Source organism: Lonchura striata, chromosome 7 (assembly GCF_050655825.1).
Source record: "Lonchura striata isolate lonStrDom1 chromosome 7, ASM5065582v1, whole genome shotgun sequence".
Taxonomy (NCBI): domain Eukaryota; kingdom Metazoa; phylum Chordata; class Aves; order Passeriformes; family Estrildidae; genus Lonchura; species Lonchura striata.
Genome location: NC_140709.1, coordinates 16,810,001 through 17,266,051, shown reverse-complemented (window position 1 = coordinate 17,266,051; position 456,051 = coordinate 16,810,001). Strand labels below are relative to the sequence as shown.

The window sequence follows — 456,051 nt, the reverse complement described above, 5'->3', positions numbered from 1 at the left end:
TTATTTCTAAAAGTAAACATGTGAATGCCACATAAGCAATAAAGCTATGGGATTTTCTTCTCTCTGCAGAGAGTAGAAATACGGTCATGACTATGTCCTGAGAATGTGGAAATTGCCAAAAAAACACAGTAGATACTTTTCAAAAAAAAAAAAAAAAACAGTGCATGTCAAATATCTGGTGAGTCATAAAACCTCAAGTTAGTGCGAGCAGATGTTGGTTACAGCTCACATTGATGGGAAGTACATAATCACCACCCCGATAGCCTCCCACTGTCCGTTTCTGGTCCAAGAACTTCCCCAAAAGTGTGTTTTCAATTTTATGGAAAGCCTTTGAAATTTGGCAGAGTTTCCAAAAGTATGTAGGAAAAAAAAAGAAGTCTGCCAGAGGTTTGGCCTCCAACTGTGAAAACAGACACTGCCTTTTCAAACTCCTCTCCTAGATCTACTGACCAACACCCAGAAGAGAGAATTTGCATTCTTTTAGAATACAACAAGAAAATGAAGGTCTGTATGCTCCTGAAATCAACTTTTGGTAGCATTTACATAATTTGTTTTAAATTGTCAGCTGCTAGACAAGGCCGACTCTAATGTGAAAATGTTTGCTTTAAAGAAAAAGGAAAGGGAAGTCTTTTCTTATGTACTTCAGGGACTTTTTTTGCTTGTTGCTAGGACCAATTACAGCAGTTAGAGAGAAGGGGGATTTCATTATTTACTAGCCATGGAAGCAAACTTCAGGCAATATTAAAAATGTAATTATTGTTTGTTTCTGTTCTGCAGACCCGGCTAAAAATCGTTTTTGGTGTGGTTATATGCCTTTTACTTTCTTTATTACTTATGTGTATTATACTGCTTCCATCAAAAGGTAAGGTATTTCTAATCTAATGTAGTGTAAAATGCAGTATCTTTGGCTATTGTGGCTTCTAAAGTTCACAAAAGTTTATCAACTCATGTTTAGGATTGTCCTGTCAGAATTGTTACGGCTTTATCCTTTGCAGAAATGTACTGACAGCTGAAATATCCTGAAGGTAGAATTGAAATGCCAGCAGATGTTGAAACAAGGAACTCCTTGAAGTGAAAAACACCTGAATTAACTTCACTGTGCATGATATATAATGTTCTTAGTCACAGCTGCAAAAATAACTCTCAGACTGTCTCATGTTATTTTTCTGTTAGGGCTTAGGAGAGTTTCCCAGTTAATAAATTTCTTCAGCTTAACAAACTTGCATTTGGTTTTAAATGCTTGTGTAATAATTACAGAAGTTCTATATCCAATTACAAGTTAAACTTTTTTTTTTTTTGGTAGATAGGGTATGATGAATTATTTGTGAATATATTCAAGCTTGCATTTGAAAATTAAAGTCAGCATTGTATAAAATAGGGAGGGATAGTTTCCTCTAGTATTATAATGCCAGCTGTGGACTGCTGAGTGCTCTGGTGAAGCTTGAAATGGGTTTTGAAATTGGAACATGAGTGGCACCAACTTGATGGTTGCTGTTTTTTGTGACAAGTTAGGAACAGCAATAGAAGTATTTGCATGACCTTACCACTATAGCAGATTACTTGAATGCCTCTGAAATAATTAAAGTATTAATAAAAGGCATATATTCCAGTAAGACTATCTATTCAAAGGACATTTTTTCTGTTATTTTTCTTTTTTGTGTGTGTGGATGAGGGGACTGAGATGGAGAAACAGTTTTGTATTTACAACTAAATGTTATAAAATCAACCATCTGCTTAAGTCTTGTGAAAGTTAAGTCCTACAGTTAATATGCAGATTTTGTGAAAGGTGAAATCTCTTTTATATCTGATATTTCTGTGACTAATGTTTATCCTGGGTTGTTGAGAGAAGGGCTGAAGGTTTCTGAAGCAGTTAGGGATGATTCTGTTATGCAGCATTTTAATATGAGGATAGATATATATCAGTTATATATATATATCTATAGATAGATATAGATATGCATATATATTATGCAGTGCTGGAAGAGATAGCGCCTCAGAGTGACAGGTTTGACTTTACTGTCAATAGTGGGGTGCCAGATTTTTTGTCTGGCTAAGCATGGTCAAATCTGAGCTTTCACTACAGGGTAAATGCATGGTATCAAGTCAGACTTACTCCCATCAGTTCTGCATTTTATGACAGGGAAGGCAGAATATTTTTATGAGATTTAAATTTAAAAAATAGTAGTGAGGGAACAAAGAGGTTGGAGACCAAGGATCAGTTTGGCAGCCTGAAGAAGTTGATAAAGATGATGGAAGGTACTGTAGGAAAAAGTGAATGTGTGTTTTTTTTGTTGTCAAATACAGCTCATTGGCCTCTTCAGTACCTCAGCAATTATGGAGAACTCTTGTCATGTCTCTTGGAATAGTGACTCGATAACCAGTCATACCAAACATCATATTTAAATCCAGTAGGATGATAAAGAAATTATCTTACTTCACAGGATGCTTTTGGAGGAGCATTTTAAACAATTGAAGAACACACAGTTATATCCAATATACAATTATGTTGGATGTGTCCGATTATTGCTTCTTATTCTCAGGTGGAACTGCAAGTGCTGCAGTTACCTGTTCAAATGCCTTAACCTTTTTTAATTCTAAGTAGTCTACTGATCAGTTGTAAATAGAAGAAATATAAATTAATTTTGGAGTTACAAATTTTGCGAGCTGGAGACAGACAGGAAATGGCTACACAACTGGAATGTTGTTTGTACATTCCAGCTTTACCACTGCTCAACTGAAAGGATGTGGCAATCTAGAAAGACAATTAATTGCATATGAGAAATGTATAGACACAGAACAAATCAATTTCTACTTAAGAAATCTGCAGAGAAAAATGGAAGGAGCATTTAGTTCTGGTTTTGTCTGCTAAGTTTCTAGTCATTTAATGTTCTTCAGACTTCTCAAAATGTGGTAGGTGGTTTTGATTTACACATGCAAGAGTATAAAAATGTCAAAAATTCTCAAAAGCCAACAGTAAAATAATTTTGAGAGGATATTAAGAGGGATATATACTTGCAACTGCAAGTATTAGACAATTTCTGTAGGGCTCAGAAGAGGATGGTGGGCAATATCAGTGTAGAAAATGGCATCCATGCCTAAGAAATCACTGACCATTTTTTGACACATCTTTCAGTTAGGAAGGTGTGGTGGGATTTACCTGACAGTGATAACCCAACTATGATACTGCAACTCTAAATGGTTCAGAAAAGAGCTTTTCACTTGTACACTGGTGTACCTAGTCCTCTTCTGCAGCATAAACAAGAAAATACCTGTCTGCATTTGAGAAGCATTAGCGGAACCACAGGTAGAGTTACAATTAACTGTTTCTATTGCTTAGGCTTCAAATTTATCTCTACTGCTATTTTTAATGAATATCCAAAGTCATGCTTGTCAAAATTTCTGTTCCCTTTGTACTCTTCACCTAGGCCTGAGGCCCAATCCCTGTTTCTCTGATTTCACAGGTGAGGTGATAGAGCTTACTGCTTAACCACAAAGTGGTGAGCAGCCAGTTTCTTATGAAGAGGTAGTGTTCTCTGCCTCTCCTCAGCCAAATCCAAAAGTGGAGAAGCAGGTTCAGTTGACGTGAGTTGATGCTGAGTGTGATCAAAGTCTTGGAGCAGGGTCAGGAGTGCTGGAATTAATTTCTGGTGCTAAATTGAGTTTTGTGTTTCCTCATGTTGGAGGAGCCAGTGCTTCAGCTATTCAGCATCAGACCACAGAGATAAGAATGGAAATTCTAGTCCAGAAGCAGAAGACAGTAATACCATACTAATCAGTTTTCTTTTGTCACGTCCTCTACCAGATGTTTAGAAGTGGATGTTAAATAAAATACTTATAAAAATGCATATATATTAAATACAAATAAAATGCATATATATATACATATAAAAATAACTATATGCAGAAACAATACTTTCTGATTGTTATGAATGCTTACTATAATTTGGCAAAACTAGACACAATTTATAAGGATGCACATTAGAACATGTGGAATAAGCCATAAACCAGGAGACCTTTGAATACAAACGGTTGTGTTGAATTACCCATATCCAGTCTTTGAAACTGAATAATCCTGGTAATACAAACAGAATTTCACAGTGACAGAGTGATGTACATAAAGTTAATCTGAGTTTAATATAACTGCAAGTTTAATTAACTGCAAGTTTTGCTTTATTAAGTTCTCTTAGGACAGTGAACTGAAAGGTAAAGGAGAAGCTATCTGCATAAAACCAGTGATAATTTTTAAATGTTTACAGATTTTTATCACTACAATTATACATGTAAGTGCAATACACTCAAATGTGTGAGTGAGTAATTATGATCATTGAATATATAAAACAAGTTACACTTTGAAGCAAAATAACCAATTCAGTGAACAGAGAAATGCAGAACTGCACCCTGCAAATGAGAGGAAATGGACCACAAAGGATTAAAACTGAGGCAGTGGGGAGGTGAAAGAAAGTGAACAAAGCTGAAATTTGGTAAGCTTTCATTTTTGTGGTTGGCTGTGCTGTTTGCTTCCTTTTCATCCCTGGGCATTTGTTTTCATCCTTCCTATTTCATAGAGAAACAAACCACAATAAAAGAATTTGCCAAACCTACCAACAGCCATCCAAATTAATGCCTATAGAGTACTTCAGATACATAGAGTACTTTTTGTGTTAGTGTCTGGTTTGTGAGCAGAGATTTCAGATACTGTTATTGAACAAGTCTCTAGTTACAGAAGAAACAATCAGCAACAATTTTGGGAAACTATTGAAGATGCTGCTGCTATCTTCTGTTGCCTAAAAACAATCATTCCAAATTTTAAGTACTCAAGTGAGAAATAGTTGTTTTCAAATTTTTTGCAGTACAATGGTAGAGGTTCAGAACTTAGTGGGCACACTTTGAAAATCAGCAGTCATAATAAATCTTCATGGAATATTAAGTATGTAAGGGTGAAATAGATAACACAGGGAAGGTTTAAATTAGAGCTCTGAAAATTAGATCAGTGATGAGAAGTTTGTGATATTGCTTGTCTCTTAAGATGAGAGAAGGAACCAGGTACCAGATTAAGGTACCAGAAAGGACTGCAAATGTTAAGCTTTCTATACAAAAAACCTTGGAAATAGACCTTGATTTCTTTTGCTAATAAGCTTCTTCACTTAGAGAATTTTAACTGAGAGATAATGATAAGTAATCATCATTCAACATAACTGGAACTGGATTCTTTGGAATTATCTTCTGAGCATTTTCTTTTAAGTCTGCCATCTTCTATGTTTATCATTAGTGTATCAAAGATCAGTAATATGCAGTCATAGTATTAGCAAGAAGAATTAACTTATTATTGAACTTCTTGGGATATTTTCTGGATACACTGCTAGCTCAGAGTTTATAGGGACAGTTTTTTGCCTCTGGATTGGCATTCAGTTTTATTCCTTGTGACAGTTTTCTTCTGCATTAGTGCAAACTTGGCTTGTGTCAGCAGTCAACCTGACATGTGTATTCTACAGTAAATAATAGTCACTTAGCAGAAGAAAATATGTGTTATCATTACAAAGTACCATAGAAGGCAATATGAAGAAACATTTCCCAGGAAGTCAGTGTGATCTTAACAGAGAGGGCAACTAATGAGCAAGTGATGGAGCATGATATGAAACCTGAGAGCAACGAGTCATCTTGATTATCTGACTGTCATCTGAAAGCTCTGAAGGAACAAACAGGGGAGGTGGCAAAGATCTCCTAAGCTGCAGTGTGACATCTCTACTACCTCTGAAAACCCTGGCAGAAGTCCCTTTGATTTTTGAGGAAGCATAGCATCCAGAATGCCTAGACCTGAAAGCTGCCATTATTATGCTGTTGAACTTTAAAAATTGGCCTTTATAGAACAATTCATGTGTCTTTTGAGGATTAAATATTTTGCTTACTCTCACTCTTGTGAATTGCATAGATTCTACACAGGAACTGCACAGCATCTTCTCACTCTTCTTATCCAGCACTCTTCTTATCCAGTTGATTGACCTTGAAGTTTTTTTTTTTTTTTGAAATCTGCCCTAGCTTAAGCTGATTAGCTTTGGGAAAAAGTATAACCAGACAAGATCCAGAAAACCAGCCTCCACTTCTTGCATTATTTTATACGGTTATTTGACCTGCTTAGAAATCAAATATTTGAGTACCTGTCTTCTTTCAAGAATCACTGTAAATTTTCTTTTGCAGCATTAAATAAAAAGTTCAAGTTTGGGTTCACTCATTCATTACTTTTCAGCATTATTTTTGCCTGCTTTCCTTCATCAATGTTTTTCATGTGACTACTGATTTATATATGTAGATGGTGATGATTTTGCAAGCTATTGTCTATCAATGGTTAATGAGGCATGTACAAAATTTGGAAGTTAGGGTTTGCATCCTGTTTGACCATTTGTTGAACGTGTGAAGGTCCTGATTAAAATAGTTGCCTCTACAAGTTCGTGAAACCCATGCTTAAAATAACTTTAAACCATCAAGCAACCTTTAATTTGTTTTCTGTGTGGAAAAGGCTTATGTGGACTCACAGGGTCTTCAGGTAAATGTGTCTGCATGAGTAAATGGTTGAAATAAATGAGTTTGTCTAGTTAGTTTTTGCATTCCCAAAGATGAGTCTTTCAAAGGCTAAAGGAACTTACTAGAACAGTAACAGGGAACTTTCCTTTCTGCTGCGCCTACACTTTGCATATCTCCAGGACTATGGTATCCTCACTGTTGCATGGCACTGAATACAGAAAAACCAAAACACTAGACTAATAATATTTTTCCCTTTTGTCATTAACAGAAGATTTTTGTCTTATGCTTAGTTGTCAACACAGATGATGGCTCTAGAGCTCTTACCTTGGAGGATTACTTGAATGGAAACTTTCAATATAAAACATTTTTTCCATATTGGGTGTCAGGTAAGTAAAACTTTTTCTCAGACATAGATAAGCCTTTCTAATATGTATTTCCAGACTGGTTTACACAGACTGAGAAATGTATTTTCCTTCCAACTTTACTTTGAATGAATGCTAACTAGGAAATTAAACAATGTGTTAGTCAAAACGTATGGTTGAAATTTACTGTTCTGTCAGTCATTCTAGAAAATCCAGGTATTTGATGTTTCAACATGTCTGAGTCAAGTATAAACTATAATTTTACAGAGGCCTTCAGTGTTTTATTTCTTTTACTGTCATGTTCATTGCAGCAAGTGAAAGAAATTTGTCAGTGTGTCAGTCATTCCTTAAGCAATCTCCTTTTCATGCTTTTCACAGCACTTTTTCACTTACCACTTGTAATGATTGAGGTAGTCTGTCTTACAGGCCCTTTGTTCTTTGTTTTCAGTAGTACCTGGCTCTACAATGAGGCCAGCTGTTCTGATTTCATTTAAGGAAGTGCTGACACTGCTGAAATTCCTGAGTTCAGGATATTGCATAGAAAATAAAGCTGACTTTCTAAGTTCCTTAAGGTGGAGACATGAAGTTAATTGCTGCTGATACAAATGTGTCTTTGTGTGGCTGAAGTGCTGCTCTTGTTATCATTGAATTGCACAGACCAGGGAGACTGGAGCTAGCCTGATTACGTTCTAGCACACATACTGCTCCCATCTCTGTGCTGCCTCAAGCACTGTTCTCTGCCAGTAGCAAGAAGCATAGTGCCCCTTCACATAAAAGTCTCACCAAGCTAGTTTTAGCCCACAATTTTAGAAAGTAAGTAAAGCCTTATGATTGAGGCATTACTTACAGTGGTTCAATTTTACAACTGGCATTTTGACGTATTAGATATCACTTGTATGATTTCAAAATTAGGTCACTGTTTGTTAGAATTCTGTCTGAATGTCTGAAGAATGTAGGCAGCATATCACCTAAACCTAATATATTAGATATCACTTGTATGATTTAAAAATTAGGTCACTATTTGTTAGAATTCTGTCTGAATGTCTGAAGAATGTAGGCAGCATATCACCTAAACCTAATATTCTTCTTCTCTCTTTATAGCTTTCTCACTTAGACTTATCTTTCCTTTTAACAGTCACAAAACTCACACAAAAGTCATGCCTTAGATTCCATAGATAGTCATGCCTACAGCATTCCATATGTCTACTTCTCTTTTGAAACAAGGAGTTAAAATTGTATATCTCATCCTAAGGGTGATTTTAAACAAATACTGTTATACAAATCACACAAGAGTGCTCAGAAGATCCAAGGGTGATCTAATTTCCTAAAAATGAACATCCTCACAATATTTAAGGCTCCTGTTTAACTTTTAGTCTTGTTTTCTAGCGACACCAAATATGTAATTCATTCTCTCTGTTTATAGCAGTGAAAATAATAATCCGAAACTAAAATTCTCATCTTTATTCTCTACCAAACTATAGCTCAGATCCTGAGCAAAGGCAAGGTTAAATTCTATTTTCATTGAAGTCCACTCACCCTTATTTTGTAGGATTCTTGTGAGTAAGGGCAGAGTAATGCAGTATCAGTTGTATGGTGCTGCTTTTATCTGCAGAATATACAAATGAGAATGTTCTGGTAAAAGGATAAGCAGAGGTATTTTCTTTAAAACATTTACATTTTGATACTGACTTTCTAATGTGTCTGTCACTGGCATTCTTGATCAGACATGAGAATAAAATCTGGCATTTACTTGTAAAGTTAAATAGTTGATCCTCTGTACAGTGTATAATCTCGAGAACATATTCGAGAACCCTGAAGAAAGTTTCTTGATAACTCTCTATCTCAACATTGTTAGAAGAAAACCATTTTTTTATGTTGAACATTTTTTTTATGCTGAAACATATTTGCTTAAAACCTATTCTTTGAAAGAGGTGTGAATTTGTTGATCATATATGTAGTATTTTCTGTGAAGGTAACAAACATTTTATCTTGTTTATAAAGATAATGAGTATCTTCATCAGTCTGCAGAGGATGATATTATTCTTTACAATGTTGAAATTGATTATGCAACCACCATCATGACAAACAGCACAATGGTATGTACCTTTTCCATTAATAAAAAGGCAGAAAAGTGCAGTTGTATTTCAAGTTACAGTTTAAAAGTCAGTGAGACTAGAATCTAATCTACTTCTTAATTTTTCAGAAACAAGTTAATGCTTCAAATTATGTGATGTCATCAGACAAATATTTCATAGCTCTGGAAAGCAATTATTCAAAGGTAATTAATATACCTCTTAATATAATATTTAATTTTATGTAGTATTTTGTTGATTGCATTTACCATAGATAAATGTTTCTTGGTATTTTCTTGAGAAGGGAATAGGCTGTGAAGGGGCTATTTCTAATTAGATTATCTTTTTCAAGGCTAATAATATTCTCTTGCTTCATTTATGCAGCTGTGGAGATACTCTTACACAGCATCATATCACATTTATGATCTCATAAATGGGTAAGACCTGATATTTCTTACAGGGGGCTGTGGTGCATACACCGTAGTGATGGGCTTGCGAGCATTCATTCCAAAACTGTAATAATGTGACTACCAACTTGCTTTGCTTTTGCCTAAATCTGTCAGGTTACTTGTTTGCTTGAGAAAAAAATATTCTCTAGGAAAAATCATACATTCTTTTAATCTGGATTGATTCCTATTTCATTCCCTAAAATTTTCACTGCTCAATATTCTCTTTTGTCTCCATCCCCTTCCACTAATTCTTTTTTTTTTATCATTAGTCTAATCTTCAGCTTCCCTAAAACTCTTGTAACAGCCCACCCTGCATTCCTTAAAAGTCAATAGCTTGTCCCATGGCATTTGGTCTCCTCTTTCCACTCAAATCCAAAGGAAGCCATCTGCCTCTGCAGTCACCTTTTTATGCTGAAAGCAGCAATGTGACCAAATGTGCTTAGTTCTGAGCAACAGGGGCTGCACTGAGCTGCACCATTCTTGGGAAACTTGGCTCAGGGTGCCAGGAAGAAGTTGCTGCGAGCTGCTGTGAGTAGAGAGGTCCTGCATGCGAGCTGGGATCCTCAGCAAATGCTGGGCGTGCTGCTGTCGTGCCTGCCTCAGTGCATGCTGAGCTCACATTCCCAATAACCTGCTGAGACTGTAACACAGACTGCAGCTACAGCAAATGACTGGAGGTGCTTGTGCAGCATTTGGAAACAGATAAGGCTGGCTCCTTAGGCTGTTGAATAGGTTTTCAAAGGAGTAAGTTTAAGCCTTTGCCAGCACTGGTGCACACTCTTAACTGCATGTTTCTGCCTGCCTTAATTGTGCATTGCTCAAGAAACAATAAGCAGTTAGAAAATAACTTTGTGACTTTTTTATTAATGTACAGTATAATGATCCATTTGCACTGTGTACAAAAAGCCATCTCAACTTCTTTCCTTTTTTTAGTGTTTTTGTAACAGAAAATCAGCTTCCACATAAAATTCAGTATATATCCTGGTCACCCGTTGGACACAAATTGGTTAGTAAAGATAATTAAGTGCCAAAATGAATTTGCTTTGTATGGCTAAAAGACATCTGCTTTTGGTTTTTATTTTCTTAGGCCATATTTTTGACAGGCCTGTGTTTATTAATCTTGGTTATGAGAAATAATGACAAAGAAAAGTTTTAACATGTTCAGATTTTACTTTCTGTATCTCAAGAGAAGAATAATCCATGTTCTCAGGTACAATATGTGTTTCAGTTTGCTCACCAGTCTTTATCCAGAATTGACCAACATAATTTTATATAAAATTAAATGTAGTTTCAAGGTCTGAAAACCAATTGGTTTCCTTTTGATGCTCAGTAACACATTAATTTAAAATGGAGATTTACAGATGCAGGATTTAAAATCTGTTCTAAATTTTTTACTGAATTGAAATGATAGAATTTCAATTATAGAATTTCAATTATAGAATTGAAATTATATAATTTGACCTGCAATGTATAATTTATTTGCTGAGGTACCAACTCTTTCAGAATTTACAAGGGCTATTAGTGTACCATTTCCCATTTTATATTCATTAGGTCTTGCTAGTGTAATGTAGGAGTATTGACTGCAGTAGGAATATTGACTGTACTCTTAAAAAAAACTTTCCTGTCTTTAGGTATATGTATTTCAGAATAATATCTATTTGAAACAAAGTCCTAGAGAGTCACCAGTTAAAATAACTAGTGATGGAAAACAGAATGAAATATTTAATGGGATTCCTGACTGGGTCTATGAAGGTAAGTAAATCTGGAAGGACAACATGATAAATATGATAAATCAAATGATAAATCTTTGTTTAGATTAGTTCCAGGTTTCACAATCCATTTTAAAATGTCTGTGATGATCCTCTTTTTTTTTCAGCCCTAAGGATTACTTCTTTTCCATATGGCATTTACTGTACAATGTATTAATTTTGTATTCATAACACATAACCGAAATCCTGAGCCTTTGTTGCTGAAAATGTATCAAAACCATACAAAGTTGTCTTCCTTTTGATGCAAAAGCAGAGGCTGGGAATTAAGATTTAAAGTTTTAATTTCAGTGAAAATTTGGCACTTCAGTGCATCCAAAAAAACAAACTTTAAAAAATCCTGCACACAGGAAAATTCCAAGTGAATTAAGTAGGATCTGTGTGCATTTTTGAAATGTTTGATTTTATTTATTTAGTGTAACTGTCTTTTGTGTCTAGATTGCTGAGTAGAGTGTTAAAATACATTGGAAGGTAGATTGCAGTTATAAACATTTTTTTTTTTTCCTCAGAGGAGATGCTAGCAACAAAATATGCACTGTGGTGGTCTCCAAATGGAAGATATTTAGCATATGTACAATTTAATGATTCTGACATACCAGTTATTGAATATTCATATTTTGGTGAAGACCAGTATCCTAGAAAAATAATTATTCCATACCCAAAGGTATGTTTTATCATTTTTTTGACTTCCTTTCTGTTGAGAAATGAGTTACGACAATGAGAAAATTAACTGTGCTTAATTCCTTAAGTATTACCGTGGTTACATCTGTTGTGACTTAAGTAAAAGAAAACAAGCTTGGTCTAAGCTCTGAACAGCTGTAGATACATACAAAACTTTAAATATAATATTAAAATATATTTTCTATTTTATATATTTTAAATATAATATCAGTGAAATAAGTGGAATTACTCATTTAGATTAAAAGCATGTTTAAAAGTGCTTAATATTTTTAAATTAAGTCTATTTATTCTGGTGTGTAAGCTAGGCAGTTATTATTTTATCATTATAGTGAATAAATTATGAGGCTAAGTGGGTTTTTTTTAATATATTTTTTTAAATAAAAGCTTCACTTTATTTGCACACTTCATAGTGCTTTTTGATCTCAAGGGTCTTTGGATTTTAATTGCTTTCAAGTGCCAGATCTAAGACAACAAGGTTTTGGGTTGGCATTTCTTCAGCATGTATTAGAAAGCTCTCCTGACTCTTACCATGTTCATATGATTGCAAGGGATCATGTTAATGTATTTAAAGAATTTGCTCACCTGTCAGCTGTGTCACAGTTCTAAAGTAAAACTGGATGTTTTAGACCACACATGGAGAAGAATTAAAAAACTGATAACATATGCAGTGAAGAAGCAACCATGAAATCAGTTTAAGCAACCGTTTCCCAGTTGGGATGTCAAACAGCACTTGCAATCATGTGAATAAGCTGGAGTTTTATGCTGAAGTCAGTGTAATGTGTGCTGCAAAGACCCCCACTGCAAACAGAATGATCATTACCACCAAGCACATTTTCTATAGAGAAAGGCACTAAACTCAAATGTTTAAAAGGTTTTCTTCTTTATATATATAAATATAAATTATAGAAAACTAAGTATGTACTACTGCTGCAGTTTCACTTTTAGATCTTATAAGACTATTTGCTCTATTATACTCAACTGAATTCATATTTTGTAACCTGTCTACTTTCCTGCAAAAAGTGTTTTGATGTTCCTCAATCTAAATTATTCAGAGCATGGTTTTAATAACCTAAAACATTTTCTTTGAAGGCTGGAGCTAAAAATCCTACTGTTAAAGTGTTTATTGTAGACACTATTAACTCTGAAGCATTTGGTCCTAAGGAAGTGCCAGTTCCTGCAATCATAGCATCCAGGTAAGTGTGCCCTCAAATATGTCTTTTCTTGGTTAAAAAAAGGTTTTGTCTATTTGTTTTAAACCTTTGAGCCTCTGAGTTGTACTTTATCTAACAGTGTGCTGACATATTAAACTCCTAGAAGGATCAGAAGCTAACTAGAAAGATTGCATTTTTCTTTTGGCAGTACATGTGATACATTGTTAGAGGATAAAAAAGTACCCTCAAACAGTGAATGCTTTGCTGTTGTTTCTCAGAGAGAAATGTGGGGAATGCAATCTGTAGCAATGCTTCCTTACTCCTGTTGTTTAATAACTGCCATTTCTCCTTCTTTTTTTTATTGTTTTATATTTTAGTGATCACTATTTTACTTGGCTTACTTGGGTAACAGATACTCGAATCTGTGTGCAGTGGCTGAAGAGAATACAGAATTTTTCAGTTTTAGCTATTTGTGACTTCAAAGAGCATTCAAATAATTGGGACTGTCCAGAGGTAATGAAGTTGGAAATATAAATCTAAAATTGCTGAAATTAGCATTTTTTAATCCCTGCCATAATTATATTTTACAGTGTTTTATCACAATAATCTTTTACTAGTAGTGATATCTTTTTCAGTATTATAATTTCTGGAAGAGGGGTGAAAAATATTAATTGCTCCAGGAAATAAAATCAGTACATTTTTTATTTGTGAAACTTAAATAACAACCAAAACAAGAACAACAACCACCTAAAATGCTATTGAGAGGCTTTCAGTAATGTTGTTTATTTCTTTCTTGTGTTAGCATCTTCAAAAATGAAACCATATACGATCTTTATTTTTTTTTAAAGAAAACCTTATTATACCATGTTGAAATGGACTAAAGTCCATTAAGTTGGACTAAATCATGTCCTTTTAGATTAATGTTAGATTATTTGAAAGAACATACACATTAATAGTAAGGCAGCTTTTCTGGAAGAAGAAATTCTTCTGTTTTATCAAATCATACGGTTCTAGACAGTAGGCAAGTTTTCAGAAACACAATCAGATCTGAAAAGAAAACTTCAGGCTAATTGCAACAGTAACTACATTTGGTTTCAATATGTCATTCTCTGATTTAGTCAGTTGGGAAAGAAGACTGCTCTGCTGAACAGAACAGAGCTTTGTAAAGCCTGAAGAGTGTACACACAGATAAATTCACATAGATCCTGAATGAAAGACACCCCTGAATTTCAGTAACTCTAGTATAGTGATCTCATTTGTTGTCTTTTAATATTGGTGCTTTTGGCTTGTCTTGTTCTTAGAGTTCATGGCACAGAACACCTCTTAAAACTAGCATTAGATGAAACATTGAACTAGTTGTAAATAAAAGGCAAAAATATTTATAAAAGCGTTCTGTATAACTGATAAATTATAATTTCAGAGTTAACTGACACAGCCTTTTCAGGCTGAAAATAATTTTTATTCCTCTTTACATGAAAACTGTTGCAAATTTAAAGGGTATTTAAGGTCCTGTTATTTCAAAATCATTGTCATTGAAGTAATAATCCACAGAGAAATATTGTCATTTAGTAGGGGAAAAAACATGTTTAATGTATCATTTGCTACATTTTCTAATTATTCCAGTTTATAGGTACATTAACACTGAATCTCTACCTTGCCTGCAAGTAAGCTATATTTTAATAATTCCATATTTTAATGGAAAGAAAAAAACATATAAGGTTTCTAGGATTCTGCCACAATCCAGTGAAGTACTTTAACACAAGCTTAACTTTTAGCACATAACCAGTTTTATTTACTTCAGTAGATCTGTTTATGTGTTTAAAATTAAGCATGTGCTTAATTGCTTTGCTGGAACCAGACCAGACCAGACCAATTAACATCTTTTAGGACTTTGTTCATGATCCTTGTTTAATTGCATTTCTCCATGAAACCTTATTTATGGAGTCACTACTGACGTTTCTATAATTCTATATTTATACAGTGATACAATGCTTTTATCACATTAAAGTTTGCACAAATGGCCAATCGAAGGAGTGTGAACAGATGGGACTGCTGCATTAGCTCTATTTGCCATCAGAAAGTATATCTCTGAACATTTCCTTTGGCAAAAATAGTTCTCTTGTTGAATTCAGATTGCATTGAATCTCTAATGTATAATAAACAGGCTATGTTTTATGTATCTGAAAAAATAACAAAATACGATCTACAAGTTGTTCCCAAAGTGTAGATACATCAGAAATGTTCACATGTTCAACTCTTTCTCATGTGACTAGACCACAAAAAGCAATATGAGCAGTGGAACTATTCATATGAGTAATAGGTAGGCATGTCTTTCTGAAATTGGGAGTACTCAAATGAGAGAATTTAAGTATATCCTTAATGTGCTATGTCATCAAGATCTGAGTTTTAATTTAAAGAAAGGAAAATAATGTTAGGATGCAGATATAAAACAATACATTCCATTTTTATTATCTTAAAAATAAATAAAATTCATCATTTCAGTTAGTAGCTCAGTGGAGCCCTTGCAAAGTACTCATCTTCTAAGGGACAAGGACCTGCAACTTTTCTTCAAGTCACTTTGTGGGGATTAAATTAGAAGGGAGAACACATGATTTTAAATAGTAGTGAGATTATGTTGAGAGTAAGAAATACATATCATATTCCTTAAAAAGCAAATTTGTTAAATTCATTTCAGACTATGAAGAAATACTGTATTGAATGAACAGTATAAAGAAAAAATTGCAAGATCAAAAAGGAAATACATTATTGAATGCAGATTTCTAAAATATATCACTAGAAACTTTACAAGTAAAACATAAGTACAAATGTAAAAGCACCTTTAGCTGCATCATTGATGCTCAGATAAGTCTGTTTCCAAATCAGCTTTAGGAAAAAGGAGTTAAGATGTTCTAAATTTATATTCATAGTCTCAGAATGCTTAGTAGCCACATCACCCACTGCTCTAAATTAACATCTCAGCTCTGAAATCAAAGAAAATCTAAACCAAATTTTTAGTATTAATATTCCTGATATTATTTTGCTTGGATTTTTGCCAAAATATTAATGAGATTAGGTAGTTATTCATTCTTGTTTTCAGTGAAAAAGTTGTGTAATTGCTTTAAATTTTATTTAGCTCTATTGACAGCTGTTAAAAACAATAGTTTAATTAATGTAATGACCTTAATACAGCAATATTGTTTATTTAGACAACCTCCAACTCCCTTAACCTTCATAAAAAATATTCTAAAATTCTCTTTTACAGTCAGCTACTGATTTATTTGATGATTTTGAATCTCCATAAACTCAATATTCTTTAAAAGTGTACATTTGCTTTTGTTTTTCAGAGTCAACAGCACATAGAAGAGAGTCAAACAGGATGGGCAGGCGGAGTAGGTTTTCTTGTTGTACTCTCTTTTAATTCAGTTAAAAGCTACAGTTTTCTGCATCTTTCCATCAGTGTTTTGAAACATGAAGCCCCCTTCTGAGATATACAGCACCACTGCTTAGACTTGTTGCATTGCTGGACTGAGGCTTTTAATGCTGTGCTAGACACAGAACCTGGCTACCTGCTTTCTAAATTTACAAACCTATTTTGGTCCAAACCAACTGACTAGACAGAAAAGTTGGTCGAGAGAGAAATTAATGAAGGGAGGAAAGTAATGAAAAGAGGTAGATTTACAGTGCAGTGTAACCCTTAGAAGCATTCTGGAACCTAAGAATAGATGTAAAATTCCTCTGGTGACACTACAGCAAGGGATAAAATGGGCTATTTCAGTATTTTAAGAATAAAATCTGTCCATTCAGAACAGTTTTTGTGCCAGGTGCAGCACATCTTGAGCTAAGGGGAAACCTTCAAGGGAAGATACGCTCCTTAGAATGGCAGGAGATACTTCTGTGGAGTTACCTCTTAGCAAAAGATGTTTTCTCTGCCCAGTAACCCTAGACAGCCATTTACCTTCGGAAACTTGTAAAAACAAGCCTACAAGGAAATTGTAAGAGCATGAGATCAGTACTTAGTCATATAGACTGTATTCCAGCAATGAATATGTAGTGTTGCTTATATTTACTTTCAGGCAGTAGCAGATAACAGAATCAAGTGTGTGAACCTCACACTGCCTGAATATCCTGTAGTGGACTTAACAATGAGATTCAATTTTGAGTGCACAGTTCCTTAAGAGATGTTTTAATGAGAAGATCATATATTTACAAGAATCAGTTATTTTACAGGGTCCTCTTTTTTTGACACTTCACTTGAGGTTCTGATGACAGATTTTTATTAGAGCTAAAGAATTTGTACACATGTATAAATCCCAGCTTTTACCTTTACAGGCTTTCAAGTATTAGGAATCATAGATACAGTCTCCAGGAGAATTTAACTTGTAGTCACAAGTCCTAGCTGAGCTTGAGTTAATACTATTCAAAGGGTATACTCACTCAGGAATATTTGACTATGTTTGAAGGGCTTGAAGGTTATTCCTATATCTTCATATCTTCATGTCTTCATGCTTTGAAAACAAACAAAAAAAATTAGAGTTGCAGTAATTCAGCCTTGACTGACAATTTTAGTAAAGACATGATTCTTTGAAAGGAAGAAAAAGTTGAATTATTTTATCTGGAATAATCTGTTCTTTAAAATTAGTGGAATAGTATGGGAAACTTCAGGTATCCATTTCTTTGATGCTGTGCTTGCTCAGTGAAACAGACAAACTGAGGTCCACGGAATACTCAGTCTGGCACCATTCATCAACATTAGCTTTATTCAGACACTTATTTGTTAAAAACAATTTCTGCCTGTTTTTAAATAACTAAAGAAAGGTTATTCAGAATATACAAATTATTCTACTTACAAGTAGAGAGCTCATTTGTGATGTTCTTGAGGTATCTATATTATCAGTTTAAGAAACTCAAAATGAAAGAAATTGTAACATGATCACAGGGAGGTTGAATATCACAGGTACAAACCTGTGCAAAGTAGTTTGTCCCATTTGAACTGATTAAATAGTCTTGTTACTTTTACTATGTGTAGTATAATCTGCTAAACAGCTTGGACAGTCTTATGTCTCATCTACTGTTTTTCTTCCATTGTTTCAGTTCTTTGTTTCTGCACCATATTTTACATCAGACAGCAGTTCATACTACAAAATTTTTAGTGACAAAAATGGTTATAAGCATATTCATTACATCAATGGCTCTGTGGTAAGTCAAGCCAAGTGTTCTACATTGATCTACTGTCCTGAAATAATTCTACAATATTTAGTAACTTAAATGTCTTACTACACAGGAGAATGCAATCCAAGTTACAAGTGGAGAATGGGAGGCAATATACATTTTCAGAGTAACAAATGATGCAATGTAAGTGTCGTGAAGTAAAAAGGTTGTGAGTGTTGTCAGTAAAAGCCACACTTAATTATTTGAACACCATTTGTTAGCTCATCAGATTATAATTAGGTGTAATTTGTTTTTTATCTGAATGTATCCAAAACAAATTTGTATGCTAAGGCACTGCATAGGTTTGTAAACGTGATTTACTTACGAAAGATTCTTTGCAAATTGCCCTCAATTTTCTATTTATTTTCATCACCCATCTTAGAAAGCTTTATTTAAAAACACTTAATTTAATCATGTGGTTAACACTCACACAATTTGCAGTTACTTGTCTTTTTATGATCTCTATTTCAGCTTACTGTATAGATAGAAACAGTTTACATAATTGGAGAGATTAGCTCATGAGAATTAAGATAGAACTCCTATTTATATGGCTTATGTGTCACCTAATCATAGTCTGAGCAAAGATTTATTAAGATGAAAGGTATATAAGCTTAACTACTCTCCCATTGCATGCAGAAATCTCAAGAAGTCTAAATTAACTTCCAAGACAGCTTTTCATCTTGATGCTTGTTCATAGGTCATCACTTTATGGATTATTTATTAACATATAAATGAATTTGCAGTTTCTATTCAAGCAATGAATTTGAAGGCTATCCAGGAAGAAGAAATATTTACAAGTAAGTGTTATCAACATTATCTTAATGATAGTAGCTTAATAGAAGATTTCTCTGGATTTGTCAATAAAAAAATTTCATTTCAAGATGTTTAATGTATAATTTCACAAGCTATTTTAACTAAACCTCATATTCTGTCTGACAATTGAGAGAAATAACATCTAGCATTTAAATATAGTCTTGGGGAAAAAAATGATAAAAAGACCAAGCATTTATTTTTAAATTAACAGTTCTGAAAGTACAGGGCCTGCATCCAGGAATATGAAAGAGACATGTAAAGTTAATTTTAGCAAAATAGCAATTGCTTTGTTTGACTTTTCTCTTAGAATCAGCATTGGAAGTAAACCTATGAGAAAACAATGCATTACTTGCAATTTAAGAAAAGAGAGATGTCAGTATTATACAGCAAGATTCAGTGAACGTTCAAAGTATTATGCCTTGATCTGTTATGGTATGTATGGCATGGGACCAAACATGTAATCATTTGTTCTTTAATATTTTGTCAGTACTGTAGTTAATACTGATTATCCCAAATTATTTTTGTATGACTCACAGAAATTTCACAATAACCAGGAAGGAGACTTCCCATGTTCAAAACTTTTGTGATGTTTCAGTAAATACAGATATATTCAGGATTTTTTTAAACTTTTTCAACAAAAACCTTTGGATTTTGATAATTAAAAATGAATTTTTTAATGTCTTTAATATCACAAAACAGACTTTAATCCATGAGAGCCATGTTTTTCTTGCAGCAACCAGAACAGGATTTAGAAACATATAGTGTTTTGCAGTTTATGTGATCGAAGTTAGATGTGGGAAACTAGTTTACTGTGTTTCCCAATTGAAATTAAGACCTGTGTCATCCATAAATGTTGGATATTTAGCACCTGAGAACATTTTTAAGAAATGATCTAAGAAAAATTCAGTTCAAGATATGTGATCATTGAATCCACCTGCATGACACAAGCATTAAGGGAAGTAATAAATTAGGTGATTTCAGTGATCTGAGGTTTCCTCCCCTGCTGTACTCAAAAAACAGTGACATCACAATCTAAAAAAAAAAAAAAAAAAAGAGGAAAAGAATCCAAGGTTTTACTTTTGTGTACTCCATATAAAGTTTACTGTTCTTGTGATTCTGCACTGACTGATCAGCTGAAAAGTTCCTTAAACTTCTGTTGGAGAGAGAACCAAATGTAGCAAATAACAACACCTTTCAATCATTCTTGCACAAAATAGTCAGTAAGGTCATCACCATGTGAAAGGCACTCACCTTCACAAATACAATGTGACATGTTCTCAGAAGAATGTTTCACATTGTTAGTTCTGCATTCACGTTATGTAATCACATCTCAGGTATTAACTAGATGTCACTTCATCTCTTGGGAGAAAGCATTAGTGGATTTAAAGTTGCTTCTATTATGTTTGCTGAGCAATGCCTGTATATATAAAATATAGAAGTCTGTACACACAGTATCTTATGTATTGTAGCAGTACCTTATGTATTCTCTTCTTATATAGCAGAGAAGATTCAGATTTTTTGCATCATCTTTGAGCTCTTTAACTCCTGTCACTTATCAATGTTAATGTAATACACACTGCATCACCAAATTCCAGCTTCAAACTGTAAACTAACTTTTTATCATTCTTACAACAGGTCCTGGGATTCCCATTTCTACTCTTTTTGAAAACCATGGTGATAGAGGTAGTGCAAGTATCCTGCCTATTTCTGAGCAATTGGTATACTCCTTTACCGCTAATCCAGATCTAGGTCTTCTAATACAATACTTAGGATTGTGATTGAGAAGCCTTTCATCTTGTTTGATATTAAAATAACTAGTGTCTTTTTGGATTTGTTCATCAGTAAAATCCAAATATGAATGAACACACTGATGCATTTATCTCAGTTCCTGAGTCCAGCACTTTTATAGCATGCTGCTGTTTTTCCTGTTTACACAGTAGAGATAAAATGAACATGGGCAACTCTTTGTCTACCAAATTTTGAGTCAAACTTTGTAGAAAACATTATTATGATTTCCAGAATATTCCTTTTCACATTTGGATGAGCACAAGACTTTCTTTTTCATGAGGCAACACTACCTTAAACAAAAGACAATAGCATACTATTTAGAGTTTACAGTTTGACCTGTTGTGCTGTACTAGATAGAATTTGGATCAATGACTTCCTCAGCCATCAGTAGAGATGTCAGAGAAGAGCAGAAGCTCTTTCAGATGATCAGTTCATATAACTCTTCAGACGAGGTGTAATTATTGATACAAAGTGTGATCTTCAGCAAGAAACATTCAGAGCCCTTATTCTTTAAGTAGATTGTTAGTAAAGACTGCAACCAAGCCAAGCAGGAATTTTCTAGCTATGAAAATAGTTCTGCAGCGAATCTTCTCTCTCAGTCCCTCATTTGTTTTTTTTTTTCCCTAAAAGTTCTTCTCCAGCTTTAAGCCTTCAGTTCCTGGAATGCTATGAAAACTAGCATGGTTCTGTATAAACTTCAGAGACTAAGCATTCTCTTCCTTCCCCAATAATCAGTGGAAATGAGCTGGTAGTTGTAATGGTCCTTACAGTTTGGCCTGCATTGATAACCCACTGTTAACTGACCAAAAGACACACAAAAACATAAGGAAGACAAATGCTGCAATATTGTTAAACTAACTTAATCTCTGGTGATTCATATAGAAGTCAGTGAATTGCAACATCATATTATTTAGACTCCAGTAGTATCATAATTTATGACCATTTAAAAATTTTTGCAAATGGAGAAGATAGGTTAACATGTCTATTGCACTTATGGTATAGAAACACTATGTTCTGGTATTTCTTTTGCAGAAGATTTGAATAGATTTAAAGGTTTAAATACAATGCATGCATGGATTTTTTTTTTTAATATTTAATCCATTTTTATACCTCTCTGTTTTTTCTGATTCAGTTACCTTAACCTCTCTGCAGCAGAGAACAGTTTCCTGTAATGGATTTTCACCACTGGTTTCATCATGCTTCCCTCTTCTGTGCTGTTATTCTCAGGAATAAAAACAAATTCAGGCTTCTCTTTAAATTCTTCATTACCTTTTCAGAATTAATTTTCCTTCAGTTCCTTGCTTTCATAATCTCTTCTGTGGTGCAAAACTATTTTTAGTAAATCCATTTTCATTGCAGTTGGCAGCATTTTGAAACTGAATCACCCATGAATTTTAGTAGGAGACAGTTAAACTGACACAGATCAGTTTGGAAGTTCCTTCCACGATGCCTACAATTCAGTTGTGGTAATGGGGAAGTTTCAGGAGTTTGGAGGGGAGGCTGGAAAAGGGTTCAGCTGAGTTTGCATGAGCATCCAAAAGCAGGATGATCCTTCAGCCATAAAAAAACCCACTTGAATCTGCAAAACTTGTCAAGAGTACTTTGAAAGAACGAATTCCAGTAATATATTTCTGGCATGTCCTAAACACTACCTAGCTTAATATATGTTGAGAGAAGAATACTTCTTGTACTTTTTTGAACAGTTCCAGAAACAAGGAGAAGGGAAAGGTAAAGGAAAAAAGAAAAATCTCCTGCAGTTTTAAAAGGTTCATTCATTCTGAAAGTGAAGCTGAAAGTCACAGATTTCCATTATGTTGCCAATATTCTTCATCCTTCACTACACATGGGAAAACACATAAATAAACAAGAGCCAAAGGATTAATAATATACAGTTGTGCAATCTGTCCTGTAAGTTAATTACATTTGAAACAGTAATTTTTAAATTATGTAACTGAATTTATTCTAAAGCAAGTAAAACAATAAATGTTAGTACTGTTTACATTTTAAAAAGAAAAGAAAAAAGGTTTACTAAGTGAGAAGTAATAAGGACAGTGAGATGGTAAATCTGCTGACTTTGTGTAGGAACATATTGTACAGTGGTTAAATGAGGCTCTGCCATAACCCCTTGAGAAATTGAATTTCCTGCATTACCCAGAAACAAGATACTCCCTGAGTACTGTGTGCTTGACCACACTGCCCAAGGGTCTCAGAGGTTAAACTGATGTTAGTCTGATAAGCAAGAGAGGAGATACAGGAGATATAGGACTGTGTTTTGCACAGTGCCATGAATTTTGCATTTCTAGCTCCCCCATTTTACAAAACTGGGATGAGGGATCTGCAGGAGAAAGCTGTTTCCTCTTAACATGCGGGACTCTAACACTCAGAGGCAACATGTGAAATGATTTGCATTGCAAAATGTACATCCTATAAAAATCTAACGAGTATTTGTGCACTGCAATGCCAGTGCTTTTCTTTCATTTAGCTATGTGATCAAACCCAATTAGAAGTGTCTGAGTGGATTTCATTATTCTTCTTGTAAAATTCACAGATTTCCTTTCTATTCTAATAACACAAAGTATAGGAATCTTAATTACTGAAGAGAAATTAACAATAAATTAATTAATAATTCAGGCATTTCTTTTACTTAGAGCTCAGAGTATTGGAAGACAATTGGGAATTGAAGTCTGCTTTGCAAGATATCAGACTGCCAAAAGAAGAAATTAATAAGCTTGAAGTGGATGGTATAAGTAAGAACTACACATCTTTATTGTACTTTTTATTCTTACCATTTTAATATTTTGCCTTAATTTTGTTAGAGCAAATACTGTCTTTCTGTAGAACAAAGTTGTTGGCCTGTCAGACTGGGAAGAAGAGGCCTGGCTCTGCCCTGTTCAGTAACAGCTGATTTGTCTATGCCTCAGGGTATCTCTCAGTAAAATAGTAGTTAAAATACATTTGTTTCACAACGCACATTTTTAAGAAATCTTTAATACTATTGGTAAAGAGTTTAAATATTGTGTAAAAACAATAAATATGGTGGTAATAAAATGGGAAACTGCTGTTCATGTGTTATGTATTAAATTGACTTGCTTGCACTGTTCTTTTTATATTTACTTACCAACAGTATCCCATGGTAATAAATCAGTACAAAGTTTCCAAAACTAATATCTGATAATCTTAAAACAGTTATGCTTTTCTAGGCACCAGGAAAAACTGAGAACTTAGACTTTTGTGAAGTAATAATTTAGCATAGCTAAATTAAAGTAAATGTGTGTTTCTTCAAAGCTGTTCTTCCACAGCTCAATATAAACAGTTAATTGCATCAGTTCTGTAATTCACAGTTCATGCATTGTGTACTATGTGCTGATTCATGTTCATATATTGTTATACCAGACTCTGGATTATGCCCAAAGGAATAATTTCAACCATTAAGAATCTAATTATAATTTGTCTTTTCTAGCTTTGTGGTACAAAATGCTTCTACCTCCACAGTTTGATAGATCCATGAAGTACCCTCTTCTTATTCAGGTGTATGTAACTCTTTCTTTCTTTGAATCTTGTTGTTTTATTAGAAAACATATTTTTTATAATTTAACAAAACCTGGGATATTTGCAACATTTTATAAAGCAAAAGAAAAACTACTTGGTTCTGTTTTATTTATTGTGGTTTTTTCAGTGTATTTTTGGAATAGAAATTCATCACAATGGAGATTGATAAGGATTTTAATGTTAATCTTAGCATGGTAAGGCTTACTTTCTCAGAGAAAGAGAAAGGCTAAAATCATGTGGGTTACTCCATGTGGATCTTAGCTCTGTTGCTCCTTCTGTTTATCATGAGACAATCTGAAAGTATTGATTTCAGCTTTGCTAATATGAAAAAATGCAAGAGCCTGCTTCATTTCTTAAGATGAAAAGAAAATTGAGCCATGTGGACTTGCTTGTTAAGAGCACTTAACATAATTTATTGCAGGCAGAAAAACAATAAAAATTGCAGTGATGAAAAAAAAAATATGCAGAAAGGAGAGCTGAGTGGGTGTAATAAACAATTGCATAATTTTTTATTAATCAGTGATCATCCAAAGGTCCAAGAATGCTAAGTATGTTTGAAGGTTAGAGTAGAAGAGTCCTGTCCTTGAGGTCAAATGTGTAATTTGCATTAGGCCATTCTCATGAGGAGTGTCTCTGCTCAGCAATGCAGGGTATGTTCTGCCCACAGTTCCAACAGCACATGATATTTCCTACTGAAACAAGTAAGGTCTGGGGATAGCTGAAAAGTGTAAGGAGCTGTATTTCTTAATCTTGCTCTTTTTTTGGCATTACTGACTGCATGTGGAAATCAAATGCAAAAAAGCAAAAAAGCACAAAAAAGGGATGTTACTCCTAAGGAATTTGGAGAGAACAAAGAATTGAGTATTTGAGAGATGGCTTTTCCAAGGATTCCCCTTAGGACAAGCAGCTGATACTGCACCACTTAGTCTGAGCTGAAACTAATTATTTCTCTTAGAGATAAGACCTAAATTATTAAAATGGATTTTAGATAGCAAAATCTCATAACTAACTGAAAATAGAAGTAGAACTGTTTGTCTACTGAGCTCTCTGAACCACAGTCATTTAGCAAAATACATGTAGAGGAAATGTTATCAGTGTCAATAGCTATAGTCATGTCCAATAACCACTTATAAATTTGTAAGTACGAGTTGAAAATGTTTGAATTTTCTTTCTCAGGTATGGAGGACCTTGCAGTCAGAATGTAAAGGAAACCTTTAGCATTAGTTGGATAACGTATCTTGCAAGCAAAGAGGGAATTATTGTTGCTCTGGTGGATGGCAGAGGGACAGCTTATCAAGGTGACAAGATTTTGCATGCAGTATATCGGAGACTTGGAGTCTATGAAGTTGAGGACCAAATCTCAGCAGTTAAGTAAGTAGATTATCTCCCTGTATAGCTGTTGTATTTGCACACTAAGTAGTAAGGCGAAAGAGATATTGAATTCTCAGCCTTTCTTCTGAAGACCTGAGGTCTCCAGGATATAAGACAAAAACACTTGTAAAAATAAAATATTAGCTTTTGCTTATGTCAATGAGGTTTTGTCTGGTGTATTAAGTCCATATATCACTAAGTCCATATTGGACCTCACCACTTGTATTGCATAAGAGAATCATCAGAGGCTTCAATCGTAAGCCTAAAGAAATACAATTGTCAATGGTGAAAGTTAAGCCAGTTATCTATTTTTCTGAAATTATTTCCTATAGGGCAAGCCTACCTCAGTGACTGTAGAGATTAGCCAGAGATCCATAGGGATTTACTTCACTGATTAGCTGAAGGTCAAATGAGAAATTTGTAGCGAAACTGAAACCGACACAAATGTTCTACAGGTCAGTTAGTCAAACTTGCATTCTGTGCTGTTTTAGGATAGTTAAGAAGAGGAAGTCCCTGAGGTCTCCTGATAAGTGCTCCCCAACAGCTGCTCCTTTGTATGAAAACACTTCAAATTGTTCCAAGGGAAACTGATTCCCTATGCAGAGATTTTGGGAGAAAGTGAAAGATGAGGATTGCAAAGAAAGGTTGTCTTGTTAATTTTACAGATACAGTAGCACTGCTAAAGTGAGCATTTGAAGAAGTGTTTGAGCCACACAGAGATGACTGCAAGGCAAGAGTTTAGCCTAGCCTTTGGTGTGGAATTTGGCCCATCAGAGATAGATTGGATAGATTTCAGAGAGATCAGAGATGGATTGATGGATAGATTTCCAGGTGCAACAGTAAATACCCTATTTCCTCCAGACTCGAGGAAGATACTCAAGTATCTTAGCTGAAAATTGGATGTAGAAACTCAGGTTTTCACAGCTTTCTCTGCTTGTTGGAGAGCACTGCCTGTGTGTGAGAAGGATATCTGTTCCTTCCTCTTTCTGCTTTGTGATAATTCATATCCTACTCAATGTTATTAATATAAATGTGCCATTATCCTTTCAAGTGAAAAATGAAACAGAATAGCTGTATATAATGTCAAGTTTTTCTATTATTCTATTATTTTATTTTCTATCTTGAAACTTTTAGGAGGAGTGGCATACTTCAAAATATCAGAAGAATGCTTCTGTATTATTCTGAATCATCACTCAGACATAGAATATCAGAGAAAACCTAAACTGATTCTGCAGTTGCAAAATCTGCTGAGACAGGCCATGAAAAAATGACCTCAGACTTCACACTTCCCATTTTTCTGTCAGCACCTAGACTAATTTTTTATTCAGTTAAATGTAGTGCATTCCATCTTCCTGATCTAACGCATGGATTAAGATGCATGATTTTTAAAGAGCCTCTATACTCTAGTGGGAAGTTCTTGGAGGGGCTGTTACTGTAGGTGGAGCCCCAGAGATTAAGTAATATAACAAAACTGAATAATTTTTTGGCTTTTCTAACTCTGTCCCACCCAGATAGTATTCCACATTTTGGGTGTTGTCAATCACTTGGGTTTGTCCTAGTAAATAAGGCTACTATGTGTCCTGATGTGTAACTGAACCTATTGTGCTTACCTGTCACTCTCAGCCCCTTGTGGTCTTTTGCCTTATCCTCTTTTCTTTGCTGTCGCTATTACATCTTTAGAAATACAGTCTCCATACTCTGATGCAGGATATTTGTAGGAGACCTAATATTTATGGTTCTCTTTGACTCATGAGAGCATAAGAAGTTTTGTACCTTTTACACATTTCAAGCTTATTACCTACTTGGAGCATTACTAGATGATTCCTTTATTATTATTTTTTATTAAAATAGCCATAAGAACTTTTTACTTTTCAGGCACATAATAAAAAAGCTTATTTCTCCAGGGCATCCTTAATCTCTTCAGAAGTCAATACTGTTCCTGTTGAGAAATCAAAGTATTAACTCACTGTGACATCAGTATGTTGGGTATCTTGCATGATAAAGGCTGAATGTTAATGGTAATCCAGCACCTTTAGCACCAAAGCAATGAAAATGATCCTCATCCAGTGGAATAAAAATTGTTTTTATGGAAGTATTGATTTCAGTATTTTTTAATTCTTTCAGGAAAAGTTCTTCCTCTTCCCTTTCAACACCTATTGATTGAATAGTTGATGGTTTGTAGAAATCAGGCATGCTATGTTGATTGTCAGTTTGCTCAAATTGGTGGGATGTGTGGAAAAAAGTGCAAGAAAAACTATTTTTTGCTAATTTGTTATTGTACTGGCAATTTTTTTATAATAATACATATATTTCTGTGATTTTATTTTCTGCAGAAAATTTATAGAAATGGGCTTTATTGATGAGAAACGAATAGCAATATGGGGCTGGGTAAGTGCTTGGTGTTTTTATATCTATCTTTAAATAATCCTGCAATATAATTTTGTTTTATTATTCTTCCAGGTTCTGTCTTAAGCATATATAAAATTTCTTCTGCAAATGTATGATGGTATTGCAAAAGGGAATGGTTCCTGCTGGTACTTATAGACATGCAATTGCAACAGTTCAAGCCCCCAGAAATTAATCTGTAGCAGCTCAAGAGGGAATTTTGAAAAGCTCATGTCTAATACATTGTTTGGACTGGAAGTTAAGCCAAATTATGACATTTTAATTTGCTTTACTTTTAACTTAGGGACTTACTGTCAAAATTCAAGTATTGTCCTTTCTGATCTGAGTTTAAAATAGTGGAAAAAGTCCTATGACTATCTCTCATCAGAAAATGTGACCCCTGCATCATCCTGAATCACTGTGTACTTGGCTGGCTTTGCAATGGTCATCAGGCATGAATCTGGATCTGAGGGGTTTACAACAGACAGCTTCATCAAGATGTGGAAATATTGGGCAGTATGGAAGTCATTCCAAATTATTAACCAGTCTATTATTCATCTTTGCTTTTTTCATGTATTTCTCCTTTTAATGCTCCCAGAAACTTTAATAGCCAGATATATTGCCTCATCTGAGAGAGCACATGAGCAGAGTTGCTAAAATCTTTCTGTGAAGTTTCTACCAACCAATATTTAAGTTATTTTTGTACAGTTACTATTATAACACCAGAATAAAATGGATGTCATATGGTGAAATTAAATGACACAGACGTTTAGAAGTGAATAATTCTAATTAGACATTAGGTAATTCAAGGTCTCAAGAAAATATTTTCTTTTTAAATCACATCATATTTTATTTCGCCAGTGTTTCCAGAAACAGCTGATAGCTTGGACACATTGTATTCCAGTAATGGATACAATATTAAAATAAAAGCACTACTGCCAAACCTATCAGCCTTTTTTTTCCAATTTATTTCCGATTTATTTCCAATTTATTATACCACTTCTTGATCTGAAAGCTTTGAAATGGGTTGAAAGGTGTTTCCTTATTTATAGGCTCCAGATTGGTGAGTATGCATGAACTTGTGCTTTCATACTCAACAAACTTTTCAAGATGGCAAAAGCTCTTAAATAACTACTAAAGTAATTTGGATTGTGAACTCTCTCTCTTGGCCTGTTACAGTGAATATATTTGTCTGCCCAATCCTAATCCCTTATTTTTTAGCCTTGTGGACTGATTTTTTGAAAGATCAAATGAGCAAATCAGAGGAGTTGGAAAAGTCTACTAATTACTGTTTCTACTACTATATCCCTCACTATCATTTCAAGCTGGAAAGTTAAGAGGATGGACTAACTTAACTTCTGTACAAAAAACAAATATTTAATAATTCTGCTTATTTCCCTTAGTCTTTCCTATGCTACTGAAGTAATCTTCAGAATTTTTCATGACACACCACATTTTTATCCCTTCCTCCATTCCAAAGTAAACAGAAACCCATTATTTTGCAAAGACCTTATATGAGTTTTTCCAACCTCAGTTCCACATCCTGTAGAGAGCCAAACCAAAAGTTTTTTATTTACATTATTTTCCTGTCTCAGCAACTAGCCCATTGAGTTTCACAGATCTATTTTTATATCCAGGCTTACTTACTGCTTTGCCCTTCTTACGGCTGTGAACTTATTCTTCCTTTCTGGATCCCTATTTGAAGAATCAGGCCAGAAAATACTGAGAACGATGGCAGGCAATAGGAAGGAATTGCTCCATCCTGAACTAGATGAGTGCATTAGTACTGATGACTGAGTTCATTCAATATGCTAATGTTTAGCAAAACCTAGATAGTTTGTTAAGGGAGGGGGAAAAAACCTCTAACTCTTCTTGGAGGTGCATCTTGAAAGGATGAGAGGCAATGAAAACAAGCTGCTAGAAGGAAAGTTTTTGTTTGGTTTTAGGAAAAAATTATGAGAACATTGATCACTGTTGAAGCAGATGGAGTGGAGAGGATGTGTACTATGGATGAGATTGCAAGCAGTATAATTTCCATCTGAAGTTAGCCCTGTTTTGAGCTATAGGTTGCATTAGATTGCTGTGAAGGATGCTATGAAATTAAATTTCTTCTCTGACTGTAAGTGGTAATGAAAGCAGTGATAAACATTGAAAAAGCAGAAAAAAAAGAAACTGACAAATTTTTCTAATCTCTCTGACAAGAAATTCCATCAGATCCATTTGATATCAATAAATAAATTTCAGAAAACTCTCAACCTTTTGTTACATTGTCCTCCATGCGTGCAAAGCAAATTAGTTAATTTGGAGTTAGTTTGTATGAGTTTGATTCAGAAAACAGAATGATACTTCACCAGTAATTTTAAACTGTCTGTGATTTCCTCCTAGTCCTATGGTGGCTATGTAACTTCTTTGGCACTTGGATCTGGCAGTGGAGTATTTAAATGTGGAGTGGCTGTGGCTCCTGTTTCCAGCTGGGAATATTACGGTATGGAAACTTGTCATAAATACTGACTTGGAAAGCAAGATGTAGCATTTAATGACTTCTTAAATTAAATCATTGCAGGAGACTGGCAATTTGAAACATAAAGACATTCAAATTACCTAGATTTAAAACTTTTAAGACCTTAAATTTAATGTTTTTCTTGCTGAAAATAACTGAGTGCAACTGGCAGTTTGGAACTGATTTTGTCACAAAGAAGGTATGTCTGGATAATTCCATATGCACTTCTATAATAGCAAGCGTATAAAGCCCTCTCAATAAACAGCTCTTAAAGAGTGATCTGCCTTAAAGTCCTATTAAAGCATTATCACTGAATTCAGAAACAGCTGCACTAATTTATCTGCCAGCAACAGAATCATAGTAAATTTCAACTTCTGAAACCACAGATGACCTGTGTCAGGAATCAGTATTTCTGATGACTGAAAAGTTGCTTGCCAAAAGCAGTGGAAAAAGAGAAAGACTATTATGTTCAATATATTATTTTTTTAATTAAATACTTTTCCCTCTAAATGTTTCTCAGCCACACCTGTATTGTTGTGTTACAATACATATCCTTATTTAGGTTAATGGAATTAGGCTCCAAACTGTTGAGAGGAAGCAACACTGGGTGTATATTCCCAAGGCCTTCCTGTGTGAATAAAGCAGGCACATACTCATACTTGCCGACCTGTTAAGCTTTTGGCATGGTGTTAAGGAACCTCAGTGTAAAAAAAAATCATGGCATGAATATTTTCAATGAGTAAAATGTAGCACTTTGAACACATTTACTTAGCATATGGTCGTTTTCTAAGTCTTGGTTATGAGAAAAATTTTTGGTTAAATGGGAAAGATTCCTTCCCTGACTGCTAGCACAGACATTCCTTGTATTTATGGTGTTTTGCAAACAAAGGGGAAAATATTTGTATGACACAGGAAGCATAGTCTTCATGTTTTCACTGGCATGAAGATTTTTTAGACATTTTTACTCATGATCATAAAATTATTTCCAGAATGCAGGCGTAAAGCACTGCTTTCACAAAAGTCCCTTAATAAAATACGAGTTGTAAAAATTTGTCACAGCATCACAATTCAAATGAAGATTTTAAGTTCAAGCAGTTTAGACCTGCACCATTGCAATCTCTATGTCAGCTGAATTTCAGGTGGCAATTAAAGAATCTTGCTGCAAACACACTATAAAATCAAAACAGGCAAATGTACCTCCACTAAGGAAGGAAGGAAACAAAAGGAAGTCATGAGTCATAGGTTTTGGCAAACAGATCATGCTAACATTAGGGTGAACTGTGTTAGGGGCAAAACTACAGGATGTTACATCTTTGAGTTTCTGAGTAGTATCAGTATGTCACAGGATGTACTGGCCTCTAGAGCTTCTTAATTCTGTCCAACCCTCTTTTAAATGCACAGATGAGATTCTGGACCATAATCTTTTGTCAGAAACTATCCCACCCCCATCCATTTTGAGTCAGAGCTGAACAGTAATAAGATGGAAAGGAAGATTCCATTCAGGGACAATGTATAGTTGAAAGTATTATATCTATGACTGTTTAATTAAAATTTATTTAAATTCATCTGCTTTTCCTTCCTCAATAATTGACAAGCTGAATCTTCCACTTAGACATTATAATGCAATTCTGCTGACCTCTGTGGACTTGTTGTAGCTATAGTGGTAGAAGAGGGTGGAAAAATTGGCTCAGAATACTGTAGAAATGTCAGCCACTCAGAAAGTCTATTTTATTGAAAACTTAAGCCCAATATGGTTGTTTGACACTGTGTTGACAACAGATATTGCACATTTTCTGTTTTCATTGAATGATAAAGAATTTTGATAAAAGATAGGCTACTTTAATTTTTGTGGTACTTATATTACAAATTATTTTCAGAAGCCTTGCTTGGCTTATCTGGGAGACATAGTACACATCTTTAACTTTCAGAGGTAGCACATGTAAATGATACATAATAAACTATGGGAACAAGAGTATATTGATTCAATTTCTTTTCCTGGGATGATTCTCATTTCTATTTTTTAACAATATTTTTCTAATACAGTGTATCAAACTGGACAAGATAGACACTCCAGTTCCTTAATGATTACAATGGCCATCACCTGTCTTTTGAGAGGGAAAAATGACAGCTCTTCTTTGTCAGAAAGCTCTGACTTCCTTAAATAAATAAATCCTTGTAATACTGCAGCTTCACTGCTCAATATGTGTCAGTTCCTCTTTCAAGGCAAGGTCATAAAGAAAGTAATCTTCTGGTAGTGGCAGCTGCTGTGTCAGTTTTCCATAAATTTTCATAACAGCTCCTAGTTAAAGTACAAATACCAAGGCAGCTCAAAGAGAAATGTATCTACTGATTTCTTGGTGGATGGATACTGTTTAGTTATTCACATTTATTTTGTCAAATCTGTTACCAGTCTTTGTTCTAGTTAGAAAAAGGAATTTAATAGAGATATGCAAAACAAGGGGCCATTTTTTCAGTTCATATCTTTTCCTGCTCTCTCTAGTTGTGGCATATATACATTCAATAAGAAAATGACAACATGCATATCCATATTTACTGTTAATACAGACACAATCCTCAGCTCCTCTTTTTAAGGTAACAGAATTAGTCTGTGTCATCTTTCCACCATGAACCTTTATTGGCTCATTGCATTATTCAACTGGCTTCTGGAGCTCAACCCAATAGCATAAAGCCATATTAATTAAATACCTTTATCCAAAACCTAGATGAGTATAAAACCACTATTTCTGCAAAGATGGTTTGGAGAACAGTAAATAATTAGCCTTCACAGCTGATTTTAAAAATATGTGTAAATTTGGTGTGTTATGAGGAAACCAAGAACAGACATAGTTAAACATCATTTAATTTCCTATGTGTCCCTGAAGCCACAAAATAGCTGCACTTTCTTTATCTATAGCTTTTTTTCTCCTTTAATTTCAGCATCGATCTACACAGAACGATTTATGGGTCTTCCTACAAAGTCCGATAATCTTGAGCACTATAAGGTGAGAATTCTGTTTCTGTGCCAATCTGCCTTAAATTTGAATCACACTTCTATGGATGAGTGGAACTGTGCAGAAAGAAAGTGGCCCACCAGCTCTCATGGTACAGTTCTTTTGCAGCAAAGCTACTGCCATGAAATTCTTATCTCCGTAATTAATTGTGTTTTTGTATTTATAAATCCCAAAAATGCTAAATGGAAGTCCTTATTTTCGTACTTGGACAAGTCAGGCTGTTTTGCCAGTGCAAACCATTAGCCTAGAAAAGAACTGAAGTAAGAAAGATTAAAATGTTGATGTTAATAAGGTTTTGGTTGGTACTATTAGCTGAGATATGCAAACTGCTTCATCCAAATTTTGCTCTCTGATAATAAGATCATAAGGATACTAAATGATCAGAGCAGCTTCCCCTACCTAGAACAGGTTGCCATTCTTTTCTTCATGTTGGTAGGAAGTCTGTAGTTTCCTCTAGCAGCACACACACCAGCTCTGGATACAGAGAGGCCTGAATTAGCATCCAAAAAACTTAATGGAAACACTCCTGTTAAAGATTTGGATTGTGATCTCAGTATGTATTTCCATCCCAACTTGAAGAACAGAAATGCTCAATACCAAACAGCCCTGGTGGAGCTGTCTGGGTAGCCAGGAACTAGAGCATTCTGTGAATGACATGACTAGTGCTGTTCTTTGTATGAATTGGCCCTTAGAAAAGAAACTAAATATCAAATCTGTTCCTGACAGTGTAGAGACATTTGTCACAGCGCAGAAAGCTACCTGCTGCAAGCCAAGCTTACACAGGGACCTTTTATGGACAGATATCATCAATATGGTGCAGATTAATATTTTTCTGGTGCTTTTCAGAACACATACAAATTATGTAAGAAAAAAACAGTTTTTATTTATAGGTATTCCTGTCCTGAAGAAAAAGTCACAGATCACAGATGCACAGAATAATTTAGTTTGGAAAAGACTTCTGAGATCATCAGATCCAGCCATTAATCTTACACTGCCAAAAGCACCACTAAACGATGTCCCCAAGTGCCACATCTACATGTATTTTAAATACCTTCCCAGATGGTGACTCAATTACTGCCCTGAGCAGCATGTTCCAATATTTGACAACCCTTTCCATGAAGAAATTTTTCCTTATATCCAGTCTAAACCTCCTCCAGTATAATTTGAGGCTATCCTCTTGTCTGGTTGATTGCTGCCTGGGAAAGAAGCCAACCCCACCTGGCTAAAACATATCTTCAGGGAGTCATGGAGAATGTCATGGTCCCTCCTGAGCCTCCTCTTCTCCAGGCTGAACACCCTCAGCCATTCCTCAGAGTTCTCACTCTTCAGACCCTCAACAGCTCCGTTGCCCTTCTCAGGATATACTCCAGCACCTCAGTGTCTTTCTTGGGCCCAAAACTGAACACAGTATTCAAGGTGTGTAAGGGCGGTGATCACTTCTCTGGTCCTGCTAGCCACACTACTTTTGGCACAGGCCAGGATGGCTCTGGCCTTCTTGGCTACCTGTGGATGCCCTGGCTCATGTTCAGTTGTTTTCAACCAGTTCCCACAGGTCCCTTTCTACCAGAGAAATTTCCAGCCACCCTTCCACATGGCCCTAGTGCTGAATAGGGGTGGTTGGGACCCAAGAGCAGGACATGGCACTTTGCCTTGTTGAACCTCAGACAACTGGCTTTGGGTCTTTGATTTAAGTTGTTCAGATCCCTCTGATATATACATATCTATATATCTGCATATATATATAGATATATATAGATATATATAGATATATATAGATATATATAGATATACACACACACATACATATACAGCCATATACATGGTTTCTATTGTAATCTCAGATTGGTTGATATGAAGTCACTGCTGTCATGTCAGTTCACCTGTGTGATTGTTTTTCTACTAGTTAATGAAAGCCTTTTAGCACTATAAATAAGTGGTTTAAATTGAAGTTGCTGAACTGTTCTTTTTTCCTCTCAACAGAATTCAACTGTGATGGCAAGAGCAAAGAATTTCCAAAATGTAGAGTATCTTCTCATCCATGGAACAGCAGATGGTGAGGTTTGCAAATGGCAGAACAAACACAGAGCCAGAATCACTTTGTTTGAAAAACATTAAGCATCTATCTTTGATTGGGTCAGGTCTTAGATCTTTGGTAGATTTCCATATGACCTATCATAAGATGCTTACTCATTCTTAGTAATGTCAACTGTATCACTTGATAATTAGTGGACACAGCTAAATGCACTATAACTTTATGCTTTGTGGTAGTAACACATTTCAACAATCTCTCTTTTTTTCCTTTTTAGATAATGTACATTTTCAGAACTCAGCACAAATTGCAAAAGCTCTGGTTAATGCACAGGTGGATTTCCAGGCAATGGTAAATAATAGACTATTTTTCATTTTGAAAAGTGGTTCATAACTTTATCAATAAGCTTATCTGACATTTGGCAGTGTTTTTAACTACCCTGTTCAACTGAACATGCTTCAAAATTTGGCAATTGCTAGTGCATTTGTTATTCTTCATAAACAACTTCTCAATTTCTTCCCCAAATGATTTGTCTGCTCTTTTTTTTTCCTTGCCCTTTGCATGCTAGCAGGATTTTCCTCTTGTCAAGAATAACTTGGAGGCTTTTAAAATGAGCCAGGGAGAAAAATAAGATTTCAGCCTCCTTATAAGTGGTTTTGATACCAGCTAAAAGAGGGAGGTGAAAGAGCTGAGTTCTGGGACTGAATTGTCACTAGTTGTAATAGATTCTATCTGGAATTGGACTTGCCTGCCACAGGCAAGAAGTGAAACAAGCAAAAAGGGTGTAAGATATCCAAATATATATCTAGAATCAGCAAAAAATGTTCTCTGAAAAGCTTGCATGGGATAGCAGGCACAGGCAGAGAGAGAAACACGTAGTCAAGGGGTTGCAGGATACAAAGGAGAAATAAATAGGGGAAATGTAGATCTGATGTATATGCTAACCTCTGCTTCCAAATCATTTCTCTCAGGGCTAATAACCAAAGTGTGCTTGCTATCAAACGTACTGATCTTCTGCCCGAGTCCGGTTTCACAGAGCTATGAACTCCCCGAAAAGGGATAACAGGGGTTTATAGGCCTTTTTATGCATTACACCTTTTCTGCCTCCTTTGCTGATCCCTAGCAAATCTGGGTTGTATCTTAAGTATCTGGAATACTGTATGCAGTTGTAGTCATTCTGGTTCAGTTACAGATATTTCTGAGTTAGCGTAATTCATATCTGTGTTTCATTTCCAGATCATCACTCACAAGGTTCATGGCCCTGATGTAATGCAGGATGTTTTGAATAGAACTCAAACAACATTTAGCTGAAATGTTGTTGCTTAGAGCTCAGTACTTATTCCTAAGCAAGACTCTTACCCATATTACCCAGGCCATGCAGCAGGTCAAGGGGATTCCATCCCTAACGGCATCTTAAGGCTCTTTTGCCTGACTTGATACAACTGGCCTGTAAGTACTGAGGCAGTAATGCTAACTCTTCAATAACAGAAGGCTTAGAAACATTTTTTTTTTTTTCAGCAAGAATAAGAATATATTAGGAAGTGATGAAAAAAAATTATCAGTCTCCTCATTTTTATTGAGCCATCCACTTTCTAATGTGTAGCAACAAAATACATTTTTTATACTGTTTAACTCTTGCAGAAATTAAAACATAATATAAGGGGTTTATTTTTTTCTTTTTCTTTCAGTGGTATACTGATCAGAACCATGGAATTCCAGGCCTTTCCAGCAAACATCTCTACACACATATGACCCACTTCCTCAAACAATGCTTTTCTTTGTCAGAATAAGTAGGCAACTCAGAGTATGCTATGGCATCTGAGACATCTTTGGGAGAATGAAAAGACAGCAGTGCCCAAGTTGTATAGTGTTCAGGTGAATTGATCACAGGAACTTTGAAATTTTAAACTTGATGTTTACATCCACTTTTGATATTGTATATTAGCAAATGTTATTGTAACAAATGTTTTGACACATTTGATACCTGTTTGGCAGAAAAAATAAAATCAGACTGTAAAGTATCTTGTAAATCTATTGTTGACTTGCTTGAACTTGTTTAAACTACATTCTGCAGTCCAAGAAAGGTGGTTCATTGCAAATGCCCACTGTCAGATTAATATAATTGCATTTGTTAACTAGAACCTTAAAATGGGAAAGGACAAAGGAAGCAGTGCAAGTACCTAATTAGCATCCTAACAAGAACCAGTTTCTCAAAATTTATTTCCAACTTTTTGTAAAGAATCCAAGAGATAGGAACACACAATATTTAACACTGAAGTTTGGATACTTATTGAGAGGATTGAATGTGTTCAAATTTTATTCAACTCATATTTGAAACCTTGATTCTGCAAAACTTTCAGTGTTCAGGTTTAAGCATGAAAGCAGGACACTTATGATAACTATCATATATCAGTGGGTTTTTCACCTGTATTCAAAGAATGTGAGCCATATTGACCTGTTTTTAATTCCTAATCATCACCTCAGCATTCAAATTGATCTCAGTGTTATTCATCCCAGACTGGAGGGGAAGGATCAAAGGATTGTGCAATCTTTCTTTGCTTTGTTTCTAGTACAACTATTTTAGGGAGTCTTTAAAAAATAGTGGAAGCTAATAATGATTGTAATACTTGTATTATTTTAATTAGTAATTAAATCAGTCCTGTCATAATATAAGACTATTAACAAGAGAATTAGCAAGAGATCCATTGTAGGTTAAACAATTCCTTGGTCATGTGTTTAAAAAATTCTGAATTAGTCTTCTGCATAAGAACCATAGTCTTTCTGACACAACCTCTGCTATTAGCTGTTGAGAGTGCAAAATAACCTAAAATAGATTGTGTTGCCTTGTTACAAAGCAAGCTGCTTCATAACTCTCAGTGAGAGACCAGTTGCTGCTTCTTCGTGGAAAAGCAAGGGGTTTCATTTGACTTTCTTGACAAAAACATGGGGTTTGGCCAAAATAATTAAAATGTGGAAGTGATTTGCTATGTAACAGCTTCCTTCGTTTGTTAATGGCAATATCAAATCTGATTTTCCACACATGAGAACATTCCTTAGATACATCTTTATGCAAATGTAGTTGCCAAGCTGTTTGTAATGGTTAAATTATACTTTGATGGGAACTCTTCAGAAAATACTCAATTAGTTCAGGTTTTTTTGGAAACGCTGCCAATTACGTGATGTTAATGAGCTTTTTGTTGGTAATGTAATTAAAATTCAACTGCCATAATGGCTAAAGGAAAAAATTATAGCTGCAAGAAATTTAAAATTAAGCAAATATAACATGAAGTGGGCCTAATTAGATGTTGATTATATGGTCCTATGTGCATTTGCTGCACACAACAGTACTCTCAGAAATGTGGTTATCTTACAAATAAGGAATACAATTCAGTTGAAATAATGAGATTTAACTCTCAATTTCTTTTATTGATCCAACGCCGTGGAAATAATTGTAATGTTGCGGTGAAGGAGAAAAAAATTAAAGTGTTATCTGAGATGCTTATAGGTTTAAGATACCTGAATATGTCAATGAGAACCTAAATAATTTCCAAAAAAGCATGATATCAATCTCACATAAATATCAATACATTAAGGTCACTTTCCATTTCTGCACCTTTATTTTATTTATTCTATTGAAAATCCTCTAAATTCTGGAAATTTGGGCAGATAGATTGGCCCTTTGTCAGTACTGTAAGTAATAAAATGATGCAATGTGTTGTTCACACCCTGCCCACAGGTCTGTTGTCTGAAGGTTTTGGAAGTATTTGAAATAAGAGACATTTCAGGAAAATCAGTCAAATAAAATAACAGAAGGTACCTCTTTCTCAAGGGGTGCATTAGCTATTTCATTATTAATCTGCCCTGGGGTCTGTTTGTTTCCTAAAGCAATCATAGTACACATCTTCCAAACTGTTCACCATCTACTTTGGCTAGTAGGCAGCAGTTGTGGGGATAAAAAAAAATAAAAAGAAGTGCAGTTGCTGCCAACATTTTTCCTTCATTGTTTTTCATGTTGTTAATTTCTTTGCCTTACACAGTGTTCTTGCCAAAGAATGGGAATATGTCTCCAGCAGAGTGTGACATTTACACTGAATTGCTGAAATAATGTCTAACCTGGAAGCTTTATGATAGAGAAATCATGTGTTTTGATGACCTGGGAGAAAATGTCCTAGGATTATGTGAGTGTCAAAAAAACCCTCTTAAAAATACATGAACATCAGATGATTGCTGGCTGGCCTTTGCTTTTAACAGGTAATATCACACTCAGTCACTAGAAATGGTGCAGAGCACTGCAAACCTGCCCTCGTACTTTAACAGAATCACAGAATGGTTGGGGTTGGAGGGGAACTTTGGAGGCCTACTTATCCCACTTCCCTGTTCACACAGGGCTACCTACATCCTGTAGCCCAGGACTTTGTCCAGATGGCTTTTGAACATCTAAAAGCCATCTGGACGCTCTGCAGCCTCCACGGGCCACCACGGCCAGTGCTTGGTCACCCTCATAGTAAAAAATGCTTCCTTGTGCTCAGGCAGAACATTCCATGTTCCAGTTTGTGCCTGTTGCTTCTTGTTCTGTCATTGGGCACCACCGAAAAGAGTTTGGCTCACTCTTCTTTGGAAAATATCATCCCTTCAGATATTTATATACAGTGATGAGATTCTCCCAAGCCTTTTCTCCTCTAGAAAGAGAACATGTTCCATTCTGCCTTGTCTACAGACACAATACATGTTACAAGCATTACCCCAAACATTCACTGGACAGGTATTTGCCCCACTCCAATCAGAGAGAAGAGCCTTAAGATACTACAGGATAGACTCTGTTGTAACAGATCTTCAGTAGTTCAAGTTAAAAGGGCTTGTCCTGAGGTATCAGGGTGAAGCTAGCAAAGTTGTGAATAAAAAGTATATGTAACTATACTGCAAACACAGAATATGATGTGTAAGAGCCAACACTAGGACACAATTTGAATTAAGCTTAGCTCTTATGACAAGAGTGAACATCCTCTAAGGTTTTCTTCCCACTTTAAAATGTTTTAGAGGATCTGGTTTTCAAAAAATGCTGAGCACTTTCTGTTCTTTTCTCTTTTGGATAATACCCTCACACTTCAGATACTCAAACATACCACTTCAGACAATGAAGCACGAGTCTTCCAATACCTATCATATAAACAAGGTATCTAAGCCTCTGAAGATAGGATGTAGTTTTTCTGAATTAGGTAGACAAGCCCTTGATAAATAGCCACAAATACAGTTGTTTTCAAATCAGTTTCCACTATGAATTCTTTCCAGCTTTTGCAAATTAAAGCTAGAGCTGAAAAGGAAAGATCACTTTATTCTAGGGGCTGAAGTGTATGTAAATAATAGAAAGTCACTGATTCCACTCCAAACCTGTTCTTATCATCTACCTTATTTTTGCCGTGTGAGCTGTGCACATGAAAGAACCTGCAATCCTTATACTTCGAACACAGACCTACAGGATTTTTTTCACACAGAATTACTGCATCTGTAAGGAAGAAAAGGCCTGAAGAGAAATTTAGCAGAAAACCAGTCAGGTTTTAGAATATGGTTAGTGTTATACTCATTTTACTTAGGTATCAAGTCCAATTCAGACTGCATTCAATAGTTAGTTCCCAGTTTGCCAGTCAGTTCCAATTACAAGGCACAGCTGTTTAGAACATTTTATAGAGTCATTTGAAGGCTCTATATTTAATCTGAATAATTCATAGAATTTGCTAAGAGCATTTGGTATTACTTTCAATTATGAACATTGTCTTCTCAGAATGTAAAACAACTAGTACATATTGGGCCAGCTCTTCTGCTTGCGCAAATTGCTGCAGCTCCATTGACTTGCAGTGGAGCGATTCCAACTTATGTGAGCAGACAGTGTGGGCTGCAGCTCAGTTACAATGACTGTGGCTCCTGAGGTACAAACCTCCCATCATCCCTGGCAGAGAGCACGGAGCTGCATGCTGTGGAAAGGTCTAGAGACCCCAAACTCCAATTCAGAAATGCATTTATGCTCCCTGAAGGGTGGCTGTGGAGTTGTATACACACATAGGCACACACTGTGTGTGTTATCTACAAGCACATGTTTATGGATGTAACATGGTGGTTTTTTTATGTGTGTATGTGTTTACACGTATGTTCCTCCTATATTAGTTCCCATTCTCAGAAGGGGAATGCTCTTTGTGATTATCGTGCAACAAAGATAGCAAAATGAAAGGGGCTGCAGAGCCCAGCCCTCTGAACTCACAGCTGACAAGGTTAGGAGAGAATGCTTTCTGCATAATATCACAAAGTAAAGGGTGTGTGCCTGTGGTCATACCCCAAGATAGATACATCCTTCTCCCTTTAGACATGTAATGGATAATAATGCAGTAGTAATAAATATGTAATGAAGAAATACACAGAAGAATTTGAGGATGTCATTTTTTGAAAGAATTTGATAAGTATTTTTTTACTTTTTACTGTCAAAAGCCAGCAATTTCCTAACTCATTAAAATGTTCAAATTTTGACAATTTTAATCAGATGATGGTACAGGAAACCTTGATAAACTCCAGATAGAGTGAACACAACCACTCCAATTGAATCATGAGAAACATGAAAATTTCCCAAAGGCAGGCCACTTTCAGCCTCTCTCTTAGCCTGACTCAAAGTATTGTCTCATTTGAGGACAATGATATAGAGGACAGTGAGGTTGCCCTTGATTTTGCCAAGAGGTACCATCTAACCAGTATATTTTAAAATGTGAGAGCAACAAACCTGAGTATATGTGCATGTCTCATACACTTGACATAATTTTCCTTTTTTTCTGGAAACTCTTCTTTGCTGTGCTCCTGAAATATATACTATACACTCAGTTATGGCAACTGAGGGTTTCATAGTTCTTGATGGCAGTTCACTTCTTTCCTGTACATTTTATTTTCTGTGTATCACTTGAAAAACAGGTAACCAGTCATCTTCTAGATGCTAGATGACCTGCTAGATGATGCAGCTCTGTGACAACCTGCCCAACCAGGTGCAGAGATGCTCTGTCTATCTTTTTTTTTTTTAATTGGAATCATCCTACTGTAAACAAGGAACTTTATATGACACAAGAAAACTGAGATAAACAAAAAGACAAAAGTTGTCTGTTTCCTGGAGGAGAAGATGGTGTCTCGCATTCCGTATTGCCTCTTTCCAAAGTACCTTTAATTCAGCGTGTAGAGAGATGATTGTAGCGGTCCGTGGGAAGCGTGTGCGCCGGTGCTGGTGCAGGGGCGGCGGAAAGGGCCCTCTGATCCCCATCTGCGGCATTGCCCCGGTACTGCAGGACTGCTGACCCACCCCGAGGACTAGAAATGGAAAAAATAAACCACGAATCTCAGAGATTGATTCAAAAGCATGGAAAAATTACACCTCACAAAAATTAAACTTGATGATGTGGACTGTGTAATGAGACTTAATGTTTCCCTGAACCCCTACCGTGGTACCACAGCCAGGTATTTAGGACAGAGCTCTAGGAACGATCCAGTAAATTTTGTTTGCCATTCTAACATGGTTATTAAGTTTATACACTACCTCAATTGTATCTTATGGGCTATGCCAATCTGGCTGTGGTCAGTCAGCAGAAAATTGCCTCACTGAAGCGCATTCTTTGTCGGCTTCAAGGAGCAGTGTTAAGGGAAATAAGGTTTGTTGTGCCTTGTGCCACAAACCAGACCGTGAGGCACTCCAGGCTGGAGCACAGGCTGTCACTAATATTCAGTGAGATGTGTGCTGTGATTCCAGAACCTTCCTCACACCTGACTCTGTCCCCTACCTCAGTCTCTGTGTTGTCACTGCATGGATGACCATGATTTCTTTGGCAATGCTGCCCCATCAGAGCTATGAAATTGTCTCCACTGAAGAATAATTGCATCAAACAGGCACATCTCAACAGTACACACCTCAAATCTATTTTGTTTAATTTTTTTCCTTGTAGGGAATAGAAATGTGAGGAAATGGTTTATCTTGCATAATCTATAGGCCACAATGTGAAACTTAATTTTTAGTGAATGTTTGGCATATAGTTCTCAAGTCAGCATGAATTTTCTTACAGTAGCATTTACAAATTTGGAATTTTACATCTGAGGGTAATCAAAACTTTTTTAAATTTCACCTGTGCCAGGCATGGCGTAGTGGGTAGCCATCACTACAATATTTCACATCTCTTCATATTTGCTATATTGGCACAAGATTACCTGAAGAACCATTCAAAGGCTTTGTTAAAGTTGTGCTTATTTTTAACAATGGATTAATTTTATAAATTCTGATTTAAAATTGGTAAGTGAAAACAATGCTATTGATGTTGATAGAATCAAGATTCTAAATATTAAATGTTGCAAATCAGAAATTGGAGAAATTGCAGCCTCGATCCCAGGCACCTTTTGCCCACTGTTTGTCACGTTAATGCCCTTCTGTTTGATATTTACTACTTTGGACATTGCTACCTCACTCCTTCTGCAAATCCATGTTAGCATTGATGTCATAAAGTAAGCAGAATGAATGTGTGAAATTGCTTGTAAAATTATCAAATGAAATGAATAGCAAATATGATGACTTTTTTTGAAAGTTGAATAAGGAAACTGTCAGCAATGATGCACTCCTGTAATGCTTACTAGAGCTGAACAGTATATATATAAGTCTGTGCAAAAGAGGCAGCTAGGCAGAGCTCAGGATCCTCAAGGCTTGCCATAGTTGCAGGAGAGAGAGTAGCTCTTTCTGCAACTGCCACGTATCACTTCTAAGTATAATAAGGTAAGATTTATATGAACTACCAGTTATTTATTTGAGAAAGCCGAGTTTTGTTGCCCAAAGTTTGCAATAGAGGTGCAGATCTTTCAGCAAATTGGTGTTTTCTTCTGAGGTTATACTCACTGATATTTGGAGTTAATGACATCATAATTTAAATCTTTTGGTGTATTGATTACTTCAACAGAAAATGATCCGAAAAATGGAAATCAACAGTTTGTGTTGCAGAATTAATTGAAAGAAGGAAGATTAACCATGAGAACCTGACAGACAAGCATTGTAGTAAGAATTTAAATGAGATACACGATTACTGATTTTTATATTTTTATCTCCTTTAGTATCTTCTGTAGAAATATTTAATTGATGTGAGTTTAAAATTATTCACTCCTTATAGATACTGCCTAAATATTAATCAATTAGGATTAAGTTAGAAGCATGTAAACAAATTCAGTGGGTTTATGTAGCATTGATTTAAAACTGTCCAAGAGAGATTGTCACTCTGTCACCCTACAGACTGTCACTGCACTGCCCCACTTTTAGATTAGTTTGTCTCAAGCAACTATTATTTTCATATCACTGTAAGATCAGAAAAGGAAATTTTATAGCACAGAAATAAAACTAAAGCCTTTCAATAGTTATTGTTATTATTGCATATAATTAATTTAGTCTTCCATCCTACTATGGAATTCCTTAGACTAAAACTGTTGGGTTTTACAGAACTTTCCACAAGGCATTATAGCATGGTAGGTAAAATACACCTACCTGAAAAAGCAATTTGTTTATTTTTAGAAATTTCTACTGTTTGCAGACAGTTTCATTTCAATAGAAACCTATTTTGTTCATTCATGCATGTTCATATGAAAATATTTCCTTTTTTTAATGCTTTTTTAATGCAACTTCGTAATTTCTATTTTTTAACTGGAAATAGATACAAATGTGACTTTTAAAAGATTTTTTTGAAAACTCAATGAAATTAAGATAGTTTAAATTGTACATAGTACAAAAAATCTACATCTATAATAGAATATATTAGAAAACTAGAAAAATCAAGTTGGTCAAGGAAATAATATTCAAATAAATACCTGATCAATATTTGAGAGGTATATTTGTTGCCTATTTTTGGTGGTTCAAACTGAGATGTCTTAGTTTTTCATTTTCAATCGGAAAGAAATGAAAATATTTTCATCAGTCTAATAAGCATAGGAATAAAAAATCCTGTGTAAGATTATCTTCAGTTTTCCTGCACCTTGACAATAGGTTTCCATGGTTTTTAGCAGTATCTACTGGTGACCTAAATAACTTACAGCAAATAAAGCCTTTCTTCTGATTGAGAAATTAATTGCTTAGCCAGCATAAATTAAGAAAATACTATTTTTCTGATAATATATTTTTCTGTATAACACAGAATGTCTATATTAACAAGAATAAAATTAAAATTTCTTCTTTTAAAACTGTATCCTGTTTAACTTGTCAAGAACTGCTGTTGCTGGTTTAACTTACCAATAGCAAATACTAAATGCTGTAAAAACAGAACTGATGCTAATTTTTTTTAAGAACTTATTTGACAGAAGGTTAATAGTTTTTGGAAAATATTATTTTATTAATAAGGATTCTTAAAAAATTTATACATTTCAAAAACTGCATTTATACATATTTCTTTTTAATAATCTCACCATTTTGATTCTGAAAAATTTAGAACGAAGCTGAAAATGCATTTAACTTTAATCTTAATACTTAAGGAATAAAGTAGCCACTGGGACTGTTCACATCTGAAAGTTCTATAGGCCATTTAGAGCCAAGATAAACTGAAATCACTGAATATCTCTTTACTGACTGCAGTGACTTTGAATTATTTTTTAACATATTATTTTTTATATAAAAGAAAAGCTTTTGGTGTTGGATATTTCACTCCACCTCAGTGACCTGGGTTTATGGCTAATCTGGATAGCAGTTTAATAAAGCTACTGACAACTGTAAACTGGGACTAATAAACAGGGCAAATTTACTTATGTATGCTGTAATAGCCAGACTTTATCTGGTGTCCAAGTCCAGGTTAACTCATTTACAGCTGTATCAGCTACCAGAGGGGTCAATCAAACCATTTTGAAATGATCACAATAGAGTCATTTCCCAAAGAAAAGGCAGAGCTTTTGTTCCATTGCTAGAAGCCTATGAAATGTGAAATTATGCATTCCTTGAGATAAACATTGGAGGTCAGTGTTGCACCACCAAATTACAGCTCCAAACGAAACAGTGAAAACAGAGTTCAGTACTACAGCTAGGATTTTAATAAGACTGGCTATATGACTACTGTGTTATATGTTGGTATTATAGCAGGGTATGTTCAAGTGAAGGGGTCAATTCTTATATATCAGGACATTGCAGAAGGCAGAAATGAGTCTCGAGACACTGATGAAAAAATGAGTAATACTGGCAGTAGTTTCTGGTGGAGAGAGGGAAACTGACTCCATTTGCTTAAAGTAAAATCCATCAAAAATATTATAGCTACACATTTATTTTCCTGAGTTTGATCAATATTTGATTAAGATTTTGATTGCCTCAAGTATTTTGATACTGATAATGAGGTACTCTAGAAAAGTATTCTCAGTAAGATTCTCCTAAAACTCAGGCAGAGTAGAAGTCCTACAACAGTAAAATTTTTTATGCAAGAAATTACCTTTTCAGAGGTGTTCATGTAGCCCCCCCCATTTGCATTGCTCTGTGCAGAGCCAAGTCTCAATCTCAAAATGGATTAATATGCACCTTCACATCATTCCCTCATAATTTTCTAAAACTTCCTCCTGCCCATAGTATATTTAAGTTCAGCCTATTGTGACAAGGCATTACAATAGAGAAGTTATGTATTTTCACTCAGACTGCCTTATTTTATAAATAAGAAGTAAGTAAATCAGCTTCAATAAGTAATTCTTGCAGTGGAGCCACAGGAAAAGGGTACAAATTATATTTACTGGGGAGAGTGTTTTGTGACTGGGACTTACTTTGCTACCACTTTGCTTCAAGGGACTCATTGTTATATCTCCCTTTGTTTTTCAGACTGTATCACAAACCTCCATAGGAAAATGCCATGGATGGCAGAAGGGCTTTTTCAAATACACAAGTATTAGCCCAAGTACAAGATGAAATTATTTCCTGTGATATTTTGCTGATATGAACTCATTGCAACTTCTATGAGAAAGATGGATGGGGAGCTGCTAATGTGACAGTATTCTTGACAAAGATTTGCTTTGTTTTTTCTCTAGTGAATGACCTGGGAAAAGAAATCACAGCCAAATCTCTAGCCCCAGTTTTGCAATAGAACAGTACTACAAATCTAGTGCTAGCCATCAGCAGAACAGAAAGTAAAGGAGAGAACAGACCTTTATCCTCACATTGCAAAACAGTGAGGATGCAGTTGCTCTCAGCTCTCCTGGCATTCTAGAATACAGACTAGAGCTGAAAGACTGGAACAGAAACTACAACTTTTGAATGCCTACCCAAGGCCCTAAAATGTCCACTGGACATGAAACCCGTCCTAGAAGGCTCTTTATATTTATCTCCATGTTTAGATCAACACTAAGAATATCTCTTTTCGATGCAATTGATTTAGACATATGTAAACATTATAACACTTTTCTTTGTTGCTTTATTTCTGTTTTGACAGACAATGAAAATGAAAAGCATTTATTTTGTTGCTGGTCTCCTTTTAATGATAGTTCAAGGCAGCTGGCAAAATCCTCTTCAGGATACAGAGGAGAAATCAAGGTAAATTCTTCAGACCAAACTTTTACAAATACTTGGCCTGAACTTTGTTTTCTTACACTTTGAAGCCAGACATACTATGATTTAAAGACAGCTTTACGCAGTACTTGCACTACCATTGAAATCAACAGGGTTTTTAATGTTGCAAATCTTAGCACAGAAATTTGTGGTATTAAAATAATAGCTAAGTTATTTATCTAAGAAGACTGTGTAATTGGGCAGTGTCCAATCTGCTCTACAGATTCCTTTTACCAGACAGCTACTAATCAATATGCCACTTGCTTCCACTTTGTGGGAGTAAAAAATACTATTGTTAAAAGAAAAATCAATGTACTGCAACCATTGCAGATTAACAAGGTGTAAACCTTTCACAGATCATTCAAAGCTTCCCATTCTGAACCAATAGAGGAACCTAGACAGCTGAATGAAGTGAAACGTCACTCACAAGGCACATTCACCAGTGATTACACCAAGTACCTGGACACCAGACGAGCTCAGGACTTTGTGCAATGGTTAATGAGCACTAAAAGAAATGGGTAAGCATTTTGGTCACATTGATACAGATCTCCACAAAGAGAAACAGCCAAGAATCTAGACAATTCTGTTTCTTGGTATCAGCTTCCCATCCCAGACCATGGATAAACCTCAAATAAGTAAAGTGATTGAGGAAAATTTATATATACAATCATAGAATCATTTAGGTTGGAAAGCACCTCTAAGATCAAGTCCAGCCATTATCAGAATATTAATATATTACTAGAAATGAGAATCATGCTAAATGAATCAAAATAATTTGGCTAAATCAAAGTGCAGTATCTAAAAAGGCTGTCTCAGCCTCTTTGAGGCAGATTTTCTCAGTGAATCAATTAAGCTCAATACGAATAAGATATATAAATATCAAGTACAATTCTGGGCCATTGGGCCTTAACAAAACTTTCCTATCTTTGGGCACTCTAATCCCAATGTTCCATTTGTGAAAAGAGAGCTGAAGCCTAAGTTTTGTTGACCACTGGATAATTTACCACTATCATCACTATAAGCTGGCATGTTTTTTCCAAATACACTTTGATTAAACTCAAGCTAGCAAGGTGAGAGCAAGAATAATTTACAAGTGTGTCCGTCTTGTCTTCTAGAGAAAATCTGTCCAAAAAGAATCCAGACATCTATTATATTAATGCTTTAAATCTCTGTGGAAGTCTTTAAAGTATAAAGTAACAATTTCTACACATTTTACTAATTTAAATTCATATGTCTGAAATTAAATTCATATAATATTCGTTTATGAGTCATGGGGATTTACTATAATATTCAAATAATAACCAATAAAAACTTAAGCAGGCTCTGCAGTGTACTGTAATAATGATCTAATGATTGTGTGATTTCACTACAGCCAACAAGCACAGGAAGACAAAGAAAATAACAAAGTCCCTGACCAGCTCTCAAGGTATTCTATTTGTCACAACTTGTTATTTATTCTAAACCACTTTGAGTTCATTTTCAGTTAAACAAGAAAGAGAACAACTAGTGATCTTTGAAAGGTTACCACAACCAAGGAGATATCAATCAAATACATTATTTCACACCTGCTTTTTACAAGGAAATAGGATATGTCTCTATGTGATTTATTCCTGTACCTGTGTTCTATAGCTGTAGATGTAAGGAATGCAACAGGATGAAAATACATTTTTGGAAAGCACATTTTAAGTAATCAAGGGGAGTAGAGAATAACATCAAAGAAAAACTTGGTACAGAGAAAGGCTGAATTAAAAAAAAAAAAATCAACAAAACCAGCCACATTATGTTGAAGAATAAAAAAACAGTGAGAAGATTATTGAAAGGAAGATGGGCAGGAAAACTTGCAGAGAGCTGATTAATCATGATGCAATGTTTAGCCCTACACACTCAGTCCCATGTTTCATAAACCATTTATTAAAGAAAGGAGAAGACCTGCTGAAGGCCAGAATTCTGTTTCTGGACAGAATTGGACTGTGTCTTTGGGAAAGGGTTAGAGAGACTAGAAATTTTAAATAAATAACAGAGAGATTGAGTGTTTATTCAAAACAGTTTAAAATACCTATATTAATTATTTCTCTCATCAGAAAATCCGAAAAGGATAGCCCAGATCACAAAGACCCTTACATTCACACTGTCAATATTAATAACAAATTTTTAATAATGTTTCTGCTTCATTTAAACTGCATATCTCAAAAAAAATTAACATTTCATTAAAAATGTTCCAAACAACTCTAGTTAGCATGCTGATGAAAAGTGCAGATGGTACTAAATTAGGAGGAATGGTGACATCCCAAGAAGAAAAAATAATAGAAAAAGCTAGATTTGGGCAGAAATTAACAAATTTTGAAACAGAAATGCTAGGAAATGTATTTATGGAAAATATTCCATAACATGTCTACTTCTTAGTGCAGTTTGCCCTCCCAAGAGCCACTGTAACATAATATTGTGTTATATCAGAGAAAGAACCACAATGAGGTGTAGGGAGGGAGAGGATAATGTCTTTAATAAGATGGAGTTGATCAGGCTTGAAAGTTTTCCAAGATTATGACTTGGTCAGAGTGATGATTTAAAAGGTGTTCATAAAACAACTCAAAATGTAAACTTGAAAGGAATTAAGTCTGAACAGTTTGGCTCAGAAATAATGAAGGTGAAGGTAGGGTGAGCATTTAACAAAGGGCAACAGAAAGCATACAATAAAAACTGTATAATACAATACAGTTTCTAGCCCATACTTAATAAGTAAGACCATTCCAATACAGTTGATAATTGCTGTATTCTGAACAACCTGGAGTTGTTCAGAACTAGTTCAGCAATCTCTGTACAAAACTGTATTGCACAGTACAGGCAATACATTCAGAACTGAAACCTAACAATAAAAAAATACGTCAAAATCAATTTGAGGTGCAAAAAGAACCCCTCTCTCCTATAGAAATGCTGTTCTGGCAAGTAGTAAATCAAAATCAATAAAGATTGTTCAAAAGTTACACTCTTACACAGTCTGCTCCTGTGGTACTGCTCTCCTTTCAGCAATGCAATCTCCAAGCGCCACGCTGAATTTGAGAGACATGCTGAAGGCACCTACACCAGCGACATCACCTCTTACTTGGAAGGTCAAGCTGCCAAAGAGTTCATTGCTTGGTTAGTGAATGGACGAGGAAGAAGAGAGTAAGAATCCATCCATTCCTATTATCAAATTTTGCCTAGTATTTGGGCTTAGAAATCATGTCAGATGAAACTTTGATGTGTTTTTGATCATTCTTGCTATACTTCATGTCTTTCTTTTGTATTAGAAGATATTCTGTTGGTGACTGACTACCACTTTATATTATTAAGTTCAAATACAGATTAAAACCTGTTCAGTATGCTGTCATACTCTAAAAGGTCAAGTTTTATTTAAGGTCAACACATCTAAAACTAAACCAGACCTTCTTCCTTTAACTATGACCTTTCCCCTTCATGTAACATAGCTTACAGTCTCCTTAACTGTCATTGAGATTATTCAAGTCAGTGTCATCTTAAATTGCCTTCTCTTTGTTTCCTTTTACAGTCCATCTTTTCCTCTGCAATATTTCCAATGTTATCAGGTGTACTGCGTGCTGATGATCATTCCCAGCAGTAACTATTAACTTCTTTTCCTCTTGCAATGCTTCTCAGAGTGTCCCCAAGCTACTGCTGCCATAACAACTATCATTTGCTATAACTTATCTTCCTTTTAAAGATGTCTCTGATTCTTTTGCCATGGTTTGCAGCTCCCTGGACACAAAGCTCCAGTAATGGTTTTGCCTACCTATGATTTCTGTAATTTCTATTTTGTTCTCCACATCCTCATTGCAGATTTCTCTACCCTATCCACTTCATGTACTCCCTCATGACTTTACATCTTTTGTCATGATGGTCTTACACTTAGAATGGCATTGCCTTCAGTCTCCTGCAGGCATCTTTTGCTCATCTATTTCCAACTCTGCATGGTTAGGAGCTGCACCATGCAGCTGCCACTCCCCACCTTTTAACTGTTCTGTACTTATTTGTGCCTTTAGACTGTAAGCTCTTTGGGGCAGGGATTTCAGTTCATCCTCTGATTAAATATTCTAACAGCTGTAAAGTATTATGTAAGTCTCTCACTTTACATAAAAAAAATAATAATAATAAATAATAATAAAATACAATCTGTAAGACAAGATTGCGTGTTGTAGTTAAGGAAGACTAAATAGGAAAAAGTAAGTTTTGTAAATATTGACAATTTCCTGAAAAAAACTGAGTTAAATAAATTAGGTCAGCTATACAGAGAGGGGAAAACCTGGTTCCCCTTCCTAGTTATGTTCAGACTTCCACTTGTTTTTCAGTTATGTTTTATTTTCATGAGCAGAAATAGGGAATTTCTGTATCCATTTGAGTGAAATACAACCTCAATTGAACTTAGAAACCTAGATGGGCAATTAATTGTAGACAACCCTTCTGCTTTCCAATATTTAGTACTATTTGTGGTTGAACTTGTATATAGCCTTCCTCGAAATGAACCAGTTTGCCTGTCATTGAATCCAGGACCCAGGGTGCTTCCACATCAGCCCACCTTAATGAAATCCATCCAAATCTTCCTATATTTGCTGGGATGAAACAAGAGAGGAAAGTTTTCTAAATCAAACTCTGATTTTGACAAACTGGTTTTCCAGCAGCCAAAAAATGAATGGAAAAATAATCAGGATCTGATTCCAAGTATAAAATGCAACATTCTATGATTTTACATCAAACAAGCACATAGGTTTTATACAGGTGCTTTAAGTGAGCTATTTCAGCCACCCTTCCGCAAAAAAACAAAAAAAAAAAATATTGCTGCTCTTAATAGTTCTTATTAAAAATAAGATTTCTTAGGAAATACAATTTTAAGTAAATAAATAGGCCTTATGTCCAAATAAAACAGAAAAAAGTATGAAAATTTTACTATAATGTTTTAGTAGTGGTATTTCTTAAATAAAAATTCTTAGTAAATGTACTGGTGCCTAATATATATAGCATAGACATTGCAGACTGAGATATATTTTTGCATATATGGCTTTTTCAGAACTGCTACAGAGGTGTTTAGGCTCACTGGAAGGAACAGCTGTGTGTGTTTTGGTAATAATGCCTCAAAAGATGTTCTGACATGCATCCTGCTGTACTGAGCCATAACTCCTGAAAATGACAGGGAATGTGCAGTGCATTAGAACCTGTAATAAGGCCCTTTTGAATGGCTTGTTTGTTTTGATCTGCACAGTGTTGATAATTTCTTACCTTTGAAGTTTCCCAGAAAAAGCTCTTCTGGCTGAAGAAATGGGTCGAAGACATGCAGATGGCACTTTCACCAGTGATATCAACAAAGTTCTTGATGACATGGCTGCCAAAGAGTTCCTAAAATGGCTAATTAACACAAAAGTTACCCAAAGGTGCCTGAATTTTATACTATTCTTAATATACTGATGTTTAAAATGCATTTGTCACACCTGGGGAAAATACTACTATTTTTTCTCTTAGCTATTGATATATCTGTAGTATGTTGCAAACTTTGTCACAGACAGATGAAGAAAGATAAGACACTAAATGGAACTCATTGCAAATATTATTTGAATTTTTATCAGTGGTGAACCTCTCCAATAATTTTCTATTTAACTTGAAAATTACATTCATTGCCACTGAATGTTACCAGAAATAAGGTCATATTAAATTACTGAAAAATAAAACTTTGCTTTGCTTGGGCATTATAAAATCAAAAATATTTATTGGTAAAATTACACCAAACTGATTATTCTTTAAAGACTGTGATATAAAACACTGCCTTAATCTGTGGCTTGTCATTAGGGAGCAGTGCTGTAACCTGAGCTCCTGACAGGTGACTGTTTAGGAACCCTGCTTTAGTTTGCCTATATGTAGACAAAGCAGCATTTTCTAAATCAGCCCTGCAAACAGGTTAATATTTGGGAATTATTTGTTAAAAATAACAAAGCATTTTAAATAGTAATTAAATGCCAACTCAAGACACGTGTGAATTGCCAGTTTAACATGTTGGATATCCCCTTTGCATTATTAAAGCACCCAAAAAGTCTAATTGATATTGCAAATCTGAAACAAAATTAACAAAAAAATTAGAAAGTGTTGCTAAAATACAGTTTTTATTAAACTGTTACTATTTTAGGTTTGTAATTCAGCATTGCAACAAACAATTTAGGCAAATAATATATTAGAAATTACTAAACTGCTTTTCCTTTAGGAATAATTGTTTTCAATCTGTTATTAGAGAAAGGCATTGAGGGGTCTGTGAAACTAACATCTGCTCACTCTTAAACAGAAAAAATATGTTCAACACATATTTCATAAATCTTGGGAGACGTAGAATATTTCCTAATTGCTGCTGCTTTTTTTCTTTTCTTTTTTCCCCAGAGACCTTTTGGAAGAATACCAGTAAAAACGAAGAATAAAATGGGATAAATGAAGGTCTTCATTTCATCAGCTGCCAGTTATTAAGAGATTCTGAAATCTGTATTCTGTCATTTACATTTGTTGTAACAAAGCTATGTCACCTTGCATGCCAGGAAATAATTGTACTATAGTTTAGTGTTGCCAAAGGTTTATATATGGAAAACCTGTTCTCTAAGGGATGGTTTTCTTAAAGCTTTAAGACTGTGAAAGTTCAATAACTTCACGTTTTCCATTTATTAGGACTAAAGTAACTCCATTTATATTTAAGGATAAAATTATTTTTCTAAAAAATTTACTTCTACACACAAATTATTCAATTACCAATGATATATGCTATTCATAAGGGGCTGGCAGTTACAAATGCCTGAGAAGTGAATATCCCTCTTAAAACCTTTGTTATAAAAAGGCTAAGCTTTAAGGGTATTAAATTATAGCCTTAAATAAATTTTTTTCAAGCTTCTTTTCTGTTGACTTCTCATGTGTATATGCTATGTTCCTCTTTGCACACTATTTAATTTTATTATAATATTTTAGTGTCACTGAGATCTTAGAAGTGGTTTGTTTGGAATGATACACTCAGCATTGTTTGGTCACGTTTTCTGTGCAATGATTCCCAGAAAAGAGCTGTGTGAACTCTGAACTATCTTTAGGTGAAAATAAATCATGGAAGATGAAGCTAGAGGGGAAAACATGACTGAAGAGACAATTATTCTTCATTAGCATAAATTCTGGCTCAGAACAGGACAGCTTTGAAAAATGTTATATACTCAATAAGTGTGGAAACTGCCCCGGAACTACTTCAAATTTTGTAAGATTGCCAAGTCAAGCCAACACTCTCTAATGTGTTTTATAGTCCTTCCTTCCTTCTTCCTCTGAGAATCACTTTTATGGGCTGCTACCTCCTACTTCCAATGACTACTCAAAGCCCCTTTTCTCCCCTTGCTATTTTAGCAATATACCAGGGATCTATATTAAAATGTCCTAAAGGGCAAGTGGTTTACAAGAAATCAAGTGGTCATAACAAGTATCTAGTAAAAGTTGATATGAAATAGGACCATTGTTGAATCAGAATTAGTACCTATAATCTTTGCTAGGAATAAAATTTTTATGGGAATAAGTTTTTCAAAAGCATCTGAAACTTTCACTTATAATCTAAAATTTCTGGGAACATATTAGATCATTCTTCCAAAGTGCTATAGGAATGAATATTCTGTAATATCAGATCAGAACAGATCATACCAAACTTGGCATCTTGATCAGCTTCTTGGCAACAACAGAAAGCTGTTCAAACACCCCAACTTTAAACAATTTAATCTCAATAGAATCTTGCACTAAAAAAAAAAATATAAAATCTTAAAATCCAAAATACCACTGGAGATAAGAAAAGAAAAAGAAAAAAAAAAAAAAAAGGTGAAGTTTATGTATGCATATTATTTGTTTATTTAATCTCATTTGTACACAGTGGTTGGGGTCCAAGTGGAACTGGAAAAAGTTCAGTTATACACAGTTGGATACATATGGTTCAGGATAAATGGTACATTTATGGTTCAGGATAAAATGGTACAAGGTAACTCTTCTGTTCCCACAGGCTGAACAATTGCCTTTGAAATGTTTTATTTCACTTTGTCCAGGATTGTTTTAGTGTTCTGAAGGACAGGATTCCTTGGTTACAAATCCATTTTTCCATGGTGTCTGTCACCAGGGATTTTGAGCCCCTCCTGGTGATAGCTTTGTCAGCTATAAAAATAATGGGCTTTCCACACTTTTACAAATTATATTCTTTAGGAACAGAGGGATATAAATTATTTTCTCAAGTTTATTCAGCTTGTCTGGAACACAACAAAAACATTTAACCTCTAATTTTCTAAGTCCTGATAGAGCATGAATCAAAAGAAACCCTTTCTTCACAAGGGAAATGAAGCTGAGTTTATAACCAGAAATATCAAACACCCATTTCACCTCAACAGGACTAGGATTTACATATTCTGAAATAACAGAGCAAGTCCAAGTCCATATGGCATCAGTAGTAAGGTATGCCCTGGATATTTCTAACTTGCTACATGAAATTCAGTGAAGAGTATAAATATAGGGAGAAATAAATCACAATTTCTTTGTTTTTACTACAATAGCTGGAGTCTTCTGTGTATTGCACATGTGCTGCCTTGAACTTCCAGGTGGCCTTATATTTAAAAGTGTCCCCTCTGTATTTTATTTGCTGAGTGTGCAGCATCTTTCTTCTTCCATACTATTTATTAAGTATCTGGAAAAATAAGCATATTGCATTAAAATAAGACAACTACTTGGAATTAATAAAAAAAAAAATAAAAAAACCAAACACAAAAACAACTACAGAAACACCTGTGATACTCTAACCATTCAACTGTGTCAGAGGACATGTCAGAATCTGTAGTTGCCAGGAAAATAATTTTCTAAAGAAAAACACACAAACTTGAAAGAACTAAGCAACAGCTGCTACTAACCACATTGAAATTAATGTCCCAGTGACATAATCACATAAATCAGGGGTTTTTCTTTATTGATTTACAGTTAACACAATCCTCTCAAACAGAACCAATGCAAAGATGTGCTACAAAACTGTCATGCCATTTCAACTTCAAATGCAAAGAAAAAATGAAACTCCACTAATCACTGGAGCCACTGAATCCATACAAAACTTTATCCAGCCCATTTTTTTGTCTCCCACAGCAACACCTTGAGAAATCTGGAATAAATCATTGCACCTGTAGACTCTACACATTTTAGTCACAATTTTTTTTTATTCTGCAGAGAGTTTAAGTTTTCCCTTTTTGCAGTTTGACCCTTCCAAATATTTCTGGAGGAAAGGCTCAAATATAGAAACAGATGTCTAACAAAGTCTTGAGTTTTACTGAGGCTAGAAGTCTGCATCTGGCCGGTCCCCTAACTGCTTGGGAAGGTCAACCTCAGGCTGAAAGCTGTATTTTCATTCTTTTCTAGTAAGTAGCTCTTTGCAATCATGCAACTTCTTTATGAATACCACTGTGTTGAAAATACAATATGAAGCTACAGCTTCTCAAATTCCATCATGTAGCAGCCAGTGCTGTATAGTCATTTAATTTCTTGGCATGGTGCTAATACATACATATCTGATTACAAAAGAACACTGTTACAGTGCGCTCAAGCTCTGCCTTCTCCATTCCCAGTGACCCCTGGGACTGGGATCAGGTAAGTGTGGTCCCCTCCTTCCTGCTCTGATGGGGTTGGCGGAGAACCAGAAAACCCTCCCTGTCCAGAGCCTAGATAAGGCTTCTGTTTGCTCTCTTTCCCCTTCATCTCATAGATTAAACAAGCTTAGAGAACCACATCAAGGAATTGGAGCCTCTTTTGTATCTTCACCCACCTCCTGACATGCCTTCCCTCAAGGCCCCATATATCTGGGCTGGTCTGGTGATTCAGGGGGCTGAGAGGGGATAGGCAAGTCAGAACACCACAGTATTAAGTAACTTGAAATATTTTGCTGGAAGACCTTTTTTAAGCCTCATGCTGTCACAAAAGACAATCTGACTGAGAACCAGAAGCACAACCATAACAATATTATTTTTGGGATCATGGATGTTTTGATCAGTCAGGAGGAACTTGAGATTTTTTTTCAAGTTGTAGACAATCACTGTTAGGAACTAGTACAACTAAATGGAAAACATATTCTGCTTTACTGACTATTACTGAATCACTTGGGTGGTTCTGCCTACAGATTTAGGTTCCGTAAGTCCCTCTGGCATGACCAGAGTCAAAGGCACTGTAGATGACTAAAAACTCAATCTAGACATAGGAACCCAGATTTCCAAAAGCACTTCAAATGGTGTTCCCACAGAAACCAGCAGTAGCCAGTCATATGCATTGACAGTACTGCTCCTTTTTTCTCTCCTTAGAATTCACCACTGAAAAACTTTAAAACATGGCAGATAATGTCTCAAAATATTACTAAACTGCAACTTGGCTATGAAAAGCTACAAAACATTCAGGTACATTTTTCACATGACTGACATAATTTGATTGTGCTGTATTTTTAAACATTGTGATGATAACTACTTAAATGCTTAGGGGCAGGGGGAAAGCTCAGATTGGCTGAATTATATATATGTTGTGATTCCTACTCACTAGGAAAAGGAAAATTCACTCTGGGGTGAGGAGTGGTGGTGTTTTGTTCTCCTTTTTGATTGTTGATAAGACAAACAGATGCACAGTAGTACCAGACTGATATTTAAGAGGAGCTGTAAGACATTGTGAAACATTGGTCATGCATCTTACAGCATATAATGAGATACCACTTTGCAAAGTAATGTAAAACACTGTAATTTCACTTTATAATTTCACTGGGATTTTAGTTTATAGAAAAGGCCTTATCTACTCAGAGATTAGTGATTAGCAAACTGAAATTGCAGCAGGTTGGATGCTGCATGGCACATGGACACTGTGCTACCTGGAACCACTGTCAGAGCACATTAATGACCTTCCTAAGGTAACACAATACAGCCAGCACAGCATAAATTTCTAACTAATACCAACTACTACCTTCAGGGATGGTATACAGCGATGAGCAAGAACATGTTTGTATCTAGATGGAGTCTGTTAGTTCCTATACAGACACATCTTTAATGTTTGTAAACACTTTGGTAATACTGTAGACTTTTTTAATCACAAAAAGCTATTATCCCACTTCCAGACAAGGCTTTCTTAAGAAATAGCAGTAAAATATTAAATGCTGTGCTCCATCTGCAGAAGTAGAATGAAGGAGCAAGCAGCATAACCTTTCTGAAAGCTTTGACAAGTACTTTGAAGGCAAGACTAAGAACATTTGCTATTTCCCTTGACTTGAAATCTTGCTTCAGCAGATCACATACTTTTTTCTGTTAAATTTCTCAACTCGTAAAATACCTGCATCTGTCTCTAGTAGCTACTGGTGTTCTGCAATTAGGGGAAAATCCAAAATGGATAAAACCAAAAGCATGACTTATAATTATGTTTTGGAGGCTAGAGCTCTTAAAATAATTTAGAAATTTGGGACAGTTTAAATAACTGGTAAGACTCAGCTTTTTAAATAACCAAAAGTTTACAGTTTGATTTACTGGTTATTCTGTCTTTTCCAACAATTTGTCCTACTTTTTCAGCACATATTCAAAACTCTCCATGGAAAGGGAATTGTTTTACGTGATAAATAAAGGGTCATCTTCACCACTAAATTTTAAACTTTTGTCCTATACATCCATTTTCTGGTCTTAATTTAAAAACCCACTTAGCAGACTTACACATCTATCTCCAGCGCCAAAAAACTATAAATACAAGCCCTTCCTGCAATTTTTATCAGTTTTTTCATGACTTGACTGTCAGAAAAAGTTCAAAGAGCAGAAACTTGACAAGAAAAGCTGGTGTTATCAAAACATTGGGAGTTTTCCATCAGCCTTTCACTTCTGGGCCGTTATCTGATTTCCGACAGAAATCCCTCGGCCGTCCCAAGTCTCTCCTCTTCCGCGTACAGCTGTGGCACCGAGCGGCTCAGAGCGCAGAGCCGGCAGAGCGCCGGCACCTCGCACAACCGCAGCGCCCGCCCGGGCGCGCCGAGCCGGGCCGGGCCGAGCCGAGCCGGGCCGGGCCGAGCCGAGCCGAGCCGAGCCGAGCCGAGCCGAGCCGGGCCGAGCCGAGCCGAGCCGAGCCGAGCCGAGCCGAGCCGAGCCGAGCCGAGCCGGGCCGAGCCGAGCCGAGCCGCGCCGAGCCGGGCCGAGCCGAGCCGCGCCGCGCCGAGCCGAGCCCAGCCGAGCCGAGCCGAGCCGAGCCGAGCCGGGCCGAGCCGAGCCGAGCCGAGCCGAGCCGCGCCACGCTGACCCGAGCCGAGCCGCGCCCAGCCGAGCCGAGCCGAGCCGAGCCGAGCCGAGCCGGGCCGAGCCGAGCCGAGCCGAGCCGAGCCGAACCGAGCCACGCTGACCCGAGCCGAGCCGCGCCGAGCCGAGCCGAGCCGAGCCGAGCCCCGCCCGCCCGCGATGCCGGTGGGCGACGGGAGGGTGGGCGGCAGCGCGGGCAGGGCCTGCGCCGCCGCCGCTGACGGGACTTGTCTTGCAGAGCTTCCTGAAGTGGCTGCTGGGGCTCCTGGCGGTCGCCGTGGTTGTCGTGGCCATCACCGTGCCCGTGGTGCTGCTCACCCGCCGTAAGTGCGCGGGGAGGGTGGCGGGGCTCGCTGCGCAAAGTTGCGCGGAAAGTTTGAGGCTGGGGGAACGGGGTTCGCAGGGCTGCAGCTGCTGGGTCCTGGGAACGGGGAGGTACGGCCGTCTCACCAGAGAGGGTGGGGGGACAGTTAAAACCTCTTAATTTTCTTCTTTGCGTTGATGATAGTTAGGAGCATTGTCGTTTTCACCATCTTCTGTTCTTATTGTCGCCAAAGGCTCTTGAACCAGCAGTAAACTGCCAATTTCTCATTTTTCTAGAGTGTATTGAAGGGAAAAGATTATATTCCCGCTCGTTTGCTTTGTTTGTACAACTTTTGTTAACACCGTTGGGTGAAATTATATAAACAGCACAGTTACAGAGGTCAGAAAAGTACAGGAAGATTCGGAATGTGTTTTTGGACTCTGACCAGTTAGCGCTTTCCAGGTCGCCCTTGTAGCTCTGGATGTTAATGTGAAACAGCTTTAAATCCTGGTCAAGCAATGCTTTGCTTTCAGCTGGCTGGACAGAGCTGCTCTCGTTTTGTGTTCTTATGATTAACAGCTGAGCAGCCGTGGCACGTACAGCCAGCACAGCGCACTCTAACCCAGGGTTTTCCAGACTACGCCTAGGTCGGAGAAGTGCACCCCAAGAAAAAGTGAAAATGTGTAAGAGGATCTTGACAATATGTTCAGAAATTACTTTTGTGTGCCCGAAGTTCTGGGGGGGTTTTGTTGTGTCAGTTAAAGAGGCAGCACTTGTGTCACTGGTGCTCATGTGGCATAATTGACATTAAACTGTTCTGCAGTTCAGCTCTATTAATATTAATGTCAATATCACAGTCATTCAGAACTGGATTTTCAAAGTCCAGATATCTGAGTTACATGCCTTCTAGGCTGAAACTTCTATCAGTGGATGCTGAGTCTATTTTCTCTTATTTTTGGGCAGCTTTTTGCCACTTATCTCAAAAAAGCAGATTTTTGAGGTGACAAAAAATACTCTGAATTTCACAAGTGGGGAAAAGCAAGAGAAAGGGTCTTGATAACTTATCAGATGGATGTGTTCAGGAGTAACACCTAGTGAAAGAATTCGGTATGCAGGCCTGAACTCTGCTGAAGAGTTCGTACTTGTCTATCTTGATGCCAATGCTATGTCTTACTGTAAATAAAGTGGGTTTTCTTCTTTCATGAATTGTAGCATAAGAGCTCTTTTGCTCTAGAAGTGGCTGCAATTCAAGATCAGTCATTCAGTTACATAGTAAATTCATTTTACTTCAAAGAGGCATTTCTGTTCTACGACACACAGAATACCACTATGCTGTCAGCCTTGGCTTGTGTCCTTTGGTTGTAAAAGAGTAGAACAGTGTGTCAGACTTCCTACTCTTGGTTAAAATCAAGGCATAGAGAACACATCCAGGTAGTCCATTAAGTCCCTCTGGGTAAAATAAAGATTGAGATTGAGTGGTCCAGTGAAAAAACTTGAATTCCTGTCTCTTCACAAATCAGGCCAGCAGTAACATCTGAACCACTGTGACCATTGTAGTTTGGGAACTGCAGAGTTCTTTGGAATTTCTGACTGAAGGGAGCTAAACAGATGTTTTCTGTTAGCTGAGAGTGTACAGGTGGTGTACTCATTTATAGGTTAGGGCAATTAATCATGACTTTGATTATATGGCTTTTTTGAGCAATCACAGGACATGAGTCAGTGAGGGATGCCTCTTGGGCCACGCAGGTGACTGAATACAAAATGAAAAGTGGTAAAACTGCTTTGGGAAGGAGCTGCTCATGTGACTATGTGAAATCAAAGTCTGCTCTGATAAAAATCTTTGTAATTGCAGTCAAATAGTTTTCATTTCATCCCAATGGTTCAAGCATTGTACAGGGAGCTAATATGACAGTTATTTATATAAACAGAAAATTTTGAGTTTTAATTTCTTACCTTTGGTCTGCAGCTGTTCTCCCTGCCATGCTTCTCAATCTATTTTCTTTTCATAAGCTTAGTATTCATGCAGCACATAATTAGTTTGATAAATGGTCCTCAGTGCAGTGAAAGGTAGTGAAATTTTGCTCCTCCAGCAGAGTTATGTCTTGTTGGCCGGCCTGTAGGCCTTGCAAGGAGAACTTCTGCTTCTTTCCGTGCAGACACTCAGCATGGACAAATAGTGAAGACTTAAATTTGTGAAGTGGCTCCCTAATTTGACATTTACCTGGAGGGTCTGCTACCAGAACTCTGTACAAAATTCTATATTTCATTTAGACCCATTGCCTATTTTGACACTTCATTTTATATTTAATAACCACATGGGGCTATTTTCATCAAACAGTTTAATTTGAAAACAGCGTTGGGGCTTGTATTTGAAGTGTGTTGATCAAAGCATTTTTGTGCTTTGAGGAGCTATCCAACAGGTGACTACAGCAACAAGTTCTTACCCTTAACGCATGAGTATTTTATTAAAAAATATTTGGTCTGTTTGTTCATGATTCACCAAATTGCTTACATTTCTCACAGTTTAGATTTTTTTTCTTCTATAGCCTTCCATGCCAAAGGGAGATTGGAACATCCCATGTCTATATATACACCTTTACCACTTCTCTAACTGCAGGTCTTGTTATAGCTGGGCAGGAACACCAGGAGTGGGAGGATGAGCAGCCAATGCTGGGAGCAGGAAGGAGACAGTGCAGTATTTACTATTATTTTGCTGCCATGAGCAAGTCATAGACAGCCTTAGAGTGAGGCTCCCATACAGCTGTCCATCCACCAACTAGGTTTCTTCACTCACAGGTGTAATTCTCCAAGAGTGAGATATTTACTAAATGAGAAGGGTCATCACCATCATGATTATATGGTATTATGTGTGTGCTTTTGTGGGCTTTTGATAGAAATGTGCCTAGGAGAGGCTGGAAGAGCACAGCAGGTCTTGTGGAAGTTAATGACCTTAAAGTGCCTGAGTGTTCTGTGTGAGTCTGAAAAGACAGGGAATGGACATGTTTTCCTGCTACATGTCCTTGACTTCTGTAACTGTCATTTAACTCAGTTATCTACTCTCATTAAAATGTTGAGTAACATAATATAAAACCCCATTATCAACTGTAGCTTGCTATTATAGAACACTTCAATTATTTCCTTGCTTTGCATGAGATGGGGTAAATTTGAAAGAGATTCCAGAGCTATGATTTACCATGTTAATGATTAAATCCCTCCAGGGAAGTCTGTGCAGCCCCATGGAGTGGCTTTCAGATCAACTGCTCCAGGAGGTGTCACAGCACTCACATTTGTCCTGTATCAGCTCCTGGGTATTGGGTATTATTCTGAATTAAGTGAGCCTTTGGCCTGAGCAAGCAAAGTAGTTTTTACCTACCTTTTTTTTTTTTTTTTTTTTTTTTTTTTTTTTTTTTTTTTCTGGAAATCGGTGCTCTAACTGTCACATAGTAACTGGGGGCTGGAGTGTACAGGATGGGGGAAGAGTTAGAGTACTCTATTACATGTTGGAAGAGAAACGGGGAAACAGCAGATTAGGAAAAACTAGCCTGGAATGTCTCTTACTTTTCTGACCACTGAATCAGCCAGGATTCCCTTGCATCTCTCCACTGCTCCTAAATTACATGCTTTGATTGCAGATAATTCTTGCTCTTCTGCCTTCACTTTAAAATGGCAATAACCATTCACCTTTCCTGATTTTTATAATTTCTCTATCCCTTTCCTGTTATTACTGAACATCATGCTTGCACTTGTCTTTCCTTTTATGTGGTTTTTCCTGTCTCTCTAAGTAGTGGTGAACATGCAGTAAAGTTTCTAATATTAGTGCTTTTATAGTTTATCATGGTTTAAAGTTCATTAATTTCTTGCCCCTTTTCTTTTTAAAGCGCATGTGGAAATTAGGAAAATGTGCCTTGACACTGGGGAATAACCAATACATACACCAAAAGTGATTTTTCAACATGGTTCCATTTTGGTATGGTGATATGCCATACCATAAACCTTACACAATTGTTAACTTCTTGTTTGCTTTACACCTGTTCTGGCTGTGGCTGGGAATCAGGTAATTTTCTCCTGGTAGCTAGTCCAGTGCTCTGTTCTGGATTCATTATGAGAATAATGCTGATAATGCACTGATGTTTTTTGGTTGTTGCTAAGTAGTGTTTGCTCTGAAGTCATGGACACCAATTTCCATGAAAACAGGTGCACAAGGAGCTGGGAGGGAGCATGGCCAGGACAGCTGACCTGATCTGGCCAAAGGAGTATTTCATAATGCATAATGTCATGCTCACATAAACTGGGGGATTGGCTGTGAGGTGCTGATTGCTGCCTGGACAGGCTGGACATTGGTCAGTGGGTGGTGAGCAAATGTGTTTTACATCAGCTGTCTTTCCTGGGCTTTATTCCTCTTGCTTTCCTTTACATTACAAATATCTTTACTGTTATTAGGAGTATTATACTTAATTTTATTTCAATCATTAACTGTTCCTATCTCAACCTATGGGTTTATCTTTTCTTGGTTCTCCTCCCCATCTCCACTGAGGGTGAGGGAGAAAGGAAGCTAGTGGTACTTAGTTGCCAGCTGGGGCTAAACAATGCCAACACCTCACACCTACAGAAACCAGCTCCATTTTTCTCTTTGGAGAGGGCAGCATATTAATGGGAAATTCCAAAATTCAAACAGAATTGTTTATCAACTTTGTATGAATACTAATGTAAATAGTTAAGAGACTTCTTTGCAGAAGGACTTACGGTTTTACTGTTGTAACAGGGGTATTATGATGTAACTATTTCTAGTGTATCATTATGACAGTGGAAATACATATGTACTGTCAGGAGTCAGACCAGAGTAGAGATGAATCATAAAATCATTAAGATTGGGAAAAACCTCCAAGATCATCAAGTCCAACCTTTGACTGAACCACTTTATCAATTAAACCGTAGCACATCGTGTCATCTCTTAAACATTGGCAGGGATGGTGACTCCACTACTTTCCTGGGCATTCCTTTCTAATGCTTAACCACCCTTTCAGTGAAAAAACTCTTCCTCATGTCCAACCTGAACCTTCTCTGGCACAGCTTGAGGCTATTTCCTCTGGTCCAGGAGGAAAATCTGCCTGTAAGAAGAGCCTGTCCCCCACCTCCTCTCAGGTAGTTGTAGAAAGAAACACCATTTTCCCTGAGCTTCCTCTTTTCCAGGCTGAACACTCCCAGCTCCCTCAGCCACCCCTCACAGGACTTGTACTCAAGACCCATCATCAGCTCCATTGCCCTTCTCTGGACATATTCCAGCACCTCCAGGTCTGTCTTGAATTGAGGGGCCCAGAACTGGACAGAGCGCTGAAGGTGTGTCCTCACCTGTGCCAAGTACAAGGGGTCAATGACAGCCCTGTTGCTGCTGGCCACATTATTCCAGACACAAGCCAGGATGCTGCTGGCCTTGGCCGCCTGGGCACACTGCCTCATGTTGAGCCTGGTGTTCACCAACACCCCCAGGTCCTTTTCTGCTGAGCAGCTTTCCAGCCACTCTGCCCAGCCTGTGGCACTGGCTGGGGTTGTTGTAACCCCGGTGCAGGATCTGGCACGTGCTGAACCCCAGCAGCGGCCTCGGCCCATCAGCCCAGCCTGTCCATCCATCGCTCCGCAGAGCCCTCCTGCCCAGCTTGGTGTCATCTGCAAAATTAATGAGCATGAGCTCAACCTCCTCATCCAAAACATTGATAAAGATTATTAAAAAGAACTAGAAAAATAAATCTGTATGTGGAATTGTTGAAAAAGAAAAAGAACAAGAAAATGCAGTCTCTCTGATGAACCTAAGAGTGAAAGCAGTGTTGCTAACATAAAAACATCCATTGACCTGCATATCATCTCCAAAGCCAATAAAATGCTCTTGGATGTCAGGAATTACTTTATTCTGTCAAAATAACCCTGTTTGACCTTTCTTTTCAAACGGAATCTGAACAATAAGAACCAAAATTTGGAATTTAATGTATGTTGAGTATCTTTGGTCGGTGGCACAAAGTGGATAAATAAGAATCTACTGGTAATAACCTACCTTGTAGATTAAGAAAATGCTTCAACTAGAACTTCTATGACTGTACCCTTACAGCTTGGCGTGTGTTTTCATATTCAGATACTATGTGGAAGGTGTTGACAGAAAATGAAATTTTAATTTTATACATAGCCAACAAATCTTAATAGTGGCCTGATTTTTAGTAATGAGACCTTAGCAAAATATGTATGTCACCAGGGAGAAAAACATTCATCAGTTTGGAAAAATCCCTAAACCTGTTCATCAGCCACCTGTCTTAAATTGCTTCTCCTTTTCCAAGAGAGAGATTGTTGCTTTCTGAAGCCCCTCTGATTGAAAATGACACTTTCTCGATTAGGAAGAAGTCATATTCCCAACTAGACAACTGTGTATGAATATTAAATACCCACTTGTTCATAATCCATCAAATTAAATATTCAGTTAAATAAATAACCTGAGAAATTAATATTCTCACAGAAACTTCAAGAGCAATAAATCCAGCCTAGTAATTTTTTTAAGAGTCACATTTCAAATAGAACTGGGCAAGCATTTTTTAACCTTTTCTGAGCATTATAGACTAAAATCATTGTTTGTTACATCTCTTGCAGTGGTAGTTGTACAGTCTGTGCTGTACATATACAGTTATTTATTGCTTGGAAATAAGAGTAAAACTGTAATAGCTGATATAAATGTCTTCATGTGATGTTCCAGATGTCACAGGTATCCAGCCTGCAGAAAGAGAACCTGCAAAAACTGTTGTGAGGTGTTTTTCTGTGTATGTATGTTCCCAAGGACTTTGCTGTCTTTTTCTTCTTTGGCATAAGGAAAGAGAACACAATCTGTTCAAAAGTATCCAAAAGACTGGGCTGTCAGAATTGTTAGGGGCAGGTTAGCACCTTGGTTGATCAGTCACCACACCTGTACTTGAGTGTTTGTATGGGTTGCTTTTATTCTAGTCTTTTGATTTAGCTAGTTGAAATGAAAATTCCTTTCCTTTTGGACCCTGTAGGTAAAAGGGTATATGCAGGTAAATGAAGGTAGATTTTAGGTTTCCATTTTTAAAAAAGGCAGGAAGATGCAGGGAGAGAATTTCACACCTGAATTTAAAATCTGTAGTCTTTATTTTCAGAGGAAAAGAATCACAAAGACTCGCAGACTGAGTTGTTGTTGTTATTACTTATACTTTGGAAAAAGTAGCTTGTGCACTGCAGGCAGTAAGAAAGAAATACTCTACATAGAAGCCAGCTGCAGCTGAAACTAATGACCAAATTCATTTGCTTAATTAGATTCAAAGTTTCACTTGGGCTTTTCAGACTAACCCAGTTACTTGGCTTTAATTTTCAAAAAATTAAAGTCAAAATTGTAATGCTAAAATAAACTTAAAGATACCTTGGTGAAATCACATCAAAAGGGGCATAAATACTTAATCAATTATTTCATCATCATCTTATCAGGAAGTGTTTGTTAATGAAATATTTTTATTAGACTTTCCCTGAATATTTTACTGCTTCTCAGATTTTTAGGGTTTTTTTATTTGAAGCATTTCTGAAATCTGAGCTTAAAGATAAGCAAATGATTCACAATTGCAACTATTTGCAACTGGGGCTTTGCAGTGAACGTCCTAGAGTGAGCACGGGGAGAAAGGCACAAAGATCACTTCTTTTCAGCTTTTAAGGAGTACATGTTTGCAGAGGTAAGAGAGCCAGAGTCAAAAAGGTATTTCTTTCACTGTCAAAAAGGTATTTTCATTTCTATGAGTGACCTTGCTGACGCTTCTTTATTTTATGCTTGCTGAATTTACCTTGCAATAAAGTTTTATTGCCTTCCCACTGCTGCTACTTTAGAGATGGTTAGCTAAAACACTTTAATAACCAGCAACAAAAATCCACTTAGTAGCTGGGTTAAGAAGCTGGGGTGGAAAAATTTGCAGCAAAGATCAGAGTCTCTCTTCTGTCTGTTTCTTTCAGAAGAGACCTCTTCAGGAAAAACATACACTCTACAGAATTACTTGAACAATGACTATGAGTACAAAACATATAATTTGGAATGGATTTCAGGTAATTCATTTATACATACAACTTGAATGTCAAGAAAATGTACTACCTTCAGCTATGTACCACCTGCTGTCACCTCGTGCTGAGGTGACTACTGTATTCTGAAAAAAAGTCAAATTATTTAATAGTGCCATTACAGAGCGGTGCACAGTTCAGAGGGTTGATTCCTTGTTTCCCTGAGAAACATGCTCATGTTCATGGCAACTTATATTCTTCCTACTGCTAAAAGAGCATACTTACTTCTGTGCTTTAGGGTGGAAGCATGTTACCCTCTGAGGTGTGTCAGCTTGCCAGAGAACAGGAGATGCAGGCTGCTTTTCCTTCTGAGCATGCCTAGTGCCCCAAGGGAAGGAGATGCTATGCGGTGGATGCTCTGGGCTCCATGACTATGTTTTGTCAACATTCATGTCTCTAAGCCTCCTTTCATTATAGAATTGGGAAACACAGCATTAACCACATTTTTGGGATTTATTTCCTGCTTAAAAGCATAAAGGGAAAATAGAAGTAACTAATGAGGATTTTACTTACCTTTTGTTGTCATCTCTCTTGTGCTTTTAGGAAACAAGTATCTTCACAAAACAGATAATGGGGACATCCTGTGTATCAGTGCTGACAACGGAACATCCTCAGTAATCCTGGCAAACACAACATTAGTATGTTGACTTACATGTAATATATGCAGACTTTGGAAAGGTATTGGATTTCATATTTTGTTCTGCATAGTCTTTGGAATCAGTGTTTAATGTGTTTCTTTTTCCTTCCTTTGTTGACAGGATAAGTACCAGGCAAGCACTGTTATAGTGTCTCCTGACCAAAAGTTCGCTCTTCTGCAATACAGCTATACAAAGGTACAAGTGTACTTTACAACTGAGGATGAAACTGGAAAATAAAGGTTTGGGAACAACTGAGAGGCTGAGAGAATGTGAGGGAAATGTAGAAGGATGGATGAATGTGATGAATGTAAGGGAGCAATCAAGCTGAGAAGCCAGGAGAAGAGTCCTTTATTATCTGTGAGCTTGCCAGAGGAAAAAAAAGCATCTGGATAAAAAGTAGATGCAGAGTTATAGCAAGGAGAGGAAGGCTGGATGGTTTATCTGGGAAGACAATCTGGGAGAGTAGATAGGCATGGCTGTCCCAGGAGTTGTGTGGGTAAGGAGAAGTGATGAGTAGATATGCTGGTATACATCTGCTTGTATATGTATGCTATATATATATATGTGGTTGTTACATTGTGGTGGTAGGAGGTAAGGGTTTAAAACTGAGGTGAATGAAAATCTGCATGTGCTTCAAAGAAGGCTTGTGCTTGGAGTGGGCTTGTGTGTCCCTGTTGCCTCCTGTCAGTGAGCACATGGGAAGCCTGCAGCAGAATTCCTCATCCTGGCATGGTGCTGAGCCGTGCAACCAAGGTCAACCCACGCTTGTGCCAGGTGGCATGAAAACCTGGCTCTGTGTGCCAATTGAGAAGCCTAATGGTGGTGATCATTTGCTGTGCACTTTGTGCACTGAGAAACCACTAACTTTGTTGTTCTTTCCTTTTTTTTAGAGAGGTGGCTGTTCTGTTTGTAAAAAGTTCAGTGCTAACTTGTGCAGTGTACAAATGCTTGAGCACTGTGTCACTGAGCACTGTCTACATGTCCTGGCATTGCTGTCCCAGAGCAGTTCTTGCACTGTGTCAGGCACAGTCTGTGCACTCAGTCATCAATTTTTTTCAATTTTAGCTTCCATGCTGGGTCCTCCTAAGCCAGTTAGCTTTAGTTTTTTCTGAATTGTTCAGAATTATTTAACTCTTCACTACATCATTTGAGGCCACAAAATGTCTAGTATTTTACCAGCCGCCCTACACATCCCCTCTGCTTGTAATTTATTGCTCTGTAGTGGTTTTTTTTGTTGCATTCATAAGAGTTAATTTTGTTTTAATGCTGAAGCAAGATATTTTAACCTTTATATAACAGTGTGATTGAAAGTTCTGTTATTATTAATCTTTATTGCAAAGAAAGAGTAACAAAATGAATCATGAGGATGTAGACACTTGTTATGTAATTGCCATCTGGCTGTGTAGTACTAAGTTGTTGGTTTATTATCTTCATGCAAATATCCAAGAACCCTCTTAGAAGGGAGCATTGTTGCAACATGTCAGTGCTGTGGGCTAAATCAAACCTCTCCAGCCCCACAAAGTGAACACGTTTGAATGTCTGTGCATTATCATCATCACCTTTCTCTTTGTTAAGTGCCCACAGAGCGATACAGATTTCAAGAGGCAGATTTCTCAGAGAAGTGTTTTATTTCTGTGACAATATGAATGGGAATAGGTCACCCTGGTACTGGAGGAACTGCTGCAGATGTACTGCTGGGACTTGTGAGAGTTACTATAACATAAGATGCCAAGTTAAATAATGCAACATGAAAAATGCGACAGAAAACAGCGAATGAGCCAGTAAAGCACAAGGAGGAGGATTAACTGCTCACTGATGATAGTCTGCTATGTAGCTACAAGGATTTCTGAAAATCTGCAGCATCTCTGGCGTCTGTATCTCTGTCCTTAATCAGACAATGGCCTCAGTCATAGTATTTAAGTGATGACCCCAGAGTGGAAATTCTTTAGTCTTTCCTTAAACCTAGTAGAGATCTGTTACCCTTGTGTGTTCATTGTGTTTTCTCTAGCTTAATAAAAATCACAAGGAGAGCTTTAGGGGTAATTCAAGCTGCAAGAGATGTGAAACCTGGTGAAATTTATTTTCTTACTATTAAAATATTTTTTTTTTGCAGTTGTGGAGGCATTCCTTTACAGCTTCATATCACATCTATAATTTCAGTAGCAGGTCAGTAATTTTTGCACATAAAATGTTGTGTTAACATTCATTTTGCACTGAAATGTCATTTCACTTATTTCTCTTGGCTGCATTTTGTTTTTGTTTTTCCAGTTCTATCTTAGATGATGGACTACTACCTAACGATACACAGTATATATCCTGGTCACCTGTTGGTCACAAACTGGTTAGTAAAGAAAGATGAAATTTATATAAAGAGTCATTTTCATACACATGACATGGAAACTCATGTTGTCTGTACCCTTGAGGTTTTGGGACTTTCCTAGTGCTAGGTAAAGTAGCTGAATTAGTTTAAAAATTGACTACGGCAGCTGGAAAGACTCCAGAGTTCCTCTGAGTATTTTGTTGTTTTTTAAGGAAAATGCATTCCTGAAAGTAAGTAGTGGCCCCAGCAATCATGAAACACACAAACGCACAAGAACTTTTTGTTTTTACAATTGCAGACAGTAGCTCATCCCTTTCAAAAACAGCAGCATTACAACTGTCTGTTTAATCATCATTGTGTGATTTTTATCTCCTAATTACACAATAGTTGATGAAGTTTTACTTGATGGATGCATGTAGTGGGATTAGAGGACTAAAATCTGTTTTGTACTCTTTCCCACTGTTGTTTTCTTCCTCCCTTCCCCTCCAGTCCATGTCAGTGGTGCCAACCACCTAATTTGCAAGGCTTTTGCCTTCCTTGTGTTGAGCGTTAGTCTGCCACAGGAGAATGTGGTGTTCATTTATTGTTATTGCCTAGTGAATTTATATGTCAATTATAAAGACCAGCAGCAGAAGCAAAGCAAATAGAAAAGAGTTTCTGCATCTTGGAGCAAAGCTCTGGAATAAATCTCTGTTGTTCAGTCATTGGAGATGAAAACCAGGGGTGATTAGAGAGGCAGGCAGGTGCCAAAAATTAGAGTTCTGGGTGCTGCTGAGGAAATGTACCATCTTTAAAGGTCTGTTGGCAGCACTGAGGCCCCACTGAATGTTTGTTTTAGCAAAGCCCTGATAGTTTTTTTTGAAAGACAAGTTAGTGGAAAACAATTCCTGATGAAGGAAAATAAGTTTGTTTTAGGGTGAAAATGGAATTGCAAGATTTTCAAAACTCTATACAGTAGTCATGTCACTTTTAATATTTTACTTGGTTTTTTGCATCTAGGCCTGAAGTTATGTTGCTCACCCTGATCTGTACTGGTGTTTGTATTAGTAATACCAAGTTGTTAAGTATCGAGGTTGTTAGGTGAAATGCAGTTTTTAAAGATGGTTTTTATCATCTGTTGTAAATTGCCCAGTAGATGAAATAAAGAAAGGAAGTAGGATTTACTGTAATAACAATTGTTACCACAATGATGTTTTGCAGGCATATGTTTGGAATAATAATGTTTATGTAAAAGCTTCACCAACAGCAGAAGCTGTGCAAATCACTCAAAATGGAGAAGAAAACAAAATTTTCAATGGAATACCAGACTGGGTTTATGAAGGTAACTACATCAAGCAAGTTTTACTTTCCATTATTATGTGAAAACTTTGGTTTGTTGTAATTATTATCTCATTCCTTACCACTGAAAAATTCAAATTAATCAAACTGTATTTTAAAATAAACATGCATCCTTATCTGGGCTTAATACCTGGCTAGTGTGAGGATCTAAGAATATATATGAGTTTGCCTAGTTTGCATTGTGTCACTGGAAATTTTAGTGTGAATTAGCTTTGCATGATAGATTATAAACATTGATCTAATGTCCTATTTCAGAACCCAAACAAACAGTAAAAAAAAAATCCTATTAAAAACTAATGAGAATAGCACCTAGGATAGAAGACCCAACTTATCAATTATAACTTAAATACATTTGCATCTCTTTCAGAGGAAATGTTTGGCACCCATTCTGCTCTGTGGTGGTCTCCAAATGGCAATTTTTTGGCATATGCATCCTTTAATGATAAAGAAGTTCCTGTTATAGAGTACTCCTTTTATTCTGAAGACACCTTGCAGTATCCAAAGACCATTAAAATCCCATATCCCAAGGTCTGTGTTATTTATTAAACATGTTTGTTCTGCAGTTTCATTAAGAGAGTAGTCTCATTTAATCAGTTCCTGCTAATGAAAATATTGTCTGTCTCTCCTCAACAGCTTGCTGTGATTACTCTTTCTGAAGTCAACAGCATCTGGCAATGTTAAAGTATTTTATTATCTCCAGGGGAAAGAAAAAAGAGGGGGAAAAAAAGTATGATTTAAGGTTTTGTTGTTTCACTATAAAATTTAGAGGTAGTGAGTATGTGTTGAGATAAAAAGCTCTCAGGGAGCTAAGTTGGTACAAAGCATTAGGCAAATGTACATTAGGTTAGGGTTGTGCATGATATTGATAATGGAATCTTCAGCTAATACAGCATTTTCAATTTCCTGTATTGAGAGGAAGAGGAGGAATCTGCTAAGGGAGTTTCTTTGCCAACACCTTAAGCTCTTCCAATTTTAGCTGTAAGAATGAAAGTTTAACTGCAAGGTGCTCCTCCTTCCCCCTCCTCTCCATGTGACCTAATGCCCACTGCTGGCATAGCTGGCACTGGGCTGAATGGGGTGGGAGTCAGAGTGCTCTAGTGGGTTCCTCCATGTGCTCCATGTGGAGAGGGTTTCATGTTTAATACAAGACTTACCTGTTATTTGATGTTATACATATTTTAATTTATCTGAGCAATGCACTTAAGACATAAAGCAGGTACAAATTACACTTGGAGTACAACAATTGCAACACCCTGCTGAGTGTCAGTACAAACGTGTTCTCATAGCTCCATAATACACTCACCATCACAGTGCTGGGCATCCCCATTGCTGGGGAGGAATAGATGGGTTGAAATCATCTCAAATCCATCATTTTAGTTCTTTCTGTTCACCCCTGGCTTTTTTGTACTCTGTGTTGGATTAAGGCATCAACATGCCCCACCCCAATCCAGAATGGTCTGGCCATCCCAGGAAGATACTTTCAATCAATGGGGCAAGACAGATGATACAGGCAGTTTATTGCTCATCTGGAATGGCTGCCTGGTGGAAAAATTGTCCTCTTTGTGCCAAGCTCAGGTTTCTCTGCAGCAGCTGTGGTCACTCCCTACCCTTCCCAAAGGTCCTGGAGCACGTGGCCTTTGCCTGTGCCCTTGGAGCCTCCCCAGAGGCATCACTGACAGCTCTGTCCTGAGCATGGCCCCTGAGAAGAGACGTGGGTGTAGAATGAGTTGCCAATCTAAATTACAGATTTTATTACAAGCCCCTTTTGTTTGGAATATTGCTGACTTCTGGAGGTGGCTCAAGTGTAGCTGCCAAACTGTTACCATGAGGACTTGGCTGGTTACTACAAGGGAAACAGCCCCCCCTGACATAGCTCTTTGCTGTCAGCAGCATTGCATTAGAGACAGTGCAGTGCTGCAGTCACAGCTTTGATTGGGATGTAGGCAGCTGTGATATGATTAGTTCATGTAAGGTGCTGCTTCCACGGAGAAGCATTTTCCTGTGTGTTAGCAATGGATTTGATTCTCTCTAGGGACTGTGTGTGGTATGTAGGACGAGATCTGGTCAAATACAGCAAGCCCTGTGTGTGGCTCTAAATGTAGTAGTCATTCTTACCTAGAAACACATAACACTTCTGTGTGAAAAATACAAAGGATAATTTATGTATCAATCATAAAACTGCATTTAGGAATTTTTCTTTTCACGTGTTTGCAGTCGGTTGGTTTTACCTTTCTGTCTGTACTAACTTACTCATCTATAATTTCAAACACTTCACAAAGAATATTCTCTCTTCAAAAGTACAATGAAAAATTTTATTTTTAGGCAGGAGCTCCAAATCCAACTGTAAAATTCTTTATTGTGGATACCACATCACTTCCAGCTTCCAGCCCTGTTGAAATTGTTCCACCTGCAGAAATAGAATCAAGGTGAGAAATTTTGATTAAATATTTGATATTCGATTGTTTCTTTTGATGAGAAAGGAGGAGCTTTTATATGTGACCTCCCTGTATTCAGTGTATATGGCAGTTTTTCCCTGTAATGTGGTTCTGGTAGCAACAAGATTTACCAAAGAAAATCTGCACAGAGATTATCCTCCTAGTGATTATATATAGATGGCATATTCCATGTATGTTATATTCAGAATGTGACAAGTTCTTGGCTCATCACATTCAGTGGAGTCTAACTATGGTGAAGTCATTTCACAGTACAACTTTAATATGAGCAAGTTTTCGTATAATCAAATTATAATATATGTATTTCTATTCACTGGAGAAAAAAAACCCAACAAAACAAAACCTTAATGGTAAGTGAAGATTGGATTTCATTGGAAGCAGACTCCTTGCTAAGGCAAGGTATCATGGTTGTCTTCAGATTTATACTTAAAATGTTTGTTTTCTTTGGGAAGATGGTGAAAATCAGCACCTCTCAGAGTAAATGGAAAATTGTATTCCTCAAAATGCCACTGGAAATGCACAACATGATATAAATGTATTTTGTAAAGAGCAGCTACATCAATTTAAAGTGCATGCACACAATTTGGTATCCCAAATCTTGGGTTTTGTTTTTTTCTTTTTAACAGTATTGTGGAAATGTTTTAGAGGTTTGCACTTAACAAACATGATGGGTATGAAAGCACAGGTTATACTGATATACCAGAAAAAAACAAAGGTCTGTTAGCTTATGCATAAAACCAGCATTTTATATGTGGGGGCCAAAAAGCTATAACTGGAAAATCAGCACTCTTCCATTTCAGCCTCACCACAGTGTAACATCCATGTGTTAACAGAGATGCAAGTTCTTATGAATATGTTGTTCTTTATCCTTCCCTTACAGTCACACTGCAATAGCTGCATGTTAGATAGCTGTTGTGCCTTGTTTTCCTCCAGAATTCCAGTGCCTCAGAATTAAAAGCCCTTTACATTTTGCTCAGTACTGATTAAGATCTTTGCTGTCTCAGAGGGTTTTTTTACCTTTTGTTAATACCTTAAGGAAGTTGATGTGAGCAGAATAACCATCAGCTTGCTTCCAGGCTCACACCCATCTGGCTAACAGAGGTGTGCGTTACATGGAGTACATCCATTCTTAAATTTATTTGCCACCCAGTCAGGATTAATACTAATGGAAATCTTGAACGATGAGTTCAAGGATCAGAATTCACTCTTTCTCCCAATGGCTGATCCAAATTATGGTCAAGTCTCACCATATGTGTCCTGCAAAATTTGAGGCGTCCAAAACGAGTCTGGGGGAAGTTTGCAAGAGCCAAGGTACATGAGTAGGAAAAGGTGAGCAATGTGCAGTGTTGCTGTTGGGTAGGCTTTTTTTCTGGAAGTGCAAAGTATTGAACATTTACATTATATTTGTGTGTACACCACTGTATGACAAGAAAGGTTAGTTTTTGTGATGGAAAATTCTGTTTTTACTTCCACTGAGGTAAATTTTGAGCAAAACTGAGTTTGAGCTGGTGGCATACCTCACTCCACCTGCCTGGTTGGGGATGTTGAGAGGCAGTGCCTCAGCAAATGGTTGCTTCCTACAGCACTCTCCAGGGCTTGGAGGAGCACCAGTTTTACCCCTACATGTGAAGGGGGCACAGCTCACTTATGTTGCAGAGGAAGAGTTTTATCTGTCAAGAAAAACTGCCAGAATCTGGAATGGCAGTGCTTTGCCATATGATGGTATTTGAAACCTGACACTCTGCTTGAATGGCCAGCATGAAATCTATCCAGCATTTAAACACTGGTTTTGGCACCATGGATGCAGGGGGCTCCTGTTAGCCAGCAGGAGGATGAAGGGAATGGATCCTTCTTGTCTGAAATTATCTGTCCTTGAATAAGCTGACTTCTGAGTAGAGTAGTTGCAGGGTATCCCATTTCAGCAGCAAATGAGGAAGAGCAGTGCAAAACTACTGTACTTTATACTTGAGTTAATTGTAGCTTAGTTAACCTTTTGTGTGTTGCTGAGTGCTAAAGGTGCATTCCCATTCTCACAGGGGAGATAGTTATTGTAATAGCTTGATAAATAATATTTGTTTTGTTCGTTTTCCTTGTAATGTTTATTTTGTCTGATTAATGATTTATAGTCACCAGAATTGTTAACGACTCTCACTTTGAAGGAATGAAAAGTGTGGGACTACTTCCCCTTTATACAAAACAAGGGAAACCACTATTATAAATACATGAAGAATGGTTGTTTGTTTTTTTTTCCACAAACAAGCTCCTGCAGACTCAATGGCAGTAGCAATTAAATGACCTGCTGACATCCCAGTCAAATATAAATGCAGAAATAGACCTTTTCCAAACGTGAATTTGAAATTATAATCTAGAAATAAATCTGAATGTTTTTGATAGCAACCTGACATAGTTTTAATCTATCCACACTAATTGTAATGTTTCCTTCCCCAAACTGCAGTGATCAGGAAGATACTCTTATTACAAAATTTCCCACACATTTTTGTTAACTAACTTTGGGGGAAAAGGGAACATGAACTTGGAACTAAGTCAAATGTGCAAATTACGGTTAAAAATGTATACTTGCCTTGGAGGGGAAGTTTGTTTTATTTTAGTTCATAAGGCTTCAAGGAGATAGGAAAGATCTAAAATAAGAAAAGACAGTACATCTAACAGATCGTTATGGTAAACAAAGCCACTAAATTTTATGTGGTGCATTTTTAAAATTAATATACAGAAATATTCATGAAAATGGGGTGGTTTTTTCTGGTACTTCACCCCTCATGTCAGCTGGGTGGTATTCTGAAGATGAAAGTAAAATATTCAAATAGTCATATCTGGTTCTGGTATGATCTCTCCCTCCAGTATAACTAAAGAAATAACTACTAAATTGAACAAAATTATCTATCATTCAGAAAATAATTACAAGCAACCAACTTCAGGCAGCTAAGGATAAAATTGCTTAATCTAAGGCATATGCAACTTAGTATTCAGAAGAATTTCCTCTAGATGCACACAGTACAAGATTTATGAACAGCCTGGAGTAGCTATTATTTTATGCATTAGAGAATAGCTGTTAAAATTTAATTGCAGTCTTTCTGGAAGTGGGTTTGTATGAGCCATCTAATTCTTTATTGTATCTCTGAAAATAACCAAGGCATCTACTAGCAGCAAAAGCAATTGATGAAAAAATGGCTCAATTACATTTGCATCATTGTTTATTGTTGAAGAGTAGATTGAAATGAAAATAGCCAGATGAGTCTCATTCAGTGAATTGCTGAATGCAATTGTATGGTATGCTATTATAGAGAGGATTTTAAATATCTTATGTTGTTGCTGTTTTCAGTGATCATTATTTGAGTGTTGTAACATGGGTGACAGATGAAAGGATTTGTCTGCAGTGGCTCAGAAGAATTCAGAATTTTTCAGTCCTCACAGTCTGTGACTTTGAAAATGCTACTTGGTCATGTCCAAAGGTAAGACAAATTAGGATGGAGAGCTGCAATGGTAGATGAACCTAGAAAGGAGTGGAGTGTATCTGTATGTTTATCTTTGTAGAAATAAAGCCTGATGTAAAATAAACATAATTGTTGTGGGATTGTTTGTTTTTCTTATTCTTAGGAAAAACAATTTACTGAAGAAAGTGCAACTGGCTGGATTGGCAGAGTGAGTATTCAATTTCTAAAACTGCTAAATGCTAAATAATTCTGATAATTATGAAAGTTTCATATGACCCTGTTGCAATTTGCAGTGCCTCTTGTGTGTAGGTCCAGTCCTCTCACTTGCTGTGTTTTACATGTACAGGAAAAAATTATCTCAAATGTCACTCCATGCCTGGCGTTAAGCTCAATTTTTTCTGTGGGTAGTGGGTTCTGAACTCCCAGGCTGGGCTGACAGTGCAGTATGGCTGGAGCTCTAATCATGCTCTCTGTGACCTGTGCATCTTGTTGGCAGGACAAGAGGTTATGGCTTTAAATTGAAAGAGTAGCCTCAGATTAAGCGTTAGAAAGAAATTCTTCCCTGGGAGGGTGGTGAGGCACTGGAACAGGTTATCCAGAGAAGCTGTGAGTAGCCCATCTCTGGGAGTGTGTCAGACCACGCTGGATGGGGCTTTGAGCACCCTGGTCTAGTGGGAGGTGTCCCTTCCATGGCAGGGGGGTTGGAACAAGATGAACTTCAAGGTCCCTTCCAACCCACACCATTCTATGACTGATTTTATGTTCAGCTTACCAAAAGCACAGCACCCTTTCCAGCAGCTTCTGACCTGCTGCTTTGATAGCAGCAGCTAGGGGGGAAATTCAGGAGCCTGGATTCAGAATTCCCTTTGTTCTGAGGAGTTGCCAGCTATTCTAGTTTACCTGCTTTCTAGTCTTCCTACTATCTCTAGAAAGATCTAGGGAATAAAATGTATTCGGAAGTGTATTCTACAACCTTTGAATCATATTGTAAAGGCTAGAGGACAAATGTAATTTTTAGTGTGTCAGGTTGCAACAAACCATTCCAGGTTTTAATTGGGGCTGCTCGTTTATTTATTTTTTCCCCTGCATGAAATATCCTCTGAAGAGAAGTGGGGACAAGGTGAATGTAACTGGCCAGATTAAAATTTTCATGCACTTCTGCCAAGCCAGCCGCTACTGTCTGGATGATGCTTTCCAAGCTGCCTCGCAGTCCCTTTGTACATGGTAGGGAGTAGGCACCTAATGAACTACACAGAAGATCTGGGGGAAGTGAAGCAGAGATGCAAAAGTTCAGATTTGGAGGGAGAAATGAGTTTCAGAGTTTTTGATGAGAACACAGAGTACACTTTCCACTCCCGCATTTTCCACACACTGATTATGCTTTAGTCACTAATTCACTTTTGAAGTCAAAAATGAAAGTTTAAAGAAATGCAAAGAGGGAGGCAACAGCAGGGATGAAATCATCCGCAGTATGAAGATGAGAGATCAACCCACCTGCTGTCAAATTTGATATGGAAAGGAAGGCCTTAACGCTGACACATTTTGCTTCTCTGCAGCAAAGGCTTCACAATTAGACAATGTGATGATCAAGCTGCAGACTTTGTAAACAGTTGTGCAAAATGAGAGGGCAAAATGCAAGTCTGTGCCACTAAACTAGGTTGTTGGTTTTTTGTTTCTTTTAAAGAGACAACCCACTTCTTAGGAGCTGTTGGAAGAAATGATAATCTCACTGTATGATTCTTGGATTTGAGAAAGAACTAGAGAGTAGAGAGGACTAAAGAGGGGATAGGATAGGTATATTTATTTCTTTTTTTTTTCCACCTTCTTAGGGATGATAAAATGATATTTGACCAATGAGGAATATCTTTATACATTTACAAGATGTATATATGCACATACTTATGTATAGAAAAATTTAAGTAAATTTTCTATGTGTGTAGAATACAGACATACAGTCCTCTCTTTGTAACTATAATGTTTTTATGGATTTGGGGGGGAGGGCTTTTTATGTTTTTTGTTGGTGGATTTTGTTTGGGGGTTTTTTTGGGGGTTTTCTTTGTTTGGTTTGTTTTTTCTTAATAGGGATGAAATCATGTTTAAAAGAAGAATGCTCAGAAAAGACTGCATCGCTGTATAAGGCTTCCAGGTCATCAGGTGTTAGAGCTTGCCAGTTGAGTTAAAGGAAAGTCATACTTTGAAAAATAAGGGAAAAGCTAGCAAAATATTTGCCAGATTACTTTTTGCAAAAATACTGCTTGGGAACAAGGAGAGGTTATTTGGAGCACACAGTTAGAAAGACTTAATTTCTGTCATTGCTTTCTGAATGACCAGAGGCAAATCACTTCAGCTTTGTTTCACCATTTCAAGATGGGTATAACATCTCCAAGGCAGTTACATGGTGTCGGTTCCCTAATTACCATTTAGATCCTTCGGGCATTTGTCACAGAAATAAGTTTTATTTCATTCAGCTCAATTTCATTCCTCTCTTTTTTCCTACCATATGTAGCACATTCAAATGGCAGTCAATAGAAGAAATTTATTCATTTCTGTCACTCTCAATTGATAAATGGATAATTACTTCATGAAAATATTATTCCAGTTTGATTTCTCTGTTATTCTGTAATCACCTACTTGTTAGCAAAATTTCCTCTTGGAAAGCAGCTTGTGTTCTTTTGAATAGAGCAGGACATTTTTTCACTGTTAAGCTAAAAATGATACTGAGTTCAAAGAATTTGTTCACAAATATGTGTTTCAAAATAGAAAATTCAAGAAAAATGTGAATTTGCAAAATTTACTATATTACCGGTTACAGCTGCATTGGATGGAATAAAACAGTGCCTTTGAAAGAAGATGCATATATTGTTTCCTAAAATTGTAGAAAACCAAGACCACCAAAAGAACTTCACATTCTATGGTGGGGAGGGAGCTGGGGGGTGTGGATCACTGGTGGGACTTGTGCTCAGGAAATTCTGCTGCTTAAGGAGCAGGAAAATATTTAAAGTGTTTTTATTTTAAGAGTGATGGCTACAGGTTCTACCTACTAAGTCAGAAGGCAAAAATGTTTGCAGTACATTCATTGATGCCTTGTTATAAGCACTGAGAGTCCTAGTTAGAGATATTAAAACCTAAATTTATCACTTAGGATCTGGAGTTTTGTTTTTTGCTTTAATAGACATCTCTCTTATGTTCAAGTTTCAGCCATCTGTCCCTCACTTTGCACCCGACAATTCTTCCTACTACAAAGTCTTCAGCGACACAGCAGGTTACAAGCACATCCATTACATAAATGGCTCACAGGTGAGCAATATTGTCTAGGACAGTCACTGCTGGCTTCTGTTCCTCCTGGGGATCAAGGAGTTTCATGTTCTACTTCTTGCCTTGCCTTTTCCCCTGCTCCAGGTTCCAGTAGCTATTACTTCAGGAAATTGGGAAGTAATCAGCATAGAAGCTGTAACCAATAAATTTTTGTAAGTATCTATAAATAAGGTACCTCTTCCTATCATAAGGGCTGGTAATAAAGGTCTAAGCAAGCACAGAGAGAGAAGAGGTAGAAGGTTTTTAACTTATTAAAAATCTGATTTAAACATGTCAGATAAAATTTTTAAATATTGTACTGTAAATATTTTACTAAAACCACTATGTTTTGCTTTTATAGATACTACATCAGTAATGAAAATAATAAAATGCCAGGAGGAAGAAATCTTTATAAGTAAGAATTTTTTTTTTCTGCAGTATGAGTAAAAAATAACTTAAATATTTTTCTATAAATTTAGTTAATAAAGGGAAATTGTGAGAAGAAACAACCAATCCTCAAGCAAAAAAACCCTAAAAATAACTGTCATGTTTTTTTTCCTATTACTGTAATTTCAGTACTAATTGAATCAAAAGCTGAAACTGTTTTCTCTAGTTTTTGAATCAGTTTCTATCACTTCTGAATTTTAACATTTTTCATTTGGCCATCTTACTTAAAAGCATATACTGGTTTAGCATAGCTTAAAAAAAATATCTCTGAGATAAAGCTCATTTACTTTGCAGAGTGCTCTTGGAAAGCAGTCCAAAATTTACTAAATGTGTTAGCTGTAATCTGGATCAAGAAAGATGCCAGTATTATTCTGTGTCCTTCAGCAAAGACACACAGTATTATCAGCTAAATTGTCTCGGTGAGTATATCCCGAATTAATTGACATAAACATGACTCACTGATTAGTTGGGTGGTGAAGTTCACTTCGTCAGGATCTTGATACGTACTGTGTAACAATGATATGTGTTGATAACATTGGATAAATGTATTGGCAGTGGGAAAACATACTGCCTCCTAGGCTCAAAAGTACCTTGACAAAAATTACTGGGATAAAACTTGTTAGTTCTATCTGTCAGTGGACCTGAAAGAGCTGCAAAACACTCCTGTCCACTCTGCATCTCCTCGAGAGATGTATGGGGAGCTCTGCCTACAGAAGGAATTCGGAGGCTCTGAAAGTGTGACAAGCAACAGACTGAGTAAAGAGCAGTGCTCTATGTATGAGAATAAAATTAAAATAGTGCTGGTCAAGAAAAAAAACCCAAGTAATGTAATCATAAGGTAAGTGGTGGGGCTACGTAGTACAAGGGTTAAATTAATCAAAGGCCAGGAAAAATAAAATCGTCTCCAAATTACGTTAAATTGAAATGTATGCTGTTTTTTAACATGCCAAGATCTTCCTTAATCCATGGGCTAGAAGGACAGACAGCAGGCGGAATTTTCTGTCAGACTGTAAAAATGGTTGAAGGCAGCTGCTGTGGTCGCTGTGACAAGGCTTCCTGATGGCCAAACCATTGTCCACAGCCGAGGCATAGGCTTTGCTCAAGAGGGGAGATTCTGTTCTTCAGAACCTCCCAGTCGGGTGGTTCATCTCTGAGACAGTCTGAACATTTTGTGGGACCCTGTGGCTTGAGTTTGGGCCCTGATAACCTGAAATTCAGCTGGAGCAGACTGGAGGGAAACAAGTTCTGAGCTTTTATGATTCACTCATTTCCAATTACTTTACAAGGACTGTGTTTCAAGCCAGCATGCAAACATGAAGGTTTTGTGCCCTGTTAACAGGTCCTGGCCTGCCTATATCTACCCTGCACAGAAGCACTGATGATGAAGGTATGGAATTGTCTTTAATTTATATTATGCCAGAAAATTACACTGTAAATTTATTCTACTTTTCTTCTCATTGCATAGTATAATAATAAAAATGTCAGTTATGAAGGGTAAATTTAATTTCAAATAATTACCACAAGAATAAATTATAAAGCTTGTCATATATTTATTCAGAGTTTATTTAACATTATTTTACACAGGGCTAGAGTACAGTTGTATGACTTATTTACTGAATAATTGTTTAGTTCTTCTGAAACAGTATTTAGATGAAAAACGGAAAAAAGAACTGAAGGAAAACTATATTGTAAACATTGAATCTGAGAGGAAAAACAAAAACTGCAGTAAACTAAAATTGCAATATAGGTTGTCATCATCTCATGTTTAATATTTAAAGTGGTTCATAATTAAAGAGCACTGCATTTGAAAAAAAATCTTTTTAGTCTTTGAGTCTTACTTACTCTGTTATTTAGTCCTCAGATATTTGGAAAATAACACTGAACTGGAAAATTCATTGAAAGATATTCAGATGCCTTCAAAAAAATTTGGCTCCCTTAATATAGGTGGATACAGTAAGTTCAAAAATGTCTTTTACCTTTCCCCTCCCACCCCCACCCTTTTCACCAAGTGTTTCAAGGTCTTCTGCTGAGGAGCATGACAGGACAGATGGGTGTAATGGGAATTCTTGCAGTTATTCAGAACTTAGAGGCAAGATGGTTTTTTTTGGACATTTCCAGATATTCTTGGTTATTTTCTGAAATCCCAAAATGTTCTTATCTAAAATAAGATAAGTAAAAGATAAGCTTTTTATATAGTATGGTATCGTCATGTTTTCATGATTAAATGGCTTAACTCCTTTATCCTTTATAATACACTAGAAACCAGAAGTCTCTAACAGTGCATTAAATAAATAACAGAAATGAGGTTGGGGCACAAACACAAAGCTCTTTAATATATTGCTGAATTTAAATTATATTATAAATTCAAGTAGGGCTTTCTGATTTACAGGTGCAAGCCCCATTAGTTTGTGTTAGCAGGTTGGGAGAGTAGAGAAGTTGAGTTACTATGAAAAAATGGACACAGTCTAAATGAAAAATCTTGAAAAAAACATTTAAGCAACATTTCAACTCTGTCACCTTTGACTTGTATGGGGGGCTGAATAGATTGAATAGATTTAGATTGAATAGTCATTCTTGAAACCACATTCATGCTCTGAGACTGCATAAAGCCTAGGACAGACCAGAACAAAATGTTGGAAAGTGAACTGTTAATGCCTTGTGAGTGGTACCCCTCAGAATCTGGGTAGAGAAATGTTCTTGTGTGCTCTCAGGCTGAGCAGCATCAAAGAGCCCAGTGGGATGCCTGGTACCTGTCTGAACTGTACTTGCTCCAGCCTTTGCTACTAGCTTTTCTCTTCATGACAAACTTCCTCCTGTTAAAATGAGCAGATATTCTTAATGGAATTCCATTTTACAAACTGTATTGTGTTAGGTCAGTCTTTGCTAACTGTTCTTTTTGATGCCTCCCTTCTTTCACTGCTACCTTATTTTTATAATAACTCTCTTTATCTTTGTGTTTTCTGTCTTTTATTTCTGTCACATTTTTACTAGGGCTAAAGATGAAATCTTCCAGGCAAGATGGAGATTTAAAGATGTTCTTCATGCTATCAGTTGTATATTCATTTTTTTTTAATTCCTCTTTGTTCTTACTACTTCATGTCTTCAGGGTAAAAGCTTTTGGGTAAGGGGAATCTATTTTTAATATCAAAAATAGGAGAAGCAAATCCATTTATGTAGTCTATTAAAGCTTCAAGTCTGCTCACATATCCATGTAGGTTATTAGAGAAGAAATCCACCCCTGTGACTATAGAGTCTGCAAAATTTAAAATTAGTATTTTAATGTGTTCAATTTATATTCTTTATGTTCCGGTGTTCTGATGCCTTGCATATTTGTATCTGGGCAAATTTCTGTAAGATTTGCATTCTGACTATTACTGCAGTGCAGTCCATCAGCATTGCAGCATCAGTTCACTTAAAATTCATGAGGGAACAATTGAGTCATTCAGTTTGCAAAACTTAGAGGGTGTGCCTTTAAAATGTTCAGCTCACAGCCAACTTGGGTAGGACGAATAACATGAATGGAACTGGAATCAATATTGCTTCAAAAATAATAGATACTTGGATATGTTTCTGGCATGCTTTACAAACTGTCAAGCAAAGTCTATCTGGCAGGTTCAAAATAATATAGAATTTCTTTTCTCTGCTGGGAGTGAAATTTTATTTTTGAACCTGAGTTAGATTTACTACTGTAGAGATACAACAAATTTCACATATAAGCTTATAATGATGTCATGAAATGGCATGTTGAGTCCCCAGATTTTATTATTTCTGCTAGTTTAATTGTAAAATATTTTTTAAATTACTAGCTAGGAACTTCTACATGTATATATTAAGACAGTCCAGTTGAAACTGCTCTATAATTTTTAGGGGGTGGCTCAAATGTGCTCTTGTATGAATTGCAATGCATGTCAAGTAATTTCACTGGAGAGCTGACCTAAGTCAAACTCTTTTCACTTTTAGACCTGTGGTATCAAATGATTCTGCCTCCCAATTTTGATCAATCAAAGAAGCATCCTCTGCTCCTTGATGTGTAAGTTTTCAACCACATGGCAGTGTTGTGTTAATAATCACTTTCATCTACTTCAAATGTTCTTAATAAGGAAACACAAAACTGGAATGTTTTCTAATTAATTCTTGAAGTAGTTTTAAGATGGAATGAAAAATAGAGGTTTATCCCAATACATGGTGTATTCCTGTGCCCTAAGATGATGTAATGCTTAATGAGCACATGCTCTGGCACTGAGGCAGATACATTCTACAGCCAGGATATTCGTGTTAGCTTAGCTCCTTCTATGCTTGTGACATTCCTTAGGAGTAATCCTTGATGAAATCACAATCCAGAATGAACCCTTGAATAAACCTTGTATTCTAAAGATGAAGTTTGTGTGATGTTGCACGTTTTCTGTGATATTTGAGTGTCATCAGTGTTGACCAACATTATCCTGTGGTCAGGGTTGCATTTACTGTGTATTTTTTTCATAAATACAAGCCCATAAGCATGTGCTGATTGGTCTGGCCTTCCTCAGGCACTTCTGTTCATTCTGGTATGTTTTCTTCTAAATGAAAATTACTGAATTTTAGCTATGCATTAATAGATAAATGTTAAGTTACTCCTTTTTTTACAAAAAGGAGGAAAATGGCTGTTAGTTGTTAGGTATAGTTTTATATCATGCAATTTGGTAGCACTTTTTGATGTGCCATTGAACACTGAACATTTTTATGAACAGCCACTGCTCTTGGCTTCTTAAGCCAAGTTTAGTTATGATATGATTTTCATTGACTTACCTGGACCTTTGTCAGGATCACCTGTGGTTCACAGTGATCTTAGTATCAGAAATTGTTTTGGAAGTATATGGATCCATAGCTTGAATTAAATTCCCAGTATTTTTTTCTGTGCTTTTAAAATTGATAAAAGTGGGCTATAGGAGCCATTCTTCTATTTCTTGCTCTGTTGAACAGTGGCTAGAGAAGTGCACTGCACAGAATTTTACCATCAAGGCACTCAGCGTATATATCAAGTGATCAGGTGCTTCTGAAATATTTTAAAGTAAAAAGTTACAATTACAGTTTTGCTTCCTTTTTCTCAGCCTGCATAAGAAATAGTTCAGGCTGATGAGACATAGAAAATGGTATTTTTCATTTTTCCAGTTGAAGGCTATTCATTGAATTCAAACTTAAACCAAATAAATCATGGGTGAATGGAACAGAACTAGAGAACATCACTTTGAAACTCGGGTAACTAGATATGCCAAAACAAAAGAAAACTTGGTTTGGATTTCTGATAACCTGCCTTAAGTCAAAATAATGAAAGTTTCTTTTTAGAGCAGAAAGAAGTAAAACAAACAAAAAATTATCCAGTCTGCTTTCTTGATTAACAGCTGAAGTTTCAAAAAAGCATATTGCTTTTAGTGGCACCTTGGAGTCAGTCAGTGATGCTTTTCTTGTTTCCTCAGTTTAATTTGAGAGTTTATCCTGTTTTAAAGGCCAAAATTGTCAGCAGAAATTATATTTCAAATGCTTGATGTGAGAATATGTGGAGAGTAAGTGCCTGGATTCTGTGACATGATTCCCCCAGGTATGCAGGACCCTGCAGTCAGAAAGTTGACCAAGCCTTCCGGATCAGCTGGGCCACCTACCTGGCGAGCACGGAGCGCGTCATCGTGGCCAGCTTCGACGGCCGCGGCAGCGGCTACCAGGGGGACCGAATTATGCACGCAATAAACCGCAGGCTGGGAACATACGAAGTGGAAGATCAGATAGCAGCAGCCAGGTGAGCTACAGGGAAAGGTCAACACCTGCTCCTTCTTTTTTGTGCTTACTGGGGGGGGAAAAAGGTGATGTTTTCAAATCGTCATCTTGAAAATACTGGCAAAAAGTAACTACATTCTGCTTAATTTTGTACACTGAAGTGTGTCATTTGTAAGCCAACTATCATTTTATGTTTAAAAAGAGAGGAGAGTTAATGCCGTAATACCAATTAACCATATCTCTGATTTTATGGAGATGATTTTATAGAGATGATATGTGTCATATTAGTAGAAGAACACGCTACCAGGGAACTTGGAGATGGAGGTTTTACTTCAAGCTTTTTGCAAGTTTCTACTGTCACAGAATTATGAGAAACACTCAGCCTTTAAATCATAGTTCACATTTGTCACTTGGTTTATGCTTGTAGAACCTCACTAAAACAAACAATCCCAGTATAGGTCTCTCAGAATTGTAATGAAATATGATCTTATAGGGTTTTTTAAGTGTGATTTTAAAATGTTAAGGAGTTTAAATAAATAGAATTTCACCATCTTTTTGATTTTTTTTTTTTTTAATGGTGACTGTATTTACATGTGTTGGTCTGTTTCTTACTGCTGCAAGTTGATTTTTGTGCATCTTTACAAAAATACAAGGCAGATAGTGAATCTAACCTAACAAAATACAAATGTCAGCAAGTGTGGATTGAGGGGTTTCAGAGTGTCATATACACAGATGTTTTTCTAAATTTTCTAAAGACACATCCACCTGAATTATCCTGTGTTTTCATATGCAGTCACTATGATGAAGTGGTAAATGCTTGTTTGTACAATAGAAAGATGCCGACCTGGTAGGAAATAGGCATGTCTGTAGAATGGCAGATACTTGCAGTTTGTTAAGTATTTAATTATTCTGTTTCCTTTTAGAGAATTTTCTGAAATGAGCTTTGTTGATAAGGACAGAATAGCTATTTGGGGTTGGGTAAGTACTCAAATAATTTTTGGTGGGAATACTATTTAATTTAAGCAACTATTTGTTGTGCTGTCATGTGTGTGAGATCCTGGAGTGCTTCATGTGAGTCACCTCTGGGATCACAGCACAATCCAGTACATTAACTGATGAAGTTCATCTTAGAAGTGTGTTTATACATTGCTTTTTTGCAATCATTCAGGAGCCTTTGTAAGAGAAATTAGGACTACTGGAGGGATTAAAAACCAATTTAAATGGATGCAACCAATTTCCTGTGTACAGTATGAACCTATGCTAAAAAGAAAAAAAATCCAAGTATGTATTCAACAGTATTCCTTCAGTTGGATGACTGATTTTAAAAAAGATGTGAAATTACACTCGAGCCAGCTGTGTGGGATGGTTATCATGGTATTTGCAACCAGAGGCCAGATTTCTCTAACTTGATGCATCTTTAAAACCTGGCACAGTAGATGGGAATATTTAATAGTTTAATAGCATGCACATACCCCCTCAGCTACAAAGCTAAATGTGTACATAGTGTTAGTGATTCCAGTGCTGATTTAAGTTGTTAACTGAAATTAGGGCACTGCAGGTGACAGGCACCAATGAATAAATTGCTTGATGGCAATATGGTGTCTTTAATAGCTTTTCTTCTGGGGGTAAACATCTCTGTTATATGAAGTTACATGTAACATTAACTGTAGTGAAAGGAAAATTTTTGCTGCAGAAATTGATGATTTGATGCAATCCCCTCTTAAGTCCTTATGACCCTCAGGATGAATAGCACAAGAACATTCCTCTTTTGAACTATGTTGGGATTATGTATCATGGACACTGAACCTGTGGGAAAACAGATTTTCTCTATATCTTGAGTTTTTAGACTGTCAGCCTCTCATTGTCAGCCTGTCACTATGTACATGAATTTTGTTTGCCATAGATTTAGCAGTAATACCTTTACTGTGGCCAGGTTAGGCATTTGTTCAATGTTTAATTACTACCTGCATGTGTTACTTTGCAAATCTCATTGGAAGGACCTAGGAATTGAAGTTGGAGCAAACATTTAAGGACTTTTAAATAAGATGCAATTCCTTTTGCATGTAATCTGGTTTTAAGACAGGAATGAGATCCAAAAATAGCTCTTGTTTTTGAATGTGGGTGGGCACATTTTCCTAAATAATCCATTCAAACTCTTGTGAGGGCAGTCATTTGGGCGGCTGGTGACAGTGTTTAGGTATCTTGCTGCCTGGATGCTCAAGTGTGTCAGATATTTACTCATCTGTGTATCTGATTAGACTGTGAGTAAATTTTCTGTGTATAGCAAGGAGTGTGTTGTTGCACAGTTCCTCCCACAGACTCAGCAGATCCTTCACTCCTCAGTCACAGTCTTGCTCCTGACACTTTGGGGGAGAGTTAGGGAGCGAGTTACCATAGGCCTGCTCCAAGGGTGCTGGAAATTTTTGGATTCCCTGTTGCAACTACTCATCGGAGCACACTGTGGGCCAGAGCTCTGCTTCCACCCACTCCCCCAGCACGGGAAGGGACACAGCGGTTCAGCAGTGTCTTGTTTCCTGTCTTTGCTGCTGCCTACAGTGCTACCAAACACAGTCATCCTCAGCTGAGTCACAGTTCGGCAGCATTTGGGCCCTTTTCCCCCACCAAGTTCTCATTCATCAGTGCCACCGCAGCTGCCATGCGCTGTTTGATGCCTGTTTCCCCGACTGAGCAGGCTGGCTGAGATCTGACCCAAATTCAGAATGGAGTTCATTAATATGAAAAACGCTGAGCCTATAAATGCCTGATGAACTGTGTAGCAGATGGGCCCCATCCTTTCCCTTCCGACTAAAATAACAGCAATGTTTTCTTCTCAGTCTTATGGGGGATATGTGACCTCCATGGTGCTTGGCTCTGGAAGCGGCGTGTTCAAGTGTGGAATAGCGGTTGCCCCCGTGTCACGCTGGCAATATTATGGTATGTGAGGGCTTCCTCCTTACAAGGATTCCCATATGTCTTCCAGTGCACACGCTGCAAAGTGTGGATTCGTAGCGCAGAACTTTCGATTATCTACTAGATGCCACGTAAATGCCACTTGGTCTGTTTTTATGAGCTCGTGGCCACTGCATTTTGAAATTAAACCAATTCGCTAAATACTCGCTAAATACTATTTCCCATTTTAAAAAGTCAGACCATAACTTCAGGTAATCTCTTCAACCATTAGTGAAGGCTAAGTCATTGTAATATTGGTAGTACTGCTGTAATGTGTCTGCATTTGCTTTGAAACCAGTATTGTGTGTCAGAAATCCATTGCAGTTAAAGGTTTGTGTCTTCAAAATGAAACTTCACTTATAAGAATGAACTGTGAGGATCAACTTTGAACTTGCATTGTAATTTACTCTCTAAAAGTACCAGAATAGGATTTGAATTGCATTAGGTTGGTTGGTCAGGGGTTATTTTAGCATGTAAAATTTGGATTTTATAAATCTAATTCATCTTGAGAATAGTTTGATGTGAGAAAAACCTGATCAAGCGGACAAGTCTCTACATGCTTCAAGCCTTCAGAGCATAAGGTTTCAAGTGGTTGCATGAGGATAGAAATGTGCTAGTTATAGGGGCCCTCCTCCCAGACTAAAAAAATTATGTAGTTTTAAATAGGTGCTGGTACAATCTGAACAAACTTTAACATTTCCTCATGTTTATTTGTCCAAAAACATTCAAGGGAAAGCTTTCCCTGGCAAACCTCTGCTAAAGAAGGCATAATTTATCATTCTGCAACTAGCACAGAGGCTGTATAATAGCTAATTCAGCAGATCAGATCATACTGCCAGACAGCAGTAGTCTGCTGGGGACATAGCAATGTCTTCATAATATTTTGGATGTGAATATTACAGTATGACAGGAAATATTTTTTTAATTATCAAGATCTCTAAAATTCCACTTTTACCTAGTTAAATTAAGGGTTGTGGAGGCATACATATTCAGCAGAAAAAAACCTCCAGTGCAACAACTCTAATGTCAAATGGACATTAGAATATGGCAGCAGAGAATTCATTTGTACGGTTTAAAACAAAGCTGCAAATCTGCAAAAGGTAAAATGGCAAAAAATACGTGGAAAATATTTTTTTTTTTTCACCCAAGCTGAATCCTAAGATACTACTATATTTTCATAGTATAGATTTTTGGTAGTAAGCATTTAGATAAAATAAATAGGATTTTTTTTTTTTCAGATGCTAGTTATTTACTGCAACATCTTCAGTCATTTTTTTAGGATTACTGAAAGAATAACAATAAGGAAACACTGACACAAAGTACTATATTAATATTCAGCATTCAGGTGTCCATGGCAACAAGAAGATTAACTATTCTGAATAACGATGGTTACCTACACCCCTCATTGTAGAAAACCTCATTTCCAGTATGCATTGTTACTGCTTGTATTGATGGATAAAACTGATGATAGACAGGCTAAAAATTAAGTAGCAGATTCTAATTTTGGGATTTCTTTAATTTCAGATTCAATATACACAGAGCGATACATGGGCCTTCCTACAGAAAATGATAATCTGAAGAACTATAATGTAAGAAAGAAATCACTTTATTTAATTTTTTTGTCTGTTGTTTCATTTCTAAACTGTTATATTGTTCTTTAAACAGTTTAGTTCTTTCCCTGTGGGGAGAAATAAGTTTGTTTCTTCATTCCAGCTCGAACTGTTGCATTGTGCTGTTAGAGGCTGTCGTCTCATGTATTTGGATTTGCACAAGGCAGCTTCCTCTTGGTGAATGGTGTTGGGTTTCTGTTGTTTGTTTGATGTGTTGGTGTTTTGGGGTTTTTTTTTACATGCACTTCCATTTGACTGTTTTGCAGACTGTAAAACAAGCTGTAAAAACTTCTAATCACCAAGAAACAAATTTGTTTTAAAATTTATATGTTCATGAGCAAAGTATGCTCTATCTTAAACATTTTTCACAAAAACAAATGTACTCCCATTCTTCCTGAAATGTAATTTTTTTTTAAATGGGTATTGTGTGAACTTCTCTGCTTTAGGAATCTGCAGGTTTTTTCCAGGGAAAGCAAAATTTCCTCAATACTAGAATACTTTGACAGGTAGGCTAATCTGTCTGTACTGTGATCATATCAAATTGCAGACCAACTGAGAGCCAGCAGTGTCAGGACTGAAATGTTGGCACAATCTCCATAAACAGAGGGTGTCCAAAGTTTGTTCTAAAATGACCAGTGTTTGCACAGGAGTGAGGGAATTTGCATTTGTCATACTGAAAGCAGATTGCATGTAGCTTGTTCATCCTTGTTACAGCATGATTATTAATTGTTTGACTTGCTCTTCATGTGCCAGATGATTTTTTGCTGCCTCAAGGGCTTTTTGAAGTCACAGGTAGCTGGGCATAGGGCAAAGTAATGGAACGTTCTGTTAGGTTTTGTTAAACTTCAGGCCAAAATGAAAGTACAGAAGCTATGGGATAACTGTGAGGAATCTGAGGGGTACTTTGTGGCCTGGTTACTGGAATGTTTCACAGAAAACTCTTTTACAGACCAGCCATGGTGATACTGGAACCAAACACTGGTGTTAGAGGAGGAGATAGAGCATTCTCTGTGTTTGGGTTAGTAAGCAGGGTAGAAGACAGTGCTGTTGTGTTCATTAAAAAAGTGTCATGGGTAGAAAAAAGGGTGGGAGTTGCATTGATTTAGAAGTATGATAAAACATATAAATACACACATATATGTACTGAAACATGTGGTTTGACATTTATTTACAGTACTCTAGTGTTGTCAGCTGCTGTATGAGACATTCTGGTCAAGACTGGGGACAATGGTAGTGACTGCTGGACAGCTTGGTCCCGTGTCTGTGTCTCACTCTGTAACCACTGAGCTACTGGGCCCAGCAGGAACTGACCAGCAGCCTGCAGCGCCTGCCTGCCTTTTCCCAAATGTGTTTCTTTAAGGCTTGGGAACAGTAGGAGGTCTGCGAGGTAGCAGTGTAAATACAAGTCACTGTCGCTGTGCAGAACGAACGTTAACGCTCTGGGTGCACAAAGTCACTCACCAGCTTCACGGCACAGATGGCAACAGAGGACTGTTTAATCCTTTCAAGCCAGGAGTCGGATTTTCTTGGCATGGTATCCATTGCTGGCAATGGCCACGTTGAAACTGCCAGTACCAAAGAGCTAAAGGTTTCAAATGTGTTACTCAGAGGACTAATTGGGGAGAATGGTGGCTAGATGGAGGAGGAGTAATTGCCTAGATCAGATTGTCACACTTCGCTGCTGCTCCTAGAGAAAGGAAAATGCAACTTAAATCCTTGTTTGTTGTAAAAAGCTCCAAATAACACAGTACTCGGACTTTACTTTTAACCTGGAGGGTGGGGTAGCTTGAGAAGTGAGTTTCTTGTTTTTCATAGAGCCTCAGTGACAGTCTTGTGCGATTTTGTTATTGCTGAAGACCCTCACTGACTTCAGCCCACAATGCTCCTGGCTTACAGCCCCTTTGATTCCTGTCCCTGTCCCAATAGCCAGCCTCCTAGCCCCTTAACACTGACAAGAGCTGTTTGCTGAAATGAATGTTTTTTGAGGTGAATGCAGAATCTGTACTGAAAGTTAGTACATACAGCTGAAGCTGTTAAAGCTTGCACTGCTAACTCTGTGCTGTCAGGTTTGTGTGCTGCATCATATATTCTCTATCCTGCTGCATTGCTGTAAAGCTGGCATGAAAAGTGAAAAGTTTCATAAACTGTAGTATGCACCCTGATTTAGAAGACATGAGATATGGTGTACACACCTCTTTAGAGAAGATGAGCACTGTTAGGCACATTCCTGACATGCAAAGTATTATTAATGACTGAATATATAGACTAAAGAAATTAGTTGTGGTAAGAGGGGTACATCCTGCCTTTTTATTACTGTGACATTAGGTTTTACTTTATTGAAGGCAGAGAATCTGAGATGTTAAATACGGTTTGTCAGGAATCAAGTCTGAGGGAGGACTCACATTCCTAAGTGGGCTAATTAGGTATGTTCAGTGTCTTTTAAGGTAGTTGTAAACTATTAAAAATTAGAGCTTTGTAAAAGAGAGGAGCAAACATGGGTGGTGCTTCTAATACAATCCTAGGCTGAATGGCAGAAATCTGGTGGCCTGGAATAAACATCCTGATGCAAAAGAGACTGAATCAGGGCAGAGCTTCGGAGGTCAGACGCAGTAGCCATGTAAAGCATACCGAAGAGACTGTTCAACTTGTGAGAACATTATTTTGCAGTTCACTCTGAATTTGATATGCTTTTGGCAAGTGTTTGAAACAGTCATAGATTTGGCAATCTTTTTCTAGCAGATTTGAAATGTTCAGTCCTTAAGAACTGCTGCATCATTAGGTTATGCAAAACAGGGTACAATTTTGTAAATATGCCATCTTGTACTGATTTGACATTTGTTCTATTATCTGAGAATATGCTAAAGGGAGAGAGACCTTCAATTTCAGCCAAACCTTAACTTGTTTGTGGAGTGCTGATAAAATGTTGACTGCTGTGTGATCTTTAGAAAAGCCAGTTACACTCAGCAGGGCCTAATTCTAAGTATTGTGCATGTTACCTTTTCAGAGCCTTTGTCCCAGCAGTGTAACTATAAAACAGAAGTGGGAAATAAAGTTGTGGTTTTTTGCTGTCCAGTTAAGGTTTGTTCAGCTGCTGTTGCTTTGTTGTCTGACTGTGCCTACTTAAGAGTGCTCCCCATCCTGCAACCTTCTTTAAGAACACAAAGGTACTGTGTCCTTAAAGCATGTTTTAGGGAAAGAACTCTTCATGTTGACTGTAAGTACAGCAAGTGAAGTATAAAAAAGCAGAGAAAGTATCTCATATGCTTCTTCTTTCTGAAGTATTTTTACAAATAACTTTATTTAATTCCTGAATAGGAAAAATAGTGACATCCTCTTTCTAAAATGGCTTTTGCCAAGTCAAGTTCTCAGAAGTGTAGCTTAAATAAGGCTTCCACTCACAGAAGGTTTACTTAAAACAGCATTGCTTTTCTGGAAGAAAGCGTAGCAAGGTGATCTATCAATTCTCCCTCTGCACATGTGGAAAATTATTTACTCAAAGGATACTGGTTGGTTTAGGGGTTTTTTTGTTTTGTTTTTGTTGGGGTTTTTTTTGTCTTTATCTCACTGGGCCATTTCTTTCTCATTTGTTCTTTTGGTCAGCTGGTTTGCCAGTGCTCCTCAGTGCATCAAAGTGCTCTCTCCATGTTTTAGCTAAATGTTCTTACTCCATGACACCAAATAATCAAAATGGAAAGTGTCATGCTTCCACTGTTGGTGGATTTCCATATACTGGATTTCTGGTGCTCTCTAGCTTTTGACTATCAAAAGGGGGCAACTGCAATGTTACAGAGTGGAGGGTGGGGGTTTTTTGCCCTCTCTGCTGAACTTGGTTTTTAGATTTCGTTGAATACATACACAGAACTCGTTTCATGTATGAAAGGATTCTGAAACACTATTCTGCCATGAAAAAAGGAATTTCAATATTTGTACTTGCTTTAAAGATTTGTGAGTGTACAAGAGACATAAGGACATCAGAACACTTCTGTGTTTTTGCAGTGTAATGTATTTGACTTTTTGGGGTACTAAATGCAAATCCTTGTGCAAGGATACACAGTTGGGAGGAAAAAAAGCAAATCCCTAAATTCTTCTGTTCATAATTTTTAGTATTTTTTTCTTGCCAGATTAACTGGTTGTCTTATTAAGCCTAAAATGTCTTGTCCCTTTTGTTCTCTTCGTCCTCTGCTCATGGCAGAGCACCATCTTACTCCCTTTCCTTGCCCAAATTAAAAATCTTACCTGCAATCCTTACTGTCTTCATTCTTTAATCACAGCAGCAAGTCAGAATGTTCTACGGAATATGCTGTTACTATGTTTTAAATTTCTTGATTAATCATAGTCACTGATTATTTAATCTTTTCCTTACTGTATCGTGTTTCCATTCCCAAAATGTAGCTTGACTTCTATTTAGAGGTTTGGTCTAGTGATTTTTGTTCAGGCATTTCTCCTTCATATTTGGAGAGCACATTGGTCTAAACTTCTTGTTGCCCAATTTTACTGGAGACTGAGGCAGCATTGGCTCTGGTGCCTTACCTGCAGGTGAACCTCGCGGGGAAGATAACGTGCATAGCCTCTGCAAGATCTCCTCCTTGCTCTCACAGGGTGCACTGTTGCCATGGAAACATTTTTTTAAAGTTGTGTGCAGTCGAACAGGAACCCTGTGGCACACGGTGCTGCAGGCTACCACCGTGCTGGCCATGGACTGAACGTGCACCTCAGTGCAGAGCTGCCCGCTGCAGCCGCCGCTCCCTGGTGACACTGTCGGAGGTGTGGGGTGGTTTGGGCGGGGGCACCCAGCCCCTGGATGTGTGACCGTGTCCCATGGCAGCTCGGAGGGGGGTAAGCAGGGCTGTGCTTGGTTTGAGCTGAAGGACCCCAGACAGTGTCAACATGAATCAAATTCAGCTGGTAGCAAGTCATACCCTAATAAATAGCACCTTTTTTCTTTTTTTTTTCCTTTAATTTCAGAGTTCAACAGTAATGGCCAGAGCTGAAAAATTCAAGGAAGTTGAATATCTCCTTATTCATGGAACAGCAGATGGTGAGTTGCAGTTAATTAGACATTTTAGTATTACAGACAGGTTCGCAATTCTACTACTGACAAAACAAAAGCATGAAGGGGCAAGGCTGTTACATTTTCGTCAATAAAATAATACCGATTTTTGCAACTAATCTGTGTTTCAGTGAGCAGTGCTGGGGAGTTTAGTGTGTACATTGCTTTGATTTTCCCCCAGAGTATTACAGAAGCAGTTTTTGTTTACCTTTTTCCTCTTCCACTTTTCAGATAATGTTCACTTTCAGCAAGCAGCACAGATTTCCAAAGCTCTTGTTGATGCTGAAGTGGATTTTCAGGCAATGGTATGGTTCTGTTTTGTTTATCATTATACAAATGAGAATAATAACATAAGCTCCCTGTGGTAAGATATAAATTCATTGCCTTCTTAAATGAAAGTTCATATAGTTGCATTTCATGTTCAGTAACTGAAACGTGAACATAAAGCATGTATTTTATTTCTGCACTAGAAAAACTGTAAAGCCATACCATCTCATACTCGATCCTTTTTACCTAATCTTTCATTTTCTTAAATTTTTTGTGTTCTCGGACAAGCAGCCAGTCCCAAGCTTTGAATATACCCAAGTGCAATGAATAGTGTCTTACAGGATAAGGGTCTTACTAGGATAAAAGGAAAGGCTGGCTTTGACAAAATCCCAGATAACCTGTCCATCATGTCTGGTATTTACTGTACTTGTAAGACAAGCAGTTATTTGCTACTTCTTATGTTGTGCATGGAAGTTCTCAGACTTAAGGTGCAAGCTCTTCCTTTCCTACATTCTCTCAGACCCTGGGGAGCAGTGCTAGAAAGGATGATGTATAGAAGGAGGCCAAGCACATGGTTTTCCTTCAGCCAAACTCAAAGGACATACAGAGAGAGAGGTCAGGCACCCCTCATAACTGAACAGCTGAATCTGCCCCCCATGTGGACAAGCCACATGTTGTTTTTACACCTTCAGCATAAAAACAGAGCATGTCCCACGTGCAAAGAAGGTGCTTGTGTCATAGCAGCTTCCTACTCATCATGTCTTTGCCTTCATGTTGAAAGCCTCATGCTAGGATCATTTTAAATTGCTGCACAGGTTTTTATGTCTGTCATGTTTGATTTATATCATTTAGATGTAGCTGCAACTAACACTCTCTGTATTTCTCTTTCACACAGTGGTACACTGACAAAGACCATTCCATCTCCGGTCAAGCACATAAGCATATTTATACCCATATGAGTCACTTCATAAAGCAGTGTTTCTCACTGCACTAGCACCAGCATTTTGCCTGTTAGTGATGGTACTTCTCCAGAAAGCTCTCATGATAATGTACTCTGAGCCAGTATAAATCAAGATGAGATAAGAGTCAGCTCTTGGGATACCAGTGTACACAATGAAATACTAATCTTTATAATGATTCTTGTTGCCAAGCAACTATTGCATTTTTATTGATTGTATTTAATCGGGTCTTAACATCACCAGAATGATGTTGGAGACTTCTAGGATGCATGGTACTTGCTTGAGTAATTACCTTTTGATATTTCAGTCTAAAAGAGAAGCAATTCAGTTTGTGTATCAGAGAAATGAATGATAAAATGTCACATGGCAATTGGTTGCAGAATAAAAATATAATAATGTTTCCATCAAAAATGAAATGAACCCTGGGGAAATTTCTGTGAAAATAATGAAGAAATGTTTTTGCAGAAATTTGTAAAGCTTGATAATTATTATTTTAAAATAGGTATCAGGAATACTGCAATGTTAATATGTGCAGATTGAAATACTTTATACTGCAGTTCCTGAAGTGAGTGTGTTTTCTTTGCAATCCTTTGTATTACAGTTGTAGAACTCTTGCAGGGCAAGCACATAACAAACTTTCACCAAAGATTTTGAATGATACCTAATCAAACCAATGGCACTGAATTTCTTTGTGTGCTATCATATGGTACTGTGATATTTTGCTTATTTTATAGCAAAAATGGCTGCTACATTGGGAATCTGCACTGCAAAATCTCCTCTGGGAACAAGAGTCCCCATTTTTTTAATGTAGAAGTTGCTCATGTTCTGGTGAATAGAAACTGGTTCTTACACTGAAACATAGAACATTACAATATGAACTAGCAGTCACTTACAGCAAGGGCTGGACTGTCACTCTCCTGTGAACAGGCTCTTTGGCAAAACTGCTTTCCCTTACAGCCTACCAATAAATACCTGCTTTCTTTACAGCACGCCAGGTAGGCTTCTCCATCTAATCTGAGGATTAGTTTTCTTTATTTCACATGGAAAAAATGCAATCCACTTGTACTAAAAATTGTGCTGCTTTATAATAATAAAGACATTAATTTATGAAAGTAGGTGTAGTCCATATCATTGAAAATATTACTTCAGAAAAAGAACACAAGAATTTTTTTAAATCCCCATTAATTTTGAGGATGACTTACAGTGAAGCTTCTGATTTTATGTAATGGTATCATGTAATAGAGTGTGACATGATTATCTAACACTTAGCTTCTTGGTATTACATGCCAGCATCTGATTATGTCTGTATTGTGGGTTATTAGTGACATTAGGTGTGAATGTAAAAGTACTCATGCAGACAGATAAAGCATGGGGAGGAATGTTAAGACACTTTGTTCAGCTTGTCCTTAAATGAGAAAGTCTCAACTAGAAAATCAGATTTTGTTTTAGCAAACTAACAATTCTTTGACTCACAAAATAAGATGTTTTGTTTGTTGGCATTTTTTTTAAACACACTGGAGCTGAGTTTTACAAATACCATCTTGGGTTCAAGGGAGTAGTGGCTCTAATGTAGACTGGCACCACTGTTAAAGTTCTACAGGGTTACAGGCTGTCAGTTATCTCCAAGAGGTTTTATCATCACATCTCCCATTCTTTTGACTCAAGGCAAAGAAACCTGTATCAGTATATGGTAGATCCCAGCAATACAGACAGGTTATAAAAAAAGATTATGATATGGCTTGTGTATGCAAGGATTTCTTTTAATATTAGGATTTCTTTTAATGTTATCACTCATACTAACATTAAAAAAGTGTTTCTGTAAGCCATAAAACTACTTTCACTAGGCTCTCATTAGATAAGTGCAAGAATTATTATAATCAAATAAATATTTTAAAAATTAACTAGAAATTATACAGTCTAAGTCTTTCATTAAGATGCAATTCTTTGCATCTGACCTATGTTATGATTCTAGCATCTCACTGGGAAACTCTTCTGTACTCTCAATACATCATCCCATTTTAACTGTCTTATCTGCAAGGCATTACATAATGCAATGCTAATTATCTTTGGAAAGCAACTTCTAAGATATGCTTCTAATGATACAACTATTAAAACAAAAGAAAATTTCATTGCTATAGTAAGTGTCCTAATTAACATCAATTCAGTGTCTAATTTTTCACTCTGGTAGAACTCCCTCAGCTCCAAAAATAATGCAGGCAATAGGTTGATAGAACTGCCCCAGGGACCTGACAACTTTCTTGAACTGCATGAGCACAGGTAAATAACTTAAACTGAGGCCACAGAAAATATCTAGCTCATTTCATTAATGTGCAAGGCTAGAAGTCAGTTGTGCCTGAATTACTGAAACATGCTAATTGGTTGCACACCTACCAATTACGGGTTTTCTCTGTATTTTTTTCCTATGTGAAATGGATGTTTAAGTTTATTGTACAATACACTTTGTGTAAAATCCTAACAGAAGCAGCAGAAGCCTGAGGTGTCACTGTTAGCCTTAGGCTAGGAGACTTCTAGGCTTTGGTTTAGTAATTGGTGAAAAAGCTCAAAAGGGATTTAGTAAGATGGAGTCAATATTGTATATGTAGTACTGTGATTCATCGCCTTAAAGTTTTTCAGTAGCAAAGATTTAGGGTTCTGAGAAGAGCAGAAGCATTTTAAAATGTATGACCGTACCTATTGATCTCTAAAAAGATCTGACTACTCCTGCTTTGTCCGCATCATCTCTCTCAGGAGGAAGGGGGACCAACTCAGGAGTAGTAAATTGGAGCTTCATTCCCATTCTCTCCCAGTGAGCTCTGAGCTACCCCCAGTGTCACACTTACTGTTCAGGTCAGACCAAGTGCATCACCACCAACTCCACCCAGGGAGCAGCACTCACAGCCTTGCATGTTTCAGTGAGATTCCACTTGAAAAGGGAGCCATGCTGGGCTCTACCACTCATTAATTTGTGAAGCCCATTCAGGTCAGGTAGCCATTTCAAATATCACATGGTATTGCAAACCTCTTCTGGGTTTTGCAGTACAAAAATAAAATTGAAAATTAGTTAGGATAAATATTTATTTTCACATAACATATCTTAATTGTGAAAAACACAATAGTCTATTCACATGTACACATAAACTTTTGTAATAAATTACATCCAAGAAGTTGAGTAATTTTGACCAGGAATATGAAATTAGAAGTAAATATAGCACTACATCTGCTTTACATTGTGTGTGATTTCAGAACGTTAAGATTAGCATTGGAAAAGCACTTAAATTCACACAAAACCAGAGTGTTTTAAAATAAAACCACTCTGAAATACTGAACAGAAATACAGAATGCCATTGAATACACTGATTTCTTAATATTCTAAGAGTTGGTCAAGTGAAGCTAATACATTTTGATTGTATACATTATCTGTAACAAAGTCAGCAACATGTTAAAACACCATCAGGCTGCTTTCAGGACAAACCAGTATTGAGCTTCTATACTAGCCTTAAAACAATTGGAATCTTACAATTTATCATCAAGTACACAAAACGAAGCATTTAACCTTAATGCATCAGAATTTTTTTCCTAAATTTACATATACAAAACATTGAATTAGATGTGAATCCTTTTTCGCGTCCATTAGATTTTTTTTTCTCCATAAAAATGGCTTTTAATGGGCTTTGATAATGCTAAGGTAAATTTAGAACAGTGACCCTATTAAGTTTGCAGCAAAATGCAATTATTTATGGCTAAAGTATTGAAACATACACACTCACATACACAAAAATATTGGAATACTTTAAATGTGCTGAATGGGAAAACTTGTTAATGAGTGTATAGAAAATTAGCATATTTGGGAAAGCTGGGGAGTGTTAGAGCCCTATGGATGAGTTCTTACAAAGATTTCAAGACTACAATTCTTATTTTTAGGATTCAAAGTTACAACATAATACTGATAGTTTGCTTTCATTTTAATAATTTAAAAATTTATCTTAAAAAATTTAAAAATCAGTGAACTCCAAATAACACAATAAAACTTCAGCTCCACATCCCTATTCATTCAATACCTAATATTGTAGTCTTTTACACAAAAGAATAGCTTGAAGGATCAGGCAATAACAACATCCATTACAAAAAATGTAATAGCCTTATAGCCACATTTTACTTTGCAATGTTGTTTTTATCTTTTAATCAATATGTACTTGATGGAATAATAAAGAGCTGTAACAAAACAACAGCAGGATACCCATTTAAGTATTACACACAATCTCTGAAATGAAGAGCTTTACAACTGTTAGTGGAGAGAAGACAATATAAATACCTCCCTTATGTGGCTGAACTTTAGGCAATAAAAAGGAAGATCATTGGGCAGACGATAAAACTGCATGTGGGGTATAGTTTGTATCTACAAAATTTTCCCTATTATAAAATAATTGATTGATTCATGACAAAATGCATTTGTTTGGCCTACCATGGCAACATTCATACAATACAAGATAAGATACCAGAATCACATTGCATTTTAAGAAATACTGTACCCATGTTTCACATCAAAGGATGTGGTGGTGTTCTTTAGCTAAGGTGAGAAAATGTTTTAATATATAATTTTATATATATATATATTTATATATATATAGGACTATGTTCCAGTTACATACAAATTTTAATATTAAATACACTGTATTAAATCAAGGAAAACTTCACAAATACAGAATCTGACCCTGCAATTCACATTGCAAAACTGAATCCATGACTTCAGACGGACAGATGAAGGAGGAAAGTATTATCCTTGTTAGTTTATTCACAGGGTCAGATCAGTTGTTATTTTATAAACTTCTTAATGTTTGCTCATCAGTTTGGGTGTCCTGAAATCATTTACTAGTTAGGTGATTTAAAAGAAAAAAATTGGAACAGGGGTTTTCAAGTTCATCTTGAATCAAGATTATTAAGTATTTTCACACAGAAAAAGTAGCAAAATACAGTACAAACCTATTAACAGGAAAGTTGAATTTGAAAGAAAATTTGCTTCTTACATTTCTGATACGAATACTGATAAATGGCCAAGATCAGCAACAAACACAAAGATTTTTTGCATTGGCTACTGCAGACATTTACATTGATACTAGACAAGGTAGACAAGGTGGAATGAGACAAATATTGCACTACATTACCTGTGCTAGTTTGAGATGAAAGACAAAAGTTACAAGGTAAATATTTTATATTTAGTGGTTGTGGCACTCTTAATTCATTTGTAAAAAAATTACTTGAAGAGCAAGTCAGAGACAAGTCTCCCGGTCAACACCTTTCCCTGAGTCAGCTTTCTTCTCTTTTCTGATTTCAGCACTGGGAAACGAAAGGGGAAACAAAAAAAAATAGAGTTATGGTAGCACTATCACACACACAACTATATATATGTAATCTACCTGAAAACCAACATTGCACAGATACTTTATTTTTCATGCTTCATGGCACAAACTGGGAAAGCAAGTGAAAATTTCTGTGCTGAATGGTGTAGAAGACATCAGGCAGCATTTTAGTGACAAGGTAGGTAAAGAACTTAAGATGTACAGACAGACAGCATGCATGCAAAGATAGCCACTTATTTTTTTCTTTTTTGGAAAATACAACTTAATTTACTAAAAAATGGTAATGGTACAGTTCTCAGACAATACCAGCACATTTTTTAACTGAACAAACAAAAGGTCACAGTAAGTATTTCTTGTCTTTAAAATGTATTCTCTTGTTCAGCTGTACATTTAGAAGGAATGTTTCTGAACTAGAGTAGTACAAGCCAATATCCAACAAATATTTGGCTTTCAGTCTTGATTGGGGAGAGCAGAAGTCTGGGGAGGATGGGGAGAGACAATATTCCCCATGTAGAGCGTAAAACAAACTTCTTCATGTATACATTATAAGGAAATTAAAAAAAAAAAAAAGCCTGAAAGATCAGACACAAGCCATATCATTCAGAACACTAAACCAGAGCTCAAATTTGGGTTCAGCTTTTTTTTTTCCCCCAGTTAAAACAATGTTGATTTGCCTACAGAAAGCAATATACGTGCAAAGCAGATGATTTTTTGTGAGTGTCCTAATTTACAACAGCGTAAATAAATAAAAAGTCATGTTCTTCCAATGAGTCTCAATCACAGTATGAAAATGTAAAGAGGCTTCCACAACACAGGCAAATCAAGCCTTCAACAAAGAGTGGCAGGGTATCTAAAAAAAACCAGATGGTTCTGAGAACAAACCTGCAGCAAGCACATAACCTACCAGGTTTCATGGGAATAATTCCTTAACTAGAATGAATGAGAAATAGGCTGAGTTACACAAGGCTTAAAGAAAGCAAGATCAATTCTCAAATTCTTAAGGTGATTCATGCACAATTCTACAATCATTTGACATTTTTCTTCACATAAAAATTGCTTTAAGGATACAATTCAGTTCAGCCAAAGCTTACTTCTATGCCTATGGCAGCTTCCAGAGGTGTTAATGGAAATAGCTAAAGAATACCAACTTCTGCCACTTCAAGTGCCAAACCTGTCACCTTCTGTAGAACAGTGATAGAATTGGGTACGTTACACTTTCTGCACACAAAGGGTATGCAAACAAATTCTGGGGGTGGGGGGTGAATTAAAAGTGCAGCAGTACAGCAGGCAGGGAGTTACCTGTGCTTAGTAAAAGCAAACACTGAGGTGTTGTATGCCTTACAGTCTATAATATTTCCACGTTTTAGGTGCCTCTGTGATACCAGGAAAGTCTTCCTTCTATTTAGGATTCACATCTCTGGGCAGCTCCTGTAGATGTGGGGTTTAATGCCTTGAGAAATTTGAAAGAAAAAGGACAAGTCCAGTCTTTTTCCAGTAAAACACGTCACTGGTGGATCTGTAAAGGAGTTGGAGCTCTCTTCCTCCCTACCAAGGGAGTAGCCTAACACGCCTGAGCAGGAAGGTCTGGGATGTGAGATTTTCAGATCTTCAGGTCAAAAAGGGAACTCACTCATATCATCTGCTAAGTGACAGATGCCTCTTTTTCCAATATTTAAAAGACCAGCTAAGTCTATCTCCTGTCCATGGTCAGATCTGTATATGCTTTGAAATTGCTCTCTGAAGGGCTTAATACTACGAGCAAAGACAGAGGAATGTCTATTTACATGTACCAAAGAGGGCTGTGCTTCAGATAGGTGCACTGGTGTTCTGTTCTACCAAGAAAGGCTCAAAGGCAAACATTTAGGTCCCTGAGAATTTTAATAATAAAAAAATGAAAGTTGGAAAATTGTGAAGTTCAGGTGCCTGTATGGCTAGGCAGCTTGACTGAATCCTTGTAAGTCCTCTCTTTAGACAGGTAAAAACATTCAGGAGCCTGGCATGTAAGAGCTCTCTCACATGATGCTACTTCACAGAATCAGGGCCAGGGCACATCTTGTGATAGAAACTATCATGCATCACACTGGGAAGTCATTTGTATAAACCCTTCCTGTCTAAAATCTCTTTTTGTAGATGATCTTAGTTTATAGCTGGCCAAGTCAACTCAGTGTTTAATTACTATGAGTAACTTCCTGTTAATTGGTTGATGCCTTGCATAAAAGGCATTACATAAAATCATAGTATACTATCATAATTTAATTATCACAATTTAATAATATTTTGAGATATAAGGAAGCAGAACTGACAGCAGAAAGGAAGTACTAAATGTTATGTAGTTGAACTTCACAAGGGATTAGTAAAATTTATTTCAAAATGAGATTTTTTTTTCCCCCCTCTATGATAAGGTACCCTTCACTGTGGAAATTGTTAATCTAATACTGATCCTCATAATTTGCAAAAATTATCTTTACAACTGCTACCATTCCAAGCTTTTTTTTTTCCTCACTAACTACCTAGGATTGAATTATAGCCTCATTTAATGATACATGCATTATGTTCTATAATATTTTTGTAGTTCTATCCCTAATATGACTTAAGATTAAAGTTGCTTATGGCTTTGTTTATCAGAAAGGAAATTTTTCAGGGTTAAAGCTCTTTGAGTTTGCTCCTCTCTCAGAATCTGAGACAAACTAGAGCACCTGAAAATGCAGGGTTTCAGAGTCTTTAAGGCTGTTTGTTTACAGCAGGACACTCACATCTAAAACCAAAAAAATCTTTTCTCCTGAGTCTTTGTTTTCAAGAGCAAAGATAGAAAAACAGATTAAAAATAAAACCTTTAAGAAACCAGTTTTTATTTCACTGTAGTTTAAAGGGCAAATCTCTTATCTGAGCCACAATCTGTGTGGATGCTCTTTGTTCAGAGGGTCAAGTTTACATCATCTATCATATCACCAAAGAAAGCAACATCCACCAGGAAAATTACAGTTCCTGTGTACCCAGGGGCTGTGAATGTACCACGTCAGGTTCTTCTCTTTCTCCAGGCTTTCACAGCCTGGACAGCAGAGGCACTTGACGTAAGAAAACTCTCCAGTACATCCTCCTCCCGTGCACACGTGGATTTCAGTGACCTTTCAGGATCCTTTTCACTCCATGTATAGGGTGGAAGGCAAACAATCAACTATGCTATTCTGACTGTCAGTGAAATACCATCAAAATGACCACATTAGTGGGCTGCTCCATGGGTGTCTGATGTAAAGGTTCCCTGGTCATCAACTGCTCAGTCTTGTTCGTGCAGTTCAGGGAAAGGAACAACTCTGAAAGGCAGCATGCCATTTTGAGGTGACAAAATTAAGAAACGCTATGACTACAAGTGTTCTCTCACTGCTTCTGTTCACCTTGAAACAATGACTGGCTGTTTCAAACATGGGCTTTTGAAAAATATATTTAGAAACGGGCAGAGTATAATTCTGTATTTTAAAAAAGATTACTAGGAATAAATTCAGTTTGACATTTGAATACACTACATTATTTAAATACACTATTTTAAATAAAGAGTAAATTTCAAATTCTAATATTTGAGACTTTAGTGAAGACACTTTACATTCTTATTCGAAATTTCTTCTCATTCTGTCTCCCTGAAAAACTACACGAAGTCAACTCATTTGGGTTCCAAGGTGACACCATTTTGAATTGGAAGACACAATCAAGGAAAAGGTTGGGGTCAGGGTCTTACCTTTGGGAAATCAGCTTCTAGAGTGATTAGGAAGGGGATCTTATGACACAAGTGTGATAAGAAACAATTAAATAGAAAATAATTACATTTTAAATTTATGGAAGCAGAGGGAAAAATTCTCTTGGAAAATCACATTGCGCTTGGATTTAATATTTTCTTATTCCTGTTGTAACTCTGTAGCACAGATAAAATAATGTTTTCATTTTACTGGACTAAAATCTAAAATTATTTAATTGTTTTGAGTACAAGTGAAGTAGGCAGAAAAATGTAAAGAAATGATGCAACCATACAACTATTTTCATTCCAAATATTATTAGATTGCATTCAGAGTACTGGGTTCTTCATACAGCTATTTCCAGGGCAGTGAAGATCACTTCTTTTTCAAGAGGAAAGAACAAAAGCAAGCAGAACAAATACAATATCCAGGTGGAGACTGGTGGTTCATTACACAAGCATCAGGCATGCTCAGCTTCATTTTCCACTGGAGCACAACTAAGTACCATGCAAATATTTGTGATTTTTGTTTTTAAATATGTAGTGAATTTGTGTTTTGAGCTCAGAATATTACGACTGGACGTAAGAAATAAAACTGCAAAATGCTAAAAATCTTTCTGATCCCTAGCAAAATATTCTAATATTGGTTTGACGCCAATATATAAAGTATAATGAAGTTAAAAAAATTAAGACCTTTTAGAAGGAAAGCTTGACTCCTTATCTTTTGCATTCTCTGAGGATATCAACAATGTCTTCCACACAGCAGTTTTTGCCATTTCATCAGAAATGTTTATCACAGATGGGTCATCTCTAGAGAAGAATGAAAGTAAATACACAATAAAACAATCAGCAATCAGCCTTGTTACTTATTAACTCAATAAAAGTCCTTGAAAACTGATAGTGATGACAATAATTAAGTGCAGTATAAGTTAAGAGATTATGTTGAACTTCAGAAGTCCTGAACAGTTAACTTAAATACTCTCTCAGAACATCTTAGTACTTTTAAAGTATTTTTTTCCTCCAACAGCAATTAATCACAGTAACATCAATAAAATTTATTGTGTTGCTCCCAACTAATAAACAAGAGAAAAATAATGAGGTGTGATATTAAATATTGCCCAAGACCTCACAGCATGATAGTGGCATCACTGGATTAAACATGATCCCAAAAGGTCCTGCTTATGCTCTGAAACTCTACCTACTTTTAAAACTATTTTAGAAGCAATCAAAAGCCTTAACAAAATGAAATATTTAAGAGAGCTTAAATATTTTTAAATATTTAATTTAACAGCTAATAAAAATGTCACAATAAAACAAACTAATCAGTAGGCTTAAGTAGCACTTTGTAGCCATTATGCTCTTTGATTTACCTGGACTGCTCCAAACATGTATTTATACACTTAATAAAGTCTTAAATGTTTTAAGGGGTTGCCTGTACATTATTCCTGACTTCATGGTTACATATATTTGGCATTCAGTAAGCCCTCAGTAAACTTGCTGTTGTGTGTTTTGGGAACCACTTTAATCTCCATTATTTTGACTTGTTTTTAACTGCAACTCTTACAGCACAGAGAGTCAGGTATTATCCAGGCAACTCTACCGAGGTCAACACACAAAGGAGATCGATAGAGATCACACTGCAAGATAAATTAAGCTACATATTGCTATTATAAATCACAACAAGAAGGTATGGACAAAACAAGAAAAGAACCAGACTATTAGTTGTGTGATGAATCAAAAGAAGTAGGCTGGGATTTTTCAGAGACAAAGTTACAAATCTCCTGATTTGCATTAGGAGACATTACAGTAACTTTGTGTTAAAATGTTAGGGAGAAGGCCACTCTAAGATGATGTTCCTGTGAACTCACATTCATGCAGAAGTTACTGTCACCAGATATTTCAAATCATTTATTAATAATTTCTTTCTGAAAACTTCAAATTATATTCATTCTTCATGGGCTGGCAACATTAATTATTACTATCTATAACATAAGATGTTCATGCTTTTTTAGTCATGTCAGCCCTGCATTATGCTTTATCTACCTGGGACAGCTCTTGATTCACTTATTATCTTACACAACAGGATTTAATCAGAATGTTTTAGAATGTAATACTTTAAGAACCTAGTTTTTCTGCAGCATTTTCAAAACCTTTACTGGTTCCCTGCTTGCATCAGGTTGAAGGGTTTGACCTGCTCTACATCTTTCTTTTTACTGTGCATGTCAGAAGCCAAAGTCCACTGAGAACAGCCTGATCCTGCAGCCCTGTCCAATGGAAAACTTCCAACTAGTGTGTCTTTTTCCTAGGGAATGTGAGCTTGTGTGGAAAGATTAGAAAAGGGCAGATCTTGTTAAATGCTGCAGTGTGTGGTTCAGTTCACCTATCTGTACCAAAAAAATCCTCCTGATATTTAGTAAGCATTATGAATAAATACTGTGGCATGTTTATTTTATTTATTTGCAACTCACCTAAAAGAGGAAAGGTATATTTTACCTGTAATGTCCTTCTAGTGGTAACTGAACAGTGCCTTCCTCTTCCATTGCTAACATACTTTGTTCTTCCTAGAAAAAAGGAATTTAGACCTAAGACAGGATATGAAATTGTGAAAAATGAAATTTGTGTACTTGAATCATCTTTCCATTTTCTTTAATGTTAAGTATTTATTTGAAGTTCTTAAAGTAAGATACTTTTCAACTTTTACTTAAATAGTTGACATTTAAAACCTTCTATTTTAAAAGATGTTATTTTCCAGTTATTTTCCAGTGCCAAATAGAGTACTGTTTTGTAACAATAAAGAGGAGAATTATTAACAGTGAGTGAACAACTGTGTGATGAATTTTAAATAACACTGATAACAGGATATATGCATTGATATTTACATGAAAAAATTAAGGAAGATGATTTAAGTTTGCACACACAGTTTTAATACTGATAATACTGATTTTAGTACTGATTTTTCAGTGAAAGGTAATGAAACAAGAGACCCAAAATTAGTTTTTGCTTGAAGAGAATTGAGAGATAAATCTACCAAAAACCTTATGTAAAGTGATTACAAATTTAGCAAATCTGCCTTAGCGGGAGAGGAGGAGAATGGAGCAGCTCTCAAGCGCCGTGTCCAGCCTGCAAGAGCAAAGGAAAACAACCTCCAGAAGAGGATTCCCAAAGGAAAACAGCCTCCAGAAGAGGATTCCCAAAGGAAAACAGCCTCCAGAAGAGGATTCCCACGTCCACACCCTGGTCAGGATAGCCACAGCTCGGAGGTTAACGAGTCTTGGCAGGACCTGCGTGACCATCAAATCTTGCTCTAAATGGTTGCAGTGTGTGTGAGCCAAACAGACACCTGGAGACCTCCACAGCTTCCTTCCCTTTGTAAGAGTTTCCCTTTGTAACAGTTCTGGCCAGAGCCTGTCTGAAAGCATGGGTTGGCTGAAAAGAGAATTTATCATTTTCTGGCAGATCACCAAAGCCCCCCATGCATCACAAACACTGATTGTTGTATTAGCAGTAACAGCCAGTACAGTTTTCCAAAATAGTAGAATTTCAGTTTTCTCTGCTCAGAAATTTGTTTCTTCAATGCTTTATTATTACAATTATTTCAAAAGCCACAATACTTTTTTTCTTTAAATGTTAAAGTTCTTTGTTCGTTCTTGTCTCAGAAAGACTTAATTGATTAACATCAAAGTGGCTTCCAAAGGAGGTCTGTGAGGAGAAGGCACGTATCATATCCACTATAAATGTACAAAGCCCTGGAAAAAACATGGCCTAAAAATATAAAAACAACTTAAGTGATGAAATTAGGATCCAATCAAGTTAGTTTCAGATCCTGTCAACTACATTTCTGAATATTCTTGTGGGTAGAATACTTCTATTTTTAAAAGCTGTGTGATAGCAACTCTCCAATTAATTCCTTAGGCTACATGTCAGAAGTTTTTTATTACTAGTTAATTTTGTCATTTCCAGGCTTCACAGCTTCATAAGTTTCTGACAGTTGAACAGTTTTAATAATAGCTCTAAATATTTAGAAATGCCAAAATATGTAAAAATAACCTCTCAAAATAGACAGTGAATGAAATAAAGTAACACCAGTAGATTTTCCCAGTTTTGTTTAGTGATGCCATCCTATCAAGCAAGGGAATAAAAGTGACATATAACCAAAACATAAGTATAACAAGGAATTCTTTCCAATAACCAGACCCACAAGAAGAGAACTACCTTGGTTACTTCTGGTTACTCTGAATTGTGATGACAACAGACACTGTGATGGAACATCTCTCTGGTCTGCTTTGATTCAAGGGAGAAAACAATGATTCACGTATTTTAATTTCAGCCTGGTAGTTTTACAGGCACATACTAAATAGTAAATAATCATCTTGATGTTTCTTATAGGTAAAATCTTTTCCCCAAAATATATTCCATGACAGTATGTTGAATGTGTCAAGGAAATCAAAGTTAAGAGTTTGACAGGTTGAGGCAGGGAGTTGTCAAAGGTCACAGAAGAATCAATCCTAAAGGCAGAGTAATCTAGTTTGTGTAGTTACCCATTCAAATTATTAGCTCATGCCCTGTTTCTGCAAATAAAGCTACTAATGGCAATCCTTAACACACACATTTCACTGATCCTGGATCACATCTCAGGGCATTCTTAAGGATACTTTTCAAGTAGATAAGGACTTATATGTGAAAAACATATTCTTTGAAATAAGTTGAGGAGTCCACTTCTGAAGCAGACACCTGGGTGGTAATGCCACAGGATGCAAGTCTGAGCATTTGGTTAACGGGGTCAGCAGCGTCACTGACCCTTTCATTACAAAGTCAAAGTGAATTTTTCCTGCAATAGCACAAGGACAGCTCTGGCCCAGAGTGTAACTGGGACACTGCACAGGGTCATGACATTGCTGAGCAGAAAGGGCACAGTGGTGCCTTGTGCCCTGTGTAAGGTCAGAGGCAGCTGGGACATCCAGAGGCCTTAAATTCTGCACTTCTTTCCTCAGCATCTCTTGCAGGGATGAGACCCAGCCCAGTGCAGCATCCAGTGCCCCAGGGCTAGGATCTGAGGGCTTTCCTACAGGCTTAGGTTCATCTCTGCACACCATCTGTGTGGGTTTCAGAAGCAATCCCCAGGAGTACTGTGGATAATATTTTATATGACAGTATGACAGCCTAAGCATCTACATCCCCACCTAAGGCTATCAGATTTGTAACCTTAAAAGCAGTTGTGCAAAATATGACAATGTTACACTTAGATACTGTTAACAAGTCTGCCTGGTACATGGAATGTGCCTTACAGAATTTTCTCTAAATGTCTGAAAGAGAAATTGATAAATGGCTACACACAAAGAAACCTGAAGCCATGACCCACCTCTTTCTCCGCATCTTCCAATTTCTTTTTCTTGCTCTCAGGCATCAAATCATCTAACCAACTGAGCTCCCGCTTGGTAAAAAAGAAATCCATGAGTTTTCTAACAAATACCAAAGCTAGGACCTGAAAAGATATTAATTCAAAGAATTAGGAAATTAAGTAAAACAGACAAACAGACTTGTAGAGGAATTCTTTCAAGTGACTAGTTTGTAGCTAGAATTTTATCCTTTCATTTGAATAAGCAAACAGCTGCTATTCCTTTGTTCAAAGTATGGTTTGAGGCATTTAACAATCACTGAGGTCAGTAAATATCTTCTATTTTCCATTAGTGAATTCATCAGAGAAATCACTTAAGCAGCAGACAGACCATCATTATTTCTCCCAGGACACAGAACTGTTAGGCTCCTCAGTTCAATAAGCAGTCTTCCTCAATAAGTGAATGTTCTTTCTATAACAGGATTTATTAATATTCCTTAAATAAAAAATAATTTTCCCTAAGAGAATATAAGTTGGGATATCCACACACAGGACTCAAAACAGAGATATCAAATTTTTCATTACTTACTACAGTATAAATTTCTCTTGAACACAGAATCAAAGTAACATTATAATTAACTGCCCAAAATTATATTTTTCTTCAATAATAATTATCCACAAGTGAAAATAATTAGAGGAAATAAAAAACATTCATACCATCATAGGAAAGACAATGGCAGCTCTTGAAACTTTTATAATCCAGAGAAGCACAAGACAACTCAGCTGAATTATAGTAAAGAGATGGACCTTTCTAAGAGGAACATGCCTTAGATAAATAAAATCTGGCTGGTGCTTTGCAGGCATCCAGAATAACTTTATCCTGTCAAAAAGCTGTAAGAGAAAATTTTACAAGTTTGGATCAAAATGAGGTGCAGGATCATCTATGCTGGCATTCACACACTGCCTAAGAAATCCTGAATATCCAAAGATTCTGGCTTGTTACTCTAAAGGCAAAAACTACATAATTAGAGCGGCATAGTAGAGACTCCCTCAGTAACAACCATAAGCCTTTAACCTAGTCCAGCAGTGGCAAAGGATTTGTCTCCTCACCCACTGAGCCACCAGAACAGGAATGAGAAACATGTCACTTAAGCAAAGTTTAAATACTTGGTTAGTCATACTTCAGTCCCTTTCCCTTTTAATACACGTGTCTCCCTAGGTTGTATTGCAGATGTGCTGAGACATTGAATTCTCCTGAATTACATTCTACATAGCCATACTGCAGGAAATACCATGTTCATTGTTACTACACTGGATGTTAGAAAGAAGATGGTTACTTTGAAATAACACTGCTAATTGTGAACTCTAATATTAGGCAAAGCCAGATTTCAGAGTGGTCACAAATCAATTGTGACTCCAACTGAAAGGAATTGGTTGATCCTGTTGGGCATGTGACTATCACACTGCTTTCCTAATACATCCTAGACTCCTTTTTCAACCACTGAGCTCGTCCTCCTTTGGCACATAAAAAGCAGCTCATAGAGGGACCTCTGCAGTCTTTTGTTTCCTGTGAATGAACAACTTTTCGTTTACTTCACCAGACACTTTATCCCAGGCTGTTTTCATCTCCATATTTCACTTTACTCACAAAACCAGAAATAGAAAGGGAGAAAAAAAAAAAAGGAATGAATACCAGAAAGCTGACTGCCATGCAGCTAGGAAGGTATGTGAGTGGTTCCTGTTTTTCAGGCCTATTTGGCTCCATACTGACCTGAGACATTTATGTCATGGCACAGTGATGATGGTGATACACCAATTCTTCCTGCATGGATGAGCCATGCTATATTCACACAGCCTCCAAGAGTGTCAAGTTTTGGACAATTTTATTGAGCATGTGCAAACTGCATTTTTTAAAGGCTTATATTTTGGCCAGATTTGAGTATATTCCTTTTTCACAGAAACAGCAAAAAGCACATCCTCCCACAAAAGCCATCTTATCAAATCTCTATTCCTTATCCCAGCATGGGGGAGGGAGATAGGGAGGGGGATGGTATCACTTTTCCAAGTAAAGATAGCCAGATTTCAGCATGCCTTAAAAACACTCCTCAATAGTATAGTGTACTTTCTCATATCTCTGTTCTGAGAAACAGCTGAACCATGTTAAATTGAAATTATTTAAACCTCAGCAAAAGCCAAACTACACTTCTTAGAATATCAACCCAAAGGATAAGAGATAGGCAAACTTAAAACAGAAGTCTCTGAATAGAGACCACCAGTCAAAAAGGAAAAAAAAAAAATCAAACAAAAAATCCCAGCTTTGCCTATAAATTGAGGTAACTTGCAATCAAATCTAATGAAAAATCAATCTGAAAATTTCTTTGCTTTTGGTATTTGACCTTTTGCACAGTATAACTTGTGTTTTTACTGTGTGATTGCTCTTTCTCAATTGTCTTGGAAGGTGTGTCAATGCCTCATGGGCTAAAGGATTTGACAGTGTGCCACTTCATGCTGCAGTCAGCCAGGAGAAAAAAACACAGTACAACCCCAGCCTGAGTGCTGGCATGCTGCTTTCTGCCAGCTACTCCTACATATGGACACTGCAGGAATGCTGCCCTTCCACTAGACTTGACCCTTCATTCCCAAGTGCTGTGGCTTACAACAGTTCCCCTCCTGGAGTGTTTATTTGCACAAGGAAGATGTTCAAAATTTCACTTATGTTAGTTTTAGGGCAAGTTAGCCCTAAAGGCAAAGTTGAAGATAAGCATAGCCCTGCAAAGGAACTTGAAAACGCAGCATGCAAGCAAGTGAATGGGAAGGCAGCAGAGAGGGAAGAGACCCTAATAGTTATTACTCAGATTTTAGGCTCAGCAAAATTCTCTTGATAACAAGAGAGAACAGAAAAATCTGCACCCAAAAAGTAGGGGGAAAAAAATGCAGCAAATTACCTAAAGGGAACTCTATTTAGAGAGAATCCATTTTCCTTTTAAGTAGTCACTTTCAAAAATATAAGGTTGGTAACATTCCTTTAAGATTATACACAAAAGCGAATACAACAATATAAAAAGTACAGCAATATTTTCTATATAAAGCATCAGCGATAACACACTCATCATAAATCCATTTTACCTGAATTCCCTTTAGAGATGAAGCACCCATGTAAAGAAACACTCCATAAAGTACTGGCATAGGAATAAACTGCACAAACAAGCAGAGAAAGAGAAGAGCATATTAAACACTATTTAACAATTTTAAATGCTTCTAGAAAGACATTCAAAACAGTTGAAATACAAAGTGCCATATGCCTGCATTAATCAGACAAGTTGTAAATTCAGTCACTCAATTATAAATTAATTATGTTTCTCAGAGTATAAAGCAAAAGAAGAATCTGGCTCTGTACTTTTATTTTCCTCTCATAGCCAGTTATTGCAATGTACTTAATTCCCTATTAATAAAATTAACAGAACCACACAAAAAACATTAAAGCCTTAATTAATACTTAAATTCTTTACTTTAAAGACAGCTCAGAAAAATGTTCAAGAGACACAAAATACTTCTTACTGCTAAAAATAATATTTTGTGCTGTAAGCATTTAAAAATGGTTGAATGATTCTATGAAATGATTTTTAAAGAGACTATTTATATGTTCAGGTTCACAGCATAAACTGTGTAGGTAAATGAGTATGTTGATAGAATCTGTTAGAAATACTAAATACACAAAATGCATGTTCTGTGTGTACTCAAAGTGAAGTATTTACGGTATACTTAGTAAAATACTGCTGGGAAGTACAAGTTCTAAGGACTTATTGCCCTCACTGTGACAATAGTCAAGACTAAGTTCTCATTTTACTCAAGCCAGTGCCAAAACTCTCACTGATTTCACAGAGGCCAGATAATTCTTTAAAAAGTATTACATGTATACATGGTATTATATATGACTGTAACTAAACACTCTTTTTCAAGACACTGGTGAGCTGTCTTGAATATGCAGGAAGCATGAGATAATTTTTCTGTTCACTTCCAAGAAAAAAAACCATAGAACTTCTCTTGCAACTGTGAAAATATTTTTAAATTACTTGGAAACCAAAAAATGTTTTTAGATTATCTAAATAAACTTTAAATTAGTATAACAAGACTGGTTCATGATAATATGCCATGGACCCAAAGTATTGACAAAGTGTGAATACAGCTCAATGGCAGAATTCCCTTTGACTTCAGTCAGGCCAGATTTTCATTACAAGGTCTTTATTTTAAAAATGCTAGGTACTTTATTAAGCAAAATTAGAATTCCACTTTAAACTCTCATTGTGCAACATTATGCTAGTTAGTAATGTGCCTGGAAAGGCACATTATTCATTAAATAAGGCAGTTACAACAGTGAAATGTTCAGTGCAGTATTCTTTAACTTTCCCTTACTTGCCCCAGATTACCTTTAGAATACTTGTCAAAAAGACAGATGAGCCCATAAGGATAAAAATCATGAGCCCTGTGACTCTTTGCTCCCGGATTCCAAGAAATTTTGGCTGCTCCCCTGGAGCGGAGCACTCTGATTCCAGTTTTAAGCTGTTCACATGGGAAATAGAGAGGACAGTGGCTGCAACAAACCACGGCAATCCCATAATAGAGCACACACCAAGCATCACTGCCACCATGAGTAGGTCGAGGTGGTACCCACATCCTTTCTGTTAAGAAAAGTAAGGATGGAAAGAAGATGTAAAATGACATCTGAATTAAAGAGAACACTTCTGGCAGGCATTCCTAATGAGCAGCTAGAGACAATTGAAAATTTGAGACTTGTAGGAAAAAAATAGCCTCCTTCTATGTGTTATCCAGGCTGGGTCAGTAAAGACCAGGCAGACTGGTTATCTAAGGGGAATTCATACTGGTTCACACTCAGTGCTCAATGTCACTGAACTCCTTCCAGTTATGAGTTAAGTACCACAAATCCACTCTACAGTGGGCACCAAACAGCTTTCCTGCTTATAAAATGGATACTGGTGAGACACTGGAAAATACATCCATTTTCTGGTTTAACTAAATCTCTTCTGTGGCTAACACAGCTGTGTTAGAATATCCAGCTGTGCTGCCAACTTCCCACTGCACTAATCTTAGTAGATCCTCCATCCATTCTTATGAAGAGGTGAAAAAGTATGTATTTTTATTGGTCCCTACATAAAAATCCATAACATTTCCCAAGTCAATTAATGCTAGAAGGGGCCATAAAACCACAGTGTTCCTTCTAAAGCTTTTTAAGATGGTAAGCACATGATATTACATTTCAGTAATGTACTTTCAATCTTAGATAAGAGCAGACAGCTAGAAAATAAGATACATTAAATTAAAATATAAAATCAGGTACTGGTTTATTGGTTTCCTTATTCAAACATAGCATCATAATATCCATACGAAAAGTCAATACAAAACCCTTGGACTTGGATCACTTCTCTAGTGGCCAAATGCTACATAAATTACCAACAGGTGGATAATGGTTTGCTTTTGCACATAACACCCTTTAGTCAAATCTTAGATAAATTTAAAAACCTCCAATAACAACCTTCACTTGAAAAAGAAAAATACATCAATGCATCAAGCTTGGTTCTATAGATATCTGCTACCACAGCTGAACCATAGCTGAGTGGGATATTTCACTTCAATTTTAGCAAGTATCCAGGACTTCCTCACAGCTGCAAGCAGCAGCTCAAGCTATTTTCCTTTAAAAAGTCAGGTAGTCAGCCATCTCCACAAAACTTTCCAATACGGCAACAAATCCAGTGTCACGGTCTGATGAAACAGCGATGTTCATGCAAACAATGTGAATATGTTGAACCATAATTTTGCCTGTAAACCCATGCAAATGCCTTTTGACATAAAAAAAGTAACTAAACTAAACTTGGAAGGGTTTGCTACAGAGACTGCCAAAAGCTGAAATGTGCACTATCCAGAATTTGCTATGGGAAGTATAAAAAAAGAGGGGAAAATGAGTTGGAAGCAAACAAATCATTTCTTTATGAAGACAACTTTTACTTCTAAAATGGGAAGCGTCTGGGTTTATGAAAATGTAAGCCACATATCAAAATGAAAATGCCATCTTATTTGCTTACATTATTTAAAAAGGGGGAAAAGTAAAGAAAATGAAGAGAATCAACTCTAGCAACCTTCCCTCACTCCCCAAAAGTGCTTATGAGTCTTATCTCCAAGACACATCTTGACAAACTCAAAGATGTGTCAAACACAGATATTAGTTACAGGCACAATGCACTCAAAGAAAGAGTTTAATTCTAAATCCTAACAGAGACACCTTTTTTTACCTTCTGACACATTTATGAGGAATGTATCTGCTAATGCATACAGAATCCGAGAGCATTTCCTCACATTCATACATGATCTGAGGAACCTGACATATGGGAAGAAAAGGAAGCATAGCAACAGGTGATGCTACACCAGACCCCAGCAAAACTAAAACGCAGCAAGACAAGGGGGCAGCCAGGAGGACCATCTGACTCCCAGATGCCAGTGCTGAAAAAACACATTCCAAAGCTTGGCAGCAAATTCCTGCATCTGTCAAGTTAACCACATGCAATGCTATGGATTGACATGAAGAGCCAGGCTGACAAAGAGGGCAAAAAAAGAACATATCAAATGTCACAATCATCCAAGAGGAGGCAATGCAAAGTGAAGGTTGCAAATGCATTTGCTAAAGCAACTTGGGATTGGATTGCTGCTTATTAAAAGTATGTCAAAAAAAAGCCTAAGCTTGCTGCATATACATGTACAGAAACCTGCTGCTAGATTTTGCCCAACAGTTTTTCAGAGGGGTGATGTCCCTTTTTCTCTCTCCATCTGTAGGCAACTAAAGTGTTAGAGAACAGAGCAGGAAGTTGTCCTATGTTGTTTTAAGAACCCATTGTGCCTCTAAGGCTCAGTTTTATTCTTCTCCCTTCTTTAACATAGGAAGGGCATTTAAATAAAAGGATGGGTAGAACCACAGAGAGCAGGATGAAGAGAGGGAAAAAATCTTATATTACAAAATAACCCCTGAGTAGTTTTTAAAAATTCAATCCAGTAGAACACTGCTTATACCTGAAGAGGCAATTAATATTGTGGTATTTAAGGAGATTATCAACTTGAAGGCATTTTTTAAGTGAATGAGTACTACTTCTACTAAAGCACAGAAGGCAGCACTTTCTTAACTCAGAATCTGTATCCCAAATAACATTCATAAGGTCTTCTGTAAGGCAGTGGATCACTGACACAGGGCACAGGTACCACATAGACCAACAAGTTAAAAAGGATAAAAATTTAAAGGGTTTCTATATAATGCATAACAAACTAGCATACTAAAGTAGTTGGATGCACATTACATAATCTGAAGCAGAAAACAACAATGAAAGTATAAATTTTGACCAAATACCTTTAGTTTGTGTTCTTTTCTATTGATAATGACAGCTGTGATCTGCTGATCCATAAAGATAAGGATAGTGCAAAGCAGGGCTGGAATTACAGCAGCTATCACCGTCCACCAAGGATTAGGCCCCAAAGGAGTAATAAACCAGCCACGATCATCTCTGGTGGGCTATGAAAACAGTCACGCATGGCCAGTCAGAACTGTAAGGATTATTTACATTTCAATTTCACAAGAATACATACAAAACATTATTAGGATATGACTTCCTTTAAAACCAACCTATATAGAACACTAAAAAACATGCTAGACTTCCTCTGATGCCAAATCAAGAAATTACATATAAAAAAATCATCTGGATTATTGCAGACTTGGTTGAACTTGATACAGTAAACCTAAAATTTAGAGGAAGCCCCAAAACATTACAGTAGTCTGGGATTTGGGTGATTTGAGTCCTGTTAATTTCTGCAGAGATAACATTAGGAAGCATGAAAGGGCCTGAGGGGAGAGGTTCACTTACATGGTCCATAAATCAGAGAGGTTGCATAATACCTTGTGAACACAAAAATTTTAAAACACAATCACTACTCCCTAATGATGATGAAAATAAACAATTATAAACCCATCATAGTAGATTACTTTGCAAAATGATAAAGCAGTGCAATTTATCAACAACTTACCTTAAAAGCATTTGGAACCTGAAGTTTTGGTGATGGAATTCCAATGGCATAGTCAATTAAAACCATGGACAAAATAGTGAGAAAGACAGCAAAATCGCTGACAACAGAGCGTACCTATGATTATTGAGAGAAATAACAATTTTAACTAAAACATTCAGGTATGATTTTTCTTCACGGTTTTAGTACAGCTTACAGCTAAAACCATGCTTATTCTGACAGAAGCTTCTAACAGATGAAAGATGCCCTATCTACTTCCCCAGCAGTTAACTGAATTTGCAATGCAGATGGAATTCATGCTTAGGCATGACCAATGACAACTTTTGAGTTGAAGCAGGGGCACACACCTTTGTTGGGAAGTATCGGCTGGTTTTGAACTGCTTCAGAGTGGAAGAGAGCGTTACTGTAGAGAAGAACAAGATGACAGACCAGAAGAGGACATCTGGAACGTAAGGGCCATGATGACCACAGGCTCGCCCAACAAACTCACCGTGAAACTTTTTACATTCCTATTAGGGACAGAAAAAATAGTATTGTTCTAAAAATTTTCCATGCTTACACTAACATTTTCTTTCCAATTTCTTTCCTAAACTGTATAACTAGAAATAGTAAAACAATTTCTAGATATTTATTCTGTTAAAACTTAAAACTCACTATGTGTGTATATAGTCTGCATGGAAAATTCCCAAAGGAATCTCTTTTTTAGCCATATTAAATGATGATGTCGCTAATACATACCATAAATAAAGTCAATAACCTAAAAACAGGGCATTTTCAAACTCAGCAAGTATACTGATTTATCTTCTGTGTACAAATACAGATTTACACTTACTAACACTCTCCAAGTGTGGAAAGCAAAGTTCAAAAGGCACAAAGTCTGCTCCTGGTGCATTTTCAAGAACTGCTTTTTTGTTTTCACTTCACAGCCCCAGCGATTGGAAAAGAGCTATTTAGGACGTGTGCATTGGCCTAAAAGGAGCCAAATACATTTAATACCGCACGGGGGCAGCACATCCTGCAAATTGTCTCTCTCTTACAAAAAGATCTGATAAAATGCCCGAAAATCCTAAATCTTTACCATCAATTATATTTAATATAATTTATTATCAATATGCAGATACAGTAGAAAACATTTTCTCCACTAACATTTCTCCACTACTCCTTAGTTGTCTAAAATCATAAAGAGTAGCTCTAGAAATGTGAGTTATCAGCTCTGGACTCACAATCCTTTCCTTCTCCTTCCCAATCCCTCCACACTTATTAAGAAAAATGTATTACAGCATCCAGAATCAGGGATTTCAGGCAGAAATATCCTGCCAGATCAGGATCTTTTTGTATTAAATCAAGTGTGTCATTGGCTCATCACACTCACTGCACAATTATCCTGTTATGGGAAACTTTGGCTTTGAAAAGAGATTGCCTTGGAAAAAAACACAACTGCTATTTGATGACTGTGAGACAAAGGAGTACAAGGGTTTTTATACTGCTATCACAGTAAACTTGGGATGAAGTTCATCATATGCCTCTTGAAGAGGATTTTGTCACCATCAAAATCCTCTTCACACTTGTCCAAAATCTTCTTCATACTTGGTCCAATGTCCTTTGCTCACACTTGGTTTGTCTTGATAGCAAAAAATAATCATTGGGTTTTAAGAGAGAATGAGAATCCAGATCTTCAGAGACTTGAAACATTTCAACTAGACACAAGAAATATATGAAGATATGAGCACTAAAAGAGACATAATGGGGTGAGTCTGACCAAATATTTACAGACAGCAATGCCTCATCTCTTCCTGTAGTTCTCTAGAACAGAAGTTTCTTGATGATGCTTGCAAGAAACAAAGACATAAAAGTAGAAAAAAAATCAGTTATTTCTTTGACAACTCTAGGGACTCATGGGAAAAGTTGGTCAGTTATAATGCTACCTATGTAAACTCAAGTTTCGGTAATAAGCTTTCACAGAAGTTTTTAAGGGTTTTATATAATACAGCCAGTCTTTTACATTTATAGTTAAAACAAAATCTGTTATTTTAAATCTCCTCAGCTGCAAATGTACTCTGAAAAACACTGTCAGAGATCTGAGAAAGTGAGAGGAGGAGTCTGCTCCTGCACAGATGCTCTTAGAGTGTGCTGCAATTTTGAGAATATTCATTCTGGACTGCTGGAATCCCTCAGGCCAGCAGTTCTCAACTTTCTTTCTGCTGTTGCCACACCAACAGAGTTGAGGAGCAGTCCCTGCTCAGAGGAAGGCATAGAAGCAAGACAGAGCAGCCATGGAAGACAGCTCTTACTTAACATGAGCTTTTCTGCATTCCTGCCTTTGAAAAAAAAAAAAAAAAGAGTAGTATCTTCTGGAGACAGTCCACTAGATTGGCTTTTAAATGTTCAATTTGATTATGCCTACGATTTGGGTAATTCAGTTATCTCTTCAGTCTGGTGTCTTTTGCACTCAATTCTCTTTGACTGTGTAATGAAATGATCCATTTGCGAGAAAAAGCGGCGGCCCAATCTCAAGACAACATTTTAATCAAGTTGTAAATGTCACTTTGAAGGCAAACTTGAATTATATGAATCCTTTAAACATAGAAAAGTGTACTGTTAAGAAACTTGTTACACATTCATGCAAGCCCCACTAAACTGTAGCTTTCTCTCCTTCCTCCCCTGGGAAAAGAAATTACAGAACTTGTGTGAGAAAATGTGGTCACTGAAGAGAAAATGTTACAAAATTTCCCCCCATCCTTTTTTTTATAGCCTGAACTATTGCAAGAGTATTTTAGGGAAAATAAATGCTTCTGATTTTTTCTACACAAGGGAACTTTGGTTTAGCCATCTGGCAGAATTTAGGACAAATACATTGTCATTTGACATGTTTGACTTATCTCAGCCAAGCTCTTGTGCTAATGTGTCAAGAAGGTTCCAAAGCAGGGCATAAAATGCACACACTTGCTGCAAAAAGCTTTCAAAAGGAGATAATGCACAAAGTTCATGTTAATTTTTGTTAAGGATCTTTTATTATTTATTTGAACAAATATGAGCAGGAAAAATGGTATTTTTTAACATATTTGTTGCAATAAGATAGACAAAATTATTTATGCCTATGCCTTTATTTATTAAGCTCCAAAATTTACTTACTGACACAGTTAGGTTCCCCCATGGCACATCGGATGCAGATATATTGTAGTCCTGCCAGTACTGTAAGGTTTTATTGCTAGGATGTTCTGGTTCCACACAATTGCATCTGAAAATAAATATTTTTTTTTCCTTAATAATAAAATATATATCAGACGTTAATTCCAATTATCAGATTTAATGATACATTGAAATTATGCTCTACATTGACAGATAATTTTAGTTCAAATGAGTTCAGTAAATGCATGCTTTGAAGCAGTTTGTAGTTCAGTAGCTAGTGCTATTACTGGAGTATCATTTGCTGTGAGGTGCATATGCATATATAGTACGTAACGTGACATATTCAAACCAATGATCACATTCAGTTTTACCACCTGTTTTCTCCCTCAGCTATTGATACTTCTGAGCACAGTTTGTAACACTGAGAATATGCTGGTCCTGTTCTTTCTCTTACACGTAACACTTCTCTCCATGGACATTAGATGCTATGTACAGTTCCAGGCTTATCCATTTCTCAAATAACAAACTCTCTGTATCCTCTTTCTTTCCTAGATGCAGAAGTGCCTTTGCGTGCAAAATTGCCTAACTACCCAGTCAGCTGTCAGGGCTCTGAATGTCAGGATCACCAGCACCAAAGGCTCTCTGAACTCTGTGTCCCTTGTTTTGCTTTTCCACACAGCTGCTGTAAAAGCACACTTTTCATTTTAAATTTTGTATTTTAACACACAAAATGTGACGAGGCAGTGTAGGAGGACGATAAGTAATTTAAAAATAAGTAATTTAAAATCAAAATTAAGTCTTTAAAGCCTCTGAAGCAACTGTGGGAGGCTTTTTCTTTGACAAAGCCTTCAAAACATCCAGGATACTCTGTAGGATCCAAGATGTCAAGTGCGCTTTGCAATGCGCTTTAAATTAATCTTACTTTAATAATCTATAGCACCATCTAGTCTGCTAGCATGTTAACATGCTTATGACGATTTTAAATAAATTGTGTACTCTCTGATAAGGTTTTCAGGAGTAGCTGGGGACAGGATAACATCTGACTATCATGTGCAAAGCCACTGAGCATAAATTGCATTACAGCTGTAACAGAATATCAGTTTATTCACTTACCTATGCCATCTATTTTCTATGTGACTGTTTATCTTTCCAAAAAATGACAATACTAATCTAGATTTGTATGATTTTCTATGTTTGAAATTCTACCATCTACACCATGAGGACACAACACTGACATTCTATTTCAATTACAATACTATACATGTGACAACAGCTGCATTTAATACATAGAGAGGAAAAGATGCAGGTTGTCTTTGTGCAATTCCTTGCTTATTTTAAATGCAGCTCTTTCCAAAAGAAAGATAAAACCCTCACAGCCCATGAACAAAAACAAAAAATAAAACAAAGCAACTGCATTCAGAGAATTAGAGGGCCTGAGCCAAAAGTCCTTGACTGGATCTTTCAAACATATTTAATATGCTTTGGATCAGGCCCTAAGTGCAGAATGAATGCGTGTTCAATGCGTACTTCCAGCTATTACAAAATGGGGTAAACGAAGCACATGACTACCGGTGAGCTACAGCAGCAGAATAAAGCCAACAAACAGTAGGGCTGCCCCATGTCTTGCAAGGGCGTATTGGCTGTTCATGCAGCAATGCAGAGGTGGCTGTGTCGGGTTACTGCTGTTCCCTGGGAGCACAGGAGCTCCCTGGCCCTGGTGTCCATCGCCGATCGCAGGCTGGCCGGGCCACGGCCCGCCGGGGTTTGATTACAGCAGGCCAGGGTGGCATGGGCTGCTCACTCAGTCACTTCCTCACTAGAAGGGGACACTGTGCCTGTCGCCAGCACTACATGGCACAGCTACACTTGCTGCAAACTGCAAAATTACATTTAAAGGTTAGAGGAGCCAAAATTTCTATTTCCTCCGAAATGTGATACTTGAAGCTATAGTTTAATACATCTCACCTTCACGACATCACCTTTTTATTTCTATAGCAATATCATTTTCCTCCTGCACAGCATTCCAGTCTGGTCTTTACCAAGTTTCACAGGCATTTAGCAATGGCAGACTGATCATCAGCAAATAAGTGACTTGTGCAAACCACACCCACGAAGACCAAAATCGCCCTGCACAGTGCTGCTTTTACTGAATGGGGGCAGAGCTAGCCCCTAACTGCAGAGATCAGATCCTGTTTCTACTCAGAAGACCATTCAAGCAATGATCTCAGTGTTTTGATATATACAACATTGCATTACTTTCAATACTGTATGTGATTTGGCAACACTGACATTTTGATGTGAGATTTTATCATGGTATTACTGTCTTCCAGCATCCCACTAATTGCTTAACATTATAGAACTGTGAGATAGTAAAACACTCCCTGTCCATCCCAGAAAATACAAATGAAGGTACCATTCAGTGCCAAAATAAAAACATTATCTACCAAAATGTGTTGTTTCATAACAGATTTAATTGCTTCAATGATAACTATTTCCCAATGTAACTGACCTTCAAGGAAAATCTCACATTAATGAAATAATGCTTCCTGCTTTAATCTTTTCAGTACTTTAGTCCCTTTCATTGCCATTTTTACTTTGAGTAGTTTTGCCAGAAAAAGCAAAATACGCTGAATAGTTAACACTAACACATCTTTCTATTTTCCTGATAAAATATTACTCAGAATGCTGGAATAAGCAAAAAAATTATTTCCTCTTGGGGGTTCAAATGCTCTTACATTCTGGTAAAGTTGTTTAAAGTGCTGAGCATTTGCCCACAACAAGGGATCTGTGTGAAGTTTATGCTATTACCAAATGAGCAAGAGACTATACAAACACCTCTAATTTCTAAGCAACATATTCATCTTTAAATACAGTACCAACTTAGCAATGTACTCTTGTGTCTTTGACTGATGAGTCAGCAATCATCTTCCTGATACTAAAAGATTCAGAAGGATTCTTTTGATTCTCTTTCATCGTGGCTAGAATAAAGACAGGGAAGAATCTGGCACTGGTTGTGGTAGCAAATGCATAGGTGTCACTATGCAGGGGGGGTGGGAATCTTTGCTGCCAATCTCAACACATCCGTTTCATCACATTGATGACAGAAACAAATAATTTTTCATCTTTATACTTTTGGATATGGCAAGACATTCTGATCTCCTGGTAGCAATTGATGTTTAAGCATAGGTGACTGTACACTCCATGGTATCTGTGACCTCCATGATGAGTTGGCACATATGAGAGGACCTTTGTTGACTCATACCTGCGTTTTCAAAGCAGCTGGAGGCTGAGAAATCTAAAATGGCACTAGATACCCAGTCATAGGTCCCTACCTGTATTTAATATGTCCATATTTTGCAGATAGGCAGATATCAGTGGAGTTTTGTTCTCTTTTAGGGTATTTAAAAATCTAATACAGCCTAATAAAAAGTGGATTATACTTCTGAGGTAGATAAATAAACCATTTCAGACAAGATAGTCCTCTGGCAACTCAGAACTCTTGTAAGATTAGAGCTGACAAAATGAGAATGTAACAAAGAATAACCTGAACTTGCTAGCTAGAAACAATAACCAGAGCAAGGAGTCTTTATTGCCTATACACCTTGCAAAGTGCTCAAGAAATCTCTGGCAAACCAGAATGGAGAACAAAGGTATGTTAGAAATAATATTCCCTGTAGCCTGCATCTCTCTCCCTTTTATAGGAGGATCAAAATTTCAGCTAAATCTTCAGCACCAATTCAGCTATAACAGTATAGCCAGTATAAGGTCACTCCCCACTTCACTTCTTTGTCCCCCCCGCAACTCCCCACAATTTATTAGATGTTTTAGGCTTTGGTTTGTAAGTCTCAATTTTTTTCATTAATTAGAGGCAGCCATCCTAACTTCACTGCATGCAACATCTACAACTTGTCCTGTTTTCAGAGAGCAAGGCTAGGGTCTGACAGAAGCTTCATGAAATCTCAGAAAACTAGTAGTGATCTTTGTTCCACAAAAGGACCAGTTATCACTATATATATATATATATATATATATATATATATATATATATATATATATATCACTATATATCACTATATATATATATATATATATATATATATATATAGCACCAAAAAGACTGTCTGTATGATCCCTCTTTCTCTGGACTATGGGAAAGGGAATATTAGCTAGCAAACTAAAAACCTGTCACTTTTTATGTCAAGTTGGGGAATATTTTCCCCCTCCTTTTTAGATTAGCAATAAAACATAAATATCATGGCTGTTCAACAACTAATCAGGTAAAAGGATCTGTACTAAAACCACTTTCATCCTGACTGTAATTTTCTGTTAACTGCAAAACAAGAAACTTATTACCTACGTTTATTTGTTCAATTCAAATTAAGCTCAGTCTAGTCCTTGCAATCCTTACAACATTCACCTCTTACTCCTGATTCTTCAGCTTCTTCACAATTTTCTTCACTTTACTCTGTCATGCATGCTCTGCTCCCCACACAGACCTTAATGTAGCATGGTGGCAGTCCAGCTTCAAAAAAGAGCCTCAGACAGTGTTTTTGTAAGTAAATAAACCACACTTAAAGGGTGCAGGTCCCTTTGAAAGCCCCATGGCCATTCATCCCTCAGTAGCTGCCATTTTTCAGTAGCAGGTTTTCAAGACTAGGAGGCACTTAGTATGGATGATTTTATAAAAGTCAACAGGCACTGGTTTGGATCTCTTATTTTTCCAGAATTTACATATGGTAAGCTCCACTTATTTATACTAGATAAGGATATGAGCTATAAAAGATGCAACTGCAGCTTCTTCCTGATTAGTCAATATACCATTTCCCCTTCCTCGAAGGGAAAAATGCCTTTCTGGCTCACTTAAGACACCCTGAAAATGAGATTTGCTCAATATGAATATTTATAATACTTCAAAAACTGCAGGCAAGTATGACAAATAAGTTGCAAAATGTGCTTGTTTAAACAATATGTCTCACTGAATATCAGAGCACATATTTGGTAGTATGAGTAGGAAGGTTTTCCCTTAGCACAGAGGATGCTCTGAGCATGCTGTGCACTGATCACATAACAGAGGAAGATGAAGTATGAAATGGAAGACAACATCACTAGGTTTGTTTTTAAAGTAAGGTATATATGTCGGTATTCTTTACGTTGCCTTTACAAGGCTGAAGTATATTAATAGCACTATGCTATGCATGTTTAGGCTTTCTCCAAATAACACCATTTTCATGGGAATTACGGGCATTCACAGAATCCTTCTGTTTGTCTAACAAGTTCTATGGGAAGAGGACAACAACAGTATCATAAAATGATATCTTCTCTGATTTCTCATACCTACAATACCGGCATACAATACCCTGGCATTTTATTTACCATATATTCCTTCTTGTGCCAACCTTCATAACAACTAAATCAAAGGCTCAATGGAGAAAAGACTGGAAACAAAATAATTAATAGTGATGGAAAATGGACTTGTCAGTTAAATTCTATTCTCAGTATCATGAAACTCTTTCACAGCACAGCTGTCATAGCAAGACAAGATTTTTTTCTTCATTTATTTATGAGATCTGCCATCCTGAATTATGACCACTGTTATATGGCCCATCTCTGACAGTCACAAACATCAGTAGGCATCCAAATATATTCTCTCAGGTTACAAGTCTGTATAGTTTAGTTGGTTAAGTTTAGGAGGAAAAAAGAAAAGCTCTAAACAATGCACTCAGCAGTACAATAGCTTCATGGAGAAACAAAGATAAATCTGAGAAGGGGAACTGATGTTAGCCTGAAGAAATCTCAAATAATCATGTCATTTTGGATAGCACATCTAGAAGAAAATTGGTTTTTTCCCAAAGGGAAAGTCTAGAAAACAGATTTATAATCATATTGTAGCTTTATTAACCTCAAAGGTTGGGTTTTATTAGCTATCTGGTGCAGTATGCAGTCCGTACATTTGCAGCAGCACTATGGTATGTAACTGCCATAGACAGGCACTCCTGTGCAGAAAAGCAGTGCAACTCTAGGGGATATTGACAATTTATCCAAAAGCTTTCACTGTGAAATATTTCTAGGATGTCACTTCAACCTGCTTCCAAAGTTAAGAGCGCATACACTTGAGGAGAAGTTCAGTATAATGCTGGTACCGAAATAATTACTGCAATACATTGCAGTGCTATATGGTCAGCTTGAGTTTCAACTATGCAGGTGGAGTGCATCAATACAAATAAAAGTACTGTAAAAAAACACCCACAGATTTTATGTAAGCCTTCATAGATTTTGAAGGCATTGTGTAGACCAGCTCTCATCTACAAACTGAATGCTGTGGAGAATTGCTTAACAAGATCTATTTCCAAAGTGGAGGGGATGAGTAGTAGGAAAGACCAAAACAAGGTGGGCACTCTCTGCCTTCAAATGAAGGAGAAAGAGACAATCAGCTGAGTTGGGCAGGCACAGAGAAGTCCTGGCAAAAATAGAATAAAGAAAAAGAAAGCCTGGATTCCAAGGTTTGTCAAGAAGCAAAAGGGAACCAGCAGTTAAACTCAGTGATGGCACTAGCATGGTTCTGGGAAGAAGAGGGGTATTCTTAGGAAAGGACACACAGTATATGGCACAGTTACTTAACTGTAGGAAAAAAACTATAAAGAAGGGAAACAGAAAATCTATATTCTTATCTAACCTTAAAGTAATAATTACAGGAATTGAAATTCAATTACATGCCTGGGACCATAAAGAGCAATACTGTGCTCATCTCATCACTGGCTTTTCTCATTCCACCTGCAGCTTAAGGGATACAGGGTATAAACCAACCTAATTTGCATCCAATAATGATATATTTGGATTAATTTATATCGATAATGGAAGATTTAAAACTTGCTTGTGCAAACATCAGTATGCACAAAACTAATCTTCACTATGCCTTCTAGAAGCAATAGTTTCTATAGCCTGGAATGATGCTGAGATTGACATGATCTTGGCTCCCTAATTACATCAGAGTGGGATTTTCTACTCCTAATGCTTAAGTGCATGTCAATACCAAGACAGATTGCAATATGCATATTACTATGCCAAGAAATCACTTTAAAATTATTCAATGTAATCTGTTAATAATTGAGTAACTTCTGGTAAAGAATTATTAAAACAACATGAATTCATCACTTTGAAAAAATAATTAATAAAAACCAAAAAGGTATATAAAATGTCTTTATATAGCAAAAATATATATAAAGATCTAAGCAACTAAGCAACCTCACCCTGAGAAATAACTGAACTTCTGTATTCTAAGATAACTATCTTAAAATGCTTGTATTTTAAAAAATACTGGATTGCTTTCTAAATCACATTCCTTTCATCCACAATATTTATTCTGTTTTCCTTTTTAAAAAGGGAGGCTTATCTGCTCCAACATGGGGTTCTCTTTTCCTAGCAAAAATAACATTTAAATATACACTTCAAAACTGATGTGCATCAGTGTTCCAGACAGGTTTCACTGACTGGAGATATATTTGCTACCAGGGTAGGAAAAAAACAGGAGGAGGAGAGTGCAGAAATAAGAGAGTTGCTATGCCAACCTTCAAATGCTAATGGCATGACAAATACAAAAAGGTCACATAAAAAAAGGGAAAGAAAACTCTGATCAAGAAGTATTTGTATTTAATTTAATAAATGTAGCTACTATATTCAAGTTCCTTCAGAACAATACAGCTTAAAAATAAGAAAATACAGCACAGTACTACACTGAAAATCAGGTTATCTTTCTCCTTCATTTGATTTATCACTTAAATGCCTTATTCTTTATCATCCATATCAAAAATATGGTGTTTTAGGCAAAAGTTATATAAAAATGCTGAATGGATTTGCCTGTAAGTAGATCACGTATTTAAATACAGAGTAAAAAATAAAATTTAAAAATTAGTAAAAAGTGCATCATGTCTAGTTTTACATTAATTAGATCATGCAAAAATATATATTTGTCATTTTGAGGTAGAATTCAGTAACAACCTCAAAACCTATCTTCTACTCAAAATGCTAAAAAGCTAAATGCAATTATTAGGAAATCTTTTAGGAGGACTTACAGTCCATTTTCAAATATTTTGGTGTGCTTGATTGAAAACTAAAAAAAAAAATCCCAACTGTTCTGAATATTCTTCCCCTAGTCTTCTAAGGTGTATTATGGCAAATATTAGTAATGACTCCTGTACTCTCAAATATAAGAGATGCATGCAGTGCAGTCTTTTACATCAAGTTTCTGCAACAGAGACTGTTTGTAACAGAATTCAAGGCCACCAAAAATACAGAATGGGTTTTCTTTTCTTACTTGAAATATGGTTTCAATTTGGTTGAATCACCAACCATTTAAAATTACTGTTTTCTTTGTCTTCCTAGTACTCCAAAGAGAGCAATAACAGAATGCCAATGACTTTTTCTGGGTCAAACTCATGTCTTCACCAGGGCAAAGGAACAATACTGGCATGTGGACAGACTACCTGTGGACATCAGAGCATCCTCAGAAAAAACCCATGGGAGAAAAACAGACAGCTGGGCCAAAAGCATACCCTAAAAATTTCAAATATATTCAGTGTTCTGAACTTTCTGAGTGGGCAACAGAAAACACAGAAATTTTACAATGTAACCCAAGTTTTCTAGCATAGAATTACAGATCCAAGATAAAGTTTTACATAAGCTTTGGTTGAGCATTCAAAGAGAAATGAGTTGCTCAACTTTTTGAAGATCACCCACGGCTAATTAAAGACCTGCCAAGGCTTTACTAACAATTAAAAACTTGTCTTTAAAATCCCCAAAGAGGAAAATGCAAACAGCTGTTTTAATTAGCAAAACAGCAGATACTAATTAGCTTCTGTAACAGAGTATGCTGGTCCTTTAAGGACAGGACCAGATTCAGCTCAAGTTTGTTACCCATTTAAGCTACAAGTAGAAGGATTGGAATCAGATGCTGCAGGAAAAGCTAATTCCTTGCAAAATCAGTATTTCCCAACTTCAACTACACAAAAGAGAGATTTTTATTTTGAGTAAACTTTCATGTTTATCCATCTTTTAGTTTCTTATCTTTCCAGAACTGAGTCATGTACAGACATTTGAGCAGAGACTGAGTACTTGAAATGTCTTGTGATGATCCCATGGGGATGAAAATTGTGACATCTCACCTTCTGGGCAAAAGGCCACTGGATCTGGACAGAGTAACACTAATATGTGCACATTTGCACAGCAAGCCCACAGAGTTCAGGTTCCATCAAGTCTGCTGTGAAATCTGATTTGGGCACCTGATGTAGATTTGTTGCAACTGACCACATCTTTCAATTCTCCCAATCTTTGGGATTGGTTCTGAATAACTAAGAAATCTCAGATGAAAGAGAAAGGAATGGCGAGAACAGGAGAGGCTGGAATTAGCCTTTTGCTATGTTCAGATCCTTGGATAGCAGCAGATATGCTCTTACAAGGTAATCAACATCCATTGATTGCCAGTACACTGCCATTTCTAAAAATCTGTTTCAAAGCTAAAAAAAATTAAGTCCCATCCCATAAGACCTATATGTCTACAGCTAGGCATTTTGCTATTAGTGGGGTCAGTTGCTGCAGGCATGATTGATAATAAACAGGAACATACTGCAAGTAGAAGATATACTGTATAAGTGCCAAATGTGAGATTTAATACAAGAGTTTAAAAGGCAATCTATTTTTGCTATCTACACAGAGTGAAAGAATAACTGAAAATATAGGTATGAAATAATAAACTCAAATAACTACAAAAATAGTATATCAAATAAGTTTGATAACAGTGATATAAAATAATTCTGATATATGTGTTTGAAAATACCAGGCAGTGGTGAAATCTTTCTTCCAAACATCTGGAAGACACTTATCTTTCAGGAGTTGTGTTTGAAAAATCTAAAACTGTTGTGCTGGTATTCCAACACTGTAGGCAGTACAGGTCAATAGGTGTAACTGGAGCATGACAAAAGCTGCTCTTTTACCACTCTTGTGTGTACTGCACATTTTACATTCATTGCTCAGTTACCAAGAGCAGGCAGCATTAAAACACCACCCTTCAAAAACCAGTCTGGGATTCTGGTTATTGAATGGTGTTCTAATGAAAACAAACAACATTTATTGATTAACACAAGGATTATATTATACTGACAAAATATAGACATAACTATGACTGTACCCCTACAAGCAGGACTGTTAAACTCATTTCTCTGAAATCTCCAGCAATATTATGGGATTCAGCTAACCATTAATACAGTTACCCAGGAACTCATGTTTCTATTTCTGTTCATGCTTTCCATGACATATTTTAATATCTCAGCTGCACCTGGTAAATGTTTGCTAAATAATTTTTTGTCTTTGTATAGCATTTCAACATCTGATTTTCAAAACAATAGGAGGACATCATGTTTTTTTTCCCTTTGAGACAATTACTTTGCAGTGGTAAAGAAAAGAAAAAAATCTGCCAAGACTGCTATATGAAGATCTTCAGAGTAAAATACCTACTTCATAGAAGGTGAGTAAAGTTATGTAAGAGGATATAACCTCAACTGCATGCATGGTCTTGATGTCTGTTGCTTTCTCTTCAAATTAATGTTCCTTTGTCTACTGACTAAACTATTAGAGAGGAATAATAACATTTTCAGCATGATGAGAGTATGTCACGGCAGAACTATAGTTTCTCTAACTTGTTCCATGTATTAAGGTATAAAATGCTCAGATTCAGGATTTGCTAACTATTTTTCTAGTGATAATATACACAAAGCTCAAATGTTTTCTCTGTTGCTGTGTTCTGTTTTTCCCAGCTTAAAATGCAAATGAGACATTTGGTTGAGACACTCCTGTTTTTCCAGTGAACAGAAGATGTGGCACTGTTCAAGCACAGTTGCTTTAGGGCCCCACCCAGCTCATGCAGAGGGTTCAAATGGGTTCAGTGAAATGATAAAGACATTTTTGGAGAGGGATTTTCATTGAAAATGCTTTTTAATTAGATTTTATTTACTGATGTGACCAAGCTTAACTGGCCTCAGGGCAGACTAGGATCTTGTCCTTTACTAGAACATTTTCATTCTCGTATCACAGAAACAGGTCTATGAGGGTTTACTTCTCAATGAAACAATACTGATAAAAGCAATTAACTTTTTTTATTCCCGAAGTAAATTTGTACCTATTTTAACTTCACAATAAAGTAAAGCTGTTTAAATGGAGCTAGATTAAAAATCTTAGTATTAAGAACAAATTGATTATGAGCTACTGAGGTGCATGTAACAATTCCAAATCTACTTCAGCTCTTGTAAATTAAGCTCGGACCTAAATGCCAGAAAGGTGAAAATAAAGGAGGTACATCCACTTACAACCTTATAGAAAGGTGAGTATTTCAATTTGGGAAAAACACAAAACAAAACAAGATAGATAAGATATACAAACATTACCTGAATATCCTGTTGCCATTTAAAGATTATAAATTTTAAGTACAAGGTTAAAGGAAGAGACCATGAATGAAGTCTCATTAAATAAAAATTAATAGAGACTTAAAACCAAGGTCCCTTTAAGTACTATTTTTAATTCTAGGATTTACAGGTTCATTATGCTGAAGCTTTTCCCAACCTCAAATATATTGGAGGAAATATATTTTTTATTTATCTTAAGTAAGTGTGTCCTTCTTGTACAGATCTCCCCAGTAATTACTACTTCCATAAGACAGCATAATGACTGAGTAGCTTCCACCTGCTACAACTAGTGCAAACTTTTTCCTGCTGTGCTCCCTGCAGAGAAAACAACCTATGGAAAAAATCCTCTAACAGTTTAACACAAAAAATCTTACTTACGAGTACTTTGTCAGCAGCTCCAGATTATTATGCATGTTGATTGGATACGTCTCACTGAGATGAAACAGCTTCTCTAAGGCCTCATAAATGAAAATGATGCAGATAAGAGAAGCAAAGGCTTCTTCAGTAAACCGGGTAATGTAGCAGACTAGGGAGCTTGCATCAGTTGCAACAAGAATGATGCACAGGATTGCAGTCCACAGCCCAATGCTGGCTCTCAGAGAAAGGTATGACAACCCATACTCTCTAAAAAGAAGGGGAAAAAAAAACAACTCACTTAACCTTTTGTCCAGCCACAGTAAATGGAGACAAGGCAGTTCCAAAATTTCCTTTTTGTGGACCGTCTGAATCACGGATTACGTACTTAATGTGAACAAAAGATCCTATCAAGTCACCTCCTGACCAGAGCTCTTCCCCCAGTTAACAGGACACAAAGAGCTCTATCTCTATTAAAGTAATCACATGAGCAGCTTTGAGAGTAGTCACACACAAAGTGTATAAGGTCCACTCACTCTTTATTCCTTCTCCTGCTTTGTGAACAGCCAACACCTGTCAATTTCTTTTTAAGCTGTGAAAGAGTAGCTATAACAACTTTCATCAAAATTCTGTAAGCTTACTGCATATGATAATAGAGCTGCAAACACACCGTGTGACATTACCACAGCAAACTGAAAGGTCTGTCTGAAGGTGCGAGAAAATTTGAGTGCTAAGCAGGGTTTCCTATCTGTGTTGTGCAGGAGATCCTGGTACAGAAGTCCCTGTCACAGCAGTGAAGCAGAAAAGCAGACTGGATGGCAGAGAAGCATGATAGCTTCCAAATGGAGACATAATTTTTACCCACACTGTGGCAGAGACATGTCAAGTACAGTGCAGTAGCCTAAATGTGGCTCTTGTGGCATGACACTTCACCCCCTCTCTGTCTGGGTGATGGCATGGCATGGTCTGTATTAGTGACTATTGAAAGAGGGTACCACTTCTGCTAGTGGTAACACTTTCTTGAAGAGTACACTTGGTACTCATCAAGAAAGTACTGCGTGCACTTTCTTGGTGAGAGGCAACACCTTTCAAGTTAGGGGTGAGATAAACCAGTACCTTAAACATATTGTCTCAGAGTAGAGAATGATAAAATTAAAAAACAAAACAAAACAAAACAAAAAAAAAAAAAAAAAAAAAAATCCCCACAAACATCCTGAAGCTGTCATTCCCTTCAAAACAGCTGAAGGAAGGGGGAAGAAGGGAGGAGAGTTTAAAAGCAACAAAAGCCCAAAATTTAAGAAAATTCACCTTTCTGTGTTATGAATTCATGCATAATTTTTAGGCTCTGGAACATGATAAAGGCAACAATTTATTTCACAGTGCATTGCTTAGGATTTCAAATTTGGGACAGGTGTCTCTACTTTTACCTAGCAACAAATGAAGGATGAGGAATATCATGAGCTTCACTTACTTGCAAAATTTGAATAAGATCTTCTCAAACACTAAAACTGGTCCTGTGCTGCCAAGTATAGTGAGAGGCTGTCCACCAAAAAGAGAGTAGGCAATTCCAGTCATGGATGCTCCAAACAGCGATTCTATTGCACTCTGAATGTGATACAGAGAGAAGTGTCCATAAATTTTCAAACAGGTTCTTTTTGCAATGGCTTAGTCCGTAGCCTTCTAAACATTGAAACACCAATATATAAAGGTGATTCATGCAACAGTAAGGAAATACTAACCACAAGACTAGGAATGTAAGTTTGTTTTAAAAGTTCAGATTTAACACATACTATACGACCTTCAGTTGCTTCTCCCAGCAGACCACCGAATGTGATGACAGGAGACATGCAAGCACAGTAGAGAAACAAAAATGATGCCAGACACTGCAAACTGAGAGCATCCCTGAAGTCACTCCAGAAGAAGGGAGCTTTTCGTTTGATATCTAATATTAATCCTCCAAAAAATCTAAAGAAAACATAGAAGAGCTCAAATTAATTAAGGTGGCACACAAAACTTTCTTCTAGAGTATTGCTTCAACCACACTGCAGAGAAGCTATGGTTCCTTGATCAAATGATACATACTCTTATGTTTCACACTTCATAAAAAGATAAGTTTATAGGAAACCTGTCATTGTAACTTCAACCAGGAAATTATTGTGGTATTAAAACAAATTAATTTCCATGTCTCTTTTATAAATTCTTCAACTAATCATCCAGACACCAAAGTTGTGAACAGTTGCTTGTCCCCATGCACTAAATCAAGCTGCTTATTATATAAAATAATTCTTTACATTTGTTTAATCAGAGAGTTCCTATTTGCCCACATATTCATATATAGAGCTTCACATTCTTTATTTGACAACCTGTTCTAAATACACTTGATGATAGAAATGAATATATGCTACCATTTTTCAAGGACAAGAACTGTCATCTTTAGTCATTTACACTGTGTCAAGTATAATCAAATATTTAGGAACAGACGGTCCCTTACAAAATACCATACAGCTGAAGTAAATAACCCCACAATGCTCTTTTCCTCACAGGCACACAATGTATCAGATGCTGCTGAGGTAAAAAAGAAGGCTTAGTGCAACTACCTCCTAAATATTAAAACAATCTTTCAAACTGTCAATTGGCAGATTCTCTGGTGAATGAACAACTTCCAGCCAGACTGGCCATCACCTCCCCTGCCCCAGTGTACACCAGCACTGCAGCTGAATCTTTAGCTTTATGCTAAAGGTAGGAACAATATTTAAATATCAGGAGGCAGCAAAGTAAAAGAAACATCTATATGTAACAACTACACTGCATTAAAGCAGCCATTGACAGCTGATGCACTTACACCACACCATATTAGATGAGAGAAAACAAGTATTCCTTGGGGAAAATTCTTCATTCTGTATACTGCAGCCACCAGGGTAACCACAGCCTCATCTAGACATATCATGGCTTACTGTGGTAAAAAAGAAATGCTAGAGCTGCACAACCCAGAAACTTCAACTACAAGGTAGCTGAAAGTATTCATAATAAGCTGCACAACACTATACCAAGTTCTCCTTCATCCTATGCTAAACCAAGAAACATTAATCAAGCTTAAGAAAGGTCTGGCCTTGTAAATATCAGAGAAAGGAGCTTGCAATAAATACAATGAGAAAACTCAAACCCTCTTGCCCTCTCCTGCTCTGTGCAGACGAGTAGGTGTTGTCCTCCTCAGCTACAAGGCACATACAAATCAGGACAAATGCCTGAAAGAAATCATGCACCAAAACACTTCTGAGAGAACCAGACCCTTGTGATTCCTTTGAACGTCACTATGAACAGTTTGAATGCATTTTCACTAACTTTCCAGTGCGTTGCAGTTCTGGTCCAGAGTGTCCTCCAGGATGCTCTGCTTCCCCATGGGCTGCAGTTCCATTTGGCACTCCTGGGATCTTGCGCTTCTCCTACCAGAAGGAAAAGATATTTCTCGTGGGTTTTAGTAACAAAACAGGCTCTGAAAGTTAAAAGCTTAAACATAAAAATTTCATTTTAAAATTCATCAACATAACCTCCTCATAAACTGTAAAGGAGTTCTCTTGCCAGTTAAAACTAAAAAGAATTGTGTTTCTTTGAAATTTAAACAATTGATCACAAAAAATCTTGTATTATAAACATTTTAAAGAGTAACAAGCCTGGATCAATTCTTGCAATAGGCTTAGGACAAAAGCAAATTATTAGGACAAAACCATGGCTATTTGGAATAATCAAGGATGTTTAAGACCACTTAGAACTGCCTGTATTTACTCAGGAGAGAACTAGTATTGGACTTAACGAAATGTCATCATTATACTGTATGCTTGTACGTCAAGGGTTCTTCTAGAGAAAATTAACCTAAGATAAAAAGAGAGCTATGCAAAACATAGCAACTCTGCTAAATGCTAAATTAATGAGACTTAAATCTACATAATAAAAATTCGTAACAACTCTTAAAAGTGTCTGAATTTTACACTGTACAAACCTGAGAGGGAACATTTTTAGGTGGTTCTATTCGAATTGTTGGGTCCCACTCTCCAGGAGGGAGAACAGTAACCTGATCAAGAAACTCATCAATTCCAGACACCAAGTCATTGCGGTCCTTTGCTTTGTAAGCAACATCATGGAATACCTGTGAAAAATTAAGAAGTGTGTGTGGGAGGAAAGAGAGATGGAAAAAGGAACTCTCTCTAAAATAATGGCCCCACTTCTCTGAAATAGAACACACTTTGTAAAGTTCTCACTGAGCAAACAATCTCAGCTACAACTGAAAATAGCTTGGGGTATAGAGTTCTCATAGAAATTCCAGCTGCTACAGAAAAAGATCCTTATGGCTGCTAAATATTCTAGAGATTTTGCAGTTTAAACTAAGTTAAATCCACTGGAGAGCAACTGTGTAAAATGGAACCTTACTGGTGAAGACATCTTCACTTATGAATATTGTTTCTCATTTGTTATCCCCTTACAGCAGCATAATCTGGGCTGTCACAGATCATGAAATGAGCTAGAATGCTCCTTGTCATCACCAGAATGATTAGCCACAATTCCTCTGAAGGATTGGAGATTCCCTATTACACCTCTTCAGTCAGTACAAAACTGAACCATGAATAAAAATACCTCATCCGTCATTAGTGTTGCAATTGATCTCCCAATCTCATGGTATTGTTGGCCTTTACCCAGTGGTCCAAGAAGAATAAACAAAAATCTGCAAATTAAAAGTAGATTTGATAAATTGTAAAGCATAAATGGTTGAAATATAAATATTACAGAAATATTTATCTAAAATGTGCACTAGAAGAATCTCTCAGATAAACACTATATATAATCTCCTTCAAGATCCTCACACATGCATTTAAACATGAAGCATTGCTTAGAAAAAGAATGTGAAAATAGCTTCCAAAAATATATCATAAGCTTAACCGTCAGTCTTGATTGAGGCTACCAAAACCTCCTTACATAACAAACCTTAACTTACATAATAAATGCATGCAATTCTAATCTACGTACAGAACACATTAATTTATTTAATTCTGTTAATTCAACAAAATGGTTATGGTTACATAAATTATTGCAATATTGGAGAAGTTAAATTAACCCAAATAAAAATAATTTTTATATCATTTTCACTCCCATTAAGGCTCTGGACAGCCTCTATTTGAGGCTGTAGGCAAGTAAAGTTCTATAAAAGGCAGAGGATTTGTTCAAATGAACTAACTAAAATTCTCAGTTTTGCTAAAATGCAAAACACAATATTTTGATGTGTATTACTGTTGTTTTTTTTTTTTTTTTGTTTTTTTTTTTTTTACATACAAATTTTTGCAGAAACATTTAATTGTCCTTATTTGTAGCTATTTTTATTTTGACCAAAAATCAAGAAATCTGTTATTTTCCTTTTGGTGTTTTTTTTTTTGCCTCATGGGAATCTGGGGGAAATTAAAAGGAAAAGCTTTTGCCAAAGCCAGTTCACTCCCCTCAGTGTTTCTTATACACATGCAAGAACTGGAAAACATCAAAAAAGTAATATCCAAAGTAACTACAAAGTACTTCTCAAAGAAAATGTTTATCTGATTAGGAGAAAGGATCTGAGTCTCAGCATTGCATTTCATAGCATAACATAGGTGTCATATGCGAGTGTCCTGAGTATCACAAACTGGAATACGTTACTGCCTACTGTTGGAATTCTACTTTCACAGAAACTAAAAGAGGGAAGGGGAAAGACAAAATATGCGTACAAACATATGTGAAAATTAATTTTAAAAAAGGGGGGGAATTCTGCAATAATATTTAGGTCACTGAACACAGATATGGAAGAATCACTTTGGAGTTTTGATCTGAATTAACCTCAGCAGGACACAATGTAACCACAGATCTATCCCAATGCCTTCTATTTGAATACAAGGTCTATTTTAGACTTTTTTTTTTTAATTCCTCATTATTATTTTTCAGAATAAAAGTATTCCATCAGAAGAAGTTTCAACTTGGAAAAAAATTAATCTAAAACAAATTTATGGTTAAAAGTCACATTCGGTACCATGCAAAGTAAATTTTTGAAGAAGTAATATTTTTGAAAAATATATTTACAGCATGTTCTCCATCCATTCACTCACTATCCCTAGTCAACCAAATCACACACTTTGCTTTTTTCCTTTTCTCAATTCCATCTTTATTTTTTTTTTTAGCATAATTATGCAGTATCACACAAGTAGTTTCAGTTCTAGATGAAATATTCTACAAAGCTGAATATTTCACCTTAGTGAAATATTTCATCTGGAGTAATACCAGTTTGTATAGGATAAACTGTGTGTTATAACCTACATTTCTACATCTGTGCAGTACTCAAAACTAGCACGTGTCTGAATTTACCCACACATCGTTTACAGCAGGAGCGGCAGGCCAAGAGATGTCTTTGTTAAAGAGCAAACCAAATTCCTCACTCAGTAAATGGCAAAGCCGAGGGTCCCATCAGCCTGTCCCCACAAGGTACTCAGGAAAACACGAAGCAAAATCAGCCCAAGTGTACCTGGTTGGAATTGGAACTTCAGCCAGTCCTGTAAGCAGCACTGCAGGAGACAACCTAACAAAAGCCACCACAGCACGGTCCAGGAACTCGAGTTCACCAACTAAGATGTTCGATGCTTCAGCTCCAGGTGGTATCTTTTTCATGAAGTGTAGGTCAACCTGGAAAAAGTATATTAAATTACAGCTTAAAAGTTCCTCACAGGGAAATTTTTTCCCCCTGCTTTTTTGACAGACACTTGCTGATTGCTGCACTGTAACTTTGGGTATTTCAGTTATACAGTTCCACTGTTCTTGTCTGTTGAGTATTTTTCTTTAAATAAAAATGTTTCTCTAAACCAAACTAGACATTAATTATTTGACTAAGTTTTCTTGGAAACAAAGCATCACTGAATTAATTTATAAAGACAACAAATCAAATTCAAAATATTTTAAGAATATAGGATTAATTGCCTAGTAATGCTTTTTATCTATACTCATAAGAGCATGAATAATTAAAAACAATCATAACAGTAGAAGAAATTAAAGACAGCTTATTTTTCCACAATTAACAATTCTGGAAATCAGTAATCTGTAGTTCATAGTTGTTGAGTTATTATCTCACTGAGAAGAATTGTGTGTACTAGATTCCAGTACACACAATTTTCCCTTTTTTACTCTGAGATACATTTTTGTTTTCAGATTTAATGGAATAGAGTTGCCCTACTGCTGAAAGTAACAGAAAATAATCTATCATGAGCATTGACAGTCTCAAGAGCAAATGGAAAGAACAATGCAGAAGAAAAGTTTGGAATTTTAGGCAGCAATGTTGACTTTTGCAGGTTGAAAGAAAAGCAGAGACACAGTTTCATCAGGACATTGCTACCATAGGCTCAAGGTATTTGTGTAGTATTGTGTGACTCTAGGCTTTACTCTGTAACAAAGACTGACATGGAGTAATAAAGTATATAATGTATGTCTGATTTAATTATGCACCAGTATTGTCTACATTTCAAAATGCATTAATTTTGTCATTTGCTTTCCTTTTATTAATCTAAACACAACAACAGCAACCAAATCCAATATAAACTGTTAAAGTGGACCATTTTAATGTCTATCTTACAGCCATCTGTCAGTACTAGTTTGCATAGTTTTTGGTAATATTTAGAAAATTGTTTTCTTGCAAATGGCTCTGGCACTAAATCAGAATTCAGATATAACACAGTTGCCTGTGTAATGAATCTTGGTTTGCTGAGATCACAAAGAGATATCTAATGCTTCCCTAAGCTACAAAGATGACTAAATATCTCACTAAGCTAAACAAGAACCAGATCAACCTGGAAGGTTGGAGACCAAGTACTTTTCAAGGTAAATTGAGAAAGTGAGGTAAATTCTATTCCGCATTCAAATCACAAAATAACTCTTTAGGATTAAATACATAACTAAGGTTCAACCAGCATTCAGAACCAGTCAGTTGCTTCACATGGTATTTGAAAGACCAAACTGTGTCAGTGTGTGACAGGGGTTTGTCTCAGAAATACAGAGCACAGGAAAGTTGCTGAGAAAAGGGATTTGGGTACAGTTTCTTTATACATTTTGTGTCTCTGGGCAATTAATGTTCCCTTCAATCTTTGGCATAAGAGGTAGAAATGAGCCAGCTGAAGCTCTTAAACCATCACCCCCATTCTGTTCAGACAAGGGGTAAAGTGGTGCTCCACATCACCCGGAGAACACCAAGTCCTGATAGTGGCAGCAGAGGAAGAGGAGTGACACATTTACAGCAAAAACCATCTCTCCATGCTACTGAAGTAACACTCAAGACAGTTTTTAGTGCCTGTCTCACATTTTTCATAGATAGATACCAATACAATCGACACAGTCTCAATGCTGTATCCAGATTAAGTCAGCTTTTTGAATCAACTCCAAATTTGGAATATTAGATATAGCCCAAGGGAGACAGATTAGCAAGGAGAGAATATGTGGGGTAGTCAAAGGTGATTTTTTTGTAGAAGATAAATGAATTTAATATCTGGAACAAAATTAGAGCAAGAAATCACAATACTCAAGAGAAAATTAGTGTACTGCTCTACTTTCCTCTCAATCTGTGCATATAATTCCAATTATAACCATTGGGAGTTATTGCAATAGCACGTTTCAAGGGGAAACGGCACTTATGCATCTTCAAAAAGATAAATGGATCTATTTAAATTCAGTCAAAAAGAAAGGTATTAGATTACAATCCTTTACTGTTATTTCATTCCTCCTAAAAAAAGTTGATCCTTTCATAAGCCTGACATCCTTGTTGGCATCCGTCATTGTTGAGGTTAGAAAAAGATGAAATGTTGATTTATTCCAGCTAGTTTAAATGGGAATAGCTCTTTTGATCAACAAAGCTTCAGCACTACAAAAATAATGAGTGAAGGATCAAATGATACAGCTTCTATTCTTGTTTTAATACAAATAGAATTGCAGTTAGACAAGTGCCTGGGATTTGGATCCTACAGCACTCAAAGCAACTGGAGAAACATTCAAGAAAAGGACTACTGAAACTTAAGTAATTCCCTTCACTTCTGCATAGCTTAATTTTGAATAGATAATTTTATTCATATTTTATATCCTTTACGAATTTTATATCTTTATATTAGAACACTTGCAAAAACAATTAATTTTACTTAAGACTTTAATATAAATATCATTAAATCGATATTGTACCTGAATTTTTAAAGCATTATAATTTTAGTTTGAAATATGTTTAAAGGATTAATTTTAAATTTTTAACAACCCGACACTGTTTATAGATGTTCTCGCAGCCTCTGTAGAAATGTGCTTCATAATACATTCCCAGACAGCCTCCTTTTTTCTCATTGTCATTGAAAGAAAGCTCTGTTTCCCCTCTTATTTCAGCCATATACAATTCATAGTCTGGAATGTTCAGTCAGAAATTCAAATGATGCAAATAGCTACTGCTGCTAGGAAATAAGTCTGGCACCAGATGGAGCAATCACATAACTCTACTTTTAGCTCAGCAGCACTAACATTAAAATTCAACAGACTCAAAGTGCTGTTCTTCAGAATTTTGGTTTGAATCACCTTTCTTCACTTACTCAACCTTTGTTGCATTAATGTGTCAGCTGAAGTCATCTATCCCTGTCAGGCCTGTCATCTGCATCCATTGTGACTGTCTTAGGTACATACAGACTTCTTACACAAATTAGGATTCTCCTTCACATTAAAGCTGGAAAGCTGTTTGCTTTTCTTTGCTATCTAACATTGAACTGTCATTGCAATCTCCACTACTGAGCAGTTAACATCTTTTGTAAAGTGTACTGAAAGATCTTGGCTTGCAGAAGAATTAAGTTATAGGTTTACAGAAACACATTCTGTTTGAGACATCTGGAATCCACGAGTTCAGGTTATAAAAAGCATCGTTTGCATTCATGCATCACTTCTACAGAAAGTAAAAATCTGAGGTAAATGTGAATTATATGAATTTAAAATTACTTTCCTACTTAGAAAATTTTCTGTTAACTTGTAAAATTTTCCCTACAAATATACACCTATGACATTAAATTTATCTGTACTCCTAAACTCTGATTTCCTCTTACATATAATTTAGAAAGAAAATGCAAGCTTCTGTTTTATCATACAGAAACTGCAATGCAGTGCACACAAAAATTCAATGCTAAAGTAAAATCTACGTTACTGACTTCTCCTGACTCACATAGATTCATTTTATTTAATTTTAAATATCTATTTGATAGTCAGGAAGCTGTCTTCACCATCAGTGAACACTTACCTTGCTGAAGTCAACAGTGCTGTTTTCTCTGCTCACATCATTTTTGTTTTCAATACAGGCTGGAGTAGCCTGTGGGGAAACAACCTGACCTGCTAAAAAAAGTATCATTATTACAGAATACAAACAGTTCTATAAATAAAACAACATCCAGTGACATAATTATAAGAGCACTACATACATTTCATGTCATAGATATATGATCCACCAAGACATGGCGTTTGAATTAAAAACTTATTTAGAATAGCACATTCTCAAAAGACAGAACATTCATCATGTGTGGTTAGGAAAGTGACAAGGTAATTTAGAAAATATAAAATATACTGTTAGATATTAGAAGACAAAATTTCTATACCAATTAAAGCATACAATTCTAAAGATATACATTTGGAGAAAGTCCTGCCTTCACATAGCTTTTGAAAATAATTTGAGGAGCTGCCAATTTTGGGTAATATCTGTCTACAAAAGTAATCCTCATTGACTTAAATAGGATTACAAATTTTTACAAAGTTACTCATGTGTATAAGTATGTCCTGATTATAACAACTACAAAACACAACATAAAAGTGAACTGGTATAAAAATAAATATATTGGAAAAGAACTGATTTATAAGCTCAGTATTGAAAAACGTGATTACGGACATGTATAAAACAAATGTTTCAGTAAACACATTTTCAAAAAAATTCCAGCGAGGATTTAGTAAAATATTTTAAAGACATTTTAAAAACATCTCAAGATGAGAAATGTTTAAATGCACCTCAGTCTTGTGGAAGCAAAGAGCAAGTCTTTTGACAAACAGAATTTTGCCAACAAAAGCTCAAAAAGAAAAAATGAAGTCAAGTAACAAGTTTATGTCATATAAAGCATATTTTTACCTAAAGCCAACATTTCCCCAGCACATGGCCAGAGCCCACCGTGCACACTCTGTGGGGCTGGTACAATGGCACAAACCACAGGGCACAAACCCCACAGGGGCACTGGCCATGCCCTGCTTGCTTTCACTATTTCTCCCTCTCTGGCATGTCAGAAGCCACACACAGCTCTGAACACCACAATAAAGTACAAGAGAAAGTACCAAACATATGAGCCAGCTATCTCTTACTGCCCTAACACATACCCAGGAATAACTACGGAGTCCAACTGGCCCAGAGTCAGCATCTCGTGCCCAGCATATATTTGTTTCCATAGCGAATAAAGTCTCTCATATGACTGAGAAATGATGATGTGAAAACATTGGTTCTGGTGAAAATCAACCTAAACTTGCACAGTAACAAAGACCATATGTTCATGATATTTGAAGCTGAAGACAGTCAGGAAGTCCTAAGCTAGGCACATTGTCTGGGCAATTCCAGGAGGCACAGTGTGGCCCCTCACAGTGCTGGGACTCACCCGCAGCCCAGGCACGTCCCCATCCCAGCCTGCACTGAGCACTTGCAGGATCCAGCCTGGACAGGACCAGGCACTTGCAAGAGCACCTCAGCCACTGCCAAAATGCTGAAGTACCCAGTTTCTGTCACAGCTCAGCAACCCAGGAACCCTAAGTCTGGTCATGAATTCCCAGCTGAAACACTTGCTCAAGGAAAATGCTGGTTTTCATGAAAAATCAACGCGTCATTTTCCACTAGACAAATCTGCCATGACACAAAACAGGTTTTAGACTCATTTGTGCATCCTGGCAGCACAGACAGAGATAGTGTACCTTGATCAGGTAGTACATTAACAGAATGTTTAAAAATATATTGCTAGAAATCCTATCTTTAAACTGCAAGTATTTCCATTTTTCTCTCTGATTCAGGGCAAGGACAGATCAAAATAAGAATAGAAATCAGGGCTTTTGTTCAGCTCTACAGTGAAATAAACAGAGAATGATAAACAGACATGACAAGCATGTAAATCTAAGCAAGCAGAATACAAATAAAGTCAGGCTTCAAATTTACATATGACAAAAATAAAGGATTGATTTTAGAAATCCACATATTAATGTAAATTAAAGAAATTAATCTAAAAAGAGGCTATTAATTCCTACATGTCACAGGAGGAAACTTTTGCAAAACAGAAGCCAGAAATTATTACATATGCAAGGTATTTACAAACAGTCATTATTCAATTTGTCGGTTTTAATTAGAACTGAAAGAAAAATAGAGTTCCAACATTGTTACACAATCATCTTTACAATATGTATTCTAGTGCACTAATTCACATTGTAATTCTTTTTCTGTATTGTTTACTTAGCAGTCCTAGAATTATTTTCACAGGACTCATCCTGTAGTATTACAGCTATTAAAAATCATTAATATAAAAACTATAAAAAAATTATTATGTTCTATTTTGGGTATTTTATTAATGTGACAAAAATAACCCTTCCACTTATTCAAATAGAGAAGTCATAAAGTGCTCAGGGAAAGTTTCTGTCTTAACTTACTCCCAAAAAATTAAAATCTAGTAATATAAAACCTGCTGATTCTTCATCTTTTCCTTTTAAACACTTCTCTATACTGTGGATGTATGAAAAGGGAAATAGTTGTGTTGTAATAATTACTCATACTAATATACATATTACATTAGAAAGATGCTACAGGAAAGTAACAGAAATAGTAGTTCATCATCTTTCTCTTGCTAATTAGGCATTTGCACTTTTTTTTCTGGACCCAAAAATTCAAGAAAATGAGACCAGAAATATCTGCCAGAGAAAAATATATTGACCAACAAAGGAGTCAAAGCATGGACCCCCTGTTTAAATACTGAAGTTTTAACATCATAATTGGAGGTGTCAAAAGCAATCAGCATAACAGCCCAGAGGACTTTTAAACCTTGTGTCCACTTTTCTTTTAGGAGAAAAATATGTAAAGATATACATAGCAGGGATAAAAAGCCACCACCAGTAAGTATGTGAAGTTTTTAAGAATAGCATATGTTCTTTTTCTGTGCCAACAGAAGACCTCAAACTTTGATTTACCCATATGCTGGAGTAATCTGAAAGAACACAAGTTTTACCTTGAGGCAGAAAGACATACTTAAATAGATCTACAACTTCGGACAGCTTTCTGGAGCATGGAACAACAAGTTTGCATTTTTTACTGTATTGAGTAACAATCAAGGATACAAGGTAGAGACAAGAGGTAATCTCTTTTCACAAAAAAAAAAAAAAACCAAAAAAAAAACAAAAACAAAAAAACCACACCAAAGTAACCCCAAACTCAAGCCAGATTTTAAATATTTGTCATGGGTTTGTTTTTTTTTTTTTGAGCTGAAATTATGGGGTTTAGGCTGCTACAAATGGTGAAGGCATAAGCCATCAACTCCCTAAAAGAGGCAATAAGAGCAGCAACAGTCTCACCATTCCACACTCTCCTGCCTTCTCCTCACCAGCTCCATTTCAGCATTCCAAGCAAAATGGTTATTTACATACTGTATGGGGTTAAATACAGAATTTTGTTCTTCAAGAGTGCAATGTAATACTTTTAGTCACTATAAAGCTGAAGCCTCGACTTATCCTGCAGGCCACCTACATAAAGCACGTGAAAATCTGCATTCTTCAAGAATGCATCAGAGCCACTCACACAGTTTTAGGAATCAAATGCATAATGTGGCATAATTGAAATATCCAGGGTACATACAAAGGAATTTAATACATAACAGATAAAACCATATAATTGGTGTAACAGCTTTCCTATGTAATAAAAAGCCAATATCGGCACAGTCTTAAATCTTTGTTTTAAAAAATTGGCAGTATCGCTAAAAAAGTATCTTTTTTAGATAATGTGAAATTGCCAGAGCTTTGAGTAGGGCAAGAATTCACACAAAAACCACTCTTTCATGCAAAGTCAAGGCACTTATAAATCAAAATACGGTCCACATTTGTTACAGAAACAGAAGTTTGCATTTGCAGATACAGTTTGCCATTTTTGAGACAGTTAGTCCTGGCAAATTAAAAAAAAAATAAATAATCCCAGTAAATTAATATCACATGTAACATATTCTTCCTCCCTAAAATGTAGAACTTAAGATATTTAACTATGTGCATTGTGGTTGTTCAAAATCCAAGATTTCTCTAGAACTTCAACAACAAAAACGCAGAACAACGTAGTCAGACACAAATCACAGTTAATGGAAACAAACTGGATGCAACCAACACATCAAAGGTAACTAAACCAGAAAAGAAGCTGCTTATTTTTCTAAACCATACATGTTAGTTCCCATTCAGAAAAAAAAAAATCCTCATTTTCAAACTTCTTCAATCTTCAGACTTTTCACTGCAACTAGCCACCAATTATCCAAATTTAAATGGACAACACTGTCCAATTCAAAGATTGAAAACCAGTATGTTTTCTTCAGTATATGACAAAATTCTTATACAACAGAGCATTGACAGCATCTCTGCAGGCTGAATTGCATGTGTGCATTTAGGCCTCCTGATGAACAACTTTTTTAAACAGTGGGGAATCATGTCACTCCCATTGTACCTCTATAACTACAGGGAGATTTGGTGTTCACTAATGATATAAAATTTAAGAGGATGAGAAAGAAGTCACTTTAGCTGTTTTTCTAATGCTAGGCCTGAATATCTCAAGCATAATTCACATGAAGTCATGCAGTCTAAACTAAAATGCTGTGATTTGCAGTTTTATAAATTGATGCAAGAAAATGAACTTAATAAAGAAATGGCTGTCCCCCCACCAAAACAACAAATTCCACAAAAACTTCTCTTCAGTGTGCTACAGCTGTGGACAAAGGCCCGAGGTATCTTTTTAAATTACTATAGCAAGAAGTTGTATGCTGACAGGAAATTGATATGAAGATATGGGTGTACATTTGCAATGATCTGAAGCCCAAGCAAGAATAGGTATTTATACTACCTCTGAACCTTCAGGGAGTTTATAGAACCCAAAGGATAGGAGATGAGGAAGGTACAAAGATGAGATGAGCCTGTTAGAGACAGATACAACAAAGACAGAGCAAATAAAGAAATACAAAGATGAATGATACAGTTTTATACGTACAGATTACACATTTTATCATGGGTACAAGTAAATGTAAAGAAAGAAAGAATAAACAGATGAAAATGTTCATAAATACAAGTTATATTTTAGTAGTAGAAAAACCCGTGGAAAATATAGCTGGATTCAAATATATACATTTGAGAAGAATTTAAAACATGAAATACTGCACTAGCAACCTAAAGACTGAATTAACTATTATTGAGCTTGTCTTCTCTTTAAGATAAACTGAAGCAATTCCCCTAATCCAGACCCAATACTTCAGAAAACTTGTGAGCATATCAATGGCATTGGTTGTGATTTACTCACAAAATGAAAGTGCATGGTCATATATTTAGGAATACCTCCCCACCCTCTTCACGGGGCTTCAGGTCATGTCCAGATTTCTCCACGTGATAGTATTGACATAGGATGTTCACATTCTGTAAGCTCACTTCAATCTTTGACATAAATCCTTGAACTGATCTTTAGAAAAGATTGGGAAACTGAAGAAGGTAACTAACACCATAACATAACTGAGAATTTTGATTTTCCAGAATACTGAAGGATACATAGGCTCCAATACCTCTGCTTGTGCTCATACTGCCACAAAAGAATGAAGTCCAAACCAGCCCATCATACTAACTGAAATAACTGGGAAAAAGGTTAAAAAGAGAATATGTCAAAATGAACAGCTTCAACAGCTCATGCTATGAACTCCAGAGATCACAAATTTAATATGCCATGCTTCCTTCAAGCTCCATGGACTGCCAATAAACCTCTGCTTGGTTTCAGAATTTCTCAGAATCAGACATGGTGTGTAATGCAACACAATTTTTACACTAATAATGTGCCTGCTCTGATAGCAAGGGATAAGAAGCTCTTATAAATGGCATAAGTATGGAACAGAAAACAGGCATAAGATCATGTTATTGTGGGTAAAGAACACTTCAGCAAGGTGCATGAAAATAAAAGTAGCTTAGCCTGCCATACTCCTCTCCTGAGCTCCTTCCTCTTGGGCTTTAACCAGTATAAGGTCTGTTAAATATTATTATAAACATTTTTTTATTTTTTTTATAGATGTATAAATGAATAAAACATACACACCCCTAGATTAAAAGTGAAACAGCCAGTCAAAACCTTTAAATGCTTATATGATGAAAACTTCTTTTCCTAACTACATTTTCACAGAATCAGTTATTTTTTCACGCCATACGTGCTTAAACTCTGAATTTCAGAACCCCTTTTATAAAAGGGGAGAGGCTTATGAAATTATTTTAGCATTCCTCTAAAACAGAGAGGTGTCATATATTTGCAGTTGACTTTGGATTTTTAGGCCATGCCATGGAGTTTACAAACACAGCTCTGAGCTATCAGAGTGTGAAACCTACTCATCTCAATGAAAATAGGTAAAATCACTTTATAAAGCAAACTTTCTAAAGATGATGTACCAATGAAAAAAAAGAATCATATTTTACCTGTCTTTTATAGTATTTATGCTAAAATCACTTGCTACTCTCTATTTTGGGAATTCGGTGTCAAATTAGCCCATTAAAAAAAGATCTTTTTTTTCTGCTCTTATGCCAAATTTGACTGTCGTTTTTTTATTGGAACATCAAAAGCAGGCTTTTAATTCTCACAGTTTTGATGCCTAATGAAAAGTGAAAGTTAAACACAGCATGGCAGCATTAAAAATGCATGGTAAATCCATAGCACCCTGACATCTTAGCCCTGCAGAGGATGTGAAAAAAGCCATTGTAAACAAAAGATAATACTACTAAATACAAAGCAAATTAATTAGATGGTGTGACAGATTCATAAACAAAGAAAAATGGAGGGACAACATATGTACAACTGTCTTCCAGCAAAGATATCACAATGGCCTGTCAGTAGTGCTGCCATATATTGAATTAATTTATGTATTCATTTTAAGACTTTGCTCTTGAACATCTGAAAATTGACACATTGATAAGCTATTGTCAAGAACTTGGACAAAGAAGAGAGTTTGAATCCTCAGCTGTACCACATAACCCACAGATCAGGGACTTCGGGCTCTGAATCACCTTTTTTACAATCAACAGACTGCTAAGGATTGTTTCCAGCTCAACTGTCTAACACTAACCCCAAGTTTAACCAAAGAGACAACTTCCTTTTGTGCAGAAAAAGTGTCCAAGTTCCCATGTCTCACTTCAGCAAGAACAAGTGTCCCTTGCAAAGCTCCTGGCAGTGCTCTTTATGAGAACTCCTGTCTCTGATGGGCTGTCAGCTCACCAGCAGCACCCAAGAGGATTTATTTGTTTCTCTCCCCGCAACCTGGAATGAAGCTTGTCATCCAGAAAGAAAAAGCAACAGTATTTTGCTTCCTCCTTTTTATTAAAAGGAGAGAAAAATACTGATGGCAATATTAGAAACATTTTATCTTCATACATTCTAGACAATGTTTATGGACAAATGGGATTAAACAGATTAAAATGATGCCTTAAATGCATTTTACCAGTTTGTCCTCAGGAAACAAGATGTGTCTTACACCACAGTTCTGGACAATAATATAAATTGTTTAAATACCTTAGTTTTTCTTTTTTTACACTTATTCAGCTTTTGGTTTTACATTATTCAAACTTTTATTTTAACAATACATTTTTATATTACTATGAGTAGCTTGTACCGACAGTTCATGGCAATCTAAAAAGAAACACAAAGCAGAGTGAGCATAACACTGTAGCTGAACTCCAGCCTTTGGGAGGCACTGGCAGAGAAAATGATCAGAAATCTCTCTGCTACTCCTGGTCAAGCTTCTAAGAACAGCAGAGTTCCTGACAGCTGAGCATTTCAGCGCAGATTCCTGCATAATTTACACACCATCTACACTTGCAAGTTACATAGGGTGAGGAAATAACTAAGAGTATGCCAGAAGAGGCACAGTTAGTGGATCTGAAACTAGGCAGCTCTCCAGAATTCTCTCTTTTCCCACTTCTTAAATCCTGGAGTAGTCAGGCAATAGCTGCCACTCAGAACCCTGAGCTGCTTATTTTTAATTGTCTTGAAAATGGAAAAAAATCTAGTTCATTTTAGAACGAAAAATTTAGACTAGATTTTCCTTTTCTAAAGCTAATACTAATTTCAAAGCAATTCAGTCAATAAAATAAGATTCAGGCTTTTTTATGTAACAGAGTAATGGATGATAAGAGAAAAACCTCTAACAAACAAATCCTCCTTGTTTAATCACAGGGCCATCATCGATTTTGAGGAGGTCAATGCAGGAGACTGCCAAACGTGCAATAGCACTTAAAGGACACAAGTAGAACAACGCCTCAAATTGATTAAAAAACATCTCATCCAAAAAGTTCATGCTTAGGACTTGTCACTGTAATTTAGATAGAAATCTGATATATTTTCACATAAGCTTCCTGAAAATTATTGAATCTCTATAGGTTATTCTATTTTTTTACATATATATAATTTCTATTATGTCTGTTGGTATATTTAATTTAAATTAACACATTAAAAGTGACTAAGATTTTTTTTAAAAGAGGTCAGAGCACTTGAGACATTTTCACACAAGCATTTTTTCATCTTGCAAAATAGAGAAAGACAAATGAAAAACTGTAATATGTCTCCTTACTTAAGAGAATCACTTAATCACTGAGTTTATAAAATTAGTGTGTTTATTAGATGGTATCCTGATGAGAATTTATTTTTGGGGGGAATTTAGGAAGAGCTAGGAAGTTTGCCAGAAGAAACTTAGGCAAATGCAAGATGTTTCTGGAGTGAATTACTGCATCAATTCCACTAACAGACACAGAAAGTTACCAAAATTGAGCTCATGGTAATTTCACAGCTTGCCCTGAAGGTTCTTCTTAAAGCAACTAATGGCTATTTATTACAGAAGATCGAGCACAAAATGCAAGCTGCCATCTTACATCCTGTGGAAACTAAGTGCAGGATCATTATATCACTAACTTTCTCTAGTGTCTCCTGAGTATTTGTTTAAAGCCATCAGCAAAAGCTGTATAAATCAACAAGAAAGTTGCCTTAAAAATGATGGACAATCATCCTACTTACATTTACTCTTGTGCATCCGTATGCATGATCACACAATTCTTAGTAAATATTATTTTTTTCCTTACTCTTACAATGACACTTTGCGATGTCGCCCTGATTCTTAAGATTTTCTAAAGCCTTCTGAGTTTACATTCTGTTAGAAAACTTTCCCACACATTTTCTATAAACAACATATTGTTTTGCATTCCTTCATGGGGGTGGAGGAAATTGATGTACTGGTGGTTTGTCCAATGTCTTTGGAGAGGTGGCCCATTCACTCTCCAATCCACTGTCACCTTTGGAAAAGTATAAAGTTGGAGTCAGAAAAATAAACCTTCTTCTTTTTTACGTTGCCATCGTAGTGGCTCTTTTTGTGCTTTCTCGTGTCCTATAGCGACATTGCTACAATTAAGGTTTCTATTTAATATCCTCATCAGATGAAATTATATCTTGCCTTTTAGGTCTAGAATCTTCCCCAGGGAAGCAACCAGATTTAGATCTCTTAAAACTTTATATGGCAATGATTGGAAAAAACCTTCTTCCTTGAAATCAAGTTAACATTTATTTTATATATAAGCAGCCCAATCTTTCCAGATCAGCTATATAACTGCTCTTTGCCTTCTGTCCTATGCCTCAGAGCACACAAATCCTCTTGCAATCCTGACCTTCCCTGTGCTATGGCTGTTTCTTCACTCCCCACTTCCCAAGGTGATAGGAGAGCTCAGCAGAACTCTGAAACAGAGTGACAGCAGAAGGGACCAGGATTTGACTACAGTTGATTTCTGGAACAAGAGGTAACTGAAAAATATTTGCAAAATTTGGCTATCAATTTCATAACCCAACCCTTTGTTTATGCAAATAAGGAAGGGGCAATAAGAAATTATCTTTCATTATGATGACCTGCACAATAATAGACCTTGTAAGGTCTTCTGTAAAAGCAAGGGGAAAAAAAAAGTTATGCCAACATTTTACTTTAGAACCATTCTGCAAACATTTCTCACTAGCATTATCCTGATCTTCCCAAAAGGGATTTTTTGAAAGAACAAGGTACAGCTTTTGTGACAACTTTCCAACAGTGTTATCTTGAAATGTTTGCCTCATTTTTCAACTCCTCAAACTCACCTATGAAATATGAAGCAGCAGTTGAACTCTAGCTAATGCATACGCTGTTTCACCAATCCACTAAATTTTAAATAAATAGGTCCTGGATAGTCAACAGAACTCAAAAATAGTCCTACCACATTCCTGGCACTGCTGGAGCCTGTCCACAGCTCAGAACAACCCTGTGCAAAGATGCTCAAGCTCAGTCTGAGGAATTGCACAGGACACCTAAAGCTGCACTGGAAATAACACACCATGGCAGATACCCAGGATATCCAGCACAGCTTCCAACACCTCAGTGAGTTCCCTTGAACAGCTCTGTCCAGCCCCGAGTTGTGAAAGGTAGCCAGATTTCAAATTTGAGCAGGTGTATTTCTGAATTCATAAGAGGAGCTACTCTCATGCAAAAAGTACCATTTTTACAGGGTAGCTTTTCAGAGCAGGATCACGCTGTTAAGCTGTGGGTACAAAGCACATGCAATACCAAACAGGCAGATGCTATTGAAGGCTCAAAATGCAAAGTAAAGCATTACCATTTTTATCCATGGAATGGGGCTCAGACTGCTTCTTTCCAATATCAGCAAAGGATCTTACAATTGGGATCCTGTTGCTCAGCTTCTTCTGGTTCTGATGGTGATGCTGTTTCAGTAACGCCTCATGCACTCTGTGACGAACATCCTCGCTGAGCTGCCCAGAGCCCACCTGCTGATCCAGAATCATATCTGAAAATATACACACAAACATAATAAAAGAGGGGGAAAAGGAAACAATTTATCTCTTAAATTGCAATAATAATAGTGATTAGTACCCTACAAGATTACGAATGAAATGCACCAGTTCCTTTAATGCAGCAGAATTAAAAGGAAGTTTAATCTAGAAGCATTTCACTTTCAGCATGGAGAGAGACAGGGGAAGGTCAGGGACAAAAGGATGCTATTAATATTTAAAAATCCTCAAAAAAATACTTTGTTCACAAATTAAGGTCACCTGTACAACGACTGAAGCCAGTTCTTAAGCACTCTTACATATAACATATTTAAATCCAGGCTTATGATGTGTATAAAATGTCTTTTTTTTCCCAAATAATCCCTATTCTATTTCCTACAAAGGACTGGCTGTGAGAGGAAACTTTTTTTTTATTCCCTTTGTACTTAGCACATGAGGTCAGTCTTTCTTTCTTGTAGCTATACAATACCTTTGGTGTAATGCAAAGAAAATTCAGGTAAGACAATACATAAAAATTGCTGCATTATTTGTCGCTACCAAATAGAATCTATTTCTGCTGCCAGATGTATATGTTACTGCAAGAGGATAATTTCAAGGAGGTGAGAGTGAAAATGATCCCCCTACTAAGAAATTAAAACCATTTTTGCAGTGCACTAGCAGAAAATAGTTTTATGTATTCCTATGCAACACTATTTTTACATACCCAGCCATTCTTCTAGGAAGGTGACACAGTCCAGTGAGGTGCTTTTACACCAAAGCCCTCAGAATGGACAAAAACCAGAAGGAGCTGGAAGCCACTTTGCTGCAAGAAAGTTATGAGCTTGGTGCCATTACTGACACTTTGTGGGGCAAGTTCCACAATTGGAGTGTGCCTATGGATGGCTACAGCTGTTCATAAGGGACAGGAAAGGAAGGGGAGGCTGAGGGATCATCCTCAACATTCCCACAGGGACTGTACATGAGGAATTGCCTCTGAAGAACAGCCAGAAGCAGAGGTGGATTAATTCATCCTGCTCCACCTACAGGACACATCATGCAGGCAAGCTCCAGGCTGAGAGGACTGGGATTGTTAAACCTGGAAAAGAGAAGGTTTTGGGGTGACCTAATTGCAGCCTTCCAATACTTAAAGGGAACCTAGAGGAAAGACAGGGGAAGATTGTTTACAAGAGCACGCAGTAACAGGGCAAGGGGTAATGGATTTAAATTGAGAGTAATTTAAAATTATAAGGAAAAAATTCTTTACTGTGAGGGTGCTGAGGCACTGGAACAGGTTACTCAGGGAAACTGCGGATGCCACATCCCTGGAGGTGTTGCAGGCAAGGTTGGATGCGGCTCTGACCAACCTGGTCTACTTAAAGGTGTCCTTGCCTACAGTAGGGGGATCAGAACTAGATGATCTTTATGGTTCCTTTCTAGCCCACACTACTTTATGATTTCATTATTCTATGACATTAATTATGTGTTTCAAATGGGAAAGAATCGTTGACAATTTTGTGGGATTTTTAAAAAAATATTATTTGGGGAAATACTGCTACCAACAGTAATGATGCTTAACAGAAAAATTAAGGGAAAAAATGCTGTTATATATGCTTTGATACAGAATTTAAGTACACACTGCCCTTGTATATCAATTGGAAGAAACTGTACTGAACAAAAATAGTGATACAATAAGCTGAGTCCAAAACTCCTTGTACTGAAAATCCAGACAGCTCATGATTCTGTACTGGAATCAGATTTATATCTGCCAGTAAACTCAGTGGAAAAGCAAGCAGAGCAGGAAAAATAAAAAGCAGATGCATCATCAGTAGAGACATTATTTGTCATATCTTTGATAACAGCCAGGAGCAACAGGAGATGATAAAATGCATTAAATCACTATGCTGGTTAAAAGCAGAGTTTAATTGCTAACAGTCACCTATGCACTGAATATACACTCAAAATACACAAGTTTTTCTGACACTCTCAATATCAACATAACAAGCCAATGTATTATACACCTGCTTGAGAGCTGAACAAGAAGAAACCTGCATGTTTCACTTGTGATGGAGAGGCTACCAGCAAGTCTACCTTGACATCTACAGCGACATGCCCACAGACGGACAAGGATGGGGTCCAGGTAAATGCAGCTGCCAACAGATGTGACCGTGAGCTACGTATCCAGAGCTTTGAAATGAAAAATCAGGCACAGGCTTTCAGTATTGCCTGGTTCCCCCCCAGCAACGACCTCCTGTGCAGTATCAGCCACAGGGCTGACCAAACAGCTCATACCAAGGAGTAATGTTGCCCCATATTGTGCCCAAACTAGTAAACTCTGTCTTCAGGGTGCTTCACCCGAGCCTGAAGGGAACTTTTATCTCCAGGGTTAATCCAAACACCTTCAGGTCAGTTATCTCTGAACTCCCAGTCTAGACAGAGACTTTTTTTAATCACTCTAGACCCTAATGAAAGAGAGACAGAGAGAGAGAGGGGGAGGGAAGCATAGCAGCAAGGTACATAACAGAAAGCCAAAAGAGAAGGTAACACAAGTTTGAGGAAAGTCTTCGGTAGAATATTTTAAGCAGACGAGAATTTGCAACACATGATAAATGGAAACCAATCTTCTGCTCAAGAAAAATAATTATTTTCCTCCTCTACTCTAATGCCTATTAAGACACACCTCTGCCCTAAGGATATGACTATCTTGCCTTTAGACACCCTTAGTACATGAATCCAAAGGAAGAGCTAAAAAAATGGTTTCCTCTAGGACACATAAAATTAGGGTTGTGGTCAAACCCTTGTTTACAGATAAGTGCTACTTGTATAGTGTCATTCCTGGAATAACAGTATATTTCACATGAAATATTAAAATATATTAACTGCTGAGGATGATGTCAATATTTAAGTTTATCCATTTAGGAGAGAAAATGACAGGAAAATCAAATCCCTATCCTCTTCCCCTAGGATGCACTGCTAGACTTATTAACAGCCATAGAAGCCACAGAGTTGTTGCCAGTGTGGTGACTAACAGTTTTTATTTCCCGCCAGAAAGAAGAAAGTGGCTTACCTAGAGTTTTTTGGGTTTTTACAATGACTTCCCTTTTACTGTAGCACTGCTACTATGTAATAAGAGAAGATGCATTCAGTTTTGGAAAGAGTGAAGATGTGCTTTCTTGCCTTGGTATTTCCTTCCAGCTGTCATTCTTTTAACATAGACCCAGTTGCAGTAGCAACTGTAGGAGCTTAAATACAGTCAAATTTCTGACAGATTGCTGTATTTTGACCCCATTTTTCAATCCCTGCACAGATATGAGCTGGAATAAAAAGACTGTGTCCATCCACCTCTATCATGGGATTCCTTTTCAATTTCTTCACAAGCTTCTCAAAATATTTTTAAAAGCCCAGGCCCCTGCAATATCAGTAACACCCTTAATTGCAAAGATTGTCTTGAAAACAAGAGCAGCATGGTTAATTTCCAAGAGGAAAAGGCCAAAAGGAGCATTTTAAACATTTAATTTTCAAAATAGACTGTAATCACTTAATCCTGTAAGTAGAAGAGCCTTCATATCAGTTGAAGCTGTACATATTTTCAAAGCCCTGGTCTTCACTATTCTATCTAGAACAGGCAGCCATTTTTTCACACTCCATATGAAAAAAAAAAACTAGTAAAGAATCTTTGTTTTAAAGAATTTTCCTCTTGAATGTCCTTTTAAATTCTGCACAGCCCACTTCTAGCCAGAGACACAGTTTACCATTCCATTTTTCAAGAATACTTCACTACCATATGAAGCTTTCAGAAGGATATGGAACTGTAGAATATCCAGTAGCACAGTGTTACCCATTCTGTTAAATACTCACACTGTAACATTTCTGCTGACATCCAGACAGTAGAAGTAGGATAAAGTAAGATGTTTCTTCAGTAAGGAATCTTAGTTGATACTGGAACCATGAAATAATTTTTTCAAGCTGTTAAAAACAGATACTCTCCCTGATCCCATAATTTAAAAGAATTCAAAGCAACTTGGGTTTTCATATAATTTTAAGAATGTTTTCTCCATTCAGACTCGGTTACAATACATCATCTGTATAAAATTAATTTTGTGAGTAAATGTGAGCAATGTGGGTACTTTAACAAGCTACTACAGTAACTGAGCTATAGCTCATCACCACCTGTATACAATTTACCCAGGCTGTGAATTGCAGCCATGGGGTGCAGACAATTTGTATCTGTTCAAATGCAGCATGGCTCACGTGTGGCCCAGCAAAGAAAATTCCATCTGTCCCACCTCTAGAGCTGACAAGGATGCAAAAGCAGGCTGGCTGCCTCCACTCTCTCTGGAGGGGTCTGTTACACGCTGCAGCTTCGTACAGAGACACGTGGCCAGACCCATGTGGAGTCCCCACAGGTCCAGGCAAAAGGACAATAAGGAGGCTCTCAAGTGTGGCAACAGCTCGCTCCCCACTGCACCAGGTTCGCAGTGTGCTCATCACCTCATGTGCAATAACACACAGAATGTTCAGGTGAAATATAGAATAAATTTGTAGAAAACATACTGCATTTGTATCAAAATACCTGTGAAGTCCAAAAAGAAATTACTGAGCTCATATTCTCCTGATGTAGGTTGGCACTGACAGTTTACAGCAGAAACTGAATTCAGTATACACCAGCAAGGGTGTTGGTATTCAGACTTCCAAATTTTATAACTGTACAGTTGCAGGACAAAATAAGATATTAATGACAAAATATAAAAAACACAGGCTTCTGTGTGCATCACGATTGCGGTGATAGCTGCAAAACTTAATTTAAAAGCCAAAGTTCTTCTGGCTTGTGGTCATTGCCCTTAAAGACAGGGAAGAAAAAAACCAAGCAACCCTAATGCATTGCATTATGGAAGACAATCAGGTGGAGCACTGTCCTTTATCTTCATGAGTCTCTAAAGAGGAACCCACATATATCCTTCCCTAGAGAGTCAGGCAGGAGGAGCAATACAAACAGTTAGGATTCCTGGGCTGCACTTGTGAACCAAGACTCACTTACATCATTTACAGGGTGATTATAAACAAGCTAGCTAATCTGGCATTTACAGCAGCTCATCCAAGAGGGCGGAGCACTCCAGTGCTTCAAGACACAGATTCTGTTTCCAGTTTTACCTGAAATTATTTGGTTCAAATATTCAGTTAACATGCTTGAAAAGAATAGAAAGAATGAAAAATGTCTGCTTTTTAAAATAAAGTACAGTAGATCATTTTAGTGAGGAACAAGAGCAAGCATTTCACAAAACCATAAATTGCAGAGACAAGGCCAAAATTCCCAGCTTGCAATTCAGAACTGCAGGCACAGTGGATGCCTCATAAAAAATAAATTTTTCAAACTGAGATTAGCTTCTGCAATCTAAAAAGATTCCTACAGTTGTGTTAACATGGGAAAACAAAAAACAACCACAGAAAAAGACAGTGCTACTTAGAAGTTGGTACGATATCTACAATTTACCCACAGACAAAGGAACAAAACCTGACAGTTTCTCTGCAGAGGTTATTACCACATGCTAAGGTGAAAATAAATCAAACAAATGCAGACACCTTGGTAAGCAAGAGGGTGAAAGCTGAACAAAAGACAGGTGTAGGGTCAAACAGAGAAGCAGATTACTCACAGGCAATCCTACCCTTTATTACAGTGTTCGTAATAAAAGTTAAATGTACCATAAAAGAACTGTCAGAAACATAACACAGTGTGAGAGCTGCAGATGAAACAAAAGACTCCACTGACATAAAATATCAGCTTGAGCCAGTAAAATATGTGGTTATTATGGAATAATATAGTTTAAAGCAAACAAAGGTAAAAGAAGACTTGTTCAGATTGAAAGCTTAACATGATATTAACGAAATCAATAAAATTGTACACTTGGAATGTAATGCCCTGAGTTGCTGAGCACAGAGCCTGGTGACCTCAATCACAAGATTAAGCTGTTACACAGATTGAAAATTCAATCGTGAGGAACATACAAAAGACTGCTCGGGAAAAATGTCAGATCTTGGGATTGGAAAGGAAGGGTCAATTTAAAATTTAATTTTAAAAAGAAAACATTATTATAATTAAACCATTTAAAATAAATGGGAATATTTCAAATACGTGCAAGTCGCCAAAGCTCCACTGTGCAACAGAGGCCACAGTTTATTTGACAAGGTTTACAGAAAACTACAAGAATATGCAAGTTCTGTGGCTCATGCTGTAAAGAAAGTATTGCCATTAAAGGCTGGACTGAATAGTTTTTGAACCAAACAACAGAAAATGGCATCATATGTTAAATAGAGGAACCTTTTGAGTTCATTCAGTGGTTATAATCAAAAAACCAGATGGTAATCTGAGAATCTACATGGTTTCAAAGGAACTAAATGAAAATATCAAAAGAGAACATTTTCATCTGCCAACTTGAACAACACAGTGAAGCTGCTCTCTAATGGTACCGCCAGATTCTGGCAAATACATCCTCAAGAGACAAGTTCCAAAATAAACTGTTTTGATTACATAGATTTTTCAGACTTCCTTTTAGCATATGTTCTATACAGAAGTGATCGATAAAATATTACTACATAATATTCAAAGGAATTCCTTGTGCATGGAGTGCTAACTTACTGATACAGAAGTCAATGCAAAGACATATAAAAAAAAAAGTCACACATTAGAAATAGTAATAACTCCCCTAAAATATGTGTAATAAAAATTGCATTTTTAAACAGGATAAAGTTCAGCTGAGGAACTGAGCTCTTTTCAAGAGAAGCAAAATCCATCTTACAAAAATTAAAAACAATTTGAGAAATTCAGGAACAAAAATGCTGTTCTGATGTACAATGACAGTGTTGGGAATTCACCTCAGAATTCTGTATTATAACAAGATGCTGTCTGTGAATTCAGCATCATAGGTATGAATAAGCTCTTTTGCAACAAAGAAATTGTGTGCCTGTCCAAAGAAATATACAATCTTGTAGATGAAGTAATTTTTAAATACGACAGTTGGAATGAAAAAGACCTAAGAGAGAATGGATGTGCTGGAATAGAGGATGATTTTAAAATCCTCACCACATAAACAGTACCAAAATATTTTTATGCAGAACTGTCAATGTTTCTAGGGATAAAATACAAAATACATAGTTCTGGAAACCATGCAAACATTACAAAGGTGGTTTTCATCTGTACATTTTACCACAAGCCCATTAATGTTCTAAAATACAGACTTAATAATAGAAATTCTCAGGGACTAAGTGCTAAGAGTTTAATGCCTTAGTGAGTGTTTATAGATTAAAAGCCTTGACTAAAACAAATAGGAATTCTTAGTCTCAATTTAGCAATAAAATTTAAGTGCATCTCTTTCAGGATATGAAGACTGGCATTGCACTAACAGCAATGTAATTCGATATTGGAATATAGCCCAGATAGCAAGACATTACCAATAAATACACAGCACACATTTCTCGCTAACAAAGGCAAATAAGAGGATGTACACAAATAATATATTTTTTCTCAAAAGATTATGCATTATAGCAATGCAGCAAAATTATCAAAAGATTGCCTTAAAAAAATCAAAAGCTTAAACTATGAATCAGAAGCACAAGAATTAAATTTAATTCAGGAGTACCCCTTAAAACTGTAGGGCGTAACCTAAACAAACTCTCCTACAGACGTTAAACAGCATTGCTACAGCACAAGTAATATTAACAGAGAAAAGCAATTGGAGTATCTACTTTATTTCTTGAGTCTTGAGCTACTTTTTTTCTTGATAGGAAAAAATATATCTCTTCAAAGAAACCTGACATAACGTGAGTAATTTGCACAATGATTCACTTGCCTAAAGCACCTGCTACAACGCTTTCTAAAAAAAAAAAGAATTTATTGCTTATTGACTCTGCAGAGGAGGAAAAACATAATTTCTCAAAGACCAAGCACAACCCATGCAGACCTTGTCATGTGTCAGGTCACCTCACCAGAAAGGGACACCTACCACTTCAAGCAAATTCACCCCTTTCAAATGAAACAACAAATTCAAATTCTTTCAAATGAAACAACAAATAAAATGCATCCAAATCTGCCACAACAACACATACCTTTTAAATGAAACTGGTACATGCCATTTAATGAAAGTCATCCTAAAGCCTCTTCTCAGAATAGGTTTTCCTAATCAACAAACCAGGATAAGTCACAACTAGGGCTGACTTATAATAGCATGAGGGTAAGTCTCCAAATTCTCCATTGAAGAACAACTTGCATCTCTGGTGAGTTTCAACATTAGAATTACAAATGTGGAAATCCTTGGCCACCTTAACTGAAACAAAATCACTAAAAGTAAGGATTGAGATTATAAACAGTAATTAATTCAGGCCTCACTATATTGGAAAATATACAATATCTTCCAAAAGGGGGGGTTGGAAAGGATATTCACTGAAGTTGAGGTTTTTTGCATTCATCCTTACTTTTTTTACCTACTAAAAAAACAATTCTGGAAGGGCTTTCTTAGCTGACTACAGACAAAGTTGAGTGATTTCTGGATTAAGAATACAAAGGTCAAGATTGAAAAACCCAGTGTACCATTTAAGCAAAAAAGTAATAGAAGAACATCAAGTAGCTGACCAAAGTACTTCTTAATTTTTCATAAACATATAATAAATCAACGTACTGATAGACACATTTGTTCTTTCAAATGAGCTGCTTTTTATTCTTCATGTTTATATTTTATCTTTATCAAGACAAATTTTGAAGGTCTAATTCAGACTATGAATCATGGAAGAATCAGATCTCGGCACAGAGTAGAAACCCACACAACTTTCTGCAGATTTGTATTAATAATATCTCGCATCAGTTTGACATAAACAATTTGGGAAAAATAAATACAAAAAGCAGCTACCAGTATCTGAGCCAATTTTAATTCCACTGTTAAATATAGCCCACCAAACAATAGCGCCCCTCCAATTTAAATAAGTAAATTTAATTTTATATGGGACTTACACAGATTTATACATCATTCACAAAGTCATTTTCTTGATAATCTTGAGTGTTAGAAAATTTTATTGCTTTCTCTTTTGTATCTTTCCTAAACTAGTTACAGTCTTTAAGGGAAACACCAGGAAAGCAGGAAATGGCATTTAGTCTCAATCTCACTTATAGTTTGGGAGAGAAGACTCATCCATTATGTTTTGTCTTGCTCACACAAACTGTAGAATTGGAACTGCCAAATAAACTTCTATTGGAAAAAAATGCACTCAACTTTTTCTTGAGAAGTTTATGTACCTAAAATTTCTTTTTAAAACTTACACTGTATCATTACTCCTGATTTCATTCTCAACTCAGAGACATGTCTGTTTTCATGTAACTTAATTGCAATAAATACTTCCCTATATTTTGTTGGTTTTTTTTTTAATCTAGATTGCCTGCAATTAGCATAGCAGTAGATTAAGTTTGTGACAGCACACGCCTTGCTCACGTGAAGCAGCATAGCAGGAGCAGAGAACATGGCAGCTCTAATTAAACATAACCAAACTACTATCTTTCTTCCATTTTCATTTTCTTCTTTATTCAAAAACTGATTCTTAAAGCGGCAGATTCCACATTAAAAATATAAATAGAATATTTACTAACTGTGCCAGACATGAGTTTCTTTTCCAGAACATTGAGAAAAACATTCCCTAGGAATTTCTAAACTGAACTGATTATTATGAAATAACTTTCTTGGTATGCATTTAGTTTTTATTAAATAATTTTCATAACCAATACATGAAACATTGATACATACCTGCAATTTCTTCTATGGAGTTAGCTCTCATGTCCAAAAGAACTGTGCCATTCAGGATGCAGCTCCTCAGCTCAAACAAGCTATGAAGTGACAGTGTGGCCACATAGGGTTTGCTCCACCTCTCTCCACCATCCTCTACATCTTCTTCAAACTTCAACCACCTAAACAAACAATCAGTTTTATAACTCCATTGTGCATAAGACATGAAAAATTAATTATTTCTACGGATGCTGAAAGTAAAGACAAAGAGGTTAAACATGTCTTTAGATTTCACCTTATTCTTCCTTTTTAGGAAACATGAGAAACTTGATTGCCTACTTCGTTCCATATAATGCTGTATTATATCATTTTTGAGGTTAAGTTCTGACCACAGAGATGAAGAGAGAAATATATTAAGCAATTATCTTTGTACTTTACAAGAACTTTGACTAATTCTTTGGCATACAATGATATTTCTGTGATAGAATAAAAAGTTGTATGAAAAGGACTCTAGAGAAATTACAGTAATGTAAAAGGATATATGAAACTGTCATGAAAGGATCAAGTCCTTCATTACCATCCAGCCAGATGAACTTGCTTGAGACTAAATTCTCTATTGATAAATATTGCACTTAAAATGTTAAAAGAATATTAAACAAACAAACATCTAAGAAGTCACACAGGGATGTTGCTGCGTGGAGCCCTGCACCCCACCAGCTTAGCAGGGTTTGAACAGCTGCAGGCAGAGCACACACCTGTACTGCTCGACTCTACTGCACTCAGATGTTTTATATGACATGGCAGCAGAGAAATCGGGCGGAGCCTCACACCTGGACAGCATCTTCACACATTTCCAGACAGCAGGGAAATGTAAAGATTTAAGACCTCTATGGTTGAGGAATTTCCAGTTTTACCAAGCCTCACAGCCCAGCAAAGCAGCTATCACTGCTGTCCTCTTCTGTTCCTGGGGCACATGTCTAACTCTGCTCCTATTGTAAAATATGCAAGTGCACCCACATTTTAGACACTTTCCTCCTTTCAGTCCTTGTGTACCAAGTTCTTCCCTTTTTGCTGGCATCCTGCAAGCAGCCACCACTTCAATGACCCACTCATCATCAGCATAGCTTCTTCTTTCCTGATGTATTCCATTTCTTGGAACTGTCCCAGCTGCCTTCAAATCATTCTCTCATTATTTATAGAGACAGTTTGCCTCGACTCCCTGGGTCATTCAAAATCTCCAGTCTCCTGTGTCCAGCCCTCTCCTCCTCTTTGTATCTAAACATTTTTCCTCCATTTCCTCTGTGAGGAAGCTGGCCAAGTTCTGTACTTTGTCTTTGCCCATGAGAACTCTTTCCTCTTCATCAAACCCACTCTCTTTGCTGCATTCTCTTTTCTCTTCCCAGCCCATCTCGTTCACCTTTGCATTCCTCCAGAGAAGCAGCAAGGAGGACACAGCACAAAAAATTTGCTTCCACAAAGCTGAACCATGAAATTAAATTTGCATATGCAAATTAGATTTTCCAAATAAATTTTCAAAACCAGGTCCAAAGGGACATCAAACACAATTTAGCACACTACTCTCCATCAAATTAAAAGTGATGCTTTTAATGGGAGGCCTACAACAACTCAGGGAAGAAGCATGTGAGAAGAAAAAAAATTCCTAATTTTTTTTCATTTTGCAGTTACACTTGAACTTCCTAAGAAGAGGCTGCTCCTATCTTGCTAATGGCACTCTTGTTTCCAAGCTGAAAAATGTGCAGTACCTATTTGTATCCACAGGATCACAAATACAGTGCATTTATTGTCCTGTTTAAACCATCGCCCAAGACTCTGCATAATACCTACATTTTTCTCTTCTCATACTTCCATTTTTGTGCATGTTTCTAATCTCTTCAGGAGATTTAGAAGATATTTATTCTTGAGTATTCTTAATTATTTCTGTTATTATGTATTAGTGTTATTATATATCTTATTATTTCTATGCTTAGCTTGTTATATCTTTTATGCTGATTAAAAAAAAACATTTAAATTCATGCTCCATGTATTCTAAAAACAATGGCCAGCATAGAGTTTGACAAAATATAATCAGGAATTTCATACTGTCATTACCTTTTGTTCATGTAAGTCAGTCTTCAACAATGCTTATCTGATTATGCTGCTGCAGTCTGTCCTCAATATTTCCTAATTTAAATCTATTGACCAGTTGTAAACAGATTTTAAAAAAGCAATAAAAGACAAGCATGTTCTTAAAAGTCTGAGACAGGTGACTGGACAGAGGCAGGCTTATTATCAGAGCTTACAACATACTAGGGACACAGAGAAGTCTAAATCATGAAAATAGCTTTAATTAGAGTTTACAGTGTCAGACATTAAAGCTTATATATTGGTGCATAAAAATCCATAGGAAACTATTGCTATTGCTCAAATAATTATACTTGCCATTGTGATCATCTGGGTTTCCATTAATTGGAATATTATATTGTATGGGTTGCACCCCATTTCCTGCTGTTGCTGCAGCTTAGGTATTTAAACACATTATCATACTTTGTTACTCAATGAGCCAACAGGCCAGGATATGGAATTAAATCATGTCCAACTGAGAGCATTCTATGTTTGCAATAAATTTCTATTTTGATTTTAATAAGCATATCATAAGTTTACTAATTTCATCAAGGGAACATCACCATACTGTTTATTACCTTTTGTCTTTTCAGAAATATTCCTGTTATTTCAGATAAACTTTATTTAACATATCAAATAAGAAACAGTAGCAGTAAACATAAATCAACTCTAATCTTATGCAGAGTCTTTCAATTCTTAATGTTCAGTAGTTTTAAAAATCATACTATTTGATCAATCATCTGAATTCGTGAGCAAGTCTCCATGACAGAAATGGCTTTGAAATACAAACTCAGGCACAGATCCCAATTTGCCAATTTTGTACTCCTTTTAGTTTCCCAAAGACAAATTTAAATATATTTACTTTTGCAGTTTTACCCCTTAAATTGGTATGATTGACAGATAAAATCCTTTTGTAGTTTCTTGGGAAACACCATCAGCCCCTACTGAACTCATGTCACACACATCCCATGTGACTGGGACATATCTGGAGCTAGCTCTGCTATGTCTGACTGCATGGAAGAGCACTTTCATCCTTACAGCTTTCTTTTACTGCTGAAGACTGGCATAGGTCTATTGATAACACAGTTTAGTTCCTCTGATAAAACGCTTGCTAGGAAAAAAACATGCCAGCAAGAGGTGCAGCAAAGCATGTTACTATAGGAAAAATATTACTCAGGCTAGTGTGCGTACACCTCAAGCATATGTCCCAGCTTCTAAAGCCATCTTCATCACTTTCTCAGGCATCAATAAAAGAGTGCATATGCTTCATTTTAGACACAGCTACCATATTTTCTGCACAATATGAAGTGGATGACTGTATTTTATCTATTTTGTAGTGTGGTATGTCTGCAGCAGAGAGATGGGTATGTATTCACAACCTTCTCAACAGTTATTGGTTTTAATGTAATCTTTCAAATTGTACATATTTCCACATGAGCTTTTGCTTGCCCACATCAATTTGAAAACCAACCAAAGAACACAAGCATGTCGGGAACAAAGCAGCAGTGAGAAACTTATGTTTCTTGTGACCCAGTTTCTTTGGAAAAAAGTTTAGATCCAGGGAAAATTCATTACACTTCATAACTTTCCCCAAACCATCAATTTTCTAGTCACTATTAACAATTTATTTTCTAAACTATGGACCCAAGTTTATTTTCTTAACTGTGCATTAAAATTTAAACTTAAGCACTTTCCTCCTGGTTTCAAGATTCTTTCTGTTTTCTCCTTACTAAATATTTTTTCTGCTTCATAAAGAATAGTGATATTCTCTAGATATTTTTGGTTAATGCTAGCAGATAAATGAGTCCCAAAAGTCTGGGTAAAACTTGCTACAAATCAGGCACCACTTTCCAGCCATCACACATGAACTGCTTTCCCAACAGCTGCACCTTGCAGCGACACTATTTGGGTGTATAAAATAAATCCAGCTGTTACACTTCAGCACATTTCTCCACAAACTTACCAGAATTTTTTTTTCAGAACAGAAACTGTGCATCATCTCCATAGAGAATGCATGACTGTACAGTTGGGCCACATACAAAATCTGTTCTAAGAATGACTATTGATTTTAAAAGGTATGTGTTTCTTCTGGCTTTAAATCAATTGATGGAGGAAAAAAATAATTTTAGCCCTATATCAACATAACCAAGCTATTCACTCAATTCTGCTTACTAACTAATTCCATGGATGGGACAGTCTAAATCAGATTCTGGAACAGAAAAGTCCAGTGCACTTTCAATCAAAATGAAAATACCAAGATATAGATGCACTTCATCAGAGTCAACCCAGCACTTCAGTCCAGGTCCAGCAAATGCAGAGCTTGGTGAAATGAATGCATAACCACTTCGTGCTATCACTCTCATTAAATGTAATTAATCTCTACCTGAAACTACATCCAAAGCCAAACAGTAAGATTTATAAATATTTACAAGTTGCATTTTGCACACAGACGAAAAACATACAATAAGCCTGGAACAGCAACAAATTCAGGTTGTATCTTCCCCACACCATGCTTTTAGTCAAATCAATAATTCTGAAGTCCTGAATCAATCACAGGCATTTAAAGTGACCCACTGTATTAGTTTCGAAGCACATGATCTTGCATATTAAACACCATCCCATTTCTATTACTCTACTCAAAGCCACTTGGTTCTTTGTGTATGATACCTTTATCTAGAGAAGTACCTCTATTTCTAGAGTAATACTTTCTCATTTCTTATTATCACCAAGTTTCCTTATTATAATCCCATTTTAAATTCACTAATAAATCTATTTACTAAGCCTAATTCTTCAGAAGCTAGCTGTCACTACCTTTCACACTAATAGTATAATCTCTCAGCATGGCCTGCTGCACCTCTTCAAATAGTTCCTGACCTACTAATACAATTTTTACACTAGAATGCAGTTTAAGTAATACATTCCCAGTGCTGTACCATATCAAATGCTTTACTTAGAAAAATTTAGATCCACTGTTTTTTCTTTGTCAGAAAAACAAAAATCAATTATCTGATTAAAAAGCATTATTAATTTAGTCTAACATGACACACCACTGTACAGCATTTTAACCAATTTTTCACTTATCTCCAAGTCTATAATTTTTCTTTCCTTCTTTCCAATGTATGACTCTGAAATTGGACTATAAGGGCTCTGTTTGCCCCAACCACTTTTATCCTTTCTTTAACAATATTGCAGTGTTTGGATCAGTACAGCACACCTGACAGACTCACAGAGAGACAGGAGCTGCCCTACCCATTAAATACATGATCTTTCGCCTTTCTGGGATGGAAATTGTTGCACCCTCTTATTTGCACAGAGAATCACTTTGAGTCTTATCTCCATTTTGAATTTGGCCATTTGCTTGCCATCTCCTCCTTTCTAACCAGTCATCCCATGTCAAATGCAGTCTGAAATTAGGGGATCCAAACTGAAAAATACCATTTATCTCAGCCAGTTCTTTCCACGCAGCAGCCCCACTCTTCCTTTCTTTCCATCTTACTACTAAAGCTAAAGAAAATTTTACTATTAGCTATTATGTCATTCTTGTATTTTCTGAGCTCCAAAAATGCAGTTTTCTTGGCTGTTTTCCTCCTGCCTTTTTTCAACAATCTTGTTTCTATTAAACATTTTTAATTCTTCATTTCACAAACAATTGAGAAGGGTGTACATATAGACACATCACTTTAAACAAATTTATTTCACCGACTCTTTTTGAATTCTATCTTCATCAGAACCACTTGCTGACAGAAATTTTTAAAATTTTTAGAAACATAAATCATTGATAATTCGCAAAGGGATTTTTTTTTTAAGTTGAACTAAAATTGCTATTTCCCTGCTTAAAAATAACACAGTGATTTTTACTTTTTAATTTCAACAGAAGTTAATACCCCTCCTAGAGAGGTTCTATGTATTCCTAATCAGTATGAGAACATTGCAGGTGATTACCTTGATTAGATTTTCTCTCTCTGCATATTAATAGGATTATTTAGGAACACTACTGCCTTCCTTTTGCAGCACAATCCCCATATGAGAATTTTCTACACATAAAAATCTATATTTAGCATCTGTCTATGCTGCCTATGAACAGGTAATGGAGGGGAAGGTCATAGAAAAATTTTTGGCCCTCTGGGAAAGCAGAAATTTGCAGTAAAATTAGAAAGAAAACTACCAGCCATGTTCATGTCAGACAACGCAAATACACAGTTACCCACAAAATTCTTCCAGAAATTTTGCAATTTATATTCTACCAAATATATATTATTACACAGACTTTTGGGCACCATCGAGGAACACTGTCAACACCTGGCATGGAAAGGAAGAACTAAGGTTTCAAGATGAAAAATAAAGCAAAGATTGCTGTAAAATGTAAATTATTAATGAAACTAAGCAAATTATATTCCATTTAAGTGCTCAAGGAAAAAAAAATACACAATTAAAATAAAAGTTCTATACCATTTTTTTTACACCAGAAATACAATCTAAAAATCTTTCCCACTAATTTTGCAGAAATAAAATAATCCAACACTGAATACTCATTCTCAAAAGAAACTGTTCATGGAGACTTAGAATATGCAAAAGTTCTATTGCTCCAAAAGTAATCTCATTCCTTGCTTTAATCTTTTTATAATGGATCCCTTATCAGTTATTTCAGGATTGAAACAAAATATGAAGTTAGACTCTTTGAATTAGAAAATAATAATTGACCCACTGATTTTTAATTCACATATATGGTATATTTACATTATTTTTTTCCATTGGTGTTCACTCTGACCTATATTCATAAATCCTAATGAAAATATTTGGCTCTGGGAAATGACGAATGCTGTTGTAATACTAGCAGACTAAGGATTAAAATTCTGGTTTTATTTAAGCTTTATATCCAAAATCTGTCCCTGAGCTTGCTACAGCTTTGAAATCATTCCTCAATAGACCAGCAACCAATACCTACAGATGATTTTTAAGTTATAAAAATGCTCACCTTGCTGTCTCCCTCCACTCTGCATCCTCTCCTTCACGCCAACAGATCTCATCAAGCTCAGTGAAGAGATCATGAGGAATGTGTTCCTCATCATCATCCTCTGTTCCAAGAATAAACTGCACCCTTTGTGATGGGGTATCTGGAGAAAAATAAAAATATCAAGTCCAAAACACCAGTTTTTTTGCCCTGAGAAAACAAATTTTATGAGATTATCCAGATGTTTTCATACATATCACTTACTGCCACACAAAAAAATTACAGTTCTGCTGTAAGAACATTCAATGACATCCAAACACATCCAGATTGAGATCTCTGTCAAGTCCACTTTTCAAAAAACTCCTCCAAAGATGTAATCTGATGTATAGAAACAGGGTGTATTGGAAGCTGGAATGGTATCTCCCAGGGAAAAAAAAAAAAAAAAAAAAAAAAAAAGACACAGAGAAAGTAGCACAGATAAAGCTGAATAAAGCTGATAAAAGTCTTTTACTCCAATATTAGGAAAATCTACTTTACCACTTCATAAGTCTACATTTGTAGATCTAGCTCAGGTCACAAAGACAGAATACTAACTGTGAAATCTTTGCTGTAGGAGAAATAAACCAAATGAAACCTGCCTAATGTGAATATACAATTGCAGACTTAACCCTTGCCCCTTTATTAACTCTTTCTACTTGGTTAGGCAACTTGAGACACACAACTTCTTAATCTGTCCAGCTTCCTCATTTTATTCTTCCTGTCTTCCCTTTCAATACTATTACTGATTTTCTTCATAACCTTTCAGTGCAGATAGCTAAATATATTTTTGAAGACATACTATTGTTTTTTTCACTCAAAAAATTCACAGAATTCACAGAGCATCTTAAAGTACATGTATATTCAATGTTCATAGCTCAAGTGCTGTATTAAAAAAACCCTATATCCTATTTGCTTATTTAAATGCAAATCTCAAATGAACAAACTCTGATGAAGCGCAGTCTCTCTAGCAATACATAGCTGCTTTTTCTGCTAATGTATTTTAGATTTTTGAAAGGAACTGGAAATCCTTTGTGAGAGCCGAGAGAGGCCAGGCTGCCAGTCAACTGAAAAACTGATTATCCAGAAGAACAGCTCAGTGATTCCTTGAACATTGTCTAAATGAAGTTCAGCTCTATAACATATTTGTAAGACAAGCTATGGTATTCCATCTAACAGCAAAGAGCATCACTGCACAGGGTCCTAAAGCTCTTTGAATACTGGAAAAAAAATGAGATTATAGCACCCAATGAATGCTAATTAAAGAGAAAACACAGCTCTGATCCAAACAAATGAAATGGGCCACTGATACAGAAAATTAAATTCAGCAACAGAGATACATTTTAATAGTTGTACTAAACTTGCTATAGCAATGAAACACAAATAACACATGACAGTTTTCCCCTGAAGTCTATTTGCTTTAAGAGAGTGTAAAGATGTAGTGCAGTAAAGCCTGTTTACCCCTTCACAAAACAAGGAAATTAAACCTAAGGAGAAATACAGGAGAAGGAAGAGATATTTGGACTCAGGTACCACAAAGAACCAGAGGATGGAACTGCAGGAGGCACAGCTAAAGAAATTACTTCTGGTGAATCACTGAAGAACAGCAAGAAACTCCTCCACTTTACCCTTCCTTTGCTTTCTCTTCTCTCTCACTGTTCAGGCCTCTTTTTTCTTTAAAAACATTCTACTTTTCTCTTTCAATCTGAGACGAGAAAGTATATTCTAGTTAAGAAGTGTGCAATTTCTTAAAACTAATTTCCAGAAGGACAAAATTCAGTGAGAGATGAACTTACAAAGGATTAGTGCATATGACTACTAACAGAACATGGAATACAAGCTACTTTGGTAGAGAGCCGGACTGCAGCTAGAATCTGAGAATAAGCATTGCCAGGAACATCCTGTACTCTTGATGAAATCAGCACTAGAACTGATTTACAGCAACTGCTACGGTTAAGTAACAAATGAGCAGCGTCGCCCAGCAGAGCTGCAGCTCTGTGACAGTTCTGATCCTCATGCAAATACAGGCTTTCAGCGTGGGAAGAAAAACAGAGGATCAGACACCTCCTGAAGTCAGGTGAGCAGTAACAAGGAATCACCTCCCTGCAGTAATCTGCTCTTACTGGGTCTTCTGTGTAACAAAGCTACTTGACTGACAGCAGTGAATCAGAATCTTTCAGGTTGAAAAGGCATCTAACATCATCGGGACCAAGCACTGCCAAGTCCACCACCAAACCACACCCCTAAGCACCACATTTATAGAAATGACGAAATATGCACTAAATTATCTTCTTCCTTGTTAACTAAGCAGTAAAAATAGCAGCTAGATTCTGTCTTTCTTTACTGCTGTGATTTCTATCGATATTTGAAACCTGTAAGTCACAGCTTCATTTTCAGAAAACAAGCTGAAACTGAAAAAAAAATATCATTTGCTTTATGATACAATAATTTTATTTCAAGGACAAAACCCTAAAAGATGTAAACAACAGGAAAAGTATAATAAAAACAACAGATCCATTGGTTCCACTTATAAAACTGAATTAACAGGACTATTCATGAGCAATGCCAGATAGATTTGGCTCATATTCATAGGATTAATAAATATGTCATTAATATGTTATATAGAAAATTAGTAGTAAGTGATTCAAAATGAGTATGGAAGAATACTTCAATTGCTGACTGTCAAACTGTGATAACTTAATCCTCAATGCAGAAGCATAATATTTGCAAACTAGGACACAATGTTTTCTGCAGTCTAGGCAAACAAAAATTGGCTACTTCAAGTAGCACAGACAGCATAAAAAAAAAGAATCCTTTATACTATTATTGCTATTTTTAAAAGGTAATGAGAACATTCTAGATTACTCTTTAAAAAAAATTAACGACCGAGACTAATCAGTTACAGTAGTATTTCTATCACTGTAATTGTTTTATATCAGAGTTACCAGAAGCAACATGAATTTCAAATTTCACAATAAGCGGCTGATGATTCTCCCAAGTAACTTGGTCATCACCAATTCAGGAAATCCTCCACGACCAACTAGAACAGGGTAGAAAGCCTAGTGCACAACAGGAACTGGAGTACCATCAGCAAGCACTCCTATTTGGCTAATGAGCAGTGTCAATCAGGAAAATTGAAGCAGCTTTGTGATTGCTGTGGCTCCACCAGCCCCTCTGTTTTATCCCTGGGTTTCTCTGGCTTGTGCTCATTTCATATGTGCAGCACTTGCATCCAAACTACCTCTGACACCTCAATTTCATTGCATGCATGCAAATTGTGAATATTCCACATTAAAAAATCTGGCTAATTCCACTGGTCTAATAAAAGGGTAACAATTAAGACCTGGCAGTTAAGCTATTGTTGTATACACAAATTCAAAGTGGAACGCAGTGCTGCAGAAAGGGAGTGACCCAGAAGAAACTTGGTATATTGATCTATGTTATGACACCTTGTACAGGCATCAACATTCCTAAAACAAATGCAAGATGTGGGCACAGACATACCAAAAGAGCATATTTGAAAGCCAGAATTTCTAATAACCTAATTCCCAGAGGGAAACAAAGAGCTGCTCCCTGGAACAGTGTTGATTGCAGGCAGTGGCAAACAGCATCCCACAACACCATCCCACCTTGCAAAACACAAGTAGAAAGGAATCAGAACTGGCATTTCCCCCATTTAGAACATCCCCAATTGCAACCACAACTCTGGGTCAGGGCTGCTCCCTCTTGCCTAAGGGAACAAGGTAAAATCAAGACTTGGTCTGGGGTAACAAAGGAGGATCACTCTCAGTCCCTTCATGTAAATTCAGCCCAGCAAACATTCTGTTCCACTACACCAGCCAGAGTAACCCACATCTCAGTGAGTGCCCGAGTTCCACTGGCACAAACCTCCCTGCCATCATGCAGAACTGCACACAATCCACCAGGTGATATCACAAACAGAAACACAGCCTTCTGTACATATAAAATGTATCTCAATTCTGTCCTCCGTTCTTAATAAACTCTACAAAGAGTGCAAAAATGTATATCTAGTAACACTCCCTGTATTTCTCAGCCTGTCAAGCCTGGTAGAATTAGTAGGCAAATACTTCTTACTGGGGTCAGCAGATGAACAAGTAAGAGATCACTTTTCCACATTAGAAAAATGCTAACTATTAAAATAAAACTTTCATTACAGAAGTTCACATAAAATAGTAAGCAACATACACAAGATTTAATCCATGCTTTGTGCTCTTGTACATCCACATTAAAATAATATTACATATGCAAACTATTTTATTTATTACTCACTGCACAGGACCGACAGCAGACTGGGAGTTAAAAAGTGTAACACAGTTTACATTAATAACAATCCCTCACAAGCCAAGGGGAAATGGTATGGAAAATTAACAAGAGCAAAGAAAAGAAAGGCTCATTTCAGACACAAACATTCATCATCCTCCTGCTTGTACTCACCACAGAAATGGGGGATGGGGACTCTCCCCTAACCTCCTTCTTTTGCAGATTGGACCCCACCCTTAGCTCAGCAATCAGTATAGGTAAGGATCATAAATTTAATTTCATTAATTAGAAAACTTAGTAAAAGTTTGAACTAAATTTGCACGACTAAAGCTCACATAAAACAGCAAATGCAAACAGCCATACAGAACACTTCTGAAAGTCTCTTCACAGACCTTAGAAATCACATGTTGGGTTGGGAGAAAGTATTCCTTTGGGAGAAAGTATTCCTTTGGTTATTCTCTGGCATAAAAGTATTCCTTTGGTTATTCTCTGGCATTTTACCCCTGCAGGTACAATCTGCTTCAGGGAACTATCCCAGCACTTTCTTGATATTAATTCTTTTCATCAACCCAGTAATCATATCTCTTGGATCTGACAATATGGACAATTCCAAAGCTTTAATTATCTTCTTTTTGCTAGATTCTTAAAACTGCAGTTATGATACTTTATTTTAATCCAGATTTGCAGCAATCTGTGCCACAGCTGCCCAGAGATTCAAATTTCTGAGTTCATCGTTCATCATACAAGCCTATAGTTAACAGTAGGTGAATTCTCTTAACAGCCATACTCTTTACAAATAATTAAATTTACCCCATTAATAACCCTTCAGCACTTCAGTTTAGATACCAAATATATCCAGATGAGTCTTTTAGATTTACTTTCTTCAGGTCCTTCTACTAACCAAAAGAAGCCCCATTTTGCAACTCAATATTTTTGCCTGCATTGCCTTCAGAGTTTTGCCTGAGCTGTGTGTGCAGCCCTGTCAGGTTCACCTCCAGGGCTCCTCCGCTTGCCTTGCCACATCCAATATCATAAATTACAAATTTAAGCCTCTTTAAAACTAGGGATTACTAAATCCAGATTTCTTAAAAGAACAAACCAAACCTTCCACAAGCTTCAATAGTGTCTACTTGTAAAGGACACACATGAGCCTGTAATCAAACCCCAGCTCTCACAGCTTTAACCCTCAGTAAAACCTGTCCTTAAAGACACCCTGTTGATAGCCAAAGTGTTCTTATTCCACAATTTTAAAACAGCTACTTAAGTATCTTTAACTCATGGGTACCAAAGAGCTGTTTCATTGGTTACAGGCAAACAACTGACATCAAAAAGCCACAGAAAACTGCCACTAAAATCCACATGCACACAAGCAAGTGCAGCCCCACCAGCCAAAGGGAAGTCTGCACCAGGCTTTCAGTGCCACCACGACCCACGGCACTGATGGAGCCTCGTGGCCCTGCAGCTCACAGGGACTGGCACCCATTGCCCTCACAAGCAGCACCAAGAAGATGCCCCAGGCTAGAAAGAGCTTTTTTTTTTTACCAAATAAGTTTTAATTTGCATCAATTCCCTAATTGAATTCACAAAGCAGTCACTACTTCACCCCACAATGAAAACTGTGGAAAAGGGGAGCTTAAGGCTGAGATGAAATTGGGGCCTTAATGACAACAGCAGCATTTCAGATGAGAACAGTAAACCTCTCCAGTAAAACAAATAGCACTACTGCATTTTTAACTAGAGTGGATAAATTCACTGAATTTCTCCTTCTCTTCAAACACAAGAAACTTAAGAGACAAGATGGTGAAAACCTAGACCACTGAAATCACTTAGCTTACAATTTTTACTACCCAAAAAATCCTCCCAATGTGCAAACCATCAAATCTGTAAATTGTGGCATTACAGCCACATCATTATTGCAAAATAGAAACACCTTTTACAACCTCATCTCATTAAGAGGCAACAGGCAAGAGTTGTCTCATTAAGAAACAACAGCAAGAATCAGGTGTAGGGAAAACAAAACCCAAACCTGAGTAATCTGTGCCCCTAAATGACAGGACTCTCATCCCACTAACTACATATTCTGCATGTTATTTGTCTAATCTGGAATTATCTCTGAATCTGTACACTGAGAACACTTGGGATATTTTTGAAAAGTGACAGTAGGAGATAAAAAAAAAAAAAGCTAATGAGCCCATGTCAGAATGTTCTAAACAAAAAATCTATTCTCTGCAGAAACCTTCCCCAGAAAGTGGCTGGTACAGCTTTCCCTGAGAGGATTCAAAGGGATTACCAGGAAGCTTCCTCCTATTGTCATTACATGACCAGAGGTGTTTTCCACTCATGCTGATACATAGAAAACACTTCAAGGAATTGTTTTTTACTGGACAGGAACCAGGTGGTACCTGTGACTCTGCAAGGGGCCCATAGAGCCCCACAGCACAAGGTGCAGTGCACAGCTCCCTGCAGCAGGGACAGCAGAGCAAGGGCTGCACGTGATGGCACTGCACAGATAAAGTTATAAATTACACAGTTATGGATTATGACAAAAAATAATGCTTTATCCAATGCTGGGTTAACTGAACAGTGAGAAGCACTTCATGTCTGACTATTTCAGGTCTTGTTCCAGAATCTCTATTATTCAGTTGTTGGATCTTTGCTTTTATTATATCTCCTTTCATACTTCACTGCTTCAAAACACTGCTAATTTATTCTCTTGTATCATAAAAATCCTTATGTATTTTTCTGATTTACTTCAAAGCACTGTTTTCTATCAGTTGGTCTCACAGTGCTTATTTTCTCCATCTTTTCTTCTTGCACCTGCTCATCAAAATGTTTTTTTCTTTCCCCTCCTCCCTCACAGTTCCAAGCATACAGCCTTCTACTGTTTGGCAGAAATGCATTAAAAGGTGTCAATAGAAAGATGGAGCTAAGCATTTCTGCTTGCTCAATTAAATCGGAATGATTTATAAATTATGGACTAGTTTGGATCTACTCTCTCAGGTAATACAGTCTCTCATATTGAGTTACATATCAAAAAAGGAAGTGTACTTGTCTTCCTTCGAGCTTCCTTCAGTTCTGGTTACTGTTAGAAACTTGTAGTCATGAGTAAGGACAGCTAAGAAGCTTACTGAGGTTTAGTAGGTTCACATTTAGTGTGGGAAGTATCTGTTGCTCCCTCTGTGCAAATAAAGCATAGAAAAACCATACTTATATTCTCTCTAAAGGCAATGCTTCTCCCCAGGCAGCACAACAAGTTGTCTGAAACTCCTGTAAGGAAAAAACATTGTAAAAGAAGGAGGTGTATATAGACTACTATTAATCTCTATATTATTTTTTCTGACTGTTCTGTATGTGCTTAACCTTACCATCAGTGTAGCATTTTAAGATTTGTCTTGATTATGCAAATCCCTTTCACTCTTGTCTATAGAATGCCACATTTCTGCCTGGATGGACCAATGTCAAAGCTCAAAATCTGTTTCACTGGCCCAGCTTCCAGGAGTCAGATAGACAAAGGGGGAAACCCTCAGAATTGACTATTCAGATAATTATTCAGGGTAAAAAGACTGGGTATTTCCAGATTTGTGGTTCTATCTTTGGATTCTTTGAATTGTTATCAACCAAGCACTTTGAAGAGTATCTTCAGCAGTCTGAATCCAGAAAAGATTTCCATGTTTCTGGCCTGTAACTTGTCTGTCAAGTGACACCACTTACACACACCCTTTAACTGGTAACTATAATACCTTTAAAAGTGAAAATGTGACTTTAAAAACTGCAGATCTGTACTAATTTCTTGAGGTACACCAGAGGACGAGTGCAGTGAACATCAAGCTACAAATCTTCAAGACTATCTTTTTTTTCATATTACTGCTATTTCACCCTCAAAGATACTTTGAACATAGGCTGATTTACCTAACACAGAATTATGCTAAACACTGCATTTTATTATATGCACAAATGTCAAAGACAATTAAGAACAGATTCAGCCATTAATTTCTTTTTTTTTTTTACTTTTGACATTAAGAAGGACACAAGCCTAGGTCTCCAGAAGTTGAAAGAACAGAGCTAAGTTCTCAGCCAAAATGTGTCACATACTGGCACTTAAATAAAACCAGATGACTCAACAGAAGACACTGTTTCATAGTTCAAGATATCTCACTTCTTGGCTAATGTAACTTTCAATTGTTTCTTTTTAATCTGACTTTATATGTATATATGCATATTCTTTTTGGAAACTGTTTTAATAATTTATGAACTTTGTTTTTTTCCAAGAAATTGGTTTCAATATCGTATTGGGTCTTTGTACATTTAAAATCCATTCCAGACAGAACCACCACAGCCAATTTTTTCTTCACTGTTCAGTCTTCAAAACATAACTTGTATCTGCTGAGTTTGAAAAAGTCTTGACTTTGTTTTACTCTCAGTATAATAAACCATTGTGCAAGATTTGAGAATTTCAACCTCTAACCATCACCCCTTACAATATACTTGCTCAAAAGATTTCCACATACATAATACAAACTTCTGTTTAAAAGAAAGCCTTATAATTACTATTCTGTAACTTGAAATTACACTGGCACATTTCCCTAATGATTTAAAAACACACTATCAAATTGTTTTCTACACATGCTTCCATTATATTTTAGACACTTTCCATAGCCTTGGACATTTCATCACATGCACTTTTTCTTTTCAAACAGCATGTAATATTCTCATGTTTTGAGACAAAGCTTGACTAATTTATTAATGACTGCCTTCTTCTCTTCTCTTCTCTGTAATGTTTTCAAACTTGAAATTTTGAGAACTTTAGAAGTTTCGTATCAAGTTTGTTTACTGAAAGGCATTTTCCCCTGCTTTTTCCTCAAGTCCACAGTTAGCAGATTCATGTTACAATGGCATATTTACAGTGTCGTGTTAGGAAAAAGGTAAACACAGCCTAGGTCATGGTTAGAAACTGACAGAACACTGCAGCTTCAGTAACATCAACATTACTACAAAACTAGTTGTAAAGGACCACAGCACTTGTATGTTCCATTTTAGGGGCAGATACTCCAGGGCAGCTGGAGCCATAAAGCATTTCCCCCCTTCCCCCCAGTGGTGGCTGCAGTCTGTCCTTGTGAGAGCACTTGGGAACAGCTCCCACGGTGCTCCCGCAGCACTAGAAACCACTGAGCTCTCCCATGCATTGCCTGCACTGCTGCCCCAGTGGATTTCTTCAAAGGAATGAATCACCAGCAGGGGCTCCGGTGGATTCTCCAAACCCCTGCTGCTAATCGTGTCCAAGTGAAAACAGGACAGAGTATGCACAATCATGCTGACGTTCATTATTTAAAGACATATCCAGAAATAAAATCTGTCTTACCAAAAGGAGGAGATTCTCTCCCATCTTCTAATCCCGAGTCCCGCTCTCTGTCTCTCTTTCTGTGTTTATGCCCGCGGTGCCGATGGCGTCGGTGACTTTTTCTTCCACCCAGCGGCACATGAACCCCAATGAACAATGTTCGGTGGCCTACACGTGCAAAAAGGTGTCTTTGAGAAAGGAACTATGGCAACATAGCAACATATCCTTAACATATCCTTAAAAGCATTAATGGTATCGTTCTTATGATAATTTTGAAGTTATATAATACTGATTATTCTAATATTAAGAGTCATAACAGTATTGATTTGAATAATGATGATTAAGCATCACAGATACACAACCCCTTGATACAGGAAGAAATTCCAGTACTTAAGTCCTTATGATGCAGTGCCAGATTTTCTTTTTCCTTCAAATTTGCATCTTTGTTTGTGAACTTGCAATAAAGCCAGACAGGTGTTCTGTTAAATGTCTTCCAAAACAGTAACATAAAGAGACACATGGATCTCTTTGGATTGAACATTTGGTAAAGTTGCTGTTTGCTTTGTGTGTACAAGAACTTTACCAAACTCATTCCTATTTATGAGCCAAACCTTGACAGAATTCTTGTGGGAAATTCACTGAATAAAAAACTAAGAAAGGGAAAAAAATAAAGAAATTGAAAAAACAACAAAACACTGTGTAAGCAAGAGCAAAAATCCCTATACCATGTTACATGCTCACATCATAAATACATTGCTGGTATCTTAGGGTGTTTTCATTTCTTCTGTTTTATTTTTTTAAATATATGAGAAGGTACATATTGTATGCCTGCTGCCTTCAAGCCTGATGAATTTTATGTTGCTGATCAAGCCCAAAATGTTTAGGTCTCTTAGCTATGTGGGCTAACAGAATCAGAGCACAGTAAAGCATTTAGAAGAAGGAGAGCACAGCAGAAATGTGCACTAACCAGAACAAATGGGAAAGGAATCATGACTCACTACAGGCAGGTCTCCTGCATTTACTCAGCAGAAAGACATAGCCCAGATTACTCATCTCAAATAACATTATTTTCTCCTTGAAATGAACATACACAGGTCATGGATATTTGCTGCTTTGCTGTAATCATTCAGCAGTGTCAATCATCTAAAAAAGGTCAAGAACACTAAGCTAAAGTAGCACGTGATCTCTAATCCCATGGAGACTCTAGAGGAGGCAGAAAACACAGCAAGGCAGCCTGTGTCACAAAACATCAGAGAAATTCAATACTGACAGGAATTCTCTGCAGAGGCAGAGCTAAAAAAGCTGGAGAAAAGACTCTGGACTACATAATACTTACTTCCTTAACTTTGATCCATGGAGAGGGGACTAGAAAGCAGAGGCACCAATTTATCCCAAGAAATTGTTTAAAGAGAACTTCTGCCTTTTGCATATTTCAAATGCATTGCAGTCAGTAGCACATGACACAAGGAAAAATTTATTAAAAATATACTGAATGATATGAGTAATGTAGTACTTTACATTTCTTAATCCCCCTCCTTGGACAGAAGAAAAAGCAAAACAACATTTTGAAAGGAAAGGTTTCCTCTTCCTAAGACTTTAGTAATTTCTAGAGGTGAAAATAGATTGCTTTTTTAATTTAGTAACTAAGTACATTCCTGCTGCTTTGTGATAGAAGTGGGTATGCTTATCCTAGTTTTCTCCCACATCAATGATCAGATTGTACCTGCATCAGGAAATGCGGATTGAGACTCACATTTCAATTAATTTCCAGGGCTGAAAGCAGTACTTGAGTCCAGACTGTTCTTTATTCAGTACACTGGGATACAGTGCCAGAACATTCATGTGTGTGTGTCTGAATGCCACAGCAATTTTCTTATACAGACACAATCAGTTCACACTGAAAAAAACAGGAACCTGGAAACTGAAATAGACATCAGGAAAAACCAAAGTGGATTTTACTCTTTCTGTGTGAACCTACTGAGACCAGCAGAGTGCTACCTATGCATAATTTCAATAAATACGTGGAGAAAGGTAGGTGCTTGTAAAAAGGTTCAGATAAATAAGAGGAAAAGAAACTGACACGGGGAAAGCAATAGTTCTCTACAGAAAAATCATAGGGCAAAAAGCAAAAAATCTGAGAGTTAAGTAGTTCTGGTTTATTAAAAGATCACAACTGTGGAGCAAAAAGAGACCATCTGGGAACAAAAGAGTAATGAATTCTGAATTGCTGACAAAATGACAATGAATGATAGAAGCAGCAAAAAAAAGAAAGATTAAATACAAAAGAAATCCAATTACTGTATTACCTTACTTCAAGTAACCTTTTCACGGTAGATATGATGAGCTAGAGCTAAGAATGTAATGTATGTTTTTCTGTACAAATTGTCCAAGGCATTATTAAACAAGAGTTTCCAGAGAGCTCTCTAAATTTGCCAAGACTAGAAGGTCAAACATGGACAGAGCAGGGCAGATCTCAGGAAAACCTGACTAAAATTTCTAACATGAAAGGGCATCTAGAACTGAGTGAACTCAGGATCAAACAGGATAACCACTATCCAGGATATCCTTATAGATAATAACTGATCATGTACGGGCATTTCTTTCATTTATCTTTAAGAATTTTTTGTGTCTTTTATTCTTTACTACATCAGGATGCCAACTTAAAATGACTGAATATTGCTCAAATATTGTAAAATAATTCTGCTCTTCCATACATTTTCACAGGACCTATCTCAATTAGATCATAATTTCTCATTCTTTTGGCAAGGCTGCAATGACATTAAAGTATGGGAAACAGTAATAACTACAGGTTACATTGACATTAGGTACAACCTAACAGCCATTCTCACACAGAACTGACACATGGTTTAATAGGTGAACATAATATGTTGCTCTCCCTGCCAGATGGGTGTGCTTTTTGTGTTAAAATTGTTTTTGGAACAATGGGAGGCACTGGGGCAAAAAAATCTGTACTCTTAGCACTCCATTAAAAAGATCTTAATTCCATAAATTAAGGGAAATATTTACAAATCCTTTCTCTCCATCTCCATTTTCCCTAAAAATGTCACATCACTCAAATAGTTGTAATGGGATTTCCAGAAGTATCTAAGTTAAGTCATCAAGCATCATCAATTATAAAGGGTTATGTGTTTTCAGAGCTTTAGAAATCCCACTACATTTCTTTTTCTTTCCATTTATTTAATGCAGAAGATAGGAAGCTAGGATAAGGTTCTGGTTTTAAAGACCCAGAATGCCAGATTCTGAAAACCATTTCTAGATGTCACTTCAGTAATTCTCAAGGGATATGCAGAAAATTCTTGCTATTCTGAGCCTGGGTTTTTAGATTATTATTTTGCTATTGGGTTCTCAAAATAAATTTAAATGTAAGGAATAATTTCTCCTTTGAAACTCAGCAACCCCAAACAACAATTCTACTTAGAGTTTATTCTCAGAAATGTCTCTGCAAGATGTATTCATATTAATAATATATGTTCCATATCTTTCTTTTCTAGGGCAATAATTTCATACCTCCACAAACTGAAGACTCTTACAGCACAATAATTTTTTTCTTCAAGTTTAGGGGAGATCCTGATTTTTCCATGTTTATATGCACCTTTATCTGTCTCAAAGTTAATCATAATTAATAGGACCCCTTTTAAATATTTTATAGTATCATTTAGATTTAATATAATCCTGTAAAAATTAAAAAGAATGTTTTATAACGGGTTATTTCTTCAATCTTTAAATACTTAAACTCAAGGAGTGTGTTAATGCTTTGAAGGTACACCAAAAGCTTCTTATACTATAAATGTATACATTCTAACTAACTTTATATTCTGGGTTTTGTTCCCCAGCTATATGCAATTTGATTCAGAATAGTCTTTTATTAAAAATAATCTTTTTACAATTTACCAGTGGATGTGTAGCACTGCATAAACATCATTGCAGAGCAGAGCAATTCAGTGCATTGTATTTCTTTAATAAGCTTTCACATTCTAAATAATCTTTGTATTTTCTCAGTTTTTAAAAATTACTTGCTCCTAAATCCTAATATTGAAAATACTAATGCATGTGTTTCATGTTTCACTTTCATAGCAGCACACCTGGAATAAATCAACATTTGAGTTCAGAGTATGTTTTTGCAAGGACAAAATCATAGTCTTTCTATGATAAAACACTGCTGATGCTAATGTAAGGTTAATTGAAAAACTCAGGAAGATCAGATAAATCCTATGGCTCACTGATACCTAAACCAATTCTGCCTTTTTAAATTTGAACATAAATTAAACACAGGATAAAGCATGGAGAAGAGCCTCTCTCAGCATGGAAATTCTTTCAGGTCTCCATACTACACCAGGAATGTGAAACTCAGGTAGGTACTTCAGAGCTTCTTAGTGAACCATCCCAGTTGGTGGCAATTGTGTAAAAAAATGACTTTCCTGGATCTAAACATCCATGAGCACCACATGCTCAGGGTCCATGTGCTTGTTCTGCCTTCCACCTGGGATTGTCTGAATCTGCCCGAGGCATCTCAAGGCTTTCAGATCCCTGCTCACAGGCATGGAGGGAAGGGGCAGAGAAGGGAACAGATGGGTCTTGAAACACCTCCAGAAAGAGCAAAGGCAGGCTTCTGTGACCTACTGAGGAAACACATTGCAAAGGCAAGATGCCTTGAGAAAGAATACTTTGCCAGCAGTTCAAGCCAAGTCTCAGCTGACTGCTGACCTGAGCAGGACCAGTGGGGTTTCTCTCTCCTCTGGAAAGCACTCAGTGACTTCAAGTCTATCCTGTGTATTGACAGCTAGAGCTGAACCAAATGCAATTTTTAATCCTCTCAAAAATGAATGGTGAGGTAGAGACAGAAAACCACCAGTCCATGTAGGGTTTAAAAATTGCCTTTTTCCTTACAGGAAAGAAAGTGATTATCGTGAATTGTGTAGGAGTAGAGAGTACATGATTCATGATTCTTTATTGTAGTGCAGCAGGGCGGCAGAGCTGGAGAAAAAGCAGAAAGGATAAAAGCAATCCTTCCTAAATCAACAGTTTACTTGGCTGTTTGCGGTTATGTTTTGCCCAAAACCCATTTTTCACCTTTTTGCTGTACCAAAATTTGGAGGAACTGACAAGAAAACCTTCAAAGTTTATTTTAGATTATACATGTAATTTATATTCCAGAATAGATTACAACAGAAATTATATAGAAAAAAATAAAAACAATATCCCTGACTCAAGATAACATTAAGGACAAATTGAATATGGAGAATAAAAGCATCTCAGGATGCCATTAAAGTTAAGGACCTTTTAAAGGTCATTCACTGCTCTCCCAAAAAAATCTTGCATTTTAAGAAAAGATTTTTCCAGCTTTCAGGTTGTCTAAAAAGTACTTTTTTACCAGCACTTATGTTCCAAATTTCCTAGATTCCTCCAGAGGAAACCAGAATTGTATGTATGGTTCTATCACGAGATCACAACCTTGCCAGACAAAAGAAAAAAAGCCAGCAGACACAGAAAAGAACCTGCTCAGATACCAAATACACAACTCTTTCCACTGATGGAGAGTAAAGCTGTGGTTATTGGAGGGAAGAATTTGACCTATATTTCTAAATTAGCAACAAGCAAAAAAAAAAAAACAAAACAAACGCAACCACAGTACCAGTACAACTGTGTTAAAAAATGTTAAAAAATGAATGTTTCTATCTTCTGATGCTGCTATTTAGCAGCTTTCACCAACAATGGCTAATTGGTTTATGTCAGTTTCATCTGGGATTTCACAAAGTGAAGTATTTGAATGTATTAGTCCCTACAAATACCAAAAAGGTTCTCTGTCTGTGAAGCTCAGAACAAATTCCAACCAAATTCACAACCAAACCTTATCATCAGCTAAAGACTGTGGTGTTCAGCCAATACTGTGGCACTTGTTTGCTTCCATTATTTCATTATTCATCGTTTCAAAAAGATTCTGTGAACATATCCTTCAGACTTGGTCAGGAATCTTGAAGGTGAACCACCTTCCCACTAACACAGAAACTGCTGAGGAGGGACAAGGGGCGCAAAGGGATCAAACCAGGTGACTGCCAAGACAAAAGGAGAAAAGTGTGATCTCAAGGAATATTGAATTACACAAGGAAAAAAAAAACTAGATGAGGGGCACTACAGACATATGTGTCTTATGGATCACAAATGGAACAAAACCTGAGTATGTGATACCTGGTAGGCAACAAAACGAAAGAGCAACCTTTCAGGTACAGACTAAGCCAAATCAGTCTAGACTCTGCTTCCTCAGGCAGTTTGGTTTTTTTTCCCATGGAATGCAGAGAACATTGCTGCAAGGAGCACGAGCGAAGTCAGAGTCAACGGCAGGATGAGCAGGAGCCCCAGGGAAGCACAGGCAAGGAAGCTTGGAGCAGAGGGTCTGCACTGACATGGCACAAATCATTTGCAGCAGGCTGCAGCGTCCTGGGAGCCAAAGGGAAGGGAAACCCTGGTTGATGCTCCTCTCTGACCAAGCAGAGCCTGTGTCTGACTTGTTTCTACATTGAGGTACAGGTGAATCAAGGCCAGGTTATTAAAATTTATATTCTTTCAGTCCTATGAGCTGCTAGGACCTATTAATTTTCAGGTAAATAATGTCAGTGGCAGACAGGTATGCTATGATGTTATTTCTACAAAAAAGGTCCAGTCTTTTAGAGAATAAAAGGCTACTTAAAACACTTTAGCCACTCAAATCTCTACTAAGTTATAATATATGGAGTGTGACATTTAATCACAATGAGGTTTTTCATCTATTAACCCTAACAGTATAAAATCAAAATTTCATTAAAATAATTTTTAAATTACTGTCACAAGCTAGAACAAATCTAAAAAGGAAAAAGTTAACTAAAATAACCATTTTTAAAAGAGAATAATTAAATACTCTGGAGTTTCACCTTTTTTGCTATGCACCTACTATCAAAATTATTCTTCATGCAGATCGTTAATTACAAAATATCTTTACAAGATTTACAATTGATTTTTGGTTTATTAAGTTTAAAGTCTCAGCTTCTGCATCATTCTGTGTTCTGCTATTATATTTATATTCTAATTAAGCTTGAAGGTTTTTTGTGACTTTTAGTAAGCAATCCACACAATCTGAATTTTGTAAAAAGTGTCAGGAGACATATTCTGATCTACAGTCATGCATATACCAGATACAGTGTTTCATATGTCCTCAGAGATAAGAAACATGGCAAACTTGATTTTCCCCGAGGCAAATTTTCCCACGCCACTTAGGCAGATTAAAATGAATGAAACATAAAAATCTTAAGCAAAATCTTGACTTCCCTGAATCAAGGATCATTTTTGCCATTTTCTCCAACAGAGCCAGAATTCATCTCTGATTCATGCTGGGATCTTCACCTAGCAATCTGATCTCCAGCCACCTCCCTTTTGAAGCTACTTCTCAAACCAGGTAATACCACAGCAGTTCTGAAATATTCTCACAGAAATCCTCAATCTGCAGCTGAGCACCTCCAGCAGGGAGTCCATGGATCGGTCACTTTTCCCCTCAGCTACCACAGTGGGCACAAGGAAAAGACCTCGGTCACAGAGTATTTAGTGTCCATCCCCTTGCATATCTGCAGAGTCCAAAAGTCAGCATGCGACCTGAGAGAATCAGAGACCTCCAGCCCAGAGCAATCCCAGAATTTCTGACCGATGAGATAAGCAGGTAGATCCAGGTGATCAGAGGCTGTTCCTAGTGGCCGCACACTGAGCAATGGCAGCCGGGCAGAGGCAGCCCCACGCCACGAGCCGAGAGCAGCTGCCGAATTGCCCGGCTGCCCATGAAACGTGCCTAGCTGCCCTCGGTACAGGGACATGCACTACCTGGCACTTTGCAATCAAATACTTGAGAACACAGAATCAGTGCCCGATTCTCATTTAGAAATTCCACCACTGATAAAAATGACAGCATATTTATTTGAGTAGGATTTTTGTCAGCACACACATTCAAAGATCACATGCAAAACAGATGATTACAACCAGGGAATATCATCTCTTTTTTGCTTTTAGAAATGCTTTCTCAGTCTTTCCATCAATGCAATAGTCAGGCAAATGACCTATTCAATATCAGTGACTGATCCTGACCTTACAACTCACATAAAATTAACTATGTGGAAAAATAATTCGTGCTGAAAATCTGAGTGACAAACCTCTGCAAACAATTCACCTCTAAAGCACTACAAAACTTAAGTAAAAAGATATAATTTGAAGCACTTACTGCAAGTATCATTACTGGCACTAAGATGAGCACCACATCTCTTCTCTTCCCATAGGTACAGTAGTTCCTATCTTATGTTCCCAAGCTATACTGCTCATGGAAAGAAAATACTGATCTAGAGAGACTGAGGCAAAAATCTATTCTCATGTCCATTCTTCAAGGCAGATTTAATCACCATAACTTCATGCTTTCAGCAAGAAATGTACTTGCAATATATTTCACAATGACTGCCTAAAATATGCAAGTCCAAATATTTGAAATTTGAAATTTCAGATGGAAATTTTAGTACACATTTAAATCTGTATTTCTGAAGTTAGAATGTTGATAGTTTAAACTTAAAAAAAAAAAAGACAAAATACTTACAATTGTAAGATTTAATAAGAAGAAGTTTAATACTGATTTTCAGATTTAGACCTGTAGCTCTTCATATGAATTTGAATTTTTGAAATGTTGCTGCCATGGTGCCATTAAAATTTACATCCTGGCAAAGCTATTCTTCCCTAGAATATTCAGTAACTAGCTATTTACATTTTTAAAACATAAACCAATTAAATGTCTGTCAAAAGCTAATTACATAATACATATTAATAGTCTGGTAATACTCTTTTTCTAAGATATGCAATTAGCACCTGATTATTTAATTTCATATTTCATAGTTGTTATGTCATTAGGAAAAAGGTACATTTTTCAGCAGAACCCAACACAATGTCAGTGAGTAAGACATATTTGTGAGTCACGTTCGCTGTTTCCAGGGGGAGAAATGCCTAAATGTACTGCAAAACAAATGGTCATGCTATTAACAGCAACTGGATATTAAAATCTGCACCGTCTTCAAAACTTATTCTGTCACTTGATATTTAAATATATGATTATATATTTACAGACAAACTGAACTGAACTTAGAATGAGCATGAAATTATCTGAGAAAGCTAACTGCATCATGAAGGATTGATTCTACACTGAAAAAATTGTTTTCTTAGAACATTTTGAAACAATAGAGTTTTATTTTTAATAAAAGCAGATTCATTTGATAACTGCATAAATTTTCAATAATCTAAATTTAATTCAACTTAAATTGATGGGAAGATTGTGGGAGTGTCACTGCCATGTTCCAATTTCTACTGATAACATCCTAAGAGCATATCTTTGAATAAATTTTTTCCCTGATATTTCACAAGAACAACTCTATACATATAGGATGGTGGGGGAAAAATAATTAAATACAGTTCTTAAATTATGTTCCATATAGTCACAAGTGGAACATCACAGTAATTCTGACAACCTTAATGTGATTTAAGCTTATATCACTGAGCTTAAAAATGTCATTCTGAAGAAAGCTGTACATCTTTAAAATGCCACCTTACTATCATCAATAAAATGACTCAGCAAAAGGATATTTTTGTGGGTTGACTCACCCCACAAAATCTCTTTGAATCAGTACCATGGACAAAGGGAGACAGGGAGCACCCACTATTTTATTGGGTGTTTCTCTGAGGACACCAAATACAGTGGTTTCTCTTTGATCAAGGATGCAATCAAGTGAATAAAGACCACAGATTAAATGTGAAATTCAAGATAGGAGGTTTTGTGCCTATGCCCAAAACTGGCATTGCCAGCCTGACCCACTGGTACTCTCACCCCTGGAGACACCAAAACTCTAAAAGCTACCCTGAAACATCTTACCTGAGCTCTATCCTTGCACACACCCAGACTTCCCCCAGGCTGAGTAGAGAGCTACCTACCCCATACATGCCACACTGCACAACATCTGATATCCTTCTGTGAGAGCCAACCTCACACAGACACAGCCAGCCCCTCTCAAATGCAGCTACATCTGCTTTTTGAGAGAGGCACTACTGAAGGAAGCAGTGACATAGAGTTGCAGTGTAACATTGGCATTTCAATGAAATCATCAATACGGCCGATGTGTATCAGAGAATACAAAGTTCATACAGACAAAAAAAAAATTTTAAAAATTATTAAGTAATCGATGGTAGCCATTTAGAAAACTCTAGCTCCTGCACAGATGGAGATAACTCGCTTAGAACTGAAACAGGGAACTTTCCAGACAGAGCATGCTGATCTTAGTATTTCTTTTGGGCTGGTTCATGTGTGACAAGGACAGGAATCTCCATGTCCCACTACAAGAAGCTAACAACATCAGCCAGTTCCAGTCTCAGCAAAGGGATATCATGTGTGCAACAGAAACTCATTTTCATCATAACTATGACTTGGGAGTTCACACAACTCAATACAAGAATTAGTATAATATACATTAGTAACCAAAATTTGGGATACACTAAACAAACAGAAATGCAATTGACTCATTAGACCAATATCTAAAGAGTTCTCATAATTTCTCCGTTTCTTCTACATGGTAAAGTTAGGTGGTTTCTGCAGTAGATATCAGTAAATATGTATCCAGTCTCTGACACTCCAGAATCTTCTGGTTCAGCTGAAGATGTGGCTAGGCAGCCACATGAGGATTGTAATGAAAATGTAGAAGCCTTTATAGGTAAAAAATCAGCAGTCCTGCTTGCAATTGCATACCCGAAAGCTTAAAAGACTTATCTAAAGTCACACATACATATTCACAGGACTTCACCATAGATCACCAAAAACTAGCAAACTCCTTCCACCATCATCTATTTCTGGACACTGCTGTGAGAAAAAATAGTATTTCTCTTTTTAAAATAAATGACAAGATTCTACTCTCTTGTCTCTTTGCATCCCTGCTCAAATCAGTAAGTTTACACATTGGAATTACATTTCAGTACTTTCAGAAGAAAGTGACAATATAAAGCACAGAAAAATCATCCTTCACCTTCTAGATCTTCCTTTTCAAAATGTGTCTTGAGAATGGAGCGAGTTCCACCTCTATCCACAACAGCCTCTTCATCATTTCTCTACAAAACAGAAAAAAGGACAGATAAGCTACTTTTCATTTGGAAACTATTGGCAAGATCGTACAGAACTATAAAACAAAGATGGTTTTAATATTTCAATATTAACTTTTCCAACTCGAGAACAAAAAGGGATTTAAGAATTTAATTTTACTTATTAAATCTATTTCTTATGCATCAGTTTTTACTTGAGGTATGATAACAGCTAACTTTGATGTGCAAAACTTCTGGTAAAACCTGCAAGATAATAAGTAAACACTGGTTACTGGAAACCAAGAAAAACATGAGCCAGTAGGACAATGAAAGAGATGAGAGAAGAAATGTCTGATCAAGGCAGCTTTATTCTTGTGCACCTTAAGAAAGGGATTCACATGTATTTTTGTCTTTAGACCAGGATCTTGAGCTACATGCAGAATTCCCTATTACTACTAAGACTCCTTTTACTTTGGCAAAGCTAGACAATAACACTCAGCAAAATAAAACTAACACCATGAAAACAACTGGCTTCACTTACTAGTGAATTGCAAAGCCTTTTGTTTACACTAGATGCTGTGCTAAAATGTTTCACTACGAGTTTGACATCACTTCTGAAAAAATCCAGCTTCTAAATACAGACTATATTTCTCAACATGAAAGAGTGATTTCCATTAAATTATTATGCAAAATGATGCATTATAAAAAAGTACCAATTAATATATTTACTTGTCATTAGTAGAGGGGTTTTAGCAAATGATATTAGAACTTTAACTACTTTATTTCAATATGCAAAATTGGTATCTTCAAGCAAGTCTGAAGCAAGGGGATTTAAATACCAGAGTTGCATGATATACAACTATATACAGAATGCAATGAAAAAGAATGAGAAATGAAAGTCTTTGAGCACCTCTCCTTAAAGATCAGATGCCTCAGGCAAAAAGATTGACTTATATAGCTGGCTGTGGTGCATTCTGGATGTAAGCTTTGTTTCAGGCTCCTTTCTTTTTTAAAAATAGCTGTCATGCTGTAGCTATCTTACATAGAAAAATCCTACGAGTGTGTCAGCACCAAGCATCTGGGCTGTTAAAGAAAGAAAGACCAAGTGTTAAAATGTCTTTATTAGAGCTTTCCCACAGATAATAGTGCATAACTAAAATATGACAATAAGAAATGGGCTTCTATTGAAAATGTTTTGTCTTTTCATAATTTAGAATTAGCTAATAGCCCATTAAGATGCACCAGAAAAGTATAACTTTGCACAAACCATTTGATCATATTAATAAAATTAATCCATTATTATAAAGCAGTTAGACATAACAATGCCATGCCCCTGGGTGAATGATTAGGCAGGATGTCAAAGGCCAAGTATTACAGCCATATAATAAATAAAGCTATTCTAGCATAAGACATTTGCATCAGAAAGGAAGCAAAGTTAGGGAGAATTTGCAGTGGGGAAAATACTAAATTGCTGGGCAGTTTAAAGCCTTTAGAGATTATCTAAATAAATTAAATACAAATTAATTCATTAATATTTATCAAAATATGCTCATACACTTTGACTTCTCCTTTCCCATGTGTTCAATTTTCAGCTTCTGGCAGACTTTTACTTCTCTGCCTCCTCTTCCTGTAATGTCACAGCAAGTCTCAGCCTTGCCTCATTCTCAGAAATGGGTTTATTTCATTAATATTACAGGGAAAAACAGCTTAATTGGGAGTGCTGTGTTGTTAGCAATTCACTTGTCAAATTCTGAGCAAAGTCCAATTAAACAGGCCTGGCACTGAGCATGCTGACTTCCCAGGGAGCAGCACAAAAGCCACCTCACATTTACCAGTACAAGAGTTGTGCTGCATTTACTCTAGAAGCAATTTCTGATTCCTGTACTGCCCCCTTGGAGGAGGGGAGAGTTGAGACAGAAGTTCACTTGAAGTTCAGTGCTTGAACTCACTGGCCAGTGTGGACTATTGCAATACAAATAAAAACAGATCCCACTCCACTCTCCTCTTGATTAATAGAGACTGGAAACCTAATTTCAATTAGTAAGGCTCTGCTTTTTATTAGAATTCCAGGAAAACTACTAACTTATTATTTTTAAGTGCTGAAATACATGAGTTTGAAACTGAAACTATAGGCAAGACTAACTATAATACAGTCATGGAAGACAAAATTCATGCCAACCAAACTCCACAATAACATCCTCAAGCCATGAATCTTGGGCCAATCTGCAGTTTTGGCCCATCAGTTTCACAAGGTTCAGAATAAGGCATGAAAACTAAAAGCTCTTCATTGTCATGCCACGTTTATGTCAGAATTCTACCACTTCTTCCTTTCACACCATTTGAAGATGATGAAGGTACAAAATTTTACATAGGGCACAAATCTGCAAGGACTGGAGTAGTGAAACCATACAGCCATACTGCAGCAACCTGCAAACAAAGGTGTGGACACACTGACCATGTGCAAGTCCTTGGAACTGTCCATTACTGCAATGAGTTGCTTGCTGAGTCCCGTGAACACTGTGGTCTACTGCTTAAAGCATGGAAGAGGGATCCAGGAAGTCCCCGAGCGCTAATCCTGGATCTGCCACTGACTTGCTGTGTGGCCTTGGAAAGGTCACTTAATCTCTGTGCCTCAGCTTCCCCATCTGTAAAATAGGGATAATAATACTTACTCGTCTACCTTCCTCACTGGGCTGCTCTGTGCCAAAATAAATTTTCATGCAGCATTTCAGAGCTGTAGGGCACTACAGAAGTGCCAAGTCATTCAATTTAAGAAATTTTACCCATGTGAATACATAATGATAGGAAATATGAAATTGATAAAAAACATTAAGGCATAAACTTTTCTCTTTTTTTACATCAAACCAATGTATATTAATACCTTGCAATAGTTTTACATTGCACAACTTCAACAAAGATGCATAAGAATAAATGTAGGGGGTTTTTTTCTGCCAGCCTCATTTAAGAGCAATGCTGGAGGAGCCAGTGGAATTATATTTCAGTGAAGCTATAATCAAAGTGTAATAAACTTTTCATAAACAATATAACATTTCTTCACTCTCTTTTTCGTAATATTTGTTAATATCTTACGGTTTTACATAGTCTACACAATAGTTGATCTAAAATTTATTTCCCTACAGTAATAAAATACCAGTAAACACACAGTAGAGGAAATAATGTATCTGAGATAAAATAGCTAGAAAATGCCAAAGCTTTTTACATGGAAACCACAAGTTCCTCAGAGACTAGGGCCCAGCAACCCTACTCAGTCCATGAGTTTTTTTCATGTCTTACATTTTCCAAATGAATGCTGGAATGACCTTCAACATGCAGCAGCAGCAGCAGCTGTACATATTTCACAGAAAACATCTATTTAATGAAAGTGTTATAAATACGGTTGTTACTATATTTGTCTCTACATACTAGAAGTTCAAACAGAGTGGGAAGTACAGAAAACCAGACAATAGAGTAATCTTCTGCATGCTTTACATTTGTAACCACACTGCACTGAAAATATGTATTTGAAGTTGAACAAAATAAAAGGAAATAAACCACTTTCAAAGACATTACTTTTTGGTAAGTAATCACAAAGGAAGAAGGTCACCATTAGTCCTGGAGTATGGATTTTCAAGACTTAGATAAACCTGCTTTTCAGAATATAAAGTGATACTACAGCTGTTGCCAGGAATTTTAAGTGCATTGGTTAGGAGGAATAAAAAGGCCCAAGACTCAGAAATCAAAACCAAATGCTTTAAGTGCCCTTTCCACCTGTGTATTGATAAATGTCAGCATACAGGATATTCCAATAAATGTCAGGATATTTCAGTATAAAAATGACCTTCTGGAAATCTTCCCAAAGTGACCCTCTTTAGCTATGATACAGCCCTAACTACAGTTCAGAACAGGTTGACCTGCCACCTCCCAGAACTGTACACTGCCATTCCACATCTCAGAACAACTTAGTTGATGAAAAAATACACTTTTAGAAAAGCTGAGAAGCATCATTTTATGACAGATGTTTTTGTGTCTTTTTTGTTACTGTCTATGCTTTCATCACATTGTAGATGACTGGGTGGAGTTCAAAGGTGGATCTGTACAAAGGCACATGACAAACCTCTTTAAATATGTATGTCTACCGTAGACACACTCTTGTAGAACTTCAGTACATTTCTAGATGATGGAATTAGGACATATTCTACATCTTCTGGATGACAACAAGGTAGACTGAAGTCCAGGTGACAATCTTTGATCAGAAGTTATCTATACAGGTATTATATGTATTTACTACAAGAGGAAAATCAATCTCTTGAAAGACACTTGCATACATCACAAAAACAACTTGAATACTGGACAAACATTTACTAAAGATCTTCTGTGTTGATCACTACAGCAAATGAAATATTAGTAAATATATAGTAAACAATAAATATACATTAGGAAACAGGAAATTAGGACAACAGGGAAGTATTAAATACTTGCAAAGAGTATGTCAAACTGTCTTTCCCTTGGTAGGTTCAGTGATCACTAGTATGACAACTGTACCTAATATATTTTGAGTAGACAAGTCAAAAATGGATAACAGAAAAATTCTTATTTTACATGGAAAACTACAAAAAATTTTTTGATTCTTTTTTTTATCTAATTTTTTTCATACCTGGCTACTTTATTTTCCTCTCCTGGTATTTGTTCAGTGTTTTCAATAAACTGGAAGATTGTTTCCTTTTGAAATACAATGCAAAACCCAGCTACAAAGAGTATTAATATTCCACTTTTTTTTTTCACAGTTTTTAAGACTCTCAGTCAAATCCTATCCCTTTTAAATTACACTCTTAATATACTCACAGAATAAATCATATCAACATAAACCTTTTTTCCAGCATCCTTCTTTCTGTAAAATATATAACTGAGCATAAGACATTTTGATTTTCCACACACTAGAAATTATGCATATGACACACCTGCTGACTCATAAGGAAAATAATCATGGTATTAATTGCTTCTTCATATAAGCCCCTTATTGATGATTAGACAACCTACATAATTCTGAAATGCCATCTGGAACTCAGGAACACCTGTCAGCATAAAACAAGAAATACTGCCTTCCCATAAACAATAGAAAGCTGTAATGTTGTGCTGGTTTTGGCTGGGGTAGAGTTACTTTTCTGCACAGTGCTGGTAGGGGCTGTGCTGTGGGTTTGTGCTGCACACAGGTTGATAATTCAGAGATGTTTTGTTATTGCTGAGCAGGGCTTGCACCGAGCCAAGGCCCTTCCTGCTCCTTGTGTGGCCACACTGGAGAGGGGCTGGGGGTGCCTGGGAGGCACAGCTGGGACAGGGGACCCCAAGTGACCAAAGGGACATTCCAGACCACATGGCATCCTGCTCAGGGGAAAGAGGGGACAGAGGGAGGAGAGGGAGAGGCCATCTGGAGTGCCAGTGCTTGTCTTCCCAAGTCACTGTGACCTGTGATGGGGACCTGCTCTCCTGGAGATAGCTGAGCACCTGCCTGCCCACGGGAAGCAGGGAATGCATTCCTTGTCTTGTTTAGCTTGTGTGGGTGGCTTTTGCTTTCCCTATTAAATCAATCCATAAGTGCTCTCACTTTTACCCTTCTGGTTTTCTCCCCCATCCCACTGGTGTGGGAGTGAACAAGCATGGGGCTTGTCTGCTGACTGGGGTTAAACTATGACAAACATACAATTATTTCATTTATTTTATATTATCAAAAATTATGTATGTTTAAAAGATGGAACCCTAACGTGTTTGTTTCAATTTATACCTATTAACATAAAGTTACTGGTATAAAATTTGTGTATTTACCTTTCCAGTGGTCTGTAATGAAATAGTAAACATTTTTCCAGACACCACACACACAATTTTTTTCTCAGTTCCAACATTACTGTTTTGTGTTATATTCATTTTACAGAATCATTACACAGTATTTGTATTTTTAAGGCCATTTCGGTTGAATTCAGCTTAACATTTCATAAAGATAGCATTACTAAAGATATGGAAAAGTTACTTGAACTCAAGAGCTACTATGTGAATATTGGAAATATTTTGCAAAGACAATTAACCTAAATGGCTAAAAAGCTGTTACATGTTACATGCCTATTGCAGGAGAAAAATCATTGGTGACTGCCATGTTCAGTCTTGTCCTTTAAACTGTCCTTGAGCAGGCAGGCTCACACAAAACTGATTTAATGCACAGTGTGTATGCCCACAATTTAGATGCTATAATTCTTTTCTCTTTCTGAAGACAAGCAGAGAGGGTTTAAAAAGAAAACAACCTTTTTTTCAATATTATCATGCTTAATTGCTTATATTACATATAGCCATATTTAGCAATCTTCTGAGGTGGAAAGTACAGTGAATTTTATCTTTCGGATGAAATATAATTGCTTTTCCATTCCACTAGCTACATTATATCATCCTTTTCCCCTCTATCTACCTATCAAAGAAGACCCATCAAAACACATTTATAATGCAATAAGGTCTGTTCTATAAGGTCTGAAGATCATTTTTTTAAGTGTCCCTTTAATGGCACTGCTTTTATGGCAGCTTTCTGGAGTAATCAGTACTGCTTAACATAAAGCACAGCTTTCCTTTGGGTCAGCTCTGCTCCACATAGTTCAGGCTGCACAACAAAGTAAGAAGCAATTAGTTTTCATCCCAGATTTGCATCTTCCCCAGGGCTGCATGTCATATGCATAAAAGCATCCTTCTCTGTCTTCTTTTTATCCTCTTTTCTATTTTTATAGCAAAAGCCAAGATAATGTTTAGCATGACTCAATAATGAAATGCCATGTTCTGCAATGCTGCTAAAAATTGCACTAATCAGCACTAGCTTCAAAGAACTGATTTGCTACTGGCCTGAGACTGAACACATATTTAATGTTATAATGCAATTTCTGTAACATATAAGTACAGAGAATCATTTCAGACATTAACTCTAAGCACAAAGTATTGCTATAAATAAAACAAAACACACGCAGTTTTACACAGAATTAAATCTCAGTAATAGTTGTAATTCCTGTATTCATCTGCATTGAAGCATACTGTGCCTGTTATATATCATTATGCACAAAAGAGCAGCTATAAACTGCTATGACACATAAATATTGCCTTCATATTTGATATGAAATCTTCTTTCTTAGAAAAGCCATTTTAGGTAGAAACAATAAATTTCTTCCATTTGCAAGGCAAACAAAAAAAACACTTTTTAGCTATTCTCCATACACATATTCAACTGAAGACAACGTTTTTATTTGAAAAGATTAAACAAAAAATCAAGGCAAAATAGGAGCTTAATATATTGCAATGGCCAGGCATCCCACTTTGTCTGCCTAAAAGGGTGGGGACAATTGCAACAAAACATGGACCAAAAACTTTCCCACTTAAAGCACTTGATAAACCTGTTAGAGCACTGGATATAATAATCAAATAATGAACTTTAAATCCTTTCTAGATTCTGGTACTTGTTTTAAAGCACCTACAATTAATTGCAGCTGCTTACTATGTTTTGCATGTCTTGGAGTAAATTTATCAGGACTATCCAAATAATGCAAACACCTTAGAAAACCTGAACAAAGCACTTAGGTTATAGTGCTTCTTTGAGTATTTTCAGTCACATTCAGAGTCTCAAAACCCTTTCCTTTCCTTGTACCCTATCACTTCTGCCAGATCTGCAAACTAATCTTTATTCAATTGCTAGTTTGAGACAGATGTCTGAATAAATAAAAGACAGTATTCCTTGCTGCTATGTAGATGTAGAAGTAGGGTAACATCTTTATTCGTTTTACTTCATATTTTTTACTACACTAAGATTTTTTCCTTTTACTTCATATTTTTTACTACACTGTGAAATACTTAGAAGTTCTAGAGAGAAGAACAGTATAGATGGTTATTTTGTCCTCTGTGGTTATTATTTCAATTTCATATGTCATTCTAGTGCAGTGCCATTAGCTGAAATCCTCTTTTCTCACGTCATAGCAATGGCTAGGTCAACTACTACAGAGAAGTCTAACAGCAAGAAGATGGATGTGAAGACTTTATCCAAAGTACAAATGAGATTTAATTTTAGCTTGTCTGGCCTCTCTCTTGTCTCAGTGCCAGGTGAGGACAGATCCAGGATAACAGCCCTATTTAGGCGTAGTTAGAAGCTGAACATGCAGACTTTAGCCCACTATGCAATAGGATTTTAGCTGCTGGGCAGCAAAGGGGAAAAAAATATGTAATTCTTAGTAATCAGCAGTAAGATGTATTTGGTTTTAAGTTGGATACACTTCATCTCTTAAGGGGTCTCCTTTCAGCCTCAGAAATAATGACGTTTTCAGATTTCTTCACCACAAAATAGGGTCAGAGAGAGGAATCACAAAAGAGAGTCTTCTTGAAGTACCTACTCATGCGGAAATAGCAAGTGCAAAGAAGAGAAAGGGTCATGACCAACTTCTCAGAACTCATTTTGACAACAACTACAACACAGGAGAGAGGAGTTCTTGTCTTCCTTTACAGCCAGACACAAAAAATGTTGTTTGGCAACTGCATCTTTTACATGCAAATATATGCCAACCACATTTCAAAATTACCTTTTTCGACATCATAAGCCAGCAAGATCAATAATAAACTAAATCATTCTCTGAAACACCAATATAATGTACAGCAATTCTTCTGCTTCTCAAACTACTTTCAATTCTATTTGACAAACACTTTCTTCAAACACAGTACAAGGAATAGTGAAGGTAGCAGGAAGGTTTCTCATGCTGACCTTCCATGGAAATATCCCAACACTAGTGATATTGTTTCCCTTCTAGCAGTGGAGATAGCTTGGCTGAACCAAATCTAACTGAAGAGTTAAAAAATAGTATGGCCATTTCATCATTCATTTTCAAGAAAAAACTAACATGCAATACCATAAAATTTTCTGTTACAAGCACAAAGATTATATCAGACTCCTTGTGAGCCTTCAGAGTTAACTTCTATATAACCTATTGTCCTCTAGAAGAGAAAAGAAGATTGTGTTTGGTTTGTTTGGCTTTTTTTTTTTTAACTAAAACTTGTAAATAGTTTCCTTGAATAAAACTGGCAGGTCTTCCCAATCAAAACCTATAAATTCAAGTGTAGGGTTTAATCTAAAGAGTTCCCAAGTCATCTATATTTTCAGGGACTAACTTCATCAGAAAATCTAGAACTGATGACCCAGTATTTCTGCTCTCCAAAGATTTAGGTTGATCTGTATGATTTTGTTGTAATGAGTTCTTTATCAAGGCAACTGTAATTGATGTGACTGAAAAACACAGATCTCTATCACCAAGACATGTTCTGAGGCATGCAAATGAACAGCTACCACCATCAAAATGGAGACCTTTTGCACTGTCAATACAGTCAGAGCATAAGGAGAAACTTTTCATCTCATAGTTAGACAATGATATTCTGATTATCTTTGCTCTCCCTCTTTATCTGTCCCAGATCATCAGTAAGCCATGGTGACCAAGAAGGGTAATCCTAGAGAAAAGAGTTAGGAGTCCCTTGTTCACAAGAAGATAAAAAGATAATTAAGTCCTCCAAACCACTGACAATACTATCAGCTATCTGAAAGCTCAGGTGGTCTAGCTAATTCACACAGACATTAAGAAAAGCAGGAAACAGTAAAGAAGCAGTGAGGACAGGGAAGGAAAAGGCAGAAAAGTAGTAAGTGAGATAATGAAATTGATAACATACTCTGAGAAATAACAGAAGAAATAAAGATGTCAAATGCCACATTACTTGTGCATCCTTTCTGCCCCAGCAAAATTTTCCCTGTAAGGAAAATTTTCATACTGAAGACTCATTCAAAACATATTGGGAAAATGATCATGACAGTGGATTAGAAAAGGAAGGATTTGTATAGCTAGAGAGAAATGCATTGCTACAGCTTACAACTTTAGACAGCACAACATAAATGGTCAGGAATTTGAAATGTGCTGCCAAAGAATCAAAGATAAATAAGAAGTAGTAGTTGAACTGGTCTTTCTACCTCTTAGATGTTAAGAATTAAACTTGCACACATTGCCCACCTGTTGTAATCTGGAAGCTTTAAAATCATCACTTGCATGTGATAGACAACATCTGGTTGTCCCAGACTAGTCAAGACACTGGAAAATAAAAACAATCTAAAAGTTGAAAACAAGTTATGTAACTTTAATAGTGTGCTTCATATTGAAATTACAGAATGTAACTTTTGGAAAGGAAAAGAGTAGAGTATATACTACAGAGTAGAAAGTAGGTGGCAATACATCTGTACATGGCAGTATATCTTTCGTCAGTTCTTCTACATGAACATGTTTTATTTTTAGAGAAAACTGCTATTATTTTCATTTTAAATTTTCTCATAATGCCACTAAATTGACAGACCCCTATGCAAATATAGAGAACACACAACAATGTCCATCAGACAGAGCTTTGAAGGGTATTTGTCTAAATGATCCCAGTGGTCAGTACTTTAGGAAAACAGCAGAAATTACTAGATATCAAGCTTTACTGGCACATCAGGTGATGAAATTTTTGAGTTACATATCATTACTTTTATCCACTGTACTGCTCTAAAGTGAAAAGAGTTACAAGCACGATGACAAAAAATAATATCCAACACATACCCTTCATACCCTTCCTTGTCAAGATAACACCATCTCTTTTTATTAAAGAATGGATTCTTTTCTAGTGAACAAAAAAGTGAATTTTTGTAATTTAAACGTGCCACAAGCTATTTGGGTCAATCTTTGATTTATTACAAATTGTACCAGGCGTATCGTAATATCATTAAGGTTGTAAAAGACCTCCGAGATCATCAAGTCCAACTAATACCACCATACCCACTTAACAATATACAAAGCTTTTGAACACTCACCCATTTTTAGAACACTTCCAAGAACAGTGACTCCACTACTTACTTCCCTGTGGAGTCTCTTCCAGTGTTAAACACTTTCAGAAGTGCAACAGGTGCTCCTCTTCAAGCACAATCTTAATGTAGGAATTAAAAAGTAATAATAATCTGCTGATCTGACCTGCAAGTTCTGCCTACTTTTTCATTGACTAGCATTGGTGTTAACTAAGAATGTATATGCATATGTGGAGAAAAAAATTGTCTATTGGGCTTCACTGATATACACACTGCAAATACATGCATGATGTGCTTTTCAAAAAAATTACTTAATTTATGAATCAATAATCACATCACTTAAAGAAGGTGTAACAGCTTACAGGAATACAAACAATAAATAGCCATGGCTTAAGGGTACTTAGCAACCTAAGTGTAATCAGATGAACACAACTAGCACATTTGTCAAGTCATTAACAGGTTATAATTCACTTTATAGACTACAGAAAGAGTTTTGATGAGGATCTTCAAAGATTGGGTGAAATAAAGTTCACTAATGACTATAATTGAGAAATCAAAATTGATACTATACTGCCAGGAGAGCAAACACAAGATTCAACCTTGTGGTAAAAGCTCTCTTTTGGATGGGAAAGGAAAAGGCAAGTTGCAAAGCTGTTAAAAGAAAGACAAGAAGATGTATTGTATTAGTATTTGAGAAGATGAGTAAATAGACCTTAAATAGCAAGTGATGTAGGCAGAGAGAAAAGCAGAGATGATATTAACACCCATAATCAAGTGAAGGGAAGCTGTAAGTATTAACGTCAGCTGGACAGATGAGATCATAACAGTCACGGTGCTGAGGTGAGCCAGACCTCAATCGAATTTATGGCTACATGACCCAACAGGAACTGTCAGCTCACACAGCTACACAGAGCAAAAAGAGCACATCAGAAAAGAAAAGAAAATTCAAGAATTATTTCTGACGTGATTACATTCAGGTGATCACTGAGACCAAGCAAATTTTCTGAGCTAAGCAGGGTTTAACTGGACTGGGGGAAAACCATTAAAAAATAAAGCAGTGGTGCCCTCATAAAGGTCATGCTCATGGCTAAATTATCTGAAGTAAGGTGTGGAGGAGGATGCAAAGCTGAGGATGGATTTCTGAGAGATCTAAACATACACCTACATACAGAAAGAGACAGGGGAGAGGAAGACCCACCCAATAAAAAACTGAGTCTGTAAAGAGAAACAATCAACAAGGACAAAATGACAAATGTCTAAGAACAACAAAATTTAGTGAAGACTATAACATAGCATCACAGAGAGATGACAGATGGAGTGGAGGAGAATAAAAGATTAGACTGGAATTCCTCCAGGAAGAAGTCAAGTGGAACATTAGTGACATAAATTTCAGTGCAAAAGACAGAAACCAGAAGTAAGCAGTTCTAGAAAGGCATTAGAAGTCAAGTTAAGACAAGTATACAAAGACAAGTGTACAAAGCATATGATTGGGGGAGTGGGGAATGGGAGAAGATGAAGAAGATCAAGGATTGGGACATTAATCTGGTGAATAGAAACTTCTGAAGTAGAAGGTTGGCTTGTGCTGAGTTTTTTTTAATATGAAGAGAATCAGACAAACCTGTTGTGTAAGGGAAGGAATTCAAGGAGAGAAGCAAAAATTTTTAAAAAGTCAGAATATGGATAGGCATGGGAAAGAGTTAATTGGAGCAGGTTCAAGGACTACAAAACAAAAACTTATGTCTGTTTCGGTAAACAAAAAAGAAGCTTGAATTTTGATCTTAGCTTGTTAGTTTTAAGAAATTCACATGGAGAGATGGGGTAATAGATAAACTAAATGGAGAGCTATATTACTAAAAAAAAATACAGAACAGGCAAAACTGCAAGCAAAAATATTCATAACAGATGACAGAAATCCTAGAGATTAAGAAATACAGAAAGTCAGCAGAATCAAAAGATTTTCACCAGAGATAGTCAGCAGTATCTCAGAGGCATTGCAGATGGCATTAGAAACTGAGAAAATGGATACTGGGAGTCAGCCAGGACCATGAATGTCAGGAGGCTTTGGAACTGTATGAGAAGAACAAAAAATAGTGCCTAGAAGGAACTGATAAGCTGATAGAAGAAAGTAAAGAGCGATAAAGGAAATCAAAATCATGAAGATCAACAAAACAGAAGTTTTACAAAAATTCATTCCAAGAAAGAGAGAATAAAAATCTTTTTAAAGTTCCAGTAGTTACCACAGAAAAGGAACTTGGATAACAGTGCAGGGAGAAGACCAACTCAAGCATGTAGCTGATTTGGCACATGGTATATAGCTCAAATGAGAAACAGTACCAGGACAGCTACTGAGTTGGATGGTTATCCATATGAAGACTGAAGGGTGAGAAATTATGAATGGAAGAAATTTGGAAGTCAAAGGCAGACAGAGATGGGAACAGGTATAGTTGTATGCATGTACACCTTAAAAAAATTAGAATGACAGGCACAAGGAAATTCTATTGCAAAATAAATAAATAATAAATAGGAGCAGGAAGTACTCAGAATAGCACAGAAGTACCTAATTCTTTGACCCAAACTCAGAGCAGGTAATGTTTTAGGTAACAATCTCCACAGAAAGGACCAGAGATGAGGCACTGTTAATAAACAAGGGGAAAAAAATCTCTGTGGGCTGGAGGGAATGGCAGGAGGTAGAAAGACAACATCTAGGTTCTTTGTAATATTCTAGAAATCTCAAGAAAATAGAAAGAATACCAAATAATAGAGAAGATAGAGTTTTGTACTTAAAGAAAATAGGGAGTTACAGGAATTTCACAAGCTGAAAAAGAGGCAGAGGTAATTTAAGGGAAGAAGGGAAGGACATTACACCAAAGCATAATCCAGACATAGGTTGATAATAAGAGCATGAAAAGCATCAAAAACACAGAGATAAACTGGCACCAATAAAGTAATCTAAAATCTCAAGAGAAAGGAAACAGCACCAACTAATTGTTGCTCTTTCATATATCCTGAAACTTGTTATCTGAAGCTGTTACACATATACTCTCTGACACACATTACTTGTTTTAATAAACAACATGACGATTTCAAATGCCAGTTGATAAGGATGATTTGCTGTGACATAGTCATACTAGGAAAGATTTAATCCCCTGAAGCTTATACTGCATGCCAAGTCCATATAAGCAGTACTGGTCAAAGCATTTTATACTTGTACACTCTGTAACAACACTAGAAGATCATGCCAATGTACACTAATAAATCTTTTGTAATGTGGAACTGGACTAAGCTCAGTCCTACTTTCACAGGAATTTTAATCGTATTTATTTAATCAGAATTTTATAGTGATTGCTTAATTCTTGTCAAGATATAGTACACAAGGGAGTAAATAACATCACTGGTTCCTATGCATCCTTGGACATACAGATGCCTGGGTTCTTGCAGAGAAATGTTAAAGGTTTTCTTAAGGAGTTTTTTTTCTTATTTTAAGCTTATTTATTCTTTTCAAGCCAAACATCACAGCTCATGTGACATGTAACTTTACCAATGATTGTGTTCAAGTAAAATTCTGAAGGCAAAGGGCTGAAAACAGAATAAGGCCAGCTAATGTATTTTAAACCAGACATATCCCAGAAAGTTGCATAGGGCTTTTGATTCCCAAATAAGGGTGTAATCAGATCTGCTACATGGTAGCCACAGATTTCAGCTAATATATTAAATAGGAGTTGATTCATCCAAGAAGAGAAAAAAAAAAAAAGATGGAAAATAAGAAAAAGAACAAGTTAATTGAAAACCACTCCTTTGCTCTGACTCTGATATGCTATTATAGTCACAAGTATGTACACTTGAAAAACAAAGAGGCACCTACACTTAGAAATGGAAATATGAAATCATTTTATTTTCTTTGCAACATTAATGCTCTAGGATAGCTTCATTTGCTGATATCAATATGGCAGAATACAGAACACTAGGAAGTAGGTTTGTAACCCATTTTGTAGGTTTCCAAATCCATTTACAAGTGGTAGAATTCTCAGTAGATAGAAACATAACACACAAAAGCATTACTCTTCAAAAGGTGTACGAAATACATCAGCTTGCACCTTGCACAGCTCCTGTGTAGTCAATGGGAGCTAGATGAGAGTCAAGATAAAAATTATCTTGAAACGTAGCATTGCCACGGACTGCAACAGCACACTTGAAACAGCGCATATCACAAGAGCTTTCCTCTGCTTAGAATGAGCATATTTTAAGCTGGCACAGTGCAGAGAAAAATTTGGTGAGAGATGAGAAGCAACAACAGGACCTCAGAAGAACCGAACGGGTATCTCCCTTGAATCTCTGTCTATCCTTCAAACAAAGAAGGCCCAAAGCTTTTATAAAACCACTAAAGACTGAAATGGCTTCTCCCTGTACATTCTACATTTAAACTGAAGGATTTTTTCGTAGAGGAATAAAAGAAGATAACCAAAAATGCAAATGTTCCCACTTCTCCCTTTAGCAGTGGATTTGACTTGCACAGGGCACTCTGGAAACCTGTTCCACAAGCACTGGAAACAGCAAGTTTAGCTTAAGTATCACTCTATGGCCACTTGCTATATATATGCTGAAAAGAGTATTGGGAGAGGAGGGGAGTAGCAAGAGACTACTAATTAATTACTAAGTAATAGATGAGAAATTCTCCTTTTAAACAGCAAATGATCAAGTCAATAAATCTTGTGCATAGTTCTATTAATAGATAATGATATAATTTTCTTGAAAATTTTATTCATGATTACTCTCATTCTTGTTCATTTTCCAGCATCCTGAATCACAAAAGTAATGCTTATGGCAAAATATTAGTAAATATGTGATGGTGTTTTTAATCTGTCAATGAGAAAAACTGAAATTCTAAGTAATATTATTACCTTGTATTTGATGTGTCTTGTTTTAGACATTTTCTGAATGTTCCTACTTGCTCAGTTTTCTTCTTACTCTTATGCTGGTTTATATTTCTAGCCAGCCTATAAGCAATATCAAATTTGAATATCCTTCCAACAGAATATATTTTAGTCAACAAAAGGCTGTTTATAATACCGAATTCTACAAGTGAAACACTGTACATCCGTATTTGAAACTTCCCTTCATACCTTTGAACTGGAAACCTGCTGTTCTCTGGGAAGTGTGGTGCTGTTCTCCTGTACTCTGCTAGATCAGTGTATATGCCTGTCCCAAATGGCAAACTGCAAACCAAGATACTTGGTGATGAATGTGCTGGGAAGGCAGGAACATCCATTATAGGAACGGCATCCACTCCAAGGCTTAACCAATTTACTTTACAGGATCCCTGCTGCCCAGCTCTGTATGGAAGAAGCTGCCAAAAGTGTCCAAAGCAAAAGAGCCTGAATCTTGTTTGCTATGACTTGAATAAACAGAATAAGAGATTCTTCAGTTCTCCTGGAAGAGAATGGTGCTATTCTTTACATTCCTACGTTAAATTAGAGAACTACAGGTGTGTACAGTGTAGCCAAGCAAAGACAGGAAAATTAAATGGAAATTAAAGTAGAAATTGATAATGACACTTCTATGAACATGAAAGGAGGCCCATGAGGGAAATAAAGTCTAAGCAATTACCAGTAAAATTTGTTTATAGCTGATGGTACAGACATTACTTAAAACGTATATTTAATTCTTGTCTCTGCAATTGCAAATGATACTAAAAAGGAAACAATTTAACAGTTCTTATCTGTTGAAGGAGGCAAGAGAAGGATTCACAGCATGTCTCACTTTTGTGCTGAGGTTTCTGTTGCTGTAGATGTTCAGGACACAAGGCAGTGCTAGTAACTACTTTTGACAGCACAAATTACATCTTTCACTGACATCCATGGCAAATATACGTGTTTGCATTAGAAGTTAAATGGCTGAGAAATTTCAGCACATCTGCACACTAGAAACTAGAAAATCACTCAGGAAAGAGGAGGAGGGGAGCAGAAGGCAGACTGGGCAATAACAAAACCCAGTGAGTCACTGTGAGACATTCACTGAGCAGCAATGAGAAATTCACTCATGACTACATGCAGAAGGACTGGTGACAGAACACTGAGATCCAGCAGAGGATCCAGTCTGCCAAAGGCAACAAAGCAACCAAGTTCCCAGAGAAAGAGGCCTTCAGTTCCTTCTGGAGGACAAGAACACCAACACAGCTTTTCATTTCCATATGTTTCACATTTCATATGTCAGGTAAACTTCACTGGCAGTATCCAGCCACTGCCATTAAATCCTGTGCCCAGGTAATCTAAAATGTTGTATTTTTGACATGTATTAGCACAACTACCTTAACCTATAATATCTTTATATTCTAAAGATAGATCAAGGCATACTTATCCCTTAGTATAGAGCTAGGCCTACACTTGTCACATGGAATCTAAGCAGCATGCAGAGCACAATAAAAAAATCACCATATTACTATCACTGCTATGAAGTTATCATTTTGTATTTTTGTATGTATTAGACTTTTCTATTGATCATTCAGTGAACTCCATTACAAATGTTACCTGGCAAACAACACTGAGGTAACACCAACCAATCTCAACTTTCTTGTATACTAAAAGTTGTCTGATCTTAAATTACAAATTCTGATGTCCACAACCACTGCTTAAGACACCCATACTTGTATGGAGTCTAAAATTCTTTATTCAACAAAATGGACTAGAATTAGAAAACAATGGGAAGGAAAAAAGGAAAAGAGAAGGACTGCTATTTTACAAGTTTAAAGTATTTCAGATAACCTTAGCAGGAAAAAGAACAAAAACACTTAAATATCCTTTTAAAATGAACTAAAATGTGCTATCAGCTGGTATAACTGACCTGCATGGTTACCTCTCAGAAATAAACTCACCTAAAGCATAATTCATCCCCTCATATCATAAACTTGCTGTCAGGTTTCCACCACACCAATTCCTTTCTCCAAAACAGAACTACACACCTGAATGGTCTTATATAACTGGAGCACCCCTAATCAATATATGGACAAGGTATTTCTGTTCTTTTCCACTTGCAGGATTCAGACATAAACATGACACTGCCTTTCCCAGAAAGTTCCAATCACAGGATGTGGGCATAAAACTGATACTGCTTTGGCTAGAATACTTTTAATTGCGTTAAATGTGGATACAAACCATATGGGTATGATTCCTTGCATGTATTTTAATGACTCTGCGTGCCTGCATAAAATCTTTAATAAAGAAAATTTATAACAAGTGAACTCATTATGCTAGCAGGAGAGAAACGGATGGATCTTAAATCACTGAAGGCTCCTATATAAATTTTTGTTTCATTTAAGCAGCCTGGGAGAACAGAGGGAAGCTATTATAAAAATGAGAAAAATTTTCTACACCTCAACACTCCCTCATGTCCCTTAATTCTTTTTTTTACATCATTCAATATACCAAGCTGAATATTTTTTAACAGCTAATGATTGCTTGAGAACATTTGAGACATCTCAGTTCACTCTGAATTTCAAGCAAAACTAGAAATTAACAAGTTATTTTTGTCAAGTTGACTAAAACCACAACTCTTGAATCCCTCTAGGTCATGTTTCATTTAGTTTATCTTTTTGGGGTTTTTTGATTAATGATATCATACTAGATAATATCCTTTTATTCTGCTACTTTGGAGTTTGCTTAGTTCAAAATATTAGTCTAGCCCTTCCCTTCAGGATTTATTCTCTGCTTATGTCAATTAGTATTGAGGGCTGTAGATTCCATAAAAGACATTTCAAAACAACAGGAGGTTTCATCACTAAAATGACCACTAGGAATGAAGCAAAGCTATTTCCAAAGCTTTCCTTCTCCACAAGATTAACAATTATCATTTTCTATGCATTCAGTCCTCATTTTTCAAGGCTTTCTGTGCAAATTTTTCTGCAATTAATTGACTAGTTAACAGACAATTCAAGTTTCCTTACCAGATAATGTGCCCCAGATCCTTACCAGATAATGCTCCTCTACTGAGCCCTGTTGAGACATAACTGAAGAGCTCTGAGCAGGTCTGGATTCCCTTTTTACATGAATGAAATGGAAGTAATGAAGTAAGCTCAGTAAAGGAACACAAAATCATCAAAGGAGAGGCTGGGGATGCTGGGATAGTTTCAGCCTGAAAAGAGAAAGCTCAGAGGTGTCTTATCAGAACACACAACTCCCTCAGCAGTGGCAACACAGAGAAGACCTAGCCAGACTCTTGGTGCTGCCCAGTGAGAGTGCAAGAGCAAATGGATACAAATGAAATACTGGAAGTATCACTTCAACATAAGAAAAAACTTGGTACTCTTAATCATGGAATAGCAGCATTCTGCCACCTTATCATCAGTCACATCTTGTAGTCTCCTTATTGGTACATACATTGTTTAAATGATCCAGAAAAGCAATTTTAGGGTCACACTGAGAACACTACGGCAAGCAGTGTGGAGTTTTCTTTGTGTGATCTGTAGTTAATGTTGAGTATTAATGAAGCAAGCTATACGAATTTACCAGAATTATGGATCATCTTCTACTTAAAAAAATTATACTGCCAACAAAGCCACTGACTGCAGTAGTGTAACAGCACCCATGTTAATGGGGTACTGTAATTAATAATATTTATTGAAAATTTAAGTACGGCAAAATGAACATGGTCTTGCAAAGAAACAAGAAGCAACATGAATAAGCCATATCCTTTAGGAGGCTCATTATGGGATGGGAGGGTGAAAAGGCAGGCACAGGGTGAAGAAAGAGAGAGAAAGAGAATGAACTGAGATAGGTCTCTTAAAAATGCATAACCGTTCTCTTTTACTGCATTAATATACTCAGCTTCCCTACTACTTCATCTTAGGTGGTTCCACCTCTACAGGAATTTTTGGGGACTAAATATGACTCTATTCTAAATTTTTTAACAGATTACCATTACACTAAATAGATTGGAACATTATTGGAACACTTATTGTGTAGCTATGTATGTTGTGACCATACAGTTTCCTATTACATATTTATGCTACGCTACTTTATGTTTAAACCTTTCTGATACACTTTTAGTAAGCCTTCCCTAATTCTGGTCATTAGGCCCGATGACTTGATATATGAATTAAAATACTTACTGAGAAGAATTTGGCCAGAGAAGAGGGTCATGTCTTAGGAAGTAGATTTATGTACACCAAAAACACTTAAATTCTTTCAGCAAAATCTGGAAGTACTTTTTGCTTCTAGTGTTTTGCAAATTTATTCGTCCCAGTGTTCTCGTTTCCTTAAAAACTGCACTACAACCTACAAAAAAAAGTCTGTACTGTGGAATCAGGACAGCAACCAGTAACAAGTAAAAGCACCACAACTGTGTATGTGCCTGAGTGAGAGCATCCCTGTATAAAATTGGTAAATAACACAAATATTTGGCTTCTTGCCCAACTGTTCTTAAAACAGTGTTTCGATACAAGGTCTTTATCCGAGGGTCCTGTAAATTGCAAGGTTTTAAAGATAAGGAAACACATATTATTGGATGTGTATTCAGTATGCCCAGTGAAGGAAAAAGAATTCTCTAGAGAGATCCTTCCTTACACAGCATTCTTTAAATACTGACAGTACCAATCATCTTGAAGAGAGATGATACAGTTTCAAAGAAGGCACAAAAATGTCTTCCTGTTAAGTTGCTACTAACACAGTGCCCTGGATTCAGTGACTCTGCTCTTGTGCAGCAAGAGCAAATATCAAATATCAGCAAGGCTCTTTCAAATTTGTCTTTTTTAGGGGGCTGGAGGTGGGACTTAAACAAGTAAAACAAACAAAATAATTTGCAGTTTTAACTTTTCAGATCACTTCAGTCCAATTCCCTGCTCTCATGTGTCTAACTCTATCTTGCTGCAATTTCTTCTCTTCCAAAAGAACTTTACTTTCTTAATACATTATTTTGGGGCGTTACTCTCTAGCCCCTCCAAATGAACAAGGTCCTATGTCCTAATGGGACTATGTTTTTTGAGTGAAAAAACATATTGAAATTCATTTGCAATAGTCATTAATAGTGCTGCTTCAAAACAGAATGACCTAAGCACAAACTTCCTCAAGCAAGCATTTTTCACCAATTCGTTTTCCTCTGTAGATAGTTTCCATTGTCACCAGGCTGCAATGGATATCTACTGCACTACTGGAGATTATATCAATGATACATTCCAAAGTCATCCACAGAATGCAGTTTGCAGAATTAGTGTAAGTGATGAGAGTCCAAGACAAGCACAACCTACTGCTGTAGCTTCCAGATGCAACATTCCATGGAGATCTAATTATTTCAAATGAGCAAAGAAGCAACTTGAAACTGAAGCTAAGTCAAGACTGTAAAATTAATAAGGAAAACAAAGAAGCTGGGGGGGTTGGTCATATTAAAATGTCTATAAATACTCTGCAAATCACCAAAACACCATGAAACCAATACTTTCAGGAATTTCATTCCAATGCCAAGAAACAGAATGTACTCATTGTGACCAATGCATCAAAATACTGAAAATAAATTCTAACAGATTAAAAGGATCTTGTAGCAAGAGAAAGGTATAGTTAAATCATGCCAAACTCAATCAAGCTTAAAAGCAGGGCAGTCTTTGCCCATTATTAATAAGAATATAAGATGGATAAAGTAGACTGTGAAACTAGAATTTATTGTCAGTACAAGTAATAAAATATTTTCTACAAATATGTTTTTAATTAAAAATTAAAAGACAGACATTTTTACCATTGCTGCACAAACTTAAGTTTGACCTTCTCTTGTCTCCCGCACACATACAGCTTCAGCAAAATGTTATTAAATAGGATGAAACCAGAATTTAGTTCCAAATGCAAAATCAAATCCATTACATAGACATTTACATTTCTAGGTGGATACATGAAAATATTTTTAAATCTTGATCACTTAATCCTGTGCTTTGTGATCAGAAAATACTGCTCACCCTTGACAATCTGCTGTCCAGTTATACATGAAAATTATTGTTCCACAAGGGTAAAGCAAGAGACGGAAAAATTGCCACTACTTTCAGGCTTCAGCTGAGCTTTTAAAACACATGGTCAAACACGTTGCCATGGAAATGTTCTGCAAATATATGTAGAATTTCTTAAGATGGAGCCCAATATCCCTTTTTAAAATAAATTTCTCCTACAATTTTAAATGTAATTGCTCTATGATGTATTCAAGGGAATACATCAGCCATTATCTAACGTTTATAACATCTTAAGTGCTAACAGTATCTCCAAATCTATTTTGTGTTTCATGTATGAAATTAGGCCACTATGTTCCTATGTAAAATACCCATATACCTATTTTCTTTTATGTACTCCGACTTTACTATACATCATCACAACACATTAGCAGATCCACAAGTATTAGTCTTGCAATAAAGTTGACAGCAGTTACAAAAAAAAAATGCTTCAATAAAATTAATCTGTTTTTTAATAATATTCTAAATTTTTAAGATAGTAATCTTCTCTTCTATAACCCATTAGTATTAGTATGCATCACTGAGTGTAATAATTAAAAAGAGGAGAGTTATCTTGCCAAACTTTCACTGTTATGTTCCTTGAGCTATTTTTAAAACTGATTTGAAATGAAGCAAAAAGAAAAAGAATCTACTGCTGCAAAATGAAGCAAGATCTGTGCCTGCAGAATAGCCCCATCGTGTTACACAATGTGATACGTTATTTTAAATAACCTGGCACTGTAGGTAAACAATTTCCTTATCCTGCATTTCATATGACAAACACAATCACAATAGCTTTTGTTTGTCGTGTAAAGATAAAGCAAAATAAAAATGCAATACAATACAATCCCATCATTTTACTTTACAGCAAAAGGATAACCTTTCACTATTTATTAGTTAAAAGAAAACATATTCACAATAAAACAGGTTGAAAATATATAGAGAATAACTTACATTTTTCAAATAAAAATTAACACATTAGAATCCCAAGATATGCATTGCTCTCCTTATGTAAACAGTCTACCCTATAAATCCTGTAGCAAATCCAACATGAAGCAATTACACAGACAAAGAGATTGCAAATGACCTAAAACTGTAAAACAAACACTATGTTAGAAATATTATTATAAATCATGAGGTCATACCTGATGACTTAGGGACTGTAATGTCTCACCGGTTCCAAGCTGCATGACCTTTCTATTTCCAGAGACCCCCAAAAATTGCATTTCCTGTCTTATCAAAGTACATCACAGACCTATCTATCTTTCAAAATCTTCTGGGCTAGTGAAGAAAGCATTAACAGCCATTCTGCCCATCAGTAAGTGCTGGAGTCATTACCCTCAAGATATCAGATCTTAAATATAGTTTCCTCGGTGCGCTTACAGACATGCAGCAGTCGAGGAGGCTGACACAGCTATATCACTGATGCTGCTAATGCCATCTGAAAACACTAAGCTTACTGCTTAAAGCAATCCTGCATCGTCCAAACAGAACAAGCCACATCCTTCAACTCCTCACTCGCGTTTTTTATAAAACCTAGCGCTGCCATTATGGATTTTGTTTTCATCTCTGGTCAGCTAAAGGAGAAATTAGATATTATGTAACCAGCTTTGCATTAACGAAAGAAAAACAGCAGATGAAGTGACATATCGAGGTTATCAGATTTTGCTTGCATGACCACTCCTCAGCAAGCACAGTCACCATTCACAAGAAGCATCAGAATCTAATCTAAAGGGAAATCACCAGAAATAAATTATAAACAACTCACAGCAGCAAGGGATGCTAATTCCTCTGTCGTACTGAAACAGCTATTTTTATGAAGCCTTATGAAGCCTAGTCAATATTAAAATAAAAACATCACTTGCCTAGTATTTTAGTGTCTATTTTTAATTAATTGCATGATCACTGCATTGTTTCCATTACTCCCTGCTATCAGCCAGAAAACAGCATGACTTGAAAATGTGCCAGTGTTATGACAGCAAAAATGTGGTTTGATATCAAACAAAACAATCATTCATGATTTTTTTCTGATAAGAGACCTTTCAAGCAAACAATGTATAGTAACCTCCTTAATAATTTAAAAATTATTAAGATTACAAAGTAATAACTAGATTTTTAATTAAAACATATGTTTTACACAAAGTGAAATTTCCTAGTGAAATTTATTATTATAAACCATTATTCATATTTACTGTTGCTAGTATCATGGCAGCAAACACGCAAACAGAAAAAAAAATTTCACACACCTAAGATGAAACAGTGCCACCAAACTGGTAAAAGTATCATTTTGTAATTTCTCTGAATTCCAGACCCACAGAACAATTTTTTGTGTTCACTTAATGAGATACTAATTTTGAGGCATTCTGTTCATCTGCTTAAACACACAAGAATTTTCTCTCAAGACATATTGAAACACTTTACTACCAATTGAATTTTAGTGTAAAATAAAACTTGGAAGAAAAAACTCTACCCTAATTTAACTTCAGCTTACTTCAAGTGTTATTCAAATTAATTTGGATGTCCTTCTTTACTTCAAAGTATACGCAGAAGCTGAAAGTAGAAGCAAATAGTTCTAAATTAATTCACCCAGATGCTATCTATCCTGTTAGTTAAACATTATTATACAGTTGTAGTAATCGCTCCTTTGTGTAACTGAAGAGTTAATCAAATTTAGCTTACAGTCATTCACGTTATAGCACTGATAAAAGCAAACTTGTCTCATCCATGAATAACACATTATTTCCTTTTAGAGGGAGAAGCTACCTTCTATCAGGTTTAGCTGGGTTCACTTTATCCAGTGTGTAACTGCCTCAACATAAGGATGCTGCATCTCCAGGGAGAGGGAACAGTCAGTCACACACTGGTACAGGACCTCCAGTGAAGTGTCCAGCAGCCTGGCAGGGCTAGTCAGTGAAGCTTTGAAGTGCAGCAGAGAACCAGATAAGGCCCAACTTGATGCTGCTTTTTATAATCTCTGAGAGTTAATCCTGATGTCCAACAACCTGACATTGTCTTTTTACTGCTACTGGCAGTGGCAGTCAGAGAGCCACATCTGAACATTGTGAATGTTCTCAAAAGCTGCCACTTTTCAACTTGCTCCAAATTAACTCATTAATTCACTTTCAAACCAGAAAATATTACTAAATCTATGCACACAAAAATAAATGCATATACACAAGGAGACAAAAAGCCCTTCACAAAAGAAACAAGCAATTTGGCAATGAAAGAAGAAAACAGCTTTCCCCACATCAGTATGGAATATCTCCAAAAGTAATATTTTTATTTCCAACGGTAATTTACAAAAATAATAATACACCAGCACTAAATATTAAGTTACTTTCTCCTGTACGAACCCCGAGTTCTGTCTGAATTCATTCTGTCCAGTATTTCACAGCTGTGTAAGAGAGTACAACCCCACATCTCTAAGCTGACACTTCCAAGTCCCTAAAGCTTCTTGCTAGGACACAAAGGCCAGTAAGATGGTAAGAAGTGATATAAAAATGCAGGTTGCCAAGCAACCTTTCATAAATATTATGTAGGCTCACCCTGTGCAAGTCTTGTACTGCATGATGAGCTCCACTCAAAGAGTGAAAAACACCCAGCTAGGGGTTCTCCCCACAGCTGTCTAACACATCACTTCAGAATTCCTGCTCACAAAGAGTACATGGTCTCTCCTCCAGCTGGACACTTGAAGAATTCAAGAACTAGCAAAACACAAAGTAGAAGACTATTTTCCTGAGTTTGGTTAAGATCTCAGTACAAATTATAAATGCACTCAGAAATACAATAATATTTCTTTGTGCACATTATCCCAGCTAATGGAATACTTTTATTGAACTTATTCCATGTTTTCCATGGAAAATACCATTACTTTTTTGCTAAAGTGAAAATTTTAACATTTGATTAACAATGTTAAAGCAGAGGGAGGGTAGAAATACAGTAACATTTTTTAAAATATAGATGTTTATTCTAAGATGTTAAAGCAAAAGTCTTGTAACCCATCCCCTTTAGATTATCAACAAGTACCACTTTATGTCATACAAAAAATTACTCACAAATATAGTTTGCTTTTATTTCATTCTTCTTCACAGGACAAAAAGAAAGAAAATTCATTTCTTGTGAATTATGCATGGTGAAATTATGGTCACTTTGAATCCATCAGAAATCAGTTTCATATCAAATAGAGCTGACCTAAGCAGTGAGGGAGCAAGCAACAGAAGCTCTGTCACTCGACTTTTTAAATTAAGTGTAAGCCATGTTTGCTACTACTCATGATCATGATAAAGAACATTTGAAATTAGTGCCAGATATTGGAGACTGTGAAAGGTGAAATTATGTAGAGCTGCACCAAAAGAGCTGGAAGAACATTACAAATGCATATTTCTCAGCACTAATTTGAGGGATCAGTATTACTATATATTTTTATAAATTACCAGAGCATAGGATGAATTACAGCCAAAAAATCACAGTTCAGAAATTTCTGATATAGGAAAGCATTGCTAATATATATAGGACTGGAACAGTACAGGAAAACATGGATTACCTCTAGGACCACAAGAATAAAACTGAGGTAAAATTTAACAGTGCAAAATGAAAATATGTGAACCTGACAATTATTAAGTTTCTGCTGAAACTTGAGATCTCAGCAGTTGAAAATTACAGTGGATGAAATTCTGTGTACAAAGCAGATCACAAATAGTTACGAGCTATCAAAATGATGTCCCTATGGAACTGAAATAAAATTTTTAATTTATCAGATAATATATTTCTAATACACAGATATCAACATTAATGCAATAATAAATTCTATGAAAATTCTATTGTTCTTTATTTTGATCATCTATTGTCTAAAAAAGGAATTGAATCTGGAAGATAAAGACTTTTACAATGGTCAGGAAAAATTTGAGAAAAAACTGAAAACATTTGCTTTGTTTAGCTTAACAAACAAAAGACTAGAAGACACCTATCTGCAGAGGTGTGTCAAGAAAGAAGTACCAAGTAAAAAGAAACTCAAGTACAAATTTGTAACAACCACAAATCCATACTATGTCATCAGTAATTTGGGAATTTTAACTAGCAGAGGCTGGAGGCCTGAAAGTGGAGGAGTGGAGGAAATCAAAACCATAAAATGTGCAGACAGAAGTGTACCTTGCACACCTCTATTTCTAAAATATATGAAAACACTGACAAATTAAGAAAAATGCAGAATTTAAAGTTACAACAGAATTGGTATTAAGGTATAAAGAAAAATTCATAGATTGTAATGAGGCTCAGCACTGATTGGAAATCGGTTTAGAAACCAGAATTCAAAAAAAAAAGACATGGTAACAATTGGTTTCTCAGGTTCTAAAGACACCAGATATCCATCTCAATACATAGAATGGCATTAACGATATGAAAAGCTTAGCAACTTCTCTTAACCAAAATAAATTAAAAATTCCAAGTTTTAGCTGATTGCTCAGATCAGGTTAAAATTTTATCTCTGTAGTTGAGTGGAGTAAGATGAAAAGTAATTAATGATAGCTATTCTCCTTTAATCCTGCTGAGAGGACTATTTCTATTACCTTTCTTTAGTCTACATATGTATATCTTATTCAATTCTCCCATTACATTACTGAAGTTTGGATAAAGTATTAAAATCCTTCTTTCGGGAAAAAGGAAGATCATTAGGAAATTGAAATTTATTTTTATTAACTCCGTTTAAAGTTGTTATATTTTATGGACATATCAAATGAGATACTGTCCAAATACTCTCCTGGGATTATGTCAGCAGGCATTATATAAATCTAATCAGCTCATCTGTGGACAATCATGGCTATGGTTAAAGCAAACTCAAAATATTTAAAAAACAAATTAAGAAACAAGTAGAGGCAGACCTGAAGTATGGATGCATAGTCAAAATTTGCAAATTTACTGTCTGGTTCCAAATCTGCCCAGCAGATAATGCAGCAGTATTAGAACATGCCTTCCCAAATAACCCACTGGTAGTGTGGCTGAATCCTAAATTTAAAACCCAAGCGTGTACCTCTGGCCAGTCCCTGATGATCAAGATCACTACATTACATATTATTGACAAATTAGAATAAATTTATAAAAAACAGTTTCAAATCAAGATTTATTTCCAACATTTTACCTTCAAAAACTATTTTAAAATGTCTGGCATCCCAGTTCCCAGAAATAATGTAGGAGAAGGCTGACATCTCCTTTCTCTCAGACTGCTGAGGAGCAATCTTATAATGTATATAACAGATGGTTGCTTTCACTTGTTCTTGGAAAAATACAGGAAATAAAGAATACAAATCTCAAAGCTTGCAATCATACGTTTATTTTCTAAGCAAAATTATATTTATATAAATTGTGTATTCTAGAAAATTATCTGTAAAATCAGATGAAATGGCAAATTTTAAATGTGTGAATAGCAGGTGAATAGGTTCTATCTAAAATAATCATGCCTTCATTTTCTGACTAAAAAGAAAGCTAAGCTTTCCACATTTTTAAGCATCTCACCACTATGGAAACTTGTGCCATAGCCTGGGAAAACCATTCTACTTTTATTAACTGAGTAAGGACATGGCTGACCAAGGGTTTAACTTGCATCAGCTGGGCATGCTAGATTATGGCATCCCCATATATATAGCTAGATTATAGGAAAACACTTTTCCTTCCTCAAAAAGATGATGATGCAATTTGGACTCAATGTTGTTTAGCACAAGAGAAATTTGCTTTCCTGATAACAAAGAAACACCAATTTAATCACAAGGGCTGGGACTCATTAGCAAAACAAGTTCTAACAGTCTTCCCAGAAAAGGAGCAGCAGACCAGGCAATGTTGCTCTGGGTGTCTCCCAAATATTATACAATACTGAAGTTGCAGCCTAGTTACATTACACACCTCATATGTTTGTTTCTATTGATCCTTTTTCATCTCCCCCTTGTGCCTGAAGTGGAAGAAAAACTCCTTTTGCCTAAGAAAATTTTGTCAGCTCACTAATCCTAGCTCCTTATCTGCCTCAGAATAGATCTGACTTTTCTAAATATTTTGCATTAAAAAGTTCTCTTTCAAAGAAGAGAAATGTTAAATTTTGACATATAATTACCATTATCCTCTCTGCTAGCAGAAAATGATGGCAAAATGCCAACTTGCTTGTCTGCTACAGATAAGACATTTCCAAGCTTCCATCCTTCCCTTCAGAGAAAACAGAAGGGGAAGACCAGCCAGGAGAAAGCCTACCCTGTCAGCTGATCCTCTAAGAAATAACATTAATATTCTCCTAGAAGAAATCATTTTCCTCAGAGCCTGAGGTAAATGATATGCCTTACCATATGTTATGATGGTCCTTTCAAGAATGACAAATTTGATGAATTTTTCCTGGATGGTCTTTCTCTCATCCAATCTCTTCTCATCACCTCCAGCTTCTGCTGCAGGCAAACTCTCAAGAGGCATAAATCAGCATAGCATCACCAAATTATATAACTTCTATCCCCTGGGGATTTAGCCCCTTCTATTTCAGACTTAGCAAAAGAAAAGTGCCTGTGCATTCTTCAATAATCTTTTTGATCTGTGTAGAGCTCTAGAGAATTACCCTGACACGCTGCTGAGCCGCGACAGCCATACACGATTGTGAGCAGAGAACCCAGACATTTTTTTAAAGGAAGAGCTCTATAAAGGTTATGTCCAACTACAACGTATTCAGAACTAGCTCTAAAAAAGAAAAAAAAAAAAAACCAAACTCTGCTTCAGTTCAAACAAGGGGAAAAAAGACACAGAACAGGTTCAGTCTAGTTTCTTCACTGTTTAAAAAAATATTGGCATAATTTGAGTACAAACTCAGCTTTGCACTACTTATTAGTTCACCTATACTTCTAGGCAATGAAAATGTCTGAATATCTTTGCTAAACCCCAGATACCAGATTATTTGCACATCATTTTTACATCATAGTCTTTTGAAAGTTTTACTTTTATCAATAAAAAATAAATACAAATACAGATGTTTTAAAATTTCATCTGTCAATGCACAGATTTCAAATTTTCTCATTTGCTGTAATACTGATTCTAAATAAAATGACAATAAATCAAAGATCTATTTTAGACAATATTTCTCAGTCAAAGCTCATCCAAAAAGAAAATTGCTGGATTAGCCCCAAAATTTCCAGGCTGTTTTAACCATTTATTTCAGCCACATGAAACAAGTGAGTTTGTACACTTAAATATTGGAGCACAAACTTAATATTGTTCCTATGTAAAATACCCTTCAGAATCTTAAAAGACTGATGTGGGATGAGACTTGCAAGGATTGGGAGGCAAGGTCACTGCTTTGAAAGAAGGCAGTGGGAGAAAGGAGCTATTACTAGAGTATAATTAGGATTAGGTTAGTCTTGACAAAAAGTCATACAACAGGAAAATGCAAGACAGCAAAAAATGCTTTATGAATGCAATTTATCACATAAATATGTAGTTTATCAGAAGGATTAGCACCTAATTTTATCACGCTTATAGCTACCCAAAAAAAAAAAAAATAACAAGTAGTTTATTCCAAAATCAATTCCAAAATGTGATCTCTGAAACATTTGCTTCCTCGCAAAGTTAACAAAGGATTTCACATGGAGATTAAACAAGCTAAGATTAACTTCACTGGATCTGTTTTGCCATCTTTTCTCTGCGAGGGAATACAGAAAAGCTGTTCAAGCAGCACACACACTTCACTAATAGCCAAACTTCTTATTTATGATGGTGAAGGCGAGGCATTCACAGCCTAAACAGGCACTGGGCTGGGGGCAGCCCTCCTCCAGCTTATGTAAGAATAAAGAAAGGAGAGAAGAAAGAATAGCCCCCCAAAACGAGAAGCAGGGCATACAGCTGATGTTGGGATATTCTGGAATAAATTATGAAATTAGAGACACAAACTATCTAAACAAGACAAATTCATAGATATTTATGGATAAAAATGGGAGGAAAAATATAATTTCTAGGGACAATTCAAAATGTTTTAAATTGCCCATATGGATTTTTTTTTCATATTTAAAACCAAATTTTATGCTCAACAGCACAAGGACAGAGATAAAAATGTTAAGACCTCAAGAAAAAAAAAGTGATAGAAAACTGGGACAAAATGGTCAATTGGAAAATACAGTCTCCCACAGGAGCTTAAAAAGTCAGACATTGCCTGCTTTTCTATTTAAGCTGCCGTTCAGCTACCTACTTAGGTAGAAGACACTTGCAAAAGTGTAAAGGTGTAAAGGACAATGAAAGATAAAAGAATACTAAAATGAAGAATATGTAAAACTTAGGTGCATTCCCATCATGGAGACTTTCCTGGTTATGAAGGGAAGTTGGTGCTTGCATAGCTGCTTGTCTTATGATGATAAATAACAGTCAAAACAAAGCAAAAAGCTCCACTCCTGTGTACAGCAGTCATTTGCCTTTCAGTGTATACATATAGACATGAGGAAAGCACATCACTTGTCATAATAAACTATCACATGAACCTGGACAGTATAAAAGATGTTTTTGTGCATTACACACAAAAATAGAACTACTGTTTGAGAGTCCAAAACCTGAATTATCAGATCTATCATGACTAAATATACCCAGGCTAATAAACCTTCCCCTTTGTCCTGAAAGAGAAATCCAGCAGCAGCCAATTTCACCTTTTATTTTTCCTCACTCTCCATCATGAAGCAAAACTGTGCTGGGACCAACTCCCCAGAGGATGAGGATGGCAGACACAAGGTTCCCGACTCAGATAATTCTTTCCTGCTGTCACCTGTACCCAATGAACATCAGTGGAACCACCACACACCCACCACCAGCACAGCCCTATTTCAGGCCTTCCTGCTCTTAAAGTCTTACAGTTTTCAAAGTTGAGGAGAAAAAAAGTCAGATGAGTACGGGAGCAAATACAAAGCTAGGTGAGAAAGAAAATCTCTCCTCAACATACTTTCTTAATATTCCTCTTAAATTACAACTGTGAGCCACTTCCACAGAAATCTAAGAGAAAACAGTAATTATAAAGCAAGGGCATTCTCCTCACAAAACAGCTGTCCAGTCTCCTCCTCAGAAGTTACATGGCTTCAGCCTCTGCTGTCTCCAGTGCTCTGAAAGACATCACATATGTTCTTGAACTCAAATCTGATCACTGGGTTCTCAGACCTGATTCAGGAACAAAATGAAGGCCTGGAGAAACACTAAAGTATTGATAAAAAGATTCAGAAAAAATGTTTCCAAATTTGATACAATAATGTTGGGCTGCTTCCTCTTTGTAGAAGAAAACTGACATTTAATATCATGAAATTCATGAAAGGATATGGTTGAAAACTGACTTTGAAATATGTCACCTGTAGAACAGTCTCACACAAGAAACAGTGCTACCTTTGCTATGGTGCTCAGCTGGATAAAAGGCTGTCAATCTCCTACAGAGATTCACATTCTCTTATCAATGCACTAAAATTCTACTTAGTGTCACACTTCATGGCTTTTTTAGCTGTACCATGCCATACACTGAAGTCACAAATACCAGATAACTTAAATACCTCATATGAATAAGAGACCACATCCTTCCAACTCAGCATGTTCAGTGATTCTGTGATCACTGCTAACACCAACCCAGACAACTCTTTAAGTAATTTTGGTCCATGGGTTGGTTTAAGATGAAGAGTCTTTTAGGTAAAAAGAATACCATGAAAAAACTTGTGGGAAACTGATGCAAGTTTTAACTGCCAGCTGCTTCTGATTTTGTAATGAGGTAACACTAGAAAGACATCATTTGCAGTAGCACTGGAATTGCAATTGTCAAGCCTGATTTCAGTTATTTACATTCTAATGGATGACCTCCAAGTCCTGAAGTCCCTTCTACTTTTATTATGTAAACACAAAAGCTAATTAAATGCTACAGAACATATTAATTTGAAGAATTTTAAGATAAATTACTAAAAGTTAGGATTTTCAGAAGTGAAGCAGAAGATACTTTTAAAAAACATTAAGATTTCAGTTCATTTTAAATAACGGGAATTCTGACTTCATTAAGTACATATAAGGAATAATATTTTTGTTAGTTCCCCAAAATCTATTTTTCAGTTAGTTCTTGACTATCTTTTAATGCAATATATTACAAAAAATCTATCTCATATAATCCAAGAACATCTGTGTTATTTCAATAGTCTGGCTATTCTCAAATTCCTATATAGTGCTTACTTTTTATAGTACTATCATTATACATAATAATTCACTTCAAGTCACCAACCCAATTTTTGTCTTCAAGGATGAATTCTACAGTTTAACAAGTTGTGTGCCAGCTTAAAGGAGAATAGTATGCAAAAGGAGAACCATGAAAAGAGTAATTCAAATGTGCCACCTGACATACACTAATAGTAAAAGCTTTGAATATTTCAACTATCTACAGTGTTTTGCTATGGCTAATGTAAATTGTAAAAGAAGCCTTCTTCCTACACTACAAAGAAAACAAACTTACTTTGAAAACAAGCATGCAGCAGTCAGCACCCACTTAGTAGCAAGGTGAAGAGAGACTTCTATTATTTCACAAATTCCTCCCATCATTAAAGTTCTTATTCATACAACTTATATACAAAAACCAAGTTTACCACAAATCAATTTAAATATTACAGCTGTAACATGAATCATTATAAATAATTAGTCCAATAAATTAATTAGCAACAAAAGATTTAAAAATTCACTCAGTGATTACATGAGAAGTGTTTAAAATAAATGCAAGAGAAATAATTCATACTAATTTAAAAGACACTACTGAGCATTATAAGCCAAGAAAAGCAGTTCAGACCATGTCATAAAAAGAAAATTCTCATAAATGTTTCATATTTTTTAAATTACTTTCTTACCTCACTTAGCCTCCAGCAGTCAATAGACCATAGGCTTATCTATAGCCTATTCTAACTTCAGAAACTACTCAATCACTTGCCAAAGAAAAGAAAACTAGGAAAGCAAGGGAAACCAAATCAAAGCTTGAATTTAAGATAGCAATGTATCTGGGCCTGTTGCCTCTTTCTCACCTTGACAACCAAAACATCTTCCACTATCAGGAAAAACAGAATTAACTAGAATGAGTTCTCTACCCAAACAGATGCTCCATATATTCACTTTATTACCTCTCCCAAGAATACAATGACTAAAACCACACAGTAAATAAAAGTCTGAATCTGTAATTCCTAGCACCTTCATAATCCATTCCAAGAAAAATGCATTTTGCTCTCCCTCACTCACGCTCTCAAGCCAGTCTACCAAGTTGACATTCTTACATCTAAGCCTATTTTCCAGGTCATCAGTATGACCTTGTGCAAAGCCTTGCAGCCAGTGGGATTTATAGCTGGATGGCATTATGCCCACATGGAAACTTATACTATTATTTTTGTACTGGTGAGGTAAGCAAAGACTTTGGGTCTTCTAAAAAGAAGCTTTTGACAATTTCAATCTTTGCAAAAACATCTTCATGTGTGTCAATCACAGAGGAAGGTTTGAAACACTGGGCACTCCACCCAAATGGTGCACAAGGCAATGCCAAAGGCCGACCACCAGCCTCTCCCATATTCAGGAAGCCAAAATTTCTCATGTGCTACCAAAGCACAACAGGTCATTCTGGTCACAAAAAACACTTTGAAAACACTTGATTGCAAGAGAAAGGCTGATTTCCACTCAACTTGACCTCTTTTGCAGTTCCATAATTTTTCTTATATGTAATTCCATTTTGCATAACCCAAGACATAATGAAGTTAGGGCAGATATCACAAGTATTAAAACAGCAGGTTCTTGGTAAAACTGATTTTTCAAGAAGCTTAAGAAATTAGAATTCAACAGTTATCCTCCCGATTTTAATAGCCCAAGTGCAAGGTTTTCCTTAAGAAATACATCTATTTTATTTTATACTAATTATCATCATCAACATTAGCAGGAATAGTAGTATTTAGCACTTCTCATTTGAACCAGTGCTACCAACAAAGCAGTGAAAGGAGGTGAAAGGTGCAAAAAGCAGAAGTCAGAGCCGAGGATCTCCTTTCCTTTGTTCCAGCTGGAAACCCAGGCTCAGGGACACCTGGCATCAGCAGGGTTCTGATACCTGTTCAGGTTAATCCTTTCTTTTCTCCCCAAGCAGAGTTCTCGTAGGGGGCTCCTGCTGCTCCTTTCCCAGCAGGACCCCCGCATTCAGCACCGTGGCTGTACCCACTCTGTCAAGGTAGTCTGTACACCAAATATTAGAGTGCATTAATTATTCATACAGACCAGTCTGACACATTAGATTGAATGTCACAGTTATCCTAAAGGTAAAAAATGTTGAGTTTTACATAACATTCACTAAATGTAGTGAACTAATTAATGCTAATTAGGTAATAGAAAAAAAGAACTTAGTATGTGGTAGAGACTGGTCACTTTTAATACAGTGTGTATTGTATTGCATTAATACCTTGGCTGTAATTTTATGCTTAATGAGCAAAATGAAAAGCTGATTATTCAGAAAACAGAAAAAAAAATCACATGTGTTATGTGCTGGAAAAATAGCCTCAGGTGACAAAGAAAATACGTACCAAAGGAATTGGCACTCTAACAAAGAAAGTATCATTTCAAAACTCATAAACAACATGCTGTCACTAGGAATTTTACATAATCAGATTCTAGGAATCAATATTTAATTGCTGATGTTAATAAAAAAACAAAAATCTTATTTTATTTGCACAAGTTATCTGTTCTCCCTGTACAGTGCAAACTTTTATCACAGTTTTTCTTAGATTCACATTTGCTCTATGGTAATTCAGAATAAGGCTTTCATATCAAATGCTCTCACTAGGAAAAAAAAAATAGAAGTAAGAATGTATTGATTAAACTCCTACACACACCAGGAAAATGTTGGTGGGAAATATAAATGCCTGGCACTGAAAAAAAAGCCCATGTAATGTTTTACATGCAATTAAAAAATACTCCAGGCTTATATTAAAACATTTTTTTTTCTCATCCTGTATCTTATTTCCCTGCTTTCCACTTGATTTGAAAAGGCTTAATCAAACCTAGAAAGCATCTTGAAGTATGTTACTGGAAAGAAAATAAATCCATTTAGTGCTCTCAGTAAAACAAAGACCTATACCATTTTCAGAAAATAACTGGAATAATGACAGTAACAAAGAGGACAGATGTTGGTGATCTCAATCAACTCAGGATAAAAGCAAACTATTAAAGTTCTTTCTTAAGCTCAGCAGCATACATTCTGGATATCATTAGGCAGTCATTAAAAAGTGAATCCTAGTATAAAGACTAAGAAAGATTGAGAAAAAGCTCAGAATGAAATTTGGAGACAACTTAGATAAATTCAAAGCAAATCAATCTTAAACAAAAAACACACGACACAAAAACTTATGAACTGAAAAAAAAAAATCAGGAAGTTCAGCAGCCACCTGGCCTAGAGGCCACTCTGGATTTTCTAATATTAAGTTTCGTATAGGGCTAAAATTCTGCTGTGAGACATAAGGCCAAAAAACTTGAGGCCTCAACAGAACCTAACAGCATCCAGAGCCTGAGCTCAGGTGTTGTTCTCACATCTGTCTACCCACCTTTCTCTATTCTCTGAAAAAATATGTCCAACACCAGAAAGACAGAGATAGCACTGCTTTGTTTTCTAAAAATACCATTAACGCCATACGCCCTTATTTGTTCCCCTAGAGGTCTGTTTATCATCACTGCCTGAAGGAACTGAGGGGCCACCTCTCCACACCTCTAGGAAATGTCCCCATTAGGGACAGATGAGAGCTGCTTCATAGCTGCAACACCCTCTAGGGACAACAGAAGCAGTGGGTTATTCTTCTAAAAAAGCAAAAGGAGTTGAAGTCATGTCTCATGTCCTGCATAATTGCATTAATCACTGAACCACTGACACACAGAAAGCCATGAGCACAGCCACCACTGGCCCACAGAGAAGGTCAGGGAGCTGTGGGAGCAGACCAACACCCAACACCCTGTCGAGGCACCTAACCAACAGCTGCACAAATCAGGAGACTGCACTGACAATAAGGCTATAACATTCATAAATGACCAGGAAACGTAGAAGCTTTAGTCCTGTCAAATGTCAGACACGTGGGTAACCTCAGGTGAGCTGGTGCAAAGGCACAGAGGCCATCAGCCGCCGGCCCTGCAGCAGCACAGCCGCACGCGTGTCCCGGGACACTCAGGCTGACCGGGTGCTCCCCTGGACAGATGTAGCTGGCAGAGGCACAGTGCCATGCTGCTGTGGCAAAACTGCCCTCACTTCTGCATTTATTTTATCCACACAAGGTCAGAAATATCTGAACCAGATTCTCAAATGTAGCTGCTGTGCAGAAAGATTTTCCACATCAAGATGGCAGGCATGCTTCATGCCAGGCCTGAAGGGAAGTGCTGGAACTGGCTCAAACTCACAGTGGCCCACAAGGTTCACAAACATTATTATCCCTAATGCTCACTGCTTAACACTAAGCTCATTAACAACACCTTCTGAGCACTCAGTTGCAAGGTCTTTCACCTCTACCTAGTTATGACCTCTGTGGGAAAACGTGGTCGCAAGTAAAGTTCCTTCAAGAACACACCATGCCACTGCCCAGTACTAACAAATACCTACTTAGAGAGGATAACACACTAAGTATGCAGGCAGACCATATTAACACAAGTAGCACTCAAATTCACAAGAACCAGAACTGTTGTGTAAAGTTTCTTATCCTAAAAGTTAACTGTATCTAAAGAAACAGCTTTTTTTTTTTTTTTTTTTTTTTTTTGGTTATGATTTGTCCTCCAGAATAACTCACAGCATAGGAGCTACAAAGCTTTTTTCAGGAGAAAGTTGCAACATTTCCTGTAACACATGAATGGCATCAATTGCAATTAACTGCTCTAACCAGAGTTCACATATCTCTGCTGGCTGAGTATTTCCCTTGGCACATGCACCCTTGCCAGTCCTTCTACTCCATGCTTCACACAGTTATCTGCAAGGGATTTATTATAAATGAGTCAATTATGCATATAGTTATTTTAAACAGGGGCATTGATTTAATGAAGCCCTGTAGATTCACAAACATCAGAACTTGAACCACTTCCATAGGATGTGTTTCCCCAGTGCATTTTCCATTACAAATAAACTAAAGGCAGTGAGTGACTATTTGACTGCTCAGCAGTGCAAAATAACTGCAAAAGATTTTTGTTTTAATTTTCAAAATCACCTTAAAAATCAAGGAAATCCAGGAAATTCAAGACTCTCATCAATATCACATAGCATCCTTTCTGGAATAAGTTAAATAGGTGAAAGAACAATGCTCCTGCTCCTGCTTTTGACAATGATGTAATACCACCATTTTTAGGGTGTGAGGAACACAGGTACTAAGATAATAAGCACTATGCCTTAAAAATTTAAAGATGTGGCAAATAATCTTTCCAGTAAAGGACAGATCATTCCCATTCTGTTCATATTTTACCACTACCTGTGCTTTGACAGCTAACTGTTTCTAACTGCAATAAGAGTGTTTTACAAATCTGAATCATTTAGGAAGTACACCAGGATTTAATTTCTTCAAACTCTTATTTTGGGTTTGACTTGAAGAAACCTAACCAGATAGAGAGAGGTGTATATCCCAAGAGCTTAATGAAATACAGACAATAAAGTTGTCAACAAATTTGTTCTCTTACAAAAAAAAAAAAAGAAGATATTAAGAAAATAAAGCTTAAATGGTTTAAGAAGATATGATAACAAGGTATCACTTAAACTGACCGGAAGTGATTTATTTAGGATTGTTCAGGAAGGCATAATTCAAATGAACAGGACTAAGTTTTCCACTGTAAAAGTCAAGTTAAACTTGAGGATCTTTTAAAAAACTAGATTATTAAAGCCCTTAGAACTCAAAAAATGGAATTAAATTAAATACCCTACTTTTCAGACACCCAGAAGTGCTAGACTGAAAAAACACAAGGTAAGAGGCTTTTTCTTACTACAATTGCTAGAAACAATAATGAAATTATTTGCATTGTCAAGAGGTAAATATCCTTGCTGATCTTAGCCATTTCCCAGATAATGGCTCACAGATAAATTAGCTTTTAACTGTAAAGGGTAAGAACATTTCTAGCCTAAAGGAATCAGGTACAGAGACCTTATCAAATAATAATCAAGTTCTTTGTTCGTTCCTTAGTAGCAAGAGAACATGAGGAGAGAAAAGTCTTCCTCATAGGTGATGTGACTTAGAAAAATAAACTTATCTTGTCAGTAAGACAATAAAATGAAAATCATAAAACATTGCTGCACAGATTTATATGAGGCTTTACAACTTCACAACAAAATTAAATTTGGAAGTATTTTTGAATGGACATAACATTTTAAAACAAAGAGATAAGGATACATATTAAGGTGATTATCAGATATCAGTAAAACTCAATGAGCAGCAAAATTACTTCAGCAACACCACAAAAATATCCATCTTTATATTTAGTTGTCTAAATTTTATGAGTTGCTGGGAAATATGCCCAAAACTCTGTTACTAGTGTACCAGAATATTACTGCTGTGATTCTTCTACCAAAAAAATTATTACAAATGTGATATTTATAACACAGAGACTAAATATAAGTAAGCCTCCAAGCAAAAATACATTATTCAGATGATAAATGTCTTTCACTACATTTTTTATCATTTATTCTAATAACAGTTGCCCTATTTTCAGAAACTTTATATGATTCAACCTTAACTAATCTCTTCCAGAGGGAGAAAAATACTATTGAATCCATTTTCTGATCATAAGTAGCTGGAGAAAATTCGTCTCCTTAAGTGAACATACTCCTTCAGTATGCGAAGACTTTTTTCCTTTGAAGTCTTGGTATTTCTGTCACCAAAATGACCACATTTTCCCAAATAATAAGCAAACCAACATTTCATTCCTATTTTGAAACAAGAGCCAATAAACTGGTGTCAAATTATGAACAGCTAAAAAAATATATCAGTTTAAAAAAAGCTCAAGAACAGATCAAGCATGTAAAAAGTGTATACTGGTAACTTGGAAATGCTGCACCTTTAGTTCAAAATTTGCTCAGAGTCAAAGAATTTCTGCAGTCTAGAAATAGGTTACTGCAATATAATGCAATTGATAATGCATGGTTGCAATCCCCCTTTTTTTGCCAGCAATCTCTCATTGTCCCCATTTAGGCCAGTCTGAGCATCCCCAGCCCATGGTCAAGTTCTTAAAAATATTTGCAATCAAGTGCAACTGAAGGCTGTGATCCCTACCAAATCAAGGACATGTAGAGCAAGATGGAAGTCTATGAAAATCATGAAGACTTCACTATGCTCTCCTAATGCAGATCATAAAGTATTCGAGGAAAGAATGTAAAAATAATTGTGGCTAGAAAGAAATGTGGTGCTAGAATGAACCCCTACAGGGGACTGGCTAAATCATACACTATTATGAAATTTTGTAGAGTTGCCTTGTTTAACTACTCTAAAAAGTATAGTTCTAACATGACATTCCTTCATGTTACAAAAACCTGCAAAAAATAAAATACAAAAAACTATTAAAAAACCCAACTACACAAAACAACCTTACAGATTGATACATATACAAAGCACTCAATTATGCTGTAAGACTTCAGTGAGAGATTCCACCAGTTATTACAGGAACTGGATGAAGTTTCATATATTAAAAAGGACCTATTTAAGCAAATTAAGAAGAAAATTACTTTTTTTAATAAATAATGCAACAACATGAAACTTCAGCAAATGCAACATGAAGCCTCATGAAAGTTCTGCAACGCACCAGCAATCCCTATTTTCTGCACGATCCTATCAAAGGTTCACTAAGAGGTCCAGCTGCAATTCACTGGGGTGGATCAGTTATTCACCTTGGAATTGGGATCAAGTGCTTTCACAGGTGCTGCAGAGAAACTGTAGCTATATCACCAATGCTTTATGGGAATACTGAGAGGAAAAAAAAAGAGTCCCTCTACTTTTTTCCTGCTTATTTTAGAAAACAAGATTTTGGAAGATTTTGGAAGCCAGTACAAATCATAGCAACAATTCAGATATTACATTTCAGCAATATACCTGAAAACTCCCTACACTTACTAAAGAATCTGAATTATGAAATACAGATACTAATTACCTAGAACATTAACTGTATCATCTTAGTCTATGCTATGGTGATCCAGAAGAGGTTCTCAGCCATAAATGGACTGTTGAGAGGGCACTCCTATTTTAGTCTATGCTCATCTGTAATAGAAAGAAGTAAATGAGAGAACAGGGTTGGGGTTTTTTTGTCTCCTCCAAAATAAAACCAGTAGCAGAAAGTATCCCATTAGAGGGATCACAAAGAAAATACAGAGAACAGATTTAGCATTGCTGAAGGGGATGAAAGCTAAAAGGCACAAGAGAAAGGCTAAAAGAGAAATAAACAACTTTAAGTATTTGACTAACCAAATGTACAGCAGACTGCCACCAGCATCTCGCCTGTGTAGTTCTCTCACTCTCCCTCCAGGTTCTGCCTCTTTGTACCATACCCTAAGCAAAGCAGACCAATTTAAAATAAACTTCATACAAACATTATTTAAATTAGCTTTTAGGTTATTTTAGTTAAATAGTCTATTTTGAATCTTTGCTTACAGCTAGATTTGTAGATATTTTCAAAATAAAAAAGAGAGATCTATTCTCAATTTTTAGTTTAACAATGCAGGTATACTGAAGAGGAAAACAAGATGTATTTAATCTGTGGCTCTGTATGCACTAACATATTGATCAGTGTCAATTTTGCATTATTTTGTCAGAAAATCACAGAATTTAAAAGATAGTTTGGTTTCTGTTTGTTTTGTTTGCTTTGTTTCTGTGGGGCTTTTAATCAGATAAGTTTCCCAAGAGTCTAATTCAGTGAAAATACTACACCAAACCTAGTTAAACATCTTTTTTTGAAATCCCAGTAAGATTTTTGATGTCTGAATTTCTTTGAAATTTTGTGTACATATCCTTTAAATTTCAAAAGTTAGAACCCATCTTTTCTAGTATATTCATGTACTATATGGAAGAAAGGCTTTATTGCATTTTCTACTCCCAGCTGGGTTCTCAACTTTGAATGAATCCTGAGTTGACCCACCCATCTGCTCTATCACACATCTGCAAGTAACACAGAGTTGGTTTAGCAGGCTGAAAAAGCAGATAGCTGAAGGACCACAAAACCCAGTGATTAGGATCCTGAGTCTGTAAGTTAATTTCAGGTTGCTGCCACTGTAGCTCTCAGCTGACAGGATTCAAAAACCGGTTTTTTACAGAGCCATACACGATCACGCCTTGCAATCTGCTCCTGATGGTGGGGCACAACGGATAAAGACGGAACCAAAGAAATGGTGGGAAAAAAAGAAAACAAAAGGAAAAGGATGAAGATGTTTTCGTATGAAAACAAGATGTTAATGTGTGTTTGTGTGGACTGTAAAAGTACTACTACTCAAGAAATACTTGAGAGAGAAAGAAATCCTATTTTTAGCTTCTAATATTAATCTTGGGCAACTTCATTGGTTTCAATCAAGTTACAGTGCATTGCACCTTCCTAAATAAAATTTGTCAAGTCTTACAATCTCATTAAGCAAAAAATATGTATGGAAACCTTCTGTATCATTTCTTTATTATAGGTCAGACCCAAACCTACCTTCTGATCATTTCTTTATTATAAGTCAGATCCAAACCTAGAGACTGAGATTAAAATATTGGTAAAATATTTGAGATTTTTGCAAGCCCACACTTCTAAACCTGAAAATTAATCTTTAAAATAGAATTTAATTTTATTGCTCAGCAAAATATAAAACTGAAAATATAATTCCTTAATCCTGACATAGAAAGCATTCTATTAGATTTCCTTATGAATGTTTCAACACAGCATCTAGTTCTACCCTGTCCTGCAAGAAAAGCATTTAATGAACATCACTTTACTGCAGATGTGAGCATTGCGTTTTTATTCCAGTTTTTCAGAGTTTTTATTTCTATATTTGCCATGGTGTAAATTAGAAAGCTGGTTTTATGGCTATTTTGGCCCATGTGAAAGTACAGGATTTTTGCATGGCGTGTTACTGTCAAAATGATACATAAAAACAATTGCTGATTTTCCACCATATTGTTTATGGATCTGAAAATTAGACCTTTCTAAGCGCATACATGACTACACTGCTGGATATTACAGACCAGGATGCTCTTATGTGAAACTGCAGAGAAACAAGAGACCTAAAACTTAGCTGTTTCGGTATCCAAATATTGAAGCACCAAAATTAATGGGAATCTTTGAAACTAACAGATTTCCTAACTCCTAGAAACTCCCCACACTGGTTTCACAGCACAAGAGCCATGTGCTGTCGCTATGCTCACAATGTACTCTCCTCTCCTCAAAGACATGAGGGAGGGAGCCTGACACCATCTAGGGCCCAGCAGCTGGATAACACACGGCTGGGCCCAGCAGCTGGATAGCACACAGCTGGGCCCAGCAGCTGGATAGCACACAGCTGGGCCCAGCAGCTGGATAGCACACAGCTGGTCCCAGCAGCTTCCAGGGCCACTCTGACATTAACACAATTCAAGTGAAAGCTCTTGGCATCCATCATCAGCCCCTTCAACGACTCTTCCTGGCTCAGTGGCAGCCTTGTGCCCTCCTCTGAAACCCATAACTGAATCTGTAAAAGAATATGCAACTATATGCCCACTGTAAAAAGCAAGTATTTTATTAATTATACAAAACAAGTCTTGTCACAGCTGAAGCCTATAAATTGCTGGGCAGCACACTCCCAGTGATCATTGAACCTTCTTGCAAGCAATGTGGATTTTTCAAAAATCAGATCTGTGATAACAACCTGAGCTATGGCTTTAACAAAATCCCCAAAATTCAGCAAAGGGAGGTGGTTTGGGGCCAGGAAGACATCCACATATACACGTCTCATTTGTTTGTGTGAAAATGAGAATGCACAAGTAGAGCAGACTGGTGTTCTCCTCCTTTTGCTACTGAACTGAGCAAGAACACAGTCTGACTGGCCTCCCCCAGGTCACTGCTGCCCATTACTAAAACATTTAAGGTTCTGCTGGTTCTGCATTTTCCTATGTTTAGGACTTCTCAACCAGGAACAGCTTTCTCCTGAAATATCCAATCCAACAAAAAAGTGTAACTGATCAGAAAGAAAATTAACTCTTTAATTCTTTGGCACAAGAAAGGCTCATTTTGGATAACCTGCAATTTTAAATTATCTCACCTACAGGAGAATGAGTCATTGGAAAGATCAAAGAGAATTATTTCCTTTTACACGGAACCATCTGAGAGATAACCCATCCCAGCCAAGCTAACAAAGACAAACCCTATTTCATGGACCTCAGTAAGGAAAACAAAAGCAGAACCACAGAAATCTTTGAAATCTAGTATCTTGCCTCAGGTTAGCCCACTATTTGGTTCTTATTGCACATGCTAAAAAAGAAAACTAGTTAATGGTCTTTCCTGTGGTATTCAGTCCCTCATTCTGGTGATCAGCAGTTTAAAGTTTTCCTAAGCTGGTGATTGTATCTGTTGAATTAGGATCATTGTACTCAATTACCTAATTCCTTTTTAACCTATTTATGTGCATGGCCTCCAGAATACGCTTCATCACTGTAATTTCTGCACTTGAACTCTATACTTTCTCAAAAATGTTTCTCTCATTTTTAACTTAGTAATTGATAAATGTTAATGAAATTTACTATTCTGCTATAATGAAATCATTTGGATTTATTCTGTATTCACTTTCAATTCTTTATTTTTCACAGTATCACATCCTCTGTCTCCTGAATTGCTTCATTTCCAGAACAACTGCTAATCTACAGAGCTTCTATTTGAACAGAATTTATTTCCCCACTAGCCATGAAATCCTGATTCATGTAATACTAAAATGTGATCCAGACTTTACAGTCCTGAAATTGAAAGCCCAGTCCCAGGTTGCCAGCCCTCAGGGCTACCATCAATGACATTATATGAGATCATGCCAGATGGTCACTGTCACTACCCCATGAAAGTTGCAGACAGGTCAGATAACATCTAGTATTCTCCTTTATTTTTGTCTTAAATAAATTTTAAAATAATGTGCAGAAAGCTCTCTGAAACATCTTTTTATATTGAGTCCCCATCAGCAGCCACTTAACTCTCAGACACACACTTGTGCAGCAAAAGGAACAGAAGAGCAGGAAGAAAATCCTGAGTAGAGCACAGCACTGGAAAGAGGCATATCCTGAACAATGAGTATGCTGAACAGAAGAAAGAAAACCACTTCAGGGGAAAAGCAAGTTTGCTCCAGACAAAGGATATTGACAGCTAGCAGTAGCACCTAAAAATCAAAATATTGTCTCAAAAAATGAGATGCAGAAAGAAGCACACATAGGATGATTTTTTTTCTGGATTATCAAGACTGGTGCTTTCACATTTTCAGTCTCTACCATGAGAGCCAAAATCTTACTTTTTTTTTTTTTTTAACTTTCAGATAAATAACTAAAATATTGGTGTTTTCTTGGTGTCAAAGTTATAAGATTGCAGGATTATAGCAGAAAACAAGAAAGTTAACAATAATGATTCAATATTAAATTTTCCTTTTTTTTTTATAATTTCTTGCTCTAAGCATTATATTCACACTTGGACAATTTATGGTACATCAGTAATTTAACACTGCCAAATAGGAGAAACTTCCTTATCACTGTATCCCTAGCCCCACCAATAAAGATATCTAAAATGAAAATATTGAAACTTGAAAATTGAGATTTTGTAAAAGAATCATGCTGCTGACTGTGGATTGCAACATTTTCGATTCCACATAACTAAAGGAAAAAGACATAGGTTTTCTTCTTTTTTGCTTTTTTTTTTTTTTTATTCTACAATAATTTCTAATACTTGTTGGAAGCTGCTTTAAGCCTTAAAATATTTTAATAAATCTCAATGTGATTTCAGCGCCTTGAAAAAGTTTGGTCAACAGGAAATGTCAAGCAGTTGCAACTCGGAGCCAAGCCTGGGTCTGGGTAATTCCAGGATTCTGTGTGAGGCACTGCAGCAGGCAGCCCCGAGCAGCTGTGGATGCCTCCGTTCATGGCAGTGCTCAAGGGCAGGCTGGATGGGGCTTTGAGCAGCCTGGTCTAGTGAAAGGTGTCCCTGCCCATGGCACAAAGGGGGCTGGAATGAGATGATTTTTAAGGTCCCTTCCAGTCCAAGCCATTCTATGGTTCTATTAAATGGAGTAGAACAAGTAGTAACCACAGTATTAGTAACAAACTCAAAGGAAAATTTACTTCAGCCTTGTATTTTTTGAAAGCTGAAATCATTCCATTGAATTGCATATACCAGGAAGAAATTTTAAAAAGGATTCCCATTAGAATTAAATGTATTTTCATATTTGCATTTACAGACACAGAAAGTACATCCTTTCATGCAAAGCCTGCTGAAGAAATATTAGATGTTAGCAGGGAAATAATCAGTTCATTATGGACTGTAAAAAAAAAGGCAAACTAAAATAGTAAGTCATAACAACTACAAACTGATATTATTTTCCCATATAAAATGTATCAGTAACAGAACTAGACCCAGTTTTAAGAATTAAGTTCTAGAAATGAGTTAAAAATGTATTTAAATAAATGAAATTAATTCCAGTTCTAGGAATGAATTTAAAATTGTACTACAACTGTGAAGAATTAAAGATGTATTATAGGTTGCACACACCATCTCTCTTTTTTTTTTTGCTCAAGTCAATTTTGTCAGACTTATTTTAATTATTTTTATTACTTTTTAATAAATATACATAATGGAAGCACTATATAAACAATTTTTTCTGCAATCACTGTGAAATGAAAAATTAAAACTCAAAGGTGAAAGTATAGCAGATAATAGAATAAAAGTCTGTGGGTTACAGTATTTGTACAAGACTAATCATAATCATCCAGATTTTTTTTTTTATTTCATATCCATAAAAATGCATTTGCCCTATTCCATAAAATTTTCTATTTGTTGTGAATAAGAATTGGAAGTTTTCTTATTCCAAAAAACAGAAAAAATATAAACTGAGAGGTATTTTTAATTCTGTCCATTCACAATTTATAACTATTATTATTTGAACTCTTAGAACAAGCACTTTATGTGATTATAGTCAAAATGATTATGCTACAGTAGCTCAGTAATTTCCACGAGCAGTCTGGAGAGTAACAAACTTAGAGAAAATAAGTAGATTTTTATATTGTCAGAGATGTATTTGTTTCCAATCATGCTACTAAGCAAGCCTGTTGTTCATGTGTGCTGTCCCAGCCCCTGAACAGGCCAGCCACGGACCAGGGCCAGTGAGTGACAGACCCTGCACCCACTCAAAGGAAATCAGAGTCTTCAACCCAAAAAGATCACACGATTTTTTTTCCTAAACAAATAAACACAAAATATAACCACCTGAAGTTTTTACAGTGTTTTATCCGTGCTTTAATATTCTTTCCTCTTACCATGTTTATTCCTGTAGACTGGCAAGCACAAAGCAGATTAGCCCAATTTTCTCAAGGGTAAACCTACATGGCATTTATGCAAGGTCAGCACACACAGCTAAGGAACTTGAAGAGAAGGCTCTGATTCTGTCCACCTTGCAGCAGTTTTTCTGTACAGCCATCCTTTATATGCAATCCAAGAGAGAAGAGACACACACAAACAAATAAATATTAAAATAGTTAATAACTTTTGGTGAGTGTCAGTTAGTAATTTTAGTAGTCTAAGAGTAACCAAGAATTGGTTTTGCAGAGATACATATTTCTAATATTGCCACTGATACACTACTCAGAATTTTTATATGATTAGCTGATCTTAATACCAGACCACTTTTGAAATCATAATTTCTACCATTTTATATTTAAAAACAATTCTTTCAGAGCAAGAATGCTACCTTCCCATCAGAGTTTCTCAGATCCTGCATTGGATGCATCATCAAAACCTACATCCTTTGTGTTGAGCTACCCAAGACATATTAGTCATATGAATGTGGAACAGACTGGATTGTATAAGTCTGAATCACTCACAGAAGAATAAACAAAACAATTTAGTGAGGTTTTACATATCTCCACATTCACATGTTTTGGTAATAACTTTCATTAGATATCTTAAACATTTCCATCTTTTTCTTTAAAAAAATTATTTTACAAAGTTCTATTTGTACTCTCTAGCTTAATATTTTTCATAGACATACATATATTAACAAGTTTAACATTTATGGAGAAATTTGGGGGAGGGAGGCAGGGTAAGGTAGCTTTAGGATTTGGTGGGTTTTGGCTATAATGTACTGGGGCAAGCTCTAATACTGTTACCATGTACAGTCCCGCAATATCTGCTAATGGGAACACAGCTCCTGTAGCAGAAGTTAGTCCAAGGCAAATCCTTCATCATGGGTACAGTTCTCAAAAATATCTAGTCCTCCACAAGCTGGCCTGTCAGCAGCATTCTTTGGTAAAGCATGCACAATCTTCAGCAGCTTGGTATTTTTCAAGGAAAAATACTTCTGTTATTTTTGCACAAATTTGGCGAGCACTGGACAGAGAACTGGGGGAAAAAATTCACAAATATTCATGGAGAGTTACTTTTTTCTTTTCAAATGGTCTTCACTCCTGAGGCAATTGCAGTTGTGTTGCTCTGGGCAATACTGCCTAACATTTAGATACCTCTCATCTCCTGGGGTTATAGGTTGGCAAATAGAAAAAAATGTTCACATATTTGCTGGCCAAAGCAAATCAATTCAGATATAGCAGACACAAAGCCCTGAACTTTTAGGTAAGACAAACTGAAGTGAACACAATCAAATGACAACCAACTATAGATCACTAAAAACATTTCATCCTCTCTAAAGCTGAATGTGGCATTTTCTTTAAAAGATCCTTTAAAAGTTTTTTTCTGCCTGTGTTGTTTTAGACAAAATCATGTGAGTTATGAGTTTTCAGTGTATACTCCACAGCAGGTTTTTCTCAATCCATTCCCCTACAAGATGAGGACTGAGAGTGAGGGGTTATTCCAAAAGCAAGAGGCACATTTGATGTTGATGGGGAAATCCAGGCAGATCACTACACAAAAAACTCCTTTTCTGTAATTGGTGAGGATAAGCATGAAGGCTTCTGCACTGCTCAATGCTATTTTTGAGAACATATTCACCTAATCTGAAATCACTCAGATGCTTCTCCCAAAACAAGGAATTCACTTATTATTAGAATTTTCATGAGAAGATTCTTAGATGATTATGAAACACAGCTTTATGAGTGCTTTTACAGATCATTGCTACATTTAATTTCAAAAGCAATTATAAGACTGCAATAAAAAAAAGTGGACATAGTTAAGTATTTCACTTTAGCATAGTCGTAAAGAAGAAACACATAATAAAGTGGAAGCTTTCTAAAAGACAATTATAGTTAGTCAATTCTTATGTTTGAGCATTTCTATCTTCTCTTCAAATAAAGAGAAAGGATAACACCAATTGAAGGAGATGGATAATATGGGCCATGAAATTTACTGAAAAAAGTAAAGTATGTTAGAATCTCAGCCCAAAGCAGACTTGCAGATACTGCATGAAGATTTGCCGTGGTGATGGTACCTTGGAAACCTACAAGCCTCAAATAAAGTAGGAATAGTCTCAAAAGAACTGGAAACTAAGTTGTTCTGAGGAACAGCATTAAGAGGGCTGGCAGCAACTGCTGCACAGAGTCGGGGATGAGAGGACAGAAGCGAACTAATTTTATTCTATAAATTCTTTTAAAATACCAGTACATATAATATTCCTTCTGATGACATGATAATGTACTGTTCTGGGACACTCTGGTTCTATTTTGGTAGCTACTTAAATAGGTCACAAAAATGATTAAAAGAAATGCTTAATGCATTTTTAGGAAAATGGATACAGGTTATCACATTTTCATGAATTCAAAGGTAGACAAATTCTATCCCACAAGCAACAGGGAATTCTAATTTTTGTTACATTCTTCACACTATAGAGTATAGCAGGAAAATAATTTTATTCCCCTGTGTATGCTGTTCTTTGACTTTATAAAGAAAAACTATCAAGACAAGTAGTCAGTACCACTGGAAAAAAACCACCTAAAGCACTTAAAATTGACACACAATCTCCCTCACTGTGCCTTTATTTCCTAATCATATTTACAACACTATGAACATCCTTGATACCACACAACCACCATAAAGTTTTCAGTGGTATTCAGAATTCAAAAGTTTTCAGATTTTACATGAAATCACATTTTTGCTTTTGCATGCTTATCTCTAAAGTAAAACCCCGTGTATATTCATATGTTGAAAGGGAAATTTACATGTACCTACCATCTTTTCTCCAGAAAAGACATGGCATTTTGCTCTCAACTTTAATGGCATTGTATGCCAGAATAATTACAATTTAAGTACCTATTTTTCATTCTTGACAGGATTTAACAGCAGAGCTGGGTCTTTTTTCCATCCTTACATTGTTTCAGTGACTATGAATGGCTCTAGAAAAAATTTAGCACAATTGCTAGTGACGGGTATCTGGAACTATTCTTCAAAACAGTGGCTTCGGATCAAGGGTATTTTGAATTTAAAGCATTTTAACTACTATAAATAAAAGTTTCCAGAAAAAGGTGCAGCATTTTTTTAATCTCTCCCCAAAATCTTCACAAACATGCAGTCTTTTCTGTCATTTTTGAGTGTCACATCTAATTGCTGTAACAGTAACTCGTCTCAGGGAAATTTGCAGCCCCACTAATGCAGACAGAATCCTACACTCTTTAAAAAGTCAAGAGGATTCCACAAAGGCTGAAAAGTCTACAATTCAGATTGTCATTTTGAAGACACAAATTAATAAATAATGTTTCATTTTATGATTTTAAAACCTGCTTGGAACAAAATGGAACCACAGTGAGCATTTATCATTGCAAGATACTCTTTGAATATGTTTACAGTAAATGTAAATGTTTATAGTAAATTCACTATTTCGGTGCACTTAACTGAGGGTATCAACATATATAATCCAGAAAAACTACTTCTTTCTCCTTAGGTTGCACTTAATCTCTCATCCATCTATAACATACTTGTGCCAAAAAGACAAAAGTGAGATCCTTTCACAGAATGATAGGACTGGAAGAGATCTTGTGAGGTCTTCTAGTTCATTTCTGAGGTCTAAAGCAGCAATAACTCTCTTACCTATTCCTACAGATGGGTAATAGATTCCACGAACATACCAGACTACATTATTAGTAAATTAATACTAATTTATCCCATTAGTACACTACTCTTACCATTAGACACCTTTCCTTAACATGCTTTTTAAATTGTCCCATAACCTTTCCCTTGGTCAGGGATCCCTTCCCTTGGTTGATCCTTTTCACATCAGTATTACATACCAAACATGTCTCCAGGCTAAGGAATCCCAGTTTCTTAAAATGCTCTTTCATATTTTTAGGCCCATGATCATTTTTGTTCTTTTTGAATTGTTCTACAATTGCTACTCTTCTCTCAAAATACACATATAGTACTGCACTAATCAATTAATACCTTGCAAATGCCAAATATTAGTTCATGTAACTTGCAGACTTAATTTCTTCTAAATATGTTACTGCGCCAGTTTTCTTGCCGCAAGTTCCTGTTCTGTTTGATTAAAATTGAGATCTTGCAAATTTTGACCTTATCTTTCACATCTCCACTAAATTTCCATATGTATTTATTTATAAACTTTGTGATATCTCATAAATACCTAATTAAACAAAGTGGAAAGGCTCAAAGTAGGAAAACAGGGAAATCGGCAAAGACAGAGAAGACTCAGGATCCAAGGTACTATTTTGTGCCTGCTGTACAAGGAGACAAAAGCCCTGGTTTTCCTGCTTCTGTCCCTACACTTCTTTGCCCATGAAATTTAGTCAGCTCCCTTTTGCCTTTCATACCAGTCAGCCAAAATGCCCTCGATTCTCCAAGTTTGCACAAAACTCCACACCTCATTTACCCTCATTTTACCCTGTAACTTTTTTCCCTGAGACATTTCTCCTATTTTTAGCAATAGCCTTTATCATCTATTCCAACTTTCACCTTGCCTATCCTAATAAACAACCTTGTAGAACAAGGGTGGATTTAATTATCTTTAAATATGCTATGCTTTTTTTATTTCATGAGAACAACTTTTAAACTGCACCAACATTGAAATTTGTGTGAACACATGCAGCACTCCATCAATTTGTATGACATCAAAATGGCATTATTATTGCAAAAAGAGCCAGGTAGATACAATTCTTCAATATTTGGGCTTTTTGCAAGGCAGACCTGAACCTATGAAAGGAACATGCAATGCCTATGGCTTTCGCTTCTCATATCAGACACACAACTAATTGTCTAAGACACTTCACAGTGGATTAAGTATTCCCTCACCTACTTAAATCCTCTCAACCGTTGAAACTGCAAACATTACTTATTTAAGAAGCATTAAAAGATGTCAGTGGAAGTATTTTGTTTTAGAATGCATTCTATATTTTTTTCCAAAGGAAAAAGTAGAGAAGATACAATGATCAACAGAAGAAAATGAAAGCATATATTTAAAGGGTAGAATTTGTGGGAAGAAATCAAACAAGCTATAGATGCATTAAGGTGCAATGATTTCAACACAGTAGTCTTTTTCTGGTTTTTGGGCGGTTTTGTTTGTTTGTGGTTTATTGGTTTGGTATTTTTTTTGTGCAAATACGTCTCAGGTTGCCAATTACTCTTAAACAGAAACACCAGAGAACACTACATGATCCAGATGTATTTTTTTTAACTGCGACACTGGCAAATATAAGGGGGAAGTTGGGGAGGGGCTTAAATAAATATGTGATTGTGATTGTTACTTCATTTCTTTCCAGCATTTTATGGGAAAATTTTTCTTTTTTCTTTTCATTTAGAATTCGGAACCAGGCAGTAAGAAAAGACCAAGAGCAGAAATTCAGTCCTAAATTTATACTTGCAATTAAGTTTTAGGGTTTTATTTTCAATGTTGCCATTATCTCAGCACTCTTGTCTTGAAAATGTAATATTGCCTCTGTATTTTTCAGAAGAATCACAGCATTACTGCAGTCTCTATAAACTTGCCTTAAGTGTTGCCATAATGCTGTACTCTGGAGAAGTGAACTGGGGATGAGTACTGCTACACAAACCTCGGGGTCAGGCTCTGACACCCCTTCTCACAATGAGCAATACATTTCATCTGCAAGTCTCATCCAAGGTCCCACTCAGCATTAACGAAAGCAAAAGAATTTGGCCTGTTAGTGTGAGCAGCTTCCCACACTCACCTGCTACATTAAAAATAGTTACTTCCCAAGATCTTGCTATACCATTCTCCCACATACAGAGTCCTAAGCAGCAATAGCTGTGTGCCATTTGCAGCAGCACAAGAGTGCTCTTGATACAAACACTGTCTTACCTAGAGCAGATACATCATACACTGTAGTGCATGCATATGCAGCATCCACATATAGCTCAGCAACGTTGTGCTTTAAGGCCTGCTATCTACCAGATCGGAGCAATTAATTTTAAAATAAATAAACAAATAAATACAATAAAATAGCTCTTTAATTTTAAGACTGAATGTGGAGGGTGAGAGAACATGAACTTAGAAAGGAAAAAGTCAATTTCCCTTTCCATACATGGGTTTTACTGTTGCCTTCAGAAAACACAGGAAAACAACATCCAAACATAAAAATAGTTAGCAAAAATATCTGTGCTTCGTCTATACATCCTCTTTATAGGCAAAATATCAAACCTCTACCAAATAACAACCCTATTTTAAACACCAATTTTGATTTGCATGTGAGAGATCCAGAATCTACAGGAACAAATATGAACAACTTGTGCTATGAATAAACTGCCAATAAAGCAACAATTTTCAAAATAATTTCCATACATGTACTCAACAAACTTGCAATATTTAGTTCTTTGTTAGGAAATCAACAGAAGATCTTTGTGGAGGTCTGCAGATTGTTTCCCCTGTTCTGTAAACAAATGATGACTACTCAGAAATCTTTCCATTACTCACAACTATTTAAAGCATTCTGAATAATCGCTGAAAAAAACATACTTGATGACTGATAAATAAATAACTAGATTATTCTGAAAGCATACATTTTGTTACCATATTAGTATATGTACTGAACAATACAAATTAAGACTATATTTGCATTTCCAAGAGCAGCTTCAACAATTTGTTTCCAAGTGAACAATTTTCTTTTTTTAATTTATTTATACAATATTACACTTATTGTAAATTAGCAATAGATTTCTAATAATTTCCAGCAAAATTTGTCCATACTGCACAAAAATAAAAGAAAAAAACATTAGCACAACTGTTAACAAGGCTATTGTCTCTGTATAAGACCTGTTTTAAAAAAAAGTGATAGGAAACAGCCAACAAAATTATTTAATTCCTCAGAACCACAGGCAACAATGTACTTTATTAGTTTTCAAATTGCTAGGAATTGGGGTTTTCAATTAAAAACTTGCATAATAAATCAGTAACACATGACTCGAATAAAAGTAAATTCAACTTTGTACAGACTATGAGACTTTGGTGAGAAATTTTATTGAGGTTTTACTACCTCTGGGCATCATTAGTAGATAAAATTAATAAAGGACTACATTATCAATCCTCTTACTAGAAATAACAATTAAAACATATAATGTGTTACCAAAAAAAAAAAAAAAGAAAAAAAAAAAAAAGAAAAAAAAAACCAAAAACTTGCATATAGCAAAGCCCCCAAACTAACCCCTGAGGAAAAAAGCTCTGCTAGAAGCCTTTTTCATCATACTCAGAGCCCACTGGACTGGACAACACTTGGGAACAGACCTGTATTCATCTTAGAACTTGCATTCCTGTTCTGTTTGTTTCCAGCCAAGATGATCTCCAAAACACAGGTCCTCTAAAGGTATGTCACAGCATTAGCTCCCAGGCTAACAGAGCTTAGCAATGATTAGTTCACACCTATTCCTGTTCCCCAAACTCTGCCATGACTCCAGGTACAAGACTCTCACCATGCAAAAGGCATTTCTGCCTTACAGGGCCCTAGACAGCAGCCAGGCTGAGACTGCCACAGCACAAACACACACTTTATCACCTGACACACAGAGAAAATATCACCAGAACCAGAAATCTGGAAAGATCTCTGCCTTTGCCATCATTGCGGCAGGAAATCAATGTTGTGTTTTGAGCTGCACAGGCCCTCTCAGAAACCACGAGAGTAAGAGGGGACAGGGGTACCTGCCACAATATATATATTACATGGAGAAGTCTCCTGTCCCCACTTGAAGCAAATATAACTGAATTAATCAGCTGTAGTAAATGGAGGAGGGAATGAGGACACAAAGGTAGCAAGCAACAGCACTGATCTGCAGCTCTATGGACAGGGACCTGCAGCTCTGCAGAGAAGGTACTGCACCAGGGCAGGGCTCCTGAGGGAACAAGGGACAATTGTCCCCTCATCAGCACACAAGAAATATTATCTTCTTTGGTGCTCTCAACCACAGCAACAGCCTTTTTTTCTGGGCACAGCCCTGGAGGAACAAAATTTAAAGCCAGACGGCTCAAGGCAATCCTGCACGTTGTGCTTTCTGAAAGCTGACTCCTCTGGCTCCCTGTGCAGTGGCCATCGCACAGAGACAACACACGTCCACAAAGTGAGACTAGCACACAGCCAGGTATGAGCAAGAGCAAAACTGCTACTGACTGCTGCATTAGTGTGAAACACTAAGGACTAAGCCTTCAGTGGAATCACTATCATGAACTACAGATGGAAACTTGGTTTACGCTTATTTGTCTCTCTACAGAAAGGAACTCGGCAGCCAGTCTGTCAGTGAAAGCAACAGGACCTTCTACTCCACTGCCAGAAACTGAGAGAGCAGCCAGTAATAGGAAGGAGGATTCATAAAAGGGATCCAGAAAGCAATAGGAAAAAACTGTCCCTGCCACAAGGAGAAAGAAGATGCCAGAGATAACCTCACACTGTGTAGCAACCTGCCACCTGATTGCAAAATGGACCACGTCAACAGATGATGGGAACAGACCCTATGAAAAACGGGCTTGCCACGAGCGCATCTCATCAACCTGCAGCAGCTGAGACTTGTCTCTTTCAAGCTTTGTCAACGTTGTGCAGCTCGCCGTGCTAACACACAGCCATTTCAGGAGCAGCAAAGCCTCTACAGACCTATGCAGCGTGTTGACAGGGATGTGTACGCTCAGTCAGACACTTGTGTACGTACATGAGAGACTTCTCCTTGCCCCAGACAGATTTCCTGTGCAAGGCAGGAACCACCATTCGCAAACAGAATCTCAGTATGAGATCGAGATAGACACCCACAGTTAAACCTTCTGTGTGTCTGCAACCCTGTGTTTGGGGGAGGCCTGGCAGGAAAATGGGTCCCTACAGATCTAACGACGTTAAAAGCCCCCCATCAACTGATCTCTTTCCTACTTGCACGGAAAAGGCTGCCCAGCCGCAGATGTGCAGCCACACGGCGCTCCGAGGACAACAATAACCCCCAGCTCACCAGCTGAGCACAAGGGACTGCGACACGGCAGCAGAGCCCGGGATCCGGCGGGAGGCAGACCCTGCAGATCGTGCCAGCCCGCAGCAGATCCCCCTGCGGGCTGCAAGCGGGGAGCCCGGGGACCGGCGGATACTGCGCGGGGGCTGCCCACAGGTGCCCCACCGCCAGGGAGCATGGGGGCAAGAGAGCCTGAGAAAGGAGACGTCGGAGGCGGGGGAACACGAAGAGAGGGGGTACCGAGAGGAAGGGGATGCCAGAGGCGGGGGCGCGGAGGGCAGGGTGCTTGCCCCGGAGGGACACGCGTACACACACGAACAAACACACACCGCTCCGTCCCCGAGCGTCCTGGCGCCGCCGCGGCATGGCCCGGCACCGGAGCCAGCCAACCTGTTTCCCCACGCACCGAGAAATCGGCTGCGGTGCCCAGCACGGGCGGGCGGGCGGGAAGGCGGCCCCCGCGCCCCCTCCCCGGCTGCCTCCCCGCGGGGCGCGTCGCAACCCCCCGGCCGGGGCCGCGCTGCGGCAGCCGTACCGTGGGCAGCAGCGGCTCCATCTGCGCCCCTTGGTCCTGAGTCTCCATGCGGCGGCGGCGGCGGGGCTGCGGCGGCGCCCCCTCCCCGCCGCCCGCGGACCGGGGCGCTCCCCGGGCGCTGCGGGAGCCGCTGGGCTGCGCCGGGCTCGGGGCTCGCTCCGCGCTCCCGGCTCCGCGCTCCCGCCGCGCTCCCGCCGCGGATCCGGCGGCGCGGAGGCAGGAAGCGCGCGCCAGTCACATGGCCGCGCGCTCCGCCGGCCCCGCGCGGGGGGGCAGGAGCGGAGCCACCTGCGGAGAGCGGGATGCGGAGAGCGGGATGCGGGATGCGGAGAGCGGGATGCAGGGTGAGGGATGCAGGGTGCGGGATACGGGGTGACGCCGCTCCCGCCAGAGCCACAGGGCCGGGACCGCCTCGCCCCTGCACACCGGCACCCGCGGGCGCTGCAGTGGGAGCGGAGGGACTGGGCCCCGCTAGCCGCCGGGTGAGAATACAGAAAACACCACACACGGCTCAAGTTGAGCGCTTTATGCCAAGCAGCAGCCGCAGGCTCCCCAGCACTGCTGCTTCAGTGCTTGGGGCAAGGTTTGATTTAGCCAGCACCAGAAGAGTACCAGAAAACAGTGACCCTTCACTTGGTCCTGCCCAACTTTGACCCTTAGTTATAAACAGCACCTTCAAAAGAGAGTTCTGTCCCTCTCCCCACTATGATAATCCCACCATCCCCTTCTACCTGCAAATCAAAAACATATCAGAATACCATATTTTTCAGTATAGGGTTGATCAGTCTTACCCTCTTTTCACCCAATTTCATCATTCAAGCCTGCTACATATTTGGCTTCTCCTTGTCTGTCTGGTTCTGCATCTCAGTGGTTCAGCTATACCAAAACCCCAACAAGCTATGCAAACAGTTGTCAAAGCCTAAATTTGCTGTACAAATGGGAATAAGAAGTTGAGTCCCCACAGTACTTGTACTACTAAGAACAAGTGCGACACTGCCTACCAAAACAACTGAGCTAGAATTTATATTTTTGTCACTTCCCAGTGTATCCTCCAAAAGAAACAAGCCCATCCAAACCTGTGTGCATAAAAATCAAAATGGAGAGAGATCTGATTATGAAAAATAAACTAGCAAGTAAACTTCTTTCTCCCTGTTAAATTAATTTCCGTGCCAAAGCAGCAGGCCATGCCCTACATTTTGGATATCCTTTGCAGTCTAAAAGTAGATCAATAAACAGCTTCACTAAATCTGATTAATTTCCTCTGCCATGGGACATGTTCTTGAAGTCTCCCAGAGATCTTCCAGGATGAATTATTTGTACATCAGCCAAAAAAGACACAGAGCTGGGTGAGCAGCATGAAGGAGAGGGGAGTCAAAGCTGATTCTTACAAAGAAGGGGACTATTTTTCTGAGTTACAACTGAGAACTTGCTCTTTAAAGGTCACACATACATTTAACACTGTAAAGAAAGACAGTCAACAGATATGGTCCAGGTTCTGGGGTAAAGGTGAGATGTGTATTTTCATAACATGATTACAGATCTACAGTAATTAACACAGGAGGCCATTCAGGTCACTAGAGGTAAGGCTGTGTCAGCATTTGCTCAGTAACACCCTATTTGTAGGAGCTTATAATTAAGCTGTGAAAGTCATGATGAAGCTGGAAAAGAGTGTGTTTAAAAGCGATTTTCCTCCTTTAAAGAAAATAGATTTAATCTGAATATACCGCCTGTGAAATCAGGAAGACCAAAAGCTTTCCGTCTACAGGTAGTTATTTCAATGAATATTAGTATAAGTACCTTAGTCTTCTCTGCCTAAATATTTCAAGCTTGTGCAAGAGCATTTTTTCAGTAGGTACTGCAATTCTCCAAGCTCAATGGCATTTACATCTTTCACTCCATAAAATATTCCCTCAAAACACACTCATCCACATAGACACATCTAATAAATGCAAAGCCTAGAACCAACTCAGATGCTGTGCACAAGACACTGCTCCCCAGCACTTCACAGTGAAAAACAGGACCAAGACCACAAGCACCACGCTGAGGAGTTACAAGTGAGTTACTGAATGGACCATCAAAAGAGAGTTAGGATCAGCCATGTAATTGTTTTTGCAAAGGTTTTTTGTCAGAGAGCTTTACAGTCAGGAGTTCACCATTATGGAATAATATATGAAATATGGAAGAAGTCAGTTAAATAACAAACCTCTCCAAATCATTCTGTACTGTCTTGCTTCACATACATAAAACCACCACAGACTTCCATAGCTACAAAGCCACACTTTAATAGCCAGAGTCAAAGTGCAAGTCATTCTTTTGGCAGTTGTGACAAACGTGGTTCAGTACAAAGGTCCAAAATGTTGAATCCAGAACTCCAAAGCCGAGGGCTTTGCATATACAAAAGTGGCAGAACAGAAAGGACCTTGCTGAAAATTCTGTTTTTAATTGAACATAACTAAGCTATTTTTTGTAACATTATAGCAGTATATCACACCAAAAAGTGCATTAAGAGAAAGTAGTATTTATTCTCTAGCTGATTTATAATTGAATTTGAATTCTTTTTTCCCTTACTTCAAGTTGGCTTCTTTCACTATTGCATCTGATTGTAAGCCATTCTTCCACATACAGCAGTTTTGTTAGTATTACTCTATTACAGTAGTAATTTCATTTCTTTTCCCAAAAGAATAAGCTTTAAATTTGTGAAATGTTAAAATTGGGCAGGCTTAATTTCCAGTTTCAACTTTTAGTACACAACTAGGTTTTATTTTCAATCTTTTGTACATGAAGGTTAAAAAACGAGAGAGTTCTCAAATCATCAATAATTGGAGAAATTTCATCACAAAAGCAGGTGTGAAATCATGACATGCAGATACACTTAAGTTGTAAGATTAAGAATACTTAGGATGTGCTATAAAAAATAAATAACTTTGTGGCATATTTATATCAGACTGATTTTTTTTCTTTATCTATTTTTCTAGTGCATTGGATAAATGAAATAGTGAGTGTTTCTACACTTACTTTTACAGTGATAAAGCCCCTAAAGCTAACATCAATGGAAAAAAGGGGAAATATTGCTCTTGTTCAATAACATTCTGACTTTATGTCAGAAACTGACCTGATCCCTGCCTGGTGTCAGCTTTCATAAGAAATTTAAGACAACAAAAGTTGAATTTTACTCTTCTCCTTCCTCAGACTGCCTTTTGCCCCTTTAGCCTGCAGCAAGCCAATAACTCAGATGTTCTCTCAAGTCATGGTCAATGTGTTAAGCCCTATTGAACAGAGATTTTGTTCCTCAGAAGCTGTTCACAAGGGTATGTTTTGTATATAAGCTGAATTACATTCAAAAGGCTCAGAACATTCTCAAAGTACTTTGTAGGCATGTAGCATAGATTTTGGAGGCATCTACCCATCTATCTGGGCTTGACATTAGAATGGGTTGGGGTGTAAAAAATTCCCACTGTCTTGAGCATCACTGACATAGCCCTGTGTATAGAAAATAGACAAAGAGATGTGTGATAAGAAGCAGCAGCAATAATGAAGAGCTAGCAATCAGAGTTCATGCTCATGAGAGGTCTTGCAATATTCTCTTAGTAAGTCTTTGTAAAAAAATTCCATTTTCATGCCTAAAGAACACTTCCTTCCATCAGGAAGGTGGAGGAATCGCTTCCTCCACCTAAGTCCCAAGAAGGTATTCTGGTATAGTAAGTGATTCTATATATATGGGTGTATTTTTATATGAACATAAAAGCTATCACAGAGTCCTAGCATCACTTACTGGCCCAGTACCACACACATTTTTACTGTCATACCTTTCTGTCAGTTTTTGTTTTGTGATCAATATATAGCTATAATTTTTAAAAAATGCTTTATTTAAACCATTTCTCTGAATACAATTCCTCTTCTAGGAAGACATCCTGGGAGTATTGGCTCATCTCCCAGTTTAGCCATAAAATATGTCACTCTACCAGAATGGAGTGGGGTAGGAATTGCTGCTAAGCAAGAGTGAACTCCACAGAGCTGTTAGTTACAAACCTGAACATGAGAACTATTTACTTTAAAATGTCCCCACAGCAGAAATATGCTTGAAGCATAATTCATTCATTTACATATATGTCCAATAGTTTCAGCATGTTCTTAATTCCAAAAAGAACCTGCACTCTGTCAGACCTAATGTGGTTGCCAGTAGATTTTAGCAACATAGTGAACAATTTCACACAATATTCAGAATCAAAAAGGACTGGGGTTAGATCAGTTTGCCCTCTCTTGATTCCTGCCTAAGCTCGAGACTCAGATACACTGGTAAATAAAATGCATGCACAATACACATTAATTTGAATGCTCATACTGTGCATATTTATCATAAATGTATTTCTTTAATGAAGGGAAACCTTTTAAGAAATTGCTCATTATTTTCATCTTATTTCTTTTTCAAATAAAACAGCAAATTAATTCCTAAGCTTCTGGGGGAAACAAAATAACTATCAAGCAGTCAGAATCCTTTTCATTCTATTTTTGTCTTAGTGACCATAGAAGATGAAATAGTAATGGATGGACCTCTCAAACTCCATTTCATACTGCTAAAATAAAGATGTGAACTATCTTTACATATGAAGAGGAACATCCCATCGATATAACCTATTCCTAATACATTTTTTTTCTCTGTAATTAGAGGAACTATTCTGACAAAAAGGTAAAAAGGGGGAGGGGAAAAACATACATTCTGGCAGCAGTGTTTCCTCTCTCCATTCTTCCTCCCTAAGTGAAGATAAATAACCATCTGGATCATTGTACTGCCTTTGTGACAGGTGGTACTCAGTTATGTTTCTCATTTGATTGGAAAGTGGTAATGGCTCTTTAGCAGCTCTTTCTTTTGCTAATATACTCTGCTTGAAATAATTTACTCTAAGTTAATTCATTTGAAACATGATCCAAAAAGATTCAGTACTGATTGGGATGTAGTCTTCAATTGCAACATAATCTCTTTTTTTCTACTGGCATTCAAATTAGAAAGAACTACTCTAATAATTGTTTCACTAATATAACTTCTCATATTGTTCAGCCAAAAGAAGTAATGCCAATGAAATATGTCTGTGTCCACAGCCCAATCCTACAACTCCCATGACACAGGGAGACAATCTGTGTTGGTAAAGAGCACCAAATATTTGTTACTTTTTTACTTCTCCCCAGAATGGATCCTCTACCAAAGGTCATGAATTTTATGGTATTCTGACTCAAAGCTAGGCCTCTGACTTTTGCTATGAGGTCAATATTAGAGAATAATATTTTAAAATCTAAACTAAAATTAAGATGTGTTAGAGACTCTTAAAATAATACATGTAATTAATCATTATATTAGTTTGCTAATTATTAAGATAACCACTCTTTCTAGGCTTATTTTTCAAGTGAAAGAAATTCCTCAGACATATCATCCATTTAATCCTGCTTTGTAAATAAAATGTGTTGAATCAGGCCCTGATTAGTCACTGACCTAAATAATCCTTCAGAAAGATTAAGCTATCTTAATTTAAAACCTGCAAGGGGGGCATAAAATATTGTTTCTTGCTCAGTTACTCTAACAGCAAACTATAACTAAACATGTATCTTACAGATGTGAGACATTCATCTAGACTGAGCTTCAAGTGGTTGGATTTTGCTACAAGTTTTACTTAGAGGCAAAGAAGTCCTCTGGCATCAGGAATTGTTTCCTTATATAGGTAAGGGCTGTATTAATATTTCTCTTCTTTTAAGGTGCTTCTAATTCTCTGCTCCTAATCCTCTGCACTGCTGTCATGGCTCCTCTGAAGTTTCCAATTTGCATGGGAGCACCACAACATTACAAAGCCTGGCCTGATGGTGCAGCATTAGGAAGCCAGACCTCCGGGATTTGGGCTCGGGATCATCCCGTTTTCCACATCATGAAACATGAGTGTTCCCTTAAGCATTGTGCCACGAGGAGAGCTCCTAACTGGGGCATCTACAGGGTCAGATGATGGTTATTTGGAGAGATGGATGAGGCTGCCTGGTTTTGTTTGTTTGCAATATCTGAAATTTGCAAGTACATACTACAGTAAATGTTACAAAGTGCATATATGTAATTTTAGCTTTTAAATCCTAGTCATAGTCTTTGTCTTGCCTTAGACTGTGATCACTTCAGCAGAGAATTTTTCAGCCCTGTAACAGACCAGACTGTTCATGTGGCCTTACTGTGATTGAGCCAAAGGCAAAACCTCAGAAAGAAGCTTTTCTGTAGGTGTTCATTAAACTATAGAAATAACTATGTAAAATTCATGAACAGTAATATTTTACACATATACCTAAGACAGCAAAGCTCTCTGTGTTAGTCCCAGAAACACAAGCACTAAGCTGTGTCATGCTGTACCCATTTTTCTCATTACATCTTGAGTAAGATGCATTATACCAGTTGCTGGGATTTTCAGCTTTGTCTTGAATTGCAGACAACTGAAGAGATTGTTTGCAGCACTACTTTAGCTAAATCAATTGCTCCTGGCAGAAGAAGCACCCACCTCCTCCTCAGATTTTCTGAATACAAAGTTAATTCAAATCCCTTCAAACCTAAATAGAGAAAAAGGAGGGAGGAAAAAAACTGCATGGAAAATTATCCTTTAATTACAATTTTGAAAACAAAGCTACAGAAATTATAAATATTTCAATTAAAATCCCAGTCTAGACTGCATATAACCCTGAAGTTTCTCAGTAAATCAAAGCAGTGCTACAGGTAATTTATGGAGCTGACAATCTAGCTCCCTCTCTATCCATCACCTTTAACAGGAACCCAACCCTGGTATCATAGTTTGCTTAGCAGGTTAAGATTATTTTCTCCTCTTTTTGGACCATCTCTGAGATACCAAATAAAATTGAATTAATCATATTTACTATACTTTCTAATCAGGCATTCTTTAAGCAGCCTTTAAAGCAGCCTTTCTGCCATACACAAGATATTAAAAACAAATACTTTAGAATTACATCACATGTCAATTCTTCATTGTAAGCATGTTTTACTTTTCTCATAATTTGCAGTGTTGTACTAGATTTTCACAAAAACTAGATCCACATGTAGTGCATTACTAATAAAGATGACAGTGTTGGCTTTACAAACTCTTCTTTTGTTTCAAAATACCACCTTTGTCAGTTTTGCTGCTCAAACCCCCTACACAGAGGAGAAAACCTTTGCTGTGTTTATACTGACCTACTAATGAAATAGAATTACATGTCCTTCTTATTTTTCCACATGCTACATTTCCAGACAAAAAAATCTTACCTGAAATCCAGAATCCAGTATCTTGACTAGCTTGCCATTTCACAAGAGCAGCAGCTGGTATAAACTGGCAGAGCTCCAGTACAGTCAAATGGGGTTTATGAGATGAAAGTGCATTCCTTACTGAAGTAGCCAACTCAAATCAAAAGCAAGAATTTAAAAAGTAACTATTTGAAAATAATAGCTACAAAGAAGTAACTATTCTCTTTAAAGATAAATACTTTAAAGCCGAGCTTCTAAATTGCGTAAAAAGAACAAATCCATCCATGTTCCCCAGTAGGCAGGTAGCTGGGACACAGAAAGTGAAATCTTCATTGAATGACCAATCTCACGGAAGCCAGTGATATCAATTCCTTGGTTTTGTAAGAATTTCACCTCATTAAGAAGACACTTTTGGCCTAAAGAGTAGTGATCAGTGATTCAAAACCCAGCTGCAGACAGTTAGTGTGTAAGTGATGCTCATTTCCAGCCAGTCAGTTTTGGGATGGATCCTGTGCTAATGCTTTAAGTGCTTAACATCAATGACCTCCATGGTGGGACACAATGAGCCCTATGGAGAGTTCATGGCAAACTGGAGGGGTGGGCTGACAGAAACCTCATGAAGTTTAAGCAAGAAATGCAGTCATGTACCTGGGATGGGTCAGCTCTGTGGGGTGAATTAGCAAAATCACAGCCAGCAAGTGCAGGAATGGGATTATTCTCCTTGGCACTCAGAAAGCCACATCTGAAATAAAAATGCTCTGGCTTTGGGCCCCCAGTACACAGAGGAAGATCAACAAATTGTCTGTTCAAATTATATACTTACAGCATTGTCAGCCTAAATTTACAAAAAAAAATATATATTTTATATACAGAAAAAGGCATTTCTCATGTATAGTAACTCACATATCCCTAAGGTAAACATTTAAGATGATTCATGACCTAGGAGTACTTGTTCCTCTCCAAAGACTTGGAAAGGATTTCACACAAATTTCTCGGATACCTTTGGCCACATTTAAGTCATCTAACATTGTCAGAGTAACCCGCTCCAAGTTGTCTTGCATTACACATGAAAAAAGAGAGATTACTTACAAATAGCAGCATAATGTCTGAACTCCAATTGTTTATCCAATTTTGACCAAAGATAAACACACTAACCACAGGACTGAGCTCAAAACTTATGATAAGAATCTTTAAACTCAAGTATCCCTGTACTTTCTTCCTTGAGATGAAAAAATATAATAATGAAATTCCTATTATAAAGAGAAAACTGAGAAGTACTAACATGGCAATATTCAGGAATTTTTTTTTGTGATTTTAAACATATAGATAAAATGGTTTATATTAACTTTTACCAGAGCAGTATAGAACTCCTGTCTGAGTTCTGAGAAGCCTTATCTGCATGTCTATGGACTTCTAAGACAGTGAGTGTAGGGTTTCTGTATCTCATTTATTTATAGAGTGTTTAAAACCATTAATAGATTTTTTTTTAAGATAGATGCAATTTAGTACATGCATTGTCTTTACGTTTCTGCAAATACCCCATTATTTGTAACTGTCAGGACCCAGCTGCAAATCCACTCTATAGCCAATGCATTACACCCAGCAATGCTCTAATCTGAGGAATCAGTGCCTGTTCCTAAAAATCATGGCTGATGTGTTGACACGGATGAAATATTTTACCACCTGCCAGCAGGACCAGAAGCCACTAAAGCTTTCAGAATTCCTCTAATACTCCCACTGCACACATGAAAACACATTAAAGTGAAAGTGTGAGGCTATCAGGACCACCTGAAGCATCAAACATAAATATCACACTGAGACAACTGCACTGTTGCAAACATGCCTTAAGGCACTGCCACATAATTCAGCCTTGGCGTCAGGCTGCGTGTTGAGAAAACAGGGATGGGCTGATTAAAGCCTCCCCCAAAATTATGACATAAACTGTGCTTAACATCTCAGACGCTGTGGGACACTAGTGTCTAAACTGGATAAAAGAACAAAGATAGCTTCTCATCTCCTGTGGTTCCCAATCTGACATGTCCATACCAAAACAAGACCATGGTACAATTTTCCCCCCAGTGTCCTCATTCCCAAAAAGAGGCAACTGTCATGGGAAGCTGTAGTGCATCACAGGCAAGAGAAGAGAGACACCAAGAGTGCAGGTCTTGATCCCAGTAACCTCAAGAAGCACTTAGAGAGACTGGAAAGTGCATAGAAGTCAGAGTCTTCTCGGGAGAACAAATTGTCTTGCCCTACCCTAAGAATCAATGGTCATCAGGATAATCTTGCAGGTCTAAGCTGTAAGATAGTCACATTTCTAATTTCTGGCATCATACTGGGACCACTTTCATAAAACCTATAGTTTGCTTGTAGTTTGCTGCCTTTTGCTCAGCCTCATGAAAAGAGCACATGTTCAGCAGTAAACACTTTTGCCTACCACACTGAGAGGTGTTTTCTGTCCATACAGACTTATGTTTCTCAGACCAAGCTACAACTACACAACTTGAATCACACTCAGGGTTTGCAGGAGGTTAACATGTTTAGGGGAAGAGCACTCTTTTGCATGCCAGTGCTCCTAGCATTGGAGATAATTTATATTTTACTATATTCATTTCAGAATGTAATTTCAGAAAATGTAACTCTGTTTATATCACTGCAACACACTCAATCATATCTAGTCCACACCTAAATTACTAAAATGGCAGGGAAACTGCAGTAGCACCAAGCACACTGTAAACCATCCCTCTCTGGAGGAATTAGTCTAACTTCCATTGCCCTGATAGCTACCATGACAGCCTAACTGATGAGCAATTCCCTGTAAGATCTTCCATGATTATTTGTGTTTTGAGAACATTCAAAGGGAGCAAACATAATGAAGATCATACCAATGCATTTCCACATGATTCTGTAAGTCATCTTCAAAAACTTCAAAAAAATACTGAAAAGGGTTTTAGCAAATTCAGCATGGAATCTTTGGCATTTCCCCATGATGAGAAAAATTGTGTGACAATACATGATTAATATTTTATTCAATACTAAATTTGAATAACAAAATTTAAACATATTTACTACTAGATAAAAAGAAAAGTAGCTTGTATAACAAAGGTAAATCTAGGCCAAAATATCCTTGTGAGCAATTGTCACAAGTTCTGCCATTTCCTTTGTGCACAAACCCTCGGGTGAGTACATTTTCACCTTAGCCGATTGCTACTGTTTGTCCAAATCACAAGGCTACCATCAATCAGAAAAAAATATAATTTAATGCCTACAGGAAGTAAAAAACAATATAATGGAAGACATTTTTCTCTCCCTTGTGAGGTGCCTGTAATAAATTGCCCATTTTCCAGGCAGGACAATTCAGGAACATATCACCAAGCTGGCTTAAATATATGAAAACCTTGCACACTGTAGTAAACACTTGCTGGGGATATTAAATAGAAGGAAGGTAAGGAAGATTTTCCAGCTACTAATGAATTTGCTGTCAAAAAAGAAAGAAGCCACTATCCAAATTTTATCTGTAGAAGAAGCATTAAGAACTCCAACACAGAATGATATGGCTATCATCTCTGGTCATTTAACACAATCATGATGACTTCACAAGAGCAGCTTGTCTCAATTCACAAAATGTACTTTGCACAGCTTTTGGTAACTGTGCAAAGCCACAGACCTTAGAGCAAAGAGCTTTAGAGACATGTCAAAAGGCAATTCTGTATTTGTCTGAAAGTCCATATACTGGTGAATTATCTGAATCATGACATTCAGAACTACAAGAATAAGTTGGTTGTGTAACCATAGATGGAGGCCTGACAAGTTCAGAATACTTGACCAAAGGGTCTTTGCAGTAAATCTCATCTGACATTGCATACAGTCAAGATTATTTTAATAGCTATTAATTTTTATAGATATATGTGTGCATATATACAGCTTTTTCTTTCATTACTGCAAATTGCAGTAAAAACATACAACCTTTGCAGTTTATGAATACAAGACATCAGATTAACTGTTGCTCTTCCATGACATTATTATGGGAGGTTTCCAATGAAAACATATTGGTCACTGGTTGTGCTTGTGATATTTGCTAGCTGGTGGCCAGACACAGCAAAGGAGGTGTCAGTGTGCAGCAGGCTCATTCCATACTGCTGAACAGGTGCAGAATTCTGAAGTCTCACCTTCCCCATCTCTAACACAGAGCCAGTGAAAAAGCTAACACAAAACACAGAGCTGAAAGACCCTGCAGTAAGTTGAAGTTGGTTTACCCTTCCCTGATAAAAATCAACCCAAGACACAGTAACATTTTTTAATTACAAGCCCACCTCAAACTTAGACATTAAGTTAAGGGTTTTCATCTCAAATTTTATGTAGATAATTATGGAAACTGTTAACTTTTCCAGATGATGCCAGGCCTTATCCAGCTGACCCAGTTTCACTTAAATGGAAGAAGTTCTTAACTGCCTCAAAGTGGTGTGAAGAAGCAAGGCAGTGCAGCAGGGCGCAGATGAAAGGTGACAAAATAAAATGCATGCCACTAACCATCACTCCCTGCCCACTTAAAATCTTTCTGTAGCTAACAAGTGTCTGCCAGCCATGAAGAGAAATAAGGTACCATTCCAATTAGTAACACACAGTCTGATTAGTAACTAAATTAATAGGGCATGACACTTGTATATACAAATCAATAACTGAAGTTTGATCGAGTAAGAAAAACAGTAAGACACTGAAATGTGTCCTGTCCCCCTTCAGACAGGATTCAATGACAAAACCAATTCTATGTGATGCTCAGAAACTGATTTGGTGCACTAAGATAAGTTTGAATGGCTGCATTGTCATAGGGAAAGATGGAAAATAAGAAGACGGATAGAAACAATTTCTATAGTTAGTTTAATTTGCCTCATGTGTTTGCTGCATCGATGTCACATCTTGAAACAAGACCATCCCACTATGCCTAAAACTGATGGTTTTCCCCAGAGTGCCACTTTTAAGCACATACTACAACTACACCTCCAGAATTTCAGGTCAGAGCTGAGAATTTAGTCTTACCCTCAGCACAGTGATTGAGGGCCAAGTTCCAAATCTAGCCCTGACTTAAGCGCCAGTAAAAATTGTCAAACACAAAATGCAGCTAAGGTCAAGTCCCAGATGTTTTGTTCAAGTAAAACACAGATGATCTTGACCTCAAGAAAACTGAATGTATCATTCATGTCATGGAGTAGTCAAAAAAACAGGGTTTCTACAATAAAAGTAGGAGCTATTTATTTTTGAATGAAGATAAAAAGCCTTTGATCAAATAGTCCCTTTACAGCAGACAGAAGCTGAGTCTCAGATAACTTTAAATCATAAAAAATTTCCCCAGAACCATAGGATATTGCAAAATATGAATGGTTAATCACAAGTCATTTTTAAATAAAACATAATGGTTGTCCAACAGTACTTACAGTATTAGGCTTTTCTCCATGCTTTCTCTGAGCTATTTAATTTCACATTAACATAGGACTTCTAGAAGAATGATTTGTTTTTAATATACTGCACCTGTCTGAAGCTAAGAATTAAGATCAACAAATTTTAAAAAAAGTCAGAAGAATTCTTCAGCAGTTCTGGAATGATCCATTACCAAAGCTTAAGATAAGTTTCTCTTCAAAAGCAGCTTGAGAGGCAACACGTCTAAGATACATAGGATATGCCTGTTACAGGTTTGCGTGTACAAAACCTCCCTTCCCAGTCATGCAAAAATCAGTCTCAGTGTTACCTAGTCGTTTGCATCCTCCTGAGGGAAAGGCCTATTTTGGAGTGCCTTGTGCTGCCGGTGCCGTGGGCTTTAGTGCCACTCAGCGTTCAAATGACTCAACTGCAGGGAGCTGCTCGAGCAGCGCGCCCAGCAGCTTGGTACGGAGAGGAATGGAACTTCAGCGATTCGTAGAGAATAGCGGATTTTAGAAAAGAGGCTGATGTTCATCCTTCATTTGATCTCATCTTTAGCCTCAATGCTTCTGTTTAAAAGCCACAGTGTGATTTTCAGAGGAAATGGATATTCAGCCTCAGATGGCATGTCATAGCCATGAAAAGTAAAGAAATTTCCAGCAGAGAGGAGGGGAGAGTGAAAGAAGTTTGCAGGACGTAGGAGACAAGACAAAGTTGGAGGAAGCAAGAAGAGATATTCAGCAAACACATGCGAGCAGGAGAAGGAACAAGTGAACACAAAGAGAATGGGACAATGAAAAAACTATTAGGAGAAGTCAGGTAAACTATTATGGCCTTGTGGCTCACGTACGCAAAATCTCATCTTCGCCAAAATACATGTCTTTAATTTAATCTAAGAGATGGAAGCAATATCATATAGTATATTTCTTTATTCTTTCTCTTTCTCCTTCCTGATTCACATTAATTATTTTTGTTATTTTAGCATGCTTTTTTATTTTTTCTTATTTTAACCTAAAAACCCCCTGAGATAATACACCTTTGAAACACCTTACCAAAATAAGGGCTCTATCAATATCCTTTCTAAATGAAAAACAAACCAACAAATACCAGAGGAAAAAAGAGAATACACTACCAGTTCTATTAACAATAATTTCCATAAAAGCAAATGTCTTACAAGAAGTTTCTATAATATAAATAGAAGTTGCAATCGGACAAAAAATATTTTCTCCCAGGCCAATAAATATCCAGAAACTAAAATCATAAACATAAACAGAAACTAAAACGGAGTAGGAGTTCCTGCTTGTTTCAAAAGAAAAACATTATTTGTCCAAACAAAATAAGATGAGGCTAAGAAATGTCCTGAGACTCAAGCAAGCCAAGGTGACCATAAAATACCAGAAACATTTTGCACAGAGATGCTCAGATTGCCCGCAGTGGGACGCTGTCACACCCTGCCCTGCCAGCCTCACCTGACCTACAGAAACACTAATGCTGGCAAGTGGCAAGTCACCAAAGGGCTGCATTGTGAGGAATGTTATTTATAATACATGGAGGCACCATTATCATACACAACAGCTAGCATGCAGCATCACAATAAAGACAGTTCCTTTAGCAGATTAAACCCTCAAAAAAATTACCAATCTCAGAAACACGGAAGAGCACAAAGTCCCCCTCGGCTGGCCTGAGGACATCACATGTCTGCCAGAGGAGATGGGCTGCTGCAGTATGGCATCACAAAAGGGTGCTGAAGGAACACAAACTGTTTGAGGCTTGTATTCTCTTTTCTGCTTGAATTTATGTAAAATCTCTAATGAATAGGAGTTAATTAGCTACACTTAAGACTGATATACAACTACAGCCATAGGGAATAAACAGGTTCACCAGCTGCTGTATTACTTTAACTACACTGTAAATTGCTGCATGCTATTAACATGCTCTCCTGGCTTCAGTAAAGAAAATCTTATTGAAATCAGTAGCACACATTTCCTATTTCAGTGAGACATTGCAAAATTAAAATGATATGTAGTAAAAACAATATGTGTGAGCCACCTGCTTACTGTATGATAGAATAGATTGGCATAGAATGACAGCTGCTGCACAGCCAACATTTCAGATACTGTACTACCTTGCCAACTGGACTTAAATTCACACACGATTTCCTTGACTAGCACTGAATGAATTTTTGCTGCTATAAATATGCATTGGCAATTGTGATGAATCATCCTGGGTACTAAGGGTCATTGTTAATTCAAATACATCAAGAACCATATCCAGTACAAAAAGCCTCCAGAACAAATATTGATGAGTCTGGACTGTTTTGGTGACCTACACGTAAAGAACATGTCTTGACCTACAACAAAGGGTAATGAAGCCTGCAGGGCTTGCTGGATGTTCATAGCACAAAATGCTCAATGTTAAAACCAAAATACTAATCAATCATCACATGGCTCCTCACACTATCTTGGAGTCCATGAGAATTACCATAAGCAAGACCTTACAGCCTTATTTAGGCACCTAGAGCCACATTCAGAGAGCCTAAACTCCCTAATTTCTTACATTTATCCTAGGCTATGCTACATCTGCATTTTGTCTTTAGCAGACTCAAGACAGGTCTGAGCTCTGCCCCTGAGTTGGGTTGTCCAAATCCCTTTTCAGACTCATGTGGTTCTCAGCACTGCTCAGGAGTTTACTGAAAGGCAGGCTCCTTGATGTTGCTTCTAATTCTATTTATTTCAATTAGAGCCATGTGTCTAATTATGTTTGCAGATCCGTTTTTGCTGGTTTTATATTAAGGGGATGCCTAGAAACAATAAACATTTCTTTTAATCTAACTTTCTCTGCTGGCAGCTGATGTCTCAAGTCAGTGCTGACAGGAGCTCTAACAAGGAACCTTGCATTAGATTCCCCTGATAATAAAATCTTGTTTGCATATATAATAATAAATACTCTGAGTTGGAATAGGAAATAATTTTATAAGGATGAATATGATTTACAGTTCTACAACAAGTGATAATACAGTAGTGTTCATAAAAGGGCAGGTTTGGGGTAAAATCAGTAATCTATTTCAACCAATTCAAATGCCAATATCCCATCTGCTAAGTCTCTTTATTTTATATCAGTCTGCCATTTTCTCTTAGTGGTAGCATCAATAAACATTGTTGGTAATCATCTGCTTGTGCTCTAATGTGGCATATTCAGTTTCATTGAACAAAGCCAGGCTGAAGATCCCCGAAGGAAAACAAAAGTGAGTTGTTTAGTTATGACTCAGACCCATGTCTCTGATTTAAGAATGACTCAAGTTGCATAATCACCAAACCTGAACATAAATAGGTTTTATGATATACAAAGCTAAATGCTAATAACAGCCGCTTTGTTTATTCCAAATAATTTTTCAATTACATGAGGTTCTTTTCTTCATTTTGCCAAATGCAGTGGAACATTTCAAAAAAAGCCATTAATTTGTATTTTTAGTGTCTTATTATGTATAACAGGATTCCAGCTGAAGAATGCCACTTTGATTTACAAAAGCATTTGTTTCTCTTTCCCTGCTTTCAGATAGATTTGTTATCCACAGAGACAAAATGCTGGATACCTGAGCCTAGATTCAGGTTTCCCTTTGTTGGAATCTGTGTTGTTGATGATTCCGAGATTGCAAAACGTCTCTGTCTTTCTGCCCCATTGCCAAAGAAGAAGTCATAATTTGTCTGTACTGGTTTCAAGGTTGTTTATTCTGTTTATCTCTAACATGTTCTGCTGCCCTGCCACAGCTCTGTCCTGCAGGGCAGCGTGTGGGGCTCTGCCCTCAGTGGGATGTTACAAACATTAAATACCAGAAACTCCCTGTGCTGTATTTACAATAACGTGCCAATGTAACACGCCTCAGTGGGATGTTACAAACATTAAATACCAGAAACTACCTGTGCTGTATTTACAATAATGTGCCAATATCTGTCACCTACATTGAACAGTGTGTCCCCAGCCTGAACCAATAGAAAAATGCCAACACTACAGTGAAACATGGAGGGCATGAAGAAGGAGAAAAAGGACAAGGCACACCCAATTTCCTCCATCTCATCCCCTTTGAACCCCTAATCTAGAAACCTAAAATTTTACTTTTGCACCCGTGCCACACTTAATTATTACTTATATCAAACACTCAGAGCTGGTAATTAATCCTGTAAGATTGAAAACTCTTTTCCATGGACAGAGATCACAGACAGTGTCGCTCGGGGCTCTGTACGGGGGGTTCCTGACCCCCTGCCAGGGTCCCAGACCTTCCAGGGCAGCCAGAGGGAAGCCCTGGATTCCCACATCCCTTAACTGGCATTTGCCCTAAAATTCCCAAATACATCTATCATTCTCATAGTCTGCAGCCAGAGATAACCTAAAACGTGATTACAAAGGTGTTTTGTTTCTCTGGCACTGCAAAATTACAGTTTCAATACTGTAATTAATCATGGCCATTCAATAGGACTGATAATCAGTGGTGAAGGGAATTATAATAGGCCTTACTTACTCTGAGAAACCTGGAGATGATAAGCCCTGGCTTGCACAGTAACTTCAAAGTCTCACAGGTTTTAAGTTTCCATCAGGATGTTTGGGTTTCTAACAGGAGGAAGTCAACAACAAAATTGTGTCCTTCAGCCTTAAAAGGCTTATCAATAAGACAGAGAGGATCCAAATCTGCCCAGTTATGAGAGCAACCTGATACACATGTTAACATAAAGCCGAAATACCAGCCTGGAAAGGAATCTTCAGGAATCAGCTACCTTTCCTGACACTGTTTGCTTCTTCAATCAAACTTCCTCCATTTAAAAAGCCATTTCCAAAAAATCTGCATTCTGCGATATGAAAATGTTCCCTTAAAGATTATTGTCAGGACAAGCAGTTTTTCTCATGGCCCACCAGGCCCTCAATAGACCCGTGCTTCTGGAGGTCCACTACAGAGATGGAGGACACAGAGCTCAGCACCACTGAGGAGCAGAAGCTCCAGGGAGGCTGGAGCAGGCTGTAACCTGCCAGTTCTGCCATGAGGACAGGCCTTGTAAAAGATTCTCATGCCTGTCAGCTAATACCCTGTACCCTGCCCTGACATTGTAATGGAAAAGGCTGTGCTTTCTGAAGGCATCATCTTTGACATAAGACATAAAACCACACATGTTTGTCATTTCTATATTTAACATACCGATGTTGAGCTTGGGGAGGAAAGAATAGCTTCTGCTAACATAGATCAGAAATGTATTTTGAGAAGTGGCATGTAAAACCATATCCCCAGAAAAGATGTTTAGTTATTACTAAGAACTCTGATGTTAGCACTGCTCTCCCAAATTACTAGAAACCACTTTTCAAAGGAAAAATTGCAAAAGTACAAATATAGTACGTTTACAAATTATATTCTTGTACATTTGCACAGCCACCGATGAAAAAAATTCCATGACCTCAGCAAAGAACCACTGTTAAGGTATCAAAATCACCTAAAGAATCTATTACATTTATTCTTCAAATAATATTATTTACTGCAGTATATAGTGTGAATAACATTTGCATGTTAAACAAGCATCTTTTTGTCTAAGATGCTTAGACTTTTATGCACATATAAAAATTTTTTAAATGCCAACCATTGGAAAAAAAGACAAATTTTGTTCATACTATGTAATTAATTCTGTAGGTGGGGCTTGATCGCATACAACATAATAGACTATTTGGAGCACAGGCACTGGCAAGCCTGCTGCAGTCCCAGCTGGCCTCCTGCCTGGGCTATACATTTTTTGTGCAAAAAGTAAATCCTGTTTTAAAATGTTACTTGGGCCTGAGATTTACTATTCAGCAACGTCACCTACACCGATGTCCACAGACAGTGGCACAGCTGTAGGAACCGTGGCAGCAGGGAGAGCCAGCTCTGGCAGCAATCCCTGCCGCAGGGACCGCTGCCGCCCAGGGAGACTCCAGGAGCCACCAAAGGGAATGGCACTTCATGCCAGAAAAACAGCAGTAGCACATTCTCCCCATCCTCTCCCTGGTGAAATGAATAGACCATTAGAAGCCAAAAAAGAAATCTATGTTGAGATACTGCTAATGTTCTAACAAAGTGACACAAACAAGTTACACCTCTAACAACTCACCTTCTTCCTACTCTAGGTATTTATAGCAATCTCTAGAATTTGACTGATATACCACAGTATATTAATTGTGCTGATCCCCCCACCCCTTGCCTTCCCAAAAAAAAGCAGGATAAACAAGGGCCAAAGTGAAAATTTTAAAATAGAATTTCCTCGCCTCAGTTTATTTAAGTTAGATATTTAGGACTGAGCTTATCAAGCCAACTGGTGGGCATCCTGCACATGGCATAGCACCTAACACCAGCTTCCTGCATGTGCTGAATCATGGCAACTGATTTTACAGGAGCCAGTGGTACATTCATATACCACAGAGCAGAAAAAAGCTTTTTATTATGACAGTCTCTTAATTAGTAAGTTGTTAATAAACCGAGTTTAAAACAACTAAACAATTGACTTATTAAATGACCTTAGAATAAAATGTGCTGTTACTATACTTGAGCTAGAACAGTGCAAGTAAATATCTCCAAAAGAAAAAGCAAAGTCTTCTATAACAGAAACCAATTTGATATGGAAATGGGTCAACAGTTGCTTAAGATGTAGCACAGTTTTGATTTGATCTGCTATATTTGGACTCTGTAAGAGGCGCTTCCAGTAACATCGGTATTGCTTATACATGAGACTTTTGCATAATCACTGTATGAAGCATTAGAATTCTTCAAACCGAGAATGATTTTCAAAATGATTATATATATCTATGTTAATAATGTGGATATGACAGTATTTGCTGAAGAAAAAGAACAACTGTTTTCTAAAACAATTAGGATTCATGATACATTGCTTGGCACACTATTGTTCAAAAGCCCACACAGTCCCTATCCAAAGGAAGCCCAGATGCTGCCATGGGCACCAAGTTATGCTTAGCACTTAGCTCAGAATACACACTGGTCAAACAAGTAGAAAAATATAAATAATTGGACATACATCTGTGTTACAAATTAAATCCTTTTTAATTTGTAGCAAGCTGTTTGGTATATTGCTGCTTTGCAGATATGATCACAATTTGAGTTGTACTTAAGGAAACAATCAGATTTAATTTTAATATTTTTCTTTCAAGGATATTGTATAATATTTTTTACTTCCACATATCTCAGCTGTTAACTTTCTAGTCCACCTTATAATTTCTATGGAGCCCCTGGTAAACTTGGTGTCACCGGATGAACTAATCTGATTTCACTCCTGAAAACAATGAAAGATCATTTCACCGTGCTTACCACTGTGTTAGGGAACCTACCCCAGCCAGCAAGGAATGTTCCTTCTTCTTTTCAAGCCTGGCCTCCACTCACACTTGCTACAGAGACAATTGGTTCTTCTTTGCCCTTGCATTCTGACCTTGGGAAGAAGAGCACACATATGTAATATCTTCCTTTAAGTGCACAGTAATAGTGAATACAAGCATGCACCTTCTGAACGTAAAGTGCAGGCATTAAATCAGCTATTGACTCCTGCAGAGTGATCAAAGGAATTTGACCTTGCCATAGATGAGGTCTTAGCAGCCCTCACAGCACTGAGCCACAATCAGCTGCTGGGCATGGGCAACCTTAAAAACCAAAAATTATAGTGACCACTTTCAATTTATCTGTATATGCTGTTTGACATTGAAAAAGAACACATTCAGAAAATATTATCATATGTCATAACATAAGCATATTATCTCAGCAGGGACATAAATGAGGTAGCCATAGTAAGCCAGAGGTTTGCTGAAATTAAAGGGAATTAAGAATGCTAGATCTTCACACAGACAACAAAATGAAACAAAAATCCACCAGGCTATTTGTGATTAATAATAGTGCCTCTAAAATCAACATGAATTATAATTACATGGGTGACTAACCTTTACAGAGTCCACATGAATGTCCATTGGATTCCCCTGTCCATTCTGCACCTTATATGCCAATAAAGATGATATTCTGAGAACAAAAGTCTCTACAATACATGTCTCCACCACTCTGCTGAAGCATATTTTAACCTAATAATTCCTATAGCATATTGCAATTTTTAGACTAACTGCTATTAATGAAAACCCAACTATTCAATCCTGTGTCTGGCTCTGTAACAGATGTCATACATATTGTTGAACAAGTAGTTCATGTCTCTTGACACCATTTTACCACTTGTAAAATAAGAATGCTATGAGATCATTGAATGGTAGACATTATAGAAGTAGAAAGCATTGACTATTATTTGTTGTTTTATTATTATTTAATGTAACATATGGATGCAAAATTCTGGCTTGTTTGACCAGGAAGACAGCCCTATATGTTTAAAATTAAATTAGCATAGAAAAAAATTAAGCAAACAGACTATCTCAAACAGGAAATGAAATAAACAGTATGGAGCTCTTTAAATACATAACAAGTAATCAGCAAAAGGGCTGTGAACGGAACCTGAGTGGGAAGCTTGTGACCAGTGAGGCTGATACTGCTGGAAGCCTGAATGAAAGTTAAAAGGCTCCATGACTAGGCCAGACTATACAGGCAATTAGAAGTGCTGAATGTTGCCAAGGCATCAGGCCAACAAGAATTACAACTCAACAAACTGAATGAAGGAGAGTGGGGGGAGGAAAAAAAAGAAAAAGGAAAAAAAAAGGAAAGGCTTTAATTAAATATTTGAGATCTCACAAGGGATGGGGAAAGTGCCAGGTAACTGGAAGATGGTTAACTAAACAGAGGGGGTCTGTTCACTCATTAATGCGTGGGGGAATTTACAAGTGTAACTTCTACTACCATTAATTGGAGCTACAGTAAATGAGTGATGCCAGTGCATACTGGTGGGGAAAGATTCTTGTTACCTAGTCTGGTCTTACCTGGTAAGGGTTCATCTAAGAGTTACGGAATGACTTCTGAATCTGAATGAAAAAAGTCACCAAGGTAGAACTTGTAGGAATAAAAATTTCTACTTCTTTGAGTGCAGGGTTATCCCAGGATAATTAGATACTTTCTTTAAAACTTTTCCTAGCAGTGTTTTTTCAGAATTTTGCAAACATTTGGTCTGCACCTCGGAAAACCCAAACTAAGCATGTGGGATATGTGTCATGTTTAGAGCAGATTCAACATCTTTATTTCTGCAGTTACTTGTCAGAAGGGACACCAGTTGGGATGATTTGATTGTGCCTGTGCTGAAATGAAATAGGGAAATTAAGCCAGCAGGCCACTCACCTGCAGAGAAAGAGCAAGAAAGAGGAGAACAGAAGTACTTGTGAAGGGACCCAACACTGGTGAGGGTGGGGTAAGAACTCTGAGTAAACTGTCACCAATGGACCCATTTTAGAAATTCTGTAGATGCAATTACTTCAGGTAAGTTTATATGTATTTTTATGCAGCTCCAAACTCCACAGCTTTGACAAGACCTATCACATGACAAATCTTAAATGCATGCTAGTTATAATACATCATTTTGCTGTCCACTGTTCCTCCATTAGATCTGAAGTTTTTTCAAAACAGAATTTTAAACTTCATTGTTCTTATAGCACTATAATGAAGGCAGAAATTACTTACCAGCTAAGCAGAGATTTGTATTTTTTTCAGCCACAATCAAAGAGACTTTGGAGTATGTAAAGTATGCTGTATTTTCAGAGCCCATAAATGAAAACCAGAAATAAATTTTAGTAACTCTTTCAGGTACATTAAATAAATGGAGAAATAAGGGCCAGGAAGCTCATATCATCATCCTGTGTTTGTTGTTTTGTCACTATTTCTAAGTGAAAAGGATAAACCATCAGAGTTTCAGAGCATGGCATTTAAAAAAGGGCAGAATTCAGCATCTGTTTTCCACATGAGATGGGATGGTTTAGAATATCATGGGATGGTTTAGAATAAGGAATCTATCAAACAAAAAAAAAAAAGACTATAATTCTTCACAGCCTTAAGGCCATATAAAATTTGTTAAAACTCAGACTGCCCTGAGATGTTCAAGAACTTGATGTCCCAAGTGAAATGTGTCCTCACAAGCACATTTAAGAAGGTTTAATATGCTCAACATTTACTAACGTTTTACCAGAAAAGCAGTCAGGTGGCCACCTTGATAAGCCCAGTGTTACTTAAATTCGGACTCCTATTTCATTATAGGAATAACAGAGTACAGGAGAGCATTAGAACAATAAATTTAAATTATTACTACCACCAACAAGGAATGAGAAAGATAGCCATTGAACTGTTTACAGTGCTTGAAGACAAATTTCTAGTCACCTCCACAGTATTTACCTTACAAAAAGTAGCTGCCAAGAACTATTCACTCTTTTTTTCTTGCCTACCCTCATGGAAATATAGACATCTGTAAAGGAAAAAACAGATCCACATTTACAATTGCTATGAAAGAGAGCTTATTTCAAAAGTACATCCTTTATGGCCATAACAAAATTAAATACTAGATAAGTATCAATTTTCAACTATTATATTCATATAGAACTTAAATGCTGACACAAGAGACAGTCAATCTTACTAGCCAAATCTGATAAATTTCTTAAGATTAAGATGGGAAAAAATGGAAAATTTTCACATTAAGGTGGTGGGCTATATTGTAGCTTAATTTATAATTTCCAGGCGTATAAGGCAAGCATAGACAGACCATATGTCTTTTCTTGGCCTTTAAATGCTCCTATTTTCCACTAGACTTGCCTTTTTCTCCATCTATTGGCAACCATACCATTTGCTATTCAGGTGATTGGCTGTAATGAGCCAACTCCTGTTTCCATATGAATAACCACTTTTTTCCCCAATTACTTAAGCTGCCAGCAAGTCACTGGTGTCATGTTCTTTGATGCAAATTTGACTGTCAATAGAGAACAGGACTACATAAAGGAAGAATTTATGATGATACCTTTAGATTATTATTTTTTATAAATGATATTCCATTTAGCTTCCAAGGAACATGGGCAGCAATGGTCCACAGTAAGAAGTAAGAATATCTTTAATTGGCTTTGTGCTCCACATGCCCTTGTAATCAGACTTCCCATATGGCAGTCTGAAATAAATTTATCAATCTCAATTTATGTATTTATGTCAGTTTAAAAGGTCCATTTTAGTCAATATCAAAATCTATAAAATGTCACATTTAATTTTAAAATTGTAATTAAAAGAGAGCACTGAATATATAGTTTGATATTTGCAATTTTTTGAAATAAGCAGACACACAGAAAACCATGGGAAAGGGGATTTTCTGAGGCAAATGAACACCAGATATTAACAATACAAGAACTAAATATTAATTTTAACTTACTTTTTTTAAAGGTCATTTTTTTATTAAATCATTTTTAAGTGGGCTTGGATATTTTTTCACTTAAAGGGAAACAGCTTAAATTTTGCAAGTCAGGAGACCTTATTCTTGAAATGTGCCATGATAAGGGTGATCATGAGGTAAGGGGCAGATTCCTTGCTAGTGCTGGCACTCCTGACTGCAAGCACCATATTTGACAGTAAATATCTACAGACTAAACTATTTTCCATTTTACAACTTGCAATATTAAAATTCTAATGCAGAACAATAAAAGCAATGTTACCCACTATTCAAAACTTTGTCCATCTTCTGCCCACCTTCAAACCAGTATCATTTCAGGATGCCCCTCCAGATATCTATCAAGTAGATTTTCCAAGTGTTGTTCATTTTTTGCCAGGTGATTCCAGTTATACACCATTTTAAGCATCTGAATCATTTTGTGAACACCTGCTACTTCAATATAGACAACAGCAGCCAATCTTAAAAGAAAGACAAATCCAGTACATATTTGAAACTTCTATTGGTCCTGCAGACCTCTGATTCAGTTCTGAATGTTTCCAAGTGCTCTCAGCTCAGACTTTACCTATCAAATAATTAGCTCCTGTAGTAAGTTCTTTTGTTACAGTAGGTACCCCTAACAACCACTGCTCTTTTGCTGAAAGAGTTTCTGGATCCATTTTTTTATCACTGGAAACACAATAACAAATTATTCTTTACATAAGGTTGACAGCACTTATCACAGAACTGAGACAAAACAAGAAGCCAGCAAAGGGAAGAGAGGTAAAGAGTAAAAATATTTCTTTAACAGTCTGCTAAGAAATAGATTACCTTTGATTGTGCTCATTTACAAGTCTAACATCTGTAAGCAAAAAGAGAAAATACATGCTAAGCCTAAAATTCATTAGTAAAAAATATTTAATACCAAATGAAACAAAACAGTAATGTTAAATTCAGTGGGCTTAATTAACCTCAAAGATAGAAATATCTTTTTAAGTTTAAAGTTGTTATTTAATGACAACCTGGTTTTATTTGTATTGGGCTAAAACCTGACTTTAGGAGCACACATAGAATCTGAGCAGCTCACAGGGTTTCTCTGATTACTCAAGACCAGGACTGGATTAGACTGCACTAATCAGGGTTTTGAATAACATGTAAATAAAAATATACTACAGTTGTAATTCATTAACTTTGGTACAGAAGTTAATTAGAATTTATACAAATAATTTTTTATGGATTTTTTCACCAATGCTTTTTCAAAGGTGTCTTAAGATTGTCACCCATTATAACATGTATATACTCAAGCAAAGCTGACTGCCACAAACTCTAAAGGAGTGTTGCTGATCAGGTACCAGAACAAGGACATTTAGACCCTGGAAGGAACAAAGGGGTGCCTTATTTGATTTCCCAAAGTTAGGGTACCTGCCTCTTCTCTAGCTGAGTAAATGCTTTCAAATTTTTTAAATTCTAATGGACTAATGCAAGGCACAGACTAGCTGGTGCCTACATTTGAAATCTGCTCTCAAACCTCATTTGCAGATTGGCCAGATGGTCATTAGTGTGGAGGTGTTCTCCAGGCAGACTTGCTTTCAGGGCAGGGTTTTTTAAATTTTGGAGGGGGTTGGGGAAGCAGAAAAGGAAATCTTTTTTGGGGTTTGGATTTTTTTTTTTTTTTAATTTGGGGAGGAGGGTTGTTGGGTATTTGTTTTTCAGTTAAAATTAGTAACAGCTAGGAAAGGGTGAATAAAAGCTGAGCTACAACAGAATATTCTCTAGATTGGTGTATTTAAGAAAGTGCTTGCAATTTAATCCAGAGAGACCAATAAACAGAAGACTAAAATAAAAAGGCAGAAGGCTGCAGTGTCAAAGTGCTGTTAAAGTACATGAGAAAAGCAATTCACTTGGGGTTCAATGTAACACTTCTAATAATGAGCTTCCCATATTTAGACACAAGAGATAGCAAATTCAAACCCCCTGGAAAGGATACAATACAGTTATACAACAACATAGCAAACTGTATTTGTTTTGTTATTACTACCTATGCACCCTATGGTTTCTTTAGGGAAGACGATATGATATCTTTATACCAGAGTGTGTAAAGCAATCTGAAATCTCTCTTTGACACCAGTAATGCACCAAAATCCTTCCTAGATATTGAAAGACCTCCAACTTGATGCTAAGCTTGATCTTACTCATCACTAAAAAAAATAAATGTTTTGTTACTGCATTTCTCTCTGAGAGGTTTTCAAAATCCTTCCAGTCAGTACATGAGATAGGATACATATTGTCGGGGATAAGTTGTTAAAGTGAATTTGAAATGTGCTTCTCAAAATATCGTTTACACATTTACCAGATGGTAAAATAAACATGTAAATTGTTATCGAGTATACACCAACTTTATACTACAATTTTACCCACTGTAGAAATGGTGTAAAAATGTTGAATATAGTGTTACTTGTTCATTTAATAGTTTATTAACATTTTAAATACATTTGGAGAATAGGTTCGCTTTCAAAGAAAAAAAAAATACTTACAAAAGCAGCATTTCAAGCCAATAATCAGGCCAAATTAATGTACTGACTTCTACATTTATCATTTACCTTATCAATAATATAATTACCATAATTATAGTTGGTTTCTAAGTATTTGCATATGCACAGATGTTGCACATGTTTAATTGTATGGGTTTTAAAATATAAATTTAATTTGTACAAAGGGCTAAAAAAGGAATTTTAAGAAGTGTAGTTACCAACATCTTAGTTAAATTATGTGTGTTTGGGGGTTGTCCTGGATTTGGGATTTGAGCTCAGGATTTGGCCTCAATAGTTGTTGTGGGTCCCCTTCAACTGAAGATATTCTATGATTCTGTGATTCATAGGTTGCTGCTAATAGACCAACAGATCACTTTGTCACTGGAATTTCCTCTTTCAAGGCCCACCATATACATTCAGAAATAGGAAGATGTGAACACTTTATGTATGACAAAGTAGAAGGCGTGTGCTAACAAACCCTCTCTCAAAAAGGAGAGAAATGCAACTATTTACCACTATGCAGGAATTAAAATCTTCAGCTCAAGGAGTAACCCATGTCTTTCTCTAAAATATGAGGTCTCATGCATGTAATCACAGCTAATAACCTTGGTAGAAGTCAACAGACAAAGGATTTTCATGGAAGACTGTGGCTTGTACAAGTTATGATTGGTCTCTCCTTTTGTAATTCTATTTCTACTAGCCCAGCTCATCAATTACACTGTGCTATAGCATTTGCTTTCTCACATTTCAGACTATGTCAGCTCCTTTTTCTAGAAAAAGAATTTTATTATTTTGCTGTGTTAGATTTAGGGTCTTTCCTCATCTATGATGACATGTATTGACTCAGAATATTTTCAGTCTTATGCCCCAGCAGACTCTGAATTATTTGCTGCTTAGATATGAGCATATCAATTAGTCTCCAAAATATCTATTTTTTTGGTCAATCCACAGTAGGGACTTGGCTTCTCACACATGTTGTTGGAATTACTTTTTTTTCAGAGGCTTTTCACAGCACCTAAATTCAGTCTGACACCAGCCACAAAGCTCCTGTTTACTACTGCATAGTGGCTTTGCTATCATATGCCCTCAGCAGTAAGGTGTTATCACATAAATACAAAAAGATCCGTAATTCTCAGAAGTACTAGCACAGAGCTAACTTAAGAGACAAGTTGACCTTATTAATGAATTCTGGAGGAATGTGCATATCTAACAAATATCCTCTATTAGTAGGTGCCACAACATAAACTCTTAACCAAAATATCTTTAAATAGTATCACCCCTATACAAGGAGCTACCAGAAAAGTGATAGACAATAGACTTTAACAGACCTGTCTGGTTTTCTGACTCATGCTAAGTGAGTCTGTAATTTAAGATTCAGAGGTCAAAACCTGCTCCACACTGGGTGCTTTATCAAAGCTCTAGAAGAATCTTCCAGAGAAAGCCAATTGCATGTGAGCACGTTTTAAAGACCACTTGGAACATCCTGCTCTACAGAATCACAGAATCATCAAGGTTGTAAAAAACATTCAAGATCATCTGCTGCAACCACCAACCCAGCATCACCATAATCACCCCTAAACCATATCCCACATCCAGACTCCCCTTGAACATTTCCAAAAAGAATTCTACCACCTCCCTGGGAAACTTATTCCAAAGCTTAACCACTCTTTCAGTGATTTTTTTCTTTTCCAATATCTAATCTGGACTTTCCCCAGTACAAAGTAAAGCCATTTCCACTCATCCTTTTGCTTGGGACATGACAAAAGAGACCAATCCCCATCTCACCTCCTTTCAGGCAGTTGTAGGGGGCAACCTACCTTTTGGATTATATGCTGCAGATGAAGTATTTTGCAAATATAAACAGAAATGTTTGATGATATTGAAAAAACAGCAATAATAAGGGTTTCATATGGGAATAAATTATAATTTAACTTCATTAAATACCCCAGAATCTCTGGAAAGGTCTGATTTAGACATCATTAAGCACAAACATAAGTTCAACCTTGAAGAAATAGACTAAGTGGGATAGGGAGAAGATGGATGTACACAGACAAGAGGTGTTCAATAGCACACAATCACCAGTATACCTCTATTATGAATAAAGGAAAATACAGGGAAGCTTAAAAGTCTGACTACCAAAATCCCTCATGCATGCATTGGCTTTGGTGTACACACAGGTACTATAGACTGAACACTAAACATGAGAGGGAGCTGCTGAAGAAAGCAGTGTCTTCAAAGCCTGAGCCATGGAGAACCAAACACCTCTGCCAACTAACTTCGAAGCAGAGCCTGAGCCAACACTTCTGCAAAGACAGGGTGAGCACTGAAAACTTGTAGCATATGCTGCTATTTACATAACTAATTGTAGCATGCACAGTCAAAAAACAGCCTCTAGCTTTAGCATATACATGCAAAATAATTGATTTTATTATGTACAGAAAATTAGAAGCTGTCAGAAACAAAGCCACTAGTAACAGCCGTGAGGAAGAATTTCGAATTTTCATTGCCTAGATTGCAGAGGCTAGTCTTCACACAGTTGTGAGGTTTACAGCTAGAATATAAATCTAGACAAGATTCAGTGACAGCTGATACCCTATCCAAGCTTTCGGTAAAACTGACATACACACACCATAGACTGATGGTGGAGACACTCAAGAAAAATATTCCCAGTCTCAGACTAGCTGTGGTTTGTCGTTGCAGGCAAGATTAAACTTTGCAGAAGATATTGCAAATCTAATAATAAAAACCTAATCTTGCAGAAAATAAAAAGGAAGAAAAATATGGCACGGAATAAAAGCACTAGCTGAGTTGCTCCTAAATCTTTGATGAATAATGAGAGGACACCAAGATGGGGAAAAATACAGAAGAAAAAGCTGCATTACGCTGACTATTTTTCTGTAAAAAAACTAACCAAAAAACCTAAATCTCAGTGTTTCTCAGGCAAAACAGTGCATATGTATAACCAAAAAAATATGCATAATAATTATAGAATGTCCTTCTATCATTCAGAAATAATATTATAAATAATATTATTTGAGACAATATTTAATCCTATAGATTAGTTCTATATTGGCTTGACATAACACACTTTTCTTGCTATTACAGAGTGGATGACAATTTTTCACAAGTTTAAATATTTTTATAAAATAATAAATTTTAAACAGGTTATTTTAAGATGTCCTCTTGCCATGAACATTTTGAAAATGATGCTAAAATTCTAATTTTTTTTTAATCAAAAGGCTATTACAAATCAAAATTAGATCAGCAGAGTCCCCATAAATTATAATGCAACACCCATAAAAATAGGACTTCACCTGTTACATGTTGCTGAAGAAAAAACTCAGATACGGACGCTGATTATGCAACTAAAATGTTTTACATTGTAGATTCTTATAAAACTTGTCATGTTAAATGTTTTATATAAGGTAAACCCTTTACAATCACACAAAAATGTATGTAAATGTAAATTTACATTTATGTATGCATGTAAATTTACATACATGTATGCATGTAAATTTAGAAGTTTGTGTACAAAAGAAAGCAGCCTTGCATGGATCTCCTTCTTGTCAGTAATCCTGAGCAAGGCTTTCCTGGTTTCAGCATCCTTCACAGAAGGAGTTGCAGGAGAAAGCACTCATCTGTGTGCGCTGGGTCTAAACACAGCAAGCCACGGAAGAGCCAGTGAAGTGCCCCCAGTAAGGAAAAGGATGGTGAAGAGAAAGGCAGTGTCTGGAGCTCCTGGGAAGCTTTGGAGATCAAGCAGGGTAAGAGCCCAGAGGCTGCCTGGGGACTACTGGTGTATGTGCATCAGCCTGGAGCTCGCTGCTTCACCACGCAGGAATTCAGCAATAAGCATGCATTATCCTGAACAACTCTGGGAGAGCAGGTTTTGGTTAGAGATAAGCCCATCTCCTACCTGCCTGTGAAAGGGATCACCAGCTTCCTGCTGTCCTGCCCTTGCACCCACCAGCCTGGCAGCCTTTCCCATGCAATAGCACCGTCACCATCCAAGTGACTTCAGAGATCTGAGCTGACAGCAAAACAACCCTCGTGAAAGGGGTTGAGTACACAGAACTACACTTGAAATCTCCTAGATCCTTATCCTGAGGCAACTGTAGATATTAAAACAAAGTCAAAATTAAATATAGCTACTGTTTAGCACATTGTGTATTTAGCACAGGCATTGCCCTTGTCCCTCTATAACTGGGAAATGTGACCACGGTGACAGAACTGCATTTTAATTACCAGGAGGAAAAAAAAAAGCCCAAAACCCACAACAGAGAATACTGCCAAAGAAGAAGAGACTTGGGCCCTGATCCTACAAAGACTTACTTATGTGCACATGTACGCTAAACTTTACACCGTTACAGGACACTCATTTGTGCTGTTTCTCCAGTTACAGTGTATTTGGAAAATAAACATATACAAGTTTATATGTATATGCTTTGGGGTTTGGCCTTTTGGCCTATGGGGCAATATAGTCCTGAAGAAATCTTACCTGCACATGCCATTAAAATAAATTACATTAATTTTTTATAGGCCCATCTTTTGTTTCTGCCATTACGTTTCACATTACTTTAGTTTATATCTGCTTATACAAATGAATCCATTTGCAATTTAAGATAAAACTATTTTAAAATCATTTTTATTTATATAGTGATGAGAAAGAAGTTATAAGTGAACAGTATATGGAAATACAGCAACTGAAACACTGAAATATTTAAAAATACACTACTAAATGTTAACATCAGAGGGTTTTTTAGTATTTAACACAAAGGAAAAATGAGCTACACTAAATAATACTTCAGAGAAGGTGAAAAGGATTTTGGCATTATAAAATCCTAAACATTTAAAAGAAGAATTTAAATATCTAGTTAACTCCTTTCCATTCAGTTTTTGAGAAACACTTTTATATTAACAGGATATAGTTGGTCTAAATATTGCTCCAAAAAGGGGCAGGTTCTTGTATTACACAAAGCAAACAATTTTCTTTTGATTCAATCATTAAGACAATTAAATAATCAGAATCAACCTTGACAATAAGCAGAAAGGAAGTTTCAATTATTCTTAAAATCTAAACAGTGAAAACCAAAAATGTAAGTAGAGTAAGATGTCCATTGATGATTTCATAATTATATTACCACAGGAGAAACAAATCTGCATATCAGTTTGTATATCAATTAGTACTTGATCCTATTCTTTCCATCAAGAAGCACCTGCTTTGGGTTGTATCTAAACCACAAGAGGAGACAATCAGATTGTTTCAATACTAAGCAGTATTGAACTACTGAAGCCCATGAAATGACATAACTATACATCAGATGAGGATTTAATCCATGCTGTTCTGACCCTAACTCTGCAACAAACCCCATCCTCAATGCATAACTGAAATAATTGCTCAATGATGTGCCCAAGAATAGTCATTTAGAACCATAAGCACTGGAGATTTTTCAGTGAGATTTTCATGATTTCTAAACACAGGTGACTAAACCACTTGGAGATTTTTGAAAATGTCCCTACCCTCATCATTTATGCACAATAGGTTCCATAGGAAAGTCAGGAGCCAACAATAGAAAGCAAAGCCCTTTACTTCTTCCTCAATACCCTGCATCTAATTCAAGAGAAAGGTTCCTTGTCCTAATGTAAGAGTAAACTGAGCTTCTAGGAGAGATTTACACAAAGCTTAAAGTAACACCTATGTACAAACCCCTCATGCTTTAGAAGGACAGTGGGAGAGCAGGGGAATGTGGGGAGAGGGGAGATGCCTCGAGGGTTTGCCGAGTGGGGCTGCAGCCGAGGAGCAACTCCCTGTGTCACTGCACAGATCTCGGCTGTGATGTGAGGGCACCGATCGCAGAGTCAAGAGGCAAAACAGGAGGTGCTCCTGCCAGGCCCTCGAGTGACTTCCCAGACAACGCAGGGTGAGCCACAACTTTCCCCAGGGCCAGAGAACAGCCACCATATTTCTGCAGTGTCACCAGCAGGAGGTTAGGGACTAAAGGGTGAGAGAGCAACACCGATGCTTTAAGTTGGAAGTCAAAAACATAATAGCAAACATTTCCACAAAGGGAAATAAGCTTTAACCAGGGTGTTGATCAATCATAAAATACATATTTTAGCTTACATTTATGATTTCATTTTAATTCTTAGTGGGTGGGTGGGTGTCTTCATCTAAACTAGGACACCTTTCAGCAGCATAAAATTTCTCTCAACTCAAAATATCCGTGTTGCTCTTTCGCCCTTCAGTCCCAGACCACTATCTGCTTTCTGGATAAACAAAAGCAGCCAATGTGTAACCAAATATGGTTAAAGAAAGAAGCTTACTTACAAAACCGAATTCCATAGCATGGCCCACATAAATTGACATGACTTTTAGAAAGTTTAATTTATGTGCCAGTGCCATCCGTTAAAAAAAAATTAACCAAACAAGCCAAAAAATTATATTTCAAATGACTGAAGTGGGAGCTTGGATGATGTGCTTTGGTAACTCATCAATGTTTCTACTACTTAAAAAAAAATCAGATTATTAAGTGTATCCTAAATCAGTCAGTCACTTCAAGGTACACGACTATCACAATTATTGAAAAAGGCCTTGATCCTGAAAACATTTATGTCTGTGAATTTTTAGACAAGTGAATAGTCTTTGTAGGACTGACCTCTTACTTTACGTTGTTCACACATATGAACTTGTATGCACGATCAGAGACTAAGGCAGAAATACACATTTACAAGCTATCAACATTTTACCTAAAATGTCTCTTAAAATGGATTCAAAGTCATTACCAGCTGTTTCTTATTTAAAGCTTAATATCCGTGTAATAGTATAGGCAGTTTTACACAGAAGTATCTGGTGCTTTTCATTCTTTTTGCCTTCAGTTTCGGAAAAAAAAATGGCCTAAAAAGTCATCTTAAGACCAAGAACATCATTCATACTCATATCAGCCCCTTAGAATTAGAAACACTCGAACTATGAAAAATCACAGTGATAGCATGAATACAACATCACTGGTTTTATTGTGTAATATATTTTATAAGGTCAAAAGTTACATCTAATCAGCAAGGCAGACTTGGATTCTAATGGATTCATAATTATCCTACATCCAAGAAGTAAAATATTACATATGCTCAAAAATTAAGAGTCAAATAAATATATTTCAAACAATATCTGGTTTTTTCAGACATAAATATATGAACAAATGGGCTTCAAGAGAACATGCTGTGAAATAAGCGATGCTTTTGTTTGCATTTCCAGATTAATACCCATTCTGATAAGAGCATGAAACGTTAGCAGTAAGCTGTGCGGCTCTCTAGACCTACCACAAATATATTATCTGGAAAGAGCTGGGTACTGAATGCAAACAGTCTGCTGCCTTCCCTCTACTTATCACTCTGCTGTTTCAATATTTTTTCTTTGACTTTCTGCCCCCGTATCTTAGCAAGTGACACATACCCTACTGAAAACCACATTTATGACAAGTTTTAATACATGGAATGAAAACTTGTGTCCATTCTGCATAGAAAATACCTGGAAAGTGTGTTTTCATGCAAAATCCTTTCTTTCTGCTTTTCCCAATACGCACACATTCTTTTTTTGTATCACAGAGATTTTAAAATTGTCTTATGCAATTTAAATAACATTTCCAAAAACAGTAACCTTTTTACAGGGAAAAATCAGAGCATTTCCAGTTGACAAAGTAATTTGTGAGGGACATGCAAAGCACCTGAAAAGACAGACTGCAATGAAAAGCATTTTAACTATAGCAACAGCACTCACTGCATAATGTTAAAAGGAAAATTATGCAATTAGGTCTCTTATCAGACTTACAAAAATTCAGATAATGCCATTTGGCAGAATAAAAAAAGAAAAATCATTGTTCACCAGCATGTCTTTTGGGCGCTACCTAGACGAGGGGATTGATGACCAGACAGTGAAAATTAGGAGGAACGTGTCCCACCTTACGCCTATTCTGCCAATCTGTCTCAGTTGTTCTTCTAGCTCCATAGGTTTACATGATTTTTTTCCCCTAATTTTTTTCTCTTTTTTTCTCTTTTTTTTTTTTATGCTGACAAGTAATACAAGACAGATTCTTGCCTTCTTAGGATCTTGCAATCTAGTTTAGACATAGCACGTCAAGTGGTGATGAAAGAAGGTTAGGGTGGGTTTGAAAAGATGAGGATTCCAACAGTAAACGATGCAGACATCAGTTTGGTAATGTACACATGTTTTGCATGATTCATTGGACCAAAATGGCCAAAGGAACTTAAAAAGCTGTCAAAGGCATCTTTACCTCTGACCTACCTAGTCATCCATCTGCTTCCTCATACTGTCAATCAAAACCCTCCCATCCTTATCACTATTCTATTACACACATTTTCCACAACCATTTCTCCTCCAGCTCTTAAAAAATATCTTAGCAAACATTTCAATCAGTCATTAAAAACCTTGTTAAAATATGCAATGTGTCATCAAATATGCATAGCGTACTCGTGCAAAATCTGTAGAGAGTAAATCACTGTATTACATTTGATATAGTATTAATGTGAAACATCATAAAAAGTATTAACAATAGGAACTTTGAATTACTTTCTACAGATTGAAGCTTGATTTTGTGTTATATTGAATAATGGAAGGGGAATTGAATAGATTATTTTATACAATAATTAAATTAAAACCCATTCAACATGCCTAGAATAATATTACAAACTACATGTACAATTCATGCAATTAATTGCTGTTCTAACAAATTCATACACGGGGGGTTGCTTCAACTAAACTGCACAGGCTTCAATTTAAACAGTCCGGGTCAAAACCCGCGTATTCACTCCTCAGTGAACGCAAACAATTTAACGGGTTGGTAAACATATGATTAGCAGATTATAAGGTGCACCTCTAAAAATAATATTCTAAAAAATTATAATAGCAATGAAGTGACCTACCGACAGGAAATAGCCTGTTTAACTTCTGCATCCCTTATCTCTTCCAGCCTCTTGCACAAATAGTTATGGAATTATCCTGTCGAAATAGTTATGGGATAACATCAGCCACTCACGCACAGGAAAGAATTTTGTTCAGACCTGTCACACGTTACGTATTTATTCCAGACCCGCTGGATAACCCCCGCTAAATAAAAGCTGGCGGAACCTCGCTGCAGAGCGGTCTGCCCGGGGTGACGGCCGGCGGGCAGCAGCCCCGGCACGGCGGCGGCAGGGGGGAAGCGGGCGCGGAACGCCGCGGAGCCCCGGGCCGCTCCCTCTGCCCTCTCGGGGGGCAGCGCAGCGGGACTGGCAGCGGCCGGGGGAGAAGAAGCGGCTTTTGCGGGCCGAGAGAGGGGAAGGAGGGTCGGGAACATGCCGTGGGTTATTTAGGGCGCGGGAAGCCCCGAGGAGGGCTCCGGGACAGCCCCTCACGGCGCCGCTGAGGTGCGGGCGCTGCGCGGGGGGACGCGTGCGGCGCCCCGGCCCCCGCCGCGCGGGAAGAGGCGGCTGGGGAAAGGCGCGCCCCGCCCGCGCCTCGCCGAGGGACGGGCCTGGGGCTGCCCGCACGGCCGCTCTCCGGGGGGGTCCCGGGGCAGGGCCTTGAGCTCGACGGCACCGCGGGGCGGGCTCCGCTCCCCACAGCCGGCGCGGGCCGGCGGCCGCCCGGCCCCTCGAGGGCAGAGGAGGCTCTGGGCGCGCAGGGCCCGCACCTTGGCAGGGGTGGAGGGGACGGAACTCAGCTGGGGTGCTCAGGTGCCCCCGTCAACACCGGGGCTGGACAGAATTCCTCTGACGGCTCCGCACCGCGCTTACCCCACCGCGGAACCAAGAGTAAGCCCGGCCTGTTACCCCCCAAGCCCTGCGGACTCGGTCCAGGCCGGTGCCGGGCCGGCGCCTGTCCTGAAGCCCACAGGGCGTTGTCTCTAAAGGGAGCAGGGTCCCGGGAAGGTCGCAGAGGGACAGGGAGCGCTGCGGGAGTGGGGGCTCCGCTCCCGCGCATAGCGCAAGCTGCTCCCCCGAAAGGGAGCCCGCCCTGGGGGCACTGTGGGGCTCTGCCGGGGCAGCCCCGCGCCGGGAAGGCGAGGAGAGCCTGCAGGCGGGCAGCGTTGCGTCCCTCGCCTCTGCTCCGCCAGCGATGGCATCCCCCGCCCCGCGCCAGGCACCTCTCCCGCCTGCGAGGTGCTGTCAGGGCTTTTAAGCGTCAAACACAGGGATAATTATAAACCTCTGAAAACCGACGGGGCTTCATATCTCACTCTTTCACCGACTGCAAACCTCCACGCTCGGCCACGCGGTGTAAGCACTGTCCCCTACGCTCTTCCACCCCCCCAAAAAAAGGACAAACGCGGGACAAGCGGACCGGCTCCGTCAGGGAGAGCAGCGGCGGGACTCCCGCTCAGAGCCTCGCGGTGGGCCGAGGGCGAGCGAGCCCGCCAGCCTCTTCCCCGCCATCCCTCCCGATCCTTACTTGCAAATCGGCGAAGTGCTTTCTCCAACACGACGTTAACGTTTTGCCAGGTTTATTTTACTTGTTATACACAGACGATACAAACGGGCAAAAACCGAAACATTTCTCAATGGAGCATGTACTGGTATAAATTATTCAGTTCCACAGACGTAACAGAACAAATATAAAAATCACAACATTCGATTTACAGAAGAGTCAAAAATATACACACGTTTATGACCCTGAATTTCTATTAGGAAATTTCCCCGTCGAGTGTAATCTAGACTGAATATTTAGCCCGATGCATATTTCAGTTCGTAATTGGTTTTTTTTCCTTCCATATAAAAATGCGTTAATTGTATAGATTTGCTACTCAAAATTCGAAGACTTAATATTCTGCTTCGCCGGGGAGGGAGTCCTGGAGGGATATTACTTCTCCTTCAATGGTATAATAAGAGGTTTACAAGAATGATCACTCTTACTTTCGATGTGCATTTGATTCCCCAGGAAGTCAGATCTCGGTTAGCTACTTTATGAAAAAGTCAATTCCAAAACTAAATGCAGTAAAATATACAACTCACAACTCATCTTCACTGGACTACACTATGGTTACCAACAATTCAGTCGTCTATATCTTTTTTTCTTTTTTTTTTCTTTTTTTTTTTTTTTAGATTATTCATTACAAAGATTTACAGCAATATAAAGAAAGACGGGGGAACTGCAAAGAAATTTGAAAATAGTTTGTTAGCATATTTGGCACCTGCAGGGACCAGTAATGGATTTGGCACTTGGGGGCAGGGGAAGGGGGATTCCACAAAAATAATATTGCTGATCTCGAGCTATTCCTTTCAAAGAAAAATAAGAGGCAGTTAATTTTGGTTCCAGAAGGCGTTATGCTCTTTTAATCGACTTTCCTATGAGACGTATTTCTGTTCTTTTGAAGGGAAAGCTGAGCTATTTCTTAGCTGTGTTAGCCCAGGGCACCACGTAATTATTTCATGCGAGGAATTGGAGAGAAAGTGAGAAACCCATTACCCGCTGCTACAGCTATGGACCACTGACATTTCCAGAGGCATTTAGGAAGAGTATTTACCTGGGGAGGGGCACGAGGAAGAGGGAGCAAGGAGCGGGGGGGAATGGGCTAAAGAAATTTAAACAGGATCTAAGTTTTGTGACTTAACAATGAAAACAAAATTTAAAAATCCAAACAAATAAATAAACCGAACCAAAGAAAAGTAATCTGTTACAATAAAATAAATACTATATACAGGCATTTCACAGGCTGTTTTCCCCACTATTACTGTTTCCCCTAGAATCCATCCGTGGTAAAAGGAAGGAAGCGCTGTACGGTTTGAGAGTCTAAGCATCCTACTGATCAGTGGGTTTCGGTGCGGCAGTGCCCCCCGCGCCCCCGGGGCGCCGCCGGACCGGTCGGGCGGGAAGCGGGGCGGGGAGGCGGCGGCGGCCGCGGCTCAGCCTGCCTGCCCGCCTCCCTGCCGGGCCGGGGCACGGATGGGGCAGCCAGGGGCGGGGGTCAGTGCGCTAACGCGGAGGAGTTATTGTGCAAAAGGACGGCGGGCCGGCGGCCGCGCCTAGCTGTGCGAGTAGAAGCCGTAATAGCCGATGTCCTTGGCGCAGGTCTTTTCGCAGTCCCGCTGGGTGAGCACCTCGCTCTTGAGGGGCGAGGAGCTCTCGGACACCGGGGTGTCCGAGGGGGAGATCCGCCTCCTTTTGGCCTGCTCGTAAATCCCAGAATCGGAGGAGTCGATGGACTTAATGGACGACGGCGTCTCGATCCAGCTGGAGTCGGACAAATCTTTGGGCTTGGAGTCCTCGGCGCCCGGCAAGGGGGACCGCTCGGGGGCCAGGCTCTCCGCCTCCTCCCCCAGGTAGGGGTTGCCGGCGGCCATGCGCGCCGCCGCCGCGCTGTTGGGCCAGCAGGAGAGCACGGAGCCCGACTTGCTGCAGTACTGCGGGGGGCTGCGGGCCCCCCAGCCCGAGGGGTCGGCGTAGTAGCCCAGCGGCCGCCCGGCGCAGCCGGCCGCCTGCAGCGGCAGCGCCTTGACGCCCGCGGCCGCGTAGGACAGCAGCGTGGCCGCGTTGCCGGCGAAGTCGGTGGCCGTGTCGTAGGCGGAGGCGGCGAAGTCGAGGCGATTGTTGGCGGGGGCGACGAACCAGCGCTGCGGCGAGGGGGCCCCCGGGTCCTCGGCTTGCTGTGGGGAGAGCAGCCCGTTGGTGTGGGGCACGCTGCGGTCGGCGCCGGGCCCCGGGCCGGCTCCTGCCCCGGGATGGAAGCGGGACTTGGCGTAGTTACTCACGAACTGGTCCTGGAGGAAGGAGCCGGCCATGGCGTAGCGGGCCCCGGGCACGATCTGCGAGCGGGGCGAGTCGTTGGGGGAAGGCGTCAGCCGGTCCATGTCGCAGCCCGTGTAGATCCTGCCCAAGAGAAGGGGAGAGAGCTGGGTGTCCGCCGCAGCCCGGCGCCGTCCCAGCGCGCTCCGGCCCGGCCCGGGAGCCTGCGCTCCTCTCCGGGCTTGGCCTCCGGCATCAGCAGCGCCGAGGGCCTTTAACGGGGAAGAGGAAAGACGGGGGCAAGCATGGAGAACAAATCTTTCGGGACGGGTTGGCCATTCCTTGACGGGGCTCAGATCCCTCTCTCCGGTCCGAACCCACAACCCTAAAGCGTGGAATCCCGTGCGGTTAAAGCTGACCGGTCCCACCACATGTGCACCAGGCAGCCAGCCCGGTCATTTGCCACGAGCAGCATGAGTGGCAGACTATGGAATTCTATCGGCTGTTTAACACTTATTATTGGGAGTCACAGACGAACCATCAACATTTTACTGAGTTTAAATTAAGCTAATCTTTAAACACCTACTGTAGGAAATGTAAAGCCAGACACTTCCAGTGTTCCCTGCTTGGCCTATATATAATTCTCCCATGCTGGGCTGCAATTTGCGATTATGAAAACTTTAATGGATGAATAACTACTATCTGTATTTAATTCAGGCTAAAACTGTGCTTTAATTAACCCTCCACGCCTCCTGGAATTTCTTATCCAAAATAAACTTGGCCCTTAAACAAATTCAACGTGCTAGACAACATTGAATCTTCCCCCTCCCCCCGTCTCCTTTCAAGTGACGCCCTATAAAGTTTTTTTTCCTATCAAAAAGAGAAAAGCACTTTTGGCTGGGGCCGAAGGCCTTTCCCAAGGCCGCACATACTCTCGCAGAGCACCCGGAGCGCAGGCAGGCTCGGCTGCCGCCCTCTATGGCACCAGGGACCGCCGCTGCCCTCCCGGTGGCAGACCGGCTCCTCGCCACTGCTCGGCGACCCCCGCCCCCGAGGGAGAGCGACCGCACCACAAGCTGCTTCGTGGAGAGGGCTGGATCTCGACCCCAGGCCCCTCTCGCACTAGTTCAGCTCTCGGCGTCGTTTCCACCCTTGCCCTGCAAGCCTGCTGCTGGTGGCTGCTGGACCGCGGTCCAGCGGATGGGCTGAAGCAGGCGCTTAAGATACGCACGGGGTGAGGCCAAGTGAGGCCGCTGCCCGACACAGTTTAGAGAGGAAAAAGGGTCCTCAAAGCCAGGGGCCCGTGCCACAGACCAGAACGTGCAGTGGGACAGGCGAAATCCCTGCCGTCTCTTGCCCCGGGTATATGGGCAGCCCTGCGGCCGCCACCTCCCGCTGCCCAAAGTAGGCAGGGGGATGCCCGGAGGGTCGTACCCCGGGCCAGAGGAATCCTGCCTGCAGGGCCTGCAGGCCGGGACACCCCCGTTTTCGTCCCGAGGGCCGCGAAAGGCGGCGGGGCTGAGTGCTGATGCCGGCCCGGAGCCGCAGTCGGGGGGCACCAGCCGCCTGCGGCGCGGGCGTCAAGGCCGGGGGTCAGACCGCTGGGAACGCCTCGGAGGCGGACGGGCAGAGGCAGAGCAGGGACAAACAGCGATTAAAACTTCAGAGGCTTTAGCTCCCAGAAGGGAGAAGGGGGAAAAATATTCAACCCCGGAGAAGAATAAAACGAGACGAAGACATTTCCTTCCGGACTCCAGCTCTACGGACCTCGGAATGATGCAGACCCGGCGGGTTGCCGGGGACCGAGTCCCTGCTGCTCCGGTGCTTCTTTCGGAGCCCTTACGCGCAAGTGAAACGGAAGCTTGGAAAGAGGCGCCAAGATACGTGCCAGGAAACAACAACAACAAAACCCCCGCAAGTGCCAAAGCGAGGTGCGGACTCAGGTGCGGGCAGCGCGGCCGCAGGCGCGGAAGCGGCCTCAGGGCTGCGCAGGGCCTCGCCGCAGGGACAGCCCCTGTGCCGGAGCGGGCGTGTGCTTCCCTCCCGGAGGGCTCTAGAAAAGCCTGACATTACAACATCGCGGTGTGAAATGAGCCAGCCCTCATCCTAAATCTCCCCCCTCTGACATGTGTGTGCAGCCGGCAGAAGGGTAGTAAAAATCCGGTTTACTTACGTGTCATAATTGTCTCGGAATCCTTTTGCGAAAGGGTTGTGGTCTATTTTCAGCTGCGTGATCTAGGGAAAGAGAGGAGCAGAGCACACGTTGTGAAAGCCTGAAAAATATACCCCACTGCAGCCAACACGCTTTTAAAGGACCAAGCTTTACTCTAGTCAATCATACTGCCTTTAAACCGTGAAAAATAAGCTCTGGCATGCTTATAGACATCACAGTCTAATTTTAAGATTTACGTTGTTGTAAAAAGTACGAAAAAAATCGATATTTAACCCCATATTTTGAGATGTGCTCAGCATTCCTAGTGCGTAAGTATGAATATACTGAAATCCAGAAATTAGGCAAAATGTACCGCAGAACGGTAACTAGGAGTTTGCATTTGCATCGAGCAAAATAATTAAAGCGAGAATGTGGTCTGAACATATGTCATTTGAAAAGGGGGCACCAGTCTGTAGCAAAGCCAGACCACTCCGAAACGCATCCAGGCATTAACGAGCTTTTAATTTGAGGAAGTTGCTCCGTCACCCCGGCGCAATCAATGAAGATGTTAATTGATCTTTGCAGACTTAAAGCTTAAGCTAACAGCTTAACAGCTAACTAAGCTGTTTCCGACTGGGAGATAAACGCCGCGGGCCAGCGCCCAGCCCCGGGCGGAGGGGCAGGATCGCGCCCATCCTGGCGGGGAGGGCGATGCCGCTGCGGACACCCTGAGGGGGCTCCTGGGGCGAAGGCGACCCGAGAGGCTACGGCCGCCCTCGGGATGGCCAGGGAGGGCTGGCACAAAGTGGGGAACAGGGAGCCCCATCTCCCGGCGCCGGAGACCCGGGGGAGGGTGGGCAGCAGCCGGGCCATCCCTGGTGGGCTGCCTTGCGGGGAGCGGGGAGACCGCGAGGGGAATAAACCAGGGAGCTCTTTACATCGGTGTTTTGGTAGGCGGTGACGGCAATGAACTGCGTCTCGGGGAAGGTGAATGTCTGCACTCTGCCCGGCTGGTTGGTATCCTCCGTCCCGTCTTCGTTCACCTCCACCACATGCAAGCGAGGTTGGTACTTGTGAAGGGACTGTAAAACCACCATCTGTCAGGCATGGCAAAAGGAGGGAGGGGGACGCGGGGAGAAAAGAAGAAATTAGAGCGAGAAGGACGAGGAGAGCAGTGCCCGCTGGCCGCCGCCTCCCTGGGACGGCTGCGGAGTTTCCCGGCCGCACCGGACAGCGGTGTCAGCTTGGCCAATGCGCTCAGGGCCGACGAGGCCCGTGGCAAAATTAAATGGGAGGACTTTGTCACCACCACCCCCCTTTTCTTTTCACCCAACGACACGATCTAAAAAAAAAATACACGTCCTTTCGGAAACGGTAGGATTTTAACTAGAAGAAATAAAAATATTTCTGGCAGCGTCTGCGTTCCTCCACTGACCTGCCCGTTGTTGTTTGATGCTCCTTTATTGTTTGTAAGTTTTAATTTCCCAAAGGAGATTTCCTGACGCATCCAGTGGGCTCCCGTGTTGGGGGAGTCGGGATGCATATACACCCGGTTTCCTAAGCAAAGCAATAAAAAACACAACCACATCACAGTTCTCGCCTGTACCCCGGTTCTGCCGCTGCATCCGCACACGAGGGTGAAGAACCCCGTTAAGTGGACAATATTTTACTGCCAAAACTCCCTTCATTTTAAACGAAAGGATTAAAACAGCTTTTTCCGAACACCTTTTACTTTCTCCTCCACCCTCCTTTATTTTTTTTTTTTTTTAAACATCGTTGGTCCCTTTGCTTTTTAGTCGCCAGAGCCAGTCCGCAATGGCATTAATTAATCATTCTCACCTACATATGTGTCGAGAAAAGTGTTAATTGGAGGAACTTGCCTTGTACATTTGTGTCCGCCTTGCCGCAAGGAACCCATTTGCCTCCCTGAAATCTCCAGTGATTGGGGTCCGCCAAAATTACATCCACAAAAATATTGTAGTGAGCCGTAGGGTCGAGACCAGAAATATTAAAGCTTAGGAAAGGGAACATGCGCCTATAAAAAAAAAAAATAAAAAAAAAGGAAAAAGAAAGAAAGAAAAGAAAAAAAGGAAGAGGGGAAAAAAAAGAAAAAGAAAGGGAAAAAGGAAAGCAAGCCATCGGCAGCGACAGGCACACGCGGAGCACCCAGCCGTTGTGCTTCATCCGCACGGCTCCCGATAGCGACTGGGAAATAAAAATCCAAAGAAGCCCCCTCCCCGGAGTGCCGAGCTTTCTGCGGGGAAGGGCTGAGTGCAGCGGGCGCGGGAACTTTCGGGCAGGTAGAAAAGGCTGCCCCGGCGGGGACCGACTCCGGCGGGAGCCGACTCCGGCGGGGACCCGCACCGGAGCTCCTGGCGACCGGGGCAGGGGCCCCGGTGACGGGGGAGCAGCTCCGCCGGGGCGGCGGAGGCTCCGGGCGGCTCCCCCGGCGAAGTCCGCGGCTCAGCCCCGACACCCAGAAAGGTCCGCGCAGTGGCTTACCTTCCCTGCTTCGTGATGATCATCTCCGTCTGGTGCCGGTGAAATTTCAGCCAGAGTGGCCTGTTGCACAGGTAGACCTGAGCCTTGCCGGGAACCAGCCCCGGCTGGGTGGAGGAGAACTGGTAGAAAGGTGCCCCTTGGTAGGAATGGCCATACTGCTGGGGGTACGGGTAGCCCGCCGTGGGGTAGCCTTGCGGAGAAGAGTTGGACAGGAGGCTGTTATAAGCTCCGTTGGTGATCACAGGATGATGAGCCATGTAGCGGCTGGGGCTGGCGATGGAGAAGGCTGGGTGAGCAGGTCCATGCTGGCTGGGATAAGGGAACATGGTACTAGGAGCAGAGGCAGCAGACTGGGGCTGGCTGGACTGAGAGAGCAGATAGCGATCTGCAGCAGATCCATCGAAACTGTGACGAAGCTCAGAGACCCCGTCCAAGACGGGAGAGAGTTTATTTCTCTGGACGTCCCCTGGTGTGTCCTTGGAGTCAGGAAAATTGTCTGTATCTGACTGATTCGTCATCCCCCTGGTAATTTTTTTCAAAGGTGAACTTCTCTCCAGGTTGTCAGTGGTCGAGATAATGGGATGATCATGCAAGGCAAGCTCAGATCCGCCTGCATGTGGGTAACTGCTGCTCACATTGAGAAATTTCTTGGAGAGCATGATAGAGGGAGAAAGACAATGCTCCAGCTGCATAGCTCTAGCACCACAGTAATAACCCTTCAGTCCCTGGATCTGAAAGGGCTTCCTAGTATCAGAAGCTAGACATCCTGGGACCCACACTAGGCAGAAAGCACTTCATCTACCAAATGCTTCCCAAACGTTTGATTTACTTTTTTTTTTTTTTTTTTTTTTTTTTTTTTCCTCCCTTCCCAGGGAGAAGAGATTGGCCAATTGACACTATGCAGCAATCAGGAAAGACTCACTTTTGATCTTGCTGCTTGTGGAGAGGATGAAACGGCTTCTGCCATTGGTTAACCGCTGACAGTAATTTAATTAGATAGACATTAATTAGGATAATCACCTGGCTCCTGGTCGCGACGATCATGGCAAATTGAAGGAGATGATTTTATTGTGAGATGGAAGGGAAAGGGGGAAGGGAAGAGTGTGTTTGCTGTGAGAGCTCATTATTATGTGACCTTTCTAGCTTTTTTTATTTTTTTTTTAATTTTTTTTTTGACTACGGCTGGAAAATAAATCCGCACCCGGAGATTACCCAAATATTGCGCGCGTGTACCCCACCTTTGTGCGTCAGGGAGAAAAGCGGGTCCTGGGCGCTCTGGGGAGCGATGGCGAGGGGAGCGCGGGGCTCGGCGGCCGCTGCCCTCAGCTCACCCCCGCGGTTCGTCCCCAGCGGGCGCCGTCCCTCTCCCCCAACTCTTCTGAGCGATCCCCGGCGCATCGCCCCCACCCTTCCCACCCGTGCCTGTTTCGCGGGGGAAAATACACCCTCCGTCCCCGCTGACAGTGGCCGCCTATCATCTCTTTTAACTTCTGAAATAATCATAAGCCCCGCAGCCGAAGTGCCCTAATGTATTTGCCGCGATGTTTACGGGTTCTTTAGGGTTCTTTAGTAAATAAATATTTCATCTGGGAGCCGTAATGCCGGAGATTATCAGCGAAACAGCGTGGAAGGCGTCCACCTCCCCATCCGTCTCCGGATTCCTTTCCTCTCGATGCCTGCTTTCCCAGGGACTCGGTCCCGCGGGCAGCTCTCGGGAGGGGCAGGTTCCTGGCAGCACCCTTGCCGGGGGCCGCGGGGTCGATCGGAGCTGAGAAACCCAACCCATGGCGGTGCTGCGGCAGGAGCGGCCGGCACGCCGTGCCCAGGGGGTCTCGGCCCGGGCTGCGCTCCCAGGCGGGCGGGGCGCGGGGACTCCCGGGGACCGGAGGCACCGGCCGGCGGGGCCGGGCTGTGCGCGGCCGAGCCTCGGCTAGTGAAAGCGGGACCCTCCAAGGCGCAAAGCTGCGCCTGAAGAGTTCAGGGGGCCCGCTCGCCACCCCGCCTTTGCCAAGCACCAGTCTCAATTTCTCTTCCTAGGGAAGCCTGCCTTAGAGTTTAAAAGCACGGGGTTTGTTTTTCGGCTTTTTGTGGGTTTGGGGTTTGGGTTTTTTTGACCGGGCAGGAGCTCTCCCGTTCCATTTTTCTTAATGTTGTCCCCTTAATGGTTTGGACTTCAGGTATTTTACAGACCACATGTCTTCCCAGGTGACATCAGCAACCGACTTCAAATTTCACTGACAGATAATGCAGCCTGAACCACCACACCACATAATAAAACTGAACCACCACATAACTGCCTGAAGCCAGACTGAAACTTTGCAAACTCAAATCCAGAGAAGACTAGAACCAGGATGACTTGACAGAATGTGTATTTCAATGCTTTCAAATCCCGTGGCCATTTATTTTTCTGTTGCTTAACCGTGAGCTACTTCGGTTATTCGGTATTTCATAGATGCTGACGCACACACAATCTCTGCAAGGAAATTATTCTAATAAGAGAACTTATGAAGCAAAAAGCAAGCAGTTCACTGTTCTACTCGAGTGGTTCAGTGTATGCAAGTTTCCATACATCACCTTCTTTCAGTGTTAAGAAAACGGTTTCATTATTATCAGTTCTAACTAATGTTTCCGACACTTGTTTCACCAGTGCTCACCCTTCCCTTTCCCTGTTTGCAACAACAGAATGGCAATGGACTTATACAGGCAGGAGATGGACCGAAATGCAGATAAATCCTCGGAAATGCTGCCCTGAATTACAGAGCTACAGCCATATAGATGTGGAGCTGCAATGAATTCAGTGGTATACTGCCAATCACATGGAAGTGCTAATATATGCCAAAAATCTTCAGTGCACAACTCCTAAACTGGTATAATAGGGGGGATATGCAATGGCAGGTGGTGTTACAGAATCGTCATAGAATGGAGTGAGGTTTGCTAATACAATATGCCCGTCCTTCATGCTGACAGGTGACAAGGGGTCATGCTGCTAATGAAGGTCTGCTCCATTGCGGCTGGAGGCTCAGAAGGTGGCTGCTTGAAAATCTCTTTCTTCCTCCAACATCATATATGGGCTGCTGCTTTTCAGGTTATGGCATACACACAGTTCTTCCAAATCATCTGTGTAGCTCCTAAAGCACTGGACAAAAATAAGGAAGGATGCCCCAAAACCCTGCCTTCTTATTATTCATGTTACCTCTTGGTAAATGGAAAATTGTGTCTCCAAGTTAAACTGAGGAGTGAATAGAAAGCAGGGTACCACAGCACAAGCTTATACTACGGGAGATCTGCGTCTCCAACAGACTCTCTTCAGCTACCCTCTGCAAGATGTACATTTGTCAAAATTAATTTAGAATATGTAAGACTCACTGGTTTGTCTCCCTGCTTACACCAGCCTCTCACGCATGTATACACTGCAGCACTGCGCTAGCTCCTCTCCTGTTCTGCAGTGCCATGTTACCCACGACCTGCCAAACTCCGTCTCCCTCGTGGTGTTACACGTGTGTGTGGGAGTAGAGAGCAGCAGGGATGCTGAGCCCCCCTGGCAGACGAGCCCCAGGGCAGGTCCCTCGATCAGCTCCTGCCCCATCTCACCCCGGGCGTGCGCATCCGGCAATGCGAGGCCTGAATGCAGCCCTCCTCAACCACCCGCAGCTTTGCAGTGGGAATCTCCAGAAAGAACTTCCATTTAACTACACGCAGGCAAATGTGGTTTGGTATGTCTCCATTTTCCCAGTCTGATATTCCACTGCCTACTGTGGGGGCAGAGGGAAGGCCATAAGGAGGGCAGCTGCAAAAATCTGCATTTTTCCCTCTGAAGTAAGTGCACGTTAAATATACTTTGAGAGAGAGTTAGTTTAAAATAGTAAATTTAGTTAGTTTAAAATAGTAAATTAAAGGCCTCAATAAGAAATTTCAAACAAAAGAAAAATCTTTGAATGGTAAAGTGTAAGTAAATATGGCCATAAGCCAGAAAATAAGACCATTTAAGGGTTATTTCCTTAAGTATGCAAATATGAAGTCAATTAAAAAAAATTATCTTCAACAGGAGATGCAGATAGTTTTGAAATATTTGCCTGTCAGTACTGTTGCTGTTTACTAAAAAAAAAAATCTCAAACCAACAGTAAAGAGAAAAAGAAAACTTCTGCCCAGACAAATCAGCCTAAGCAACATTCAACACTTGAAAAAAAGAACCCTAACAAAAATTCCAATCAGTCCCTGCCCAAAACCCAGAGTCACTCCCCACACCCAGATATTTGGCTTTGCCTGCTTCAAACTAAGCAAACCACCTGCCTTCCTGCAAGTGTTTCTCTCTCCAGTCAGTAGAAATGATTTTAAATGTCATATTCTAGTTGGGACTCTTTCCATATATTTATATATATGGACATTTCATGTATGTTCTCTCATAGGAGGGTGGGTTCATGTAACCTAGAACAGCCTCTGTCACTTTAATGTTTATTCTCAGAATACTGCTATTTATGACACCGCTTGTGAGAGTTCTGTGATTCAGTTATCAGCAACTGAATTAATTTCCTTAAGGTCAGTTGTCTTCTGTAGATATTAGGGTTTGAATAACATTCAAAGAGAACTGACAGAGGAATTTTCAGCATTTTTGGTTTTGTACATGCTCAGAATTCAGAATGATGATTTTTTTTTTGTTCTAATCTCCATATGAGACTAACTGGTAATCAATGGGAGCCAAATTCCAGTAGAGAATTTTTGCTTTCCTAGCAATTAGTATTTCAGTAGTTTTACAGTCGGGGGGAACAAATGTTTACTAACACTTTTTCTAGTTTGTTAATTCCCGTTGTCCTTTCTCAAAAAACACTGTCCAGAACTTAAGACAGATTTGTAAATGTATTTTTATTATGTTGCAACAATCAAAATATATATGTACTACTGATTTTCCCCCCAAATATTAAATGAAAACGTACTCCATTTTTTCCCACATTGTGTTCTTGAATGCTTTGGAATTTGTGAGGACCCTGACATAAAGAAACTGAAGCAAATGCACAATTAGAGACTGAGAGGTGTTATAGTGCTGCACTTACATTGCAAATGAAGTCAGATGTCTTGGTTTAATCAAATAGAGCCTCAACAGTCTCTGTTTTGTATAAGAAACAATAAACAAATATACACAGAAAGCATCACCAACGGTAAAACAGTTATTTAAATACAACTGTATCCAACATAGCAGCTAAACACTGGACAATGTTTGAGGTCATCAGCACATCCACATGTTCTTCTAAATGACGTTTAGGGTCCTGAAATACAAAGGATGCCCGTGAGAAGAATGACTGAAACACGTCTCTGAAGGATTTCATTTACTTCAAGTCTATTCATGATATCTGTGAGTTAATGAACACAGGCCAGTAATGCTCCTAAATTTTCCATTCTAGGAAGACTTAGCAAATGACTGAATTTCCATGAACAAAATTTTATTAATTCATACTAACAGTTAAGCTGAGGATAGGCTTAGGAAGCAAACTCCTATCCAGCAACTCAAGAGTAACCATGGCAGATGTGAGTTAGTTTAAAGGACAACACACAACATGTGAATTTTACTATACATCTCACTAAGACCAATATTTTAATCTTAGTTCTGGTACACTGCAATTTCTTTTCAGATCTCTGCAAATTAGTGCTCTAATCCTGCAAAGATTCAAGCATCATCTAACACAGTCTTTGAATAGTTGTGTTGACTGCAAGAAAATTAGTGTATCTATACCCATAAAAACATGAAATGTGAACAATGCCCTGTCAAATGCTCTTAGGAATTGAATGTTAAGCCTGAGCAATTTTCTGAAAATACATATTTTTACACACTATTACTCAACTGATGTAGGCATTTGTGGGCATCTGCATGCAACAATAAGATTATTTTTGGTTGAAAATCATACCCATGCACTTCTTCAGTTTCACCACTGATACGAAATAATTAATTTCCAAATACTGCAAAAATATCAGGCATACCTTAAAAGGATGTCTCTAGGTGAATTGGGCCACCACCACAGATGTCTAAAGTTTATTATAGTATTATTGTAGTAATTCTTGTGTGTAAAGAAATTAAAATATGGAAGAAAATCATACATGAGAGTTGTAACTTCTTTAAAGATGGAATTATGTCCAAGTGTAATGAACACATTTAAATTTATATAGAAGAGTGCTACTGAATCTGTGCATGCTGCCCTTCTTAAATAACTCCTTCTCAAAGATCAGACAGTTCTCCAATATCCTTTCAGTTCCTAACAAATTATACACCTAATAAGATCATACCCCTATTGTGAGTGGCTGCTTGTTTACAAAGCTTTTTATCTACGTTGCATAAAAAAACCCACTTGAAAATTACTTCACTGAACCATTTTTTTCATTTAAAGGAAACTTAAAATTTTTATCAGGAAAAAAATTATTTTCTTTTTGAAGAATTGTATCAAAATAGGTTTTTCATGTATGCGTAACAACTACTGAAGCTCAAGTTCTGTTTGAGATGACATCATAACCCTTAAAATACAACCCTTCTTACATATTTTATATGTATATATTTATGTATGTGTAGGTGTGCATAAACTCCATTGTTCTGAATGCTACAGAAATACATGAGTGACTGAACAATAGTGCAGATGTGTTATGACATTGCTGCTAGAAGCTGACACATAAGAGCAATCCAGAATCTTTTAAATTCTTCTACTGCTACTAGCAATACAATAAGTACTGGTTCTTTAAGGACACACTAGATCTTTTAAAAGCTATTTCTTGTTTTCATTGCCCTTCTTGAACACAAGCTCTTACAAATTTCCTTTGCTCTCCTCTTGCTCACAAGAGCACATTTCCTCAATCTTTATGCTGAAATCAAATGTAGAAATAGTTTTTTGTTGAGTCTTTAAAAAGACATTATACCCTAACATTGTGAAGTGATGGTAATTAATTGAGTGGGTATTTTCGGTTTCAGCTGTGGTCCTAAACAGTTTTCCTCAAACACCAATACAAAGGAACTCAGCCTACCTGCCAAGTGTGCCTGAGAGCTGAGCACTGACAGTGTGTTCATGAACTGAAGACAGGGTGAGCTGGCTCTTTACATGTTAATATACATGATAATGTACAAACACACCCCCTCACCTCTGTTTCCGTGATCACCATTTTGTAAGTGTCTCCACAGTTTAGGCCTCTCTGAGACAGATTTGGATATCATTATGTCTCTTAGAAGAAGTTAAAACAAATGAAGAAGGAAAAGGGAAAACTACTAAGTTTCAACACTGCTCAGCATATAATAAAAACACATATAGAACACGGCTTGCAGACATTCTGCCAATTACCTACAGTCAAAGGCCCTGTTCCTTACACAACCTCCAACAAAAATAAATTTATTATTTGAAGCTTTGAGAATATCATGCATGTAGAACTAAAATCACCTCTGCACATGTAAAAAATTAGTATTTAGAATGAACGAAGCATATAATTCCACCTCACTCTAATTCATCACACCTCACCTGCTTGCCAACATTTTTTATTGCCAGCTGTTCAGGTGTCATCTTATCTTCTTCTTCAACAGCCTGTGAAAGAAACACAGAAAAGGTCAGTGTTTCAGATTTCATTTACTTTTCCCCCAAGCCACAGATTCTCAAAATACAATTCTGTTCCTTAAAAAAAAAAAAGAAAAAGGAAAAAAAAATCAAACAGCGACACATTTGAGAAAGTCAAAAGGAAAGGTACTTCAGCTTTTCAGCAGACGTGGTTTTAATTACTGAGTGTTAGTGCAAAAGATCAAGGCAAATACTTGTGAATGGTTTTATTGTCACTATTTACCAAAATGTTAGTAAGCAAAATTCTTAAATGAGCAGTATCAATAGTTAAAGATAGTTAAAAACAGTTAAAATAATAAAATAGAACCAAACTCAGCATTTCTATATTGTTTCAACTACTGGAGATTTGATCTCAATATATTTTTGTACTGATTAAAGTAATTTATTTTAATATATTTTGATACGGTTATGTTGCCTTCAAATATAGTGTCCTCATAAATTTCATCCACTAACTTAACTAGTGAATGTAATACTGAATTTTGGTTATAAGGACTTCTAAGGAGTTAAAAAAATAAGAATGTGTTAAGAATTACTACCATGATTACTACTCATAGAATGCTTGTTGAGATCTAGTATTTGTAAGAAGTATTTCTAAGTGTGTCAGTATTAAAACAGGACAAGCAGCTGTGATTTGTCTTACTTACCACACCAATAAGAAATTTCTTATCTAAACAGAACATTGAACTGGGCTCTTGAATGCATTAAATACTTACAGCCTATCTACTGGACTGATACAGAAAAATAACCTTTACTCTGCCACACTGATCAAACAGTCCTAGACTAAAGGACTGAAAAATTTGACTAACTGCTCATTTTGATCTACAGAAATCTTATATTCTTGTCACTAAGTAAAAATACAGAATTGCTATGATTACTCACATTTCAAAGCAAAGCATGTAACTAAACACTTGGACAAAAGTTTAGGGCAAAAAGTCTGGTGGCAGTGCCTGAGGAGCTAATCTGGCAACTTCCCACAGAAACCATACGTAGCTGATTAGTATGAACTACAGTCATTCTGAATGATAATCAATTCCTTCTAAAATTAGGTAACCAATTTCTTCACTTCATAAACACAACTACACTTATACTGTCATTATGGGATATGAATACCTTGTTATAATTCTTAGCTAATTCTAACATCTCCTTCACTACTGTTTCATTGAGTTTGCAATGTTCACTGTAGTCCTGAAGTGTCAAACCTTCCATCCAACTCTTCTTATGCAAATTTAGCAGCATCTGGAAGACAAAACCTCTTTAGAGTATTCACCATAAAATCCTTTCAGAATACTATGAAGATCTTTTTGACAGGTAACCAATTTATAGTAAGAATATAAAAAAAAATTGATCTTATAATGTCAGTGTTCAAATAGAGGAAATACAATGATAAACTACTCTACTAGAGAAGAAGATAGATTTGTGTACCTTTTAATGATCAAACTTCTTGAATCCTAAATATGAAAATGAGGCATGAAAACATGGGTCACATTTATTTTGACAGGAATATGTAGATTTGTTTTCTGGGATTTGTTACTCTTGCTGCAGGTTAAGAATGCACAATTGCCTTGTACCAAGGCTAAGAGAAAATGGAATACTTTAGCTGCCATATAGTTGACTAGTTGAAGCCTTTGGCCTCTGATGAAGTTGAAAAATATTTTAATGCTTGGATTAAATTCATACGGCTTCACTGATTATCTGATCTGTATGCAAGCAACTGACAGTTATGATAAAACAGACTTCGAAAGTGACCAAAACATGACTTGTGTGTTTTTGCCTCATACAGAATAAGCAAGCATAAAAACCATAGGATAAAATGTGCAGAGATTTGATGGTGATAAATGCAGGCACTATTATATATATTTGAAAGATTTTACTTGACGCTTTCATGTCATCTTGAAAGAGCAAAGGAATAATAAAAATAGCAATTTCTTTATTTTCATGAATAAAGGAAGTGTATTTTGTGGATCTCCTGCACACTTGATGACTATAGGGAGGACCCCTTCAGCAAACAGTTTCAGCTTGCCTTCAATTTGTGAACATTTACTAGAATTTCTGAGAACTGGTAATCCCTGTAATTGCTATCACCTGAATAAAAGTACCTGTTTCATCCTATGTGGAGCTTCCAAAGCAACCTGGCTTTGGAACATGTGAACTGAGTAGAAAGTTTGTGTCATAATTAGTGTTAGCAAGATCTTAGCTGCTGACAGAAGGAGTCGTAGGCAAACTGCATATGGACAGTTTAGCTAGGCTATCTTGATTTTAAAATTAAGGTTTGGTGTGATGAGCTCCTAATCTAATACATGAAGCATGTACTCTTCTTACTACAGATGGAGATAACAGATCACCACCATCACAAGGGGGGTTTGAGATATGTATGAAGCTGCCTCATGAAAGATGTGAGAGAGAGTCGTTGCCTCACAGATAAAAGTCTTCCTAACTTGGTCAAGATAATTCTCCTACTTGCAAAGGTAATAACTCACTTATATAAAACCATTGACAAAAATACACACTTAGAACTTCAGACAAGACTGGATTTGGTAAATGATTGCATTTGACTGGAAACAATAATGCCCTAGAAGACTCACCGACATTTCCTGAGAGAGCTGGTTTTGTTCAATCAGTTACTCCTTTAAGTAACAGTGAGGTCTTGGAAGTCTGATACTGCACTAAAAATGGTTGTGCATTTCACACATTCTTTCCAACTCCTTATCTTGCACACATATTCCTCCACTATTTGAAACTGGGTTCTTTTCTTATTACTTGGAACTCAGAAAGTCTGAATTATGTGAAAAAAACTATTCTGACCATTTCATCATAAGCTTTGAGATCAATTTCTAACCCTAACAAGGGCATGAAAATGCACAGACATATCAGAGAAAATACACAGGGGATAGAATCTCGTTTTTCAAGAATTAACTTCTGTATATGATATGTAAGCTTTTTTCTTCCTTTTTGTTTTCCTGGTTGAGACTCTCAAGCTAGATTTTGCATGTAACCTTTTGAAGAAGTAACTTTTGAAGAAGTTTAATGCAAAAATAGCAAAAGACATTTCTTGTCAGTAACTCCATAATATTTCTTCTTGTAAATGCAGGACATCACTACTTCCTGATATTCAGTGACGTCTTGGGGAGTTGCAATCATACCGACTTCTGTCAAAGTGATTACAGCAAAAAAACCCCCAACATCCCCTGGTTATACATTCCATTTTGGAAAACACAGTTAAAAATTCTCCTAGCTTCAGGAATTGCAGCCTGTGAAAACTGAAGGCAGCTAGTATGTCTTTCAGCTTCATCACTGAAAACTTAAAATTTTGTACAAGCTTAGGTACAGAAAACAGCACGACAACTTTCCATAAGGTGGACAAAAATGTTATCAAACTATTCATATCATCATTAGAATGTAGTTTTGGAAAAGTTTCATCACAATGAGTGTTCATTCAAGTGCTTTCTGGAAGAGAATCCACCTATTCCAGGAGAGTTAAAATAATTACTGAAAGTAACAGCCGTTGAAATCAGAGTATTGCCACAAATTTGAAATAGTTTGTATAATGCTTCTGTACTCTGAATTAAAGCGGAAACAATTACCTTCTGTTCTAGTTCATTCTTCCTGTAGTTGATGGTGATGGAATAGTAATGTCTGTTTAGTCCATGGATTAATGCCTGCAAAATTTAGGGGAGAAACTGAATTAAAATCACCCACTGCTGAAATGAAGGAGAAAGCTAATTTCAATATTAACATCCTTAAACACCACTCAAATAAAGGAAAAAACACCAAGAAAAAAATGCAGAGCCTACAAGAAGATATGAAGTAAATATACCTGGTTCTATTTCTCTTTTTGTGTTCATTAACTGACAGTTATGTTTTCTATTTCTAAACCACAGATTTTTTTTCACACAGTAGCAACTATAATAAGAAAAAATGGTAACTGCCTTCAAACATTTGACCGATACATATGCACAAACATATTTCTCTCAAATCCTTCCTCTCTCAATAAATTTGGTTATCATTGCTATTAAAATATTCTGTTACAAACAAAAGACTATTTGCTATCTATTTATTTATAACCACTGTCAATATTCCCAAGTTCATTCTCCAGGGTACAACATGAAGAGGGATAAACTGAAGCAAGCAAAAACCTCAGACAATGTGTATCAAATTAACCTTGGATACTGAAACTAATTTTATTTTTAAACTGTAAATTAAGAAAAAAACAAACCACTTTTTTCACTAGAATTATGTCCTCTGCAAATACAATCTGATCAACAGAGATTAGCTTTAGTGATAGATGGATGCATGTATTTTCTATTTTGCTCATTTGCATTATGCATTTCCTTTTACATTTATGACTTAAGGGTGTGTTGTACTAATATTTGTGGAGGTAAAATTCTATGATCAATCCGCATCACAACTAATAGAGTCTATTTTCTAATATAATTTTACATATGAAATATACATTTACAAACAAGATACAATAAATCATACATAAAGTATGCTGAATTAGTGATAAATCTTCTGTTTCAAGCATTCCATCTATTTAATTTTAAATATATATTTAGAGATAGCTATACAAAATGAATGTATATTTGCATCCTATGCAACTTAATATTTCAGAATTATAAAATCATCTGTACGAAAGCTAAAAATGTTTTCATACATACATTTTCTACAATTTTCTATACAAGGATAAAAACTACTCGAAAAGTTACAAGAATTAGCACTTACATAAAACTATTACTTGTGCAACTTATTTTAATTAAACTTGTAAAATACAGGCTTTATTATCAATAACAGAATTTATAGTTGAAACTATTAACAGTAAGTAATTTCCACTGCCATTTTCTTATCTCACTCGAAATGACTGCATATGAGGTTTTGGTGTTTGTGTATAAACTCATGTGTAGATATTTAGGAAGCTTTCTCAAGTTCTTAAAGTTTGACAAACAGGTCTGCCTTCTCCCACTGTCCCTTTCCTTCCCCCTTCCATAAACTACCCTTTAAAAGAGTGGGCAAATGTAAAAGGTAAACAACCATAAAAAAGCTGTTGGTAAGCAAATCAAGAAAAGCACACACACCCAAAAAGGGAAAGAAGCCAAGGCATGTACTACTTTATTATCTCTTAAAAATCTCTTCCTGAGATTTTGAGTAATGTCTTATAATTCCTGCTACTAGCCCAGCTGAAATTAGTATTTAGCTTGCTTCCATCCTCAACTGGGTCAGAATTTTATTCAAGGCTTAAAATAAAAGTAAAACAACACTGCAAGAGCTCCTGGAGCTTTAGGAACAGAATACCATTTAAAATTATGATTTTTATCATAACAGTGACATTTGCAACAGCTCATTGCCAGCTTGCAAAAAATCAACACAAACAAAAACTACCCATTTTAATAACAGAAACCCAAAATCCCATGGCCAAAATGCCACGCTGTAGTGACAGTGATCTTAAAATAATGAAGCTGAACAATACTGCAGGGGTTTCCAAGGGAAAGCATTACACATGGTCTAGAAAAGCTCAGTTAGAAAAGCCCTGAAACATGCAAGCATGGGCTTGCCTACATCCAATCAAGAGTATTAGCTGCTTATTTCATACTCATTATTGTTTGCAGTTTTGACGAATTTAAAAATCAAAAGTAAAACACAGCCTCCTAAACCAGACACTCTTTAATTTTAAGACGCTTTTTTGCTAGCATTTTTATTAACACCAAAGAGTTTCAATGTAATAGTAACAAAAAACCAACTTATTTTTGCCAGATAAGGGTATGGTGGTCTAGGACCTCCCAAAGGATGGCTCTTAAAGCACAAATTCAGCTATTATTTCAGTTCTGCTCTGACTAGTGGATGGCCTTTTTCTTGGATGTTTACCTAGCAAAATATTACTTCTACTGTTCAAGTAATGGAACCAAAAGCAGGGCTTCATGGTTTCAAGGACACATGCCTTTAGAATATATAGTAAGGGGAAAAAGTTTTTTAAAGGAAAAATCAGTGAGGCAGAAGAACGACTGGGATAAAAACATAATCGCTCCAGAGGATACTTGTTTCAGGATAGAAGCTATTTCTCAAAATAAAGACTTCCTTCAGTGAAGACCAAAACTTTTGTCTTTTTAGTGGAAGTCAACTTCAGAAATCAAACTTTGAATATTTATGTTTCATAAATGTGTATACAAAAGAAAAGTTAGAGCAGAAGCCAGTCAAGCATCCATTTTATCCATTGAATATCCTCCTCCACCATTTTTCAGCAAATTACTACATTACATAAAAAACAGGGATTAATTATTTAAGACACAAGGTTTAATCTAGATTACATAATAAGCAAGAACCTCTATAAACTTATAGTAAAAAGAAAAGAGAGAACTTTTCCCATAATTTATTTGTGAGTAACTTGAAGAAAGATGAGATGTTGAGAAGCAGTTTTTAAGTAGGACTGAAAACGGCACTTGTCTTGCATCACGTTATGTCATCAATTGACACTTTAAAAAAGTTTACATTTCCATAAATTTATACTTGAATCTTTGCTGTACACATTAAATAAATGCATTCACTCTTAGATAGCTAATTTAGCACTCAATTTTAAATTCCTCACATATATATGTCCAGTGATGAATCACATCAATTATAAATGCATGTGGAAAAATGCAATAGAGAGAACAATAAATAATTTGTAACCTACTGTTTTAAGTACCTTTCCCCAAAATTGATGAATAAATCTTGCAATTTACAGGACTAGCAGCACTAGGTTTACCTGGATAGATGGCTTGTTTAGGTGACCCAGATTTGAAGTTGTTTGTCTTGGTTCATGTCCTAAGACCATCATATTAGCATTGATCAATCTGAAGGCATCAATAACAACCTGTAAAAACAAGATGTCAAGTCAATTCTTTTTAGAAAATGCAACTAATAGAGCCAAGCAACAGTGGACAAGGCACAATCAACTCTCATCTGTTTTTGGCCTTTATCCAGAAAATCATTTAATTATAATATTAATAAAAAAGAACCTCCTGCTGGCTATGTGATCAGCACACTACACTACCTTGTATTGTAAGGTGACACCAATTATTACCTTTTCCATGGAACTGTAAGTTTTATATGCATTATATCACCATGTAATATTGAATTTTATGTACACTTACTCTAAGCCTCAAAACTATGCATATGTTTGTCACCTAAATCTTATCCAATCAAAATGAATGACAGAGAGAGACTAAAACTGAAAGTGAGCACAAGCTAAGGGACCAAGTCTAAAGCCCAGTCCTGTCACATCAATTATACTACCACAATACTTGAAATGACAACAAAATTATAGCCAGCAAGGAACTTGCCCCATGTATTCCCTTCTAGTCAGATGCTTTTTGCTTCTTGTGACTACGAAAGGGTCTATAAACTGTCTGATGGATTAAAAAGTCCTTGTCAGTGTCATGCTCAGGAGTAAAAAATAGAGTAAAAGAAAACCAAGGTCATTTATGATTTAAAGGTACATGGTAGGCAGCATTCAGTGCTATTTTATTGCAAATAATGTAAGCCCATCACTGATTCTTACTCTGTCCTGTGCTAAATTTGTCTATGAAAATTTTTGCAAAGAGAAATTCATGGTCCCATGCAATAAAACCCCCACCCCTGTCCAAAACATATAGGAGCTGAAACAGACCGAAGAATGTACCAACAATACACTCAAACCCACTGTTGTTGTGTCCTGGCCAGCACAGGCTTGTAACTGCAAGAATAGTTCTTGTTTAGGTTCCAGTCTTTTCATTGGACCAGTGCAGGTACAGCCTTACATGTCCACTAAAGCAGCAGCAGGCAGACTTTGCAGGCATCTTGTTTGCATATGTTTGGAGAATTAACTTAAATCTCCTTTTAACAGCTTTTCTATAATAATTTTTATTATTTTCTTCTCTGTACTATGAGTTGGACAACAACAGATGCATTTATATGGTTGGTTTAATATTTTGAGGAATTAGACTTGAACCTTGTTTACATTGAACAAACAATAAATCCACCAATGTCCCTGAAGTCTGCAGAGAAAGTGACAGTCTCTCACCTTGTTCCAGCATTTTCCTCTCCATTTACACAAATAATAGTAACTAAATAATGTGCAGTTTTTAGGATTACAAAAAAAAAAAACTAATTTAGGTCCTTCATGTGGAAATGAAGTTAATTGGCAAGTATTTATAACAAAAAAAAATCATCAGGTGTAAACAGAAAAAACCCACAAGCTTATCACCAGTTGTGATTTACTTTTGAGACCCAAGTGAGACAGTGGTGTTGACTGAGTGCCACTAAGGTCTATTGATGGTCTCTCAGCTGCTGGCCAGATCCACCTGCATATGACATGTCTTCAAATTGCATGCAGAAAACCTCTTATTAACAATGTTCAGTTCTGACCCAATTAAAATTAGTTACCAGTGATATTGTTTTTTTCTGGACAACAAAAAAACCCCCCACAATTCAGATTCAGAATGCAGCAGAAGTACACTATCTGATATCAAAGCTACAAAAAAAGAGGACTTACATTTAGAATAATACTCAAAAATATCTAAAACAGTTACTATATATCTATACATTCCTTCTCATAAGAAATAACTGGGTTTTAAAATATTTTACCTTTTTTCTCTATCTTAGAACACTTGTAACAAGCTTTTGTATGTATTTTTGTATTCCATTTTAACCAGATGCACTAATTTATCAACACCTGGAAATGCCCAACCATAACAAACAGGCAGTATAAATTAAAAAGTCAAGCAAAGAAGGCAAAAAAAAAAAAAAAAAAAAAAAGCATACCACTGGTTCTCCAGAGACTAGCTAGATAATGGGAAAAAAAAAAAAAAAACTAAGAAAGCAAAAATTTACTCTGAGGAGGAAGAAACATGAACTTGGCAGTATACTAGAAAGACAAGGAGCTACTTTATAGCTTACCAACAGCCCTGATTCTAGACCTGAATTTAACTGAGAACTTTACTATACAATGTTGAGCTTATCCAGAAAGAATGGCATTGTCCAGCATGAATTTGTTTTGGGGCTTAAGCCATAGAAAATAAAAATTCTTAAACTTTTTGTTTACAAGGAAATTCAACATTTTGGTTAGAGTTTTCAGATTAGTTAAATTTCACATTAAAATATGAGAACAAATTCCTGAATTATTTATGAGTGGTACTGAATATTGCTCAAATATCTTAATTCTGACCAGAAGTAACTTTCATTATGTTTTGGGTACAAACTGCATGAGAATACACTGCACTCTCTCTGTCCTCCTGAAGGAATGATATGCAAGTATCTCCTAAGTAGAACAAATATAAAACCAACAGAAAGCAGCATAAAAAAACTGAAATCACAAATACAAAATATTATGTTTTTTAAAAGGATAAAATTACAATTCCTACAATCTCAGATGGGTACAAAAAGTAGATGTGCAAATGCTATTTTTCATCTTAGTTGCACTCTGATGACCAATGGCAACTAAATACTTTAACTACACTAAGATTAAAGGAATTTGCTGCTATCACTATAGCAACCATCTTAAAGAAACTAACATGCTCAGCAACCTGGAGGCTAAATTTAGACCTAATACACAATAAAAACATAAATACAACAATAAATATTAATTTCTGTGAAATGTAGTTGCTTTTTTCATGGTAAGCATAAACCAGTCCTGCCTTTAGAGGATTACAAAAAAAATAAATAGACTCATTAATGTCCAGTGCATTAATGAGCAATGGGTGAAATAGGTGTTAATTATGCCACAGTAAGATCCAAGAAAAAAGCCCCAGTGAGCACTTGGAGGTGTGTACAAGCTGAAGTCTCCTCTCTATGTTTGTGTATTTCGAAGTACAGAATGATTCAGACTGATGACAGAAATATGGTCACCCCCTATTCTATGATGGAAACTTTAGACACAGTATTTTTAACAAAGAACTTCTAAGGATTAATTACACCCAGCACAAACCATCACTCTGTTGCTTAGATTTTTGTTGTAAAAAGTCAGTATTTCCCAACAAAAATATTTAAGCTTTCATTGTACTTAAATTACCTATATAATATAATATAATACAGCATGTACTCTTCTAGTAAAATATTTTCCAAGCTTCATGCTGAATTTCTTTCCTAAAAAGACATCAAAAAGTTAACCAGAAGTCTATGCTATTGGGATGTTTTCCAGAATTCAAAGGTAATTTTTTTAAAAAATGCATTTCCATAGTGCAACTATTTCACCGCTCTGACCATTTAATTTTTCTTTGTGTAAGTGTCTCCAGACTTTTCAGAGGTCATTTCAACAGCAGACAGCTTATAACAAAACCATTAGCAGTTTGGCTAGCTTAAGGAAACCTCTTACTTTCCTTTTTTGTTTATTATCACTGCATGAATCTGCAGCATATGAGAGTTTATAATTTCTCAGGCTTGTTAAATTCATGTTAAAGGTCTGTTTTCTTGTTGAATAAATTTTGTTCATATAATGCTGCCTATTTCATATACTGAGTCTTTAATAGCACCTTTGGTCTATGCGCAACTCACAGATCAAAACAGAGGACTAAAATAGGGGTTGATGATGCTATTTACATGTGTGATTCCTGCTGTCTTCTTGTTAGTAGCTTTAATATAATAGAAGACCTTGTCTGTTTTGTAATTAACACATCTTTACTGGAGAGATATTTGGAAGTGATTGCTGTGAATATACTGGTTAGTAAAATAAACACAATCACACACCACTTTCTGTTATCAGACAAATTTGTGAATTGTACACATTATACTCCAGATCAACAAACTGTGATATAACAGCCAAGTAGAAGACACATTTATATAACCCTTTATTTTTCTGAAAATATGTATTCAATCTGACCTTGCAAATATAATTAGCTTGTGGGATGTGTGGATTTCAGTACCATGGATGCTTTACTAATTGCAGTTCTTGGAAATAGATACTAAATATTTGGAAGCTGCCAATACAAAATAAAAACTGCATCTTTTTGTACATCTGTCTTAGCTTCAAAATGCATAATAATCTAAAAAACAATAACTATACACCATTTTTTTAACATTTGCTGGGGGTCAACAGCCCACACTAAAGTCCATAGAATTATTTTTAGGAAGAAAATTTACAATTATGTCCTGTGTAACTTTCAGGACAGCTATAATTAATATTATTAAAATTTACTCACAATCTAAGATGAGCACTGGACACCTCAACTGCTAGCTAGACAAAAATCTGTCCTCTCCACACAGTTATTAAAAATAATGGCTTGATGAAAATTTAGGGAATTTAGTACCCAGACTTTTTTAGCTGCTCCTGAAAGCATGAACGCTATCACTCTTTAGTTTTGTAATATCAGATATTGATAATACTTGAATATTATCAGTTTCTCTAAAACAGTCTTCATAACTTTGTGGGATATTTAAAAAAGAAAGATTAATTCAAGAGTACTTTACACACTTGATTCTTAAATCCCTCCAATATTAAATTTCCAAACAATACTGAATGAAATATCTCTGCTTTTCAAGTCCCACTATATTTAAGTGGTAAACTTCAGTTAGGCATAAGTCAGTCTTTATTGTTTAAATTAAAAAAATCTAACATCAATATTTTTCCAGTGAAGAATCTATGACATATGGTGACTATCTTTAAAAATGCATTGTATCCTTGGAATTCAAATAGCAATGTATTGTTTATGCCATATGTTTATGAACAAACATACCAGGGCTTTAAGACAACTGCAACGGATAGAGTGTGGTTCTGCCAGGTGTGGAAAAAGAAGTAATGTCCCATCTAAAATCTCTTTTATCACCTGCAACTGACCTGTTATCAACTGCTTAGTTTGTTTCTAGATTCTTTAAAAATGAAATGGAACACGTGACCAGAGAAGTGCAGCTCAGGTTTATGACCATTTCGTTATTTATGCTGCCATGCACTGTTAGACAACTACAAGTGAAGAACATCTTCTGTCCCCTGCAAGCCCACAACATAAAAAATTCAAAGAAATCGTACTTTTTATGCCATTTCCAATGAAAAGCACTAAGAACTGAAACTGACTCATGCCAAATGCATATCACTGAATTGCTGTGATTGTGAGTTTGAAGTTTGCAACATGGAAATTATTTATAAAATGTCAATTTTAGCTCTGGAAAACATATTCCTAGGAGTACGTGCATTTTCCTTCTCTATCCTTGGAGAATTATTTACTTGTGGTCAAATCTGCAGTACAACTTCAATATCCATACTGGAAGGGGAAGAGAACTACAGCATAATACATTTATCTTGACAAGTGAGGGCATGCATCCGTAACTCCCATGTAGCTGAGCCACAAGTTTTAAAGCTATATGCCTTAATGAAGATAAATGGACTATTCTACATCCACCACAGCAAAAGAAAATTAAACATTTAATACTTTTCAATTAAGTCTTGGAACTTTCTGTTTTAAGGAAGGGCATGAACTCAAGTAACCAATGTAAATGGTTTAGTAGGTAAACATACATTACTTAATTAAATCACAAGTACAAAGGACATTACAGAACAAATTTCGGAACATTAGGATTGACACTAACAATTTCAACACTCCATTAAAAAAAACCAGGAGTTGAAATATGCAAAATATATTAATCTGGATGTGTATAACTGCTCTAGAAAATGTAACAAAACAGTGGTGCACTGGCAGTAACAAAACTATCTAGTTTAAGCCTAGGTTTACACTGCCTGAACTGAAAACACCAAGTGGCCCACAGGGTGATGCAGACACAATTAATCTCCCACAAATATGATTCTCCAAGCAAAAGAACATCAATCTTTACTGAATCAACAGTGATCAAACCCAGCACAAACATACAACTTACTGTCCAAACCAGGCTCCTACTGAAAATCAGTTCCTGCCTAAATCAAACCACAATGTTTCTGTCCAGTCAACAGCAAGAAATAGCACAGTACTGTGAGAGTAAATGTACTACCCACTGTGCATAATGTCCAGAAATGTATTCTTGATACATCAATCAAAATTACATACTGCAAAGTTATGTTATCCATTTTAGAGTTTTTCCATTTACAACAGAAAAGTTCTAACAATGGAAGTTGTTCCAGGTATAAAAGATTTCGACAAAATTGTAAACATCAGGTTTTAAACTACCTTTTCTTCTAAATGCCATCTGCGTAATGATTCACAAAAAGTAGACATGTCTCCAAAGTAGTGACAATACAGTCAATTCACTATTCTGTTTAGTTGTTTTTAATTACTAATTTCAACTGCGTTACTTGTTTTTAACTGTACCCTAAAGACTGTTGAATTCATTTGTGTCCAGGGAAGACTAAATCAAACTAAAGATCAAGACAAGTGTATGACATGGAGAGGAGGAGTTGGATATATTAAAAAAAGTCTTGTTAGATGGCTCCAATCCACTTACATTTGTCACAAACTTAATTCTTAATGGGTCATTTTAAATTTCAGGCATTACACTGGTGTCTCCACCAATCTCGTTTCAAGGATTGCTCTTTCTATGCCTTCTTAAAAAATAAAGCCTTTTTAAATCCCATGGTTAATTCAAACAAAGAAGGGAAAAAGAGAAATTCAAAGGGAAAATAATAGCACTTTGATAAAAGAGTGGAGGTTTAAAACCATGCAATATCCCAAAAAATTGGTTTAAAACATGCTCAGCTGAAGAAAATCTTGAAGCTAGATAACGGTAATTCCATTATTGGTAACTCCAAGATTCAGGAAATTAATTGTTAAATCACTGTCTGCTACTGGTTTCAATGTTTTAGACTAACAAGTAATTATCAAATTATGAAACCATTCACATACATATTTGTCTTGATAAACTGAGAAGATTTGCAGCACAAAAATAGAAGTTGCCAATCTGAAACAGTGTAATACTCCGGTAAATTCATCTAAACTGGAATATAAAAGTAGCAAATGAGATCAAAACTACTTGCAAATCTCTATTTTTATGGTCAGCAGAAGCAAAATGTCCATCTATTACTGTGAAGAGAAAAAAAAAATTAAACCAGGTATTAAAATACATAATGCTCATATACATTGCTAATTATGCACAGGTTGTCACTTAGATTTAGAAGTGCCAATGTACAAAAAGGGGAAAGAGGTTGCTAAAACAAGTCCTCCAGCCAGGGTTTTCATTTTTGTAAGGAGGAGAAAAAAAGCATTTCCTCTCCCTCCAGCACCATAAGAGTAATTTTTTTCATACTTTAAAAATTACTAAAATAACAAATTATAAAGTTCAGCACATTTTTTACTCCTTTTTGAATAAATTTCTGAAGATCTCATTAGCTGTACAAAAGAAAGCAATTTTCAACTACCAATAAAAAGAATCTGCATGCACAAAATGGTTTCAGACTACAGCCCCCAGAAGAGGTTGGTTGGAGAACCAGGTTCTCCAATCATGTATGTGGTAGGAGACAGTAGTACTAGACTGAAAGGAGCAGCTGCTGACCATATGCATTCAAACGGAAAAAACCAAGTGCAAGAAAAATTAAATATTGGAACAGGAACTGACATGAGGCTGTTGAATCTCAAGACTCAAGTGGACAAAACACTGAAGTGAGCTGATCTGAACTCAATGTTAAAACTGTGCTCACCACAAAGTTGGGCTAGATGATCTACAGAGATTATTCTCAACTAGAATTGCTTTGATTCTAAAGCAAATGGAAAGGCTACCCAAATGTACATATTTTCTTTTCTTTTACCATCTGAATGAGTTTAAGATAAGGATAAAGTACCACAGCAAAATCCTCTTATGAATGTGGCAGGATCTGGTTTAAGCACAAGATTAAGATGGATAACATATTTCTTTCTATCTGTCTGAGGTGACTGAAACAGAATTTACAAAAAAGTCATTGAAAAGACAACTATTTTCCTCAGCAAACAATTAAAAAAAGAATTTTGCCATGAACCAACAGATCTTTGTACAAATACTTCAGACAGTGCTTTGCTAGAAAAAAATATAGCTTAACAGAAATGAAAGTATACTGCATGAATAAGAGATTTTGCTACCAATCCTGCTAAACACAAGTGCCAACAAGTTTCTCAGATGTACAAAATGGACTTTTGACAATTTTGGATATTTTACTGATCCTTACGCAAGCACTTATTAATAAAGGGAAACCAGTTAACTCTCTCAGAATAACAAAGTATTTTAAATGGCGACTTTGTTATAATAAAGATCCAAAGTTTAAAAGAGGTCAAAAAAGAAAACACCAACTTTTTTTTTTTTTTAATATTAATTTAACAATACAGTGAGTGCAATGCAGTAAGTTAATGCTTTTGGAATTAAAGCTACTATGTTACTGTGGATTTAGTATAGTTATATTTTCCTTAAGAGGTGACGAACAGCTGCTAAGTTAAGGTCCAAAAAAACACATTTATTTTTAACATTTGGCAAAGGTTTATGGTTCTCTGTACAGACATTTCAAAGTGTATGTTGGAAATAAATATGAAATGTCAATATTTAGCTTTATTCCAGATCTTTAATAAAATTACCGCTTCTGTGAAATATTCTAAATATGTATTACAGCTTCCATTGCACAGATTGGAAAACTGGAGAGGATAAAAGAAAAGTTTATTAGTAAGTATAAAATGAAACAACAGCTAACCAGGTTGCCCCACTGGCCATATTTCAGCATGTTTACTATGAGTAAATTCAAAGAAATCAAGCTAAAAAAAAAAAGTCAAAACAAAGCTCTTCCTCTCTGGGTTCTGAGATCACTGATCTCAGTGAGTTAAAATTCACTGCTCTGTTGTGAGTTTATTTTACAGACAACTAGAGCACTATTAGCCTAAATATTGCAAAACATGGTACACAGCCATGAAAAAAAACTAATTTGTGTGCAAGAATATGTTTGTGGAGTAGCAAGATCAGAATTTGGAATTACTTGTCCTTCACATGTCCTGCTATATTTATGCAAAAATATCCCAATCCTAAAGTGGTCATTAAAGCAGTTGACATTTAATCCACAGGTCTATATGAGGGGTTTATTTTTATATAAGGATTTTACATTACTTTTTATTTTTGCTCATTGGCTTTAAGACATAAAATGACTGGTTTGGTTTTTTTAATTGATGAGAATTACAGGTATATTTATTTTTAAACTGCAATCTTACATCCCTGTGCTATGCAGAAAACGTGTATGGAGCCAAGGCAGTTAACAAAGAAGTTAACAAGTTTTCATTTTCTATAGTAACAGGGTAAACAGATTTTTAATGTTTTAGCTAGTCAAGGTGAACCTGAGGTTCCTCATCAGAATTCACTGCAACTTCCTGACACATGAAAATAACCTCTGCCCCAGTGATTCTTCACTACCACAACCATGATTGCTTCACTGACCATAAAATATGGCAATTTATATAGGCATGGACCTGCCCTGAGGCAGCTTTAAAATTAGCTAATGTGCTATTTTGGGCTTTGCTTTTAAATACATTTAATCTCAGACAAAACATGCCATATTAAAATCTTCTATGCCACATGTTCACTTTACTTTTTTTGCCAGACAGTCCTGCAAGTATAAAGTATAATGAGTAATGATCTTGGACTCACGTAGCTAAAGCTCACCAGTATAATGGTTACTACACCAGCAAAATTACCTCTGCAAGTGGCTCTTCATGCTGGCAATGCAGATACTTTCCTGAAACAGGCTGAGCTCAAGCTCTGTAGCACACAAAGAGCCTCTGGGTGCCATGATAAATTAGCCAGGCACATGAAGCACTGGAACCTCACCTAAGAAATCCCCTTGAACAATAATATATCTGCTCTTCTCTCAGTTCATCTAAAATCCAAACACTTTTTAGTGTAAGTGATCTTGCCAACAAGGATCATAAAACTAGAACACATTCCACATCTTCCAAATCAAGAAGTTAATTACAAGTGGTATTCATAATTTGGGAGATTCTTTTTATTTCTAAGCTTTAAAGGATGCACTTGCCAGAAACATGACAGATGTAAATTTTTTTTAACATGAAACCTGAGAACGTAATTTAATCTGACTGTAGCAGCTAAAAATGTGTATGAAAAACAAACATTACAAGACTTCCAGTAATCTCAAGTACTGGCAGCAATGCCATAAGAGCAGCTGTAACTGAGAAACGCTTAGATGGACAAAAATTTGTTCACATCCAAAATAAATATGCCAAAGATTATTTTATTGATGATTTCAAAGATCTCAAAGCTAGACATCTATGTCAAACCTCAGTGGCAATAAAATATTATAAAAAGAAGCACTTAGTGAACAAGTGTGCAGTATATGACTTATTGGGAGGTTTTTCTTCTTAATCGATTTAATAGCTGGTGAGGTCTAAATTACTTACTAGTAATAGTCTTGACAATAATTTTTTGACAAAACAAAAATAATCCTATTTCAATGTTTCTATTGGAGTGGGAAAATAAAAGCTCTAGGAAAAATAAGTAAGGAATAATTAAGTGTTCTACTGCATCTTACCCCCCCCCCCAGACTACCTGTATTTTCTTCTACTCTTTAAGCAATTCAAAAAGGAACAAAATTTATACAGATGTCTAATATCTTCCAAACAACCAGAAGCTAATATTTTTTCAATTGCCTGTTACATAAATGTATTTGCAATAAAATTCAGAATTAAAAAAAAAAACCAACTGAAACAGCAACTGTAGCTTCAGAACATTCTGCTATGAAATTAAGTGAACTCATAGTGTTTGGTATCTTTAATAATATCTGCCTCACAGGAAATATGATACTACAGTTTTATAGAAGATGAACACTTCTGAAATATTTATAAATTTACATGAATATCATCCATATATACCATGACGCATTTCAATAATTATTCTACAATACAATGGGAGTGCATGCTCAAACAAAACACCTCAGCAGTATTTTAAAGCAGTAAACCACCTAGCCAATTTCTGTACGTTCTGTAGTTTTTCTAATCCACTCTCCCTGTGGTTGAGCAAAATCGAATTGCCTCTCACATTTGCAGACAGCTCTGTGAAGGTGATAATAGAGCTGCTCCCTGCTGTCATGAGGCAGGAAATAGGAAAATGGCATATGGGGCTAGAAAGAAATAAAAAGAGAACTAAACAAGAACAAAAGAGATTTCAACAAAGGACAACTATAACCCAATATGCTTTGCAAGTTAAAAACTATTTTCATAATAATTTAACGTACTTAATCATTTATATACACGCTTTTCAAAAATTCAAATGCTTGATATCAACTTCTCTGTAAAGTTTTATTGCCCAAAACATTTGGAATAGAAATTTTAATAAAAATCATCATATGCAATGCCTGCAAACCAATGCATTCTTAGTACCCATGTTAAGGGGCTGAACTTATTCCAATCTATTGGTAATTGATCTCAGAATTTGTAGCTAATATTTAATATATAAAACAACGTATACTTGGATTATTAGTTGTAAACCTGTTGAGTGACAGTTGAATAGCAAAATATTAAGAGAGGATTATGATTGGTTATGTGTACTGACAATATCAAAGACTTCCAGCCTGTTTAAGGGCTACTTATGTAAGATGAAGAAGAAACTGGAATGATCTTTTCATTTACAATGAGATTTTGGTTTTATTTTTATTTTTAATACAGTATGGGCCTCCAAAAATCAAGTATTTACATATATTTACAGCGTTTCTGTATTAAATCTTACTAAAGTACCTTAGAAATAAAAAGCAAGCCTACTATACCTTTCCTTTTACACTCTGAATGGGATCCACCACCACAGCAACAGCTCTTTCTGATAAGGCTTCAAAGCTCTGCTGAGTATTGATATCTACACCAGACAACCAACAGCCAAAGCCAGGATGACTATGATACCAACCAACTACCATCTCAGGTCTGAAACAAAGAGGACATTGAGATTTTAAAAAATATAAACACTTATCACAAGAAGAAACAGGAACATATCAGGGCATAAATTATGATGAGCTGTGAAAAAACCACCATTAGTAATATTTAAATTACTCACCATAGTATGGTGAAAACATGGACATGAATAAATGCGACAAAAGAGGGCTATCATTAAGGGATACACATTAGCAGTGGTAGATCATGCTTTCAGTTTTTCACCCTGTTACCACACCTTCCCTGAACCAGTTTTTACCCTTTCAGCACTTGAGTAAATATCTACTCTTTAACTCCTTGGCATCGAAGGTTGAATTTTCACGGCAGAAAGTCCATTTCAGACATGGACAACGGGAACCAACGGTGGGAAAGGATTAAATATCAATTAAACCAGCAGTAGAACTAGGAACTCAGTCAAAAAGCAATTTGCACTGTTCTGTTCAGCTGCTGAGCCTTTTGCTAACATTAATTTTGAAGTTTTTCCCACAGTAAAAGAATTTGAGCAAGCAGACGACAACTGTTGAGAGGTAGGAGTGAAATAAAAATTTGTTTAAATACTAGGATCATTTGCAAAATTATTTTCTGTTTCTTTTCATTAAAATTGCTCATGAATAAGATATAACTTCAAAAATTAAAGAAAATTTATTTAAAGGGTTAAATAAAAAAATCAATCTTTTAAGCAGGTGCTGTGTAGTAACCGCCTATGCTAAACTGAGCAGCATTCTAATCTTTCTGGGTGATAATCAAAGCTGTAGGTTGAACAGGAGTGACAATCTCCTGACAATTGAAATGCATGACAGAGACTGAATTACATGCTATGCTACTCACCTAATTTTTGGGGAAATTACTTATTTTTAAACATTATTAATAGCCCTTAGATCACAAGTTTTGCAGAAAGCCAACTGTTTCTTCCCAAAACCATGGAGGGAGTACTTGTGCCTGTGAGCTCTCTTTACAGTGACTTACCTTCCCGTCTGTTTCAGCATATCCAACATTTTTGCTTGAAATACAGGATCAACTGCCTCCACACTGACACCCTGATTTAAAAGACAGACAAAAATCATAGTCGCCGTACATGAAGCAATATTATTAAAAGACAGACAAGAATCATAGTAGCTGTACATGAGGCAATATTATCTTTTAACTTGTAACTTCACACAAACAAAAATATTCATAAGCATCTGTTTAAAAAGACAACCTGAATACTTTAGTAATACATGACAGAACACCCTTAAACACAAAATATAATTTTTAGAAATGTATTTCAATGTGATTTTTTAAATACGGAAAGATTATTTTGAATTGCTATTTAACTAATATTTACTGTGAGTAAACATGATTAAATAGGCATAGGAATTCAACTTTTTCTCCTCTGTTTAGTCTGCAAACAGTGGTCTGTTCTTTGTCCCAAGTTCAGCTCTATACGTTTTATTCAAGATAAATATCACATATTGAATTTTGCACATTTTTGTATTATGCACATGAATAAACTCAGGACAAGAGAATTTGAAAATTTCATGTAGTGCAGCTCTGAGTTTAAAAGGAATCATCCCATGCCTGTTTTAAGAACATTTCATTCCAGTTACACAAAATAAAGCATCATAAATTCCAATTATGTCTCTTGACTCTTTACCGCTTTAAACTGTTCATAAAATGGATATTTTTACTCAAAATTTAATTACATTTTTTTTTCAAACCACGGAACTATCATTTAAGAGACAAGCAACTAAGATTTGTCAAAGACAGGAAGTTTGAAGTATATAGCACCATCACAATTAAGGGCATGATACATTTCTAATCAAACATTTCACATTTTGAATATTTCTGCTAGCTCATAGTATATGAGTTCTGAAAGTTATCAATTTGTAAGACTTAGAAGTCATGTAATATACTACATTTATACATAAAAAAGGACATAATATCTGCATATATTGATACACACACTTAAGTACTAGCCTTCGCTCAAGAAGAAATTTTGACTACATTTCTTTTTACTGAAACCCTTTAACCATTAGACTTGTTTGGATTGTAACTCACAGTTTATACCTTCAGATTGCTTCAATGAGGTAAAGCATAAAAAGCTTTCAAAAAATAAATTTACCCTAAAGCAAAAAACTAACAAGCAAATAAAATTATCAAGGTCTAGATGCAAAGAGCTCACCGTTCCGGACTGTGGCATTGCAAAAACATCAATCACTCTCACAGTATAATCATCAACAAATTCTCCAAGCATCAGACCCATAACTTCCATAGGGACACCAGCACGACCATGCTTCAACATCTGGAATTAAGACCAAATGACACCATATGTTTAATAGACGGCTCAAGTCTTATTTGATGTAGTTTTTTCAGCCTTTGTTGATCTCTAGCTAATTTGCAACTTGTAGCACTTTTGGAAACTGTAACAAACTATAAAATAGTAAAAACAAACCCAACAAAAGAGAACTAATTAAATTAAGTTTCTGAGGGTTCCAATCAGTATTAGTTTATTGTGCTCTAACTCCAGGATTATATTCAGACATAGTATGTACACAGAACACTTACTTTCAGCAGTGCAAGGGAAGAGATATAAACCTGTTCTGCTGTATCGACCGCAGGAGCATCTGTTGGTGGTCCCTATAAAAAGAATAAACAATTATTTTCACCATCACTGTTATTCGGCAGTTTCTAATTTTTTTTTTGTTTTGCATATTGCAAAACTTATAGAAAAATGCGTATGTAATTCTGACTTAATGAGTTAGATGTAGCTGTTACAAACAAAACAAAAAATCACATACCCAATCCCCAAACCCCTCTTTACAGCACTTTCTGTGCTAACATTATTTTGTAATAGGTCCCCTAACCATCATCCTGTCACCCTCCACCCCAAACAACACAGTCTAAAAAGCAATCTTATCAGAGCCAGTCAAATATAAAGCAGGCAAGTGTTACACTGGATACAAACCTGTTACAAGCCATTCATTCAGGCTAAGAGTCAGATAAGTTTCCATTAGTCAGCCTTGCTGCAATGCTAACCTTCGTCAGCTGAAAAATATGGCCAGTTCTCCAATTAACTATGTGTTTCTTACAGTGGTGTGAATGTAAATGCTGCTGGGCTAGCATGATTAACTGGCACCAACACAAACAGCAATTTCCCTTTGCTTCATCAGCTTTCAGCTAAAGAGGACTTGCAGATAAAGGCTATGGGAGTACTTTGCAGATACACTGGTACAGTGAGAGAAAAAACGGACCTCTGATCCCTAGGTGGAAAAGCTGTGAACAAAATACTTTGCTCTTTGCCTTATGAGTAGTTATTCAAAAATTAGCACAACTGTCCCAGGTGTGAATGATTGGTTGAAACAGGTTTTGTGTACTGTTGAAATTGAAAAACACAGGAGGCAGCAGTTTAAATATCCCTTTCTTGAGGAACAAAAGAAATATTGCTGTTATATACAGAATTCCACAAGAGCATACCTCATTACAGCCAATTAACAGCACATTCATTACTTTATTACCAAATTTCCACTGAAAAGCCACAGCTTCTGCATGAGGTGATACAAACTTAGAAGGGCAACAAAGCAACTACGGAAAAAAAATATACTCCACATCAAGTTAAAAGAGGAAAAATGGTGCCTTTACCAATCACTTAATAGATTCAGAACTTTGATTCCATAGTTATAAGCAAAAGTAGGGAAAAAAAATTTTGAATAAATTTTTAATTTTTTACTTCAAATGAAAAAATTCAACACAACATGCATCCATATGACATCAAACAAGACATAGCAATCAACACAAGCCATTACTTCCTGTAGATAAAACTGGTTACTTACATAATCAACACATGACACTTGTACAGGAATTATCCTTTCTGCATACTTTGATTTTCACACACACAAAAAAAATCAGTCTTCAGAATAAAGATTTAAAGACAGTAATAAAATTCAGTTGTGGGGTTTTTCTCCCTTAAAGTCAATGAATCTGAGTTCTACATCCAATTTTTACATTATGAATCCAATCTTTGTATTTTGAAACTCACATATATGCATGGATCTGTCAATGCACATGCACTTCCTAAAAGCTTCAAACCTCTATTTCCAACTTTGATACTGCTAACCATCATCTCTCAGTATTTGCCCTTCCTCACTTACTACTCATTCCTAATTCTTCTGTCACTTTAGTCTTTTCATCAGCAATCTTCCAGCATCTTTCTCTGTTTTTCACCTTCCATAGTATTATCACCAAAAGTCCATTTTTCATCAACCTCACCCCTTCATCAAGTATTTCCCTGGCCCAGCCCTAGCTCAAAGGTGAGATGCTCCAGTTGAGATGAGCTCCTCTAGCACTCACACTGAAACACTCTAAAAGCAGTTCTTCAGAACATTTCCCAGAACCAGATGGACAGAGCACCTGCATTACTTATACCGAATTTTCTGCAATTAAATTGACTGGCAAAGCTTCAAATGCCCAATCATTTTGCAGTGCTGTTCCCAAGGTTTTTTTCTCCATAAACATGTCAGTTTACTTTTTAATCTCTTATCTCTTCTGCTTTAAGTCTATTCACTTAGAAGCGTTCACTCAGAACTTGGAAAGCACAAAGACTCATGTTTCTGCTTAATCAATGCGAAGAAAAAAGCCCAGGTAATGTGAGTTTTAATTTTAAAAGTTACTTACTAGTTTGTTAACAAAATTCTTTTTTTATACATAACGATCTCCCAATTTTCCACCAGTTCTAGACCAGAGATGGTCTGAAGGGAAGACAAAAATAAATAGTAACCTTGTATTTTAGGAAGAGCCCTAACACTCATGCTGTGATCACCAAATGCATTCCACATTTGTTCCAGATTTTTTTAACATTTCACTGTAAGCAACCATCCCATTACACCATTCAGTAATTTTAAAAATAAAGAACAGAGCAATAAAAATCTCCCCCAGATTAGCACAAATAGTTCCATGATTTCTGGAAGGCTTATCTTGCTATTCAACTGAGACTAGCTTCTCAAAAATCAGGAGGCGTGAACTGAAGCTTACTCCACAGACTATGGCTCTTGGATGAGCTCTCCTCTATGAAGTTTCTTGTGTTTGCTAAAATCACACTGACACCTGTCCTGCAGCTGAAGCATTAATCAAGCTCTGTCCTCTATATAGATGCCTGTGCCCATAACTTATAAAAAGCTTATTCTTCATAACTTTTCTCATTTTAGAGATCAGTCAGTAGACTCACCACTTACAGGGAGGAAACAAAGACAAACATTAATACATTCTGTTTCTGTAACAAGGAAAGGAATAACCTTTAGTTTAAGTGAAGGCAAGAACTAAAGCAGGGTGTTCAAAATATTTCCTAATGATTTCTATATTCCTTGGGGCATCCAAATGCTCATTTACCTTGATGATGGTGCAGAAGAGGAGAAGTATCATACTTAATATGATACTTCCTCAAATTTTAGGCATTCTATGAGATAGAATAGGGTTATTTTTCAAAACTTGCATTGAATTCCTGTTGCCAGCACCCATAGTCAACAATTTATTTTCAGCACAGGAAAATCTGCTAATTCATAAAGGAATTCTTCACTGGTGCAAACCAAATTTGCTATTTTTTTAAAGTCATAGTATTCACTGTGAAGGATTTTACATATTAAATGTGTTTAAATAGATATAAAAATTACTACTTTAAGGATTAGGAGGTATCAACAATATACTTCACTGCTTCATTTTAAGCACATGCAAGCCATAGTAAAAGTATCAAACATGAGTTTCCACTCTTACCATGCAGTTCAACCAATTTACCTGAACTTGTAAAATTTAGCTAATGGTAGTACACAAGGCAGGTTTGTTAACTCTCAGTCATCTTATAAATACACAGCACATACCAAGTATTTCCTTGGTCATTGATGCTTCTTTGTGTGACCTCACTATCTCCTTTCCATCTGCTCTGTTCTTCTTATAGATTTTAATTACCAGTTAGATTATGGGAAAATTTAAGTCCTCATTGCATCGTACCAATTATGAGTATTAATTTTCATGCTAATATTCCTTCTTTTGTTTTGAATATCAATTACTATGAACTGCTCAAAAGAGTATTGAAATTCAGAAATTCTGAGGAGGAACTGATCTGTAGGTCAAAGTTCACATTATTTTTCTACCAAAGATTAACTGCCACACATTTGTATTTCTACAGAAAATTCTAAACCAAAGTTCATCATATTCTTAACATAAAAACTTCAAAGATTTAACAGATAAAGTGAACTTGGGTCTTCCAAGTAGTTTACTTGACTTTAGATGATCTGAAAACAGAGACATTTGGAAACTGGAACCAGTTTCTTCCATCTCTGATCACCTCCATTTCCACAAATGGCTGATAATGTAACACAGCCCTGGAGTGACAGCCCCAGTTTCTGCATGTTAGTTACACAGTATGTGGGAGCCAGCTACGAGTTACATGTTTTGAGATCTCTTTGGCCTGTTTCTGGTAGTCTTTCACAAAAGTTTACGCATTTCTTTCATCAAGCAAAAAAGAAGAAAGATTTTATTAGCTAATCTCTACATGGAGGCAAATATTTTACACTGACCCTCCACAGCATGTGCTATAACCACTGTTCATAAACTTCACTGCCTGCCAACTTTAACAAAGAAGCACCATCCTTACGAAGCAGAGCACCAAATTAAATTAACTGGTATCAGGAACGCAGACAAGAAAGCGTTTGTGTCTGCAATGCAAAAGAGCTGCTGGTGTTTGCATTTACATTATCATATTCAAAGGAGAGCTACCTCATTGCCTTGTTTTGGAAGACTGTCCATCTCATTGCAAATATTGCATACCTACAACTTTATTGGATTGTTTCTTGGAGAACTGGAGAAAAATTACATTTGGAAACTTCAAGGAATATGGAACATTCTTTTTCCCAACTATGCATATATATGCTGGGCACAGTAATTATTAAAATTAAAGAACTGCTGTAAAAAATATTGTTATGTTTTACTGAAAATTGGTACTTCTTCTGAATCAACTCTATGCTTCCAGTCACTGAAATGAGCTGCCTGATGGCCACCTTATAAAACCCAACCAAGCTTTAGGATTGCTTTTGTTTAGAATGGCAGAATTCCAAGTTCAATAATAATTGATAAAATTAAGTTACCACTATTCAAACAATTTTTTTTGCTAAGACTTGTAAGGGAAAAACAATCACATGCAAGTTATGGACAGAAAATTACATCAAAATATTAAATTATGCAGGTTACTATTTTTGTTTAAAATACTTAGAGATGATCGAATATAAAAAGCAGTTCTTTACTTGGGTAGCCCTTGTTGACGAAGTGTTAAAGGCATTTGCCATTCTTACAGGATAAAAACTAACGCCTTGAAGTGTTACCTACTCAGGCCTTTTAGCAAATTTGTTAACACTTTTAGGTATATTACTTCACCTTTCTCTTAGTGTGAACTGATATAAATTATTTAGCCAATTTTATTATTAAATGTGAACTAAAGTGTCATTTTAGAGCACTGCTCTTTATTGGTACTATTTTAGATTTATTCAAATAGTTATAGAAAGCAAACTTGATTTATTACACAAGGAACTGAGAAATATTCCACAAATGGATACACTTTCCATTGTTTAAATGGATCTTAAACTCTGCTCTGGCTTCATGCTAATAGCACAAAAGACAATTTTGAAATACATTGTACCTATTTCAAAAAACCCCAGTTTTGCAGTGGCAACTGTGATAAAAATCCAAAGGCAGTGAACTTTAGTGCTGTAAAGGATGTCTCAGCTTTAACACACCAAACAATATGCTACTGTGTAAAATAAAAGAATAATCACTACTTATATTTATTTTTGTAACTGGAAAAATTTAAACACAAACACAGGACACAAGCAAACAATGACTGCTATCATGTTTTATTTCTTTCCCAGTAAGCTAAGAAAGAACCTTTTAATAGTTTAATTTTGTGAGTATTAAACAACTAGTGTGAAAAACAAGCTGCATGTAAACTATTTCTACTGCCTCTGCTTCAATGACTAGCTGAGGCAACCTGTTATAGGAGGTGTTAATTGGCAATAGGAGTACAAGTCAGAAGCATGTTCCCCATCGTCCTAACCCAGCAAGGCTAGGTCATTAAAGTGGAAATGAATTCTTTCATGCCGACTTAACCCTTTCACTACATATTTTCAGCTGTTACATCCAAAGACAATTGAGAAAGATCAGCTAAAAAAAAAAAAATAAAAGACAAAAACTCCCCTTGGATTACTTTTGAATTTATTCATCCCACAATTTTTCTCTACCTCCTCCAAAACAAGTGTTACAGGTAAAGACGACATTTTATTATGTAGGTAAGGGGGAGAAAGGCAACTGCGGTATAAATAAAATTACAATCATTATAAAATAATAATTTATCATATTAAAAGATGCGTGGAAGGATGAGTCACCTAAAGTGAGCTTAAAGCTACTATTTTGTGGAGTATTGTGTACTGTTGTATTGTTTTGTGTACTATTTTCAACTTTGTGCATATAACTTGGTACAAGGGAAAAAAACAATTACAAAATACTAGCTGCAGAGGACAAACATGAGCAAGTGTGTAAACATGAGCAAGTGTGCAAAGAAGGTAGAGGTAGCAATGATAGTAAGGTCTTACAAGTTCAGAGTACCACTGTTCTTCTCTACTTTTTGCCATTAAGTGGTACAACCTGCTGATATATTGATATAAAGAATAAGAAATTACTTAGATCAGCACAGTGTTTTCTACACATTGCTAAGCTTAAAAATCTAAGCAGAGTTGGGACTGTGGAACCATTTTCTTCCTGTACTGAGACAATACACTTCTGGAAATTACCAACTCATGTTCCATCAGTGGAAGTGGCAAGGGGAAAGAGGCATATTCTGGGATCTAGAAACCATGTATTGCAATTGTTAACTTCAGTACAGGAAGTTAACATAATCAGTCATGTCAGAGAAAATTATTGTAGTCATACAAAAATATTTAAAAAATCACTGAGCTCAATAAAAAATGAAAAAATATATTACTTTGCACTGTGAATCACACACTAAAATTAGTAGCAATTTGAAATTTTATTGCTCTTTTCAAGCTATTACACAATTTTGTAGCTCCACATCAACAGGATTAGATTTTGAAGCTACCACTATGTCCAAACAGTTTGTATGTTTAGGTCCATTTTTATACCAGTTATAAACAAGAATGCATAACAGTCCACAAAATACCATAAGTCTCAACAAACGGCCTAGATTTCTCGAAGGATCACATTGTCTTGTTACACCATATGTTAGATGAAATAAAAATTGCAGTAATATGTTTAGCGTCAGAGACTCCAAAATGGAGTAGGGATACAAAGGAAGTATTGTGGCATCAACTGCTACCTTAAATTGAAAAATCTCAGAAAAAAACCCACCTTAACAGGCTACATAAAAACTGTCTCAGTATGTTTTACAAAATTCTGTCTCCTAAAAAAAGTTTACCAAGGTTCACATTTACAAGAGAACTCCACGAAAAGCAATATAGATGGACTTGAAATATATAACATTTCCCATCTCCGCCCCTCTTCAAAATCAAAATTACAAAACACAGAACTTTGTATAGCTTTGAGCAGTTGGTTAAACGGGTTGGGATCATAAATTTGCCAACACCTCTTTGGTGCAGAGCCAGAATTTTACTGCTTAGATTTCTGCTTATTTAGGATTTTAGTTTCTGTGGGGCAGTGTTCTGTGGTTTTCTTTTTTAGTGTGTGTGGGGTGGATTTTCATTTGATTTTTTGCTATGGTTTTGGCAGGAGTTTTTTTCTGAGTTTTTTTGTTTGGTTGGGGCTTTTTTACTTTTTTTTTGTTGGTTTGCTAGTTATTTGGTAACTTTTAACTAAGCAGAACTTCGAACAAAAATCATCTCTAGTTTAATGAGACACTCAGAGAACATTATTATTAAAAATAAATGTTTACTACTCAATATTAACATGTATTCATGATATAAAATTACTTACATACATAACCTTGATGCAATTTGCAATAGTCAGACTTCCCATAATGCTCCCAACACAACTGTGGTATGAAATGGCTGCTTAAGTGTAATCTTCTCTGGGTCAGTGTTTCCTCTATCTTTGCCCCATTTTACACATTCACTGAGACACATAACTCAAATGGGTAGGTGTGCTGTACTACTGCAGTCAATATTCCTTACCAAGCATAGAGACAATTTGGACTGAATGACCTTTGAATGTCCCTTCCAACACAAACCATTGTATGAGTCTATGACAATGTCAGATTAGGGACACAAAACAAGTTCTCAGTAACACTATACATCTTTTTGAAAATAACTATTGCTTTTCACAGCCTCAGTCTACTGGAAGTAAAAAGAAAATACAGAGGTCGATTTCATTCCAGAAAAAAGCCAGGACTAACCTGTTATCTACTCCCATCAGCATTACAGACAGTATTGGGATTTAGAACTGAGTCTCAAGGCAGATGACGAATCAGCATCTGACACAAGATTTCGAATTTTGTCTGCCCCCTGTAGTCTTGCTCCAATGTAGATTTTTAATTATCTTATTCGAAACACAGTTCTGCCAAGAAGACAGGATAGCCCTCAGCAGGTTCTGCCTAAGCTCACCCTCATGTACATTTTGTGAGGCAAAGCAGTCAAAGATACCTCCTCAATATGAAGAAGAATGCACTGGGTTCTGTATGCCTGAAGGTTCAGTGTTGTGAAGAGCTGGTCCTCTGGATACAAGCAGGTGAACTGGGAGACTCAGTGGCAATATGCAGCAAGGTCAGTTGCCTGCAACACTTGAAGAAAACAACCAACACCCAACACCCACCACCCTCCAAACCAGACCACTACAACACAGAAACACTTCAAACTTCCCAGAAGTACTTAGAGGACTCTTCTACACAGCAGGAAGAAAAGAAACCCTCGCTCAAAGGTGATGCATAGCAGCATTGCAACTTAATACTCAATTGCATGGAATTTCTGAAAGAAGATATCATTTCTAAGAGAAAAAAATTAAACTGATCACTCTTGTTTCTGCTTGCAGAAAGGAACACTAAAAGTGAATAGGTACAATGCAAAATGCACCAAGATATCTCTTCTTCTTTACCCTTTCTTTCCTATGTTCTTTCTCATTATGGCTACATTATGACTCATTTCCTTGTCCAAGCTCCTTTGTCTCTTTTGGAGAAGTCAAAAGTCAGCTGGACTACACTGGCAATTAGATTGAGGAGAAAGAATCTAATTGCCTAATTATCAGAAATACGGAAGTTTATGATCTGAGGCCAAGAAGAGGCAGCTAAAAATGTTCTCCAGAGTAAAATAGCAGATCAGAGGAAACTGATGCTCAGACACAATCCACTAGCTTTTTTAGTTTTAGCTTTATGTATGTTTGTGATTAATATGTAGGACATGTCTGTAGTGCAGCCATCCTACTTTAAGACAGCCGTTATAAAACAAATTACACACAGTGTTTAAGTAAAATTATGACTGCTCCTAAACCAATTCTAGCAGGTTTCTCTTTTCCTCTCCCAATTAGCTCCTTAAGAGACAAATCACATTACAATGAGTCAACTGTACTTCAAATGTATGCTACCTCCAGCAACTTTCAAACAAGCCTAATATGACCCATGGAGTTATCTCCAGCAAAACCAGACCCAGGCCACACCTGGACCCTAAATTTAATATGAAGTTTTCATTGAACAGCCCTGTTCTAAAACACTAAGCAGTGCAGTAAAACATTCACCCCAGACAGTGAAAGTAAGTGAAACAGCAGAGTTTATTATCTCTAAGGTGGTTTTCTTCTCCTTAAAACAAAACCACATATTTTGTACATAAAAACTGATGTTGAGACTTTCTATGGAAGATAATGCAGGCAATTGAGTCTTCTGAACTTTCTATGGGATTTCATGTTGGATATTTTTAATGGATGAAAAATATTTGTCATTGAGAATTTTTTTTATTCCTTAAATGGGTTGACAGCTTCCAGGGAAAATAAGTAAAACTGGAATAATCCATCAAAATTGTACATCATCTCATCTGCTGGGAATTACATTTGAGTTCTAGAAATAGTAACATTCTTTGTACTTGAGAACTTTGCTGGAAATTGTCTCAGAAGCAACGGCACAGAAACTATGCACAATTTAAAGAGCTACAATTCAGATTTACTTCCCTGGCAAAATATTCTCAAAAGGTGCATTTGAAGTTTCAAAAGACGTATGAGAAGCAGACAACAGTGCACTACCACAATTCAAACCACATAAAGCATACATAACCAGGAGACACAGAAAGGAGAAAGTCATACAGCTAAACAGATATTGAGATACCAGAACACTCTACAGCTTTACAATGAAAAAGGTACTTAAAGACAACACATTTACACACTTTAAAACAGAAGCTGTTTCAAGAATCAATGAACCAAAATAATTTTCAGTAAGATGTTAATGTATTGCAGGTTTTCCTGTTTGGGTTGCTGGCATGGTACTGGGTTGTTTTCTTGTTTTGGGGTTTTTTCTGGAGAGAAGGGATGGGGGTGTCTGGGTTTGTTTTGGGTTTGAGGTTTTTTATTGTTGGTGGATGTTTTTGTTTATATAGAAAAGATGTAAGATGCAAGAAAAAGTCATGTACTTCAAATGACACATCAGCTTAATGAAGTAACTCAAGGAAATTTGCATCTAATTGTTAATTGGGAATTATCTACACAGAGCTTGACCCTCCTCTGTCTGCCAGACCATCAACTCCTCTTTGGAAGCCCCACAAAAGAGTGCACTGTGCTGTCCTCCAATAACCACCCTGAGTAGATTAACACATGAAGCAGAACCTTAGATCAGCAGCAGGTCTCCCAAGTTCCCATGGTGCCACAGATTTACTAAATAGGAAGAACATGTTCTAAAAAAGCCAAGATCCTATGAGGAGAAAAAGGTTCCACAGCACCAAGCAGTGCAGTATTTGAAACCTCTTAATCAAAGTGACAGTTTTCAAGTGCCATTTACAATGCCCTAATCTGGAAACATCCCAGCTAACCCATCTGATCAACTATTTCACAGATGGAAGCACTTGATGGCTAATTGGCAAGTCCATGATTCAAATAAAATAGCTATCTGTACTTCTTTTTCTATATTCCAAGTCAAGGTGTAAACATTCCTTATGAGACCCAGGTCAGTTCTCTATCTCCCCCTCCCTTCCCACTGGAATTTTTCCCCTTCCCCTCTGTCATCAAATATGTTAATTCAAAAATACAGAATCAGTTTTATTTTTCATTTATTGTACTAGAACAGTTATCTGCACTAACAGAGCAGTGTAAATAAATACTTTCAAAAATCTATCAAGCAATGAAAAATTACTTTAAAAACCTCATTTAAAAGTATCACTATTTCACTGCTTTCTATTACATCTGGATCAGGAAAACAGACAGCATGTGCTAGTATGGACAATAACTTGCTTAACTTGAATTACTAGTCTGTAAGTGATGGAGAGAAAAGCTTGGCTACAAATGCATGTAATTTGCTCACACCCTTTGCAGTGGGATTGCCTAATAGAGGCATATGTGGAACTGATTTCACCAGCAAACAATAGTTCAGCATACAAAATGAAGAGGAGTGTTGCTCCAAATTCCTGCCTGCTAGATAAGCAGAATGCTTTTACGTACCCCACAAACCTGTTCATTTGTCTGCAGCAAATGTACAATGCAAATTGAAGTACTTAAACCACTAGTGAAATTCTTTGGTAGGCAGTATTCCAGAGGGACAAACAGAAAAGAATGAATCAGGAAAGAGAAGATAAGTAGAAAAACCCAACACAACAAGGGGTAGAAGGAGAGAGAAAGGAGACTATATAAGTGAAGATGAACAAGGCATTGCCAAAATCTTAATTCCCATGAACTACGGGAGCAAAACTGAAGTAATAAAATTTTCTTTGGGACATCACAACCCTTTCAATCTTTTAAGTCTTTTCTAAAAGGCTTCATTTATTCATTCATTCACTCACTTATTAATTCATTCACTCATCTTATGCATTTATCACAAGAATATAAATTCAAGACAAAAAAAACTTATGGACCAGGTACTACACTAGTCATGTAAGACACAATTTCTGCATGAAGCAGTGCTCCAAAGGAGGTCACACCTCTGGCATCAAGTTCCAAACTAAATACAGGTACCTTGCCATAAAGAACACACAGTTAATGACCAAGCATACTGTCAGAAAACACCATGAATGGCTTATGTGATGCCAAAAGTTGCAAGATTCTCCTCCCTTCTCCTCTTTTGTCCACCTCCTGCCCTACTAAGACAGCCCTTTGTCCACCTATGATTAAAAGAGAAGAAATGCTTCAAGATTTCTAAACCACATGTCACTGGAAGGAAAGTTTATTGTTGAAGTATCAGTTTAAGATTACTTCCTTAAAGATTTATTAGCCATTTGAAGACAGGCTTAAGGTAGATGGGATTTAGCACTGACCACCTCTGGACACCTGAAGGCCAATCAGTCACTCAATAGCACGCTGAAGGAACAAGAAGTAAGGAAAGGGAACCACAAATTCAGTGACAGCAGTTCTCAAGTGTAATACACTACAGCAAAAGACTTGAAAAGCATATTGCAAACACATTAATTTAAAGTGCATTTGGGACAACATATCTGAGTTTGGAAATTAAGAAAACCAAGCAAACCTAAATGAGACAATAACCAGAACAGGCAATTTTGCCAAGGGGAAAGAGCCAAGTGACTGCTGCTGAAGAAGCTAAAGCAGGTCACTGAGAAAAAACGCCTTGGCAGAGATCAAATGGGAACTGTGCTGACCAAGCATCTGCCAGTACTTTAACATCAGTTACAAAGCAAATCAAACAGACTCTGCAGACTTTATGTGATGCAGTCCTCTTGCTTAAAGCAGACCCCAAGCTACAAGAAAAAGCAATCTCCAAATTATGTGATAAAATTACTTTGAAAATGCCTCTTTTGCTACCAGACTATATATACAGATGATTCTTATGCTGGCAAGAATGGTTTAGTCAGATGTTTTTACTATGTTCAACATTTAGAACAGCTGTAATACAGTAATAAGAACAAAAAGCTTCTGTTGCTTAAAAAACTCTAGTGCAAATGAATTGTAATAATTTTGCTTTCTAGCATGACAAAATATATCCAAGAAATATCTTCCTTCTCTCTTCTATCTCAAAGACATCTGATTCACTCTGGATTATCTCTCAATCTCAATTATCATCAATTGATATTCAGAATATAAGTGACCTTCCAAGGCCCTTTGAAACACTATTTTAAGGATATAAAAATATTTTATTTGAAAAACCTTCCTGCTGATTCAATAAACCAAAAGACTACAAATGTAGTCAAGATATCCAGTGCAAGCAGCAATTTGAGTAAAGAGCAATTTATATTGCTCTTTATACTCATATACTCATCAACTCATTTAAGAGACAATTCCATATTTAAACAAACACAGAGCAGCTTTGCAGGCCAAAGCTACCAGAGGAGTTCAGCAAGCTTCCTCTGAATGCTATGTTCTATTGTCTGCCACAATTTTCTTGAAAGCTTCAAGTTAAAGATGAAAAATTTAGAAAACAGCAGAGAGTTAACTGTAAATTTGAAAAACAGCTTTGATAAGCGTCAAGTTCAGAGAGGACTAAGAAGTGAAAGCTTGAGAGATTAGACTGCACAGATGTTAAAAAAATGAAGAGTCATGAAGCAGGCTGGCAGCTCAGAGGAACAAGAGAAATAACTGTTTAAGAAAGTGAAACTAAAAATAACTGAGGGCGGCTTGAAGATTCACTAAGAGAACGTGAATAGAATTTTAGCTATAAAAAGGGGAAAAAAATTATGCACCAAAAGTTACAGCTTATTTGGCAAAACATCTAGAGTCTGCAGATCAGCCTAGAATATTTCACCAAATGCTTCAGTATTAAACTACTCCTGTAGTTATACTGGACACAAACACACTATTCAGAACCCAAAAGAAGCTTGGGGTTTAGCAATTTCAACCATCCCAGAAGAAACCCTGGCCACACATTCTGAAGCCCAAGACATACAGAACTGATTCCTCCAGAACAAGAGTCTGTATTCTCAACTTAGAAAGAGATCAGAAGGCAGATGATGAAAGAGAAAGTCCAGCTACTGCAGCCAGCCAAAGGAAAGGACTACAAAGGAAATTACACTGGAGCACATTCCTTAAGGAAATAAGTCTTCCAACAGACCTCAAACAAAGAAGTTTATAATTATTTTTTCCCCTGTATACAAAGTAATTGGCACAATGTAACAAGATCAGCTTGATTTTATTTTTGAAGACTGCTGGCCATGTCAACTGATCAAGGAAAAAAGCACTATGACTTGCTGTAGAGGTAGGAGAAGCTATACAAGGTGAATAGGTCTCTCACTGGAACAGGACAGCTGCCAGGGAGGCATTCTTGCTGTGAGTAGTTACAGAAGTGAGAACAATCAACAAGAGACACCATAAAAGATACATACAGGTAGCTACAACTACCCACAATTGATAAACTCAATTCAAATTACCTCTTGAAATTTACATATACTTCAGTATCTTATAATGCCCCATTCACAATCTGATCCAAGAATTGAAATATGTTATTTATGAAAGAGCAGTGGATATGCTTGCCCACTTAGAATATCCTTCATGTTCTGAAATTCCATATTATTATAAACTGATGTTTTTTTTTTAATGTATTATGTGATTGCAATACTTTTCAATGCAAATTTTAAAATGCTCAGACACAAAAAGAAGGGTTTATAAACATTCTGTAAACTTAGTGCCAACACATGTATTCATGTTTACAAAAAAAAGTCAGGTTTTAACAAAGATATGCATACACATATAAAATCTCTTGAGTCAAAGATTATTACTATGAACTCTGTTTTTTGATGCTGTTTTAAAATATAATAGTATAATAGAAGAAATACTCCAGAATTTATTAATTTTAAAGAAAAGACTGATAAGCTATATACTAACCTGTCCCAGACCAGGCATACCTCCTCCCAGTCGCAGAAGTCTATCCATATTTCTAGAAAAACAGAAACAAAGGAAAAATGTTCCCAAGCTTGAAATGTTTACTAAATTGTTATCTATATAATTCACCTTCAGTCACTCAGTATGTCAAAAATATTGGTGGTAATTACAACACAACATCAGACTTCCTGTTAATTAACACCACATATTAATTCAAGAAGCTGTCTTCCATGCTAATTAACAGACTTTGCTTTATTGCTTTGCTTTTGGGTTATCCCCATTTCTGAAGACAAACACTCTTGTCAAACTTCTCAAAACTTTCCCATCATTCAATTAATTGGGGGATTTTTTTTGCTTATGATCAGTACCTACAGCCAGAAAGTTCCTAAAACTTATTAGATATACAATTGAATTTACTTTCGTTTGCTCAGAAATCATCAATAAAAATCTTAAAGTAAGGATTTTAGCATCCTCATTAGTAAGTTCCGTGCTAATTAACTTACAGCTTGTCAGTTATCATCAAAACTACATGTGAAAGACACTAAGCAGATTATGGATCTCTGAATTAGCATCAAAAGCTTTTTTTTAATGAACTCATTATACTAAAAGAAATACTGTAAAGTAAACATTTAATGTGTATATAGTTAGAAGACTAGTGACAGTACAGTCATTTAATACATTCTTGCATGTGCCATTGCTTTAGCACAAGATTATTCCAATCAATGAAATGTCTTCCTCTAAAAAAAAAAAAAAAAAGGCATTAGTTTTTGTCTCTTGTAACTTTGAAGGGGTGATCCCCAGGAAAAAAGGCTGCTAAGGCATCCAACCAAAAAAATTACACTGCTGTTTTTTCTCTACAGTTTCTTCACTTTCTGTTGTTGGAAAGACATCTACAATTTCGTGGTGGATACCCAGGTACAGGTTCTGCCCCAGCTTTAACAGAACTTTACCACACTTACTTGGCTTTTTCAGCTTAGCTCTATACAACAAAACTTATGGATAAAATTGAAAAAAAAAAGCCTACTGAATATTAATTTTTAAACATCTGTTTTCATCAACTCAAGCAATTTCCAAGGCTTATAAAAATTAGAAAATTTTACTGGCATATTTTATTTATGAAATAGAAGATACAAATCACAGCATCAAAAATTATGGTCTTAATTGGACAAGTTTTAATAAAACACAACAAAGCCTATTTAGGCTTTGAAAGCAATTGAGAACACCAAGTATGATTTCCAAAATACATTCATCCTCCAAGCAGATGTCACATTACACATAAGAGAATTATATACATGATCTCAGATTACATTAACAATACTAATTTAATAGCCTTCTTTTGAAATAATTATTCAAAAAACTTGAAACATTTATTTGCTTCATATATGAAAAAATCTTCATGCTGAAGGTGAATGTCACCATCATTTTCATAATTTCTTCTGATATTTGCTAGATTTTTTTACTGGCTAAAGACTAACAAGCCTTATTTCACTATAAGGTTAAATCAAATAGTTTAAACTTCTAAACACATGAAGAAGCAGCATTTTACTTCATACTTTAATAACTTCATAACAATAGCCAAGATATATTAATAGAAATACATGTCCTACTTGCTAAGTTCACTTTCCCAGTTCAGTGAACTATCAGGCTATAAGTTTAATATAATTCAGCCTCTTGATTCTGTACAACCTGCAAATCCAACAAGTGCAGCCTCACCTAGCAGTAAGTACTTTCTTAAAGCACCACTGGTACCATATAAATTAAAAAGGAGTTTATTAAAGGTTATGGGGTCATGCTTCACTTCTTCAGCAAGTCATTGACGCCAAGCTTCTTTCTTAGAGGCAAAAGCTGCATACAGTGTACAAGCTTTTCTATCTTGAACTACAATAAATTTCAAATCAAGCTGGAGGATTTCCTTGGAAAGGTTAAGTTGCTGTTTAAAGATATTACGTAAGCATATGTTAAATGGCTTCAATAAAACAGTCACAATGTTACCACAAATTAACGCCAACTACAGCTCATGTTACCCCTCTGTGGTAGATACTCCTCCATTGAAACCCACAAGGATTCATCTTCTGTGACACTAAAGAGGGCTGAAGAGTAACTGAAAAGTATATTTAAGCTACTAAAACTATTATTTTAATCCATAATGGTTGCTCATTTATTTTAAGGAACTTTTAGTCTCTACACTGGTAACCCTGAAACTGGCAGTTCTGTCAACTACAGCAACTTCCATAAACTGATGAGGTACATAACCTATGTACATTTAAGAAATAATAAATAATAAATCCTATAACACAAGTGAAAAGCAATAGTTCGTACTAATTCATTTTTTATTTACAGTTCATTCCAGTTTCTAACCCAACAGCGTAGTACATCATTTATAAAAGCCATATATTTTGGCATATCAGAGTTGGATTAATCTAAAGTGTTAAACAAATTGACTACTTATCAGCATAACTTTACAGCAAAATCTCACTGTATTACAGACACCTAATATTTCTCACAGAATAGTCATTGAACTGAGATATTCAGATTTTCAAGAGAGCAGCACAGACTGAAAGTCTCCAAAACACAGTTCTAGATGCACTGCAAATTATTTCACTAGCTCCATGACATTATTCTGGTTACAGTTTTGGCAACTAATGTTTTACTTGCCTATTTGTAACTGAATATGCTTTAGTAGGCTATAGTCTATATGGACCTAAATATGTTTGTTTACTGACATATATAAACATCTGAAAAATTTAAGTTTATGAAATACATTCATCAAAACCGATTTTAATTTTTGTTAATTCATCTGAATATTATTTCAGTAATAAATTCTATTTCTCAAACAATGCTTTTGTAAACCTTTAAACAGGTTAAAATAGGGAGATTTTTAGACATTAATGAAGCTAACTTTAATCTTTATAAATAAAGCAATGATACATTTCTAACCTGGTGTTCAGCAAGAGGTGCTCACAGAACAAACTTGGCAGTAGCTCCCACTTTTTGACTGTAAAGATGACACCAGTAGGTCTCTTTCCTGTAGAAGGAAATTAAAAAGGAGAAAAGCAGAAACCCAGTAAAATTTAGAAACCACGGCACATATAAAAAAGAAATGTTACATTGATAAGCTGCAAAAGGACAAGGCACTATTGAAGAATAACCCAAAGAATGTTAACTGGGCTTTTTTTTTCCTTTTACCAAACAATTCCTTGGAGTAGTACATGCCATGTCTCACTCAAGTATCCATAATACTGCAAGAAGCTTCCAATTTTCACAATATTTTTTAATATTAAATTCTAAAAATATTTTATTAATTCATTCAAGTAATATAAAACTAATTTATCCTTTTAAATGCTGTTAGAAACTGAAACCATGGTCTTTTTTTTTTACTATTTTAGAAGCTCTTGATGTAGCTAAGATACCCTAAGCACCAAGGGCAAGAGCAGTCTGCAGGAACAGAAAGCTTTTGTTTATTTCTGCAAGAGCGGTTGGTGTGACCAGAAAAGTCACAAAGATCTTTACGTTTGCCTGAATTCAGGTAGAGAAAGGCTGCTTCCCACTCAATTTCGGAGTTAAAATTCATGTTATCCTCCTCTCTGAGAACACTGCCCATTAATTGCATCCACTCAATCATTCGTAGAGCAGTGTTTTGAAACAGATCTGTGAAATGATCTGTGGCTGTGATTTGATAGACTTTTTTTCAATGTCAGTGTTAACATAAGGAGCAATGAGGAAGCTGCTGCTGCTCACCAACTTGATGCTGCTTTCTCAGTATTGCCAGGACAGCCATTTGTGCAGCCCTGCAGCAAACTGAGAGGCTATCAAAAACACTGGGTTTAACCCTGTTCACTTCTATGAGAGGCTTCACACTGCATCCCAGAAATAGTTGTCTTGGCATAACAGAAAAAGGGGTCTTGGAAAAGCTGATTGCTTGTAACACTAATACAGGCTCCAGAAGACATTTCTGTCAAATCATTCTCTAAGCTAAAGCTGCTCAAAGAATGTCTGTGGGTTTTGGGGGCTGGTTTTGGGTTTTTGTTTGGGGGGGGGGAGGGTGTTTTGTTTTTCAGTAACTGAGGAAATTTAACAGAGACGCTTTTGAAGCTTATCTCAAAGAAATACAAGAGCAAAGGAAGATGTGGTGTTCACCTTCCCAGAAAGCTGGAAGAGAAAGAACAAGTCAGAGTTTCTCAGTGCAGACAGGCTGGGGTGGAAATCACTAACAAGTTGAATGGAAAGTTACTATGCTTCTGCCAGCCTTGCAGAAAGAAGTTATCCAGGAGATACCACAATAGCCAGTAGCACAGGCTACAACAGAATTCCAGTTACTTCTTCAGCTGGGCTTGACTTAATTACCTTTAGCCACCTGACCACCCAGTGGTCTTGCATTCCCTTCCCCACTTACTACAAAGAAAGAAACAAATCTCTGTGAGTTGGTCTGTTCCCCAGTGAGGCACAAAAGGTAACCTACAGCTGAAAATATTACCTCTGCTACAAACTGCAAAAAGCTGGGCTGATTAGCAACTTCTCTGTTGGTTTTTTTCCCTATATTTGCACACACACACATACACTTAAATTATATATACATATAATTAAAAACCAGAAAAGTAAACTAACAGTTCACAGTAAATCTCACCTCTTTTCCTTCCAAAGTTGGCAAAAGGTATTTTGATTGTTTCCTTCTGTCTGCAAGGAAAAGTTAACAGTCTCTGTTTAAAGCATAACTTTAAGGAAGTAAATGTATCAAATAGTTCTGTATCAGAAAAAATAAAGGACAGTTATCATAATAAATTTGCATTTTAGTGCATTGCAGGATTTGGATGACATGCACTCATCACTGAAATCAATATGGTCACTAATGGCATAAAAAAAAGAATTCAATAGCTGTGTATGTATGTCCATGATTGGAAACACCATAACTAAAATATATATGGTCATAGGATGTTATTTAAAAATCCAAGCTTCCATTACTGCAATTTTTATTTAATTTTTCTCACCTCAAAAGGGAAAAATAGTTGATAGTAATAATGCAGTGAGAGTATACACAGAGAATCTCAAAACAGATCTGAAAACAGACATTTTAAAACCCATGTCGAATATTTGTTTCTAATACTACTGTTAGGTAACTGCAATAATTGGAAAGAGTTGCCAATTTGGAGAGCTCTGGTTCACCACACAGTTGTTCATTGGTATTTTCAAGTCACTTAAATTCTGACTTTTAATAATGAAAACATTTTTTCTTCGGCAGCATAGGGATGATGTTATATAAAAGGATTATGTGTATACACATATAGGTATAAACCAATAGCTACTGTATTTATACTTGGCATGTTGCAGCACGTATTTTGAAATCAACTTGAAACAGTCTTAAATTACTCTATGTCCTTGCATGAGACACATGAGTTTCACACTACAGTGCACTATTTTTATCAAGCATTAGCACTCCATGATGTGATCCCTCAATGAAAGAGAGTTCTCCTGGTTTGGCAACTTTTGAGTTAGTAGAGAAATAAATATCAAAATCAGCTTTGACATACATAGAAAACAATGGCTACTAAACTGCCCTATTAGTGGAGGGAGTATCAGGCTACACACAGGTGAAAGCAACTTATTTTCAATTTGTACACTGAGGGATTTGATGCAAATCATTTCATCTTCGGTAACTCAGTTTCTCCACCTGAGACTACATAACATGCTTTGTACAAGCACTTCTACATCTCCTGTAGTGGAGTTACATGCAGCAGATGATCAACAATTTTACTAACAGTGCTCAAAAGTGGCTTAACGTTTTTGCTGGAAGTGCAACCATTTCAGCTTCACTATGGATGATAAATAGCTAAAGAGCTAAATCAGCTCAGAAATTGAAGAAAAACATTATTTCACAAAAAAAAAAAACACCTCACTGCAGTTGAAGTTATCAAACCTGAACAGCCTTCACATGTGAAAAGGTGGGGGAGGGGGTTGGCTAGTCTATCTTTCTATATATTTCGTATGAAAAGAAGAAAAAAATAAACATTACCATCAATTCACAAATCTGTTCATTAAAGCTAGAGTTTAAGCATGTCATGCATGAATGCAGTCTCAGTAGTGCAAGTCCAGAGTTACATGACTCTTGCTTCCATAACATGCTCAGATCCATAAACCCAGACCCTTTTTCTGGATCACGCAGACCTGAATCTCAATAGACCCGAGCTGGACTAGGTGGTTTGCAGGTCAGCTTCCCAGACTCTGCTTTCTGACTTCCAGAAGTACAGCAAATCTAATTCTACCACATTCATTGCTGAGCTGGAGTTACTTCAGTAACACAGATTCAAACAGACTACTTTAAAGCTACTGAAGTACATTCACATAACACTTACAGATAAGCAAAGATCCATTATTAAGCTGCACCACCATAGAAACCAACAGAATTAATTTTAATTTTATGTAGTACATGAAGTAATGGCCTTCTGTGAAATCTGCAGAAAGGCAAGCAGACACACAGCTATTGTGGAACTATGCAGTAGTCCAGCGAGTACTCACCACATCAGTTCTCTATTATGCAAAGGGTCCTTAACACCCGCCCTTTCCCATCATCCTAGATGTTACAAGGTACTTATAGATACCATTAGTTTATACTCCATAATTTTTGACAGGAGTGAGTCACTTCCAAGAAAGTTGGCAAACTAATTTATATGTTGGTATTATTTACTACTATTTTTAAATTATTCTCTAACTTCTAATGTTCTAAATCATAGTTTTCAAATTAATATCACTGAAATGGTATGTTACAACAGATGATGGAACACAACATTTCCCATTAACCTACAGGCTAAACCCTGTTGCTCAAAGTCACACTAAGTGATTCAGAAGCAATTAATATGCTACCCAATTTCTGAATTTCTTCACAAACAGATATTTTTCACTGTTTCAATATGGTCACAAACGCTGTGAATGCTCTGCTCTACAGAATCTTCTTCCAAGTTTACTCCCTACCTGAGGCATACAGGACATCTTGGACTCCCAGGGCTGACAGCTTTAACATGAACACAAATCTGTCAGACTTTTCAGCTTGCCTAGTACCATTTCAGTTCTATACAGCTTTGAGATATATTTACATAAAACTTATTTTTAAAAAGTAAATCTCAGTCCCTGTTGGTTTTCTGTTTTCCCACAGTATACCGAAAACAACTGCAACTTTAAGACATGACGCCAGCATGCTGTTTACAAGTATCCAACACAAATTTGTTACAGAAACATTACTTAAGTCGGGTGCATACTAAAAATAGCGCTATTAATTTTTTATTATCGCTCCTTTTCTACTTAATTCTGCCTCCTTCCCCTTCAGGTATCCCAGCCAATGTTTTGCCTTCACTTCTCCCCGTGCCCCTCTAACTGAGCCGCACTGCCGGGGATGGCGGCAACGCCGTGGTCCGGGAGCAGCGGCGCTGCCGCCCGTGCGGCGCCTCTGACGGGGCACAGAGACGCTGCTGCCCGCAGCACGGACCCGGCCCGGCGCTGCCCGCAGCACGGACCCGGCCCGGCGCTGCCCGCAGCACGGACCCGGCCCGGCGCTGCCCGCAGCACGGACCCGGCCCGGCGCTGCCCGCAGCACGGACCCGGCCCGGCGCTGCCCGCAGCACGGACCCGGCCCGGCGCTGCCCAACGAGGGCGGCCGCTGCGGGCCGGGCGGAGGCGGTCGGGCCCGGGGCCCGCGCGGCGCCGAGGCCCGTCCGGCTCCAGCGGCGGGCCCCCGCCCCGCGCCCTCCCCGGCCCCTCTCGCCGCCCCTCCCCGGCCCGTTCGCAGCTGACCCCGGAGTCCCGAAGCGCCCGGACTTCCCAGCGGAAAGGCCGGGGGCCCAGGGCGCTCCCCGGCCGGGCCGGTGCCGCTCGGCAGACCCGCCCGTCCCGCTCCGCCCCGCCCGGCGCTCGGGCCGGCTCCCCGGCCGCGCAGCGCCTCAGCAGCCTGGCGCCGCGGCGGCCGGGCCCTCACCTGGGCCGGAGCCGCCCGGGCCGCGGTGAATCAGCCGGATCTCATTCAAACCGAGCCCTTCCCGGTTCACAGGGCACCCGGCGGCGGCTTCCGGCCCCGCGGCCGGCGGGGAGGAGCTTCGGAGAGTGGAGGCCTCCGAGGGGCGCGGCCTCCGAGGCGAGCGGGCCGAGATGGAGCGCCGCGAAGGGCTCTGCTGTGAAGGGCTGTGGCTTTACTTTGTCCCTTTGTACCCAGTGGCATCAGTGCTGAAACAACGACACGATAGCATGGCAGAAGAACCAACAACTGAGTCATCAAATCAATAAAAGAATGATTACCGTAGTAGGAGCAGTATCACATGCACTCCTCTCTAAAACAGTACTACAGAAAATGCGAGGATTTAGAGAAAAGAAATATGAGTGACCGTATGTGTAAAACCAGCACTAACAGAAATGGAAAAACATAGGAATTGTAGCCAAACAAAAATAATAATGACATAAGAACATAAAAGCATGCATGCTGATGAATGATGCTGATGCTAACTTTTCTGGTGCAAACAGAGAAGCAATTTGGAATTTCTGTTAACCCTTATGCTGTAAATTAAAAGGGGAAAACACATGGCCAAAGGAGTACATTACCAGACAGCACGTGAGCAAGTTAGGGATATCAGTACCCCTTATGAACTTATTATCGCTAACACAATAAAAATTCTTAGGAGTTGATTTAACATAGTTACCAAAATACTGCAAGTATTTTAGAAAGTATTGGGACAACTTAAGAACCTATGCAAGCAATTTATTATGACTCTATACAGAGTTTCTACCATGAATGACCAAGAAGAGCACCATGGTTTATTTGAACGCTCCTTTAAAGACCAAGAATGTAATATTAGAAGATGATCAGCATTTTCTGCTCACAGACCAACTACATGGAAGCAGGTGAAAAGGTACTAAGTTTTTTAAATTACATGGGAATAACCTCAGACAGCTATAGTTGCCACTTCCACAACACTGCAGCAGACACAGAAATCTTAGTTTGTTATAACATAAAGTATAAAAGCAATCACAAGAAAAAGAAGGGAATTACCATTATATGGTATTCTGCTTTTTAAGAGAGGCAACGCTTTTGAAAAGCAAAATAATTTTCTCTTCCATTTTGTTTTTGGGCTAGGCTGATGGAATCTCAAGAGTCAAAATTTCCAAAAGATTCTTTAAAAGCTAAAGGTTTAAAATGTGTTTTAAATTGTGGGTCAGAATTTCTTTCTCACGTTACTAATGCAAAACCCATTAGTGTAATTTATTGGTACACCCACAGCCAAATTACTTAGAAACAAAGAGTAAAACCTATGTGTGTCTGTCTGTACGTGTATGTTTATCTGGGTATGCTTGTCTCAAACAGAAGAAATCTTGTACCCTGCTGCAAACAGGCTGTTATGGTCCTTCCTTTTTTAACCTGGCAAAACTTAGCTCCTATATTCTTGAGACTATATTTTGAGGCTTGTGCATGTCAGAAGTCATTATAATAATGTGGTCAAAGATTTTTCTTTTGGATTAAATTAATGAGGCAAAATATCAGTTCAGTGAATTGACACACATTATGTATTTTGCTGGGTTTTGCCATGATTTTGAGAGCAATCCGTTTATTCCTCCATGTTCACTGGAATTCTGACACCTTGAGAAACACCCATTATGTTTGGGTTCTCACTCTGCACTCATGTGTCTTTAAGGTACCCTGCATTTCTGAAAAAAGAAAGAAACACAAATATTTATTTGTGAAAAGTGAGCATTTCTCTGGGTTAATGTGTATAATAAGGAAAACAACATAGTTAAATCTTTATAATATGCCTATACCCACTGACTTAAATGAGCAATGGCATTTCAATCCATTTGAAGATTTGGCCCTTCTTTGAAATAAAAAGTGAAACAGACTTTCATTGTTATTCCTAATTACATTTCAAGTCATAGTATTGACTTTTTAAATATATACATTTATTGAAATTTTATAAATAAATATAGTTACAGAAAAAGAAAAAATGAGAAAATAGGAGAAATATTTACACTGGAAAGTATAGTGAATTAATTGGATATATAGAAGCAGTATCATGGTTGGAACTTATGACAGATGGTATTTTATATTTTTATATAAAAAGATATATTCTTAATCGTATATGTCAAAGAAAAGAGACCATATGTTGTTAAACACTTCCAAATTGTCATTTAATCTGAAGGGCACTCTCTCACATGAATCTCTCATTGTTTTGGTCTAACCAGTGCTAATCTATAGAAGATTTTATTTATTGATTTGCAGTAATGCAGTACAAGAAAATATTCAAGGTTTGTTCCCATTTTTATTACTTGGATGGCTCTTGTAAATGGTAAAAACTAGCTTTGATTGGACCCTTACATTTTTCCTGGTTTGTAGTGACGTGGTCAACAGAGATCAGACTTGCTAGAGATCACATAATTTTTTTCCTAATTCCTAGTATATACTTTTCCTTTTGAATCTGTATGTGATTGGATTAAAGCAGCAATATTGCTAAGGCTCCATAATTAACTAATTCAATTTTACATGGCTAAGTGGCAAAATTTAAGAATGGCATGTAGAACGTGAAGAATGCACTGAGAGATTAGACACAATTTTCTGGCAAATCATTTATGTAGAGAGTGCTGTTTGTGCTAGGACAGGAGGAATTCTCCAGGACTGAGTTATAATATTTGGTTAAAAAACCCAAAATTATCAACACCAAAAACCCCAAGCAAACCCAACAGAAGATATAGTTTCAGAAAGCCTGGTGTTAGAATACCTGATGCACTGTGGGTTGAATAAAACACTGGAGTTATGGATATTTTTGTTTTTATGGTTGAACATGTAGAACAGAGCATGGGAAATGGCTCTACATCAAGGAATACAAGAGCTGACATCATCTTTGTGAGAGGGTAATAGAGTCAGAATCACACTATTTTATTGATTGATTGATTGATTGATTTAGAATTATATTTGGTAGTAATGCACTGAAAAAGTAATGAAGGAATAGTAGTATTTTAAACTGCAGCCTTTCACCCTGGGAATGGACTGGAACTCTGTCTTGGCAAACCTCTAAATGGGGAAATGGTTTCTTCTGTTATCCTTGGCAAGCACTCACTCCATTAGAAGTGCTGATGGTGACCTCTGTGACATCCCCAACAGCTTGTACAATGCTTGATCAACTCCTTGCTGCATGCAGAGTAATAGCAACTCTTGTCACAAACAATGAATAAAATTTTACAGGATTAGTTAAAGATAGTATATGAGTGAGATTACTTTTTTTAGACTCCTCAACAATTCTACAATCAGCTGCAGAAGGCTGTTAGAAGCTCAAAAGAGGCTTCATTAATCATGAAACATATGATTATTGAAAACCTGCAAACAAAACTATTTGCATCTCTCAGAGCACAGACCTGCCCATTAAAGTATGACAAGTATAAAGTCAGTTTGAGTGAGAAGAATGGTAACAATGTATTTGGATATAATCCATCCCAGTTAAGAAGGAAGAGGATATTAAGAAAGCAAACATTCCTTACTGCGAGCCATAAACAGCCCCAGCCCCCTTCCAGTTGGTGCCAAAAGATCTTGTTTATATTGGAAATTTCACCAGCCACAAGTTTCACATGCAGTCCTGAAGGAAACTGGACTTTTGTCCTTTTAAGTCTATTTAAAGTGATGGCTGAGTTGTGAGAGCTATCTACAAACCATCTGGAGAAGATAAGGCCAAGAAAAAAATCAGTCTTGCTGGAAATGCTTGTGTTGGGGGTGTCTATGGAAAATTTTTATGAGGAAACAGAGAAGTGGGTTTGTGTCCCTGGCAATTGCAAAGGTGCTACTCTGTGAGAGACAGTTTATTTAAATAACTGTGTAGAAGACTGTAAATTGAAAACTGTAAATTAAGAGAAAGGTGGTATGTAAAGTGGACATACTGTGGGTTTTTTCTGGATTGCTGTGGGATGGAATAATACTACTCCTTTATTTTTCCTCCCCTTTATTCAGTGGGAGATTTTCCCCTTATTTGTGACACAATAAAAATTAATTTTATACTTCCTTTAGTAGTTAAGATATTTCTAATTTAAATAAATGAAACATTACTTTTATAGAAGTCCTGCACAATTGGTACAATGCTTTTCACCAATTTCAGGTAGTGAGAGCCAACCAACAAAGACAATTTAAATTATTTCTGTGATTATATCTGTGTTATAGAGTAGTGTAGACTAGAAGGAGTAAATGTGTGGGGCTAAATTGGCATGATACGTTTCTGTTAGTATTTTCTGCTTTGGATAGCTCTACTTCTGTCCCATGGATGAATGCCCGTTTGCAACCAAATTGCATGAAACATGTTTCTGCTCTGCCATTTGTCAATGAGATCATCTACTTCCAGCACTCCCAAACTCTGGTTTGCTGCTTTGAGTTTTGCTTTAAAGGCACACTCTGGATGAAAACTTAGACAATCAAGTAAATGCATGATACATATAATATTTTTTACAAGAATTAACCAAAAATGTGTAAAGATAACACAGCAGAAAGCTGGAGAAGAGTGAAATAAAATTGAAGAAGGTGAAGTCCTCCACATTGCTATGCCCAAAGCACTGGGTATATACAATATGTTCTATGGAGAGCCTGAGGGACCTGTAAACTGCTAGATAAAAAACCATTCAGTGAATATTTTGATCCTCACAAGAATGTCACTTGGGAAAGGCACATTTTTTACAAGAAACCAGCTGCCAGATGAGACCATTGACCATTGTTAAGATCTTTAAAATAAAGCCAAGTAATGTGAATTGGAGCAGTTAACAGATGGATGAATTACTTGTGATATAAGTGATAACCAAGTCAAAGCAAGGTGAGAAAAGGGCTTGACATTGCAAAGAACAGCGGATATTTGCAGGGCTAGTAAAGACTGCTTCCCAAATAAAAGTGTTAGCTAGTGGTGAAAGAACTGGAGTGTATCTAATTAAAAATGCATACCAAAGCATAAAGAGAGAATACAAGGGTAAACAAATGGCAGAGACCAGACTTGTTTTCAATAGATGTAAAATCAATCACAACATGGTGAAAAGGTCCTAAACAAGAGGTTCGGTGTCCTGTATACAATGAAAGCAGCCATTTTGCCAAAATTAAATTTCTTTCAACTCAACTTATAAAGACCTGCCTATGAAAAGCTATCTGTGACTGCTCTGCTGTAGGACAAAACAAATTACAATAGTGATTACAATGGCTGATTTAAAGGATGGTAGGGATGATGCTATTCTATAAAATCAGAATTTCTGCTGGGCCAGAACATTTACCTTTGAAATTCCTCACAAACAAGATTGCAATTTGCAGATTTTGAAAATTCTCTGATGATACAAAAGTAATGAAGAGTTCCTAAATAGCTTCATTCCACAGAGTTCTATATAGATCAAATAAATCTATAGAGATTACATTACTAATCACAGAGATATAGCAGAGAATAAAGTATTTGCATTCTTGGTGCCTCTACAAAATCAGGTGTGTTCATCATTTATAATTTACCCTGTTACTTGGGATGTGAGGAACCTGTACTCTGTATTTAAATTGAAATTGGAGGTGAATACAAAATAATGTATCTAACTTAGATATTAAATTCGTACTTCTATATAGTCTTCAGAATTATGAAAGTTATCAATCAGATATACTGACTCTTCTCTTTACGATGGTTTTTGTTCTTGCAACCCGTCAAGATACACACCTTGGCATTTTTTTCTCTTCATTACCCTGGCTCTGTTATCCTTTGTAGAATTCTCTACTGTCCTTATAAACATTAAATCATGATGGAGGTCAGTTATGTCTGGAATTTTTCTGAGATTATACAAATTATTAATAGCTAGCTAAGATAAGTTAGATATTTCTCCTCCTTGATTGGTTTAGAAAAATAGCTATTTTATTGATTAAACATATACATCATACTTCAGCCAGTTCAGCTTTTTGGAACACGAGGCATCAGTAGAAGGAAAAGGAAAATAAAATATAACATAATTATTTTTGACTGCGCACAATCTGTGGAGTGATCATACCTTTTTCTCTGTATTGATCACAGAAATAAGACTAGAAGTACATAGAAAAGGTTACTTTCATTCTTGTAGTACCCAAATTATCAGAAATGTAGTTCTTCCTGACTTTATTACACTGAATGGACAAGCTTCTTACAAACACTTGGACAAATGTAATTTGGATAAGCACAGTACTTGCAATTGCCAATAAACTATTCAGGTAATGCTATATCCTTATTTTAGCTATATTGGCTATATGCCATAGAGAAATACAGTAGTAATTTATCTCATCCCACTAGCTTACTTGATTCTGTTGATTAAAGGCTATAAACTGACTTTAATTATATGTTGTAACAGTTGGTATTTGGAGACCTAAATATTTGGGTCCATGTGGTAGAAGTTTTAATCTCCATTGTGGAAGGGATCTTAAGAAGCTTTTAGTACTGACCAGATTTCTAATTTCAACCTTTTTTAAAAATTTTAATTAATATGCCTCCAGGTTTTTTATTCGTTTAGTAGGTCATGATTCTCTTAATTTGACTACTAAACACTTTTTTCCCCTGTGTTATTCCAGGTCCAGAGATAATTTCTAGCACCAATGGAACATAAGCCTTTTCTCTGCACAGGTAGGATGTGGAAAATGCAATGCATTCCAGATTTTTTTTCTAAGGTGGTCAAAGAGTGAGACATTTTATCCATGCAGAAAAGGTGGATGCAAATATTATGCATGCACATGTTATTGTTTTATAAAATGATTTGCAAATTTTTTTTAATTCCTGGGAACTGATGAGGCAACTGTCAGTATCAGCTGCTTAAGGCATTATTGATTTGTTCTTTGAATACTTTATTAAATTAAATTAAAATAAATTAATTTTTAAAAATTATTTTTTAACTTTATTTTATTTTTTTATTTAGTATTTAATTAGTCTGCAAAAAAGAGTAAATACCAGTCCCTTGTTTATGCTTGCTATTTAACTGTTAATCTCCACAGCACTGTCTAAGTTATTATATTTTGTTTCATGGATAAAAATTAGTCTAAATTCAGGTAAGAACAATATTTAAGGCAAAAGTAAATACAAAAGCTTGTTGTACTTAAATAAAAATGTTGAAACCAGATAATGAAAAAGGAATAATCAGTCGATCTTATAAACTGTTGTATTGCTGGTATTTAAGTTGGTAGGTTGTTAAAATGTAATACAATACACATTCTTTAATTCTGGTGTGGAGTCCTTTGAAGAAAGTGGACTTGAATTATTGTAGTAGAGAAATATCTTAAATTGTCTTGAGACCACTGATTTTTCTACCTACCTGATTAAGTCAATGTAACTGATTTAATACCCCAGATAACTTAATCCAATAACATAAATGACCAGTTGCTGAAGTCCAAAAAACTACTTCAGTATCTGCTACCTAGTTTTGGTCATATTCAAACTTGATACTAGCTCAAATCTTAAAGTTTGCTTTGGCTCTTGTTTTATTTCCAGCTATGTATGCAGTATAAGGCAGTAGTTTTCAATCTCTTTTGAGTTGGGAACTCGTAAAAATTTCAGTGGACAAGGAGTTGCATTAGAAACATAGTCTGAGGACAAAGAATACTCAACAGACACTTTTTTACCATAGTCCACAGGTCACAAAGTTAACATCAGCACTTTAAAAATCCTTTGGAGTACATGACTAGTTTTCACATATATGTTTAATATACCTGAAATATAATATGATTATTCATATGGCATATTTGCAGTAGGGCATTTGGGGTGGAATAAATGCAATGGTGATGATCTTGATAATCTTTTTGTAACAGCAATTATACTCCCTAGTAACTACCTCATGCTACAGAACCTTATGCTACTTTTGTGTGTTTTAGGAGCTTGGAGTTTTTGAGTAGTGTTTGTATACTTAAAACTTACGCTCTTCCTTTTGTGATACCCTTCTGAGTATTAGTCCAAGAAGCCAATACAACTATCTGCTCCTTTCAGCTTAATATTACACTCATTATTGACAACCATTCCTTTCTCCACAAAATTTGTATATAGAAATTAATTACACTTTTCCAATTTAACTGAAAAATATGTTTAAGCAAGAGCCATAATCTCCTCTAGCTAACAATTGCATTTATATTTATTATTTATATTTATAACAATTTTATATTCAACATCCTTTACTTGTTATTTTCAGGAACTGTGGATAGCCTCTAAAAAATCATCAATCCTTTGTTGTATATTTCTTTATGAGCACAGATGCTTACAACGTCTATCGAGTGACTGTAAATAACATCATTTTTAATTAGAAATGCGCTGATTTAAAACTGCCTGCTCATCTTAGCTCCATCTTTCAGGTAACTGGAGCTGCTAATTACTTTCAAAAACCCAGGTCAAATGATCAGTGTCTGAATTCATTAACCACTTAGCAAAATATCTCTCTTCCTCTAAAAAAGAGGAAATTTTTACAAATATTTTAAAGGTCAAATGTTGTGCTTCACTTTACCCATTGCCTTTGTTCTTGGTAATAGATCTGGAATTTTTTAGTAGCAATAATACACAAATAGTTAATATTGTTTAAATAAGTGGCAAGTAAACCAGCTCTGTTCCTTTGTAATGGAAGACAGCAAAATATACTCTTAATAATGTACATAAGCAATAACCTTTTAAGCTCTCCATCTCTCTGAAAAACATTCAAATCCAGTTCATTCAAATTTTCTTAATGCGATCTTTTATGGTTTAATTTCTCAAGTAAGTAAGAGAAAAATAGTTACCAGTAATGATCATCACGTACAGGCTATCAAATAAGCATAAAAATTTGATCTAAAACCCAGGTGTTTTAATAATTTCTTCTGACCATCTGCACAGGACACAATTTTTAAGGGAATGTTTTCTACTTTTAATTTTTGAGAAAACAATTTGAAGCTGTCCTAACTTTTATTTTGCTGACAATATAAAAATTTTCCAGTCTAGATCTGTACTTTAATGTGACTAATATTGTTATGCACACAAATATTTAAGGAACAATTTTATAAATGCAAGCCACTCTGAGTGTCTTGGACTATAAGAATAGGCTCTCCCACTGTGTGAAAAGTAATTGTCATTTGAATTCCTTGAAAATACTTTTGATGTTGCAGTTACTTTTCAAACAACCATTAAAGTTGGGGAGCTGCTTACATTATTAATCTGGTGTAGGCCTTTTAATTTTGTGGTGCTTCTTTCATGTCTTAATTTCCTGAACATTTGTTAAACTTTCTTCACTGCTTACCAGTTCTAGCTAGTAATTAAAACTTGGTTTCAGATATACTGGGCTGATGTGGATAATATTCATGCCATCAGTACAATAGTGTAAGGATTTTTTTTACTCTATTTGTGTGTTGTTATAATTATGTGCCATTGATTCTAGCATTTTTACTGCACAAATAGAAAAAAAATCTTAATATCAAGTCTTTCTTGTGACAGAAGAAGGAGCTATCTCTTATATTTTGAATGAAGTAACATTTTTATGGAGGAAGAATGCACTTTACCTAAATTTGGACATTCAGCTATTTTGCCTTATGAGGTCTTTTTCATTTTAGTATAGTAGATGAGGGTGCTTTTTTCCCCCCAGAAGTTAAGAGTGCTAAATATACTCTTTCCTAAAGCTTATTGAAAAACAATACTTTTGGGGTTTTTTTTACATTGATGCCAGTAGGAGGGAAAGGCATGTATTATTACACAGCATTGCACACAAATTTATTTCATTTTTTCATGAAGTATGTATTTACATTTCTTTAGGAAAACCGGTTCAGGTACATCTTCAAACACAAGGAAACACTGTGAATAATGCTGACTTTCCCCTCTGAGTTACAAACATGTTGTATGTGACTCAAGCCATCCTTGCATAAACCATTCTAGAATGCCCAAGAAACAAGAATCATAGAATCATTTAGGCTGGAGAAGACCCCTAGTATTGAATCCAACAGTTAAACTAACACCTTCACCCCTAAACCATGTCCTCAAGTGCTACATCAACATGATTTTTTATCAGTGATTCCACCAGTGCCCTGGGCATCCTATTTCAGTGCTTGGTCATGCTTTCAATGATGACATTTTTCCTAATATTTTCCTAATATTCAGTCTAAATCTTCCTTGGCATAACATGAGACCAGTGATTGGTCTTACTGGTCTATATTTGGTCACTATTGCTATTTAAAACTTAGGCATTCCAGAGTGGCATGATCATGTCAGCTGGTAGTCCACTTATTTTAGACCAGAAGTGCCACTGTTTTCAGAAGAGCACACAGTAAAGGTCTTGACTTCAAATGCTCATCAAAATTTTATGGCATTTGGGGTAGTAGCTGAACACAAAATTATGCTTTAATTAATTCTTCATCTAATTAATTATTATGTTATTACTCATTTTGACTAACAGCAAGAAGATAATTTTGGATAAATTTTCCTTTTTGTTCATTAATCCATTGCAGATTTGGCTGCTGGACAGGTGTGCATCTATATAGATAAAACCATCCATCTATAGAGCTGCACGTAAAAAACCCCAAAGAAATGGACTTTATGTTCAGTTTGGATGAAAAAAAAAAGATTGCAAATTCACTAGTATTTATTACCATTTACATTAAATATCTATGCTAGCTGCATGCATTTGTTCTGCAAATGTTGGTGGAAAATAAGGCCATGCATATTCCTACAACAAAGCTGTTCATTGTATAATTTAGTTTTTAGCTGACTCTGAACTTACTGCAGGTGAAAATAAGATGATCCAGATCTGTCAGCACTGATATACATGTAGGTGGTTCCATTATTATCATTTGTGAAAAGCTCACAAGCTGTCTTTGTGAGGGTGCTTATATAGAGTAATGTATTAAAAAGAGGCAAGATGTTCTACCTTATGATGGCATTGCAGTTGTGCAGTTTGTGTAAAGTAATCAAGTCTTTCTAAAACACACATGAAAAATATTTTAAGAGGAAAATTGATTAATATTCTTACATGGTTTTTTGTGTAATGTAGTACTTTGTACTTTAAGAAATAATTTCCTGCTTTTTATGGGACAGATATGTTCCAATCAAGTGAACTGATAAGTATTTATAAACTAGATGCTCTTTTTTGTGAGTTGTGAGTACTACAAGAATAACACCACTATTCTTAGATGTTAGAACTGCCCCTCTCTTGAATGAAGAGTTGTTGCATTAGTGCTGGTGAAATTTCTGGACTTTTCCCACTGTTTTGAGAATACCACCCTGCTTTTTTCCATCTTTTCTTAAATTTTGCTTTCAGTTTTTGTTTAAATTTCCAGTGATGAGCTTGTATAGTATGTGAAAAAGGTGTATAACCACGGTGCAACTGATAAAAATAAATTATTGGGGAGAAAAATTACTTCAAATATCTACTTCTAATAAGCTTATTAAAACATTTTTAATGTATAAAAATAAAATAATATAATGTAGCTGGATCTTATCCAGTACTTTATAAGATGAATTTCAGTCCTCCCTCCTTCCTCCCCTCCATGTTCAGAGCAGTAGCAAAATGATTATGAGGTTTTATTGAGACTGGCTGATATACTTAGAAAGAAATAGAGGAGCTTTTGGCCTCATGATGATTTCATAAAGTAATTCTGCTTCACTAACTTCCAGTGAAGCAAAAGGAAAGAAAAATTCTGAAATTACACCAATTTAAGCTTGTCCTCTCGTAACTCAATAGGTATGTAATTTTGGGGCTTTCTGCGGAATCCACATATGAATCCATATTTGAGCTTAAATAATAGAAAATTATCAGGTCTATGATGCAATAATTTTTTGTCTAAAAAGAATGAGCTCACCTAAAATGTGCTATCCTTTGAATGCTTGACCGTATTCTCTACTTCAGTCGCATGATTACAGTTTTGGAAGAATAGACCATTCCTAATCTGAAGAAATCACTTGATGATCACTTGAACAAGCAGGGTATTCCTTCTTATGTGAAATGAAGGGCAAAAGCGTATTTTATCTATCCCTGAAAACAAAATTCCTGCCCTCAAGCATAGTCAACTATGTAAAAAATGAAGTACTGTGGAGCCCACTTTATCTATTGGAAATCTGAGCATTGTAACCATTAAATTTTTGTATAAGTAGCAGCTCTGCTTTTCTCTTCTTAAGTTCTGGCCAGTGTGCCATTTTTGAAATATTCAAACAAAGAAACCACAAACCGCTAGTCACACCACAATACCAGCTTGTGTTTACATTTTCAGCTCTCCAGATCATGATCCTATTGAGTGCACATAGAGCGAGTGCGTGTACACGCGCCCATCCACCATCAGGAGAAACGAAACTGTAAACACAAGCTGGTATTTTGGTGGGGGCACACTAATATGGCGCTTGGTGGGGTCGGAAGGTGGAGGGTGAATTATGGATCCAGAATTTCCTTGTATTTTTAAGTCAGGCTGCTTACAGTATCTGCTTTTCAAAGTGAAATGTTTGGTTGTTTTATAAGACTAAGGCCTAGTTTCATTAATTCTGAACTATGCATTCAGACTTGAAAGATGATGGATGAAAGCGTTAATGCATGACAGATTTAAACTGGACAAGGACTTACAAACTGTATTGCAGGGAGTCCTGATTGCTTGAGTGGAGGGTGGGCAAGAGTGATCTCACAGTTATTACCATTTATGGAATTCTTTGCTGAACTAACTAGTGAATCATCTGGCTTAATATTAAACTAAACACTAAAGACATTGTTAAAAATAATGTGGTGACACCAAAGTGACTATCTTTAAATTTGCAGAATCTAAGATACATATTTGAATATAAACCCTTAAAATGTAGAGCACTTGATGGGTAAACTGAGGAGATGAAAATACTCAATTACATACCTCTCAGAACTTCTACATGTTATTTGTTGCTTAGTTTAAATATGCCTGAAAGTCCCTAAACTTTTTTTTTTTAATCAATGAAATGTTATAATTTAATTAAAACTAGAGTGCCTGAGCAAAGCTTTTATCTGGAGAAGACTTGGTTTCTCTGCTTACAGATCGGATATTGCCATTAATCTTTATGGAAATTTCCTATTTGTGGCTATCTGAAGTTGACAGGTCTTCCTTACTGGCCATTTGCAGCCACTTTCTCTTGTCTGCTCCTCCAAGAAGAGAACTGTGGAAAGAAGAATTAGATTGCTGTTCTGAGAAAACAGAATGCTGGAATGTAGGATCAAATCATGGCCTTAAGGAATAGAAGAGAGACAAGAACAAAAGGGAGACTGTTGTCTTCAGAAGGAGAATAATCTCCCTCTAAAATCTAAACAGTTCAATACCTTCTCCCAGTGTGAAAACAGCATGGCCTAATTTTCAGTCCTGCTCTTGTATTAGCACGTTGTGTTAACAACAGCCTTTTTGAGCTCACCCCTTTACTGCTATGTGTTGTTCTTCCCTCTATAGTAGATATTCTTAAGCACTACTAATTAAATCACAATCACAGATACTAAAATAGTTCCTATATAAACTAATTGAAAATTTAAACCTTTAAAATAATAAAATGCAGACGTAATATTTTTATATCAAAAGCCATAAATCCATTTTTTTTAGCTACAAATTTGGTTACTTAGCACACAATTCCCGTATTTATCTGGTCCTTTAAAAAAATGTATGTTAGAGGGAACAACACAGTACTGAAAAAAAACATATCATAGGCTTTGTTGTGAACTGTCTACACTTTATGGAAATTGCGTAACATCTTAGTTCTTAGTACAAGTCTGGTTAAATAGAGTAGAAGAAGACTGTGTACCTGCACTTAAAGAACTTCTGAAATTTTATATGTATGTATTTTGAGCATTTGAAATTACTAACTGAGGGAGACTAAATATAATAATTGCTTATCCTTATAACTAATGTGATCATTTTGGAACAATAATATTCAGAAGACTGTAATTCAACAACAAGATCTGGAAAGATACCACAAAGATTTGAAAAAAAAAAATAAACATCAGGCTGCTTAATGCAATTAAGTCTGAAACTGAGATTTTTCATCTACCCCTTTAGATAGTTCACAGAATATCAGAGAGATATTAGAGAAAGAGCCAGAAAGGGGTACATTTTTGTTCTTACTGCTGTCACACTTGTACTGTTAAATCACTGATATTTTTAAAGGTAAGCTTTGAGTTATTTGTGTGAAAAATCATGTTTTGATTTGATTTAATGGAAGTTGAAATTCTTAATGAAATCCATCATATAATATTGAGAAATTTTCAGTAAAATCATGAGAGTTAGTGAACAGTTGAAAGCTTAGTGAACTAAAGCTGAAGTGGAATGACTTGGTAGATGGTGGAGGTCTCATCTCACATTCTTACCTAAATAAATGGATGATAATCTATTTTTTAGCAAGGTTTTTGGTGTAGGGTTGATTTTTTTGGTTTTTTGGGGGTTTTTTTTGTTGGTTTTTTTGTTTGTTTGTTTGTTTGTTTGTTTTTTTTACATTTAGATACCCTTTCTTTCATGCTGAAAGGCAACAAGATATGCCCATCTAGACTTGCTACTTATTTCTGTGGACCTTTCATCTCACTCTATTCATAGCCAAGAAACTCATCCAACAGCTAGAAAGAACTAACCTTTCAAAAAGCTACATAGCCTCAAAGATGAAAAGTTTGTTCTTTGGTCCAGCAGAGCAATAGAGCTCCATCAGGCAACCCATCAGTACTGCAAGAAGATGTAGTTATGAGAGAGCTCTCAGTGTTTTTCCCAGACATATGAGAAAATTAGTTAGCAAGAAGTGATGAATACAAATACTGCTGTTTCTCCCATAAGCATTTTTCTAGTAATAGGTTTTTTACTACATTTTCCTCTAAAAGTTTCTTACTATGAAATCTTGTTGATCCAATCCATAATCTTCTCATCTATGAATTAATACATCTTTCTTTCAAAATTCCTAAATTATTATGGTGTCATATGAATAAACATTAGACTAAAACATTAGTACAACTGAAATAGTAGCTATAACTGCATAGCCATTAGTATTAAATAGTTGCAGTCCTGTCTTGTAATAATTCTGTTTCAATATGGAGGAGAAAAAAATTAAATTAGGAAGATTCCATTCCTGAATGCCACATCTGAGGAAACTGGCAAAGGTCAGTCAGGCTTCAATTCCAGTTTAAAATGCACAGAGATGAAAAACCTAATACTCAGCTAATAAGAAGAAAATTCCTAGAACTGATATGCAGTTGAATGATTTTAAGTAGGAGCAGTGTAGCCAAATCCCACCTGCACACACTTGTGACTTCTGCCAACATGCTGCTATGACAGTTTTGCTTTATTTATTAATATTAACAATTATTAGCATAATTTTAAAGTGTCAAACAGTGAATTGCTTTTAATATTTACTATAGATATGTGTGTTGCATAGATTTTGGATGCAATGTAAAGAAAATTTCTTTAAAGCTTTATCTCTTTACATAATTTCAAATTTTTTATTAAAATGAAACAGTTGTACTGAAAATATTATTGAAGTATGTAAATAGTATATAAGAAATAATTTCATAATATATAAACTGATTTTAATATCATACTACCCAATAGAGGATTACTTTCAGAATTGTTTAAATGGAAAATTTATTCCATAGACAGCTATTCTTTTAAGAGGGTTTTACTGACATTTCAAAGTAATGTGATACATATTTGCAAAAAGTAAAGAGTAAAAAAACTTTTAAAATGCATAGCTTTGCATTTCCAATTAAATGTTTTTAAAATATTCTTTGAAAGTTCAGATTAAATCTTGCATAGGTAAAATTCAGTTCAGCATCAAGTATAATCAGCTGGTATACTCACATGTTGTATGCCAAGTGGCTGAAAATACATTACATGAAGTAAGTTACTATTACTATTACTATCACTGCAAATGATGTGCTTGTTGGGTTTCTTTTTCTTGGAGGAGGAGTATGGAATGACTCGCCTTATGTTTGTTTTGAGGAAGTTCCTTCAGAATTAGATCTTATTTACAGTAAATCCAAGCCTGTGGTTCCACTGAAGCTGAAGCCAATCTAAATGTTGATTGCTGCAAACCCTACTTTTGGCCATATGTTACCACCGCTTTCCCTTGAGCTCTCTTTGCTGTGCTCTTCTCTAGCATTTTCACTGGCACCTTCATTCATCTGACTTTAAACTGAATGTCTTGTAGCTCAGGGGCTTTCTTCTAGTATAGCGAAGTATATTTGATAAGATTTTTTTTATGTCTCTTTGGCTTCTCTGTGAGGTCAGATCATTACCTATGCCAAAGAGGATGGAGCCAGGTTTAGGAACAAAAACAGAAGCTGAATAATGTCTTTTTGTAGGGGATTGATTTTAAACTAGCCTAGTTGTATTGTCAGGCTTCACCCTGAATAGAATTCTGCCATGAAACCACTCATCTCTGTGGGAAAGCAGCGGGGGGACAGTGGCCTCCATACTCTGATGCAAGAGAGAAGCCAGAAACACTTGGCACAAAGCACAGTGGCAGCTCAGATGCAGAGCAGTTCAAAGTGTCATGAAACTTCAGCTTTAACTAATGAAATTGTATAGTTGGCTACATCATGCAAAGGATACGTTGCCTTTTAATTTAAATCAATGTCATGTTTATAATTAAACAGAAATAGTGTACTAATGTTTAAATGTGTTAATTTTGGATGGCACATTAGAATAACTTGAAATCAGTTGTAACATTATTCAGTTTTTAAATTATTGTACAATAATTGCTATTATTATAATTCATGTTTCCTAAATATTTAAGAATGGAAATCTGAACCTATTTTCCTTCAAGTCCATGGAAGTTCTGTTTCCCAGAGCATTATTAGGCATACTCACAAATTCCCTAAAATTAATGAGTGATAGCATCTTACTATAGATGCCTACTTATATGTTATAGCAGTATGCCCCCTCAAATTCAAAACATTTAGATCTCTTCCATCAAAGCTGTCTTCTTATTTAAGAATGTCCTGTTATTGCACCAATTGTTCCTAGACTAACAGTGCTTCTAAAGTGATACACAGAGTCTTTTAAAATTTTAATAAATGAAGACTTATTTCCAAAGTATTACAACAAATAGAAAAGAAAGTCACTAGCTTAAACTGTATCATATTAGATGTGCCGTATTTCATAATTTAAATTATCCTTAAGCATTGTATCTAAATAGTATTAATGAGGTTAATATCCATAAGAAGACAGATTTAGAGTCTCATTGCTAAAACTGGTCAAATAATTCGTAATGAATTATTCACCTTGTTTTTTTCATGAACTCTTGGTGAACAGATTGTGATTTTCTCAGAAGGATTAATTATTCAAAGTTATTCACCAAAAAACTTAATAGTTCTTGGGCTCAGTTTCTTGGTGAGCAATATATTGTGAACATCTGACCAGCTCCAGTATTTCAGATTATACAAAAGTGGATTTTTCCTGCTATGACCTTTCCCGATCAGTTAAGGTCTCTCTGAGATGAAATGTTTATAATTCTCTTTTTCTCATACCATCTATGGAACTGTCCCCTTTAAATCTGACAGACATAAACAGTAGCAGTCCTACAACTAATATGATATTGTTCTTGCCTTCAAGTTACTAAGTACTGTATGCTGTATTATGCCTTTACCTAATTTCCCATTACTTATTCTTGGAGAGTTGATTCATTGTTAGTTATGTATTGTATGGATGATGTGGGTTTATATATTGAATTGCACATTCAAAATTTTCTTAGAATTATTGCCAAAAATGTTCTGTATGAGTTAGTAATATTGCAAATTGCTTATACAAACCAAGTGAATTAATTGTAATGTTTCAATATAATATTATCTAATTTGCCTAGGATTTGGAGCACTTCTTTTCCCCCCCGTAGAGGTTTATATGCATAGGCACATTGGTTTCTTCATCTCTCAAATATGGAAGTTACCGATCTCCACTGTGATATCTTCAGTTTCTGCAAAAGCATCTTCAGTGAAATGGCTACAGTTGCTGGAATAGCCACAGATTAGCTGGGGTTAGTACAGTTTTGCAAATATTATTTAGAATTGTTGGTTCTGTACCCCCTAATTACTTTCCTGTATACTTTGTTCATTCTTTATTTTTTCTCTTTCTTTCTTTCTTTCTTTCTTTCTTTCTTTCTTTCTTTCTTTCTTTCTTTCTTTCTTTCTTTCTTTCTTTCTTTTCTTTTCTTTCTTTCTCTTTCTTTCTTTCTCTCTCTCTCTCTCTCTCTCTCTCTCTCTCTCTCTCTCTCTCTCTCTCCCTCTCTTTCTCAAGAAAAATCCAATTCTGAAGTTTACTCTTTCTCACTGAAGAGCAACTCAGACTTTCGAGGAGGCAATATTCTAGGGAATTCCTTGTGGCTCTTCTTTTACAGAATTCTCCCATGCTTTTTTTTTTTTCTTTCTTGTTTTAACTTTAATAAGCAATTTAGTCTACAGGGTTCAAATCACATCCTTCAAATGCAACAATATAGCATCACCTTTTAACATTAGAAGACTATATTACTAAAATGCTTAAACATGAAAGAAAAGCAAAAGAAAGAAAACAAAGTATTTTGCATTGGTTTCTCAAATTGAATGGAAATAGCCAATATAAGAGCCTGCTGGCTTTGTGACTCTTCTTTTATCGTCACATTTATTTGACTTATTTTCTTCAATCTTTGCTCTTCACAGCTTCCCTTTAGTAATGTCTGGCGAATGTACTTATAAAAGTGCATCCAATTTTCTGTTGCCCCTATGAACAGCTGTAAAAGTTGAAGGATTGCTTTCTGCAGCACAAAAATTGATACAGCACAAAAATTTGATGGACAAAGTTTTGAAATTCACTGTGAATTTATTTATTCCCTGTTGTCTCAGGACCACAGAAAACAGTCCAATAATAAAATATTAGAATAGTTAAAGTGAAAAAATGTTCAATTAACATTAAAACTGGTTTGTTATAGTCCTGTTTCCTGTATTGCCCTACCTACTTCCATCTTTCAGTATCCCAAGTTATCCTTGAGTTAGTTCGATATCTACCTCCAAGACGTGTTCTGTTCCTTTAGTGGAACATCCCCAGAATGTTTCTAGCTTTTTCTTTAACCTCTAGTTTTGAATTTTGGCCTGCTATCTAGATAAGAAACGTCACATGGTGAGGCAGGTCCAGGAGCTTATATAGGTTTTTTGATCAACCAACTGCTGCCTAATAAAGGTTGGCTTCTTTATACCTTTCACATAGTAGTAACAAAGATTGTTCTTATTTATTAAAAAAAAACCCAAAAAACCCAGTACCTTAATGTGTATTTTGCAGTTAAATTGGTTGAACTTTGCTAACAAACTTAAAAATTATCAAGCAATAAACTTACTTATTCCTTCTTTATCTGGAGACAATAATTAAAACAAAAACAACACATAGTCTCCTCAAATGAGATAAATGAACATATAAAAGTGTATGAGCAGAGTAGTCAGAAATTTTTTATAATTTGCTGTTTGCACAGTTGTGTGTGTGTATATCTGATGCAAATATTCCCAAATACCAATTATGTGGAAACTGTAGCCAAAGTTGAGAGAGAGAGACATTGTCTTCTGCAAGTCCAGATGCCACCATACTCTCAAATCAGTGCATGCAGTTGTGCAGCACCACATGTTTTCCAGTATGCAATTTTAATTAAGTGAATGCAGGATGAAGATCCAAACACTGTTCTCCTTAATAATGAAAATAACCACACTATTTTTGTTCTGAATGTCCTGGATACAGTGCATTAACATGACACTGTAAACATCAGAATTATTTTGATTAAGTTATGTTTTAAATTATTTGAAATTATGTGTTCAATATTATCTATGCCTCACATTTTAAATTTAGCTGATTAATGATATTTATGTTATCATTAAAACAGAAGCAGCAAAGGATTTGTGTGAAGGCAAAATTTTTTATTTATATATACACAAACATATATATTAATGAGAAAAGTTGAAGGCCATTCTTTGTTCAAATTAAAACTTGAAAAGCAAATGATTTAATGGGAAAAAGTATTAGGTCCTATTATATTTTTAATAAACTTTGGCATATTGTTATGGGTTAATAGTAAGAAGCTTTAAAACAAACTAAAGCACTTTTGAAGGATGATGACTGTGTTCTATGTGTTTGTGAGACACTGGAGAAAATAAAGGAGTGAATTGACAAAAGGTGTTGCAATATGGAGAAAGACATCAAATGATAATCCAAACAAGCTACCAGGGAGATGGTAACCCATCTGAATGTAAATACTACTTGATGAATATCCTATATACAGATTTTCCAGTCTGTGTCCGATTGAATTGATATTTTAGTCAAGGTAGTCTTCATTTTGCTGTAGTCGACTTCAGGTCAGGATTTGAATCGTTCTGCTTTTGGAACCTTGCTATTTCAGGGCAAATTGTCCTTCTCAAAGATCTGACTTTTTAAGGATCTGTGAATATAAATGGGTACATTTTCCAGTTCCTGTGGAAAACCAGAACGTATGGATCTTTTTACAGCCCTTCTTTCCCCTAAGTTGTGTGCGCTGTAGATTTGCTAACGGAAGAAAACGGTGAATTAGCGTCTAAATCGAACGGCACATTCTTTGTCGGAATGCCCGGGCGCTGCTCGGAAAGCCGCGGAGGAGCTGGCTGGGAAAGGAGGGATGGAGGGAGGGATGGAGGAAGGGAGGGAGGCGCAGCCGGGCGCGGGGCTGTGGCGCGCCCCTCGGGCCGGGCTCGAGCGGCGCCGGCCGCGGTCCGCGGGCAGCGCCCGCCGCGGCAGCGCCGGGAGCCGGCGGAGCGGAGCGGCAGCTCCCGCTGCCGCGGCAGTTTCTGAGCCAGGCAACGGAGAGGGATCGGCACGGCAGCGCTCGCGGCCGCGGGAAAAGGCGGCAGAAGCGGCGGCGCTCGGAGGCAGGCTCCCGCTGCACGGCAGGCGCCGCACAAACCGCGCCACGCAAATCCCTTCCTGAGGCTCCTGCCTCTAGAGAGGAGCAAACTTTCTGGCCTGCCTTCGTGGAGAATCCTAATCCTAAGGATGCTGAGATATTTCATCGTGAAAATAAGGCTATTAAGAATTCACAATGATCGAAAACATCAGTTAATCACCCCACGCCTGTCCTAGAAGAGACAGACAGACGCTGGGGAAAGCGCTGGGGACGGCTGGTGTGAAATGCAGCAGCCTTGCAAAGTCTTTCCAGCTCCAGCCTGCTATTACAAGGAAAGGATCATGTGAGGATCCTTTGAAAGGCAATGTTCTGACTTAAGCAAGCAACTGCATTAATTGGAAGTCTTGTATTCATACATGCTGGGCTAAATAAAGCAAGCTGGTTTGCTGCGGCAGCCTGGGGAAAATATATAAAACTAATCCTTCAATTACTTTGTCGCTGATTAGAGTATCCATAACAAATGTAAGAGTCCCATGTAGCACAGAACATCTTTTCAAGGAACAGGACAAGCGTCCTAAACAAAAACCAAAACGACCTAACTTTTTGGGAGGGTTTTTTTTCTGGCATTTGGTGGGGGGCGGAGGGAAGCACGAATCGCCACGATTCCCTGCTTTTGAGAGTTGCAGCTACAAGGTATCCCCATTTTTTTTTTTTTTAATCCCCTGAAGTTAACTTTCATGATGGAGAAAAACTCGGCAGGACAACAAAGCTTTGATCTTTGTGTGAAGAAAGAAAGTAATAGAGTGAAAGTCTCTCCAGAGGGTAATTATTCTTTGGCCGCTCAGGCAAGAAGTTCCCTGTCACTCTTAAGGTTAATATTAAGGTAGCTCGGCTATACTTTCCCATATTAAAGAAAAAAAAAAAAAAACAACAAACCCAAACCAACCCTCCCCAGAATGTTATACTATTAATTGCCAATTTGCATATGTGTGCAGCTGCTGTTTTGGCTCCGATCTTCCATCCGATAAGCTTGCTGGAGGTATCACAGAGCACTTGGCAGCTTTCCTATTTGAAAAGAAAGCCTTCCTAACTACAGAACAGCTGATAGTCTATCAGTGATAGACCCTGATGGCGTGAATTACAATTACACTACTTTTCACACTAAATCTGGGTGATAGCTACTTGGAAAGAAGTTTCATCATTTTTTACCACAAACTGGAAAAAGAATTACATGGTCATGCTGTGCTTTTAAAGGCAGTTTGGTTCACTTTTGTCTATTTAACACCTAATTCCGAGGAGTCCATAGGCATCTGGAGATCTGAACGTCGTGTAATGAATTCACTGTTTAGATGGAAGATTTTTTAAATCTACCTCAAATTACATTTATTAACAAGGAGAGCAGGAAGTGTTAGAGTTGTTAGACGCTTCATTTATTAAATAATTTGTGGATATTTTCAGTTGTCATATCCAGAGTCATGGGGGTTTACTTGTTTTTTAATTAGCAATTCCAAAACAATGCTACCACAATTTAACAATTCATCACATAATCTGGGGCTGTTCAGTTCAGCCACTAATGCTAGATAATTCAGATTGTTATTTTGATCTGTTGATAACTCATTTTGTTGTGATAAGGGAACTGCTGCCTTGAAATTAAATGGCATGTTTTCCTGTGGACCTTGTTGTGACCTAGAAACCAGCTATATAATCTTTGTCTACCTATTTCTTAACATTATGCCTGGTATAGCAAAGCAATAATAATTTTTAAATGTCACTTATTTGTTTTCTCACTTCATGATTAGTCTTTATTTTGCATTAATGTGTTTTCATATACCACTGTGGAGGAGGAGGAGGTGGGGAGAAATGCAAGTGTCAAAGTAAATTTAATTGTACAAGTAAGTAACCCACATTGATGCCGAGGTCATGATGTCTAAACTTTTTCCTTTATATGTCAGAAAGTTAATTTAGTGAGGCGCTACTCTGATAGTAAAATGTAGCTCCTTAAATATCTTTTAAAGGCATGGTGGAAAGCCTGACTCCTGACGTAGCTAACCTAACAGAAAATAGACTTTGTTTTCCTTTTTTAGTTTCTTGCTTTATTAGATTTCTCACTCTCACAGATTATCCAAAAACTACCCATTGATTGATCGCCCGTAGAGCTGCATTTGGTGTAAAGAAAAACTTCACAGCTTTATTGGCTCCCAGGAGACAAAACAAACATAACAAGATATTCGTATTAATACAAACAATGCAACAAATGAGAAAACCATCACATTTAAATAAGATGGTAAAATCAGTCCAGTGTACATCCCAGCCTCTGATAGAGCATACATGGCAGTTCAGCTATTCACCAGTGCTCTCAGGCACGGGTCCCTCTGGGAGCTGTGTTATTGCTTACAGCATCTCATCACCATGAGCAGTTAACCTTAGGAAATGCCACCGAGTAAAACTTTCAGAACCCAGTTGAATGGAATTTCACTGCAGCTTTGCAACTGTAAATATAAAGGTTGAGATTAGTCTGTTTCTTCAAAAATATTTTTAACAAGGTGGGGGAGGGGGGTTTGGTATTTTTTGGTGTGCTTGGACCTGGAAGCTGTTGTTTATTTATTTTAGGGCATCATATATCTGATCTTAATAAGGCATTTATTTTGGGAGGAGAAAGCGTGAAGATTCAAACTTTCTGCCATTTTTTCTGAAGACAAAGAAAGAAAGGGATGTGCCCCTTTAGCCTAAGCTATAAAAACCAACCCAATTAATATTTTATTTTTAAAGAAAGAAACTTTCCCTCCCAGCACAAATACACCCATGCATGCCATGAATATTTTTTTAAAGGAAAGTTAATGCCCTCTTAGCTTCAGTACCAGTTTTGAGGAAAGCAAGCTGGGCAAGTCCATTCTCTGTGTTCTTTACTCCAGAGTCTTCATCAGAAGATGCAGCCAGCCTGTTACATAGTAACATTTTCTTCACCACATTTTCTTATAATAACCATTTTAATAAAAAAGCCATGCCCAGTGGGAAATACGGACCTTCTGAAATGCTGTGGGAGTTTTATAATCCTTATCATCTTGCTACTCTCATGCAAAAGCTAGGAAATTTCTATTCTGCCATTCTGGTGATAGCCTTTTCTGGTGATCTCTGTGATGGGCTACTGAATCAAAGTGAAGCTGGACTTGGTGGCCATGTGATTCTTTTGATGCTTATAAGAAATCTGACAGCTCTAAGAATCACATCACTTTCCAGGTCTTGCATCCATTTTCCACTGGATGGTGAGGTCGAAAAAGGCTGAGGGGACTGCCTTTTCTTGCTGTGTTTGTAGTGTTCAACAGGCATTTCTTGCTATTCTGCATGAAAGAAAAAAAGACTAACTTACGAATTGTTGCTGCAGTTGCACCTGTAGGGTTTCAATCAGCTTGGGAGCTTGCATACATGACTACAGGCTCTCTGCCAATAACATCTATGTTGGTGTTTTTGCACACTTGACCATCGATCACCCCACACGCTCACGACAGAGCCTTGTGTGGAACATCAGGCGTTGTCTGTGTGGATGTCACTCAGATTGCCTCTTTCATGGGTAGGTCAGTGAAACACATAAAGGAGCAACATATGTATGGTTAAATAATAAAATTTAAAAAGTAGAACTGAATTAACTTTAAAAGAATTTGTGAAGCATACAGCATTTTCTTCTCCTGGAGGAGGCATTCACATTCTACATGTCTTCAAAGAGTTGCACTTGCAGTCATGGCATATAATGCCAAGTTATCACTACACAAAGTAAATTTTAAAATGATGACTCTTAATTTCTTGCTAAGGTGTAGGAAGATATTTCATAACCAACTGATATAACATTTCGTATTACTTTTCAGCTCCATATTCTTTTCAATATTACTTGCCTGAAATGCCTGTGTGTGTGCACAGAATTATATTGAATAAAACTTTGGAAAAATGCAAGGAGTAGTGTGCTGAAAGAGATTTCAGAAATTATATATAGGAATGAGGCAAAGTATGTTAGAAGTAATGGTAGAAGTATGGAAGAAGTAAATTAAAGGTAGGAGTAAACCTGCTGTTCCTCTTCCCTGGGCAGAAGGAGGTCTAAACCTAGCAGCTTTATTCTGGAAGATTTTTATCATTCTTTGAATACTTAGGGACACTAAACTCCCTGAATAAAGAAATCAGACTAATCCATTCTAATTAGGGATATTCCTGTTGCTGCTGTCTTGTATCACTTGAGGCACCTGGGAATCTATAAGTAACAAGCTTATTTGATTTGTATTAACTGCAGTTAAATGGACACATGGATAAGAACTCTATTAAAAAATCAGTGTATGCGATTTTGGCTGCTGAGTCTCTGTGGGCTTTCACATCTCGGATGGCATGGAGCCCGAGGTTTCTCTCCCGTGATCCTATTGAGCTTGGACGTGGCTTTTTCTACGCCCCCACCCTTATGGCCAGAGTTATGTACATGTTTCCACATATTAAAAATGCAATCTATACTGCTCAGATTTATAACGCTAAGCCTCTCCAGACGTATTCATCACCAGATCTATGTACACTCTGAGCAGTACCATTCCAGCTAGCCAGTTCCTCTGGGCTGGTTCTGTACTGGCAGAGAACTTGCATAAAACTAAAGTGATATTTTTTCCTGCTCACTTCGTGTTCTGTACCTCCTCCTACAATTGCTGTAATCTCTTTAACCCCACAGAAACCTCCAGCACTCTACTGATGATAAATTGGTAGGTCGGGTGGCCTTTCACCTGGTTGTCACTGCTGGAAAAGTGCTAATGGACATTTGTAGATAGGATTGCGACCTAACCAGAGGCTCAGTTTCTGCTGTGCAGGCATGGGCTTGTCCCACAAAGCCTCTACTCCACACCATGTCTGTCAGTATACTCTTTTGCATGCACACTGACCCCAGGAATAGTTTCTGTGGCCTTTTCAGGGCAACTGTTATAAGCAGATGTTCTTATTAGAACATCTTATAGTCCATGAACTCAAGGACTTTTTTCATTCTGTATGTGGAGTAACCTATGTACAAGAGGCTTGTGATGGTGAGAAGGAAAGTTAATAAATTAAAAACAAACAAACAAAAACCCTCAACAAACTACAACCCTCCCCAAAAAGAAAAAAAGTCCAAACCAAAAAACAAACCCCAACTGTTATTTGTCACTCCTTTTATGGCAGTCAATTATGAAGAAAAAACTTTGAAATACTGCATGTCAGCAAGGATAGGAGGGGCAGCAGTGCAGATGCACTGCCTGGGTTCATCCATCATTACCTAGCAAATGAGCCGACTAGTTTGTGGGCAGGTACAGAGGCCCTGGCAGGCAAGCAAGAGAAGAGATTATTTTTGCACATCTTCTGTGAATCTCCAGGGAATTCAGTGGCATTCCTTATCTCAAAAGCTTGTAATTAAGAGGATGGCATCTTTGGGCTGGAGAATTCCGGAGAAAATCATTTTCACAGCACCTAGAGGGCTTGATGTTGTGCTTGATGACAGATGGGAAACCTTTATGAAGGCTCCATAACCTCTTGCCCTCAGAGACTGTACTTTTGACACTGCAGAAATTAGGAGGATATAGATGTTTTTAGTCGGGTGATCGTGTGGTGATTTTTTAAAACAACAAGTAATTTATTAAAGTATTTTAATGAACTATACAAACAGTGAAAACCTGGCAAAGCTTGTGTCATTGCTGAGAGCGAAAACATAACTATTAACTATAGAGTGTTTTGCTTATGGAGACTTTTCTATTGCATGCAAATAAGATATAGGAAAAGACTAGCAGATAGAATTTCAAGTTTCATCTTTTCAGATCGTGACCTCAGGAGTGTCATGCCACTTCCATGAATCCTTTTCTTAACTTAAGGATCCCTGTGAATATGAATAAAGTTGTATTTTAAAAACGAAAGAAAGAGAGAAAGAGAAAACAAAACTCATTCACATTCCGAGTCTGCTTTCTGTCTCACACGTATTACATTTCACAAAACAGATAGAAACAATAGAGCTTATTAAGAAAAACTTGTTTTGAATGGCAAATTAAGCATAATGAAAATACACACGTTTTTACAAGTAGTTATTTTTTACACCAATTGAATATTTTAAACCTTTTTAAACTATGTACTTGTCTCTGCAAAATGTTTTTCTTTTAGCTCATTTGCACAATATCACCCTGCTATATATCTTTATTTAAAATTTTAATTTGGTCAGTTCAGAAACCTGGATAAGTACAGCACCTTGTTTGCAGCCAGGCAGTAACCAATAGGGATGCCCTACCCTGGATATTTATGAGCAATATCAGTGCTGGTTTCTGGGCTGAACAGGCTGATGCATGGATTTCTCCATATTATGGCTTCTTAGGCAGGCAAAAACTTATATTAGAGAAAATATCTCGGCATTCGTCTTTGATTCAAATACCTTTCTAGTACAGTTTAAATCATCAAAATATATATAATAGCTTGTTTCCAGGTTGGAAAATTATATGAAATCAAGAAAGAATCCAATAATCCTTTAATGAAAAGTAAACTTGACCTTATGGAAACTTAATTCTGCCTTTTAATCCTTAGGTACAAATGTATTGGTTTGGTACAGCCTGGTTTTTGGTAGCAGGGGGCCACAAACAAACCACGAGAACAGTTTAAAAAAAATACAGATAATAGCAAAGGCAGATTTTTATCTCCATCCCCCATATCTCTAAATTCAGAAGCACATAAAAAAGGGTGCAGAGTTTATATTGAATTTTGCTTCATACTGTAAATGTCTTCCTAATATGCACAAACTTATGTATCTAGTATATAAAATCTCTTAAAACATAAAGGACTCAAATATAGAGCATTAAGGTGGACTGCATTTTTCTATTTCTTAGGTATTACAGCGATCTGGGAATTTATTTTTACAGCCTGAGATGTCAGTATGCCACAGAAGCATGAAAATCTCACCATCTGTATGCTCATGGACAATCTCATCAAGTACACTCAACGACAGACTTAGAATAACAAAATTTAAACGCTATTACTACCGCCTAGCTGTACATGCACTCAAATCTACTTTAAATAGCATTCAACCTGAGTTATCATGCTTCTTACCTCAGGCCTAAACCACTTTATTCCCTTTCAGTGTTTTCTTTTACCCATGAATCCTGCTGTAAATCAGACACATGCTATTTGAAATAACATTTGTTTAATTAAATGTGAGGTTACACACAGACATCATTTAATTTGGCCAAATGCTGATCCATAACCCAGTGAAGGTTCAGGAGTCGAGCAACGGCTTCACCTGGCAGTTTATCTAATGTGCTGGGCAATGTCCTTCTGGATACGTGTTTCTTGTCAGTGCCAGAAAGCAAGGATATGTTTTAGTTGGAACTCTGTTATAACAGACACTACATAGTTTAGATTAACTCCTTTCAGTAGTACAGCATCAATGTGTTATTGCCTTAACATAAAACATACAGATTATGTAAATCTGTAATAAATACTATTTTGAAGTGTATAGTAATCAAAAATCTTTCAGGGCAGGATGGAATGGAAACTGAGAAATATTGGAGAGTAAACATTCCAACGCTCATTCCTCTGCTTCTCCCTGGCAGAGTGGAGCACTTACTGTAGCTGGGCTGCTAATGCTCTAGCCCCGGGGCTTGCCCTGTGAGTCCTGCGGAGCATGGACTTCCCAGGAAAGCTAGGGCCGAAGAGATCCCTCCGAAAGCCTTTCTGCTGTCTCTGCAGACACTGTTGCACTGTGTGTGAAAGGGAACGGTTGTTCCTGGTCTGAGAGAAGGCCAGACCTTCTAGTACCTCGTCACAAGGCACACACTGTGTACATGCAGGGTCATTCAGGCTTGCAAGGCCAAGCAATCCGAGAGGCAAAAGGCAGTGGTGAAGAGAGGCCGCTTGCTTACTGCATGTTTTAGCATTCCGGTCTCTAGTTCCCGTGCAGAGCTGTGAAGGCAACGGAGCCCCTGGAGTCCATCAGTAATTGGCACAGCTCTACATTTCTCTCATCTAGGCGGCCTGGTCTGGGGTGCGGCAATAGATTGTCTCTCACTGGGCAACCTGCTGCGCTGCCGGCTCTGGCCTGGCCCCTGGCGGGGAGAGCGCCGGGAGGTCAGCCCGCACAACCCGCAGGCTCGCACCAAGGGCTCCTCGCCTCTGCCCCTTGCGGGGAGTGCACTGATGGGCTACTGCCAGCCCGGGCGCCGAGGGCGAGGTCTGAACTCTACCACTGATACCCAGCAGCCTGCCGGGTCCCCCGGGTGCCGCCAGCCCCGCCGCGCGGTCCCGCCGGAACTCTCCGAGTTACCACCTATGGCGGGTGCGGTGCCGCCCGCTGCGGAGGGGCCGCGTAGCGCTGGGCTTGCCATGCGGCCAGCGAGAAGGAGGGATCGCGGCAGGCAGGCAGGCGGAGGGAAGGAAGGAAGGAGGCCGGGCTGATTAGCATGCAGCAGCGCTCGCAAGCCCGGCTCCATTGTTTTAACACCTCCCCTCTCCTCCGCGCCAATCTGTCACCGTTCAGCAGGCGAACGCTGCTGCCTCGAATGCTGCTCTTCTCAAATGAGACGGATAATTAGCTGCCCCGCACGAATGGCGCACTCTTCTCACCCCTGATTGCTATCACCTTCTTGCTCCTGGCAGTTTTGACACCTCGTAATCAGCCTGCTGCTTTTTCTCTTTTCTTTCCCTATTTCTGATTTTTTTCTCCCCCTTCTTTTTTTTTTTTTTTCTTTTTCTTTTTTTTTTTTTTTTTTTTAATGCAATCCCAGTTGCCATTTAGATTGAGACTCCTCTGTTGAGTTAACCTTGTATGATTGCGGGGGAAAGGGGAATATACGGTAGGGAGGGGAAGAAATCGCCTCCTCTCAGTCTCATCTGCTAAGAGAACCATGGGGTGGGGGTAGCAGCATCTCGGCTTGATCCTCCAGTGCTTTTGTTCATAAGGGGTAACAGCCTCTCCTGAGCATCCTCTGAGTTAATATTATCGCGGATGGGAAAGGATGTGTTGAGTTTGTTGTGCGTTGAGCAACTCCTCCGCTTAGTTAATGGAGAAAATGCTGCATTTCTATTATCTGGCTAGATAAAGCCATGCGGGGAAGGGATTTTAAAAGCAATTTCACAAGGCCAGGAAGCTCCCTCTTCCTCCCGGGTAGGCAGGGGAAGGAAGGTAACTTCTTCAGCCTCTTATAGCGAATTCACTATTTCATGGGAGTCACAAGAGAGGTCTCATTGGAGTGCGAGATCGGAGAGGGAACTTCTTTCCTTCTGATTCTAGAGAAATAAGAAATCTCAGTTAATGCTCTGGTGATTTCTGCGAGATTTAAAAAAAACCAGAGGACTCGTGGAATCTGTCATAGGAGCGTTTTCCTCTCCTCTAACAAGCAATGACAGTCTAATTACTGGAGCTACGAGCAGCTGTCGAGTTAGCCGGAGAGACAGAGGAGCTACATGTGTTCTACCCGGCCGCCGGCACCGAGCCCTCGCAGCAGGCTGAGGCAGCCGTACCGCCGCAGTGTCCCTCAGAGGGCTCAGAGAGGAAACGGGAGCAGTTCGCTTCCTTGCGAGAGCTGCCTGGGAGCGCGGGGGCTTCACGCGTCGCGCACCGTCAGCGCGGGGCGGGCTGACAACGAACTCGTACGGGAGCCCTGAAATTGCTCCAGCCCCGGGGCTGCCCTGGCCAGGGCTCCGCTGGCCCTGGCGGAGTTGGAGTTCGGTAGAACACCTTGGCACAAGTTTGTTGCTTTTCCCGTCCTCTCAAGTTCCTTCCACCATATTTATGATTTTTAATGACATTCTACTTCCCATTTGGATTCAACCTCCTCTGCCGGGTTGAGTTTGTGTTGAAGAGGGAGGGAAGGGGAGGAATACTGAGCCTCCTCTGGTGAGTGTAATAAAGCAGATGTCCCTGCTGGCAGCAGCAGCCGCCTCCAGGAAAGCTGTATAAGGGGGGCCCGTTCAGGGACCGCACTCGCCTCCCACTTCGAGTCGCTCACAACTGCTTAGCGTGGTATTTATTTATTTATTTATTGTTTATTTAAAAACTAAACTAGCGCTCCTCGCAGTGGTCTGATCGGTGAGCCTATCTGGATGCCCTCAGGCAGCAACAGTTTTGCGCACGCAGGATTAAACAGCTTCCTAAAACGCCGCACTAGGCAGGAGCCCTCACAGCGGGAAATGGATGGGTTCCGCTGGTCGACGAGACTTCGGTCAAGCGTGTTCCCCCCACCTCCTGCCGCCCTCCCCTCTGTGCCCTGGCTGCGGCGGACCCCAGGCTGCCTCCAGCAACAAAGAGCCCCGTCCCCGCGCGGGGACTCGGGCTCGGCGCAGGGCTCGCGGCTCTGCCAGCTCAAGGGCTCCTGCGGAACCGCAGCCACGCGTGGGGGCGGGGGACAGGAACAGATGACTTTATTTTCTTCAAAGGTGATTCGCACTTTGCGCATCCCTTAAACCGCGAGCTTCTGAGCTCGAGTTTCACGACTGAGAGGACGAGTGGCACCGTGTGTCGGGCTGGCTGGAGATGTGCGAATCCCCTTCTCTCCTCCCAGAACCTGTGCCTCTCCTGGGCACCACCCCCAGCCGCGCTCTCCGGGGAGGTGCTTCACACTCCGCACGGCGCGGCCGCGGCCGAACATCGCCTCTTCAGCGCTGCGCACCGGCGGGTTTAGAGCTCCGGAGAGTGACAAACTCTTCCTCCAGGTCATGTAGCAGACGTGCACTCTACAGTGCTGTTTATTACAGTACACTCTGCTGACAGCCCGTCACAAACATGACATGTTTAAAATAGAGAAAATAATTGCAGAAAAATCCATTTCTAAAAATTACGTAGGTGTTAATTCTTCCAGAAATTTATCACCTGCAAACAAATCTTTAAAAAGAAAAAGTGTTGTGCTTTGCTGCTATGAAAATATTAATGCTAATTATCAATATAAAGGCTAAACTCTATATTCAGTTCAAATGCAAAAAGCAAGCACCACCCTTTATCATTAATTTAAAATACTTGGCAGCACCCCTATTTTTAAATTTGACATCAGTAAATCCAGAAAATGTGCAAGCTTTATCAGACTTCAATGTTTCAACTAAACACAAATTTTAATTGCATTGAGAAAGCCTCTATATTCAGGTTAAAAATAAATTCACTGAGACTTAGATGACTAGGTTTTCCCCTTTCCTTTCTAGTCTGTATCAGACTTGGGTAATCTATCATAGCAGACCAGAAGGGATGGCAAATAATCTTTGGTATTACTAGTTTTGAGGAAAGTTTAACCTTTTCTATCCTTCATATTAATATAACCTGTTCCCTGAAAGCATTTTTAGTAATTATTAATGCTATAAAGGTACATGAACAATAATTTTTTATAACATGAAACAGATATTAAAAAAATCATTACTGTTCCATTTTGCCAAAACGGTCATTTATATGTTACTTTTGATTACTTGCTTTAGTAAAAAATTCATCTGGGAAAGTCAACCACTCATTTATGTTACTAATGTACAAACCTATCCTAATTCTGGCACACCTGGATTCAGCTATTATGATAATTTTACAAGAATCTGAATTAAGAGGTTCACTATTTGGAAATTATGTAATATAAATGAAAAATGGGGGTCTATTTCTCTTCCTGTTTACTTCAGGGAGAACATAAGAACATCACTGGAAATTGTAAAAGAGAACCCTAGCATTACACCAATTTTTGCCAGCCATATTAAGGCATTAATCCTGCAACTCTACATTAATAAATATAGTCACAACTTCAGGCCTATTCTGGCAAAGATTAGTTGGGCAAAAAACGTGTTTGACATCACTCTCAAAGTTAATAGTGAAGCATAACAAGCAATAATGTGAATCAGAGTACTGAGTGACTTAGTTTCATTTTGCCTTCCCAAAAGACAACTAAAATTGTGCTTATCTGACAAACAATTTCAGTCATGAGTTCTTGTTACAAGAAGTCTTAATTCTTAAACTCATATCTATTGAATAAAAAAATGTTTAAATGTATGCAAAAACAGTGAACCATTGAATTCTCATACATTAAGACTGTACTTTAAAGTGGGAATTGAGATGCCGAAGAAAATCTTCCTTAGATGTTAGAGATGGTGGGAAAACTTCTCGACAGAATTCACATATTCCACACTGATTCAGTTCAGAGTCTGCATATGCTTGTGCCAGCAAATCATTGTCTTGAGGCTGCCAAATGGGCTAAAAGAAACAGAAAATTATTATTGCTGAGGTTTACATTTTGCTGTTGTTTTTATTAAAATAAATGCCTACCTCTTTAAATTAGAATTCCTTTACACCTGCCTGGCCAGAGACATTAACTAGAGAGTTCTCATTTAAGAAAAGCAAGACAGGACTTAGTTTTTTTAAAGTTCTATAAACACTCTATCCTTGCAAATATTTAAAAATACCTTGGTATCTATTAACAATAAATATTGCTAGGAGCAGAACTCTGTAATATCAGTCTGGTACATACTAAAGCTTTTCTTTAACTTTGCATGTCAGTATTTTACTGAAGAAGTCCTAGTACACAATAGCCATTTAGCAGAAATGAGAAAATACATTTTTACCTTAGAATAAAATGTTTCTTGTACAGAGTTAATATGATTCATATTTTATGTCCATTCTTATTCACATATAAGTAGTTTTCAGTTTATTTCCAAAATTACTACATCCATGTAATGGCTTAAGGTACTTACTCTGATTGCCTTTTAGTATAAATGTGTTACAAATAATCTTGTTTGGGATTCTTCCTGCCATGACAGCGTCAAAATCACTGGAAACATGCATATCTATCCATGCATTCAGGCAATTCTATAAACTACGTTGTATTTGGTTCAGCAGCTGCACTGCTCTTGGTCCCTTAGCTAGCTAGTTTCAAGCCAGCAAGTCTGTTTATTCAACACTGGAATTCAAGGCACTTAAGCTCAGAGTGTACACTATTTATAATAGTATCAAATAGAAATCAAAATGTCTTCTATCAGTTTTCAAAGTTAAAACTTAAGTTTCATAACTTTAGTATTAGTAACATAAGATCAAATAGTATATAAAATCAAATACATTATATGCTCAGGACAATCAGGTTTTGGGTAAATTGAAAACCAAATGCATCCTGTTGTGAGTACGAAGTATAAAGAATGGCAGCCAGCTGCTATGAGCTCTATGTGGGGATGGAACTTATAAAGAGTGTGCCATAAAGGGTTTTTTTTGGCTCATTTTTTTCCACTTGCTTTACTCATACATGGGAAGGAAGACAAGAAAGAATACAAAGTAATTTCTTTAGAAAATTTAAATTTCTTGCTACTGATACCCAAGATTTTTAATTTTGCGCTCTTCTTTAAATTTCATCATGCCAAATAGTTAGAATCTATTGCTTATTTCTCCCACAGCAATCCACTGTACAACTAAACTGACTTTCACAGTGGTTAAACCTTCTGTTTAAACCACCCCGAACTTCTTGGGAGTCAATTTCCTGCCCATTCTGTATTTAAACAGTGTTTGGCTTATCACATAGCAATAGCAGACTTACTGTCTTTCATTATGGTCAGCAATCCATATAATTAAATTGACTAATTAGTAATTAAGTGCAATCACACCACTTTTTTCAGCTCAAAGAGTCTACTTATTGTATGTTGCTGGTGTAAATTGCATATTAAATCTATCTAGACACTGACACACTTAAACAAGTTAACACACTTAAACACACTACATAAATGTGTTTAGAATTATTTGTTTCTGATATGATGTAAAGCACCATTTGAAAAAAAGATAAAATAGTATTGTAAAAACTATTTGTCATCTTGGAAAGATAACGAGGGGAGGTACCCATCCAGCAACCCACACATGCAGGCACTTAACTTCAATTTCTTCAGTGCTAAGCTTGTGTTTAATATCCCTGTCAGAACAAGGATCTATTTAAGCAGACATTCTGTTTCAAAAACATTAATATTGAAATTAATAGACTACTGATTTACTTTTAAAATCATGAACATACTTAGAAGTATTTTTGGTGGAAACAACTTCCTCAAACTGCAAATACCAATAAACATATACATCTATATGAAAGTCTCAGCTAAATGTAGTCTGTAAAATCCTAGGTTCACTAATATCCATATTTATTTTAATCTACTGCTCTTTTCAGTCACGTTTTTTTTTTAAAGTTACATTCTAAGAAAACAGTACTGAGTTTTTAGATTTAGTATCCACATAGAAGGAAAGAGCTAAATTTATTACACCAACTGAGAGCAGTTCCAAGAACTTGCTGTTGCCAAATCTATTGCATTTATGGGGTTTTCCATTTTATAAGTTAACATATGTAGTAAATACTTGAAAGTTTTATCTACACTAGGAAAAAAAAAAGAGGTATATAATTCTCTCCTTTTTGGCTTTTCCTTCACTTTTGGAAGGGATGATAGAAGCTGTAAGCAGCATAACCACCCCCTAGAAAGGTGGTAAAAATACTAAGAACAAGTTTATACATAAATTTTGCTAAGGTTAACAAAGTGAAAAGGGCATGTATACAAGTAACTTAAAAAAAATTACTCTTTTAATCTACATGTATATTATCTGTGACCAAATCTTTAGCAAAATTTACAGTCAAAAAAACCTCTAGAACTGAGTCCAATTAATTGGGAAAAATACTTAAAACCTAGTTTGAAAGCAGCTGAATAAAGGTGATGGATATTTAAATATACTGATATACACAGGTGTATATTTAATGGATTCTAAAGTTGCCTTGTTTCAAACAAGCTTCTGAATAAGAAATAACATTTTAATCAATGCAGTGCTATTGTAGATATGACTTTCAAATACTAAACAATTCACCATTAGCTTTCTTTTTCTCTGAGTGCTACATTAGTACATTTTTCTCCAGAAAACAGATAATTCACATTTTAAATGCTGGCTCCAAATTAATTTCCTTATTTGGCAGAAATACCAGTGGTCAAAGGCTTACTGCTATTCAACCACTGTTCTGTACTTTTTAAGCTGCATACTCTCCTATCAGTTTATAACCACATACCAGCTGTTTCACTTGCTGCAATGTTCAATGCAGGGTGCCACCTATTGAAAAATGAATATACAGACTAACTAGTAAAAGAACAGGCTGGAGAAGGAATACAAAAAAGGAGGATAGTAGCAAGCAATGGAGTGAATTATTTGCAGTTCCACAGGAATTCTACTAGCAGTAAAAGAAATGTGTTAATTTATTTAACTTAGTCACAATTTCTGAGAACCCAATGAAAAATGCAATAAAAACTGTAATTAATAAGTTGGTAAAAAATTGAGATCTCCTACATTACAAATAGATATTTAAAATACCTTTTGAAAAAATCAAGCTTATAGCAGCAATCTTTCAAACTTTAAAACTTTCACTCAAAAAGTGGTTTGCAATAGAAAATTAAACTAGACTGGGTAAATTTTAGGAGAAGAAAACATCAAAGTTATAATGGCCTACAACACTTTCTAAATGCTGTTTTTGCAGGTCATGCAGTGACCAAGTGGAGAGGTAAAGCTCTTCTGCTGCATGTACCTTGTCATTATGAAAGAACACAAACTTCATCCATGTAAATGGCAAAAATAGGTGAATTCCACCCTCACAGAATTCCAAATTATCACTATTTGCTTATTCTTGAAAATCTGTCCTTTCACAAGCTACCAGAAAACCCACAGAAATAACAAACCAAACGCAAAATCAGTCTATAAAGCTCCATAATTTTGCAAGCTTTCATCTCAGACATGATATTACACAAAAGAAGAAAAGTATTCAAAGACAAGTGTCAGAACATGCCAATAGGTTTTTCTGCATTACAGCTACTGGGCCTTGTTTTCAGCAGCTCCCATGGACTTCAGGTTATAACTGAAATTTAAGCCCAAGTTACATACATAAACCTAAAATAAAGTATTTTAGCAAACTTTCCTTCATTCGAAAAATATTTTTTTTTTCCTACAATGACAAAAATTTAAGCTTCTTAGAGCAGAGGAATAGGGTGTTGTTAATACCTCAGATTGAGTCAAAAAGTAGCTTTTTTAATAGCAGAAGTACTTATCTGTTTAACTTTTTAATTGGTTCATATTTCCAATTCTCTTCTGTAGATGAAAAACAATTAAAACAAATGTGTGCCCTATACAACTGAGATCAAGGGTAGAAAGAAAGCAATCTAGGGGACAATTTAGGATTAATGACAGCTTTGAAATAGATATAGAAGCAATTAATATCTAGATTAACTGAAGTTTGTAAAAACATCCAGTGCTTATGTCTGCTTATATTCCTGATGTTTCACTGGAAAAGCATCTTGAACACATTTTGCAGCATTAGAAAGAAGAATGACAAGAGATAGTGTCTTAAAAAAAAGACTGATCAGCTTTCTTAGAGAATATATTAATCCAGTCTCAAAGATCTTTGCAAAATGTGTGTCTGAATCATTATCATTTTTTGAAATGTAGAATATTTATAGAAAGATACCTGATGAGGACCTCTGACGGTTGTTCCAGCAGCTTCTAAAGGAAAAATTACTTCAGGTACACCCTGGTTTGTGTGCTTAGGGACAAATGTGAAACCACTGTCTGTTGTTTTTAAACATGGCTTGTCACAGATATTTTCTATGGGCATCTTTGCATGATCTGAGGGGTTTGTTTTGTCAACAGCAGTTAAACTTTGTAAAGCTGAGGTCATGAGATCAATGCCATGAGCTTCAAATGAGTTAGGTTCCAATTTACTGAGGTTAACAGCACGGTCTCTGTGCTCCAGGTTAAAATGATGATCTTGAAGCATGTTTTCAGATATACCGGTACAAGGAACTGTTGGTTTTTCCTGAGTGCTCTGCAAGAAAGCAGAGTCATTGTCTGTAGGTGGAAACTTGACATTAAATTTAGAAAGTGATTCTACAGAGTTGTTGTCCTCATCTTGGCCCACTCCTCTTGGTGTGATAGATGTGATGCATGATGCACCTCTATTTATATCCTTTATAACCCGAGGCTTAAAAAGCTCTTCTGCTTGTTCATCAGTTTTATCTGTGCACTGTATCGGCATGGAAAACTGTATTTCTGTGAAGAAAGAATGAAGAAAACATTAAATAGTCCACTGAAATATAGTTATTAAAAATGTAGTGTTGGTTTATTTTTTTTGTCTTCCTTCCCTGCTATTAAACTTTTTATTTTAAAATCAGATTGAGTTGCAGTTCTCTTTCACAAACATTAGTTCTGACACAAAAACTATCAAAACAGAAATAAAAGGAAATACTCCCTTCCAGTAATTATATTTTTCTTTGATTTATGGCTATAAACATTTTCATTTTCTTGAAAATTATGTTGTCCCATACTCTTAACACATACTTGCATATTCACTGAAGTGTTCTGGCAGAAATAGAAGCTGGAACCCAAACCACTTCACACAGTGCCAAGAACATGCTAGGCACCATGAACACGATTTTAGAAGGTATTCAGGTACCCAACTCCTACTGGTTTCCAAATTAGTTAAATATTTAAACTGAATAGCTATTCAGAAATGGGACCATGTTTTCCCTTTGTTTCGATAATTCACCTTTTGTTTTTGGCACTATATTAATAAAAATGGTAATAGTTACTCTTAACCAGGTGAGAGAATAACTTCAGTAAAGAATGATTGTACAGCAGCCTTCTGACAGTGGAACGCAGAAATAACAAATCAAACATTAAATCTAGATAGTTTTGTAAGTATGCCTTTACACAGTTGATTTAAGCAGTTCTTTTATCATCTACATGGCTTACATCATGTATGGCTTTTCACACAGCTGAGTTAGGCACTTTGTTGGGAATCAAAACCATTCTTGTAAAGTAAGTTGCCAAACACACTTCCTCCAAAATTCCCACCCCCAAATAATGAAGTTATTAGCATACAGTCAGACGACCACAATACAGTTCAGACAGAACAATTTGAAGCAATGAGATACCAGTTATTACTTCATGTAACAAAACTTCAGTAAAGGATGACCTAAATTAAAATCAAGCACTGAAATCAGCATCTTTTGCTTCAGCTGTATGCATTTGGCAGCTGTTTATTGAAATCACTTAATAAGAGTCTGATCTTACTATTAAGAAAAGTCAGTAGAGAATACCCATAGTAGCTTACATTGTATTAAAGGTAAGCATTAGCAAGACAGGACATTCAGAATCTCTCACAGTTAAAAAAAAAAAAAAATCAAGCCTTCCTTTTGTTTTCAGGAAGTACTGGATTAAGCTCTTGTCCCACATAAGAAAACATTATTTAAAAGTCTGCACAAGGAAGTCTAGAAAATAAGTCCTCTGACTCTCCTCAGTCCTGCAGTTTTCCTCTAACAGATATGGGGCTAGAGGCATTCATAGCAGACATCTTTTGAACTGACAGCTAAATTAAAAGCAAGCAAGTGCTGTCATTCACACAGTATGATGGGATATCACATGTAGTAAGTGCCTGCCTCTCACTCCAAGGGACAAAACAATTACAAGAGCCATTGATGTGATGACTGTCTTTTATAGCATGTGATTTGGAGCATTCGTCATAGAATGCCAAAACTGGCGGTGCGTTTTCTTGGTGAAATACTGAGCACCATGTGAACAGACTTGAAAAAGGCAGATGGTAAACAGTGGAAGTACTTCTATGTATGTGTAATTTGCAGTATTTTCAAATATAAAGCAAAGCTTTCAAACAGTTGAATCACAATAAGAGCTTAAGTATGATATTACCAGTTTCAGGTTCTGGCTTTATCTTAAATATACTCAGTTGGTCTGTTTGTTCTCTGGCTAGCATACATATTCGATGACACTCTTCTTTCATGTCCTGGAAAATAGTCTCCAGATTCTCTCTGGAAGATCAAAATCATAAATTAAAGAGTCAACCAATTCAGCTTGCTGTGACCTGTAATCTAGTCACACCCACAAACCAGGGAAAAACAATAGTATAAGCTATTTTTCTTGGATATCTTGTTCTTTGACATATATATACATATTTTTGTTCTCCTCAGTTAAAAGCAAGCAAAAAAAGGAAATGTTGTCAAAGAGTTGTTTAGACATATCATACACATATATCTTTGAAGATAGGAACTGACCTTGCAAGGACCACCCCCAAAAATCCAGCCTTTCAGTTCTTTCAGGTATTTTGTGGAAGAGCCAAGGGTACTGTTTCTACCTCAGTTCTAGGGAAAATAATATACTGCCACTATGAACATTAACTGTTTGCTGTCATTGCCAGTGCACTTCAGACTGCAGAAGAAGGAACACACGTTTGTTATGGCTCTTTATTTCTCTGTCTACCTGGAATTTTGGGGAGGAGTTTGTGAACTCATTCCCTCTGGTTTCATACAATATGATATGACTTTTCTTTTTATTCTGAGAGATTTAGTGTATTGTATCTTTTCCAGAGTATCACATGGGAATCTGATATTTAGTTATCAGCACTGAGAACGGCAAAAATGCTGGTGTGGGTTTATTTCCCCAAAGGCACAGTTATTTAGTTACTGATGCATCCATGAAATTCCACTGTGAAATTTTGATAAACTTGCTGAGTAATTTATATTTTTAAGCACAAGATAATGGATTTTATAAAATGAACTTCTAAGATCAAAAAGTGAAGTTGGATTTGTGTTCTCTTTTCCATCTTTTCACCAAAAGATCTCAGGAGGAATTTTCCTTTAATCCAGTGAATTTTTTTCCTTTTTTATTGCTTATTCATACAGCATTCTGTGTTTCTACTTCTGTTGTGTTTCTCTTTCTGAAGACACAAATGTATATTTGTATCTCATTTGAAAAAAAGATCTACAGAAGTAGTTAAAATCACTGCTGTTAACACTTTTTGATGATTTTCCAGATGTTTTGATAAATAACAAATAATAAAAAAATAAAGTTTCTATTCAGAACATTAAAACATAGCTATGATTAGATTAAGTAGTCTTAATTTGCTAGACATTTGTGATACTATAATCTTACTAGTGTAAGATTACCAGCAATCTTACCAGTCACATACCTCTTCCAAGAAAACAGTAAAGTAAGGAAGCTATTTGAGATCAGGGAAAGAGAAGACAGGTAAAGTTTTTTCATTTTTTAGATATAAATAAAAAAAAACGGTCTTTCTCACATTACAGTCTTATTTCCTCTCTTTCTTATCACAAAAGAGTAGCAAGCCAGACTAAAGATCCACATGGTTCACCTAGCCCATGTATGGGAGTGGTCAAAAGCAGATGCCTCGCCAAGAGAATAAGAAAGCAAGAAATAGATACTTTCCCTTAATACTTCCCTTACCTCACCTTAGAGAGTCTTCTATTGGACCCCAACAAAGCTGTTAAAAGTGGCATTACTGGCTATCCTTTGAAAAATGCAAACCTAAGACTTTGTTCAGTATTTTTCTGAAATTACTGGCAGAAGAAGAAATCTTCTGCTTTGATGCCTTGGTCATAGCAGGGACTTGCTGTCTTCAGCTTACAGATAAACTTAGTTTCAAACGATCTAATTTGGGAAGGATCAGGCCAAGAATTATTTCTCCATGCTGCCTATCAGAGCGCTTCCTGGCAGCACAGCAGGCTCCTGTGCTGTGCTGCCATCAGTTAATCCATAATGGCTGCAATTCCTGTCCAGAAGAGTTAATGCAAGGCAGTTAATGCTTATCCAAACCCCAGCATTAACATCCACCTATGTTTCCCAGAGTTTAACCTCCTGCTGAACTGAGTTGGTATCTTTCTCCCTCCCAGCTTAGCTCTCCATACTTGTAAAATCCCAGCTATGATTCCACACAGTTGTTGGCTCTATTATCTCCCTACATTAGCTCTTTGACCTTTGATGCTGCCCCCTCCCGACTCCCTGCCCAGCCAGTTCTTAAGGTACTGTGTAGAAAAGAGGGCAATAGCTGGCCTTACTTAATTGCAGAAAAGCCAAAAGCAAATTTGAAAAATGCTGCAGAAGTATTTACCTTTCAGGTGAAATACCAGAGATCCCTAGAGATAATTCAGGCTTATCTGGAACAACTTTCTTACTTTTCACCTTGAAGTAAAATATGAAAATATTGAGCACGTTAGCATATTAATTTCGCGCTTCACCTTCATATGAATAAAAATGTCACGGGGTCCTTTACCTAGTCCTGTTGAAAGCTCTCAAAGCATTGTCAAAATGACAAAAGCATTTTGCGTGAAATTGCTAGTTCCTTTTAGGTTAACTTATTAACTCAGTGTGGCATTTCTCTGCTCATACTCCCTTGAAAGGCAACTAGTTCTAAGAATATGGCTTGATTGTAATTAGTTTTCAGTCATGTGTAAGGTAAGATTCTGTCTTTTGTATAAGCTTGTTACCCAGCTATTTTACCTCTTAAAAATCAATTTATTCACCGAAAATTTCAATGAACACATCAGAAGCTAATATGTCAGGAGTTCTAGCAGCTTTTAAAATAAGTTATTAACTTTGACTACCACCGTGTGGTTCACTCCAGTACTACATAGTTTTACATCTGCCAGGCATTAAGGGAAGTTTTCATAATAATCAGTCACTAAGCTGCAGTTCCACTAGTGCTACATTACCAGATGGCCTGAGTAGTTCATATGTGCTCCAAGGCAGACACGAACTTGAGCATGCCTGCCAAATCAGCTGATTTCAAAGATGTGTAAGCTTAGAAATCTGTATAAGCTGATCCATTGCCTATAACCACAGGCGTGTCTTACCTGTAAGGCTGAAGTGCAGCTGCAGATGCACTGGAGATGCCTTACACCCAGCAACACAGGATACAAGTCCTTATCATCACAGCAAACTAAGCAATTGTTAGGAGGTCTAATAGCAACAAGTCCTGTGTTGCTGTGCTCCTATGCTTACCTGTGTTCACTTTAAATCAGGTAGCTAATATGTGCATACATGGTTAGACTGACATCAATGACTGCACTCCAGTTATCCCACAGCGACAGAATAGCACCCTGGATGCTATTCTGTAATAAAAATAGGGTGGCATAAAAATGAAAAAATCAACTCAGTTTTGGTGAAAACTTCCAACAGAAAATTATATATCAGAAATGCTAATCTGGAGTTTTGACAAATATGAAAATTTTCAATACATACAATAAAATAAAATTAACACACCAACTAACCAAAAAGTTTGTAATGGTGTTCCCTATGTGCTTTGTATTATTTGACCATTTCCTAGTAATTATAGAAGGATGAAATGTAAAATAAATTTATTAGAATAATTAGTATGAATTCAAAACATTTCATGTTTGTCTTTTTTATTTTATCTCTACTTGGTTTCTTATCTTACCTCCCTTTTATACGTTGGCATCTGTATACCCTTTTGTGCTTCATTTAATTCTTGCAATTTGCTTTCCAGATTTCTTATTTTATCATCTTGATTGGAAATAATAGATAAAAGCTTCCTTTCCTTTTGATTGCTTTTGTCCTCAAGTTGCTTCAATTTCATGCTCTCACTGTCTAACTGTTCCTAAAAAATAATTTTAGAAACACCAGTACAATTAATAAATTTGAGGCTTGTGGAATATCACTATTCAGCAGTCTATAATAAGCTAAATGCAGGTTTTGCAGCATAAGTAAGGGTCAGTCTTGTTTATTATTATTATGTTAATAATTTTCAATTGATAGTAAAGATCTTCTACCACTACTCATAGCTGTAACTCATCATAGGTAATTACTCAAAACAACTGTATTTTCTGAATTTCTGAAAGTCATATTAATGTTTATACAAAATAAAGACACTTTCTTGATTCACTTACTATATCATTTACATTAACATTTTATGTATAATATTTTGCATATATGATGTATAAAATAGTATTCAATTAATTTCAATCTTATACTATTTTGAACATGGTGATAATTCTGCAAATTGAGCAAACCCAAGAACACAATCACACAACCACAGATCCTAGAATATCTCCAATTGGAAGGGACCTATATGGATCAAGTCCAACTCCCTGCTCCTTGCAGGACTACCTAAACCTAAACCACAGAACTAAGAGCATTGTCCAGAGAGGCTCGGTGCCATGATGGCTTCCCAGGGGAGCCTGTTCAGTGACCAGCAATGGTCTCAGTGAAGAACCCTTTCCTAATGTCCAACCTGAGCTTCCCCTGACGTGGCTTCATTCTGTTGCCCCCTGTGCCCTTGCTGCTCACCAGGGAGAGGAGAGCAGCACCGCCCCATCCACCGCCGCCTTTGAGGGAGTCCTCAGCTGCGATGAGGACACACCCGAGCCTTCTCCTTTCCAGGTTCAACAAACAAGTGACATCAGCTGCTCCTCCCAATTACTGCCCTCAAAACTTTTCACCATCTTGGTTACCCTCCTCTGGACATGCTCTAACAGTTTGTTGTCCTTTTTGTGGCACCCAAAACTGCACACAGTGCTTGAGCTGGGGCTACAGGATTGCAGAGCAGAGCAGGACAATCCCATCCCTTGCCTGGCTGGTGGTGCTGTGCCTGATGGCTCCAGTCGGCCCTTTTGGCTGCCAAAGCACACTGCTGACTCCTATCAACTTGCCATCAACCCAAACTGCAGGTCTCTTTCTGTAGGGCTGCTGTCCAGCCTCTCATCCTCCAATCTTTATGTATAACCACCATTGTATTGCAAATATTTCAGTCTTATAAAGATTTGTGGAATAAAAAGCCCTTGCTGCTCTCACTTGTATGATCCATTTAGTAAATCATGGAACTTGTAACTATGTGGCATTTTTGTGGAATAAAGAAGAAAATAACCAACATTTTTTTTAATATGCTCAAAGATAGTAGTTGCAAAAATCTTCAAGAAACAACCAACAGTTAAAAACTGCTACTATGAAAACCTTTTAATTGTTAGTTTATGAAATCTAGGGAACTGTATCAAGTGTCACAAAAAGTGTCCCCAAGCCCCATGATTATCTCTGCAAGAGAAGTAAGCCCCAAGGGTTAACACTTAAAGAAGAATGTAAGTGAAATGCAGTTAAATAGTCTGTAGACAGGTAGGGTAAGATGAAGAGGAAAGGAACAACTTAGTGCTTTTTCAAGACCTTTTGTTTTATTTTCAAGTGGAACTTACATAGGGTGAGGTTGTGCATTTGGAGATCATACAGGTAGGGGCTACCCTACTAGACAAAGACACCCATGCAGGGATAGGTGCAGAGCTGCTTTACCAAGACACCAGCTGGCCAAGTGTGGATGTATGTACATGCAGCTGACACAACTGTTTAGCCTCAAGAAGTTATACTATCTAGATAAAAAAGAAAAACCCGCAGAAAAATAGTTTATAGTCTCAATTGCAACTATGAATACCAAATCTACTGTAAGAGCTTCAATGCAACTCCAGACTTGGGTGGCATCTTAAAGATCCAGATTAAGCCTGTTCAGCTCAGCGACTTCAAAACTTTGTCTAAAAATAGCATGTTTCAATCCCAGCAAAACTCCTTAATCCTAACTCCACTATGCTTTGCATTTCTGACAAGTCAAATTCAGTTTCCCATTTAAATATAAGGTAAAGGGATACAGCTTTTTCTGTGTTTTCCTTCATTATTATTTGATGGAAATCCAAATACCTAGGAAAAAGCTCTCATCAAAGATAACACTTGCCCTTGAGGAACAATTGTATCTTAAGGACAGTAAAATAACTCACTGAACATGTGATACAGCATAATTTGTCTCTTTGATACTATTACAGCTCCAATTCATGTGTGGTTTTCAAAGGCCCTCAGATAACTGGAGACCCTGCAGTAATGGCCAGTAGTTCTCCTCCATTTCTCCTACATCTGCAGGAAGTGAGGAAAAGATTTAAGCAAGCAGGGAAAAAATCCACATGAGAAGAGCCATGCAACATGTTACAGTGAAGAAGTATCAGTACATACTGATGGAAATCATCATTCCTGAGCACCATCAGGATACCAGGAAAAACACTGGAGAAACAATTACAACTTTTGGGATCTTTCAATAATACAACCCTTCATAGCTTGCTGATCTTAGGAGTTTCCAGTACTGTGCCTGGTGGTTTGAAATGATGTGGTAACCCTTCTAAACTGGCTAAAGATTACAAAGCTAATGCTTGATAAACTTCATAAACTTTATAGATTTTATAAATATGTCATACAGGTCATACCTGCTCAGTTAAGTACTTGGCAACACAATGGATCTTTAAAGCATACTGGTATTAGCTGTCAGCAAAGTGGTCACATATGTATTAAGAACAACGGATCAGTATCTTTTTTTTTTTTTTGCAGAGACTTTATAGGATCAGAGGATAACTGAAATTGGCAGGGACTTCCAGGATTCTCTAGGTTCTTATCAAATCAGGGTCAGTTAAAATGTCTGGTCAGGTTACTCAGTTTGGCCTTGAATTTCCCAAGGATGAAGACTGCATTTTTCTCATGCCTGGCTGTCCTCATGGTGAAATGTTTTCCCCTATGTTCAGTCTGAACCTTTCGTGTTTCATCTTCCCATTGTCTCTTATCCTCCTGCCATGTACTGATGCCTTAAGTTTTAGTTTTCATATTTTCCAGATTCTGCACTGCATTAGTATGTAACTCTGAACTCCATATAAAGTACTAGCAAGTTCTCTTCACAGTTTAATTAGACAAAACAATCCTTTTCCAGCCTGAGAACCAAGGACACTGTTGCAGCTTCAGGCACAAAAAGTGTAAACAATGGTGAATTGAGGAGAGCAATCTGGGAGGATGGGACTTCATAACCTGAAGCTGTAATTGGGACAATTAGCCCCAATATTTAAATGGACCAAAACTTAGAAAAGTGTGAAAACTCGTGGTCGGGGTCCATCTTGGGTGGAGCCAAGGCCAGGCTCTTGTACTGCCCAAGGTGTGTCCTTTAAAGGCCTTTTAATAAATACCTATTTTATTCCTTTAACACTGTCTAGCCTCTGTTCTAGGCAGCCTCTCTAGGCATCAGCAATCCATTAAGAGCCTGGCTCCATCTGCCTGATAGCCTGAATGAAGTATTGGAACACTATTAGCTTTCCCTGAAGCCACCTTTTCTCCAGGTTGGACAGGAACAGTTTTTGCACCTTCTCGTGGGATATATACTCCAGTCCCCAGTTAGCTCAGTGGGGCTTCCGCTAAACTCACTGTAGTTTGTCAATGCTTTTCCTGTACTGGAGGTCCCTAATGTAGTATTCCAGATGCAGTCCAGTGAACACTGAATAGAGGGAGGGAGATACTTCCCTGAGTGTGCTAGCTTTGCTCCTGTTAATACAACACAGGGAGCTGTTGCCCTTCTTTTCTGTCAGGACACGCTGCTGGCTCATGCTCAGCTTGCTGTCTAACCAGATCCCAGCTCTCTTCCAGCTCTGCAGCCAGTCAGCCCCCAGACTGCACTGCAGCCAAGGCAGGTCCCTTTATTTTGTCCTGAAGTGTGCTATAATGGCCTGTTTCAGTGGCTTCCTAGAACAAACAAATGGTCGGCTAGTTTCAAGGAAAAACACAATTCAACTGATGAACTGTAAGCGGTCTCAAAGAATATTAACTGTGACTTTTAACAGTTTCCCCAAAAACTCTTCTTTATTATTGGGCAGAGAGAGATTAAACAGATGAAGGAATAGGAGAAAAGGCTATCAATATCAGAATTTCTTTTATCTTGTATTAGGGCCTAATCCTACTGCATACATCATACCAACAGCAAAGAACAACTAAATGCACAATATTATCAGTCACCAAAAAATCAAGTACAGCTTTCTTTACATTAAAGATAGGAAACAAAGTGACACCAGGGAAGCTGGTATGGACTGGAACATGGAAATCCACAAGACTGCTGCAGTAGCTCTCTTATGTCCTGCACAAAAGAGCTAAACATTTATTGTAGGATGACGAGTTTTGTGTAACGTTTGTATAATTAATTCCTGACATAGTTTCTTCCTCATTTTCATGGCACAAGACGCTCTTGACAAATTCCAGACTGTGTTTAATACTGAGATTCTTGAACCAGCAAAATGGGATCATAAGCATGCTTTCTTGTTACAGGAGTTGACTTTAGCTTCATGTCTTATAAAGTTCACAAGGATTCTGATGGCTGATTGTATGGAAAAGTAGAAGCTTGACATTGTCTCATCTCTAAGGTTTTTGGTTTGCTGCACAGCTTTGGCTCTGAGACAGTGGCTGGATCCCAGTTCTTCCTACTTAATAAAGTTTAGCCAGGTCCCAAAACTAGGCAGCAATACAGGCACATTTGGTCTTCTCAAGCAGAGGGCTGAAAAATTCTGGTAATGTTGTATATAGTTGGGTACTGACCACCAAGCCAATCTGGCCCACTCACTTCTTTCAGTGAAGACAAATGTGAACAACAAAATCCCAAAGTGTTTTATGACACACAGGCAACAGACCTTGACAATAGCATAGAAAATACACACTTATGGCCACCTACTAGAAAACAAAGAAAAGATAGCTCCTCCCTCATTTTAAACCTCTAAAATTCAAGCTCTAATCATGCACCTATTACAATAAATTTAGGGTTTCTATTAACTTTACTGAAGGACAGAATACTGTCCACTAAAAATCCCACTGGACTTAGCAAATGACAGTTTCAAAAGGTTACAATAAACCCAAGCATTTTAGGCCATGGGAGAAACTCTGAATTTCAAGGACAGTGTAGAGGACAATGACTGTAGGAAAAATTTATTTGGTTTAGAGCAGATTGTGGATAGAATATGATTAAAAAAATACAGGCTTTCAAATAGAATATTCAAACTTCCAAATTTCAATACCTGAAAAAGCCAATACTTTATTGAATTATGTAAAAGAATACTGGGTTGGTGACAGGATGGTGGATTTTCAGTTTAAGAGATGTCAAAATATGACATCTGGGGGAAAAAAAGTACAAGAAAACAAGAGACATTCATTATATATCTGTTAATAAATTCCCAGATCTTCTTAGTAATAGTTTCCATCTATTTATTAACTCTCAACAGATGTCTCTTCCACAGAGTTGTCCAATTTTCCCTTGAAGCATGAATTCCACTGCCTTACTGAGGTTTTTTTTATTCAATAAAATGATAACTTGTGCAGACACTGCTGTATGTCTTCACTCGTGGCCATGAATTGCATGGCCGAGACACAGCCAGAGCTAGTACAAGTGTGTGTGCCTCTGCTGTGCTGTCTGGACATTTTTGTATCATTCTTGCCAGATCAGTGCAAGTTTACCAGACACAATAACAAACATCAGAGTCCTCCTTGCATTGGAAGGATACTGCAAATATATCCATGTGCCTCTGCAGAAGGCAGCCTTTGTCCAGTCGAACATACTTTCTCAAGCTCCATGCTTTTTCCCAGTTACAGGAACAGAGAATAGGCTGGATCAACCCAACTTTGCACAGGTTTAAATCTCTACACATCCCCTCTAAAAAGACCTCATTTGAATAGCAATGTGCCTGGGTTTAAATGCACCATCATGCAGACAGACTTATATAGTTCATTCTGCATGGAGGTATTTCAGTAATATTTCTGTTCATGGAATAGAAGAAGCAAAATCCAGATGAAATACCTGTTGCTGAGAGGTAACTGAAGTAATGGGCTACACAAAACAAATATGCAGATAAAGAAAATAACCTACATTCCATTAGGAAAATAGCTCCAGAAATAATGATTCCAGCTTCTCATGCATTGCTTATAACCTCTAGAGATCACATTATTTCAGTGTTTCCCCATAAGGTGAGCAGGTAACACAGCTTCCTTTCATTCCTAACTCATTATATGTCTAAGTTGCTTAAAACTATTGTTCTTTAGTAAGCATTCTGAAAGAAGGCTATGAAATACTAGACTTGGTCAGATCTTCATGTGCAACCATAAGATATAATTTTTATCCAGCTCAAGAGAGCAAACTGCAAAAATATGCAAAGATGTTCCATCAAAGAATTAACTCTCCAGCTATGTTTTAATCCAAGTAAGTGCAAAGATTAAAAAAGAAATGACATCTTATAATTACAGATCCCAGAGTAGAAAAATTATATAAAGACTTTATTTTAAATAGAAAGGGAGTGTATAGGAATATTTGCTGACAGTATGTTTAAAATGTTTGCAAAGACTTAGTCTCATATAAGATTCCTTCAGGATAACTAAGCAAGCACCAGTAATCCAATGAAATTATTTTTTTTCTAATGGAATTGCATTTCTGATAAAAATGTGTTTCTGTTTATTTATCACAATTAATTTGTTTGTAGCTTAGGAAATAAATCCTGAAATTTATTCTTTTTAATTCTAATGCCTCACAAGGGTCTTTTTAAGACCCTTACAAAGTCTCTTCTATGGAGCTATGGAGATTCACATTCAAAAATAAAGAGACTTTCTGTTACAAGGTAACTCTCAAAAACCACAGTAGGATGATTTACAATAAGAACAATGCAACTTTGTGCATCTCTGTCACTGTCTTTTCTTAGTATGTAAAATTCATTCAAGGTATTTCCCAGCTATTCTGGGCTATGACTTTATTCTCATTCCTGTTACACTCAATAGGCTGTAGTGAAAATCTTAATGTTACTTCAATTCGGAGAGGCGGAAGAGAATTAATCTTAATACTGGCTATTTAAAAAACCCAAACAAATCAGCATCTCTGGAGCTTCACTTCCCGGTCCACCACTTTCTGAGTGCAGATTCTCCATTTCTTGCAAAAATACAGAGACCATTTGCAATGTGAAATGCTTTTGTAAGAAAGAAAAAACCCTTTTTAGCGTTTTGTCAAGTTAAGAAATAAATAAGCAACTAAGTTTCTGCTTTGATCAAAACTGTTCTGGAGGGCTTGATGGCCAGACAGAGATTTCACTGGGAAGGACTAAAGATAATGCTTAGTTCACCTAAACAGGCTGCAGTAGCACAACTGCATGTGGCACACTTCATGTGTGGCATCTTATCTTCTTTCTGCCAGGGTCGGGATTAATGCGCGAGATGGTATTTCCTGTTCCATTGAAAGGCACCCATAAAAATCACACTTGTCTTTTAGGTTTTCAAAGTATAAACTCAGCACAAAAGTGAACTCACTGCAGGTGACATACCTTTAGGAGTTTTTCTCTTTGCTGACATACCTTTAGGAGTTTTTCTCTTTGCTTTGCTATGTTCAGTTTTTCAGAGAGCTGCCTGAAAGGTAAGTTGGATGTTTCAATGTCTTCATGCATCAGAATGTAAGGATGTGCATTGCCTTAAATTAAAAAAAAAAAAAAAGCCACTGACTATCGCTGCATTTTTCACAGTCAACTTCTAAGTACATGCAAAATTAAAAGAAGCTTACATTAACTTATTTTTGTTCTTTGCCTTCACATTAAACAAGCAAGAGATGCTAAAATCTGTGCTTAGAGACAATGCAAGACTAAATCGGCAATAAAGAAATGTACATGTACTCTTAGGAATAAAAGTCTTTGCTAGTATTTATGAAAACCAGGAGTGTTAGGCTAGTGTGAATAAATATTTAATGAGCATGGCAGATTAACACATGGTTACTTTGACTCTTTTCTCTTATTTGTGTAATACAGTCAAACAGTGAAAAATTATCCATCAATGACTATTTGATCTGAAAAAGAATTACCTGCTTATAAAGTTCTGGTTATGCAGTAAGATTAGTATCACAAGACTCATCTAACATAAAAGACATATAATCATAGCACTCACATCTAGAACAACCTGAGAAAAACTTATTAAGAGGTAAGTGTAAAAATAATTTTGTAATAATTATAAAAAAATTCTAGTGAATGATTTGAACCCATATTTTTGTAACTTTCATTGGCTTCAGTGTAAGCAGATTCTACCTCTATAGAAAATCTCACGATTTCTTGCAGAGGATAAAGAGAGACCCCAGAAGTGTTGAATTTTATAAATAGATCTTGAAACAGCACATTTGTGTTAACTCTCACATTCACAGGAAAGTATGATACTCATTTGAAATATGTATATTGTAAAAACTGAAGCAACAAAGTCAGAACTATTCATCAGTGCAACACAGCATAAAAAGCAATCATGTGCAAACTGGAGTACATACCTCTATTAGCATTAAGAGCAGCCAACTGTGATTTCAGTTTTGCAATAATGCTGTTTTGAAGCTCTATCTTTTCCTGCTGTTCACGTATTTGCTGCGTGTAGTTTTCTGTCTGCAAATATAATTTAATTAGCATTAATCTTATTCTATTTTGACTAGGGGTCTCCTGTTTGGCATATAAAAAGCAGCTCTGATTTTTAAAGGTAACAGTAGCTGTGGTCGTCTGTGTAAAAAGCTTTGGCAAGTCCATCTTTGTAGGACTGTACTGATTAGAAAAGGAAATAGGAAATAACCCCTGAGTTTTAATAACTCAGGTGTGACAGTTGTAAACGGTAGCTTTAAAGTTAGGATTCTTCATTTACAGATGTAGAATGCATTGGGCTCAAATTCAAATTTTAGTATTCTTCAGAATGCTTGTCAGTTTATCTATAGAAAAAAGTAATTTCCCCCCATATTTTCTAACAAATAATATAAATATAGGCTTTTAAAAAGATAAGATTTTAAATGGAAAACAACAACATTGTTTATTCCATATAACAGATACTCTGTAAACCATTTTGACTGTCTATGAACAGTTTTGTACATTTCTTTGAATGCAGTGGACTAGTTTTTCTAACCTATATAATGGGGCTGGGGAGGAAGGTAAGCAAAAAGCCCCATTCTTTGTCTCCAGTATTACAACTCATGGTATAAACAGGCCACACTGCTTGTAATGTAATGTAATTAATAATGCTGCTTGTATTTCATCAAACTGGAAATTTTGTTAGACAGTCCATGAATTGAATGAACGGCCAGGTGGCAGGAAGATGCTAATATTCAAAACTATTATTTCATTAGCACATGCCTAATGCTGCAGTTACAGCAGTGCTAAAACAAGCAAGAAAACTTGTGAAATCCCAACAAGAAAACTTTCAGGAATGCACTGAATTTTTCTGAAATTAAGAATATGTCTATTACTGAACAGGTCACCACCTGCCACCATCTGGGACAAGACTCAGCATTGTTTTCGCATCTATTCATAGTTTAGCCATAGTGCTATCTAATTCTCAAATCTCAGACACATTTAAATTCTATACCCTCCTACTGTCCACTGTGTTTGTCTGTAAAGCAGGCAGGAAAAAAATCTATAAGCAAAATTGATTTTAAAAGGCCAGGTAGTAGTTGTACTATGAGATGATTTTTTTGTTGTGTTAAAAAAAAAAAAAAAAGTGATCAAAGAGCAGTACACTCCAGCAGCTATAAGAGACCTCATGAAGCAGAAAAATCACTGAGAACCAAATTGAAAATGTACAACAGCAATGTCTTGTCAACACTTCTGTACAGAGCACAGACATGACAGCTAAAACAGACAGAAGAGAAGATGCTTTTGACAGCCAGTGTGCACAAATTATTCCTTGAGTCAGATGGCAGCAACAAGTTACCAACTAGAAGATCTGCATGACAACCAACCATCCATCTGTATCAAACACCATCTGGCCGAGATGACTCTGGCTTCTGTGTGCTTGACATGGCTCCCAGCTCTAGAGACTGGCAAAACAAGTGGCCTATCGGTAACTTAAGTAGTAAACTGTTAACAACAGCATGGTGGACAATCCAACAGTGTGTGGAGGCCACACAGTGAACAGAGGAAGTTACTAGAGTAAAGCACTATACAAAGGTCATTCAAAAAACAGCAGAGTTTGATTCAAAAAAAGCAACACAAATAATAAAACCCAAGTAATTTTAGTATCAACTCCTCTTGACAAAATACTTTTGTTCTCTTTTGAAATCACAAAATTCAACTACTGAAAGTTTGATTAGGACAAAGATTTAAACTGGTAATAATCCTTTATCAAAGACTTAAATTTTTAAATTTCTGAACCAGTGAAAATGCAGAGACCAATCTGGCAAGCATTTAGTTCACTTAGCACTGATCATCTCACACCTCTTTGGCTTTCTTGCATAGACCTTGGAAGTACTATCTCATCTTGTACTTGATGCCTTGTTTCTTGGTTAGAAGATTCTTTCATGTACTTTTAGATGATTTAGGAGTATTAACTTAACTGGCTTTCCTTCAAATAGTTCATAGCTCATCCTAAGAGACAGAATTTAAAAGATCCCTAAACATTCTAAAATGTATTGCCTTTGTTAATTAGTTGCAATTTCAGCACAAAAATCACACTACTTATGCTTGTTATGTAAAGAAATCTCTACAGATTTACACCAGCACTGCTGCAAGGCTATGAATAGAGACAGACTGCACAGTGGATGATTGCCCACATGACTGACTTGAAATGTGTTTGTTCTGTGATGCCTTGGCTAGTTCATTTTGCCATGCAAGGAGATAGCAAGATTGGGCCCAGATATCACAATATTCTCTATTAGATCCTTCCCTGCTTCCAATTCTACTACTGCTCCATAACTTGGCATGGAATATGGTTCATCAGCCCCCGAAAAAAGTCCCAGCCTACCAGGTCTACTGAGTATTAGAACGTCCTGTAGCAACAAAAACATTCAAGCCTTACTGTAACATATTCTGCTGGGCAGAATATGCATGGTAAAAAGACTATGACAAAGCCCAAACCTGACAGCCTTGAAATGCGCTGTCCTACTTGAGAAGTTCTAGAGGAGTTTTTACTGAATGAATGTTTTCTGCAACAGACGAACTAAAACTTCCAAGGTGATTCTTACTGGTCAGAGCCTCCAGAAACTTCCTCTTATTTAAGTAAAAAATAAATGTACCAGTTATTTTTAAAAGAGGAATACTTATTCTATCAACTTTCATGTACATTTGTCACTAATATTGTTTAATTTAAGCTATTTATATTAAAAATAGAAAAATTAATTTCTAAGAATGCAAATTAAATTCCAAAAAGTACTTTGTTGAAGTTAGATAAATTTTATATAAATCTTTGCTGTGTTTACATTAGAAGACTTCATTAATTCTCCAAAACAGACAATACTTTTCCAACCTTTAAAACTAATAAAAATACAAGGTCAAAAGCTAGAAACCCACCTACTAAATTCAAAGCCTAATGAGTTACTTTGCAGTGTACTGGCATGGTTTCATAATGGCAATTTCCAACTTTAACAGATGCACTAAAGTGTGCATAGCTAAAGTGAAACTGGTATCTACACGTACTACCATCCTCCAGGGAAGGATGCTTTAAAGATAGAATTCAGATTCCAACACTTACTTTTTGCTGTAGTTCTTTCACAGCATGGTCCCTATCCATGCATGCTTGTCGATAGGCTTCGTAAGCTTTGTTAAGCTGCTCGCCAATGTTTTTGTCCATAATTCCCAATGTTGTTTCATCACTGGAAAGATGGTCAAGTTAACAGGCCTGAAATGCAATCAGAAGGAAAAAGAGAGAACATTAAGAAGCAGCAGTATATAACGAAATATATACATAGCATGACTTGTACCACCACTGTATTCAACTGATATGTGCAGTATGTTTGACCATTAACAACACAGCTTGAACTACAGCTCTGTTCACCTCAACATTTAATTTCACGTCCAGGGATAGGTTTAAAAAAAAGACAAACAAAAGCAGCTTAACTCTTAATCCAATTTTGGATGTATAGAATGTGTAAATGTACCTGTAGTTAAAGTATTTAAGACTAAGACTTAAAATTGGTGCAGATTAACAGTTACCCGATTTTATGTTTAAAGAAGTTTAACATTGCATTATTGTGAAATAAAGACAACATTCATGACCAAAGCTAAACTCAGCTTTTGGCATTGTGTGGAAAAATCACACTATGAAAAGCCAGTGCCCAGAGACAGAGGACTCCTGCAACTTTATTTGAATAAAGGGAGGGAGTCCCCTGGGGCAAGTCCCCTGGGGCACACACTCGTGGGGTTTTCTCTCTTTTTGGAGGCACAGCCTCTTTTATCCTAAACTCCCGGCTGCATGAAGCCCTCTTCCTTTCCCCATTGGCTGAGGTACTAGGGAGATACCACCTTCCCAGACTGCCTACCACATATTCCCCCTTGAACCTCTCATCTTACCCCAAAGTTCAGAAACTTCAGCTTCTAAGGACCCATTTGTCTGTTTCAGGAGTCAAACTGTCTTGGCCGTGCAACAAACTTGCTGCTTGAAGTTGGTTAAGACATTAAGATTCATTTCAAAGCTCTTAACACCCATACCCTCACCCATAGAATTGTTTGTAAGGACATTAGCACATCTTTCCCATCAGCATTAAGAAATAAAGATATAAAAATTCAATTAGGTCACACAAACCTATCCTATTCTGTGCCAAATTTGAAAATATCAACACAAGCTACCCTAAGGTAGATTAAAAAAAAAATTACCTAAAAATCAGTGATACTAACCAGTATGAATTATCAAGACTTGGACATTTTCACGCAATATTATGAACTTTTTAAACTTTGTGTACAATTTCAGTAACAACTCCCAAAACTACAGCTCATGAACTTTGACACATAAGACTAGAACACAATTAAATATCAGACTCCAATTTCAAGAACTTTGCAAACACAGGTAATTTGCTTCTATAGTAATATATTATATTAATTTTAAGATCAAAAATTTAGCATAATACAAATACAGTAGAGAACAAGTTAATGAACTCTCAACCCCCACCCCGCCCCATGGCAAAAATAAATTAGCTATTTCATTTATCCTGGTATTTAAGGCACTGTGGACTGTCACTATCATGTCTTACGATCTCCTGGGATTATGCATAAACCACAAATACTACAAAAGAAAGTCACATGAGGATAAGACCAGCAAGAAGAGTATAAGGGCAACTTGCCTTGGACACTGCTCAAAATTATGAAGATTATAGCTTGAAGATTTTGTTAATGTTTCCTTGCTTTTGAATAGATTCCCTATCATACGGCTTGAATACAGAAATGTGGTCTGACTTTTCTATAAGGTTCAACAGAGTACTCTTTGGACATCACACTTTTTTGTCCTGCAAATTTTATTTTACCGATATGTTCTGAGAGGAAAAGCAATTGTATCTCACCTCTGGCATGGCTGTACTTCAATAGCAGCAAAGCGAATTCTTTAGCAACTTGGAACTTTTTAGGGATCTTTTGATATCATAAATGTTACTGAAATCCAAGTTTATAAGTTTTGCAAAGAAGGCCTACATTGTTTCACATGAAAAAGCTTTATTTATAGTTTTGACTTGTTTTACTAAACACCAGTAGTGTGTTCAGTAGCTCATAACCCCCGACAACACATAGCGTCTCAAAGCATTGTTAGTACCACAGGCTACTTCATCCATCTCCTTCCTCCCCCAAACAGTATCCCTTCAATAAACAGAATATTCATGCTCATATCTAGGGCATATCTTTAATGAAATGGGTAGGCTTTCTTTCCTTTTCAGATGAAGGACTGTTCTGTGTAATTCAATTAATAAAATAAGGTATCTGCCTTGAGGGACAGGTGCTAAACTGCAGAGGGCATTGTTATAGCTGAAAGTGACTGGAAGTGTGTTCTCACAATCTTTAAAAGCTCGTGAAGTTTGCATCAGTATTGATTTTGTACTCTTCTGAAATCCTCCACTGTTAACAACTTACCTAGTAAATGGCATGTCCTATACATATGAGATAACTTCAAAAAATGAGTGCAATGGGATCTAAGAAACTATGTTCAGCTTCTAATGGAGAGAAGAGGGATCAGCTCCATGTGACTCACAGTTCACAGAAAATGAAAGTTTTTATTTCATTCATGCAAACTCAAACCTCTATTTGAGCAACAATATTTAAAACTTATACCTAATTTCCAGCCTTTTAGTCATTCATTGTGACTGGGAACATTAACAAAGAGCGCTGCTGTCATTTGTACTGATGGTATCAAAAGTAATTGATCCAACAGGCAGAACTATAGCACAGTGCCTGATTTTCTACTTGGTATGGAAAAATAACTTACTGGTAGCTCCCTAAACTTCAGACTCCATGCAAAGAAAGGTCACTGAAAGTCACTACTAGTGACACTTTAAGATGGCATTTTAACTAGAAGAATTGGTCCTATATTCACCCCATACCCTAGATATTCTTCTTTGACCTTACCCTTCCCTTTCTTCCAGCATGAGAAACCTTTCTGTAAACTGTATCAGTAAACCAATGTAGTTTAAAACTAAATACTGAATATATTTTTTCCACATTAATTTTAATGCAGGTCAGATCCACAGACCACTTCAAATGGCACGATAACACAAGGAAGCCTGTACAGGGACAGAACTCAGCAATAGGCACACAGAACTCCTGTGCTCAACAGCAGCACTGGCTTTGAATTGTAACACAAAGTCAGAGTTGTGTAACAGTGTCACAAGTCTGCACTGAGCAGGATAGGCCAGCTTTTCCCATCTCTGGCCATGCATTTTTGCTGCTTACTGATACCGCTAGCAGTACTTCTATGCTACACAGTTGAGTATACCAAAGTAGCTCCCTACGTCCTCAAAAAAGCAACAACAAACCCCCTAAAAAAACCAATCTCAAAATTAAAACTGGAGCTAGCTCACTGCAAGGCTGCTGGAGCACTACTACCAGCACAAGGAGGCAGTGGGAACATGCGACTAGCCGTGGGCAGGACTGCCGCAGTCTAGATTTAGATTGGATTAAACTACTCTGTAGTCACACCCCGGGTTGCCTGCTGCTGGAATAAATAACTGCTTCTTATGTTATCTGTCTCGTATCCAGAACTCCTTGCAGTTAGAAAAACTGGCTCATTTTCCTGCTTCTCCTCCATAGGCATCAATATTTATCAGGGAATTTGCCAACTGTTCCTTGTCATTTACCCTTCTCCCTGCATCCAATGAGGAGGAAAAAACTCCCTCCCAACAGCCCTAAAAAAACCCCCCAAAAACCAACAAACCAAAAAACCCCAACCCAAATACCCCTGCTATTTAAATTAGTTATGATTAGTTATGCTGTACCTAAATTGCAGCTGGAACATAATTCAGCTCAAAGCTGACAATCCTGATCTTTAACAGGGACAGAATTAAAGGAAGAGATTAGTTATAGAGGTTGTTCTGAAAGTCTGAACACCTGTGAGTGCTATGCTGCTGGAGCTATGGCAATGACAAGTGGAATTTCATATTTGAGTAAAGACTTGTATACTGGATAATCACTGGGTACAGCTAATGTTGTAAAACAAACTTCTAAGTAAACAACAAATGAAACCTGCAGTTTATATTAAAATACTTGCTTAAAATCAGAAACATTTTGCTGATATAGGTAGTGGGAAGAAAAGGAGTAGTAATATGCATTTTCTTAGTCAAATGCCAAAAAAGCTCCAACACAAAGATTAGCAACATGTTTCTGCTGCAATCCCAGCTCACAGCTCACTAGTTTTCATACTAGTTTTCATACCGCCTCAAAAACCACCTTAAATTATGAAAGGTTTTAGCTAATCATGTGTATATGCACATTAATTCATAATACACTTTCCTATCTCCCATAGTTTCATGAGAGATGAGAACACAGGTGCCACCCAACCACAAGTACTCTACATATTTCTGCTCTCAAAACAGAATTTTCGATTGCTATATTTTCTAAGTTACACTGCCATCATCTCGGGAACTGGAAGTCTGTTGAGTTAATCATTTGTGAGATACTGAGAGCTCATTGAACTTTTTTGTGTTTTGTTTTTTCCCTTGTTTTTTTCTGAGTAGACACAATTCCTGCTTTGCCCGACGGCGGATGCGTCGTTAACACAGCAGGAGCCCCTCGTGGCACGGCAGCAGCGTTAGAGCTGGGCAGCCGCCGTGCGCTCAGGGCTCGGGACGGCGATTCCCGGGGCGCTGGGCTCCGCTCCCCCCGCCGCGCCGCCGCTGCCCGCGGGGGCAGCCGCCTCTTCCTGCTCCTGCGCTCGCCCGCCCGGGCCATCGCCTCCCGGCAGCGAGCCCGCTGATCCCGTCCCCCGATTCCCCGCTCCCGGAGCGCCTCCGCTCGCGAACGACGCGGCCCCGGCCCCGCTCCCGAGCCGGGCCGAGCGGGAAGCGGCAGCCCCGGGAGCGGGGGGCGGAAGCGCGGCCCGGCAGCCCCGGTCGGGATGCCCGGCTCGGGATGCCCTGGTGCGCCGTGCGGCCCCGGGCCGAGCGCCGCCGCTCCCGCGGGAGCGCCAGGAGCGCGTGGTTTCCAAAACGACTCAGACTTACGAGCGCCTCACGGAGCCCGCGGCCGCTCCCGGCAAGGGCGCTCGCTCCTGCCCGGGCGCCTTAACCCAGGAACCAGAAGCGACTTCCTGCCGTGCCTCTCCCCGCCCTGTGACGGGGCGCTGCCCGCGCCGGCCCCGGGTCGGGGCAGGGCAGGGCGGCGGCCGCCGGAGGTGCCGGGTTCGCGCGGGGACGGCGCCGTCCTTGTCCGCCCCGCGCGAGGATGGGAGCCGGTCCGCTCGCCTCTGCTGTCGGGCAGTGCCTCTTCTGCCTGGCTGCGGAAGACCGCTCAAGCAGCCTCTGTGCTGCTCCCGAAGTCCACAGCACTTTCCTATTTCTGTCTTTCCATGACTTAAGAGTGATTTGTAAATAACAGTAGTTACATTTGTATATAAAAGTATATTTACTTTTCATGCTCAGGGTAGTTCTCTCTGTTGTAGGTTACTACTGAGGCATTTCCCTGCCTGCGTTTATTTAATGTAGGCAATGAATACTATAGGTAAGATGATAGTGGAAACATACGGTTTTAATTTTGCTACTGCTACAAGCCCTTCTCTCTTTAGGTCACGTGTATAAATACAGCTTTTTTTTCCCTGAAGGTGTGTAGGAGGATGGGAGAACACGAGGCATTTGTACATACTTGCCCAGTATACCATCACAGAGCCAGCGGCAGAGAAGCACTGCAGATTTTCATTTAATCTCATCTGTCTCTGAACCCCAGTGAACATATGCATGCAGCCGAGCTGTGGTGTTTCTTCTAGGGCAGAGCTTTTTGGTTTGTTCACTCATGGATCAGAACTTGCATTCCACCTATTACAGCCTACCTACTACCCTGGGCAGCTGCCCTTGGAATCCTGAGGATTGAGCTCAAACATCGCCACAGAAATAGCTAGCTGTTGCTTTCTGTGCTCTTTTGAAGATTATTTATATTATAATTTATCTTTCCTGCAGAGACTTCAGCTTCTCTTTTGGTCTGTTTTGGCCTGTACTAAGGCTAAAGAGACTTACAGGCAGAGAGGTGAATGAGCCTATCAATATACTTCCTGTTTGGCCATTTTTAAGAACTTAAGGTGAGGTCCTAATGAATTATTAAGATTCAGAGAGAGTTTGCTCTTTTAACGTATTTCCAAGAAAGGGGAATTCAATTTCCTTTTTCAGAGACAGTGCTTGAGACGTCCAAGTTAAGGTTTCATTCAACGGGGTCTTAAAAAATAAATTAGGGTGTGGGCAAAAAAGGCTATTGTTTCTCTTTTAATTCTACATGTTACATTTTTAGTCAGTTTTGGCAAGTAGTTGTGCACTTAAAATTATAATGGATATCTCAGCTGAAACATAACCTGAATTTCTTAAATTCAGATGCAATATAATTTAACTTATGCTATATTTAAGAAGGGATAATATGCAGAAAAGCACAAGTGGGTGTTGTCTGGTGGTTAAGCATGCCTCAACTAAAATTATGGCTACCTGAATTCAAATAGCCAGAACATGTATACCACCTCTGAAATACTACCATTGCATGTTAGTTGTTTTAGGGGAAAAAATTGCTTATTTAATTCTTGGAACGTACTTAATGTAAATTTACTGTGAAGATCTCAATCTCAGCAACTCAATACTGACAACTGTCTACACACATGACTTTTCAAAGAACATGCATTAATGTCTTAGTGCTTTATCAGTAATATTCTTTCACAGTAATATTCTTTCTCATGGGAGAAGCTGGTTTTTCCTCTCTTTTCATTATTTAGTGCCTTCTTTCTTTAGATTTCTTCCCCCAATACAATAAGGTATATTTTACAACCTTTAAAGTAATCCATCTTGATAATCCTAGAGACCTCCAACCTTTGAATAAACTAAATTGAAGAAAAGAAAAATACCCATGAAAATAGTACAAAACCTCTATTTCATAGCTAAATTGATCTCTGATCTTTTAGAGTATTTTCTGCTTTGCTCAATTACTAAATTACTTTATGTCCTTTTCTTCTTAATCTTGCTTTCTTTTTCTTTGTTTTTTTACTTTCTCCTCTTTTGTCTCTGTGTTCCCTTCCCTACAGCTTTTCCAGGAACAGCTTTCTGTATTTCTACCCCACATCAATCTTTCACACTTTTATGTCATTGTCAAGGCATGATTGTTTTCCTGTATGTAGTCCACATAAGACAGCTGAAAGAAGAAGCACTTATCAGTGTATATAAAAATTATTTAGGATTTTAGGAATCTAGTTATCTTAAAAGCAGTTGCAAATCACTTATCTGGGCTTTGGGAGTGGTGGTGCAGGGCTTTCTGTTTTTAATATTTTATTTTACTTTGTGTTCAGAGTCAGAGAAAGTCTTACTTTGACTACTTATGTTTAGAAATTTAGAGTGGGGTGTTTTTTTGTTCTTGGTAGGGGATTTTGTTTGGATTTTTTTTGTTTGTTTTTTTTTTTTTTCTTGGTGATTGGGAACTAGCAAGTTGATACTTTTTTTATTGTGAAAATTCAAGTTTGTGCTCAGTGGGTCAATCAGTGTATTTAAATACTTACATCATCTATATACAGTTTGCTTTTTTACATTACTTCTGAAATGGTATTTTAACAGTCTGTGCTGATGAGTTAACACTGTGCTCTTGGTTACACTGCGTGGGGCCCGGGGAGGAACTCACTGCTTTCGGGAGAGGCTGCTGCTGGAGCAGCTGGCAAAGGGCTGGAGTTCATCAAAGGTTTCATCTGATTCCTTTTTATGATTCTCTAAGCTTATAAATGCAAATTGGCTTCTACTAGAAAGAGGTTAAAATGTTTGTTGCAAGTTTTTAATGTAGCCATTCGTTCAGACGCTAGGTGGCTCACGTCAGATGTTAAACCTTTTCCAGAACTTTGAGACTGTGGTCCCAAAGGAGTGTGCGGGGTGCTGGAAGTCTCTGTTGCTCTGGGGTGTTTCACCGTTCTTTTAGTCTCTTGCTGCTTTAACAAAATAAAAAGCATGTTTTGATCTTGAAATGCCTTTCCTGGTCAGAAAATGAGAACTGTGGATTTAGACCAAATGTTGTCGTTTCATAGCGTGAAGGAAGTTGAGGCTGATTATTTTTTTCCCAACATCAAGAATAATAGTTGATGAGCCTATGTAAACCTTAGTATGTAATTTACCTATAGGTTGTAACAGACAAAATTAGTTTGTGGGTACCAGAAACTAAAGGATATTTAATCAAAATGCAGACAGATAGATTTGGAGCACTATAAACAACATAAAAGTAATGTCTTATACTTTTTCGATGTGTCTGAATGCTGAAGTTGATAAATCTAATTTTACTCATTAGAAAAGTGTAGGAACAAAAAGTTTGGATTTGCTTGTCTCATCTCTTTGGTAACAGTATAGGCAATCTTTATGTTGCCTGGAGGAGTATCAACAGGATTATGAAATGTGGTTTTGTGCTTATGACTAATATTAGCTGGGAACTTCCACTGAGAAATACCCAACTGAAGAACTTCCTTAAATGCAACAGCGTGCAGACAGTCATTCTTTGAAACAGAGACTTTAGCAGAGGCAGCCTGCAAACTGGTTTTGGACCCAGTGCAACATTTTTTATTTCTGTAAGTGATGTCAATGGTTTCTGGAAGATCCCTACCCTGGAGAAAGGCTAACCTGCATAAAAAAGGAGCAGTGCATGAACAGGCAACCCTGTATGCATGGGAATGGTTAACATACAACTGTTGGAACAAATAGAATACATACTTTTTAATATATTGTGAGGAAAAAACCTGTGATGATAATGACACCAAAAGAAACTACAACAGCTTTAGAAAACAAATGTTATTCCTCTGTATAGAATATAACCTGTGTTACATATAGAGGGAGTAAAAGACAAGGAGTGTAATGCTTCTTTGAGAAGAATAGCCAATCCACTGATTCTTAGTTAAGCTTCAAATGAACTTTATTAGACAGGCTCTTAAGCTCTGTTTTATTCTAATTGTGTCTCTCCCCACTTCCCCTCAAACTACTGAAATTGAGTTCTGTAGAACAATGTGGGGAAAACACCCTTGAAAAATTCATGTTCTAGCTTGAGTGCCTTTTTGCCATAGAGGCAAGTATTCGGGAAATTTAACATATAGTCATTAATTCCCTAGATCTGTCAATGTGAAAAAGTGAGATATTATGGTATCAACTACATTACATAGGTCTTTTTCCTTTGTTCCATGCTAAAATTTAATTAATTGATAGCTCATTTGTATAGAACTATATTATATACAATATCTAATATAAGAAAACAGGATTGATAAACAGAACCTTTGTACTATTTATTAAATGTTTTTTGATCCCAAGCCTCTATTTAGGTTTTCAGTGTGGAGTAAGAGTGGAAGAAATCAATGTATTTGAATTGAAAATGTATTTGAATTGAAATATTTAATTTCTGGAATCTTATGACCTCTTTTCCTCTTCTACAAAAAAGGGGGCTGTGTCATGTAGCAAGACCACAGACTCCGCAGTATTATTTTTGTTTCTGTAGTGTCATAGAATTCCAAAGTTTGGGGAGAAGGAAGAGACAGCTGTTCATGCAAAGTCATTACATTAATGGACCTGTGTTAGTATATCTCTGGAATTTCTTGTCAAAACTGCTCAGGATGTGAAAATTTTGGTGTTCAGGGGGAGATTGGACAAGTAAATACTTGAGAGATTCACTGAGGGAAACTAAGGAGACAGGCAGCATCAATCTCAGGAAGTTCTCTGACCTGAAAATAGCTGGCAGCTGGGAGAAGACTCTGAGGAAGTATTACATATGCTTGCCCTGTTCTCATTCTTCCCAGGGCATTGATTTCTAGCCACTGCTGAAGAGAAGATGGGTCTGAACCAATGTGGCATATGTTCTTACGTTAATGACTTCATGCTGATAAAAATGTGTAGGAATTTCTCTGCATTAAGCAATTTCCTGTAAAAGACTGGATTCTGTAGAAGTGTAGGGGACATTGCTATTGCAGAAGCTCCAAAAGATCTTGGAAAATCCATTCAGAAACATTTCTTAATATTTTGAGAGTATCCATTTGAAAGATAAAACCTTTGGGCAAGTTTTTTAAAGGTGATCAGTTTTATCTGGTTTCTCAAAGATGCTCTGTATAATTTGACTGTGTTTCTGCTTGAATTATGATGACCAACAGATCAGCTGCATAATATCATTATAACTGCTCACAAGGCTTAACAGCAGGTATGTCTGTATAAATACACAGGTAACCTTCTTCTCCTGTTTCTCCTGTGTAACCTTTTAACAAAACCACTATAGAGAAAAAAAGGTTTTGGAATTATTCACATCTCTGTCATATTTTTTTTTTTTAATATATATAGTTGTTCTAACTCCTCATTTTAATTTTTAAATCTTTGTATAAATGAAAATGTGTTTTTGTGACTTCAACAAAGCACTTTTCTTGATTTTTACTCGCAATCTTCCTATGATAGTTTGGTGGGTCTAAGATTGACTACTTAGAGTGGCAAGACAAAACAAGAATCTCAGATGAATGTTTCTGTAAGTCTTAAAGTGTAGCATTGCAGTGAAGTTCTATAACTGAATAAACAAAAAAAAAAAACCCCAAACCAAAACAAAATAAAAATAAAAACAAATAAAATGGAGCAGTTATTGAGCAGTCAGGTTACTCAAGCTTTAACTAAATTTTTTTGATATCTGCATGCACCAAGGAGAAATCAGCAGCTGTGCCTGCTGAATTTTGTGGTAAATCTTTCCCAACTCTAAGCAAAGAAAGCTTGAAGCCATGTGCTGTGTAGCTCATCGTGTGTTGACACTGTGCTGGGTTGAATAAAATCTTCTCATCTGTGAAGTTAAGAGAAGTTAGATAATAAAAATTCAGACCATCTTATTGCAATGATATTTGTTCTTATCATTAATTAAACAGGAATATATATAAACATAAGGAAAAAATTATTCATTGTGTGTTGTCAGTTCGAACACAGAAATTGCATCAATGGTAATAACTCTGACTTTCTGGAAGAGCTGTCACACTTCAAGATTTATTCCCGGTGAAGTAGGGAGAGAAGCACATGATCAATGGGTTTGGGCCTTTTTGCATAATTAGTGGCAAAATGCATGTGCACACACACACACACACACTCACTTTGTCTGGCACAGCTTCAGTCTTCTGATACATCAGCTGCTAAGACATTTTCCTATCTGTAGCTGCTTCCTCTGAGTGAAAACACACCTGCTCTTCTAGCATTGTATCCACTTATTGTTGGCTTTCTGGAAGCAAAAGATGAAAGAAGATTTTGGCTTGTAGCAGACATCTCAATTAGGACAGGATAATTCCAGTCTTATAAAAGCAATGAATTTGTATTTTTAATGATCAATTTACTTCTTTAGGTACACACCAAGGGTCTAGAATGACATGATCAAAGTGGCATTTTGCTCATATTATTTTCTGCTTTTGTATCATTTGAAAATGCTCTTATTTGATCAGGCTTTAGCCATTGCCATAGTGTCATCACATACCTGCCAGTGCTCTTAAATTGCACTGCAATCAGTTTATTGTGTCTTAATTCAAGTGGGAGAATTTACACAGAAATGAAAAATTAACTTCTGCAACAGTGAGTAACAACTGCATTTTAGATTGCAAAAGGATATTAGGCAAAAAGAATATTAAAGAAAGGCAACTCTTAATGTGAGAGATAAAACCAAGAAAGATAAAATCATATATTTCAGGTTAGTTGGGAGTAAGGAAATAAAGTACCAGAGGACCTCCTTCTTTGGTGCCTGGCCTCACCTTTCTGTCCATACTCTGAAGTACAACCAAACTGGCAGCTGTCTCTAAACCTCTCTTTTAAAAGATGCAACCTACACTATGGCCTGGAATTTCAGAGGAAATGGACAGATAAAGTATTGTTCTATCACTCCTAAACCTCACACACTTATATCTTCCAACCTATCCCTTCCTACTTTGTTGACAGATGGTAGAGTAGCTAAAGAAAAGAATCAGAAAATGAGTTTATGGTTAGGGTACCAGTAGCTTCATGGAAGCTGCTACAGCCTCTGGTACATAACTTTGCTACACAGAATGTGGAGCTTGCTGAAAAGGAGTGTTTTAAGTATAGCTGCTGTCTCTGGGTAATACTCTGTAGTTCTGAATCCTTTCTAGTCACATCTCCTGGAGATGAGAATTAGATTTTGCATGGACTAATTGGGAGAGATCACAGAGGCTATATTTCTTTCTTGTCTGCAACAATCTTTGTGTTCCAGTCTCCTTTTAACACTGTTTACATGTTTTTTGGCACAATAGGCAGTAGGTCATTCCACTTTTCTGCTTTTGACAATCAGTTTTACTGACTGATTTTCTACTTTACTGGTGCCTAGAACAGCCCTCTGAAGACACCATCCTTGCCAAAGGCAGCATCAGCTTTACCTAAACCATTTCTAACATATGTTTGCCTGTTTTGAAGATCTATATCGGTGATAAAGATTTCACAGCCTCCCAAGGGACCTTCTGTTCTTTCTTACAGATTTTTTTTCTAAATCTCTAATTATTCTTCAGTTGAACCACATTTTCCACAAAGTACAGTGAACAAACTGGACAACATGATCCAGCTGACTTTCCACCATAGTTTTCAACAAATACATTCTGACTGTTTCATATCTGTAAAACAGGACAAAAATGTAAGCTTTTAAGGAAACTTTTTTGATTATTTGCTCCAGTATTTTTCTCAGGAAGAAAGACAGAACAGTATGTAATTTTCTGATTTCTTCTGTTCTCTGCTCTTAAAGATAAACATGACATCTGTCCTTTTTCATTCTTTTAGAAGCTCATCTGTTCTCCACAAGTTCTCTAAGATTGCTGCTAATGACTCCAAAATGTCTTTATTCTGTACTCTAAGTATCCTGAAAGGAATTTGTCCGAGCTCAGCTGGTTCGAAAATACTTTATCTAAGTCATTGTCCTGTCCTGTGGTCTCTTTCCTTGTCTCCGAGACTTTTTAGCCAGCTGATTGAGGGTGATCCTCCTAGTGAAGAAAAGTATAAAAGGTATGAACTTTTTGGACATAATCTCTAATAATATTTTTTCTCCACTGAGTAGCAGATCTCCCTTTCCTTTGTCTTTGTCTTGCTATGAATGTATTACAGGATTTTTTTGCATTGCTACTTATCTCATTTTGACTTTTCTGATTTTGCCTTTTTTTTTTTTTTTTTTTTTTTTTTTTTTTAACATTCTCTTTGGTAACTTGGTAACTTTGTTGGGTTTAATTTACCTAGAAAAACCTTCTTACTGTTATTTAACATGTTGTAATTTTTTGAAGTGTATTTCTTACTTTGTTCCTAACATTAGGGTGGTTATCTCCACTTTCTCTAAAGGAGATGGAAAATCTCTTAAACTCCTTCATTTATTTTTTTCAAGGATCATGATGATATCTAAATACTAGATTTAGGAGCTAAAATAGCTGTATAGGTGTAGTTCTGACTGACTTGTCAGAAATCACACTGTGCATTTATATTAGAGATGGGTCTGAAGCATAGAAATGTCTTTCTCACATCAGTGGCTTCTGATTCCTACTTAATTTTTGATCTTATTAAAGCAGGATTATTTGGTTATTATCTGATTTCTGTAGGTTTATTTTATGCTAGCAAATTTCCTTACCAGTTCTTCTTTGCATGCCCTTCATTGTCCTTGATTATTTCTAATTGTATTGTGGGAAAATAAAAAAAAGAACTAACGAAAGAAAAAAAGTTTCAGTATGTATTTTTCCCATCTGGTTAGTCCAGCACTCTTCTTAATTAGTAAAATGCCATCCTGTCAGATTCTCTCCTGCCAGGAAGTCATTCAGCTCCGAAATCACTTCTTCACCTCCATCGTATATTTTAACATTTGAAGAAAGCAAAAGTCTAAGATATTGTATTCTTCCTTACAGCAAAAAAGGCAAAATCAACTATAGCAATGCTAATTAAGTGTAGTTTAGGATTAATTTGTATTTAAACAAAGCCTCATGGGATTTCAGAGCATGTACTCATAATGTCATAAAATGTGTAACAGCACTTCTCAATTAAAATTCCTTCATTTGGGAACAATGAAAAGCAGCCAAACAGGTACAACCTCTTCCTTACTCTTTCCCCAGAGTTTATTCAATGCCCATTCTGCTTTCCTGAGTCCAAAGGTCAGATCCTGCTTTGTTTTGGGCAATACCTGACTGGATCAAGAATAATTCTATTCCCTTTCTTGAGTATTAAACCTCTTTTTCCACTATAAAGCCACTTACAGACAATGTGTTGTGTATTAACTCATAACCCAAATGTCTGGCTACAGCAATTGTGTTGCAAAGACATAATTATTCTGTTTCTTTTCCATTTTGTCAAGAGAAAAGCCAGTCATTTAAAAATTGATGTATGTTTTAATTATTTTATTTTAAAAATTATTTTAATTTCAATAAAAATATTGAAAGCAGTCAATATAATAATACTGATTATAGATAACAAGGTAAATAAATGTTAAAAGAGCATTTTTTCAAAAAAAAAAAAAAAGGACAGTCTCAAGGACAAACTTTAACCCCATCTGTATTCAAAATAGCTAAAAATATATGGAAACATATTTGAATAGTTTGTAAACAATTAGGAAACAGGAAAAAAACCCAAAAAGTTACAAATCTTCATAAAATTCCAATTTTAGGTGGAATTTTCTGTATAGGAATTAAATAGGAGAGAATTATGCAAATTCATATTATTTTGAAGTAAATTATAGCATTTTTCTAACTTTTTATATTTTTTGGTAACTGCTATAGAATATATAATGTTTCTTTAAATTTCTGTAGCAATTTTTCCTTTTGCATGGAAATAATCTGAAAATAATTATCATCAGTAATTACACCCACTGGGTATTTCTCCCAAAATATTTCTCCTGTATTTTGACTCCTCTGTGGTGGAGGCTTTACTTTGTTTTCTGGACAGCTGGCAGGTGTGTTTAGGCCAGCTTTAAATAAAATGGAGCAGAAGTAGGAAAGGTAAAGTAAACTATTCAGAAAATTTTCTGTGCATAGAACTCACTTCCCTAGACATCAATTTCTAGTTGGTGTTGGGATCTCTGAATCAATTGGGATTTCTGCTATGCAGGAACTTCTACTTCTGTGGAGGAAAGCAAGGGAAAAAGATGTGATTGTCACAAAACCAGTAAAGGTAATCAGTTCTGTAGATGTGACTGTACCAAGGTGTGAGAAAGCTAGGTAAGATCATTCTATATACCAGGTTTTAGGTATTACCACTAGTATCTCAGCAGAGATTCAAAGCAATTATGTTTTTTGTTCCATAGTGTAGCTAGTGAAAATTGTTGTTAATGGAATGATACAAATTGTTGTTGAGTAAAGGCCATATCTATAGTATGAAGCCAGGCTAAAATGTTATGCAAATGAAATGCAAAATGTAATGATCAACATAATTATTATTTATGCTTCTACCCCAGCTAAAGAAACTGAAGACACCCAAGCATCATTTTGGTAGTTAAGTAAAGCTTTCTTCTTGTTTCCAGCAACATACCATGTAAGATGTCAGCATTTCAGCCAGTAGGCAGAGACTCAGTGAATATTCCTTGGTTCCCTGAAGCTCTCCCTAGCATGCTTACACTCTTTTCTCATACTGGAGTCACTCCAAAAAATAAGTATATCAAAGCCAGTATTTACGAACATGGAAACAACACCCCCCCCAACTGGTCTTTATTAATCACTGTCATTTGGACAGCATTTTGCTTCCCTAAGCGTTTGTCAGATTTGTGCCCCAGGCATGCATACTTGAGAAATAGAGTTTTATTTTGGTATTAAAGAGCATAATACATCTCATTAGTAATAAGCTGCTTTTTCTGACAGAACATAAGACTTATTAAACATGACTGTTGGGTTCATTCAGTTTCTAAACAGGACCTTGCTGCAAAACCCAGTCTACTTGAGCAGACATGCAGTAAAATGCCATGAATAATACCTCATCATATCATTAGGAATAATGATAATAAACAGTGATAATGAATCTTTTGGCCACTTTTATATTAAAAGAAATGAGAGGATATATCTCACTACAGGAAAAACCAGCAGTTGACGAGAGGTTAATATGGATATATAGTATAATGAAAAACATTAATTATGGAGAGATGTCAGACAACAATTATTTCATCTATAATAGTAGTATTTTGTTACATTACAAATACAGCTTTCACTCCTATTCCTATGACCAATTGATATGCAAAAGGTATCTTAGGAAGGGTACTCTATATTGGGATTTTTTTGCCAACAAAGTTGGGCAATGCTAGGTAAAACTTTCTTTCAGCATGCATTGATATTTCTTTCCTTGTTCTTTTTCCCTTAGAATCACTTCCATTCCTTCTAGATCCTCCTATCTTCATCCTCTGCTGCTTCTGCATGACTTACAAGAGTTTCTCAGTTTTTGCTCTGCCTTTACTCAGATTCCACCAACTCCCTCTAACAGAGCCATTCCTTCCTATTCTGCTTCTTGTACCTCAGAAACCCCCTAGCTTTTGAATGGCATAACTACTGCTACATTTTTTTTTTTTATTTTTCAACCAGCAACCTGAAGGAGATGTGATTGTTATCAGCTTTAAGTTCTTCCTAAAGAGTTGCTGCAGTTGCAACACGATAGATTCTATTTGCCAAGATGCTCTCTTGCTCTTGACTATTAAAATAACAAAGCACACTGGATTGTGAAGCAGATTCTAGAAGTGATAGAAAGTAAAAAGAGGATTTCTTGGGTTCTAGCCTGCAAAGTGCTAGTTACTTCTCTGGCCATCTTTGCCTTTTCTCGGTAGTGAAAATTTTATCTGTCTGATCTCACTACTTCACAACCTCCAGTGTAATGTTCAGACAGAACCTTTAAATCCACTCAGCATTCAGAATATACTAGATGGGGGTTTGAACCAAATTCTTGTTGTTTAAACCGGTACGTTTCCAAAATGAAGTGATTTGAAAGCAAACATCTATTTACATTTTTTAGATGTTTGGGAGCCCTACAAATGTTGGTCTGGCAGCAAGGATAATGAATATACAATTATTATATTACCATTTTTTTTTTTTTGCCAAAGTTACTTAATTTAGCAGATTTCTTTATCTTTTTTGTCTCTATCCCTATTTTATTTTGACTGTGTTTCATATCTGACTGTGTTTAGCAGTAGGGTAATGTTAGAAATAACACAGACAAACTGCTTGGCTAAAGTTGAGTAAAGGGCTTCTAGAAAACAAAAACTGACTTGAAGTTTGTGCGGGGTGATTAATTTAGAAAAATGACATTTACCTTAATCTTATCCAGGATTTTTGCTCTGTCCTTCAGGTCCCATTTCACTATTATTTCTAATTTTTTTCTTGAGGATGAGCATGCATACATCCTTGAGGATGAGCATGCATACATAGCTAGTAAGCATGTCTCAGCATGTCTACATGAATGATGCAAAGAATATAAATAGGCTTCTGGAAAATACATAAACACTAAAAGATTTGAAATGCTGTTAAATAGAAAAGGTGTTTTTGGAAATAATTAAAAGTGATGTCCTCTTATGATCTTAATTTTCATAATTTTTATGTGTATATCATAAAACAGCATGATTCATTAAATGCCTAGTTTGGCATTTGGGTTCATCATATGTTTTTAAATATCAAAACAATAGACATACTACCTCAACATTTTTTTTCCTATAATAGGCTTTTAACAGAATATTACAGATGGTGCTTCTTGATTGCTCACAAAAATTCAGGTTTGTAGTTTTACCAGTAATTGTATAATATAATGGATTTCAAGACTTTGTGTTAGGCCATTGAGACAGTGGTGAACTTCTAAATGAAACCCAGAGTTATTAAAGTGTAAGGAATAATACAGAATACTTAAGTTTTATCTGTGGACAGTATTCTCAAATTAATCAGATTTTGCATCAATACAGTCTTGAAACTTGGATTGTCTCTTGGTCATTTGTAATGTCACATAATTACCATTCACATTTTAATAATTTCCTCTTGGCAATTCAAGAACAAAAAGACAGTGTACAGTTGGCATGAACATGGACAGGCTATCAGGAAGGAATATGGAAGCATTGCCTGGGCACACAAGGATGGCATTAGGAAGATCAGAGCTAGAGCTGAAGCTAAAACTAAAAAGAATATGGGCACCATAAAAAGCTGAACAAGCTTGTGTGGGTACACTGGCAACAGATGGAAGATCTCAGGAAATGTTGCCCCTTGATGAATGGGGCAGGCAATCTAATACTGACACCAAGGATGTGTGTTTCTGTCTTCTTTGGCAAGGTCTGCTCCCAGGCCTCACAGATCTCTGTTTCCAGCAGCAAAGTTCATGGGAGAAAGTTACTGTCCACAACAGACAACTGAACCAGAATCAGCTTGTGAAACAGGGCATGTGTTAAGACCATAGAATTTATCTGGTATTGCTAAGGGAGTTCCTCAGTGTAAGGGGTCTCTAAAAAAGCATTTGAAAAGTCATAATTATTAGGGAAAATTTCTGCTAAGTAGCAAAAAGACAAATACTATGCCCATCTTCTGAAAAGGCAAGGAGGAGAATCTTGTAAACTACAGACCTTCATTCCTACCTGAAGTATAGGAATGAAGTATTTACAAACATATAATTTCTAAAAAGATAGGATGGCATGATCTAGACTATACATTTTCATGGGGCTTTTTTTATTGCATTTTCATAAGTAGGTTTGGACTCTTGGTTTTTTTCCTGTCATACTTCTTCCTGCAAAAATTATTTTGAAAATATTTCTACATGACAGCTAGCTTCCACACTGAGTCTTTTCCATGGAATATTGATGGCAAGGAGTACAAACTAAATACTATTAGGTGTGCATCAGCAAGGATATAACTTGCCCTCTGAATTATAGATTCAACTCCTGACATTGTTCAGTCAATCACTTGCCTAGTTTAGAAGCAAGTTGATTTAATTTTGGACTTTGGCCTAATATTAACAAAGCAGAGCTAGCAAAGCAGACCTATTAAGCATAGAGAGTAGGGTTTTTTGTTTTTTTTTTTGGTTTTAAATGAGTTACATTTTACCTTCTGCTTACGAGATGACTGACCCTACTCGACATTGCATTCCTCTTTTTCACCAGCCTCAGACAGATGGAGTAGTACCTGCAACCTCAGTTTATCTTTCTTTCATTTTGGCAACAATCTGTGAGATTTTTCATCAGAGCTAAGATAGCCTTGGACTTGCTATGGGATTTTATAGTGACTGAGCTTGATAATGTGTTAAATTAAAATTTTCTTTTATAATCTTTGAAATGGTATTCTAAATTTCTCAAAACCAGGTAGTTCTTACCAAAATGCTTTATTATTGCTCCCTGACCCAAGCAGACAGCCAGTGTTTTGAGATCTTTTATGATTACATGAAGAAGTTAATTAATGGTTGAGAATGTTTTGGGGTTCTTTGTTTTGTTTTCTGGTGAGGTAATACAAAGTCTTTTTCAGTATATACTTTATGAATATACAGCAGCAGTTTGCTAATAGTTTCTCTGTCTGACTTTCTAGTTACTCCTGCTCCCCAAGGGAGCTGCCTTGACTCCCTTCTAAGCTCTAGCACATGACTGTCTCACGCTTTGCCCTTTTTAAATTTGCAGCCACTCCAAAGAGGAACCTTGGCTTAGAGCATCACTGTTTATCAGATGTGTACAATCTAGTGCCATTTGTTTCCATGATAGTTTCTAGCTGTCTCATTAAAATGTTCCTTCCAATTAGGATAACCAAGAATTACCTGACTCTAATTAGGTTTCTGTTTGCTTGCAGATCTAACACAGACTTGATGGCTTAATGGTTTCCAGTGTAAATATGTCCTAAACATTTCTAGTGCACAGGAATGTACACAGATTCCACTTCCTCACAACATAAACAGAAGCTCTCTATTCCTCTTCACTTCTTCTGGTTTATTTTTTTCCAACCCTTTAACTTAATCTACAACAGCAGATGGGTATAATTCCTATTTTGTACCACCATTGTAGCATCTGTCTTGATGCTTACTACATTTTCTGCTCTCTTTGCCTATACCCAGTGTACCAGTATCAATGATGACAACTTCTTTACCTGAGCACACATTCACAAGGGAATGAAAGCATTCTGAACAGTCGTTTCATTATTTGCCATTGACTTTCTGACCCGCTCAAAAATAGCAATCGTCTGACCTGTATTTTTGAAACTAGAAGGGGAACCTTCAGGCAGATCAGCAAATTAGGCTTTGTGATTTGCTCAGGTCTTTTTGCCCTGCACCAGTGAAGGCTACTCAAAAGACTCCATCAACACAGTGCTGTAAATCAATGTCCAAGTGAGAATGATTGACTTCACAAGATATCTGATGAAGGTGTAAATTTATTGTGTGATAAGTTTGCCTGCTATGTGCAATCTCTTGGTGCCTGAATAAGCTCCTTTTGAAAACATTTCCTTTACATTTACCAAGCCTCAGTTTCATCTATTAAATATTAATTATTCTATAGAGAGAAATTTCAAGAAATCGAAATCAGTTTATAATTTCAATAAAGCAATTTGTCTTATCATTTTATATGTTGACATTTAAAGAACTTTTTTGTTATTTGCTGATACCTTTCTATGCACATTATAATACAGGCTGGAGACTTCAGTGGGGAGTCAGGTTTGTGGCTATATGGTAAAAGGAACTTCTGCAGGAAGAGGTGCAATAGCAAGAAAACATTTAAATCCAAACATATTTGCACAAAGATAATCATTAGTACACAAAAGTTTTACTATAAACTATGGATTTCATAAGAAGCTAGCCTATTTATTCACAAATTCCATGGCTTTAAGTACCTTTGTTTCTGTAGTTCAAATGGGAAAAAGAAGCTAACGTCTTGAATACAAAAACCACAAACAAACAACAAAGAATGCCCCAAACCCAGGAAGACCAAAAAGAACTGAATTCCTGTAACATATGATAAAGAAAAGAATCTGTGTCTGACAAAAGGAGTGAAGATAAAAAATCATGCATGATTTGGTGAAAATCAAGTTTCATATGGTCAGGGTCCCTTTTTTTCCCAGTGATGCATTCAGGTCAGGCCGAAATAGCTACATTTCTTGGCATTTCACTTGGTATAATAAAATGCTACAGGATCTCCCCCCTTTTCTCCCATAGCACACTTACTAGATTAGTCCAAATTCCTTTACTCAAATCTGGTAGTTCTGGCATATGGGCTACCAGCTGCCCATAAAACCGTGGTTATCTTCATTTTACAACAGGAAGAAAGCCTTTTGAGTGAAACACTACACATATATTTTATAGCATGCCTATTTTTATTTGAGTTTCTTTCCTTTCTTATCTCAACACATTTAGATTTCAGATCATGAGTTTTGAATTGTTTTGAACTAAACAAAACAGAAATGTCTTTGCAGCAATATGCTGCAGCTTGAAGTGTCATATTCTGACCTATGAAAGAGATAGGAGGAGAGCACCATACCTATCCCATGGCTTTCATCTCAGGCAACCAGGCATGCTTCTCAAACCCTGAGTGAAGAGGGGCAAATTCAGGAAAAACTGTCTTCTTCAGTGATGACCATCCACAGAGTCTCTTAGAAGCCTATTACCATTTCTGGAGTACATCAAACACAATGAATAATTTTAATACATTCTCAGTCTTCCAGGACTGCAGAAATCAGTCACTACAGATATAAAACTGTAAAGCTCTGCATTCTTTGGTAGTTTGATGATCTTATTTGTGCTATGGATATAAAACTTTTAGTTGCATTTCCTGTTCAGAGACTGATTAATGTTTCAGAATGGCAGACAGGTGGCTTTTTAGCCTTCAAATGAGAAGTAAAAAGCAGCAGTACAAGCCTCATTAACAGGTTTCTGTATTTTTTTACTGAAATAGCAACTATTGAAATGTCAATATCTATTAATTGAATTTGTTCACCTGCATCTCCACAGGCCATAGATGTCCCTAGCCTTTTTTTTGTCAAATGACAATCACAACTATTTTTTCACATGTTCTATATTTATAAATTATACACAGATTTTAAATGGATCTCATGAACAGTGTGATCATTTAAAACATTTATATAAAAGCCCCCGATTTTTTTTAGGGGAAATATATTAGGAAAGATATTCTCCTTCATCTACCATTTTAGGCAAATAGAAATAAAACATTTTTTCCTTAGCTAAAGGAAAAATGTTATATTTTATATCTTATATAAAAAAGTATATCTTATACATTTTTTTTCTCTGTAATGCAGTGAGAGAGATTTTGCAAGAAATTATTCTCTAGATATCAGATCTTTAGAGATACATGGGCTGGAAATTAAGAACAGAACTGATAGAGTAGACTCTCAGGTTCCTATTTTTTCCTCTAGGGGCAGGAATATTGATGAAGCAGACCAAGCTAAAAAGATGAGATACAATGATGAGAAGAGATGCACCTCTGTAGCATTATATTTACAATCAGAGGCTTGTTTCGGTTAGAAGAGGCCTCTGAAGATTATTTAGCCCAATGTCATGCTCAAAAAAGAGTCACCTTCAACACTGAATGTAGTTCATGAGGAATTCACCCATCTAAGTTCCAAAAAAATCTCAAAAAAGTGGCAATTCCCCAGCTTCTCTGAGCAGCAATACTACATTGCTTTTCCAAATGTCCTTGCTAATACAGGCTTTGTCCCCACAAATGCACAGCTGATGTTCCACTTGCTCAGCAGGATCCCAGATCCTGTTCTGCAGAGGTGCTGTTGGTCTCATGTTCTTTCTCTCCTCTGCTCCCAACTTCTCCCTTCCTTTCCCAATAACTTTTCAGGCATTTGTTTGGTTGTTGTTTTGTTTTGGTAAGGTCTATGGGTTCTGTAAATATAAACTTATCCTGTATGCCCTTTCTTTGCTATAAAACTTCCTGTTCAGCCTGTGAGGTTGTGATAGAGTACAAAGCCTTTGCTTTAGTTTTCCCTTGGTGAAGCTGCTGATATGAAGGAGCTCAGCCACTTCCCTGGAGATTGGATGAAAGCCCTCATGTCCTCATGAAGAATTCCAGAAAAGTTCTGCAGATGTAAAACTTATTTTTGATTTGAGATGCAGGCACTATTTAAATAGATTCCAAAAATAGTCCTTGGTTTCATCTCTCACAATTAACCATGTATGTATTTTGTATATGTAGTTTCTAGAGGTTAAGATGTTAAAGTTTAGCAGATTGATCTCAGAAACGACACAGGAAATATATGCAGCATACCAATACAGAATTACTTATGGATTGTATAATGTGGACAGTGAAAACATTATGGGAATAAAAGAGTTTCATGTTGAAATGGTAGCAAAGGAGCAGAAAGGTTATTGAACTAATTGTATAATAAGTTATTAAAAGAACTGCTATGGTGACAGATGGAAATAAACACTGCTGCATGAATAATAATCATGTTTTTCCCTACCCGGAGATCAACTCTAGACGTTCTGTCTGAATTAATTTTCCTTTAAATTAAGAGAAAAAATAAACAGAAAACAAAAGAATTAAATCTCTACATATGTCTCCTCCGTAATGCACTTTCTGTGCACTGTAATACAATTTTCCCTCAATAACGGAGGCTATCCTTGAGCACAAGGCTTTTAGAAATGTATGTGTATAACACATGAAAAGCAGTGACCTCATTATATCAGTAAGAATTCAAACAGCTATTGCAGCTAAAAACCCTACAGAAACAACCCAAACAAAAAACAGCCTCAAAAGTTGTAAAAAAAAAAGTATTGTCCATCACAATAAATTAAATGCAGATGTACATTCTGCATAGAAATTATGGTCATATGAAAATAGAAACCATAGTCTGATACCTTTATGTATACTAATACTCCCCTTCTTTCTGCATAAATGAATTACTCTTCATTTTTCTCGTCCTGTCTTCACATTTTCTTCAAATCAAAGTAAAATTTTCAGGACAGTCAGTAACATTTTCAGTGTATTTTTACAGTATGTGAACTCTCAAAGTCTGATACCTCTGGTGTACTGTCAAAACAGAGATAAGAACTAAAGTAGTAATCATGTAACAAAGCAGGGGGGCAATTTTGTAGTTTTTATATAAGTGTAACTCACATTAGTTTTAAGATGAGTTTTGCCAAAAGTTATGAATACAGGATGTTGAGGTGGTACTTCAAATATCCGTGTCAGCTCTGTTTTCCAGCAGCCAAGGTTTGTCAATTGCCTATTTTGAAGTAGGGCCTCTTTTATTTACTAAGCATATTCTTTGGCCTAAATAAATGGTGAGTTTTAAAATAGAAATATCCCTTAGACCTTGGCTTTCAGACCCATGCACTGATCTTGTTTGTATTGCTAGATGGTTCAACTCTGACCTCTTATGTTTTCAGCATGTTGAGTTAAATACTTGAAACTATTTTAGTTTCTGAATCTTACAGAGATAGTCCTATTGCAAAACCCAGGTATTTTATGTACCCAGGTCTCTGAAATAATTCTGTCTTTGCTAAGCAATTAGCACAATTTTCCTGAAGTGTAATATGTGGCAGGCATACTTGTTAACATACCCCTTTTTATTGCTAAATTGTGAATGGAGCTTAATTCCGCATACATTTATTATCTGTGTATAATAGTCATTACTATGGCATTCATATCTTAATATTGCTGGTGACAATACCAGCTATTTGAATTTGCTATGAAAATTTTGTCAGAAGTCTACCTTGCATTCAGCTGTAGGTGTACACTCAGACAAGTTCAAGTTAGGCAAAAGAGTTTTCTGAAAGCACAACAAACACAGAGTTCTCTGAAAGCACAACAAACACAGAAGCTTCCCCAATCTGTCTGTCACAAGGTGCAGATTCCCATGGGCTCCACTTTCAGGCTGAGGGTGGCAAGTGACTGAGGTTCTTTCAGAGATGAACAACAGTCACATTAGAAACCAAGGTGAGGATACCTCTGGGGACAGATTAAAGGAGAGCTGAATCTACCATGTGTAGGTGACTCTGGGATGAGATTTAGCACTGTGTTCAACACCAGCTGGGACCTGGGCACTAAACTGTGAGAATTAGGCACTGAATAAATAGAAGTTGTTTACTCATCTTGCACAAGCCTTGCTCTTTAATGTAAATTTTGTTCAGAAGGCAGCAGGGAGGTCTGACAGTGCTTTTGCTCATTGCAATGTTCAAATGTATTTTTTACTTGGTAGCTCTTATTTCTACAAGATTTTCAGAAGAAAAAAGCAGTCTGTCCTTAAGAAGCTTCAGTTAGGTAGCCCAACAGAATTTTGTGGGTACTTTTTATAGATATTTAGACATGCTAGAGAGGTAATGCTGAGAAACCAAGAGCTTAGATAGTCACACTGTCACCACAGGCTATAAATAACCTCATTTTTTTAATAGGAAGGGTTTTCATTGCCCTATAAATTTTCATGTGACCCTATAAAAACTACTTTTTCTTCTTGATCTTTCTTTTTTTCTGATTTTCCTTTGGCTAATGCTTCATGCTTGAGCTCTTGATTTAATTTAGATAGATAAATCTTCAGTAGCAAATAATTCACTCTGAACTCCAACATTCTATTTACAGCACATACAAATGATGAATAATAGCATCATCTCTCAATGAACAACAGACTTCTAGTTTGTACACACAGTGCAAATCAGTTTTTATCTCGATTTTATATTCATATCAAAGGGAAGAAATAGACTTTTTGATCTACTTTTTAAAGTAAAGAGAGAAATCTCCTGCACCTTCAATAGCTCTAGAAAAGAAAATATTCTGGTTTAGCTCCAGCTACTGTGAGCAAACCCTTGACTATAGCTTTGAGTGGTGGGACATCAGTATATTTCAGGAGAACTTGTATACCTTGTCTCCTCCTTTGGAAAATCCCAAATGACATGGGATTACATTTTGATCCCTTCAAAAAGTAATATAGGAAACACATATATTTTAAAGGTAGATCTGATGATCTTCAGACACATAGAAGCTCAAGAGAAGGTTGAGCTGTAAGCATTTATTCAATGTATTGAGGGTATTTTGTTTGTTTTATTTTATGTGACTGTGAATGTAAACTCCAGGGAGGAAAAAACCAGTTGAGAAGAGCTACTTGATGACCACGATGATTTCTGTCAAAAAATTGTGATCCCTTGACATCCTGTAGACACATTTGACACCCACCCATTTTAGGATTATCCCACATTTAGCACTGCTACTTTCTTAAGTTGCTTAAGCCTCCCATTGCTATTTTCTGCACAATACAAAATTGTGTATCTGTAAAGGCACTGTGACTTGAGTGATCCATTTGCAATTAAAGTAGAACTATAATGCATTTCCCCCACCTCCCACATGCCTATTTTTACCACTTTTCTTGTTCTGACTCACAGAAGATGTGAAGGGAAGTGCTGAGGCCTTGCCTAACATTCAGTGTCCCAGGAAACCACTGCCCTCCCACTCAGTTTGCCTCTGCACAGGCAGTGCTGTGTGAGCGAGCTGCTGCCATCGCGTGCTGAGCGCCGGAGCGCGACTGCAGCCAGGCTCCGGCCCCAGAGAGCGGCACTGAGTCCCCGGGACCCAGCCTATTGCTGCTGACCCACATGTTTATGCTAACATGCTGCATCTATTAGGTAGATCAATTCTCAGAGAGCTCAAAGAACTGTAAACTGGGGAAACGTTCTTACTGTATACAGCTCTCCCAATGGCAATCAAGATGTCCCAATAGCTGGGACACTGGGACACAGCTGGAAAGTAAAACAATGAAGAACGGGACAACACACTTACATAAGTGCCAAAAGAGAAAGATTGTCTAAAAATCTGTGTATTTTTACATTTGAGGTGTTTTTGTCCCCTACCACGTTAGAAGCTTAGATATTCAAAGTTCCTAAACTTCAAAGTTCCTCAGAGAAACCTTTTTTTCTCCCTCACCATCCCAAGAACTTATACTCCTGTGTTTTTTTGTACAAACACTGAAAAAAAAAAAAAATCAGTCCTATAGATTAGGGACTTATGTGCAGATCATCTTCTCCAAAAGAAACGCTCTTGTCCCTAGTCTTAAGGCAGGTTCTTGCTTATAAGTTTCTTTTCTGACTCCTAGAAACTTCTCGTCAGCATGATCATATCTGTGCTCAAAACTCACAGTGAGGCAGCAGAAATGAAATTGGTCTAAAGAAAAGCTCCCAGAGAAAAAGACTCACTGTATTGGTTCATTTCTGATTTCCCTTCAATCCTGATGCTGGAATCTGAGCTCTGACTTTCTAATCTTTTAGCCTTGGTTCTGACTGGAGTCATCCTGCCTTGATCTGTTTGATTTCTGCCTGCTCCTCATCTCGGGGTCTTCTTGTTGACTGAACTCACTTCTGCTTATCTTTTTGCTTTTTCCATTTGGATCAATGAATGTGGATACTGGTGCTCAAAGTGGGCTTTATATTTGTCCTCAGCAGTTCCTGGCTTTGAGCTGTTGCGTGTGGTTTCCACTTGCACATCAAATCCATCCCAGGCCTTGCCATGAAGATATTGCCAGAGCCTGCAGAAGGTAATAGCTGAGCACCCAGGCTTTGTAATGCTGGAGTTGTTCTGTCGACATGGGCAAGTCTTCTGCATCCACATACCAAGACAGCAAAAGTGTGTTTTCAGGTAAATATTTTAATAATAATCTTATTGAGTCTTGCAATAAGTCTTATTAAGTCAATAGTTCTTATTGAGTCTCACAGTAAGTCACACTTACCAAGCCAATAGTCACACTACAATAATTTCAGGCAACTTGAAAAGTGTATGAAAAAATATTAACTACTTCGGGCTATTAACACTTTTAAAGACCAACTTCATGAAAATGGGATGAACTATATCCAAAAATTGCTATGTCTTTAATGTAGGCAAATAAATGCAAAATACAAAAACAACTACCTAAGAATGCCTTGTATTAGAGGATGTTTTTGATCAGCTAAGCTATATTATAATGTGAAAAATTTTAAAATTAAAATAATTGAGTATTATGTGCAACATATGTACTATAAATATTCAATTTCAGTGTATTCTTTCAACTATTTTCTTAATTTTACAATTAAATCTCATTGATGTAATGTCCAGTTTCTGTACTTACAGAGCATAAAGTGTACCAAGTATGCAATGTTTTTATCTCACTGAATGACAAATACTAACACCTGCATTAATCTGCAAATCTACTCTGCTACTTGACAAAGTAAGCCAGGATCACTGCGTCCCAATAGCTCCTGCTGCAAACTGGAGAAGTCTACTTTTTTAAAAGTGAAGTTTGGAAGCAATGGTCACTTTCTGGTAGAAGAGAATATCCTGGAAATAGCTAGTGCAGTAAAGGACTATGTCAAGTTATATAGGCAGATATTGAAATATAGGGTCTGGCGTTTAGCACTGCTCTTTAAAGACAGGCTGGTAGGTTTAAATATTTGAATACATCTCAATTTAGATATAATTTTTTAAAATTTAGAAACCATCTATATTTTTGCTTATTTTGGAATCATGGCTTTTTATGATGACCAGGCTAACATCCCCATGAAATGACCATTTATCTTGTAGGCCAGTGCAAGTGGCCTTAAGATAAGCACATTTCCTTTGTATTTAGTGTGGTCATATTTCTCTTATGATGTTTTAAGTTCAGAAGAAACACCTACTATAATTGTGCATATTAAGGAAGAAAATACTGGATGAAAAAATGAATGAAAAAGGAAGCAACAGCTAGAATAAGTGGGACAATTGAGAACTGGAAAAGAAAATTTAATGAGATTAGCAGAAAAGGAAAACTGAGAGTAGAAAATAGGGTGGGAAGTGATCCACAGAAACCTGTTATACCAAATATTGTGTTTCTTAATGGGTAAAATATGCTGTCAAAATTTTTAGTCACAAATAATGGGATTTTCTTCTTTGAGTTTACATGAGGGCTGAAGGTAACACTGATTCCTTTCCTGATTTGTTTTTCATGTGTATTGCTCAAACTCAGTTGAAGAGAAGTTCAGAGCTTACTTATAACAAATACAAGTCACAATCTTATGGCTTTTGGTATCAATGGTTCCTTGAAATTTTTGAGATTGATGAGGCTCCAGGAAACTTCTTCTCTGCAATTTCAAAGAAATTGAATCAAAATGCTGTTCCAACTTATGGAATTTAAACCCTAATGATTAGTGGACATGTAATTTGTACAAATGACAATATCCACACTAAAATTCAAATATTTAAAATAATATAATTTCCTTATATTTGTCAGTACTTCATGTCCTATGTGCTACACTTTTGAATAAATGATTTTTTTCCTACATGTTTTAACTTTGACATACGCAGATATAAAAAATAAAAAAAGAACAAGCAATTTAATTATGGTTGTAGAATACAGCTTTATGTTCTTGTTTTCTATATTAGCATTCTTCAAAGCTTTGGCAAGAGTCACCCTGAGTTTGGAGTCAGGTTTTAGCAGAGAAATAAATAAACCCAAAATAGCACCAAACACCTAACCCTTCAAAACATTATGAAGAATATAGCTGTAATGTTTAAATATTTCAAAGTTACTTCAGTCTGAAATGGTTCAAATCATGATGTCCAAGTCAATAAAGTACAGAGTGCCTTTCTCTCAATTTCCTTCAGTTCTAAAGTCTGTCTTGCTTTTTCAATGTAAATATATTAAAAGAATTACAGCAGAGAGCCCACCTTTTCATTTGCCAATAGAGTGACCTGAATTTTGCAGAGCTAGCTGTCTTACTTGCCTCTGGAATTCAACAAAAATAACTGCAATTAATATTTTTTCTGCCATATGCCATTGTACAGTAGCAGATGATTTTATTATTACCTTATTTAAAATTAGTTTTTTAAAATGATGGTCTTTTATAAAATAAAAACATTTTTCATGGCTGACAGGAGGTATATAAACAAATGTATGAAGACCAGTTGCATACAATTTTAAGACTTGGTAACTCAGATAATTATGCAGAAGTAATTAATTCAAAATCTGTTTATCAACAGTAGTCTGTAGCTGCAGCATTTCATCCCAGAAGCATTAACAAAGGCTTATCACCTGCTTTCTTGTTGTATTTTATCTCCAAGGCAAATCAATAGGCAGAGAATGGAAAAAAAATGACATTTCCACATTTAGCAGTTAACAAAACTTGCAAGAACTTTTAATATCTGTTACCAATTAGTTTTCCTGGCTTAAATTAAGAGAAATTCTAAATGGAAATGGGATGTGCAAGCCAACAACATTTATGCTTCTAATGCATATAAAAGCTACATGAAAATTAGTTTTGAAATACAAAGAAATATTTAAAGAATTAAAATAATTATTTAAGTTGTAGTTGATTATTCTCAGTAAAATATTCACTGTGCACTTCCAAGTGTTATGGGTCAATAAAATCTATCTGTTGAAGAGCTGTGCTGATATGATTTAGTTTATTACTCTCTTATTTTTGCTTAATTTCTGTTCTTTCATATAAGTTTTTGATGTTACGCTTTGAAGACCAGGTTTTCATTCACTATTACTTGTATAAAAATGTTAAATACAAAAAGTAGAAGTATACAAAGTGCTTTGAAGGACTGTTATTTCACATTTTTGCCCAAGTTCGTAGTATATTCTAATATGGGAATAACTTGATATCTAGTACTTAGTGTGTGAGGTCTTGACTACTCATCCAAGAAAATGTAGTTGTGAACCTGAGAGGTTTGTATTTCTGTTCATCAGTATATCAAAACATTATTATAAGAAAAAAATATTTAAATCCAGATTTTTATAGATCTGAACTGTGGAACAGAAAAGTAAGCTGACTTCAAGATGTGCTTACAGAGTCTCTTCATTCCCAATTTCTTTCTAAATACTAAAGTCTGGTTAAACCAGTAGCTATGGCTACATAAGTACTATAGTTTCTTGTAGAATCCATAGATGAAATCCTGTTCCCAGTGTAATCAGTTACATAAAGTGATTCCAGAATGACTCAGATACCTACAAAAGGTAACTGTCATGATCCTGCATATACACTCTATTTACATACACGTAAAATTAGTCATACACCTAAATATTGACAAGGTTTGAGTCACTGTCACAAGGCTACTGTGATGATTTTTTTAATTAATAAAATATTTCTCTACTTTTAATACCTGTTGGTAACTGCTTGTTAGTAACCTTCCCTTTTTTAGGAATTCCAAAAATTCTTCCACTCTCAAGAGATCGGAGCTTATAAGTGTTTATTAACAAAATTGTGTACTGAAGTACATTTCTATTAATATTGCCAAATCATATTTAAACAAAGTTTGGAAGTAAAATTTAATTGCTTAATTAGTGCATTTTCATTTTTGATCAGTTGTGGAGAAGAAAGTATGGTTCAAGGAGGCACAAATGCTGACTACTGGATTTTGCTGCAGGTGTGAAGCACATTCCCTTTTCAGATAAGCTACATTTACTTATACACTAGCCATACCTTTAAAATGTTTGGGGCAAAGCAAAGCAAGAATTATACACTGTGCTCAGTGTGGCATAACATATAATAAATTCAGCAACAAAGAAACGAGATAGTTCCAAAAGTACATTGTATTGCCTGCTCACAGGAAATTATAGGTAAAGAGAAGTGACAGTCAAGGGTTAAATTACGAAATTTTGCAATTTATTTCTCATCATTTATGAGATTGTTAAATGTCAGAAAGTGGACTTTTTTTTCACTATCAGTATAAAACTGAACATACTGTGAGACATAAGGTAGCAGGTGTCTTGGCTCTAAACTATCAAGTCTGTGGGCATTCTGTTATAACAGGTGCTCCAAAAATTTGAACAGATTTTAACAAGAGCTGTATGGGCTTTTTAATTAGCCTGGTTACTCAGCATGTGGAGAAAGCACTAGGTATGTGCTTAAAACACCATTGTATCTTGCAAACAAATGTTTCACATACCCATAGTCATTCTTTTGCTTGTGATCATAAAATTCCTTTCTATCTGCTGCTAGGATTAGATTCTGGTATTAATTTTTCTTATAATCCTTATCCCACCTGAAAAGAATCTTACTAAAAAAAAGTGTTGAATAAAATATATATTCCCATTTGGAAGGAAGCATTAAGAAACTTGGATTTACCTGATACTTAGCTGTGATTTTACTTGGCATAAAAGAACTATGAGAAGGCATACAGAAAATAAATTCTGTGTTCTGAACCTCTTAGTTTTGACTACAAAATGTCTTCACTTTCAGTTATACTTTTCTCATTATTATTAAGTACATCACAAGATTTTTTAGAAGAGACAATGCAATAAATTGGAAAATAAATCCAAAATAATAAAAAATGCTTTGATTTTACAATCATTATGACTTAGTAGATATGATTTGATAGATACAATTTGAGAAATTCATATAAAAGCATGACTATAGCTTGTAACATAAAAATGGTTTCATATAATTTCATTTCTGTTACAGTGTTGATTTCAAAAGAATAAGCCAAAGAATATCACATTAGAGGGGGAAGAAAAAAGAAACAAAGTGGTGGCTTACATAAGATTTTTGTGCAAACTGTCATGTGGTAAAAGCTAAGATTTTAATTTATATATTGCTTTATTTTCATATGAAATTATTTTACTAGCTGTGCTTGTAATACTGACATTAGTATCTGTGGCTGGTATTTATCTAGAGATCTTTACATCTATAATGACTTTGTTATTATAAAGTTTAGTATTGCACATCTTAAATTACCGAAATAAGGGGTTTATTTTTTTAAACTCAGAAGAGATTGTTGAGAAATTATGTGGAGGATTTCACACTTGAAACATTTGTGTCAAAATATCTTTAACCACTTGGCCTAAGATTAAAAATACCAAGACACATTTTGATCCATATAAAATGCACGCTTTAAAAAGGGTGCTTAATTTAAAAAACGCTTATATCTGCATTTTTAAAGGAACTTCTCTCTTACATAAATTAATGTAAGAAACATACATTTTATGATTTAATTAGGAATTCATCCTCTTTCTTTATGCTATTTTTTATCTGCTAAGCAGTAATATACACAATTATAGTCAATGATCACTTATTGCCTGAAGTAATAATTACTAACACTCACCATACCTTTTAAAATCTAGAAATGTCAACAAGCTTGATGGAACAGAAAGATGGGGATATATTTGTGCTGTAAATGAAAGGAGCACTTATTCCTGTAGATGTTATTTTGCAAACCTAATAATCATGGTGAGAACACAGCAGAAAAGGTTATTTTGGGTGGTGATTAGACACCCAAAATCCCTATAGATTTTGTAATTTGTTTGCTGCTGATGGATAAGACCCTTTCCATTGCATTTCTGTAAGGTAACATGGATAAGAAATTCGGATTACAGTAGAGCATATTACCATTGCAGCTGAGACTGTGGCTTGAGCATTGTTTGCCTTGGGCACCAAGACCAGTTTGATTTCTGACTGCACCAGTTCCCAGCACCAGCTCCTGCTCCATAACCATCTCTCTGTTGTGCTAATGCAGTTGATTGTGGGGTATAAGGCAGATTTCCCTTTTTTTCTTATTTATGAAAATGGATGTATTAAGCCAAAAGCACAGCTAAATTTTATGTATTATCAAACTATGGTCTTATTTGCTGCAAAAATATAACATACATACAAATTCGGTCCGCTGAGGCTCTAGTAATTCTGAACATAATTAAATTCTGAAATGACAGATCTAGAGAAGATGACTGTCAAGGAGACTTTAAAGGGGTAAGAACTTAGAAAAAGTAGTCTTCCCCCTTATTACCATTTTTTTCCTCAAGTCAGTATCCTCCTTTTAGTCTTTGAAGGGCTAGACAAGAGTGACCACTTTAGCCTGATTTTCTAGACTCCTCATCATGTTACCTGAGTAATCATGGAAATTGAGATTGGAAGCATCATCCCTGCTAGAGGGTGATTTGCATTGCTGAAGTGGCCTATAGGAAAGTATGTAATGACATTCAGGTAGCAATGGAAGAAAAATACAACAAATGAAATTGTGGGAGGATGGCAATATAAAATTAGAAATCATTACAGCAATAGTGAGTGATGAGGGCTAAGAGATGAAAACATACAGAATTGCAGTAACCTATTTCTAAATTTGAGAGGGCTACTCAGTTATTGATAGAACTCAAAATAGCCATTTTTTTTAAGACCTAAAGATTAAAAAAAAAGAAGCCTGCTTGTCAAAACTTAGCTATGTCTTAATGAAATATTTACCTTGCAAATGTGTAAGATCTAATTGGATGGATTGGATGTTAGGTGCAAGTGATGAACAAAATGTTGGAAGGTGATGATTACATTTTTAAGCCTTTCTAGATGCATTCTTATGGTAAGATTGATTTTGTATGAGACAGGTATTTATATTAGGTATAAATATATAGGTTAAAGTAAATACAGGGAATATGTGCAGAATACAACCCATGTTAAGGATTTCATCTCTAAGGCAAGATTTGAGAAAGGCTTCAGCCTCTATAAGTTTGTCCTTGGAATAGCTATGGCAGATACAATTATGTAATAAAAACTATGGGGCTGTGTGCCCCATCTACATAGCTAGAAATCTAGATAAACTACTTACCAGTATAAATTCTGTGTATGGCAATTCCATTAACTAATATTAAAAACATTACAACTGTAAAACCTTGTGAAAATTTAGGACTAAGTCATGCTTCTTATTGGTATTAATAGTTTCAACAGTTTGTATTAAGCACAGGAGAGCAATATGGAATTAAATTAAGACATTCATTTAAATATTTGGAGGATTACAGTCCTTGAAGGAGCTCTTGAGAATATAACTAAGACTTAGATGATTGGGTAAGACCATGCTGTGTTCAAATAAAAGTTAATAATTCCATATATCACTGGTAGAGGTATTAAATGATGTGCTTCACAGTCACCATTTTTTATTTCCCACTGAATTTTACTGTCTCACGGAAATCTTTTCAGGGACACATCATATAAACTTTCTAGAATGTGCCCAATTTTAGTAAATTTCAGCCTAAAAATGACTCTTAAAGAAAAAGCTGTGCTTGTGAAGAGCAGAAAAAATTTATGAAAAATGAAGAGTTAAACACTAATTACAGTTTATGTTTTTAACATCCATATTGGCAGTTCTCACTATCTTTTATTGTGCAGTGTCTAAGGTCAATTAGGATTCGGTTGATCTTGGAGTCAGTTGACAATGCTGTTTATAATTAGATAGAGGAAAGGGAAAAAGTTGATGTTTTCTCTCCCTTCCTCATTAGGGCTGGCTGACTGAGCCAATTTTATTGCTATCTTAAAGGCAGTTAAAAAGGTCATGTGACTGTTTCCTAAATGAATTGTTTTGCAAAATACTGTTGTCTTTGTAAGGATACTTCATCGTTAGGACAGATAAATGGTTGTTACTAAAATTTTTTTGTATGCTTCAGTCTAAAAGACAAAGAAAAGCATGTGAATTATTTTACCTTTCACACTGTAATCTAGAAATTGTAAGGATTCAAATTTTAAACCACTGTGTGCAATTTTGCAGAACCTGAACTAAAGGGATCACAGAATCAACCTCAAATTTAGTCTCAAATTGTAATCTTTAAGAGCTATTAAACAGAACTTTTTATGAAGTAATACAATTGGTATGAATATTTTAAAGCCAGACCTTTAAAATACTTGTCTTTTTGCTGCTTGATGTTTTGTTTAATAACCGTTCATGGTAGCATAAAAATATTGAATATACTTTACAACATTCTTAGAAAAAGAAATTAGCAGTAGAATTGATGTATATTTTAACAGCATTGAAACTAATTTTTAGAATTCGCTATAACTGCCTACTGCAGTTATATAATGTAAGTAATCTTAATTCATTAATATCTTTGTTATTTTAGGCATAATTCTTCTGTTAATACTGCAATATTGGTTTCATGTTTAGTGCAGCATTGACTCTACTAATACCAAATTAACGATGAAATGGATATTACTTTTCAGAAAATTTAGTACAATTATATAATATATTTTTTACTTTATTAATTTTTTTTTTAATAATAAGCAATGAATATATATTTATAGAATGGAATGTGACTTGTAACATACATTATAATCATACTAGCAGAAGATAAAAGACAGCAACCCTCTAGTTCAATAATTTGAAATTAATGTAAATTGACATTTGAGAGTTCTTGGCTGAAAAAAAAGAAAAAGCAACAAAAGATAAAAGAAAGAAGAAACTGTAAATGAAACATGAGAGGGAAAGTCCCAACAGTTCTAATTAAAGATATTTCAATGTTAGAACTGCAGCATCCACCCACATGTCATTCTTGCATGACATGTAACAGAAGATCACCAGTTCTGTCTTCCTTGTACAAAATATTTTTTCCTATAATTGTTTATCAATAACAGCAAAAGTGAGAGTTTTTGCATAATTGGATTCATAAATTGTACAGAAAAGCAGTAATTATAGCAAATCTGCCTGTAACCAAAAAAGTGATTGTTACACTAACTTTCAAAAAATGCTGCCAGCCATGTATTAGCCAGTATTTTACTGCCTACATTGGTTTCTTTCATCAAGTAGGAGATAAAGGAGCAGCCTGGAGAAGGTGACTAGCTCATTGCATATGTAAAAAAAGTAAAATGCATGTTTCCTTTATTTCACTCGGAGGACAGAAGTGAAAACAAAAAGCCAAGCATATTCATGACAGTGGCAGATGGTGCCAACCTTGCACAGCTATTTTCTTTGATTATTGGCTACTTATACTTTTAAAAATGGGAGACAAAGCCAGAAAGCTGTGGTTCTAGAAGAAGATAATGAAATCACACTGACATAGGACATTGTCCTAAATATAATGCAAATTTGGTTTAGATTTCTATAGAATTTTCCCAGATTTCTCCTTCTACTTTGCCTAAAATGAATACAGGTCTCATTAATATTCACACAATATTGGACAGAGTTTGTGATTAGGTGGAATAAATTTGCCTGTGGCATTTTAGAAAATATTTAATTATTATAGTTTTTAAGAACTGCCTTTTTATGTTCAAAGAATAATATTAACTCACAGTAGTCAGTATTTTTTTAGTTTAATCACTGTCAAACAGTGAGCATGGATTTTGAATTAGCTATATACAGTTCTGAAAACTACATTTACTGTGCAGAATCATATGAAACAACTTTGAATAAAATTAATGCTGGATTCAGAATAATGGCATATTTCAAAGTGTCTTAGTAAACATCAGGGGGTTTTTGAGTACTTTTATTTATTTTCTTACTGTTCAGAAGATTCTTTGTAGTATGGTCACAGTTAGATGCATGTTTAATGAAAATAAAAGCTAAAGCCAAAGAGATGAAACAGAATGGAAGAGAAAGGAAAGTGTACATAGGACCCACTTATGATTATTGATTCTAAGACCCTTTCAAGCAAGAAGATCCAAGGGGAAATGAAAATCTTTTTCACCAAATGAATGAATACACTGCAAGGTGATCTAGAGAAGGAATAAGAGAGTCTAGGGCCCAAACACTGAGACCAAATAAGCTTTTTCCTACACAGGAATGTGACCAGTCATGCTCCTCTTAAAGAGTAGATTTCCTCTGCCAACAGTAGAAGAAAAGTCAAGCAAATATGAATGGATGCGGAGCTCAGAGGGAGCCCCCACTAACAAAGAAAGAAGTATCACTGTTGTTTCCAGAGCAGAAGAAATATAATATACAAATTAGTCTAGTAATGAGGACTGAAAAGATTTTTATTGAAATGTAAAGCCACATGGATTTGTAATTCTTGTGTCTGGAACAGTGCTTTACTGCTTACCACCCATAGACCTGTATGTTTATGCTGATGTGACTGTGTTACAAAGATGACTCTTTGTGAAGAGAAACATCAGGTCACAAAACCTATGATCCTTTAATATTTGTTTCAAATAACTATTGCAAAATTGGAAAATCTGTGAGATGTTTGTGTTTTAGTCTTAACCAGTTGCTCGTTTTGCTCATATGGATGAAACATATGGGGTCTTGTAAGAGATATGGTTTCTTGATAAGTGATAAGCTTATACCATGCCTTGCATCATCTTCTAAAAAATAGCTCTATTGTAACAATCCAGCTTTAGTAATTCCAATTTACTTCTTACTATAAGAAATACAGTAATGAACTCATAACATATGACAAAGACCTTTGTGCTACTCCCCTTCCTCAAAGTTTCTTTGAAATACCTCTGATAGTTCCTGAGCATACCAAAAAGATGTAATCAGGGATTCAGTTTCATATTCTGGGAGAGTGCTGTGCTCTAACTTAGCAATGTCTCTTTTTTCCTCAACAGTTAGCACTCTCAGTTATGGGCAATGGCACTTTCCCAAAGCAGGAGCATATAGAAGGTAATTTTGTTCAAGTTGCCCTTGCTGTCCTACTACTGCAGCCTTGTCTGTAGGTGCATGCTGGTCTTTGATGGCACAGCAGAGAGCTTGGGTATGAATCTCTGTGCTTTGCAGTCTTAGATGTAGTAAAAGAACACAGGTAGTGCTGGTTCCTGGACAATCAGAAAAGATTAGCAATATCTGTTCACTGTGGGATTTTGTTGTTGTTTACCATCACTGTAGTCTGTTTTAGTCAATGCTATTGAAAACAAATTCATTCCTTTTGAAAATTAATATCCTGCACCGAAGAAATAAAAAATGTATGTGTGCAAAGGTAGAGTACAGCAGAATTGCCAGAAAACCTTGACATCAAATCTGCCAGTCTTCCCATTCCAAACCTATACAACATGTGCTTGGCTGAGATGGAAAAGGCAAGATAGGTGACAACCCAGATACACAGAAACACAAATATATGTTTTAAAAGCAAGCACAAAGGTAAATGTTTAAACTGTCAGGCACCTGGTGCATTTTTCTGCAGATTCACTAAGTTAATAATTTAATTTGTGCTTGTTTTGGTTGATTTGCTTGTGCTATGTATTTTTAAAATTTTGGTCTTGTCCACCTCTTTTCATATGTGATTGTACAAAGACCAGCAGAGTGAGATGAAGGAAGCTTTTGAAGTATTTTTTATATATCGGGATTGGCCTTGATTATAATACATTCTTCCTGAGCAAAATTATTAAATAGCTGTCCTTCAGTTATTAAATGTAAAAGGGATGCAATATCCAAAGAGCTACTTAAAATTGAAAATCAGAAATATCATAGGAAATTAAAGATTTTCGTATAATAGTTATTAAATTTTACTGAAGGCTTCCAGAGAATACATTCTGGAATAGAAGGCATTACTTTTGAGATCTGCTGATGAAAAAATATGTAGATTTAGGATCATTTGTATTGAAGAGGGTGAGATAGAAAGCATGATGTTCAACAATCCCTAAATAGAGAGGTGGTGAAAATAGATATATTCACTGAATATATATACATATGTGTCTGAATATATATACTCTGTATATAGAATATATTCCGTGAATATATTATATAGTCACTATCTAAAGTAATTTAAGAACAATTACTTTATATTAGACAGCACATGATGAAGCACATATACTGGGCCTGCAATTATATTTTTGAGGCACACAAGTTCTTACTAACTTGCATAAGTAAAAAAATTGCAAACTTTGACTCTGAATTTTCCATGACCTCTGGTTAATGTCAGCTTTATGGTAATTAGCAGTGTCTCTGGATAGCAAACACATGCAGCCTATTTCCTTGAATCACACTAGATATGAGTACGTAGTACTGGATGTTGGGTAAACAGTCCACAGTCCATAGCTATGATAATGTCCATAATATGATGGACATTAAAATTAATAAGCATCATCTGAAGAGTCATTTTTTTCTTTTTAAACAATGTAGTCGATCTAGGCAAAAAATAAAAATTAACAGAAGTTTTTATGTGTTAAAACCAGAGCCAGTTGGCTGCCTTTGTTAGGGTGACAAAATGCCAGCAAATCCAAAATCTTCACTTGCTTTGAAGACCTCATGCTGAATGAGAAGCTGTTGTTGAGATGCAGATACTCTTTGCAAGTATATTCATTTTCTTCTTTCTGGACTCACAAGAGAACAGAAAATTTAAGCAATAAATTATGCCTGTCCCTTTGAGATCAGAAAAGCTCAGAATGTGCACACTTTGAAGAACTGAAGCTGATCAAAATGAAGCATCTAAGCTATGAAACTGTAGAGACATTTGACTCTATGTAATACTAACTTCACTGAAAACTACACTAGATATTTCCTATTGCAGAAAGTAGTATGAAATTTCTTTATATCGAGCTCTCTGCTATTCAGGAGAATGCTCAGCAAAGTGGTTGATGAGGCTGTCGCTTGCAGCCCTTGATGGATAGCTAATATAAAACTCACCAAGTATTTCTCAACATGCCCTCTGAGCCATTTTTGCTGAATATGGATGTTCAGAAGTTCAAATCTAGCCAGCATAGGAAGAGATTTCTTTATTATGCACAACAGTGCCCTGGGTCAGAATAAAATAAATAAGTGATTGTTTTTGGTAACTTGGCATGTAAAAGTATTGCCAAAATTATATATTGTTGCCCGTATGTGTTAACTATAGTTATCTCTGTAAATAGAGCTGTACTTTTTCTGCAACAGGAATTTATTCTAATACTTTTATACTTTTCTTTCCTTAGCGGTATAATAACTACTGTGCCATATATATAGAAATTACTCCCAAGAATGTAACAAGCAGGATTCACACATTTAAATGATTTTTTTTTTTAAAGCTGAACTGTTTCCAAATTCTTCTATCCAAGCATCACTTAAGAAACTGTTTGTTCAGTTCAGTTTCATCTCTGCAGCTGCCAAACTACTTCAGTTCTGCCAGCTCTGCTCTCTGATTGCAAAATAAAGGGTGGTCACTTCACAGTGTATGCAAGAAATATTGTAATTTTGTGAAAATTATGACATTTAAGAAAATTCTTTCAATAGTAAATTGTTAGGCTATCCTGCTACTTGCCTATTTAGCAAAACCCAAAAAGAATCTTCTACAGTCACTTCTCCATACTTCCCTATAACATTAGTGAAAATAGTGTACCGGGTTTACATTTTCTAAGACTGAACTTTGCTGCAGCTTACATTCAAAAATATTTTTGTAGTATTATAGACTGTCAAAACAAATCTGTTTTCCTTATTTTTGTGTGTGCAGAAGGGTCCTTTTTGTCAATCTCTAAAGATAACAATAGGACAATAGTAACTGCATGAATTAGCAAAGCTTTTCTTCTTTTCTTTTTGTTTCCTTTTTTTTCTCCTTAAAATTGGAAGATGGGTGACAAAATGCATCAAGTAATTCCTTATTCTATGAAAAGTGTTGTTAGACAAATGCATTAACTATTTTCTTCTCTCATGTGCGGAGATCAGAGTCCCCTGTGTCCATACAGTGAACGGAAACACCAAGACATAGAACACAGGAACCTGCAACCTGTTTTCTTGAGAGGGAATGCAGAGAATCATCTGGATGTAATATTTTGACACATACATATTTTAAATTGTCAGAAAAGTAATCTCAATAGTTTGCTAGTCTCTAAATAAGGGGTTCCCACTTAAAGTAAAATGCATCATATTAATTTTACATAATATAAATACATAAATAAATAGTAAAAATGCATCATATTAATTTTAATCTGAAACATAATTTAAAACAAAACAGAGAGGGAAAAAAATGTAAGCTGCTTACTGATAATTTTCTTAAGTTCCAAGCAGTTTTCTTCTCAGTAAAATAATTTGCCTTAGCTGAAGAAGAAATTAAAGTGTACTTAGAAATAAAGAAGGAATAGAATGTTTGAATTTTGTTTTTTTACAAGCTTTTCTTTCTCTTGGTAATAAAAAAAATATTTGAGTTAAAATTGTGATAGAGAAAATTTCTTAGAACTAAAAAAATATAAGAACATGAATCTCTGAAATATAGAAGCAAAAAGAAAGGAACTTACTGTGTTTCTTGTTAGTGGAACAAATGTAAAAGTGAGAACTGTTACAGAATTCAGGTTTTTCCTGTGGCTAGCATTTTATCTTATTCAGAGTGTTGTTTCTATGAGATTGTGTTCTGTGTTTTTCCCATGCTGACCTGCATTTTGCTTGGTGGGAAAGCTCTGCTCAGAGTGATTCACTGTGGGGTGAGGAATCACTTTGAGGGCTGTTTTTTTGTTCACCTTGCATTATCACTGTGAAGTGCTAACACTAGCTGTAAGGCAATACCAACCATAACAGTAGTGTGTTGCACCCACTTTCTACTTAGTAATTATTGCAATTAACATTAATTCTGAATTAAATCTAATAGGAATAAAATTCTAGAAATAGGGATTGCACATTTTCACTGAGAATATTTTTGAGAGGTAGAGGCAGTTTATTTTTCTTCATATAAGCCTCATAACTAGTACTTGATACATTTACAGATACTGAGAATCAGAAAAAATTCTACCATGCCTCTTAGATGGGATATTATGTAAATATTAGCATTTGTTTGTCAAATAGTACTTTTGCATACACTTGTGCAGACCCACTGAACGGAATATATGCACAGATATGTCCTCTAGCAAATTGTTAACCCAGAGGGATATATCCTTTGCATCACAGCTTCATGCCAATCGCCACTTCAGTAAACACTGCCACATCACGATGACTGTTCTCCAGGAATTAGCAATGAGTTTGTTTATAATCAAGTTTATCAATATTTATAAAGTACTGTACTTAAGGGGATAATATATTGATAAAATACAGTTCTGAAATGCATTACATTTCCACATTATATTTAATGGCTAAAAATACATGTAGTGGGTGTGGAGTAATAGGGGCCATACCCCGCCCCCACAAACAGTTTCTTTATCACCCCATCTGTTACCCCAAATGCTAACGCTCAGGAACACCACTGCTTTGCAGCATGTTTTATTATTCAAGCCTTAGTGGGAGGAGAGCTGCAGAGAGAAAGTGTTAACTGCAGAGAAAGGGAGGGTCAAAGCAAGACCCAGAATAAGCTATATTGCTCCACTAATGCCAGGACAGTGGCACAAACTTCCGCTGGACCTGAACTGGCTACTAAGTACCATTAGAATAGAGTAAAACCTGCTAGGAAAAAAGGAACAGTGAGAAGGAGGTCTAAACACATTTGTGAAAGAATTAATAAAGAGGCTAAAGGTATTTACGTAGGCAGGGAACATATGGAGAGGAACAAGGCAGACTTTGAGAAGAAATTATTTAGCTTCATTAAAAAAAAAAGCAAACCCAAACCAAAAAAAAAAAACCCAACAAAAAAAAAAAAAAAAAAAAAAACAAAAAAAAACCAAAAAAACCACACACACACACACAAAAAGAAAGTCAGAACAAAGCAAGGCTAGGAAAAAAAATTAGAAACTTTACACTGTTTTTGTACTGCTTTTCTATTTTTCCAAAAGAAAGCAGGAGGTTGAGGCCTGATCAGAAAGAAGTCAAGCAAATATTCCTTTGCTTTGGATCGGGTACTTTGGAAAGAAAGAAATGCTGCTAAATAAATATCAAATCCTGATGAGTGTTAATGGGGTTTAAGAGACAAAGCGTCCAGTTTGAAGCACTTATTGGCGATGTCTACACTATCACCGCTTGCCAAAAACATTTCCATCATTGTGCAATGGTTGAGATTTATAGCTGACTTCCAGCATTTTAATCTAACCCAGCTCAGAGCAGGTGAGAAGCTGGTTGAATGCAGCTCATTGAGATGATTTTGGGGATGACAGGATTGTTCATAAATGTAAGCTGAATTGAATAAGTAATTTCATTTAAAAAAATCAGTTGGAAAAAAGACAAAGGAAAGGTATGGTTTATAATTTTGAATATATTAAAAATCTCCCACTCATTGGGGTTTTTAATATACTCAGTATTTTAAAAATGGATTTTTTTATCTTAGTGTTTTCCCTTAAAAATTGGTCCATTTTTAATTTAAAAAATCATTAAAATGGAAGAATCCTGACATGTTTTGGTTTAGGCCAATTGAAATTGTTTAGGACAACACAAAATTAATTTTGTCTCTTGTTATGTGATTCATGTCACAATCTGTAAATTCCATTGATACAGCTCTTAACTAGGCAATACATTTCTAACCAAAATGACTAGCCAGTATTCTGGGTCTCATTGACATCTCTCTATCTGTATGTGAAGTTGGCCGCATGAATCACGGGGTTTTAAAAAACAAAAAAATCCACTGATCTGCAATGATTACATAAATATGATCCTTGAGTTTACTCAGAACAAACAGGGTACAGTTTTCGTATTCCCCGTTGCAAGCCTGACAGCATCCCCTGAACAGACACTTTATATTTTGATTGCTGGTTTGCCATGGTAAATTTGTTATTTTCCATGGTAAGTTTATTTATTTTGTTTTTTATTTCCTTGTTTTGGTGGTGGTTTTGTTTGTTTGTTTGTTTAGTCAATTGATTGTTTATTTGTTTTTGTTGTTTTCTCCTGGTTTTATATATTATATAGTTGTTTTTGTTTATAGGCTAGCACCTTTGTGTTAAATGCAGAGCATATACCATATGCATACACCAGGATAACCAAAGGTCTGTAGGTTCACAGAAAGAAAGCTAGTTCCCAGCCTTACAGTGACTGTTCATCAGTTTGGGATGGTGAGGAATGAAAGTATCATACTGGAAGTTGTATTTTCTTGTATTTAGTTCTGCTCCTGTAAAAGTTTTGGAGTGTCAGTCCCAGAGTCAAGGTAATGATCTATTTCTACTGTGCTCAAACAGAACTCAAGTAAAATAGGTGACCTACATGTAGAAAACCCACACATCAATATTAGAAAATATAGAAGGTTGTGTCTTGATATTTAACTGAATAGTGTCCTGTTAATTTATATATGCCTCGGAGTCTTTCAAATTTTCTGGCACTGGGTAATATAAACCTAGTATAATCGAGTCAGGTTTCAAATTTCCAAAAAGATTCCATGCAGTATATTCAGCAGTGATCCTTTATGAGGTACTATAAAAAACCAAATTCTGCTTTATCTATGTGGCCTTTCCTCAAGAAAATTTATGCTCTCTTGCTGGTTGAAATGTGTTAGCTGACACTCTTCTTCACCAGGAAAGGCTTGGACTGACTCATGATCAAGGATGGGATATCTTATATTGGAATGGCTGCAGTAGTTCCCTACCCACACTGCAGGAACAGTTCAGACTCTGATGTAACAGCTACAGAATTGCAAATAAGAGCTTGGCATTTGTGTAATAAACTTTAGCAGTTCAACTACTGCTTTGTGAGAAGTGGAGCCAGCTCTGTAGTCAGAGTAGGAATCTCTAAGAGAAGCAAGAAAAAAAGGGGTGCGAAACACTGAAACTGCCTCAACTTAAACCATCCCCGCTTGTAAATCAGATCACTAGGGTGTCTTGACTGTTGTGATGTGTATCCAGCAGGACACTTTGGAATGAAAGATAGTGCAGTATGACATTATTCTATTATTACTTGGATGAATTGGGGGTGGTAGGAACAACCACTTTACTTCATGCAATAATACTGCATATGGCTAGTCTGAGATTCCAAGTCCAAGGGAAAATAAATTTGGCACTATAGGGAAAGAGTTCTTGTAGTTACAAAATTAAGACAAATAGTAGCACACTCAGAGAACATGGTTTTACAGAAAAAGGAATGGTTTTACAGAAAAAGGAATGAATACTAGGGGACACAGTTTTAAGTATGGTGCAAATCCAGTTTTTCAAAATGTCAGAATTATGCAGCAAAGACCTGGATAATGGCAGACAATGACTAGAAAGAAGAAAAGCCTCCCTGGATACCTGGAATACTTAAGCATAACATTCCTAGCTCAGTAGGGAAGGATTGAGGCTCAACAAATTGTCTGCTGTCTAATTGTCTCTTGGCTCAGTTTGGAAAATGCAAATAGAACTAGACTGCAAAAATTGGTTCAAAAAGCCCTAACAGGATATCAAACATTAAGCAGTATACAGCAGATGGTAAAAGATTTTTTAAAAGCAGTCTTCTTTAAGTTCACAATAGTCTAGGGAGTTAGAAAATGGCAGGTGGAGCAGGAACTATAACAGGTTATGAATTGTCAATAATTTCCTTTTCAGTGGCAGTGAAACTGCTCTTGAAATCACCAGAAGGTTATAGAGATACACTGTAACTGGATGGTAAAAACCTCAAGTGACAACTGACACCAAGATGTAACAACTAGAAGAACTACAGAGTTACAATGTAATATTCTGAATTAATATTTACAAACTAAAACAGAATTATTTCTGGTCAGTCCCAAAAATCTTGGCTATAGATGTAAAGAATGCATAAAACAAACACAGGCTATAAATCAAGCAGCTAAATACTTGGCATTTAATTACAGAGCATCAAGATCACCAGTGTCCTTCATTACTGTACTAAGGACAAAAAACTATGCCTCAAGATACTTGTAGTTTATAATCAAAATAGATGCTGCAGCATGGAAATAAACAGTGTAGTGATAGGAGGCTTCATTTGAAGAGTGCATAGTGACACAGAGGGCATAATGTGTACACAAACAGTTCTGTGTTTTTATCTGCATTAGATGAATATTTTATTTACCTCTGCTGACTCCTTCACTCTCCAATAGAATACTAAGGAAAGTAGAGGCATGACTCTCACTGGTGTACTAGTTGTAAAAATAAACAATTCCTGATAGCAAATAATAACTTTTAAAACATTTTCCTGCCCCCTTATCCTCTCATTGTGATAGGCAACAGTCTACGTCTCCTATACTTCAAGTCAGGCGTCCTGTTTTTAGTAGAATTGACATACTGACAGCAGAACTTAAAAAAAAAAGAAAGTGAAATTAATGTTGTCAAACTGATAAAAAACGAGTATAGGATGTTGTAGTTTCAAGGAAATGTAGAAGAAAATTAGGATGCAGTTATCTCTGTCTGCATTTAGATAGCCTGGAAAAGTGGTACCAAAGACAGATGTGGATTTTTCCTCAGCACTAACTGCAAAATATAATTAAGACCACTTTAATACTAATAGTGTCAATGTTTCATTCCTGAATCATTTACTGGATACAATGCATTACAGCACCACTACATTACTGTTGAACTTACTTGATATGAGCTAATGTTTCATTCCTCTTAAATAATGACTTACAAAAATACTGCAGGGACCCACAGAATGTCCAAAGGCAGAAAGGCACAAGAAACAACCTCAGAATCAAACATAAAATTGCTGCTTTCAGATGTCATTTCTGGACTTTAAAACAGCTTATTAATCTCTGATATCTGCTTATCAGGATATTATTTTTCCACTGCAACAGAAGTCTGATAGCTACAGACTTGCTTTCCCCACTCAGAACTTCTTATAAGGAATTTTTTGAATATTGATGGCAAAGCCTACCAGTTAGAAATTAATTTGGGACATTAAAAAAAAGCCAAGCAAAACTGAACTGCTGATAATGAATAATTTCACTAAACTCTAGCCTAGAGGAGCAAGTCTGTGAAGAGACCACAGCCACAGAAAGCCAAGACTCTCAGAGGGATATTATCTTTTCAGAATGGGTATGTCTGGAACAACAAGAGTTATGTAGCAATAATAAAAAATTAAATCCCCTCACCTCATCTCCTAAAATCGTAACAGAATGTGTCAAAACCATTAAAGTTTTCATGCCCAGTTAACTCACATACAGGAGATAGCTTATTCTTTCTCTTTATTTTACAGGAAGCTGTTTGCCTTTCTGTCTTAGCAGGTGTCAAAGCCCAGAGATATAGGTGTTTTTTCAACCTTCATTTAAAATAACTGATAATTTGGGCAAAATTATTTTAAGTCAAAAAGAACCTACACTGCAGCAACCTCAACATGGCACATAAAAAGGAGAAACAGTAGTTATTTGGAGCATTGGAAGAAATCCTACTTGTGTTTTCTTGCTGATAACTCACAGAGACAAAGATGTGTCTATTTAGGAAGCAAAGTCTCTCCTGCCCAAGGGACTTGGCAAGGAATAGGTGACAGGCCATGTCAGTGAAGATAAAATTTTAGGTAATTCCTTTTTATACCAGTAGTTTTCTGTCCTTTCCACATTATGGTGATGTTCTTAAAGATCACTCAGTGGGCTCCCTTAAAGACCACTTTTGTGTATGACTGTGTATACATGTATATATGTATATATGTGTCTATTTATACACACACATGTACGTATGTGCAAATGTGTATTTGTTAGAAATGCCTTGACTCCCCAAAAATTGCAGAAGAAAACCAAGGTGCTTGAATTTAGTGGGTGGAAAGTGGCTTAGAAATAGGACAGTTTACCAAATTATGGTGGTCCCATCCCACAGAATGTTGTCCTTTCTTTGCAAACTGTATAAATTCAGCCTTCAGCTACATTTCCAACTTCAATTCCTTGTCACATTTCTCATTTCTGTCTCTCTGCTCAGCCAATGACAGCAGTGCCAATCCTCCAGTTGTTAAATCTATCTGAAAGCTTCCCCCCTCCTACTTTATATCACCCTCAAAGTGATTTTTGCAGTCTCTCCTCCAGAAAGAGTGAATTTGAACACAAAGACAGAATATTTGAGCCAACGAGAGAAGTAAAAAGAGAATCCTTGAAGTCTTTTCTTTAACTCATGTTATCCTATGCACATTACAGGAAGGAGAATGTCCCTTTAAATAGTTTGGGAGCCCTCTAGTGATTCTTCCTGCCTTTCACTGAAGAAATTATGAGATCCTCCCCCCTGCCAGTACAGGTAGAGTAGAGAGGCCTTTCTATATAGATGAGGGACCCAGTATTTGTCATCCTGTGAAGTCACTGTCAGTTCTGCAAATACTTAACATGGTACAGAAAACCTGAATAACATGTTTTCCATTCTTCAGTCATCCCTCTTTGTCCATTTTATTGGTAATTTGAATTCTTGTTTTGCAAACCTGGACTATCTGGAAGATCAGCAACTTAAATCTTGGCAGAATTTTGTCTTGGTTTGCGAAGGACCTTCAGGGCAGAGCCCCACGTACATGTGTGCTAGTGTGTGCTGCAAACCCTTCCTTCTGAGCTGTCAAGAATAAGAGTATAAATCCTGAGCCTTCAGATTATGGTGAGAGCTGAACCTTTTGCTATTCTGCCACTACAAACCATAAGCTCTTATAAAATATATTTTTAGGAGTCCTATTGAATCGCACAGTATGTAGCATAATGTAATCAATACAAGAAGCTGCATATAAATAATCTGTTTGGATTCTCACACATTTTAAGATGAGAGAGGGCACCATTCCCAGCAGTACTCCCCCCCCCCCCCCCAGAGTTCACACCTTTTATGGGGGAAAATGATTGTAAAGTATTCATTTAAGCCAATAACCAAAGCTTATGTTATTCATTTCTCAGTGATATACATAGTGCTCTTTTTGTATACTATTAACTGTGGACATATGTTTTTCATTTGACTATGTTACTTACACACACAATTCTTTTAAAAAATATGTAAAATATAACAGCTGCTGTAAAAAAATATTTTTAGATCTCTGAAGTGCCTAACGAGCTGCAGTGCACAACAAAAATGGTTTGGTCTTTATAACTTGCCCATTGTAAAATACTGTGGAAGAGTTTAATCTGTTTGGTCATCTCCATCGAAGAGGGCAAATTGACACAGCTCTAATATGACAATGTGTGTCTCTGGGGTGTATTCCTTGGCTCTAACAGCAAGGTCTTGAGCATTCACTGCATCAAAGCAATGATACAAACAATGGATCAGCCAACTTTTAAAACAGCAGTATAAAAGCAATTGTAAAGACACCAGCTGTATCATCTGAGTTCTGCTTTGACATTGCTGTTTTCTGACGGCATAAATATACCTATTCCCTGCCAGTGTAAGTGAGAGATTAAGGGTAAATATAGAAAACCTAAAGTTTGCTTTGGATTAGAACTTTTTTCTTTATGAATTATTGAATAAATCAAATATCCTTGGTTCTTATCCCAACAGAGTGTGATGATTGCTAGCTTGAAAAAATGTAGCAAGAGCAAACGTTGGCAAGAATGAGGCATTATAATGTGATGTCTACAGAGATTTAGAGATGGGGAGGATTATCAGTTACAGGCAATGTTATCAATATTGGTAAGAGACATTCAAATTGCAATTCTACCTAGATTAAGGTACTTAAAAAGGATGTTTGTGGGTTGGAAACAACCTGTGCCAGCCACTCGTGTGGGAATAATTGCACCACTATTTAATACATAGATGCAGATTATTCCATTGCAACACATTTGACTGCTACCATGTGAGGGAATGGCAAGTATGGAAAAATGCCAAAACTGAATATCTTCTTCTTTCTCTTCCAGTTGATAAGACAGAAGAACTAAGATGCATTTTTTGAAATCAGTCATGTGGTATCTGGAGAATAGGATGAGAAAACAAAATCTTTTTTATGAAGATCCCAATCATACAGTGGCAGAGAACATACTGGGGAGGAGTCTGCTCTCAGAAGAGCTCTGACATTCTCAGTAGGAGCTGCAGAACCATTCTGCAAATTTCCTGCTGCAATCTGACAGGGAGCCATGGTCATCACTTGCACCAGGCCCTGCCCTGCCCAATTCTGCTAAAACACCTTGAATCACCCAAGTGAAATGTCTAGAGAGTGTTTCTCATTTCTTTGTTTCTCCTACATTTTTATTGCTTTAGTCTTGATGTTTCCAAAGTATTAAGTCTAATGTATTCAAAGAAGTCTGGGTGTTCGAAGCTGTGTAGACAATGTCACTGAAGCACTTCCATTCTGCTTCAAAAGTGTCCAGGGTGTACAAAGTTGCTAAAACAAGGTTCTTGAAGCACTTACAGGAAGAAGCAGTAGGGTGTCCATCTGGCTTTCCAATGCTTTTCAAAGTGCTGGTTTTACAGCAACAATTTTACAGCATTAAGATGAGAATTTTTGATTTTTAGCCTATTCCAAAGCCTTTGCTTAGTTTGATGTGGATGCCAAACTTTTCATAGGTAGTTAACTAACTACTCCCATAGACTGGTTCTGATGTTGCCCTAGAAAGGGTGCAATAATTCACTTCTAATTTTTAGACTGGATTTATGCCTAGGGAAATATATTGATCATATTGGGAGTATTTATTGAGAATATTTATCTGTGTATATATTGAGAATATCTATCTGAAAGAATGTCTCTTTTAACATTTTTCATATTGCTCTTTTCAATAGTAGTAACAGCTTTTAGAGTCATCCTCAAAATACTGGTGCCTCTGGAGTAGTAATAATGCTCTTTTGTATCTGAGAATTTATATGCTCCTTGTCTTCATAAAAGTTGTGTCTCACTTTAGCTATTTAAGCAGCATTTTATCAAAAAGAGTGGTAATACAGAATTTCTTGTCAAGTGTCCATCAAGCTGTATAATAATTTTTACCATTGGGCAATCTAGTTTATTGATTATTGGAGAGGTAACAGTGGTTTTACTGTCAGGTTCTCCATTATTTAATCAGGAACTACAGGTGTGCAATACAGATAGCTAATACAAGTTTCCTTGAAAATGCTATCTTCTTTAAAAAATTTCACTTGATCTTATTATGCTAATTTCCTATCTGGAGACTGCAAAGTCAGTCAGGGCAGTTCTTCATGTTGGCTGATTCAGTGGATGTCAGTAAGTGTCTGTACTGCTATGTTCAAGGATTTAAGTTTAAAGGACTGAAAATGAAGGGAATGCAGGTTCCTCAGGGAATGTCTGCACTCTGCAATTAAACACAGTACAGATAGTCCTGAACTAGTGCTGACCAGCCTACAAACTGACCAGCTGCATTAGCACAATTTTGCACTTCAGTAAAATTTTTGGCTCCTAGTCGTAAGTCCTGGCTGCATCTGTGCCATGGTGATGCAGATACATTGCTTTGCTTCCAGAGCAGGATCTGCTGTGCTCTGCTGTGTGGGAGTCATTGAACTCTAGTATTGCTTCTAGCTGATGGAAAGTCATCTGTGATCCTGAATTTTGTGTGAGCAGATTTTGCAATTGCTCTTGAATCTGTACCTACAGCTTTGTTGGGTTTTTTATCATCTCAGAAGCCTGAAGGAATGGTAGATCAACTTGATTTCAACACCAAACACACATGTTCTAGCAGTGTCACTCAACCAGATTCTCTTACAAAAGAGAGATGAAGAAGATGAGGGAAAGATGGCCATATTTGAACTTGAGAAAAGCATCACTTCTAAGGGAGTTTTTAAAATTTTCAATGATTAAAAAGAAAGTCCAGGAGGGTCTGACTAGCAAGGGTAAACTTTGATTAATTATAGTTCAAATGAATGATTTTATTACTTCTCATTTCTGTAATTTTCCTTCTTTATTTTCTTTTCTTCCAATATCATAGAATCACAGAATGTTTTGATTTGAGTTGGAAGGGACCTTAAAGATGATCTAGTTTCAATGTATCTTACAAAAGAGCACATGGCCTGTCTGCTGGATTTCTGTAGTAGGTAAATATATGAAAATTTGTGACTCTTAGTCAGTTAGTCAGTTTTCCCCCACCTTTTAAAACCTCAGAAAGTTATAGTAATATCCAAACCCACAAGTCCATGATATTTTCACTTTTGAACTGACATACTCTAAGAAGAATACATGTTGTGTCAATTTGTATGATTCATTTTAGAGTAAGGTCCTGATACATCACTGAGGTTTGGAGACTGCCTTAGGGTGAATAGTAATACATTTTAGCTCTGTGAACCAGAGTATTAGACCTGTACCAAGTGATCAGCTCTGTGTATTTTATCATGTAAAGCCACAAATTATTTGCTGCTTGTTTCCTTGCCTAAGCTATTGTAGTTGTGACCCACTGAGAATACTCTATTTGGAAATTTCCTTAATGGGGTTGGTGGCTGGTAGGGTACTTTGCATCTCCATCATTTGATTTCTTCCCATTTGCTTGAGCTATGACTATGTGCATTCAGTTACCTATGTACTGAAATGGGTTTTTTATCCCCTCATCTCTTTACATCACTGATGTGCAAGGTTTAGCACTGGAAGTTGACTATTGTGTGGGGCTTTGTATGTGATGTGTCAGTTATTCAATAGCTTTTTCTTAACACTACTGAGGACACTTAGAGATTCAGGCAAGCACACAGCAGCAAGTTCTCATTTCACCCATAATCAGGAACATCATCCTGGTCAGTACTGTGTTTACTACACGTTGCTATTTTACAACTAATCTGTGAAAATGGAAACATTTTAAACAATGGAAGTTCAATCCAATGCACATATTAGATTAAGCAATGCATTGTCAGAATTAGGCAATATTACCTGACAGATGTCTTTACAAATGCTTTGATAATATGCTTCCCTCTCACATGCCAGCTACATTAGAGACAAGAAAATATATTTTTAGTCAGTACTTCAGAATATTTAAATCTTTTTCTGCTAGCAGAATAATTTTTTATGGGCCAGATTTCTATAAGCTGAACTGGCTGGCAGTGACTTACTTTCTGTATTAATTACACTGAAATTTCTTTTTTCTAGTTGAATAAATAAATAACATAACCAAGAGGGGTCTTGATGAACAATTGAGACATCAGAAGAATATGGTCAGCTTCCTTTTTCATCCATAGACTAATCAAACTTCTTTACTGAAGGAAAGATATGTTGCTGCAAGATAAAGTTAATAGACTATATTGAAATTTTCTTCTCAAATATTTTGTACATGTTTTAAGGTTGAATTTATTTATGGTAGATTGAGCTTAAATGCAGCAGAAATTATTCAGGTTTTATACAAAGCAGAGTGATGGCATGAGCACAGCTCTGAGTTTGATTTAGTGGGCAGTGCCTTGCTTGGTCTTGACATCACATTGGCAAGGTTTTATGGCCTTTGGCTCTGACTCCTCCTTTGCTGTGGAATACAA

General features: G+C 37.0%; 7 protein-coding genes across 33 annotated transcripts; 3 read left to right on the top strand and 4 right to left on the bottom strand.

Moving 5' to 3' along the window:
- The first annotated feature begins 458 nt into the window (after positions 1-458).
- On the top strand, positions 459-39,383 carry LOC110469655 (prolyl endopeptidase FAP). 5 transcript variants are annotated; one of them, XR_014956528.1, is made up of 28 exons: positions 459-504; positions 778-862; positions 3,134-3,304; positions 6,810-6,905; positions 8,883-8,977; positions 9,085-9,159; positions 9,338-9,390; positions 10,336-10,408; positions 11,034-11,154; positions 11,678-11,832; positions 12,939-13,042; positions 13,378-13,513; positions 16,345-16,389; positions 18,092-18,196; positions 18,282-18,352; positions 18,952-19,005; positions 19,329-19,453; positions 20,657-20,704; positions 23,458-23,556; positions 24,270-24,339; positions 25,535-25,729; positions 28,063-28,117; positions 30,500-30,599; positions 33,552-33,616; positions 35,606-35,678; positions 35,932-36,005; positions 36,891-37,103; positions 37,343-39,383. XR_014956528.1 is itself a non-coding variant. In XM_085584329.1 (27 exons), exons 7-27 carry the CDS (start codon positions 9,836-9,838, stop codon positions 37,442-37,444), a joined length of 1,965 nt encoding a protein of 654 aa, XP_085440455.1. In that variant the 5' UTR covers positions 459-504; positions 778-862; positions 6,810-6,905; positions 8,883-8,977; positions 9,085-9,159; positions 9,338-9,390; positions 9,781-9,835; the 3' UTR covers positions 37,445-39,383. The 5 variants fall into 5 exon arrangements, 4 of the variants coding, with proteins under 4 accessions (XP_085440455.1, XP_085440452.1, XP_085440453.1 ...); XM_085584329.1 differs by lacking the exons at positions 3,134-3,304; positions 36,891-37,103 and adding an exon at positions 9,781-9,930; XM_085584326.1 differs by lacking the exon at positions 36,891-37,103.
- Positions 39,384-44,339: 4,956 nt separating this feature from the next.
- Positions 44,340-59,939, top strand: GCG (glucagon). Of its 2 annotated transcripts, XM_021528610.3 has the most exons (7): positions 44,340-44,433; positions 48,089-48,189; positions 48,561-48,722; positions 49,577-49,630; positions 51,229-51,366; positions 53,478-53,621; positions 54,613-59,939. In XM_021528610.3, exons 2-7 carry the CDS (start codon positions 48,092-48,094, stop codon positions 54,635-54,637), a joined length of 621 nt encoding a protein of 206 aa, XP_021384285.1. In that variant the 5' UTR covers positions 44,340-44,433; positions 48,089-48,091; the 3' UTR covers positions 54,638-59,939. The 2 variants fall into 2 exon arrangements, with proteins under 2 accessions (XP_021384285.1, XP_085440462.1); XM_085584336.1 differs by having other exon boundaries at positions 44,340-48,189; positions 53,478-59,939.
- A 556-nt stretch (positions 59,940-60,495) lies between these two features.
- Positions 60,496-100,538, top strand: DPP4 (dipeptidyl peptidase 4). Its single transcript, XM_077784995.2, has 26 exons — positions 60,496-60,671; positions 60,745-60,829; positions 68,800-68,889; positions 69,445-69,539; positions 69,660-69,734; positions 71,653-71,705; positions 71,808-71,880; positions 73,060-73,180; positions 73,565-73,725; positions 75,520-75,623; positions 78,991-79,120; positions 79,266-79,310; positions 82,295-82,399; positions 82,502-82,569; positions 82,758-82,811; positions 83,138-83,262; positions 84,183-84,230; positions 84,698-84,796; positions 86,804-86,873; positions 88,419-88,613; positions 89,515-89,569; positions 91,426-91,525; positions 93,065-93,129; positions 98,116-98,188; positions 98,432-98,505; positions 99,363-100,538. Exons 1-26 carry the CDS (start codon positions 60,666-60,668, stop codon positions 99,459-99,461), a joined length of 2,268 nt encoding a protein of 755 aa, XP_077641121.1. The 5' UTR covers positions 60,496-60,665; the 3' UTR covers positions 99,462-100,538.
- Positions 100,539-102,487: 1,949 nt separating this feature from the next.
- SLC4A10 (solute carrier family 4 member 10) lies at positions 102,488-272,609 on the bottom strand. Of its 12 annotated transcripts, XM_085584315.1 has the most exons (27): positions 252,492-252,641; positions 242,893-243,054; positions 198,049-198,238; positions 195,542-195,623; positions 184,482-184,628; positions 174,830-174,968; positions 167,755-167,915; positions 157,804-157,992; positions 147,155-147,246; positions 143,384-143,541; positions 141,481-141,568; positions 140,849-140,995; positions 140,194-140,294; positions 138,642-138,816; positions 138,323-138,456; positions 136,876-137,121; positions 125,051-125,156; positions 122,266-122,427; positions 121,922-122,035; positions 121,251-121,412; positions 118,270-118,521; positions 116,969-117,037; positions 114,560-114,733; positions 113,867-113,989; positions 111,001-111,068; positions 109,201-109,317; positions 102,488-104,760 (listed from the first exon to the last, which is right to left on the bottom strand). In XM_085584315.1, exons 3-27 carry the CDS (start codon positions 198,073-198,075, stop codon positions 104,694-104,696), a joined length of 3,300 nt encoding a protein of 1,099 aa, XP_085440441.1. In that variant the 5' UTR covers positions 198,076-198,238; positions 242,893-243,054; positions 252,492-252,641; the 3' UTR covers positions 102,488-104,693. The 12 variants fall into 12 exon arrangements, with proteins under 12 accessions (XP_085440441.1, XP_085440442.1, XP_085440440.1 ...); XM_085584316.1 differs by lacking the exons at positions 242,893-243,054; positions 252,492-252,641 and adding an exon at positions 272,512-272,609; XM_085584314.1 differs by lacking the exon at positions 242,893-243,054 and having other exon boundaries at positions 252,492-252,647.
- A 16,889-nt stretch (positions 272,610-289,498) lies between these two features.
- On the bottom strand, positions 289,499-298,178 carry TBR1 (T-box brain transcription factor 1). Of its 2 annotated transcripts, XM_021526288.4 has the most exons (7): positions 296,389-298,175; positions 295,767-295,921; positions 295,322-295,443; positions 294,825-294,983; positions 293,908-293,969; positions 291,761-291,878; positions 289,499-291,655 (listed from the first exon to the last, which is right to left on the bottom strand). In XM_021526288.4, the coding sequence occupies exons 1-7, from the start codon at positions 297,078-297,080 to the stop codon at positions 291,035-291,037; spliced, it is 1,929 nt and encodes a 642-aa protein (XP_021381963.1). In that variant the 5' UTR covers positions 297,081-298,175; the 3' UTR covers positions 289,499-291,034. The 2 variants fall into 2 exon arrangements, with proteins under 2 accessions (XP_021381963.1, XP_021381962.1); XM_021526287.4 differs by having other exon boundaries at positions 289,499-291,878; positions 296,389-298,178.
- A 3,052-nt stretch (positions 298,179-301,230) lies between these two features.
- Positions 301,231-347,743, bottom strand: PSMD14 (proteasome 26S subunit, non-ATPase 14). 5 transcript variants are annotated; one of them, XM_085584333.1, is made up of 14 exons: positions 347,659-347,743; positions 346,662-346,701; positions 344,323-344,372; positions 342,636-342,723; positions 339,702-339,753; positions 325,308-325,379; positions 324,925-325,044; positions 323,730-323,800; positions 322,607-322,757; positions 310,700-310,807; positions 307,548-307,622; positions 305,077-305,202; positions 303,874-303,936; positions 301,231-301,650 (listed from the first exon to the last, which is right to left on the bottom strand). In XM_085584333.1, the coding sequence occupies exons 5-14, from the start codon at positions 339,747-339,749 to the stop codon at positions 301,552-301,554; spliced, it is 933 nt and encodes a 310-aa protein (XP_085440459.1). In that variant the 5' UTR covers positions 339,750-339,753; positions 342,636-342,723; positions 344,323-344,372; positions 346,662-346,701; positions 347,659-347,743; the 3' UTR covers positions 301,231-301,551. The 5 variants fall into 5 exon arrangements, with proteins under 5 accessions (XP_085440459.1, XP_077641119.2, XP_085440460.1 ...); XM_077784993.2 differs by lacking the exon at positions 346,662-346,701 and adding an exon at positions 303,503-303,582; XM_085584334.1 differs by lacking the exon at positions 347,659-347,743 and adding an exon at positions 347,478-347,579.
- Positions 347,744-379,144: 31,401 nt separating this feature from the next.
- Positions 379,145-407,529, bottom strand: TANK (TRAF family member associated NFKB activator). Of its 6 annotated transcripts, XM_085585059.1 has the most exons (11): positions 407,473-407,529; positions 402,531-402,677; positions 399,358-399,466; positions 398,381-398,523; positions 390,679-390,858; positions 389,353-389,423; positions 388,414-388,443; positions 387,138-387,256; positions 384,901-385,481; positions 380,471-380,639; positions 379,145-379,307 (listed from the first exon to the last, which is right to left on the bottom strand). In XM_085585059.1, the coding sequence occupies exons 2-10, from the start codon at positions 402,627-402,629 to the stop codon at positions 380,472-380,474; spliced, it is 1,500 nt and encodes a 499-aa protein (XP_085441185.1). In that variant the 5' UTR covers positions 402,630-402,677; positions 407,473-407,529; the 3' UTR covers positions 379,145-379,307; position 380,471. The 6 variants fall into 6 exon arrangements, with proteins under 6 accessions (XP_085441185.1, XP_077641115.1, XP_021381959.1 ...); XM_077784989.2 differs by having other exon boundaries at positions 379,145-380,639; XM_021526284.4 differs by having other exon boundaries at positions 379,145-380,639; positions 398,411-398,523.
- Between the last annotated feature and the right edge of the window lie 48,522 nt (positions 407,530-456,051).

Bases quoted from the DNA above. Each gene is read 5' to 3' on its own strand.
- DPP4 (XM_077784995.2), top strand. The intron at 79,311-82,294 runs GTGAGTATTCAA...CTTATGTTCAAG, and splicing joins CAACTGGCTGGATTGGCAGA to TTTCAGCCATCTGTCCCTCA. The intron at 88,614-89,514 runs GTGAGCTACAGG...GTTTCCTTTTAG, and splicing joins GATCAGATAGCAGCAGCCAG to AGAATTTTCTGAAATGAGCT.
- GCG (XM_085584336.1), top strand. From the start codon at position 48,092: ATGAAAATGAAAAGCATTTATTTTGTTGCTGGTCTCCTTTTAATGATA. The intron at 48,190-48,560 runs GTAAATTCTTCA...AACCTTTCACAG, and splicing joins GATACAGAGGAGAAATCAAG to ATCATTCAAAGCTTCCCATT. The intron at 51,367-53,477 runs GTAAGAATCCAT...TTACCTTTGAAG, and splicing joins AATGGACGAGGAAGAAGAGA to TTTCCCAGAAAAAGCTCTTC.
- PSMD14 (XM_085584333.1), bottom strand. From the start codon at position 339,749: ATGGATAGACTTCTGCGACTGGGAGGAGGTATGCCTGGTCTGGGACAG. The intron at 325,380-339,701 runs GTTAGTATATAG...TTCTTTTTATAG, and splicing joins GTATGCCTGGTCTGGGACAG to GGACCACCAACAGATGCTCC. The intron at 325,045-325,307 runs GTAAGTGTTCTG...TCTTAATTCCAG, and splicing joins CTTCCCTTGCACTGCTGAAA to ATGTTGAAGCATGGTCGTGC.
- TBR1 (XM_021526287.4), bottom strand. From the start codon at position 297,080: ATGCAGCTGGAGCATTGTCTTTCTCCCTCTATCATGCTCTCCAAGAAA. The intron at 295,922-296,388 runs GTAAGCCACTGC...TTTTTTTTATAG, and splicing joins ATCATCACGAAGCAGGGAAG to GCGCATGTTCCCTTTCCTAA. The intron at 291,879-293,907 runs GTAAGTAAACCG...TCTCTTGGGCAG, and splicing joins TTCCGAGACAATTATGACAC to GATCTACACGGGCTGCGACA.
- LOC110469655 (XM_085584326.1), top strand. From the start codon at position 3,196: ATGGTTCAGAAAAGAGCTTTTCACTTGTACACTGGTGTACCTAGTCCT. The intron at 23,557-24,269 runs GTAAGAACTACA...TGTCTTTTCTAG, and splicing joins GCTTGAAGTGGATGGTATAA to CTTTGTGGTACAAAATGCTT. The intron at 35,679-35,931 runs GTGAGGTTTGCA...TTTCCTTTTTAG, and splicing joins CATCCATGGAACAGCAGATG to ATAATGTACATTTTCAGAAC.
- TANK (XM_077784989.2), bottom strand. From the start codon at position 402,629: ATGGACAAAAACATTGGCGAGCAGCTTAACAAAGCTTACGAAGCCTAT. The intron at 399,467-402,530 runs GTAAGTGTTGGA...TTATATTTGCAG, and splicing joins TGAAAGAACTACAGCAAAAA to ACAGAAAACTACACGCAGCA. The intron at 385,482-387,137 runs GTAATATCATAC...CTTTCTTCACAG, and splicing joins AAAGCCAGAACCTGAAACTG to AAATACAGTTTTCCATGCCG.
- SLC4A10 (XM_031505431.3), bottom strand. From the start codon at position 218,649: ATGCAATTTTTGGGGGTCTCTGGAAATAGAAAGGTCATGCAGCTTGGA. The intron at 122,036-122,265 runs GTGTGTGCCCCT...CAATAATCATAG, and splicing joins GCCGATACTTCCCAACAAAG to GTACGCTCTGTTGTCAGCGA. The intron at 117,038-118,269 runs GTAATCTGGGGC...TTGTTTGTGCAG, and splicing joins TTTTGACAAGTATTCTAAAG to TTTATTCCTATGCCAGTACT.